This window comes from Lacerta agilis, chromosome Z (genome assembly GCF_009819535.1).
Source record: "Lacerta agilis isolate rLacAgi1 chromosome Z, rLacAgi1.pri, whole genome shotgun sequence".
Lineage (NCBI taxonomy): Eukaryota > Metazoa > Chordata > Lepidosauria > Squamata > Lacertidae > Lacerta > Lacerta agilis.
In genome coordinates this window covers 32,020,336-32,597,051 of record NC_046331.1, presented here as the reverse complement: position 1 = coordinate 32,597,051, position 576,716 = coordinate 32,020,336, and the positions used below count along the sequence as shown (strand labels likewise).

General features: G+C 40.7%; 1 protein-coding gene and 1 long non-coding RNA gene across 8 annotated transcripts; one reads left to right on the top strand and one right to left on the bottom strand.

Moving 5' to 3' along the window:
• Nucleotides 1–11,121: 11,121 nt before the first annotated feature.
• LOC117040363 lies at nt 11,122–13,738 on the bottom strand. The gene is made up of 3 exons (XR_004425838.1): nt 13,700–13,738; nt 12,689–12,800; nt 11,122–11,210 (listed from the first exon to the last, which is right to left on the bottom strand). It is a non-coding gene; the product is annotated as an uncharacterized LOC117040363 (long non-coding RNA).
• Nucleotides 13,739–157,403: 143,665 nt separating this feature from the next.
• On the top strand, nt 157,404–480,079 carry DIAPH2 (diaphanous related formin 2). Of its 7 annotated transcripts, none has more exons than XM_033137156.1 (28): nt 157,404–157,575; nt 174,627–174,659; nt 176,567–176,743; nt 177,926–178,030; nt 184,379–184,399; nt 200,449–200,588; nt 207,412–207,486; nt 207,581–207,650; nt 209,751–209,887; nt 211,339–211,447; nt 215,583–215,693; nt 223,939–224,057; nt 226,896–227,012; nt 227,577–227,695; nt 228,811–228,875; nt 234,252–234,356; nt 236,286–236,615; nt 239,368–239,482; nt 268,664–268,765; nt 271,025–271,119; nt 277,774–277,875; nt 286,607–286,846; nt 291,962–292,091; nt 323,407–323,531; nt 363,264–363,428; nt 384,288–384,423; nt 402,836–402,931; nt 403,365–404,495. In XM_033137156.1, the coding sequence occupies exons 1-28, from the start codon at nt 157,456–157,458 to the stop codon at nt 403,565–403,567; spliced, it is 3,462 nt and encodes a 1,153-aa protein (XP_032993047.1). In that variant the 5' UTR covers nt 157,404–157,455; the 3' UTR covers nt 403,568–404,495. The 7 variants fall into 7 exon arrangements, with proteins under 7 accessions (XP_032993047.1, XP_032993046.1, XP_032993051.1 ...); XM_033137155.1 differs by having other exon boundaries at nt 268,661–268,765; XM_033137161.1 differs by lacking the exon at nt 403,365–404,495 and adding an exon at nt 479,742–480,079 and having other exon boundaries at nt 157,405–157,575; nt 268,661–268,765.
• Nucleotides 480,080–576,716: the final 96,637 nt, after the last annotated feature.

The following is a 576,716-nucleotide window of genomic DNA, read 5'->3' as shown; positions in this document are numbered from 1 at the left end:
CTTCCCAGGCCAATGTCAGTTGCCTCCAGATGCTGGTACATTTCTGCTGTGTCCCACCATCTTCCTGGTAGTACCAACCCTGAATTAAACAAAACCTCGGAAGAAGAGAGGGACTATATAGGTAGCCTTGGTACATATGGGACGCAAGGAGCATAAGTGGACACACATTACCCTCTCAAGACCACCACTTCAGGAGTTTAGCTGCTCAAGGAAGCCACGAGTCCAAAAGAAAAAAATAGGACCCACCCAGTGCTGAAGCAGCACCTTATTTTACCGGGCTCCCTGCTATCTGAGTCTGCTCTGTAAACAGTGCTGTATTTACATGTAGGCTAAACAGGCTATAGCTTAGGGCCCCACACTTGGGGGCTCCCCCCCAAAAAATGGGGGGGGGACTGGATGTGCATTTCCAAAATATAAGATAAAAAACAAATAAAATAAAGCCTACATACAGCAAGAGTGTTTTGTGTTGTATAGGCTTCTATGATGTAAGTAATGGGCCCTGCCTGCTAGCCTGCTCCCTAAAATATCATATATTTCGTTATGTGCAAATGGCTTTAGATACCTATTAGGTCCATACATTACCATATAGCATATATTCAACACAAAAAACAGCAACAATTTGTTGTTGACAAAGGACAGCTGGACATATAAAGGGCCCCATTACCTTCAGTAGCTTAGGGCCTCATCAAACCTAAATCCGGCCCTGTCTGTAAACCCACAGAACAGTTCCATGGCCTCTCTAGAAAGGCATAATAATGAACCATGTGGCAGGAATGGGGCAGATTCAGTACTAATACAGAGAAATGTATATAGAAACAAAGTTTCTGGCTTAAGACTGTGTGAGGGGACCTGTATTAAGAGTAAAACCTAATAGGCAAGGAAGAATTGCAAAGGAGAAGAATTAACCCTCTATTTTCCTCCCTTTAGTTCTTTCAGCAGAGGGGGCAAATAGGTTCCGTGATTTTTGCCCCAAGAATAATCAAGTGAAAGACATTCTGACACGGAGATATGCTCTGCAATATTGATATTTTAGTGGCCTGCAAAAAAAATAAAATCCATGTCAATTTGCTTGCTGTAGAAATCACCTTTCCCTCCAGTATCTTGTAGCTGCCAAAAAATTTCAAGGTGAAACTAACAAAAAAACAAAAAAACCACCAGCCCACAACTCCCTAGATATCTTATGTGATGTGGCAACAGCAGATGATGTTATCAGATCCAGGAACAATTCAGTTTATCCCATTCTCAGCTGAAACCCCAACTTTATAGCATATAGTAATAAAATATGCTCCTGTTACCACTGAGAATATTTTTTTTTATTCTTTCAAGCATTTTGAGTAAAATATGTATAATTCTGCTATTTAGAAAGGAGATATATACAAGTAACCAATGAGGGAGAGCACAGTGTTCTCCTTGTGCTGCTCCTCCACAAATCACTTTCCTAACTTGATAACTCTCTTGCAATCAATATTAAAGCATGCTTCCTGATTGAAGATCAAGGTTACAATTCAATCTTACATTTCCATTACACAACCAAGTTCTCTATGATTTATGAGTGGAATGGATAAACCTGATTGGAGTATATATTATTATTTTATACACTGCTGACAACAAGATATTGAAGTTTATATGGCTAATGCTGAGGACTGAATTAAATCATAATATTGTGTGTAAGGCTATATTAATTCAGGTCACAGTCCTAAACATATCTACTAGGGAGTAAGACACCTCATGAGAAGGGAAGACTCCCTGGAAAAGACCCTGATGTTGGGAAAGATGGAGGGCACAAGGAGAAGGGGACGACAGAGGATGAGATGGTTGGACAGTGTTCTTGAAGCTACTAACATGAGTTTGGCCAAACTGCGAGAGGCAGTGAAGGATAGGCGTGCCTGGCGTGCTCTGGTCCATGGGGTCACGAAGAGTCGGACACGACTGAACGACTGAACAACAACAAGAAGAAGACCCGCAGTAAGATTTACTTCTGAGTAAACGTACACAGAATTGTACTCTTCATTCCCCCTTCCCCACAAAAGTTAAGTATTGTTCTCCACCACACAACTACTAGTTTTATGCAAGGTGATCTGCAAACAGATTGGCAAGATGCAGTCTGATTTCAGCACCACAGCATTCTGGATAGCTCCCTACACTCAAATCCTTAAGGGAAAACGTACTGTTATTCTTCTTGCATCTGTTTTCTTTATTTATGCTTTAAAACAAACAACTTGCTTTTATCCTGTCTACAAGCAGGCCACACATCCTTCCTGAGTTGAGAAGGGCATAACCTGCTTATCTTTTTTCAGTCCTAGTGCTGTCTTGTAGACTCTTACTGCATGTGATCTTTCTTTCTTTCTTTGTGAAGAATTTCATCCTCCTAACTACTTGAACCATTAAACCAAAATCTGACCCTAAGTTTATCTCTCATCTTAGTGCTGTGGTGCTTAGCACTAAGATCAAAGAGAACTGCCTCTTATTTTAGCACTGAGATTTGAGATAACAGATCTCTGCCTCCTGATGTCCTAGAATGTCGGGTGATTGACAGGTGGGCGTGGTTTGCCTAAAATGGCCCCACTGGGGCCAACGATATGGCAACACTGCTTTAGGGCAGCTATATGAAGATGCACAGCAGAGGAACCCCCATGAAAATGTACGAGCTGTGGAATAAGTCCAAGTATTAAGCAACCACACGATATCCCTTGCCATGTTGAGAGGGTTAACTGCTATGAATCTATTTCGGTCAAAAAAAAATCTGCATGTCAATCTGTCACTTTTCCAAATGGGGTGATCAAAGACTGGCATTTCCTTGTGAGCTTGTGATGAATCCCATTGCTAACCAAGACTATCATATGCATACCTAACAATTATCTTCAGGTGCCAACTGCCAAAAATAGTTGAAAGGAAATGGAGACAGAGAGTCAAAGTAAGTCAGCAAACAAGAAAATCTGCTACATTCAGATTCCTTCAAACAATACCAAGTCTGCTTTGTAGCCTGTGATTACAGGTAATGAGGCTGTATTAGGCAGCAGTGTATGAAATTCAGTATAGAAGTAGAAGGACAGGTAATGGAAGCAGAATCATAAGGCCAGGTAACATGACTTTCCCTTTGATACTCAGAATTTTACATTATCATTCTATGTACCACCACACCAGAGAGCATTTTAATAACTAGCATTTTCTCTGATGTGGTAACTTGCCATTCTCACATGTTGTTGGCATCCATCTGTCTCGAAAGAAAATGGGAGAGTGTGCCATTGGGGGTAAAGTCACACCATCGGAAAGTTACAGAGCATGCTGTGGCTATAGAGCCCAATATGGGAGAGATAGGCTTTGTTGCAGCAGAGGCAGTTTCACTGTTACAGATGCACCATGGCATTTTTTCTCTCTGCACTCCTCCCAGGAGGCATTCCTCCTCTGGTCACTGCTGTGGATACTGACTGTGTGTCCCCAGGCACTGCAGTCATCTGCAAGGGATTCCCACATGGCAGGAGTTAATGTTGCCAACCTTCACGTCACATTTGCGGAGATCTTTGTAGCGCAAACAGGCCTGGTGCCTCAAGCCAGCTCGTGGGGATCCTGCCATCTTCCATTCTGTGTACATGACCAAGCCAGCATAAACATTGCAGAAGCAGAAGTGCAAGCATGTTGAGAATGTGGGCTTAGAAGAGCACATCTTTGTTTGAAACTTTGTCCTGCCATGTGATGCCCAAAAGCTTCCTGACACAGAGCATATGGAAGGCATTGAGGCATCGTTCCTGGTGGGTGTAAGTTGTCCACAACTCACTTCCATAAAGCAGTGTGCTCAATTTTCACCACTTGAGGAATTTGGGAGGACATAACTATAAGCTGGGGGGGGAGGGTTGTAAACACTTTTGCCCTTGAATAAGCGCTGTGGGTTAAACCACAGAGCCTAGGGCTTGCTGATCAGAAGGTCAGTGGTTCGAATTCCCATGACGTGGTGAGCTCCCGTTGCTCGGTCCCTGCTCCTGCCAACCTAGCAGTTCGAAAGCACAAAGTGCAAGTAGACAAATAGGTACCGCTCCAGCGGGAAGGTAAACAGCGTTTCTGTGCACTGCTCTGGTTCGCCAGAAGTGGCTTAGTCATGCTGGCCACATGACCCGGCTGTCTGGGGATAAACGCCAGCTCCCTCGGCCAGTAAAGTGAGATGAGCGCCGCAACCCCAGAGTCATCCGCAACTGGACCCTAATGGTCAGGGGTCCCTTTACCTTTAAGTGCTACTAAATGCTAGATAAAATGCTCCAAGTCTAAATGTTTCTAGCTAGATGTGAACTCCCCAGGAAGAATAGTACTCAAGCCTTTAAAAGAAAAAGCAGCCATAGACAAGGGGAAAGAGATATAAATCAGGACCATGGAGATGGAGACAGCATTCCTCCACACTGTTTCTGCCCTAAACATACACAAAATGTCATTTGAACAAATAGCACTTTCAGGAGTGAAGGTAAATGGAAACTTCGGGGGGACTTTTAATTGGGAATAATTGCACAGAGGAAGGGTTTTAAAAAATGCGACTCATACACCATGGTTTCAATCTGGATCAGTCCTTCTCCCACCCCCACCCCCAAATGTAAAGTGCAAAAGAGACAATCGCATAATAGATGTCCTGCCTATTCATAACTATATTCTCAAGAAAGCATGCTTAGGAATGGGCTACAAGGCTCAAAGAGAAAACAGTTCTTTTAACTTCCTCATGATTTTTAATATCAAGATTATTATCAGGTCAAGCAGGATGGCATATTAGAATATCATTGTTTAACTTTTTAAAGCTACTCAAATCCTCATAATGAAGTATCTCAAACACTAAGAACCATGCAAATCTGTGTTCTGGTGTTGTTTTTGTGCTGCCCTTGGTCCACCAAGAATCTCCCTTGCTGTATTATGACACTGATGTTTTAAAATGGCCAAAATTGATTCTGCCAGACAGCAAAAGCTAAATAAAGCTCACAATGCTATCAAATGGCTTCATAAACTTTGAAATACAGCTATAATGTCACAAGTGACTAGTTTATACAAAGATAAAAAGAGATAAGACAAACATGTAAAGCTCTTAATCCAAGCAGGAATCAATGTATTGATTTGGGGAGGGGATAATTTAAATAATATTGAAATAGTAAACAGGGCAAGGTTCCAAAGCACCATTGAATGAAGCCCTATGGGACTTCCAGTTGCAATTCTATGCCCACTGGCCTAGGAGTAAGTTAATTGAAGTCAATAGAATTTATGTCTGAGTAGGCATGTATAGGATTGGGCTGTTACACTTTTTTTTTCATAGTTATGCTTTTTTTAAAAAAAAGGAAGGAAAGAAGGAAGGAAGGAAGTATTTAATATAACTTTCCAAATTTAGAATTCAATATGCCATAAGGTTCAGCTGTTCAAAGGAGAAGGGAGAATGTGGCTCCTTAAGTCAGCTAGACAGCTCTTCGGCTCTCAAAATGGTTTGCAACCTAATTTATAATGTTACGTGCAATAGAAATATTCATTGTTTTGCACCATCTGTATATTCCATAAAGACTTTAAAAAACAATAATAATTCAGGATTTAACCCTGCAGAGAGTTCCTGACCGTGTTGTGTTGAAATGAAGGGAAAGGAAGCTATCTTATTATTTTCCCTCATGGCTTTTAGGAGGATGTTGGTGCAATAGGAGGAATGCATTAAGAAAAAGGCCCAGTAATAGGTATCTCTCTCTCTCTCTCGCTCTCTCTCTCCTCTAAGCTTCCATAAGCTAGCAAATCAAGACAGGTACATTAAATCAATTGTTAGAAATATTTGTAGAGACATCTTTCCCATCATCCCTTTGACCGCCCAATGTTTGCTAATGTCCTCATTTAATACCACAGAAGCCCCTTTTGAGGATAGTTTTACATTTATCCAGAATACACATTACTTTTAACAACATGCATTTCCCCTGGGACCAATTCTTCCACTGCAGTTTTCACATAAGCAGTCTGGCACTGACATAGATATACACTTATTAACATATCATGCTCCATTTTGCCACAAATACTCTGTCACTCATGATAAAATGACACTACTACCAACCTACAGACACAGATGCGCGCGCGCACACACACACACACACACACACACACAAAGTTTCCTCCCAGAGCTTGTTTTGAAACCTAAACGCATTAAGCAGGCCTGGAAAGAGATGCTGTTTTGCAAGATGACCCATGAACTGGGATTCTAAGCATGATGTTTGTTACCACTAAATGGGCATTTATCAAATGTTTATTAAGATGACTGCAGAACAATGTGGGAAATGATAAATCCCTCATGAAGAAGGATTGCGTTTTGGCTTCCTCTAACGAAGCAGCATTCATCATTCCTCTCCACTCCTGCCACCCTCCCATTTCTTGTTGAAAAGATGCTTCTGAAAGTAGTTTTCTGCTTAGTCATACTATCTATCAGAGGAGATGTAAGAAATCAATACACCTGCAGGAGAAAATGAGCTCACCATTTACATTTGTTCCCTCTCTTGACTTTTCTCTCTGCTTCTATCCATACAGATAACTGAGTACGCCTCGCAGTAATGTATCTGAAAAATTGCTGGCCATTAACGTTCATTACCAGGTTGGGTGTTTAACCTGAACCTAAAGCTGGAAAGCAAGCAAAAGAAAAGAAGGTGAAGTTTGCTTTGATTAAGAAGATATTTGGAACATTGGCTTGCCATTTATATTCATTTTTATAGCAACAACTGGGGGGGCACATAATTGGCCATAGCACATGACTGTCAATATTATTTAGTACAGCAGTGGGCAACTGGAAACTCATGGGATGGATTGTGCCCTTCACTTCAAAGCAACTTTAGCCAGTAGGATAAACCTAGAGCAAAGGACAATATGGTGTCCCCCTTTCTTCCATACACACATTTATTTATTTATTTATTTATGTTTGTTTGTTTGGTTGGTTGGTTGGTTGGTTGGTTGGTTGATTTCCTTCCCTTCTACCCAAAGGCACCCAGGGCAGTGAACACACAAACAATAAAGTAATGAAAACATCTAAAAACAATTATAATACAGCTACAGACTGGGAAATATATATACTTAAAAGGTTTGTTGGAGGAGGAAGGCCTTCAGTAGAAGTCAAGGAGACAACAGATGTGACACCTGCCTAATATATAATGAGGGGGGGGGGGTTTCCAAAGGGTAGGTGTCACCATTCCTGTACCATGTGAAATGGGGTTCCTGATATGATGGGTGGAATCTACACACATATGAAAACGGTTCTGAAAATTCCTTTTTTAAAATCATTTTTTAAAATATATTGAATTTTCCATATAGGTTCACCATCTCCATCTAGTGCCACATTGTATATTGCACCTAAAACACACTGAAAATGTTTTATTTGCAGCTATGTCCATGGTTTCTGCAGGTCACCCTCACCTGCAGAACACAGGGATCAACTGGGTATATAAAGGGTGAAATGTCTAGACATGGCTGGCAGTTGAATTTTACTTCAGCCCAGTGGCAGAGCTTCATGCTCTGGCACCAGGGGTGGAGAGCAGGTTGGAAAGGCAGCTGTCACTGCCCCCTCCAATCCCCTGGCATCTGCTGCTTGAGGCTGCCGTCTCACTTGGCCTAATGATAGAGCCAGCCCTGTTAGTACAGATTGATAAGAGTTTAGTTCATTGTGGGCAGACTTTCACCATATATTCTCAGGATATCCAATCAAAGATATCGTCCCAAAGGTGCTCACAAATTAGCCATAAAGAAGTATACATTAGCTTTCTAGAATATTTTCAAAGGCTTTGTGATAGGGGTGTGTGTGTGTGTGTGTGTGTGTGAGAGAGAGAGAGAGAGAGAGAGAGAGAGAGAGAGAGAGAGAGAGAGGAGAGAGAGAGAGAGAGAGAAGAGAGGATAGATGATGATAGATAGAGATAGAAAGATGATAGATAGATAGATAGATAGATAGATGAGAGAGAGAGAGAGAGAGAGAGAGAGAGAGAGAGAGAGAGAGAGAGAGAGAGAGAGAGAGCACCTTCCAAGAAGACCCAAGACTTTCTGGAACTCCATTTCACCCAACTTTTTTATTTTTAATTAGCCATCACTTTTTAATATCTTTAACATTTTTATGATGTGGATTTTTATGGTACAATTACATTTATTTTTATATCTATAGTTGCAGATTAAAATGTTAAGACTTTTACAAAGCGCAAAACAATATCTCAGAACCAGCCTTGCTGGCAGAATACTTAGTGATTAATTTATTTGAGGGTTTTAGACAGATTAACATGATGAAGGCAAATAATTCCCCTCCTAATATTATCGTTTTATTATAGAAATAAAATCTGTGGTGCTTTAGGATTGCCTGAATCACCAACGCGATCCTGCAGACTTTAAAAATTGCACCACTTAGGTGGTGCCTTATTTAGAAAAATACAAGGACACAAATAATTTTAAAAAATCTACCCACTTCACTGTAGTGCAGCCTTCTAAATATGCATGCCTCTTCGAACAATATTTGCCTCTGTGAGAATGCCAATTGGACAAGCCAAGGTTGATCAGGCATCTTCTGGAGAGCAGGAAGGGGGAAAGACAAATAACATCTAGCTGAAAACAATTGAAGTTTCCAGGATGCTTTGGAAAGTAATACATAAATCTATGAATCTCAAAAGCATCAAGGATCTTGAACCAGGGCCTCTAGGTGCAGGACTAAGGCACCTTACATCTTTCACCACCAGACGTTTTCTGTCATCGTCGTCGTCCCTCCAAAGCCCAGGTAACAAGATGTATATTCAAATAGCATCAAACCCAAGTAGCAAATGTGTTGTACGCACCTCTGAGGGGAGGAAATTCCATAATCAAAGTGTTACTACAGAGGATGCCCTCTCTCACATCACCAATGAATGAGTTAAGAATCAGACCAGGGAAGGCCTCAAGAATCAGCCCTGAGCAGGCTGATATAGGGAGAGGCGCTCCTATAGGTATTTGGGTCACGTGTTATTTAGGGCTTTGTAAGCTAACATAGGCACACTGAATTAAGCCCAGTAGCATATAGGCAACCAATGCAATTCTCACACTATTATGGGTTATATCCCACATTAGTCCTATTGAAGTTGACGACTTGATTAATTTAGGTCCATTAATTTCAATGGGTCTATTTGGAGTAGAATATAGCTGGGTACAACCCTTTGTTTTCTGCTTCAACCTAAAGAATAAACACTTTCCTGGCTCTCAATGGTGCAGTGGTAATGTTGGAGAGCAGGTGCACATCTTGACAGCACCAGAGGAAAACCCATAACCATGCCCCACTTGACTAGGTTGAACATAGCTGCAAATCTCCAAATAGCTAAATAGTCATAAGCTCTATTAAACTTGTAAGCAACGGTGAGCTTTAGCACAATATCTTCATATAGAAAAATTGCAACCTTTCAGCTTTATTAGTGTGAAGTAGGAACCCAATCAAAGGAAAGAAGTATATGGCCTCTACTTGATTCCTCCCCCCCCCAATTCACTGGCTTCTTCTATGCTAATCTGTCATAAGCAAACGTAAAAGCTTCTGTGGCGTTTGCCCTTCCTAGAGAATATGTCTGAGCAGGAGTAAGTAAGGGGTTAAGTGGCTGACCCTAGGCAGACCAATAAACAGAGGGAGGAGGAGCTAGGGGCAGCTGAACAAAGGCAGTTGGAGTTAGTTAGAGTTGGACAGGGGGTTAAGAGCAGTTGGTTGGTGGGTGGTTGGTGATTGTGAGGGTTGGTGGTGAGGTAGAGTGGTGAGTGTAGGATTAGAACAGGGTTGTGATAAGAATAAATACATACCAATGTAACCAATATCTTAAGTTGTTGAAGTTTTAAATAAAGACTTATTATTTTGTTTAAAATCACACCCTGACTGTGACAGTGATTACCAGGGAGGGGATCCTGGTTGGTGGCAGCGAAGCGCCGTGGTGGCACAGGGATCAATAGTCCGTTAAACAACCTGGGACCCTGTGTGAGCGCCACAGCTTCATTATCACTTCATTCACTTGCCAAAGCAAGTAATATCCATAGATTGCCCTGGTGCTCCTTCAGATGACTGTTTTCACTCCTGCTCTGAAAAAAATTATGACCTGCACTCCTCCTATGTCCCCCCCACACACACACACACACTACACCCCTGCTGACTCAAATTGGTTGAATACTGGTGATTAAAAGCAGTCTACAGAAGGCAGACTAGAACCTATTGTGGTGGCGGCAGGGAGTTATTGGGCTTGGATTCCTAGTATGAGAACTGAAATGTTACAAGCATGTCCCTATTTTAGGCTGCAATCATAGCCCCACTTACCTGGGAGTAAGCCCTTTGAATTAGATGGAACTTACCTCTGAGTAGACATGGTTAGAACCATGTGCTTTGTCTCTCAAATGCCAGAGGAATATGTGGTGGATTCCCGAGTCCCTTCTACTTTTCATCTACTTTGCACAATGACAGCATTCCCTAAATCAGGGGTAGGCAACCTAAGGCCCTTGGGCCAAATGCGGCCCAATCGCCTTCTCAATCCAGCCCACGGGTGGTCTGGGAATCAGCGTGTTTTTACATGAGTAGAATGTGTCCTTTTATTTAAAATGCATCTCTAGGTTATTTATGGGGCATAGGAATTCGTTCATTTTTTTCTCCAAAATATAGTCCAGCCCCCCACATGGTCTGAGGGACGCTGGACTGGCCCACGGCTGAAAAAGGTTGCTGACCCCTGCCCTAAATAATGCATTCCACAACCTCTGCGTTTCTGAAAAGACCCACTCCCAACAGACAGAGTTTGTATTTATTTCAATAAAATCTTTACAATGCAGCTCATAGACAGCAAATGTAGTGCCCCCCCCCCCAGATGTTATTGGGCTCACACCAGTCCCAGCAGCCTGGCCAATGGTCAAGAGTGATGGGAAGGGGCACCATTTTGGCTGCCTCTTCTAGCTAATGCCTCTTCTAGCAAATGCAATGGACACCCAAGTTCAACATGGTGAAGCAATTATAATTGGTCTGTGAATACCCATCAGGTTCAAATGAAAACACTGAAACTTTTTAATCCCAATTTGGGAATCCCAAACAGAACTACTCTCTTCTACAAGTCTGCTGCACTCCCCTCTCCCCCAAAATACTCTACCTTGAGATTAATGAAATCAGGTTCACCTCTGAAATCATTATTGGATTATATCCCTTAAAGATATCTATGTATCCAGATGACATATTGCTTTTTTATATCAGCATCCTATATTTCTTTCCAGAACTCCTGTAAGGAAAGTAATTGATAGATTTTCATATCAGGATTCAAAGCTAATATGCATAAATCAACACAGCTACAGTCTTTAGGAGTAAAGACAGCACTGCAGAGGCTGTCTCAAACATATGTCCCTTTGAGTTATCTTTCTTTGGATTTTGATATTTGGATTGAATATTACCCCCCAAAGCCTGTGATCTGTACAAAGCTAATTATATGCAGCTATTAAAGCAGATTGCAGGAGACACTGACAGTTGGAAAGGCCTAATGACCAGCTGGGATGGAAAATTTCTCTGTTGTCAAAGGGTAATTCTGCCAAGATTTTTGTGCTATTTTATTTGCTACTAACATGAATACTTAAGCCCCAGTAGTTGGTTGGTTTGTCTGGGTTTATTTATTTATTTAAAGTATAATAAGCAATCATTTGAGATTGAGTGTTTGGCAGGGGGTGGGCAGGCAGAGCAATGCCATAATTCCTGCTTTAATTATGATATGTCTGTTTTAGAACTCTTGCAGAAGTTGTGAAATTTTATTTCTCGCACCCCTCCCCTTGGCAGCCCAGGAAGCCTACATCTTTCTGAGATGTGTTGTGCCCTGTGTAGCATAAAGTTCCATGAAATGAGAGCAGAGTGGGTATTTTTGACCATCAGTGGTACAGATGGAAAATGCTTCCCGTTCTTCTCCAAATGTTATCTTTCAATAAGATTCGCAATGTGTGAGACCAGTCTGACAGCCAGTCTTGAGAGTCTCCCCCCCCCGTGTGTTTGTGTGTAGCCAACCAGACTTGGAGTGGAGGGTTCAAATCAGCTACTCAGCCACAATACTCAACCGCATACCTACTCCGACATTTGATGTCACTGGACCTCTGCTGTGGAATGCACTTCCAGCAGAGATTCGGCAGGCTTTTGATTTTCAGGAGTGTCTTGAAGATCTTTTTATATAGACAGGCTATAGACAGGCTTATGCAACTGTTTAATTGTATAAACTCGGCCAATCATTTCAATGATTTAGTATTGTTTTTATTGTGTCTTATATTGCACATACCACTGCTGAGGGTCTTGGCAAACTACTTGATTTTTCTGCCTGTTGTAGCAATTGTAATGTGCTAGGTGCTATATGATTTTTAATTGTGTTCCTTTTGCTTCTTTTATCCTTACATAGCCTTTTATTCTATTCCAATTTGCATTCCATAGAATTTAAATTGCAATTCAATATAAGAAATAAAAGAAACAATAAAAATGCAATTATAATCAATATGAATATTTAACATAGACAAGCTACTGACCACCTGAACGAACCTCACAGACCACTGGTGGTCTACTCCATGCTTCTGTAAGTACAGTAGTAGAAGAATGTGCCAGTACTCCATACTGGTGAGTACGTGTGTGTGGGTGTGTGGGGTGTGGGTGTGGGTGTGTGTACTTAAAAACTGAAAGTTCATACAAAAAAGAATATCAAGAAATGGAATATAACAGCTTTTCAAGAAATACCTTGCTATTTTGGAAGCTGAAAACTTGGCTTTCTGCCGTTGTCCATCAAGGCATGAGTACCATCTGTCTACCTCTTCTTTTTTAAGACCTTGGCAAGTCTCATATCCAGACACTTGGTATGAGACACAAGAGAAAATATTTCAATTAAGTTTTGCCATCCAGACTGTTTAAGCCACTGATTGACAGCAGTTGAAATCCAGGCTGGCTAGCCAAAACATTTTTCTAAAAGTAACACCTATATTGTTATAACAGTTCCACCCTGGAGGGGGAAGTTATTTCCGATTGCAAACTATGCCAATACTGTTGATCATTTTACTGCAACTGTTGCCGCTAGTAGAACAAACTGGCTTATCCTGGATGTAAATATGGTGAGTGTGAATGTTCTCATAGTATTTGTTGTGTTGTTTAGTTGTTTAGTTGTGTCCGACTCTTCGTGACCCCATGGACCAGAGCATGCCAGGCACTCCTGTCTTCCACTGCCTCCCGTAGTTTGGTCAGACCCATGTTGGTAGCTTTGAGAACACTGTCCAACCATCTCGTCCTCTGTCATCCCCTTCTCCTTGTGCCCTCCATCTCACCCAACATCAGGGTCTTTTCCAGGGTCTTCTCTTCTCATGAGGTGGCCAAAGTATAGGGCTTACAAAAGAGCTCCTAGGATCTTATTCATTCACCTTCAGTGCATGAGTCCCTCAACACTGGTACTTGCTTAATTTACACTTTGTTTTTTGTTTTTCTGCCACATGCCATTGACACAATAATGGATTTATACTAGACCATCCAGATATCATTTCACTTTATTAACTGTTCTGTGATGCTTTCTCAGTATTATCTCGTTATTGTCAACTGAAGGGGCATTCTTGCGCTGTAGTACAACAAAAGCAGGTGGAAAGAACCTGGAACATTTGTGACACGACAAGTCACAGAACCTGGAACATTTGTGACACGACAAGTCACAGTATTTTAGCAGGAACCTATGGGGCATGCAGTGATTGGAAATAAACCATCGCATACTCTGCAGTGATTTTTTTGCAGCCACTTTCCCTTCGGGGCACCTTATGGATCAGCTTCTTTTCTTCAAACCTATGGATCAAATGAATATATTAGCTTCTTCTAAAACTGAAAGGTTGAGGGAGAAAGATGTTCTTTGGAGAGAGGAATCAAATGAGTAATGATCTGGGAATCTATGTTCAGGAGTGGTTGGTGGCCACTGAGACTAGTAGGACAGAAGGCTGATAGCCCAACAGGAGTTGATGCAGAGTCAACGACACGCAGCGCCAACTAGTTTTTGTGGGAGATTACAGTCAAACATAACTATGCATGACTGCTAGTTAGTGCATGAAGGGGTTAAAGACTACAGAGTTGTATTGCTAGATAGACTCAGGTCATGCTCCCTCTCAACTGGAGAAAAATTGAAACCTTTCCTCTTCTGTTCTTCCTCGGCATCATGTAACAAGAATGACATGTTTAAACTTGCTCCCAAGCTCACAGCATGTGTTTGGAACTATATTCTGTACTTTCTCCCCAAGAGTGTCCTGCCTGTATTTCTCCTTGCAGCTGCATGGAACAACACATGTATAAGACCTACATATCTGTAAGTAAAGCATTTTTAACTTACTTAGTAGTATGTGGTCTGTTCCTTGCAAAAGGGCTAATGCAGCTAAATGGGATAAAGAGGTCTAACAACCTATATTCCTAGTGCTATACTACTGCTCAATTTTTGTGATTGTAATACTTTGCTACTGGGCTTTCTGTCATAGCTGTCAACTTTTCCCCTTTTTAAGGGAAATTCCCTTATTCTGAATAGGATTCCTCACAAGAAAATGGAAAAGTTGACAGCTATGCTCTCTGTATGCAAGGCCCATGTTTTGAATCCAGGCACACAGCCAGTTCTCTTGTTGTTCACCCACACATGTGGGTCCACAGGGATTCAGATATTTAATTCCCCAAAGTTTTGACCACAGCCTACTTGCTGCTAAGTTCTATAATGGCAACATTGAGAGTAAGACAGAGAAAACTGACAGCTAGTGCCACCATTACCAGACTGGTAGTAAATAAGAAGACAGACAAATGATGGCTGGCTAAGGGCATACTGAGGTTGGTCGGTTACCACCCTGCTTGCCCTAATGGACCAGCATCCAAAGAAATATAATAGCAATTGATGTTGACATTTATTATAGACCTCAATATATCATTGCAGCATAAATGTATCTCTGCCATTATAAACAATAACCCATATATATTGGAAATATATATTGGAGATATACATATAGGATAGAGAGAGAGAGAGAGAGAGAGAGAGAGAGAGTTGTTGTTCAGTCATTCAGTCGTGTCCAACTCTTCGTGACCCCATGGACCAGAGCACGCCAGGCACACCTGTCTTTCACTGCCTCCCGTAGTTTGGTCAGATATATATATATATATATATATATAAACAATCTCACTTTCTTTTAAAGATGAGTAAGCACAAACCAAATCAAACCAAATCATGTCTACTCAGAAGCAGATTCTATTGAATTCAGTGGGGCTTACTCCCAAGTAAGCAGAGTTAGGACTACAGTCTTAATTAGGCTCTATTAGTAAAATGTTGTGTGTACAGTGGAACCTTGAGTTGTGGACATAATCCATCCTGGAGGCACATCTGCAACTCCTATGAGTTGCATAGAATCACAGAGTTGGAAGAGACCACAAGGGCCATCCAGTCCAACCCCCTGCCAAGCAGGAAACACCATCAAAGCATTCCTGACAGATGGCTGTCAAGCCTCTGCTTAAAGACCTCCAAAGAAGGCCATATTGTTACAAGAAACTTGAAGTGTTTGCATCCAGAAGGGCTGCATCTGCACATATGCGTGGCGCAATGTAGCACTTCTGCGCATGTGCAAGAGGCGAAACCCGGAAGTAACCTGTTCCAGTACTTCCAGGTTGCCGTGGGACGCAAGACGAAAACATGCAACCTGAAGCGGACACAACATGAGGTATGACTGTGTGTGTGTGTTTACACACATATAAAGGCTTGAATGAGGTAATAACACATCAAGACCCATCACACTGCTCAAATTATTTTCTAGTGAACTTAGGACATCCAGTGAAAATAGCCCATCATGCCTTATGTCCATACAACGTAAGAGAAGGAGACTAGTAAAGAAGTGCATTTAAAATATATGGTTACGATCCATTTAATGAAGTCATCCTGCAAAACCAAAAGCCCATCAAACTTTCAACATAAAATCCATGCCTGCTTAAATCAAATGAGTTTCAGCACTCATTGTTAAAGGCTGTCTTTGCAATCCCCAAGTAATGTAAATTCATTTAAGCGAGAGAGAGAACAAATGGTCATTTAATGAAACAGCTCCAATTTGAATGTATAAAAGGAAATAAGAATGGTTCTGCATTAGCCTTGCTGTGGTAAGATTTTTAGCAGTTGTCAAAGGTCAATGAGCACATAGGCTTTTCCAAAGAACCAAGGGAAGTGATACATTATTTGTCACTCTCAGACACCTGCTGTTTTACTCAAATGTAGGTGGATTCCATATTGTTACAAGAAATTAGTACTACCACCTCTACTTCTCTAAGTAGAAAGACACAAGGTTCAACTTTTTTCAGTCTTGCCATGTGATGAGAGAGTGAGAGTGTGTATTCACTGGAGACAGAAAAACATCTAGGCTGAAAATGCCATCTTGCAATGCAGTATCTGTTCCCTGAAGCAAACAGTCAGGGCTGGCCAATGCCCATTGCAACAGGTAGCACAGATGGCAAGAAGCCCAATAGTGGAGCACCATCTTGTGGGCAGAAGAGCAAGAAAAGTAACTCTAGTTAAGTCATTCCTGCTTAACTATGATTATATACAGCCAACTGCTCCCATTTTGGGTTGATCTCGATGCCACTGGAATTGCCATGGAGGGCTGACACTATGCAGTACCACTGCATCTTGCTCTTCTCATTCATTTCTTGGGTAAAGTAAAGGTAAAGGGACCCCTGACCGTTAGGTCCAGTCACAGACAACTCTGGGGTTGCGATGCTCATCTTGCTGTGCTGGCCGAGCTTCCGGGTCATGTGGCCAGCATGACAAAGCCGCTTCTGGCGAACCAGAGCAGCGCACGGAAATGCCATTTACCTTCCCGCCAGAGCAGTACCTATTTATCTACTTGCACTTTGACGTGCTTTCGAACTGCTAGGTTGGCAGTAGCAGGTACCGAACAACGGGAGCTCACCCTGTCGCGGGGATTCGAACCACTGACCTTCTGATCAGCAAGCCCTAGGCTCTGTGGTTTAGACCACAGCACCACCCACGTCCCCATTTCTTGGGTACTGGCACCCAAATCCCAAGTTTCCTTTGCTTTGGCATTGGAGTAAACCATCATCTTACAGCAAGCCAGCAAAAATTAGACAATGTCTCTGGCTCTGTGTTGTTGTTGTTGTTGTTCACTGAAGCTTGTAAGCTGCCTCACAGGCTGCTGTAGAGGGGTAAACAAGCTATAACTTTAAAACTAAGCCATGCCTTTGAGTGATGCTTTCAGCCAGACATCAGTGCTCTGAGTTCCAACTGACATCACCCCAGTTGTTATTTTTCATTTATAACAATTTTGTCACAACTGGGTTGCAGACAGCATTTACCTAGGCACTGTATTTACAGACAGGGTTAATGTTTACTTCCTTTGTATCTGCTTGTTGGCATCCGTCCAGCTTGAGAGACAATGCAAGACTGCCCCTTTGAAGTCAAGCCACTGGAGAGTTACGGCACCTGCTGTGGCTGTAGAGACCAATATGGAAGAGGCATGTTTTGTTGCAGCTGAGGCAGATGAAGCCATCCAGTTTGGTTGTTACAGATACACCATGGTGTTTCTTCTCTGTGTGCTCTTCCCAGAAGGCATACTAACAGATGTGCAACTAAATACCTTAGGGAGTTATTAATTATAAAGTGTCTGCATAAAGGTAAAGGTACCCCTGACCATTAGGTCCAGTCCCGGACGACTCCAGGGTTGCGGCGCTCATCTTGCTCTATAGGCCGAGGGAGCCAGCATTTGTCCGCAGACAGCTTCCGGGTCATGTGTCCTGCATGACTAAGCCGCTTCTGGCAAACCAGAGCAGCGCACGGAAACGCCGTTTATCTTCCCGCCAGAGCAGTACCTATTTACCTACTTGCACTTTGATGTGCTTTCGAACTGCTAGGTTAATAATAATAATAATAATAATAATTTATTATTTATACCCCGCCCATCTGGCCGGGTCTCCCCAGCCACTCTGGGCGGCCTCCAACAAATATCAAAATACAATACAGAGTCACAAATTAAAAACTTCCCTAAACAGGGCTGCCTTTAGGTGTTTTCTGAATGTCAGGTAGTTGTTTATTCCCTTGACTTCTGACGGGAGGGCGTTCCACAGGGCGGGCGCCACTACCGAGAAGGCCCTCTGCCTGGTTCCCTGTAGTTTTGCTTCTCGCAGTGAGGGAACCGCCAGAAGGCCCTCGGCGCTGGATCTCAGTGTCCGGGCTGATTGATGGGGGTGGAGACGCTCCTTCAGGTATACGGGACCGAGGCCGTTTAGGGCTTTAAAGGTCAACACCAACACTTTGAATTGTGCTCGGAAACGTACTGGGAGCCAATGCAGATCTCTCAGGACCGGTGTTATGTGGTCCCGGCGGCCACTCCCAGTCACCAGTCTAGCTGCCGCATTCTGGATTAATTGCAGTTTCCGGGTCACCTTCAAAGGTAGCCCCACGTAGAGCGCATTGCAGTAGTCCAAGCGGGAGATAACCAGAGCATGCACCACTCTGACAAGACAGTCTGCGGGCAGGTAGGGTCTCAGCCTGCGTACCAGATGGAGCTGGTAGACAGCCGCCCTGGACACAGAATTAACCTGCGCTTCCATGGACAGCTGTGAGTCCAAAATGACTCCCAGGCTGCGCACCTGGTCCTTCAGGGGCACAGTTACCCCATTCAGGACCAGGGAGTCCCCCACACCCGCCCGCCTCCTGTCCCCCAAAAACAGTACTTCTGTCTTGTCAGGATTCAACCTCAATCTGTTAGCCGCCATCCATCCTCCAACAGCCTCCAGGCACTCACACAGGACCTTCACCGCCTTCACTGGTTCTGATTTAAAAGAGAGGTAGAGCTGGGTGTCATCTGCATATTGATGAACACCCAACCCAAACCCCCTGATGATCTCTCCCAGCGGCTTCATATAGATATTAAAAAGCATGGGGGAGAGGACAGAACCCTGAGGCACCCCACAAGTGAGAGCCCAGGGGTCTGAACACTCATCCCCCACCACCACTTTCTGAACACGGCCCAGGAGGAAAGAGCGGAACCACTGTATAACAGTGCCCCCAGCTCCCAACCCCTCTAGCCGGTCCAGAAGGATGTTATGATCGATGGTGTCAAAGGCCGCTGAGAGATCCAGCAGAACCAGGAAACAGCTCTCACCTTTGTCCCTAGCCCGCCGGAGATCATCAACCAGCGCGACCAAGGCAGTTTCAGTCCCATGATGAGGCCTGAATCCTGATTGGAAGGGATCCAAATGGTCCGCATCTTCCAGGCGTGCTTGGAGTTGTTCAGCAACCACCCGCTCAATCACCTTGCCCAAGAATGGTAAATTTGAGACTGGGCGATAGTTGGCCATATTGGCCGGGTCTAGAGATGTTTTTTTAAGAAGCGGTTTAATGACCGCCTCTTTCAGCGGGTCTGGAAAGATTCCCTCGCAGAGGGAAGCATTCACCACCGCGCAGAGGCCATCGCCCAGCCCTTCCCGGCTAGCTTTTATAAGCCAGGATGGGCAAGGATCTAGGAGACAGGTGGTCGGTTTCACTCGTCCAAGCAGCCTGTCCACATCCTCGGAGGTAACAGATTGGAATTGATCCCATGAAACATGACTAGACAGGGCTCTAGCACTCTCCCGCCCCGGCCCTGCTCCCACGGTGGAGTCTACCTCCTTCTGAATCTGAGCGACTTTATCTGCAAAAAACTTTGCAAAAGCATTGCAGGAGATCTTGGGGTCCCTACCAGACCCCGGTGACAAAGGTGGTTCTGCTAGGTTGCGAACCACCTGGAAGAGTCTCCTGCTGCTGTTTTCTGCAGATGCAATAGAAACAGCGAAGGTTGGCAGGAGCCAGGACCGAAACAATGGGAGCTCACCTCATTGCTGGGATTTGATGTCTCCATAGATGATACCAAAAAGCATTTAGGGAAATCTGGATTCTCAGTCCCACTAACACACAATCTGCCCACCAGCTTACTTAACCTTTTGTACTTTCCCTAACATCTCTCCTTTCTGGGGATGCCCCTATGATGCTTGCTGCAGTTCATATCCTGTTTGCTGGTCAAGTACTTCCTCCATCACTCCCAAGACACACACAATTAATGTCCAACCTCCAGGATCCCTTGCTTTGGCATCTAATATCAGCAAACCAGGCAAAATTCCTGTCTACTAGTTGGATTAAAAAAAAAAGTGTAAGAGGCCTTCTGTGCTCTTATAGCAGAACAGCAGCATGTGCATTTAAAATAAATACTTGTGTTAACTGTGTACGGTCACAACAATGCTTGCAAAACAATGTTCTGAGCTGGAGCCGATTTCACCAAGCAGTTGTTGCTTGGATGTGTTTGCTAAGGAGATGGTTAATTTTGAAATAATTACCTGCTTCATTCATTTACTTTGGTTATATATTTTGAATTAGTTAAATTTATATGTAGCTCATTACTAATTGTGTTCACAGGTGGAGTTTAGCTTGATGTATATACTCAGAGCAAATATGGAAGAAACAATAGATATCACATAATCCTATTTCTAAATGAGCTAAAGGTACAGCTGGGGAGCAAACTGGGCTATGCCTGTTAGATATTTAAATCCATTAGCTAGTTAACTTCATTGTTGGTTTAGTTAAGTATTATATTTAGATTTTGGATTTATATTTTCTCTATATATATTCACAGCAATGCTTAGTGGTCCGGCATTTAAAACATTAGTACTTTATGTAAAGAGATTTGGTCAGCATGAAGGTTAAATTTGACTGTGTTTCTTCATGCAAGAAAAGCCACAATAGTCATACTTTTTATTGCAGGTTTTCTTCATAAAAAGTGAATAAATGCAGGAAGCAGTCTTTGGCAGGTTAACTTTTAGAGATGGAGTGCTGTGATAAGTTAGTATATTTTCCAGGCCTTCAAAAAAGGAAACTAGAATAAATTTGATCTTAATAGAGTTTTAAGGACCTTACTTTTAAAGGGTTGCCCTTCAGATTTCCATCTGTAAATCTTGTTAGCTGGTTTAGTAGGTAGGTTGACATGTTAGATTTGTCTACACTCTTTTGTTATACAGGCAAAAGCATTTATCATGTAAAATATTGAAACTTTTTTTTTGTAGGTTCTGGCATAAATGGTAAGTATATGCATTTGAGGAAACTTGGGATTCACATCCCAGCCCAGTTCATGCACACTCAAGCACACACCCATCCTTCCCCATGGTCAGGAAACCATAAGCCACCACCCCATCCATCTCATACATAGACACACACAACCCCCCATCTATATACATAAACACATATCCCCCATTTATGCACACACACACACACACACAGAAAACCACCCCTGTCCATATACACACACCAAGCCCTCACCACAACTCACACATTCCCCATTCATAGCACATAACATATGCATGCACACACATCACAAATGCACACCCAGAGACAACCCCCTAGTCCACACACACACCACTAATCCATGCACACAGACATGCCACCATCCCCTCATCCACAACACACCATGCCCTCATCCCAGTACACGCATCTCCCAAACCAACTACACATGCACACACATCCTCCAGTCCATACATATATACAGCCACATCCATCCATGCATCCATCCGTAGACACCATCCCCTCATCCCAACATTGACATCCACCCCATCTAACCACACAAATCCCTTTATCCATCCACAGACATCTCCCCCTTCTGTCCACACACTCCCATCTATTTACATACATATACACATTGACACACACTAATTATTGTTTACTCCAATGCCAAAATAAAAGGAAAGCTGCAGATGAAAGCAGATAGAGGTAGAAATGGGATTTTGCACTTCACAGTGTCAGCCTACATGGGGACTGTTGGTGCTTAATTATCAGTTTAAACCTTGAATGGTTTAACAGCAAGTGCCTTTTCCCAGGGAACTCTAGCCCTGTTAGGGCAACAGTGGTCTCCTAACAACTCTCAGCACCATTACTGAGGTGCTGGACACGGAGGTCCAGCACTGAGGGCCTTCTGGCTATTCCCTCACTGTGACAAGCTACAGGGAACCAGGCAGAGGGCCTTCTCGGTAGTGGCGCCTGCCCTGTGGAATGCCCTCCCATCAGATGTCAAAGAGATAAACAACTACCTGACATTTAGAAGACATCTGAAGGCAGCCCTGTTTAGGGAAGTTTTTATTGTGTGACATTTTAATGTATTTTTAATCTTTGTTGGAAGCCACCCAGAGTGGCTGGGGAAACCCAGCCAGATGGGCGGGGTACAAATAAATTATTATTATTATTATTATTATTATTATTATTATTATTATTATTATTATTATTATTAACAAGCTACAGTTTCCACGATTCTTTGGGAGAAGCCAAGACCATTTAAAGTGGTGTGATACTGCTTTAAGTGTGTAGTGCAGATAAGGCCTTGGTTACGTCAATAATCCAGAGCAACCAGCTGTGCGCAGACATGGTGACTTGAAATCCTTCTAATTACTGATGGAAAGATCTGTGGGCAAGGTTCCCTGGAAGACAGGTTTATTTTATATCCGAAAGAGATGGAAAGTGTGACAACAGAAAGGGCAAATAAAACAAAACATCAAGATGCTATAGACACATAAATATAAGGTATAGAATTGACGTTTTAGTGCTCTTCTACATATTTGAAAAACAATACACATTTTAAGTAATCAGTCCATATCAGATGATATTAATCTTTGTGGAGCTTTAACTCCAAAGCCTATCAAATGTGTTTTGCACCATTAACTTTTGCTCCCTCACATCTTTCATGAGATAGTGATGACCATCCTTTACAATGAAGTATTTCTTATCCTTATTGTTATACTTTGCAAATATTATGTAGATTACTATTATGTCCCCTGGAAAAGCATCTCTGCAATTTTACTGCAGCTCTGGCCCACTATCTATAATCTATATTGCTTTGCAGTAAACCCACAAGAAGCAAGTTTAGTGATTGATTAAATGCCTCGGCTTTGCAGTGATTGCTACTCAATCGCAGAAACTGTTTATTGTACACTACAAACAAATAGATAACATCTTTTAATTATTGATTACAGTCCTACCAACCAATGCTGCCCTTATTAAAGGATAGATAACATCAAATTCAGCAATTTTAATGTGTGCCCCTGCAAGATTAATTTAATGAATCCCTAAAGAGATTGATCAACTTTTCATGTCTATTGACCAAGGCTAGCTAGTTTCTTGGAATGTATGTTGTGATGAACTCATATGTTTAGCCAACATATTGGTGAATTATGCAATTCAGCCAGGCAATCAGCTAATCTACAGGAGCCTCACATGAGGCAGTTACTCTGACTTACAAAGGCATCAGGTAGTTAAGCTTTTAATGTGGTCTGGGGACAGAGTTGGATAAGCGATATTTAAACAAACAAAGAAAGAAAAACAGTGAAAGTCACATTTAGCCAAGAAGGACACCCAACTCTGATTTTATAGAATAAGAGTTTAGGCCAGGAAATATTTTTCCTTTTTCAAGGCAGCTTACACATAAAAACAAGAATTGCTAAAAACATAGAAAAAGCAATCATTAAAAATACAACTGAACATTAATAGAATCAAAACAATATACATATATAAACTCTTTTTAAAACATACAAATAATTACAATGAAATCATGTCACCACCCCTTTCATTTAAAGCAGTCAATTTCCAAAAACCTGTTAGAACAAGGCTTCTTCTCCTGTTGGCAGAGGGACAACAAGGAAGGAGCCAGTCTAGCTTCCCCAGGGAGGGGATTTCAGAGTCTAGGAGCAGCCACCAAGGAGAGCTTTTCCTTCGTCCCTTCCAAGCATGCCTGTGAGGGTAGCAGTACTGAGAGAAGGGTCTCCATTGAAGATCTCAAAACTGGAGCAGGTTCATATGAGGGAATATGGTCTTTCAGATAGTGTGGACATAAGCAATGTAGGGTTTCATAGGTCATAATCAGCACTTTGAATTGTGACCAGAAACACACCAGTGTCAGTGGAGCTCCCTGTAACCAGCCCCAGTTAACAATCTGGCTGCAGCTTTTTGAGGCAGCTGAATTTTCCAAGCACTTTTCAAAGGCAGCCCCACGTAGAGCACATTACAGTAATGCAGATGGGACTGTAACCAAGAAGCTTTCCAGGAAGGTAATCTCAACTTCAGACATATGTTCCAAATTCCATTTGGTATCTGGCACGGAATTTAGCTTCCTGGTGGTCTCACTGTAAAAGATGGTTTAAGTCGCTAGCCCTCAGAGTTGTTAAGAGATATAGAGTTTTGGGGGCACATATAATTTTTTTTACAAAAATGAACACCCTCTTTTGTCCTCTTTCTTTCAGCGATGCATTTCTGCTCTTCTTTAGGCTGTTTGTAAGTGGCCATTCTAGTCAAAACTACCATGTGGGCTCTTTGTGAACAATCTTACTTTGCGTGACCAGGCAGCGACCGCCCCAGTGCCCAGGGACCACCAGAAAGGAATAATGACTCATGACAACGTGTTATGGAATTAAAATTTGGCCACAACTTTATTAAACTTTCAAATGTAGGAAGACCTTGGCTTAGGCATTGGGCGTATATCCCTCCACGCCTCCCAGCTGGGGGAACTGGGGCTCCTCAGGGTAAATGGGATATGGGGGTGCTCTGTGAGATGCATGTGTACGCAGGCAGCCCATCCCATATCCCCACACGCAGTGTAGTTCACTGACAACCTTTCAGTGTTTGGCCAGTGACACCCATATTACAACCCCTGGAATCACCACTGCAGGGGGAGGGGGGGAGTCACCACTTCATGCCCCCCCCCATTTTAGGGAAGAAAAGACTAAAGGATTCCGCCCAAGGCCTTAAACCTCCAAAGTTGTGACAAATTGCTACGTGGAAGACAAAACCTGCCCATGCAGGAAAATTTCTTCCTGGTTCTTCAACAGCAACCAGTCAAAGACCGTAGCAGCACCCGCTAAACAGGAAGAAAAAGGTCAACCTGCAAACAAGAAACATTAAACTAAGGGAGGGTTGGGTTGTGAAGCTCCTGATCTGACTGCCTGGCTGCTACCGGCTCCACCCCCTATTTATGTGACTGGCTCCACCTCCCAGCAGTGTAATTTGACTTAAATGAGGCTGGGCGTGAACCTCCAAAGAATAACACTGAGAGGCAGGCCAGCCCACACAACCGGTAAGTTTTGTGGGGTTCAAAGCGCCGTGCACGATCCCGCAAAGGGCACCCATGGTGCAAAGTGTGAGTGCTCATTCCCCTGGAGATGCTGGAAAGAACAATCCTGCTGTAACTACCACACCATGTGTATTACATGGACCCCAGGCCTAAGTTCTTCCTCTGGGAGTTGAGCCTGGATGGAGGAATAGAGTTTGATGGGGAAACCCATCATAGCCAGCAAGAGCATAGGTGGTTAGGCAAAATCCCAACCCAAACAGGAAGCCCTTTATTGTCTTTCCTGCCTAGGGAGACCCAAAGGGGTGGTGGCGGCCACAAAATGCTCTAAGCTGCAATTCTGGATAGCTCACCCCATGGCGCTGCTGCCCACAGAAACAATGCCTCCTGCTTTTAGTGCTGGCACATCCTGCTACCTTCCAGCTCTATCATTTCTCTCCCCCCCCCCAGTTGCAGTTTTGAACCAGTTTCATAGGCAGAGCAGAGGGTCAAATTGGCGGCTGCTTTCCCCATCCCCACCTGATTCTCAAGCAAGGAGACACGGATGGCTGTCCAGCTTGCTTAGTTGACAGCCCTGACTGTGTTGAGCAACATTTCCAAGTTCTTGTTGGAAGATTAGTAGCTTCTAATGGCTCTCATTAGTTTATATGGCTACAGTCAGAGACCATTAAGCTTCTGTTTCAGAATATAAAAGGAGCTCATAAAATGTAGGGGAAGTATTATTTAACTTAGCTTTATTTTTCATTATGGAAACACTGCAAACAAATTAATGCATAAAACTTATAGAGGTCACCCAAAAGCTAAATTAAAGACAAAGAGGATGTGATGCTGTCAAAAGTTAGGCAATTCAAATTGCCTTTGATGTCAATGAAAGTGTTAAGCAGGTGCTTTGAACTTTTCCTGTTAAAACCAATGGGATTTTTGTTTTTGTTTTTTAAAAAAGACTTCACTTGGACTAGATCATGTCATCTGCCATTTGCAGTCTTTCCCCTTTTTCCCCTTTTCAAAAAAAGGAGAAGGACCACAGCTTAATTTGCAGAAGGTTCTAGATTCAATATCTAGCATCTTCAGGAAGGGAGGGCTAGGAGAGAATCCTGCCTGAAACCTAGAGAGCTGCTGTCAGTGTAAACAACATTGCAGTGATAACTGGTGCCCATTGCACCTGGCAGAGTGGAAGGCAAGGAGACCAGAACTACATGAAGCCATAGCCAATGACAGGCAAAGTCAACTAAAACAAGTTTTATTCCAATCCATCTCCCTGCTGAGTTCTACATGGGTAACACTGAGACTAAAGATGAGGCAGCTGACAGCTAGGGACACCCCCCTGGATGATGGGGAATAAATCAAGTACAGTCGTTGGATCCCGAACGCCTTGCAAGTCAAATGTTTTGGCTCCTGAAAGCCACAAACCTGGAAGTGAGTGTTCCGGTTTGCAAACATTCTTTGGAACCCAAACGTCCGATGATTCCTGCAGCCAATCAGAAGTCGTGCCTTGGTTTCCAAATGTTTTGGAAGTCGAACGGACTTCCGGAATGGATTCCGTTCGACATCCGAGGTACGACTGCAATATTTAATCCTAGATACCCACATTATATATGCAAATGTTTTAGCGGTTTTTATATATGCAGTTGTTCGGGGGGGGGCGTTTACAGTGCTATAGATTTCTTCAGGTTGCTTTATGGAAAGCAATTCATCCATGAAAAACAAATGCAAATAATAACAATCCCAGGTTCAATCCTGGCAACTCCAATTAAGAGGATCAGGTAACCGGTGCTGGCTGTGAATTTAATGATCTTATGGGAAGCTCTTTAGATGACCATTTGTCTTACTTCAAAATGTGTCATCCCAGTTTTGTGCAGCCCTTTAGCTATTGCTGGACTACCACTCTATTGACCCCTGACCAGTACCATGCTGGCTAGGGCTGTGGTGAGTTGGAATCCAACAGCACCTAGAGGGCCACAGGCAGCCCTACCATTAACCAGAATGAGGCAATCAGTTTAGGAAGTGAATGCTGGGGGGGGGGCAAGTATTTCCTTCTACTGGGGACTGAGCCATATGTTTAGCATGCCCAAAACTAGCCGGCTGCGCTGCATATTCACTAGATGGAAATGAAGCAGTGTGACTGCAGTGTGACTGTCCCAATACTTTTGCAGGCACAAACAATATTGAAAGCAGGAAACATATGTCTGCCCCAATAGCATCATGAGCATGAATAATCATGAATGCACAATAAAAAGGATGTCTTCAAGGGCTCAGGCCTACAATTCCCAGAATTAAATGTATGAAGTGGATGTGACCTTTAAAAAAACAAAACAAAACAAAACAAAACAAAACAAAAAACACTAGATCTGAAGGATTCAACCTTGTTTGTCATAAAGCAAAGTTGTGCCTTTAAAACATCATAGGTGTGCACTTAAAAATAAGGTGTGAACTTTGCCCCGGGGTGATATCCGTGCTGGAGGAAAAGGTTAAAGCAGGTTTGCAATGACCATGGTCTGCCAAGGGGTGGAGTGGGTGGGTTTAAAGGCAGCTGAAAGAGTTTCTTTTCAGATAAACAAACAAACAAAAAAAATCCCCCTTTTATTTTTAAACGTGCAGGCTTTCAGCGATGTAACCTCTGCTGCAAAAACTTCAAGGGGAGAAAAATGAAAGGTAACACATTCACCGATACGTTTGGTGCTGGAAAGATTAAAGTTCAACACTTCAGAGAAATCTCTTACACAGAGAAAGCGTAACCTTTAAGTTTAATGCATGCAGCTACCCTGGCAACTGACATCAACAGGGAAGGAAAACGTTACTTAACTCCACAATGTTACAGACTTGACAATGGAACTAAATTGTGGCAGAAAACCGATAAGAGTAATTGCAACCGGCTGTAGTAATGGAGGGCATCAATAGGATATTGCCATAATTAGACACCAAGTGAGAAAGGATTATGATTATGATTATTATCATTATCATTACTATGTTCCTTTTGTTCAGGGTTAGCCCCCTGGGCACAGGTGTCTCACCCCACCACTAACTCCACATTGGGTTTGCATTTTGCATTTCTTGGTAGCTGATGGATTCAGGAATGAGTCGTCAACCTGGCTCAACCTGTGCACACTATCACCCAGAGGAAGGATGGCATGGATATAAAGGTGACAAAAAAGAGTGGCTAAAATAGGTATCCATTAGTGAAATTCTGATGCCTGTTCTAGCAAAATTTTCGAGCATGGGAAACCTACAATTAGGTTTTCACCTGGCAATGAAGAGATAACAGTAGATGTTGAGTGAACATTCTCAAAGAGAGAATTCCGCAAATGGCACCAGAACTTTAAAATGTCCTCTTCCATAAAAAGGTAAAGGTAAAGGGACCCCGATCATTAAGTCCAGTCGCAGACGACTCTGGGGTTGCGGTGCTCATCTGACTTTACTGTTCAAGGGAGCTGGCGTTTGTCCGCAGACAGCTTCCGGCTCATGTGGCCAGCATGACTAAGCTGCTTCTGGTGAACCAGAGCAGCACATGGAAACATTGTTTACCTTCCCACTGGGGCGGTACCTATTTATCTACTTGCACTTGGACATGCTTTCGAACTGCTAGGTTGGCAGGAGCAGGGACTGAGCAACGGGAGCTCACCCCGTAGCAGGGATTTGAACCACTGACATTCTGATCTGCAAGCCCTAGGCTCTGTGGTTTAGACCACAGTGCCACCCGTATCCCATCCTCTTCCATAGGAACCTCCTATTTAAGTGAGGCCCATGTTCAGATTCCAGAAGCCAGATCACAATCTATTACAATGCCTTTCCATTGGATACTTATAGTGCCGGTGCCCAGTGGCAGAGCTTTATGCTCCGGCACCAAGGGGTGGAGAGCAGGCGGGGGCAAGGCTGGCACGCTTCCCGGGGGCATGGCACGCCACCCGCAGGGGTGTGGTGTGTGTCCTGGGGGTGTGGCACACCGCCTGTGGGGGCTTGGCGCCCAGAGCGAGCAGGGGGACAGCCGCAATGGCACCCCACCGTTATGACACTGTCGGGGGCAGTGCGCTCCCCCCCACACTCTTCTTCCTCTGCCAGTGCCAGTCTATTCTGCACCTTAGGTAAGGCGCGCCCGCACACACACACACACGCACACACACACAGTTAATTTCAATTTTCAAAAACAGATGTCTTGTAGAAAAAATGAAATGCACAAAACTTGAAACTGCTAAATTTATTTTAAATTGCAAGAATAAGTAATACAACCATCTTTGATTACCTTTCTCAAATACAAAAGAAAATGTTTTAGCATACAGATAATTTTGAATAATCTTGTGGATTTTGATGTTAACATTTAAGTCTCTTAAAAGTTTCAGTTTCAGACACATCAAAGTCTCACTTTGCATGCCTTTTCCTTTGCAAAATTTGTTACCAATTCTTTCGGCTCAAGTGCTGGTGCTTGGGCATGTTCAACTGATATAGCGGCCAAGGCAATTAGTCTCTTTTGCAACATTGTTCAGTGTATGTAAGTTTTTATAAGTTTGAGCTTTAAAAACCTGCATTCACTGCTTGCCGCAGACACTGGAAATGTGAGAAGGATCCTTAGAGCAACAGAAACATTAGGCACATTATCCAGGAGTTTTTGTTGTAGTATGAAGAGAAGTACTTCAGAATCAATATAGTTGTTTCCATTGTGCATCAATTGCTTTTTCCAAACTCATGCAGGCCTTAAGTACATCTTCAGTAGTTTGTTTGTTTTTGGTTTTTTCTTTGTAGCTGATGGAATCTCTCTTCAACAGAATGTATGGCTATGTCTAATATAGCGCAGTAGAAACCTACTTAGAATTTCTGCTTTGGTGCCTCTCTTTGGGCCTCATACTCAAACTACCACTTCTTTCACCTTTTTCTAACTTGTTCTGTCTCAAAGTTTGGTAGATTCCTTGCTCCTTTGCAATCTGACTAGCATCTATCAAAACTGAACAAAAAAAAACCCCAAACAATTCACATATTTTGAGGTTGAATATATCACACTTCGTGTGATACTATCTGCTGTGGTTCATGTTGTGTCATAAACTGTCGAAAATTATCACTGCAGTAGTTAGGCCAAGTTAGCAGGGTCCCTGTAATTCAAGTCAAGCACAGTACAATCTTCTTTTGCACACTTGGCAATATTTTCACTTTTCTTGACATCCTCCTTTTTCTCTGTGTGTTTTCCAGAAATATCTCCAGTTTGTGAAACTTCTGTCTTAGAGTTTACATCATTGGTAGTAGGAACACTACATTCAGCTCCCTCAATGTTAGTTTCAACAAAAGTATAGTCATGTTGTTCTTCAATGGCTTTCTGTGTTCAAAGGCATTGCAAGAAGAACCCCTCTTGCTTTGCTTGCTCTTTAGCTTTTTCTGCCTTTCGTTTGCGGTACCGAGCTCCAGATAGTCTTTTTTTAAAAAAAAATCAGCCATAGTTCATAGTAAAATGAGTGCATTTTCTAAATAAGATTAAGATTTGACTGTAAGATTTAAAAGTAAGTGCATTTTCACTATATTGCATTGACCTCCAATCACTACAATTTATCTATTTCATATATACATTTAAAAAACAACAACTCTAATGTATGATTTACTTCAAAAATGATAAAATCCTTCAAAATATAAAATAAAAGTAAAATATGATTGGAAATTTATAAGATATAACAAAAACAAATCTGAATAAAACTGTGCCCTCAAAGATCAGCATTGTGCTTCTCTGAAGTCTGCATCCTAGCTAGCCTGCTTACACCAAGGAAACAGCCATGCTGCCTGTGTGTTTCAGCACACACATACCACAAACTGCAACTTCTTCCTGCAAAAACCATGTGTTGTCTGCAGAAATGTTCTGAAATGTGACTACATGCAACTAGGTGCTGGAGCTCATGCACTGGGATTTCTCTGCAGATAACCATACACAGTGTGCGGTTGTTACAGGTTGTTGTTGTTCAGTCGTTCAGTCGTGTCCGACTCTTCGTGACCCCATGGACCAGAGCACGCCAGGCATGCCTATCCTTCACTGCCTCTCGCAGTTTGGCCAAACTCATGTTAGTAGCTTCGAGAACACTGTCCAACCATCTCATCCTCTGTCGTCCCCTTCTCCTTGTGCCCTCCATCTTTCCCAACATCAGGGTCTTTCTCAGGGAGTCTTCTCTTTTCATGAGGTGGCCAAAGTACTGGAGCCTCAACTTCAGGATCTGTCCTTCTAGTGAGCACTCAGGGCTGATTTCTTTAAGAATGGATAGGTTACAGGACATGGGGCTAAAAGTGCGTCCCCACTCTGCAGTCAGCATTGACCCTTTTGGTGGTGGCTCCAAGTCTGCGGAATGTGTATCTTACCCCAGCCTTAAATTCTGCAGAATGAGGTGTTTAGAGCCTTTCTTCCCATGCCATTTCCCTGGTCTCTTCACTTCCTATGAGCTTCATAATTGAATGGGGTTTCCAATTCAATCCTAGTCTACTACTCTAACCATTACCCCGTGCTGACTTTTTCCATAACAACAACCTTTCTTGCGTTAATAAGCTGTGTTATATTATGAGTTGCCTAGCAGGCTTTTGGAGCTAAGTGGGCATTAGGATGTAAACCTGAAAAGAAAAGAAAATATATATATAAACAGCAACAAGGATAGATTTAGTGCCTTCTAAATCTTTGCTTTGAATCACCTCTGGCTTTGTCAATGTCTTTCTTGAATTGATGCCCAGAAGTGAATACACCCAGCATCTTCACACATGGCTGTTTTGCACATTCATCCATTTAAACAAAGAAGCAATACTCAACCTAGGTAATCAAGGAAGACACTGTAATGAAAAAGCTGCTTCCAGTTGCGGAGGAGGAGGAGGCGTGTCATAACCACATCCAACCATTTCAGAAGAGGCTGGAGCCACTTTTGGCAAACACATCCCTTTCCAGAAATTCTTTTTGAGATGGTGCCAACACATGCATATCTAAGAACAAAGAGATGGAACGTAAGAATCCAAAACTGTTAACGTCCCTCAACATCATCTTAGAAGCATAGAACTGTTGAATTGGAAGGGGCAGAGGGGGTCCTCTAGTCCAGCTCCCTGCAATTGAGGAATATCTTGCCCAAATGTATTCAGATACATTCTTATGCCTTTTGACAGTAGCTCCTGGGCAGGCTATTATTTCAGCAGCCAAGAAAATCAGCTTGCTTTGTCACCATTTCAAAGAGCAATGTCACTCTGTAGGGTCCAAGAGGAAACACAACCTCTGGAGAAACTGTCAGGTGCAGTGGGGCAAACAGGGAAGAAGAAGGCAATAGCTGTAAATAACAAACTTTCATGCACCAAGAATAACTGGATCATCCTCACATCATGTGCAGCCATTCTCCGCTCCCCTTAGCCTATTTTTGGCATGTGAGAGACCAACAATTCGTATCACCAAGTGCCTTTGGAATCAAATTAACAGCTTCAAGTCATTTTGTCTGGATATGTGTGAGCCCGCTTGCCTGCGCATATGTGCACATTTATGTTTTTAATCCCCCCGCTCCCTAAAACACAAAACTAGAGAAAATTTATCATGCAGATTATATATTCATCATGGAGGTACTCTCTGCCGCCTCAGTTCCACAATGTCAATTGTCACTCTCAATGCAGGAGATGAAATGATGCCATCTGTGAGAGGAAACTAATGCAGGGAAATGAGTCATAGCCAGCTCTGGTGAAATAGCATATTCAGTCTGGGGCTGCAGAGAAAATTACTCAGGCAGGGCAATCAGAAAGGTGGCACGCTAGCAAATTGGTTCTTAATTTATACACAGCCAGTGTCTTTTTAACGTAGAGGAGCATGTCACCTGACAGGCATGCTATGCGCATCTGCACTTTTTATGATAGTTTTATGATACCTGCTAAGCACACCTGCACTTCAATGGGGGGGGTTGTTCTGCCTGAGGGTGAACAGAGCAGGAGGGCCAAAAATGCCTTGGCAAAAGCAAGAGAGGGAGAGGAGGAAGAGAGAGAGAGAGAGAGAGAGAGAGAGAATGCCACAAGTTGTTGGACAGGTTCAGACTGAATGTAAACAATTAACAGATCATTAAAAAAGACTTAGCAGTCTTTTGGATATCTTATCCTTTCAAAAAGATTTTGAGCCAGCCCGATCAAAGTGCAGCTTTAACAACTTAAAGGATCAAGGATGTCAGAGAGAGACAAGAGATTTCTCAAATGCCAATTCCCTTTATAAAATTTCCCCTTTTCCAAAATACAGCATTCAGTGATGCAGTTAGGTAAATTTAGACTGGAGGGGTAGATAGTAGATGAGGATCTACCACCAGTAGATATCTGTGTGATTTGCAGTAGGTCACCACAAAAAATGCCAACTCTCCGTTCTTTAACAGCACTTCCCCTCCCCCTCCCCCCCAAAAATAGTGTTTTCCCTTCTAAATTAGGCTATGGAGTCCAAGGACAGCCCAATACATTTTGCTTGCTTAGGTGAAGAACAACATACTGCAGGCCCCCCAGTTCACATACAGTCGTACCTTGGTTGTCGAACAGCTTAGTTCTCAAACGTTTTAGCTTCTGAACATCGCAAACCCAGAAGTGAATGTTCTTGTTTGCGAACTGTTTTTGGAAGCCTAACATCTGACAGGGCTTCCGTAGCTTCTGATTGAACGGACTTCCAGAACTGATTCCGTTCAACTTCCAAGGTATGACTGTATAGGATCTGTGGAGACAGGCAGTTTCCACTTGACCACTTTAGTCTGTGGAATTGGCACTTTCACAAGTGCCACATAATTTTTGTTCCATGCTTGCAAGGAATTGTTCCTTCAGTGTGGCACCACCTACCCTCTGGAACTTCCTGCTTATCAGTGTTAAGCAGGTGATTTCATTGTACTATTTCCAATGCCTGCTAAAACATTTGCTTGTTGTTATTAATAAAATGTGTATCCTACCATTCTTCCCAAATGTGCCTAGTGCAGCAAACACACAAGTGATACTGATATTAGGCAGGCAGCTTCACCGTACTGTCTCCAACACCTGCTAAAAACTTCTGTTTAGGCAAGGCTACCCAGCCATATAATTTTAGCATGTAATTCTTAATGTATATTTGTTTTAAAACAATTGATTTTACTTACAGTTAAATAAAATTCATGTCAACTTGTTTTTAACAAGATTTTTATGGGTACTTTAAATGAAAAATGTCACGCTCAAAAGCCTTGTTATCACCTCATGCACTTGTTAGAGTAAGCAAGGCTCCTGAAAGATGCATTCCCTTGCATTCAACTAGATCGCTGTTCCAAGTTACTCTTCTTTGTTTTAATTTAATTTGTTTTAATTCATTTCATTTCATTTAAAAATATATTATAAGCAGCCTCAAGAACTTTGATTAATAGGCAGGGTATAAATATTCCAAATAAATAAAGAAGAAAAATATTGGGCTGGGCTCAGACCCAAGTTAGTTGCAGTTTGGTCCCATTTAATCAACAGAAAGTATAACTGCTCATATATACCATACCCTCCAACATTTCTACAATGAAAATAGGGACATCCTAAGGAAAACCGGGACATTCTGGGATCAAACCAGAAACTGGAACGGCTTCTGTAAATGCAGGACAGTCCCTGGAAAATAGGGACATTTGGAGGGTCTGATATATTCATGTCAATAGTTCAGACAATAACCTCTCACAGCTGTTATAAGTAGCCAAGAAACTTTGTACCCTGTGGTTAGGGAAGGAACAAACTTTCTACACTTCTAAAGTGCTTTCAAGCTAGATCATAAAGCAGCTTGCCTCTACCGATTTTCAATCTCAGGTGCCTGCTAAATCCTTTCCTGTAACTTTCCAATTGATTGGCTTTTCTTCACAACAGAATTGCTGAGTGTTTGTTTCTTTTAAAGTACTTAAATTCTACTTAACAGCTCTTTCAAAAGCATCTCTTCTTAAGTAGGTTCTCTGTACTATTCCCCCAACCCCACCCCCCACCCCACCCCCCCCCCCCCGCAGCATGGGCATATGCAGACAAAAGAATTTCCTTATTGGGGGGGGAGGGTTGTAGACTTTCCAATTTTGTGGGGTGGGGATGGAATGGTCTATGTATGAGTGAAGAATCAGACACAATGTAAATATAGAGTCATCGGCTCAACTTCCTGGTCATCCAGTTACAGATCATAGAGTAATTAATCTCAAGAACCAAATAATTTAACAACAAAACAATCTCAGGTTGGGCACATGACAAAAGAATAATAACCCCACCACACACGGAGACAAAACTGTGGTTGTTTTCTTTGTTATAAGATCTGTTGCAATTATTTTAACCTCAATAAAATCATTCAGATATATAGATACAGATATAGATATAGATGATATAGATATAGATGTAGGTGGTATATGTTGTGTGTGTGTGTGTAGGATTGGACCTACAAAACCTTATACCCTAATAAAAGCGATTATTACAAGCCCAACAGACACTGTTGTTGTTTTTCATGGTGACTAACACACAAACATCTGTGACAAAATGGTTATTGTCCCTGTAAAATATGTTGGAGATATATATATCTTTGACTTTCCTGATTCAGTCTTCTTTGCAGTCTCTTGGGACCAGCTGGGGTCTTGCAAACTATGCTCCAAATAAAGTGGGTTAAGGACTAAGCCATCTCGGGTTTCTGGCTTCGTCACGAGTCAATAGTGGTCACTCCTCGCTGTCCTCCACAGGCAGCGAGGAGGTTAGGGAAAAGCCAGGATTCATGAGGCAAAAATCCTGGAAATGTTACCCAGTGGGGTCAGGGGAGCTCAATGCACCCCACTGTGCCTCTCAAACCTGTGTCTGCCAACTTGAAAGGCTGAGCTAGTGCAGCCTGGGAGTGTGTCCCTGCCATAGATAAGCCTCCATCTCCAGCATGATTTGTCGTTGATTCCTCTATAATTCAGACAATTGGCATTAATCAAGAGGCGCAACTGGACCAACATATGCTAATAGGCTGCAGTCAGTCAGCTGCCAAAAGGACTGGGCTTGGCTCTTTGAAACTGAAGTATAACACAACATAGGGCAACAAATCCTCCCCAACCCATCTTAAAGAGGCAAACCATGGTCCCACATTTCCCAAACGCGATTACAGCAAGGCCATAACTTATGCTCGTTTAACTTGTGAACATTCAGCTTTATGCACATGATAAAAATAAAAGGAGGAGATGTAAAGGGGGCCAAGTTCTGGGGGAAAATGACTTTAACAATCCCATCTGCCTTTGAACCAAATGCACAACTTCTGGGTAAGTTGTGGGTTTACTGCATTACAACTGGGAGCAGCTCTGCAAATTGTCAGAAATATCTTTTTCAGTCTTGCTACCCAAAATCCTACTAAATAAAGTTGCTAAAATAGAAGCTGGGAACTTCTCTGCAGAACAAGGTCATTACATACGTGTCAGCCTTCACCAACCTAGTGCCCTACAGATGTTGGAGTTGCATTGCAACAGCTTCTGGAGGGCACCTGGATGGCAAATGCTGGCAATGTAACCTGTGGCTCAAAATTCTTTATTCTGAAATATTCTGGGAAATTGTCTTCTTTTTTATGGGTTGGGTAGCGTTGAGGAAAAAAGAAAACCTGAAATTTTGTCAGTGAAATATCTTCTGAGAAATGTTGGCTCATCTTTAATTTGTATCTACTTGGTTAACATAGCATGCCTAAAAAGATGAAGAGCCCTGCTAAATCAGTTCAAAGATCTATCTGGCCTGCCATTCTGTTTTCCATAGTAAACAACCTGGTATCTCTGGGAAGCCAACAGACCTCCACAGCATCTTGTATTCAATGATATACTGCTGTGGAATCTAGAGGTTTCATATAGCAACTTATTGGAAAACCTATCTGAATTTTTCTAGTCCCTTTTAAAGCTTGAAAAGTGAAATGCATTTTATTATGTTTTTCGTTTTTTTATAAAATTTGTATAGCACCCTAATCCACAGATCCCAGGGAGGTTTGTTTATTTTCTCTGCCTTCAGAGTAGTTGTTTTACCCACCTTCATTGTTGAATCTGACATTTTAATCATGGACAGAATGCTTCAGTTCCCACTTGCAGGGCTGAATTTTGCAATTCCATATTGTGGTGCACTGAAGGGCACTAGCTTAATCTACTGATTGTCTGCCTGACAGGCAGACACAGAACCTCCGTTAAGGGGGGCAGGGAGTGGCAGCGCTTGTCCAGCATACAGCAGTGCATATTAAATTTTGGTTTAGTATAATGTGTCTTTTGAATGAAGTCTATTATGCAAGCTAAATGTCATGCCAAGTAGCTGTTGGATTGCACCCACAGGTCCCCAGCAGGTCTGTGGAGTCATAAATGACATCTATGGCACCATGCCGTGCTATGCCTTTATGATTGCCAAATGTTTTGCAAATTCTACACTGTGCACTTAACTCCAGACAAAAATAACTGTCCAACAGGGGAAGCCTACAGGAAGCCCAAGAGCAAAACCTGAGCATTACAGCACTCTCCCCACTTGTGATTTCCAGCAAATGTCATTCAGAGGCCTCCAGATATGTGTTGTCCTTCTACTTTCTTCCTTGGGTAGAGCCGCACCATACATTTAAAAGCACATCCAATGCACATTCGAAGCACATGACATCCACCAAAGAACCTTAGAAATGTACTCTGAGAACAGTATCTATGTGAGGGAGAAACAACAGCTCTTGATATTCTTGGGGGAACTGATGTGCTTTAAAGGCACATTGGGTGTGCTTTTAAACTTATGGTGTGGATCTGCTCCAGGTATTCCTGAGATGCTGGGTTTACCTATAACAGGGATAGGGATCCTTAATCCCCAAATGACACATTCCTTCATGAGCAAGATTCTGGAGGCTGAATTCTAGTGGTGGGCAGGGACAGTGGCCAAAAGGGTGGAGCAATGGATGCAACTCTGACCTTTGTACAGTAGGTTTCATTTCAACCACACAAAAGTCAGAAGGTTCTATAAGGTTCTATAAATGCACACAAGGCCTCTTCATCCAAAGAAGTAAGAGGCAGTATCACAATTCAGGGACACGTTCTTCTACCCAGGTAAACATGCTTAGCATTGGGAATAAAGCAACAGCCCTTGCAATAAGTTACCTGAACTGGGGAGTGGTGGGGAGATTCAGCCTATTCCTTTTTTGCTGATTCTTTATTAAATACCTGTTGGTAGATTGTTTTATCAGGCTTTACTTCCTTCTGGATTCTCCAAGTTCAGTTAACCTTTGTTTGTCTGTGCTCCATATTGACCACATGTAAATGGCTTTGTCTGTCATGAGCATTATGCCATCAGTGTTCTTTATTCTTTCAACCAGTAGTTTTATCACACTACTTATTTCTGCATGCCACTGCAATATATGTACCAAACTGGTACTGAGGTTCCTCACCCCTAACTTATAGCATTCATACTGAGCTTGTGAGTCTTCTCCCCAAAATAAAATCATTTGCTCTCAAACGGACCTTTGGTGCAATCTTCTGCTACCATCCTTTTTACAAATCCTGCTTTGCTGCTATACAGGTTTTGTTTTCTTTTTCTGTCCCTACCTAAGCTTTGGTTTCAGTCCTTTTTTTCTAACAGATGGTTGCTGCTGTTAAGCAGATAAATTATAGCCTTGAACAAAGAGCGAAGCGGTGGATTACTGTCAGGGGATGGAACTGAATCCTTTCAACAAAGAGTTATATCAAATTCACATTTGTACCTAAAAAATGAAAGATAGAATCCAAAGGCCAGAGAGCTCCACATCCAAAAGCCCCAATATTGTAGTCTCATCTCATGGCTGTACCTTTGCCATCCTCATATTTGCAGTGTATTTGCTAAGTAATGGATTATTTCCAAACGGAATATTGCTTGGCAGCAATGGAGGCTAAAAGCATTTATTGCCTTATTTCTGGGTACAGCAGCAGCCAGCTACACAAATAGAGGGACGCAAAGCAGAGGCTTTCCTTCTGAGCGAATCTGGAAATTATGGGCAACTGATAATTAGGCTTTGCATAGACCCAGCAGACACACAGAGAGAGAAACCGGGGGGAGGGGGACACAATCCTTTTATCTGGATCACAGTAGTCCATACGAGATTTTAATGAAAGCAAAATATAGGGGAAAGTAGATCAAGTTAAAAGACCAAACAAATTCCCACTGTTTCATGTGTCAGGTCAATGAGACCCAGCTTGCATTTCATAGAAATCTGCATCTAAAATATTTGTAATGGCAAGCCGTCCGTTAGGTTCATAAGGCAGCTCAGCAATCATAAAACAAAGCAACATGATAAACATGTTGAAACAGCAAGTTCATTTAAAAAAAAAAAGTGACAGCCAAGAAGCTGAACATCACCAGGTTGGGCATTAGGGTCACAAAATTATCTATTACCCCAAATCCCCCTTGAAACAGTTCCATTCTATGTTAAAAGGCCCTATCTACACAGCCAGCCAAGACACATCACATTATGACCAAGCAAGTTCATATATAACAAGGATGGGCTACTGGGTCTGACCAGTGAGCCATATTCTTATCTTTCCTACCTACTGTGGGCCAAGATAAGTAGGGCTACCAACCTGTCAGCCACCTGTTGACACAGCACTATGAAGTCTGAATGCACCTCTGATTGCCTGGGCTTCATCGTGCAATTCAGGGCTCTTTGAAAGGGGCTTTAAAGAACCCTGTGCTGTTCTTTGAAGTTTCTTTTGGTACAGCCCACATGTGATATCATATCAACAGGTGATTGACAGGTGGGCATGGCTTGGCCAAAATGGCCTGCCAGACTGAATGGGGAGGCCTGGCTCACCTAATTAGGCTCTGGGCCCAGAGGTTCCCTATCCCTGGTATATAGTTAGATAGTTACTGGTCCTTAAGGTGTCCTGGCCCCAGACAATTTGGAGTATTTAAAGTTCAAAACCAGCACTTGAAATTGGCCAAAGAAACAAACCACAGTAACATGCAAGAAAATGTTATTGCATTGCTTGGTCCTATGAATTTAAGGAAGGTGGAACACCTTAGTCAGCTTGGCCCTTGCAGAAGAGGATGGTCCATTGGGGCAAAGGGGGCCCTGACTCATCATTTTCAATCTGCCTCTGAGCATGGGGAGGGGGGGTTGTTTCTAGACTCATGCTAGTTATTCAGTTGTAACCTCAACATCTCATGCATATAATTCAGTTGGTAGAGCCTGAGACTCTTACCATATTTTTAGCTCCATAAGACGCACTTTTTTCCTCCTAAAAAGTAAGGGGAAATATCTGTGCGTCTTATGGAGCGAATGGTAGTCCCTGGAGCCAAATTGCCAAGGGGCCAAAAGAGGATCATGCTTTTTATTTTACAAAGAGAAAAGGGGTTGTTGAAAGGACCTCCTCAGCAGCTGATCAGCAAGAGATTGGGAGAGAGATAAGAGTCCCGGCTCCCTTTCAGCCCTGCCCACTTGCCCAGGCCTCCATTGTTGAATGTGCTGCAGACGGAGGTTGTTTGTTTCCCCAGCGACATGTGACTGGCTGATTAGATTATCTGTCTGGAAACTGTAGAAAAGGCTCCCTTTCCTTTAGAAGCTGCAGAAATGTGAGTTGAACCACATAAAAACGGGGCTTTTCCTATTTGCTTTTCCCCCTTTTAGCTGATCCTCAAAAAAACAGGGCTTTCCCCTTTGCAAAAAAGCTGCAAAACTTTTAGCTGATCCTCAAAAAAACAGGGCTTTTCCATTTGCAAAAAAGCTGCAAAACCTTTAGCTGATCCTCAAAAAAAAACCCAGGGCTTTTCCCTTTGCAAAAAGCTGCAAAACTTTTAGCTGATCCTAAAAAAAACCAGGGCTTTTCCCTTTGCAAAAAAGCTGCAAAACGTTTAGCTGATCCTCAAAAAAGGGCTTTTCCCTTTGCAAAAAAGCTGCAAAACTTTTAGCTAATCCTCAAAAAAGGGGGGGCTTTTAGAGGAGGAAAACCAGAAAACCAGGGTCCGGTGTGCCCTATGGAGCAAAAAATACGGTAATCTCAAGGCTGTGGGTTCAAGCCCCACATTGGACAAAAGCATACCCTCCAACATTTCTCTGATAAATATAGGGAAACGTGACATTCCGGAATCAATTCAGAAACTGGGATGGCTTCTGCAAATCCAGGACTGTCCCTGGAAAATGGGGACACTTGGAAGGTCTGCAAAATGTTCCTGCATTGCAGGGGGTTGGATTAGATGATATTCGTGGTTCCTTCCAACTCTATGATTCTGTGATGACCTTGCAGTATAGCACCTGATAGCTTCTGTTCCAAGGAGACAAAGCCAAACAAAACAGCAAGTACACATATCTTGAAACATCTAGTTTCAGCCACAGTCACTAGCACCTCCAGTTCCAATTTGGAATGCTACAGTATGTATGAATGTTGCTACCCACCCACAGACTTCCTCTTCAAGGATGAGTAAATGCATGAAAATAGGCTACTAACATGGAAAAATCACTTCCGTAAATTCAGCCTCTTAAGGATGCTCATGGCCAGCTTTAGTAGATGCAGCTCAACTCACCCATAAAAATCTCACTGTTCCATGTGAATAAATCATTCATTACAATTCTCAAATCGCCTGAAAAGCAGTGATGTGGGTTTCAGGGCAGGTGGGACTCCTGTGCAAATTAGGACAATTTGTATAGGGCAATTTGCAGCAGGGAAAAGAAAGAAATCAGTTTGCATCAGAAAATTTCCTGATACCCCAGAGAGTGATCAAACTCATCAAGCTTACTTTACTTGTGTTTATTAAGCACAGCTAAAAACTTTGAAACTGCCAAATTTGCCATGCATTCATTGTTACTAATGAATTTATGAAACATTTTTTTCCTGTGGAAAAATAAATCACTGGAAAATTTTCTGCACCACATAGCTTCTGAATAGGATAAAAAACACAGTGAATAAATAAATCACAGTCATAAACAGTTGTAGGGAGCTTAAAAGAAAATCAAGAGCACTTGTGTATCTCTCCAACTTCAACAATAAGTTATGGGTATCTTTCCATCACAGATACACGCACACACTTTAGTTCCAGAAAGGAAAGCTAACTCCCCCCCCCACCTTACCTGACTTTTTGATTGTCCTCAAAGTTGGAAAGCTACTAAACCAATATACATTTTCAATAAATCAATCCTCAACTGACACCAAGACATCTCAGGTTTTACGCTCCCAAGGCTGATGTCACAGCTGTTTCTTTCATTTTCACAGATCTGCAATAACTTTGGAAACATTTGCCTGTTTGCCATTTGGAATAAAAAATAAATAAAGCACCAGATATTGCTACATCCTTAATTCAAGGTTCACTTTGGGTGGGTGGGTGTGAATACAGCATACAACAATTCATCCACTCTCAAAATTATTAAAGCCTCTCATCGTTGTGACTAGGGATGGGCAAATCTATCAGCTATGATTTCTCTCCATTTTCTCATTTTTACAGACTTCAGTTCTGTTCTTCACATTTCCATATCAGTTTACTAATTTCTTTCTTTAAAATCCTTCTGGAAATTTAACAGCATTTTCTCCTCATATACCTATTTGCATACAATTCTTCCTAATATGCAAAATAAATAAAATAAAATAAAATCTGATGCACTTTACCCTCAACAAAATGCATTTTTATGTTATTGTCATTCATATATGCATTTTTATAGATGTTTTAGAAAGCATAAATTAGGTAGGTTTGCCTTGAAATGCAAAGTGGTGTGAGTTTCTCTACCGTCCCTGCTTCTGACTCCATTACATCTAAATAATCCTTTCCTGTTCCCACTCCATTTCACATACCTATCTATTAGAAATGATGCAGCTTGGGATATTATTGGAATGGGAGACAAAGGATGAGCAAGTAAAATCCTCAATGATACATTGGTCAATAGATATTGTTTAAAATATAGATATGGAAGCATGGGAATGATTGTAGAATACGGATATAAAATTCACAGCATGCTATGGTTTAAGAGAAAACTACTGTATATACTTGAGTATAAGCCTAGTTTTTCAGCACATTTTTTGTGCTGAAAAAGCTGCCCTCGGCTTATACTTGAGTGAGGCGGGCGGTGGGGGCAGCGAGAAAGAAGCCCTTTCGCTCCGCTCGTGCCGCCACCTGCTCTCCCCAGTTAACCATTCCTTAAGAAGCATACAAGAACGGTGGTTCTTTACTCTCCCCAGGCAGCTTGTTCCATTCCTGAACTGCTCGCATAAATGCAAACTTGGCAAAAGAGGAAGAGGAAGGAGCAGCCCAAAGGGCTGCTTTCGGGCTGCTCGTTCCTCCTCCTCCTCCACAGCGGCAAAGGTGAACCGGCTTATACTCGAGTCAATAAGCTTTCCCGGGTTTTTGTAGGAAAATTAGGTGCCTCGGTTTATATTCGGGTCGGCTTATACTCGGGTATATACGGTATATGAAAACTATATTGATACATATAAATCAATGGTACCTAACACAATGTAAATTGGCAAAAATGGCAAAAATCAAAATCAAACAAGTGTTGGAAGTGCAAAGAGAAAGAAGGTACTTTTAATCATATGTGGTGGTTTTGTAGCAAGGTTAAAGCTTCCTGGGAAATGATATATAATGAATTGAAAAAGATGTTTAAAATAATATTTGTACCAAAAAAAGAAGAAGAAAAACCCTAGAAGCTTTCCTTTTGGTAATTATTGGGGCAGAGAACTACCCAAACCGTATAGAAATTTATTCATGTATGCGACTGCAGTGGCAAGCATGTTATTTGCCCAAAAATGGAAAGAAGTCCCGACGAAAGAAGAATGGATACAAAAAATTATGGAGTATGCAGAAATGGCAAATCTTACTGGAAAAATAAGAAATCAAGATAATTTTTTTAATATAAAAGAATGGAAATGGTTTATTGAATATTTACAAACAAACTGTAAACAGATAAGAACATTGGCAGGATTATTGTCATAACCTGCGGTTTTATAAGAGTATATATTAAGAGAAGATGAATAAATGAATAAATTATGTTGGAATATGCAGGAAACATAAAAAATAAATTAGAGGAACCACAAGAAAGAGGGGGGAGGAAGTCAAGTTTTGAAATGTTAAAATGATTGTAAAACTATTGAAATGTATATAACTGAAAATCATAACAAAATTTAAAAAGAAAAGAAAAGAAATGATACAGCTTGTGAGCTTCCTGTAGGCGTCTGATTGGCCACTGAAAAAATTGGATGCTGGAGTAGTAAGGTCTTTGGCCTGATCCAGTAAAGCTCTTCTTACAATCTTATGCCTTTAGTGCAAATCCAGTCCACTGCACTTAAAAAATAATAATGTTCTGATTAAAACACACCGGTGTACAATAATATTATGACTGACAATCATAGTTTATGACAAGAGTGAACATAATTAAATGCAGCATTATCACCCCGCCTACAACCTTTAGAACTGTATTAAATAGCTATCACTTTCCTGCCCATTCATTTCCTGTTCCAGAGTTTTACTGCATCATTAAAACTAAGTTATATAATACAGCATCAGCAATGTGTGGCACAAAAATAAAACTGATGGAATCCTTATACGGCTGGGCCAGACAGCAACTCTCTTTCAAAGCCCACAGGGGCATTTTGCCCCAGAGGATTATAGAACTATGCACACGGCTGACCTCAATCGAAAAGCAAGGCACACTGTGCAACTCATTACAAAACGACAAACCTGGGCTTCTTTTTTTGCTTTCAGAACACTCTAGGATAGTTTCCTTCTATACAACTCCTAATAGCTCCTGCTTCATTCTATTGCTACTACTGTACAGTCAAAAGAGCACCTCTGTGTTAACCTTCTGTAGTGAAGGTGATCTGATCATCACAGCCAGGTCAATTCTATGGAAAGGTCTAACCAAATTTGAAATAGTCATAGCAACTGAAAACCATAACAGCAAATATTGCAAGCCAGCAAAAAACATGGACCCCTCCAGATTCGCCAACATGTCAATGATGGGATTTTTACCAGACCCTCAGTACATCATTTCACTTTAGTAGTTCTGCCATGCTTCCCCAGTGTTAGTGCATCATTGCCATCTGGAGGAATACTGTTGTTGTTGGAATCTGTCTGTGTCTGGAGACAATGGAGTGCACTTCTGGGGCTGAAGACAAACCGCTGCATTAGCAGCATCAAAATGACTTCCCTGGAGTGCAAGCCTGGGCAGTGTGTAGGGAGGTCCTGAGCTGCCCAGATGACAAACACCCCACTCTCATCCTTGCTGATGTGGTCCAAAGGAAAGCAGAGCAATCCATTTGGCTGCAGGAGTTGCCAGAAGGATGCATAGAAGGTGCCATCCAATCATCTTAGGGACTGTAATGTGCAGAGTTTACTCCTTAGCCTTTTCTTCTCCTGAAGATGTCACTCAAGGCAGAGGAGGTTTAGAACCTTCCTAGGTTGATGAGCCTCATCTGCCCCTCACTTGCTCCAAACTGCCTTCTGGATCACTGGACCCCCTATTGGTCTTGTCTGCTCACATGTAGGGGAAGTTCCTAACTCACCAAAGGTTTGAGACCCATTGGCTACCCTCACCTGGTTTAGCCAGCCATTCAAAACCCTTTCCTGTGGTGTTGCCAGTGTCGCATGGTGACAGCTTCAAGGAGCCTCAGCTGTGAGCTGAGTGCAGAGTGGGGACCAAAGGTAGGCAAACATGTCCCCCACCAGAGGTACTACCCCTTCCCTAACACCAAAGACAAAAACCAAACAAACCTGGAGCTTTTCATAGAATCATAGAATTGTAGAGTTGGAAGGGATGCCAAAAGTCATCTAGTTCAACCCTCTACAATGAATGAATCACAGCTAAATAATCCCTAACAGATGGCTATCCAACATATGTTTAACAACCTCCAATGAAGGAGAGTCCACCATCTTCCAAGGCAATCCATTCCAATGTCAAACAGGCCAACAGTAGGCCTACCTTCTGTTGCACCTGAGAAAGTACATAATAAATATCTCCGCAAAATGCACAATGTACAAGAGACTGTTTGTGCTTCCTGCTCAATTTCTGTTTGCTCTAGTTCGGCTGCCCCTACACTTAACATGCCCCTTAAATATGCCCACATTTCATTGTATTCAAGGATTAGACACCCATCCACCTTTCCATTTTGAGGTGCAAATAGCTTGTCTCTGTGCAGTAGTGGCTGATGTAGGCGTCTTTCTCTTTCCCCCAGGGGCATGCCTACACCATTTTGTTTCCCTGTCTCTTTTTCTGTTCTTTTCGATGTGGCAGCCATTTTGTGTTTTGCCACACACGCTCCACAGCAGACATTTTGTGGCAAGCACCCATGACACTCACAAAATTCCAGATGTGCCCCCAGCCTCTAAAAAAGATTAGCAATCTCTCACCTTCAGTGCAAATGAACTGCCAATAGTGGGTATTGACCACTCTTCTTCCATCGATTTCATGTTTCATTGACTGCATGGGAAGGTTTGGAATGCAAAATACTTTTGCTCTATTCAGTTCTACAATAGAAATCATTCTGAAAAGCAACAAACTTAACTGGAAAGCTCTAGGTGCCAGCCCTACCAGCCATTGTTGATCAGCAGTTAAACTTGGGAATGATCAACAGTTATTTTAACTTGCGTAGAATGACCATATTTTACATTGCACCACTCTTAAAATGAAAGTGTACAGTTTGCATATTATTTTCAGTTAATGCTGGAACAATCTATCGTTTCTGAAAGGCACAAAAGCAAAGGCTTCATAGTGAAAAATATGCAAAGAGATTGTGGTAGAAAGTCGAGAGATAAGCTAATATTTTTTCCTCCTCTCTCTTCAGAGCAGCAAATAATTTGCACCACACAGCAACTTAAGTAACAGACAGGAATGGTAAAAATAAATAAATATGAATGTTAAGTCAACAGATGCGTTATTATGCAGACATTTATGAACCATTAAGGGGCACCCACATGAAAAGAAATGCCTCTCTGTTCACTAGAGATAACTACTTCAGGCTCCATTGTCAATACTTTTAGTACAAGGGGGACGGCAAGAAATGCTTCAGATGCCAACAGAATGGCCTGTGCTTTTCTCTCCATACATCATGAAATGCCAAACAATTAGAACCATCAATTGCTGACAGATTCTGCCATTAAGAGTCAGTGTGGTGTAACTGAGTGTTGAGCAAACGCAGCTCATCCATTAGGCAAAGTGAAGCCCATTGCTTCAAGCGGCGGATCCCGCCCCTGCCATTGTGCTGCCAGCCACACTGGAGCATCACCCATGCCAACAACACAGACCCATTGCCCTTGCTGCTGCTAATGCGGCATGGTGGCAGCATGAGCTCAGTGGCAGAGGAAGAGGAGTGCGGGGGGAGCATACCACCCCTGGCAGCGCGATTCCGGCGGGGTGCCATCGCAGCTGACTTCCCTGCCTGCGCTGGGTCCCACACACCCAGAACATGTCACGCCCCTGTGGGCGGTGCGCTATGCCCCCAGGATGCGCGCCAGCCCCACCCCACCTGCTCTCTGTCCCCCAGTGCCGGAGCATGAAGCTCCGCCACTGCATGGGCACAGCTACAGGTGAGAGTACAATTGTGATGATGGGGCGTGATGTGTCACGCAGCGGTAAATTAATCAAGCAGAGTCTTCTTCATAAACAGAATGAAACTTTACTGAAGAAAATAAACTTGTTCATAAATAGCATAGTCAAAGAGCATACACAGAGTGCTCATAATAGCTAGCTGACTCTTCACAGAGGCACAGATCTGAGTTACTGATTAACTGGAGTCCTGGAGCCGCTCTGTCTGCAACAACACAACATACTGGCTGAGATACACACGTTCTACAGTGAGACTGAGGCCCAGAGAGATGGCTGGTTACATTTACAGTGGTGCCCCGCTAGACAAAAATAATTCGTTCTGCGAAAATTTTCGTCTAGCGGGTTTTTCGTCTAGCGAAGCGGCAATGACAGCCGCGCTTTCGCCAGATGAAAAATAAAAAAGACGAAAAATTTTCGTCTTGCGAGGCAGCCCCATAGACTTTTTCGTCTAGCGGGGCAGCCTCCCGCTAGACGAATGCCTTCGTCTAGCGAGTTTTTCGTCTAGCGAGGCATTCATCTAGTGGGGCACCACTGTATAGGGAACCCAAGATGAGTCACGAGTCACAGTGACACAGCATTTTACTGCTAACAGTTAGGCTTGAAAGATTTGTGTAGGCCTTGTAGGCCGCACTGCCTAGGCCTTGCCTGCTTTTGCTCTCAAGAACCTTTGTCATGACATGATGGTGGGGTCAGGAGGGGGGCAGAGGTACCCAGATTTCCGGGGGAGGGGCAAGGGTAGCACTGAGGGATTTTGCCTACTGTGGCAAAACATCTTGGACCAGCCCTAGTGTTGAGCTATGACCTAGGAGGTCAGGTTTGAATCTCAACTTATGCATGAAGCTCACTGGGTAACCTTGGGTCAATCACTGTCTTTTAGCTTAACCTACCTCACAGAGTTGTGGGGAGTAACTTCGAAGATGAGAGCCACGTATATGAGCTTGAGCTCACTGGAGGAAAAGGTGATATATAAATGCAATAAATACATTTCTTGTAAGTTCTCCCACCACCACCACCAACACAACACAGATGGACAGCACATTTTTTGCACTTCTGCAGTCCCTTGATATGCTCAAGCATTTTTTTTCCCTCACCCCAACCCCTATTAACACATATCACAAATCTATCAGGAGACTGACCTTTCCTGGGATTTGTAGTGCAAATTCCAATTTCCTGTTCAGGAATACTCTGCTGCTTTGCACACATCTGTCCAATTATTTAGAAACTTTTCACTTCTTTACAGGGTGCATGTTTTAAGTTCAGGAAAGAGGCAACTCAGGAAACAGCCGCTGCCTGACACTGGGAATAGATTCAAGAAACTTTACTGAATAATGAAAATGAAATACACCAAGGACATAATCCACTGGGAGGCTATCCAATACAAACCTATTTGAAACTAACGGAAGCTGTTCCCTGCTCTTGTACACAGTTCCCATTTACTTCAAAGGGCTTGCACATCAGAAAATCTCAGTGGACAGCTCCCTGACTCTACAATAGAGATGATAGTTCATTGGTGTAGTATTGCTGGCATGCTTATTGTAGAGATGAGCCCAAAATATAGTAGGGGTCACATTTCACAAAACAAAAACACTTCCTGCAAAATGCACTCCACATTCTGGCAATAATTGTGAGGACCTGGGAAATGCAGTGAAATGTTTCTCCCATTCAGAGTGCAAACAAGATGCTTGCCCTCTATTTAATCTGGCTTCATGCTGCTAGCACCAAGCCAAATATGACTGATTACATAATGCTGTGATCTCAACATGATAGCTACATGATCCTTCAATGGCTGGAACACACAGCTAGCAAGAAATCCCTTTTTTTTTTGCTTTGGAAATTATTTGAGATCCAGAGGGTGGCAACACAAGAATGGGCCTTTTCTGAGGTTGCTCCCCATTTGAGGAATGTTTTCTCCAGGGAGGCTCACCAGATGCCTTCGTTGAATATCTTTAGTTGCCAGGTGAAAATATTCATTTTTGGCTGCTATTCATTCTATAGCCTTTTAAAGTGTTTGGGGAGTATTTGTCTATTTTTTCCATGTACTATTATTATTTTATATATTTTGTGTTTTATGTTGTAAACTGCCCTGTGGTCTCTTGGTGAAGGGCAGTATAGAAAATTAATAAATTCTACCACTACTAATATTTAGAGTAGCTTTCCCCAACCTGGTGCCCTCTAGAAGTTTTGGGCTACAACTCCTATAACATATCTAGGCTACACCAGTAACAAGAGCAATAGCTGGTTTTGAATTCTGTTATGCAGCTTTTAGTCTGGCATCCATCTTGGAACCACTCCCAAGAACATAGGCCTCGAGCACGCTCAGTTCCAACTTTTTCTCAAGAAACAATTGTGCCTTTGGGCAATTCGTGGCAAACATATAAATATACAGTCGTGCCTTGGAAGTTGAACAGAATCCATTCTGGAAGTCTGTTTGACTTCCAAAATGTTCGGAAACCAAAGCAGAAGCCCCGCCAGATGTTCGGGTTCCAAAGAATGTTCGCAAACTGGAACACTCACTTCCGGGTTTGCAGCATTCAGGAGCCAAAACGTCCAGGTACCAAGGTGTTTGGGAACTGTATCTTTCCTCAGCCCTTGCCATCACAGGCTGGGGCTGATGGGAACTGTAGTCCAAGACATGTGGAGGGCTCCTGGTTGGAAAGCTACTCTAAATTAATACATAAGAAATGGAGCAGAGTCAGAAGTTTCAAAAGTTATGCAAACCATCAGATCCAATGGATATGGCAGGCATTAGAAGTAGCGAAGAGTGGCCAACTTCCATGCAAGTTGCCTTCATCCTGCGCCAAAATGGGGAAATTCATCAAGGGAAGCTTTTCCTGGCAAAAAGAAATGGAGAAAGAAGCGTAGCATCATGCGACTTTTAAAAGCATGGGAGCAGGGCCAGTAAAAGGGAGCTGGCAACTCTACACAGAACGCCCAACCTCCCTTCCCAAGGATTAAAATGAGAATCATACTCCCTTTGATTGTAAGAACAAGCAGGATATTAGTCAAACGATGGTTTGAACATACCAGTTGGTGAACTGCCTTTCTCCAGAGGCAGTAAACAGCTCACAACCTTTAAAAATGCAATAATCAAAAAAATGATTGCATACCAAAAGGGAAGAAAGGTGACTGGTTCTTAATATGGATTGCATGTGTGTGTGCCTCCACAGTTCTGAGTAATTGCTCAGTAGGCAACAATTAGAAAAACAGGGTGGAGTAAGAGGGCAAAGTTGGGGTCTTGTCCAGAAGCAAGAAATTAGAAGGGGGCCAAGACTGATGCTGCTCATGCCAATGTTGCCCTTTCTGAAGCACAGAGGAATAATTTCACCTGAAATGAGTTTTTACAGGAAGATGAAATTAGATGTGATAGCTTGATTAAGCTCAATAACAAATTAGTTAGGATTGCATTTGTGCCAGGAATGTTAATTAGGCTCACCTGGGACTTTGGAGAAAGATTCCAGGCATCCCTGGTGTCCTACCTGACATTTGAAAAATGAATAAAATATGAGGCGTAAATAACTACTGCAAAAGGCAATTAAATTTGAAATTTATAGCAAAAAAGGGCCATAGTTCTTCACAGGTATAAACCAGAGAGAGAGAGAGTTAGGAAAGACTTAAAATAGAATACCCCATTTGAACTTTACATCAAGAAAACCACGGGCTCCTTCACACATTTTTTGCTTGTTTTCTCACCTGGTGATTGTGCACACGGTGACCAGTGACTGGGTGTGGGAACATGACTCTTTTGAAAAGCATGACTTCTGAAATTATGTGACGCAACATGAAAATTCTCTCCATGGTGTTCTACCTGTGCTGTTGCATTCATACATGACAGCCATCCCTCGTCATCACATGGTGATCACTTGACATTGCTGTCTTTTAATGATGGGTGTGCACATGTTGATCTGATGAATGTGAAGGAGGATCATTTCCCTTCAGTTACTAGAGTATAGGAAAAGATCCAAGGGCGACTTTGGCTGGATCTAGACACATCAAAAAAGTCAGTTAAACACATTGTAAATTTCATAAAGGGAAATCCCGTTGGCGAAAGATGGGACTCCATAGCACCATCTGGTGTCACAGCATTATAACGCATATAAAGTGTTGGTGGTGGTTTTTTGTGGGTTTTTTTAACCAGTGTAGCTGAGTCTCTTTCTTTTATACATCTCCCAGCAGGAACCAGTTATAAAGTTGCTCTTGAGTAAACTGGGGAAGGAACATGAAAGTAACATGCTGCCATATGTGCCAAAATGACAGGACATAGAGACAGAATTTGGTGGCCCAGGAGAGGGCATTCTCTGTGGTACCTTGGTTTTAGAACATCTTCTTTGACAAACATTTCAGTTCAATAGCTGTCGGCTATTGAGTTTTCGGTTTTCGAACGTTTCAGAACTCAAACAGTCTTCTGGTACAGATTATGTTCAAAAAGTGAGGTGCCACTATAGGCAATTAGTACAAAGCAGCCTAGGAAACAGGCCCTCTTTGAGAGAATAACAAATAAAGTATGGTTGGCACATGGACAGATCAGGAAAGATGTCTTTACCCTGGTGTGGTTAATCTCATAATATTTGCTAGTATTCAAGAAAGTGAATAATCTCCTCCACCAGCATTAGGCTCAGTTTGGTTTATCTAAATTTAAACATACATTACAGTGGTACCTTAGTTTACAACCATAATCCGTTCCGGAGGTCCGGTGTAAACCAAAACAGATTGTAACCCAAGGCATGCTTTCACCAATGGGGCCTCCCCCCCCAAAATAATAATAATAATAATAATTGGTTGTAATCCAAAAAAGGGACACACACTTCTGGGTTTGACGTGGTTGTAATCCAAAACGGTCGTAATCTAAAGCGGCTGCAAATCAAGATACCACTGTATTATATTCACTTTGGAACACCCACCCCACCCTATGTTCATCAACAGAGCAACAATTTATATTATTTCACTGGGAACATAAGAGGAAAAATTACCATTATTCATACTTAATCTAAGCACAACAAGGGTTCCATTTTGGATATTTGGCTATGCAATGTCAGATGCTACCTGTTATTTCTGCTCTATTCTGTTTCTCTCCTCTGTGTATTTAATTGTATCATTCATTACCATTATGTTTCTTGTTTACAAAACCCAATAAAAATGGTTGATTTTAAGCAAAAACCTGGATATTGTTGGATGTGGTAGCAGAAATCAGTCAGTGTGTAACTTAAAAGTTACTTCTGTTCTCAGTAATAAGTAAAGGTAAAGGACCCCTGGACACATGGATGGAGCCAGGATTTTTGTTAGGGGGTTAGGATTTTGTTAGGGGTCAGGACTTTTGTGGGGGGGGGGGGTGGCAGACATGATTGGTCAGTTAGTTAAGTATGTCTATTGTTCTACTTGATCTGGGAGGATCAGTCCCCCCACCACCTGCCTTTGGCTACATGCATGCAGGCTGGACGGTTAAATCCAGTCAAAAGCGACTATGGGGTGTGGTGCTTATCTCGATTTTCAGGTTGAAGGAGCCAGTGTTTGTCCACAGAAAGCTTTCCAGATGATGTGGCCAGCATAACTAAACTGCTTCTGGCACAACGGGACACTGTGACAAGTGCCAGAGCACATGGAAACGCCATTTACTTTCCCGCCAGAGTGGTACCTATTTATCTATTTGCACTGGTGTGTTTTCGAACTGCTAAGTTGGCACAAGCTGGGACAGAGCAACGGGAGCTCACCACCGTCATGCTGAGTCGAACTGCTTACCTTCCGATTGGCAAGCCCAATCTTTCTGTTCTTAGTAACCAAGCAGGAGTGGGGGCACTGGCGGAGGAAGAGGAGTGTGAGGGGAGAGCACCGCCCCGGCAGCACTATCCCGGTGGGGTGCCATCGCGGCTGCACCCCACCCACACCCCCACAGGTGGCACCCCCCACATGCACCAGCCCCGCCTGCTCTCCGTTCCCTGGTGCCAGAGCATGAAGCTCCACCACTGGGTTGTGAGTAGATGTATTGCCTAGCAGTCAGGCTAGATGGCATGATATTTACTGAGGTAGCATGTGGTCTGATTGGCTTTGTAGTTCTGAGAAAGTTTTCCTCTGTATGTTTGACTGAATATCTCGCTTTTATGTACAAGGCCCAAAGTAAGAAAGACAAAATCTATGTTTATTGCTCCTCAAATGATACAGTGTTTTTGTTAAGTTTCCTCAGCCCAGGTTACCAGGATTTCTTTTCTAGCTGAACTCCATCTGTATTATTTAAGTGTCTTTGCTAGCAAACGTGACCTTCAAAATTCCTAACAACAACAGAAGTTTTGAAGTCACATGGACTTAGATTCATACATTTTCAGAGACTTCTCTTCAGGTCCGTCAGCATAGGTTTCATGAACCAATTAATTATTCCTTTTCTTTTGCTGCAAATTCAGGCATAGAAAGATTGTTCAAAGTGCCAACACAAAAAAAGGTTAAAACAAATTTGTCAGCAAGCCTCCTGCCTTTGTCTTTTACATAATTGCAACATAACTAAAAAGATCAAGTGGCACACATTGCAAAGGACTCAGAAATGCCACATGGCAAAAAATAATAATAATATCATTTTAAAATAGTTATTTTGAATCTATACCTTGCACAAGCAGCACATTATTAATACATATTGAGAAATTAAACCTGTGTTCCATTGCTTAGGAAGGTTAAATATATGGAATGTGCATTGAGTGAGTTGGATGTACCATGGAATATGTACCATTTTCTGGCTCTCGAATGTGCATCAAAAGATCTGCCCACAGAGCTTGGAAATGTGATTCAGATCTCTGCATGGATTCTGCTAAGCAAAGCCTCCAAAGCAGCCTTCCCAAAGCTGGTATCTTCCAGATGCTTTGGACTACAGCATCCACTGGCCCCCACCACCATGGTTGTGCTAGCTGGGGCTGATGGGAGTTGAAGTCCAAAACATCTCTTCATCCTCTGACTTTGTCCTGATTGCTGCTGGATACAGGGGGGAGGCCCACCACCTGTCATGATCCCTGTATCCAGCAGCAATCAGGACAAAGTCAGAGGATGAAGAGACACCAGCTAAGGAGCTGGATCAAATTCAAGGCTCTGAGAGACCTGCTGGATATCAAAAGACCACTGCACTCAAGGCTGTAAAACGGGACCTCCAGAAGAACATCTTGGACCACCACAGCCAGAGCCCATTCTGACATCGGCACATTCCCGAGGAACCAGATGCTTCCAAATACATTGGTCCAGTAGTAAAGGGAGGAAAGCTGTAGAACAGAGAGGAAGTGACCATCTTCAGATCCGAGGGTTGGCCCTTTAAAGCTCTGAAGTTCTCTGCAGTGGGTTAAAAACTAAAACAGGTAGCCTGGAGACAGAAGTTTAAAAGGCCCCCATCTGCTCTCAACGTTTGTCAGAGCAAGTTGCTCACATGGAGTTTTATGTGGTCCTGCAACTTCCGACCATTGGACCTGAACATGACATAAAACATGAGATACTACTATCCTACTTACAGGTAGGTAGCCGTGTTGGTCTGCCATAGTCGAAACTAAAAAAATTCCTTCCAGTAGCACCTTAGAGACCAACTAAGTTTGTCATTGGTATGAGTTTTCATACAATTCTATTATTCTGGAGCTAGGGCACATTCAAGCTTTCTATTCATAAATGGATTTTAATCATGTACAGGGGAATCCCAAGAAGTGCGCCCCCTGCACAACGCTCCTGGTGGGGTGCCATCGCAGCTGCCCCCCCCCCGCAGGCACTGGGCACCACACCCCTGCAGGTGGCACCCCACGCCCCCAAGATGCATACCATGCCCCCGTGGGTGGCGTGCAACACACCTGGGATGCGCGCCAGCCACGCCCCCGCCTGCTTTCCGTCCCTGGTGCTGGAGCATGAAGCTCCACCACTGACAGGACCTTCTGTCCATCAGACAGGAGATGACTGAAGCAGGGAGCCTACTCTGTACACAAATTCCCTATGTGCTATGTGGAACCCTGTGCAATCACAGGGACAGCCAACATGCATAGACAAATCTCCCTTCAATAATTATATTGTGTACTATCAGCATTCATCATTATTCTTGTGTCTACATGAAGGAGCTCTGACAAAATCAATACAGTAGTTAAAGGACTTTTAAAATGTATTTATGACCTCATGCTGCCTTTACAACTCAAGTGGTTTACCCTATGGCCCAACATTAAATACAGCTTGTACATTCAGCTGTTAACATTTTAATTTGCTCCTCGCTAGGTTAAAGGTCATTAAGGAGTTGTTTTTTAAAAGAAGAAGAAGAAGAAGAAGAAGAAGAAGAAGAAGAAGAAGAAGAAGAAGAAGAAGAAGAAGGAAGTTACAAACATCTCTAGCTCAGCCAAGCGGATTCAACAAAAGCCCATAAAACCCTCATATAAACAAAGTCATCCTAATGCCGTACTCAGATGCTCTGAACACAGTAGCCTATTACTTGTTTGCATTACACAGGCTGCTAAATCCTTCACAAAATATTGCCACACTTAAGGAAACAGTTCATTGTGTATTCTGCCCCAATTATGTGTATTAAAAGGAGCAGTTAGGCAGTTTAGTGAAAAGAATGAAATTAATGAGGTGTAATCATTGAGTTGCAAAATGAGTTTATTTTCCATTTATTTTAAGGTGGTTTTATCCCACTCATTAAGAGACAAATGTTTCAAGTGATTCCGGTGTTATTTAAGTGCCTAAAAGCTGTTGTCAGGTTGAAAGGAACATTTTAGAGAATGGAATCCTCTTGTCTGAACGCAGCAAGGGTTCCTGTTTTTTTTAATGGCAACTCTTCTGCTTGGGGGCATGGGAGGGGAGTGCAGATGTGGATCAGTTTGATCTGAATGGTGGGTTAACAGGATGATAAAGCAGGGGTTGTGTGGTTTCAGTGCACCACATGCTTAGAATGCCACAGGAAAGTTTGCAAAACACCAAGAGGTTCACACAATATTTATTTATCATTCAATATAAACATTTCCAAGGCAGATAGCAAACCAAAGAGTTAACTGTCCCTTCAAAGCTGCCATTGATCCCAGCAAGCGAAGCCAAAGTGGTGTGATACTGCTTTAAATGTATAGTGCAGAACTTGGAGAACTACTGACAACTCAGAGGACAATGGCTGATTATTGTAGGTGTGGGCCTGGCTGAGCCTCCAGGGCCCCTCCAGGACCACTCCAAGGCTGAGCCTCCAGGGCCTCCAGGGCTCAAAGCAGCACTGGCAGCTGTTGGAGTGGGGTTGCAGTTCTTCTGTCCTCCCCCAATGAACTATAACCCCCAGGTTCCTCACTTTCATGTTATATTTGTTGCTTGCCTGGTTACATTAACATTGTTCATCACACTCTTTTAAATGAATTCTTTACTTTTCCAACAATGTTCTCCTTTTTTTACCTGCCACCCTCCATTACAGCACCATTGCTGTTTGGGGCTGATGGGTGTTGGTCATGGCTGCCCTATGACACCCAGCATATGAGCCAATTCCTAGGGGCCAAGGACCCTTCAGCCCCCAATAAAATGTTTGGTGGGGTCACCTGCCTGCCAGCTGGTGGGCATCATGCCTTGTGACTAATTATGTGGCATGGGGAGTACCTAGGTCCAACCTAATATTTTTATCAAGTTGGCATCCCTAACACCCAGGAGGATCCAATGGGCAGCCTGGATAGGCAGGGTCAGTCCAGGGACTTCACTGAGAAGCTATCCTCTGCAGCTCAGTGAGTCACCGCAAGGGGCGGCTGTCCATCGATCCCAGCCAATAAGCCTCCCTTGCAGGTTCACCATACTGTACCAATTATGCCACATACTGACACGGGTGGCGCTGTGGTCTAAACCACAGAGCCTAGGGCAGGCATAGGCAACCTTCGGCTCTCCAGATGTTTTGGCCTACAACTCCCATGATCCCTAGCTAACAGGACCAGTGGTCAGGGATGATGGGAATTGTAGTCCGAAACATCTGGAGAGCCGAAGGTTGCTGACCCCTGGCCTAGGGCTTCCTGATCAGAAGGTTGGCAGTTTGAATCCCCACGACGGGGTGAGCTCCCATTGTTTGGTCCCAGCTCCTGCCAACCTAACAGTTCGAAAGCACATCAAAGTGCAAGTAGATAAACAGGTACCGCTCCGGCAGGAAGGTAAACGCTGTTTCCGTGTACTGCTCTGATTTGTCAGAAGCGGCTTTGTCATGCTTGCCACATGACCCGGAAGCTGTACGCTGGCTCCCTCGGCCAGTAAAGTGAGATGAGCACCGCAACCCCAGAGTCATTCACAACTGGACCTAACGGTCAGGAATCCCTTTACCTTTACCTTACTGTCATTGTGAGTATTTCTCCCCACCCCTCCACAGCCAGGATCTCTCTCCCCCCCCTTCCTTCCTATACTTTTCACACATATTCAAATTCCCAGCCTCTGATCTTTGCTAACAATCTCACAGACAACAAATGCAGATCACAGGATAGCTGACTTAGCCCTGCGCAATGATAGAGACACAGGAGGAGTAAAAGGCACCTGGCTCCCATTTCTGAGCTTAACTGCCCATCTTTTTCTTGATAAAATGACATCCAATGAGGTTGTTTGTCAGCATCCCACCAGCCTGAAGCACACCCACAGATACATGCTTTTGCAGCAGCTGCTACAGCAGGCAGTATATATCCAGCCTGCCCTGCCCGCTAAAAGCCACCATTATTTGGCTTTGAGCTATTCCACACTAAAGAATACAGTAAACAAGGAAAAGCAAACACACAATCAATAGATTTGACCTCTGATGGGCAGGGGCCACGAAGACTTTCCACATCCTTGTCAATAGGCAACCTGAGAGATTTCCTTAGAATTCGATTGCAGGGATAATAGTCTTTAAAATGATAGCTGCGAATGAATGAAAGAAAAACCCAAATGCTCATCTGGAGTGAGAGAGAGAGAATGGGGGGGGGGATATTTTCAATGCCTTTTGCTAGACCTGAATTCCAGGAACAATTTAAAAGTGTTTGAAGCTGAAATTACATGTAGCAGGGTGTACTTTGAACCCCGTCATGCTGAATCCAGAGCCGTATTTAAGGGTAGGTGGATCCAGGTGACTATCTTGGGTGTTGGTTTCAGGGAGCCTGTCACAGGCCACCTGCTTGACAGCTGAAATAAATATAGCACAAAACAGTTCACGTGGCTTGAATAAATGCAGGTTTACAGACCCAAGCAAAGCAAAGTTATCATCTTCTATGACAGGAATAAATCATGCATGCCAATTGTGCATCAAAGTCAAGAAATGCTCTTACTATACTTAGCCTTACTGTGGTATATGGAAGGGATAGTCATTATTCGCATTGGTGTCTGCATCGCCAACAGGTATTAAAGTAAATATGCAACTCATTGCATCCTCTTTCTAGCCCTTTACCATCAGTATAGAACTTCCCTAATAACAGGGCCAGTCACACTATTAGAGGGAGTGATGCAGCTGCCTGGATGTGGTGATAGGAGCTGATGGTGTTATAAAAATTAGGTTCAACCCCAGAAGGGAGTCCACGAACCCTGGGGAGAGCCTTAGTAGGGCTCCCCTCCTCTCAAGAGCACTTATGAATAAAATAGAGACAATACAGAATCTCCCAAGGCAAGGCGGTAGCCCTTTATTAGAACTGCTGCAGCAGGGTGTTTTGCAAGCAAAAGACCAGGAACAAAGGTGCACAAGCTCCTATATAGATTTTTGAAATTGCCCCCCCCTCCAGCTCAAGACCACCCCTCCATACATTAGAATTACATCACAAATTGGGAGGGTCTGGTAGGTAACAGTGATCCGAGCATCTTGGACCCTGCCCCCATGTCTCCTCCTCTCGCCCTCCACCAAAAACCCATCAGGTAAAACAAAAGATATTTACATTTCCCTATATCCCAGCCAAGTTAATCACACCTTTTTGTCTGACACTCAGATATCAGGATGCCAGAGATTATCACTCAGGCAGAGGGCTGCTGAGTAGTTGGGGGGGCAACCCCCCCCTTTGTTCCTGAGACAAAGAAATACTTGGTCAGTTGGGAGTCAAAATGGAGTGAGGCCTGTCTGTGCTGTTTTTTTCAGACATGTGGCCTTATTTGTTTTGGTACATTAATAACAATTATTATATATAAATAAAATACCTTAAAATTCTTACAACAATGGGACAATGTTGCCTGCCAAGATAGCATGCTATGTTCAGTCATGATGGAGGATGTCCCATTACCAGTGTTGGTGTAAGACTCCAGTGCCAGTCCTCCCATTTCAGTATGTGGAATAGCAGGGGTGCCACTTTTGTCCTTAACCTCAAGCAGCAAAATCTCTAGGGCTGGTGCAGTTCAAATGGACCAGGTCTGCTCCAATGGCAGGCTAGGAGTCAGTTTTCAAGGGTACCAGATGCAAACTTGGTGCCAGACCTTGCGAGACAGAGCAGCCTCAAGAGTATACTTAGCACAGCATCCTCATGGAATTGTTTATTCAGGCTTTACAGAAATAGTCATTAAACTCCATAGCAACATATCTAGAAAGAGCAGGGGAAATGCTCCCTTTCTTTATTTGTTAAGTATGTTTTTTGCAGGAGTACATTAGCTGCAGCATTTGCTTAATAATAATGAAAGAAGATTAACCAAAGGATAGAGTTTCTATAGGCCACTTAAGGGTCTTATTCATTCCCAGTATAATAAGCAGCAGTGAGGCAATGCAGATTTTCTGTGATGTCAGACCTAAATGCAGTGTATGCAAACACCTAGATGCATGAAAATAAGAGTAAGAAAGAATAACTAAATAATCTACAAGAACAAAGAAGTGGTGTCGTGCTGTTTAACATTCAGATATTATTAAGGACAATTCCTCACATTACTTTATGGTAAACCTGGATTTGCTACTACTTATCAAAATCTGTAGCTAATTCCAGCTACTGGGCGAGTGTAGCGAGATGATCCATTTCCTGAAGGGTCTGAAAGCGGGTGCAGGTAGTGGGGAGGGATGAGGAAGAAATTAAGCTGGAGTCAGATTTTAATATGAAACCCCTGAATTTGCACTTCCCGAAACAACACACAAAGTGAAACAGCTATCTTTCAAAATCTGCACTTCACTTCATATTTTGAGGTACAGTTCTCCAGACAAATAATGTGTATATTAAATGAGAGCATATATAAAAATGTATATATTCATTGAAATACCAAAAAATGTATTATATTAGGGGATGTTACATGCAAAAATGTATAAAATTAGGGGAAATTGCATGCAAAAAATGTGTATCTTAGGCAAAATGCACACTAAAACAGTGATGAATTTTCATGAGGATGAAACATTTTTTTAAAAAATGTAGCAAACTGATGTGGAAATATGAATGAAATGCAAGATTGGCAAAATGAAAAATTTGTAGAAACTAAAATTGACAGATTTGTCCATTCCTAGTGGAATGGACAGTCCCTGTCCCATAAAGTTTCCTGCTGCTAGTATGTACTTTTGCCATGGATGTAATTTTCTTCACAACTTTTACCAACAGATTTGCTACAGAGAGGCTAGTCACCAAGGCCAGATTTGCCCCATGAGACTCTGGTTGATGACCTCATATCTAAGCTTTTGAGTCACACAGCACTTCATATCCTTGTCTTCTGAGTACCGGTAACACAAAAGCCTACATCCTCAATTGTTATCAGGTTTGTTTGTTTGTTTGTTTGGTTTTAAAACCACCTAAGAGTTGTTATTATAGAATCATAGAACTGTAGAGTTGGAAGGGATCGCATGGGTCATCTAGACCAATGCAGGAAATTTTTGTCCAACATGGGGTTCCAACCCACAACCCTGAGATTAAGAGTTTCGTAGCGAATAAGCGATCCCATTATTACTTCCTTTAATAGCAAACTCAGATGATGAGTGCCCATGAGGAAATCCTTTCTACAGAGTCAAGCTTCCAAGAGCTTTGAGGGGCATTGTTGAAACTCTTTCACCAAGCAATACCCACAAACTAGAAGTGTGGGAATGGAGATGTCTCCATCCTAATGGATGTTAATCTGAGAAACCAACACAGCCTTGGCAATCCCTTATCCTAACCCTTATCTGAGCGTGTGGACCTCAACACTGTCTAAAATGCCAAACAACTGAATAACAAATAAAATGTTGTAAGAAAAAGGGGAACACACACTGAACAGGGGGGAATATGGGGACTGTGCTGTTTTATTGTAATAACATTTTATTGTAATAACACCTTTTTAGCGAAGTTTTAAATGTGTGATATTTTTGTATTTGATTTCTGTTGGAAGCCGCCCGGAGTGGCTGGGGAAATCCAGCCAGATGGGCGGGGTACAAATAATAAATATTATTATTATTATTATTATTATTATTATTATTATTATTATTACTACTACTACTACTACTACTACTACATGACAGCCAAAATAAAACTGTAGATAACAACAACCACAAAAGCACTCACACCTTTCACTTTCCTTCAAACAGGAGGTGGATTTGGCTGCTAGCAGCAGCCACAACTACTGAAGGAGGCAGATAGCCAGTGGGAAGGACCAGCCTCTGCAACACTCACAATGAGTGGTTATGGCTTAAAAGACCAGCATCTGTTTTCAGTTCAGTTGTTGCAGGCTCCCACTTATATGACCTGTTTTGTATTCTTGTAAACATACCAGGCCTTTTACATATTCAAATTATTAGCCTGAATCTCTTTGTTCCTGCCACCCACCCCTCAACCCTCTCTTGCCCCTGGTGGTGAGACAAACCTCTTTTTGCAGGTACTCTTCATACATATTAAACAGAGAAAACTCTCTGTTTCTGTGACATGAAGGACCCTTTGCTCATAATGCTTTTTTAGAATGCAAAGGCATTTCAAGCATGCTCGATTTTGGGTAAATGCAAATTCCAAACATTTATGCATACTATATTTCCATTTAGATAACATATCAACATAGCCGCAGAGCCCTCATACAGCACTACAAATGGTTAAAAAGAAAAGTGAGCCAAACGAACCACAAATCCTAAACTGAAATACCCAACTCCATTAAAACACAGATAAACAAAGGCCATAGTTCAGTGGCAGCAAACTGCATGCAGGTTCAATTCTAGACATCTCCAAGTAAAAGTGGGGGAAATGCCCTGCCTGAAATCATGCAGAGCCACTTCTAGTCATTGTATACAGTCCTGAAGTAGCTGTACCCATGAATCATCATGCCCGGTACAAGGCAGCTTCCTATGTTTCTAGACTGGAACTGCAAAGTGTGAAGCAAATCAGCTACTGGGGCCACATGGCAAATCAGGAGATGGGAGCACAGAGCAAGCCAGGAGTCAGAAATGATGATCAACTCAGAAACAGAGCACAAGCTAGGAGGTAGGTCCAAGGCAGAAGGGGCATAGCTCAGAGGTACAGCAACCACCTTGCATGCAGAATGGCCCAGGTTCAATCACCAGGTAGATTGAAGAGCTGCTACCTGACCATTATGTAGAACAGTAGTCTTCAACCTTCTCAGTCCCAAGACCTACTTTTTACCCAAACATGCATTTGTGGTCTCATTTCTTAATCTTTTACCATGTACAGTGGTACCTCGGGTTATGAACTTAATTCGTTCCAGAAGTCCGTTCTTAACCTGAAACCATTCTTAACCTGAGGTACCACTTTAGCTAATGGGGCGTCCCGCTGCCGCAGCACCGCCACCACACAATTTCTATTCTCATCTTGGGGCAAAGTTCTTAACCTGATGTACTACTTCCAGGTTAGTGGAGTTTGTAACCCGAAGTGTTTGTAACCCAAGGTACCACTGTATTTGCAAGGTTGAGATCTTCTAGAGGGTCACAGACTAATCTGAGGTGGGTTACCATCTTCCGTTGTGACCCGTCTCCGATCAGTCTGTAACCTGCTAGGGGATCTTGACCCACCAGCTGAGGACTAGTAGTGTAGACAATACTGAGCTAGATGAACCTATGGTCTGATTAGGTAATAAGGCAGCTTCGGTAAATCGGGTCCTCCCTTAAAGAGGGCACGTATTGCGGTGAGACCTGGAAACCGACACCCTGTGTTGTGAGTGGGTTCGATTGGTCAGCCACAACGCCCAAATGGAAGGTCCCTCGATGCTGGGTTCAATCTGGCCAGTGGGGTGCAGTCTAAATGGACTGAGGGACCTATTTCTACCCATGCACATGACCCAGAGCTTCCTTTTTCTGTGCGTGCATTCGGAACACCCGCCCACCTCTCCCTATTTTTAGGGCTTTTGCGCTTGACCTTGCTATGCCGTCGGGAGTTGTCTGTCATTGTGACGGTGCACAGCAGGAATTTTCCCCACTTGGCTGATTGGCTGTTGCCATTTGGGTTTCGCCTGCAACATAGCAAATCATCATAACTTGTAAGGTTGTGGATAGGCTCTGGTTCAGGTGACAAGGATGGGAGAACGCTCCCGCCATCCCTATGTGAAGGGTATTCCGTTAAAGGAATCCAGGCACTTGATGGTTTGGTCAAGCCCTGAGAGGGGGTTGTGCCTGTGCCTGAGTCCAGGGGGACATTTGGGTGGTGGATAGAGCATGTTCCCGACTTTCTGCTTATCCAGGTGTTCACCTGGGTCAGCGCTTGAGTCATGTGTGAATTCTTTAGGGGGAGGTCTCTGCGTCTGAACACGCAATCACATCTGGATCTCCCAGAAGTGAAGGAGAATGGTACAGAACCTTTGTGACTGTCGTTATGTGCTGAGCTTTCTAGGCAATGTAAAGTAGACTGAGGTATATTTTAAGTATAATGGGAGAGCATAAGGATGGGCAGTCTGGAGGGATGAAGAAAAGAGCACCAGTCATTTTTTAAAAAAATCAGGACTCTATTTGTTTGTGGTGTGGCAGGCATATTTCTTAATAACTGACTGTAGTATTTAAAATGTTGAGAGCATGCAAGAGCTGGGGGAAACCAGCATAATCTCAATCCACACCAGTACCAGACACAGAAAATAAGCAGCTTTTGCTTACCTTGACAGAGGTAGAAATGAGCCTACTGGACTAGTGATTCCACCCATTTATGCTTCTGGCCCCACCCATCACTGGTATGTGGCCCCCAGAAGGGAATGTGGCCCTTTGTCTGAAAAAGGGTTCCCCATGCTTGCCTTGGTACTTTTGTTTTGTGCAAGGCATGGCAGCCAGATTTCTATTCAGAGTTTCTAATCTTAAACTCACAATCTTCCTGCTGCTTGGTATAATGATGGAGGAAAACACATTGGAACACAAGGACCTACAAAACTTCTTTGGACAATTTTTTTTCCCCTGGGAGAAAGATACTGTTGGGCCTATCAGTGTTGAGGAGACCCTTATGCCAGCTAGCTCACTACAGGAGACAGCAAATACAAATTGAGAAGCTTTGTCCAAAGAAGTTCAAACACTTTCTAGGTTGGAAGAGACAAGATGTCATTCCTGTGGAAGGACAATTCACTGACCTATTTGAAACCCAGCCGAAGCTTGTCTGAGTCCCACTGTCACTTATGGCATTAATTGGCACTCTTCGTGGCATGTTCAAGTAGGTCAGTAATTTGAGGGGGGAGGGAGGTTAAAGCTCAAAAAGTGAATGCACTCCACACATTCACTAAGATAGAATTATAGTTTTGAGCACCATCAGTCTGAGAAATGGACAAGCCATAAGACTTGTTAAGGTACTCAAAAGCCACAAAGGGTTTTTTGGCACAGAGTGAGGCCATCTCTGTGTGAGAAACAGAAAGGGAGGGAGCTGCCACAAGTGAAAGATGGAAGTGGGAACTGTTGCTAAATTCTTGGTTTGTTTATTCTGTTTGGATATATTGTGCTTGCTATTACTTTGGTATTTGCTTAAACTGGAAAATACTGAATAAAAAAATAAAAAATTCCTTCCAGTAGCACCTTAGAGACCAACTAAGTTTGTTCTTGGTATGAGCTTTCGTGTGCATGCAGACTTCTTCAGATACACTGAAAATACTGGTTTTTGATATTGTGGCTTTGCTTATTTACCTTATGAGGCATCGTCAATTTATTGTCTAATTGGACCTGCTTATATGATTTTGTAAGTTTCGTATACTGTACTGTTGTTTTGTTTTGCTTATTTTTATTGCTTTGTTCCCCACTCTGGGGTTGAACATATTCAGTGAAGAGCAGACTATAAATGGTGCAGATAAATAAATAACACAAGCACTAATTTTATAAGACCTTGGCACAAGGATGGATTTTGCCCAGCCCAGCCCAACGGAGCTTTTCTCACATCAGACCACCTTTTAGAATAGAGTGACTACTTATGTCAGAATTGCACATGCATTGCTTTTTTAAATGCATAATTTCATGCAAAAATATGTGCAAAGTTCAAACCCCATGCAGTACTATATTTCTACAACATAATTTTATGAGTTATTAATACACAAGTATTTTTATGCTGTTACCAGTGCTTTTTTCCTGGGGAATGCACATACCCCTAAACATTTTGTGAATCTAAGTTTGGCCTCATTGAGAGGCAGTATTTAATTTAAGTAGGAAAATGAGAGGACCCCTAAAAAATTTTAAGGGAAAAAAAGCACTGGTTGTTACTGTATATGCATTGTTGTATGGAACAGTGTGTTGGTTACTTTAGGAAACCTAGGTATATAATATGCATACAATCCTGTTTGCAAATCTAACAATGCTTATAATAAGGTGTATAATAATGAAGGGGGGAATAAATTATAGCAGAACCAGGGTGGGGAAGAAACATACTTCTCATCACGATTGAGGAATGAGACAAGGAGTGGGGGGGGGGGACATGTGAATGACTTCAACATAAATATTTTCAAAAAAATCCATCCCTACATAGCTGTCACAGTTCTAATACCTCATACCAAATCCATGGGACAAGGCAGGTCGGAAGAACCAGACTCTAACCCTACAACCTGTGGTGGTCCAGGGGGTTCTTCTGGGGGTCCTGACTGACAGACTCTGTGTGGAGATTGCTGCGGGATTCAGGGGTCATGATGACACAGGAAGTGCTCCCCCAACCCGAAATGTCCAGCTGACATCTTCTCTGATGGCATATAAAATGTGTTTTATTTTTGACAAACTTATGGGCTTGTTTATCATCTGCTTCAAAGTCTCCTGAACTGGGGTTTTGTTGCAAATTTTCGACTGTGTTTTCTTGTAATCTGTTTTAAATTATGTTGATTGTGATCCCTCTTGGGCATTGCTACATGGCACCCAAAATAGCAAGCTGCAAATAATTTACATAAATTATTTTCTTACTGTATGTTCTATTTTCCTTTCTTTAAAGAAAATTGGGGGGGGGGAGCCAAAAGTAGTTTGCAAAATAATAAGGAAAATAACAAAGTCTCCAAAACTTTTTTAAAAAACAACAACACAGAAATTAAAAAGGCAGTCAGTACGATATATAAATAAAAGTTGGAAAGACCAAAGTAATGCAAAGCAGATAAAAGAGGCAGGGATAAAACACTTTCAGGGCAGAGAGTAGCTTTTATCCTTCTTGAAAAACAAATGCTAGAAGAAGAAAACAGTCCTTTCCCAGTCCTTTTTGGAGGTTTCTTGGAGGTAGCACCTACAATGCTTCCTGAAACATGATATTATACTTGGCCTGGGGGGCTAATTTCAAAAGCAGCACTCCTCTGTCAAGGTTTCACTCCTTTCCCTTTAATGTGTAAGGACACTTGCCTATGCCATAATAAGGTCATCGCAGTATGTGCAATGCCCACCAAGAGCTATAGCCAATGATGGGGATAAGAGGTAAGGATAAGATGACACAAGGAAATGTGCCTAACCACTAACAAACAAACAAACAAACAAACAAACAAACAGTGCCTTCTGGAATTAAAACAGCAACAGCTAGTAGGCACTGGAAGTTCAACAAGGAGAAGCATGCTGTCAGAAAGCTCCCCTCCAAGATTCAAAAATGAAAATTGTTCCCGTTGAAATTTCATTCAATTTTTATTTTATTTTATTATTTTTTTGTATCTTGCTTTCTGATTTGAGTTTCCAGAGTGGTTCTAGTATTCGGAAGGTGCAGACATTTAATTATAAACCTCAACATTAAGGGGGGAAAACTAATTTGTAAATGAAACCGAGGCAGAGGCAGCTTAATGCTTTTAAAAAAAAGTTTCTAAGCAGTTTACAAGTATAAAAACCAATTACACAAGCATTAAATAAATACCCATAATTAAAATGCACAATGAAACAATGCCACTAAAACAGCATGGTAATTAAAGCAGGAGACTAAAGTCAAGGGAGCATTACACTTGATAACAAGATGTGTTTGCTTCAACAACTGTGAGGGTCAAAATACTCCTTCCCCCTTATCCCTTTTGCAATTCTTGTGTTAGTTTGGAGGGAGAGGGAGAAGAGCAGAAGAAACCTCTTTTTGAGTAGAAATTCCCTTCTGACTGCCCTCTTTTTAGCAGCCACCAATGGTGCACTTACTCGCTGCTTGTAACCATTGCCCTTTGTGTGCTATACTTTGGGCTTTCTCTTCTCATCTCTTCTTTTGCACCCTCAAGGCTGGCAAAAGGTCCCCTCTAGTTCTTTTCTCCCCTTACGGGGGGGCGGGACCCCACACTTTAGCTTTGCGTGTCTTTCTTCTATATGCCCTTTTCTGTACCTTCACTATTTCTGTCACTGCTTTTTATAGAGTATGTTGACCTGAAATGAGGGCTCGTTACTGAACACGGCCTCAGTGTCTCTTTAGTCGAGGCCACAGAAGGGGGGTGGGAGCACATATTTTACCAGATATTCAATGCTTCTCTTCATACTTCTGAAGATGGCTGCCTTCTTCAAAACGCCGATTGTACTACCAAGACATGTTTCATAGTCAACTGCCAGGCTGTTTCTGAAGTTCTTTGCTCAGAAAGTATTGTTAACAGATAATTCATTTCTTAAATATTGTTATGGGTTTGCGGGGAGCAAGAATCCATTAAAATTCCTGGGTGCCATGTTCCTGCCATAATTTCTGAAATTAGTAAATGTGGGGGTTGATCAATGGATTTGGCAAGACCTAAGAAATGTCATGCCCAGCTTCCTCAGGAGATTGGCTGAGACAGGTGCCATCAAAGAACAAAGACAGGTGATGGCAGAGTCATTCAGTCCCATTCAAGGTGGGAAATTCATTCTCAGGTGTGATGGGGGTGGAGTCCCTCCTCCACCTGTATGCGAGGCAGAGGTTGCCAGTGTTACAGGGGGTGTGATTTCACCACAGGAAAAAGTGCCTTTTATAGAAGGTTTTTGAAACTGAGGTTGCCAGGTGAGAGGGGAGATTATTTAAATGGAAGCGGGAGTTGACAAGGGGTTCTGGGAAGGAGGAGCAGGAATGGAGCAAAACTTTGTGTGTGCTGGCTGGGAGAGGCTTCTCCAAGGGCCTGAGGAGCATGGCTGGCTTCTGCTCTGGACGCAAGCCTGCCGAAGTTATGGGAGAAGCAACAAGAGACACTCTTGAGACCCCTGTCCTTGGTATGATGCATTTCTATCCCATCCTTCTGTGAACAGCAAAAAATAGAAATGATTTGCTAGGTTAAAGTTACCAGATTTTTTTCAATGAATCCGGGGACACTTTTCAACTTCAATGGATTTTGTATGGGGACTGATTTGTAAATCCGGGGACTGTCTCCGCGAAACGGGGACGTCTGCTAACCTTACACTAGGTGACGAGAGACATATCATTACAAAGCTTTGAACACTGAAATAATTTTCAGGTCACATAAGACACTGCAAGAGTTATAAGCTAAATTACCTAGGGAAATAAAAAGGTATGAGCCTTCCTGGGTTTTTTTAGGTCACCATCGGAAGCCCTTCTCCAGGAGTGTTTTCCTTTGGAGGTAATGACCATTGCTACAGACTAAGAACAATGGCAACCCTATCAATTACTTGCTTTTATTTGTTTATAGAAACAAAGTCAAATCCATTTTATTTTCATGCTTTTGATAATAGCAACCTTGTTGCTTAAAAAAAAATCCTGCTTCTGCTACTGTTTAGCAGGGTTGCAAACATATATGCATACAGCAGCTTCCTTTTTTTACAATGCTTTCAGCAACATGATGGTGGTGAGGCATGTTATAATGGCAGGGCCCCTCTCTCCACTTCCACAGTCAAAACAGTGCAGAGAGTAACACCTAACTAGTAGGGCTGTGCAGCAACCCAAAAGGTTGCCTTCCGTCACGTATCTGTAGCATCTGAAAACAGCCGAGTTTGTTTCAGTTCCACTTTGTGTTGTTCCAATCCGATTAAGATCTGATCTGCTAAATAAGAATGTAAGAGGAGCCCTCCTGCACCAGGCCAATGGCTCATTTAATGCAACATCCTGTTCTCAAACTGGCCAACCATACTGCCTGTGGGAAGCCAGTAAACAGAAATGAATGCAACAGTATTTTCCACATTTGTGACCCAGCAACTGGCATTCAGTCGCATACAGAATCCATGCTTTGTTTTGCTCTCAGTGACTAAAAATGGGGCATCTAAAAATGGCAATAACTTTCTCCCCCTTTACATAACTGAGTGAAATTTGCAGGCAAACGAGCCCCTTGAGCATGGATCAACCCTGCCAAATTTCAGGATGATAGGTACTGCAAGTCTCCTGCCGTTACAAACTCTGAGAGAATATTGAAATCATGCTCTCTCCACTGTTCCCCCCCCTTCTTTTTAGGGGGGAAATCGGTTTGAAAACAGGGCGTGGGGGAGAAAACTGCAAAAGTTACCTCTGGGTAAGAAAACTGCAGAAGTTAAGATAAATAAGTTATGGGGCCTGTCATACTAGGTGATTATATTTCTTTAAAAAACCTGGAGAAGTTACCATTTCCCCTCATCTCTTTGCAGTTATAAAATCTATGAAGAAAGGAGAGAGAGGAAGAGCTGTGATTTTCAATTGTTTGTTACGAAAAAGAAAGACTGGGAAAGGAGCAGACTGCCTCTATTGTCTACCTGTGCTGCTTATGCCCTAGGCTCACAGTCAAAACCCGGATGAAACTCATGTGAAGCATGAATCTGTCAATCACCCTTTCCCAAATCACTGTGATTGGAGTGCACCAAGAAAATAATTCACTGTGATTAAAAGCTAGATCTGTCAAAATGGAAGTGGCCTTCCTTCCCCTCCCTCCCTGCTCTTCACACCTTCCTCTCGAGCACTGGGCATTTCAACAGTCAGCTTGGCTTGGTTTCTGAAAAAGGAAGAGGGTGGGGAACAACTTTGCATTTAACTTTATGGGTGGGGGAACAAGGCAATAAAGGAACTTGGACACACTTGGACCTGCCATGACATGCCTTTTTAATGGTGTCATCCATAACATGAAAGACTGTCTTGAACCAGCCCAGTCTGCCTCGTTATTTAGGGTATACACACAAAGCTGATGCAAATGCCTACCAAACTGGGCTACATGCAGAATAGAATGTCTTATCCAAAGCATAATGTATGACATCTACAGTCTAGTGTGCTATCCATCGTTTCTGAGGGCCAGGTAGAAATGGCTCGGCTGGAGCAATGTGTTTGGCCCCCAAACCTGAGGTTCACCACCCGATTCAGCATTTGGCTCTTCAGGCAAAAGGATTTTCAGAGAGGCTTACATACAATCAAGTAAAACAAGAATGTTATTGCCTTTAGGCTTGCAATCTAAAAAGTACAACACAAAAGGGGAGAGGAATAGGGAGGGAAAGGGGGAAAAGTAAACTCAGACTCCAGTCCTTAAAGTTGAGCAGAAAGTCTCAGAATGCAAATAGTTTCAGGGGCAGAAGCAGGTCTTTCAGTAAAGCTGATGGAATGAGCTCTGCTTCCCCTCTCTCCCACTGAAGTCGCCCAGTTTGACAGTTACTTTCTTGGGAAAGAGGAACAAATTGAAATGTATATTCATATTCTGCTTGGGATATGAAACTATATTTTCAGCAATCCTCCCATATGCACATATTCCTCATGTTTCTGTCGTCTTTCTCACCTTCTCTCTCTGGCCCTGATAATCTATCTGCTAATGCTTCTCATTTGTCCATCTGAAATGTATCCCCTTATTATCCCCCAACTTAATTCACAAGATGCAAGTTAACAATGCGGAGATTTGGATCTCATACCTTTTATTCCTTTCTCCTCCATGTGGGAGGGTGAATTATCCTAAGTGATTTCGGTTTAGTTTAATCAAATGCAAACACAGATTAATGAGGTTCTTCAAATCAAGATCTATGTAATATATTTTCTTTAATTTAAGCTTCTGTGGCCTTATAATATCAAGTGGCAGTGATTAAACGCAGTGTAGAAGCACTTCATCATAGCACAGTCCCTAAACCCCTAAACTACAAAAAAGTCAAGCCTAGTCTAAAGCTCACATGAGCTCCCTTCTTGCAAGCTCCTTTCTTAACTTGCAGGGAGACAAAAGGTTGACAGAGCTCTCAAAATCTAGCACAGCCAGCAGCAACAAGAAATTTGTTTTTATGCGCCATTCGACTTTCTGGATAAAATAGATTGTATGACCTGAGGGATGAAGCAGAAGGCATAGTAGCACACTATGCAAAATTCAAAATGGAGAACAACATTGCTATCCTGTATCCATCACATTCATAACTTTTGTTTTATGACTTTTGCTTTCCTGATTAGAGTAGCAAATGAAGCACTGGGCTGGCATGAAGAGCAGATTAGCTATAGGCTTCCTGTGTAACCACTGGTTACTGAGCCGCCCCATGTTCTTCCTATAACAGGGAATGGTAAAGCTGTGCTTCTCTAGATGTTATTGTACTCCAACTTCCATCTGCCCCAGCAAGCATGGTCAAGAATGAGTGGAGGCATAGATGGCCTTAGATCCAGCAGAGCTTTCCCCATGTACTGCTCCCCCTGTTTGGGCTTACTGGCATGATAATGTCTAATCAAGTTAAATGGTGGCAGCCCTAGTTGTATAGTATACCATGGCAGACACAGAAAGTGTTGAAGTAGATGTCAAAAGTAGGGTTGTCCTCTTTTTCCAGGTCACGTCCTCTTTTTCATGGGTAGAGTCGTCATAGCAATCCATAGTTAAAAGTCGGCAAATGTGTCCTCTTTTTCACTCTTCAAAATATGACAACCCCATCAATCATAGCTTCTAGGGTGGAAGACAGAAGGTGGAATCAGAGCCAATGGCTGACAGAGCCCAATAATTCTAGTTGTGTCCCCTATCCCCTCACAGAGTTACAGTTCCTAGAGTTTCCTGGTCATTGGCTCTAATTCTGCCCACTGTAGGTCTCCCTGCCTTCCACCCTACAAGCCACCGTAACATCTACTTCCGCTCTTCTAATCACCCCGCTTTTAATGTCATTTGTGCTGGTAGCTATTGCCATATCCTCTGACAGCAAAATCATACGTGGTGTGATATCACGTTTTTTAATGGTCTGCCTTGAATCGACTCCCAGTCAGTTTTATTTGGTGATCCTGTGTTATAAAGCAAGCATGGTGAGCCTCAGGCTTGAAGGCTAAATGTTGCACTTGAAGCTTCTCTTGGTACTCTTCCCTTGCCATGCACCTGCTCCCCAGGCTACACACAGCCCTCACCATCAGCTGGCTCCTGGGATACCCTGTACCCAAGCAGTTACAGAACCTTGAAGCAGGTCTAGTAGTGTATGGGCAGCCAGTACCAGCTTGTGAGCACCAGAGTTACAGGCTAGTGTCCATCTGTCCCCATCAGCAATCGAGTCTCAGACCAGGCCCAAGTCTAGTACCACATGGGGTGCATTGCAACCATTAAGCCTTGAGTCCGATGCATGAATCACTTTAATCAGACTATCCCTGTCCAATAATGGCTGCAGCTGGTGTACCACCTCTAGCTGCTAAAAGGCATTGCTAGCCGCTGAGGCTGAGCCTCCAGTGACAAAGATGGATCTAGGAGCACCCCCAAGCTTTGAACCTGTTCCTTGAGAGGGAATGCAACCCCCTTCAGAACACGCAAGTAACTGGCCAGTCTTCTGGACACAGGAATCACCAACCCATAGTGGAATAGGCTTTGGGGATTCAGGAAGAGAGCTCCAGACAGCCCCATTGTGTACGAGGGAGGGAGGTCTGGCGCAGGGAAAGGTGCCCCACATAAACTGCTGCCAATCCTGAGTCTAAGCAGCTCATCCACCAGCAAACCTGATAGGAAATCCTATTAGGTTTAGGTTCCCATGAGCAAACAGGGCAAAGCCCTCCCTTTTGAGAGAGGCTGTTCCTTGCTTTTAAGCTGTACAGCTAATGCCAGTCAGTGCAAACCAGGAGTGGGAAATGTGCGGCCCTCTGGGCAATTGCTCGACTACAACTCCCATCATTCCTGACCATTGGCCATGCTGGCTGAGACTGATCGGGGTTGAAGTCCAGCAGCACCTGAAGGGCCACAGGTTCCCCTTCCCTGACACAGACAGTGCTGAGCTAGAAAGACCAATGGTTTGATTCAGTATAAGGCTTCCTAAGTTCTGTATTCCACTTCCTTTGGGTTATTTCCATATGCCTGAAACCTAAAAGCTGGTACGTGCATCTAATGTTGGATTAAAGCACTCTGTTCACTATTCTACTCCACATTGGGTTATGGATCAGTGTGCTTCCAAGTCATTAGACACAAGCATTAAACTCTGCAACACGTTTCTGGGGAGGTGGGGGGGACTTCTCTCCTGAAGTGCTGAACCCAAATTGGATGATCTTTATTGAAGGAGATTAATGCATCGGAGGAAAGGAGATTAACTCATGCAAACAAAGAATTTCCTCTGCTCTGTCAATAAATCCCCACAGCTTATTCATAGCTGCATCTCTAAAGAGGCTCAAAGTAAGAGGAAGACATGGGCTGTCATGCTGCTTTGATGCTGCACAGATGACCAGCTCCAAGGCAGGTGGCAGAGGTGCTGAAAGGAAACTGCACTCTGGGATTTTTGTTTTTGTTTTTAATGAAGAGCAGTGCATAAATGAAATAACAAATAACTTTAAAATCCAGGTTAAAATTACCTACTAAATCTTACTAGAGAGGAGAGATTTTTGCATGCATCAGAGAAAAGGAAAAATTACATAGGAAAGAATAGCAGTATTCTGCTCAGGCTAGTAAAGCCAAGCTTGAAAGAGTGTATCCAGCTCTGATTGCCAAGGAACAAATGATGCTGTTTGCTGTCTAGGCTCAAGCCAAACTTTTAAGATTAGCCCCAGAACTAGAGGGGGCATTAATTGCATAAATGCAATTAACTTGCATGGTTCTTGTCATGCAAACAGCAGTTACAGGAACTATGAGGATTGAGAGAGTGGGTTTAACTCTTTCCCTGCTAAATGTAACCCCTGTTAAACTGATATTTGGATTTCAAGTGAAGCTTGCATTGTAACAATAGAATAGAAACTTCTCTTGAAATGGAAAAACAGGAGCTTCAGAGAGTCCCTTTGTTGGGACCGTGACAAGGCTGGGGTCCAGCAAATCTGGAGAGCTACAGTTTTCCAATCCCTGCATCTCGTTCTTAACACCAGCAAAATAAACCTTTTCTCATGTCCCAGGACTTCTGCTAATTATGGGCAGTTCTTTGGCTGTGAGCAGGCCTTTACACCTTGCGACAATCAACATGCTTCACAGGATGTGCTCTAAAATTAACTAGCTTACGTAAATTGCTCTGTGAAGATGGTGATGAGAATAATAGATTTGCCCTTTAGGAAGTTAATTGTTTGGTATTCACCATTAGGCTTGGAAGGTGTGCAGTAATAAGACATGGGACCACTCACGGAATCATGAGAATGAGAAAAAATTATTGAATAATTACCCCCTCAGTGAACACAGCCCAATCTCTGCTCTTAATGAGGCAGGCATCCTGAAGAATAAGAAAACTATTGCGCTTAATTATATGATCAAATGCTTTCACAATACTCATGCATTAGGGGGCCAATTAAGTTTATATGGGCAACTTTAGCTACAGTATTTTGTAACACTTGAGAGCTTGACTTTCCAACCTTAATAGCTTTCAGCATCTTATTAAGAAGATATAACTTTAAAAGATAGATGGCTGGTGCCCCATAGCCATCCATGGCATGGACTTGGTTAAAAACTTTAGCAAAATTCACCCTGGCATAACACCTGGCCATGTTACTGTAAGGAACAAGGAATGTATCATGCACTCCATTCACACTTTCTCCTCTTTATTTGGGAAGTGGTTCACAGCAGCTTTGGACAGTAATGATAGCAAGTGCAACTCTTTCTGCATTCATGCACATCTGAAGCCAAAACTCACACAGAGGCATTAGATTCAGGTAGGTAGCCGTGTTGGTCTAACACAGTTGAAATAAATTTAAAAATTGTCCAGTAGCACCTTAAGGACACAGGTGGTGCTGTGGTCTAAACCACAGAGCCTAGGGCTTGCCGATCAGAAGGTCGGCAGTTTGAATCCCTGCGACGGGGTGAGCTCCCGTTGCTCGGTCCCTGCTCCTGCCAACCTAGCAGTTCAAAAGCATGTCAAAGTGCAAGTAGATAAATAGGTACCGTTCTGGCAGGAAGGTAAATTGCGTTGCTGTGCGCTGCTCTGGTTCGCCAGAAGCGGCTTAGTCATGCTGCCCACATGACCTGGAAGCTGTCTACGGACACACGTCAGCTCCCTCGGCCTATAGAGCAAGATGAGCACCACAACCCCAGAGTCGTCCTAACAGTCAGGGGTACCTTTACCTTTTAGCACCTTAGAGACCAACTAAGTTTGTTCTGGGTATAAGCTTTCATGTGCATGCACACCTCTCCAGATACACTGAAACAGAAGTCACCAGAGCCTTATATACTGTATAGTGGGAGGGTGGGGTGTAGTTTTTCTCAGAAGGGTTGTAGGAGATGGGTGATTGACTCAATGGGTATGGTAAATCTGTTGACAACTTCTTAATGACTGCAATTAGTCCTACAGGAAAAAGCAAGGGATAGTATGCAGATGACCAAAAGTAGCTTTAGCATATGTAATGAGACAATAATCTAATACAGTATCTCTATTCAGACCAGGTCTCTCCATAGTTTTCAGTTTAGTAAAAGTAAGGGGACCCCTGACCATTAGGTCCAGTTGTGTCTGGCTCTGGGGTTGCGTCGCTCATCTCGCGTTACTGGCCGAGGGAGCCGGCGTACAGCTTCAGGGTCATGTGGCCAGCATTTCTAAGCCGCTTCTGGCGAACCAGAGCAGTGCACGGAAACACCGTTTACCTTCCCGCCGGAGCGGTACCTATTTATCTACTTGCACTTTGATGTGCTTTCGAACTGCTAGGTGGGCAGGAACAGGGACCAAACAACAGGAGCTCAGTTTAGTAATAAAATGTAATCCAGCAACTTCTCTTTCAAGTCTTTCAAGGGTCTGGTGACTTCTGTTTCAGTGTATCTGATTAAGTGTGCATGCACACGAAAGCTTATACCCAGAACAAACTTAGTTGGTCTCTAAAGTGCTACTGAACTTTTATTTATTTATTTATTTCGACAGAGGCATTACAGAGAGTAAAGTTCCATTTTGGCTATTATTAACCATATGCACAGATATAGTATTAAATAGTGGGTAGGACATAGCAGATGACACAGTGATTCTCCCAGCAGCTCTGATTATTCTCAGGCTGGAACAGAACTGAACTGAAGGGCTCAGCAGCCTGCTTATATAGAACTCAGCTACAAGCAACAGTAACAACTTTCTGTAGTTACCCAATCCCTGAACGTCACTTTCAATCCCTCATTTGCATGTGCGGACCTGAGTGAGAACTGCAGCATAATTAACTATATACACACACCCCTAGTGACCTAGGGTGAGAACTTCAATACATAACATATAGGAAGTGCAACTAACACTTCCTGTGGTTGCATAACCAAAAATACTATATGGTTTGCCTTGTTCTTAGTATATCAGGCCTACTTCAACTCCCTTCCAGTGCAATCCTTATTAAATGAATATTCAGAAGTAGGGATGCACAAATCCATCAATTCTGGTTTTTCTCTGTTTTGCATTTTTCCCAATCTTATTTCAGTTCTCAATATTTCCATTTGCAAAATAAATAAAATTAATTCCTCTGGAAAAATTATAAGCAGTTTAATGTGCATCTCTCCCAGTATACACATTTTGCAAAGCAGTTTCCCCTAATATAGTGCATCTTTGTATGTTATTTTCAATAATATGTGCATTGACCCTAGTATATACCGTATTACTAGAGGACTGCATTGGAAAAATAAGAGAAGTGTGAATTTCAAAGGAAGGCTGTGTTGTGGTTCACATATAGCTTCAGAAAGTGTATGTTATGTAAGTTTTCCTTTAAATGAAAACTGAATTGAATTTCTCCCCCATCCCTACACAGCAGTAAGCCCCAATGAGTACATTCAGACAGTTAATTGGTTCTAAGCTATCAGCTTAATTTACTTTTACTTGCAACCAGACATTGGGAACCAAATTATGGGCAGTTCTGAGCCTCTACTATTGCAGGAATCAGCTTGATTTCACCAGGGACTCTATGGGTAGATTCCCACTCTCCCGCTTTGCAGTTCGAAACTTGGAGACACTGGGGGGGGGGGATTACTGTGGAGATGAACCTTAATCCCTCCATTCTGGCTGGTGTGACACATTTTCCAGTTGTATGCCAGTGAAAATTGCACAAACCTCAAAACCAGTTGTGTGAATGAGTAAGCAGGGTGAGATTGACCAAGAAATGGGGGGGGGGGCCTGCCTGAAATATATAGATAGGATAAGCTTACACAGTTCAATGAGTCATACCTATAATGAAAAAAAGCATAAGAAGCTATTTTAGCTCATTTGGAAACACAAGTAATATGTTTATTAGGGCCAATAGAAACATCAGGGGGAAAAGAAGCAATCTTTGTGTTTTGTTAAGCAAAAAGAGGAAGGGAAGAAAGAAAGAAAAGGCTGGCTAGAGGACAAAGCCACAAAGCCTGAAATTAGACACAGAAGGCCAAAGGCACAAAGGTATTGCCCAACTGTGGGTTCACCAACCTGGTGCCCTCCAGATTCTTTGAACTACAACTCCCATCAGTCCCAACCAGCACACCTGGTGGCAGCTGTAGTCCAAAACAACTGGAGGGCAGCTGGTTGACAACAACATGATGTTGAGAAGCTGAAACAGTGGCTAAATTTGTGATTGTCCAGCTGCAATGTTGGTGATCGTACAGTCGTAATTCTTCTTAAGTCCAGCATTCTTTAGAAGCAAGCTCACATTGAAGACATCAGCCACTAGATGTCACCAGAACTAATAGAGTACAGTGCTGTGCATCCCTGCAAGGCACGCATTATTTCACTAAAATTTTTTTACTGGCTCTGCTGTATCTCTGCCGTATGCAAAGCTTCTTTGAGAAATATGACAACAAACTGCAAGCACTGTGGTTGGTGGTATCCCTGAAACGAGGAAGGCAAAGTTCACGTCAGGATCAGAGTGATGCCCTCTCAAAAACTTAAAACAATAATGAAAAACAATTTGCCATACTATCTAATATAGCTAAATGCATCTATAATTTTAGTAAATCAAAGGTGTAGGACAAAATCCATTTATCTGATCAATAGCTCATTTCACAACAACTAGGATACCAGAGATTGACAGCTGAATCGATGGCAATGTTGATGCGCAGATCAAAGTTTTAAAATGAAAACTATGGATAGTATAACTGATATTCAAGAATATTTTCATACAAAAGCAAAGACATGGGAGGGCAGCTGATTGCAGCAAAATCTAAAATTTAAAGGTAATAAAATCTTTAATGTTTATGTACATGCCACACATAGTTAAAGAGAAAACAAAGGGACCACTTTGATTGCTAATTTCCCTCCATGCTTAAATATACTAAAGCCATTATAGAAGTGACAGGTAGGTAGCCGTGTTGGTCTGCCATAGTCAAAACAAAATAAAACAATAAAAAAAATTCCTTCCAGTAGCACCTTAGAGACCAACTGAGTTTGTTCTTGGTATGAGCTTTCGTGTGCATGCACACTTCTTCAGATACACTGAAACAGAAGTCACCAGACCCTTATATATAGTGAGGGAGTGGGGAGGGGTATTACTCAGAAGGGTGGTGGGAATGGGTGATTGGCTGATAGGTGTGGAAAACCTGTTGACTGTTGACGACTGCAATTGGTCTTACAGGAAAAGGCATGGGGTGAGATGGCTAAAGATAGCTTTGTCATGTATAATGAGATAAGAATCCATTGTCTTTGTTCAGACCAGGTCTCTCCATGGTTTTACCAAACTTAAAACCATGGAGAGACCTCGTCTGAACAAAGACATTGGATTCTTATCTCACTATATATAAGGGCCTGGTGACTTCTGTTTCAGTGTATCTGAAGACGTGTGCATGCACACAAAAGCTCATACCAAGAACAAACTTAGTTGGTCTCTAAGGTGCTACTGGAAGGATTTTTTTTATTTTTTATTTTGTTTTGATTATAGAAGTGAGTTACATTGCATATTATTTTCTCTGCCAATGCATCCTATACAACTTCCACCATCTACTTTATATTTGGAAAAGTAGTTTGTCCATCTGTCCTTTATAAGCTTGGCCACCTCTCAAGATATCATCACCAAATTCAACACAATGGCCCCCAAGGTGCAGGTGGCATTTTCATTGATTTGGGGCCACTGGGTGCCCTTTTTAATCACAATGGTGGACAAAAAAGTCCATTTTTTGCCACCTTCACACAGTACCTTCACATAGAGCTACAATTCTCAGAGTGGTTTAAGAGTCATTCCCTCTTCCCGTGGAACTCTGGGAAATGCAACTCAATGAAAGAAATAGGGGTCCCTGCATCCTTATAAACTACAGTTCCCATAATACTTTGGGGGTGCAATAGCTGTTTAAAGTGGTATTATACAGATTTGAATGTACATTGCAGACAACAGAGCTGAGAGAAGGCAAACTTTCTGATTTCATTCCTGAAGTGCCTAGAGAGCCAGGTAGCTGGTTCATGTTTCTCTTATTTGTTCTAGCACTAGAGTTATTAATATTTGCTGTGCATCAGACAAAGCAGTCAAGAAATAAAGTTTGGGCCTGGGGAATCTAAATTACTTTTGTACACTGATGACATTTTGTTTGGTGAACAAATTTCTTCCCTCAATTTATCCACTCAGTCTTTTAACAGATCACTTTGGCAGCATTCTTGGATATGAAATTAATTGGCCCATGACAGTGTTCTTCCCCATTTCACAGGGTGACTGGCATTTCTATCTTGTTTTGTCTTAGAGATTGCCTCAGATAAGATTAAATATCCAGCAATACAGTTAACCCCCAGATTGAACTATTTAGTTCCAAAAAAACCACTTTGAACTCCTAATTATTCCCATAATATTGAACAGATGGAAGATTGCATTTACCATTTCTCAGGGAAGTTAAAACAGGGATGGATAACACAATTTGATTATCTTACACATATTACCATTCCCACTAGATTTGCCAAATATCTCCTGTGGGGGAAAAAGAGGAAGTTGCTCAATTAGCATAAATAACATTCGCTTTCCATGCAACCAACTGTAGATGATCACATGAAGAATGCTTGAGGATCACATGATGTCTACCATGGGCATCAGCTGCAGAACTCAACAACTATAGATCCCATGAAGATTACATTTCATGAAATCAGAGCTTGTGCACCCTCCCCCATATATCTTTAGATTTTACAGTATGGGCTTGTAATACCCCCTCCTACAGCAAAGCTGTGAGGAGTTCAGAAGTTTTGTGTCCAATAACAGTTAACCATAGTTTAGTGTTACACCAGAACACACTAAACTGTGTTTAATCAGTTTGCTTAAACAAATGAAGTTCATCATTCATGGCTTGAAATCCAGCTAAGCCACAGTGAAAACTTCCAAATTATTCCTTACAGTTGCAGTGGAGAAGAAGAGAAGAAGGTGAGGTTCATCCAGATTCATTCCTGTCTTCATAAATCATGGCTTAATTTCAGATATTATTTTTACACCATCACTTAAACTACTTAAAAGAGGTGTTTTGTTTATTTACTCTATTTTTAACAATTGATCTGATTATTTTGAATTATCGTTGAATTCATTAATCACTTTACACCGAAACCTCTATGGAACATACAGAAATCAGTGTAAAAGTTCCGATAGAATCAAGTCTTGCTATGAAATAAGTTCAACAGAAACAGCATAGCATAAAAGTAGAAAGTAAGAGATGTTGGCATTAGCTGAAGAGCACAAGAAAGGATATCCATATGCTACTCCAACCACAAACCTAAGGCCTCTCTGTACTATATATTTAAAGCACTACCAAACCACTTTAAAGAATCATGGCTTTCCGTAAAGAATCCTGGGAACTGTAGTTTCAGACCTTCCAAGTGTCCCTATTTTCCAGGGACGTTCCTGATTTAGAGAAGGCTTCCTGGTTTCTGATTTGATTCTGGAATGTCCCACTTTTCCTTAGGATGTCCCTATTTCTATTGGAGAAATGTTGGAGGGTATGGAGTTATCCAACCTCCGAGCCATCTGAAGGCAATCCTATATAGGGAAGTTTTTTTTAAAAAAAAGTTCAATGTTTTATTATATATTTATATAAGTTGGAAGCTGCCCAGAGTGGCTGGGGCAACCCAGTAAGATGTGTGGCGTATAAATAGTAAAATTATTGGGGCGTCCCTATTTTCATCAGAGAAATGTTGGGGGGTATTTAGTTTGTTAAAGCTGCTGAGAGTTGTTAGAAGACCCTTATTCCCTCTCACAGAGCTACAGTTCTCAGTGGCCATCCTTCTTTCCATAGGCTACTGCAAGCTATCTCTTTTCAGATATGCATATAGCTGGGCTATTAGACTGACAGAAGGCACTCCACAAAATGGAGGCTATTGTGCTTTCAATGGATGCAAGAAGATTCCCCAAGTTACAAACCTGATCATTTAGGGGGACTCCAGCCCCCTCCAGAACAAATTCAATTTCAGGCACAATGTGTACAGCATAGACTGCAGGTGATTCTACCAGTTTTTCCTACTTCGCAGGAAACCCTGGGAGCTGCAGCCCTACAAGGGAGGCAAAAGATCTCTAACAGAAAATCAGCACCTTTGCCAAACTATAATTCCTAGAATTCTTTGGGGAATGCCATTATAATTAAAGCTTGTAGTGTAGATACCATAAAATTCACATAGCATGCTAATGTTTGAGTTTAGATAAGTAAAAGTCGACACAATGGCAACAATAGATGTTTTATTTCTCTGAGGTTAAGACAAATACAATGTGCATGACATTGAAATTAATCTGGACATTTCATTCATTATTTGTGTTAGAAAAATCTACTCTGTGCCCCAGAAGAGCTTAAACTCCTATTTCTTGTTTCTTATCATGAACCAGCTAGTTCTTTGAGATTCAGAATGTGCTGGCAGAATTTCTTTTTTCTCTCCCTTTGCACATAGCACATGGTGGCAGCTTCATTTTCAATTATGCTTCTCATTTTTTTCATGCAAGAAGCCTGTTTGAGGCACCAGGAATTCAGCACTGTTTCCCAGAAATATAGATAAGGGTTCCTTGACATTCAGGACTTCCAGAGATGGACAACTTGAAGGCTGCAGCCTCATTTCATGGAGGGGGGGGGGGGGAGAAAAAACTCTCTCTTGAAATCCTTAAGAGAGAAGAAGAGAAACAGTGATGAATGCTGATCATCTTAAGAAAGAAACAATCTATTCCCAAGAAAGCAAAGTTTGTTAGCTTTTTGGCACCAGGGAAAGACATTAAAAAGTGCTGCTTAACACCTTTTAGTTGTGCTACTATCTTATACTGCTTTTAAAAGTTATATAGTGTAAATTTTCCCACCACAAAAATGTTCCCATACCTCCCCAATCTCCAAGCAGTTCCTCCCCAAGATTCCAAGGCACTTACCCAGGGCCCAGTTTCTTCAGAATGAGGGACAGTGGAGACTGTGGAGTCTTTATGATATACGGTTTATTTACATGTATATAGAACCTGAGGTCTTGCTTCTCCCATAGTCTCAATCTCAGTCTTGGAATCCAGCCAAAATCAAGAATGGCTCCTACTCCCAGCTTGTGCCTGCTTCTAACCCAGCACACACAACTCTACTCCTACTTTTTTTTTTTTACTACCAGCCAGGTGAGGGAGTGGGACAGGAGCCCAACCATTTGCCCTCTGACGAAGAGCAGCTTCCCTTGTCAGGCTAACAACCATAGGTTACTTGTGGCCCTTGCTGGGCTAATTCAACCATGGAATCCGCCATTAGATTCTAACCCTTGCTGGATTCAGGACCGCAGGAATTACATGGGACTCAGGCAGTGCTTTTCTTCTAGAAAAGAAAAGGTGTCACTACTGCGTACCCTTGAGTACCTCCAGGAAAAAAAGCACTGGACTCAGGTATCATGTAGACCAGGGGTCCCCAAACTAAGGCCCGGGGGCCAGATACGGCCCAATCGCCTTCTAAATCCGGCCTGTGGACGGTCTGGGAATCAGCATGTTTTTACATGAGTAGAATGCGTCCTTTTATTTAAAATGCATCTCTGGGTTATTTGTGGGGCCTGGTTGGTGTTTTTACATGAGTAGAATGTGTCCTTTTATTTAAAATGCATCTCTGGGTAATTTGTGGGGCATAGGAATTCGTTCATTATTATTATTTTTTCAAAATATAGTCCGGCCCCCCACAAGGTCTGAGGGACGGTGGACCGGCCCGTTGCTGAAAAAGTTTGCTGACCCCTGATGTAGACTAATACCACCACCAACACCTGCCACACAATATTTATATTTAATGGTAGAATGAAATGTTATAGTAAATAAATTCATAACACACATGTATGGCTTGGAGGTGACCAATACTGTATATGGTGATCTGAGTTCGGCTTGTCAACTGAACTACCAAAATTCAGTCTGGTCTCTTTTTGTGCTTTTAACACCAACTTGACATGTGGACATTAGTGAATGATAATAATGTCTTCTAAAGGTTGCACTGTTACTTATCTCCTTGGCTCAGGGGTTGCATAACTCCACACCCTCCAACATTTCTCTGATGAAACCTAAGGTAAAGTGGGACATTCCAGGATCAAATAAAAAGCTAGGCTGGCTTCTGTAAATCCAGGACTGTCCCTGTAAAATAGGGACACTTGGAGGGTCTGCAAGCATTCCATGATCAGGACTTCTGAAATCTTTTTACTTAACAAAAAAGAATAATGGGGTTGTGGGGCCTAACCCTTTACTCGTGATCCAAATCACTCCCAAAGCTGCTGTTAATCGCAGAGAACTGTATGAATGGTCTCAAGTGCTTTAAGTTTTCCCTTCTATATATTTTCTCTTCTGTGGCAATTAGCAGCTTCAGGAGACATGACTTTAATAAGCACAATGGGTCAAGGGAAAGAGAGTTGATTCTCCCTCTCCCCAGTCAGAATCAGGGGCCCAATTTGTTGAATTTTGTAATACCGGGACTTCTAGTCACAGAATCTGCACATTTGACCCAGATATTTTAACAAAGGTATGGAAATCTTCCTAATAATACACACACACACACACACACACACACACACACACACACACACACCATAACTGGAAAAAATAAAAATAAAGGGGGACACTCCAGAGAAGCCAAATCCCTACCCTAATTAATCTATAAACCTAAGGCTGATTAACCTGATGGCTTAATTAAACTCTACAATGAAAACACAAACAAACAATCTAGTTGAATTCTCATGAGTGATTTAGTTTAAAAAAAAAAAAACAGAAAATCTGCAAGTCTGCAGCTATTAATCCATCTTGAATTAACTGTTTCAGAACCCTAGGTTACTATTACAGAAGCAACATTCAAATGAATTTTTCACTGTTTCACTTGAACATAAGGTGATCAGATGTAGCAGGCACAAATGAATTCTCCTAGATTACTTTTAGACGTCTGTGATTATTCATTTGTGATCTGCAACTTGAATGTTTGAGGAAACCTGGATTCCTACCAACAGTTGTATTTTTTTATGTATTACATCTCTCTTCCTCTAGAGTTCAGAACAGCCAGTCATGCCATTAGGGGCAGAAGTGGGAGGTAGAAAGCCATGTGTATTATTTCTGTTATGAAGTATCCTCTTCTTTCCCTCTACCCCGTTCCATGCTTTACAACTGCTCCTACATTCCCTGCTACAGGAGGCAGTTTGCAAACTCTGAGTACATGCTGCTTCACATTTTAAAAGCTTGTTTAATTCTAGTGCCACCACAACTACAGAAATAAAGTAGTGTTTGCTTCTTCTGCCCAGAGATTAAACACCAGAGGGGTTTTTTTTGGGGGGGGGGGGGTTGTAGAAAGGAGAAGTGGATGTGGATGTGTATGAACTTGAAGGGGAAGGCTGCAGCCATTTTCAATGGCATGAGTCTGTGATTGTCGCACACCACTACATGTAGTTTGTATTATAGTTACTACTGCCTGTACAAAATTTGTCCTGCTAGAAGCAGTCTTGGATAAGTCACTTCGTTCTGTCTGTCCCATTATCTGTAAGATTGATATCACGCTATACCTCAAGAGTAGGGTAATTTCATGAGAGTGAGAGTTGTTGTGTTCAAGTTCTCTGTACATAGTATTGTATTAAAGACTGCTATATTAATGCAACTTTTTTGTACTATTCCCTCTTAAAATGTGGGTTTTTTTGTAGGAGGGGTTACTGGGTTGTTTCTGTTTTTATTTTGATTATGTATTTTGTGGTTTTATATTTTGATTTTATTCTGTAAACCGCCCTGAGACCTCCGGGTATAGAGCAGTATATAAATGAAAACATAAATAAACAAACATGTTTTAAAAGTAAAAATAATATACAGTAATGAACATCAGTTGCTGTGTGCATCAAGTGTGCGAGAATTGACAAGAACAAGGAGAAGGAACAGCAGGCTAGTTGCATCCATTTGCCTTGGTCTCCCCTTTTCTTTTTGTATAAAAACTAATATGAAAGAGGCCTCTCAGCATTCTCACAGGCCCATATAAGATCAGCGTAAACAGTTGGACCAATGAGCACTTACTGTTCCCAACCTTAACCCTGTGGAAAGCCATCTAATTAGACTTCAATTTGATTTTGACCTGTTCTTAGGAGGTAATTTAATTATTGTTTGCTTTTTATACTTATGTTATATATTTGATGTTAGCTGCCCTGAGCCCGACTTCGGCCGGGGAGGGCGGGATATAAAGTTTATTATTATATTATTTGTTGTGTATTGATTCAATGGTTTTTATATCTCTATTACTATTTTCCGTATTCGCATTAGGGTAAAGTAACTGCCTTTCTGTTCCAGAAGGAACAGCTACTATTGGGTCATTTAAGCTGCTGTATTTGGATCCTCAGTCTTATTGGTTTCCATCAAAAGGCAGCATTGCGATTGCTTGAAATTGTTCCCTCCAAAATGTATCCCTTTCGAGCAAGTTCCCTGTCTGTATAAATGTAGCTTCCTTCTCCTCAGTTAGTCAGTCTTGTCTTGTTGCCTGAATAAAGAATTGTTACATGAAGAAACTGTCTCCTGCTTACTATGTCAGAGAGCTGAAATCACTTACTGAAATCACTAACCCCACGCTACAACATTATTATTGCCCTCTCCCACTTGGGCACTGGTGCAGATTGGGTCCGGAGGGAGAGGATGAGCATATGGAGTAGGGCACACTGAGAGCATCTTGCCCAGGGACCTTCCATAATGTGGAACCAACTCTGCCTACATTGCGGTCATATGCTAAATTACAATCCATGCAATTAGCATTCCGAGAATAAAATGTTAGGGTAGAGAAAGAAAGTGTATACCAGTAAAACCAGGATAAGCCAGTTCTGAACCTAACAACATGGGTTGCGCTCAATCAATGGTGTTATGGAACAGGCTAGCAGAACTTCTGCTCCATTTTTGTCTCCTATCTTAAGAGCAGAGTTAAAGCTTTCAAACTGGCCAGAGTTAAGGTTGCTAGCTACTGACAGCAGAAGTTTCTAGTTTGTTTGTTGCACTACCTTGCATTTGGGAGTTCAAATTGCTGCAATCCTATAATGACTCTATAAACAATAGGCATCACATCACTAATCCTATCCTCCCCACCACAATCGTGTGTGTGTGTGTGTGTGTGTATTGCTTCAAATACTTTTGCTTCAATAAAAACTTCCTGTAAGTATTAAATGTGGATTTGGAAACTTGAAACAAATAGCTTTTATCTATACTGAAGACAGAATCTTGTCACAGGGACTCAAAGGACCATTTTATATAAGTTTGAAATGTGGCTTCAGATTCTTCCAGACAACGACTCATAAGAAGTGAACAATTTCAGCCTTGCTCAGAACTAATGAAAGTACACTGGTAACCCCCCTGGGAGGTTTAGAGCATTCTCAGTTCTCGAGCACGTTTGTGAGATGTGGCTGAAACGCTGTCAGATTTATGGAAATGTCAACTTCACATACCGGTACATATTGTCAAAATGTATATTAATATCAGGCAAGTGCAAGATACTTGGGCTTCTAATAGTATAATAATTGCATTTCACTACACACAACATCTACTATTGTTTCATTATATAGACATCTATTAAGTGAACTGCAGTCCAAATTGCTGGAAATTGGTGTGGTGAGGTAATCAGAGGGATAGATTTGACCAGAGAGGTGGGCATTAGAACCCTTGGCCAACCATGAAGCACACTGGGTCCTCTTGGATCAGTCACATACTCTTAACCTAACAAGGCTATGGTGAGAATAAAAAAGGATAAATTCAAAATATGAGTTTTGGGGGAAAGAGTGGGGTGCACCTGGAAACAACTCTGAAAATCCTAGTTGCGTGGAAGAGGTGGTTTATAAATGGTTATACAACTAAATAAAACCTAAGCATGTTTACTCAAAAGTAAGCTCTGTTGCACTCAATGGGTCTTACTCCTAGTTCATGCACTTTGTGTGAGCATTATTTATCATAGAAAAGGAATGCATTAAGAATGAATATTTAGGGACTTTCATGTCATGTTCCCACAACATGACATGAAACACAAAAACCCTCACATCTATGAAGCACTAAAATTATTGGTCAATGAAATTCTGGTAGGGGAAAATACTTCTATAATTATTAGCCAAGATCCAGCATGGTATGCAACTAAGTCCATATGCTTCAATAGTCTTTAATTTGACTTTGGACACCGTATTGCAAATCGTATTTGGAACTAAGTGAACTTTCAAAAGCATTTGGTGATGGAACATGGATGTGTCTGTTATTTTAAGATAAAAAGGGGTGTGGAGACCATCTCACTAGGCACATAGAGGTGCTGAAGGTCACATAAAGCAGCTCTCTGGATTCAATCTGTTGGTGTGGTGTGGTTGAGAAATGAACTTTGAATGGATATTGTTTTCATTCCCCCAAAGAACGGGGGTCTGACTTGGACCTCTGTACACCTTCAAAGAGCATGACTTCCCCCACAGAATCCTAGGGACTATAGCTTGTTATGGGTGCTGGAAACTATAGCTATGTGTAAGCTACAGTTCCCAGGAGTCTATGGGGAAAGCCATGTGCTTCAAATGTGCACTAAATATATGGTGTGTACACAACATGAGTCCCTGACACACCCACATTCTTGCCATCCATTTAGAACACACTCCAAAACTACCCCACCCACCTGAACATAGTGACTACTTTAATTATTGTTATATTATTATTATTACTACGTGTTATTATTACCTATTATATTATTATTATTACCTATTAGGCCCCTGGGCCAGGTTGTTAGTCATTATTACTGGTTTGGGGTCAGCCTAGTCTCTTCTGTCTGCCCTATAGATCAACATTGCCCTCTCCCACCTCACACAGGCATAAGTGTGGACAATTCATTTGTTCTGATGAGGTCGTGGAACTTGTCTTTCACCCTTTCAAACTCTGTTATAGCTTCCTGAATAATTAAAATGTTGCTAGTGTTGGCATTTTGGGGGCTCTAAATCATACAGATCTCTTCCTGGTTCCTTCTTCCAAATAATGTGCATTGCAATTCATATTTAATGTAAGACCATTTCAACAGCTTTGGTTTCTCTAGCGCCCGAGACCGCCATTCCAGCTTCTGAATTCCCTGCATTTTGCAGCTAGACAAAAAAGCAAATTGGAATTGCACTTGGTTTGCAGCTGCATGGCAAGCAGCCATTCAGATTTACAAGAAATAATAAGAGCAGTGTGATATTTTAATTAGCTGATGCAGTGTGCACTGGAAATTTCTGAAGATTCTTCAGTTTGGTGAGAGTGAGAAATTCCGAGAGAGAGAGAGAGAAAATTTTCAGGTCTTTCCCCTTCCCTTTTATATTTATTTTAAAAATGCTTTTAGTCTTCAATGCTTAACACACTTAACTGACAGCAAAACCCACTGGGCTAGATCCAGCAAGTTATACTCAGAGAAGATCCACTGAAATAAATGAACATGACTAATGTACATCTACATACCTTCCAACACTTTGAAGCCAAAATCTGGGATGCCATCTTTCCACACGGCTGTTCCACGCCCCCAAAAAAGTGCTTTCTTGGGCACAGCACCCAAAAACATATATTTTAGGGCAGCACACAAGATTGTTGCCCTAGGGAACAAGCTTTCTCAGGGAGAAATAATGCGAGATCATGGCAACCAAAATTGCCACCACACACACACAAACACAAACACAAACACAAACACAAACACAAACACAAACACACCAACAGCAACTCATCAGCACTGGTCTCTTTCCAAAAATGACCTGAAAACCAGCAAAACTCACTGAGAGCATTGTGGTCCTGCTGGGTGATGTCTGTTGATATGGCTCCTACATTGTGGGCTAAATGCAGCCTCCAGACACTCCTCAGTGCTCTTTTTGAAACAGTCTGATTCATTTACATTGCAAGGGCAAGTAGCAGAGGCCTGCTGCTGAACACAGAGAACAAATGGGAAGACAAACAGTGGCAAAAAGAAACACCAGCAGACAATAACAAGGACCAAAGAAAAGGGTGTTTTTTTTCAAGGATGTTCAAGGCTGTCATATGGAGGATGGAGCAAGCTTCTTTTCTCCTGCTCGGGGGGGGGGGGTAGGACTCAAACCAATGGATTCCCGTTACAAGGATGGAGATTTGGACTAAACTATTTGGATGCAGAGGGATGGTGGAAGGAACCTCCAAGGGAAGAAGGCTCAGAGCCCAGGGATTGGTGGTGGACATTGATGAGTGGGCAGAGGAAGAAGAGGGAAAAGAATGGGAAGACAAGGTGTTGAAAGCTGAAGAGGTAAAAGGGCTTAGTGAGCTGGGAGAGTCTGTGGGAGAGAAAAATCAAGAAACTGAAGCTAAAGCTGGCAGGTGGGATTGGGGAAGGTCAAGAGTCAGGCTGGTGAAGGTCTCCCTCTTCCTGCTGTGACAAGCTCCACCCCCTCTCCCATCTCCCAGAACCAGGAGAGGTATGATGCAGGAGAAGCAAAGGCAGGCACATGAGCACAGGCTTGGGAAAAGCCCTGGAGAGGAGGAGACAGCTGTGGGAACCTTTAGTCTTGGCAACAGATTTCATGGAGGAAGACCCACCAGGAATGAGTTGCTCTACTCATGAGGTCTGATACTCAGCAAAGTCTATGCAGATAATTATGCTAATAGTTAACTCCAACTTTCAACTATGTGGTTACTGACCAGAACTCTCTGTGACACCAGCAGAGCCTCCTTTCCTTCTGGGCAGCCTATGCTGACAGGCTGCAGCCTTCCTGGATGCCAGGCGAGAATTTTACCAGTTGCACCTGCTGTAGCCAGGGACCTTCTGCAGGTACACCCTCTGCCCCACACTTATGGGCTTCACAGTGACACACAGCCAAGGTACCAGGCTAAGAATACACTTGCCTCTGTCTGCCCTAGAAGCAGAGGGATCAGGCTGTCCTACCCAGCCAGATGCTAGCCCTGGAGGTGGGTCAAGGGCAGAAGGATGGCAGGAAGCCTGGCACAGGTTTTTAGGGAAGAGGCTATGAGAAGGCAGTGTTCACCTGGAAGGTGATCTCTGCATTGCCCATCTGCTTCTGCTGGCACTTGTCATGCTCTATGATCATCGTGCGATAAGCCTGCTGCAGCTGCCAAAGTAAATGAGCAGTCACGCCCTTGTTCACAGTGTAGATTTTTATTACCCTCTTGTTCCCAGTCTAGAGTTCACTCCTTCTTCCCTGACCGGAAGGGAAGGCACCACTTTGTGGTTTGCTTCAGGTTCCAAAATGTCTTGTGCCAGCCCTGAAGAATACCTTCTGGCATTAGGAAGCAGCTGACATGCACGTGACTCATCATTCTGAGCAACATATTGCCCATGCCAAGACTGAGCTGCCTCATAGATTGCCTCTCCCTGCTTGTTCACCTGCTAAACCATCGACTTGCCTGCAAACTGACAGCCCTGGTATCAGCTACGTAAAGCTCATGAGAGAAGACTCCGTAGTTACCTCTCCCCATAGACCTGCTTATATTTAAACAGTTGTGCTTATATAGTTTACCAGACAATTACAGGGAATACATGGCTTTAAGGTGCTCAGACTCGTTCCTCAGACGTGTACTTTAACTGATGACTACCCTGTTAACTATTTTTCAAAGCAGACTTCTAGCATTCCCATAATTACGTTCTTGGTGCTTAAGTGCATTCCATCAATATTTAATGACAATGCTGGATTTTTATCATATGCTACATCACACTTTTTTTCTGATTGAGTCAAACACTCCAAACAAACAAACATGTTCACATTTCTAGAAAACAAAGCGTCCCTGTTAATGACAAGCATTTTTCATCGTTAGCTGAAATTTGCCAAGTAAATGAAAATACTTCAAGTACCACTTTGTGCTCCAAACAGGTTTTTAATCAATAAATGTAAATCCTAGCAAACTACCCACTGGGGCCAAACCAGCTCTCAAAAATTCTCTGTGGTGGCCTGATCAACTGCTAGAGGCAGCGGCAGCAGCAAGGACCTTGAAACTGAAACCTTGGCAACTCAAAACAGGAATTACACACACAACACCTTTCTAATAGAAAGTCTGTTAACTATTGTCCCGAGCCTGGTGGAGATGTCATGGAGGGGATGGTCAGATCTTGAGCAGGAATGGGAAGAGATGAGAGCTGTAGCTGGATCACCCTGGGAAGGGTTCTAATGGGATGGAAGTAGTGCTTGAGGGATCCCAGGAGGTATCTGAGTCTGTAGAGGGGACCAGAATTTTGTGGAAGTTCGGGGAGTGGAGAGTTGGATCCAGGGAAAGAACCAAGTGGGTTGCCGGAGGAATGTTCCATCATGTGACATTGTACACACCTAGTCAGGTACCTTCTGCCGTGGAGCTGCCTTCAGTGCCTCACCACTATTCATATGGAATCTCCTTCTTTGTGGGAGGTGACTGATAGCAAGCTGGATGCTGATCTGGCATTGACACCACCTCCAACTTCATGGACAGAGAGATGTAACACTGGTGCAAACAGACCTTGCAGGTCCAACTCACTTGAAGGAGCTCCCTCTTGCTTTCCCAGTCTTGGAACTCCAGGTGCAAGTGTGTAACTTGTACATAACTTTTAGCAAGCTCCAAGGAAGATGAAGAAGGACCTTCAACTGTACAGGGGCAGGCAGTCTTTCAGGTAGCAATGGCTCTGCCCATCTCCTGCTATCAGAGACAGCATGGCTCTGGATGCAAGTTGCTGAGAATCACATATTTGGCTGTCTTTGGCAGCTGCCACATCAAATCTTGCAACAACTATAAAAGTTGCTCTGTTACAAATAAAAATAAATCAACAATTATTTGCAGTTGACTTTCCGCTCAAGAGGTGGGTCTAAACATTTATTTTGGATCACAAAGGAGTTTGGACAATAACATAAACAATGCAGCACATACAAATTATATGTGTAGGTGCAAATTTATGTTGGCATTCTGAGGGAAAGCCACCTGCAAGCAAAGAAGGGTGGGGAGGAGAAGGGGAAGAAGCCTCAAGCCCCAATGCAAGAGATCTGAGGCTCAAACCCCCAGGGCCATCTCCTAATAATACACATGTTCCATGGGAAAAAAACTTGAAAAGCCTGTTCTCTCAACTTTTCTGACACCTGGTATAGCTTGAAAGCATATGCTCCCCCCCCCAAAAAAAGTCTTTAAAAAATAAAAAAAAAATAAAAAAAAATGGAGTAATTGATGCTAACTCTCTGGAGACAATAGTTTCTTGCAGCTTTGGTTAGTGATTATTATTTCTGATGTAAAAGCAGACATTGTTAAAATATAATCCCAGCCATCTGTCTGCCAAAATTAGTTAAGCAATGTACAAGCCTCATTTTCAAGTGTGTGTGTGTTTGTTTGTTTGCTTGATTTGTTTTTCATTTTTTTATTTGAGTATGATGTAGTCCTTTGAGAATGAGAAACTAGAAGAGGTAGAGATGTAAGGTATGCCTGAAATGTAGCAAGTCTGCTCACCCTTTCAGTGCGGTGGCGTTGCCGGATGGCAGAGGCTCCACTTAGGCCCCGACAAAGGAATCGGTGCCCCATCTGGTTATCAAGAACCAGATCCTGGCCAGCATCCTGGTTCGGCAAATGGGAATACAGGCTTGGACACAGGATGGGCCAGGGGGCGGAGCTACCGGAACCGAAATATTTCCCTTAGGTCCACTCCCTGGCCTTTTAAATGGCCCTCACCTGGGGCTATCTGCTTTTCCTTCATTGGGTTCCCCAGCCACCCACCCTTGGTTCAAGCTGATAGTCAAGGATTTTTGCTGTGGCTATGGTGATTGTCGTTTTATGGGGCCAGGTAGGAATTTGTCCATTGGGCAAACTGGCTCCAACCCAGTGGTGTTGCCTACCTCATAGCGATCGTCACAACTGGGTTGGGCATTGGGGTAATCCTTTGTCTTGGATGGAGGGGAGGTTGTAGTCTTCGCCTGCCCCTCCAAACGCTGGGGTATCCCGTTAAAGGGATCCAGGGGGAGTGGCCATGTCTGTGTGCCCAGGGGAGCCAGGGCTGAAGACACTCCCCCAGACGGCAGTCCCTGCGGGTGTCACCCTATTTAATGTCTTAGGAACCCCCACCTGGATTGACCACGCGCCAGTTCCGACAGGTGGGCCGGAATTATTTCGATTGTGCCATGCCCGAGCCTAACCTCTTTCATCTGCATTCAATAAAGTTGTGTCTTGTTTCAATCCAAACCAGTCTTAGTGGTCTTTTATTTATCTGGGGTTGGGGACTGGGGAGCACAATGCCTGTACCTGCAGGTATCCTGACACTGAGTTTGTGTTTGTAGTTCAGGGAGTTTGCAGTTTGCGGACCAGGGAGGGGGAAGCTCTAAAATGGAGGTCACTAACATGGTGCCTGTGGGTGTAATTTTTAGGGGTAGCCTTGCGTGTTAAATGCGCTTTAAATGTATGGTGCGGATCCGCCCAGAGAAATCGAAATGGATGTGCCTTGTGTACAGCACAAGAGAGTCAGCAAAGAGTCCGAATTAAAATCCAGAAATAGAAAAGGGAAGGAGAAAGAAGCAGAGAAAGAGATCTGGTCATTGAGCCACAGTAGACAGGGTTTATGTACATTCTAAAGCTTTAGACCTATCTAGCCTTTTCTTGTGAATGGAATTGAAATTAGAGTCATACGCCCCAGCAGCATATGCAATACTCACTGCACATTGGCTTGCTAAGCTTTTCATTAAGTTTGAGATCTCTCTCACGTTGGAGGTCATCCCTTGCACCCTCCTGTGCGCGCCTTGTTTTGCTGGAAAATCCATTTATCACTTTCGCAAGGGAAGACTCTACAACATAGGATGCAGCAAAGCAGTAAGATCTTCTTAAACCGGTCATTCCCAAACTGTAATGCTGTGGCACAGCAGTTGAGTGCTGCTTATTTCATATACATATGCCTTTTCCATCTAAATTGCCTTGATTGTCTCAAACAGAAAAGCAGCATATAAATAATAAACTGAATAAAACAGCCATTATGAGAGTGCCACAAAAATCGAATGAATTGAATGTGCGAATCAGGGAAGTTTGGCCCTCCCTAACACCCATCAGCCTTAGCCTCCATTCATCAGCATGGCCAATGATCAGGAATGATGGAGTTGCAATCCAAAAATAAGTGGAGGCCTGCAGGTTCCCCAACCCTAATGTAAGGGCTCCAGAGCACACCTAGACAAAAATAGACTGCAATTGGTCCTCCCTTCCAAAGTTAAGGTGCGTAGTATCCAAGCATAGCAAAGCTATTTTGCTATCTGAAACAGAGTGCACCTTTGCAGGTGAAGTCAAGCTGTTGGAAGGTTGAAGTGCCTGCTGTGGCTGTGGGTACAGATTCAGGAGAGACATGTTTTGGGGCAGATGAGGGCATCTTGTTGTGCTGCTGCAGATGCACCATGGTGTTTCTTCTCATAAAGAACCTGTATTTGGAGGGTGGGTGTGGGAACACTGGCGGAGGAAGAGGAGTGCAGGGGAAGCACACCGCCCCGGCGTAATCCCAGCAGGGTGTCATCGCGGCTGCCCCCCCTGCTGGGCACCCCGCCCCCACAGGCAGTGCGCCCCACACCCAGGACACAGGCCAACCCCGTCTTTGTCTGCTCTCTGCCCCCCGATGCTGGAGCATGAAGCTCCGCCACTGTGTGGGAAGGGGGTAATGTTGGTTGGTGGGATTGTTATTTCATACCATTTTGAAAAATTATACATATATATATAGGAATGGTCACAGCTGGTGAACCAACCAAAGCTGGTAGAAGGCACTCTTGGCTGCAGAGCTCAAATATTCTTCAAAGACACCCCTATGAATCACATGTAGCAGTAGTCTAGTAGTTTTGTGTCCTTCTAATCAGCCTTCCCCTTAGAGTTCAACTCAGATCTACCCTTTTATCCAGCACCCTGGAACAGGAAACAACATGCTCTTTGAAGAATACTCTCATGAGCTATGAATACTCAACATTCTCTTCTCCTAGCTAAACATACTCAGTTCCTTTAAATTTTGCTCTCCACACCACACCACCAACTGTCTTCACTGCCCTCCTTTGAACCTGTTCCAATATATCTACATTTTTCTTAAAATGTGGTACCCAGACTTTGGAAACAGTGCCCCAAATGACAAGAAGAGAAGAGAAGAGAATAAAATTAAGTGGAACTTCCCGTAGGGAAGAGTCATAGCTCAGTGGTAGTGGTAGTGCTTTGTATGCAGAAGGTGATTAGTTCAAAGCCCTGGTATCTCCAGGTAGGGCTGTTGAGAATACCTGTCAACGTATACAATACTGAGATATAATACCTGGGTCTGAAATTCAGGAGAGCTGCTGCCAGTTTGTGTAGGCAATACTGAACTTGATGGACCAACGCTCTGACTCAGTAGATAGCAGCTTCCAGTGTACATGTGATTCGAAAACTATGAAGTCACTTCAGTGCTACTAACACAGCAAAAACAACGCAGGAGGCTGCAATTATGAGTTACCAGTCTCTGAAGCCACAGCAGGTGCTGTGATTCCCCAGCAGTTTGAGTTCACCCCTGGAGGCACACTCCATTGTCTCTCAAGGCAGATGGGTGCCAACAGGGTTCAACTGAGGTAACATTAAATCACATTGGCCTTTTTTTTTGCAAGCAGCAGCAGTGAAAACATATTATTGCACAGCTAAATTGAATTCAGCAGCTATCTGCTGTACAGAATCTGGCTGCTTAAGATTTGCAAGACACAAGCTGCCATCTATGTGCCAGTAATGAGTCCTTGAGAAGCTGCCATTTCTATCTCTCCATCATCACTCTAACATAGAGACTATATCACAACAGTCCTTCCTTTTAGAGCAGTTTGGTGCCTAAACACATTCCAAATTACTAGACTCATTGACAGTAGATAAGTGAAGAGAAAGAAAATGATCTCCCTGCAAAAAAGGGGGGGGATTTGTTACTCAAACACCAAAATCAAAGTGAAATTAATGGTTTATTGCAGGGGAAATGCTGCAATTTTCCTACTGCCTAGAGGGTAGCTTTTTTGTTCTCCAAACTGTTTGATTTTGTTCTCTAAATGGTACAAGTCAGCTGCAAACTAAATACTAAACTAAACTGGAAAGCAGCTGGGCCGGCAAATAAATAACAAGGAAGAGGTTTAATCCCTGAGCAAAAAAAAAAAAGTCTTATAGCTCCAATGAACAGCTGGCAGCTTGATTAGTAAAATGGGATGGCTGACAACTTGTTCTTGTGGTTTGCTGTGCAAAAGAAATTCAGAATAAAGTGAGTTCCAAAGGCTTTTTGCACCTATACACAAATCAGGCGGGCCAACTCTAGGAGGCGTAGGTATCGTCCTCCCCTTCAATATGTGTCTGAAGAGGGCCCAGCCCCTGCAATATTGGGGGGGGGGTGCTGGCACAATGTCACAGAAGGCTGAACCAGCCTGCATGGCGTTGAGAGACTGTGTGATGTCATGTGACATGCACCCCACCCCCCAAAAAAATCTTGGGGCCAACCCGGTGCCACTGACACAAATCAGCAGCCAGTCCAGATTTCTTGGCTACACTACTGGGGCTATATTGGGAAGGGCTGTATGTAGTTCAGTTGCAGGGAATCAGCTTTGCATGCTGAAGGTCGCAGGTTCAATCCCCAGCATTTCCAGGTAGGGCTGAAACCCTGGAGAGCTGCTGCCAGTGGATGTGCTGGACCCATTGCCTTGTCTCAGACTGGATGAGAGCCAACAGACTGAGTTCAGTCCAGATAAGATTGAGGCACTGTCAGTGGGCGGTTCCCCAGACTAGATGGACTCTTAGTACCCTCTGTAGGAATGTGTACTAAATTTGGATCCCTTGCTATCACTTGAAGCTCAGGTGACCTCAGTGGCTTTGAGTGCCTTCCATCAGCTTCAGCTGATGGCCCTGCTGCACCTTTACCTGGGATAGCCTAACTTCTGTTGTCTATGCTCTGGTTAGATTACTGTAATGTGTTGTATGTGTGACTGCCTCTGAAGATGGTCCAGGAGAATTCAGTAGCCAAGTGGCTCACTGGGGCAAAACAGTCTGAGCATAGAACACCAATCCTGGCCCATCTTTGCACTAGCTGCCAATTAGTTTCTGGGCCCAATTCAAAATACTGGTTTTGACTTATAAAGCCTTAAACAGCTCAGGACCATAATACACTAAGGACCACCTCTTCCCATATGAACTGTCCCGGACCCTGCGATCATCATCTGAGGCATTTCTTCATGTGCCTCCACCATGAGAGGTCCAGAGGGTGGCAACAAAAGAATGGGCTTTTTCTGCAGCGGCTCCCTGTTTGTGGAATGCTCTCCCCAAGGAGGCTTGCCTGGTGCCTTCATTACATATATTTAGGTTTCTCTTTAAACTGGCCTTTTAAATGTGCCTGTGGGAGGGGGTGCTATTGGTTTGTTTTTGTTTTATTGTGTCTTTTGTGTTCTCTTTCTGTGTTCTTACATTGTGAACCACCCTGTGATCTTCGGATTGGGGGCGGTATAGAAAATAAATAAATAAAAGGAGGGTCAACAGGGACTAGCCCACCTTCCAATTTGTACCCATGTAAAAGTAACTCAAAACATCAGTCCCAAGGGGATATTGACTAACAACAGAATAAAGGCTCATCAGGTCCAGCAACCTATTCTCGCAGTGCCCAGCCAGATGCCACAATAGGAAGTTTGCAAGCAGGACCTGACTGCAACAGCCTTCTCCCCACTTGTGATTCCCACCCAGTAACTGGATTTCCGAGGCACACTGCCTCCAACAGTGGAGGTAGCGCACAGCCATTATGACTAGTTGATAGCCAATAGCTGTTGATAGCCTCATCCTCCATGAAATTGTCTAAAATTCCTTTAAAGTCATCCCACTTGACGGCCATCACTATCTTTTGTGACAGCAAATTCCATTACACTCATACCCTGGATTACAGCCGCTTCAAGTTGTGCGTTTTCGGGTTGTGCACCGCGCTGAACCCGGCAGTACCGAAATGGGTTACTTCTGGGTTTCGGCACTAGCGCATGTGCAAAAGTGCTAAATCGCGCTTTGCACATGTGCAGAAACGCCGAATCGCTACCTGCGAATGCTGCAGGTTGCGAATGTGCCTCCCGCACGGATCAAGTTCGCAACCCAAGCATCCACTGTATTTATCTAGGAATGTCATCTAGATGTCAGCCAACAAACACCAGTGCATACCCTCCAACTTTTCACAAACAGATAAGGAGCATGGTTGTGTTATTTCATATGTTCCTCCTCCTCCTCCTCCTCCTCTTCCTCTTCCTACCGCTATCCATTGCAGTTGGGCCTGTTGCACTTTCTGTCTGCTATACTCCTTTACAATCAGCTTCTACCAATCTGAAAGTCAGAAAAGCATTTGTTCTTTCGGTTAAAGATATTATTAGGAAGTGGATTTGTCTTACAAAAGGTCCACGGTTTAAAATATACTCCAATAGCTGCAGCCTGTGAAATGGCAGTCTGTGCACGACCTGATTCCTTGGCTTCCAAGCACATGCTTCTATTGTTGAGGGTCGAACAATTGGCAAAAGTAAATTGCAGGCTTGGGGCCTTGATCTAGAGTGCAAAGGGCCTTTAATCCTTTGCACCCCACTGTATTCTCACCTACCTGAACTGCCTATTTTCATTGGGGAAAGCTGTCATTGGTATAATTTTCCCCCCCCATCCCTAAACCGATTAGCAGATGGGGGTGGGGGGTGGGCAGACAGTCCAGAATGGGATTGCAGCAAAGGTTAAAACCCTCTAGCACCACAACAGGGTCACATTCAAAACTGGGCTCCTATTCCAGCAATTTACTTGGTAAACTCCACTGACACATTTCATAATGATAGAAATGATGTGTCATCCATTTTGGCCCTGGGTAGGGAGCTGATCTCTGAAAAAATGATAAGTGCAAGCAATTCGCACAAAAAAAGCAAACTACCAAAGCATCTCCAAAGGCCCCAAAGGGACAAAATATAGACTATTAATTATATCCAACTTTGCATCTGATGAACAGGACTCTCGTCCACAAAAAAGCTTGTGCCACAGAAAATTTGTGAATTGAGGCTCCTTGCTCTTTTAACTGCCATTTGGTGCAATGTTGGGCTAGGGACTGAGAGACCAGGGTTCCTATCTCTAATCAGCCACAGAAGTACTAAACAAAATCAGGGGACGGGCTGCAGCTCAGTGGAAGAGCATATGCTTTGCATGTAGAAGGCCCAGATTCAATCCCTGGCATCTCTAGGTAGGTGAATACTCCCTGCCTGAATCCCCTGGACAGCTGCTGCCGGTATATATAGACACTAGCAAGCTAGATGGACCAATGGTCTGACTAGGTATGAGACAGCTTCCTATGTTCCTGCCTTCAGAGGCCCTGTAACAGGTGCTCTAGCAAGCGAAGCAGAACTTTCATAAAGATTCCTAACTATCTAGGCATAAATAAACAACCTCGGCTGAAGAGCGGGTCTAATTGCCTTTCAGAATTAATGAGTTATTATTTGGGGAAACTTGGAATCTCTGCAAATTAGCAGCATCAAGTAGTTCAGTTGTTCTAAAGTAATTATTGATGAAGTCCTAATGGAACAGATTGACTCCTGATGAAGCCATGAAAGGCAAGAGGCCTGTTAGGTGAGAGAAAAAGCCTGCATCCAAAGATGTAGTTGCACCACACCAAATGGCGATGGCTTCCAATTTAGGAGCAACTATCCAAAGAGCCACAGTTAAGACCAGGATGTAGCAGCTCGATGTAAGCCTCCACCGGCTTTTGTGAGTCTCCCCACCACCACCCACCCAGACTCAATTATCGCAATGCCTTTTAAACCCCATATGGGTAATTCCCACTGATTACAACATCACCTACCGCTGAGTGCAAAGCTGATCCACTGCAGGCACCGATGTTCTTAATCTTTGCCAGCACGCTAGCAGTGTCTCACAAGGTTTTTGCATTTTCAGGTGAAAGGGAAATGAGACTTTCAAGAAGGGCTTCGATGAGTAAGTACAGTCTGAAAATGAAGAGATTATTGCTCCTTGAAGATGGTGAACAAATGGTTCAGAAAGGAGGGGCATAGTTCCTTTCTGTTGCTTGTTTCTCTTGTGGTGCTGTTATTCTATGCCTCTAATTAGAATACCAAGGATTGGGCCTCCACAGAAATGGTATCCAATTAAAAAAAGACACACACAGGGGTATCACTCTTTTATAATGAGATGTAGAACAATAGATGAGAATAGTTACAGGAAAAGCCAACCTCCCCCCCCCCACCCATGTGAATGATTTCAAACATTCACGCCTTTTGGGAACAAGTTAGAAATGTAACTTTTACAGTATTTACTGAATATATAGGAGTGAGAGCCTCTACACCCTGAAAACAACTGCAGTCAATGAAAATAAAACCTTTTTCAATGCCCCATATTAAAAGGGTATATTTAGCACTTGTTTACAAATGAACAATATCCTCATATTTATACCATGCTGAATACACACTTAAAAAACAAACAAAAACCACATGGACAAAGACTAACAGTGATGTCACTCGCCACCAGTGATATCACAGGCATTAACCAATAGGTGCCTGTGACAGTTTCACAGCCATGTTAATACAGAGTAGCTGAATGGTAGTGCACATTAAAAAAAGGATTCAGATTAACTTACTCCAGGTATGGTTAGGAATCTTATGTTATCTGAAGCTCTGGGGAGCTACTGCAAGTCAGCGTATGATTGTGGACAATACGGAGCCAGGATTGATCACTTGTCTGACCAATGGTCTGACATGATATAAGGTGGCCTCATATGTTCCCAAGGCAATGTCAGTGCTAGTGTTGTGAAGATAAGTGCATCTCACCACCAACCTCTGGCTCTAAAGTGAATCTCTGTTTTTTGTTTCGTTAGCCCCTAAATGTTTTGTTAGTCCCAACTAAAGAAGAATGGCAATTTACTGTATATTCTGGCATATGACTACTTTTTAATCCAGGAAAATCTTCTCAAAAGTCGGGTGTCGTCTTATACACCGAGTGGAGAATCTGCAGTCGAGTATATCTCAAACTCTATATTTTAACTGGAAAAGTTGGGGATCGTCTTATACGTCCAGTCGTCTTATACGCCGGAAAATACGGTAAACTGATGGAATATGCGCAGATTGCGAACCTAACAGAATAAGAGAACAAGAACAACATACATTTAAAGAAGATTGGAAAATGTTCATTGAATATATGGAGGGAAATTGTGTATTTTTGAAAACATAGGCAGCATTAAGTTTTGATGGATGTAATAATGGAATACTGAATGGTTTAGTTTAGATAAAATATGCAGGGATTTATGTTATGCAAAATGAACCATGGAAAGAGAAGAAGGGAAGTCAATGATATTTTAAGGTTGTTTAAATGAATCTTCTAAAATGTAAAACAAAATTTAATTTTAAAATATAGAAAAATAAATAAAGTGAATCTCAGATTTCTATCAACTTGGAGGGAAGAAGGTCCCTTAGAAAATGAAATACTTCTAAAATGTCTTATAAGTACATAACATAAATTTATAAATTTATATTTAAAAAACCACATTGTTAATACTCAAGTGTTGATAACAGCAATCATTTAAGCAAAGCTTTTTTTAACTCAATACTCACCCAAATTGTGCACACACACACACACACACACACACACACACATACTCTTCTCCACCCACCTGATACACGTTTCTTAGTAGAGGCACAGGTGGCTCCCACAGTAAACAGATCACAAATCATCAGGGAATTCTTTAACCCATCCCTTGTCTGTTATTCTCCTCTCTTCTCATCTGAAAAACAGAAGAAGCACAAACCTTATTAAAAAGTGCTCCAGGCAGTTTTTAGAACTAATATTTGATGCTACAAAAAAACGTAGCTTCCATTAGGTTCAAGGAGTCTATTTCTTCTTAGCCTTATGTTACCTTACTTCTCTTTTAACAATCCGATTACTTAAAGGGATGCATTCATTCCCGTTCTGTACAGCAATGTTCCTGTCAGCGGTTGTCACTTTTTTTGCCATATAGTGCATGATGTGGCATTACAACAATCACCTGCTCTGTTTTTATTACAGTCCTTGCATTGAGCAATACTACTGTGGTCACTGGGTGTAAAAGGGCATTCTTCCTTTTTGCATAACTAGACTCACCCATATTTTAAAAAATGTTTGAATGTGGTTAAGTCCAGCTCCACCCTAAACCATGAATGTAGAAGGGTTTCCACTAATGTTTTTGGAAAGTGTGTAAAACCACTTGATCCAAAAGATCTTCAAACAAAATTGATATATTCCCCCCCCCCAGATAAAGTAATGGATGAAAATGCAGTGAGAGAATCTACATACCAATTAAAAACAAAGTTACATAAAATCATCACTATTAAAAACAAAGATGAAATCATTAACAGTTTAAACAAAAGTAGACATGCCAAAACAAAAAATATGTTCATCATAAAGTGAGGGTGTTTGCCTAATGAGAATGACCAGATGTCATCCTTACCTGATCAATGAGATGACAGGCACCTATGTGACTATCCTGGTGGGTCCTGGACTTGGTGAGGTGGTTTCATGGTCAAGGAGGTCACATGGGTGGAGCCAAGTTGTTACAGTTTTCTCCTCCTCTTCCTCCACTGCAAAGATTCTGGGTTGCATCCAACTTAGTCCCACCCAGAGTAGGCCCATTGAAATTAATGGACCTAAATCAGTCATGGCCTTTTCTACGGTGGCTCCCCACTTGTGGAATGCTCTTGCCTGGCATATATCTTTAGGAGCCAGTCAAAAATATTCCTCTTCTCCTACGCCTTTGGCTAATTAAATAATCTATATGGCCTTTTAAACCGGGGGGGGGGGGGGATACTGAGTTTTTTGTTACTACGGTATGCATTTTTAATATTGTAAAGCACTCTGTGGTCTCAGATGAAGGGCAGTTTAGAAATTCAATGAACGAATGAATGAATTGTGTCAATTGGGTCTAATATGAGTAGGACTGCTTTTGTATACAGCCCACTGTAATCCTTGAAAGCAAGCAGCTTCACCAGCTCCTTCATGCTGCCATCCTTTTGCCTAGAACAACCAGTATTGCCCCAAGAGGATAGAAGGAAGGAGCTTGCACCTTCAAAAAGCAATGCAGAGTTTAATTGTCCAGAAGAGGCAGTGTGGGGCAACCATTTCCCAGAACCAACCCTGGAAATTCCATCTCCCCGATCATACTTGACTCCCCTGCCAACAACCCCACATTGGAGAATGAAACATTCCTGTGCTCTTTCCTTCTATTACGTCACAACAGATATTCTTTGTCAGAATTTGGGGGTGTTCCCAAGCTACACAGCTTAGCAATTTTGACATTGCCCCTTAGGCTCAAAGAAGTTTAGTTTTCCTTCCTGTTGTTTGCAGTTGGTAGTTACCATATAGGCAGGCATCAGGAGGGGCCTAGGCTGCAATCCTAGGCCTACTTACCTGGAAGTAAGCCCCACTGAATTTAATTCTGAATAGGCATGGTTGAGTTCGCAGCTTCATCTTGACTTTAACAAAGGTCTTATTAACCTTGTTCAACTGCCTCATTGTTGAATTATTACACCTTCTGTTTGCATTCCTTTGCTTTGCTTCAGTCCTTCTTAAATATGGAAGCACCACATTGTGGCTGGCCTGGAAAAACCACCACTAACAGAACAGTGGGATCTTTGCTGAATTCTGCATCAGTTAGCTCTTGCAACACAATACAAGGGCTCCAGTTAAGACTTGTTACTGCCTCTGTGGACTGAGTCACAGCTGCCCTGAACACTGGTTTTCCGGAAACATATATTTGTTGATTCAAGCTCTTATTGTGCATGAACAAGGCCATTTATAGGCACATATATTCTTTGGGCAAAGTCAAAACACCTTGTCTGCAGGATATGCACTAACTGCCAACTTGCTACTGGGCCAACTTCAAGGCTTTGTTGGTACTGCTATATCAACTTGAGAGACTGCCTTAGCACATATTTACCCCCCAAAAAAACTTTCTCATGGAAGACCCTCAGATATCAGAAGTTCAATCCACAGTAACTGGAAGCAGGGATTCCAGTGTATGGACAGCATCTCTTGTTGAGATTTACAAGCACACACTATTTCTGTAAATAACAGACCCCGTTTTTATTTCAATGGGCTTTTCCAGCTGGGTGAAGAAGTCCCTGCCTAAGATGCTTGATCTTTTATAAAATCTTCATCATCATGTTGTGACATCCTGGGGACTTGAGCAAAAAGTGAGGAAACTCATGCCTGTCACTGGAAGCTAGGCTGGTGAGCTGAGTACACACAGTCATGCGTACTCAAGCCTCCAAGCTGTCTTCAGGTACAGAAGTGTGGGAATACACTTCGTGGGTTCCTTTGAACCCGCGGTTATTTGTTTAATTTAATGATTATTTGTGTACTACTTTATGTATTCTTCCTCACAAAAGTGAAAGCAAAAGCAGGGCTCAGTAGGCATTTTGCCACTGAGATCCCTCCGCCTAAAATTCTAGTTCCAGAGGTTTTCAAAGTTGTCAATGGTCGTTTATTCTGCTTCCCGCCTTTTTGGGGGGCAGCAACAGCGTTCCTATTGGTAAATATATCGATCATGACGTTGCACTTGGTTATCAATAAAAGGCTGAGGCTCCCCGCTTTAGGCAGATAGACAGGATTGAACAGCCGTTCAGTTAGTTGGGGTTTTTTGGGGCTGAGGGTTGGATGGGTTGGATGGGTTGGATGGGTTGGAAGCGCGTGCAGGTGGTAGTTAGGTTTTAGTTTGCGGAAGATTTGGCAGTAAAGGTTTAGTTAGGTTTTAGTTTAGCATAGGCTTAGATCGCGGAAGATTTGGCGGTACAGATTTAGTTAGCCTTAGCATTGCGGAAGATTTGGTGGTGTAGGGACTTTTAGTTTAGGGGACACTTAGAATAGTGATAGGTTCAAAGAAAGTCTAGAAGCCTATGCGGGTCAGCCAAAGCCATAAAGGAAATTATGGGTCTGTCTTTATTTGGGGAAGAATTTTGGTTTTAAAAAACGTTAGGGGTTTCACTTAGTGCTTTGCAACAGTGTAGGAGGTCACAAGTCATCCCAAGTTTAGTCACGAGGCAAGTATTTTATTCCTACTCACTCACGCACCTTCAGATTTCGGCCTGGCGGACAGCGGCGCGTCCCGTTCACAGGCTTGGCCGGCGCCCGTGCATTTACGCATGTGAGGTGCTGGCCGCAGATCCCCAGCAACTGGAATCCCATGCGTAGGTGGCCTAGGCTTATGCATGGGAAGCTCCAGCACCGAATCTCCGCACAGAAGTATTAGAAGCAGAGAGCCAGTGTAGGGCAATGGCTAGGGTGTTGGACTAGGACATGGGAGACCAGGGTTCTACTTTGCACTCGGCCATGAAGCCCACTGGGTGGCCTTGAATCAGACACTCTCTCAGCTTAACCTACCTCACAAAGCTGTTGCGAAGATAAAATGGGGAGTGCAAGACCCATGTATGCCACCTTCAGTTGCTTGGAGAAAAAGTGGGGTTTAAATGTAACAACAAACCGATTCTACGACTGGGGATCCTCAGCTCTGTGTGCAGCTGCCCTTTGTGATGAACCCCTATGACTGCAGATTAGATCATTTTCCTGGGCAGAGAAGTGTTCTCAGGCACAAAGCCAGCCAGCCAAGCTGGCATTGGGTTCTCCTAGACAGAAAAGACTGTAAAAAGGCTTCCTGCTTGAGCCCAGACAACAAACGCCTTCCTGGCTTTGGTGTGTTTAGTATGTCCCATGGTTCTGTCTCCCTGGTGCAGCTCCGGGCTCCCACTTGGCAGCTGCCTTGAGAAGCAGAAGAGTGTTACCATGTGAAACAGCAATTGGCAGGCAGGAAGAAAGAAAAGGAGGCATCAGCACTCACAATTGGCACCTGGATTGGTCATGTCTGGTATGCATGTTAGGAAACAGGCCTCCTGCTCCTGCATGCACCACAGAATAGTAGGCCTACCTTCGGCACTTCAGCCTCCAGCTTGAGTCCTCACATTGGCCCTAGCTTCATCAACGGACAATGTAAGAAGTCTAGGTCTGAGTATGGCCACTACCAGAGGTGGACAGGTTCCCCTGCACTGTTTGCCAAGCTCAGGGGCTGCAAAAATCACCCCAGAAATCTGTAAAGGACTGTGTCAGGAAGACGACATAAACTTGTCTACCACTAGACCCTGGGCAGGCTGCTGAGATTTCACTGGGGCTTGCCTAGTGCCTTCATTACATATGTTTAGGCGCCAGATAAAACAATTTCTTGATAATCAGGCTGATTCTATGGCCTTTTAAATTTATTGGGGGGTTGTTTGTTTGTTTGTTTGTTTGTATTACGTATTTTGTGTTCTCATTTTCTATTTTTATGTTCTGAACTGCCGTGTAATCTTTAGATGAAGGGCGGTATACAAATTTAATAAATAATACAGTCGTACCTTGGAAGTCGAACGGAATCTGTTCCAGAAGTCCATTCGACTTCCAAAATGTTTGAAAACCAAACTGTGGCTTCTGATTGGCTGCAGGAAGCTCCTGCAGCCAATCAGAAGCTGCGGAAGCCCTGTTGGACGTTCAGGTTCCAAAAGAACGTTTGCAAACCGGAACAATCGCTTCCAGGTTTGCGGCGTTCGGGAGCCAAAATGTCCAAGTTCCAGGGCTTTCGGGATTCAAGGTGCAACAAGCTCCTGGTTCCCAAAGCGTTAAATGCCTTTCCAGTCATGTTAGCTGATCAGGTATGAGAGGCAGAGCAAATTAGATAAGGAGGAGGCAAAACAAAAATACAAGTCCAAGTTTGCAACTTCCTGGGCAGGGAGTTTGAGTACACAATCTGCATGGCTGCCCTATTTTTATTTCTTTTGATTGCTTCAACCCTGCCTTTTTCATCCCATTGCTAGGTTATGCTCACCTACAAAATATGAATGGTTATAAAAGGAACACAACCAAAACTTACATAAAAGGAACGTTTGGCCCAGGAAGATTTTAGCTTTTCGGTGATGTGCTTGGAGCTATCTTGCTGCAGCTTTCTTTCCTGGCCTCCATAATTGCTCTCGGGAGACTATTGAAGCTAGCAGTATTGCAATTATTCTGCCATCGTGTTACACCCGCATCTTGTTATCCTATGTACTTTAACTGTGTTTCTCATTATTGGGGTGATCAACATGTCAGGTATCCAAGTCCTCATTTCCCCAGCAAAGAATTTGGAAGCAGGACCTCAAAGTAATGTTTAATGTTGTGTGTGTGTGTGTGTGTGTGTGTGTGTGTGTGTGTTCCCTAGAAGTGAAAGCACCATTCCAGAATATAGAGGAAAGGAGGTAAGTTTAGCTGTGCCAACCTGAGTTTAAAGTGCACATTAAAACAGAGATCTTCTTTGGATGGGGCCAAAGTTATCAGATTCTGGTTCTTTCAGGCTGCTTGATTTCTCCCATGTTCACTGGTGCTCACTTCAGTTTCACTTTTATTTAGTTAGCTGGGTTATTTATACCACAATTTTCACAGCAAAATGCAGTGAAATTTACAACTATATAAATACAGTTTAGGACAAATAATAATAATAATTCAGTAGCAGAACAATGCAACAATAGCAATTGCCGGAAACCAGAGTTCAGGAAAACATCCAACACAATAAGATCTTTGTGCACATCTAAAACCAGGAAAGCAGAGGGACTTGGTGAATTTCCCCGGATTATAGAAAGAGTTCTATAATCATGGGGATACCACTGAATCTTTCCGCCATCAATTCGATCTTAGTTAATGGTGAGCAAGAGCTGGGCTTCTAGTGCTGATCTGAAGGCTGAAATTCATGTGGGCATAGGCTAGCCCTTTCAGCTGTTTTGTACAACTCTAGACAGCACAGCTGTGCTGTCCATGGGTGAAGGGCATTGCAGTACAAAACAGCTGGAGGGCACTTGCTTGGCACATGCTGCTTGCTCTATTACCCCCAGGAGGATCGAATGGGGTCAGTCCAGGAACTTCACTGAGAAGCTGGCCTCTGACTTGCCACAAGGGGTCGCTGGCCATCATCCTAGCAGCTCTCCTGGCAGATGCAGCATATCACAACTTGGCCTGCCTTACCACCTCTGTAATGGGAATTGTTCTGCACAGCTGGGAGGCAATGAGCTTCCCTCGCAGGCTTAACTGATTGATGCAACATACTGCCCTTGTATTAGGGAGCATTGGGGGGTTGTAGTCCAAAATATCTGGAGGGCACTGTATTGGCAAAGGGTGATATAGGCAGTCCCCGAGAGAACCTGCTCCCAAACCATTTCTACTCACCACTAATGCAAACTCAGTCCTTGAAATGACTGGGACATGTAATCCCAGACCATACTTGTCAAATCCAGCAACTCAAGCTGCACACACACCTCTGAGAAACTGGCAAGGCACTCAACACAATGTATAAGCTTAAAAAAAGGAAAAGGAAAAGGAAAAGCAGGACACATTTTCCATACAAACAAAAACAATTTACAACCAGTCTGGAAGAAGGCAGTGCTGCATAGAAAGCAAGCTATCATTTTGTTACTGACATACTGCAACCCAGGTGGTTTGGAAGGACTCTGTTTGTGAACCCTTGAACAAAAAGGAAGGGGGGAAACGGGAAATGAAGTGCCATTGCATTCATCACTCATTAGGATAATCCATCACCAATACAGCAGCAAAAACAGACAACACTTGCTCTTCAGATTGCCCCGACAGTTGAACGTGATTGATATCCCATCAGTCTGGGACAGGCTGTTGTCTCCTTCATTGTTCTCGTGAATGATGAGGGAAGATGACAAAAAGTTACCAATGAGGATGCAGCAAGAAGACAGCCTGCATTATGGATTGAGGCACATGGTTATATAAAGTGATGGAAATCTAATATTCATGTATTCTTGGAAGTGCGTTGTCAGCAATGTAGCAATAAGCCAGTTTGCACCACATGAATCGGGAACTTCAGATATCTAAAACATTGACTGTGAGGATATTGTGGGCTTATTTATTTACTGAAACTGCCTGCAGAACTGGTACCCTGCTTTCTACAATGGAAACACTGTGCAGGATTGGACTGCAGAAGCACATAATAACATTACTACTACAACAACAACAAAACAACAACAACAACAGCTTATTATTTATACCTTGTCTATCTGGCCAAGGAATCTGGAGCTTAAGCATTGTATGCCAAGATATCAATGGAGATGGAAGAATATGTCAATTTCAGTTTCTCTCAGTTTTTTTTTTTAATTTTTACAATCATAAATTCAAATCTATACATTTCCACGTCAATTTGTGATTTTTTAATTTAAAAAAGTCCACGTGAAAATTCATTTGTGCATTTCTTATAATGTCCAGTGATATATTATTTTTATGCACTATACCCTAGTGAATGCATTTTAGTGCACATTAGTTGGCTGGAGAACTGCATTGCAAAATTCAGAGCAGTGCAAATTTCAAAGGATGACTGCGTTTCGGTTTGCGTATTGTTTTGGGGACTGCAAACTTGATAGATTTGTCTTTACATTGAAAGTGAACCAAATATCCCAACAATCTGTAATATCAAATATTTTTTTCAAGCACAAAAAACCCAATAGGGATGTTGGCATCATCATGCCCTTTGATTGATTCAGTATTAGTATGACGGCTCTGGACAACGCATAAATTTTGCTTGGTCAACAGTCTCTTCTGTCTGCTGTACTTCCAGATCAAGCTTCATATTTGAAAAATGAAAGAATCTATGACTTCACATGCATATGCTCCTGCTGGCATGCGAAGTGGCTCTTCAATTATGTTGCCCTAACTTGGCACTGCAAGAGAACGGCCCAAAGTACTTGCTTTGATTACTTTGGCTGTAATATTTCAGAGCAAATAAAGATTTAAGAAAGAAAGAAAGAAAGAAAGACAGAAAGAAAGAAAGAAAGAAAGAAAGAAAACTGCCCTAAGTGAACCTGGATACTTTAAAATGTTTTCCTCTTCCCTCCTTGTCCCTTTTCCCTTGTGTGTTGTGTTGTTGTTTTTAAGATTGTATGCCTATGGGTATGGACTTTCCCATTTTGATTGTATGTAAGTGGCTCTGGGAACCTTTTTGGCTGAAGAGCAGGGTACAAATAAAATAAAATGAATTAATAATAAATAAAATGCTATTGGGGGTCTTAAGCCAGTGCTCTTAGTGATCAGCAGGGGTGGGGTGGGGAAGCTTGACCACCTCTTCCATCAGTGATGTTTCCACTGCCCTGGTGGACCAAGTTCTTTCAGTTTGAGGGCACCATCATCGTCAGGGATAGGGAACTTATGGAACTCCAATCTGTTCCAGCCAGTCTGGTGAATGGCCAGGGAAGATGAGAACTGTAGTTCAGCTATATCTGGAGGGCCAGAGCTTCCCCTCTGTGATTCAGGTCATAGCCACTGCATTCGCGAGCAACTCAGTCAGCTGGCAGTCCCTGTCAACAGGGCCCCATAAAGCCATAGTATCTTGCATCTTGTGTGGTGATATTGCCTAAGCGTCTATGTCACCTTGATGGCATCCAGATGTTTTGGACTACAACTCCCATAATTTCCAGCCAGTTCAAACATGGAAGGCATTGAATTGGAGACCGATGACTTCTGCCTTATCTCTGATGGCTGCTTTAGAACTTGACCCCTGACTATTTGGGGTCAGTTAATTGGCCTGGCCAAATTGAGAGCTGTCTCTCCTTCTCCTGCCCACTCTCCACCACAGTCCCAGGTTCTGCCTTTGGGGCTGACCCTTACAGAGGCTTGACAGCATCGGATTTGTGAAGTGGAACTGAAAGCCTCTTGGAAACAAGTTGTGCAACCCCTTGCAATTGGTGGCGTCTAAGATTTGGAATTTTTGTACACTCACATATGCATAGGCAGGTCAGCATCAAAGCAGCCCATAAGGCTCTCTGCAGTTGGCACAAGACTCTTCTGCAGCTCTCCTGCTGTCAATGTCTCTGAGTAGCTGCATGAGATGCAATTGTGCGCTAAATATGGAACAATAATCTGTCTTCACCCATGGACTCCCCTCTCCCATTTTGAACCTGCCTGGTTCCAAGACCACAAGCTAATTAGTTCTAGGAGTAGAGCCCTATTGCTTCCTTCTTTTTTTGTCAGCAGCTGTGTGCTTTCCCCCTCTTCCTTTTTTCCTTTGTTGCAGCGCTAATAACTTCAATTAAAAAGTAAGACTAAAATCAAATTAAAATGGCTTTCCTCATTACTGAGTATCCTGCTATCCAGCTGTTCACAGTATTAGCATTAATCTGTTTCATATATGAAGCAAATTGCCATGTTCTTCGCAGGTTGTCTCTTTGCCCCATTGTTAATGACTTATGCAAGGCTTTGTGGCAGTTTCGCTTCCTGTTTCTGCTGCGCCTTCCGCTTTCTCTAAGCTCCGGGAACAGGCATCATAAGAAGAATTCACAAATCATTATTAGTTTTAATGCCTCCCTACCAACAACTACTTCTCTCCAAAAACATTGCTTGGCTCAGAGTTGTTGGAGGAGAAGCACAAAGAAAATAAAAAGAGGTAGAGCTGAGATTTTATTCCTTATAAATCACTTATCAGTGATCTAAAGCTTCTATTCTGCAGATTATAAAAAAAACACATTTAAATCAGGCTGGTGCTAAAGCCTGATGTCCTTAGGCCCATGAGTTCCTCTTGCAACAGATTTTCAGCACAGCCCTATGAACAGCAGGGGCAAAGGAAGGTGGGTGCAGTGGGGACGGGCTGCCCCAGTTGTCATCCCTGAGGGGGTGACAAAATGGCACACTGTGGGGGGTGGCACTTACTGCACTCCTGGGAGTGACGCAGTGGCTCAGGGACCCAAGCTGCCTGAAACGGCAGCGTGGGGCTTGTATCCGCCAGGTGGACACCGTGGGCAGCTCGCCGTGGCGCCCTCCTGGGCAGATCACCCCGCCCTGAGGGCAGATTTCCCTGCCCCCACCACTCCGGGTGCCAGAGCAGGTAGCTACGCCCCTGATGAACAGCACCAGGTGACTGGATAGCTCAATCAGTAGAGCATGGGGCCCTTAATCTCAGGGTTGAAATATTCCTGCATTTCAGGGGATTGGACTAGATGACCCTTGTGGACACTTCTATGAAAGGGACATAGTTTTGTGGTAAAGCAGCTGCTCTGCATGCAGAAGTTTCCAGGGTCAATTCCCAACTTCTCCAGGGAGGGCATCTTCTAAGGCTCTTGAGAGCTGCTACCATTCTGTGTAGACAATACTGAACCGAACATGCCACTAGAGTAACCTAGTATAAGGCAGTTTCCTATGTGCCTATGTTCGAGACATATAAATTTCCTCACATAGTTTAACTCCTGCTCACTGTGGGAGTTTGTTTGGATACAGAGTAATATCTGAATTAACTTGGGGATGCATATTTGTGCCTTTGTAGAGACATTGTTGGACTCTTATCAGCCCCAGCTAGCATCGCTGATAGTCGGGGGTAGTCCAGTAATTTCTGGAGGGCCCCAGGTTCCTCACCCCTGGAATTTGGGATGGGGAAAATAATTGATTCTGTTCACATTTAAACCCAAAGCTACCAAATTTGCACTTTCTGAAACAATATGAGAACTGAAACCAGGGGCGTAGCAACAGGGAGGCGGTGGGGGCAGTGCACTCCCAGTGCCACATCTCCGTGGGTGACAAGGCATGCGGTTTGCCGCCGGCGCTGCCACTCCAGCACCATATGGACAGTGCCGGGATCCTCTGCTCATGGCTGCAGCCGCGAGCAGAGGATCCCGGCACCGTCCGTATGGCGCTGGAGCAGCACCGCTGGCAACCCGCTATTTACAGCGCATGTGTGGCGTCGCTACATGTGCGCTACATAGCAACACCCTGCCCCTGGGCGCACGTCATGTTTGCTGCTCCGGGTGCCCAAGCGGCTTCCTACGCCTCTGGCTGAAACCAAGCTATCCCTTGGAATTTGCACTTCTACAAATTGTGTACAAACTTTCCACTAAAATGGCAGTGTTTTTTCATTCAGGGTGTTTTTTTTTAATGCAAATTGCTGTAGAAATGTGGAGAACTAAATTTAAGACTGGAAAAATTAATAAACTGAGGGAGCTGAAACTAAAGAGATTCTTCCGCCCCAAAAAAATCTTTGTGGGATATATTATCTATCAGAATGCAAACACATTCTGATATTGCTTCATTTAGAATAAGTCCATGCAAATGATATTGTTGCCAACAGAATGCATTAAAATTTCATAAGGCCGTCTACTCAACCCACACTGGTTTTCATTCTGGTTTTTAGGGTGCAGCTGGGGGGGGGGCAGGATTAAATACAGCAGAAATCAAGAATTTCTCAAAGATATGGAGACTTTCTTCAGCATTGCCCTAGAATAAATAGGCTATCAGGTAGGATTTACTACAACTTTGCTCTTTAGCCTGCTTCTGAAATCATGCTAGTGGCTGGCAATGAGAATGTGGCCAAAGAAGTAATGTAAACTCAGAGCTGTGAATGGAAGTTGACCATCTGCCAGGAAACAAGCACCGGATGGTCCAAAGGGCAAGTTGCCAGACCATCAGCTCAGCTGTGCCAGCAGAAGAATAAGAGGAAGAAGCTTTACGAGCCGGCTGTAGCTTGTTAAAAGTTCCAGGGGCTCAAGGAGAAGCAACTTTTAAGTAATCAAGGCAGTGTTGTGCAAGGCTGTTGGGCAGAGGCTAAACTCATGACAGCCATTTCAGTGTACTAGTTAGGGCAGGGTCAACCAAAGTTGTTGAGCTTTTTTGGGGGGAATTATATTGTTGAGCTTTTTTAAAAAAAACAATTTTACCCCAAAGTTGTTGAGCTTCTTTTAGGATTTTACCCCGGGACATATACTGCCACGGGGGCCAGACTTTGCACATACCTGAGTTAGAGTGTTGGACTAGAACCTGGGACACTGGGGTTTAAATCCCCACTTAGCCATGAAACTCGTTGGGTGTCTTCAGGACAGTCATTGTCTCCTAACCTAAGCTGTCTCACAGGGTTGATGTAGGGATAAAATGAAGAGAGGGAGGAACTACGTATGCTGGGGTGGGGCCACCATACTAGGTTCCTGGCAGGTGGGTTATTGTTGATTGTTGCGAAGGAGAGGGATGAAGCAACAGGCAGTGTTGAACCTACATTTTGGAGGCCCTGGAGCTTGAACTGTCATGGGAGCCCCTTTACAACCAGCAATGAGGTCTGGGTAACCACTCGTATCTTCTTCAATGGGGTTCACCACAATTAAAAAAAAAAATCTACACCTCAGATTTTGCTTAAAATTGTTTTACTGCAACACCCTACCTTTACAATATCTGTGCTACTGATTCTCACATTTGGGGATTGTTGGAATATATACTACTGGATCCATTTTTTAAAAAAGCAATGTATACTAATGCTGCTTCTGGGACCCCTCTGGGATTAGGGGCCCTGAAGCTTAAACTTCACTAGTTTCATAGTAGATCCACTCCTGAGGGTAGGCATGGTGCAAATGCATCACTGGAGCCAATCCAGCACTTCTGCTGATGTATTTTCACTTTCCTACTTTGACCCACCTTGCCAAGAAGCTAGCATAGGGGCTCTGTCCCACCCAGCAAGCTGCCTTTGCACTTTGGCTGGGCTAGTCCTGTTCACAGGCTACCTTAGAACCATAGAATCATCAAATTTTGGAGTTGGATGGTACCACAGGATCATCTAGTCCAACCCTCTGTGATGCAGGAATTTTTGCCCAGCATGGGACTCGAACCCACAACCCTGAGATTAAAAGTCTCCTGCTCTACCGACTAAGCTATCTTAAGAGAAGACAAAGGGATGCCAGTCTGGGTGCTTGCTCTGTTACTCATCGCCTACTTCTGAGAATAATATGAGAAGTTTAAAGAACTTTGTGCTTTTAAAGTACAGTGTTAAGCGTATGTGAAAATTAAAAGAATGTTGCTTGAAATGTCTAGCTATCTCCACTGCCGTATGTTTTACTGGCTTGTTATTTGCTTACAAAATACATCTTCCAAAGCCGTGGTTACTTCTCAAATTTTTATCCTCCTGCTCTCCCGCACCCCGACTATTTTAAAAAGTGTTACTTTATCACATTTAAGCCAGATGGAGGCCTGATACTTAACTTTATTTTGGTTCATCACATCCAGACGTTGGGCTGGAATTTAAAGGTCCTCCCATAACCTTGCAATTCCCCCATATGGGTTGATGTGGTGGAGGAAGCAAGCATCACAAGTTACATGCCTGGAAATGATTTAACAAACAGGAGAATTCTGGGGAAGAAGCTGATCTAGTGTGAAATGTTAATTTCTGCAAGAATATAAAACTTACATAAGAGAAAGCTTGAGATAACAGTTATGAGTTACTTAAAATGTAATTGGCTGCACTGTGTTCTGGGATTGCTTTTTCCATGCAGAGAGCTTGACATTTGCATATCCATATGGCAAAAAAAAATTATGTTTGGGGGAGAATAGCAACACCTGGGAAATGACTTAAGTGGTCGGAGTCATAAATTTACGGTACGTAAATACAGACCAAGTAGCACATAAATATAAGCTGTTGGTGGCTGATGAGATAAAATGGTATTATTTCTATGGTTTGAAAGTTCCCTATTCTTCTCCCTGCCTTGCTCCCACAAAGCTGCTGTTGTCAAGCTGGTGTTCTTACATACCTGAGCACCAAGGGCTATAAACAACAACTTTGATTTAAACACACCGAGCAAGGCAATGAGTGCCACCCATCACTTATGCGCCAACAACATGTTTTTATCAGCTTTCTGCCAACAATAATGGCTCATGCTTAGAATAGCCCACTGAAAACATATCCTCATCTCATGTCACCACCCTTTTTTTTTTTCTTCCTCCCCCCCCCCGCACCAAGCTTTCCAAAGCGACTTCCTACGAAATGATATTAATCACTCTCCGCTCCATTGCAAGACACCAGCGATAACTTGATTAGCTTGGCTATTTGATGTGCAGAACTGGAAAGGAGCAAATAAACGAAGCATCAGCTCTCAGCATCTGTGCTCCCAGATAGGCCCGTGATTGGATTAATTGTCAAGGTGTATACCATTTCTCAACAACATTATTTGTCAAGGCAGTGGAAATTGTCTAATAGAATAATCGCCTTTACAAATAAAGTGTGGCACACTCTATATCAATTGTCATTCCTCTGTCATTGTGTGGCAGGAGCACTGCAGTACAGTTCATACTGATAAGTGTTTCTTCTTACCTTTATTGTCTATCCCTTTCAGGGACCAACCCAACTGAATCTAGACATGGAAGATGCATGCCCTAGCCTAGAGGACCTGGGGTCAGCGTCTTGACCTAGGAGCTGAAGAAAGCAAAGAAACCAGTCTAGTGTAGAGGTTAGAGTGTCAGCCTGGGAAACCAGGGTTCAAATCTCCACTGAGCCATGGACCTCACCACATTATTTTGGGGCAGTCATAGCATATCAGGCTTATCTAACTCACAGGGCTATTGTGAGGATAAAATGGTGTGGGGGAGAGCCTTGTAAATTACCTTGAGCTCTTAGGAGGAAAGGTGGAATATACAAGCAATGCATTAAAAAATGCTGCTATATTTTCCAGGTAAAGTATGGCCCTGTCTGCACTATTCATTTAAAGCAGCATCATACCATGGCTCCCCCCAAGAATCCTGGGAAATGTAGTTTGTTAAGCCTTCTATGCCCACCACACGTCTTTTAATGTGGCTCCACAGAAAGTTAATCTAGGTGGAGAATTGGGACTAAGGGGGAACAAGAAAGGAAGGGAATATAGCTATCGATGGTGAGCCCTGTCAAACAAATGTAAAAAAGACACAAAGCTGCCTCAAAGCTCAAGAAGACAGGATAATAAATTTCAGTCTCCATGATTCTTTATTGGGAAGCCATTGCTGATTAAAGTGATACAACAGTGCTTTAAATGTACAGCACAGATGGAGTCAATCAACAACAGTGTCAAGTTTAGCAACCCACGGGTGGGTCACAATCCATCTTGTATGCCCCACTTAAAGGTAAAGGTACACCTGACTGTTAGGTCCAGTTGTGAATGACTCTGGGGTTGTGGCGCTCATCTCGCTTTATTGGCTGAGGGAGCCGGCATTTGTCCGCAGACAGCTTCTGGATCATGTGGCCAGCATGACTAAGCTGCTTCTGGCGAAACCAGAGCAGCGCAAGGAAACGCCGTTTACCTTCCCGCCAGAGCTGTACCTATTTATCTACGTGCACTTTGACGTGCTTTCGAACTGCTAGGTGGGCAGGAGCTGGGACTGAACTACGGGAGCTCACCCCGTTGCAGGGATTCGAACTGCCGACCTTCTGATCGGCAAGCCCCAGGCTCTGTGGTTTAGACCACAGCATCACCTGTGTCTATAAAATATTCCAGCTATTATTTATTTGTTTGTTTATGAAACAGTTGCAAGTTAATGATGTAGATCTTGCCCTGAGACTTGCAGTCTAAGATAAAGTAAGTTTGCAATTGTCCCAGTTCCTATCCAGTCCATGAAAACTGAGGCTTTTACCTGAGGGTAAAGAAGGAATCTGTAGTGAGCTGGAAAAGAGATACAGACTCCCTCAAAAGTAGCCAAACTCCACTAGCCAAACTGTTTCTCTCTATCCCTCTCCTAAGCAGATGTGTGATGTGTTCAGTAGCTAATAGCCACCAGTCATTAAAGGCCATTAAATAAGTATGTTTGGCTATAATTCAGAAACGTTAGGAGAAAGTAATTTTGTATATCCAAATAGCATACTTAAAAAAAAACTGATATAGTCTCAATATTCTATATGTTGTTCTACACTTCAGGATACAGTATGTTTTGTCTATTTCAGTGGTGAATTGGGTCAGCAAACTTTTTTAGCAGGGGGCCAGTCCACTGTCCCTCAGACCTTGTGGGGGGCCGGACTATATTTTGGGGGGAAATGAATGAATTCCTATGCCCCACAAATAACCCAGAGATACATTTTAAATAAAAGCACACATTCTACACATGTAAAAACACACTGATTCCCACATCATCTGCGGGCCAGATTTAGAAGGCGATTGGGCCGGATCCAGCCCCTGGGCCTTAGTTTGCCTACCCATGGGTTAGCAGGTTAGGAAGTATAAAGCACTGTGTGTGTGTGTGTGTGTGTGTGTGTGTGTGTGTGTACACACATATATACATTGAAATCGTGATTAGCATTTAGCGTCCACATCTTGCTCTTCTATAGCCATTAATAATTGAAGACTAATTCACTGAAAATGTAGAAATCTGATGAGGTATGAACTATACAACTATTTCAGGAGGTAAGAAATGTGGATGGATTTATCATTTATTTAGATGATCATAAAGGCCTTTCAAAACCCATCACGAGGAAAATATCAAAGGGCTTTAGATCTGCATTCCTTCTGCATCGAGCAAGCAGTAGAACTGACCGGTACATTGAATGATATTTCCATAAACTAAAAAAAGCCTCCATATAAGTGTTCTAAAAGTTGTTCTTGGTTCTTCTCTCCATCTGCAAATATTATCAGGAATTAACTAGTGTAGAAATAAAGAAGCTGCTACTAGTCTTATAAGGTGATTGAGGATATCGGCATGCTTTCCAAATAACAAAGAGAAATAATCTGTTGAAATCAATAGGATTCATTGGCTTTCACGTGGGTTATTTGCTTTTTAAAGTGTCCTTTTAAATAAACATTTCTTTTAAGTAGGTTATTGGTTGGTTAGCTTTGGCAGGAATATTTTGCTTATTTTTTTTAAAGCACACAGAAAGGGGGGGACAAACAGTTTGTTTTAAATGTTAGATCACTAAAGACACTCACACCATGAAGCCCTTGTTGTTTCATATGATTTCTACATGTGTGTAAAATAGCCATGTGCACGAGTAATGTATCATCACCTGTATATGTTGATCACTTATGCATCACCATAAAAGGAAGAGGAAAAAACAGCTATAATACATACATACATACATACATACAGTGGTGCCCCGCTAGATGAATGCCTCGCTAGACGAAAAACTCGCTAGACGAAACACATTCGCTAGCGAAAGGCTGTCTCGCAAGACGAATTTTCCTATGGGCTTGCCTCGCAAGACGGGAATTCCCCCCCCCCCCGTCAATCCGCTATTCTCCCGTTGGTGCTTCGCAAGACGAAAAATTCGCTATATGACAGCACTCGCAGAACGAATTATTTTTGTCTTGCGAGGCACCACTGTATATCATTTTACTTGTATGTCATCTTCCCAGAGTTCCAAACATGCTCAAGGCAGCTTAACAACATGGAAAAAAAATACATACCCTATATACTTGAGTATAAACCGACCCAAATATAAGCCGAGGCACCTAATTTTACCCCCCCAAAACTGGGAAAACTTATTGATTCGAGTATAAGCCGATTCACCACACCACAAACTGGCGGAGGAGAAAGGGCTCCTTTTGGGCTGCTCGTCCCTCCGCCTCCGCCACCGCTCGCAAGAGCAGGCATAGGAGCCATGATTGGGAGAGGCACCGCGCAGCCTGCCCTTGCAAGAGGCGGGCAGCGGCAGAGGGACGAGCAGTGAGAAAGGGCTCCTTTCGGGCTGCTCGTCCCTCTGCTGCCTCTGCTGCCTGCCTCACTCAAGTATAAACCATGGGGGGCTTTTTCAGCATTAAAAATGTGCTGAAAAAGTCAGCTTGTACTTGAGTATATACGGTAACTACAACATAACAAAAGTACTCATAAAGAATAAACAAAACATCAAAAAAGTACACAACCAAACTTAAACAATTTCCACATAATTCATGAGATACACACACACACACACACACACACTCCTTTAAACAAAACTCCCCAAAAACTCCCCAGCCCAAGATTCTGTTCAGCAGCCTCAGCTTCTATAGCTGGAGTCGGTCAGGGCCCCGTCCTCCCAGGACAGCTTGCTAGGCAGGGCTTTTCTTTTTCTAGAAAAAGGTGGTGGAACTTGCTGAGCACCCACCCAAAGTTTTTGAGCTTTTTTTAGGGGATGCAGCCAAAGTTGTTTTAGGGGAGCACCCACCTTCAGGGGCGTCGCAGGGGGGGTGGGGGCGGGTGGCCCCCGGGCAGCGCCCCTGCTGGGGGTGACCCATGGGGGGCTGCCCCGCCCACTGGGCTTTTTTTCTACATTTTTTTTTAAAATTCTTTTTAGGCTATTTTCGGCACTGCCGGGGTGGAGCCGCAGGGGCCGCCAGCGAGTCGGGGTGTCACCCCCCTCGCTGGCCGCTCCTGCGGCTCTGCCCCGGCAGCACCCAAAATAGCCCCCGCCCTCCAGCGGCTTATCGCGGGCTGCAGAGGCTCCAAAAGCCTGCGCCCGGCACCCCCCCGGGGGCGGGGCGTCGCCGTGTGTGCGTGCGTCATGACGCACACGCCGCGATGCCCCGCCCCCGGGGATGCCGGGCGGGAACTTGGGGAGCCTTTTTGGGCTGCAAAGAGTCCTGAATCCGCTGCTGTAGCACAAAGGGGGTGCTACAGCAGCGGCTTCAGGACTCTTTGCAGCCCAAAAACGCTCCAAAAGCCCCCGCCCGGCACCCCGTGGGGGCGGGGTGTCGCCGTGCGCGCGCCCCGCCCCCGCCCCATGCGCGCGTCATGACATCATGACGCCCCGCCCCCAGGGGTGCCTCTTGGCTTCCCGCCCCGGGCAGCCAAGGGGCTAGGAACGCCCCTGCCCACCTTCTCTTATTCACCCCCACTGCCACAATGTTAGGTCTAACTTGGCTCTTGTTTGAAAAAGTATGTTTAAGTGTTTCACCCAGCCAAACTACAGGATGGAATGCAAAACTTGTGAAGTGATCATACGAAGAATGCCATGCAGTTTCTACCACCTAAGTACCACTCCCCGCAAAAAAAACAACAACCAAGAATAAATTCTAAGCATTTTTAGGACAGAGTCTGTCCAAAGTAACTTGAACAAAAACAACTTATCCAGTGCTACATTTCTAGAAAAAGAGGCGCTGGAACTCACCATGAACACCTCCCCTTTTCCCTTCGAATGGCAATGGCACCCACCTGAGAGGTGCCAGGACTGGGTTCGTGCGAGTTCCAACTGAAAAAAAAACCCTGAACTTATCCCTCCCCTTTGATCTTCAAAAATATGTTTGGATGAGGTCTTAGCATTGTGGCATGCTAACAACAGCTTACACAATCAGCTTCAATGTGCCTGCTATTATTCAGCACCATCCATCCAGTGATCACACTTCTGATTTTTACTTTGTGCTTCAAAGCACACACAGATGTATTAATTTTAACGATTTACATACCACTTAATATCTCTGTTTGTAAGGGGAGTCCAACAGCAATGCAAATGTGATACAGTATTAAACCAGTTAGCCATAAAATTGAGGGGAGGGCCCTTATGAAATTAAAAAAACAAACAAAAACAATTCACCAAGTGCCAGAAATTGAACAGAGAAGGGAGCTGCCTGATCTCAGATGGGAGGAAATCCCACAGAATTGTGAAAGCAATACTTAACACATAACAAATGTTTGCAGTAATCTAACCTAGAGGTTACCAGAGCATAGATGACAAAGGTTAGGCTATCCTAACTTGAGGAGAAGCTGTTTGAATTTCTGGATCAAAGAATTATTCTAACGGGGACCTTAATGGTGTAGTCTCTCTGGATATGGACAGAACTCAAAGAAAAAAGATACATGTCAAGGGAAACATTTTTTTATGTTAGTGGAAAACAGTGATTTAATTGACATATAGAGATTAAAAACACCCACTAGAGAGACAATTTAGTTTCTTCTCAGAACCAAATCAAAGTGCAGGATGGTTTGATTATATCTGGATTTCCAGAGATTTAACGCCAAGGGTAATAAAATCAGAAATTCTTCCAAGAACTAGCAATGGAAACATCCAGGTTTGAAAAGGAATTAATACAGTATAAGGGGAAATATATCTCAAGAATCTATAACCTGCTCTTAGAATGGGAAGTAAAAGAAGAAACAGTGAAAGGAGCAATGGTAAAGTGGGCCCAAGACCTGGGGTACAACATCTATATGGACCAGTGGGAGAGGTTATGGAAAGAAGACATTAAATACACGGCATGCTATAGTTTGAGAGAGAATGTTATGAAGATGCAGTACAGGTGGCACCACACTCCGGCAAAATTAGCAGAAATGTATAAAAATAGATCACCAAACTGCTGGAGGTGCAAGGATGAGATAAGTTCCTACATGCGCATGTGGTGGAAATGCACAGCCATTAAAGAATTCTGGGAGTAAATCTATAATGAATTGAAAAAAATATTCAAATTTTCCTTTAAGAAAAAACCTGAAACATTCCTGTTAGGAATAATACCAACAGGAATCAAAAAAGAACTTTGACCTCTCTTTATGTACACAACTGTAGCTGCCAGGATTTTGATTGCAAGATATTGGAAGAATGATAAATTACCTAATATTAATGAATGGCAAGTCTTAATGATAGAATATTCAAAGATGGCTATAATGACAGGGAGAATTAGAGGTTATTCTAATCAAAAATTCAGAAAGAATGGAAAATATTTAAAGATTATTTGGAACAACATTACAATTCTAAACATCTGCTGGCAGAAATAGATAGATCCTTGTAAGATAAGAAATATAATGTTTCCTTTTATAATATGTGAAAAAAACGAAGAAGCAATTAACCAACTTGAATCTGTGTGTGGAGATAATGGAAAAAATGATATAATGAGTACAAGTGGAAGCCAGCATTATTTCCATTTTTATTTTTATTTTTTTGGTGTTTTTTTCATCTCCTTCCCTCCTTCCTTTCCCCCCTCCCCCTTTTTTTCCTTTATTCTTCTTTTTTTCCCCTTCCTTTTTTCTCTTTTTTATGTATTTTTTATACATAAAGAACCGGCTAAGAAGGAATTGAGGAGAAGAAATTATGATAAATTTTGAATATGAAGAAGAGGTAATGCATAATTGTATAAGCGATTAAGTACTGATAAAGCGAGATCTTTTCTATCCTTTTTTATTTTTCTATATATTTATGTATGTGTGTGAAGAGCATTGACAGTTTTGCTTTGTTACTGATGTTATTGTTATTAATAAATTCTAAATAAAGTTGTAAAAATAAATAAATAAACAAACAAACAAACAAACAAACAGATAATTGAAAATGAAAAGATATTGATAAAAAAAATCCAGGTAATAACCAAGTGAAACAAAATATAAAAAATCTACAGACTCAGTTTTCGATATTAATAAATAAAGAGATTGAGTGGAAAATCAAATTCCCCCGGGCCACGCCCATTATGCCCATGTACTGACCAATCAGCGTGGGGCAAGGGCAAGGGCCAGATCGGGCGAGGCAAGCGGCAAAAGAGGGGAGGGGGAGCTCCTGTGTCGCGAGAGTGGCAGGCTGCTTACGCCAATCCGGGCGAGCCATTGTGAAAGGAGGCGGGAAGAATGGAGCTGGGGAAGGCAATAGGTCGCGAAAGGCAGCGTTGGAAAACGGGGAGAGGGGGCGGGGTTTAGTGGTGAGTGGTCACGCCCACTGGGCGGGGCAAGGCAAAGCTGGGAGGAGCCTCTGGCTTGACTTATTTCATTATTATTACTAATATTAATGAGCAATGAAGTATTAATTTGGGGGGAGGGGAATACATTACATTTACATTAGAGTCCAATCACTACATTTCAATCAAACAAATCTTTATTACGGTAGTAGAGCAGAATCTGTAAAGGGGTACAGTTATTTACAATGTGTAAAACGTTTTGGAAAGCTAAAAAGTATTAAACACAAAGTATATATAAAACTTTAAAAGAAGCGAAAAGAATCTAAAAAAAGGTTTAGGAACATTAAACGGATGTGGAAGAGCATAAAAGGTTAGTATGTAAAGACTATGGCTATCAAATTACAGAGCACTCTGATATGAGTGTTCACTAAATCTAGTTTAATAATAATAATAATAATAATAATAATAATAATAATAATGAAAAAGTGTTAAAACAGATGAGTGCAGGGAAAAGAAAACTGCCTCTCATTCTTTCTTGCTACGGAATTAAAAGATTTCTCCGCTTTTCTTCTTTTTCTCTTGGGAGGTGTACTAAGCGGTCACCCTAAGGGGAAACGGGTCCCCCCCCTTTAGAGGAAATGGACTGATCGGAACCTGTCTGTGACATCGGCTCAGAATCCCCACCTCACTTTGCAGTTGAAGCCAACCCCAGCCTAGGCCCAACCGCCTTTGGGTGGCTTACCTGCAAAGAAATTAGACAGTGAGAAAGCCGGAGTGACAACCAGAAAAGTCTGGGGAAATGGTGAGAGGACCCACAGGAAATTGCTAAGGGAGTTTTGAGTCCTTTTATTCTGTTGCAGTTGAAGAGAAAGAAGGGTGGGGTGTTGTGGGGCCGCCCCAGGGGTCATCACTGAGGCTGGTGGCAAAATGACAAAAAGCCCAGCTTAAAAAATAAATAAATTGGGTTCACCAAACTTTTCAGTTGAGTCAAAAAACGTGGCTGGCACTGGGCGCCAAACCAGGGGGGTCGGTACTTTCCGGGGGGCCTGCAGCATCCCCGAGCCACGTGTCTCTGCTGGGAGTGACATGGTGGCTTGGGAGCCTGCAGGCTTGGCCCTGCCTGAAAGGGCAGTGTGGGGTTTGCGTCTGCCCACTGCCTCTCCCTCAGCCGCCCTACAGCTGAGGGGGCGGTGGCAGAGGGAGGCTCCAGGCAGCCTCCCCCGCCCGCAGGACCCCCGTGTTGAAGTGGGCACCCCTATGCCGCTGTTCTGCTGTTTCAATTATGGGTACCTTGAGAGTTAATGTGCTGGGCTTGCTGCCTCACTCGTCCTGATGGAACAGCCCCCCATGGTGCCAGGGCTTTAGGGCTTCCCTGGCTAGCGACTCAAGGCGGGCAGGAGAGTTTGGCTTCTGGGTTCCTCCCTGTCTCATTTTGGGCTGCTATCTTTCTCCTCTCTCCCCACCACCACTGCCACCACCTTTGGGGTCCTGTCACTGCCAGCAGTCAGCCTCTGAGGGTGACGAATTGTTGTGTCACACAATGGCTAGCAAGGAGGACGAACCAGGCATCCCCCCGCAAGAGGATGGTGATGGCAAGGAGGAGACCGTGAGACCACATATGGATCTGCTAAGTCATGATTGGGTAGGTGGCAGCGGCCTAAGTGGACAATTGGCATATCAACTGCCGAATGGGGGGCATATCAACTGCCGAATGGAAGGCAGCTGGAGGCCTTATGAGGGCGACCTCCTCCCCGGCTTTATATTAATTTATTAATTAGTACTACCACGATAATCACTTCTACCCCCCTCTTCAGTGAAAAGGCTCCCAGAGCAGCTTGCAGCTCAGTAAAATGCAAGGCATTTCCCCTGCCCTCAGCCATTCAAACTGAAAGATGCAACACAAAAGGAAAGAGGGATGAGGAGGGAAGAGGTTATATAATGTGATGCTGGTCTGTTGTCTCAGTTATGGGTGCCTTGAGTTTTAATGTTTGGTTGTGTTTTTTAATTGCTCGTCTTTTGCATCTTTTCCTCGCAGGTGCCCAAACTATCACCATGCAGCTCCCTGTCCTCCCTCAGCAGCCTATGTTCGTTGTCCTCACTGGACGAACCAGGCAGCCCCCCGCAAGAGGATGATGATGGCAAGGAGGAGACCGTGAGACCACATATGGATCTGCTAAGTCCAGATTGGGTAGGTGGCAGCGGCCTAAGTGGAAGATTGGCAGAAGGGGTGGGGGGCATATCAACCGCAGAATGGAAGGCAGCTGGAGGCCTTTCAAGGACGACCACCCCCCGCCCCGGGTTATATTAATGGGTGCCTTGAGTTTTAATTTAATTGCTCGTCTTTTACATTTTAATGTTCATGATATTGTTTATGCCACACAAATTACTTCTCCCTCTTCCTTGCAGGTGCCAACACTAACCCCAGAGAGCTCCCTCAGCTCCCTGGACAGTTTATGGGACTCCCTAAATGAGGTATGTAGCAGACAGAGCAGGAGGGAAGCCCTGCTGAGCTGCACAAGGGCAACCCTGAGGCTGGGAAGGAAGAGGAGGAGGAGGAGGAAGCTGGCCGGCCGACCAGTTGTGAGTTAGGGGGCAGACAGGCAGGGGGCTGCTGGGGGCATGCTGTGCTTGCTGCCCCACTCGTCCTGATGGACCAGCCCCCCATGGTGCCAGGGCTTTAGCTGTTAACTTCCCTGGCTAGTGACTCAGTGTGGGCAGGAGAGTTTCACTTCTCGGTTCCTCCAAGGGCAGCTCCCAGCAGAATATTAAAAACACAATAATAAATTTAAAAAAACCCTTCCCTAAACAGGGCTGCCTTCAGATGTCTTCTAAAAGTCAGATAGTTGTTTATTTCTTTGGTATCTGATGGGAGGGTGCCACCACTGACAAGGCCCTCTGCCTGGTTCCCTGTAACTAGCTGTGGAGCTGAAGTTGCAACTGCAGGACCAGCGCTCTCTGCCCCCCAGCCCAGAGGAGGAGGCGGGAGCCCTCAATGTGTGTAGATTGAGTGGTTTATCCAATCATTAAAAAATAAGAATATTTATCTTGGGTTGCTTTTGGTTCAGTAGTTGTTTTGTAAGTTATCTGTTTGCATGTGTTTGCAGGTGGAGGAACCCCATGACTGCTCTCCTGAAAGAAGCGAAGAAAAGACAAAACATGTAGGGCAATCAGAGGAGGACCACCAGCGCTCTCTGCCCCCCGGCCCAGAGGAGTAAGCGGGGGACCTCATTGTGGCCGCGGGAGAAGGAAAGCAGGTAGGGTGTGGTGTGAGTGCGGATTCTGGGAGGTGCCCTGGTAGTGGCCCTGAAAGGCAGGAGAATGCTCTCTCCAGGGAGGCTCATCTGGCACCTTCATTACTTATCTTTAGATGCCAAGCAAAGACGTTTCTCTAGAACAGAGCTTTCCAAACTCTGTTTTGCCACACCTTAGTGCTCCTCCCAGGGCTGGAAAAGGGTTCATTTAATTGAATCACTGTGTTGCCAAATGAGGACTGTCTCCATAGTGTGTCCCCAACATGAAAAGCTTGGAAAGTTCTGCTCTAGAACCAGGCCTTTGGCTCATTGAACAATGCATGGCCTTTTAAACATGCTTGTGGATTGGGAGGTTGGCTTATGAGTTCGTTGTTGTTTTTAATACATATGCTATTTTTTATTTTTTATTTTTATGCTGTAAGCCGCCCTGAGAGCTTCAGATGAAGGACAGCATACAGATTTAATTAATCTGATTGACTGATCAATGATAATGGCAGTTTCCCAGAATCTGGAGGTGAATTGTTTACTTTTCTCACAGGTCTGCGAAAAAGAGAGGCATCCGAAGACCCCCAGCTGCCTCCCCCTCCGGTCCCTCTTCTCATGGGTCCGGAGGGTGTTCAAAAGACCATCACCGCCAGAAACACCAGGGCAGGTGCAGAAGAGGAGGATTTGCACGCGGCTGAGACGCTGGATGCGCAAGCACCAAGGCAGCGTGCACCCTGGGGTGGGAGGGAATCTATAAAGGAGACCTTTTTTGTTTGAAATAAATAAGTTGACCATTTAATCTGCTTTGATCTTAAAATCATTTCGTGGAATATTAATGGGCTAAATTGTAAGACTAAAAGAAACCAAGTCGAAAACTAATTACTTAAAAACAAGGGGGACGTAATATGTCTTCAAGAGACACACATAATTAGGAAACATAAAAGGCTGCTAATTAACAAAAAGCTGAGAGATGAATTTATTTCCTCAGATGTGGTTAAAAAGAGAGGTGTAATCAGTATTTTAAGTGCTTTCCCGTCCACCACGGCTACTGTTGAACGATCTTTCAGTACCCTTCGAAGGGTAAAGACCTGGCTCAGAAGTACAATGGGAGAGGACAGACTGACTGGGTTGTGTTTGATGAGTGTCCATCGGAAATTCTTCAAGGAAAATCAGGACTGGATTGAAACGAAAGTTTTGAACAAGTTTTCTTCAAACCCAAGAAAAATGATATTAGTATGAGACATGTAAGCAGAATAAAAAAAAAAATCAAGCAAATAATTGTAATAACTACCGTAATAAAGCACTGCTATCTATATATATATAAATGTTCCCATTGCGTGCGTGTCCGGCCCCACCTTGCTCTGTAACCACTGGACCAAATCACATCAAATTTAGGACAAAGCGTAACATGACCATTGAGGAAGGATCTGGCATAATAAAAATTAAAAAAAACCACACCTGTCATGCCAAAAATATAGAATAAAGGCCAAAAAATTGGCGCGCCTATTATACCTCACCAGCAAAAAGAATGAAGACTCCAACAGCATCCAATAGAAAGGCAGATGGCCCGTCGACATTGTGAGGGATCCTATTCCCTCCCCTGTAGATACTTCCCCAACCGTGACTCTCCCTAAGTTTCACTGACCACTAGGATGAATCCTTCAGTGTTTATATGGGAGTTGTCTCTGGGGTACCTCAGTGCTTTACGTTTGAAAACCTCTTGCCACCTATGGGATCTCCCTCCCAGGGTTCCCCCAACTACTGCAGTTTGCCTTCCCTTTAGGCAAATAAGTGGCACACTTGGCTTCACTGTCCAGCCCTCTGTATGACAGGAGAATAAGCAAACAGTTTCCTCTTCCACAGGAAAGCTTTGTTCTCTCCTCTTAGTCAAACCTCTTAAGGTACTGATACACTGCCACAGTCAGTGAACGTTTAAGCACTTTTAACTTTATTAGGTAACTTGAAAACATGGATGTCTCGGGTTATTACTTATACAAATCTTCTTCTCATGTAATTCAGCTTAGTTATAATATTTCCTGCATCCCTTTAGCAATGGTAATGACCTTTCCTCCCATTCCCCAAAGCCTAACCTCGCAGTTTCTCTTTCTAATCCTCCACCCCCAACTGCCAAACCCCCAACTGCCTTTCAAGGTTGTTCCCCCTCCTTTTAGAATGCCAACTAGCTCCGCCTCCCAGGGAACACCTACCTAACATGGGAGTGATAGGTTAACCCATGATGAACCAGGCATTATTCCGCCACAGACATCATCAGACCTGGCCAGAGCAACAATGCCTGTGCCCTCACCTAAAATGGCCGCCGCTTCGCATGCTCCGAGGGAAAAAAAAACAACACGGAGCAGGAGGCATGCCTGAGAGGTCGCACTGAGTAAGCTCTGAGGGGATTCTTTCGCTGGGGTGTGTGATTTTGGGACTGGGTAAGTTTGGGACTGGGGTGGGGGAGGATGCTCTTCAAGGTCGCCATTGCTCTTTCCTAAAATGGCCGCCGCAGTTTCGCATGCCTGGTGTTTTTACAAGAGTAGAATGTGTTCTTTTATGTAATAGGAATCGGTGTATTTTTACATGAGTAGAATGTGTTCTTTTATGTAAAATGCATCTCTGGGTTATTGGTGGGGCATAGGAATTAGTTCACCCCCCCCCCCAAAAAAAATATAGTCCGGCCCACAACATGGTCTATCCTTGTCCAGATAGAGGCGCAGCTGGGCCACCAGACACTAACTGAGCCTTAAGCAACATCAAAGGATCCAGAAGTATCCACAAGCTATGTACCTTCAGAGGGAGTGTAAACCCATCAAGAGCAGGCAACCTCCCATTTATTAGGTCTAGGGAACCGCCTCAGTCCTATTTGGAATTTATCTTCAGTTTCTTGGCTCTCATCCAGTCCGTTGCCAAGGCAAGACACATCCAGTCCATCACATCAACTGCCACACCTGCAGATGCAAAGGAGAAGCGTAGTTGTGTGTTTTTTTCCTAAACTAAAAATCTTGCAACATTTTTTCATAGGGGAGTTGTTCCAGCCCTGTGATCATTTTTACTGCCCCCCTTTTTAAACCTTTTCCAGGTGCATTTTGAGGTGAAGCAATTGGCATTCTCCCTTTTCACAGCTGCGTAACCGTTTTCCTCCTTTGAAGTCAAATGTGACTGTGTTGGACTTCTCTTGGCAATTATCCACTTAACTAGACACTGAGCCTCATCGCAGTATGTCCACTGTTCCCTATCAGTTCAACATTTCTTTCATCTGGCACTAGTTCCTGGGCACCACTTAAGATTAAATTCAGGGTCACCTCCCTGCTCTGGCCAGTTTAATGACCATCTGTTCTAGGTCACAGTCATTTATGCTATCTAGAAATGTTGCATCTTTATTGAAATTGCCTCTTCCGATTTGATTTGATTTGATTTGATTTGACTGGGGAGAAAATCTGCCATTAAAACATAGTATGAAGATAAAAATACTGGTCTACAATGTGGAGCTAGAGGAGTTTGTTATCAGTCTTGAGACAGTTGGAACATATTATTACTCTCATACAAGACTGCTTAAATTCCTCTATCTGTGGGTATAGTCATGTTAGCGGCTTGAAATGCAGCAAAGTCATTTCCTCCCGCTGTGCTTCAAGCCACATTTGCATGGTGCTGTTCACATCAGAGGGTGCGTGGGGATGTCTTCACCTGATTTGCATGGCCTTTTCGGTTTCCCTGTCCCTGCAACCCCCTGGATCTCCGTGGAGCCGTTGTCTGTGCATGCATTGTTTATCTGGACATGCACAATGGCTGTTAAATGATCACACCATGAAGTGTGGCTTAGGTTTTCTAGTCGGACTGAGGCTGGTTTGAGAAGGGGAAAAAATTGCATCAAATAGCACTATTTGTCAAGAACCCACAGGGTCAATATGGATTGTGGCCACTGTTGTGTGAATGTGGCTTCAAAAACTAGTAGTTGGGGTGCACCGGGATGGGAAGTAAGCAGCAATGTAAGCATACCCGGTGTCTCCGCTATCCTCTCTTTCTCTGTTATGCTGTTATGCTGAGACACTTCCTGCTTGTTGTTCCCTCACTCTGAGCTGTCCCTTGGGTCGCTGATTTATTCCTTTTGCTGACATTCCTAACTATCTTGCTGATGGAGCAAACCTAAGTCCCAGCTGGGAGCTGCAGGGCTGAACGGAGCGGTGAAGCTGCCACTGGCCAGAACAGAAAGGAAGATGATATCTTCCTTGATTATTGCTGTACCAGCTCTAGGCTGGCACAGAATAGAGTCATTGCTTGGTGGCTGGGCTGTTTCCAGTTACTGGACCAGCTTAGGATTTTCCTCCATTTGAGGACCGTTACATCACTGGTGGAAACACTGCAAATGGTAGCCTGTAAATCCCTGCACAACTGGCCGATGCAATAGGACCCTCCATGGTGGAGGAACACTCCCAACCACAGTAGAGCTCGGTGGGGCTGAGTTGTGCCACCCCCACCCCAGACTATGTCATGAACCCCAAAGAAACGCCATGGAGGGGATGGGCAGAACCCAAATAGCTAGGTGAAGAGATAGGGAGTTGGAGCTACATGATCCAAGCAGGATTGAGGAGGCAGAATTGTGGCCTCAATAAATGCCTGAGCTGGAGGAGGGGGCAGTGATCAAGAGAGTCAGGAGCTGGATTCTGGTGAATGTTCAAGCAGGTTGTCAGATAAGTACCCCATCACTGTGATATTGGACACCTCCAGTCATGCACTTCCCAAAAAGCCACCTGGCTCCCCATGCCAGTATGGAGCTTCCTCTGGGGGAGGCAGCTGACAGTAAGTCAGATGGTGAGTCACCATCTCCATTGCTAAGGACACAGAGACACCGGTACCAACATGAACAAACCTCACAAGCCCAGCCCTCTCACAGAAGTGCCCATTTGGTTGCAGAGCAGAAGCTCCTCTCATTTTTCTTATGCCAGTCTTGCTCTTCAAAAGGGTATGCTAACTTGTTGCATCAACCTCTGGGCTCATGCTTAAGCCATGCAGTTTACCTGCTGTGCCTTTAACCCTTGCTTTGCTCATGTATCACAGAAGTATGCATTAAATAATATGGCAGAAACGGAAACCTGAGTTCAAGTTTTTCATCCAGCAGTGAGAACCAAGACAGGCTAAGCCACCCCCAACCCCCAGTGTTGTGGATCAGGAGTTAGGATGGCTCTGTGAGTTCCACCAACACATTTCAGGACTTATGCAAGCTCTAGTGGGGCAATCAATGTACGTGCTTTGAGGATATGTCCTCAATTTATTATTATCATCCCCCAAACGGTTTTCTAATTTATAGTGTCCTCTTCTTCCCTGAAGGTATTCCCCAGTGCTGCTTTTCTCAGCAATTATCTTAAGCTAGATGTCTCTTGGATGTTATAAAATGCTCAATGGCTAATAAAAAAATAAAAAGTTGCTTCCAGATTGTTGCTGCTCATAACACTTGCATTGAAATGTTTAGTCATCAACATTTTATTTTATTTTATTTCATTGCTGCTACATCAACAGATTTTTAAAAATAAAAAATAGCTTAATTCTGAAAGTGCTGTGACTGGGAAGCTGACAGTGTAGCTTGGTTCCCTTCCCGAAATGTCAATGAGAATCAGCTAGGCCTACTACAACTACTAATACTATTATTTTTTTAGATTCTTAATTTAATTATTGGAAACAGCTGTACGTACACAGTTTGCCTAATGTGTTTGCACAAATGGTAAAGCTGTTTGGACTCTAAAATTTAAACGAATCCACATGCAGCTGAATAAACAGGAATACCCCTCCCCTCCTACATACCACAAACAAGTTTAATTTCATTGGGAACAGGGATGCTTTGCCAGCTGTTTCAGAGCACTGATAAATTGTATATATAGCCCGACCTTTGTGTGGAGGGATGTTGTTAGAGTGTGATCTAAGGCCCAAGGGTGCCAACTTGAATAAAATATTGGGGGGACCCAGGTAACACCCTGCACCATATAATCAATTACAAGACACAGTGCACATACCCCATCTGAATGGCAAAGCCCATCAAGTTTAGGGGGAGGTCGGGCTGGTCCCTCAAATATTTTATTGGGGGGCTGCAGGGACCTTGGCCTCTAGGAGTTCGCTATGCTAAGTACCCTTCTGCAGCATAAATTTAAAGTAGTATCATGCCACTTTAATGCTATTTTGGAATAGGTTGTTGTCATTATAACAGGAAAACAGCATGGGGAAAAGAGTAAAAGATCCAGCACTATGACCCTGATCCAAATCTCCCCACATTCTAAATTTTTTAAAGTGGCAATCCTATTCACAGATTTCTGGTGTAACTTCTAGATTACCCCTTAGATCCTTTGGAATTAAGAATAGAAGTCAATCCATTTAAAAAGGAAAAAAAAAAACCCAACCCCACCCAGTCCCCCAAATCCCCCCTTTACCCTTGGAAAACTTGGTAAAATGTTAACAGAAGCAGTACCACTTTGCCATTGCCCTTCTAATTTATCACCCTATCTTTTTAGACTGCCAAAACAGCTGCAATGAGAAGGAACTTGAAATCTAAAGGGTTTTGAAATGCATCCATGAATTCCACAGAGTATTCCATATTACGTTGGGGAGCTTCAGAATAGAATTGTATTCTCTCAACTAAAAAGGCAACAAATGTATAGAAGAGATATTGCTCTAACCCTGCGTTTTCAAGCAAGTCCCAGTGATGGCTTTGTCTCTTTCAAACCTCCGCTGTCTGGCTTTCATTGCAGAACCTCTCCAGCACAGGCTGTTAACTTCAATTTGCGCCTTTTTATTATTTGGTTCTTTTTGTCAAGTTTCACCTGAAGTGGCTGCATTGTTGTTAATAGATACCCAGGTGAAAAACAGCTTTGCACCATCTCAGCGAAAGGTCTTTAAAAGGCAAGGTTAAGTAAGCCATCAACTATTTCCCCCCTCTCTAAATTTAATAGCCCAGTTACTATTAAGTACATCAATGGAGAATGCGAACTCTTCAGTACAAGAGGTGCAGTGTATCTTTGTCCCTGGAAAGCAGTTAGCCTTATAGAACAAATTATATTTTTATTTAAAAAAAATGAAAGAAAGAAAGAAAGAAATGCAGCTTATAAAAGAGAATGCTACATACAATTTTAATTAATCTGCTGGTGACTTTATAGACAGTAATTGCGGCTGTTAGTCTACAATTTGCATTAGTATTAAATTCTGCATGCAGTCAATTTTCCCCATGATTGAAGCTTTATTTAGGAAAATTGCAGCTCCAGCAACTGTTGGCTGAGGAGTAAGGAACATCTTTGGCAAAAACCTTCTAAGTTGCTTTTAATTATCAGCTAGTATGGATTTTTATGTTTCATATTCCAAGTTGTTTCATCCTGGAGGTCCTCACTAAGCTCACACTTAGTTGTAAAATACAACAACACTTTATTAGTCACAATTCACCTACATTTAAGGAATTGCAGAATTATATCCTCATGCACTCATGTTTTGAATGTACATAGGAAGCTGGCTTGTATCAGACTCTTTTGCCCACTTTCCAGCCTCGAGACTCTGGAGAACCACGTCCATACAGAGTGGATAATATTGGGTTAGAATACTGGGATGGGGAATTTCAGCTAATCATACTCTTAACCATAATCAGGGCCGGCCCACAAGTGAAGCGGGGTGCAGCAGCATCCATAGGAGGTACCTGGGAAGAGGCAGCACTGAGAAGGAAGAGGAATCCCCTGCCCTCTTCTGTCTTACACAGTAGGGTCACCATAGTGGCACCTCTATCTGGGTGGCTGCAGCAAATATTCATGCTGCTCTCATAGTTTATACATGACAGCAGCAAGCCTATTTGTTGAAGTCACCTAACCTGCTTTAAACCTAACCTGCTTGCTCTCTGTCTCTGGGTCAGGCAATGGTGAGAATGCAGATCACTGGTAAATAATTGGCATCACTGAACTGCTCAGTTGCCATAACAAGTCCAATAATATGGAAACTCCTTTAGTAACATCTGTGGAGAGGGGTAATTAATATTCATGGGCAGATAAGGATTTTATTTATAAATAATGATTTTACAATGCAGTTTATTTCTCAACTGGCTGCTATAAAACGGAAATTGCCTTCACAGCTGCTACAGAGTACAAACATTAATAACCACACATCTATCTAGTTCCAAACTCCCTGTTATTGGCTAAATTCACTTCGGTTATGCATGACCCACTGCTGCATATGGATATTAATTTCATGAGCAGTTTAAAAACTTCAGCACTAATCAAGCATCATAGTTTTGATTTTACTTTGCATCTTGTTACACTGTAAAGAGTTTATGCTCCTCCCCCCCAAAATATGCTAGTTTTGAAATAGATCTCAAAAGTGCATTCTAATCCACCCCTTAGAAAAGACTAAAATGTTTGCATTCAACTAAGTTCTACTTAGAGTAGACTCATTGAAATTGATGGATCTAAGTTAGTCATGTCTCTTAATTTCAGGGCTCTGGATAGAATTGACATCATATGAAACCCTGGATTTATTAGGGCATAAACACTGGTTTTGTTCCCAGAAATAATTCTGCACCAAGTCACCAAAGTTCCCATTGGTTAAACAAGCTGAGCCCCAGGCCAGCCAAGATGACTCATAAGCAGCTTGGTTAGCTCTATTTAGCAATGGAAAAGCCTGCTGTTGATTAGCTCAGCTTCAACAATAACCCATCTCTGTTGCTATGCAAAATAACATGGCAAGATTACTTACCTAGAAAGATCAGATTTGAGGGAGTAACTCTTGCTATTTAAGATTGCCAAATTATACTTAGTTTCTTGGTTAACTCTCCAATTCACCAGAAATAAGAGTGCTTACCACCTTTTTTAAAAAAGGCAGTATCTATAAACAAAACTTGATATTTGTTGGCTGGGTGACAACATCCACTTTATACAATCTAATCTCTCCGCTGCAAATAAAAATCTGCCACAAAGAGCAGAGATAGCTGCCTTTCTTAACCTTGGCCCCTCAGGTGTTGTTGGCCTACAATTTGCATCATTCCTGACCACTGTGGGCCTGTAGGGATGGAGTACAACACCATCTGGGGACCCAAGGTTGAGAAAGACGGCTTCAGAGAATTCCTTCTCAAACTGGGTCACTACATGGTGACTATGTTCCACCAGTGGTGGCTGGTGCTCCCTGGGACTGGTAGGGCAGAAGGCAGGAAGACCAGTAGTAGGTGAGAGCCAATGGCAGGCAGAGCAGGACCCAGAGTGGTTGGAAGGAAGAAGGTAGCCACCGGGGGCTGAGAGAGCAGAATGAGTTTGGTAGGGCAGTGCTTCATTATCCCTAATGGATCAGCCTCTGTCGTGTTCTACCTCCATTGTCAAAGGCAGCATACCTCTGAATACCAGTTGCTAGCAATCACAGGAGGAGAGAGTGCTGCTGCAGGTCCTAGTTGACCACAGTGGATTAGATGGGCCTTTAGCTTGACCAAGTAGGGCTCTTCTTGTGTTCTTATATGGCATTAATTTATCCCAAATCAGCTTCAATTATATTAAGAACAAAACATTCTAATGATGAGGCTATCAATAAACTCACATACCGGTAATTGGCTTTACTTGCCTTTCCCTTTTTCATTTCTGAATGGGGCTAGGGAGTTCTAACCACCCTGGGGGGAAACCTATGACCATACCTCCTTATCACAATGACTTTGCCTGGCTGATCCTCATAGCATGGTATGGAGGACCAGGAACAAGTCACAGATTATAGATCTCAGTGACAGACAGCCACCCCTCCCTCATGAATATTCATGCACTGATTCCCCCCTTTCATTTCTGGGCTGCTATAATTACAGTTTGTTGTGATCTCCATATTAGGCAAATAATGTTTAGAGCACAGTTTGTAATTATTGTGTAGAAATTAGGACTATGCACAGTTGTTTGATTTGGACATTATGGCAAAGTATAGTTAGAGCAACATGGAAATTGATGTTTTTGTTATATGGGGTGGCATACAAATGTCTAATAATATAAATTTTATTATTAATTTCACTTAATATTATACATTCCTTCGTGGATCACTGCCTTGTTGTGGCGAAGGGGCTTGAATAACTCAGGGAAGCTATGAGCTATGCCATGCAGGGCCACCCAAGATGGACAGGTCATAGTGGAGAGTTTAGACTAAATGTGATCCAGCTGGAGGAGGAACCAGCAAGCTACTCCAGTATCCCTGCCAAGAAAACTCCATGGACAAAGACAACAGGCATATGCATGAGTTTGGCCAAACTGCGGGAGGCTGTGAAAGATAGGTGTGCCTGGCGTGCTCTGGTCCATGGGGCCACGAAGAGTCGGACATGACTGAACGACTGAACAACAACAAATATTATACAATTTAGTGCCAAATTGGAATTCTAAGCTATTTACAAGTGCAAAAAAGCAATTCCACCACAAGCATTAAAATATCCATAATCAAAATACACAATAAAAGTGTCCCATCAAAACAACACAGCAAGGAGCCTCATGTTGAGAGGTCAAGGGGATGCCTGTGGAAACAGGTGCTTGTTCCAAAGTTAATGGAATACCAGTACAGATTAGGGGTTGTCTCATTTTTCAGCAGGAAGTACATTTCATAATACTGGTGTCCCTGTGTTATAAAAATCCCTGTGTTCCCACAGGTTATTAGGTCATTAGGCAGTAGAAAGGCTAACTGAATTTCATTTGTTGATCTTAAAACCATTATCAAGCAATGGAGAGGAAGGAAATTTTCCAGGTTGCCTGTTCCAAATAAATAATTATTAGTGCCTGAGAAGGAAGAAGGCAGAGTAGGAGTAAGCCTACAAGCCTACAACACATTCTCAGATCACCAAACCATGGTGGATCCTCTGCAGTTTGGAGGATCACTTAATCTGAGTCCATAGGGGTACAAGCATTATGGTTGTGCATAAATAAAGAAGCACTCAGTACATGCTTCTCTGTTATTACTACACATATTTTTCAGGATGGAGTCCTGAGATTTAAAGTTGATTCCACAGTAAGGTCTGGGGCGCAGGTGACTCTTCCTAGTTTATTTCATTTTTTTAAATTTAATTGACTTTTATGCTGCTTTTCAGGATAACTTATCATCCCAGTTAATAAATCATCAACAAGGGGTGGTAGCCAACTGAGGTTTGTTCAGAGTAAACCCATTGAAATTAATGCACCTAATGTAGCCGTGCTCATTGATTTCAATGGGTGTATTCTGAACAAAGCATTGTTGACTATCACACAAGGACAATAAAACAACATTATTTACTTCACACTTAAAATCAATGCAGCAGTTAAATATAAAAAGCAAACCACACAAAAACCCACCCCAAACAAAACTATTGCAATATTCAAGTTAACAGCTGGCCCATCTTGCTTTCGTGTATCTTCAGTAGCAGGCATCTATAGGTAGAAGCACTTGGTGATCCATATTAGATTTAGCCCCATGTCAGCTCCAGGGCAGAAGGTTTTCCACTGGAACCGGTTGTGCTGCTTTGAACAATAGAAAGAGACAAGACGGAATCGTCTGCCAAGTTCAGAGGCAAGGTGAGCCTTAAATACCTGCCCTGCTCTTACCCTCCTGAGCAGGCACTATGCCAACACTGCTGTTGCTGAACTGGCTTAACTCGCAGGCACAAAGTCACTTCATGGTCTTGACTTGCTTGTGGCAATGCTGTTTTTATTTCACGCTTCCATAGGATGAACAGGGCTGCTCATCCCTATTATGAGACCGGATTAATAAATTACATTTTAAGAATGAATGCAGTGAATCAAACCTGTGCATATATGCAATAATAATAGCAGAGAGCCTCTGAACAAATACTAAATGCTTTCCTCTCACCTATGTAAAGAGAATTGTTGTGGGTGGAGGGAGATTTTGAAGCCAAACAACAGGGTGGGGCTGAAAAACCTTTATTCATCAGGGGATACTATGAGAGTAAATAAGCGAGAAACAATTCAGGTTTAGCCAGAGGGAACAAGCTGGGCAGGTGTTCTGTAGAGTCGTGGACAGTCTAGAAAGCATCACTTTTAAGCTTGCTTCTGCACCTACGTAGGACCTAGAATAGAATAGAATTTTATTTACGGCCATAGGCCCATACAAGTAAAACACACAACTTGTGCAAGTGAGAACAACAGTCGCTAAAACACCACAGTAACAATAAAATACAATAAAATAGAATGGCATACTAAGCCTTAGCTAGCTTGTAGTGCTCCTTGGCGTCGCTTTTGGGTAAGGACAGCGACCAGGAACCTTGCCACTTTCAGGGTCGTATGAGCGTCCTTATCCTGCAAGATTTGGGCGAGGTGGAATTCTGGTGGGGTACCCTCTAGTTTCTGTATGATTGATCCCGGCAAATTTGCCCATGGCACATTGAACAAGGGGCAAGCGAGCATAATGTGCTGGAGAGACTCCAGTGTCTCCTTATCACATTCGCACATGGCGGAGGCTTGGCCCTTTGAGAATCTATGTCTCAGGACGTTGGAGGGAAAAACATTGAACCTCGCTTTGGTGAAGGCCAGTCTATGGACCACAGTCGAAAGGGAGGAGAGGTATGAGGAGAGGTACGTAGGACCTAAAAAAAACCTTCTGTGCATACAGATTATCCCAATTTGTTTCTGTCTTCAGTTTGAACTGATTTTGCATATGCGACATGGGTACAGCCAGGATTTATTGGGGAGCAGGCATTATGTTGGGAGGGGGGCAGAACTGAGTTATCCTTGACACAATTGGTCAGTTAATTAAGTATTTTTATTTGTTTACTTGGTTGGGGGCAGGTGCCCCCCGCCCCCCTGGCTACACCCATGGTATGTCCTGCTGTTGTTTAAACTATCTTCATATTTACAAATATACAGTGTTTATAAGCGCAATTGCTTTAACTATACACACACACACAGAGACATTGTTGTTGTTGTTCAGTCGTTCAGTGGTGCCCGACTCTTCGTGACCCCATGCAGCAGAGCACGCCAGGCACACCTATCTTTCACTGCCTCCCGCAGTTTGGCCAAACTCATGCTAGTTGCTTCAAGAACACTGTCCAACCATCTCATCCTCTGTCGTCTCCTTCTCCTTGTGCCCTCCATCTTTCCCAACATCAGGGTCTTTTCTAGGGTGTCTTCTCTTCTCATGAGGTGGCCAAAGTACTGGAGCCTCAATTTCAGGATCTGTCCTTCCAGTGAGCACTCAGGGCTTATTTCTTTAAGGATGGATAAGTTTGATCTTTTTGCAGTCCATGGGACTCTCAAGAGTCTCCTTCAGCACCATAATTCAAAAGCATCAATTCTTCGGCGATCAGTCTTCTTTATGGTCCAGCTCTCACTTCCATACATTACTACTGGAAAAAACATAGCTTTAACTATCCGGACCTTTGTTGGCAAGGTGATGTCTCTGCTTTTTAAGATGCTGTCTAGGTTCATCATTGCTTTCCTCCCAAGAAGAAGGCACTGCAAGCTCTCAAAGCAGTTATTACGTCCAGTAAAAGCAGGGCCTTTATTGTGGCACCGGTCATTTGGAATGCGCTTTCAATGAACAGCAGTAAATGCAAAGGTTGCGGATGTTACTCATCATCTAGATAGCCTGATGGGTAGTGCTGGAAAGGTATCAGTGGTTGTGGTGCATGTAAGCACCAATGAGAAGAAGATGTAGTCTCGAGGTCCTAGAAGCCAAATTTAGGATGCTAGGTAGGATGCTGAACTACCTAAAAATTTAAAAGATGATGCTGTTAAGGTGCTACACTCAATATGCTTGCAAGTTTGGAAAACTCAGCAGTGGCCAGAGGATTGGAGAAGATCAATGTACATCCCAATCCCAAAGAAGGGCAGTGCCGAAGAATGCTCCAACTACCGCACAATTGCGCTCATTTCACACGCTATCAAAGTTATGCTTCAAATTCTACAAGGCAGGCTTAAGCAGTATGTGGAACGAGAAGTGCAAGCTGGATTTCGAAGGGACAGAGGAACCAGAGACCAAATTGTGAACATGCACTGGATTATGGAGAAAGCTAGAGAGTTGCAGAAAAACATCTACTTCTGCTTCATTGACTACGCAAAAGCATTTCACTGTGTCGACCACTGCAAACTATGGCAAGTTCTTAAAGAAATGGGAGTGCCGGATCACCTTATTTGTCTCCTGAGAAATCTCTATGTGGGACAACAAGCTACAGTTAGAACTGGATATAGAACAACTGATTGCTTCAAAATTGGGAAAGGAGTACGACAAGGCTGTATATTGTCTCCCTGCTTATTTAACTTATATGCAGAATTCATCATGCAAAAGGCTGCACTGGATGAATCCCAAACTGGAATTAAGATTGCCAGAAGAATTATCAACAACCTCAATTATGCTGATGACACAACCTTGATGGCAGAAAGTGAGGAGGAATTAAAGAACCTTTTAATGAGGGTGAAAGAGGAGAGTGCAAAATATGGTCTGAAGCTCAACATCAAAAAAACTAAGATCATGGCCACTGGTCCCATCACCTCCTGGCAAATAGAAGGGGAAGAAATGGAGGCAGTGAGAGATTTTACTTTCTTGGGCTCTATGATCACTGCAGGTGGGATGCCTCATGAGAAGCAATTCATAAGGTAAACAAGAATTAATATATATATATAGTACGCTGCAATCTTGGGTATCTTCTCCACCAAGGAAGATGAATGGCTGTCCCAAACGTTTAATACGACTGGAGGAAAAATCCAGTTAATGCGATCAAACACTGGTGAGGGCTCATCATTGAGACAGTGAAGGCAGGAAGGAAGGCATGCTTTGCTACCTCCATTGTACCCTCATTGTGCCATCCAGCAGAGCATTTCCGGGTAGTGCATTACCTGTTACAGTCCAATCTGAAGGAAGTGGCAGAATCGATGGCAGTTTGCTGTGACATGTTTGCAAAGCATTTTGAGGATAAAATTGCTTGCTTCCATTGAGATCTTGACTTTGCTATTACATAGGGCTGCCATATTTCAAAAAGTAAAAACCAGGACACCCCAAAAGTTTTTTTGTTTGTTTGTTTACAACAATCCTCCCCAATGGTGTGATTTTTTGCTTGACTTACCTAAGTCCCAGGACATTTAAGAAATTCTCCTGGAAGTCAATTCTGCTGGACGTCTGGCAGCCCTGCTATTACAGCAGATGAATCACAAGGGCTGTCCAGAGTACAGGCTTGTCCTGTTGTGTGGGATAAGTTTCAGTTGGTAAGGCTCAGGGCAACCATTGCGCTCTGGACCCTTGCCCCTCATGACTGATAAAAGCTAGCAGGTAAGGGACATTTTATGCAAACTGATGTACTCATTTGTCCTTTTTTGATGCATTAAGTGGCTTCTTAGCAGAAGTGCAGACCCTCACTCAGAAGAGTAAATGAGCAACCTCCCCCCCAAAAAAAAAGGCCTTCCCCCAAAAAGAGGGGGGAGTTGTAATGTTGAAGGAGGCAACATTGTTCAAAGACTCATAAAAAAACTTTCACCCTCTAATGTGAGGGGGGGAGAGAGAGCAGGAATGAAATCTGAAAGAACCTAACTGCCCCACTGAAAGTGGGAGCATTTCTTGCTATTCATAGGACTGTCAATCTGCATAACAGATTTCTCCAAGCTTGGCTGTAAATCAGAGTGCAACACACACACACACACACACACAATTTGCCTGAAATAAATGCAAAATAAGAAGTTTGCTCAGGAGAGCTGACCTTCAGGTGAACTTTTCTTCTAGACCACTTTCTCTTTGAAAGACGGCTCTTCCCAGTCCTGTGGTGCCAATGCGCTAGTGTCCTTAGCATCACAGTGTGTGCTTTGTTGATGCAGATATACACCCCCATGTGCTTACACAGACCATATGCGATCTCTCCCCTTTTGTTTTTAAAAGGTGATTGAGAACAGGCAGCACAGAAGGCAGCGCCAAAAGTTCTCAAAACATTTTGGTTGCGCATATGTGTTCAGAAGTGGCAACTTTTAGGCTGTACTCCTGCTCCCATTATTGTGGCTTAGAAAATGTCATAGAAGAACAGCAAAATCCAAATCCACTGGGGAGATATCTAGCTTGATTTCTATTACAGAGTCTGTAGCATCGACAATTTAGAGCCACTACAATGTCAGAGCAGAGAAGAAGCAAGCAAATGTGGAAAATGAAGGTGTACAGGTACTGAGGTCAACAATCTCCTTTTTGTCTTAAACCCACATCCGGCAATCTCTCTGAAGTCAAAGAATGGGAAAATACTTCATGTTCATATAAATATTTCAAATTCCTAAGTGGAAACAGACCATTTTTAAACCCTGCAGAAAAGACCCAAAGAGTTGCTTACATGTCTACTCAGAAGTAAATCCGGAACAAACCAGATTAAAGATGGGGGACTCGGATCTAAATCAATGCATCCATATTTCCCAAGCTTGCGCAGATGGTGAGTGTTGAGCATAGATATGACCACCTTCAGAAACCTTGGTCTCCCACATTTATTATATCATTTACTTGCCAACTCTACCTGCTTAAAAAGGTACACAAGCACTTTTTTCTTTATAGTGGCACCTTGGGTTAAGAACTTAATTCGTTCTGGAGGTCTGTTCTTAACCTGAAACTGTTCTTAACCTGAGGTACCACTTTAGCTAATGGGGCCTCCTGCTGCCGCCGCCTCGCAACTTCCGTTCTCATCCTGAGGTAAAGTTCTTAACCTGAGGTACTACTTTTGGGTTAGCGGAGTCTGTAACCTGAAGCGTCTGTAACCTGAAGTGTCTGTAACCCGAGGTACCACTGTATTTGATTACTAGTATGCACTACCAGTTGTTCTTATTTTTGCTTGCTGCTACATTAGCACTGAGCCTAGGGCTTGCCAATCGGAAGGTCGGCAGTTCGAATCCCCGTGACAGGGTGAGCTCCCGTTGCTCGGTCCCAGCTTCTGCCAACCTAGCAGCTCAAAAGCACATCAAAGCACAAGTAGATAAATAGGTACCGCTCCAGTGGGAAGGTAAACGGCATTTCTGTGCGCTGCTCTGCTTTGTCAGAAGCAGTTTAGTCATGCTGGCCACATCACCCAGAAGCTGTACGCCGGCTCCCTCAACCTATAGAGTGAGATGAGCACCGCAACCCCAGAGTCATCTGCGACTGGACCTAATGGTCAGGGGTCCCTTTACCTTTACCCCACTCACACACAAAAACAGTTCTCACTACAGCCAACCAAAGACAACCAACCACACCCTAAGACACACCCAACCACTCTCAACACCAAGGAAATACAAGTGAATAGTAAGAGAACCCATATTTTTTACATTTATATCCTCCCATTTCACCAAGAATATCAGTGTATGTGGTTCTCCTTCTTTCTCCCTACCTCGCACTTCCTGGTTTTGTTTTCACAACAACCCTGTGCAATAGATTAGGCTGAGATAACCCAAGGTTACCAAGGTTCCATGTGCAAATAGGAATTTGAATCCACGGCTCCCTAGCTCTACTGACACTTGAATCACCACACCATGCTGGCTCTCCCCATGTGGTACATTCCTAAGCACACTTAGAAATTGATCTCAATGTGATTTACTTCTAAGAAACTGTGTTCAGGAGTACACTATTAGAAAGTCAGTTTGTTGCAGTATTTGGAAGGTTCCATAAACCAAATTTGGTGGAAAACCTGGTACCCAGCATTGGGCAGCTACAAAGGAACCAAAGTTTTACATCAGCTCTTCCTTCTGCCAGTGATAGAATCTAAGGCATTTGTCCCACTTTCTCTAGTGTCTTTACGGGCTCCCCCACATCCACCTGAGTGCATTCTAATTGCTAATGTCATATACTTGACTACCAGAAGTAAGACTCATTGAGTTCAATAGGACTTATTCTCAGGGAAGTAGGCATAGGATTGCAGCCTTGTTTACTGGTTAGCAAGCCCAATATAGCTTATGTACACCAGGGAACACCCAAAGTTCTATCCTCCAGAGACAACAATCGGAACAGCAATTATGCTTGCAAATTGTGGTTAAATCACTGGAAGCAATTAGCACTTAGTGATTTCCTCATTGTGTGCAATGAACACTGCTTGTAACCTTGGAGTTAGCCTTTTTGTTTCCATATCAACAGAAATTATACTGCCCTTGCATTGATGTTCTGCTTCATGAAACAGGAAATTAGCATCTTTAGAAATCTACATGCATTTACCCATAAGGCTTCTAAAAGGCTCTCCACAGAGAGCAATTTCTGCTGGTCCCTTGAAACTTTCTCTTAGGCATTCAGATGTGAACTAAGGATTGAAGCAACAATCATTTCAAGCTCGGTCTTATGACCAATCAGTCTTAGTATCCCTTGGAAAACTGGTAGGGTGACTATGTGTCGTGCTCTAGAGAGAATAGTCTGTTGGAGTAACTGAACATGAGAAGGGGTTAATTTCCTTCATGAGCATAAATCACCCCAAAGGTGAGCTTACTGCAGGTGCAAGGCTCAGTGCCCTGACTATATCTGTGATTAGTGAATGTCAGTGCAGTAATCTGTTAGTTTGTGAGTCGTCGTAAGTCTGTTGGTGTTACCTTGTCCAGCATTACACCTTGAATCACTGGACTTATTTAGAGCCATAGAAATACTTTGTACTTGTTTGTATCTGTATATATCTGTATCTGAAAAAGCCTACAAGCTGTATATATCTACACCCAGAACTGTTTTACTGAGCCTTATCTTCTGCAACAGTAAACTTGCTGAACTACTGAAGTTCTGCTTCTGTATGGTGACTGGTACTGGGAGCAATTTCCACTGCATGGGTATCTCACCTGAAATTCCCAACAAGTTCTATATTTGAAGGGCTGTTTGATCCTAGCTTGCTTTTAATATAAAAAAACCATAAGAAGGAGTCTTTAAGTTGCCCATCAGCAGCTACAACCTGGATAGCAGATAGAGCAGGCACACAGGTCAACTAGCCACAGTCTTCACCCACTAGGGTAATAATGTTGTATTTTTATTAAAATTATAGTAACTATTTCTAAATTATTTCTAAATACATACACATTAGAATATGAACCTATTTGTGCACACTTTTGTTCTCAGCTGCATTTGTTCTCTGCCTCACCCTGCCTTCGTGTGCAAATAGCCATCCCAAAAACTGTGAGTCCATGTAATTGGGGTCCAGTTCCATACTGTCCAGTATGAAGCTTCGAGTGAACATAAGAAGTGCCAGGCTGGATCAGAACAAAGGCCAATAATAATAATAATAAATAATAATAATAATAATAATTTATTATTTGTATCCCGCCCATCTGGCTAGGTCTCTCCAGCCACTCTGGGCAGCTTCCAACAAATATTAAAATACATTAAAAATATCACAGATTAAAAACTTCCCTAAACAGGGCTGCCTTCAGGTATTTTCAGAACGTCAGGTAGTTGTTTATCTCCTTGACCTCTGATGGGAGGGCGTTCTACAGGGCAGGTGCCACTACCGAGAAGACCCTCTACCTGGCTCCCTGTAGCTTTGCTTCTCGCAGCGAGGGAACTGCCAGAAGGCCCTCAGCGCTGGATCTCAGTGCCCGGGCTAAACAATGGGGGTGGAGACACTCCTTCAGGTATACAGGACTGAGGCTGTTTAGGGCTTTAAAGGTCAGCACCAACACTTTGAATTGCACTCAGAAACGTACTGGGAGCCAATGTAGATCTCTCAGGACTGGTGTTATGTGGTCCCGGCGGCCACTCCCAGTCACCAGTCTAGCTGTTGCATTCTGGATTAATTGCAGTTTCTGGGTCACCTTCAAAGGTAGCCCCACATAGAGCGTATTGCTGCAGTCCAAGCGGGAGATAACTAGAGCATGTACCACTCTGGAGAGACAGTCTGCAGGCAGGTAGGGTCTCAGCCTGCGTACCAGATGGAGCTGGTAGACAGCCCACCCTGAACACAGAATTAACCTACGCCTCTATGGACAGCTGTGAGTCCAAAATGACTCCCAGGCTGCGCACCTGGTCCTTCAGGGGCACAGTTACCCCATTCAGGACCAGGGAGTCCCCCACACCCGCCTGCCCCCTGTCCCCCCAAAACAGTACTTCTGTCTTGTCAGGATTCAACCTCAATCTGTTAGCTGCCATCCATCCTCCAACCGCCTCCAAGCACTCACACAGGACCTTCACCGCCTTCACTGGTTCTGATTTGAAAGAGAGGTAGAGCTGGGTATCATCCGCATCCCCCTGATGATCTCTCCCAGCAGCTTCATATAGATATTAAAAAGCATGGGGGAGAGGACGGAACCCTGAGGCACCCCACAAGTGAGAGCCCAGGGGTCTGAACACTCATCCCCCCCCACCACTTTCTGAACATGGCCCAGGAGGAAGAAGCGGAACCACTGTATAACAGTGCCCCCAGCTCCCAACTCCTCTAGACGGTCCAGAAGGATGTTATGGTCAATGGTGTCAAAGGCCGCTGAGAGATCCAGCAGAACTAGGAAACAGCTCTCACCTTTGTCCCTAGCCCGCCGGAGATCATCGACCAGCGTGACCAAGGCAGTTTCAGTCCCATGATGAGGTCTGAATCCCAACCAGAAGGGATCCAAATGGTCCACATCCTCCAGGCGAGCTTGGAGTTGTTCAGCAACCACCCGCTCAATCACATTGCCCAAGAATGGTAGATTTGAGACTTGGCGATAGCTGGCCATATTGGCTGGGTCTAAAGATGTTTTTTTAACAAGTGGTTTAATGACCGCCTCTTTCAGCAGGTCTGGGAAGACTCCCTCACAGAGGGAAGCATTCACCACCCTGCAGAGCCCATCGCCCAGCCCTTCCCGGCTTGCTTTTATTAGCCAGGATGGGCAAGGATCAAGGAGACAGGTGGTCGGTTTCACTCGTCCAAGCAGCCTGTCCACATCCTCAGAGGTAACAGATTGGAACTGATCCCATAAAACATGACTAGACAGAGGACAGAGCTCTAGCATTCTCCCGCCCCAGCCCTGCTCCCACAGTGGAGTCTATCTCCTTCCGAATCTGAGTGACTTTATCTGCAAAAAACTTTGCAAAAGCATTGCAGGAGATCTTGGGGTCGCTACCAGGCCCCAATGACAAAGGTGGTTCTGATAGATTGCGAACCACCTGGAAGAGTCTCCTGCTGCTGTTTTCTGCAGATGCAATAGAAATGGTGAAGAAGGTCCTCTTCACCATCGCCACTGCCACTTGGTAGGCTCAAAGTTGGGCTCTAGCCCGTGTCCGGTCTGATTCAGAATGAGTTTTCCGCCACCGGCGCTCTAGCCGTCTCAGCGACTGTTTCATTGCCCTCAGCTCTAGGGAAAACCACAGGGCTGTCCAGGCTCCATGCAATCAGAAAGGGCGCTTCAGAGCCAGACAGTCAATAGCCCTGGTTAACTCCACATTCCAGCGGGCCACCAGGGAATCAGCTGAAAGGCCATCAACATGGGATAAAACATCCCCTACCACTTTCTGGAAGCCAATTGGATCCATTAAGTAGCAGGGGCGGACCATCGGAATCAGTCCCATGACCTGGCAAAGGGGAAGGGTCATGGAGAAGTCTAGTTGAACCCGGAAGTGATCTGACCATGGCACTTCTTTTGTTTTGCTTTTACTTAGTGTCAGATCGCCAACATCCATAGAGGTAAACACCAGGTCTAAGGCATATCCGCGGCTATGAGTTGGGCCAAACTTATTCAGGGGCAGCCCCATGGAGGCCATGTTTACCACGAAGTCCTGAGCGGCCCCTTGTAAGGTTGTGTCGGCATGGATGTTTAAGTCCCCTAAGACAACCAAGCTAGGTGTCTCCAGGAACACATCTGCCACGACCTGAAGCAGCTCGGGCAGGGAATCCTAGGTCCAACATCCTGCTCTCGCAGTTACCAGTCAGGCTATAGATGACCTGGAAGTAGGACCAATGTGAAACAGTACTGTGTCTATTAAGTAGTGGGTGGACATAGCAGACGACACAGATATTTCTCCAAGAAGTTCTTTATAGCAAGCTGGAACTGAACTGAACACAAACAGCTTAGCCAGCCTACTTTTATAGGTAGCTGGCTGAAAACACTGTAACAACAACAGCCCAGGGTTTCCCGCCTAAATTAACTGATGTGGACCTGAGTGAAAACTGCATACACAACACTTCTGATGACCAGAGTGAGAACTTCAATACGTAAGTCTCCACTTGTTATTCCCAGCAACTAGCATACTTCCTCCAACCATGAATGCAGAACATAGTGATCATGAGGCTTAAGATGACTATTTGAAAGTTTATGTCAAGAACTCCCTGAGTCCTCTGAAATCCATGGAATGAGATGAAAGAGCATGTAGTAATTTTGAATTGCAAGAGCTATAGGGATGGAAAATCTAACACTATCAGCTTATTTTAGCCATTTCATCTGCTGGCAACTGAGCGCATTAAGCCACGATATCCGAAATGCACTAGAAACAGATCCGTGTCACACAGGATGAATTTCCTATATAAGTTGTCACATGAAGAAAAAATATGAGTGCTCTCACTCTGCGAGAGATGTCAGCCTAAAACCAACTGCCATTTGCTGCTGTCCTTCCCACAACTGTCTCCATCAGCCATCTTTTACACCTGAGTCAGGACCAGCCCAATACATTTTGGCACCTGAGGTCTAATTCCTGGATCCAGCACACATTCAATTGCTGGAATAGCCAGGCCAGGCTCATAATGGTCCCCTTCATAAGGGTTGTTAAGGGAAGGTCTGTAAGCTAGAAAGACAAAAAGCCAGAGTTGAGTGGGAGACTTCCGGCGGCGACGCCATTGCGGGTGGTCGTGGGCTGCTTCGGCTGCGAAGCGCCCAGTCCATCCCGGGGGTTTGGAGCCCCGCTACCGCAAAGCGGGGCTCCGGTGGGGTGCGGGAAGAGCGTCCCGCGCCCTGGGCTCCCCGGCTGTGCCCGTTGTGGCTCCGAATCCTTCCCTTGCTCCCCCTGTAAGTGGGGGTGAAGGGACATGGAATTAAGATATCTACGAGAAGAAGAAGTATGGTACAAAGAAACGGAGGAGCCTAGAAAAGATGTGATGTGTACCCTGAAACTCGATGCAAGGTCTGTTGTGAATACTGCCTGGATCTGTGGACACTTGGTAAAAGAAGACATCTCGAGGATTGGTTCCGGCGAAAGACAGAGAAAGACAATGGATAGAGGGGGGGTGGGATGAAGCACTAAATGTAAAACCCAAATGGTTTGCTACAGTGTCTGAAACCGGAGAGTGAAGCTTGTTAAGAATAAGTTTATTTTGAATAAGTAAGGGGATATTGGATTTTAAGTTAAAGCAGCATGATAATGGACAGAAGAAATAAGTTTAGTTTTTATAAGAATATTCTGTTAAGATTTATGATATAATAGGATGATGAAGATAATTGTGATATCTTTAATTTAAGTTAATTTTTTTTATAGAGAAAAGGTGTTAAGAAAGTAAAATATGGATTTAAAACCGAAGGTGAAAAGGCAGGGGGAGTCAAACGTCAAGATTCGGAAATAGAATTTTTTTTTTTGCTAGGTATATAAACAAGAAGAAGAATCCTGGCATTATGTGTACCTGTAATTGTTTTGTATTTGTAGGTGTGGGTCTGGGTTTGTGTTGTATTATGAAAATGCTAATAAATTCTTCTAAAAAAAAAAAAAAGCCAGAGTTGAGTGAACTAGAAGCTGGATGCAAAGGCAGCAGGCCGGAAAGGCAGAGACAGAGCCATGCCGGATTAACACCATGCCCTTGGGGTGTTAATGATGTGAACTCCTTCATCATAGGCTCAGGTTGTATATATTTGCAAATTAAACCATATATCATAAAGACACCAGAGTCTCCGCTGTGCCTCATTCCAAAAAGCAATGTGAACTCTAGGTAAGCACCTGGAGATTGAGGTGGTGTGCAACACTATTATAGGGCCAGGGCCATCTTTAGCATATGCAGCACTGGGGTGCAAAGATCCACCCAGCCCCCCCCCCCATTGTTCATCTTGCTGCTGCCACCTCCTCCTCCCGAGTAGTAATAAATGCTACTTTCACGGAGGGAAGACTGGGGTACGTGGCTGAGAGAGAGAGATGCTGCCTTCCCGTAGGGGAGCCTTGGGGTGTGGGGGGAGGGAGGGAGGTGCTGCCTTCCCGCAGGGGAGCCTTGGGGTGTGGGGTGAGGGAGGGAGATGCTGCCTTCCCGCAGGGGAGCCTTGGGGTGTGGGGTGAGGGAGGGAGATGCTGCCTTCACGGAGGGAAGACTGGGGGTGTGGGGTGAGGGAGGGAAGGAGGCTTGGGAAGGAAGCTGCACACCCGCTAGCCATATAGTTGGTAGGGCGCAGCTTCCACCCTAAGCCTCCGCAAGGACCACTCTCCTCCCACAGAGGTGTGGGAGGCAAGCTGCACACCTGCCAGCCATAGGGTTGGCAGGGCACAGCTGGCAGGCATGCATGGAAAGGGGAGGCCACCAGCAAAGCCACTGGGGTGCCCCTGAGAGGCTGGCGCCCTGATGCAACGAACCACTAAGCCCTATGGGAAAGACGGCTCTGCATAGGACAGTAACAAGAAAATTGGCATGTTCTACTGTTGTTCCTATACAGTGGTACCTCGGGTTTCAGACCCTTCAGGTTACAGACTCTGCTAACCCAGAAATAGTACCTCAAGTTAAGAACTTTACTTCAGGATGAGAACAGAAATCATGCAGCGGTGGGATGCCCCATTAGCTAAAGTGGTACCTCAGGCTAAGAACAGTTTCAGGTTAAGAACGGACCTCCAGAACGAATTAAGTTCTTAACCCGAGGTACCACTGTACTGTGAAATCCCCTTCCCTCTGCCATACGTGAAGCAGCAATTATTTGTTGCTTCAGATGTCTTGTGAAAACTTATCTTCCACACACACCCAGGTTTTTGCTGGCACCTTTTTCATGTTTTCCAGAGATTTCTGTTTTATTTGCTTTTACATGCTTTATTGGTTTTTTAGGTTGTGTTTAGCTTTAATGGCATGCTGTTTGTTTTTTAGACTGTACACTGCTTAGAGATTTTAGAAATAATAAATGGTTTACAAAAGCTTTTAAATAAAATAGTTTAAAACAGACAAAATGCTCCATACGAAAATTTGGTGATTATCCTGCTTTGTTAGGGTTTAAGAACTTACATGAGAAGCAGCAGGAATGGTCAGAACTTCTTCTGGCCTTGGACAACACACAGTAGTCCCTGCTGGCTGAGCTACAGAAAGTTGTTGCAGCCAGTATTAAAGTCATTGGAAGGCTTAAGAGGGCAGGCAAGAACTACCCTTTGGGTGGCTCCACTTCCTGGGAGAGCTGCCGGCAATCCTTAAAGGGCCCAAAGATGACTCCACAGTTGCATGATTGGGAAGCAAGAGAAGCTACATTCTAGAAGCCCAAGGTTGGTGACAGGAACAGTACAAAAGGGATTTTTGAGGACTTATTCCTTGCTGAATGGGGGAATCTGTGAGTTGTGTAAATGCAACTACTTCTCAAGGTGACACGGATCCAGATGCAAGGAACATGGTACACGAGAACCTGACTTCAACAAGCTACAGCTTTGAATTTTAAGTTCATATCTGAGACACTTAAGTCCAATTGTCAGTTGTGAAAAGCCATGGATGTGAAAAACTCATGCAGACTTGTTTGTTGCCCCTGGCAAAAGCTGAAAGGAACTCTGTTAATCAACAGAATTAGTTGCCATCTCTGCAATAGACTGCTCAACACTAAAAACTTCACTTTATGCAGTGCATAGTTAATAAAAATGAGCGTTAAGTACTACAGTTTTATGATTGTTGTAACAAGACTGGTATTCTGCCAGCGCTATTATCTACTGTCAAAGTTAGCAAATGGTGTTTACAGCTATCATACCCACGAACAGCAGTGGTAATAACTATTGTGAGGCATAGGAGAAATCTTTGTGTATCTGATAAATGACTGCACAAACTCTCTGATCAAAGTAGCTGAAGGTCAATCTGGACATAGCAATGACAACCACGTTTTTTCATTTGTGTTTGCCCCATAAGCATGCCCTCTCTGTAATTTCTTTCATTGAAAGGGGCATATGGGTGAGGGGAGTTGTGTCTTCTTTCTCACCACCACTTTCCATCTGGTTGCCTAAGCACCTCCCCTCCCTCTGACAAGCTTCAAAATAGAAAATGGCTGATGGAACACATCAGAGATGAGGGAAATAGGTTGTCCTCCAGCTGCTGTTGGTCTTCAGCTCCATTCAGTCCCAGCCAGCATCACCAATGGCTAGATATGATGGGAGTTGTAGTATACCATAACACGAGGGCCATAGTTTCCTCATCCTTAGATACAATACATGGGCAGAAGGCCCATGACAGAACATCTGCTTTGCATGCAGAAGGCCCCAGGTTCAAGCCCAGTATCTCCAGTTGGTGACCTCCAGTTGGTGACCCAAAGGAGGGATCATGGGAGTGGTTGGTCCAAGGATACCAAAGGAGGATGTCCAAAACACCAGATTGATGAGTTCCAGCGCTTTATTAAAGGAAAGGTGTAGACTTACAGCAAATCAGCCTGCCAGGTCTCCCACACTTTACAGACATGGGGATGGACACAACAGCAAGGAGATGGCTTGTCTGCACCCAAGCAAACATCCATACACTCTTTATACACAAAGCAGCATATGTCACTTTGGTCAGGATGTCTCATCACTTCACCTGACCAGATGAGGGCACAGGTGGAGTAGCTCCAAAACAGATCATGTGGCTTCCCAAAGCTACAGAAGTGATTTTTGCACATCAAGACTAGTTTATTTGAATCTTATCAGCTGGTACATACCTAACTGCAAACATCAGTTTGTCCTAGGCGGCTTATCTGGTGTGATAATAACAACAGTAACATGTAGGAAGATATGTCTAGCTTCCATTTTCATTTCCTGCTATGTAGTCAATGTGAAGTTCATCCAAAATGTTAGAGGACATTAAAATGGCAGCCAAATCCATTTGTCCATTGATGCTTGGAGTAGCGGGGGCGGGGGTGGATAAAGTGAAGCTAGGCTCAAGGCAGATGTCAAGGATGGGCCATGCCATGGTACTGCAGTTCTGACAGCTGCTTCAAGATGCTTGGTGCTGATTTTGATCAACAAAGTGGTTGAGTTATGTGCAGTTTATAGGGTTGTTTGTTTATTTTATTTATCATTATTTATTATTAAAATTGTATACTGCCCCATACCCGCAGGTCTCATAAAATCACAATATAAAAATGCTTAATGTTTAAATGAAGATTCATCCGTGCTTCCCTTCCATGCCAGACAGTCCTTTAGGAAGATCATACTTCCTGTGATCATACTAAAGTATTTCAGAATATAGAAGACATCACACTCTCCTTTCAAACTACCCACATAATTTCATCTTGTTATTCTAATAGTCAATACCAAACAAGCGTTGGTCATACACACGACTCATATTCCAGGCATATGCAGCTGTTGTTCTAGAAGCTAACCTCTGGTAATAGTTCAAATGTAGTCTAATAGCTATGAAGGACAGTAAAAAAAAGCATCTAGTTTAACTCTATTCTCTAAGCCAGGGTATAGAATAAAAGACTTATCTAGCACCAGCAGGGAAGTTGAAGACATCCAGATGTTGCATGAGACAATTTCAACACTCAGCTCTGTAAGATCTGCAATTAATTCTATGGCTTCCATAAGAAGTACAGATCTGCTGCATAAGAACTTTGGTCTAACATATGTGGTATACTAAATTTGTTATTTTTTATAGGGCCAAGAAACAAAATTGTGTATTGAAAAGATATTGTAAAAGTGAAGGATAACTTTTGTAGTGGGGTCACTAATATGGGATCATCATTAAAAGTTATAATCTGAAACTGTTTAGAACTTCTGTGGAAAATGTCTGTCTAGTATTTCCCTTCCCCCCTCTCCAATTGCAATCATATGCCATATTTTGCCACCCTTTTTGCTAGCAGGTACTGGAGGTTTGCCTGCTTATTATAATTAATTAATTAATCAATCAATATTAGTATCACACATCTCTCTTTTATCATAAGCTCCACAGCTTAATTGGAGACTGGCACAAAGCTCACCAAGGCATTGGTGTGGAATCTATTTTCAATTCCTAGCTAAGCTTGTAAGGTGTACAAAAACAATGCAGAAAAAATGCATTTTTTTCTCATGAGTCAGTAACCACTACCAAGCACCACTTATCTAGAATTAGGGGAAACGTTGAAAGCAGTGTGTGAAACTTCCAACAAGGATTACAGACAACTCCTTTGCTATTCTATTTTTAAAATTTCATTTATATCTCCCACCTTTCTTCCATCAACCCATGTGGTTCTCAAGGAGTCATCTATCTTGTCACTGACAAGATCTTAGCTTAATCAAGATAGTAGAATCTCACATGTGCGTTCATATCATACCGTTGGATATCAATATGGATGATTAGGAATGTTTGAAGATAATGTACATGACCAAGATGTCTTTACATTCTGATGGTTCAACACAGTGTAGGGAACAGAATGCTGTATTGGTACTGTACACGGGAGGCCCAGATTCAAATTCCAACACAATAATTTCATGTTACAGGTGGGTAGCCGTGTTGGTCTGCCATAGTCAAAACAAAATCGAAAATTCTTTCTAGTAGCACCTTAGAGACCAACTGATAATAATTTCATGTGTTATTCCTTAGCACCCCTTTCTCCCTTCCCTTTTTTAATGAAAGTAATATATGCAGTTCAGGTATTGTTTGTGTGTGTGTGTTGGGGGGGGGATACAGTAGGTTAGGCTGTGTTCCTGTTACAGTACAGTACAAGGAACAAAGATTGACCATATTTATATTTATGGTGCAAGTTTTCCATCACATCCATGAAGTTCTCTCTCTCTCTCTCTCACACACACACACATGTGGAGGGCTAACAGAAGTAAAGAAAATGTGGCAAATCAAAGTAAGTTTAAGCAAATGAACCACAGTGATAATTCATCACAGCAGTAACTGGTGATAAAGGCAATCATTCTAGGGCTACTAGGTTAATGAGCACCAGTAACATGGCAGGAAAGCATTGTCTCTATTCATGCATAAACAGATAGGCTCAAACACTTCGATAAGTACTTTCAACTTGTGAAATATCTTTTGTAGCTGGAATACTGCAATATCCAGGTCGGGAGTGGGATGTCCTGGCAGAGGGACCCTGTTGAATTCCCGCCTCTGTTGAGAGGCACCAGGATCCCTGTGCCAGGGAAGGTCTGCAGAGAGGTCTGAGCCTTGACAGACGCTGCCCCCTCCCCCTACCTCTTAATCCACTCCTTTCTTGTGACTCGCCTCCCTTTCACAAACCCTCCTCTCTCTCTCTCCCCCCCCCCCGCCTGCCTGCCTGCCTTCCATCCGGGCACTCACTTCCGCCAGGCTTTTCCTTTCGGTGCTCACCCAAGTCTTCTTCGAACCGCTTCCGGGCCCCATCCCTCGTTCACCCTCAGCCAGGAGTGAGGGCAGCGGCGCGCCTTAACGGCTTCAGCGTGCCAAGAGGCTTGCGCGTGCGCACACAGGAGAACCCCTGCGCGAGAGAAAGAGAGAAACGGGAGGGCGGAGGTGTTTAGTTTACGTCCCGCCGTCTCCTTCTTTCGCTTCCTCGGCCCGTCTGTCGTCAGGGCGCGCGCAAGGGAGGAGGAGGAGGAGGAGGAGGGGTGGGTGGGGAAACGAGCGCGTGCGCAGAAGGCCGCCAGTCGCGCGCCTAGTGCCCTGACAGGAGAGGAGCGAGCGTGAGGAGAGCAAGGCGGCGACCAAAAAAAAAAAGGGGGTGGGGGGTGGGAAAGAGACTTCGAGAGGCGGGGCGGGCGCCTCCCTTCATCCCGCCATGGGTGCCTGAGGGAGAGAGAGAGAGAGGCAGGGGAAGAGAGGCGGCATGGAGAACCAGGGAGCCGGCGGTGAGGAACCGCCGGGTAAGATGAACCCTAAGCGGGGCGGTGTCGGAGGCGGCGGCTGGCGCGCCCCGGAGGATGAGAGTAAGAACAAGCCCAAGCTGGTGAGTGAAGAGGGGGGGGGGGGGAGGCGCAGGGCTGACCTGGGCTTAAGGCGGCTGTCGTTGCGGGGGTTGGAGGATGTTATGCGGTAGATGGGGCAGCTCGCAGCACACCCGGCCTGGCCTGGCCCGGCCCTTTTAAAAACGGAGGGCGGGTGGGATGGGGGTTAGGGGTTAATGTGTGTGGAGGGGTGGGAGGGCGTTTCAGGCGAGAGTTTTTAGAAACCCTGGAAGCTCGCGGGGGGCATCGTTGCTTCTATTTCGTCAGCCGCCTCGCGCGAGGGCCTCTAGGCGACGTGCAGTAAAAACAAACAAACCCCAATTGATAATGATAAACGACCAAAGGGTTCCGACTAGGGGGAAAATCCTGCGAAGCTAGACTGAAAGACTCCGTGAAACAGCACAGAGCCCACACTCCTCTGGTTGCTTGTTGGTTGCTGCTGCTAAAGGGACACTTACTGGGTTGGGCTGGGAAGTTTGCAGTCTGCTGTGCATGTGTGTGAAAGTGGAGGGGAGAATATGTTGACTAGGTTTGCTTAGGGGTGGAGCATATTTCACAGGCCCTGCTCCTGTGACCTCCTGCACAGAGGCTTGGGTTGCCAGCTGTCTCTAGAGGCTCTGCTCCTGTGCCCTACAGGGGGTTTGAGGGGAGCCAGCAATGGGCTGGTTAAGGCTCTTGTGGCATGGAGGTGCACTGGGTTTTCCTCTTGGCTTTTGTGGATCAAGTGGCTGTTAAAGGCACAGCTGCTGGGGTTGTTTAAAAAGTTGGCAATCCTTGAGGTGGCCAGAAGAGTGCCTTTAATAGGCTTCCTTAACAGCCATGTGTGTGGGGGTGGGGTGGGAAATTAAGGGTCAGCTGCTTTACTTAGCTCATCTCTTGTGCTTTTCACTGAGGCTTGACTTTACTATTTTGTTTGTTTTTGTTCATTGTTACCTGGTTCTTCCTCCTACACATTTTCATAACAGGTATCTTATAGAATCATGGAATTGTTGAGTTGGAAGGTATCCTGAAGGTCATCTAGTCCAACACTCTGCAATGCAGGAATCCTGCCCACAGCTGTCTCTGGGTGGCCTCAAAGCACCAACCTTCTGGTTAACAACAGCCATATGCACTATGGTTGAAGGATAGTTGTGAGTGGCACGGCTTGGTAGGATTTGAACTTTGATCTCTCTGGTGCCAAAGCAACATGCTTAACTCCTATACCAGGCTTCCTCAAATTCGGCCCTCCCAGATGTTTTTGGCCTACAACTCCCATGATCCCTAGCTAGCAGGACCAGTGGTCAGGTATGATGGGAATTGTAGTCTCAAAACATCTGGAGGGTCAAGTTTGAGGAAGCCTGTCCTATACCTTCCTGAATTCTTCCAGCTGTGGCTTTTCACAGAAGATTGGTTATTAGCTGCAGTGACTGGCCATATTATTATGACTTTCCACAGAAGTTTGAGATGCAGAAAGCAGCAGTTTTGTGGCGATCACACAGGGTCCCCAGTCGTTTAACGGACTATTGATCCCTGTGCCACCACAACGCTTCGCTGCCACCAACCAGGATCCCCTCCCTGGTAATAACTGTCACAGTCAGGGTGCAATTGTAAACAAAATAACAAGTGTTTATTTGAAAACTTCAACAACTTAAGATATTGGTTACAACCCTGTCCTAATCCTACGCTCACCACTCTACCTCACCACCAACCCTCACAATCAACAACCACCACCCCCCAACCAACCTCCAGACTTGATTATTGTAACTCGCTCTACGCGGGGCTGCCCCTAAAACTGACCCAGAAACTCCAGCGGGTGCAGAATGCCGCGGCGAGGCTCCTTACCGGGTCTTTGCCGCGGGACCACATTCATCCAGTGCTTTACCAGCTGCACTGGCTCCCGGTGGAGTACAGGATCAGGTTTAAGGTGCTGGTTTTGACCTTTAAAGCCCTATGCGGTTTAGGACCCTCGTATTTAAGGGACCGCCTCTCCTGGTATGTCCCATGTAGGACCTTAAGGTCCTCAAATAATAACCTTTTGGAGGTCCCGAGCAACAAAGACGTTAGGTTGGCCTCAACTAGGGCCAGGGCCTTCTCAATATTGGCCCCGACTTGGTGGAACAGCCTATCACAAGAGACCAGGGCCCTGCGGGATTTGGCATCTTTCCGCAGGGCCTGCAAGACGGAGCTGTTCCACCTGGCCTTTGGGTTGGTTTCTGTTTAATATTTACGCTTCATCTTTTATTGGTGGGATATTTTGAGATTGAGACCTGCAGTTTTAATTGAATTTTTAAATTTGTATTTTAATCTGTTATTTTAAATTGATCGTTTTTATGTTTTCTTGCTGTGATTTTAATTGATGTTAGCCGCCCTGAGCCCGGTTATTATTATTATTATTATTATTATTATTATTTTCATGGTACAGAGATGGAAACTATCATTTGCTCCTTTTTGCAGGCCAGACTACTGTTAGGGGCAGCTATAAGTACTGTTTGAAAAGTTGGCAGGCCTTTGAAGGCAGAAAGAGGGAGAGTGCCTAAGCTTGCTCTTTTTTTTTTTTTTTTAAGAATCTGGGTAGGCTCTTAAATGTTGGCAACTTTTTACTGGCCTAGTTCCTGTGACTTACACAGCACCACAATAAAACACACACAAAGTGTTAGTGCTGTATAGTGGCTAGAGTGCTGCACTCAAATGCCCACTCAGCCATGAAGCTCACTGGGTGTAATTGGGCTAGTCACTAGCTCTAAGTCTAACCTACCTCACAGGGTTCTTGTGGGCATTAAATGTGGAGGGGTGGAACTATGCATACAACCTTGAGTTCCTTGGAGAAAAGGTGGAATATAAAGTCAGCAAATAAATGAAATAAATTAAACAGGCAGAAAAACAAACAAATAGTGGTGTGGCATTATTTGAAACGGACAAATGCTTTTGTAGCATGAAGTACAGGATTAAATTGCTCCATTACTCTTCATATCAAAACCCTCACTTGCTACATTTCTGCATTCTAGACTACTGTTAAAAACACATGAATAAAACCAGTAAAAAGTTGCTTCCCCTGGGCCTTCAGATAATCAAATAAATAAATGGAGGAGGAGGAGGAAGATAGGTGTAGGCCAGACAGCAAGATAGGGTTGGTAGTAGATACTCAACAGATAAACCTTTTACTGCCCCCAATATGCAGTGATTGGAAATCACTTCACTTCATATTGGAAATCTCTTGCTTCCCTGACTAGTATGTAGCTGTTGATGGCACTGGAGCCCTACTGTAAAAAAGAAGACAGCAACCATATCCAAAGAGCTGTCCATTTCTTTTGGTCTTAGTACTGTAATGTTCTAAATCTTGAAGTACCACCTGACAAGAGTTTAATACAGTAGTTGCATATTTCCCCCTATTTGCATCTCCAGATGTGATGTATGAAGCAACTCTTAGAAGAGATACTAATAAGTGTGGTAGGAACCCTTGACCATTTTCTCCTTCCAGCAGAAATGAATAGTAAATTAGCTTCTCTCAGCCTTGATTAAGACTCACAGCATAATCCAATGCTGAGATTCACATAATTTTGCATAGGATTGTGCTGACAAATGGAGCTGATTTAGAGATGGCAATTTTAAGTGTAGCAGGCCTGAAAAATATGCATGAGCAATACTGGACCTGGAATAGCTTCTTTGTTGACCCTTTAGCATTTAAGGACGGGGTGTGACAGAAAAATACAAAGCACTCTTACCTGGCTTTGACAATGGTATGCCATATTTAACTATTTTTGTGTGTGTTTGGGGCAGCGTTAGAAACTCAGATATATAAGCTAGGGGCCAAATGCCTCCTTAAGTCAAGGTTACAGAGGCCAAAACAGAATGTCTAGTTGCTATTTTTGGGCAAGACGGCTCTAAGGCCTTATTTTTCAAATGATCGACTGACTGTGATTGATTATCAGTTAAGCATCTGGCTAGTTCAGATGACAACCTCGAGCAAGGTTAAGAGCTTTGACAACTTTTAAGAAGAAAAGTCACTTGATCCAGTGACAGTCCACATATATATTGGCCTGTTTATACCACTTTTTCTTAATGGTGACATGCACCATTCATAACGTAAGAATATTCTTCACAACTGTGAGCAAAGCAGTAGGGTGGGTAAGTGAAGACAAGCAACAATTAACTATAACATTGTTCACTGCTCCTGCTCAGGCTGTACAAAAAATATTGGTTTCTGAAATTTAATCTGATTGTGCAGATAAAATATAAGTGAGTGAATTCTGCAAAATGTGGTATTAGTGTGTGAAAACAGGCAAGATCCAGTGATCCCCAGGCATGCACCTCTAGATTGTGGAGATGTCAGGCATCTTCACTTGGTCGCAAGTGGCAAATAGCCAGGTGCAAAAAGTGCCTGGTGCCTGGCTAATTTCAAACACTAGTTTGGGGGCACCATATTTTGACACTAAACTCAGAAAAGCTCAACAGTGTCTGTATGCTGGTGCTAAGGATGTGCAAAGCTTGGAATCTAAGGGACCCAATCTTGATTTTCACTTTGTGAGTAATGTTTTGGTTTTTTGGATGTGGTATATTACTCACATATACAGCTGCCTCTTCCTGCATTTGACTACAACTAACAGTAACCACCTGTGGGTCAACAATTGTAACAGGAAATCTTCTGTAGCTGTGTTTTTAACAATATGATTGAATTTTCAAATATGAGTGATGCTATTTGCATCAGAAAAATGTGATACAAAGCTTGTTTGCATCTAAGCCCGTTTTGGATATAATATTTTAGTTGGGTGGCAATCCATCTGCATAATTTTCCCTCCCCATATGCCACAGAACAGCACTGTCTTAGGAAAACAAATGGTTTTGGGTATCATTCTCATTTAATGTCCTGTTGAGGAAAATATGTCCTACTGTTATGGATGTGTGTTATATCCTTTGGACCTATACTGATCCTATAAGGGTAGAAGACAGAATTTTGATCAAAGTTACCAAAGTTATGCACTGTTCTTCTGTAACTGGTGGGGAGGCATGTGCAGCTTGGTACTCTGCTGGTCACATGTGGGAAATGGCCATGCTTCTAAGGTGCGTAAGCAAGTGGCAAATTGCATGGAAATGTGCCAGACTATTTTCATTAGTGACCTAAACATTCAGGCGCCTCTCACTTATTTCATACTCAAATTTGTAAGAAGATTCTGCACACCTAAGCTCAGTGAAACTGACTTAATCACACCTACAGTTGTGACTGTTCTGTATTGCTTATGTAGCTTTTCTTATAAAATCTACTTGGGAAGAATGATGGTAGCCTTGCATGCTGTGCTACCCTTCATATTTTAGTTGCTGTATGCTGCTTTTCTGTATGTTATGTAACAAAAAAAGTATAGATATAATAAACTACCTTTTGAGCTCCAAGTTAGCAACAAGGATGGTTTACAGTTATATTAATAATATGGTAACAGTTATTTGCTGGTAAAAGCTTATAGTGTTGAGGACTTACATAGTTGAACTGATAGAGCAGTTTCCCCAGGAACAGTTACTGGTATGTCATTCCACTTTAAGGATGATTTCTTTCCTTGATAAGAAGGGAGCCTAGCCCTAGCACATGCCATGTTGCACTGTTGTGGGGTAGTGGTAGCAACCACAATTTATCATTCAGGATGAAACTGACCAGACCATAAATGTCCTAGAGCAGTTCTGAAAGTATCAAGCATGTGGAGGGCATACAGAGCAGTCTCTGGGGCTGTCTTGTCTTGTCTTGATTTAAAGTATTTAGAATTAATATTTTGAGCAGGTACTAAACTTGTACAGCTTTTCAAATCTGAAATTTCATCTTATTTCCTTAAGATCCCAAAATAAAATTCAGTTTAGGTTCTATTTTATTGAGAACATAGTCCAAATGACTATATCTCTGAAGATAAAGTTTGTTATGTTTATTTTTGGCCTTGTAACTGAAGAAGTTGTCCTGGTAACTGCCTTGCACATAATTTACAGGGTTGAAAACCTGCCAAATTTAACTTTCTAAATTCTGGACCCACTTTGTTGTCTTCACTTTGACCTATCAGTCACTCTGCCCACAAATACAACTTATTGGTAGCCACCTGCAAATCACTGCTTTTGTCCCCACCCCCATATGCTCCAAAGCTCCACTTACAATAGTCAGTGTGGGGTGGATGGCAGCTCAGTCATAGAGTCCAAATTCTGTGACCCCTTCATTTCCTTGTGAGTGAAGAAAAGATCCAAAGCAGCCATTATTACTAAGGATTGTAGGAGGAATTGGTGGTGGTGGTGGGCTGGGCTAGGGGTAAGGATCCCTTACCTGCTCCACTGTGAATAATTGATCATCTACTGCTACTGTCTTCCATGCTACAGTTTATTTAGCCTGTTCAACTGCAGATTTAATGGGTACCTGTGCTCTATGTTTGAGTATAATTTAGTTGCTGAGTAACCTTACTACAAATGGATACTATTGCACTGGCAATACAGTGGTACCTCGTGTTATGTACTTAATCTGTTCTGGAGCTCCGTTCGTAACCGGAAATAGCTCGTAGCATGAGACGCGCTTTCACTAATGACGCCTCCCACTGCTGCTGCACCGCTGGAGTGCGACTTCCGCACGCATCCTGGGGCAAATTTTGCAACAAGGGGCATCTACTTCCGGGTTAGCCGAGCACGTAACCCGAAGCATTCATAAGGGGGATAGTACGTAACACGAGGTACCACTTGTGTTGTTTAGCAAGCCTATGCAAGTGCGTCTGCTGTGTTTTAAAAGGGAATGTAACTCTGCTAAGTTTGGAGCTTGTTAACTCAAGCTGGGATGAAATATATAAAATAATATATCATCATCCACACTCCTAAACATTCCCACACCACTGTAGTTAGCTTTCCTGAATGCTGAAAACCCAGAAGTAAATGCTCCAGTTTTCGAACGTTTTTCAGAAGCCGAATGTCTGACGTGGCTTCCGCTTGAGTGCAGGAACCTCTTGCAACCAATTGGAAGCCACGCCTTGGTTGTCGAACGTTTTGGAAGCTGAATGGGCTTCCGGAATGGATTACATTTGACAACCGAGGTTTGACAGTATTGCCTTTATTGGGATAGTTGTTTGTTTGTTACAGCACAGTACTATACAATATAACAATTTGTGTTAACCTAATGTGACTGTCATTTAACTACTGATAATTCCTGAAATTATACATTGCCTGTAGGATAAATTGGTTTAAAATGGAAAGCAAAGCAAAATACTTTTTTCTAAATCTGAGATTACAAATAATTCTGCTCCAGCACAGGAAATGCAGCACAGGAAATGCAGTAATGTGTTTAGTACTACATACCATGCATGCCAGTGAGTTGGATTATGCATAAAAAGTTTCCTAGAGAAAAAAGACTGAAGTTATCATGGCTTTATTGGTAGGAAGGTGTTTATATATTGTGACCTAAATATTCCAGGTACATTGTTTATGCTTTTTGCTTTAATTTTTGCTGTGAACTTCATGTGTGCAGGCAGAACTGTACGTTGTGCTGAAATGTAGATCTTCGTTGTTTCAGTTCTGTAAGTTGTGACATGTCAAGTCAAGTAACTATGTAAAATTGTATGTGAATATTATTCAGTGAAATACTGATTGCAGTCAGTTCACAAATGACAAAAAGTTGAGCTTATGGAGGCTGGCAGTATTTTTAGGTACCTGTACTTTTGACTCTCTCTTCTCAATATGTCTGGGGCTCCAAAACTACAGGTGGTGTTAATGTGTACAGTTAATGGGATATGACTGGCCGTGCTAGATTTGAAGTTGGACAGACATTTTCCTATTTTTCTCTAGTTGTGTGTGGCTTTGCTATCTTGTTTGAAACATCAGAACCTATTTGTCCTGCAGGGACCCTGAATTCTATCGCTAGTATCTTGTGGCCTGGTTTGTGTAGGTTAACTGTGTAAGAAGGACAGATGACACAGTGGATTGATTTAGATTATTTTTTATTTCTTCTCATTACAAACCATGTGACAAAGTCAGAGTCATTGGATGTTGTGCTACTGTAGTAATACATAATGTTAGAAACCTATGCTACAGTTGACATAACGGAATGTCTACACACCTTTTTTGCAATGAAATTTATTATTATTATGATTTATAGAATTTATAGAGCTGGAAAGGACCACTAGGATCATCTAGTCCAACCCCCTGCAGGGCTTGAATCCACAATCGTGAGATTAGGAATGTCAAGCTCTACCAACTGAGCTATCCCAGTATTCAATTGATTTCCATACTGCCTTTTATTTTAAAGGGGGGGGGAATCTCAAAGTGGTTTAAAACACATTAAAACATCAAATACAACAATCCCAAATACAACAAATTCAAGCTTCAAGGAAAATATTTCAGATATTTCTTGTAGTGACATGGCTTTCCCCATATTGATTTATTTACCTACCGTACTTAATTTATATAGCTGCCCCATAACAGAAGTACCGGTACTCTAGGAGGCCAGTACGGTGTTGTGGTTAGAGTATCAGACTAGGACCCGAGAGATCAGGAGTTGTCAGTTGCCAACCTGGCATCCAGACATCTCCATATGGTCGCAATTGGACCCATGACAGTCAAAAAACATGCCTGGCTCCTGGGGAATTTCTAACGCTGGTAATATGGGTTAATACTGTTTTCCATCTAGATCAGAGGGGGGGGGATACTCAGTGCCTCCCTGGAAATCTACCTTCTTTAAGCATACAAACAAAAGATGCAGTGACAAATTTGTGTTCTTTTATGTATCTATATTTCTACCTATATCCTACAACATAGTAAATAAATATGTTATAAGTAAGACACATTGGTAAGTGTCATTACACAACTGTTGAAACATGTACAAACGATTTTTCAAAAGTAGCCAAGTAGGTAGACTAGGCTCCCAGATTAAAAACCCATGGGGTGGACTAGAGTGAAGCTTGCTGGCTCAGTCCGATCTGCCCAGTGGCAGGGCTTGTGCCACTGCTGCCTGTATTGGCCCAAATGGCAGGCAAGCTGTGATCCGTTTCCTGGGCCTGGGTGAAGCTGAAAAGGGTTTACCGAAGCCCAGGTATACCCCTTGCATCCAGCATGACCACTGGATCAAGGAGGAGACCTGGCAGTAAGCGTCACTTCACAACAGATGAAACATGTACAAATGGTTTTTCAAAATTTTCTTCTTTATGCTTCCACTGCTGCCTTACTCAGCCCCCCCCCCACCTGTTACACTCCCTGGATCACTCCAGCACCCCCAGGGGGCAGTATCACCCACTTTGGAAAACACATCTGGATGTAAATGGTAGAAGTCTAATGTGCGGAGCCTTCCTGCACTGCAAATGTTAATGAAGAAGAATAATTAATGATGGTAGTGAATTACTTTCTTTTCTCTGGCCTGAATCTTCCATCATTCAGTTTTGATGGATGTGGTCAGACTCTTTTCCTGGTTAGCTATCGCATGTTCTGACCCTGTATATGTGAAATTATATATATATATATATATATATATATATATATATATATATATATCCCTAATGCACATTAGTTTACATTTATATTGAACTTCATTTTACATTTTAAACAGTTTGGTGATATTACTTCAACATTGTGGGTAAGCATGTGTAGGAATGGGCTGTATTTAGCCCATTAGTTTCTCTTGGAATTGCTTAAAAATTACTGTTACAGATAGGTAGCTGTATTGGTCTGCCATAGTCAAAACAAAATTAGAAATAAAAAAAATTCCTTCCAGTAGCACCTTAGAGACCAACTAAGTTTGTTCTTGGTATGAGCTTTCGTGTGCATGCACACTTCTTCAGATACACTGAAACAGAAGTCACCAGACCCTTATATATAGTGAGAGAGTGGGGAGGGGTATTACTCAGAAGGGTGGTGGGAATGGGTGATTGGCTGATAGATGTGGAAAACCTGTTGACGACTGTTAATGACTGCAAGGGGTGAGATGGCTAAAGATAGCTTTGTCATGTATAATGAGATAAGAATCCAGTGTCTTTGTTCAGACCAGGTCTCTCCATGGTTTTAAGTTTGGTAATTAGTTGTAATTCAGCAACTTCTCTTTCCAGTCTATTTCTGAAATTCCTTTGTAGTAAGACAGCTACTACACCAAAGGATAAATGGACATAATCTGATATCAGGAATCACAAAACAGAGAAACCAGTAGGAGAACACTTCATTCTCCCAGGACATTCTATACAAGATCTCAAAGTAGCTGTCTTACTACAGAGGAGTTTCAGAAATAGACTGAACAAAATAAAAAATAAAAATATTCCTTCCAGTAGCACCTTAGAGACCAACTAAGTTTGTTCTTGGTATGAGCTTTCGTGTGCGTGCACACTTCTAAGAACAAACTTAGTTGGTCTCTAAGGTGCTACTGGAAGGATTTTTATTTTTATTTCTAATTTTGTTTTGACTATGGCAGACCAACACGGCTACCTACCTGTAACTAGATATAGACACACTTCTTCAGATACACTGAAACAGAAGTTACCATACCCTTATATATAGTGAGAGAGTGGGGAGGGGTATTACTCAGCACATGAAAACTCGTACCAAGAACAAACTTAGTTGGTCTCTAAGGTGCTACTGGAAGGATTTTTTTTATTTTTTATTTTGTTTTGACTATGGCAGACCAACACGGCTACCTACCTGTAACTGGAACTTCAAGGTAAGTGTAGGATTATAGTCTTAAATGATCATGTAAGAGTCATAAATGGGAACAGCAAGGAATCTTGGGGCTGCATTCTGTTATATTCTTGTATTCCTGAAATAGGGTTTTTCTTTAGTTGGGGTTTTGAACCACATCAATGAGCATAAAAGTGATCAGGAGTTTGTTGCATGCCATGAAAACGAACCTCAAAATCACAGAATTAGTGAAGGAATTAGGCTGCCTTTTAAACAAGGCAGGACTGGATCAGGCCTGCCAGCCAGATCTTAATTTTTCCTTACTCTCAAGGGCTTGGTTTGACAAGTGGGCAGGGCCAGCTACCTGTCTGGCACCTCATGTCACAGTAATGTCAGGCGATCCATTTTTTATCACATGGTTTGAAATCACACCTTGCAGGTAAAGGGACATCCTTTAAAGGTTGCCAACTTTGCTTAACATTGTTTTTGTTCAGTCGTTTAGTTGTGTCCAACTCTTCGTGACCCCATGGACCAGAGCACGCCAGGCACTCCTGTCTTCCACTGCCTCCCGCAGTTTGGTAAGACTCATGTTGGTAGCTTCGAGAACACTGTCCAACCATCTCATCCTCTGTCGTTTCCTTCTCCTTGTGCCCTCCGTCTTTCCCAACATCAGGGTCTTTTCTAGAGTGTCTTCTCTTCTCATGAGGTGGCCAAAGTACTGGAGCCTCAATTTCAGGATCTGTCCTTCCAGTGAGCACTCAGGGCTTATTTCTTTAAGGATGGATAAGTTTGATCTTTTTGCAGTCCATGGGACTCTCAAGAGTCTTCTTCAGCACCATAATTCAGAAGCATCAATTCTTCGGCGATCAGCCTTCTTTATGGTCCAGCTCTCACTTCCATACATCACTACTGGGAAAACCATAGCTTTAACTATACGGACCTTTGTTGGCAAGGTGATGTCTCTGCTTTTTAAGATGCTGTCTAGGTTTGTCATTGCTTTTCTTCCAATAACAGGCGTCTTTTAATTTCGTGACTGCTGTCACCATCTGCAGTGATCATGGAATGCAAGAAAGTAAAATCTCTCACTGCCTCCATTTCTTCCCTTTCTATTTGCCAGGAGGTGATGGGACCATTGGCCATGATCATAGTTTTTTTATGTTGAGCTTCAGACCATATTTTGCACTCTCCTCTTTCACCCTCATTAAATGGTTCTTTAATTCCTCCTCACTTTCTGCCATCAAGGTTGTGTCATCAGTATATCTGAGGTTGTTGATATTTCTTCTAGCGATCTTAATTCCGGCTTGGGATTCATCCAGTCCAGCCTTTCACATGATGAATTCTTCATATAAGTTAAATAAGCAGGGAGACAATATACAGCCTTGTCGTACTTCTTTCCCATAGTTTAAACATAGTTTGCCTTTAAAAAAATAATTGGTTTTTAAACAAATACAAATACAGTGACCATTAAACACTTATCCAGCAGTAAGTGGACGCTCGGGTTGCGAACGCGATCCATGCAGGAGGTGTGTTCGCAACCCGTGCCACTGCGCCTGCAAGTGACACAATACGGCGCTTCTGCGCATGCGCAAAGTACGATTTAGTGCTTCTGTGCATGCGTGAGTGCCGAAACCCAGAAGTAACCCGTTCTGGTACTTTTGGGTTCGGCGCGTTCGTATCCTGCAGCGAGCGCAACCTGAGGTATGACTATTTCTAATGGTGTTTGTTTTACTCATTGTCTCTAGAAATACACTTACATATTCAACATTCAAACATATTACTTAACGTATCCTCTCCACTGAGAATATTGAGTGATTGATATAACAAGGTTTTGATTTGGGTCATTAACATCATTTGCCTTTTTCACAGCTGCTGTGTATTGGGTCAGCATTTTTACTGACATCCACCACAAGTCTAGGGTATCTTTCCTGGTTAGTTACTACAAGTTCAGATCTCATAAACATATATATGCATTAGTTTATATATGCTAAGACTGAATTGTATTTGCCTCTTCCTTCCTTTTTTGATTTCCTTGTTGTTCAAAGGTCCAGTGACTTCCATTGGCAGTTTCCTGCTTCTAATGCATGTAAATACTTTGTTATTATTGGCCTTTTTGTTTTTAGTGATGTGCTCCTTATTTCCTGCTTTTGTTTCTTTTGCTAGAGTTTGTGTTCCTTTTCTCCTTATTTGAACAAGACTTCTGTTTTCTGATGGAAACCTTCTTGTTTCTATTAGCTTTATTTATAATAATAATAATAATAATAATAATAATAATAATAATTTATTTATACCCCGCCCACCTGGCTGTTTATTGACCATGTTAGCATTCTCTTGACTTTGGTGGTGCCTTTCCTGATCTACATTTTAACTGAATTTCTGCTGTTGTGGTTTTGAATAACCCCCATGGATTCTGAAAAAAGCTGTTACGTTGTGGAGAATGACTGAAGCCAGTGGGCTGGTTTTGTGTGTGAAAGTATTCTTACATGGGACTGTATTTTAGCATGTGATCTCCTGTCTGCATTCTGAAGTGATACTGTCCAAGGAAGAGGTCATATGCTTTTTGTGAAGCTTTGGGTTGGCCTTAGAAGCTTAGGAAATGCTATGCTTGGATCAAATGGACGAATCCTTTCTTTTGGGACCCTGTGAGTTCTAGCATATCTGCTAGCAAGGGACAGATTTTCATCCTCTACATTAGATGGACACTGGGCATACTTTTTAGACAACTGATCACTACAAGTACTTTAATTGCCCAGGAGTTGGGTCTACAGTCACATCTGGCATATGGATATTTTAGAATTTGCTGATGGTGAATGGTAACAAAACTTTAACTTAGTGTATATTCGGACAACTTTCATATTGTTTTGTGTTCTCCAGTTCTTTGAGTAGTGAGAAGTTGCATGGGCAGCACTACTTGGATTATTTATACACAAGTAGAACATAGGGTTAGTCAAGTAGCATATCTGCTTCTGTATACTACATTTTTGGAGAGGTTTGCATTCCACTCCCCAGGGCATTCTGACTCTGCCTCTCAAATGGTTTTGTGAAACACACACACCTTACACTCACCCCCTTTCTTTAGCTTCCAAATTATCTTGGCCTCTTCCATTCAAAATGCTCAAATATCTCTAGCTATGTTCTGATCATTAGCTTTCATTTAGAACATCTACTAGTCATTCTAGTCACCTGACAAGCAACTTGCCTCACAAGTATGGCCAGAGCATGAGAGCATGCATTATTTATTTATTTATTTGAATTTATATTGCACCCTTCCTCCTGGAAAAGTCCAGAGCAGCATCCACTTAAGTAATAGAAATATACCCAAATTATGTGTCTGAATAGGCCCATCCAACCAGTTAAAGGAGAACAGTCTTATCTGTCTTATTTGATGTTCTCATCACCAAAATGATAATTTGGGTGCTTCTTTCAATTGTAGCATCTGCATGTGGTGAGCTTATCCTCATGTGAATAGACTTGTTGGTGATTGGTAGTAGTACAAAATAGTGTACTGTTACACATATGCAAAATAAGTTTAAAATAACACAACAATTCTTAATTGTCTTTCTGTGACATTAAGCCCCTCAAAATATACAAATCTATTAAGTAACATCACTTAATTAATTTATATGCTAAGATCATTTCCGAGTGTAAATTCTACTACTTTTAAATTAGGACTTTGAAACATGCATGGAACTGTCTTTGCTATAAGAACATTAGTGTTAGATGCAACTAAATGCATAGCATTGTGTGCTGCTCTGTAGGTGGTTTAACATTTGACTGATCAGAATTGGGATGATTGCTGTCTCAGGTGGAAGATGTCAGGGGACAGCAACAATTTATCTATCATTTCTCCTGAGTCTTGAGTTTGGTGCTTTTGAAATTAGCCTCTTTATATGTTCTTGCCTTCTGTGTGAGATACATCTAACATGGGGCCAGTAATTTGTTTATTAGAGTGAACATGCCTTGCTGTATACCTAGGAGAACCACAAGCATCACTTCAAACTAGTTACAAACCTATACTTCAGCTAGAAGGTTTAATTAGACCATTTGCTGTCCTGCCAGTTACATGCTTAGTGGTTAAGCAAAGTATACTCTCTTGGTGCTTTGTATACCAATGCATGCTCCCATGTCCTTGTGGTTTTCCTCCTCTTTAGAAGCTGTGGGTGTGGTTGCTCAGAAATTCTGCCCTAATCTGCTCTTGTACTTCCGTCATCAAATGTTTCACTGTTGTTAGTTCTGTGGAGACTCCTAGTGGTCAGTTGGAGTTAATTCCATGTGATAGAACTGCTTGTCACTGAATTTAATACGTTAAACTAAGCTTTTTTTAAAAAAACAAACAAACATGAAGCTGTTGTATACATGGATGGGTTTACTGGTGCTGTAGCTTTAATATTATTTTTAGTAGATTCATTTGTATAATAGTTGCAAGCTATGTACTTCATGCATGCTACAGAATTTGAAATTTAGCAAAGCATTTTCTATAAATAATAATGGAGAGCCAGAAGGACAATGTAAACTTGAACATACTCTTTCTTTTCTCCTCTGCCTCCACCAGAGAGTTCAAAATTGGGGTGTGGGTATGAAGGGGATGGCTGGCTTGTGAAAAACTCTGTGTGAGAGGCAGAGAAGGGAAGATCTCCCAGGATGAGAGACTGGGAGAAGAAACGGAAGCTCCCAGGTGAGAGCTGGGACAGTCCACCACCTTCTGTATGAGACAAGGGTTAAGATCTACTTTTGAGAGAGGGCTTTGTATTTTTCTTTCTCTTTTCCTTTCCTTTTTTCTTTTTATTTATAGTAGTTTATTTTTTATTGTACAGTGGTACCTTTACTTAGGGACGCGGGTGGCACAGTGGTTTAAACCACAGAGCCTAGGGCTTGCTGATCAGAAGGTTGGTGGTTCGAATCCCCACGACAGGGTGAGCTCCCATTGCTTGGTCCCAGCTCCTGCCAACCTAGCAGTTCGAAAGCACGTCAAAGTGCAAGTAGATAAATAGGTACCGCTCCAGCGGGAAGGTAAACGGCGTTTCTGTGTGTTGCTCTGGTTTTGACAGAAGCGGCTTAGTCATGCTGGCCACATGAGCCAGAAGCTGTACGCCGGCTCCCTTGGCCAATAAAGCGAGATGAATGCTGCAACCCCAGAGTCGTTCACAACTGGACTTAACGATCAGGGGTCCCTTTACCTTTACCTTTCCTCTACTTATGTTCACCTTCAGTTACGTATCCTTCGGGATATGTGCGCAGCAAACCCGAAAGTATTTTTCTGGGTTTCGCCATGCGCAGAAGCGCGCTGCACGCATGCGCAGAAGTGGCACCTCAGGATACGCACACCTCGGGATCCGACCGGAGCTCTGGAATGGATCTCGTGCGCAACTGGATGTACCATTGTATTGTATGATGAAAAGTTTCAATAAAAATATGCAAAAACGGGTGCAGGTGATTTTTGTGTGGTTGTTTTTAGAGTTTTTTTTCAAACTGAACAGTGCTGAAATAATGCAGCTGATTTTTGGTTATTAAGGATGTACTCTTTATAGCAGTCTTTCTCAACATTGTATTCCCAGGTGTTGTTGGACTACAACTCCCATCATCCCTAGGTAGTAGGGCCAGTGGTCAGGAATGATGTGAATTGTAGTCCAACAACATCTGGGGATCCAAGGTTGGGACTGGCTGCTTTAGAGAAATGAATGTTAGATTACAATAGGCAACCTATTCCTGCCCATATAAATATTCAATTTTCTGAATACCGGTAGTTTGGGATCATATGTTTTTCAAAAACTTTGTATTCCTGTCAGTAAGTTGAATTTTGGTCCCAAGTTCCTCATATCAATTCTGCCATTACAAGAAGATTAGAGTTCAGACTGTTAATGGAGCTAAACATCAGCAAAAGATATACTTCAGGGACACTAACTGCAATAATTGACTGGTAACAGCTTGACATGTATACTTTCACATGGTATCATTGATTGAACACTAAAGACTTGTTTTGTCACTGGAGAAGTTAATTGGTCATTGTTAAAAATAAGGAAACACAAGTTGTAATAGCTTTGACCCTTGTTTGCAATAGACTTAAAAGTGAAGTACTGTATCAATATTTTTACACTTTAAATTAGTGTATAAAGCACATTAAAGCACATTATTGTGTATAAATATTTTGCTGTGTGTTCAGTCCAATGTAATGTTGTATTAGATGCTATTTGCTTTTCTCTGCTAACACCCAACACCCAATTTCTCTTTTTTTGACAATGGTACAGTAATGTCAAAATGAGGTTGAAGTGATATGGTATACTAGTAACATACAGTCAAAATAAAATTTGGTAGTGCTGGCTTTAAATGAGTTATACCTGGTATGGCAGCATTTTGTGAGAAAATAATTTTAAAAAGCTTTAGAAACATGTAAAAATAAGCTTTGGGAACTTCATGTTAATTTCAAAAAGTGTGTTGGGTAATATACTGTTTTCTTTTCTTCTTTTTCTAAAAAATTAACTAGAATCTTCAGATAAAAACTTTGGCAGATGATATGGTAAGAGTCTTATGTGCTGGGTTTGTGTTTCTTTCTAATGCATGCTGCTTTTGCTGCATAAGAGTAATTATGACCAGTAGGACATGAACATTGTGAAGTGTTTCACCATGTAAGGAAAGAATGAGAAAGCTGTTTTCATTTACATGTTGGACTCCTGACTCCCATCAGCTCCAGTCAGCATTACCAGCGTTTAGGGATTATGGGGGTTGTACTCCAGCAACATCTGAAGGGCCATAGGTACACTGTTCTTGCTATAAGGGAACAAACTTTAGAAAAACTATCTTTTGCCTATATGGTTTTAAATAACTATTTCCCCTGATACTTCCCTGATTTTAATTCTTTCAACCCTGATGCTGTCAAAGACTTTCAGATGTAGATGTGAATATTGTACGCGTGCTTGTCTCTTTTATTAGTAATATGACATGTGGCACCCTGTAACACTTCAGAGCAGTGGTGGCCAATCATTTTAGCAAGTGCATTACAAGTCAAGTCCAGAGTTTGAGGTAGCATTTACCTCTCTATCTCTTAATGCTGTATTTGCATCTAACTTACAGCCTGCTAAGGTGCTTGTAGTCTTGCCTGACTTTAGTCTTGCTGTTGGTATAAGAGCTCTATACTGTAGCTCCTATCAAAATGTGCCACAGACCCCTGTTGTCTATATCACTCATGGTATATTTGCCACAGGTAATGTCCATTATAATGAATACTTAATAAGTGTTATTAAAGTATGCTAAAGAACACATCCATTATAATGGATATTCCAAATTATTGTATTCTTTGAAGAAATAGACTATCACTGTAATTTTGCATTTTATGTGCATGGAGAACAAGGGTGGAAAGCATTTCCTGTAGAGCTCCAATATTACCCATCTCTCACATAACTGGGTTGTATCCAGTTAATTCATTTTAAGCAAAACTTTGTCCCATGCTTCCTGTAAGACCATTCCAGTGGGAAAAGTAGTGGCTGTTGAATATGCAAGCTTGCATGCAGTACTTGAACAGAAAAGAAATCTACTAAACCATTTTACTGACAATTCTGTGCTGCTTAACGTTTCCTTCAGCTAATGCTTGTAAAAGATCTTGAAGCAATATAACAGCTAACTTGTTTGTCTGATGAATCTTAAAAAAAGAGACTGTACTTAAACCTAGAGTGACTTTTAAGATGTTTTGATCCAAGCCTCTCATGAACATAATTAAGTAATCCATGGCTCTGCCATTTTGGATATATCCAGTTCGGCCGTCCTCTGGTTTGCAGTTGAGAATTGGATATTACCTGAAGACTTTGAATGATTACCTATATAGATAGAGCTGTAAACATTACAAATCTGTGAACAAAAGCATAAAGTTTAGTTTTGGAAACTCATCCTTAAATGGTGATTTCTAGCATTAAAGGCTGAGGGGGAAATGCGGTTCAAAAAGGATGGGTAATATCTTCTGAAATCCTAGTCAGATCCAGATTTTCCTGACTAGTAGCAAAATACTTTTAAACAAAATGAGCATAATTTCCCCACTTGTATGACTTATACAGATTTAGAATTAACTTTTTCTTAAACCAAATTCTGAGCTATTCTGAGCTATCTTGGTTCAGAATTTGGAGACTCAGAATTTAAGACTACACATGGCCCTGATTCTAGGCAAGTTACACCATGCACCACATTATTTGGACTAAAATTGCATCTGATTTAAATAGACAAATTGTACATTATATTCTGTGCAGAAATATTGCATTTTTAAGGGGAGTACACCCCAGGATTAGGCAAAACAAAGCTCAAAGTACAGTCTCAGAATTGTAGCTGTATGGATTAATTATCTTCAGCATGATTATTAATTTTAGCATGCAAAGTGGAAGTAAATGATTTTCTCTTATATGCTACCCCTAATACAAAGTATTTGTGTTCTTTCTGCAGCGTGACAGAATAACCAGTTTTAGGAAATCGGGCGTCAAAAAGGAGAAACTTCTCATTCAGCACCCCATTGACTCCCAGGCTTCTATAAATGAATTGCCAGTGGCTCAACCACTATTTGATGAACGTTCAATGAATTTATCAGAAAAAGAAGTTATGGATTTGTTTGAAAAAATGATGGTAAGCTTTTTGCTTGACAAGCATGTGTTTGTATTGTGAACAATACATAAAGTTAGACTTCTGTGTTATCAGTTGTCGTAACTCTGTTATTGAGCTTCTGAGCAAAACGGTTAATCCTTGCTCCAAGACCAATGCAGACCACTAATTAAATAGTGAAGGAGATAGATTAGTGTGTGAATATTCCAACATACATATTAATTTGATTGTCTTGGATAGAGGACTGGAAGGCACATTTCAGTTGCTATGGGGATGTTACCCCAAAATTGTTTCTTTGAGATAAATCAGTGGCCAGGAGTTGTAGTGTGGTGGAGATGCCTAATGAATGAACAGTATATGCAGATTATGGTTTGGAAAGCTATTGTCATCATAGAGAGACAATTCTCAGTGTCTTTCTCAAGGTCACTGCTTGCTTCCTTATCTGGAATGTTATCGTGGAAGGATGTTTGTATCTAGCCTGGTTTACACGAAACATTTAAAAATAGTTAAAATAAGCTGTGTTTTAATGTGAATGTGCTGATGCACACTGATGAAACCATGGGAGCTTCTCTGCTCCTGATATTTTGTTGCCAGGGAGGAAACAGACCAGAATTAAGGTTGTTACTGCATTTGAACCTGGCCTTGTGGTTTATTTTTTCTCCACACAAGTGGTAAGTCAATTTTTTAAAAAAAATGCTTACTACTTGTTGGCTTTTTGAGAAACTAAATATAAGTTTGGGTTTCCACATAACAAACCAGACTCTAACCTGTTTCCTCATAGGTGCACCAAGAGAGGAGTGAAATGGCCAAAATTCCAGCTGTGTGCACCAGGGCACTGCATGCTCATATTAAAACATAGTTTGTTTTGTTTTACTGAGATGTGTGTACTCGGGCAATAGCTCTTGAGTGAAGAGTTATACCCCAAATTATTACTTGGGCAGTTAACTGTATTACAGGACTTGTTGCATTCTGTTGCTTAGCATTGAGCATGTGTGTATATGAGCATGCTGGAAATTGTACATTAATGTTGCTCATATAAACTGATAGCTTAGGATGATGATGTGAAATAGCCTGTCTAGAGTAAACCAGCCATCCCTTCTTTCTCTTTAAACATAGAGCAATTCTTAGCATCTGTACTCATGAAGATTAACTGAAACTATGAAATATTAATCCAATCCTGGCAATGTTATGATTATTTACTTACAGGAAGACATGAACCTGAATGAAGAACGAAAAGCTCCTTTACGGAATAAGGACTTGACCACAAAACGTGAGATGGTTGTCCAGTACATTTCTGCAACTGCCAAATCTGTAAGTAGGAAGTCTCCCACCCTCAAAGATAGGTCAGACTAATACTCTTAACATCATCTGCAGTTTCAACTCAAATCTTCAGATTTCTGCTTCAGTTTATCCTTCCTAGAGTGCTTACAAAGCTTTCTTCATAAAATCCTTTAAAATGCCTTCAACGATGGATAAAAGCCTTAATTAGAATGTATTACATATTTCACAACTGCTTGGTAATCTAAAACATGATGCTGTCTTTACTGTAAACCATTAAGTATTCTAAATCCACTGCTCTAGAATAATCATTAGGGCTTTTCTCAGTATCTCTTACATAGTAAATGCCACAAATGTGGGAGATGCTGATAGTAATTTTAAAACAAGGTGTAAAAGTATCTTAGTCTCAAACCATGTTCTTTGCTACTGGCTGACTGTCCTAGTTTCTGAAGTTTCTGGCTTTCAAATCAATTCATTCAAAGGGCAGTCCCATATACGGCCTATTAGGACAGCTTCACTAAATTATTGGATGTAGCAAGGAACTTCTGTAAAAAATGACTTTTGCATTATTATTGTTGCTGTTACTATTTATTAATTAAATTTATAAACCACCCTTTATCCAAGGATCACAGAGCAGTTTACAGTGTAAAAACACAAACATAATAACACAACAAACAACACATTAACTGCCTCCCTGCGCTCATATACATACATAAAGGGTTATTTGAAACCAACCAGTGATCCTTAATGCAGAAGTAGTGGGAAATAATAAACACCTGCTTCTGCTGCTGCTGCTACTGATAACAACAACAACAACAACAACAACAACAACAACAACAACACTTTTGTGACCTAGATTGAGGTTGAATTCTAGTTTGAAGCTTTCCTTCCTGTGAAATAACCCGTTGCTTTTCATGGGACAATATATATATATAGTTTGTCAGGTAATCTGCTCTTCTAGGCTTTGAAATGGGTACATTCCAAGTCTGAAAGTGGTACTTCTTCATAAGAACATCTTATTTGTATGTTCAATGAATGTTGACATTCAATGAGCATACAAAGAGCTATTAATTTTTTTTAAGGTAAAGTCTTATGATGCTGAAGTTCTTCATTAATGGACAAGTGAGGAAGCATTTCCCCCTACTAGGTATATTTCTCCGCTGATCATTGTCTACCTCAGAGCTGGGGAGCTAGATCCGCCCAGTGGGCCAGATTGTTTTCACACACCCACACACCCACACCCACACCCACACCCACACACCCGTGGATCAAATATGACAGGCAGTTGGCGTCACACACTTGTCAATCACAATGACATTACCTAACCTTTTTTGCCTACACATTTTGTTGAGAAATCATGCAAAGCACCAAACAGCTCTGCAACAATCATCTGAATGCTGTGCAAGACTCCACTGTAGAATGTTTTGCAAGGGAATTTTCAAGACCCAACAAGCAGGAGATTGTTGGGTCATGTGAAGTCCTTTGTGCAGATATTTGCAGGTGCCCTGAACAGCTTGTTGATTGGGCCTGCAAACCACTTTGGCTGATTTTTACCTACTGAACACCTGATGTTGTATCTCATGTTGGCCAGGTGCATAGCTGAAATTTTGTGCCCAAATGAGGAGGTCTGAGGGTCTGAAGATTTCCATCTGTGGTTTACCAGTTTGTTCTTTTAATAGGAAAATAAAAGGATGCCTAAATTTATCATTTTCACAGTGTCCGTTTAAAACATTTTTGAACATATATGTGACAGACACCTTTATCCTTAAATGTTACTTAGAAGTGAGTGAACAGAGATGGCTTCTGAGTAAAACTATTTAGGATTGTAGGTTTAATCCAATGTTAAAGGGATTTTATACATGTCTTCATGCATGTCTCTTGATCACTTCCTCGCTTTCTGTTAATGAAAACATTCACAATACATAGCAGTTGCCGAGAACCACCTGAAGTTAACGTCTAATCCATTTGTTCCTCCAGCTCTTGTGGCATTCCTTTACAAGCAGCTGAATGTCAACTTAAGTCACACATTGTAGCACTATCCAAACATACTAGCTGCATGCTTTCTAATTTGCCTGGGTATCCAAGGGCAGAAATATGTTTCCAAGTGATAAGTGAAATTTGCCACTAGCCTTATTTCAGTAGAATTACATGATGTGCACGGTTTTACTTTGAAATTCCAATGAATATTTTCCCAGTTTTGTATTCAAGTTATTGTTTATAGTAAAGTGCTTTGGGAAACCCAAGCTTGCATATTCAGTACTATTTTTCAAATACCTAAAGGGAGAAATATAATCATTCTACATAACTAAATCAGAGTGCAAAATGCAGATAACAGTGCATGAATAATCATGTATTAAAATGAAGTAGTAAATGAGATTATATTTGTGTTTGCCCAATCTGAGTATAAATGTGGAGCAGAATGGAGAGAATTCCAAAGTTGAGGCAGTGTAACAACACACACAATCAAACTTAAACTACACATGACTAAATTTATTTGAAATAACTTGTTTTATTTGTTGATCTCAGCTGTTATGTGTGAAAATACACATCACAGCCACTTTGTTAATTGGACACACAGGTCTCATACACATGTCTTTAAAAATCAGAGTTGAAGGCATTACATCTTGCTCAATGTAATTCAATCATGCAATTCACAGCTTCATTAAAACAAAAATTTAAGATGATAGACTGAAAATATTTTGCTTGAACTTTATCATGCTTTAAAAGTATTATTGGTAAGAATAATATGAAGGGTTTAAAGCTATTTTTAGGATGTATTTCTATGGGGAAAGATCATCTTTAAATAATGATCAGAACTGTGTTCCTAACCTTGTATTAATATACTACTTTGTTGTAATAATTCACATAACCATTCAAGTTTATTTTTACATAGCTGTAAAATCCTAATTTGGGCATTATTTGCTCTGTGTTGACCAACATGAGAGTAAGGACTGGGACTATGGGAATGGGGCTTCACTGGGATCTAGAACTCTGAAAGGTTGGGGTTCCTGATCCAGAATAAACTTTTACATGTACAACTAGATAAGGCCCAACTGGTAAACATTGGAACTAATGATGTTCAGCAAGCTTAAGTGTGTATAAGCCAGTGTGGTATAATGTGTACACCAGAACTAGAGAGGCTTGATGAAAATCCTTATTTGTTCACTTAAGTGGCCTTTAATAAGTTGGTTTAACCTTTTTATGGTAAATCAATCATATTGTTTTTTCAGGATAAATTTAGTGAATCCAATTTATTTTACTTGTACCTGCCCTTTACCCTAAGGTCCCAGAGTAGGTCACAACAATTTAAGATACATCATTAAAATATTCTAAAACAAATTACAAGAATAGGGTGGGTCCTAAAAATATACATCTCAGATGTCAAAGGCCAGATTAGGATAAACATGTGGTAATTACATATGGTTATGTATCTCAGGATTGTAAAGTTAATGTTGACCACTGAATAATAAAGGCATACTTTTTCCAGAGGTTGTAGTATGGCTTTTTGTTCTGTATTAGTAAAGCAGATTGGTGTGCCAACTTTAAGATCTATATTTTTTAAATGTCCTGCCAGTTATGTCAAAACTTAGCATATGGTTCATGTGGTTGAAACGTAAGTCTAATAATTAACATTCTCATCTGCAGCAGCTCTTCAGATGAGAGAAAGGAAAGCTGGAAGAAATCGGCACATTATCTGACCAATGTCAGCTTTGCTTTAGAAGGGAGAAAGCGCACTACATTTTTTAGCAGTACACAAGAATAGTTAGTATACCAAACACATTTTTCAGAACTTGGTGTTAAACCAAACTATTCTAGCCAACTCTAGGCCAAGAAAAGTGTAGCTAGAGTGGGTAATGTTTATAGCAAAATCTCAGCTGTAATGTTGTCCACAAACTGCATCTTACTGAGCAGAGTACTGTTTGAAAAACAAAAGAATATGTGTCAGTGAGGTGCAGTAACTTGCCATTATTTTCCACTGTGAGCTTGATCTTAAGGCACTCAAAAATATTTATTTGTTAGCCAGGACTGGTGTTAGTACCAGGGGTCCTTGGGCAGCTGTTGACATCCCATTTCTTACATTTTCTGATGGCAGCCTTGCTCCCTCTGCATCCATGCTGGGTGACTGGATCTTTGAACCACTCACCATTTTAATTATTTACAATTCTGTTTACATACTTGGTGTTGTGGAAATTAAAATAGCCACCCCACCCCCACCCCATGTTGCTACATACTTAAAAAACTTGGGGTGGAGGCATATTGTGCAATTTGCATATACTAATTTATATGCCTTTGGGAAACAAATGTGGCTAGCAGAGGGTCTCACCAGAACTTAGCTTTGCATTGTACCCAAACGACATATATGCAGAGTTGAAACAAAACATCTCAAAACATGAGGGAAAGATGCAAGAGATACATAGCCTACTCTCAAAGACTTGTTATCCCACTGCCCATCAACCCCTTATACCACCCCTACAATCCCAATTGGGTAACCCAGCTGTCTGGCATGATTTACTGTTAATTGTGACCTTTAAACTTGGAGCCAGCCTTATATGAAGCATGTTGTCATTCTTCTCTGACTGATAACACTTATCTGACTTTGACAGTTTGCATGATTTTATTTTAAAAAGTATGCTGACTAATCTGTTATCTCCCTTACCTGTCTCTGTTACGTGCCAATTCAGTACAAGTACTCCAATTCATACATTTCAAAATACCCAAATAGAGAAGTCCTATTGCTGCAATTACATGCAGAAAATATTGTTTGAATTGTGGGTGTGTGGGTGAGTGTCCATGCTGGTATCTGATTCCCAAAGTTACTGGCCTGCTAACACAATTTGGGATAGAGAAAGTGGAGAAATTATAATTTATTTTTCAGATAAATTTTACCCACTTTGCACCATAAGGTCTCTGGGTGGGTTTTCAGAATATAACTCAATATTTAAATCAGTTAAAATATTAGAGTGGGTGCTTGAGAACTGGGCATTGGTTTAGACATGCTGATTTTGACACTGCTTCTATTACCTGGCTATGGCTCATTCTTAGGAAATGAAAAGCATTAAAACATAGGGTGGGGTGGGAATCTGGTTTATATCAAGGGTTCAAGATATAAGTGGTGCCAACTGCAAATCAAAAGTATTACTTTACCCAGAAATGCTCTCTACGTACTAATGTGACTTGGTGCTTTACTGCTGAGGCAGCAGGCAGGTCTGCCACGAAGTTCTCAGTGTTAGTGCAATAGCAGTTGTCTGCATTGACTGTTGGAATGCCTAAGTACATAGCAAAATACTGTTCTATTATTATCCAGCAGTTATGGCCAGCTGTGTTGCACTTTTATTTAATTTATTTACGGTATTTATACATAGCTTTTCAGGTGGTCTTCACAAAACAGTTTACATAAGATTACAACAGTTAGCACCACTTCCTAAAAAACAAATTGCAGTGAGACAACTTATTTGTTTAGAAAAGCTGTTACTGATTCCCCCCCCCCAAAAAAAAACTTATGGCAAGGTCATCCTGCAGACACACTTGTGGTGGCAATTGGGGGTGGGAGGGGCCACTTACGAGAGCCACTATGTTTCTATAATTGTTGTAGAACATACATCTGCATGAGCCATAAGAGCTGTATATAACTGCCTGCTAGATAAATATTAATTGACTGTCTAGTGCTAGTTTGTCCCAATTCAGGGTTGCATATTTTTCTTCAATCCCATGTCCTTGGACATCAGTGCAAAAGAGAGATTTAGGGCAATAACTTCTCCCCCTGTCACGAACCTTGATAGTTCTAAAAACAAATTCCCAGTTTGAGATGAGAAATACATAAGATTTCATATCGGAAGAAGCGTTACTCCAATGCGTTACATTTAAGCACTTAAACATTCAGATGGGTTTCTTTAATTCAAGTGAAGTACCATCCAAATTAAAATGCTGGTAGTACAGGCATCTTCTCAGTACAGTATTTTTTGTGGAAAATAATGAAAGTACTGCTGGAAATTAAGTTATTTGCTGCAGTATGCCACTTTATAAAAATATACTCAAAACAGTGTGCTTAATTTTGATGGCAGGTATTAAATGTCTGCCTAATAAATAAACATTTTCAGTTCTTGTGTATGCATGAACTAATAAATAACATATCCCTAGCCAAATAAGCCCATTTCTTCATATTAAAACGTTCTGGAAGTATACAATTATAATTCCGATGGAATTTTGTTTTTCAGCTTGTTGAAATGACTCTGTGAATATATTCTATGTTTTAACATTTAAATATCATTAACAGTTACTAACTACTAAGCTCTTGGCTACTTGTGTGAAATGCTTCAGCTTACTAATTCTGCTTTTTTTATTTATCTCTTATTACTGCTCTCCGTTGATCACTGCATGCAGATTATCGGAAATAAAGTTCCGGTGAGTACCACTGTAGTCTGTCACCACTTGCAGATCCACAATATAACACTAGGAAAAATGTGCATATTGTTTGCAATTATTTTAGTTTATTTTGGCCTCTTGAATGTCTCTTTGGTATGTATAATGCAATTCTGGCATACAAATTTAGAACAATAAACTTACATTAAAATGCAACTTTTTATTCCAGATTTCCTAAAACGAATCTGCTTTTTAAAAGTTCAGATGCAGCCTTAAGTAGCAAAATTAAAAGTTCAGATGCAGCCTTAAGTAGCAAAATTAAAACTTCATTATGGCAAGTGCAATAATTACTTCTCATTGTGATATTTGGGTTGGGGGGTGATGTGGGCCTCAATATAGTATTCAGTATTTGCTGGGCTTGGTTACCTATCCATCCCCTAGTATCCAGTGAAAATGGCTTTCTTGTTTCTTACTGCAGAGGGTGGGGGGAAGTGCACACCTTTTGCATTTTTCTTACATATATATCCTAACTATCTTACATCATGAAAGCCAAGAACCGTGTGTTTCCAGATCAGAAGCCCTGGAGTGCAGCCGCTTCCTGCTGAAAGCAGAGATTGCCATCCATGCTGATCCGATCTGTACTGATTGCAAACCCTGCTGGTATTGGCTACAGGGATCTTCCTTTGCAGCCTGATTTGAGTTCAATCCAAGTTGCAAAGGAACATTTTTCTTTGCATCAACAGTCTGAACTCAAGCTGAGTGGCAAAGAAAGGAAGGAAAAGAATTGAAAGCACACTTAAGAGTTTTTGTTTCTGAAGTTGGCTCACCTATTAAAGTGTCCTGCAGGGGGTTGGGTAGCTCAGAATCTGGCCTGCTGTCCGGATCCTGTTCTCCCCCCCCCCCAATCAGGATACTATATCTCACATTGCTGTTTAACAGGTTTTTAAGGCAATTATTCCATGACATTGTCACAGCTGCCTTGGAGAAAGGAAAAAGAGAGCAAAGGAGGTAGCTAGTCAACATTAGTGCCTGCTTCATCTGGACTGTTCCTTCCACCACCAAACCCCTGACCAACTGTTAATATTATAACATGAACTTGTTTTAGTGTTAAAAATAGTAATCTACCTTCCATGTCTTGGCAGAAAGGTGGTATATATACTTAAGAAATAAATAAACATTAGGACTTAAATGTAACAACACTTATTGTTTAAATCTTAATAGTACAGTAATGTCTGTTAGAGCTAGTTGTCTATAGAGCTTGCTGCTTATTGCCATTTCTTTCCATGATTTACTTCCTGGTCTAGGGTGGATTTTGGTGAAAAGTGAACACAAACAGCCCAATGCAGAAGACAATAGATCTACTGGTAGTGGAGGTAGCCATTTGAAACTAGAGCCCCATACCAGCAGAACTGCTGTAATCCTTCACTGGGAGCAGATTTGACAGTTTCTTATATATTCAGACATAGTGCAAAATTGAGTTATAATTTCAGTGAGAGATTTAACACAATAAAACATGAAAGTAGAACAATGAATTTCCTCAGAATGTGTTTCCAGAACACACTTCAGAAATGAAGCTGGTTTAAATGCAAACCAGGCACAAAGTGCTGCAGTTGAAACATTTTTCTTTGCTTTTGTGCAATTTGTTGCCTCTCAAAGTAAACGAAGCCTGCATTTTTTTTTTTAAGAGAGCAGGAAATAAAGGTTTGAAGCAGTGTTCAGTTCCTGTGTGCTGAAAACAGGCTGAGATTTTTCTTTAGCTTCATATAGAATTGAATTGTTTTGGTTCTTAGCAACTTAAAGTAACTAGTCAAAAATGTTAGTGTTTCAGCTATTGCAATGTTAACGCATATGCTCCTGTAGGTAGTAAAGTGACATACCACAGATGAAGATTGAAGTATGTTTTAATAATTTGTATTGCAGGTTATACATTTTCATTGTAACAAAGATACATCAGTGGAACTGTCTTCCAAAATTTCAAAGCAGTTGCTTTGTTCCTCTGTTTATATTATACTAGTTTTCTAAAATGAATAACTTAAATACTGGGCCATAATATACTCAAAAGGTAAATTATTTCACATTAATATAAATATTCTCCTTGCTCTATAAAATGAGTTTCTGTCCATTTTATAGTTCATTACAGATAAGCAACTAAAATAATTGGCTGTTGAATCACCTTTCATATTCTCCATCACAGAATATTGTATTAAAAGAAACAGGACCAAGCTTTTAGCACTTTAAATTAGTATGTCCATAGCAAAAGAAGATGAACAGAGTAATGCTGATAGTTTGCTGCAAGCAAAAAGAAATTGAGAGACAAAAATCCTGATAAGAATTAACCACTACGAGCTGTGGCTAGGAATATTCAGGTGAAAGGCTTTGAAAATGGAGTTTGAAAGCCATCTCTCAAAAACAGCAGTTTTAAAAGAATTCAGATAGAAGAGACCGTAGAACAGAGCTTTCCAAACTGTGTGCAGGACATGTTAGTGTGTTGGCTGCAGTGTGTAGGTGTGTGGCGTGAACACTTCCCACATTCCTCCCAGGGCTGGAAAGGGGTTAGTCTAGCCTCTGGTTGGCTAGTAAAACTGAATTACCGTGTCATGAAATGATGCATGTCTAAAAAGTGTATCACCAACATGAAATGTTTGGAAAGCTCTGCCATAGAATTATCACTGCATACTTTAACTACCCGGTAGTGCCGTAGCTATAATTATTGGGAGGGTGGTATTTGCTTATGGAGCATCCTTTCCTGATGCCCTGTTTCATAGAAACATGCATGCATGACTTCGGGTACTGGGTTTTCAGAAACTGCCATGTTACATCATCTTAGTTAATTTACATATTTCAAAAAGATTCACTAAATTTAATCTGAGAGTAGGTGGAAGAGTGGAATTCTAGTTCTGAAATGAAATCCTCTTCCAGTTTTTGATTTTGCCAAAAGGTTTAGATTTGAAATACTTAAGAGTACTTAAATCCCAAACAAATTCAAGAAATCACCAGATACATAAAATAATTCATGGAAGTATAGATTCAATGTTTTAGGACTGTTTCCAGAGTTTATTTAATCCTTTTAAAGGGCACATTTCATTAAACTGTAGCATAGATTTTTCTGGTACTAAAAGTTTTATATAAAAATTGTCATGGTTGCGACTGTTGGGTAGTATCTGGCATTACTCCCTAAATACATGTTTGAAATGGTGACAGAATAATGTGAACGGACAGGTGGCATGGTTACTTGTAACATCCGTACCTCTTGTCATACATAGTCTATGTGGATATGCTGCCAGACCTACAAGATGTGATGATGCCAATTCTCATAAGGAAGTTTTCATATTATTGTGTATTTGAATTATGGATTGATTTTATAGTTGTAAATTGCTCAGAAGCCATTTTGTTATATATGTGATATGTAAATTAATAAATAATAATAAGGTACACATTCAGTGTTAGGCTCAAAATGGACCTATTTCAGACTCACAGTGGTTTGAATTGGGCTTCAGCCATTTCTTAATTAGCTAAATCTGGCTATTTTGTAAGTTTGACAATCTTGATGGCATTGCTGGGAGCTGTATAAATGAAAAATACCTTGATCAAGCATTTCTAACTGCTTAAAGAGACAGAAGAAGGATTAGTGTGCTTGGCGTGGTCCCTGATATAATTAACTACCAAATACATAGAAATCCTGTTAGAGATGCTGTGGGTGAAAAGAAGTGTGAAAAATATCTGACCTGTCTTCATTAAATTCAGGCAGAGACCATATAGAGCTAAGGAGCTTTAGGAACTGCCTATTAATAATAACCAGTCTTCTGAGATAAGCCAAGTTCCTGTGACTTACCAAAACCACAGCGATAATTCATTCTCTTTTGATAAAGAGATGTTTGCTCATTCTTCAAGATTTTGAGCATCATAGCCTTAAAGACTGATTAGCTGATACTTCGATGCCAGAATACTGCTTGAATTACATAGTTTAGCTGATATTTTTCAGCAGTGGTACCACCTAAATAGATAGATGGAATCTGTCAAGAGCTCTATATTATAGTTTTATTGTACAGCGAACAAGGCATGTACTCTAGCTGTATTTGAAATCAAATAAAAGAACTTTGAATCAGAGGGCAATAATTAAATTGTGCAGAAACATTTTTTCTTACACTAATTTTTCCATCAAAAATCAGAGTCCCTCCCATTTGTTCATCTTTCATTGTCCTTTATTTGGGAAGAATAATAAAGAGGAAAATTAAGTCCCAAATGAGTCCATCATATTGATGCATTGCACAATTAACACAGATGAGATAAGAGAATCATAGCTACAAAAAGGGAGTAAAGAAATGGTGACTTCCTAACAGTGATTCCTGATTTGCACCAGGATTGCTGCTGTATCTTGAAAAAATATGCTGCCACGTTGGATTCTTTCACTACATGATGCCAGTATGCCTTTGGTCTGCCACCACAAATTCTAGGTCAGGAGAATTGCCTCAGCAGAGTAAGGACAAATAGGAATTCCTTGATGTAGCCCACACTGTTTGGGGAATCTTAAATCTTCTCCATTATCCAGGAAGAATGGTCCATCCCTAAAATCTTGTTGATTGATGAAAAGAAAAGGTGGTGGTGGTGGTGGAGGAGGAGGAACCATACTATTTTGACCATCCTGGAATTATAGGGTAAACTGCGAGAAAAATGCAGTTGAATGCTAGACTTAACAAATTTTATAGAGATTTAATGTTTGTGGGCTAGAACCCATTGCACACACGTGTGTGTGTAAATTTGGAGTTTAATGGTAATGGACTGTAAAAGTACAGTCTGTGACAAATGAATTAGAATTTAAAAGTAAACAAAGTTACCCTGCAGAACAGCATTGATTGGTGAGTCATCTTCTCATAAGAATAAACTTAGCATTGCTGAATAATTTAATACATTTAGGTGGAATAGGAAGGCTCTGAAGGCAGGAAATGAGAACCTGTGGTCATTCTAGATGTTCCAGTTATTGGTAGGTGGCCATGTTGGTCTGCCATAGTCAAAACAAAATAAAAAAATACAAAAATTCCTTCCAGTAGCACCTTAGAGTCCAACTAAGTTTGTTCTTGGTATGGGCTTTCGTGTGCATGCACACTTCTTCAGATACACTGAAACAGAAGTCACCAGACCCTTATATATAGTGAGAGAGTGGGGAGGGGTATTACTCAGAAGGGTGGTGGGAATGGGTGATTGGCTGATAGGTGTGGAAAACCTGTTGACGACTGCAGTTGTTCTATTTCAAAAATAGACTGGAAAGAGAAGTTGCTGAATTGCAACTAATTGCCAAACTTAAAACCATGGAGAACAAAGACATTGGATTCTTATCTCATTATACATGACAAAGCTATCTTTAGCCAGCTCACCCCTTGCCTTTTCCTGTAAGACCAATTGCAGTCGTCAACTGTAAGACCAAGTGCAGTCGTTGGTTTATTATTTTGGTACAAATTAGCAGCCCCATATGCTTGCTTTGGTTTGAGATGTGGTGCTGGAGAAAGGGGTTTTCTTGATCTTATTTGCTTTTCTCTAGCTATAATTTTCCTCAAAAGGAAGCATACTTGTGTGCTTTTCTTCTTGTAGGGAAGAAAGTAGCTGGGGGAGGGGGATTTGGAATGAACAAGGGGTTAAATACTCATTCCCACCCCCAGCACCATTTTGCCAGGACTGGTCCATGACATTTTGTTTACAGAGGCAAAGATGAACATGAAATACAGGTGAAACTCGAAAAATGAGAATATCGTGGAAAGGTCCATTTCTTTCAGTAATTCAACTTAAAAGGTGAAACATATGAGATAGACTCATGACATGCAAAGCGAGATATGTCAAGCCTTTATTTGTTATAATTGTGATGATTATGGTGTACAGCTGATGAGAACCCCAAATTAACAATTTCAACTTTGGGGTTTTCATCAGCTGCACGCCATAATCATCACAATTATAACAAGCAAAGGCTTGACATATCTCGCTTTGCATCTCATGAGTCTATCTCATATACAGTGGTGCCCCGCTAGACGAAAATAATTCGTTCTGCGAAAATTTTCGTCTAGCGGGTTTTTTGTCTAGCGAAGCGGCAATGTAACCGCGGTTTTCGCTAGATGAAAAAAAAAGACGAACAATTTTCGTCTTGCGAGGCAGCCCCATAGACTTTTTCGTCTTGTGGAGCAGCCTCCCGCTAGACAAATGCCTTCGTCTAGCGAGTTTTTCGTCTAGCAAGGCATTCGTCTAGCGGGGCACCACTGTATTGAATTCCAGTAGCTAATGAAGACAGTTGCTTACATAAATGGACTTTTCCACGATATTCTAATTTTTTGAGTTTCACCTGTATAGGGAGCTAGTTTATACCAACATGATTGATTAACCTAGCTAAGTATTATCTACACCAACTGGCAGCTGCTCTCCAGAGTTTTGAGGTAGGGGTGCTTCTCAGCCTTACCTGAAGATGCTGCGGATTGAACTTGAGACCTTTTGCAAGCAAAGCAGGTTTCCCAACACTGAACATCACCCCCAATACACCACACCATGTTCCAAATACAAAAGCCATCTGGACTGGCAACTGAAACTTCTGTATTAATCACACAGCTGGAGACAGCATACAAACCTGGCAGGCATTTGGTGTGGTCATAGCTTCCTCATACCTCTTCTACAGAAATCTTACTCTAATCGCTTTCTCTAGAGTGGAGAATATGTGTAAGTGAGAATATTTGCTCCCCTCTGTGGAGTGGGCATCTATAAAGCAATGCAAAAAGCAAAATGCTTTATAAAGCACTTACAGTGCCCTCAGACAGGATCACTGCCTTTATTTGTAACAGGCAAAAAGTAGATCAAGAGAATAAGGAACACAGAGTGCTTATTATTCTTCGCTTAGCAGAAATTAGAACATCTAAATTTGTATAGTATTTCTTTCTAAATCCCCAATAGGGGTGGAGCCAGCCCTACTGAGGCACCATGGAATCTGCATAGACCTGAAAGAGCTGCTTCTCCCACCTTTTTGGTGGGTTCTTTCCCTCTGACTGCTTCTCATTTGTTGTGGCTCCTTACTGCCTTCTGCCCAGTGTCAGCCCAAAATGAAAACTTCATCTGAACTTGATACCCTTTTTTGTTTACTAATGTAATTGTGCATATGCAATGCATGACAAACACATGGGCATTAAAAGCCCATTACCATAAATAGCTGCTGTATAGAAAACCACTATTTAGAGGAAGCTGGTGATCCATAATGAACTGAAAAGTTAAAAGCCTCACGGGTTTAAGTGACCGATGTAGTACCTAAACAAAACAAGGTAAATTATAGAGCTATGTCCTGTTTTTCCAGAGGAGAAAGCAATTAACAGTAATCCAAACAGAGTAGAGAAGCCAATTTTCATTGCAGCATGCTTGAGGTTGTAATGAAGCTTTATTGATTACATAATGGGTATGGGTCATGAAAATGAAATTGTGGCAGAACAATTTTAGTTGATATCTGTCATACGGTAGAAGTTATGGGAAGCTACAAGTTATGGGAAGCATGTAAGGCGTATCTATATTTTATAACATCAGTAGAGAAACTCATTTGCTGTCAAATTCCCAACATAGCTGGGAACTGTAGTTCTGTGTAAAATATGTCTAATGGTATTTGCTGCTCCTGAAAAACTATAATTCCTAGTGTTCTTTAGGGAAGCCATGGTAGTTAAAATAGTTTTGGACCATTGTGTAGAGGCACTGTTAATCATGAATATGACAGTTTAAGAAATCACATGTGGATTGAATATTTTTCCTGTTAAAATAATAATATTACAAGAACTGAAGTCTACGGTATGAAATAGCTTATTCAGACTGTATAGGGTACCAAGAAGGCATACATTTGTTTTGATGAACTTGTTCTATTTTGTTTACCTGTATGTTAGTTGCCTTTTCCATTTTGTGCTGTACCTGATGTACACATCCTGGTGCCTGTGCTCATGTACTTATCAAACCTTTATTAGGCATTTTACGAGTAAAACCGCGAAAGAAAGAGGCACGTACAAGAACCTTAAAAAGGGGGGGAGTATATATACAAAGAGACAACAATTAAACTCGTAGCTGATTGTATGTAAAATCTAGGATTTCCTCCTGTTAAAGTACTCCTTGAAGCACTGCTGCCAAAAACTCGGCTAACCCCTCAGTCACCCCTTGGTCAATGTCAGAGAGACAGAATCCAGCACTTCCTCCATGCTGCGGTTTCAAACCACCCAAAAGGGGGGAACAACACACGTTCACGCAGCGTACTGTGAAGTGGACAGTAAAAGAGAATATGCTCTACAGTGTCCGGGATATTCAGGGAACATCTGCAGTATCTCTTGTTTCTGGGAATATTCTGATATCTATCCCTGACAAATGCCGAGGGGAAGATATTCAGTCGGGCCAGCATAAATGCCCTATGTTGGGCTGGTATTATTAGTTTAGTAACATAGTTGACCCTGCTATCTAAGACATTTAAATCATAGAATATGGGAGAGCAAATTTTATTTACAGCTGCTGCAATATTTTGCCTCTCAACATCCTTTAGTCTAATTAGGATATTGTGAAAGATATGTTGCTCACTTGAATTGTACAAGGGCTCCAGCTCCATGCCTATCAATCTGATTTTATTTTCTAGGAGTTGGTACCATCTAGATTTATAGGAGTCCTTGAGCTGGTCAGAGAGCAGGCTTGATGGTGGACAGCGGAAATGGCAGCGCAACCAGTATTTTATAGCAGTAGTCCAGGCCCAGTATTCCATTGTGTGTATGCCTAATTCTGCACACATTGTTTCATATTTAATAACATTTGGGAGTCCAAGGATACGTCTCAAGAAACTAGAGTGAATCTTTTCTAAGTCGCTGTTATATGCTTGTACCCATAGTGGGATCCCATAGAATATCTGGGATAGCACTTTTGCTTGGAATATCTGGTTGGCCGCAGGGATAAATTGATTTCCTTTCTGATAATAAAAACGAGTAACTGCTGATGAAGTACACTTTGCCTGTTTTATAGCATTTGTGTGATGGGTAGACCACCTTAAATTGCTCTGGAATAGAATTCCCAGATATCTATACATCTTCACTTGTTGGATTTCTTGCTCTCTTATTTTCCATTTCTCTAATTTCCAGCCATTAGAGAAGACCAAAATTGTTGTCTTCGCGTAATTTATAGAAAGTTTGTTAATTTCACAGTAGAGGATCAGGGAAAGTATAAGACGTTTCAAACCCAAGCTCGTTAAAGATAGCAAGACAGTGTCATCAGCGTATAATAAAAGAGGAACAGGCTTCTGATTAAGTTTGGGGGCGTGTGATTCTATTTTTTGAAGGTGATCTGGCAGATCTGATAAAAATAAATTAAATAGAAAGGGGGCAAGAATACACCTTTGTTTTACCCCTTTCGTATTTGGGATATCTGACCTGTGCTCATGTAGGAAGGGCAGGTTGAATTTTTTTAATTTTTTTAAAGTAAGTATATTTTAAATTTGTGAAACAAGAGAAATTGTTGTTATTTATTAGTTGCTTTACTCATAAAGTTCAAAACCACTTACAAACAGAAGTAACTCTGTAAATATTAAAACCAATCACAGTAAACACAAATATGTCTAAACAAAAGAGGTCAAGTTTAGCAACTCCTGCTCCAGCAAAAGAGGTCATGCATACATTAAAAACCCTCCACGTTAAAAGCCAAAACTCCAGGCAGAAAAGAAAGTTTGCCTGAAATACAATAGATAAATTAATTAAAACCAAGTTTGTATTCTGTATATGAAGATTAAAAGAAACTGTTATTTGAAGGGGAAAAATTGTTCTTTTATCTCCTTTCCATGTGGATAAAGCTTACCTGCAAAATGTTTCCCCAGAATTTTATGAATTCTATTACTCCGTTTTATAATGCTTTGTAGAGTAAGGTTTGTGGGGGGCAACTCTTACCAATGATGCAGGTTAGGTGGAGAGAGTGACTTTTTAATTATCTAGTAACATTTTAACTATGTTAATTAAAAAAAAATCAGGAGAAAGTCTCCAGCAGATATGCAATCTATAAATATGGGAGAAATGCAATAATGTTTACTGTATGACTTATGCAGTGTAAGTTATATATATATATAGAGAGAGAGAGAGAGAGTGCAAAGTGGTTCAAAGTGTGAGATCTGAGGCAGATAAGATCCTCTGTGCAAATTTTCCCTTTGCCATAGTTTTCACTTAACTCCCTTAGAGATTCTACTTAGCCATCCCATGTATAATATGAGAATAAGAATGCTGACCTACCTTACAAGGCTGTTGAAAATGCTAATTTCTGTGAAGTGCTTGAAATGCTTGACATTCTCTATATAAATGCTAAGTGCAACATTCACTAATACACGCATTAACTCTCACTAATTTGTCAATGGTTATGGCTGTTTAAAATAGAAGAGTACATTCTTGCTTCTGAAAACAAATTGAAAAATAATTTTCTTATAGCATAGTTCTGTGAATGTTTTCAGAGTGGCTTTTCTTTAATGAGAAGAAATGAAGCAGTCCAACACTTGAAATGAAATGGAAAGTAATTAGGATGATGTTGACTCATTAGAAAGCACTAAACACTTCTTACCTGCTCATCCCTGGAAAGACATAGAGGCTGTATTTTGGGAGGAAACACAATTTTTGCCTAAATAAGCATAGATACACTCTTCTACTGCCTGAATATGTGCCAAACTACTGAGAATTAGAATATGAATAATTAGCCACAGTGGCTGTTCAGACATAACCCTAAAATGATTTAGCGAATGTTTATGTGAATGAGCCTGTATGAGCATTGGGTTTGTTTGCTTCCTTCTTCTCTTCCTTGCATGGCTTCTGCTTTTAAACTAATCTTTGTTCTCTGTTATGTTGGTCCTCTGAACTGTTGTTGCTTCAAATAAGCAAGGATTAAATATAGATTTTATCTGTGTTTGCATATGAAAGGTATTATATTCTGCACAAATGCTCCAGGCCTACAGATCAGTTGTGCTTGGTGATATAAGATTAAACGTTGTTGTTTAGTTGTTTAGTCGTGTCCGACTCTTCGTGACCCCATGGACCACAGCATGCCAGGCACTCTTGTCTTCCACTGCCTCCCACAGTTTGGTCAAACTCAGGTTGGTAGCTTCGAGAACACTGTCCATCCATCTCGTCCTCTGTCGTCCCCTTCTCCTTGTGCCCTCCCCCTTTCCCAACACCAGGGTCTTTTCCAGGGAGTCTTCTTTTCTCATGAGGTGGCCAAAGTATTGGAGCCTCAGCTTCAGGATCTGTTCTTCCAGTGAGCACTCAGGGCTGATTTCCTTCAGAATGGATAGGTTTGATCTTCTTGCAGTCTATGGGACTCTCAATAGTCTTCTCCAGCACCATAATTCAAAAGCATCAATTCTTCGGTGATCAGCCTTCTTGATGGTCCAGCTCTCACTTCCATACATTTCTACTGGGGAAAAACATAGCTTTAACTATACGGACCTTTGTCGGCAAGGTTGGCAAGGTTTTTCATCGCTTTTCTCCGAAGAAGCAGGCGTCTTTTAATTTTGTGACTGCTGTCACCATCTGCAGTGATCATGGAGCCCAAGAAAGTAAAATCTCTCACTGCCTCCATTTCTTCCCCTTCTATTTGCCAGGAGGTGATGGGACCAGTGGCCATGATCTTAGTTTTTTTATGTTGAGTTTCAAACCATATTTTGCACTCTCCTCTTTCACTGTCAATAAAGGTTCTTTAATTCCTCCTCACTTTCTGCCATCGAAGTTGTGTCTTCTGGGTTTTTTTGTAATCTATAAGTATGGAAAATTACCTTATCTTTTGACTAGCTTTGACAAGCTTTGACTAGCTTGCTCTTATATTTCTATGCTAACTCTAGGAGTGCCTCTTTATTAGTTTAAAAACTTGTTCAGCAATGCTTGCAGCAGCATTTTTACTACCTTGTCTGCTGCTTTCCATTTCTGGGAAACCTTTCTTGATTCCCCCCTTTATACATTTTTAGCCTGGAAGCTCTGGATGTCTCCTGTAGTGTGCTTCAAATCTTTCTTTTTATAAACCATCTTTGTGCTGCTTTCATATTGACCTTCACTCTTAAACTGCCTTCCAAGATGATGCTAGAATTATTACTTCAGTAATGCAAAGTGGCAGTGAAGAGAAACAGGAATTTTGTTATACAGACATATAATGGGGATAAAAAAGACAGTTATAGAGAAGTATGAAACGACTCACAGTACCTGTACTTAGACACCACAAGCTACATTTCAGAATAAGCCTGTTACTGCTATTCAGATGTTTGCATTGAAAATGTAGTTTGAATTTACTGTTCTGGAAGGTGGTAGAATGGGAAATATTTAGGGGAGAGGCGCTTGGAATCTCTAAATATAATCATTATGTAAATGTATTCACCTTTCAGATCTTCCACTTCAAGAGGAAAGCATTTGTTATGTTTGGGATGTTCACCCTTCGATACAGCTTTCAGTGTCAGGAACAGAAGTGGAAAGAGTTGATGTATGCATATGAGAGTGGGCCATAATAATTTAGTAGTCAGCAGTCTTTTGATTGCTGCATTGATATACCCTACTTTCTCTCACACATCTGCTCTTTCACCCTCTGTCCTTTACCTTATGAACTGCATCAAGAGATAGTACATTCTGATGTTGAGATCCATTTCTGTTATTCATGAATTAAAAACAAAACAAAACCATACTTGCAGCTAAAGTCTTAAAAAAGAAGTAAATGAAGAGACACTAAATTCACAAACAGTGCTTGAACAGATTCTAGCTTTGTACTGTTTGATACTTTATGGCAGGATTAAAAAGAAAGCAAATATTCAAAGCTTCATTAGAATATTATTCACAGTATAAATATTTCTATTTAAAATTAAAGCAAAATTGATGTGTGTTACTGATCAAGCTGATATTAATTTCAGTGACTGTGCCATCTTGATTAACTTAAGATGGGTTTATTAAGTTCTGAATTCTCGACATTCATTTTTAGTGAATATTCAGCCAGGCTATAGTTGCCATAAAATAGAAAGGGGAGGGGGGTAAGATGTGTAAAAAAACCAAAAACACCCTTAAGCAAAAAACTATCACATGTAAATTTGACAGATTTTTGTATGAATTGAGGTAGGAATTATTTAAAGGTATACGCTATTCAAGAACTGAGACCACTTCCAGGTTGCATTGTGATTGTAACACAAAGTAGAATGCTGATTTCATTAACAGATGTGATAACCAGCTATAGTTGTTGATACCTATGACTTCTATGGACTTGCATTTAAGCATACTCTTCCTTGTTTCTGTGGCCTGTGCTTCCTCCCAAAACCCATGTCCCATAGCAGGTATACTACAAAAAAGGCACTAAAGATTAGCCTGAAAATGGAAACCTTGCCATTTTGATATTTGATATTTGATTACTAACATGTGTTTTGGGCATATGTAGGAGTTCAGATTGCAAAAGCTCTCAGAAAAATTGGCCTTGAGAACACAAAGCTCTTTCTGGAATTGTGGCCATTGTTTTTCCTAACGATTTCCCATGATTCAAGCCCTTTTATGTATGTGTGATTGTGATAGGTTCTTACTACAAGTCTGTTTTACTTTTCATGATCCTTTTATTTAATAACTGTTTAAATAGGAATATAAAAATAGATATAAGATCAATATATTTTATTGCATTTGCTTTAACAGGAATATTTTAGTTTAAACCCATAATGATTACAATAGATGCACATATTTGCCGCTTAATTTTAAAATTTGTTTAATTTGTTTTTGTTGAGTACAAGGGAATTTGAAGAAATGTGTAAGCTGTTATTTGTTTTGACCGCTAAAGAATTACAAATTACACTTTATTTTGTTTTACAGGTTAGCATGAATTACATTGCGCAACAAAATTTGACAAAAGTCATGCCTCTGAGATAAAAAAACAGCCATTTCCTATAGATTTTGAGGTGCTGAGCATGAATATGACAATGAAAATACAAAATTGGCTACTTTTTCTTAGAGAGCTGCAATAGTTTATTATATAACCAGAAATACGTATATATGACATGTATTGGAAAAAGCCCGCTTCTACATCTCATGCCGCTTTGCTTGTCACTTGCATAGCTGCTGAGGATTGTCTCTGGCAAGTGTCCAGCAGTAGTCAGCCAACATAGAAGTGACTACTTTCACTGGTATCATTTCTCCATTGTTACAATTTCCAGGTGGAAACAGTTCACCGTGCTTATCACTAACCATATTGCAGTTGATGGGGAAGAAATCCAAGTGGGATTGAAGAAAGTGTATCTTTAAGGACATTTTGCAGCCAGATTTGTGATACGGAGACAATGTGTCCTCAACCAGTTCTTTGTAGTTTTCTGTCCTGACATTCCCAAGGAAGTTAGTTGACACAAGACAAAATGCACCCCAAACTTTTTTCTTGTCACCCTGAAGCAGGTTGTCAAACATCTGGTCTTTAAAGAGCTAGTGGATCTGAGGATCCACAAAAATTCTGTCTTTAATTTTTTCTTCACTGAGTTGATAGAATTTGTTAGATTGAAAGCTGATCCATTCTAAGTCCATGGCTTTTATGAAGTTTTTCATAAGACCAAGTTTGATGTGTAGCAGTGGATTTTTTGTGTTTCTGCCAGTGCTGTGTGTTCCACATTGTTCTCTCTAACCTTCAGAGATTTCGGCTGAGACTATTCTCTCTTCACATAGTACAACGTCTTTGCTCGGCAGTCCTAGTCATACACAAAAATCCCAGTGTGTATATCTTAGCTGCAAACCCATCAACACAGACATTGCTTTCAAGTCACCACAGAGATGTCATCCATACTTGCTGTATTGAAAGCAGTCTAACAGCTATTTTAGGTTGTCATAGCTTTCTTTCATGTAGACAGCCTGTTCTGACTGGAATGGCTGGGAATTAGATGGCGTTTTCGGGCACACTACTGTCCACTTCTTTTTCCTTGTGATGCCCCCTAGTACCATGCAGAAGGAGCTTGGCTCCTTTCAAAGCATAGGGAACAGAAAATGACATTACTCCTCTTTTATGCCTTTCAGCCATTTTGGAAGATTTCTTGCACACATACTGCAGCATATGTGTGGGGTCCAGTCCTTGTCCTGTTCCCTGATATTGCATCCAAAATAAAGCTGATAACACCTTTTTCCACTATTGGAGTTAGGGCCTTTTCTGGCTTGCAAACATCATTTCCTACTAATGTAACAATTGTTAACACATTTATGAGGCACTACTACTGCTGGATTTACACTGCAGGGATTATTTGTGTAGTACTTAAGACACAGGAGTAAATGGGAGATTAACCCATGAAGTCACACAAATGACTTGCTCACCTTGTGAGACTTCACTTCTTATCAGCGAGTGCAACATCTTATTTCAGCGATATTAAAGTTGCGATGTCATGACTCAACTGCATTACTCAGCTGTATGCCCTTGGTCCTGGGAGTGGTGTGTATAACGGACTGATGCATTATGATACCATATTTCACAATTGGGAATTAGAAATATAACATTGCTAAATGAAATTATGTATTCAATGCGGACAGGGTCCTTTTTATATGACAGTCTTTCTATCTCCTAAACAGGAGCCAATCAACAAATGTTATTGTCATTTTTGTGATCAGCACCTCAAAATTAGTAAGGATTGGGTGTTTACATTTCAGAGGCACTTTGTGTGTTGTGCAGTGTTATGGTTAACTGGGTTTCACAGTAACTTCTAACCCTGGTATAAAGTTTATTGAGAAGGCATGAGAAGAGAAGTGATTGTGGGAATGAACAGTACATTCCAACACCTCATTCCTTCACTATGGTTAAAGAATCATTTCTGCATAGCACCACCATAGATCACTTGACATGCAAGAACTATGATAATCATCATCATTATTTATTAATTAAATTTGTACACCGCCCATCATCTGTACATCTCAGGGCGGATCACACAATAAAATTACAATATAAAAAACCACAACATGCATAATAAAAATAGGAACAAAAACAACTTTCTGATAAGAGTGAAACTTGGAGATATGATGAAACACCAGTCTTGCTTAAGTTGACATACGTGCTTGTAAAATAACTCTTTGTATTCTGATACATTTATAACACACTCTTTTTCCCCCCCTAAAAAGGGAGGCCTGAAAAATAGTAAACACGAATGCACTCTGTCATCTCAAGAATATGTCCATGAACTACGATCGGGTATCGCAGAGGAAAAACTTCTGAACTGCTTAGAGTCCCTGAGAGTCTCTCTAACAAGTAATCCGGTCAGGTAGGTAATGAAAATTGTTATCCAAGGAAATTGCATTTGTAAAGTGATGTATGTTAAAAAAGTACAAAATTTGCCAGTTCCAAATAAAAATGTCTTCTGCTGCAGGGATTATGATTTGTTTTTCACTATGAGGCGTTTCCACCAGAAGCGGCTTAGTCATGCTGGCCACATGACCTGGAAGCTGTCTGCGGACAAACACCGGCTCCCTCGGCCAGTAAAGTGAGATGAGCACCACAACCCCAGAGTCGTTCGCGACTGGACTTAGCAGTCAGGGGTCCCTTTACCTTTACCTATGAGCATTATTTACTTAGGCCTTAAAACATAATTGGGACTTCATGTAGAAGAAACCCAAATTTAGATTCTTGTGTCGAAAGGATGAAGTCCCTATTTTGTATGTGTGTGTGTGTGTGTGTGCAGCTTCTATTTTGATCCCCCAAACTTAAAAAAAACCCAACATACTGTGTAGGAGATACCGTTGTGACTACAGCATTTATTTAAAGATCTGCTTTCTTTGAAAAATCTATTTGAAGGATTCAACACTTTGATGGCTGATAATTAATTAGGTTATTTATCCTTGGTAAATGAAACAAAAGACTGAAAAATGACACCTGTTGCTGGGTAAGCTGTGAAAAGCTCTATGTATGGTATTTTTGTTAATATGCCTTGTTGAATTCAAAATGTCTCCTCACCTTGTTTAATACATCATAGTGGGCTGATAGGCAAGAAATTTTGACAGATGCTTCATTTAATTATGTTCAGTCTTAATAGAGGTTTTAACGGGAGGTAGGAGAGTGGTAGATAAGAAAAGGGCATAGAGTATGAACCTGCAAGGCCATTTCCCCCAAACCATGCCCACCTGTCTTATCTGCTGCTGCCTTCCACAAGGTGATATCAGTTGTTGAACGGAGTTCAATCCTGTTTGGGGTTGATTTGCTAGGGTGTTCCCCATAGGGAATATGGTGGTGAATCAGACCTCTCCCCCTTCACTGGGGGTAAACTTCAACAGGTGGCTGGGAACACTTACCATTCACTTGACATCATCATGACAGTGGTTGAACAATGCAGTTGTACCTCGTGTTGCGTTCGCTGCGGGTTGCGAACGGCACCAGTTACGAACACACCAAACCTGAAAGTAACGAAACTGATTACTTCTGGGTTTGGCGGGTCGCGCATGCGCAGATGCGCCGAATCACAACCCGTGTGTGCGCAGAAGCGGGGTTGCGGACTTATCAGAATGCAAGTGGGGCTCCGGAATGGATCCTGTTCGTATCTAGAGGTACACTGTAGCTGAGCTACCCCACCAATCTGTCAAAGTTGGTCCATGGAACAGAGTGCAATAAATATAGAGCCTGATTTACTTGATCTTGAAAGTTTTATATAACACATCCTTGTTGAAGAGTTGCTTGCCCTTCCTTCCTAGTTCCTCAATATCTGTCTTGTTAAATGTGTTCAATAACAGCATTAGGACCTTTTGTGTGCTGGCTACCAGAACCAGCACAAACTATTACCTTTGATAGATCCGATGACAGCAGTCACCTCTTAAATTTAATGGGATGGTAGAAACAGCATTAAGCATGAAACACTTTGTTATATATCTGATTGGTGTGGATTGCTGTGTCTGAGTGTTAGCATTTACTATTCATGCAGAAAAAATGATTTGAAAACAACATATTTAAGCACAAAGATGTAAATAATGTGGTGAGAAATCACATATAATTGACTTCTTAATCTATCAAAGGTATCTGAAGAAGTGTGCATGCACACGAAAGCTCATACCAAGAACAAACTCAGTTGGTCTCTAAGGTGCTACTGGAAAGAATTTCCTATTTTGTTTCCTATTTTGTTTTGACTTCTTAATTGACTGTGTGATTCTTACACTCTGTTATATTTATTATTATAGTCGTTCACCACTATAGTAATAAACACTACTGGTACATTTGTTTTCACATGACTTATTAGTAATAATCAGTTATCCTTTGCTACTAGGTTGCACAGGAACAACTTTGTCAAAGTAACAAAGTAAGAATACGAATATAGATAGGATTGCTGTGAAAATGCAGATATGCATTGTCATTCCGAAAACTATTCCCCTTACTTAGAACAGAAAATGTGTTCTAATACGTTTAGCAATGGACGTAAGCTTCAAATATGTGGGAAATAGCTTGTGAGGTATATGGCATAGGATAACAAACAAGGGCTTGTATCTAAACAACACTGGAGTTCTCCTGCCTAATTCCTGCTGCAGTCCCTTGCACCCCCCTAAGAAAAGGTGATTGATTGGGAAGGTGTGGGTAATGGAAAAGGGTGATCATGTGAACCTGTAATGCAAGTGCTTCTGTTTTGTGTCTGGGGCATTATGGGATCAAAGTCACTTTTATGGTGGCTCATGGCGGCGATTTTTTATACATATACATATATTAGTTGTTACCCAATAGTTGTTGCGTAGTTCTTCTAGATCCATATACTCTGGCTTATTTCTTCCAAAACACAAAGATTTTGTGAAGACAGTATATTGGTTTCTGTGAGACTGAAATTAGTGGCGGTGAACAAGCAGTCTTTTAAAAGAGCAGAACTCTTTAATATTGGGAACAGCAAGGAAGCCTTTGCATGAGTTTTGGAGTATTAGCTGACCTTGTCTGTTTTATGAGGAATGAGAATTCCTTTGCAGATGTTGTTAGTTTCCCCCAACTCTCCTGCATCCAAATTTTGGCCAGATCTGGACAGTGGCACACAGTGAATCCTGCTCTCCCAGCTGTCCAGTTTGAGAACCATTGTGAGGGATTCCTGACATCTGAATCATATCCACACCATAAATTTGAAACATTCTTATACTATTTTAGCAGTCATGGTTTCCCCCAGAGAGTCCTGGGGACTGTAGTTTGTTAAGCATGCTGAGAGCTGTTAGGAGGCCTTTGTAGAGCTACAGTTCCTAGGATTCTTTAGGGCAAGCTTTAACTGTTAACATGACGTAAGAGTGCTTTAAAAGTGGTTGTTGGCATCTGTCTCAAGAGACAATGGAGTGTACCTTCAGGAGTGAAGCCAAACTGCTGGAGAATCACAGCACTTGCTATGGCTATCAGAATATCTCTATCAGGACAGGTGACGTTGACATCAGCTCTTTTCCTTTTTTGACAGCATTGTTCAACTTCTGTGGACAAGAACCAGCAGTTTGTTTTTCACATTTTACACCACTGCATTTTCATCCAATTAAGGCATTCTGGTCTGGCTCTTTATTCCTGGATCATACTTGTATGAAAATGTACTTCTTGTTTATGCTGGTCCTAACACTGTAAAACACATAGCATACTTAGACAAAGTGTTTCAAACCCAGCACATTTCTGAGGACCCTTCCCTTTGGCTGCTCAAGGCAAAGTGAGAAAGGAAACTTAACATGTAAACATGACCTTGATGTGTCTGTCCCAGTGTAAAGACAAGAAAGCAAATTCAGTCCTTTGAGACCTGCTTTGAAAGATTCAGGCTGTCTGAGTCCTTGAGACTAAGACTGCAACCCCATCACTGTTTTATTGTTACCTCTGCCTTCTCTGTTAATTGTGCTTGCATTCATCTCACGAATAAGTGTTATCTATTCTTTCGCCACAGTTTCTCCTTTTATTGTCACCTTTTGAATCTTGTCTAAATTGTGATTCTTGGGCTTATCTATTTCTTGGTGCTCTCAGTTGCTACTATAGTTTCTACTGCTGTCTTTATTCAGATGACTTTCAAGCCTCCTTTTAACATCCAGTTGAATTTTGTATTGTTGGGTTCTATCAGAGAAGTATCACTGCTAATACATTCAGATTCTCAATAACTTTGTGTCTAAGCCTGAAACTAGATTGTGCTGTGGTTGAGGCTATAGTTCTCTCTTTTAATACATCTGAAGGTAGAGTCCTAGGAGGAATGTGGTAGTTCCTTATCCTTTTTTTAATGCTCACAGTCTCTGGCTTGTGTCTTTTTTATGACATATGAGCAGAACAGTGGTACAAATATTAAATTATAACTATTTGCTTGATCAGCTTTACTTCTTGTTTGCTTTGGGCCTTATATATAACTTGCTTTAACCTTTCAACAACAAGATGTTTTCAATATGAACATGCACAGTAAAAACTTAAGTATGCCTTCCCTCGTCTCTTACTCCGCCCATTCATTCAACCCTAAAAAGAAAAATTATCAATCAAGTCACATAATGGGGAAAATAAAGAAAATGGAAGGAGAGGCTAGGCAGTTAATAGGCATGAATTTTGTTAAATCTACAACTAGCATGCTGTTAGTTAAATGCTACAGCCTCCTTGACTACTATGTGTGTGACAGGCTCACTCTTTTCAAGTAGTGTGAGTTAATTAATTTGGCTATTGCAGTGCAAACATTAAAATGTGATTCTGTTTATCCTTCCTCCAAAATGGAATAGTAATAGAACCAGAAGTGAAATGAAGTTCCACTTTGTTCTGTGTACTTCTGGTAGTAATTGTAGTTAGTAACTCAAGGTAACAAAATATGTCCAAAATTCAGTGAATTCATATCTCATTGATCTGCTGAATTAATTGTAATCTTAAATCTAAATAAGACATGTTAATACTTTACTGTTTCATGTAAGCGTGGGAGAATGAGATGGGGTATGGGTGACATAACTTTCATCGGAATTAGGTTCTCAGAAGTCTGTGGTTTTGAACTGTGGAATTGGGTTTAGTACTTTAAAAGTTATGCCTATTTGTTTAATTTTTCTACCCTGCTTTTTGAAGCTAAAAGTCACCCAGTGCAGGTTACAGAATAATAAAAGTAGCATGCAAACAGCACCATTGTGTCAGTTTCCAAGATGTATACATAGATAGATGCAAAAAGAATCTAAAGTGGGGTGACCCAACTTTTCATACCAGGGAGGCCGCAAGAGTACTTTGACATGGAACCCACAGACAGCATGCTGCCTTGTCGTGTGGCAGGGGGGGAAGCAAAGCCAAAGTTTGATTCCCCTTAGCTTTCACATTGCCTTCCCAGAGCTGGCAAAGCGAGGAACTGGGCTTTGGGAAGGAGGCACATGGCTTCCCCCAAAGCAGAGAAAGTACTAACTAGGCTTTGTGAAGGAGATGGGAGGACTCTAGGACCCCGACAGAGCCCTCATGCCTCCTTCTCAGAGCCCAGTGCATTGCTTACCTGGCTTTAGGAAGGCAGCATGAGGGTTGGGGGAGCCATCAAATGTTAAAGGCTTTCTAAAGAGAAAATGTCACCACTACCAGCACCACCCAAAGATAGCCAACAGCTTTAATATTTAATGCTAGTGAGACACCAATGCCTTCCACTTGGTGATAACCTTCTTGAGGAAGTGATGCACAGTTTTAGCACCACTACAAAGAAGGCCATGCCCTTTGCATAGTTGCATGTTTGATTTCTCTACAAACATAAAAGGCAATGCTCTTTAGAAGATACTAAAACAAAGGGATGTTTGTAAAAGTTTTATAGCCAGTACTTTTAATTTCCTCTATGTTCACTCACAGACACATTGTCATTTATTAGTCCATAGTCTTTTTCACTATAATGAGCTATTGTGTCTCTTCATGATGTTTATTATGCATTGCTTCAAGTAGCAATCTTGAACCTAGATGGCTCTAGAGAGCCATCTAGTGACTGAGGGTTGTATAAACACCACCCAAAATAAAATACCGGTACATTAAATAATATAAATAGTTAGCACACACTCTTGACAGACTGCTGAAATATGTTGGTAATTGTGGATATGATAGTAGCTGCTCCTTTATGCTTTCCATGTGGCTATTCAAAGTATTTTGCTTTTTATCAACGGAGCTTGGGAATTGCTGCAATAAAAAAAAAAGCTTGCTATAGTTTTTGTTTGATAAATGGGATTGTTGCATGCTCAAAGCATTAATGGAATATTATTGAATGCTTGGTGTCCAATACATTTCAGTTTCAGCTGAAATACAATACTTAGTTTAGTAAAAGTGACATACAGTGGTACCTCGGATTACAAACACTTCGGGTTACAGACTCAGCTAACCCGAATGTAGTACCCTGGGTTAAGAACTTTACCTCAGGATGAGAACAGAAATACCGCACCAGTGGCACGGCGGCAGCAGGACGCCCCATTAGCTAAAGTGGTACCTCAGGCTAAGAACGCTTTCAGGTTAAGAGCGGACCTCCAGAATGAATTAAGTTCGTAACCAGAGGTACCACTGTACATGCAAAGTTCATTTGCTTCCTGCTTTCTCAATCTTAAGAATTTCATGATTATGATCTAGACTAGAGGATATGTAGTTCAAGGCCAGAGATAGATGAATGGAACTAGGGGTTTTGTGCTCCCTTTAACTCCTTTGAATTAACACTGCCTTCTTAAGCTTAATTGATTATTATGAACATGACTGCCTTTCGTGTGTGCGCTTGTGTGCGTTTCTGTTGTGTGAATGTGTATGACCCATTGGGAGGGGAAAATGCTTGGAAGATTAAAGATTCCAGATAAACAAACTATTAATCCATGTGGTGCATGTGTTGCTGCTGTTGCTGTTGAGGCAGTTATAATAGTTTTATTACTTAATAATATTATGTCACATAATACTGTAATACTTATAACACAGGGATTTTCTGTTTCATAAGATCTTACTAGTTTTGGATTCTTTTCAGCAGACTTCCCTTAATATCACAAACTAGACTGGTGGGACAGATGTTGGAGGTTAATCTCTTGTTTATATAGACATTCAGCATTATCATCAAACTCATGTATGTGCCTGTAACAGGCACTTGGTTAGTATGACTAACTTTTGCCTATTGTGATTCTGTAAAAAAGGAAATGTAAACTATTTTGCATTTTATTTTTATACAGTTGGGTTAACAATTTTGGACATGAAGGGCTTGGGCTTCTGTTGGATGTTCTTGAGAAGCTTCTGGACAAGAGACAGTAAGTACTGACATGATCAGGGAAAGGGATAGTTTAAAAAAGGGAGCAGTTAATACAGTTTCTTACTGTTGGTATTTCTGCCCCCCCTTTAAAGGCAAGAAAGTATTGACAAGAAGAATCAGCATAAGCTTATACAGTGCCTCAAAGCATTTATGAATAATAAGGTAAGAATTTCAGTTTCTTCTGGTTTTTCCTTCAAGTGAGTGCAGTTTATGTGGTCATGAGTGACTCTCTCTCTCTCTCTCTCTCTCTCTCTCTCTCTCTCTCTCTCTCTCCCCTATGGGTGACAATGCTTTGCCTGTTTTTCTGTAATTACTTTTAACAGATTAAAGTATTGTGTCGTTGAGTTGAGATTGGAGGCTATGCACCACATGGATGGGCATCATTAAAGGCTCATACCTTTGCCCCTCTTTCCCTTCAGCCTCTCAGATCAAGCTGAGTGTGAACATGCATCTGCATGGTGTTCTTCATTGCTAATCTTAACTGGTAGCATGTGGAATAACTTAAACTCAGAACCCTTGGATACTGTAGAGTTATGTGGAATGAGAGGGAGCAGTGGCAAGAAAAAAGTGCCCCCGCATAGGTTTATTATTATTATTATTATTAAGGAAACACTGAAACACACACAAACACTTGAGGTTTGCATCTTGGTATGTCCACATGGTGGACAAGCTGAAAAAATACTTAGCAATCTTATAAAGATGTTATACTAACAGCACGATCCTAACCATGTGTACGCAATTGTAAGTCCTTTTGAAGTCAGTGGAGCTTACTGACTGGTAACTTAAGAAAGGGTAAAGAACCAAAAACTTTGACTTGCTATTACATTATAGACTACTTTTCTGGAATATTCTTACAATTTTGTTTTTAATTTTATGATAATAAAATAAGACAATGCAAGGTATATAACACTCGTTTCTAATATAGGTCCACTGCATCCCCCCCCATCCCATCCTAGTAAATTGAAGGTGGAATTACCAGTTTCCCCCCAGATTGAGTCCTGTGGCCTTAAAGCAGGGGTCGGCAACCTAAGGCGGCCCATGGGGGTTGTTTAACTGGCCCCTGAGCTGCCCCTGAGCTGCCTGCTTGGCGAGTACCCACGTGCTGTGCTTAACCGGTGCAGTGTGGCGTTGGGACTCGCTTCCGCGGCGCTGGAAATTGCGTCTGCACAGATGCAGATGCCGGAAATCACACGTGCACGTTCTCACACATGTGCGCAGTGTGGCCCACAGAGGGATCTCCAATGGAGTGAACTGGCCCAGGCAAGGTAAACCTTGCCGACCCCTGCCTTAAAGACTAAATATTTTTGTAGCATGATTGCAAACCTATGCAAACATATCTGGGAATAAGCTCCATTGAACTCAGAATAGCTTGCATTCTCATACACCAGATCAACCAGTCAAACACATTGAGCTTTAACAAAGGATATTTAGTCAGCTGAGATTCAACCTTTAGCTTTTTAATTAGAAATGCAAGCAATTTAGCAAGGAAGTGTTAACATTTAAACTGGTAGCCTCAAGTAGCAATCCCATCAAGGTAGCTGTTTTTAAACTGGATTCTCTCATTGCTTCCGTTGATTAGCATAGATAAAGTTAGACCCAGCAGAGATCAGATAGGATTCTTCCAAATCCTCACCTCTTGAATTGAAGCTAACCTGTCACAAACAGTAATAAAGCTTGAAAACCTCATTGACACATCATTTGAATGAATGAATGAATGAATTTATTTTACGGTCACAGACCAACTCACTAAATCAACAATACAAAAGTGATACATTAAAATTTGCACAGCAAATACCATACACGTATATACACGTATACAGCAGCATCTAAAATATATAGATTAGAATCGGGGCATTTAAAATATTGCCTAGAAATTGCCATTTAGGGTTCTGTTCATAGCGATAACACCGCTTGTTCTCTGAGCCTCATGGCTGCTACACAGTATTTCGCTACTTTCAGGGTAATCTCAGGGTCCCTGTCCTCCACAAGGCATTTAAGGCATAGGAATTCATTTAAAGGATTTTGCATGACTGGGGAAATAAAAACACGGCGTATGTCATTGTAAAAGACACATCATTTACTGGCCAGAGGAGAGAGGGTCTGTCCCCAAAGTGGGTTTAGAAGGCTATCATACCCTGTTGTTGTTGTTGTTTTTTGTTATAATAATTTATTTCAAGTTGTGGAAACTGTAATTTGATTAGGATGTGTGTATAGAGGGGAATTATTTTGGATATAACTATTCCAATTTTTATTTTTTCATAGTATGGATTGCAAAGAATCCTAGGAGATGAAAGAAGCCTTCTTTTACTTGCCAGAGCAATTGATCCAAAGCAACCAAATATGATGACTGAAACAGTAAAAATACTTTCTGCCATTTGTATTGTTGGAGAAGAAAATGTGTAAGTAACATCAGACACTTAGATATTGGTCAATTTAAATTCAGTGTTTTATATCCAAGATCTTCCGTATGTCCACCCAACCTATTTTCCCTTTCTATTTTACGGCCCAAGAGACTTGACGATCCCTACTTTGACAGCAGCAGCATCCCACTTTGACTAGAGAATAAGGTTATTAATGCGCAATAGTATTGATAGCTATTTGTGCCTTCATGAACAGAAACAGCATGCTGGGGAATAATTGCTGGAGAGGACTGTTATTCTCATGACTTGCTTCTGGGCTTTCTGGAGGCACCTGGTTGGCACTGTGGGAAACAGGATACTTCATTTGATAAGCCTTTGGTTTGATCTAGCAGGGCTCTTCTCATGTTTTGTTTTCACACTTTCCTGTGAATTTTGGCTTGAGGCGCAACCTGTATTGCTGAGAGTCTCATAATACATGCTTTTTTTAGTGCAAAGAAGGAAAGACTGGGTGGAACTGAGTAGAATTGTCACAGGAGAAGTAGAGGGGTGGTGACTTTCTTGCACCATGGGCCAGTGGGGTGTAGTGTTTAGTGTGTTGGACATGGATCTTGGAAGCCAGGGTTCAAATCCCCACTTAGCCAAGAAGCTCACTGGGTGAACTTGGGACAATCAATGCCTCTCAGCCTAAACTACCACACTGGGTAATTGCTGGATTAAATAATACAGAGAAGAATCATGGATGCCATCTTGAACTCATTGCAGAAAAAAGGTTGGATAGGAATACAATGAATAAAAATAAAGAATTAAGAATTAAGATCAGCATCCCATAATAGAAGTATGTTGCAAGAAGTGTGTGTGTTTCTGTGTGTTTTCAGACATAAAAAACCAACCATCAATCCTTATGCTGGAGAGATTTCTAAAACTGACCTGCCTGCCTCTAAACACATAATACTGTATATCAATATTGAGAAGGGTAATATTATAGCCTTCAATCCTAAAATACTGGTAGTTTCCTTCTGTGAACTTCCTTAACTTATCTATCCCTTTCTTCCACCTGAGCCCCCTGAGAAGCCTTTCTGGAGAACCTCCACCTGAGTTTGAGCAACTGTCCCTTTCCCCAGCACCCACCCTGCACATTGTTCAGCAAGGCACTACAGCCCTCCAGAGAGACTTTTAATGGGATGCATTTGACTGCTGTGGGAGAAAGGAATGTGAAACTTTCCTGTCTGTGATCTTACTTCACTTACCTCCAGATTCAAACCATAATGTCTTAATGTTATTTGGAAATGGGAAGAAAGACCCAGGATTTCTTTCCTGTCCTTCTAAACCCTTTATTGGTTTAAGTTTTGTGTTTGTATACACATACTTTGAAAAAATACAAAATCCTTTTCAGAAAAAGAAGTATATTTATGAGTAGCCTATTAGATTCTAAGAATTAAAGTACATGAATACCTTATATTTATTCTTAAAATAACAAATTTCTGTTTCAGTCTGGACAAAATTTTGGGAGCCATAACAATTGCTGCTGAGAGAAATAATGGAGAGCGGTTCTCAAACATTGTGGAGGGGCTTGAGAATCATGAAGCTTTGCAGTTACAGGTGGGATTCCTTGGTTTACAACCATAACTATTGCCTTAGCTTAGACTATTTTGTATAATACTAAATGATTTATATTTAAAAAATTGTGTAACAAGTGGCTGCTGAAGATTATAGTTATGACATAGCTTTTTTTGGGGGGAGGGCCAAAGGCTTGGAGCCCAAATATTTGCTTCAAGATTCTTTAATTCACAGTTTTATATATTTTTTAGACATTTGAAATTAGACAACTCCTTTCCTTTAATGCAGTGTTAATAAATTTTTTTTAGAAAGTGTTTGAAATTAAGTGCCAAATAGTTTTAACATCTCTGTTTATGAAAAACATGGCCCTTTATTCTACATTAAAATAGTCTCATTGGCTGTAGCATGGTAAAATAAATACTTGCATGGTCTCCACACACAACAATATTCCTTCCTTTTCCCTGACTCTTGTTTAGTTCTGCCCTAGTTCAAGTGTCTTCTGCTTCTGGGCAGGTTATCTCCCATTCACAAAAGTGTGCAATTGTTGCTTGGGGAAAGAGCTGTAGTTGAGCAGTAAAGCATCTGTTCTGCATGCAGAAAGTTCCTAGTTCAGTCCTTGGCTTTTCCGGGTAGGACTGAACATGTTCCCTGTCTGAAACTCTGGAGAGCTGTTGCCAGTCAGTGTAGACAGTATTGAGCTAGATGGTCTGACTCAGGGTAAGGCGGCTTCCTATGTACTTGCTGCCTTTGAGCCATACACATGGGGCTACATGTTTCTGTTACATGGACAGTGTTTCCATGTTGTGAATTGTCAGTGAATCCTTCTGCATTCGGGAGATGAATTGTGTGCACAAATGTGTGTGTGGAGGCCACACATTCACAAAGTCCCTTAAGTTGTGGTCTACATACCAGTAACTGATCTACATAACAGAAAGGTTTTTCTATTTGTATGTCAGTGGTGTAGGTTATTGTATTTTTAGGTGTGTGTGTGTGTGTGTGTGTGTGTGTGTTGTGAATGGCACGGGTTACGAACGCGCCAAACCTGGAAGTAACGGAACAGATTACTTCCAGGTTTGGCGGGTCTTGCATGCGCAGACGCATCAAATGACGTAATGCGCATGCGCAGATGCGCCAAATCACAACCTGCACGTGTGCAGAAGCGGCGCTGCGGGTTGCGGACTGCTCTGGATGTGAACGGGGCTCCGGAACGGATCCCGTTTGCATCTAGAGGTACCACTGTATATTAGCTCTGCATCACAAGAAAGGTAAAATCAAGTCCTGGAATACCAACAATGTGAATGAGATAACAATTGAGTTCATGACTTCTGCCCTGTAAGGTTAAGGCCATAAGACAATAATTATTTTTGTAATCTTGACATGACAATATGAAAACTTTGAGTGGTTGAAAGAACCAAAAGGAAAGATTATGTCCCATAAAAGATCAAGGTTATGCTGCAATAGCATCCCCTTTTCTTTGATGAATGCAAGCTATGTTATGAAGAGTGCAATTGCCAAGTTTCTTTTCTGTAACAATGAGCAATGTAAAGCAAAGTTCTTTTTATTACTTGGTGCTAGGTGATATAAAATGCCCAGACAAATAAAAGTGATGTATAAAAATGTCATGATTCCAGTGCCAGCCTAGATGTCTGCTTAGTCTGATGTTTGTTAAAACGGACTAAAATAAGTATGTCCTTATCTGTATTCCCCTGCCCTAAAAAATCTTTAATTTAGTATTTTTGGACATGTCTAGATTTGCATTACATCAATTTTTACTCCTACCAAAGAGTAGTTGAGAATGTTTCCTGCACTTTTATTTAAAACTTTAGGTTGCTTGCAGACAAGAGTATCACAATTAGATCACTGTAACTCCTTGCAAGGGCAGAATGCTTATTCAAACTGCTGCTAACTATCCTTATTGGTGGAACAGCAAAATTTCCTTGGAAAGTTTCTGTACCTTATAGTCTAACAACAACAACAACAACAACAACAACAACACTATTTATACCCTGCCCATCTGGCTGGGTTTCCCCAGCCGCTCTGGGTGGCTTACAGCATATATAAAACATAGTAAAATATCAAACATTCAAAACTTACCAATACAAGGCTGCCTTCAGGTGTATTCTAAAAGTTATGTAGTTTTTTATTAGCTTGACATCTGAAGGGAGGGTGTTCCACAGAGCGGGCGCCACTGCCGAGAAGGCCCTCTGCCTGGTTCCCTGTAACTTTGCTTCTCTCAGTGAGAGAACCACCAGAAGACCCTTGGAGGGAGTACCTCAGTGTCTGGACTGAACGATGGGGGTGGAAACACTCCTTCAGGTATACTGGGCTGAGGTCATGTAGGACTTTTGTAAAGGTCAGCACCAACACTTGGAATTGTGCTTGGAGCCAGTGAAGATCCTTTAGGACCGGTGTTACATGGTCCCGCTACTCCCAGTCACCAGCCTTGCTGCCACATTCTGGATTAGTTGTAGTTTCCAAGTCACTTTCAAAGGTAGCCCCATGTAGAACGCATTGCAGTAGTCCAAGTAGTCTAGATTCTCTTTTCCTTTTTGAAGGGGAACACTTAAAAGTTATTGTCATTTTGCCCTTTAGACCTTCTCTTATGGTGCCCAGTGCCCTGCTTCTAAGGCAAGGGGTAAGAGCTAGATAAAAGAAAAGGGGAAACTCCCTGTGATCAAGAATATATAACTTTATATCACATATTAAGATCAACCAATATATTGATAGCATTACATGTACTGCCATTCTGATACATTCAGTTATACTGGTGTCACAGTGAATCCTCTTTAAAGGCTTTTGCAAGTTTTATGATCTCCCTCATCCAAACTCCTTGACTGAAGGTACAACTGCAGGACTCATTAACTCGTTTCTGACTGAAATGTTCACTTTACCAGTATTAATACAAGCAATTAAGCCAGAATTTCTTCTGGCAAAAACAATCACAGCAGATGGCACCTTTTCTCTCTATTAATTTTCGATTGGACATGTACTTTGGCTTGTTCAGTCATGTCATAGTCGTAACATAACAAGGATCATTCAGGCAAGTACAATGACAGCATTGTATGCATGTATGGTATTGGAAGATTTCCCCAGCTTGCAGCAGTCTGTATAGAAAAGTTACACTCTTCCGGAATGTCTGGGCACAGATTTCATGTATAACTTGCAGTGCTGCTAAAAACTAAATGGTGAAAAATGAGGCTCAGTCTTCGCTCCCTCTTAGAAAATACTGGCCAGTAGATTTCCCCAAATAATAATTGCTTTTAATTTTTTAGCTAAACTTGGTACCATATTTTCCGATGTATAAGACGACTGGGTGTATAAGACGACCCCCAACTTTTCCAGTTAAAATATAGAGTTTGAGATATACTCAACCACAGATTCTCCACCTGGCGTATAAGACGACCCCCGACTTTTGAGAAGATTTTCCTGGATTAAAAAGTAGTTTTATATACAGTACCCTCTAATACATGGTTGTCCCAAACGTGGTCTGAGATTGCCTGTGGCCCTTGAGGACTTTTTGGGCAGCCCTTGGCAACATTTGACAACCATTTGCCCTGCAGCCCTCACACTGCCATCCTGAAGCAAGTGCTGGGTTTTGGGAAAGAAGTGTGAGGCTCTGACAGGGTCCTCTAGTCCTCCTGCCTCCTCAAAATCTAGTTTGCACTAACTGGGAGGACTCTATGACCCTGCCAGAGCCTCACACTCCTTCCCAAAGCCTAGCACCTCACTTAGTTGGTAAGGCAGTGTGAGGGCTGCAAGGGTATGTGTGTGTTAAATTTTGGCCTTGCTCTGCCTTCCCCTGTGCATGACAAGGCAGTGTTCTGTGTCAAAGTACTCTTGTGGCCCACTTGGTATGAAAAGGGCCGCACTGTCCTAATAATATCTCTTAATAATTAGTTACACCATCTACAATGTGATATCTAACTCAAACACCAGCATTTAATTATAATGCACAGCTTTTGACACATACTTCATGGAGGTCAGTCTAAGTGGGATGTATTATTGGCAATATAGTTTTATTGTAAAGTATATTACTGTGTTGCTCCATAAAATAAGTTTTTAGTTAGAATGTACATTTCCTTATTTAAGAAAGGTTCCCCCCCTACTATGTTTATTGCTTGTGTGCATTGAGAAAGCGAATCTAATAAGCTGCTTTTACCATAATTTTTAATTACAGACAGCCTGCATGCAGTTCATAAATGCCCTTGTCACTTCCCCTGAAGATCTTGATTTTAGGATACACTTGAGAAATGAATTCCTGCGCTGTGGACTAAAGAAAATATTGCCAGTAAGTTATTTGCAGAGGTACTACTAATGCACTGAATACCATGACTGCTTGCCTTATGATGATAAATTTTGCACAAGTTTTTCATGCTGCAACCAAGTATGACTTTAATGGTTATTTATAATTTGTAATCATAGTGAAATGGGAGCAAAATGCGACAGCATGGTTATCCTGTTCATCTAGGAATTTAGCTGTTTTTAGTATATACTGTATATTGGATAAATAAAACAGACATGGGGATTTAGGTTTTAAATCCACCTTTGCATGATAGACTTTGCTATCTGGAACTGCAGTATTTAAGGATCAACTCCCCTTCTTCAAATGACTTACAAGAGGAGCATGATAATGATAACAAAGCATTTTGCAATTATTAACTTATTATTTATCATAATTTTGCAATTATGATAGATAACAATAAACTTCCATCTTGTGTTTGCTGTTAATTGCAAGAAAAAGGTGCCGTCTGTAACTAAACAATATAAGTATATTGAGTATATCATTAGAATAATAGAACAATAGAATTGAAGAGTTGGATGGGACCCAAGGTAATCTAGCCCAACCCCCTGCAACCCCTGACAATGCTGGAATTTCAACTAAAACATACGTGACAGATAGTCATCCAACCTCTGCTAAAAACCTCCAAGGAAGGAGAGTCCTCCCCCCGCCAAGGGATACTGTTCCACTCTCAAACAGCACTAACTGTCAGAAAGTTCCTCATCTTGCCCAGTAACTCGAAGTGTGGATAGGTGGACCCAGGGCTTTATTCCAGTGGGAACTCATAGGAACTCAGTTCCGGCACCTCTCAGGTGGGCTCCAGCCCCTCTCAAGTGGGCTCCATTGCCATTCTAAGAGAACAAGGGAGGTGTTCATGGTGAGTTCCAGAACCTCTTTTTCTAGAAAAAAAGCACTGGGTGGACCTCAAGTTGCTGTACCTTCTCTTCCAGCAAGGCAATCACCTTGCACTTGCTGCAGGTGTAGTTTTCCCTGTTCTCAGGCTGAAGACAATCATGGCACAGGTTACTGCAGCAGTCCCCTCAATGCCCATGTCTCTTGGTTCTACACACAGCATGAGACAGCATTGTGGGCTTCTCCCCCTCTAAACACTCTCACAAATGTCCCTGTTTATAACACCTGCTCATGAAAGTTTCACCTGTTGGATTTCTTTCTGCAGTGCTCACATTAAAAGTGCAGCAGCCCTGCCTTCCTGCAGATGGGGCTATTGCCACCGTTTCTATAGTCTATGTTTGAACCTGCTGCTGTGCTAAGATGGTGGCATCCATAAAGTCCAATGCTTGAAGAGAGGGTGTGTAGGGAAATCACAGAGATGAGTTTTGCCAAATGCTGAGAGGCACAACCAGCTGGGGAGTTCTGGGCAATTTTTGTACCCTACCTCTCCACTTTTTCTTGTTTGCTTTCTTACTTGACTTAGTACTGCCTGGACACTGGGAGACAGCCGAGTGGGAAACCGGGAAGAGGAAGCTTCCTCCTCCTCATATTTTTTCCTGCCAGCTCATCTTTGGTCCCTTGTTTCATCCTTCATGGATTAAGCACAGATTAAAAACTCAACTCTGGAGACCCAGGGATTGCATGGGAAGACAACCTGAGGATCCAGACTGGGGTGGGTTGGTGTTGTTGAAGACAGGGCTTTGCTTGCCATGGCTGGCTTCTCTTCCTTCTGTTTGGCTTCCACTGGGAAAGGTCACCACAGCATAAGGAGATGGGAAGAGGCTGGCAAGTCTCTCTCCTGAGCCTTGAGGCCACCCTCCTACCAGTTAGCATTTTAAAATTTTTACAGTATATTTAAAATACATACTATTTTTCTAAAAAATACTCTTAGAAATTTTTAAGAGGAAGAAGGAAAGACAGACATCATAAATGACAGCTACTAGGTCCCCTAAAAGAATCTCGTAAATAAAGAATGAATTGTTTGCACACTGATTTACTAATGCAAAGGCACTACTGCCAGTAAGTTAAAGATATATGGTGGCTGGTGGTGACCCAACTCTCTATTTTGATTTTGATGCTTCACAGAGGGCTGCATGGACAAAGTGATGAAGGTGAAATCTCATTGCATGAGCACTGAATATAACCCAGAATTAAGTTGGTAGAATGCCATCATAGTTGCCAAGAACAATATTTGATTGTGATTCTGAATTCTAAACAAGCTGTGAAGGAGAAAAGTTTCTTGAAGCCCATATAGAAGGGAAATCACAAAATGATAGAAGAAGGCATGGTTTGTTGTGGTAATGCAAGTCTAAAGCTAATCTGGGTATAGTTTGTTAGTGGCAGAGCTTATGTTCCCCAAATCATATCCTATACTTGATAGCCATGTTGGATCTATTTGTGTGAACTGAAGTTATAAGTATACTTTGAATCCTGTGCAAGCTCTGAAAATCTCCTAGAAGTTTGTAATAAATATTCCATTCTCCAATATCCATTTCATCTTCCTGATGCCATGATAGTAGAAGAACTTCTTTTCTCGTTAGTCAATTTAAGTGTATATAGAATAGAAAACTATGCTTTTGTAATTTTCTATTATAAACAGCTCCTATAAATAAGTAATAAGAGTTATGACTCTTAGACCAGGACTTAAAAGATCTCAAACAGTAGCCCTCTGCACCTATGGCACACAGAAAACAGCTTTTGGAATCCTGGGTAGCTTCCAATGCAGTTTGTGATATGTTAGTCTAGGGAAATGGGAGCAAAAATTGGACTGGCTGAACACAAGTGTTTGGTTCTACTAAAGTAACTGTGAATATCAACCTCAGTTGAAAAAACACGTAACATATTCTCTGTTTAGCTTGCTGTTGTGCTAAATTTATTCCATTAGTATAAAATCAAGATATACTTTCAGTTATGTTCTTTTTTTCTAAAAGCCCAGTATACAGCTGAACAACACTTATATCTAATTATTGGTTCTACATTTTCCAAGGAAAGCTGAATTTATTTAGCTACAAAAACAAATGGGTTGCTGAAAGTGCACTTCCATAATAGTATTAGATGGGTTGTTCAGGGACACCCCTATACTGTATAAATAGCAGAAGTGACAATAACTTTCTTGGGTAAGTGCTCCTTGCAGCATCAGCCTTTTGCATTTTAACACGTGGCTATAATTTTTCCCAACACTCTCTTACAACATCGAACACTTGGTATTTCATCAAGCAAATGCTACAACTATAATATGGATCAGTGGGGAGATCTGAAACTTTATCACCTATTTTCTTAAAAAACCTTAGCATTTTAAAATATTATGACCTCAATCCTCTGTTGAATTATTTCACTGCCAAAGAAGAATTAGATTAATTCTATTTAATGAGTTTGACTTTCCCTAAGGATTGTTTATATAGACCATAGGTTTAACTCAAGAGAAACAAAATAGTTTTGTGAGGTGATCACACCTTATTTTCTATAAATTGTGCTTGCTTAGAGAATTTTTGAAAGAAGACTGTTATGTAAGCCGTTACAAAAATTATGTTTACTATATTCTTTCAAAATGTGTGGGTTCTAAACTGCAAGTGTTACCTCTGGGTGTGACATTACTCTATATTTTCCCCAATTCCATGTTTTAATATAAAAGGACTCTAAACAAAATATGCAGAGTGTTCCTGTCCAGGGTTCTAGCCAATCAGCCACGCCTTCTTCCTGGATACTCCATTCTATCTTTCTTTCTACCAACCCTGGCTTTCCGTTTCCCTCACCCTGAACAATTAGCATTCTGTGTTCTATAAGCATGCTTAGTTCTCACTAGGCTGTTTGGGTCTCTCTCCCCCAATCACCCCCCCCCCCAAGATGTCACCACCACCACCACCACTATCATTAATTCATTTTATATACTGCCCTTTAACAAAAGATCCCAGGGTGATGTGCAACATTAACACATTTTACAGAACACAACAATAAAACATAATAAGAAGCAAAATAATAGATAGCATAATAATTAAATAAGCGTAGTAACACCCACCCACCCTCACATCAATTAATGTCCAAAAGCTTGGACTGTTTTTGCCTGGTGCCTAAAGACATGTAATGATGGTGCTAGATTAGGCACCCCCAACCTTCGGCCCTCCAGATGTTTTGGACTACAATTCACATCATCCCTGACCACTGTTCCTGTTAGCTAGGGATCATGGGAGTTGTAGGCCAAAACGTCTGGAGGGCCGCAGGTTGGGGATGCCTGTGCTAGATGAGTCCCTTTGGGGAGAGCATTCCACAAACACGGAGCCACCACAGAAAAGGTCCATTCATGTGTTGCCATTCTCCTACCTCTCAGGGAAGGGGTTGCATAAAGAATGGCCTGGAGTTCTTTATGTACTTCTACAAGCATTATGGTTCTCCCAAGCGATTTTGGCTACATAATCGTGAGACATTCCCCCAGAAGTTTGGAATCAGAATATAAGATGTGACTGAGCTAGCACGTTTTCCTTTAGTCTTTACATTCTTCTCTACTTTTGCTTATTGTTTATATAAATTATGTTGATGGGCTGTGCACTTAACTGTAATCATATCATACTGTTGTGTGACATGCATATGCTCCATTGAAATGCTCTATAAAATCTGTCTTTTCCTTTGCTTGTCTGGTTGTAGTCTCAATTTACAATGCTACTTGTCCCATTCAAAAGAGGGAGTCAGTGTAGGTGGTGTTCAACTAAGTCCTACTCAGAGTAGATCCACTAAAATTAATGAACCTAATTTAGTCATGCCCATTAAGTTCAGTGGGTCTACTCTGAGTAGGCCTAGCATTAAATACCACTTCATGCTTGCTCATATATTGTTTTAAAATTAAAATAAAAGGTAAAGGTAAAGGACCCCTGACAGTTAAGTCCAGTCGCGAACGACTCTAGGGTTGCGGCGCTCATCTCACTTTACTGGCCTAGGGAGCCGATGTCCGCAGACAGTTTTTCCAGGTCATGTGGCCAGCATGACTAAGCTGCTTCTGGTGAAACCAGAGCAGCACACGGAAACACTGTTTACCTTCCCGCTGGAGCGGTACCTATTTATCTACTTGCACTTTGATGTGCTTTCCAACTGCTAGGTTGGCAGGAGCAGGCACTGAACAACGGGAGCTCACCCCGTCGCGGGGATTCGGACCGCTGGCTTTCTGATTGGCAATCCCTAGGCTCAGTGGTTTAGACCACAGCGCCACCTGTGTCCCCCCTTTTTTTACCACACCTGCATCCCTTTAAAAAAATTAGTAAAGGTATAACAAATTGGAACTGGGAACAAAATGGTGTGTTTCAATTGAAGTTATTATTTTTCCTGACTAATACATAAATGTAAGAGAGGTAGTTAGGAAAATAACCATATTTTATTATTGAAAATTTAAAATAGTTGTTTACTCTGGTGGAAAAAACGTTTATTAAAATACATCAAACTATAGGCTTGCTTTTGTTTCGTATTTGCCAACAAAACTTGAAAAGTTAATAGCACAAAAAACGTTACAGCCAGGTTCCGAAGGATCTTATAAGGCATATAAAGCAAAATTATTTTCTGTTGGTGTCTAGATTCATATTTTTATTAGGTTATTTGAAATTCAATCTGCAGTCATAATTATGTCCTAACCTGTGGCATAATTTGGACTTTAATTTGAATGTGCAGTTAAGGATCCACATTTTAATGAGGGGATATAGATGTGCAAAGTGAAGGTGATAGATTAGTGCAGATAATCAGTTGCTTACTCATTTAATAAAGCAGGGTGTTGGTAGGTCTGATCAATTAAGGAATGGTTCTTAGGAACAACTTTTGCACAGACAGGTTTATAGTAGAACATCCTGACTGGCAGATGTTCACCCTTAATTAATCCTTTTATTCTACAAATTCAAGTCCTCTTATTTGTATGTAGCCTTCATGTTAGTATAATTGGGTTTTTAGTGAAAATAACATTTGGGGCAAATTAAAAGAAGTTTATTAGTATTTTAAGTGTGTTTCCAAACTTAAGGCCTCTTAAGATTGAACTAAGTTTCTCTGCTTCATTGAAATAGTGGCCTGGGTCAAATATTAGCTGATATGGAGGGATAATTCTTCTAAGCGTTGGATAATGATTGTGACCTTTTCGTTGAGCTTAAATTCAGGATAACTCTCAACAAAGCTTTATTTGTCAGCAGGACTATTTCAAAGTTAAGTAGATTATGGATAGTTAGAAGTCTAGAAAGAAAAAGTTAGTATTTCTGATAATGTTTCTCAGCCCCTTCATAATACATTGCAGACCAAGATCCAGCAGGCTTTCTTGTGAGTAAAAGCGCCATACTGATTTCTTAAATAACATGATTATTATATACTTCTTTCTTTTTGTTTGCTATTGTTTGCATCAAAGTAATGCTTTCATTTTGCCTGCAAGAGGTTTTATTATTTATGCATAATGCATGGGAAAAGTTTGCCTTTCTTTGCATCTTCTTTGCATTTACACATCTCCATATTATTACTTAAAAACAAGATAAGTTTTTAGTTGCATGGTTCAATGACTTACAGGTCTCTGCCTACTTGATACTTCTGGTATGAACATGGGATAGTCATCATTCCTCAATACAGTGAGTTCTGTTCTATGTGGCTAACTGTGGGCTCCACATTGCTGACATTTTTGTTGTAGGCGCCACACCTGGTCATCTTACTTCTCCTATTATCGTCTTTGAATGTCCTCACTTGTGATTATCGAATGTCTTTTGAAATCTACGAGATAAAAGGGATCATAGTAAAAGAACTTCAAGGTGATATATTAATCCCAACAATCTCTAGTGTGGCATGCTGTAAAAGTTTGGATTTTTCTTTTTTTCTTTTAAAACAACAACTTTGATGCATGCTGTTTTTACTGTGTTACAAATTAATAATTACTCTAGTATTTAAACACAAGTGGCACCTAGGCAAAAAATGGTTTTATATAAATACAGGAGTACTATGCAGGATGCAGAAAGCAAAATAGTCATACTGTGAGGTTTAAAGTTCCTCAGATTTATGTTGTAATGATACATACATTGCAGTTTGCTAGAAGTATTTTAAATCAAACAAAAACTGGTAGAAATCACCTACCGGTACTAAACCAGATTCATATTATTAACAGCCAATAATTGTTCATAGTTAGCATTTAAAGGAAGGGTGGAATACAGCTCCACTGCATAGTCAAAGCTGCTTAGAACATAGTACTCTTCAGCCATTATGCTTTATACTCAGTATGATAGATATAATGTCTGTCCTTTCATATGTCTTCATAGTCTATGAAGGCAGAGTGATTGTTCTGATGTAAGGTAATGGGATATGATCATATACATACACTCCTTAGGTGGAAGAGTTTCACCTTGTAGGACCTACAACTGGGAATGAAATACATTTCCAACAGTGAGTGCCACCCAAGGACTGATACTCAGCATGGGTAGTCTTGAGAAATGAATTTGTCACAGCCAGACCATTCTCAAAATTCAGAAATTTAAATACCATCAACACCTTTTTACATAAGGTCTGACAGTCCATAATAATAAAAAGCTCATTGACAGAGCTCTGTATTCTGGACAGATATGCCCCATTGTAACCTCATTTGAATTAGAATTGTTCAAATTGAGACTTTGAGGTTAATGTGGACAAGCATTAATAGTGCAACATGACTACAAAATAAAGATGCCAGTCTACTGTGATTATGCAACTGAAGGTAACACTTTCACATAGTATTTTAGTTTATGACTGTTCATGGAGAATGCATGAGCAAAACCAGCTCCTTAATGAGCACACTACGTGGAGTAGGCATTCACGGTTGTAGTGGCAGAGTAGGAGCAGCAATTTAAGCAGAATTCTCAATAAGCCATACTTGGGACTGTTGTGCTTGAATATATCCATGTGCTTCATTCAAATGCAGTTCAGTGTTGCAAGCAATTTGTGTCATAGGTGCATGATTCCTTCAAGGTATTTTTCAGCTGCTGTACTGGATCAAGTTTTTATTTGATCTAGAAAGTTTTTGATGTTTGTATGCCTATAAAGTAATTAATAAGGTGAAAATTTCTGTTACACTGTTGCTTTGTCTATGGTGTATCATGTACATGTATCAGCAACCAATAGTCCTAAGTCTGTATGTATCCTACTGTGGCGAAACATATTTCTTTCTTAAACATATAGAGGATGAGAAGAACATATGGTGGTTGTAAACTCAACATATGACCTTCAACTGCGTGGTTATGCTTGGTTGTACTGTAGGTATAGAAGAGATGAAAAGTATGCCATTAAGATAAGTTTTATGATAAACTATTCAATTTATTTCATGGAATAATAGGATCTAAAAGAGAAGGAGAATGAAGAACTGGATATTCAGTTGAAAGTGTTTGATGAAAACAAAGAAGAAGACTTAATTGAGTTGGCCCACCGCCTCAGTGACATCAAAGTGGAAATGGAATATCCTTTTAAAGGACTGTACAATCTTTCTTAGAAATGGATGTTTGCAGAAAGTAGCTTTCTGCAGTAGTGCTAGGTATTATAATCTAATTACTTGGAGCATGCATGAGGAAGTGGAAAGTATGTGCTGGCATGTTATTTCAAACTGGGCATAGACCAGTTGGCATAAATAATAAGTCAATAAGACACACATACAACTTTTGGAATTTCCCCCTTGATTCACAGAAAGTGCACCTTATTTTAACAGATAGCTATTTTTCATTGAGTAGCTATAGACTAGGAGTAACTATTGAAGAGTATATGTTGAATGTCTGGAAATTAAGTATAAGGTGAATTAGATGCAAGAGAATTGGCCAACTAGTGGAAAACAATATGTGAAATTCAGTATCCCCAGTTTTTCTTCTTGACCCCATTGTCTCCTTAGGGTTCTCAGGTCACAATGCTGCAGTAACAGTTGTAGTCACAGCTAGTGGAATTACCTTGGATGATTAGGATAGCATTCCCCAACTGGGTGCCCACCAGATGTTTGGACTACAACTCCAGTCAGCTCTAGCCAGTATAGTTGTGTTAAGTGGAATTGATTGGAGTTGTAGTAAAATAATAATAATCTGAAGGGCATCCATTTGGGAAAGGCTGGATAATATTTATTTATTTATTTCCCACCTTTTTCCCTGACAGCAGCTTGCAACTAAAATAGAAACAGCTAAAACATATTTTAAAATAATTAAAAACAATTAAACATGCACATGATTGTATTGTAAGACATAATTTTAGACATCGGAGAGAAAGTAAGTTTAAAAGAAGCACATATATTCCCTTCTCTGATAACAACCAGCTTCTTTAGTTAACCACAAGTAGAAGAGGAGCTCAAAAAGCAAAGGTCACACTTAAGTTGGCTTTTGTTTGTTTGTTCTTGTGACCACTTTACCAAGGATTACACCTAATGCTTTTGTTATCTTTTTTCTCACAGATTTTATCCCCTTCAGCCTCTTCCTTCTTAGCTTCCTAATTTATGGTTCCCAGTCCTCCAACCCCTTCCTACTTGCCTGCCCATTTCCTTTCCAGTTTTGGAAGTTTGGCAGCTTGACATGTTAAATGTAGTCAAAATATATTGACTAGTGGTAGCAAGTAAACTTCATAAACTTTGGTTGGAAGTTGGCTTGTTTCACAAACTATAGTTAAGATTAATCAGAGTTTCTCTAGATTTGGATGATACAGCAAAGCTTCTAAAGTCATTGTAACTGCACCAGATAGGAGTAGCGGGAGTGCATGGGCAGGGGAGGCTAAGTTTATTTTTATGTTTATAGCAGACCAGTAGCTTCATGCTGGTAAGTGCTAAGTGTAATAATATGTATCTGATTTCCTAACAGTGTAACTTGTCTAAAACTTTAGTTCAAAACTCAGAAAACAATTCTTACTTCCTTGGTAATAAAAGTGCTTAATTTCTCTTTAAGGTCAGGTTTGTCAGTCTGTGCTAATCATATAATGAAAAAGTGGGAATTTTCTTACCAGGTTTATATATTATTTATAAATTTTTGGATAATTATCAATAATTACTCCTTTTTATCTTTTTGTTGTTGTTTTGATGACACATTTTATTATATGTTATATGTTTTGGTTGGTTGTTTTAAGACTCCACCCTGATGCCTGCATAGATAAATAATAGAAATAAATAATTTATATTCTTTATTTATAATTTGAAAAAAATAAAACTCTGTAATATATTGTATTTGCATTCATTCTATGTTTCTAAGCACTGAAGATATTAGTGGCATAAAAATCATTACACAAAGATACTGGCTTCTCAAGGAACCCAGTAACTTATCAGAAAAGCAGCATCTCAACTAGATAGGACAGAGGGGAATCAAATAAACATCAATCAAATCTTGATTTCAAAGAAGGCTGAAGTTTTGGAACAGTACATAGTGTTAGTTTGAATACATCTGTACCTTGGTTTACGAATAGAATGCATTCCAGAAGTCTGTTTGACTTCCAGAATGTTCAGAAACAAAGGTGCAGCTTCCAATTGACTGCAGGAGCATCCTGCAGCCAATCGGAATCCTCAGAAGCCATGCCGGATATTCAGCTTCCGAGGCAAAGTTCGCAAACCAGAACACCTACTTCCGGGTTTGCGGTGTTTGAGTTCCAAGTTGGTTCATGAACTAAGCTGTTCGAAAACCAAGGTACGGCTGTACTTCTATATTTAATAGTGAATTATACGCTTTCTGTTTGTGAGTAGCAGAAAATCAAAATTCCACAAAGTGGAATATTAAGAATTGTAATTCATTACATGAATAGTTATTTTGGGATCTAAATAGATACTTTAGGTGTGCAGAAAGGCTTGTGTGCTGCCTTGTACACAGAACAGATTTTAAGGGCTCTTTAGGCCTAATCTTAAGGGACACGGGTGGCGTTGTGGGTTAAACCACAGAGCCTAGGGCTTGCTGATCAGAAGGTCGGCGGTTCAAATCCTTGTGATGGGGTGAGCTCCCATTGCTTGGTCCCAGCTTCTGCCCACCTAGCAGTTCGAAAGCATGTCAAAGTGCAAGTAGATAAATAGGTACCGCTCTGGCGGGAAGGTAAACAGTGTTTCCGTGCGCTGCTCTGGTTCGCCAGAGGCGGCTTAGTCATGTTGGCCACACGACCTGGAAGCTGTACGCCGGCTCCCTCGGCCAGTAATGCGAGATGAGCGCCGCAACCCCAGAGTCGTCCGCGACTGGACTTAATGGTCAGGGGTCCCTTTACCTTTTTAGGCCTAATCTTCAAGAATGCAGTGTTAATTCTATGGGTGCGTTTTTCTGTAGAACTATTTTGGTATTTCCTTAACAATCCTTGTACTGATGTGAATGAGGTCTATCACCTGTTGTATAACATGCTGAGAGAAACAGCATCTGAAAACTACTTCCTATCTATTTTACAACATTTTCTACTAATCAGGAATGATTATTATGTTCGGTAAGTCAGTAGTGATTTTTATGTCAAGTAAGTCAGCAATTTTTGAACTTGTATGTACAAGTGCATACAATGTACTAGACAAAAGTGAGGCTCTTTTGGAAGGGGATGAGGTATGGAAAAGCTTTATTTATGTATAGTTTACAGACCTAGAAAAATGATGTAGTTCCACAGCTCCCATACATGGAGGATTTGTTAAGGAGTTAGGACATCTGATTATTCCTTCTATATTGCTATCCAGTCTTCCTTCTTGGGATGAGGAACAGTCAGGAAGGTTTGATTGGGGTCTCTCATCTCCAGTAATAGCTTCGTGTATACTTTGTGGAATTGTGCCAAGGGGAGAAGTGGTAAATAGCATATTGAACCTAGATAAATCCTCTGCACACAATTATTTTGCACATTTGCAGGATTATACCACCATAAACAGAACAGCAACCCTTCAGTTGTTATGTATGAAAATGGACTACCTCCCATCAGTTATTAAGTAGACTAAAATGTTTCTTCTTTATTTTAAAAAGTGCCTTGGTTATTAAAATCAATACATTTTTGTGTTTTTTTGGTGACCAGACCTCAATATTACAGGATAATAGAAGAATGCATTTCACAGATAGTATTGCACTGTAGTGGTATGGATCCTGACTTCAAGTGTAGAGGAAGGTTGGATGTAGATTTCACTCACCTTGTAGGTATGTGAGCATCATAATGTTACACTATTTTAGTAATTATTGTTTAATGATTCTCTCCCCCTACCCCAAGATCACCATTTATGTAGTACAGGTGTATTTCAACCAAAGTTAAGCCATTTTAAGTTCTGTTCTTCCTCTGGTAGAGAGTTGAATGCATAAGTCTTCTATTGAAAACACTATGTATAAAAGGGGGTTAATTTTTACGTGGATTATGCTTTAGATATTTCATTAATGGAATCTATGCCACACACAGTACAGTACTTCTATATGGAGGCCTCCTGTTCATTCTATTACAAATGTTCCATGTGCATATCAAAATTCACTTGATTCAGTGTTATTGGTTAGGTGAAACCAGAAATAGATGCACATGCATCGGAGCAGCTAGCAGTGACTACAGTGGGTTCTAGATAGATAGATAGATTTATTTATTGTCATTGTCCGTATATACACAGTATACACAACAACGAAAATCAGACACCCAAAGACCGGATTTACCATATACATTTGCACATATCTCCAACACTCTCATCCTTATTAAAACATAATCTATTAAAACATAACATAATCCAGAGTATAACATAACCTATTTAAAAGCATAGCATAACCTAAAAGCCTGTGGCCTTCTATGGTACCATTCAGTCTTCTTCCAAAATGTGTGAGTTTTTCCCCCCATTTTTCCATTCATGTTTGACTAGTTAGCAAACTGAATAGAAAATATTCAAATATCAGTAATGATAGGCACATGCAAATTGTTAAAAGTGCTGCTAGACAAAAATGTGTGTCTTTCATAGAGAACAGGAATACTTCAGTGGCTGTTATGTTTTTGTTAAATGTCAGAACTTTGGATCATAAACTTTTTAGGTAGAAAAATCTCTTATAAAGCAATTTTCTGCTCAGCCAGTGCGGAACTAGTGTTGTCCTGATAGCATCACATTGCTACAAAGTTGAATTTGTAATTAAAAATATGATTTTTTTAAACTTTATTGAATCAAGAATTGTTGAATTCTTGAAAATGTTTGTTGTGCTCAAAATCAGTGTTCATTCAGTATACCTCATCTGCACATTTGCCTTTTAAAGTGGATTTTGCATTGGTCTTTATGGTTTAATTTTCTCAGATTGCTGCGTGGACAAAGCAAAAGTGGAAGAAAGTGAGCAAAAAGCTTCAGAATTTTCCAAAAAGGTAGGTACTTACAACCTGTTTCTTTTTAATTTTAAATTGTTTTAATAATTTTTCATATTGTATTTCTGTGTCCTGGGATCTTAAGTGGGAGGATAGACATAATTGAAGTTTAGCAAATTAACCGTGCCTGAAACAGGGCAAACTTGAACTATTTATCTGAACTTCATTTATGTATTATTTATTTATTAAATTTCTATACCGCTCTTCACCCAAAGATCACAGGCCACTTCACAACATAAAAATAAAAATAAAATTAGAACACAAAATGCATAGTACGAACAAAAATAAAACAAAGCTAATAACCCCCTTCCACAAACACATTTTAAAGGCCATAGAATGTTTAATCAGCCAAAGGCCTAGTTTTAGAGAAATGTTTTTGCCTGGAGCCTAATGAAATGTAATGAAGGCGCCAGGCAAGCCTCCCTAGGAAATACATTCCACAAACAGGGAGCCGTCACAGAAAAGGCTCATTCTTGTGTTGCTATTCTGTGGACCTCTTGTGGAAGGGCCTTAGATGATGATCACTGCGGGGATTCTTTGCTGGAGCTTCCCACGTGTAAGTCTAGGCCACCTACACGTGGGATTCCAGTTGCCGGGGATAAGCGGCCAGCACCTCACATGCGTATAAAGCACGGACGCCGGCCGAGCCTGCGAACGAAGCGGCCGATAATTCTGGAGCGTAAACTTGCACCGTTCCGCTGTCCGCCAGGCTAAGTCTGAAGGTGTGTGAGTTGGTTCGGATGAAAATGCCTCGTGAAATTAGTTACAAACACTTGCGACCTCCTGAGTTACTCTAAAGTTACATACCCAAGCATTAAGGCTAAATGGACCCCGAAAATTTTCTAAATCAACCCTAAATAAAGACAGACACAGATGTTTCTTTGAATGGCTTTGGCTGACCCGCATAGGCTTTTACACTTCACTGTTCCTAGCCCTATACTAAGCTTTCCCTAAACTAACAGTCCCTGCACCGCCAAATCTTCCGCAATGCTAAGGCTAAATAAAACTATACCGAGAAATCTTCCGCGATCTAAGCCTATGCTAAACTAAAACCTAACTAAACCTTTACCGAAGGATCTTCCGCAAACTAAATCCTAACTAAGTCCTACACGCGCTTCCAACCCGTCCAGCCCGTCCAACCCGCTCCCCGAAAACCCCTTAAACTAAACTGACTGTAAGAAACTAAAAGGTGAAAGACCCTAAAAGAACTGCAATGAACTGAACTGCCTAATGCGGGGAGCCTCAGCCTTTTATTGATAACCAAGTGTGACATCACGATCGATATATTAACCAATAGAAACGCTGTTGCTGCCCCCGAAAAAGGCGGGAAGCAGAATAAACGTTCATTGACAACTTCAAAAACCTCTGGAACTAAACTTTCAGGCGGAGTAATCTCAGTGGCAAAATGCCCACTGAGCCTTACTTTTACTTTCACTTTTAAACGGAAGGATACGAAAAGTAGTGCATAATAAACAAATAACCATGGATTCAAAAGAATCCACGAAGTGTATTCCCACAGATCACAGAGTCTGAGTCAGTTCATATGAGGAGAAGTGGTCCTTGAGGTATTGAGGTCCTGAGCTGAATAACACCACCACCACCAGCAACAACAACAACACCCTGCCCATCTGACTGGGTTTCCCCAGCCACTCTGTGCAGCTTACAGCACATAAAAAATGGTAAAACATTAGACATTTAAAATTTCCTGATACAGGGTTTCCTTCAGATGTCTTCTAATAGTCAGATAGTTGTTTATTTCCTTGACATCTGATGGGAGGGCATTTCACAGGGCAGGCACCACTACTGAGAAGGCCCTCTGCCTGGCTCCCTGCAACCTCACTTCTCACAGTGAGGGAAACGCCAGAAGGCCCTCGGAGCTGAATGATGGGGGTGGAAATGCTTCTTCAGGTACACTGGGCCGAGGCCGTTTAGGGCTTTAAAGGTCAACAACACCCACACTTTGCATTGTGCTTGGAAATGTACTGGGAGCCAATGTAGGTCTTTAGGGACTGGTGTTATATGGTCCCGGTGGCCACTCCCAGTCACTAAGTCTAGCTGCCACATTCTGGATTAGTTGTAGTTTCCAAATAACCTTCAAAGATAGCCCCACATAGAGCACATTGCAGTGGTCCAAGTAGGAGATAACCAGAGCATGCACCACTCTGGTAGGGTCTCAGAATTGACCTGCGCCTCCATGGAAAGCTGTGAGTCCAAAATGACTCCAAGACTGCGCACCTGGTCCTTCACGAGCACAGCTACCCCATTCAGGACCAGGGAGTCCTGCACACCAGCCCACCCCATCCCCCCAAAACAGCACCTCTGTTTTGTCAGGATTCAACCGTTACCCACCATCCATCCTCTAACCACCTCCAGACACTCACACAGGACATTCACTGCCCTCACTGGTTCTGATTTAAAAGAGAGGTAGAGCTGGGTATCATCCGCATACCGATGAGCACCCAGCTCAACCCCCCTGGTTTCTGCCTGCATGAAGTAGCCTATTTCTCTTAGCTAGCACTGACATTGTTGACTGTGATCAAAATGTAATGTACCTGGCAACAGACCCACATCACAGTTTGAATTTGTCTAATAAGCAAGTGGAAAAACTCTGGTTCTCTTGGTCAGTTTTGATCAAATGGAGGAATTCCTACTCAGATTCGAGCTATTCCTATGTTGAAGGGCCAGGGAGGATACATGAGTTTTGCATTTTGAACAAAGCAGTGTTAACTTGTCTTCTATTGGCTGCCTTCCTGTGCCAACCACTTGTGTACCGTGTTAGCTATATGGAATCATTCCTCATACACCCATAGGGAGGTTGAAAGGGCAGGTTCAACAGTAGTTGATTGATTGATTGATTGTTACGTTTCTCAACCAGCACACACACATATATACATAAAAACAATCCAAAATACATACTAAAATATAGACTATAAATATAAACTTTAAGCTTTAAAATTTTTAGATAAAAAAAATATCACTACTTTAAAGGGTGGGCTACAGCCGATTTTAGCACTGGTTCATCTTTAGCTCTGTCCTGAAGTTATATAGGTACTGCTAACTAGATCGGACCGAATTTTTATGGCTCTAGCACAGAACTTTGCTGTCACATTAGCGTTAGCATCCGAAAAAAGCCACTCTATATAGTAATTGTCCGAGCGTCCAGGTTGCTCAGCCAGCATTGTGTGGCTAAGCTTGCCTCGCACCTCCTCGTAGAAGCAACATTGCAAGAGTATGTGGCCAATAGTTTCCACCACTCCAGATCTGCACAGGCAGTATCTCTCGCACAATGGGGTCTGTTTGTACTTCCCTTAGAGAACTGCTGAAGGCATTGTACGATTACGGGCTAGAGTAAATGCTCTTCTGTGAGAGGGTATTTCTAGTTGGAATAGATATCTAGCTGGGTGGGACAGGTATCTCCGTTCCTCCTGTATTAGAAAATGGGGTACTTTACTCAAGTCCTTCTGTCTTTCTATGTCTGTTAGCCTCTGTTTAACAATGTCAATAGTAATTTATTTAGGGGACTTCTTGAAAAAAGAGCAGTGTAAAACCATCCCTCTTCTGCATTCTGATTTCACTAGGTTAATATTCTATGTTGGGGGTATGTGTTTGTGGGTGTTTCCCCCCCCCCCCCCCCCGGGGAGGGGAGTGGTTAAAGTCTGCTAAGTCAATCAGTTTAACTCTCTTCTGTAGAAGTTCTACCTACAAATCTTTCAGATATACTGCTTTTTTGGGATCAGTGGATTTGACTGCTAGAATGTTACACATAATCTGAAAAAGGTTCATGTACTATGGCAAATTTTGTAGAGGTAATTTATCATGCCATAGGATATTTTGCCACAAACTCAGTCTTTTTATTTCTCTCTATATTTCTGGCAGCAGAGTTCTCTATTAATTCATCTTTATCTTGAATAAAGCATTTTAAAAATCTGCTGTACTAGAGAAATGAGCATATTGAAAAGGGATTAACACTTTTAAAGATACTGTGCATGTATTAGCTACCATCCATTTCAACATGTTTACTAAAATAAATTGATCAAATTTGATTATTATGAGTTATTGGAAACATATGCTTCAGTAATCCTTTCAAAGTTTGTTGAGTTTTAAAGTCCTCACTTATTCATGCTGGGAATGCTTCTTCCATTGAAACCATTATTATATGCTGGTGGCTTTTACAATTGAGCAGATTTGGTAAATTTGAATGATGGTACATCACCCTTGAAAGCTGCAGAACTTGAAGAAACACCAACACACCATTTTTTTTTGTATTTAGACTTCCACTTTTCAAATGAAAATCTATGAAAATCAAACTTAACTAGTTTTATAGATAGCCTATAAGAAAATTTACTTCTTTTAATTGCAAAGCATATTTGCATCAAATAAAAGTTTTGGATTTTCATACTAGCAGAACAACCTACCTTATGATGGAAACAAAATAACATTAACTAAACAAGTATAACAACATTCTATTTGTTTTGTTAGTGTACATGACAAACACATGTGTTCATACGCTCACTCAGTTCTGCTTAGCAGATTATGCAGAAGATTGTCTACTGTTCAAATATAGATGCAAGCAAAAGGCTGTGAAAGGTTGTATATGTATTGTTTATTTAACTGCACACAGTTGAAGTGACACCCCCACCCCCACACCATTACAGTACCAGGTTGGGAGGAATTAAATTAAATCTTATAGAGCGAACCAGAAGGAATAAGTTCTTACTCAGGTCTGCTCCCCACCCACAGCCCAAAGCTCGCCTACTGGTGAGCCTTGCAAGTGAGTTCCTGTCTGTTGGTGTGCCAAGAGGAACCAGAAGTGCCCCCTCCCATAACACCAGAGCCTGAGAAGGGAAACAAGCTCTGCCATTCTGTGCCAGGGCCTCAACTGCCACTCCCAGCAAGTTCTGTGGGAATGGACATTCTATAGCAAGTGATAAGATTCCTCTGCACTTTTAGTCTTATTGATTATTACCAAAATGTTTCAGGGAGAGGAGGACTGAGGTAAATCTGTCAAATGTTTTTGGAGGAAGTGGACTGAAGTAAATCTGCCCTTTTAGTATTTTAAATATTATGGCATTTATATGCATAATATTAAGTTTTAAAAGCAGGTCCTTAGGATAATGCAGATTCTAATGAAAATTCCTAAGATGTTGAGTCTTGTGTACCTGCAAGTTGACCGGAATGTGTGAGAAGCTGACTCTAGATATTCATTGGTGCGAATGCTTTAAGCCCAGGAAAATTGGAGAAAAAAATATTTGGCTAGTCTAGGAAGCCTATCAGGCTTCTATTATTTTACTCAATCTATATAACACCCTTGTGAAAGTTAAAGCATTGTGTTTGGACAAAGATGGATGACTGCTTCTATGTTGGTGATCATTGTAGTTTGATGAAGAATTCACAGCTCGACAGGAAGCACAAGCTGAGCTTCAAAAACGAGAAGAGAAAATCAAAGAACTTGAAACTCAGATCCAGCAGTTACAAACCCAGGTAATATAACAAGATGGATTTTACATGTTTTCAAAAAGTGTTCTACTTTGGGGAAGTATGGAATTAGCTTTTTAAAAATTAAGGGGAAATTACTAGCAGTGGGCTAAAGATAGGTGGCAGGAGAAATCACTGTTTCAAATCAGATAGTGTGACTGGATCCTTCTATTGGTCTATGTGTGAGCAGGAGCATCACTGATTGGTCATCTTACAAAATTTACCTAATGATCTCAAGGCAGCATACATGCTACGTCCCCCACCCTTCTATTCTTACAGCAACACTGTGAGATAGGTTAGGCTGAAAGAATGAGTAACTACCCAAAGTCACCCACTAAGTAAGCTTCATGGGTGAGTGTGGATGTGAATCTATGTTAGTCCAACACCTTCTCCATTTAAATAAATTGGGGAGGAGGATGCACTTTAAGTTCTGATAGGACCCTGAAGAAATAATGTACAAATATGCTTCTTTATTGAATTTTATTGCCCTTTCTTATTGCTCTGTAAGCAATAGTCACATCTGTGGCACTAAAACATGAACACTGGATCTTCTTGGAAACACAAGACTCTTCCATATTTGAAGATATTCTGTAAGCAACTGCCAACATGTTATGTGCATTTTGATTTTGTGATGATGTTTGTTTTATTCTTTTAATGTGCTTGTTGGTAAGAAAGCTTAGTGTAACTTCTCTGGAAATGAGTGTTGCTTAAGGCATATAATGCAAACTGTAAATGAAAATTTATGTTTGATTCACTTGCACTGAGATGATATTACAGAAGGTAACTTCTTTTGGGCACTTTAAACACAGTTGGTGGTATGGAGAAATTTTGTTGGTCATATTAATGAGCTCAAATGCTTACTAAATCCCTAAGAAGCAGAATTGTCTCTGTGCCACTGTTGGTTAACATTTTGTGTCGGTCGGGTACTATGTGTTGTAAAGGACACATAAGGTATACTGTAGTAGTTATAGAAATCATATTTCTATTTAGAGATAAGAGGGGAGAATCATAGGACAGTCTTTTCTTTTAAAGGAACAGTTGGAAAATAAAAGTTTGAAAGTTCAGCTATTTGGAGTCTGCTGGTAGAAAATTACTTGCTCTAGTGAAGTTTATTCTAGACAGAAGCCTGGAGAATAGATTTCTAATTTATGACTTTTTATCCTAGTGGTACCATATTATGTGGTATTTTGACCAATGCCTCACTCAAATGGTATTGCTGAAAGCTTATATTAGAACAGATAATAAACTTCCCTGGTGTTATCTTGTCAGTAGAAGTGAACATTTTTAAGCATCACAGCCAAGAGCCAGATCTTCTTCCTAATTTCTCAGCCTGCACAGTTAACATCATTTTGAAGATGGATTTTCTGAGGTAGTGAATATTTAAATATGGGAACCTTAAGATGATAATTCGGTTTCAGCCATTTGGCTTCCTTTTTAACAGTTCTATGAATACCACACAGATAAAAATATCTTAAGCCCTTGGAAAGTATTTTGTTAATGGACCTTTTTTCTTGTTTTCAAATGTCACTTCATTAATTCTCTTGATCTATTTTAATATGAAGAAACTCTTTAAAAAGTTGCATATGGCACTTACTGCTTCTCAATCTAATGTAGTGCCAAAAATATAACCCATTTCTGTTAAATGACTCATACTGATTTGAAAATGATTCCATCCCCCCTTGGTAAAGACCACATTCTTTTTCATTATGGGTTTCATCTCTGTGAAATCCTTCAACAATGTAGAATAGAATTTAGTTGAACACCCTTGCTTACATGAGTGACCTGGGAAAACATGCAAAATGTTCTGGTTCTCGTAATATACAGGTTGTCATTTACACGAGAATTTACTAGATGCCTCTGGTGTCTCTTGTATGGCCAGCATTTTCTCTGTTCCCTTTTTTCAACCCTCAGATCTAAAACATGCTTATTTTGCAGGCTCCTGTGTCTTCAAGTGGCTCATCTCCTGCAGGAGTACCACCTCCGCCGCCACCGCCACCTCCTCTTCCAGGTGGTTTAGTCTCTGCAGCACCTCCTCCTCCTCCACCACCACCACTTCCTGGTGGTATTCCACCTCCACCACCTCCTTTGCCTGGAGGGTCTATACCACCTCCACCTCCACCTATGTTTGGTGGACCACCACCACCTCCTCCTCCTCCTTTTGGAGGGATTCCACCTCTAGCAGCTGCACCAGCACTGCCTTTTGGAATGAAACAGAAGAAAAAGTACAACCCTGAAGTGTCTATGAAGAGAATCAACTGGGCAAAGGTATATAAATTTAACCTCACCAATATTTTCACCATTTATGATCTTTAAAGGGAAGAATGGCAGGAATTCTGTTTTGAACATAAGAATTCTAGAATTTAAACTCTTGCTAATTTTAGGGCTAATAAATTTTCAATAGTTGCAAATTGTTAACCCTTAAAACTCATTTGTAGTATGGAGTAATCTGAAGGGATTTGGGACACTTTTTCTTAAGAGCAGTGATAGCTGTAGGAAGTGCTGTGCACACCTGTGGAAACATAACTTAATTAAAAATATTATTGAACAACAATATCGCAATGCACTTGAAGATAAAAACAAGAATTAACAACAAAATAATATAAGCTCATCACAATGAGCTTTCGATAGTAAAGTCAAAACAAAAATGAATACAATTATAGAATTATAAATGGGGTATAAAAACACAATTTATGGTCCTATCAAACCCCCAATAGCACTATTATCTTATTTTCCTTTAGAAGGCCAAGGAATCCCTAATAAACATCTCATTACCTGTTTGTGAACTGCTGCCAGATTAATAATTGTCAGGTATTGGAGGACTTTTAATGCAAATCTCTTTGAAGCCTGGCTATCACAGACAGGGGACTGTACTTATGGACAAGCTTTACAATGAGAGCACCATACTGGAAAGAAAACACAAACTTTTATGCAACATGGTATCCTTTTATTTAATATACACAAACTATTCAGCATGACTTTCATCCACCAGCATCACTCAGAACATTGCAGATGGAATGACACTTTAATCTGACACCTACATCCAATGAAACACAACTGGGATTGCTTCTGTTCTATTTCCCCCTTTTTTGATGACTCTGTACTCTGACTTCCTGTTATTGTTGCTATTATTCTCTTCTCTTCTTTTATTTATCCAATTAATTTGTAACTGAAGATCAATAAGATACCTTTGAAAAAACCATACAACTTACATTGTATAATGAAGGAATGGGGGAAAAGAAAACGATCTTGCCTGTTTATAGACATCAACAAATAACATTGTATTTCAAGGGGATTTGCTACTTGTGTGACTGCGATGTCATATACTTAATAACCCCCCAAATAAATGTGAAATTAGAAGGATTATAATCATCCTTACTGCTTGAATATATCTAACTATCATCTATCTATCCGCGATAGCAATGGACATAACTTTATTGAACCATTGAACCAGTGTGATGTAGTGGTTAAGAGCGGTAGACTCGTAATCTGGTGAACCGGGCTCGCGTCTCCGCTCCTCCACATGCAGCTGCTGGGTGACCTTGGGCTAGTCACACGTCTTTGAAGTCTCTCAGCCTCACTCACCTCACAGAGTGTTTGTTGTGGGGGAGGAAGGGAAAGGAGAATGTTAGCCGCTTTGAGACTCCTTCGGGTAGTGAGAAAGCGGGTTATCAAATCCAAACTCTTCTAATGTATATCATGAAGCATCTTTTCAGCTCTCAGCAATTTCCAAATAAGTAGATATATGTACAATTAACTGATTACATATCTGCATTACCTTTATACAAAATAAGCAAAATCCGTAGTTTAGGGGTCAGGATCACATTTTTACGTACAAGTGCACTGATTTCTGTAATCATTTGTTTCCAAAATTTATGAACTTTGGTATGACTTAGACATTTTCAATCAGAATATAATTAAAGAGTGAAAATTACAGGAGCAATAGCTTTTTTACAAAGCCATCATAAACAATTTTCATTATATCTGCACTAAAGGAAGGTACCGGTAGTTAACTTTTCAGCCTGACATAGGCTGTCTGTGCTTGTCTATTTGAGGAGGGCAGCTGCATTTTTATTTTTATTTTTAGAACCACATCCACATACTTTGTCCCTTTTAAAATAAAATGTTTTTGCTTTGATTATTGCAAAACACAATTATGTACTTTGTTTACCATTGTGAGGTTCACTTCACTGATATAGGTTGTATTTATAAATAGGTTTATTGCTTTTCGTTCTAGTCTAGTAGCTGAGGCGGAGGATGTTGATATTTATGTGCATGATTTTATATTACTTCAGGACAGAAATTTAATCTAATGAAACTTTTGAAGGTAATCCTTTCTGAAGTTTATATACATTAGGAATGCATGGCATAACACATTACTCTTAACATTCTGTCAGGCTTAGAGTTCTGATGTATAAACACCATGTATTGTATCTTATTCAATATGTTCAGAGAAATGCATTTGAATAGATCTTCATTTTATCTGCACATAAAATTATTGTACAATATAGGAACACCATGAGCTCTTTCGGACGGGACTGTTCCGTGTGCCCTTCATATGTTGTTGGAGTACATTTACTATCGGCCTTAGCCACCAGTACCAGTGATCAGTGATTGAAGTTGTAGCCCAAAAACACCTAGTGGGGCACAGGTTAACCTCTTCCTACTCAGGAAAAGTTCAGTCTCCATTCTGAGAACTTGTGAAAGGAAAGGGCTCAGATCAATTTTTTTTACCTTCATTAAAAGCACCAGAAGGTTCAGTACTCTTTCCAAGCCTGTTGCACTATTTTTGTGAAAACTTATTTCTTTTTCCTTACACTCCCACTTTTGTTTTGTTTGATGAAGAAGTTCGAAGTTGAAATAATTGATTTCTAAAAAAAATCCTGTTTGATTTTGTGGCTTACAGCTTTAAGAACTTGACATTGTCATACATTGTACTTAATTGATTATTGCACAGTCACAGTCACTAAGAACTAAGCTCAAAGCGCAGTCACTAAGCACCTAACAAATTTTATTTCAGGTTGAACCACAGGAAATAACAGAGAATTGTTTTTGGATAAAAGCAAAAGAAGAAAAATTTGAAAACCCAGATCTGTTTGCAAAGCTGGCTCTCACTTTTGCTACACACATGAAAGGTAGGTACTTTGTTCTTTCCCCCTAAATAGTCTGTGAATAATAGATATGTAATTTTTTGCTTTTCATATTGTTATTGCACCAGTGTGTATGGTGTTTTAAAAAGTATCAAAACAAACAAACAAACTTTGGCAATAATTCCAAGATTCATATAGTCTACATTTGAAAGGGGAAGATAACAGGGAAGAATGAAGGAGATGCAGGTAGGGTAACAGGTACAGAATATGTGTAAGTTCAGAATAATGTAGTCAGGCTTAGTTGATCTAGGTTAAATTGACTGAGTGGTTAAGGAAGAGGTCAAACAGAGTTTTGAGGAAGCATTCTGAATCACACGCGTTATGGAAGGGAGTCGTAGCATAAAGGACAAAGAGAAAGAAAAGGCAGTTTATTCCTAGGGTGTGGCTGCTGTTGCATGCTGACGGTTTCTGGGAGCCACAGTTGAGAGCTGAGTGTAGGGTGGGGCCCAAAGGGATATAAACTACCCCAGAAGACCACAACATGTTGCCCCACCAGAGGTACTACCACTCCTCTAAAACCTTAAATAACCTGCTAAACCAGGTGAGAGTAGCTGATGTGTCTCAAACCCTCAGTGAGTTAGGAACTTCCCTTGCATGCAAAGACAGGTTCCAGCAGTTGAGTGCATGAGACCAATAGTGGGTCAAATGTTCAAGAAAGTAGTTGCCTGTGCTTTAAGCAGTGTTTCCCGAACTTTTTCTGACAGTGGCTCCCTTCTGACCTTGTTTCCTTCCTTTGCCCCCCATGGGCATAGCCAAAGGTGGGTGGGTGAGTGAAGCTGCCCCCAATAAGTAAAAATCAATACAAATCAACTCACACCTGAGGTTCTGCCCCCCCCAACAAAAGTCTGCCCCACTAACAAAAATCCTGGCTATGCCCTTGCCCCACACCCGGTAGAAAGGTACCTATTTAAATGTTTTGTTTGTAAACAGAACATGTTTTATTTATAATTTTAATAATTTATACAAAATACAGTTACATAAAATGATAATGAATGAAAATGATAATGAAATATTGTTGAAGGAGATAAACATGGAATCATAGATTTGGAAGGGACCCCAAGGGTCATCTTTCTAGTGCAACCCACTGCAACATAGGAAACTCAGGTTAAGCATCCATGACAGGTGGCCATCCCACCTCTACTTAGAAACCTCCAAGGAAGGAGACTCCAGAAACCTCAAAGGAAGGGGAGTTCAGTCCAAAAGGCACACAGGAAGTTCTGATATATGGAATAATTTTAAAAAGCAAGTGGTCTTCACTGACCTGACGCAAAACAATCTTGTAATCTGGAGTAGCCCTGGCTGCCTATAGCCCCTGGTAGTAAGGCCCACTGAACTCAGTGTGGCTTTCTTCTGAGTAGACACTTAGTTATTTACTAGATGCAAGTCAGCAGCACCAAATGACCCTGCTCGAGTGGCACTGAGGTGGATTTCAACCCATGCCTTGTAGAGCTGGGCGGTTGCTCTGCAAGGTTGGGAAGGTTCCTAAAAGGTTGGGAAACATCTGAAGGCCCTGATCCGCTAGGCGCTGGGGTGGATTGTATCCTGTACCTTGAGGAGTCAGGCCTAGGCTGCCACGCAGCCCAGCACTGGTGGCAGCAACAAACAGCATTGGCTCACCCAGCCCTACCCATTGCCACCTCACTACTGCACTTACCTGACGTGGGGGTTCTGAATCATGGGCTCCGCTGGTCAAAATGGGAGCCTCAGAAATTACCCTCTCCTGCTGGAAACAAACCAGGACTGCTCTATGAAAATACATGTGGCAGAAAGGAGCGCTAGGCCCTGGTGGGCTACCACTTTACCTGCTTGTGATTGGCTAAGTGGATAGCCTGCCAATCAGATTTTTTTTAAAATTTTAAAAAGTGTTTTTTCCCTTCACTTCTCACTTCCCCCTGTGGCCCCCTAGCCTCATGGTGTGGCCCCCCATTTTTGCGATTTTTTATCTGTGCCCTCCTTGGAATATCCTGGGGGCCCCCAGGGGGCCATATGACTCCTGTTTGGGAAACACTGCTTTAGAGGGAAGTGAGGGGCAGATGGGGCTTGTGAACCTGAGAAGGCAGCCCACCTGGGAGAAGGAGAACTGATCTTAAATCTCCACTTCCTTATGGGTCATCTCCAGGAAAAAAGGCTAAGGAGTAAATCCTAAAGAATTCCAAACTGGAGTCCCTAAGATGGCTGGATGGTGCTTTGTATTGTTCTGCTTTCCTTTGGACCATATCAGCGAGGCTGAGAGGGGGATATAGTCATCTGGGCAGCCCAGGACCTTCACACACACACACTTCCCAGGCTTGCGCCCTGGAGAGGTCACTTTGATGCAGTGTTTTTTCCTAGAAAAATACATGCTGGTACTTACCATGAAGTTGTTACAGTAAGTGCCTCACTTTTGAACAACAAAAAAGAGGTGCCGGTACCCTTTAGTACCCCCAGAGAAAACCCTGCTTTGGTGCTGCTAACTCTGTAGTTTGACCTAACTCCCGGAGGCGCACTTGGTTGTCTCTTGAGACAGACAGATTCCAACTAGATCTTCATAATAATAATAATAATAATAATAATAATAATAATAATAATTTATTTGTACCCCGCCCATCTGTCTGGGCTTCCCCAGGCACCCTGAGCGGCTTCCAACAAATGTTAAAATACATTAAAATGTCACAGATTAAAAACTTCCCTAAACAGGGCTGCCTTCAGGTATTTTCTAAATATCAGGTAGTTGCTTATCTCTTTGACCTCTGATGGGAGGGAGTTCCACAGGGCGTGCGCCCTCTGCCTGGTTCCCTGTAGCTTTGCTTCTCTCAGTGAGGGAACCACCAGAAGGCCCTCGGCGCTAGATCTAAGCTGAACAATGGGGGTGGGGACGCTCCTTCAGGTATACAGGACTGAGGCCATTTAGGGCTTTAAACGTCAGCACCAACACTTTGAATTGTGCTCAGAAACGTACTGGGAGCTAATGTAGATCTCTCAGGACCAGTGTTATGTGGTCCCGGCGGCCACTCCCAGTCACCAGTCTAGCTGTTGCATTCTGGATTAATTGCAGTTTCCGGGTCACCTTCAAAGGTAGCCCCACATAGAGCGCATTGCAGTAGTCCAAGCGGGAGATAACTAGAGCATGCACCACTCTGGCAAGACAGTCTGCAGGCAGGTAGGGTCTCAGCCTGCGTACCAGATGGAGCTGGTTGACAGCCGCCCTGGACACAGAATTAACCTGCTCCTCCACGGACAGCTGTGAGTCCAAAATGACTCCCAGGCTGTGCACCTGGTCCTTCAGGGGCACAGTTATCCCATTCAGGACCAGGGAGTCCTCCACACCCACCCGCCCCCTGTCCCCCAAAACAGTACTTCTGTCTTGTCAGGATTCAACCTCAACCTGTTAACCGCCATCCATCTTCCAACCGCCTCCAGGCACTGACACAGGTCATTCACCACCTTCACTGGTTCTGATTGAAAAGAGAGGTAGAGCTGGGTGTCATCCGCATACTGTTGAACACCCAGCCCAAACCCCCTGATGATCTCTCCCAGCGGTTTCATATAGGTATTAAGGGTTGTAGAGCTTGAAGAGCCAAGGTTATGGGGCAGGAATGTTTTATAGAATGTGGTGGAGGAGAAAGGGCTATGTTGGGGTTTGAGTGAATGTAAAGGTGAGGATTACTTTATGTGTATCATTCTCAAATAGAGTATTATAGAATTCTGCAGTTGCAATAGAGTTAAAATACTTGGAGTGAAGCCTTTATTTTCACATTTCCTGATAGAGGCCTTTCAGTCTCTTCTCATGTAGATCCAAATTGGGTTTCCTGGGTGATAAACAGACACCAGAAATAAGTTTTAATAAGCTTTTAGTGAGTATCATAAGATATGAAGTACAATGATTTCAAATTTGCTTATTCTAGCCTTTGGACACAAGGCATATTTTTGTGTAAATTGCATAACAGCATAGTAATTGTGCTCCTGGGGTATGCTAGACATGAATTTCCTCTACATGGCTAAGGCAAATAACTGTCAAGTGTTGTCAGGTTTGTTGCAGCATTTGCTTCTCCAGTCAAATTCAGTTAAGAGATCTCTACTGAATGCAATAGTAATATATCAAACTCTAATTTAGGCTTAGTTTTTTTTCTTCCTGTCTAGTTCTCTTCTCTCCCTCTTTTCCTACGTTATATCCAAATCGTCTTATACTTATCCCTGTTGAAAATGTAAATGGAGACATCATCAAATCCTTGAGGTCTGATTTGTTGGCTATATTATGAAGGATTAAATGATAACCATAAATTAAAGTTAACCCAGAAGAAATATTTCAGCTGGGTGAGATTTATGGTTGGCAATAGTTAAGGAAGTGACAAGAAGTTGAGCACTAACAGGTCTAATAAACTGATGGCCACAATGAAAGTGTTTAAGCAGTGGAATTGCATTGAAATATTAAAAACAACAACCTGCAAAAGTAAAAATGCTGCTAAAATTATTATGCTGCTAAAATTATTATTACCACAGTGTTGATTGCAGCAGATGTTGTCTGTCAGATTTCAAGCTGTGATATGGTATTGCTGGAAAACCAGGAAGGATTACCCTGAATGTTCACATCTGCCTTTACTACATCTATAACCTTTTTATTAGCCACTTTTAATTTGGCTATGTTACTAATTTACCATTACTCACTGACTTTCAAATGTTTGTTCACAAAACAAGAATTGTTAAATAGTTATTATAAACAAAATGTTGCTTACCTACAGGCTGAATAATTTTGTTATACTGTATATTCTGGCGTATAAGACTACTTTTTAATACAGGAAAATCTTCTCAAAAGTCGGGGGTCGTCTTATACGCCAGGTGGAGAATCTGTGGTCGAGTATATCTCAAACTCTATATTTGAACTGGAAAAGTTGGGGGTTGTCTTATACGCCCAGTCGTCTTATACGCCGGAAAATGTGGTAATATACCATGTTGGCAGTGGTAACCTGAGTATTAAATTTCATTATCATTCCTAAACCTGTGTGTTCACGTGACTATGTCTACAAGAACTATGTGCCTCTTAAATAAATTCAGCAGGCACAATTTTATATTGCCTATGTGAAATTTATTTTTAATTGTGTATCACCTTTCAGCTGAATGATGGGGGGAATTAGAATCATAGCATTTGAATCCTCATCATAATTTTTTTAATGACTTGGACTTAAAAAAACCCAAGATTAATAACAAAATAATGTGAGGGGGAGGGGAGAACAGCTCACTAGTTTGTGAGAGCATATGTTTGTCTATACAGTTCATGTAATTTGAGGTGTAGAGTTAAGCACTCTTAATTCTTTATTGATTTTATTTAATCTTTGCTTGCTGAACTGTCAGCTAGGGGTGTGTGTGTGTGTGTGTGTGTGTTTGTTTCTGTGTCTGTGTGTGAAACAAACTGAATTTCAGCTTCCTGTTCAGGCTTCCCACTCAGTGAAAAGTGGAAAATCCTTGCACCATTTTAATACAGTTACAAGTGTGGGAACACAGTGTAGACTTTTTAGTTCATTTGCAAATTTTCATTTTATACTTATAAACTCATTACAAATGTGATTGCAATTTAAAGTAATATGCAGGGGTTACCTTCATCTCATCAATGCACTCTTATCCCAACCAGATTGAACTACTGCAGATATCTAATGTTCACTTTTTCTTTTTGCCAGAAAAGCCTTTTCCAGTATGCATGCACAGAGGTTGTTTACTTTGATGTGGAACTCATGGTAAAATATTATGATTGGCAAATTATAGAAACAATTAAGTTAGATACATACAGAACACTTTTAGAAAAAATAGCAGAAACTATTGACATGAACAATGGTAGAAGCAGGAGGGACCTACCTCATTTGATAAACATTGTTTCAAGTATGAAATCATAAGGGGAATTACTCCGGAAATAAGTAAAATAAAAAGGGGGAGTTCTGAAGAATTGCGTTAGACACACTGAAGGTCTTTTTTTGAACAGCAGACTCCATGCCATATCATAGCATTGCTTCTGTAAGACCTTCTAGTTTCAGCACTGGCAGCGACCATTTTGCGTGGGAGTTCTGTTTCTGGACCTGCGTGCATCAGCAGAGTGTGTATAAACACACCCCATCTTGCTCTGTTTTGCCGTCTTCTTGGTCCAAAGGTACCCACACGTCAGTGATTGGACGTGCCTAAAATTATCACCGCCTGTAATAGGTTGCTGTTTATTTTGGTGGTGAGGATAGTAGTAGTTGGTGATTAAGACCCCTCCTCCAAATAAAACACTCTTTGAATGTGTGAACAAACTTCCCTTGATTCTGCCAAACTATTTAAAGAACTTGGTGAGTGGCATGACAGGAGGAAATGGCTGGAGAAGAGTCAGGTAGCAGTAGCATGGCCATTGCTGATTGTCAGATGGAGACCAGACTTCGTTTCCTCAGCCTTTCTGATGCACCTAGTGAACAGCAACCTGTTGGAGGAACCAGAGGGTTTGGGTATGACAAGATTTATGGCACTTCCCCTGTACAACTGGTTGTAGATGGGCTTGCTTCTGGATAAGAAACTGGAACAACTGGGATGGTGCCACATGAGTAAACCTTGCTTCCCAATGTCAAGGTGTAATACTGGAAAGCGATGGCTTCAGTGACAGGGTGGACATATATCCAGTGTGACTGGTGGTTGATATTTTAGGGCTTTTTAAACAAATCTTTTTTTATACACTATGGTCATTTTATTATAAGTTGGGTAAGAACCTATTTAGTATGTTTATAATTTATTTATTTTTAATAAAAAATCTTTCATTTTCTGGTATATACTTATTTTTTTCTGGTAAGAAGGCAATTACATCATACATGCAATCACCTATCACTGTGGGAGTGACTCGGAAAGGAGAAAAGATCCGCTTTGTCTAAGCAGATAACTGAACAGCTTACCTTTCTGGAAGAATGCAAATGACCAAGGGTGTGTGTGCTTCTGGAGCTATTCTATTTGGATTTAGAATATGATATAATTGAATGAAATCAACCTTATAATAACAGGAATGGATTTAAATGTGCAAAATGTGTTGGTGACAATAGGGCAAGCAAAATTGACTGTTAAGTGGTTTCTGTTTAACTTATCAATCTTTCAATAATTGCTATCTGATGCATAGTTCTTATTAATTGAGACTGGATAATTCACAAGACTATGGAATAAGCTTGATGCATTTTCACAAAGCAAGTTTACATTCTTAGACATAGTTCTTCCACTAACTATTGTATTTTTTGGTTTCTGAAAAAGAGTAGAGACTTAAAAGTTGTAATTATCTGGGTCTGTCAAGGCTGGTCGATTCCTCTTCACATTACCACACAAACGTATAATTTTTATTAAGAATTCACAAACAGTATTAATAAATAGTTCTTAACTTCAACTATCACTCCACAGAGCCATTCAGTTCAGATACCTTCTGAGCTCTGCTTCTCCCCTGACCAGCAACTCTCAAAAGGCTTTTCCCGCTCTTTTTCTAACCTCCTCCTAGTGAGGACAGGCTTGTACCTCCCCTCCCCCGAGTTGGAGCCATAACTTAACCCTTGCCTCTGCGAACATTCTAACTCTCTTTCTAACTCTACTCTGACATACACTAAGATATAGCTGCATTGTGCCTGCTGTTCAATGCTGCTTCACATGTTAGCTCCTGTTATCTCACTACCAGCCATGCTGCCTAGGCTGATGAGACTTGATTCCAGTAGCTACTGGAGGTCCATAGCAGTGAGCCTTCAGCTGCCTGAAACTGATCAGTAAGCCAATTTCATATTTCTCTTCAGAATACTGTCTAGTTGTGATTCCTGTATTGCAGGAGGTTGGTCTACATGGCCCTTGGTAGTTTCCATGATTACATGATACTGTGTGTAGGATTGCATTGCGAATCCAGCAACAGCTTGTGTCAAGGAGTTGATCAAGCTCTTATTTTTATTGAAAACTTTAAAATTGATTGTTTTATTGGGGAAGTATCATATTTTAATACAGTTTAAATAATTCTAGTGGGGGAGGTGATGAGGACCTGAATTATGTTTGACCTTATTAATTTTAATTATGCATGATTTAAAAAAGGCAACATTATGACTTTACAGGCTACAATATTCTTTATCCTTTTAACTAATGACCTTGTGAAATGTCACACCTTGTGAAATGTTGTGTCAGAAGAGTTCTTGATGTATTTAAACTCATCTTTGAAGGTCAATAATTCTATTAGGCCATTTTCAGGAATATGTTGACAGAAATTAGTGATGCAGCCAAATGCTAGCTGAGAGTGTCGCTTAAAAATAATGTCTAGCATTTTGGTTCACTTGAAAGAGACCTTTTATGTTGGAAATTTAACATATAGACTAACTAATATTGGTTTAAGTCTATACTGTACTTAAACCAGTTGAACAATTGAACTTTTGGCTAATGCTATTAGTGGTATGATGTCATTAGTTTGGTTAAGTACACACCCATGTCTTAATTTGTACTATGTTTCTCAGCTGCCTGATATTGTATGGTTATAGTTCATGTATTATTTCTTGATATTTGGGTGTCAATAGGCATACTAGTCTTATTTTCTTTTAGCAGCAAATTTGACTTTTTATGGTTATACTTAAAATCCAATGATCAAGCCCTATTAAAACCTTCTTCCTAAAGGATCGTGTTAATTTTTGGCTCTTGTAATTTTGGTTGTGTATTCTGCTAGTGAAGAAGAAATTAATTGTGTGTACTGTAGATCAGGAAAGGTAGTAATTGATATATAATAGCCTTTAATAGCTGTGGCAGTCTGCATAAAGACAAAGTTCCATTGGCAGTTTCTAAAGGATGAGTGAAACTACTACTTCTTTTCTTCTTCTTTTTCTTCTTGCATTTTGGTCATTTCACATAATTTGTGTTTTTATTTGTTTGAAAAATGGAATGCATTATAAAATTATCCCTTCACCCATTTCTGTAAAAGCAACCCTGAATTTTTGTGGGTTTGTGCCCAACTTGTTATTGCTTTCCTTAAAATTGAGGACAGTTAAAGCATTGAATATATTGCAGCAAAGCTGTCAGATACTTAGCAACAAGCAGATGCTTCCAGATGAGATAAACTTTCATGATTCTTTTTACTTATATTCAGGAATCTCCGTATGAAAACATTTCATTTAAAATTAGTAATATAAAATTGCATAGTTTTGGGTTGCATGCATAAACAGATAAAACTTCCACAGTGTTTTGGGAGATAACAGTATCTTGGGCCTTACTTACGGTACTTACTTACCGGTACTTAAAATCAAACATTGGGTTCCTTCCCTTCCTTTCTGCACACTAGGCTTCCTCTGATTTCAGAACCAGCCACAAGAGGGCACATTTATGAACAAGGCTGGTTCTGAAGTTGCAAATGGTTGTTAGTCACAAGGGTGATGTGCTTGCTGTGATGCAGGCATAGGCTTGGGAATCAGAAATCTCTGAAGGTGATTAATGAGAATAAAGGAATAAATAACCCTATGTTAGAGTCTTCTTGGCTTCAAACTGCAGGTGGCTCTCTTGATCTTCTGGATAGCTCATGCTGAATAACTTCAGCCCAGCCTTTTTTTAATCACTCCTCACACCCCATTATGTATGTGAGTGCCACACAGTGGATAACGGATAACTAACTGTTCAAAGATTAGAAGGCTAATTTTCAACTGGGGAATAGGGAACTGAAGCAAAACAGTTAGGTATCCCAGTTTATGATTTATATGAATGTCAATATTGCCAGTATTAGTGGAGAAGCTGCAGGATAGTCATATTACCTATGTGTGTGATTTTAGGACAGTGTTATTGTTTCATCATTAAGAATTCATTCATACAGTTAGTTGTGGCCTGCCTTGCTCAGGGTTTTATATATCTATAATTCTGGATATTTGATTTTTTTTTAAAAAAATTGGTGAATGGTTCCTTGACAAAGTGGCTTAGAATACAAATAGGATAACTTTCACAAATAGGAAATAATTTAATAAACACTTTATCTACAGCAAAATTCAACCCAGACATTGAATCTTCATTCTCATTAAACTTTCATAGCTAAAATTGCTGCAGAAGAACATGGATTGCAAATTGACCTTAAGGATGATAGACGCAGCTTTGCTGCAGCTGGGCCATTGTTTAAAAGCTTCGCTGTGTGGGCCTCCCAGGAATTGCTTGTATGTTCTCTCTTTTGTGTAAACTTTTTTGTTTGAGAAGCCACTCTGCAAACACTAGCCATTCGATAGCACCTGCTTCTGTTGTAGGGTGTGTGAGTCTTTTTTTGTTGTTGAGAGAGCATCAGTCGCCACTTCATTCATCCCTATACAAAAGGCCTCAATAAGAAGCTGCATTCCAGTGACGCCAGCCCAAACCAATGCTTCTAGTAACATTGAGCTTGTAAACATTGAGCTTTCTCTGGTTTATCTTTTGTTCAACAGACAGTTATACAGGAACCTATTTTTCAAAGTAAAATAGCCACCGTGGGAGTGTAGATTTATTCTCTTTCATAAGGAAATGCAGATAGAGATAGAGATGGATATAAATATAGGCAAAATGAAGTTAGTTTTCCAAGGCTAGTTTTTGCATTGAGTGTATTAAAGCAGTGGTTGAAGATGACACGCAGATTTGTGGAGTCTCATCTGAGAGTGTTTAGTGAAATGTTTTGTAAGCATTTGTTTGGAAGTCTTCAGAACCTACTTTAGGTTGTAGAATATTGACATCATGACTTACTGTAGCATTTAATGCCTTTGCTGAATTCTGTGAGAGGTTAGCTTGTTAAAGAGAGAAGCCTGAAAAAAAAATACACTACGTTTTTAGTTAAACATAGAAAAGTGTGTGAGCCTGAATTTGGATTCCAGAATTAAGAGGTACCGTAGATTTTTTTGGCTCAGGTTCAATGTAATACTGAGCTGCAGCTTACTGCTGCAATCCGTGAGTGTGTTTGAACTTCAGACTTACATGTTCTTCCACTCTCTCTTCTTCCTGGTGCATCCCAGAGAAGGAAATCTGAAGCAACAGTTTAGACTAGGGGTCCCCAGACTAAGGCCCGTGGGCCGGATGCGGCCTGAGGGGCTCATTTATCTGGCCCCCGGTGACCCCCGCCGCCTGCTCCCACCGCCCGCTCTTACCAGCATGGCACGGCTGCCCACTTTCAGGTCAGCGGAGTGACGGAAATAGCTTGTGCGCATGCGCAAGCGTGATTTCCGGTGCACTTCTGGGTCTGTGGAGGCCCATGCGCACAAGCTATTTCCGGCGCTCCGTTGACCCAAAAGTGCACCGGAAATGGCACGTGCTCCCCTGCCCTCTGGCCCGCCGTGTGATCAGCGCTGGAGGAAGTGGCCCAAGTTCTGGTAAGTCTGGGGACACCTGGTTTAGACTAACTGTGGTTCGCTGCTACGTTTGTTGTTTAAATATGGGTTGCTGTGACAAGTCAATTGCACTGTGATGTCTGATCTTGAATTGTTCCAAGAATAATCTAATTCATAGAATTATAAAATTGAATTCGGTATAAGTGAACTGCATTTACCTCTTCACATATAATGGCAAATTGTGGTTAATGAAACTTTAGAAGCATGTGATGTCCTCTTCCTAGTGTTTGTTGATGAGAGGAGGAGGGAACATTCAGCAGGCTCTTACACAAAATGCTAAACTCTGGCTTTGTGTTATTTCAGCACAACCATTGGCTACACAGTTTAAATCATGACACTCATTCCGTGGTTGCTTCTAACAGCACAGTTACAGAACATATAACTGTAAGTCACTTGCATGTTTTGTTAATATGCAGCTGGAAGAAACCACATGACTGAAAGTCTGTACAAATATAGGTAGGTAGCCGTGTTGGTCTGCCATAGTCAAAACAAAATTAAAAATTAAAAAAAAAACCCTTCCAGTAGCACTGCTGGAAGGATTTTATTTTTTATTTTTTATTTTGTTCTGTACAAATAGTCTGATCAGTACAGTTATACCTTGGAAGTCGAACAGAATCCGTTCTGGAAGCCCATTTGACTTCCAAAACGTTCTGAAACCAAGTCACGGCTTCCGATTGGCTGCAGGAAACTCCTGCAGCCAATTGGAAGCCACGAAAGCCGTGTTGGACATTAGGGTTCCAAAGAACGTTTGCAAACCAGAACTCTCACTTCCGGGTTTAGGGTGTTCGGGAGCCAAAATGTTCGACTCGCAAGGCATTCGGGATCCAAGGTACGACTGTATATGCAACTGCAGAGGAAGTGGTAGTCATGCCATTAAGAGAACATGTAAATGACGACTTTCTCTTTGATGTATGATGTGGGAGGAGCATTTTGCTGAGCCAAAAAATAGAGGAACAAGGGCTTGTTCATTTGTAGTCACTTATATACTGTAAATTGCATGTATAGATCATGGCGACCATTAGAATTGATGAATTAGGAATATCATGCCTTGTGAATACCATCACCTGCATTTGAAGGAAAAGCTGGCTATCTAGGACCGGTCTTGTCTAACACATGAGAGAAGGCATAAGGGAGTTGAACAAAAATATGGATATTTAATGAATTCAGTTAATACACTTGAGATTTCTCTGCTTCAGTGTTAGTTCTTCCTAACCACCTTCTGATATTCGTGAATAATTAATTTTCAAGTGATCCAGGCCAGGTGGGAATGTTATCTTAGCTACTTAGGAACACTCTGTTTAATATTCTCCATGCTAAAATTAAGTAATGGCAGAGGTGAGGAGGAATGAATGAGTTTGGGATTTACAATCACTGAAGAGGTGCCTCAGTATAACATTGAGCATTATATTTTTCTCAACGTGGTTGGTCTCCAAGGTCCCCATTAAACAGGATAAGGATTGCTACTTCTCAGAACTTGTCAGATCCATGGCATACAACTTGCATGCACAATTGAGGCACTAAGGACACTGGTCTACCTTTGTGATAACCTTGTTTATACATTTAGAGAACATATTGACTACTGTATGCATTATTTCTACAGCAGAACTAGAGCTGTTCTTGTAAAGGTTTTGTAAGAAATACACAGGAGGAAGGAAGCAAGAAGCTTTGGATTCTAAAATGTCTAATTCAGTCACAGTGATACAGTGCTCAAATGAACTGTGGCAAATTTAATGAGCAATCGAGGACAGAGACACATGTACTGGACACACTAGGGAAAGAGATTATGTGTACAGGGACTAATTAGCATGAAATATGAATACATTCGTATAAGTAGTCTTGATCTATGGGCCTCCTATATTATAGGAAATGATTTTTGCATGAGTTTAATGAAGAGAAATTCAGAACTTGGTCTATGGTAGAGAATTTTAAAATAGTACTTCAGCTTTTAGATTTCAGGAAACTTAAATGTTGTGCTAGTGATGGCCTAAATCAAAGCAAAAACACATATCTTTCATACTGCAACGTCAAAGCAAGACAATATATTTGTATAGACTTCAATAATTTTATCTAATGAACATTAAAACCAGATATGTGAGGTGGGATACATTTGATTATAATTATACAAGTAGAGCAAACTGTACTATTGGACTTTGTGACTATTTAAGTCAGTTCCATTCCTCTTCAATTTCCTCAGCCTTCACCTCTAACAAACCACTCTGATTATTATAGCTACAATACTTTGAAAAAAAAGCCCTAAAGGGTAATTTTGATTCACACCAACTATAACATTGTACATAATACTTTAATGGCTGCTCTGGCCCACTACATTTCTCTCCACATGGCTACTCCATTGTTTGTGCCTCACTTCTCCTCATGGCTTCTCTCTATTCCCTCCACATCTCCTCTCTCATCTCTCACCTCACTGGTGTTCCCCTCCCCTTCTCATTGCTCCTTACCTCCCTTCCCTTCTCAGGATTGGGGAAGGTCATGTTTCTCTTTGTCTTTTCTTTTTCTCTCACCTCCTCAATGTCCAGGACATACAATGAAAACACTGCTAGTGTCTTTGTTCAGGTATTGTAGAATCTCAGAAGGTAACATGGACAGCTTGTAAGAAACTGGGGCTGCTTCCTCAAATTTTATTTCTGTCACAGAGGGGAATAGAGAATGTGACAGTTTTTTTGGTACAAATTAAGTTTGTAACCCGAGGTACCATTGCACAATAAATTTACTGTGGGATATCAATGAATATTGAATGTTAGCATTCAGCGCTAAAGCACAGTTGGGCATAATGCAGCCATTTTTGCCTAGGAATGATTTTGATTTCTTCAAGTGTACAGTATAGCTAATAATTAATTTACTATATAATAGCATGCCCAAAAATAATCAAAAATCACAAAGATTCTAAATGCACTGAAGAAATAAATATTATTGAAAGCTGATAATCAGAATGAAATAGATGGGTTTAGACATATTTTTCTTAATAATGTCCATATATATTTCATATGTTTGTGATGTTTTCTGCCAAATTCATGGGCAATACTAGAAATTTCTGGGAAAATCATATCATCAGCCTAATTTTATGTCCCTGTTCTACACACATATTAGATTTTTCTTTTAGAATACAATGTTTTGAATTATGGGTGAAAATTGACAGCAAAGCTGAATAAGGCTGTTGGCAGACAGCTTCCAGTATCTAAAAGTGTGTTGATTAGACATTCTGAGATAATATGGCATTTGTGTCTTACTAGGATACTTCAGTCTATGCAACAAATGATTAAACACACAAGAAAACCATTCATAAGTTGCACATCATAAAAATACTAATCTTTTGTGTGTAATTGTCAGATCTTTTTTAGTCATTAAACTAAAACTAGTTTTGATCATCATTAGTGAGGAACAGTATGCTGGATGAATAATTTAGTGATTGATTTTTTTGTATTGCCTGATGTATGTGTAGCCATAGCACTTGAGTATTGTATGTCACCATTGCATCTATTTTAAATAAAGTGTCTCTTGGCTGATGAGTACCACAGCCATCATATTTATTCTCTGTATTTTTGGAATTGGTCTAAATTTCTCATATTAATTTCTCTATGAAGTTATTACATTGAATTTAGTGAGGTTTAGTTTTACCTGCAAAATATAAGAGAAGCAGCATAAAAACTTCCTTTCATTCCTTTTTGTGACAGAGTAGTGAGAACAGGAGCGCCTGGTAGAGACTTGACCTCTTTGGTTTTATGTAATGTTCTCTTTATTAGCTGAACCACTGTAAAAGTAGACATATATGTGAAGCAGGACACACACACACACACACACACACACACTGTTTTGCACATCAGTTTATGAAGCTTACTTACCAGGACAGAATATTCCTATATAATATAGCAATAGCAATATTTATTGCTATTTGTCAACTTGGAGTCAACTTGGAGTTCCAGTTTCCTAGCTTAGAAATGACAGGATCCTTAAAAAAAACACATACATTTTCCTCCAGATTTTTCACAAGTTTGTAGATATTCACAGTAGTTATCTCTGCAATGTGTGGAAAAAAGACATTTTGAATTCTAGGGTATGTATTACACCCCTATCTATGTTGGTGACAAAGGACATTGAACTCATCTAAGCTTTTAAAATCAATACTAAGTTGCTACCCAAGCAAGAGTAGCTATTATGCTTGACCACAATTATACTCCTAATGACACAGCCTGGGAAATGCTAGCCATTTTAATATAACTTCTGTCTAGCTATCACCAATGGGAATGGGTGACTTCTAAAAGATGAACAACGCTTCAAGTATGACCATTAGAAAGTAAATGATCAATAGCAAAGAAAATGAGACATTTAACTGGAATTTATTAAGGTGTATTTTTAGACTGGAATTGAGTCTGTGTGGGAGAAAAATGGAAGTGCCACAGTAGGAATTTGATCTATTTCTGTTTTCACCTATCTTATAGTTGCAGTGCAGACACCATTTCCTGTCATAGTTTGGAGATTGGGACATGCTGTGACCTTGCATGCACCTTGTTCTGCTCTCTCAAACTCTTCCCTCTTCATTTTGCTTTGACATTTATTTATTTATTTATTTATTTATTTATTTATTTATTTATTTATTTATTTATTTGACTTATTAGCCGCTTACTACAAAAAATCTAAAGTGTCTTGCAAAAATGTTAGGAGCCAAAAAGGCATTGTTTAAAAGCAAAAGGATACATTTCAATAACTAGTAAACAAACCCCACAGCAAATAGCAGAAAAATTCAACAGCAATAACATTTCAACAAATAGGTCACTATACAACTAGAGGCGGTCCACTGCCTGGGAGAAGAGATGTTTTAACATGGTACCAGAAATATGTTAGTGATGGCAGCAGATGGACCTCACAGGAAAGAGCAATCCACAACATGGAGTGTCACAGCTGGAAAGGCCATCCTGCGGAAGGTTTTAGAATGATGGAGACTGAATGGTTCAGGCAGGTTCATAACAGGAGAGGTGCTCTGAAAGAAAGTTGTTGTGATCCTGTCTGTACACTGTGCCAAGATCAGTGTTATGCAATTGTCTCTCCTCAAGCCTATCAGCAGTCTGGCAGCCAGATTCTGCTCTGACTGCAATTTCTGGATCATCTTAAAAGGCAGTTGGTATAAAATACATTTCATTAATTTAATCTTGAGGTTACCAGAGCACAAAGTACTGCAGCCAGGTTATCCCTGTCCATATAGGGTCACAGCTGGGCAACTCACTAAAGCTGGTGTCCCTGCATGCCACCAAGGTTGCCTGTACCTCAGGTGACTCCCAAACGATAGATCTGCTCTTTCAGAGGGAGTGTGACCTCTGTCAAAAGCAGGCTAAACACCACATATATGGTCAGAGAACCATCTAACCGCCATGTCTCAGTCTTGGCTGGATGAACCTGCAGATTACTGGGCCTCACCCAGCTCATTATTGCAACTAGGCAACAGACCGACACATTCACCACCTAACCTACAGGAGATGAAGAGGAGAAATAGAGGGAAGACAAAACTTTTCTTTGGTTGCAATGCATTATTTAAGTGGGCAGAATACTTTTCAGAGCAAGCCATCTTGAATACACCTCCTTAAGGGAAAGAGTTACTTCTTTTTCTTGTATGTCATATGCTTCCTTCCAGAAATAAAAGAAGGCAGTGGCTTTTAGCACTCAAAGTGTATTTTATTTTAAAATTGTTATGTTTTAATCCTCTCTCAAGTTTTTCCTCACTCTTTAATTTTAAAATGATTTGTACAGTAAGGATAGTGTGATTTGTGAGTCAGTTGCACAGCTTTCTGCAGTAATATATAGCAGTATACCTTTGAATGGTATGTAGACAATGATATTTAGAACTTTTTATGGGCATTTTGTGTTTCTACTTTCAAGGCAGTAAATAAGCCCACTGCCAGAAAAGACACAGGAAAGAAAGAGAAAGGAGGGGACAGTCAATGTTGAAACAGTAATTTATAATCAGGTTTTCCATGTTGTAATCCATTCATTCCTTAAACAAGAGTACTTGCTAACTGGTTGCCATAAAAAACTCAATTTGCAACTAAAGACCTAGATAGCACTTCTAATTCTTCTTAATTTAGTTTATATAATTCCACCCATCACTAAAAGGCTCCAGAGTGGGATGCATATAATACAAAAATGGAAGAAGAAGAAAATTTAGCAAATAAACAGCCAAACATTTCTAAACACAAATAAGCATGTAATAAAAATAAATAAATAACTGGCATAGTTCCTTGAACCTCCCACAGCTCTGTGCAAAGAGGTGCACAGCTCTGTGCAAAGAGGTGTCTTCAACTGCTGTTGAAAGCTAAACAATGTCAATGCCAGACACAAGTCAGAGGAAGGTCATTCCAAAGATGGGGCACAACTGCTAAGGCTCTATCCTGTATCTAGTGTGCCCTGTGCTTTTCACCTGGTAAGGGAAAAGGTGGGCAGTCAGTTGTAGTGAGGTGTTTCTTCAGGTATTTGGGTCCCATGTTATTTAGAGCTTTCAACACCTTGAATTGAGTTAAGAAATAAATAGGCAACCAGTGCAGATCATTATACTGGTGTTAAATGTACCAGTTAACCACCATGACAGCTTCATTCTGCACCAGATACAGATTCTGAGCTACCTTCAAAGCAGCCACAAGTTTGACACTGTTTAGCACACTGACTAAACCTTATAATAGGTACTTCTTGCCACTGATACCACTTGGGCTTCTAGTGACAAAAGCTAGTTTTAGTATACCCAAGCTATGCATCTTCATTGAAGGGAAGTGCAGACCAGGCTATCTATGCAATATTCAGATGCAATAATCTCCAATCCATAGCTCCTTCATCTTGTCAGGATTCAGTTTCAGCTTGATGGCTAATGTCTAGTCTGATACTAATATTTAAATATATTCATATGTTTAAGGCCCATATTTATCCATGCTCAACCATGACACCTACTAGATGATTGGTAAAACTTTTCCTACTTGAATTTGTCAAATTTTGTTTCTAGAGCCATCTTTCCTAGTGGCAATCACTCATAAATTAAATGTTAATTATGCATTTGTAAAAAATTGGTATCTCGGTCTACAATTTCACTGTGAATTCAAATGAGACTTCAGTGCTCTCTGGATCTTTGAAATGTGGTTGACTATTAACCATTCCATTATACAGTGGCTTGAATACTGATATAAATATGTGAAAGAGAAGTTTTATTTGGGTGAGAAATATTTTCAGTCAGTTTTTGAACATATTGGTAGAGGAATATTGATGGCACCAGAAGCATCATATGCAATTAATGTTTGCCTGAAACTGTAGCTGTTCTTCTGTTATCACTTTTGCATGTGGGGACTGATTACAAACAAAAAATACTAATAATAATTTTATTGCTTATACCCCACCCAACTGGCTGGGTTTCCCCAATCACTCTGGGCGGCTTCTGGCAAAATATAAAAAAATAATAAAATGTCAGACATTAAGATCTTCCCTGAACAGGGCTGCCTTCAGATATTTTCTAAAAGTTGTGTAATTCTTTATCTCCCTAACAGCAAACCTGAATAAGTGATACAATTTTTTAAAATGGTGATAACCACAGTAATACATGTAATTCATAAACTTAAAGAGGATATATTGTTTGCAGCTGCCACATTATACAAGGTTTTTTAAAGGCTGAAATTGGAATACATCAAAGACTTTACCAAGTATTTTGTAATGAATGCAATTCTATTAGAAATTGGAAGCTTGTATGCAAGCAATATAGATTGTCTGATTTGTATAGGCAGAAACAGGTTTAACATCAAGTGAATATGCTATGCCTATTCCCTTATCTGGATAAATGGCTGATGAATATGTATTTTTTTTTTTTTTGCATGGGCAAATAAATTCTGTTTAAAAAAAATAAATAAATTCTGTTTTTTGCATGGGCACATATGGCAAAAGAGAGAAATGTACAAAATAAGATGAAGGATCTGAAATATTTGTGGCAAAAGTAGCGGTAGGTACTTTGAAGTTTTGGATAAATAGCTGAACTATGTGGAATACTTATCTCTTTCCCTGTTTTTTCATGTTTATCCCAGGTGGAGTTTGTGTATTTAATTAAAATGAAGAAGAATATTTACAGGTGTTCTTCTACTATGTTAATTTAAATTCAAGGATAAAGTAGAATTATTCATACAAACTCTCAGTAGAATGCTTCTGGCGGAAGACTTTATATCTATGTAATAAGTAACTCTTTGGACTAAGAATTGTGTTGGCTATGTTCACAGCTGTCTTTCGACAACCAGTGTCTGAAAACCAGTTAAAAGAAACTGGCCTTTTGGTTATGAGGTTTGTTAATGGATCACTTGCAGAGGGCTGTGTGCTGAAAGGCCTTAATATTTGTTAAAAAGCCAGGGATCTCTTCTATGTGTATAAACAAAAACACAGAGATGCTTAATAGTATTCCTAGTCTGTAAATCGTGCTAATTGTCACAAGTTGATAATGGAGAAGGGAAACTCCAGAGGTTTGATTTCTATAACTCACAACTGGATTTTAATAACAATAAAATGATTATTAAAATAGAGGAATATGTCTCCTCATCTTCTGTTACTCAAAGAGAGTCATATTTTAAAATATTAATATTCATAATATATCACATTAAGTCAAATAGGTGTTATTTTGGCAGGTTAAGATTTAATTGGTGAATCATAAACAGCACTGAATAACTGCTATTTTTTGCCCTGGATTTGTTTTGTTTTTTACTCACTTTAAAAAAGGGTTCTGGAAAGAGTTGGTTGTAATAATATATGTTGCACTTTGTTTAGGTATGCATGAATAATCTGAAGCTGACTCCATCAGGCTGGCTGATGAAGCAGCATTATCTCACATGCTTTTGGTTTTGTTCTTATGCTAGTACTGACAAACAGATGCAACTTTACATCAATTATTCTTCTCATTTTTAATGTAGTTTTCGTATGTGGCAGGCTTTGATACAGTAACTTTTGATTTAACTTGATATCACAGTCTTAAAATGAATCCTCCTTGTCCTTAAAAAACAAAACAAAAAACCACCTTGTCAGGATTGTTGGCTTTTATGATTACAGGGAGGATTGGAATGCAGCAGAGACACTTTATTTTCACTGCAGGAGTTGATAAATGTGCAATTTGCATCTCTTCCAGGTGGCATCATATGTATGCAGTTAGATCAAACAGCTGTTGACTTAATTGGAAAATGGGTGTGGCTAGCAGGTGCTTTGGAAATCTGGGATGAAAAGCTATTCTCAATTCATCTTGTATTGTATTGTATTGTCTTCAGCAGGTTGGGGAATATGGATAATTTCATCAACGGTGTCTGATTCTGTATCAGTCTGTCTTCTCCCTCCACCGCTGACCCGATATTGAGTATTGTCATATGGAAGATAATAGTGAATATCTGTTTCCATAAAGCCCAAGTGATCACAGTTCTAATATAATTTTCTCTGAGAACACCCTGGATGTAACATTAGAAAATTTCTGTGAAGCTGCTAGAATTTTCTTATTTTTTGTTTCTTCTACTTAGGAATTTTACAAATTTATAACCATTTGGTAGACTAGTTGTTTATCTTTTTTCTATTTCTCTATAGAGTCTAAGTCCTTATAACAGGTTATATGGAATAACTTTGCGATATTCTTTTGCAACACCCAGAAGAGCCTGCCTTTTGAGTAAATGTCAAAATGGTAATAGCCTTTCATCTTGTATGCTCAGTGACATGAATGGGGAGTTTTTAGGAGGCTAAATAATTTTAACTGGCTCTGAAAGCCTTTATTACCTCTTGTTATGTAGGAAGGGATGTTGTTGAAGTCTTCCCCACAGGAAAGGATACATGCTGACTGTGACTGGGGTGAACAGGGTCCTTTGCTTGTGAAAGTAGAATTGTGTATTGAATAATTTTGTAAAAAGGGAAATCCTTATTTAAATAGTGTCCAGCTCCACTTGTGAATCGTTAAGAAGAAGTCATTGTAAATTGTTGTCTTTATAATAATTTATTCATAACAAATGGACACCTGGTTGCAGAAAATAAAAATTGCTTAGAAACAGGTCAAGCAGCAGTAAAGATATCACTACTTCTACTATCTTACATTATGTTCCCTAAGTTAATCAAGCCCTACCTATTTAGAGGTTTCAGGTGCATTAATTCTATGAGAGAAGGGGTGTGTGTTTTTGTAGAAGTTAAGAAGGAGAAAAAAGAAAAGAGAAAATCTGTATTTATATTCAATTTTGATGTAGTCTCTGACTGCTGTTGAAATTTAACTGCCTTTTACAAATATTATGAGCTGATTGGCTAAACCAAGCCTTGGTTTAGTGAGACAACATGAACATGTAGCCTGTGGAGGGGAGCTCACAACTGCTAGTCTTTTTAATGGGAGCAGGTGACGCTGTGGTCTAAACCAGTGTTCCTCAACCTTGGGTCCCCAGATGTTTTTGGCCTACAACTCCCATCACCCATGACCACTGGTCCTGCTAGCTGTGGATGATGGGAGTTGTAGGCCAAAAACATCTGGGGACCCAAGGTTGAGGAACACTGGTCTAAACCACTGAACCTCTTGGACTTGCTAATCGGAAGGTCAGCAGCTCAAATTCACATGATGGGGTGAGCTCCTGTTGCTCTGTCCCAGCTTCTGCCAACCTAGCACACCAGTGCAAGTAGATAAATAGGTACTGATGTGGCGGGAAGGTAAACGCCGTTTCCGTGCCCTCTGGCTTCGCCACAGTGTTCCGTTGCAGCAGAAGCGGTTTAGTCATGCTGGCCACATGACCCAGAAAGCTGTCTGTGGACAAACATTGGCTCCCTTGGCCTGAAGTGAGATGAGTCACGCACCCCATAATCACCTTTGGCTGGACTTAACCATCCAGGGGTCCTTTACCTTTTTTACCTTTAGTCTTTTTTAAAGCAACATTGTGCTAAGCTAAGCTAAACCAAGTTTTGACTTAGAATACCAACTAAACCGAGACTCATGGTTAAACTCTTTATTCACTAACTATTAGTTATAGCCAATGCTTTTTTTCTTTTTTTTAAAAAAAAGTTTAGGGGTACTCTCATTTTGACTGAAGCAAACCAGCATTTTATAGTTCAAATCGGGAAAAATAAATACAGTAAATGGACAAAAGTACAAAGATTCACAAAATGTTTAGGGGTATGCATCACCTTGCGTCCCCCCAGAAAAAAGCACTGGTTATCCTGGGTAGACCAGGATTGGATAGCAATGTTTTTGAGTCATAGCTACCGTCAGTTGTTTGGGTCAGGTTAATTGCCTTGCTTCAGTGGGCATATCCTGCATTCTTCTTTCTGTTTAGTCTTTATTCCTTGTCAGATCTCACCCACCTTCCCTTTCAAGATCAGTACTTGCCACTTCATCATTTTTCGAGTGAATAATTGCATTTAAACCATCTCTCCATAGCTGCCTTTAAGTATCATGTAGGTTAAGAAAATAAACTTCATCAAAATATTCTCAAAGTTACTAGATTTCAGAGGAATCCTGTTAGCATTGAATTCTAGGGAGTTTTTGTTTTTTTTAAGTAGGTGAAACAAAACACCTGGAGGAAAGTTGCTTGGAATGATGAACAGGGATATTATTTATATATTTCCTTCTTTAAAAAAATCATTAAAAGGCTTAGAAAGATTGCTATTGTATTACAAAGTGATGCATTTGGCCTCTCTTCCATTGTATTGCTTCACAGAGGGCACCTCTTAGGAACAAAATCTTTATTCTGTTTCCCATGAGTTACCTGAAAGAGTCAGAACTGCGCTCTAAGCAAAAGCAGACAGAGTTCCATTCTGATATGACCCAGGAGCAGTTCTGACTGCCACGAACAATTCCTTCCTTGGGGATTTGGTTGCAGTGCATCCCTTCAGAATGCATCATTGCCCTTATTGTGTCCCAAACTAAATAGACACTTGTACTAAACGGGGAGGGGGGGAGGCTAGGGGTCACATTGATTTTGTGAAACTTTTCCCATCTATAAAATAAAACTTTAGATATTGACTTCACATACTACTCCCCCCTATATTTCAGACACAATTTTTATACAGTTGGAGGAAGCAGGCAATGCCATCATAACTTAGGTATTTAATGGTTCATAAGAATAATACTGTTAAACATCATTGTAAATCACCTTGAATAAGAATTCTTGTTGAAGAGAATTAATGATGTTGTATCCTGGCAACCTGACCGGGGTGGGGGTAGGGAGGGAGAGAAACCACTTAACCACAGCTTGAATAATGTTTAAAGGCTAATAATTTTAACAAAGACTCTTCTACTCTCTTATTTTTGAAAGCTGACCATGAAACTGACTAGAAAAAATGAAAGTAGAAAGCTATCCATTTTCTATTAATTTCTCTGTATACTACAAATGCTTCAGAATACTTCAACATTTTCAACATTTTAATTAAGTGTGGGTAAAATGTTATGACTGAAAGAGAAGGTAATAAGCCCACTTGTTAAATCCTCTGCTTCATAAGAACAAGTTTCACGTATTATAAACATGAAGAAATTTAAGTGGTGCTGTACTGACCTCTTGTTCTATATTCCGGCTGCTTTTCTTCAGTTGCAATGTGATTTCATCATTCAGTGTTGAGTGCTGTGTGCCACGTACACTACATGCTGACTTTTAATATCTCTTGAACTTTCCACAACAGAGGGTTCATAAGCACTAAAGTGTTAGTCTATTTTCCAGGATACTCACTCCCTTTAACATCATTCTTTCCACATGGAGTCATAAACATAAAGGGAAATGGCTTTCTGATACTCAAATATGCATTCGAATCTGGGGGTTCGAACCAGACAACAATTAACAACATGTAGTAAAGTCTCTTAAAACTGAAACCACCTATTTAAGAATGCTACCTTATCTGCCATGAATGCTTATGCTTCCCCCATCCCTTTCAGGAGGAATTTCAAAATACTAGGAAGCAAGCATGACAGTGCTGCATAATTTTATGAGGGGTGATGATCAGAGGTTTAGTGATCAATAAGAATGCCCCCTTTTATTATTTTATTATATTTATTTTTTAAATTCATATATCACCCTTGGGTATGTGGGATGTTAGGGAGGAGTAGCACCTCTGGTGGGGGACATGTTGTACCCGCTCTGGGGTAGTTTATCCACCTTTGGTCCCCACCCTGCACTCAGCTCTCACCCCTCGCCCCTAGAAGCAGTCAGCATGCAACACTGCAACAGTGGCCACATCCCAGGAAATGGCGTTGAATGGCTGGCTAAACCAGGTGTCTCAAACCTTGGGTGAGTTAAGGACTTCCCCATCTTGCAAAGAAAGCCTCTGGCGGATTGAGTGGACAAGGCCAATAGTTGGTCCAGCAGTCAAGAAGGCGAAGTGAGGGGCAGATGGGACTTGCCAACCTGGGAAGATAGCCCATCTCAAAGAAGGAAAGATCTAATCCAAAACCTCTGCTGCCTTATGGCTGTACTCATTCATTAGAAAGGCTTCGGGAATAAGTCCGGAGGAAAAATCTTCTACCAGTCTTTGCAGCCACAGCAGGTGCACTCCATTGTCTTTTGAGATAGGCAGATGCCAGTAAAAACAAATACCAGGAATCTCATGGGCAGTACACAGCATAAACATACAAAATAATTATTTTTTAAAATAATAAAAACATGAACAAAACCAAAGCAATCCAATACCCCTCCCTCCAACAAACAAATTTTAAAGGACATAGAATGTTAATCAGCCAAAAGATTAGTTGAAGAGGAATATTTTTGCCTTGCACCTAAAGATTTATAATGAAGGTGCCAGGTGAGCATCCCTGGAGAGAGCATTCCACAAATGGGGAGCCACTGCAGAAAAGGCCTGTTCTTACGTTGCGACATTCCGGATGTCTCATTCATTAGCTCTTGTTATGCCCCTCATAGTAAACTCTACTGCTCTAGGGTAGGATTAGCAGCATTTTCTAGTGTGCCTTCCCAAAATAAGTTGTCATATCTTCCAAATGTAAAAGTTCATGATCCTACCCAATTAAAAATTAACAACACATTCAACTTTTGGGCTTTTGGAGGCAAGAATGAATAGTTCATTGAGGTCAGTGTGGTACCTGTTGTGGTCTTATGTTATCCTCTACTTATATTGAGTGTATTTTATATGAATTTTAATTGGTTTTAGAAATATGCATTGGTGTGTTTTAAAATGTAGTATACCAACCTATGGCCATATAGTGAAGGCCTCTATAGTTGTACCTTGGTTTTTGAACAGCTTAGTACTCAAAACGTTTTGGCTCCTGAGCACAGCAAACCCAGAAGTGACTTTTCTGGTTTGCGAACTATTTTTGGAAGCCAAATGTCCAATGGGGCTTCCACGGCTTTCGATTGTGTGCAGCCAATCAGAAGCAGTGCTTTGGTTTCCAAATGTTTGGAAGTTGAACGGACGTCTGGAACGGATTCCATTCGACTTCCAAGGTATGACTGTATAGAAATGTCTAAATAATGACAATAAAAAATTCATTCATGGCATCAGTGTTGTTAGGAGGAAATTGAAAATGCATTTTGTTGCATGCTGGAGCCACAAGGAGACTCACTATTCAGTGGGTTTCCTGAAAATGGAGAGAGGTGAATTGGTGAGGTATTGGGTTCATCTCACAAGGGAAAAAATTGTTTACCATCTTGGTTCTGCCCTATATGAAACATGCATAGTAAGATGCCCTAAAATGTTCACAGTGCAGATGTTATCTTGATTCCTAAAAGCATATGCTATTAAAAAGGTAATGCAAGCTTTCCAGCCAATTAGATTTGAAAACTTTCTTTTGACTGGAATAGTGACTTGAGACTTTTGTTTACGGGAACAGATAGGCCCTGTTTGTTTGCAGCTGTTTTGTAACCCTGCAAAAGACGCGATTAGTGGCAGTGTTAGATCAATAAGCATTTAACGGTTCACAGTGTGACAAACTTACCTCTTGATAACCTGAACTGTCATCCAGAGAACATCAAACTGTTATCATCTTCTTCTGAATGAGAACTAATTTTGGGTGTGTGGGGGTGGGGTGTGTGTGTGTCATTTCTCTCTTTCTAACCGTACTTGATTATAGAGGTATTCTTCCGTGTTGGCAAAGCAGTTGCTAAAAGTACTTCATATCAGTTTGCTGAATGCATCTCACTATTGCTACTTATGTTTTCATCTATCACAGCTAAATCTTTAGTTTCATAAATGTATCCTGTAAAACAGTGGTGGGAAAACTCAAATTCATGTGGCTAATTAGGCTCACCAGGTATCCCCATTTGACTCTCAAGGCTGTTTAAGCCAAGGCCACCCAGCTGTCTTATCAACTGACATCATATGACATCAGCTAAGCCATGTCCACTTGTTTATCAGCTGTCATCAAACAGTGGTGAATTCAAGCCATTGCTGTAAAGATAAGTTCATTTGCATGAACTGAGAGCCAGTGTGGTGTAGTGATTACGAGTGGTAGACTCGTAATCTGGGGAACCGGGTTCGTGTCTCCACTCCTCCACATGCAGCGGCTGGGTGACCTTGGGCTAGTCACACTTCTTTGAAGTCTCTCAGCCCCACTCACCTCACAGAGTGTTTGTTGTGGGGGAGGAAGGGAAAGGAGAATGTTAGCTGCTTTGAGACTCCTTCGGGTAGTGAAAAGCAGGATATCAAATCCAAACTCCTCCTCTTCTTTTTCATCTGCAGCTTAACATTATTATTTGAATTTTGTACCTTATCTCATTATGCTGCTGAGTATAAAGTGCCCAATTCAAAAATTCAAACATCACCTAAGCTGAAGTTGTAGCCACAACTTTACATTGCCTTGACTTTATTTTTTTCTTAAATTTATACACCACAGTTCCTCCCAAATTTGTTAGGGGATTGACAGTCGATGTGATTTGAGGAGGGTTGGCTGTATCTGGCTGTAGTCTTCCAGCCAAAGTTGTTCTCTGTCTCTGCTGGAAAATAATACCACTGTATAATTTCTGTACTGTACTTTCCTTTGAGAAAGTAGAGTAGTCAAACTGGGAGATAAAAAATGTTGGCTTGTTCAGTTGTCCCACTGGGAAGGGAAATTGTTAATGGCCACAGGCAGACTCTGCCATGAGAGAAATGCTCCCTACTTCATAACATTTTTTTTTTAAAAAAAACTAATCCATCCTTCATCAGAACATATGGGGGGCACAACAACATAAATAGAAATTTAAAATACAGAATCAAATAAAACATAACAGATAAGTAATACAATAGTAAAGACCAACACAGTGAGACCCAGGCCACTGGATGCCTCTTTGATGCGGGGGGGCGGGGGGCGGGGCGGGGCGGTTTGTTGTCTGGAGTTGATGGCATAGTTCTAGACTAGTATTAACTAGCTTGAATGATCAAACTAGTATTTTTATAGTACTGTTATATTTGTAGATGAAGATTCAGTAAAGTTGTGTTAGTCAGGGCAGACAATACTTCTTCCAAAACACTTGCCAATACATAGGTTAGGAGTACATCACAGAGTCTGTATCTGGAGGTGACTGCATGTGTGGAAGGAAATTGCTCTGCACTCATTTATGATATCCTGGATGATGTGTCTTTTATACCTATTCATCATAAAATTTTGGTCAATTCAGTTTCCTTGTTCCTGTAACTAAATTTGTTTGGAAGCTGTTATTGGCAAGGGATATTATAAATCTGGGTTTTGATTCTGAGATCTTAGTAATTATAAATGTAAGCTACTATTCTACAAATATCTGACAACTGAATATACAATTTGAACGTTTTTGGTTAACAGTTCAGTAACCCCTGCCCTTTGCTGTATCTGGTCACTGTTGGTGACAATGTTTTGCTTTGTCTTAACGTTAGAAGAATTAAATCATGCAAAGGTAATGTTTAATGGTGTTCTGTAATTGAGTTAATGATCAGGTGTGAGACACATTAGGTATTGTGCAGCTGTTAATTTTCAAAACCCATGTGTTTCCAGATTTTGGGATGAGCTAATAGTGAAGTTTTGCTTAATTAAGTCTCTGAACCATTACATTCTTGTGGGTTTTCCTTATCACGAGAACAATTGGATGCATTTAATTTCCTTCAGTTTTTTGGCTTACCTTGGTTAATGTCATTGTTTCTTGTGCGGGCACCAAGCAGGTGTCATAATAAAATTATCATTTCAGGGGAATACATTAGTTTACAGGTGTAGGCAATGCAACAATAGATCCATCTCTCAGCTGCGCATGCAGTACATAGCATTAAGAGTACAATGGAAAACAAACTCTTACAGCATGTTGCATCAGCTTTTCTTCTCCTGCTTTGATAAACAAATACGTTATTGCTCACAAAATAGATCACGGTATTAAATGAAAACAAAATACTGGTTGCTTACCAACAGGTTTAATTTAGATCCTCTATTTGATTTGTTTTGTTAAGCATTTAACTCTGACTTTACCGACACCTGAACCGTTTTTCATTTTTCTTGACCATGTTGCAATTAATGTGTGGACTCATTGAAAAAATAACATAGGGATCAGTATTGTGTGCTTGCAACCAGTAGGAGGCTCTGATGTGCTGAATAAATTGTGATAACACTTTTGCTCTCTCAAATCGCTGATGTAGATGGGCAAGGGCAATAGAGCTACACATCCGCTTTAGACAGTGCCTGTTGGATTTGCTCTGAAGCAGTTCATTAATCAATTTTAGCAATGACATATTTTATTCCACAACAAAGTTGAAATGTCACTGTGCATGCTTCATGCAGGTTTTCACCATGCACATGATGGGTTGATCTCTGTTTATTTATCAGTGGAAATTCTTAAGTTCAACATAAAACGCACAGCCATGGAAATATTGTGAAACTTTCAACAGTTTGGGTGTAGAAACTTTGCTTCTGTTAAGTCTGCACATATTGATAAATGTCCCCTTTGTTTAGCAGTTAAAAAGGCAGTCGAGAATACAGAAGAAAAGAAGGTGTCTCTCCCTAAGAAAAGAGTTAAAGAGCTACGGATATTGGATGGGAAGACTGCACAGAATTTGTGTATGTAATAGGTTTTTCATCTTGCACAGTCCTTGTCTGAGCCCAAACCTTAAGGGTTTTAAAAAAACTTTGTTATACTTTTCTGTTGTCATTCGTTTGATAGTTAGAAAGAAATATCTCAATGTACAAACTGTTGCCTGACAAGCATTGTTGTCTTCATTAGCTGTGGCACCTTGGATTGCATGAAATTTGAGGTATTAGCTAATGTTATCTGGGAGACTGTGACTCTGGACATCAGCAGTAGATGAAATAATGTTCAAGAGTACTCTGATTCAATAAGGTAATGATGGAGTGACCTGTTTCATAGTTAGGTCAAACTTGAATGCCTAGGAGAGAGAAGACTCCTGTATGCCTCTCAACACTTACCAGAGCCAAGAATGTTCCTGTGCTGTTGACCATAAAAAGTGTCTGAGAACACTGATGAAACAACAAAGGTATTATTTAAGAGGCCTGGAAGTCATTTGCAATCCTAGAGTTGTCATAGAGCTGGTTCCTATTTCATCAGGACCTGTATTTAGTTTATTTAATCAGAGTGATGCATCTTTGTACTATAACGCAGGTAGCTCTGTGGTCTAAACCACCGAGCTCCTTGGGCTTGCTGATTGGAAGGACAGCAGTTTAAATCAATGCAACAGGCTGAGCCCCCGTTGCTTCACTGCCAGCTTCTGCCAACCTAGCAGTTCGAATGCATACCAATGCAAGTACCGTATTTTTCGCTCCATAAGACACACTTTTTTCCTCCTAAAAAGTAAGGGGAAATACCTGTGCGTCTTATGGAGCGAATGGTGGTCCCTGGAGCTGAATTGCCCAGGGGCCAAAAGCAGATTGTGCTTTTTATTTTACAAAGAGAAAAGGGAGTGTTGAAAGGACCCCGCTCAGCAGCTGATCAGCAAGAGATCGGGAGAGAGATAAGAGTCCCGGCTCCCTTTCAGCCCCGCCCTCCTTTGTTGAATGTGCTGCAGAGGGAGGTTGTTTGTTTCCCCAGGACATGTGACTGGCTGATTAGATTATCTGTCTACAAACAGTAGAAATGGCTCCCTTTCCTTAAGATTTTTTCAGAAATGTGAGTTAAACCCCATAAAAATGGGGCTTTTCCTCTTTGCTTTTCCCCCTTTGCAAAAGGAGCTTTGCTTTCCCCCCTTTGCAAAAAAGCTGCAAAACCTTTAGCTGATCCTAAAAAAACCCCCAAAACAAAACAAAACAGGGCTTTTCCCTTTGCAAAAAAGCTGCAAAACCTTTAGCTGATCCTAAAAAAAACCCCAAAACAAAACAAAACAGGGCTTTTCCCTTTGCAAAAAAAGCTGCAAAACCTTTAGCTGATCCTTAAAAAAAGGCCTTTTGCCTTTGCAAAAACAGCTGCAAAACCTTTAGCTGATCCTAAAAAAAAAACCCCAGGGCTTTCCCCTTGGCAAAAAAGCTGCAAAACCTTTAGCTGATCCTTTAAAAAAAGGCCTTTTGCCTTTGCAAAAACAGCTGCAAAACTTTTAGCTGATCCTCAAAAAAACAACAACAAAACCAGGGCTTTTAGAGGAAGAAAACCAGAAAAAAATTTTTTTCTTGTTTCCTCCTCTTAAAATGAGGTGCGCCCTATGGTCCGGTGCGTCCTATGGAGCGAAAAATACGGTAGATAAATAGGTACCGCCATGACAGGAAGGTAAACGGCATTTCCGTGTGCTCTGGCACTCATCACAGTTCCCTGTGTACCAGTATCAGTTTATTCATGCTGGTCACATGACCCGGAAAGCTGCTTGTGGACAAACGCTGGCTCCCTCTACCTGAAAAGTGAGATGAGCGCTGCACCCCATAGTAATCTTTGACTGGACTTAACCGTCCAGGGATCCTTTACCTTTTATCTTTTACTATAAGGTCATGTTTTTCTCTACCAGGCCTCACCCCCCCCCCACTCCAATACTTAATCTGGCCTGACATGAGCATTTAGTGTTTACTCATATGCAGAAGTCTCACTTGTGTGTACATGGGTTTACTCCCAGGTTGGTGTGCACAGTGGATTAATACTTAGTCTCTCACCATAAACCCTACTGCCCCTTCCTCAAACAAAAGCCTATGCTGTAATCCTATGCTCACTTTACATGGGAGACATGCCTAAATACCAATCATTCTTAAGGTAATTTTTTTATTGAAATTATTTTTGTTGTTGTTTAATTGATGCTTTTCCAATGACAATTTTAATGTAACAATAGAAAGTAAAAGTCATTTCCATTTGACAATAGATTCTGAAATAGTGGTGTTTCATTTCAGCAATTTTCCTGGGATCTTTCCGCATGCCTTATGAAGAAATAAAATATATTATTCTAGAAGTGGATGAATTAAAACTGAGTGAAGCACTGATTCAGGTAAGTTAACATAGCAACTCTTAGAATCAAAATTTAAATCATCAGAATGATAACCTATTCAATTATCCATATCTTGGTAACATGTTTTGTTCTTATTTTTGTTACCGGTATGAACTTTGTGTTATTATTATGTATTTTTATGCTGTGAACCACTCTGAGATCTTTGGATAAAGGGTGGCATACAAATCTAATAAATAAAATAATAATAAATAATAAATATTCACCATAGTGTGGTATGGGGTTAATGGCATCACATACCCCAGGGGTTGCCAATGTAGTGCCTTTCAGAAGCTGTAGAACTACTATTGCCTTCATTCCTGGCCACTTGTGATGTTGGCTTAGACTAGTGAGAGTTAGAATCCAGTTAGTATCTCTGCCATGGTATCTATATAAATAATAAATATCTGGGGGACACCACATTGGTGACTCCTGACATACCTACTATAGGGGAAATTATTCAGAATGGAGCTGCTTGTAAACTTTAAATGTCTTAAATTAACACAATGATTGACCCAGATGTGTGCCCCACTTGAACCACTGTGTTGTCATTTGTAAATTTTGAAATATTAATTCACATTGTTCATTTGATCTACATCAGAGGTGGGTAATCTATAGCCCTCCAGATGTTGTTGGATTCCAGTTCCCATTAGGCCCAGCCAGCATGAGCAATAATTTGGCATGGTGGGAGTTGGAGTCCTGTAGTATCTGAAGGCACCCAGGTTCTCCACTCCAAATGCTTTCTTTACTCTTTCTGGAAAGCCTAGTACTGTTTTAAATGGGTTGTGCTCAAGTTCTGCTCAAGTTCTATTCAAATTGCCCAATAATTCTTTTAGGAACAAATTTACAGATTAGATTGCTAATTTTATTTCATTGGCACACATGTTTCAAGATAAAAAATATCTCCTCTTAGTTTGATACCTCATCATATGGGGCAATTGGGGCAGTTAATTACCCTTTTAAAATGTGTAAACCTTCAGTTAATCTTACAATTCGTTCTATACCTGCTCCCAGTTTCTGATGCTTATGATGAGAGTAAAATACAGAAGCCTCCCCTTGCATGCAGCCGGTAGATGTGCCTGCTCATTTAAAGATAATTTCAGGATGATTATGCAAGCACAAGCCTGAAAATGATTGGCTCCTGTGGCTTGCAAATGTCACTTTTTCCCAAGGCAAAGGATAGAAGCATGAACCCCCCCCCCCACAGCAATTTGATGGAGAAAGTAGAGGGGTTAGAAAACATGATGGGGGCTCTCCCCCTCTTCCCCTTGATGCTTTTTTTCAGAGGAGAGTGCAGGAAAGAGAATCTTTCATATTTAAATACTGGACTGCCAGACAACTTTCCTTGTGTTTTAGAAATAAATTTATGGAGGTTCAGAAATCTTAGTGGGGGACAACATGCTGTACAATAAGAACTATTTCCAAATTGTCACCATGTTGGAATTCCTAGTCTCCTTAAAATAAATGAATGAACGGTCCACAGGCCTTCACATATAAAGCTCCAGACAATAAAGTGAAAGGCTGACTGCAAAACCCACTAACAATACATTGTTGTTGCTAAAAATTAGAACAAAAAATAACCAATTTGGCTTAACTATTCAGCAGAAGTTGCTTATTTTTTTGAGGAAGCTTGAAATACAAGTTTTGTAACTAAATCAGTTATATAACTTTAACTCTGTTTTCATTTAACACAAATCCAGAGTTATTGGCTTATCATTTATTTATTTATTTATTTATTTTTGCAAAACGGTAGCATGTGCTCTTATAGCTTTCATTTTACTCCTTTCCTGGCATGAGCAGGATAAAGAATGAAGCCTTGGTTTCATATTATATCTGAACCAGGGATGAATAAGTGAGCATTAAACCATTATTTAAGGTTGGTTAGCGATTGCATGCTAGACATGTCAAATAGGGCAGGGCCAAAACCACCCTAACACATCCATCTACCCATTCATATAAACATACAACCCAACATGAAATACATTACATAGAAAGAGAGTGCAGGTCACGCACACACAAAATATGATTTGGCATAAGGCAGCCTCCTAAGCTGCCTGCACCGGTAGATTTAACTAAGAGTCATAGGTATAATAATTGGGAGTATATTGATAATAACTTGTGTATGTCATATATCCCTAAATTTGTTAAGTATCCAATCTGAGTACATTATGATGGGTTTTATAATGAAAAATCCATGTGTGTGACCAAGGCTTGAGTGACTTAATGAGATGTTTTGAGACAAGAAAGAAAGGTTATATTTTTGTATGCAAGAAAAGGCACCATGGTTCAATATCTTCACTTAACTAACCTTTAAGTGTGCAATTAACATTTAAAGAAAATAAAAGTTTGTGGAATACTGTTGAATAATTGCAGAAATGTGAAAAGCAGTTAAATGTCTCAGTTCTGTTTAACAGACAGTTTTTTAACATCACAGTGCTGACATGCCATAAAATTAGAGCTATGAGGCATGAACGATTGAATACAAAGTGTGTTTTAATGCTGTCACAAACACTTTCTTTTGACTATCCTGTCTAAAACTGGATCAGTAAGGTGCCTCTTGAAATGTGATTCTATGCAAAATATTGTACTGTAGTGTTATGCTGTGAATGTGTTAACGGGTGCATGTATGGAATGTATTAAAATTAGAACTGGGGACAACTGTCATACCTTCATCGTAATGAAGGTTGCTTGTTAATCCAAGGTTGGTATTTTTTGTTTGCCTTCTGCATAGTTTTATAAACTAGCCAGCAGTCTAATGACATTTCCATCTAGCGTTTACATATGGAAACAGGGAAACGAAATATTTGCAACGTAAGGTGTAAACAAAACTCACTCAATTCTGATCAATGTCAGAAACAGATGTTCTTAACTATCTAACTTTATACATACAGATCCAACAACTGTTCACAGTGGAATGGAAATAAAAAAAAATGAACCTGGGTAGCATTTGGTGAAATGTTAGGTTGTGATGGTTGACTCTGATAAAGTGATTTTGCTACCTCTTGCAACTTTGTGGTGAAGGAGTCCCTTCTTCCAATAAATGGTAGTAAGAAAACTCACCATGCTTTAGCAGGTGATGGCGAACTACATTTTCACCATTATTTAGAAGAATGCTTTGCCACAACAGGATTGCAGTGGAAAGAAAATTCAGTGAATGTCACATTAAAATGATTGAGTTTCTCCACAAACTTTGATAGCCTCTACAAACAGCACATGTATATTTGAACATGTCTATGTGGCAAATCCATGTGTGACCAAGGACAGAGAAACAACAAATGTTTGTAAATATAGTGTGGGCACAGAGCCAGACATGCTCTTTAGGGCATGTTCATTGTTCATGTGCAGTTGGAAAGTTATAATTAACACACTGAAAAATGAATATTAGTAAATGCCTACCTCCCCTACCATATTCCACCAGTCTTTGTCAAGCAAAGAGTAAAAGTGTTCCTGTGGTTTTTGCTTTTAGTTTATAGTCCTGAGAGAAAGGCCTGTGATTCATTTGCATTTATTAGGAATGTGCCTTGGCTCTGTGTGTACCCCAATAACAAGACAAAATAGAATGATTTATGGCAGACTCTTATATTCTTGAGTTGAATTGTACTACTAACAAGGCATGTTGAGAAGGATCAGGGAATTCCTCTACATCTTTTCTTTTCTGAGAAATGAAACCGACTGATTTGGGAAACACACAGAGCTCCAAAGAGAAACCAGTAGGAGGACACTTCAGTCCCCCAGGACATTCTATACAAGATCTCAAAGTAGCTGTCTTATTACAAAAGAATTTCAGAAATAGACTGGAAAGAGAAGTTGCTGAATTGCAACTTATTACTAAACGTAAAACCATGGAGAGACCTGGTCTGAATACATGATATACCATATATACTCGTATAAGCCGACTTTTTCAGCACATTTTTTGTGCTGAAAAAGCCGCCCTCGGCTTATACTCAAATGAGACAGGCAGCGGCTGCGGGACGAGCGGCGAGAAAGGAGCCCTTTCTTGCCATTTGTCCCGCTGCCACTGCTGCCCACCTCTTGCAAGGGCAGGCACAGGAGCTGCATTGGGGAAGGCGCTGCACTGTACCTCTCCCAACCGCGGCTCCTATGCCTGCTCTTGCGAGAGGCAGCGGAGGAACGATCAGCCCGAAAGGAGCCTTTTTGGGGCTGCTTGTTCCTCCGTCGCCGACAGCACTTTCAGGCTACTCGTTCCTCCTCCTCCACAGCAGCAAAGGTGGCAGAGGAGGAAGGAACAGCCCGAAAGGGCTCCTTTCGGGCTGCTCGCTCCTCCGCCACCGACACATGCTCATGCACTCTGGCCCACCAGGAGGTTTGTGGTATGGTGAACTGGCTTATATTCAAGTCAATAAGCTTTTCCTTTTTTGTAGTAAAATTAGGTGCCTTGGCTTATATTCGGGTCGGCTTATACTCGAGTATATAAGTAGCTATTTTAGCAATCTTACCCCTTGCTTTTTCCTGTAAGACCAATTGCAGTTGTTAACAGTCATCAGCAGGTTTACCACACCTATCAGCCAGTCACCCATTCCCACCACCCTTCTGAGTAATTCCCCTCCCCACCCTCTCACTATATATAAGGGTCTGGTGACTTCTGTTTCAGTGTATCTGAAGAAGTGTGCATGCACACGAAAGCTCATGCCAATAACAAACTTAGTTGGTCTCCAAGGTGCTACTGGAAGGATTTTTTTTATTTTGTTTCAACTATGGCAGACCAACATGGCTACCTACCCATAGCTCCAAAGGGGAGAGGTGCAGAGAAAAAGGCAGAGAGAGGGTGGAGATATGTGGGGATGTTTCCTTTTGGTGGATAGATCACAATATTCCCCAGTGTGCTCTACTCAGTGATTTTTTTTTGGGGGGGGGGTATTTTTCAAGTCAGTTCTTGTTAGTTTTTGCTTTGAGAATGGGGTGTGAACAGTGCAGTCACACCATTGGGGTTGCCTGTTACTTTCCCAATCATTCTTTCTTCTGAAAAACAATTTTAAGATTTTCTTCATTGATAGTGCTTCCAGGAACATGGAAGGTTCCTTAATTATACAGTTTTCACACATGCTGAAGGCCTACCTCTTTACTCTGGCTTTTCACACTTAAAGTCTATGTTTTTAGGACCCACCTTATTTTTATTTTTTGATTATAGATTTTTAAATTTGTTTTTAATGCTGTAATCTTACAGTGAAGGTTAGGTGATAACATAATTATCAGCAGTAACAACAATTACGTGGGGCAATCCCTGTATGGGACAGCTGAATATTCCTGCATTGCAGGGGGTGGACTAGATGATCCTCAGGGCGCCTTCCAATTCTACAATTCTGTGATTCTATGATTGTTATATAAAGTAAAATTGCCTAAAACAATAGTCCCTGGACCTAGATTAAGATTTTATATAGAATCATAGAAATGTAGAGTGTGAAGTGACCCTGAGGATCATCTGTGTATCTTTATTACAGAACTTTCCAAACTGTGTGTCGGCTGCAGTGTGCAGGTGTGTCACACATACGCTTCCCACACTCCTCCCAGGGCTGGAAAGGGGTTAGTTTAACCTCTGGTTTGCTAGTAAAACTGAATTACTATGTTGCGAAATGATGCATGTTTAAAAAGTATGTCACCAACATGAAAAGTTTGGAAAGCTCTGCTTTATTAAGTTGAAGCTAGTGATGTTGAATTCTCGAGAATAATCTTTTGGAGAATATTCTTGATTAATGAGAATATTAGAGAATTTTCATTGAAAATAGGAGAATATTCATTTTAATGCATTGAAAATGATATAATTAGTTAATATACATATTTATTCATGGGTAAATTTGTTCAGATGGCAACCAAAAACTGTACAGATACTTTTATTCAATGGGGCAATGCAGTGAATTCACATTCTTTGATTTTTTGCACCAAACTTGAAATTGAAAATTCAACGTGAATGACTCACGTTAATCACTAAGCCTGCCATTAACCGTATATTTACCATCAACATTGAATTCTAATTATGTTGTACATGTATGAAATGTAGCTTTTAAAGTAAAAGGAATAAAAAAACCAACTGATTGACAGTGTGGATGGGATCGTCAAAGCTACTTTCTGCAAAATAAATAAATAAATCACACTGCATTGCCAAGGGTATAGAATTGCAAAGAATAAGGTCACACCAAAATAGAAAAAATGCTATTACATATAGTTGAAATACATACAAATTCAAATGTTCAACAAATTAAATGAATAGCATTTTTTTTAAATAAAAAAAATAAAATTCTGCAGCTCACATTTCAGAACTGCCAATAGTGAATGACACAATGGTGAATGCCCCGTAATGTAACTGGATAAAAACTGGATGCTCAGTAATGTAACTGGATAAAAACTGGATTAAAAAAATCATTATTCATTACTTACACTAGCAATATCACAGCGTGACTTATTGTTTACTAGATTTTTTAAATGTGGGTTGTAAAACTGGTTCTTACATTAGAATTTACAGTTTGTGGAGAATATTTTCTAGCAAATTTTCTAGCAGAGAATATGCCCAAGAATATTCACATTCTCAAGAATATTCTCATCTCACATCGCTAGTTGAAGCATAATAAATCTGTATCTATACCATTTATACCTATGATTAATAAATATAAAAATAATTCTTATTTCTGCTTGTGTCACTAGAATTTGGTAAAGAACCTCCCTGAACCAAAAGAGCTCAGTGCCTTAGCCGAGTTAAAGAATGAGTATGATGATCTCTGTGAGCCAGAACAATTTGGAGTTGTGGTAAGTTCTGTTTCATAAATTCAACCTGTAATTGCTGTCCGCTGTGCATTTGGGCAAGTTTGCCAAAGATTTCTGAGAACATCTCTTTAAAAATAACAGCTGCTTTTTTATTAGTGGATAGCTATATGCTGTCTTAATAATACAGCAGTACCGTAAAATGATCATTAGGCTGATTGCCACCCTTCTAGCTACTGATGATGAGAGCATGCAAAAAAGATTTTCTGCCAATCATCTTACCACATGGACAGGTACATGACAGAGTAAACTTATACTCTACCCAAAATGGCTCAAAATAATAAAATCACCCCCAAAATCATCCCCTTTAAAAACATTTGTTAAAGTCTATCTAAATAACATACATATATGTGCAATAATATGTGCAAAGCATCAGCTTTCAAAATTGTTTTCTGAAGCAGTATCGTGCTCACAAATAACTAAAACAATAGAATATCTTATTGCTATCTAGTTCATTTGAAAGGTGTCTTGCAGTGGCAAATGGCCTACGCCTTTTTACCTACTGGCCACAACGTAGATCTAAAATAATGTTACATTTTGGCTAAGTGGCTTCTTTGCAAGTCATGCATTGATAAACATAGATATTTTGCTCCTTGTGTAATCACTTCTGAAGTTCTACATTCAAGGTCTTGTAGCACATGTAGTATGCCCACATGGCATTTGTTTATGAGATTTATAAACCATCGCTTAAAGACCCCAAGACAGTGTGCATTCATAATTAAAGCAAAATTAATTGTGACATAGCATAATACCACATATCAGACACAAAAAATAATCATTAAAGCTATCAACACCTAATACCTATGGTCACAGAAGCAGGCAATAAAGACTCAGAAACTGACTAGCATAATGTTATGCTAGTCCAAAGACCTGACCAAAGAAATGCGTCTTCCTCTGCTAATGAAATGTGGTGCTAGACTCAGCTTGGAAGACAGTTTATTCCAGAGATAAAGCACTGCCTCAGAGAAAGTACTCTCACATTTTGCATCCTCATAACTTTCATCAGGTGAAGGAATCTCAAGTACAACTTCCCTTTGTCTATCTTAGTACAAAGGATTTTGTGTCTAGTCATTGAAAAGAACTAATGTAGTAGAGTGGTTAAAATGCTGAGAAGGCCAAATTTAATTCCAGCTCATCCCTGATGATCAGAGGGTGGCATTGGGCTGTCTCTTTCTGTGAGTTCTGCTCTAGGTGCCTTGGAGAAAGGGCAATAGCGACACATGTGAGAAATTCTCAAAAAACAACATTTGACTGTCTTTATATACCACGTTTCTTTAAACATTGAGGATAACTGGATTCATTATGATTAAAATACTGTGCATTTAAAGCGGAGATTAACAGCCAAGAACTGACAAGGTAACAACAACAACATCCTTCAACTTTGGCCACTTCTTTGTATTAACAATTTTTTATAGTATACAGTCCCCTCCCACATACATGTGATTGACTCATGTGTGACTGTGTATATGTGCAGTGCTGGTAAGTAAGTAAGTAAGTGAGTAGTGCAGCAGCAGTCACTTTTTCTGCGCAGCTTCCAGCCAGCCCTGCTTCAACTCTAGTTGAAGAGGGAGTTGTGTGGAGAGAGCGTGGGAGGGAGAGCCAGAGTGCAGGAAAAAGTGGGTGCTTAGAGGCATTTTAGGGGGTCTTTCCCACAGTCACGTGAATATTTTTTCCTAAAAAACATTGGGTCAGGTTTTTTTTTGTTTTTTTTGTTTTAGCGTAGATGTCATTTAAGCTTCAATTACGTCTTCTAGGACTCCTGAGGCGTCCACTACTGCTGCTGTTATTTTGGTGCAAAGTAGATTTCACAGACACTTTTGTTCTTTATGACCTATAGTACAAGCAAAAGCATTGGATAAAATTCCTGGTTGTCTAAAACTATATGTTAGGTTGATGACTATAGTTGACCAAGTAATAATCCATTTACGTAGCATGTGAACATTAGTTACTTCTGGGTGAAGCCACCTTCAGTTCCTAAACATGTGAATTAAGTTTTAAGACTAGGTTGAGGTGGTGTTCCTAGGAGAAGGGGGAATTGTTATTGTGTATATTTGAAAATCCATACTTGAAACAACCCGTAAACACCCAAATCCATTATCCTTGCACATATCAGAAGTAATTCTGCTGGATTGAATAAAGATTTACCTGGCTGTAGATCACTGAACATAGACTTCATAAAGTGATTTTGAACTAAATGTTTTGCCTAAGGCTGTGCTTTTTATTTTCAGCATACAGTCTGACTGCTTCTTTGCCTTTATATTATAATATAATCTGTTTGCTTTGTGTAAAATTTCATTCAAATGCTCATTTTCAGGAAACTGTGAAGCTTCAATCAAAAGCTATTTCCACCCTTTTCTACCTACTATTGATAGATGCTCACTTGTTTATATCTTTATTTTTGAAATGTATTCATGGTAGCTAAGCCTTCCACAGCTCTTCCCTATTTTAAACAATAAATTAATCTTAGAATAATATTATCTCATTGTCCTTCTTAAGGCTTATCCCAATTTTGTATAGCTACTTCGAGACTCCTTCGGGTAGTGATAAAGCGGTGTATCAAATCCAAACTCTTCTTCTTTTCTCCTATATTTGTTTTGGGAAGAGAGTGTTACTATCAAACTACATGTTATATACATATGTGGGAATTTAACCTCCAATGCCTTCTTTAAAAGGAGAATTACTTCAAAGGGGGAATCAAGAAAGAAGTATGGTGAGAAGGCCATACTATTCACACACCCTTCTGGTTGGCTGTACGCTAATTAATTTCAATAGAGCTCAATGTCAAGGCTTTTCCATCTGTAGGATTTACAATGTATGTTTTAAATGCCACATCACCTATAACATTGCATTATCATTGAGTATTCACAGTTTTTTATTGTATTGAGTGTGTTTTAGGAACTCTTTGCCAAGCTGTATCGAAATAGGTGTATATACGCCTAATATACATGGATGTTCTCTTCTCCTCTCTGTAAGAGGGAGAAATCAATTCTGTGCACATACATCTGACATTGAAGCATTAGGTTCTAATAAAAAATCGGGTTAACTTGACAGTGTATGGAGATTTCTCCTGTTCAGGTGGCAATTATAGATCATAGCTTGGCTAAAAGGCCTCTTGCTATAATAATCTGGATACTGCTATTAAGAACAGGTTAAGTAAGAAGAGGATGATTGAAAGGCTGCCTTCTATTTGAAGTTTTTCTTTTCAGAATGTGTATACCTATTTGCATATACAAATTAGGTAAGTTAATTATTAATATAAGGTTTTAATTGGATAATCAATATACCCATCAAACCTAATAAAGGTCAAAATTAGATGTTTAAAATTCATTTAGAAAAGTCACACTTTGTAATTAGGTTACTTATTATAACAGACTAATTAGCTTAATATTCTTATTTGTGCATGAAAATTGGAGCATCACATTTTCATTTAGATGAAGCATTAAGATGAATTATATATTCTAATGAACTACAGTTTTTTGGAGTTATATCTTAGAATCAAATGAAGTTTCACATCTCATATGAGTGAGATGAAATTTAATGACAGATAGCAAAGAGGAGTTTCCAGCCTTTGCTGCCACAGTGTGCTATTGTAAGCCTCTGAGAGTAAAAACTCACCTGTTAATCTTGAAGCAGTATTGTTGCTAATGATTCACTGTGAGTTGTATAGGTTAGTGACATACAGGTAACTCGCATCTTAAGCAGAACTAACATTCCAGGGATGGGGCTCATATGCAAAAAGCATATAGTCAAAACCAATGCATGACCAATCTTCTCTTCCAGAAGTGGCACGTCAGATGGGTCTTGAGCCCCTCCCTCTAAGCAAGGCAGATAGTTTGTAAGCTCTCCATCTTGCTTACTATGCTCTGGGAGGCTCATACGAGATCTACAAGGCCGACTAAGTGCCTGCACGGTCTTGTGAGAGCATCCCAGAGCACAGTAAGCAAGTGTGAAAGTTTCAAAGCTGTGCCAAGTAAAGCTTGTACAAAATGAGCTTTTTAGCTCTTTGCCTTCCATGCATTTAATTTATGTGATTTCAACCAACCACGTAAAGTTGAAATGCGGGTAAATGCGTGTAAGTTGTGAGTTACCGGTACTTTAATCATTTTGTAAAACCTCTTTGATTTATTTTTTAAAAAATTCAAGTGATGTATAAAATTTATGAAATAAAAATAATAAAAAGATGATAATAATACTTCATTTGATTATATTGCTTTCCTGTCAGCTCCTATAATCAAATTTCCAAACACCTTCTTGTATGATTAGTTACCATTATTATTACCATTATTATTTAGCACTTTATATAGCCTGGTTAATATGCCAGCACTTGTAATAAATGCATCCTACTGGTGCCTGCATTTTAATATTAAAGTAGAAACTTAACTTGCTTAAATGGGCTCTTCAAAACCAAATATTCTTTTCCACAAAGCAGTGAATAAAACAAAAAAAAATGCTAACACTACGCCTATCCATACTAAGAAAAGGAAGCAAAATTTGAGAAACACTTCTAATAAGTGCTAGGCCACAGTATTGGAAATCTCTTCAAATGAAATCCTAAGATTTCTGTTTTGTTTCTTACTGGTGCAAAAAAGGAAAAGAATAGTGAATCTAATAATGAAGTGTAGTAGTTAAGTAGTCAAGACCCAGATTTATTAATTATTTAGTAGACAATTTGCTGCTCTTCATCAGGGAAGCCTACAAAAAAACCAGTGTCCAATTTAACTATCACATACATATAACCTATTTCAAACCATAACTATCAATGTAACTATGCCTCCTAGTTCTTAATGCAGCCTCTTTTTCTGTTTTCTTATTGGTACTGTAGAAAAAGAGCAAGTGAGGGTGAATTGAGTGGAACTGTGCTTGTTTCTAAAATGCTGGAAGTGAGTTTTTGAAATATACAGAATCCCTGTTAGACCAGGACAAGTCTTAGACAAGTTAGACAAGTTAGATTTTCTCAGCCTGGCTCTATTATACATATATCTTGAATCCCTTTATACAGCATGAGGACATACCACGCTTCCAGGACCTGCTTACCCCCCACCACTCTACCTCCTTGGCCAAATTGGAAAATCGTGGTTTAGAAAGGGGTGGCCACATACTGGTAGTTAGAATTACTGTCCTGCTTTTGGGCTTCTCATAGGCATCTGGTTGATCCAGCCCGATCCAACAGGCTCTTCTTCTGTTACTAAGGAACAGGACACTTCTGAGATCAGAAACTTGCTTTTAGTGATTGAATTCCCATTCCACACCAAGGCAAGCCACTGCTTAGCGTAGACGTGCTAGCTGCTGAAGAGATTGTTACAGCTTTGCACCCTCCCTAGGTCTTTTAGGTCAGCAAGGTAGCTAAATCAATATTTGGCTCAGATTTTCAACCAAACCAGGGATCGGGGTTTAAGGTTTCTCCTCCTTAACCACAACATATAGCCAAGTTTTGTCCTGTGGTTACAAGTCATGGCTAAGGGAGAAAGACCTTAACTATGACCTTGAGTTTTGCTAAGCCAAAGATTGACTGTCTTTAGAAGCCTGAAGGGGAATCAGTACATATGTGCAGCTATGGTGAGTAGTACTCTGGCTTATGTTGATGAGGAAACAAGGCCACCATCATGACCTCACAGTCCATTCAAAGGGGTGGGGATTGCTGGTTCCACCGTTACCCCTCTGCTTTCTTCATTTTAGCACCCTATTTCTTAGGGGGAAATGGTTGCTATCATTAAACAATTAGATGTCAAACATCTTTTTTTATCTTTTGAAAAGGACCCAGAAACCCAGTAGCAAATCTTAGTCTGCTTTCTACCTGCCCCTGCTCTAGACCATCAAATCCCACTTGATTCTCACTTTGTGTTGGCTCAGAAACTAAACCTGTTGGGAGAGGGGGATATGGTTGACTGAATCCCCCATCTGTTCAAAGGGAGGTCTGATTATTTTCAGTGACAGGACTAGAACACTGTTTAGAAATCTTGTAAGTAGCAAAAGCATAAATCAGATGCTCCATAGGGAAATAACGCACTTGTAACAGTTATAAAAATCTGTCAATGCCTCTTCCTCCCCCTTTTAATAAAGTGTAGGATCAACTCAAAATAATGAAATTCCCTTGGTAGCATTTTGATGGACAATGACCTCATAATACAAATAAACCCTTGCATAATGCACATTTGTGGCCAGTGACCTAGAGCACTTATGCAATGAATCATTAAAAAAAGAGTAAGGCATCTGAAATGCAGTAAAAGATCACATCTGACAACTGTCACTGGTTTCAATCAAATACTTTTAGGTGCTTATATGGCTTAGTCTGGCTGAATGCTGTTGTGAGACTAGAAGCTTTTAATGATTTTATCTGCCTGTGGCATTATTTTTGTACACCCAATAACTATTATGTTCCTACAGATTCATGACTGGCTTTGAACATGGCTTAAACATACAATGGAGTTTCAAATCATTTCCCCTCCTATTGTCAAAGGGGGAAAAAACCAGTTTTGATTAAGTTAGTATTAATTAAATATTTTTCCTTCCATAAACCTGATCATAGGAGGGTTTTTGTTCATTTGTTTTGGTTCTGTGTTAAATAACTAACAATAATTCCAAATGGCATATATTTGGAAAACATCTCAAATTATGAATAAATGTGCAGTAATTAGTATATGGCCCTCATAAATTACAAAGTGGTATACACATTTATATTACATTTATTACCCTATTCTTGCTAATTTTTGTTACTATTTCATTAAACACTAAATGCCCCAGTTTGCACACATTGTTAAGCCAAATGATGCTCTTAGATCATGGGTAGGCAAACTAAGGCCCAGGGGCCGGATCCGGTCCATCGCCTTCTATCCAGCCCGCAGACATTCCGGGAATCAGCTTGATTTTACATGAGTAGAATGTGTCCTTTTATTTAAAACACATCTCTGGGTTATTTGTGGGGCATAGGAATTTGCCCCCCCCCCAAAAAAAAATAGTCTGGCCCCCCACAAGGTCTGAGGGACAGTGGACCTGCCTCCTGCTGAAAAGGTTTGCTGACCCCTGCAAACTCTTCCAGTCTTCCTGCTGCTGTGCTGTTGTGAGCTGAGCCCTGGTTATTGTGAAACCCTGGCTTGTGGCTTGTTCTGCTCCAATTGAGCTATAACCAAGGTTTTGTTTCTTAAAATTGGGTTTACATCTTGCAGCTATCTGGATAAGATAAGCCATGAGTCTAGATTCTGACAACTTGCTAAGCCAAGCCATGCCAGCGGGACTGGAGGAGGAACAAAGTGGCTAGGATTTCTCCAGGTGCCTGCACAATTGTGCTAAGCTATGGTTCGGTTTAGCATCCTGTGCAAAGTGAGACTGTGTCTTCTGCTCCCAGTGTTTCTAACTGGGGCATCTATGCTGGGAAACAAAATAATTGTTGAAGTAGGATTTGGAAATGTGTGTGTCACCCTTTGTCTCATTCAGCCCTCTGAAGGTTGAATTTTCTCCCTTTTCCCTATCAATAGCTTCTTTTGAATAGCAGGAACGGGAAGAAGAGAGCAAGAATCATGAAGTGTGTGAATAGGAAAAAGGAAATAGAGCTATATGGGAATGTTCCCTTTTATCTCCTTGCAAGAACAAAAGAAAGGGGTTGATGAGAGTGGGTGGGAAGAATCAACAGGTTATTACATTGTGAATATCAGTGACAAGGATACTAAAACATGTCAACAACTAGGCATTGTACTGATATTATATTAAAAGAGATCCAGTCCCTGGGCGTTCAGTCTAAAAGACAACAACATGAGAAAAGGACACAAATAAAGGGGAAATGGTGAAGGATAGGCAGAGATTAATGGAATAATACTGTTTAAAAGCCCACTGCTGCATACTGTAGAGATGAATGAAGATGGTAAAATGGTATCTGAAGAAGTGTGCATGCACACAAAAGCTCACACCATGAACAAACTTAGCTGGTCTCTAAGGTGCTACTGGATGGAATTTATTTTTTTATTTTGTTTTGACTATGGAAGACCAACACGGCTACCTACCTGTAGATGGTAAAATAAGATGGCATGAGGAGAAAAGAGAGATGTTTTCTGAAGGGAGGAAAAAGGGTCTTCAGAATCAGTAATGTTTTGTTTATGCATGGTAAAATCCTTGAGTCATACTACTTACAGGGACGCGGGTGGCACTGTGGTCTAAACCACTGAGCCTCTTGGGCTTGCCATTCGGAAGGTCAGTGGTTCGAATCCCCACAACAGGGTGAGCTCCCATTGCTCTTTCCCAGCTTCTGCCAACCTAGCAGTTTGAAAGCATGCCAGTGCAAGTAGATAAATAGGTACTGCTGCGGTGGGAAGGTAAACGGTGTTTCCGTGTGCTCTGGTTTCGGTCACAGTGTTCCATTGTGCCAGAAGTGGTTTAGTCAAGCTGACCACATGACCTGAAAAGCTGTCTGTGGACAAACGCCGGCTCCCTTGGCCTGAAAGCAAGATGGGTGCCACAACCCCATAGTTGCCTTTAGGTGTAACCATCCAGGGGTCCTTTACCATTTTTCTTTTTTACCTAAATGGTAAAAATGTTCAGTAATTGTGTCTCAGGAATAAAGAAACATGGGCTTCTGCTACTACTATGGGAAGTAGAGCAAATATGTCTCTGCAGGTGGCATATGTACATTATGGAAAATAATATTTTAAAAGTGATCATATTGTTCTGATGTATTGCATGAAGAGTGTTTTTGCACATACTCCACAAGCTCTTTCTTATCTTTCAGATGAGCTCAGTGAAAATGTTACGGCCTCGCCTCAATGGCATCCTTTTCAAACTTACATTTGAAGAGCACATAAACAATATCAAGCCTGGGATCATGGCAGTAACAATCGCCTGTGAGGAACTGAAGAAGAGTGAAAATTTTAGCAGACTGTTGGAACTTGTGCTACTGATAGGAAACTACATGAATTCAGGCTCAAGAAATGCTCAGTCACTTGGCTTTAATATTAGCTTTCTTTGCAAGGTAAGCCTAAGCTACACAAAAATACATAACTGTTGCTGGTAGTGTCGAATTACTTTAAATGTTGCTATAATGTTGCCTCTGGTTCCTGAATATTTACCTATACAGTCTTATTTCTTGGCAGATGTTAGCTTGGAAATAATACTTTAAGAGCAATTAACAAGTTGTTACCTGGCACTTGCCCCTCTTGCGCAGGTGACCTTCTTATGCAAGTAGTGAGATGGAAGATCTGTTTGTTAACATTGCTTACTCTTATAGATCAATAAATGTTCCTGCTAGGCTGATATGTGAACGTTCAACCCAAGGAAAGAATCCTGAATTTCATTGAAAAGTTTCTGGTAGAATTGGGACGGAAACACCATATTCCTATTTGGCATCAATGAAGTTAATAATAAAATAGCGTATTTTTCTGTGTATAAGACTATATTTTCCCCTTAAAGTTTAAAATAGGAGGTTGTCTTATACACGGATTGTGCATAGTGCATTTTCTTAATTTTGAGTCCCCAAAAATAGGGGGCGTTTTATACACAGGGCGTGTTATACACAGAAAAATACGGTAAAATATCTAATACTGATTGGAAATTTCTAGAAGTTTTTCTTAAATCTGATTAAAATATGTTTTGAAATATCCAGTTGAAATATATTTTATAAAGAAGTCTGCTCAACTGTGGATTCAAGTGGGGTGTTTGGGTACAATATTTCTTAGAAGCCCCACACAAAGTTTTGTTATTTACGTTGTGAAATAGATGGAAAACACTATGTAATCACTTCACATATTTTGGATTTTTTTTTTTTCTTTTAAATTATTATTTTAAACCACAGTGAAAAATTATTTGGGTGAATGTAAAAGATTACAACATCATTTGGAAATGCATGTTATGAAAATGGTTACTGCTTAAATCTGTTTGTATACCGAGACATGTAGATGAATCAAGCATGGATTAACCTGGTTTTAAGGTCTCCCTCCCCCATCCCCATGTGTACTGCTAAATTTGAAGCATGGGGAATTAGTTGCAACTATCTTGGTCCCAAATTTTACATACAGTGTGTGTGTGTGTTAAAAATTATGTATGTAAAAATTGATATTGTCAACAAGATTGTATATATCTGTTACAGGGCTATAAAGCTACCCAATAGTTAATAAGCTTGTATACTTTGACCAGCTATTTAATTTTGAAATCATACGACTGACCTACAAAATTGTGAAGTAAATAGAGGAATCTATCCTAGTTCAGTTTTATTGTCCTGTAGGATACAGGCTCAGGGTGTTCGATCTGGCCTGCTCTATATGCGCTAAAATGGACATTTGTTGGCCTGTTTAAAAATTTCCCATTCTGATATTCTGTTGGCACAATTTAAAATATAAGCTGAGTAAACATATCTAATGGGAAAAAGTTAATTCCCACAGATAAATAACCCTTTTATGATCGGATTTAATTTTTAATATACCAAACTGAAAACTTACATAATTCTTCGTATATTCAAAGTCCACTTTGGCTGCTTCAGCAAAAATTGCTTCGCAGATCTTGTAGTCAAAAATAACATTACAGGGGAAATTGAATAACTTAAAATCAAACAGTTACAACTGGCCTCAGTTCTGTAGGTCTAAAAAATAGTTTTGCAAAATGCTAGTCTGACATAAGCAGTAACACACACACACACACACACACACACATTTCAGTATAGGATCATGGATTTATGAATGCGTTATTTCCGAGATGGTGGACCAACAATTCTAAGTAGTACATTAGAAGTGCTGGTTGGGAATCCAAGTAATGAACAATTACGTCTCTACAGTAGCTGTCTCAAATTGCTGCCCCATATAGCAAGATACAGTTTTAGCAATAAAAGGTTAGACATCGGTTCTAACAAACCCTTAGTATGATAGCTTAGTATGAATAAGTAAATGAAACGTTAAGTGTCTCAAAATGGGTGTGCCATAGAGTATTTTCATTAAAACAAAGTGTTAAGTACATAAGTGAAAGAACATGGCTATATGATATGACAATCTAGGACCCTACCTTTCGGAGAACTCCACTGGGATAATATCCTGCTTGGGACACTTATATAAGAGTCATGCTGTCTATATAAAATAGCACTGGGATTTTTTGATTGCCAAGCAGGGTTGGAGAGAGAATGAGAACAAAGCAAAATTTCATATGCTAATTTATATGTTTATATGCAAATCTAGAAATAATTACCGTAATTTTAAAAGTAATACAAAACATCTTACCATAATGGGGAAGACCGACCAAGTAACCTGTGCATCTCTTAGTCTCATGCCCTTGTTTCCTCCTTAGCATTCATTCTTTTTAAACTGGATTTGCACTGGAGGGCCTTTCAGATACAGTGGAGCCTCAGGTTACGTCACCCTCGACTTGCAACCGGCGCAAACCCGGAAGTACCACAATGGGTTACCTCTGGGTTCGTGCACGCGCAGAAGCGCTAAATCACTCCATGCGTGTGCGCAGGTGCAACGCTTTGGGTTGCGGTGTTTTCAGGTTGCGGCAGGGCCTCCGGAATGCATCCCCACCATAACCCTAGGTTCCACTGTAGTGGAGTGTCGTCTGTAAAGAAGGACATCTGGCCATCCTAATTTAAAGATGAGAAAAGTTTGTTCAGATGCAAGGAGTCCTTTAAATAATTGGTTGCAAACTATTTAGCATTAAATGTCACCAGTAGCACTTTTAGATTGGACATGGAAATGTACAGGTAGCTATTGCAGCTGATAGAGTATATATGATGGAACCACTTTGTTCTGAAAGTTTCTGGGCAGTTACATTCTGAATCAGCTGGAGCTTTCAAACCTTTTTGTAAAGCAGTTTCATGTAGAGCACATAGCAATATAGTCATTGTCTGGAAATAAGCAGGGCATTTGCAGCTATGGCAAGGTCTTCAGCAAGCCTTTTGAAGTGTGTAGGTTAAGATGTTAAGATGAATGTCTATGGTAAGGATTACAGTGTTGAAATAACTAATTGTTAATGAAGCCCCAAACATTTTATAATTGAACATTTGCAAAATCTGCCCTGCCTTCTTTTAATGGTTTACTCTTCAGCCTGTTCCCATGCTTCACCCTAGCCATAAAATGATGTCCACAGATTTTGCTTATGTTGGGACCAGTGAGCTTTAGTAGCCATCTAGAAAACTGAGATGAGAATCTGTCATTTTGTTTTTTTGAAAGAAACCTAAGTTATTTTCATTGTAGTCTGCCATTATGTTGTGTACTTACAGTTATATTCATCAAATGCATTTTGCAATGAGGCTAATTAAAAAGTAACAGTTCATAATCATTAAGATTTTATTTTTTTAAGCAACTGAGTCAAAATGTCAAATGAAACTATAATTGTGCCGCTAATATACGGTTGTAAGAATCCTCTGTAGGGTATAAATCAACTATAGGTTGCTGGTGTGCCTATGAATACTTAACAGAAAAGGCAAATAACTGGAATGAAGATGTTGTTCCAGACACAGTATGCTTGATGGTAGGCAGTGACTTGCTGTTTATTATTGCTTGCTAGTTCATTACGGTGGTGATCTGCAGCAGTGCTTAAGTGAAAGTCTATTTGCCATTGTTAAGACTCAAATTATTCTAATTACGATCCAAGCTCAGGCTGATGTTTTTAAAACAGCCTTCAATGCCGTTTGTTTAAAAATAAATCATATATTACTGTTTAATTCATTGAGTAAAAGTTCTCTCTCAACATTTTTATTCTCTCCTTGCTCCCATGCCCCACTTGTTTTCCGTGTATTCCATGTTACAGAACCAACAGATGGCACTTTAGGAAGAGGTTTGCAGTGAAAACCCCAAGTTTCAGATTAATGGATGCTATACATGAACACCTTGCAAAATACATTGCTTTGAAATCAGCCACCACAATGCTGGTTGTTTCTGCAAATCTGTCCTTAGACTGTTCTAGTTATGGAGCAGTGGGGAAGGGCATTGTTTAGTGGCAGATGTAGAAATACATCCAGGAAAGCATGTATTAAACCTGCCTAGTGCTAGCTACAAAACTAATGTCTTTATGTTGATTGCAAATCCTTAAAAATGCATTATCTTTCCGGATGTTATATTGCAGCATGTGGTGTTATTGAAGAAAGCGGTGATTTGTAAACAACCCTTGGCAGCGAGCACAGAACTTAATTTTGCTTAAATAAAGGAGACTGCCATTAGAATTCATGTACTGTATCGAGGCTGGCAAGCAGGAGCAGTAGTTTTGATATATGCACTGAAGCGTTCATGATTGTTGATTCACTGAACAGTTAATATTTATACAAATATGATACAGAAAGAAGCAATATTTGAGTGAAAGCAAACTGCATTAGCAGTCAGGAGCTTACTACATCTTGTTGGTAGTTTTGAAGTGACTAGGTGCTATTTTTCACTTTGAGACATGTAATAGTGTATGCACTCACACCGCTGTGGGACAGACCATCAAGTTTACATGTGGTTGCAAAACATCTAAATATCTGTCTAATAATCGAACCTATAGTTTAGTACAGTAACCACCTTCATTTGGTTAGGAGAATCAGAAGTGTGCCATGAGCTCATATGGTCTATTCTTTCATTTTGTGTGCAAAATCCTGTCTTTTGCTACTAAGATCTAACCATAGTGCACCATTACATCTGACTGATGCTAATGGTAATCATGGTTCTCTATCTAGAGCATTAAAAAAATATAAATATTTGTTGAACATTGTAGTTCGAAGCTAACTGCAGTTAGTGTTAAGATCAGTGCAGACTGTGATTAGGAGGTCAGGAATGTTATTTTTTCCCCTTCAGGACCTAAATTATGTTCATTGCAAATATCAGTGAAATTCAAACATTCCAGTGTGTAAACTAATTCTCTCTCTCTCTCTCTCTCTCTCTCTCTCTCTCTCTCTCTCTCTCTCTCTCTCTCTCTTTGTTACTATGTTTGCTTGCTCTTTTTCCAGTCTGTGGATAAAAATCTTGTAAGACCACATTATGTGTCTAGTGTTACCTTGAAAATGGTGTGATTTAGAGCTGGAAGCAGATGCAGGACTGTGGGTAAAATGATGAAAATGTATCTTTAAAAAGAACAGGAAAATGTATTACTAAGAAATAATGCATTTCCCTCATTTTTTTTTTTCTTTTTACAGATTAGAGATACTAAATCCTCTGATCAAAAAACAACACTGTTACATTTTCTGTCTGAAATTTGTGAAGAGAATTATCGGGACATCTTAAAATTCCCAGATGAACTTGAACATGTGGAGAGCGCAAGCAAAGGTATATGGCGAGATAAGGCACTAAGAGTAATTTCTATGTACTTAGGTGTGGAAAGTGCTTGGAACATTTCATTTTAGATTGTAGGATTATGTAACCTGTAAACATTAATAATCCTCGTAGATAAATTTCCCCCCTTCTAGATGTTTATTGACCTAAGGAAAAGAGGGAAAATGTTTTTCTATGAAGCACTAACAGTAATAACACACCATAGCACCTTGTAACATTGGTATCATTATAATGTTTAGCTTGCTAACTACCTTGTTTTATTATCCATATGTGCAATTATAATGCTCACAATGATGCTTTTCCTTATCTGTTGCAAAACTACTTAAATCAGTATTAATTGCAGCAACATAATTTTGTAAAACATCTTTTCCACAACACACACTGTTTATTGTTTTAATTAAATAAATAAATAAATAAATAAATAACACTGATACAATATTGAAGAACAGTGTTGTTAAATAGATATATATTTACATTAAAATATACCAAAATACTAGCAATATACTATATAGTAAAGTTTAAAAAGTATTAAACTCTCTCTCTCTCTCTCTCTCTCTCTCTCTCTTACACACACACACACACACACACACAAATGCACTGAATATGCAAATACATTTAAAAGCATTGAGATAAATGTTTAAATTAAAAAAATTCAATTAAATCATTGCAATTTACCATTTTAGCCTCAATAAAATTTATCCACAGCTTTTGGACTGCTGCAGCAAAACTTGTAACTCTTTCTGTCATGAATTTGTCAGAATCAGACAACAAATATGTAGTTTTTGTTTGATCGGCACCATCAAGTACAATACTTAAAAAATCAGAATATACTGTATATTCTGGCGTATAAGACTACTTTTTAATCCAGGAAAATATTCTCAAAAGTTGGGGGTTGTCTTATACGCCAGGTGGAGAATCTGGGGTCGAGTATATCTCAAACTCTATATTTTAACTGGAAAAGTTGGGGGTTGTCTCATACGCCCAGTCATCTTATACTCCGGAAAATACAGTACTCTGCCTTTGGTTCAGAATACAAGGAGCAGTATAGTAAATAATGATAAAGATCTTCTACTGCTTGGGCATATTTATTTATTTATTTATGGAAGTTTTCAAATATCTATACATATACACTTTTTGAAAATAGCTCTGCAAATATTTAGATAAAAAAGCAGAGTAAAGGTGTTGATACCCACTTGCTATTTCCATAAGTATTTGGACGGTATGTATTAATGGATAGTTGTTGGTATATGTCTGTCTTGGGAGACATTGCAGTGTGCCTCCGGGGGCGAAATCAAACTGCTGGAGAATCACAGCACCTGCTGTGGCTGCAGAGATTGGTAACTCGTAACTGCTGCCTCCCATGTCCAAAGGATAGCAGAGCAATATGTTTGGCACCAGCTTGGCTGAAGGAGTTGCTGGAAGGAGACGTAGAAGGTGCCATCCAACCATATTTGGGACTCTACTCTGGATTTCTGTAGGGTTTACTCCTTGGCTTTTTCTTATCCTGCAAGGCTGCAGAGGTTTAGGAAATGACCAGTCCATAATTTTAATGGTAGGTTTATTGTAGCTGTGAGAAACGGAATAACAATAGGAAAAACCCCAGAAACCCAGAAGTCAAAAGTAAGAGATTGATGTGCATTATAATGAGTGAAATTAGTATTTGATCCCTTTGCAAAAGATAACTTAGTACTTCATGGCAAAAGACTTGTTGGCAGTTACAGAGGTCAGACGTTTCTTGTTGGTGGCCACCAGGTTTGCACACATCTCAGGAGGTATTTTGTCCCACTCCTCTTTGCAGATCCTCTGCAAGTCAGTAAGATTTCGAGGCTGATGTGTAGCTACTCAAACCTTCAGCTCCCTCCACAGATTTTTGATGGGATTAAGGTCTGGAGACTGGCTAGGCCACTCTAGGACCTTAATGTGCTTCTTCTTGAGCCACTCCTTTGTTGCCCTGGCCGTGTGTTTTGGGTCATTGTCATGCTGGAATACCCATCCTCAACCCATTTTCAATGCCCTGGCTGAGGGAAGGAGGTGCTCACCCAAGATTTGATGATACATGGTCCCATCCATCGTCCCTTCAATGCAGTGAAGGTGTCCTGTCCCCTTAGCAGAAAAACACCCCCAAAGTATAATATGTCCCCCTCTATGTTTGATGGTGGGGGTGGTGTTCTTGGGGTCGTATGCAACATTCCTTCTCCTCCAAACACAGCGAGTTGAGTTGATGCCAATTGCTCGATTTTGGTCTCATCTGACCACAACACTTTCACCAGTTCTCCTCTGGGTCATTCAGATGTGCACTGGCAAACTGCAGATGGGCCTGTACATGTGCTGTCTTGAGCAAGGGGACCTTGCAGGCTCTGCAAGATCTCTGTGCTTCACGGCAAAGTGTGTTACCAACTGTTTTCATGGTGACTATAGTCCCAGCTGCCCTGAGATCATTGACAAGTTCCCCCCGTGTAGTTCTAGGCTGCTTCATCTCTGTTCTCCTGATCATTGCAACTCCGCGAGATGAGATCTTGTATGGATACCCAGACTGAGGGAGGTTGACAGTTATTTTGTGTTTCTTCCACTTGCGAAATATTGCAACAACTTGTCACCTTCTCACCAAGCTGCTTGGGAATAGTCTTGTAGCCCAGTCCAGACTTGTGGAGGTCTACAATCTTGTCCCTGACATCCTTGGACAGCTCTTTGGTCATGGTCATGGTGGCTACTTTGGAATCTGCTGGATTGATTGCTTCTGTCCACAGGTGCCTTTTGTACAGGTACTGTAACAAGATGGGATTACAGGTAAGACCTCTCCCTTACAGCAGGTGCTTCTAATCTCAGCTCGTTACATACAGTGAAGATACCAGGTAGCCTGACATCTGGCTGGTTGATAGGGGATCAAACACTTATTTCACTCATTATAATGCACATCAATCTCTTACTTTTGTCTTCTGGGTTTCTGGGGGTTTTCCTGTTGTTATTCCGTTTCTCACAGCTACAATAAACCTACCATTAAAATTATGGACTGGTCATTTCTTTGTCAGAGGGCAAATGGGCAAATTTAGCAGGGGATCAAATACTTCCCCCCCTCACTGTATTTATCTACTTGCACTTTGATGTGCTTTTGAACTGCTAGGTTGGCAGGAGCAGGGACAGAGCAACGGGAGCTCACCCCGTCGCGGAAGAAATAGCACATAATGTTGGAGAAGCAGGGTCGTGCCACTTTACCTGCCACATAGTGTTGCATGCCTAGGCCCCCATCACCTTTGATATCTGAAGAAGAGACCCTAAACACGAGCTGCTGCTTGTGTCTATGAGCTCCGTTGTGATCAGGAGAAGTGCATGATTGAGTGCTTAGCAAGGAGAGAGCACAACAACAGGCCCAGGTCTGAAGAACATTCTAAGCCAAATCTTGGTTTGTTCAGAATGATGGGGGTGGGGGAGACCAAGTAGCTGTGAGCTCCTCTCAGAGGCAAAGCAGGCTCCCAGTATGCAGATCAGTGCTCTTGGTTAATTTCCCTTCACTAACAGTTCTTTAGTTCCAGATCATAGTGATTTGTATCAGAGCAAATTCACTCCTGACTGCATATCCCAGAATCAAGAATGTTACATTTTCCAAGTTTCAGACAAAAATGATGTCACAAAGTATGTGTGTGTGTGTGTGTGTGAGAGAGAGAGAGAGAGAGAGAGAGAGAGAGAATTCAAAAGCAAGTAAAGAGCTAGGTGCTTAAATAAATACTAAATATGCTTTTGATAGATCCCCATTAGTCTACATAGTAGTCGTAGAGTTTCTTTTTATTTTTTAACTAAACTTATAAAAAAAAATCTCTTTCACAAAGCCTTACTGGTTACTAGACATGTTTGATAAATCCTTTATTGGTTTTCTCCTGTGGCTAACAGTTTAAGTTGCAGCTTTGAGGATTTGATTTTTTTTTTTTTTGCAGTTTGATTTAAAACCTCTAGTGTGTGAGAGGTCAGCTCAAGGGATTGAACTAAAAGGGTTGGTGAAGTTTAATTAAAACTATCGCATCAGTAGGAGGGGAAAAGATTTATTAATGGATCTGAAGTTCCTATTAATCCTATTTTTTTTGTATAAATCTGAAGTCGGCTTTGCTTCAGTTAAATTTGTTCCTTTCTATAAGATAAAAGCTAGTTAAGTTTTCTGTAAATAGTGTTAACTGATAAGCAGCATAAATTATCCCATACTTTAACAACTAAACTCAGGGCTTTACAGTCCTCTATGCACTAATAGGTAAGAGGCATTCATACAATTCTTTCCACAGCCATCACTGTGCTGCACATGAACACCTGGAGGAGAGCCTCTGAATGTGATCTCGTGCCTTTTATGAAAATTTAATTATGTATAGGGGGGAAATACTTTTTTAACTTCATAGAATCATAGAATTCTAGAAGGGACCCTGAGGATAATCTAGTCCAACCCCCTCCAATGAATGAATATGCAGTTGTCCCATACAGGGACTGAACCTGCAACCTTGATATTATCTGCACTGGACTCTAACCAACTGATTTATTATTGATTTAAAATATTTTTTTAGAAGGGTATAAAAATTGTATGGGAAATTGAAAGAAAAGGACAACAAAGTTTCAGATAGCACTTAAGATAACTCATCCTGTATGAGCAGCATGGAAATCATACTCTAATATGAAAATGTCAGGAGGTTGAGAGAATAGATAATAAGCATACCAGAAACATCATTAATCTGTTCTTAAGTCATAGCAAAATATTTCATCTTGTTAAAGGAAGGTGTTAGTGGTATGCCTATAAGCTTATTCAAATGAAAAATAGACACATAATTATTTCAGCTCCAAATAACTGGAGTATCACAAGTTGTGGATACCTCAGTAGTGAATTTGACTGACAGAAATTAGTCCAAATGGGGCTTCTGACAAACAAGACTGAGCTATCAGTGTTTGCAAAGGAACTCAGATTTGCAGAAGTATGAATGAAAACAGCCGACCGAGAAACAAGCATTCTCAGTGGTCACCAGGAGCAATGAAATGTTGAGTGTCATTTGGAAAAGATAAATTTGGAAACTGAAAGAAGTTGGGAGATAGAATTGACTTCTTTGCATTGCTAGCAGCCATAATATTCTAGAGCAAGGCGTAGATAGCTGGAACCTTGAATGGGAGCAATTCTGTTAGAGAATGAGAATGTACCACGAAATTTTTGTTTTACTGCTTGTGGTAGCATTATTTACAGTTAAGATGTCATCTCCCAGTAATTAGTTTTATTCTGCTTGTGTTGTTAATCCTTGTTTTAGTTTGTTACTGCCCTTTTGTTTGTAATTTTTTGGGAGCTGGTGGTGGCTTTGAGTTACTATCCCTTCAGAGTTTATCCCTCCTCAAACACGGGAATGAAGGATAGTCTGGCTATCCAATATTTTAAGTAAAACACTTTTCTCCTTACTCCATAGTGGGGTATATTTGATGTGACTTAACTGGATATCCATAACCCATGAAAATACTAACTGTTCCTATGGGAGAGGACAATGAATTTATAGTTGACATCCACATATATTTCTTTCTTAGAATGGCTTTTGGGACAGCACATTTTAACTAACAGTTGTTTCTTAGAACTTTGTAAATTGATAACAATGCATTTATGTGCATACATCCTGATGCATGCTCTCATTATTCATAAGGTTTTCACCAGTTAAGGTTTAATGCATAGATATTATTTTTTGTTTGGTGAGAATATCTATCTAATTGGTTTTAAGTGCTTTTAAGTTCTTTTTATTTCTCTGTGTGTAATTTTATTTCTTACAAACCTTTATTGTAGAGCACCCTGAAGCAGTGTGCAAATGCTGTAAAATAAATTAATAATTTGTTGTGCAAGTACAGTTGTACTCACCTGAAATGTAGTTTTCTATTCCTAGTTCCATGCCAGCAGGTTGGGTTGATGGCTCCACCCCCGTTGAGCAAAGTCAGAGAGCAAAGTTTTGGGAGGTACAGCTCCCATCATGCAGTTCTGCTGCAGCCTTTGTCACGTGCAGACAATCGCTATTAGCTCCTGTTGATTTCCTCAGGTTCCTCCCTTCTTTTGCACTTAGACCTTTAATAGCATGAATAGCTTAGTCATTGTCTTTTTTCACTTTATTTTTTTCCACTTCACTTTGCCTTTATTCTTTTTTTTTCTGGAGCACCCTCTGCATCTACTTCTCCTGCTCTCAACTTTTTAAAAGGCTTTATCACTGCCCTCCAACTCAGCAAAGATACAGGGTAAAGTTAAAGTTAGTTTTAGTTTCTTGGGAGGTAGGTTGTTTCCTTTTTCTACGATTCTTGGTTTTCTTGAGCTTGGCAAGTCTCAGAACTGCATGATGGGAGCCTTACCTCCTGAAAGTTTGCAGCTTGCCTTTGACCAAGGAGGTAGAGCCATCAACCTATCCTGCTGACCTTTATCTGGGAGTGGAAAAGTACATTTCAGGTGAGTACAACTGTACTTTCACAACCCCTTTCCCCGGTTGTGGCTATCCAACCAGGAATAACCTTTTGTGCATCTGATGAAGTGGACTCTCTTCACTGCAAACTGATACAATAATAAATATATTTGTCTTTTAGATGCAGCAAGAGCTTGCTTTTCTTGCAACAGAATAACATGCCCTACCCCCTCTGGAAGGGAATAATAATAATAATATGCTTTTTGTATTGTAAATAAAAGTGAATAGTAGTCCAGCATACTGTGTTGTGGAGCTAAGTGGTGGTGATGGCCATTGCTGCAGGTTTTTTTTTTTTTAAGCGTTATATTTTATTTTATAATTGGGCAAAAAGAATGGTGATGAGGTTTGGCTTTTTATAATTTGATTATACATCAGGGTGGGAAATATTTGATAATTGTATGCCCCCTTATCTTTTCCAACACTGAGCCAGAGGTTTGAATTATAAAACACTTAGGATGGTTTCTTTTCAAAGGCTTAAACTGTTGCGAACCAATTAACTGTCACAGTTGTTGAGTCATTGTGTATTGAAATGCAGTGGAGAGAAAAGGTGGGAAGAGGTAATTAATTTCTTTCAATGAGAAATATACAGTAAAGGAACAGTAATCAATGGTGCATTGTCATGTAAATGACACTTAATGACATTGATAGAGGAAACATGAGTGGACATTTCAGAGTTCCTTAGTATAGAAATGTCAGCAAGGAACTTCAAGGACCGCTTATTTGTTCAGTTTAAACTTTTAATATATTTGTGTATTCGAAGTCTTCAAAGGATGCTCTGTTCAGGATAATTTAATGTAATGTAATTTAATTTAATTTTGTTGCTATGAATCTGAAGACAGTGCATATAAAGAAACCATAAGAACAAGTGAATATTTTGGATTTCATAATTGGAATTTTATTTCTCAATTTTTGGTGATATTGCTTTGAAAATGCTTAATACAGTAAAAATGATAGGTGAGGTGGGAAGAAAAAATTATTAACAGTACTTTTACGTTATTGGAAAAGCACGTATTCTTCACTTAAAAAAACAACATCATTTCAGGTATTTTCAAAATAATGATGCAGTAAAGATTAGCTGAACTGAAGGTTCTCTACTTGAAGAAGGGTGTTTGCTGTGTCACTGATTGTACCTGATTAGACTAGTAACTGGTTCTTGATAGTGAAAGACTGGACATGGGTTATGGGGATGAAATACAACTCTCATTGCTGTGCAAACTCTGCCGCCTCCCCTGCAAGGAAATATCAATCTCGATGTCAGAGTAGAGTTAGAAAGAGAGTTAGAATGTTCGCAGAGGCAAGGGTTAAGTTATGGCTCCAACTCGGGGGAGGGGAGGTACAAGCCTGTCCTCACTAGGAGGAGGTTAGAAAAAGAGCGGGAAAAGCCTTTTGAGAGTTGCTGGTCAGGGGAGAAGCAGAGCTCAGAAGGTATCTGAACTGAATGGCTCTGTGGAGTGATAGTTGAAGTTAATAACTATTTATTAATACTGTTTGTGAATTCTTAATAAAAATTATACGTTTGTGTGGTAATGTGAAGAGGAATCGACCAGCCCTGACACTCCTGCACAGCAATAATAACTTCGGTTTTTGTGATGGCTCTTGAACAATGAGTAGTGCTGAGAGATAAGGTAACTTAAAAATAAGAAGAGTGGAATTGGGATGACCACAACATCTTGGCCATCTTGTGAATACAAATATAATAATTTAAACTGAGTTTGGAAAGAAGTTTCTCTCCCCTTTTTTCTAATGTGTCGCTATCTGAATATCGTGGCAGCAGAGTTTGATTTCTTCACCCACTTCTACTGCAGTATTTAATTACAGTGGGTAGTGCATCTCTTAGTATTTCCTCTTTTCTACAGCTTTAGAAGGCTCTTGGGGAGGCTGACTCAACCCCCCCCCCCCCATGTTAGATTTCTCCACTCTACCTCTTAGTGGCCATGTGGTTGGCTGGTCTCCAGTTCAGCTTTGTTTTGTTTTCTGAGGCTATCTATTCAGTTCTGCCTATTAGCTTTAGCTACCTTCCCACCTCAACCAACATTTGGTTTAATCCTCTTAAAACATCCAGTGGTTCCAGCTGTCTTAAGAATCTCTTTGCATGTGCTTAGGGAATTTTCTAGTCAGATGGAACTAATTTACTGTTTAATTTACACCTGGGTCATAGCCGGGATTTCTGTCGGGGGAAGGGCAGCCAAAATTGTTGAGCTTTTCTGGGAAATCATGGGTAGATATATCTCCAAAAAGAAAACTTTTTTTTTTGTGGATCTACGGAAGGCATCACTCCCACCCTTAGCTACATGCATGAGACAATGACAGCATCCAAAAGAAACTTGACTTCTAAGGTTAGCATACCCTTTAGCTACAGCAAAGGAATGAGGGTGAGGCCATCAGGAACACACAGAGGAGGGCTGGCTGTATTATATATTTTTAGACTTAAAAATCTGCAGGGGTGGGAAACTTACGTGGAAAAGAAAAATTCTTAGGCGGTCCAGAATCAAAACATGAAAGCAATGAACAAATTTCTGAAAAATCCCTTGTAGAATAAAGTAGGTGGCTGAAGGATAGGTTCTAGACCATAACAAGATGAATGGGAAAAGTTATTTTGTGAAACTCTGTAGCTGGACTACAGCAGATATTTCATTGGTCAAGGAGGGTTTGATTAGTGAAAGGAATAAAGTATCATCAGTTGCCTGGAAGGTTCTCTCCCCCCCCCCCATGAACCCAGTTCTGAGTGATGTTTCCCTTTCTGAATCTCTCCTCTCTGAAATATAGCAAGAAGAAAAGGATGTTGCTGAAGGTGTTTGGCTGTTTTGTTTTGAAAAGGGCAGCAGAAATACAACTCCACAGAACACGGACTTTTGTTTTCTCATTTAAAATAGTTAAGCAGGACAAGTGGGTGTGGTTTATGATGAAGTTGGGTCTTGTATATTTAATTAAGGGTCCTCATAACTTGATTCATGCTGTACCATGTAGTTTTATACACTTCTAGATGCTATTCAGAAAATGGCTACAATTGATTATTGTTCAGATTGTTGTAGTAGTTTAACCTTGTCACCTGAACTGACTGGAATCAGGTCAGTAGCAGTAATCCTTTAATTTATTGGTTTTGCCTTTTTATTGCAGTGCTTATTGTAGGTCTTCTAAATAGTGTGTGCCTTGCTTTGAATGGCTGGATGTTGTAATGCCTTAATTAAAAAGCATAGCTGTGTTGTCACTATTAAACTAGGGCTTTTTGAACTCAAGTGCTCCCTTTCCCCACTGTCTTTTTTATTTTCATTGGGAGGAAGAAATAGTCATTTGATATTTGAAGGGTGGGAACCAGACAAAACCTGAAGTGCTAATTAAACTGTTGTGTAACAATATTAGCCTCTTTAGTTGTACACTGACAATTTTAAAGCAAATTCATTTAAACAGGCTTTCTAATCAGAATGCAGTGGACCTCTTTATTATTATTTTTCTAATTCAGTGAACAAATTCATTCCTACACTTCTTAAAAATGCAAAACAAGCCAATACATACATAAAAAAGCAAAACTAGGCAATATAAAACCAACCCCCACAACACACAATCCAACATGTGTATACACACACAGAAAGCATTTATATCATGAAAGTTTCATTAATACCTTTATGAGGCTACAGATACAAGACCTTTCTCAAGGAGCTATGTGTGAGGTTAATTCATATAGAAGGTTGTATATCAGGTAACTTTTTTTTTTACCTTTAAAAATCATATGTCTGTAGTAAGGCATTTTTAAAAAATGGAATATTTTTAGAAATGGAATATTGTCCTATGCTGTGTTCACACATGGAAGCTTCTTGGCAGCTAGGCTGTAAAAAGATTTTTTTCTGTATAATTCTCTAGAGTTGTAGAACACACAGTAGTTGTGTGCTACACTGAGTTGGTTTGCATATTATAGTAATCCATGAGTAGCTAAAGCACACTGCTTGATCACTCCACCCCATCTCATGGCTTATTGTGACATGCTAACCAGCTCAGTATAAACAACTGTGTGTTCTACAAGCTTAGAGAATTCTACAGGAAGAAAACAGTTGTAGATACTTGCCAACAAGTGTTAAATGTGTGAAAGCATGCCTAGTTAGCAAATTACTACATTTAAAAAAGGGGGGCAGGCTTCTTTCTCCTGGCTGAAGTGGGAGCAATTGAGCAGCATGTTTTATAGTAAGATTATTGTGATGTATAAATCAGTTTGTTGGCAGACTAACACAATGTATTAGTCTATCAAGAGTCCTTTCGTCTTCTGATTCCACTTGCAGATTACAAGGACAGTGCTTTATTATTTGGGATGGATTTCCATATTTTCAAATAAATGATCAGTAAATTCACTAGTGGAGTTCAGTTACTCCTGCCATGGCCTGATGATTATCAGCTTGTTAGGATGCAGAGGTGGGTTTTTCGCTGTTGATAACAGTGTTATGTAATGCACTTTATATACAAGGCCACACCTGTATTGGTATTGTGCTGGTATTTTAAGATGGTCCTGCATAGAGACACTTCCTTGATATCTGAACCTGAGTCCTCCGGCAGGAAGGTAAACGGCGTTTCCGTGCGCTGCTCTGGTTCACCAGGAGTGGCTTAGTCATGCTGGCCACATGACCCGGAAGCTGTACGCCGGCTCCCTTGGCCAGTAACGCGAGATGAGCACCGCAACCCAGAGTCGGACACTACTGTACCTAATGGTCAGGGGTCCCTTTACCTTTACCTTACTTAAATTTGACTAAATAGTGATTACACATAAACATACAAACTCTGTATGATAGAAATGAATTTTAGAAGATACCAAAGCCTATGGGACTTTTTCGGTTAATCAGAAGTTGCCTTGAGCAAGGCTAATTCATAACATTTGATGCAACTACATTGATTAAACTGTTCAGATTCAGATAACATTTGCCATTTTGCCAGTTTCTTCTTTTAAAAAATAGACAAATTTTCTTCATGTCCCCCTAAAATGAATTTGTAAGTAATCCTGGCCTTGTTTCGTTTCTCAGTTTTGTGTTGCAAAATTGATTACAGAGCTTGCTGTTAGAATGGGATTCCATTTAACTTATGCTCATTTTTTCTAGTTCACTGCATGATTTGGCTTGCTGTACAAACAGAAGACCACAGAGCAATATAGATTTCACATAAATGCTTGCTGTGTTTCATTTTAATTTCCTGGCAACATGGCAGCTCCAATATAAATCATATCATAAGAGCAGAAAACATTTCTCACTAAATTATAGCAACTATGCCTTTTAACTTCAAATTTAACACAACTGAAATTTGAGTGGTGCAGATGTGATACTGCAGATTTGGCATAGTAAGGGTGCACATGTGGCCTTGCCAGTTGCTGAGCCACAGAGCCATGTACTCTCCCTCCCCCGGTCTTTCTCTTCTAAAGTACAAATCCTACTCACCTTGCCTTGCTTGCTTTGCTTGTTTCTGTATTTTTGTTTCCAAAGACCAACGGGAAAAGGGAAACAGACAAGCAGTTTTTCAAATCAGCATTTGGAAACTCAAACTATGGTTTGGGTTATAAACTATGGTTAAAGCAGATCATGACTTGATACAGTGCCCAAATTTAGCCAAAGAGGTCTCTAAAGAAGAACCAGTGTGGAACTTTGCTCTCTCAGTGAGAGGGAGAGAGCATGATTCATACTGGAAGCAAAATCTGAGGGAAATAAAAATTGTCCAAGGCTTGAAAAGTGGTATTTCTGGTGGCAGGCATTGTGTAGTACCTAGAGATTTTTTTTTGGCGGGGACAGCAGGGGAGTGAGAAGGAATCATGGATGACAAGATGTGCTAGAGTGGGAGTGGGATAGGAAGTAATAAGGGATACTATATTTTGAATTGGGTAAAAAAGGATCGAAACTGGATTGTTTTATGGAACTTGCTGAACCATCTGGGGGACCCCGAGTCCAGGGGAGGGGGGGTAGAATTAGAAGTAAGTGTGAGATAGAAAGTGTAATGTTTGAATTTATGGATATTTTTGGGAATTAAATTTAGGCTAAGGGGTGAATTAGAAGATAGATGGTTGTGAAATTAATTTTAGGATTAGAAATATGTGATGAAATATTGAAGGTAATGAAGAATAAAATGTTAATGAAATCGAAGAAGATGAAATTGTATAAATTTTGGAAAATGATTTAAGATAAAATAAGAAAATTGCTAAAGATGGATTAAAAATGGACCCAATGAGGGGGGAACTGAGGAAGTCTTTATAACAATGGTAATTATGTTAGATAAATGTTAATTTCCTTCCCCCCCTGTTTTGTATTTGTATTTGTGCTTTTTGGTTTTTTATTTTTGTGTTTGTTTTTTGTATTTTGTATTATGACATTTTTATACAAAAGGAATAAATGTTATTGTCAAATTTAGCCAAAGAATCCAAGGTATTGTTGTGACTTAAGGGGGGAGAATGTTCCATAGTTTAAGTAGATTCTCACAGTATTTTTATTGTGCATGCTAAATGAATTAAATGTTTGAGCCTTTTTATGTTGGAAGACCACTTAAATGCTAAAAAGAAATTGTAAAAATTAAGTCTTGTGACAGCTTGACTTAACAGTAACAATTAAGTCATTTTGCAACAACAGATTAGCATATTTTCCCCTGGTTGAATATTTATTTGCTTATTTAAATTCAAACATGGGTATTTGGACCAGCTTATTTTATTTGTTTGTTTGTGTGTGTGTGTGTGTGTGTGTTTGCTTTTTGTTTTTCAGAGTAATAGCGTAATTGCTTTGACTTTTATGATTACATTGGCTTAGTGTTTTACATTTCATGTCTTATGACCTTACTGTTCACAAGTCTCTCACCACAGTTATATGAAATTTTCATTACTGCACAATCTATTAAATGTAGCATTTGAAAAGTCATTTGGTAGTTTGGGAGCTGAGAGTGCTTCTCAAAATCTGGCTACTACCTTATTTGCATTTAATTAGCTTAATCTTGCTTTGATCTGGATAGCACTTCTCAGGACTACAGGTCCATTTGTATATTACTGTGTTGTCTGAACTCCATGAACATACCTGGCTTCTCTCCTTAATTTTTCTGTAAGCCTTTTACATGCTAAAACAAGCTTTCACAATTCATTTTGTGTTCTTGTTGCTTGACACTATTTGCTAATACTAAGACTTCAAGTCAACTTGAGAGCCATTTTAGAGCAAGTAAAAAGAGGGTAATTCATGGATACCTTACTCCTTGTAAGAATAGTGGGATACAAATTACATCCAATTCTCACATTGTACACATACATATAAACTTCAGTCAGAGTGTAATTGGTGCAGAATGTAACAGCTGAATTGCTTACTCAAACTGGGTGTTAAGATCATAATTAAGACAATTGTGTTGGCACCTAGTCTGTTTCTAGGCCCTAGTTTCAACTTTTAAAGCCCTTTATACCGGTAATTTAGGTTTGGAGTAACTGACCATCTCACTTGACACAAGTGGCTACCAGAGGGAGGACTTGATGGTGTTAGAAATTTCTCCCCAGGTAAATTTGTCTGCCACCTATCTTACTGTCTTTTCGGCTCTGGGCACAAGCCTCATTTTCTTAAGTTTTTTAGATGTATTCCTGCTTATGCTGCATTGATTTTGGTTTTTAATTTACATTTTAACTATTTATTCTTTCTTTAGAGTTAACTGAAATTATAACTGAAGTAGCAATAAAAGTATAATAAATAAATGTATACCCATTGTGACTTTAAGTTTTATAATTTTTCAGGGCTATGTGAATATAAAGCTTTCAGGGTACAATCTACAATCATGAAATCCAACATGTGTGCTTTTACTGGAATGCAAAGTAGATTGCACTCATCACATCAGTGATGAATTAATGTACTCATTGAATTTAAATTATAAAATAGAGATTCATACTTTAGAAACAGGAAAAGTTCATAAATAAGAAATGATAGATGGCTACAACAAAAAAGAGTCATTTTTATATAGGAAATCCTTTCCCTGTGCATTTACAACACATTTTCTTTCTAACAAAAATGAGATTTCTGAAAGTAGCCCAAGGTAAATCTACAACTGTCCATTCCACTCCACAGGATTGCACTGCATTATTTGATAAGTGTGAATCCCAGTTTGTTTGAAGATTTTACAAGAAGTCACTTTATTTGTCAGATAATCTGCTTGCTACTTACTATCTCAAACCTTACTATCTGCAAAGATACACCCCATCCCAATTCTTTCATCATCATTGTATGGTTGTTTGTTTGTTTGTTTGTTTAGTGTTCAGAATTCTGTTCTCTGTGTTGTTTAGGTGGGCTTTTGGGGGGTGAATAAAAACCAAAACATTCTGAACCTGCTTATTTGTTATTAAGAGATGTCCCTTGTGCTTATTGGGCAACATGGCCACGGAATAGTGGCAAAGTTGATCCCTGTCATCATGTTATTCTGGGCAGAGATCTTTCAACATCTCCACCTACCCAGAATGGTGATGATGCCATCTCTCCCCCGCCCCGCCAACACCCCTGCCCTGCAAACATAGGAGCAGTAGAACAGGGTGACCTCCATTGTCTTTGACAGTTGGACTTACTAGTTGGGGCTTATGGAAGCCCACAGCATCTGGAGGACACCACACTGGCTATACCTGCAATAGAAGCTCCATTAATTTAAATATAGTCATATTTAATTTAAAAATGTTCAGATCAAACAAATTTGGATTTTTTTAAAGGCATTCCCGTGTTTCGTTTCATGTGAGAGCTACCAACTGAAACCCTAGGACTGCATTGATATTTATCAAAAATACTTAAATTATCCTGATGTATGGTTTTGAATGACTGTAACTCTCTCCTCACAAACACAAAAATGTTTCAGTTTTCATACGCAATGAAACTAGACTGTTAATTTGATGGGGGGCTGACAATTAGGTGACATTGTTTGCAGCATTGTCCAAAGTAGTTGCTAATTAACATCTGGGGATTAAAGTGCTACAGCTTTTGAATTTAGTGGTGTGTATTTTACTTTCAACCAATGTAAATGAATTGGATGCAACAGCCTGTGATAACCATTAGGGCATCCAGTAGCTTGAGGCATGTTCTGGAAAGTTCATTTTAAGTGTTTGACAGGAATGAGAAGATTAGTTCCAGCTGAACTGAAAATAATATTTGACTGGAAGTCAGGTACTCTTAAAGATAGGTAATTTGAGGTAGGGTGTGCGACATTAATGCAATGTAAATTATGTGGCACAGTTCTTGTTGTTTGTACATCATTCTGCACTGTATGGAACACTCAATGCTGTCATTCAAACGATACCCAGGAAAAGTTACACCAGTGAGGTTCTAGTAGGAATCCTACATGTAGTTTGGATCTGATTAGTAGAAAACCTTTTTTTCACTTTAGAACTGGGTGGGAGAAAACCTCAACTTTGTTCTATTTTTATATTTTCTTAGCAATGCATTGCCAATTTACCGGATCAGTTCAAATGGATAGAGCTTTATCAGATAAAAACTTGCCATGAAAAGAAAGCAGCTAATCATTGATAACAGTTTCACATGATCAGCCAGCCAGTGGTTGTTTTTACCAAATGAAAACTACACCATGAATTTATCAATAACAGTTGAATATTTTAGGTCGAATCAAAGAGATGAAGAAGATGCGAAATGCAGGAATTTGCAGATGTAGCTGTTTATGTCTAGTGTGGTAACTAATAACAATTACAATGTAGATGTTTCAGCAGCTAACACAGATAATTTTGATAATCCTTGTAATAACCTGGAAGGTTGGTCAGTATTATTGTCTCCAGGTTGCAGATAATTAGGTATGGCACAGAGAAAAAGAATGTGAGTGCAGAGGCGGACTTTGGTAATATGGTGTCCTGAGTGAGGACAGAATTTGGTGCCTCCCTAATATTTCTTATTTTCACAATAATTCCTTTTTTATTTATAATTATTTTGCACCCCCATGGCTCAGCGCCCTGTACAGGGGAATTGCCTTCAGTGCCTTAAAGTAGGTGCTGGTGAGTGCAAAGTGGAGGTGATATTTCAACTGCAAACTTCCAGCAGTTGTTCAGCTTACAGCACACGCTCCTAAGAAGGGGTTATTCTTTGTTTTATTAGTTATTATATATTATTGGGGAAGGGCCATAGCTCAGTGGAGGATCCTAGATTCAGGTAGGTTTGGGAAGGACCCCTGCCTGAAACCACAGAAACTCGGCTCTCAGGGAATCTTTTAAGACACCATTTAACTTCAAATAACAAACATTTACATAATCTAAATAGAAGGCAAATCTGTCCTATACTGTTTTAACATCCTGTTGAGAAGGGCCAAACATGTGCAGTCTGATGTTTGACCTAGACAGATTATTCATTTCATAGCCTCTACTACCATTAAGACTCTGACCAAACTTGGTGTACTCTAGCCTCAGGATGGCTGATATATAGGCGGATGTGAATTTTAAGAGCAATTACTTTCCTCTGCCACAACATGCAGCACAGTTTCTATTAAATATATATCCCACCCCTCCACACAACAGAGATATCAGTTGCCCCATAGTCCAAGTGGTGGTATGGTAGGAAGAGCCACAATCTGCTCAGTGCTTCTTGACTTGCCTGCTCCACTCCTATGTTTTGGGTTGGACCAGTGCCAGCACTAGAAACTCCTTACATGCTGAGAAAAAGTAACTTGGGAGAAAAAGAAATTCAGATTGGGAGTGGGGGGGAAAGGAAGATCTTCCTCTTTTGAGAGGAAAGGGCCAGATTATGTGTTGAAAAAACATTAGAAATTCAGAGAGAAGGTTAATATTTATTACTATTTATTAATAACAGTAAATCAGACTGTGAAAAAAGGAAAGCTCTGAGAAGCACAAGAGGAAGTAAAAGGACTAGGGAGAAGGGATGAAAGAAATGTGGATTTTGGGTGGTGACAAATGGTACAAGCTGAGCATTTAATGATATAATGAGACAAGAAATTACAGGATCCAGTTCAAATAGCTGGAAGAGGAAAATATAAAATAAGAAGCTCTGGATCACCAAATTCTGCCTAAAATAGGCTGCATCATAATGCCTCCTCCAAATAATGTAACAATTTAACTTGGCCTCCATCTGCCACCATTTTATGCATGGCTCTGCCTCTGTACCACCATTTTCCAACTGGTGGGCCTCAGTAATTTTCAGCTATCTCAAGTGGGCTCAGGCGGTAGAAAGATTGAGAACCCCTGCCTTAGAGTACAGTATATGTGCTAAAGTCAATATTCTAAGATGGCAGGTGCTTTCAGTATTCATGCCTGTTAGGTAAGTACCATTAAGCCCCATAGAAACAGAGAATGGTAACTCTGAATTCTGATTTTCCCTAGGGATTCATGCTGATACTTAACTGAAAATATTAAACTACTATAATTCAATTATATTTTAAAACCTCTTCAGATTAGGTGTATTTGAGGGGAAAATACATTTGGTACTTGCTGTGTTTTGAGGCTTCCTTGGAAGAAAACCACATTCACTCTGAATTTTGTCACAGAATGTAAACCTCTAGAGAGGGTCAACATTTAGCTTGCTTCTCTCTCTCTCTCTCTCTCTCTCTCTCTCTCTCTCTCTCTCTCAGCTGAAAAGAGCATGAAAGCCACTAATGATGTAGAAGCCTAATATTTTCCTTTTGCTCATGTGGGTGAATGCAAAAGCCTAGCCCATGAAAAGAAAGCTAGCAAATGTAAATGATTACACTTAGATTTGGGGAATGGATAGACAAAAACCTTTGCATGTAATTTTTTGTTATTACAGTGTTTGCAGTGGTACGACCAGGTAGTATAAATTTTATAGGTGCTTTGGTTTAGTTACATCTATTCTTCCAGTTGCTTTTCATCAGGGTTGGGGATGAGCTGAGTATTAGGCATTAACCAAGCAGTCCAATAAAATTAGGAGTCTGTCTGAAAAACAAGTTTAGATTAAGCAGCCAGGACAGTCTGCAGCTTTATTAGCCCAGATGGGCCTCTCTTGCCTTCTTGTCATATAACCTCTATTGAACTGGTCATTGCAACTCCACTCTTAGGCTGTTGTGAAGCTGAAATGTAAGGAAGGCAAGCCAGCATCTGTTTCTGTAACAAGTTGTCACAATGGCATAGCTGAAACCAGTGCTTTTTTCTGGGGGGACACAGGGGTACGCATACCCCTAAACAGTTTGTGAATCTTTGTACTTTTGTCCATTTAGTGTATTTATTTTCCCCGATTTGAACTATAAAATGGTGATTTTCTTGAGTCAAAATAAGAGTACCCCTAAACTTTTTTTTTTTTGAGAAAAAAAACCACTGGCTGAAACTGAGTGAGTGAGTGAGTGAGTCCTAGTGTCTCTAGTTTGAAACGCCTGGCATTGTACAGTCTTTGTTCTAGAGTTCTCATGATTATCCTTCAATGACAAAATAACAATATTTTTAGTACAAGTTATTCACTTCTCATTTAATGAACAATATGCTATTTTTAAACACACATTAACACTGTCAATTTTAATTTTTTTCTCCCCTGCTAGTGCATGTGTTCAACATGGTGCAGTGCCTTTGCAGCACCCTGTTGCCTTCAGTATGCAGTTAAATTATGTTGTCAACCTGTTTTTAATTATTAGTCTGTCTCTCACTTTATTAAGCTAAATTAGAAGTGCATTTGTCTTGTCGGAGTGGGAAGGCCTTGTGTTTTCAGTAGGTTTAACTTGCAAACACTGTTGCTTTAATAAAGTCATTTATTATCCCACCCCTATACTTTTCCCTGTATTGTCAGCCTGGTCACTCTTTGCTTCCCCCCTGCCCCGCTATTATAGTCTCACTACATATACCCTGACTGAAAAATACCCACACCAGGACGTTTCATTCTGTCTTAAAGTGGTCCTAGGAATTTTCTAGGAATGCAATTCAGAATTTTCTTCCAATTAATTAGAAATATCATGCTGGGGTGAGCTCTTAAATCTGAAATTGTCAGATTTGATGCCTTTGTTCTTCAACTTGGTGGAGTCATTATAGGGAGTTTCACCTTTTAACAGCAAATTTCTGGACAGCTTAGTTACCCAGAAGTTTGGGAAGGTGCTTACAGTGTCTGCTGCAAGTTCAGAGGTAAAATAAGGAATTAATGTCAGAATTAATGTCAGAAGAAGGAATTAACATAGGAAGAGCTGGAGGTATCATTCTTTGATCAGTTTCCACTATCCCTTTTGGTGCCTGATTGAGGTTCCATTGTTTTGCAGTTGCCAAAGTGTGCCAACTGAATGGACTTTCACAGTTGTTGTTTTTTTGTGATGCTGATGTTCTGTTTTGTGGTTGTTTTTGCTTTTGTTTCAAAGCAGCAAAGACCTGTTGAGAAATTACTCAGTGGGTGGAGGGGGGGGGGAGAGGCTCACTTGTAAATGAAATCATTAAAATGTGCTGTTTAAAAGTTGGTATGCAATATTTTTTCCAAATTGGTATGTGATGTACTGTTACACTGTGGTTGCTAATGAAAATTCATAATATTTTCTAAATAACTGGAATAGATCGTCACCAAAATGGCATAAGTGATTATGCATTCTGGTATGTTAAATTTTATTCCTGCATCTGTGACCGTTCTGTCAAATATAGCACCTGAAAACTCATGTTCTGTCTTAAATTCAAGATCTACCTTCATGCTTCAAAGCAGATCCCATTATTCTACCATGTCAGTCAATCACTAGTATGCTGTGTCCAAAATATTTTGTGTGAGCACATTAATACAAGGAAATTAGGTACATCATACACAATAAAGTGTGCCTTATGTGACATAGCTTCATTGGCAGAGGTCTTAGTACTGAATAATGAATTGATTCTTCAAACAAGAAAAAAACTACTTTTGATTTCTAAACTAGAGGACAATAAAAATGAATGTGGATTGAATTTTGTAACCTGGGGGGATATACCTGTATTTGGCTGTTTTACAAATCTTTCTGCCTTCTCCTTATGCACATCTTTAATGATGTACTCAACACATTTTATATAAAATGTTCACCCTTTGTTATTCATTTCAGGTCTTCCTTAGTTGATTATTAATCTTTGAACCTAGACTGGCATAATCAGTAACATATAGTAAGCAATGGCTAAGTTTTCTTTTGTTCCTTTTAATAATTTAAAAAACACAAGTATTGCTTGAATTCCCCTTTTGATCTTGCTAGGAAATGATTGAGCTAATACTATTTTCTTTTAAGGAGTTGCATAGTTTGCATAGTTCGTTGCTGAATTTCTACAAGATCTCATTTTATAATTTACAGTTATAAATTATTTCCCCTTTCCTCTTCCCCACCTTCCTCTTGCCTCTCATCCAAGCTGTCTGGCATTTTGAATTATTAAAATAATTTTGCATGTTAAGATATTAGTGTAAGTATTAATATTATAAGGTAAATTCCAATTATACCTAAGTCATTTTTAATCCTTGTTTTAACTTCAACAGTACACACACACACACACACACACACACACACACATATCTGTGATTATTTTTAAGAGAATGCAGAAGCAGCATTTGACTTTGTGGCTTTGCATACTGTAACTTAGACAAAAGAAGCACCGTGAATAGGTAAACTTGTGATTGTACTTTGCTGCTTTGTTAGGCTTGGAGTAATAAAAAACCTATTCAGCTGTCACATTAATAAATACAGCTTGATGATTAGATGTAAGAAGTATATACAAGAAGTAGGCTTTCTCAGACTGCTTCTATTGAGATGCTTCATTGAGGCTTGGCTTTCTAATCTGATGCCTGGTTTGGGAATGTATTGTTGAAGTCTTTATTTCTGTCCGTTACTTCACCAGACGTACAACTTGTTGAACTGCTGTAGAGTGTCCAGGGCCAGCAAAAGAATAAGATTCACCCTCTGAAAGGTTGCGGGCAAGGACTTTACCTTCTTTTGTTTCTCTTAGTTTTCAGATCTTTCCTTATTTTATTTTATTTTATTATTTTATTTTATATGCTACCCTTTATCTGAGGATCACAGGGCAGTTAACAATACAAAAATAAATAACATAGGAACAAACAGGAACAATAATTCCCACATACAGTTAAAAAAAACACAGAAAAAAACACATAGATTGTTTAATTAGAGGCCTGGGAGAAGAGGAATGTTTTCGCTTGGTGCCTCAAGATATGTAATGAAGGCACTAGGTGAGGCTTCCTGAGGAGAACATTCCACTAAAGGGAGGCATCACATAAAGCCTCTCCTCTTTCCAGAGGGGAGGGGTTGCGAGCAGGAGCCATTTCCCGCCTGTGCAGGGGGGGGGTGTTCAACCCCCTGCCTTAGCCCCTCCTTCCTGCCGCATCATGCCCCATAGCTAGCCAATAGGGCTGGCTGGGGGGGGCAGTGTCTGGCTGCATTTAAGCAGCCCGGCAAACACCATCTTACTCATTCTGCACCCTGCTTGCATCCGGTATTGCCACTCTCTGGACCTCTCATTGAGGGGGCATACAAAGAAGGGCCTGAGATGATGAACACTGGGTTTGTGTAAGTATGGTCTTGACTCATTTAAGGCTTTACAGGTCAAAACTAGCACTTTGAATGGTGCCTGGGAACTTTGGCAGTCTGTGCAGTTGGGAAAAGATTGGTGTTACCTACTCAAGCTGTCTTGTCTCGGTGATCAACCCACTGCTGAACAATCTTCAGAGGCAGCCCCATGTATTACATATCACAAAAATCTAACTAAGAGGTTACCAGAGCATAGATATTATACATTCCATATTATGTACTTTTTATGATTGTCTTTTGAGCTGCAATTCTTGCTTCTGTTGTATGTTCTGTCTGATGCCTTTCAACATTTCAAACAAAAATATACCAAAATAATTGCAATTCTAATGGAGTGCTGGTCAAATTCCAGCTCAATCATGTTGCTCACTTGATGATCTTGGGCTAGTCACACTCTTTCACCTAACTTACCCTTCAGCAGTTGTAGTGAAGAGTGAAATAAATATATTTAAACAAACAAACAAACAAATAATCCTGGAGTTGATTGGCAGTTTCTGAAAAAATAATTCTGTTACCACTAGTATTCTTCCTTGGCTTCTTTGGCATGCTTCCATGGTCACTAGATTATCATATTTCCAGTTATCAGCTGCTGCCTCTTTGTTACTGCTTGCCTTCTAAATAGTATCTATCTACACATTACTCTTTGTCTGTCATGATCTGGAAAGCTCACAGGAATGAAGCATCGAAATATATCTTCGCAATGGCAAGTTTCAGAAAGGAAAAGACTTGCAGTTACTACCAACATTTGTAAACCATTTTGCTGCATCTAGAAAAATGAAGGAAGCTCTGCTGTCTCATGGCCCTCAGTCATGAACTTCTAAGGTTCACCAATCTTTGTTCCACAGAGAGTCATTATATCCCAAACAATTGACAAGTCTTCTGCTTTATTCTCCATACATTATACTGCTATTGCAGCATAGACCTTTTGCACGTCCCCGCTTCACTAAACATGATCCCCACAATGTCAGTTACGTAATTTATTTCTTAGATTGAATGTTTCATTAAATTCTGATAAGTCCAGAAGCCTTCCTGGGCTAGAATGATTATGAAAGACTCTTACTCTATACACACACACACACACACACATATATATATATAAATAATCTGCCCCCCCCCCCCCCCGTGGAAAAGTAAGTGTAAAGAGCAGTGTAAAACTGGGTGCAAAGTTCTCTCTAGCTTTGACAAAATAAAACAAATATAAACCTGTAGAAGGGAAACACTTAACAATATAAAAGGCAAGATCAGCTTTTTTGTGGTGTTTGTTTGTTTTTCTTATACCTTTTTGTTCTTTGATTTTTTTGTTTTAAGAAAATCTTTGTGCTTAATTAAATTATACTGTAACTAGTGCTAACTTATTTGGCAGCATATTTCTTTGTAGTGATTGAGCTAGATAAGGAACCATGTGACAAAAAAATTGTTGTATTTCAGCAGTTAACCTAGACTTTTAGGGATAGTATTTCTGATGCATTAGAGAGTGAAAATCCGAAATAATGCAAAGACAAAAATACTGTAAGGCAAAGCAGAACACTCCATATGTGTTATTAGTTCCTCCCAGGTTGTATAACTGGAACAAAAATGAAAGCTCAAAAGATACTGTGTTTAATGCAGTACCAGCACAGTAGGAAATCTGATCATACTTTGGGGATCAAATCAGTACTGGCTTTGACAATGGTGCCGCCTTTATTGATTCTGCACAATACCTAAACTTGAAACCTTCTTTATGTAGGCATATCCATTGGGACTTGGAGAGAACTCCTGATGTGCATACAGACTACCTAGAAACAGGAGTATGTTCCAGTTTTTCAGTTGCCAGGCATACTCTGTTTTGCCTTGCTTCCCCTTCTCAACTAATCTATATATACTGAAGTGGACCTGGTCTTTCTCCACCCCCAAATGCTTCAGACAGGCAGTGTAGGGTTGTGTTTCTTTTGGTGTATGAGAAGGAGGAATTTTCCCATATTCCTTACATATTTATCTGCTCATGTATTTGGTCCTTTATATCAATAATACCACTTATTTATTTAGTAAAACAAATCTTAAAAATATGCCCAGACAAGGGGTGGTAGTAGAAGTGTTTTCCTGATTGACAGTGTGGCAGATGTAACTGTGCTATGCACAGCAAATTTTCTACTGGGCCAGGGTAACAGAACTTGTTCTTAAATAGCATGTGACAACCACATGTCCATGTGTTTGTGTAAATATGAATGATCCTTGCATTTCACCTCTTTATTGTTCAAATTATTTCCCCATGCCTCACTAAAGAGCTACCGTTACAATGTTGGCACGTTTTAGGTGTGTAAGGAAATATTTATTCAAAATTCAATGATAATAAAGTTACAGTAACACAATATCTGATTACAGGTAGGTAGCCATGTTGGTCTGCCATAGTAAATAATAGTAATAATTTAAAAAATCCTTCCAGTAGCACCTTAGAGACCAACTAAGTTTGTTCTTGGTATGAGCTTTCGTCTGAAGAAGTGTGCATGCACACGAAAGCTCATACCAAGAACAAACTTAGTTGGTCTCTAAGGTGCTACTGGAAGGATTTTTTTTTTTTTACTATATCTGATATTAGGAGTTTAGTTTTGTCATCTGATATAGTTTCAAGCTTGGTGTAATTAGCATGGTTATGAAAAATTGGCACCCTTATGATTGTTCCTCTATGGTGAAAAGCAAAATAAAATTTTAGTTGGCAAAAATGTGTGAAATACATGCAACTGACAGTCCTGAAATGTTAGGGTTGGAAGTTACGTCCTGGACTTAAACCCCCTTCCGGGATAAAAAACACTAATTAGATCCAGTGGTGTGTTCTGCTAGCCAGTTCCCTAGAGTCTACCCTTCAGGGTGCTGTCCTGTACATTTTCAGCTGTTTGAACAATGGCGTTTCTTCCATGTCTCTTGGAAATCAGTTTCATGTATGCATTTCCTCAGAAAAAAAGTGCATCCATAATTTGTAAAGTTCATAATTAGTTCAAATATTTGCTAGTTTGTTGCTGGAAGCTTGTAAAAATGCAAATAGATACAGTATGGTGATTATGTTTTAAAGCATTTATTTTTGAAATGCGTTAAATAAGTTGAAAAATAATTATTGTTGTAGTTAGACTGCTTGATTTGAGATGCAGGGGTCCACAAATCAGCCAACACAAAAATGTGTGCATCAGCAAATCCATTTATATTTTTTCCTATTTTCATTCTTTTCCTGTTGGTGAAAGTCCCTTCCACCCCACGCTTTTGACAGTACTGGTGTAATTTAGACATAACCCCAAACCATGAAAAGAACTTATATGCCCCCCCCTTTCCCATCCTGTATACCAATTAATTACTAATGCTAGAGATGTAGGGGGAATTTGAAGCAGTTCACATTTAAAGACAAATCTATAAAATTTGCACTTTCCAAAACAACATGAAAACTGAAACACAGTCATCCTTCAGACTTAGCAAATCAGGTATACAACCCCCCCCCCAAAAAAAAACCCACACACATAGAGAACAGTGTGTATAAAAATGAATACATTAGTTCATACAGAAATACATTATATTAGGGGAAATTGATTTCAAAGATGTGTCCATTAGTCCAAACTGCATGGAAAATGTGTTTATTAGGAGAAATTTCAGAAAAACTAAAATACTGAAGAATTTTCTTGAGGATAAAAATAATCACAAATTGCTTATGAAATTTAGTGAACTGAATGAATGAACAAGAATTGGCAGATCCTTTAATCCCTACTAACTGCTTTCATGAAATAATTTTTTGCATTTCATCTGAACTGTCAAAACATGGGTTTGTAGTTGCCTTCTAAACAGGAATGCAAATCAGGGAGAAAAGGGATGGGCAGGAGTACATGAATATGAGACTTATTTCCATGCTGTGAAACTGTGGCCTGATGATTAGTTTAAAACAGTGTTTTTCAACCTTTTTTGGGCAAAGGCACACTTGTTTCATGAAAAAAATCACGAGGCACACCACCATTAGAAAATGTTAAAAAATTTAACTCTGTGCCTATATTGACTATATATAAAGTAATTATCTTGAATTTTTCTATTTTTCCCACGGCACACCAGGCAACATCTCGCGGCACACTAGTGTGCTACGGAACAGTGGTTGAAAAACACTGGTTTAAAATGACATATGCTGTGTTCTGGACTGTTTGTATGTCAATAACTATAGCCATTGCAGCTGTATTTATACATTCTCACGGGATTCCCAGTTCAGACACAGAAAAACATTTTATTACTTAGTATTGACCCTAGCAACCTTTCAGGAAGTACCCAGGACTAGAGTGCTCATGTACTGGCAGCACAGATAATCTGAGGGAGGATGATGTTTTCCACCCTGCCTCCTCGTTCTCTCTGTAGGCTTTTTGTGCAGCCAGAATGCATAAGAGTCTAGTAAATTACTTGTCTAGGCAAATAAATTAGGCTTATGACCTTTCCTGGATTCCAAACACTTGCAAGGTTGTGTTTAAAAGCTAGTTATGAATTATTTGTGCTTCTATGACTTGATAAAGAGAAAATTATGGTATGATAGGAATTCTTAACCTGTCTTTCATCATCACCAGGGGTATGTCTTGCCATTCATGGTCATTGAAGCATTTCCCCCCTCTTTCTGTTTGTGCATATATATGCACACTTGGAAACATACTTCTAATTCCAACTTGTAGTCAACAAACATAGATATGTTCCTGGATGATATTACAAATCTCTTCTCTGTAGTCATCAAAGCGCCAATACTCATGCTTCAGACTTTGCAATCTGATGATGTGGGCAACAGATTTGGAGCTGTGAGACCATATTGATTCTTGGCTTCCTAACTACACAGAGCAAGCCACATGTGACTGACTGTATGGCTTAAATGTGTGTTTGACTCATCACTGTAGGAAGAGGGGCAGGTGCCATAAAGAAACAGTGATGTGTCTGCTCACAAAGAAGCCCACATTTGACTCAGAGGACTACAATAGCTACTGCCTGGTCACTAATATTTCATTCTTAGGGTGATTGAGAAGGTGGTAATTAGTTTATCAACTCCAGTTACTCTTGGATGAAATGGATTATTTAGTTCCCTTTCAGTCAGCTATGAGGACATTGGGAGTAGGCAGAATAATATTCTGACATGGAGCTATTAAAACATAGAGTTATAATTACAGTAAAAACAGCACAGCGCCAGCCATTTCATTAAAAGCAGCCAGTTCCCCAAAACCCGTTGAAATAAGAAGCTCTTCAACTGCTGGTGGAAGAACAACACAGAGGGAGCTAATCTTGAAGGGAGTTCCAAAGTCTGGGAGTAGCCACCAAGAAAGGCCTTCTCCTAAGGCCCTACCAAGTGTGCCTGTGAGTGTTGTGGGACCAAGAAAAGGGTCTCCCCTGAACTCAGGCAAGTTTGTATGAGAGAATAGGGTATTTCAGATAGCTTGGACCTATGCCATATAGGGCTTTATAGCTCATAACCAGCTGTTGTAACAATGGAGTCAAATGCTCCCTATAACCAGCCCCGCTCCAAAATCCAGCTGCAGCTCTTTGAAACAGTTGAAGTTTCTGAGCACTTTTTAAAGGAAGCCCCATGAAGAGCATTAAGTATAAATGAAACAAATAATGCCTTTCTTCATCTTACTTGTTTTGTCTGGAACTACACAAAATATTGCATACTAAGACATGTATAGTTACTATTGATAAAACCATGGATATTTTCAACACATTTTCTAAATAATTTATGGTACTGAAGTTGGCTTTCTCACTGCAGTAGAACTATTAACTTACATTTTTAGGAAGCTTCTGCTGTGACCCCCAAATCTCTTTCCTATGGCTTTTATATGCTCTTTTTGATATTTGAAGTCAGGCTTGATTTATTTTTGATCTATATGTGTTTCACTCAGATGACACAGAAGTATTCCTCAGTCCTACTCTAGTGCACTTGACAACATGATTAATCAAGACTTGCATAAAATTGACAAGTGGACTCTTTTTGGACACTGCTGATTATATAATTTTTGTGGGGTCACTTTGTGTGGTAGATGAAATTTTTGGATGCTTTTTACTTGCTTTTGAAATAAATAACAGATGCTCCTTGAACATTTTTCAGCCATATTGGTCATGCAAAATGGGCAATTTAATAACAGAAGCTCTTACTGATTACAATTGTGATTGTGGAAAGCTTTGTCAATAGCACTGTTCCTTCTTCGCCAGAATACAATTATTCAGTCTTTGTCCTTTTGCCTTTGTTAATACACAACATGCAAGATTCTGTCCTCTAAGATATGAAAATTGTTCATTTTGACAATAATCTGTCAAATTTGAGATAAGTCATTATTGGGGTGAAAGTGGGGAGGAGGGAAACAGCATTCAGTTTCCCTAAATGCAGCAGAGGTTTTTAAGGTTACTAACAAGACAGCAATTCAGAGAACACATTTGTTTACAAGCACATGTGTTCTTGTCTGCTCTAGTAGTCCGCTTAATTCCTGCCGGTATGCTAGAATTCTACCCATGAAGTGGTTATTTGTTGTTGTTTCATTTGTACACAAGCATGAGTTTGTGAGCACATATAGACACACACTCTTAGAAGATGTAATAAAAAAAAAAATATTGTATGACTGAAACAATCTTAAATTGCTTCCCAGTTCAGCCCACTTCCACTACCCTTTCCTTACTCTGCCCCTTCCCACCCTGTGCTGAATTTTCAGTCATAAGCTTCCTGGATCAGAGAATTGTACACTTATACTCCCTGAAGCTCCACTGATAATACAATATACTGTATATTCTGGCGTATAAGACTACTTTTTAATCCAGGAAAATCTTCTCAAAAGTCGGGGGTCATCTTATACGCTGGGTGGAGAATCTGCGGTCGAGTATATCTCAAACTCTATATTTTCACTGGAAAAATTGGGGGTCGTCTTATACGCCCAGTTGTCTTATACGCCGGAAAATACGGTAATTTAGTAATGGTGGTGTGATGGTGATGATGATGATAACAGTACCAAATACTTTTGTAAATGAATTTCAGAATCACTAATCACCTACCCTTCTACTAGCTTAGGCACTACTGGAACAGAAACTTTTAAAGTCCTTTAGTCTTTCATCATAACTTTTGTGTTCTTAGATTCTATTTGTCCCTTGTTCTTTCTTTCTTTTGTAATTCAAGCCCCTTTCATATTCATATTGACAGTTTGAGTAGCATAAGTGTATCACACATGTAATATTTACATTCTGGTACAGTCATTGTGTTTTGAGAAATACTGTGTAGGTTACATGGCACAATAACATTTTAAATATTTTCTGTGAAACTGTAAGGGCTAGAGTTATACTTCTGTTATGAAATGAAAGCTGAGAGGCCTTGTGTGTTTGTCTATGCCTCCTCAGCACTTTAAGAAATTTAGGAAATAGGTTTTGCTTCACTGATGATACCTCCATTCGCCTCCTTGTGTGTTAACTTTGTCAAGGTGTTCTACCAGTGAAGTGAAGTATCAATGACATTAGCAAGCACTTTCTGCATTGCTCTCTCTGTATGTCCAGAATAGATCATAGAATCTATTCCAGATTCTAGAGTTTATTCATTCATGACTGTAGACCAGCCTCGTTGCTAACCTACCTCACTCCCAGTTTCTTAAAAAAAAAAAATCCTCTCTTATGAGTAAAAATAGGTTAGGAAACCAGGCTGGAAATGGAGAAGAAGCATGCTCAGTTTTCCATCACTAGTCAGCCGTATTTCCATACTAGTTATGGTGGCAGTTATTTCCCCTCCACTGTAGCCAGAACAGAAACACAAAGCTCTGTCCCTCTTTACCACCCCATTTACCTGCCTGTAGGAATTTCATGCATTTGCTTATATGAAACTCCTAGTTTCCAACGGTGATTCAGGTGAGTGGTTAAATATAAAACTGATTCAGAATATTTCAGATTATAACCACATTGTTATTTATTCTCAGTTTAAGAGACTTATCTCTCTGTCACTGCCTTTTCCTTCCATGACTCAGAGTTGGAATAAGTATCAAAACAGGGTTGCTAGCGTGTGGCTAATTTAAGCAGTAATTTTATTGTTGCCATGGAAGAATTTCCAAAGTACTGGAAGTACTTGTAGCAAGATAAAACCATGTTACCCAAATTTGCCACATGTTTCAAAATGCTGAAAAAACATAGTGAGTGGCAGGGGGAACCAGTGTATTGAAGTGAATGAACAGCCCCTAGACAATGAGGAAATTTAGACTGTGGTGAAAAATTTGAACAAGACGTTTTTCAGCCCTCAAATCATGAAGTATCTCAAGGCTTATGAGGCCATGGCCTTATAGAAGCTGAACATGTCTATGTCTCATAATTGCCAGGATGCGAGACTTCCTTTTTCCACATCTATGACACTTTGAGTTCCATGATGGAAAGGGGGTAGGGTATAAATGTAAATAAAAAATGGGGCCGGAAACAATATAACATCCTTAATAGTAAGTGAGAAGGTCATAGTATAGGAATAATGATATCAAGCAGGTTATTAGTCATTTATGGAAATACATTGGAATCTGATAGTTAAAGAACAGTGGTTTCTGTGGTGTAGAGTGTCTTTCATCAACAGAATTTTATGTAAGAGTTGTTGCCTCTTCCAGGAACAGTCCATGATCTACTAGTGTTATACATGTGACTGAATTTGAAGATTTCTTGGTTCTTTGTTTAGAATATGGCCTCTGTACCACTAACTGAAACCAATTATGGTGAACAAAGCTTACCTGCACTTAAAGCCAATTCCAGTTAGTAGCCAAGAGGCCATTTCTCTAACCTAACCCCCAGCATATAAGGAACTAAATATAACTAACTAACCTATAATCATTTAAATATAAAGGGGAGAGGGAAAGATACTCAAATATGATTTAATAAAACTTTGAGTTGTACTAAAAAGTGGTCCCTGTGGATTGCATGTCCTTTTTTGCTTACCTGCAATTTAAGCATCAGTAGTTTGTATTATCCCAATGTTTTAAAAAAATATGTGCAGGAAAGAAGCTCAAATAGGTACAGGCCTATACAGAATATTACAGAGCCTGAAGAAAAATATTTGAGCTCTTCTGCAGTTCTCCCTAAATCATTTATATAACCAACTATATGCATTACTAAGATAGAATCTCTTTTGAACCTTAGTTGCTGTTTAATCTACAAATTAGATTTAAAGGAATGAAATATTAGCATTTCTATCAATAAATTTGAATAGAAATGGATTAATTTGAACTAATGGCAGAATAAAATGGTGACATTCTCACATTAAACATGATGATTTGGTATATTATATTATATATTCTCACTTATTTCATGAAGAGTAGAACTTTTATGAGCAGTAATTCAGAAAAATGGAAGCACGTTTTAATGGAATTATCCTTACAGCTTTCAAGGATTTTATTTCTGAAACTGCTTTTCTTTCCTACTCCTTGAATTGGTTTCTCAGTTATCATATTTTCCCTCAGTTTCAGCTCAGAGTCTTAAAAGCAACCTCGATTCCATGGAACATCAGATACAGCGTTTGGAAAATGATATTAAGAAGTTCCCTAAAACAGAAGATCCGCATGATAAATTTGTTGAGAAGATGATAATATCCTTTCCGTATTAATAACAGTATTTGTTTGCTAGTGAAATATGCAAATTACATTATATTCTTAATTTTGATGAATCTTTTGTGCACAGGCTTTGCATGAAAAAACTACACAAAATGCATTTCCTCTCATTTTGTGTCATTGGGGGATGACTAGTAGTAAGTTAAGACATCCCACCAAACTATTGTGCATTAGGTAGTGTGCAAATACGAGGCTTATTCATGTAGGTGTGAGCAGAGCCTATATCAACCTTCCTCCTTCTCTGATAAGGGAAGATTCTGGGTGTGCTCGAATTGCATGTGTTGTAGGTTTCTCATAATAATGTTCTGTGGATTGGTATTGTAGAAAGCAGGTTTTTAATGTGGTTCATTTGACACAGATGGAATCTACACACATTTAAAAAAACACTGAAATGCTTTTTAAAAAAGTTTTGAAAAATATATTGAATTCACCATAGCTCACCATCGCCATCTAGTGACACATTTGTATATTGCACTTTACAACAACACACTTAGAATGTTTTATGTGCAGCTGTATAGCTGAGTCCACAGTCATCGATCTGATTTGCTTTTGGTTTATTTTATGTTCCTCTTACTGATCAAATATGCAATATTTCAATAATGCACTTGGGAAGAAGTACAGCTATGTAGCAGCAGAATGTGGCTGACAGCACTGAAAGTGACAACTTTCTTTGATTACTTTGTTCCGGTCCAAGGTAGAGTCACCTGATTGGGACTTCTGCTCCACCTTCCTAGTTTTGAAACGAAAGAAGTGAGGTAAGAAATTCTTACTATTTATGTGTTGGTACTTTTATACTATCATGATTTGACCTATGTCCAATGGCAATTGAAAACTTGGAAACACAGCTAATAAAATAGTTTTACTTTATTGCACTTCTCCATACCTCTAGCCTGAAAGGTAGATGCCAAGTATAGGTCATTGCATTTTTTAAAAAAAGTTGTCTTAGTTTTATTGTTGCCTGTAAGCATTAATTATGCCATAACACTGACAAAAAATGACAAGATAGAAACAATATTTGTGTGATGTCACATTTTAATGCATAGTTTAGTTTGCTGCTTACTACCATTAATAAAAGGCTCTTTTGTTGCATTATGGATTCCTCATATACTGAAGAAATACTTGGGAAAGATTTTTAATGCAAACAACTTTATATATCTGTATGTGCTGCATTTATTATTGTTGAATTTTTGGTAGTCTAGGCCAGACGTGGTGTTACCCCTAGGGTGTATCTTTAAAACAAAAAGGAGGCAAAATACACTGAAATATTCATCATTTTTGACTGAAATTTCTCTGGGATGCACTGTCTACATATAGTTGTTGGAGGTTTCTACATCTCCCTGCCAAAAAAGGAAAAGGACAAAAAGAGGCCTGCTTTTTAGCTAGTGCCTTTTTTTTTTTTTACAAAGGATACTGCGGAAATATTCCAAGGAAAAGAACAAAGGTTTCAGCACCACCACCTTCTAGCCTGTACATAGTCTTCCACAAATCAGTTCACCAAATAGTTAGGAGCAAATAGCACTTAGTCGTGGAGGACACCTGGCAATACAGTTTTGTACCTTGACATCACGCTTACACAGAGATTTAGAAAAACAGGGCGTGTGATTTTTCTCACAGACAAAAACCCTAGTGCAAATTAGAGAAATACCTGCTGTTCTCACCAGCCTTCTGTACATTCCACAGGAGTTAGGGGAGGGAGTTGGTGGCATCATCATCACCATCATTATTATCTATCTATCTATCTATCTATCTATCTATCTATCTATCTATCTTATATATTTTTCCCTGACAGGGACTGAAGGTTGCTTACCGATAAAGAATGGCCAATAACACAGAAAAAATAATAATTAAAAAACAAACATTAATATAATTAAAAACATACAATCACAACATAAACAGCACACCGGCCTTCTGGACAAACTGTTCCACCAAGTTTATGTAAATGTTAAAATAATATGGGGAAAATAACAGAACCCCAAGGGACCCAGCTGGCCAATGACCAAGTTATTGAAGAGGACTCCCCCAGCACCACCTTCTGGATTCACCCCTCCACGAAGGAATAGAGCCACTGTAAAACAGTGCCTCCAAGTCCCGTCCCACCAAGGCAGCACAGAAAGATACCATGATAGTTGGTATTAAAAGCCTCCGAGAAGTGCAACAGAACCAACAGGGACACACTCCTGCTGTCCACTTCCTGGTGCAAACCAGCCACCAAGGCAACCAAAGCTGTCTCTGTCTCCAGTCCTGAAACCAGATTGAAATGGATATAGATAATCTGCTTCCTCCAAAAACTCCTGGAGCTGGGATGCTACCAAACACTCCAGTACCTGGCCCGAAAATGGGATATTGGAAGCTGGCTGATAATTGCCCAGTAAGGTGGGATTCAGGGAGGGCTTTTTCAATAGAGGTCTTATAACTGCCTCCTTCAGGCATGCTGGAACCCTGCCTTGTTTTTAAGGAGACATTGACTCCACCCTTCATCTGCTGACAGCAACTTGCAGAGGTCTGACAAGTGTCTGAAGGGGGCAGGGGATTAACCCAGGAGAGGGGACCAACGATTTATGGAGTTTGTGCTGCTCATGAGACAGGTTGGGGAGTCTGAGGTGGAGGGAGGCATATAGAATGTGTTGGAGCCAGAGGAAGAGACTGTTACATTTAGAGTTTTTTGTGGGATATGCCTGGGAAGAGGGGAGTGGGGGAGAGCAGGGGGACAGGCCAGGTGAGGGACACACAGCACAGGTGATTGGTGAGTGTGCCATGTGCCAGCCCCTCCTCCAAACTGGGGAAATGCTGTTGTTATATCAGTCGGCCCTCTGGTCTATGGCTGCCGTCGTTGAATACCAGGTCAGCTCCTCATTCATGATCTGATTGTGGATGAGGGAGCCAATCTGGTCTGTATCACTAAGACCTGGATGGCTGAGCAAGGTGGAGTTGGTCTTGCTCAACTGTACCCACCTGGGTACTCAGTGAAGCATCAGGGCTGACCTGAGAGTCGGAGAGGGGGTAGTGTATAGACATTCTGTCTCTCAAGGCTCTCTGTCCAGTTCATGGGGTATCTAGAGTGTGTGTTCCTAGTGTTCGGTGATTGGGACAGATTAGAGATTCTGCTGGTTTACTGCCCGCCTCACTGTCCAGCAGACTCCCTACTTAAGCTGACAGAGCTGGTCTGAGAGGCAGTGTTGGGGACTCCCATACTACTACTTCTGAGGGATTTCAACATCCATGGTGAGGTGACTGGCTCTGGGGTGGCTCAAGACTTCATGGATGCCATGATAATCATGGGGCTTCCCCAACATGTCACAGGCCACATGCAGGTGGTAGTTTACACACTATACCTTGCTTTCTCAACTGGGCAGGAAGAGGGTGATCTGAAGGTGCGGGATATTGTTGACATCAATCCCGAAAATGTTTTTGTTTGTTTTTGTTTTATTGAACACATTTTTGCCCTGCTCTTCAGCCACAATGACTCCCAGATTGGCTTGCATCAGATCAACAGCAAATGAGACAGTCCCTGCTCTCAAACTTATAATCTAAAGGGCACACATGGGGAAGAAAGGACGAGGACAGAAGAGTAAACAGAGGCCTTTGATCTTAAAGATTGCTGTAATGACCAACTTGAATGGAAACAGTTTTAGAAAATGGATCTGCCCCACTTCTCATTTGCTGTTGCTTGATGGAATGGAATGAATAGTCATCCTTACTGATTTTTGTGATTCACATATCTTTTGAAACCAGGGAGCTGTCTTGTGGCAATGTATGATCCAGAAACAGTAACATCTGAGGTGCTGTATAACACGGGTGGCGCTGTGGGTTAAACCACAGAGCCTAGGGCTTGCTGATCAGAAGGTCGGCGGTTCGAATTGCCACGATGGGGTGATCTCTCGTTGGTCAGTCCCAGCTCCTGCCCACCTAGCAGTTCTAAAGCATGTCAAAGTGTATGTAGATAAATAGGTACTGCTCCAGCGGAAAGGTAAACGGCATTTCCGTGCGCTACTCTGGTTCACCAGAAGCGGCTTAGTCATGCTGGCTACATGACCCGGGAGCTGTGCACCGGCTCCCTCAGCGAGTAACATGAGATGAGCGCCGCAGCCCCAGAGTCGGACACGACTGGACCTAATGGTCAGGGGTCCCTTTACCTTTACTTACTATATTCTTATACAGGATTTGTTGAAATGCAGTGATACTGGGATTCATTTCAGGAAGTTATCAATGTGAAGCCTGCATGGGCACCTTGGAGGTATTGGGAAAAGAAGTGTTCTTAAGTTTAATTCTCACTGAGGAATTATACCTTTGTCTGGATGACACCACCACTTCGTGCTGCCGATAGGGGTTCTCCTGATAAAATAAAATATCCACACACATAGAAAATGAGCTTTCTTAACATTTTTTTTGTTTTTTTGTTTTGTTTATGTAGGAGCATTTAATCATATGTATGAGCCCTCACCTGCAAAATGCAATAGGACAGCCCAAACCAGGGACAACCTGTATCGTATTACTGCCTGAGGTGAAAGTGTTAGGTGCGCCCCTAACTCCCAACAAAGCTTTGCTTACTGGTGTTGTACAGTGGCAGCAGCTTCTGGCAAGATCTCATGAGAGTTTCATAAGATCTTGCTTGAAGTCGCCTTAATTGTGTGACCCTGGCAGCAGCGCTTCCCTGCGGGGTTCCGTCACCCAAGGTGGATGCTGCAGTCCGCCTCATAGGTGGTCCAACCCCGGTTCTGACCTCTGTGACAGTTTGGCCTCAGGCATCTCTGTGAAACTGTTTTATTAGAATCTTTTAGAATCTGTTGTTAGCAGGGGTTATGCAGAAACGTAGCCAGTAGCTACCGCTGTGTTACTTGATTTTTGTTTTAGATTAGGGATCGGAAGGCAAAAGAAAATGGTTACTAGGATGTCATGTTTCACATCAGTGATTCTTTGTTGACATGTGGACCACCTCACAATTTTCCTCTTTAACTCCATAAAACTGTTATTGGGATGGACTGTGCAGGTATGCTTCTGTTCTGTGAATGGAAGCTCAATTAGGTTTGCCACCAGGATTTTGGCAATTTCTTCCTGCTTTTCTGCTTGAGCAAACTCTTCCTTTAATAAGGCTTCTGCTAAAATCATCCTGGAAACATTCAACACTGAGAAGACTAGCTTTGATAATTTAGAAAAAGAAAAGCAATTTCAGAGCCTTGTGAACTTGGCTTTGACTTCTTATATTGTTTCTCTCTTTCTGCAGGTAATTAAGGCATTTTAAAATGAAAGTCCTCTGCATTCTATATCAGTAAGTTACAGATGGCTGGTTATTCTTCATTATTGTCACCAAAGTGTAACTGTTTGTCCACATGGGATAGGAATTACATTAAATTGTGAGGGCTTTTTTATTCTGTGCTTCTCTTAAAGAAAAAAGCAAAATATTTTAAAAGAACTTAATATTAGGATTTCACAGAGCCTAATAACTGATCTTTAAATACATAAATAATATAATTATTAAATTAATTCACTAGTTGGAACCATGTGTTGCTTTTATATTTCTGTACAAACTGTGATCCACCAGTAAAGTAATTATATATGACTTGTAGCTCATTTCTCTGCATTATTCTATTACTTAAAGAGAGGCTGCATTGTAACTTACCAGTTGCATTATGAGAGTCAGAGATCTTTTTGTGATAATTGCATAATTTTGTAATTACCAATAATAAAACTTGAGACATGAATGCTACACATTTCAACAGGAAGCGAGCACTGTTAAATAAAACTGTACCATTTAGTTTGCACTAAATTAACTGTCCCCTCAGTCCTTTAGTTTGTGAGATATTATACTTTTGGATAAGAACATTAATATCTGATGGGGAAACAAAAACAATTGAAATGCAACATAGATTTGGAACTACCACTATATTTCTAAGGATATTTCAGATAATTGAAAAGGGCAACAGATATCTGGCTTTGTGCTATACTCTTATCTCCACAGTGGGAAAGCAAGTAGAAAAGCTGCACTTCTCCCATTTGTTGGCATAGTACTCAGACTCTCAGTACGATTATTTCCAAAAGTATTATTCCAGAATACCCAAACATATATCAAGTTACAAAGTGTGTAGATTAGCTGTAGAGTTCATGGCTAGGTGTAAGCAGGGCCGGTGCATCCATTTAGGCAAACTAGGCAACTGCCTAGAGTGCCAAAATGGAGGGGGGCGCTGCTGACCTGCCTGCGCCCGCTGCCCGGCAGCCCGCAAGCTGCCGCCTGGCCGCCTGCCGGAGGATGCTGCGTCGCCCTGGCCTCCGGCTCCCGCTAAAGCAGGCTTTGGCGGGGGGTGGGGCGGGCAAGCAGCGGCTTCTCCACTAAAGCGGAGAAACCGTTTCTTGCCTCTCCACCAGCCCCCGACCTCCCGCTAAAGCGGGCTTTGGCAGGGGGGGCGGGGGTGGGACGGGCAAGCAGCAGCTTCTCTGCTAAAGCAGAGAAACTGCTGCTTGCCTCTCCTCCACCCCCGACCTCCCGCTAAAGCAGGCTTTGGCAGGGGGGTGGGGGGTGGGGCGCCAGAAGATTGGTCTTGCCTAGGGCGCCAGAAACCCTAGCACCGGTCCTGGGTGTAAGCTAAGTGTTTCCCAAACACTTGACATGCCCCTTGAGATCTCCTTTTGAAGAGCTGGGTGGGCACATTCATTTCAGTGGGTTTGAGCAAACAAGTGAGTAGACTGGGTCTGTTAACACCAGAACAACTGATGTCACATCCTTGGAGATAGAGGCGGGGTTGACACTGTCTGTTCACTATTGAATGTACTCTGTGGTATGTCTGTGGGGTTGAGGAATGCTTCACTGGTAGGAGGTGAAACTGGGGCCAATTTGAGCAGCTCTTCCTTGATGCTTGAGATGCCCAGTGAGGCAAGGCTTTCCCCCCAACAAGGTACTCAGACCCTCCCCAGAGTTCAGATCAACGCCTACAAGATTGGTGGGCCCCTCCCCATGATCAAGTTCCATACTGTCATCATATTCCTCCTCTGACCAGTCCCACCAAGACATCTCAGTGGGGCTTATGACACCAAACATAATTAGATAAACCCAGACATAGGCAAACTTGGCCCTCCAGATGTTTTGGGACTACAACTCTCATCATCCCTGACCACTGGTCCTGTTAGCTAGGGATGATGGGAGTTGCAGTCCCAAAACATCTGGAGGACCGAGTTTGCCTATTCCTGGATAAACCTGATTGGATAAATCTATTTCAAATTGGCTCCAGGACCAATTCTGACACAAATGTGGTTGTGGTGTTGGTCACTCAGGTCAATGACAGCTATTGAGAGAGAGATGGAGGAAGGAGGGAGTGCAACCCTCTTGATTTTTCTTGATCTGTTGGCATCCAGTGTTGTCAAACATCTGAAATAAGGTTTTGGGTGCAGTCATTGGGGAATCTGGGGCTTACTGTTGTATACTGATGACACCCAGCTCTACCTCTCTGTGTAGCTGTGATGGTGCTGAACCAGTGCCCAGAGATGGTAATGTGTTTGCTGAGAGCAAACAAACTAAAACTGAATCAGATGGAATAACTCTTGGTGGGTGCTTCTCTTTTCCAGGAATTGTACTCCCCCTGAAGCAAAAGGCATGTAGTGAGTGAAGTTGGGAAATATAACTGAAATGATGTCATCTTCAGGCCCCAAAAAACACTGCAAGGCTCCTGTTCCAAGAAGCCTGTAGCCCTGAACAGGATATAGAGGGTGATATTTAGGTGCCCAAAGATCAGGGTGCTAGAGCATTATAATGTGAAGTAGTGTTAATAAGCCCTTCTATTGTCAATTAATCAAAAATCTTAAAAGTGGTGGTCATATTTACAATAACTGGGACCCAGCATCAAATTTCAAACAAATTGCAAAAAAACTCCTAATCTAATGATCATGAAACTGTTAGCAGAAAAGTAAAATAGCAATAAGAATTCCACTAGATATGCTGAGGTATTTGAGGGTGTCTAAAATAGTTGTCTGGATCCAAGTACAAGAACTTGAGTAATCAGATACATTCTTAAATAATTCTCTGAGGTAGACTTTATTGATTGATATACTTTAAAGTGAAGATTCGTTTCCTCCACTTGAAGGAATCTTCCTCCAGTGAAATGGGGGCAGGAATATTTGGGTCCAACTCATTATAAATCATATACGATTGATGTATTTCCTTGTAGCAGACACTGAAGTATTCATCCCAAACCCTTTTAAGTGTTAAGAAATACATCTACAGAAAAACCATCAAGCCCTCTCCTTATTTACTAGCAGAGAAGACTATCTTGGCTTTTTTATCCCTTTCACTCACTTCTGGGAAGGCTGTAGTGTATATGTTCAGATTTTAATGTTGGTTATAAGGCAGCAGTGTAATCCTCATCTCGTTTAGACTTGACTGCAAAGGGAAATGTGCTGTGCAGGAATGGCATCTTAACATACTTTAAGTGAATTATTTCTCCATAATGAGCTTTGAGGAAATCCCAGGTGTTGATAGCTGATGGGGTGTTAATGTCATTAACATTCTGTCAGTATTCCTTGTCAGTGTGTTAATGATGCCCTGCTGATCTGATACACTGAGTCCTCTTCCTGGGAGTAAAACTTTCTCTACCAGTCAGTCAGGATTAGGAAACTCTCCAGCATGCCCCTTGGTAGGTAGATTTGTGTTTTCCTCTCCACTATAGCTGATGAATAATAAAAAAAAGAAGTAGTAGAATCATTCAGGAAGAAAAATACCACAGGTCCATTGCATAATTCTCTAGAAACATTTGTTATAGCTATTCTTGCTTGTTGAAATGTGTTGCTCAATCTTTTGTTGCCCCCTTTGAACACATGCAGCACCCTGATTCAAAGGAGTACATGTAACCCTTGAAATATAGCATGGAATCTTGCCATTCTGTTTTTTTATAGGGATGAGTGGATTCCTTCTTATTTCTGTTCTTGGACTGGGGTGGAGAGGGGAGGGGGCTGTATTATATATTTATTACCTGCCAGCATATTCTTCCTTTCATCAAATAGTCCCAGGGCAGCTTACAAAAATAACACACTTAAAATAAGTACAGTGTACATTAAAATTATATATATATATATATATTAAGTGTTTTGGCTCCTAAACAACCTAGTTGGATATTTGCCTCTATATAAAAACAAAGCAAAAAACAATATCCTGTTTAGGACATGCTGCTGTGCACAAGGAGAATTATGCCATTCTCATTTCACCGAGAATGTAGAAGTATGCTTTATTTAATTAGGGTGTGGTAGGCTATTTATTCCCAGTGGGAGATTACTGACTGATTTGAGAGTGTTTGACTTGATTTGAGTGTTGTTTGAGTTAGATGTGCTACTAGATTCTGGAATTAACTGAGGCCAGATGCAACCACCTGATTATGGCAGGCATTTACTGGGATTCTCACAGACTTACACAATAATGGCTTTCCTTGTCCTTCACAATTATATTCTCTTTGCTCAGAGCAAAGCCAAATTATATATTTAGCCTTAGGGCATGTGCAGAATTCCATCTGAACCAAGCTTATTTCTTTTCTTTTTTTCACATAATGATGATGAGAATAAGACCAGCAAAATACCTTTTCTCCTTGTAGTGTAAATCGTTAGCACATTTACTTATGACTGGAAATATATAAAAATGTGATATGACAAATACTAATATGGCAGCATTTGGCTCAGTGTATTATACGGCTGTATAATTTTATGTATTTTTTCCTGGTATAATTATGAAGCTGAGAAGGGAGACACTGTAAACAAAAAGTTACATTTTACTCTCCTATGGTTATTTTAATGTGGTTTCTTAGTGGGGGAAACTTAGTGGGGGAAACAAGGCTAAGGGAAAGACAGCAACATGGGAAGCTTTTAAAGCAGTGCTATGTTTAGCTAAGCTTGAGGAATTTTGTATTTAATTCCTGTGTGAAGAGAAGGCAGCTTTTGCAGTAATCTCTATTTCCCCTTTCCCCTGAAATTCCCTGTACTCTTCTGCCACCCAAAAAGTATTTCCAGAAGGTGAGGGACCAACAGAATCCTATGGGTTGTATCATACAGTGGTATAAGGATATTTTCCCCATAGGAACACAGCCCACAATGTTAAGTAAGTCTGTTGACCCCTGCAAAGGATTTGGATTTCTTGGGGTGGGGGGACTTGCAGAGGGAGATAGAGAATGTTGTTGATGTACAAAATATTGTGACTGCGATGCAGATAATTGTCTGAATGGGAGTGTTGTTGCATTTCTTGCTTAGGAATCTTGTGTGATGTGTAGCAAACTGGCTTTAAGAGCAATATGACTTTCCAAAGTAATTTATGATTATAGCAGTATGAGGGGTCCCACATTTGATTGGAAGCAAGCAGAGAAAAATCACTGTGCATGCTCAGTGTACCATAGGCACAATTAAAATAGCTCTTCCTTCATAGCATCCTGCTGTGAATATTTGCATGTGAGCAAACAGTTGCTGAGATAAGTAAGGTGGTCAATGGAAATTATGGTAATATTTTATTTTATTTTTTACGGTTAATAGCCAATACATGTATGAGGAAGTAGGAGCAAGAGGAGGGGCACTACTTTTAACAAAAATATTACTGATTACCATTTTTGGAACTGAGTGTAATTAATAGAGAAAAAAACAGGTTTCTGATAAAATCTGAGTAGAAGTCTAATAGCAAAACTCAGTGTAGTTGCATTCTTCACAGTTCCTAGACAGTGAAATTAAACATACATTTAGGTAGGATTTAACAACATTGTGTAGAGATCTTAGCTGACATTAGATTCTTCCAGAGCTTATTGCCCCTTGTTTATTTGCCTTCGTCCCCTGGTGAAACTGGAAACAGTATAATTGTGTAGTTAAATTAAGAGACACAAGATTTGCCAGCTATGATTAAGTATATCATGCAGGAGGGAATATCATATCCTCCCACATCTGAGCTGTGCCTTTTTATCAAGTACATTTTCAGTGAGTCATAGGAATTCTCTACTTACTTGTCCTACATTTTATTAAATGACTAGAAAGTCTTTAGTTTTATAAAACTATTTCTAGTTGCATTGTAATTGTGGGTACATTTTTTCTGATAATTTCTGAATGAATAAAGTCCTCAATGCCTTGCATGTCAAACGTTTTGGCTCCCGAATGCCGCAAATTCGGGAGTGTTCCAGTTTGCAAACGTTCTTTGGAATCCGAACATCTGATGGGGCTTCAGTGGCTTCTGAACATTTTAGAAGTCAACCAGATTTCAGAACAAATTCCGTTCGACTTCCAAGGTACCACTGTATTTGTGTACACATAGTATGTGCACATACCACATAAAAATACTCTGCAGTAATGTATAGTTGATTACATTTCTTGAAACTGTTTTGATCAACTGAAAGATGGGCAGCAACTTCTTTTATATTCTAACACAAATGAATCTATAAACTGGAGAAAAGGCTAAGGAGTAAACCCTACAAAAATATGGAGTGGAGTCCCTAGGACAGTTGGATGGTGCCTTGTATGCCTCTTTCTGGCAACTCCTAGTGCCAAGCAAATCACTCTACCTTCCTTTGGACCACATCAGTGAGATCAAGGAGGGGACATGTTGTCTGAGCAGCGTAGGACTTCCATACACACTGACCAGGTTGTGCCCCAGAGAAATCACTTAGGTGCTGCTAACACAGCAAAAACCACACAGGAGACAGCTTTGATTCTCCAGTGGTTTAACCCCCAGAGGTGCACTCCATTATCTCTTGAGACAGATGGATGCCAACTGGGTTTTAGTTGGATTGTGACCACCATAGTGTGTGGTCCAGTGAGCTGCTTTGTGCTGTATTTTTCACTCCATAAGACGCACCTTGTTTTCAGAGCAGGAAAACAAGGAAAAAAATATTCTGAATCACAGCCTCGGGAGGAGAGCAATCACCGCAGAGGCTTGGGAGGGAAGCTGCGCACCCGCCAGCCATATGGTTAGCGGGGCGCAGCTTCCATCCTAAGCCTCTGCAGGGATCACTCTCCTCCTGCGGAGGCTTTGGATGCTTTCCTTCTCCCCACTTTTTTCTCCCCCTCCCGAAGCAGCACATGCTCCTTTTCCAGCCTCCTCCTCTCCATCCCTTTCGCCCAAACTCCTCAGGCAACGTCTGCAATTTCTCCTCTTCGCTGCTGCCTTTCCTTTTCCCTCTACCTCCTCTCCCTTTGCCCCACTTCTCGGTCCCCCTCCTCTCCGTCCTTTTCCTCCCCTATCTCGGCAGCTGCCTCTTCTTGCCATCCTCCAGCCAACATTCCCAGAGCCATCAGGGGAAAAGGGAACCTGTTGGCAAAGCCTCTCTCAAAGAGAGCAGCCCAAGAGCGCGAGGCAAATTCGCACAGCCTGCTTACCGCTCCCAAACCTTCCCATGGCTTCAGGGGAAAGGGGAGGCTGCTGGCAGAGCGGCGTGGCTCCCCTCACCCACCAAGAGCAGCCCAGGAGCATGGGGCAACGGCGCACAGCCTGCCTGCCTCTCCTAAACCTTCCCGGGGCTTCAGGGGAAAGGGGAGGCTACCGGCAACGCGGAAGGGCTGGGCAATGGCTTGCGCCACACTCAGGTGATTCGGCTCCAGGGACCACACATTTGCTGCATAAGACGCACAGACATTTCCCCTTACTTTTTAGGAGGAAAAAAGTGTGTCTTATGGAGCGATACTTGCCTGTAGTAGAAGTTCTAATAAATATCAACTTCTATTGGTACCCCTATGCTGTACCACAGACTGCTTTGAAGAAAGCCCCACTAGATTGTAGGATATCGTGTTTCTGCCTAAATTGTCATTTGTCTCATCTCAGCTAAACTTGTGCTTTACTTGATCCAGCCTATCCTTGTTCCACATCTCATAGAATAGAATAGAATTTTATTTACGGCCATAGGCCCATACAAGTAAAAAACACATAGATAACAACTTGTGCAAGTGGGAACAACAGCCGCTAAAACACCACAGTAACAATAAAATAAAATACAATAAAATAGAATGGCATACTAAGCCTTAGCTAGCTTGTAGTGCTCCTTGGCGTCGCTTTTGGGTAAGGACAGTGACCAGGAACCTTGCCACTTTCAGGGTCGTATGAGTATCCTTATCCTGCAAGATTTGGGCGAGGTGGAATTCTGGTGAGGTGCCCTCTAGTTTCTGTATGATTGATCCCAGCAAATTTGCCCGTGGCACGTTGAACAAGGGGCAGGCGAACATAATGTGCTGGAGAGACTCCAGTGTCTCCTTATCACATTCGCACATGGTGGAGGCTTGGCCCTTTGAGAATCTATGTCTCAGGACGTTGGAGGGAAAAACATTGAACCTTGCTTTGGTGAAGGCCAGTCTATGGACAACAGTCGAAAGGGGGGAGAGGTATGATGGAACGCAGTAAGTTAAGGTGATACCGATGTTCTGGGGCGAACAAACACCTCCCCCCAGCATATAATTTCGCTGTAGATCGATGTCATCCAGTCTTTGGCGGATCAGACTTTGAGCAATAATTTGATCTAATTTTAGACATCTCATTCCTCAGGTGTTGTCTTCCCACATAAACTTAATCTATTTGGCATAAATTACCTCAAAGCACTTCGAATATAGTAGCAGCTATTGCACTCTCTTCTGTAAAAGCTCACACATAGTCTCCATAACATGAATGAATTTCTTATTTGAGCTTCCTTTCACGCATCTTAGTTTGGAAGATATCACGGAGAAGAGAGTAGATATAGTTGCATTATTTGCAAAGATTACAAACAGATATGCAGCTTTGAAATTATGAGATGTGCATGACTGTTAATTACATATGTAGTTTTATCAATTAGTTTATAATCTGTTCCTTATACTGATTCTGTTGGTCTAGCTAAGCTGAGTATTGTCCACACTGATTGGTAGCAGCTTTCCAGGGTTTCATATAGACACTCTTCTCCTGTATTACCTGAAGATGTAGGGGTTGAACCTGAGACTTGATTCATGCAAAGCAGATGCTTTACCACTGAGTTATGGCTCTTCTTAAAATTTCTAGTTTGGAATATAATACAGGAAACAGGGTTAAGAGAGCAAAACACACATACTCTACTTTATTATTTGATTTTTACATCTATTGTTAATCTTGTTTTCCTTGAACCCAGGCATCCTCTTTGTAACAAAGTGAGTGATAGAAACATAAGAACAACAGGAGAGAGAGATTGAATGTTGGGGAGAGTCAGAATGAGTAAGACTGCTAGAAGAGAATACCTGATGTATTTTGGTCTGAGTGGATTCTAATATAACATATATCATTGCACATTTTTGCCATGTCCTGCAGCAGCAATTCCTCAGCCATAGACTAAACCTATTTTAACTGCAAATAGAGGTACATTGTCAGTCAAATGGATGGTGGGTTGCATTTGGATTTGTGGTCTCAATCTATAGCCACTATGACTTCCTAGCTAACTATGAATAAAAGCAGTAATATTATCATGTAGCACTTGTTAATGTAGATGGTCAAAATAAGTGGTGTCTTTAATTTGTTTTTATTACAGAGTGAAATTGGGGGAACTTAAAAGAAAGGTAATGAATAGCAATATATTATTACCCTGACATGTTTAGTGGGGGTACTTCTGGGATCTATGTTGGAACCAACTTTATTTAAGTCCTTTATATGAGATCTGCAGGAAAAGCTAGAGAGAACTTTAATTAAATTTGCAGATAATGCAAACAGTAGGGTGGATAGAGCAATAATAGGAAACCTAGGGAGAGCTGAAAAATGGACAGGGAATAATAAAATATCTAAATATCTAAAATTTGCCCTTGCAATCCCCAGAGCAAATATGCTGTTCACATAAATGTAATGAAGGAATACTTAAATGTGAGATGATGACAAATACCATACAAAATTACACGTGTGAAGTGGCAGCTGAAACATCTTTGAAAGTCATTCAGGATGTGGATTTCTAAAATAACCAGGGATGATTGTATTCTTACTCTATATTTTATCCTTTGTTCTTCTAGAAAGTATTGGTAACTTCAACTAATAGCATAATGTGTAAACTAAGTTGGATTTCTAACATGTAAAAGGTTGCATGGAAATCTTACATTCATCAGACTAAATTAGGTATTTGCTGTCCTAAGAGACATATCTTTTAAAAAAATTAAAATGTTGTGCTAATATACATACTTTTAATAAGTACATATATTAATTATTGTTATTTAAAAAAAATCTGTACTCAGTTAATCAGGGCAGATTTTTCATTACTTAAAAATGGTTGTTAATTGATTCATCTAGCCCTGTGATACTCCCAGCATGGTTACTCCATAATTATCTGAGTCTCTGTCCTTTATAACTATTCAAATAGGACACAAATACCAGGGTTGGTTGGTTTGATCCAGGAAGCTAAGAAGGTAGTTGTGCTGATGTTTTTCTACAAGTATCTTGTATGAGGAAAAGGACATTCTCTGAAGAAGGTTGTTTGATAGATCTTTGTCAGGTTGTTTTGGGGCTTAGCAACGGGTAATATCTATGAACTTGATACTTCTCTCCTTGGCTGTTACCGTATATACGCGAGTATAAGCCGACGCAAATATAAGCCGAGGCACCTAATTTGACCACAAAAAACTGGGAAAACTTATTGACTTGAGCATAAGCCGAGGGTGGGAAATGCAGCAACTACTGGTAAATTTCAAAAATAAAAATAAATAAAATTACATTAATTGAGACATCAGTAGATTAAATGTTTTTGAATATTTATTTCAAAGAAAAACAGGGGCGAGGAGTTCCATAGGCTTGACTCTGCACCACAGGAATAAGCGCTTTCTTTTATTTGCCCCCTCCCCTCTTCCAACAGTTAGGCTTTCCTTTTTATTTCTTTGGTGTATTTTATGTCCAATATTTCCATCCCCCTACAACCTCTATCAATAAATGGGACTGATTCCTGATTGTGAGGGGGTTTATTTTCAGACCCTTTTCTTCCCTCCCCAAAGAACCCTCCCTTCCCAAACAGCCAAGCTGTGAATGGATCCAAAGAAAGATAAGAGTTGCAGAGCTCCTGTGACCTTGCCTCCTCCTGGGCTTTGCAGAGAGGAGGGGGGCAAGAGGCTCTGTTCCTTGACTTGGGGGTCCTCCCTGCACCCTCCCCTTCATCCCAGGGACCCCCCTCTTCTCCCCAATGGACCCTTTGCAAGATGAGCAGAGACTCACTGGATTCAGGAGGCGCCAGGGATGCAGCACATGCAGAAGTGAGAGACAAAGGCCCCCTCCTCCTTTTGTAGGTGGGCTTGGTATTTCCTGACCTCTCTAGGAATCCCACTCAATCCTTTTTAACCCTTGGCAAGCCAGTGCCCCCAGCTTCTCTGATCCTGTCCTGTGCCTTTTGCAGGAAAGAGCTTCTCTCCACTTCTCCCCCCCCCCCCAACTGACAGAGGGGGAAGCATTGTGCAGTGCTTCTCCGATCCTCCATTCTGTGCCTTTCTGCTGGTGAGTGGAGGCAGAGGCGTCTTTACCCTTCCAGCTTGTGTCTGGAGGCGCTAGGACCTCGCAGACAGCTGCAAACGCACGGGATGGGATCGTGCGGGATCAGAGTAGACGCTGCGTCTCAGATCTCCATCCTGCGCATTTCCTGGTGGGGTGGGGGGGAGGGAAGCGGAGAGAAACTCTTTCTCTCCGCTTTTCCTTCCCAACCACCTCGCAGACAGCTGCAAACACACAGGACGGATCGGAGAAGATGCCCCCGTCCTGCACATTTCCCGGTGGGGTGGGGGGAGGGAGAGGTAAGCGGAGAGAAGCTCTTTCTCTCTGCTTTTCCTTCCCCACCGCCCGCCTCACTTGCGCATAAGCCGAGGGCGACTTTTTCAGCCCAAAATATGGGCTGAAAAAGTCGGCTTATGCGCAAGTATATACGGTAAGTCTTGAAACCAGCATACAATGTTGTTTAATCAACAACATTTACATGTACAATGAAAGGTAGGTTATAGGTTTTTTTCTCTTTAAAATAAGCTGTCAAGCATGTTACAACAAATAAGGCAACAAAGAGCCTTTTGGACTTTGTGAAGTCTCATAAATTTCCAGATGATTGCTCTTTCATTACCTAAGAAACTGAGATGATGAGTAGAATTAAGGCCTTTTGCCAATTAAAATACAGCTATGACCACTTTGCAGATATACTTGTAATATTTTTGTAAGTTAAAATGTATAAAATTAATTAATGATTAAGTGTTTTCATTTTATTATCCCTGTTCTAAGTGGGATAATGTTTAACATTTTTATATAGTGCACGTTTAAATAAAAAAACTCTAAAAGTAAGACTAGCTTCTTTCTAAGATTTTTCTAGTTTTCGTAATTAATTACTTTATTGCATTTTACATTCTGTCCTAAAGTGCAGATAAAGCATTTTCTGCAATTAAATTAAAACAAAGCTATTCTCATTAAAATTAATGGCTACTTTTAGATACTATTTACCTCTAATGAAAGTTTTGAAAAATTAAGTTTGTATTTTCAACTCATAGTAAACAGTCTTTAGAGGTAGGAGGAGACAGTTGATTGAGACACTGAAAGTGTGTTTTTTCTATGCATTTTTGACACTAATTTTGTTCTTCTGATTTCTAATAAGCAACTGAGACAGCTATAGTAGAAGCAGACAACTTTTTAAAAAAACTCCAGATCAAGCCACCTTCATAGTAAATTGGGTCATTTGAACCTTTACCTATGTAAACTGAATGCCACTCTGACCACTTTCTAGGATGAGTTAAGTCGCTGCATTCAAATTACAATTAATAGTCCAAATTATTTGCATGCCCTTTTAATTTATTGAAGGTATTGTAATATGAGTAGAGAGGTGAGAAAAACAACAGCTTCCTTCACTTAAGAGTGTCTTAATCTAACACAAAATAGTTTAGTCTGATTGTGTCTTAGTAAAGGTAAAGGGACCCCTGACCATTAGGTCCAGTTGTGGACAACTCTGGGGTTGCGGAGCTCATCTCACTTTATTGGCCGAGGTAGCCGACGTACAGCTTCTGAGTCATTTGGCCAGCATGACTAAGCCGCTTCTGGCAAACCAGAGCAGTGCATGGAAACGCTGTTTACCTTCCTGCCAGAGCGGTACCTATTTATCTACTTGCATTTTGACGTGCTTTCAAACTGCTAGGTTTGCAGGAGCTGGGACCGAGCAACGAGAGCTCACCCCATTGTGGGGATTCGAACCGCTGACCTCCTGATCGGCAAGCCCTAGGTTATTTCTGACATTGCTTCACATCATATTATTAAAACTATATCTTGCTCATTTGTTTGAGTTTATGGTTACGTGAATACACAAGGGTTTCCATGGAAATCTGACCATATGAAGCACTTGTGTGCTGCAAAATGGAATTACTCTGCTAGAGTCTTGATGGTAAACATTTGTCCAATATGGTGCTCAGGGCAAATATGCTGCAGTGCATCTGCTGTAGAGCTGGTGGTGCTGAGTAAGGTGAAAAGGGCACCTAGTTCACAGGATGTTGGGCATGGCTTAATTCAAAAGGAATCATTGAGATTTAGGCTTTGTTATTAGTATTCACGAAGAGTCGGACACGACTGAACGACTGAACAACAAGTTTGTATTAAGTTTAAAAATTTAAAACTTTAAAAGTTCTAATTTATCACCTTTGTTTAGGCAGAGTGAGGACAACTCTGCTTGTGTGCCATGAACCTGTATCTTACATGTATATTCACTAGAACATAATGTAGGAAAGTTGCTGTGCATTTATTTATTTATACATACATACATACATACATACATACATACATACATACTGGAGATGATTGCATGCTACAGACCTTATTGTAATAGGCTAAAAAAAATTATGGGAAAAATATATAAATATTCCCTTGCTTAAAGTTAAGAAGTTTAGCCATAACCACACCACTGTTATAATTAAAGGTCACTCGGCTGATGGTACAGCTTCTGGTAGTGGAACAGGGAGGGAAGTAATTTCCAGTCATTTCCCCCCTCCCTTTTCAGTTTAAGTGCCCTTTTTCACAAGAAAGTGCCCAGGAGGGTCCACCAGTCCTCTGAAGAAAGTTTAGTTACAAGCCAAAGGCCTGGTTATAGAGGAATTATTTTTTGCCTGACTTCTAAAGATATATAATGATGGAACTAGGTGAGCCTCCCTGTGGAGAGCATTCCACAAATGGAGAACCACCACCAAAAAGTCCTGTTCTCATGTTGCCACCCCTCTGGATCCCTTGTGAAGGAGGTACTTGAATAAGGTCCTCCGATTATGATTGCAGGATTCAGGGTGGTTCATATGGGAAGAAACAGTCCTTGAGGTACAGTCGTACCTTGGATCCCGAACGCCTAGGAACTCGGATGTTTTGGCTCCCAAACGCCGCAAACCCGGAAATGATTGTTCCGGTTTGTGAACGTTCTTTTGGAACCCAAACATCCGACGGTGCTTCCGCAGCTTCTGATTGGCTGCAGGAGCTTCCTACAGCCAATCAGAAGCCACAATTTGGTTTTCGAACATTTTGGAAGTCGAATGGACTACCGGAACGGATTCCGTTCGACTTCCAAGGTATGACTGTATTGTGGTCCTGAGCTGTTTAAGGCTTCTTAGGTCAAAACCAGCACTTTGAATTAGGCCTGGAAGCTAATTGGCAGCCAGTGCAGTGAAGTGAGGATTGGTGTTATATGCTCAACTGTTTTGCCTGAGTGAGCAACCTGGCTGTTGAATTCTGCACCAGCTGAAGTTTCCATATCATCTTCGGAAGCAACTCAAAATATAATCTGTTGCTGTAATCTAACGTAGAGGTTATCAGAGCATAGACCTGAGCATAGGATGAGTAGAGAAATGTTAAAATTAAGAGTTTGGCCGTAACCTATTGGCATTCAGTCACTGATAGGATAGAGGGCTGATAGGGATTTGATGTTTCAGATAATTTTTCCACTTGTCAAATCTTGGGCCCAAAGTGGTAGCAGTCCAAACTATTGACTGAGAACCTATTTCTTTTAAAGCAGGGTTGCATTTTTTCTTGATTTTATTGTTTTATCTTTATGTAAACCACATTGAGGCTTTTTACAATCAAGCAATATATAAATTTTGTGAAGTATATATAATAAATAATATTTTTTAAAAAATAATAATTAAAAAAATTGAAAAAGAGAGAGACCCAAGTCTATCAGGATGAGAAAATTGCCCTCAGGTTTAGAGTTTGATTGACAAGGGCACTGGTTGAAAAAAACCATTGGGTCCTGTTCCCAGATTGCTTGGCATTTGTGCCAGATTATCATCATTTTTACTAAGCAATTTGTGACATGTTTTTAGTGTTATCCAAATAGTCATGTTTAATTAATGTGAAAGCAGAACACAATATTAAGTTGCATGCTGTATCAAAAATAAGCATTTTATTTATATTTTCTACCCATATTCTACAGATGAAGTTTTCTCTATTTATTGTGGCAGATTCTTTTTACTAATCTACTGTCCAGGTAAAGTACACCAGAGTTTCATTATTCTTACCATATTTTGTGTTTGATAAATTCTTTGCTGTCATATATTTGCAGGTTGTCTTCTAATTTGTTCATAATCAGAAATTACAGTTATTTGTGGCCACCACGAAAACTAACTGAAATTTAAATTTTATGGGCTGCCTGGACACTTTAATGAATCTAAATCTTTGTATTTTAACCGGTAATTCATTTGAATTATATGCACAATTATATTTTTTCCTTAATAAATAAAATAAATAGTATTAGAATTCAAAGTCCACCATTGCAAGGGATCAGACTAGGGTCACTTCCAACTCTACTATTCTATGAGTCTCCTAAATATTACAAAATATAGAATCAGCATTTTAGGATGCCAGCAGGACTGGTCCTTTTATAAGGGGCACCACATATATTTGCTTCTCGTTTGTGAACGAAAAATGTTGGTACCGTATTTTCGGGCGTATAAGACGACCCCCGACTTTTGAGAAGATTTTCCTGGATTAAAAAGTAGTCTTATATGCCAGAATATACAGTAGTATGATGCTTTCAGTATCAGAGATAATATGCGTACGAATACTAGTTGCTAGAAATCATACAAGTGATCATACAAGGGCTGTTGCCCTTGGGTCCAGTGTGCAGGATTCCCATAGGTATATTGTACGCCACTATGAAAACATGGTGCTGAACTGGATGGGCCTCTGACCTGATCCAGAAAGGTTTTTCTTAACTTGTTTAATTTTGGTTTGTATAAATGCAAACCTTGATCTATCTGTCTCTTATTTTAAACTCATATGAATGCTCATAGGAAGTAGAGTCATAGGAAACTTACTTATAAAAAGACAGACCAGTAGTCATCGTTTTCTTATTTGAAATGTTTCTGTCTCACCCAAATTTTGTCAATGACTCAATGCAGCCATCTTGGCAATATTAATAGAGAAGAGCTTTTCATTAAATAGAAATTGTGTGGTTTCATAAATGCAAATCATGAGCACTGCCTGTTAGTTATAGCCTTTACTTGAGTATTGTAGAGGATAAAGAATGCAAAGATGTATATATTCAGAAGAAAAAATAATAGAATATTTCCCACAAAGGCTTTATTATCTGCAGTATTGCAGTATTGGAAATATGTATATTTTCCAGTGTAGATATATTTTATACAAGGTTATTCTGAAAATCCTTGAAGGAAGAATCAAACAAAATGTTTCTTTGCCAGGATAGGGCCAAAGCATTTATAGCATGAACTCTGCAAATCACAAGTACTTAAATTGTAGTGTATTTTTTATTTCTTTGAATGATGGTGAATTACCATATTATACTTTCCAGAGATAAAAAATTATTTCTAAAAGAAACAAAACCCATGCTTTCATATCCAATCTTTATTCTTTCATATCTTGGTATCAAAAGGTCACCAGGCTCTTAAATTAGAGTCTTTCATACAGTTCTTACTTTTTAACTTCAAATATTGGAGATGTAATTCATTGTTTAACTGTACGTGTTTAAACTCTTCTGACTTCTTTTTCAATCTTGCTCCCTGTTATAGGTGGGTGGCATTAAATATGCATAATTTGTCCATCTTGTAATATTCAAAATCTTGTTCAACCTTATATGAAGAAAGGGAAAGAGAACATGGATAATAGACAGATTGCACAGATTTCCTCCAGACACCATGGTATCTTTTATTACCCCTTTTTCTGCCTTACACATTGCTCTAAGATAAAAATGTTTATCCAAATAGGACAAATCTTTTTTACATTGCAGAAATAATGGGCTGAATACAAAAATGCTAGGCCGATTATTATGAAGTTGCAAGGACACTGAAAGTAAGAGTGTGTTTGGATAATTTCTGAGAGGGAGCACTGTTCTCTATAATATAAATTATAAAATTATATAATATACCATATTTTTCGTCTATAAGACGCCCCCATGTATAAGACCCCCCCCCCCAATTTTTGCGGCAACAACCAATCACCAGTCCACCCTCAGCACTATCCTTGTATAAGACACCGCCTAATTTTTAACATTATTTTTTAGGAAAAAACCTAGTCTTATACATGGAAAAATACGGTATATAGTAAAATAACTTTAGTCCCAAAGGAAAAGAATCCCACTGGGAAGTGATAGTGTGAGCATTCTGTGGCGTACCATTTTTGCTAGAGTATGTCAGCAGATATCATGGAGTTTTTATGCTGTCAGAATTTGCTTTCAATCCACCACTTATCTGGCAATCTATTACATGCAGTCTACATTATGTGCCAAATGTCTGTACCACTGCACTTCAGCCATTACATTAACCCTTCTTAGCTTGTGATTCTTCTTTAGAGGATTAAGCTGCAAAAAGAATCCCAACCATGATTGGGATGACAGCTGAAAGTAGATCCCATCATCAAATTCCCCTGGGGTTCAACCAAGCTCTTTGAAATATTTAAAGGAACTATCTGAATTGTGGATGGAGTACATCTTTGTACTCTAACTAAATTATACATTTTGATGAGGCAGCGGACATTAACTGTTTTAAATATTTTCTTTTACATTTTCAGTAATTATTTAGATGTATATAAGGAACAAGGGACCTGTGATGTTTCAGATGTTGTTGGACTTCAATTTCCAGCATTCCTGAAGTCCTGGCTATTGGTCATACTGGCTAGTGCTGCTGGCTGTTGACTGTTAAAGTCTAACAACATGTAGAGGCTCCCCATTTCAGATGTACAGTCTGATTTGTGTTAAGCTGTCATACTTAACAAGGAGAGAGTCTAGACCCCTTTCTCAAATGTAGAAGGTACGGCACAGAAGCCTTAACTATTTCTATGCTTTTGTAAACATGAATAAAATTGTAAACACCTTCAGCCCTTTATATTTGAAGAAGCATCTCCATCCCAGTCATTTAACCCGGACACTGAGGTCCAGCTCTGAGGGCCTTCTGGTGGTTCCCTCATTGTGAGGTGTGAAGTTACAGGGAACCAGGCAGAGAACCTTCTTGGTAGTGGCGCCCGCCCTGTGGAACGTCCTCCCATCAGATGTCAAAGGAATAAATACAGTCGTACCTTGTGTTACGAACGCTGCCCCCGACTGAAAACAGTCAAAACCTGCGCCAATTACTTGGCGAACATCACCGATCCCACCCTTCGGAGAGCTTTCACCATGGCCCGTTTTCAAACTACCCCTACGGCCTGTCTGTCAGGCAGATTTGCAAAAATCCCGGTAGAGCATCGTATATGTCCTTGTCACATGAGAACCAAAGAGGATCTCACACATTACTTGTTGTACTGTCCCATCTACTCGACCTTCAGGGAGGTGATCTTACAAACTATTCCCAAATCAATAGTCAACTCTGAGGACCAAGTAAAGTTTCTGCTGGTGGACGCTGACCCACGGATTTACAACGTGGTAGCGGTCTTTGTGGCGAGGGCTACGAATACCAGGGTAGGGTTCCTGGAGGATGTAGCGAGGGCCCTCCCATCGCTCTCCTAATCTGTTGTTGTATCCTCTTTCCTGTATGGTGGGGTTTTTTGGGTTTTGTCTCCTTTGCTGGGACAGCGCGGCATGAATTTTAACTTATTTTAATAATTTTATTGTTATCTTTTTAATAATGTTATATGGTATTTTGTGTAAAGGCATGGACCTCACAAATTTAATAAACTTACAAGTTACTGCGTATGAACGCTGCATGTTGCGTTTGTCACAGATTATGAACCCACCGAACCTGAAAGTACCGGAACGGGTTACTTCCGGGTTCGGCAGTTCGCGCATGTGCAGACGCATCAAATGATGTCATGCGCAGAAGCGCCAAATCACACGGCGAGCATGTGCAGATGCGGCGCTTGGGATGCAGACTGCTCATGATGGAAACGGGGCTCTGGAACGGAGCCCATTCGCATCCAGAGGTACCACTGTAATTATACAACCTTCCATAGGCATCTGAAGGCAGCCCTGTATCGAGAAACGTAGTGTGTGATGTTCTGTTCTGCTTTTGTATATTGGAAGCCACCCAGAGTGGCTTGGGTAACCTAGTCAGATGGGTGGGGTATTATTATTATTATTATTATTATTATTATTATTATTATTATTAGAGATTTTTGGATTTGACAATAATTGATCAGAAGAGTCTTGCAATAAAGATGGTGGTGCACATTGTTGGCAGAAATAAAAGAGGGCCTGTTGTCATGATTCAACTGGCATGATGCCTTCTCCTCACCTGTGAATAATCTGACATCCTGCCTGCTTTTAGATCAGCTCATATCTTCTCTTTCTGTTGTTTTCCTCCTCCCTTTTCCTTCAACGGAAAAAAGTGATATATATATATATATATATATATATATATATATATATATATATATATATTGTATGGGAGGACTTCCTCTTTTCTTTTCTTTTTGAAAGGGCTGTCTCCCTTTTTGTGTTCAATATTTTAAAATTGTGTGCATGTGTTTCAGCATGTTCATTCATCTCTCCCCCTCCTTCTCCCCATTTCTCTATGCTGGCAGTTTTTTGTGTGGTTTCATCTCCCAAATTGTTGCAGTTTTTCAATCTTTTGAGCTGCTTTGGATCTCTAGGAGTAATAGCAGTGGCAATCCAGACTGCCATACTACACAAGTAGAGCTAAACAGAACCTATTTTTGAGAATGGTAACTAAATGGGTGCTTAGCATAAGCAAAGAAGTGCCAGAATACATGCTACTTAACATACCACCCTGTTACTCTCTATGTTCATCTTCCCATGGAGTGGAGAGAGGGGCAGGAGGAAAGAGGAAACTGGGGTCTGATTATATTGGTGTGATGTTACTGAACTCATTCCAAACAAACTTCATGTTTATTGTAAGATGAATAAACTCTTGATTATGCCCTCTTAGAGAAAAATTGAAACACGTTCTGCCTTCATGACTGATTTACACCAATGCAATGTGATCACAAAATTAAAAGACGCCTGCTTCTTGGGAGAAAAGCAATGACAAACCTAGACAGCATCTTAAAAAGCAGAGACATCAGCTTGCTAATAAAGGTCCGTATAGTTAAAGCTATGGTTTTCCCAGTAGTGATGTATGGAAGTGAGAGCTGGACCATAAAGAAGACTGATCACCAAAGAATTGATGCTTTTGAATTATGGTGCTGGAGGAGACTCTTGAGAGTCCCATGGACTGCAAGAAGATCAAACCTATCAATTCTAAAGGTAATCAGCCCTGAGTGCTCACTGGAAGGACAGATCCTGAAGCTGAGGCTCCAATATTTTGGCCACCTCATGAGAAGAAAAGACTCCCTGGAAAAGACCCTGATGTTGGGAAAGATTGAGAGCACAAGTAGAAGGGGACAACAGAGGATGAGATGGTTCGACCATGTTCTCGAAGCTACCAACATGAGTCTGACCAAACTGCGGGAGGCAGTGGAAGACAAGAGTGCCTGGCGTGCTCTGGTCCATGGGGTCACGTAGAGTCGAACATGACTAAACGACTAAACAACAACAACAATGTGATCATTAAATGAATGCCAATTTCTCTATCACCAAGCTTAGTTTACTGCTCTTGTAGAATCTTCATGATAATGTGTAAAGAATTATTTTATTTCAGAAAAACATCTGACAGAAAAAGTCGTATAATTGGTGCCTTCCACTGCAGTCTGTTTTTTAATTATTTGCGAGAGCCAATTTCAACATGCAAAACAATATTGTAACAAATCATGTGAAGTGTACACTCATAGATCTCATCCACAGTGAAATCAGGAACCAATGGATATTGTTGCAGGTGATGTTTTGTGAATCACTTTTTAGATGCTACATTAGGAATAACCCAGATGTCCAAGTTGCTTTGTTCCTTAGTTGAAATCCATTGATCTTTGCACAAACCAGGGTTCACAAATATATTTTACCTTTGCACATTAAGATTTAAAATGGGTAAACAAAGTAAATGTATTTGTGTTATTTACTAATTGTGTAAACCAGGCTTTACAGCAAGGCCAGAAAAGGTCAGATATTTACGAAGTGAGAGATGCACAAACTTTCAGTGTGCCTTCATTAAAAACACTGTGTTAACCTTTTTTGGGTGTCAAACACTGAATTATTATTTCTCAGCCTTTTGGCTAAGACCAAATGCAGTTCCAATATCAGAGTGTTTCCCATGAGCTTACTGGTTAATTTATCTGTTATTTCCTTTTTTGGCATGGAGTCTTATGTGCCCCAGCTTAGTGAGCCATATGTGAGGAAAGTTGCTTCCAAAGTTAGTGTCAGTTGCTTTGAAAGTAATTTCTAATTAAATCTGCTTAGGTTCAAAGTCTAACTTTAGGTAAAGAAATTATGCTTGCTTTATTAGCACTGGGGCAAAGTCAGTCCTGCCAGCCAAATTCTGGGCGTATAAGACGACCCCCAACTTCTCCAGTTAAAATATAGAGTTTGAGATATACTTGACCGCAGATTCTCCGCCCGGCGTATAAGACGACCCCGAACTTTTGAGAAGATTTTCCTGGATTAAAAAGTAGTCTTATACACCAGAATATATGGTATGAGGTAGCTTTCTCAAATGGATATTTGTACATTTTTGCTTATTTGTGCATGACTGGTAGAAAATTTGAGATGAGCATATAGAAATATCTCTGTTCTTGTATGGTTTCATATATTCCGTTGAATGGTGTATATAATGGTATAAAGAAGTAGTCGATTTTAAGTCAAAAGAAGGGAAACTTGCCAGATGAGAAAGAAATTATTTAATTTAAAAAAAGATATATTCCATTCTTCCTCAGAAAAACGAAAAGTGACTAATAATCAAGATACGCCATGCAGATACAGCTCAGTGTCTGTCAGATTTACAGTTTACAGAAATTAAGACTTTAAAATGCCTCGTACAATCCAATACTAAATTAGTAGCAGGAAATAATAGAATGCAGCAGCAATTAAAAACACTCAGAATATGGAGATGGTTAAAATCCATACCATAAAACAGCACTCTACCACCTAAATGCTCTAGGCTTTACCAACATACAAGAGTCTGTTGGAGGCAATTTGCATTTCCCTTCAAAGATTGCTACAAAGTCTAGTCATCGTGACCAAAAAGGTGCTTTCCCTGGTCCAACCAAGTGTATTTCCAGGATTTGGGGGCACACAAGAGAGCCCCTGAAGATGATCTCAGTGGGCAGGTATACTTGCATGGTTGAAGGTTGTCTTTCTGATATTGCTGTCAACCATATATAATTTCTATCTGGATCTTTAGGCTGTATGCTGCTTTGGTCATAAATTCAGGCATTTAGATGCAGTTTTCTGTGTATCAGTGGGACTTATAAGTAACTGAACAGAATCTAGGTGTAAGAAATATAACATTTGTAATGCGTTTGGTTTTGTTCTGCTCTCTTGAATTGCTTCCTTTGTGCAAACCCGGGTCTCTGTTTTAGCAACATTTCATTCCTTATACTGCTGTAGAAGAGTGAACGAAGAAACAAATAGTATGAACATGAAGCAATTTGTCACACTGTACAAATGACCTTTCCTTTGGGAGGCTCGAAAAAACATGAATATGGGCCCCGTTCAACTGCTGTCAGATCTTGCAAGACAGTTGGGGAGAATGTTATCTGGAGGTGGTCCCTTATGGCCTTTCTCTTTGTCCAGAAATCTTCACGCAATTGAGGATGTTGATGACACACACATATTTAACCCCTGTGAGGGGTACATGTGCCACACACAGTAGGAAATAAAGTATGGTGTTGACCTGTTGATTCCCCATTGTGTCTTGCAACATGTTTTGAAAGTGTACTTTGGGGTTTTTTTTCAGAATCTTTGTTTTTGTCTATCACAGCCACACTTTTTTAAAAAAAGGTGTTGCAGTTGCCAAGAAAGCTATAGCATCATCTTGGAATGGAGGAAACTGCTTCAACTAGCTGATTGTTGTGATCAGTAACTAGTTTTAGGGTCTCAGGATTTCCTAGCCCTACCTTAGAAATTCTAGGGATTGAATCTGGAACCTTCTGTGTTCAAAACATCTGCTTTTTCAGTAAGCCTTGATATGGTAAATCTGGTGGAGGTCTTGTGAGGACTAAGGTGCTGGTGCTGGGAAGCTAGAAATGCAAGGCTCTGGGAGTAAAGGCAGAGCACAATGGAACAAGAGCCTAAAAGAAAATATTGACCCTCTTCCTAGTGATGCAGCAGTAAAACTACTAGCACATTCAAAAAGCTTAGCAGGGTCTGGCACGGTATCAGTGTTGATGGGGTCCATGTGTTGAGATTCCTGCATTGCAGAGGGTTGGACTGTATAACTCTCAGTCCCTTCCAACTCTGCAGTTCTATATTTCTATAATGCTACAAGATCTAGAAAGAGCTTTAGGCAGCTTTGGGGAAGCAGGCAAATTGAGGGAATAGGGAGGGAAAGTAAAGAACTAGGGAATTTCTTGGAGAATCTGGCACTTGCTCAAGGAAATTTAACTGGAAAACCATTTTGGCTAGGGCAGGGGAGACCTATGGGATGGCTGGAAACTACAGTAGAACCTCTACTTGTGACCGCCTCTACTTGGGCCCGATCCAAGTTGCAACCGTGGCAAACCCAGAAGTAAATACCAGGTTTGCTGCGATTTGTGAAGACACAGAAGCAGCTTCTGCCATTTGCGCATGCGCAGAAGCGGCCTCCGCCTGCACATGTGCAGAAGCGGCTGCCGCTGCTTGCACATGGGCACAATGGCACCCAGCAACCCGTTTCACCTAAAGGACGGGCCGCTGGAACGGATTATGGTGGTAAGTAGAGGTTCCACTGTATATTTGAGCTTTGAGGCAATACCGTAGTATATAGTTGTACCTTGGATCCCGAAGGCCCTGCAAGTCAAACGTTTTGGCTCCCGAACGGCGCAAACCTGGAAGTGAGTGTTCCGGTTTGTGAACATTCTTTGGAACCCGAACATCCACTGCGGCTTCCGGTTGGCTGCAGGAGCTTCCTGTAGCCAATCGGCAGCCACACCTTGGTTTCCAAACATTTTGTTAGTCGAACGGACTTCCAGAACGGATTCCATTTGACTTCCAAGGTACCACTGTAATTGTTTCAGACATCTTTTCAAAGCCTTCAGTAGCTTGCCCAGTTGCCCTGGCTCTGCCTATGACACAAGATTTTGTGGTCCTGAACTCTTAAACATCTTCTAATTTCTCTTTGTGGTCCTGGTCCATATTTTTATCCATGTGTGCCAGACTTTTTCATTTGGAAATCATATTACAACTCAGTAAGAATATATTGCTAAACTTGAGCAAATTGCAGTTTTGACATAATTATTTCTTACATAGTTTGGGCTGATTTTCCATTTATTTGGGAAGGTTCTATATAATAAACTTGTCAAAAGTCAACGATAATGCTATTCCCCCCACCCCCATTGCAGCCACTCCTAAACTTCTCAATAGTAGTGTTTTTCTTCAGTCACTTTCATTTGGATGAATTAGCAGGGAGGAATCTGTATATAGTTGTCTGGTCATTAGTATACTTCCTTCACTATTAATCTGAATCCATTTTGTGGAGTTTCCTGTGTATTAATTCAGGAGCTATCAGATGCTCTTTGAGTAGACATACATCTCAGGTGCTGGATGTATATTTTGGATTAATGCCAAATGTTAGTTTCAGTATGGATGGTCTCACAGTAAATTTGGGGCATAAGCAGAAGCTGAAAATAAAAGGTTTCTGTGATGAATATTAAAGTTTTGTTTACTTTAGCTCAAAGCAGTTGAGGAAGATTATATTATGAAATAATGCCCCTCCCTTTTTTCTTCTTTTAGTGTTTCAACAGTTAATTGGGGGCAGATTTCTAATTGGAGGTTTTAGCATACAATCAGCAGATAATTCATTTCATCCTCACCTGGAGCACCAAAGACTCAACTATATGTTACAATGGAGATGCGTGAATGCATCTCCATGCATTTATTTTACCATTAGCAGAGAGGCACAAACTTGATCAGCACCATAGGGGAGGTGAAGAGATTTAATGCCCCCTCCCACATTTTCCCAATGAAAATCCTCTCTAAGCAGCTATTTGTCCCAGTAGCAAAAGTTTGTGTGTTTAGAGGAGGGGCTTTTCACTAGGAAAGCAATGCAAAGTAAGTTGCAGTGTTCTGGGAAAGGGATGACAAAAGTGGAGATAGATTCATGAATAGTATTTTTAATGTAGTGCTAGGTCCTGATAAGTAGAGAATAAAAATGGCTTAAATATAAATTGAAATGAAACAAATTGCCTTAAAATTTCTGATTCAAATTTGTTCATTTGTACGTAGGCATAGGAAAATCCCAAAGCAAGTAATGGGCAATCAAATGGGCTATACATTCATATAAGGATATCATAAGTTAACCTAAATAAAATGTACACAAATCCAAACAAAATTGTATACTTTCTCTCATATATATATATATATATATGTTGTTGTTGTTGTTGTTCAGTCGTTCAGTCGTGTCCGACTCTTTGTGACCCCATGGACCTGAGCACGCCAGGCACGCCTATCCTTCACTGCCTCTCGCAGTTTGGCCAAACTCATGTTAGTAGCTCCGAGAACACTGTCCAACCATCTCATCCTCTGTCGTCCCCTTCTCCTTGTGCCCTCCATCTTTCCCAACATCAGGGTCTTTTCTAGGGAGTCTTCTCTTCTCATGAGGTGGCCAAAGTACTGGAGCCTCAACTTCAGGATCTGTCCTTCTAGTGAGTACTCAGGGCTGATTTCTTTGAGAATGGATAGGTTTGATCTTCTTGCAGTCCATGGGACTCTCAAGAGTCTCCTCCAGCACCATATATATATATATATATATATATATATATATATATATATATATATATATATATAATCTGCTTGATTGTAAAAATAAAAAACCCCTCAAAGTGTAAAAATTAGAACCCTATTTTAAAACATAAAAAGTTAAAATACTAAAACAGATTAAAATTACCTATACTTTCTCAGCATCTGGGTAGGCTCGTCTAAACAGGAATGTTTTTAGCAGGCGCTGAAAAAAGGACATTGAAGGCACTTGATTTCATTAGTCAAGGAGTTCCAAAGTGTATGTGCTGCCACACTAAATGATTATGTTCTTACAAATGCGGAGCAGGTATTATGTGACATTAGTAATGCCAATTCCACCGATTGAAGTGGTCAAGAGGACATGTGTAGGGTAAGGTGATTTTGAAGGTAAACTGGTCCCAGGTTGTTGAGGGCTTTATATGCTAATAATAACACCTTGAACTTAGACGATAGCAAATCTGCAACCACAGCAGATCTCTGAGAAAAGGTGTTATATGCTGACAAGTTGTGCTGCAGCTTTATGCACTTGCTGCAGCTTCTGGATCAAGCGTGAGGGAAGCCTCACATAGTGCTCATTGCAGTAATCCAGTCTTAAAGTAACCAACGCATGAGCTACTGTGGCAAGGCTTTCCCAACCTAGAAATGGCTGTAGCTGTCAAACCAGTTGCTCTTGGCTAGAGGCACTTCTATTCATAAAGGCTACCTGAGCCTCCAGTGACAGAGCTGGATCCAGAAGCACCCCCAAACTGTGAGCTTGCTCCTTCAGGAGGAGTTGCCCAGGGCAGGCAAAAAGAACAAACTGATATAAAATTCTGACTCTATGATGATGGAGTATAGCATTCTCCTTTTAAAACAAACAAACAAACCTTGACATCAGTTGTTGCAGCTAGAAAAGTGTAGTTTTTGCATATCTATCATAGGCATGTCATATTGATTAGTCTCTTGGATATACTTCTTCAGATATCTCCTTAAGAACTGACCAGAAAATTGTCCCTTCAGTATATTATTGAAAGAAGAATATGTAATAATATGTGCAAAATCTTCAATATTAATTAAACCATAAGGACACGGGCTATAGTCTATTCATGTGTCTTCATTATAAAATGGTAATAGGCATCAGGTTTAAGTAAGCTTCAATAAATGTCATGCTGAGTTTCTGCAGTAGTTATGAAAAGAGGAGTGTAAAGGAAACTCTTAATAGAGCCATTTTTTTAAAATAGAACAACAGTGTTAAGTTTTTTTTTTTTTTATCTATCTGAAGGTATTCCTGCCCCCAAAGCCTTTTAGGAAGCTCTGTCCCAAAGTTCAACAGCAAGTCATGACTAATGGATGTGGCTAGAACTCTTGGAAAGGGCCTTCTCAATGGTAGCCCCCATGTTTGTGAAATTTCCTATGGCACAACAAAAACCCCTTTAGCATAGACCTTCAAACATATGCATTGAAGACTCCTTTGTTTCAGTATGCCTTTCCTTTACAATTTTTTTGTACCACTGATACCTGAAAACTTGGTGCTTCAGTTTGATTCAGTACTCTGAAGTTCTTTATTGTGCAACTTTGTTTCTGTTGGATTTCCTTTAGTTATATGCTGCATTTAGACAGCTATATCTTCACATAGTTCAATAATGGAACTTGCTCCCACAGGAGGCAATGATGGTCATAAAGTTAGAATGCTTCTGAAAACAAGTTGCTAGAAATCAAAGGAGAGACACTGCTTTTATGCTCAAGTCCTGCTTGCTGGTTTCCCACAGGCTGGTTTCTCGATGGCCACTGTGAGAACAGAACACTGGGCTAGATGGACCTGATCCAGCAGACTCTTCTTGTCATAGCTGTCAAATTTTCCCCCTTTTTAAGGGAAATTCCCTTATTCCGAGTAGGATTCCTCACAAGAAAAGGGAAAAATTGACAGCTTTGCTTCTTATGTTGTTACATATTTACACTAATTTTGTCACTAAAGATGAGGAAAAAAATCCCTTCCAGGGTGATAGTTAATTTCTTCAAAAACTTTATAAAAAGGGCATCAAAGCTCACCAATGATAATTTCTGTCCAATGTTTATTATATTTGCCTCTGTTTGTATTACTGTTGTGGCCAGTTCAGTTCTATATACGTATCAGTGTAGCAACATGTCCTGTTTTACATGGTTTAGACTAGGCTCCTGTCCATACTTAATTTGGAGAAATTCACTTCAAATTCAGGGGTGCTTTCTTCCAAGTCATCATTCACAAATGATTCGACTGTTAGGGTCAAAGTTTGACAAGGCTTGCCAATTTTTTAAAAAATGGTATCCTGGCATTCATAATTTGTGCTTGCCGCAAACACCTCAAATGACAACTGCATCAAGCTAGGGGCCAATTAGATTGCACAGTTGTATGAATTAACAATTTGTTGAGAGGAATTATTGGTAAGAATTGCTAGTGATTACTAAGCTTCACAATCTGGAATTAATGGATGAAAGGGTTGAGGTAAACTGTGTGAAGCACATAAAACATTTATACATGTCATATATGTGCTACATCTGCCTTGTGATTTCTGCATGGAACAGGACATACAAAAACTGAATTGTTTTGTTCCCACCCTTCCTACTGAATATTCATGTATTTTTGTTAATGAAAGAGCTAGATAGCCGAGGTCACTTCATTTCATCATAATGCTATGTATGTCAATGGTCAATCTTTTGTTTGTGTTGCTTTTGTTGTTGTTACTATAGCAAACCTTGGTTTTTAAAGAGAAACATTTACTTGTGCTGTTATTTTGCTCAGCTACTGCAGTGTATTTTATATTTATAAATAGCAAGTTGTTCTTTGTTCCGTATGATTGCTTTGGGTTCTTTCATTGGGAAGTGGCTCTGCACGAGTTGCAAACCTCTTCCAACCCCTTCCTTTCTTTTCCCACCACTGGCAGCACACAGTGATTAATAAACATCCAGTTGTATAGTGGTGTTTACTGTCAAATATGCAGCGAAAATGAAGGAAATTAACAAAGCACAGGTGTTAGTTTGAAACATAAAATGTTTCAAATTACAGCTCTAGCAGAATTATTGTTCAGAAGCATGTCCTTATTTGTTGCCTTCTCCCAGCAAAAGAAAGGTTGTTGTCCAACTGCCCTTTTCATTGAGTTTTCTCTTTCCCTTTCTGTTACACCCAGCTACAAAAACGAACTGGTAGAAGTCTGCAGAGCTTTCATGGATTTATAAGTGGTGGTTTATCCAGAGTCAATAACAATATTTGGATATGCATATTGGAAAGTGACACGTCCCTGCTTTAATAATAGTACCATGTAGTCTTATTGCTGTTCTGTAAGTCTGTTTAATTCATAGTGGGATCAGTGTGCACTATAAAAAAAATCTTCAGAAAACAGCAGCTTCCATATCATATTATGAAGTATGTGGTATGAAGGAGAAAACTTCAAAGTTCTTTCACATGTTCCCTTTAAATTAGTTATGTCAGCTGTTCTCTGGAAGCTGTTCGTTTGTCACTTCCCTCTTCAGTGTCAGTGTCAATTTATTCCATCGGGTTAGTCCCTAGTCCTTTATACTCTATGCTGACAATGGTATGCTGCCTGCTGTGAAAGATATCCCTCCCCCGCCACGTCATTCCATTCATATCTTCATTGTTTGCAGGCTTTGTAAAACATTTCTTTCTTTTCTACACATACTTAATTTAGTAACTGGAATAACTTCCACCAGCTTGCTAACTTTTAAAATATTTATTAAAAGTCTCCAAAAGTATGAATTCGGGTAAACTAGCTCAATGTTGTGACAATAGGAAACAAAGAGAACACAATCACATTTTTGTTTTTAATAGGTACACATATATAATGTAAAAACCCATGCTCTGCAAGATTTTGCAGCCCAAAAGCTTTCTAAAAAGAGAAGTATTTACTTTCTTGGGTTCCATTATCACTGCAGATGGTGACAACAGTCACGAGATTAGAAGATGCCTGCTTCTTGGGAGAAAAGCAATGGCAAACCTAGACAGCATCTTAAAAAGCAAAGACATCACCTTGCCGACAAAGGTCCGTATAGTTAAAGCTATGGTTTTCCCAGTAGTAATGTACGGAAGTGAGAGCTGGACCATAAAGAAGGCTGATCGCTGTAGAATTGATGCTTTTGAATTATGGTGCTGGAGGAGACTCTTGAGAATCCCATGGACTGCAAGAAGATCAAACCTATCCATTCTCAAAGAAATCAGCCCTGAGTACTCACTAGAAGGACAGATTTTGAAGTTGAGGCTCCAGTACTTTGGCCACCTCATGAGAAGAGAAGACTCCCTAGAAAAGACCCTGATGTTGGGAAAGATGGCGGGCACAAAGAGAAGGGGACGACAGAGGATGAGATGGTTGGACAGTGTTCTCGAAGCTACTAACATGAGTTTGGCCAAACTGCGAGAGGCAGTGAAGGATAGGCGTGCCTGGCGTGCTCTGGTCCATGGGGTCACAAAGAGTCGGACACGACTGAACGACTGAACAACAACAATTTACTTCTTAGCAGAGGTCTGTTGAGGTAGGGAGCAAAACCTCACCACCCAGGTACAGTCACAGATCAGACACGCTTTTGTCAAACAAAATTGGTTGGCAACAAATTATCTTCATATTGTAATATGACTGGCTGATATTTAGCACAAATCCATATGCAACAGCCAACTTGTATAATAATAATAATAATAATAATAATAATAATAATAATAATAATAATAATAATAATTTAATTTCCTCCTCTCAGTTCCTTTACACAGCTTCCTCTTGACTCACATTTTGCTTGCTTCCCTGCCTGTTGGCTTTTAGTTTCTGCTAATAAGAGAAGACAGCTACTTTAAGATGGAAGCAGGTCTGATAAAAGTGAGCAAGTGAAATCCCCTCATACAGTTCCTCCACAGGGAAAAGACAAATGCAGTAGCCACTCAACATTTCCAAATGGGAGTTGCTTGACAGCTGAATAATGGAAACCTCACTTGCCTGCATCTTAGCAGTCAAGAGAGACAACATTATTATATAGTTTAGATGCATTTCTGTATCATGCATTAAAGGTTGTTTGTTTTCTAAATCTTGTGTTGTGTTATAGGTTTTATGGATTTTTTGACACTTTTAGCCACTGAGAAAATTGTGTTTATTATTTTTCCTACCCAGTGCAAAGCAGTGTGCATGGTTTCCTCCATCATTCCCAAACTTCTTCAACATATCAAGGCAAAAAGCACTGCACCAAGGTAGCTTAGTAAGTTTTGTGGCTGAGCAGATTTTTGAATCAAGATCTCTCTAATCTACGTCCATCAACCTTACATGACTGATTTTGAAGCTCTCCTGGGTTTCAAAATAAGTTAACCTGTGGTATGATGGGGGTGTGGTGCAGAACTGCTCTTGGAAGGAAATAGAAGTCCATAGCCCACTTAGACCCTTGAAGCTGTGAGCTGTGTTCATAATTCTTTGGATTATATATATATATATATATATATATATATATATATATATATATATATATATATATACAGTGGTGCCCCGCTAGACGAAAATAATTCGTCCCGCGAAAATTTTCGTCTAGCGGGGTTTTCGTCTTGCGGAGCGGCAATGGGAGCCGCGCTCCGCAAAACGAAAAAAAAAAAAGACGAATTTTTTTCGTCTTGCGAGGCAGCCCCATAGACTTTTTCGTCTAGCGGGGCAGCCTCCCGCTAGACGAATGCTTTCGTCTAGCGAGTTTTTCGTCTAGCGAAGCATTCGTCTAGCGGGGTACCACTGTATATAATTTGCTCTTCATTTTGTCCCAACCTCCTTTTATGTAGTAACCTTATTGTAGTTTCAACTTTAAAAAATGTTTTTTACCATTTCTCTCTGCAATGGTTTGTCTATAATGCTTTACATTAAAGGAACTATGAATGTTTGATCCATTGCCCCACCATCCCAAACACAATTTTAAGAGCTGCTTCATTTTTTATTAGAAATCAGTTACCAGAAACAGTAAGTAGAATATATCACTGGAAGACTCTATAGTTTATCACTCTATTCACAGCACATCAAGATTACATTCTTAAAAAGGTTTAAAACAGAAGCCAAAGCTTTGACAGGTCGAGTCTAAAATATGAGATAGCAAAACTCCAGTGCATACCTTTGTGTAAGTACATGCATCCCCTTTCTGTGTGCTTTGTATTTGGGTGTCTTTATGTTGGGTAGATCTAAACAGCAGTTTTATAGACAGAAAGATATATAAATTGGCCTGACTTTAAAAGATTTGTCATGCTCTCTAGAAGAACATTTGCAGAAATACGGAAAATGTGGTACTGGTGTGCAGTGAACTCTTAATTTATTTAAATTATCCATTGGTCACGCAATCCCAGAGTAAGATACAGCATTAAATTACAATAAAGGAACATTTCATTTAAATACAGCTTAAGTAAAAACAACGATATACTTAGACACAACTTTGTTAACCAGGTGAGAAACACCCTTTAGTCAAATGCTTGCGTGAGTAGCTCCGTTGTTTCCTGCTGCAACTCACACTTGATATGGAAAAGCTTTCCAAAGTCAGTGTGCCACTTGCAAATAGCAGCTTGTTCAAGGCTAAAGCCACCACTGTAACACAACCTTTCATCTTGCTGTTGGTTAAAATGAAAAGCTACATTTTCAACAACTTTTTAAAACAATAATAAATGAAACATTTATTTAATTTGAAACAGAAGAATGGGAGCAATATGCCTTAATTATTCTCTTAATAAAATGTTAACCTTTATTTGCCTTCATGTTGTTCTAAAAGTCTAACTTCTGTGTGAGATTGCTTCCTTCCGCTTTAGGTAACAATTATGCAATTTGTAACTGCAATTGTTGTGAAGGTTAAGTAGATCTCAGGTTGATTTCCAGTCCTCTTCAGTTGCTAATAAAAAGCTGCAGTGTGCTTACTATAACAGAATAATGGCACTTGGAACAATGCAAACCATTCCTTGTTTAATTTTACTTCACTGCATGGGAAGGCACAGTAATATTCAGCCAATAGCACTGGGGGGGGGGGAAATCCTTTGAACAAATATTTGTATTGCTAACACCCCCACTTCTAAAATATTGTAAGCTACTTAATCTGCTGGGAGGATTAAGTATACATTTAATTGCTCTACCTCAAATTTTAGGGTTCTTTACTTGTGTTTGAAATAGCCCCCAAATAGTCAGAGCTACAGTGTTGTAGGATGAGAGGCAAGTAAGTCCATATTTCTTATTTATGTATGTGCTATTTGTATCTGACCATTCTGATGGTTTAAAAAATGCTTTCCTGAAACCATATTCTGATGGTGTCCCTGCGCCTGACTTCAAAGTGTGAATAAATAAATGTAATATAAAGGTGAAGGGACCCCTGACCATTAGGTCCAGTCACGGACGACTCTGGAGTTGTGGTGCTCATCTCGCTTTACTGGCCGAGGGAGCTGATGTACAACTTCCGGGTCATGTGGCCAGCATGACTAAGATGCTTCTGGCAAACCAGAGCAGCGCACGAAAATGCTGTTTACCTTCCCGCCGGAGCGGTACCTATTTATCTACTTGCATTTTGACGTGCTTTTGAACTGCTAGGTTGGCAGGAGCTGGGACCGAGCAATGGGAGCTCACCCCGTTGCAGGGATTCGAACCGCCAACCTTCTGATTGGCAAGCCCTAGGCTCTGTGGTTTAACCCACAGTGACACATGCATCCCGTTGTAATATAGGAACCATCTAAACCATGGGTAGGCAAACTAAGGCCCGGGGGCCGGATGTGGCCCAATTGCCTTCTAAATCTGGCCGCTTATGGTCCGGGAATCAGCATGTTTTTACATGAGTAGAATGTGTGCTTTTATTAAAAATGCATCTCTGGGTTATTTGTGGGGCATAGGAATTTGTTCATCCACCCCCCCCCAAAAAAAAATAGTCCGGCCCCCCACAAGGTCTAAGGGACAGTGGACCAGCCCCCTGCTGAAAAAGTTTGCTGACCCCTGATCTAAACCAGTGATGGTCATCTGCCTTTTTGTTCCAGATGTATTGACGTTTAATGTCTTGTGATTGCTAAGAAAATTGACAAAAAGAAGACAGTAGATAGCTTTTATTTTCTGTACATTACTATGTGGAATCTCTCTCTCTCTCTCTCTCTCTCTCTCTCTCTCTCTCTCTCTCTCTCTCTCTCTTTGCATAGTAATCAGGTCATCTTTTACATTGTTTTTTGACCATGGCTTATGTGTTGTTTTCTTGTGTTATAAGTAAAACCACTTTAAAATAAATAAATCATAATAAACTGGTAAGACTTGCTGCTGATCCCATGAGGAAAATGTGTTTCTTTAAATGTGTTTCCTTTAAATGTGTTTCCTTATTCTTTGCAGGTTCAGTGTTCACACTTTGGTCAAGACCAGACTCAAGGAGCACAGCCTATATACCATGCCATGCAATCAGCAGTTCTATAGAAAGTAAAGTTTTGTTGGGCACATGTGAAACACAATAGCCTGGTGGATTTTATTATTGTACTTAAAGCATATTAGAATGTGTGAAACATGGTTTCTATATAAAGCCATCAATTAACAAATTCAATAATTAGGAGGAATGCATTTAAGTGATAAAGCAATCTTATTTTAAACTGTTTTGCTACTGATTTTATTTGAACTTCCTTAACTTTAAGTGTACAGCTTTGCAAAGAGTGCTAGAGAGCAGTACGAAAAGTTATCTAACATGCACAACAATATGACCAAGTTATACGACAATTTGGGGGACTACTTCTGTTTCGATCCCAAAACTGTTAGCGTTGAGGAATTCTTTGGAGATATAAGTGCATTCCGGACACTGTTCTTGGTGAGTATCCCTCTCTCCCTTATGTTTTTAAATAAATTTCTTTATTTCTACACTTACTGCATTTCTTTCTTAGTATGTTCTTTGATATATAGTTTCTAGCACATGCTGTTAAGGGAGACATAACTATTTCAGATTATTAACCAATATTCTAATTTACAGCTGGAATTTTTGTTAATTTTTTCCCATGTATAGTGATTTGTTTTCATAAAGTTTATAAGGCGCCATATCTCCTATCTAGGGGATATTCTTTAATTGTTTAAAAAAACTATTTAAAATTTTAGATGCCTCTGATAGGATGACAGTAATAAACAACTAGCTTCTTCTTAGCACAGCCTGATAATGTTCTGTATACTTAATATTCACTTAAGCCCCATTGATTTAAGTAGAGCTTAAGGAAAGCATGGAACACTCTGACCTAACAGGAACTGTGTGTAAGCCTCACATCACACACTAGTCTATTTGTGATGCAAGAACTGCTGAATTGGATTCGAATAGCTGCTTGCAGAAATGAAAACTTTTCCACTTCTCTGGTTGGGATCAATTGATTTCTATTCATTTGTTCATCCAGCTGCAGTTCTTGATTCAGAGGAAAAGTATAAAAATGCATTTAGAGATCCATAATTTGAAAAATATATATATATAAAAACAATTTTGCAAATAAATGCTAAAATGTTATGGAATAGATTTAGGAACAAAAATATGTAAAAGCAACAGGCTGGAAATAGTCTGATCCCCAACTTCAGGAGTATTAATTTGAGGAGGGGTGTTGCCAAGTATTGTGATGGAAAGGAAGAGGCACTAATGCACTTTCCATAAGTTTAAATCTGCATGTAGGTCTTAAAATGCAATCTGTTGTTTGGACTCCCCCCCCCCCCACCCAAAAAATTTTTTTTTGAATACCAATACATTTTTCACGTGGATCATGGTTTGTTTGTTTTTCATAGCTGTCTCATACATGTGTATAGAATTATCTGTGAGACAGAAATTTCCTACCAACCATTTCTCACTTTCACTCATCTTAGATTGGGCTCTTGCTTATGTCTTGCCCAGTGGCTGCCTGTGGGTTGTTGTAATTAAGTGCATCATGAGGGGGGGATGAAAAAAACATGGCCCAGAATATGATGCTTGCCTTCAGGGAGTATTCAAATCGCCCAGAATTATCAATACTGCTCAGCCATTTGCTGAGTATGTTGATCCATATTGCCAGCAGCAAGCCTTAATCTGTTGCGTAACTATCTGCAATTTGCATACGCCAAGTCTGCTAACAGTTCTTGGAGTATAATTTCACTACATGCAATTTTATATTACTGTAAATTCTTAACCATAGGATTTTAAGAAAATGGAACATATTTTTATTGTATTTTTACAATAAATGTTGTAACTGGAAATCACCATCAACACATTCATGACAAAGAGGTATCATCCAGAAAGTGTTTGTTTTCTGTGCTTTAATTTTGATAGATGAACATAAAAATAATCCAACTATATGCTGTTTAGTGTCAAAACTGGCTACAGTGATGTCTTTAGTCCTAATGATGAACTGTTGAGTGATCAATATCAAGAACCAGAGCAGGTTTGAAAAGTTTGTGCAACTTCATAGAGCAGCCGCTTTCATGCAAGATGTAACCCTGGATGACACACACTTTACTGCCCACTCAATGGCTGATGATGTTGTCACATGTCAAATCCTCTGGCTTTGCCATTGGGGTGCAGATAATACACCCAGAATAAACTTATTTATAGCTTTGTATTTGGGAACTAACCTGTTTGGAGAAAGACCTTTAAGGTCTTGGTAGACCCCGAGAGAAGCACAAGCCTATTCTAACAACTGTCACTCAGATCAGAAGCCCTATCTTCTCTACTTGATATCACACATATCACAACCTTTTACATGGAGACACCCCTTTGGTAGGGCCCATGATGCTTGCCCATTCCACCCATCCTTGAACAGACAGCCATTCCAATGACATCTGCAGTCAGCTTCTGGGGGGAAACCTGGCCAGTCTTCCTCAGCTGCAAAGGGTGCAGGTGAGCACTTTTCATCATGCTTCGAATCACACTTTCAGTTCTGAGGGACTACAGATTTCTAAAATACATTGAAAAGAGCCATCTGGCTGTGAGTCTGTATCTACACCTAAGGGACATTTTCGACACTTTGGCAACACTGAAATGTTTGACTATTTCTTTGTCCTTGACTCTCTCCACCATACTTAACCATCCTCTCCTGCCACATCCTTTGAAAACCACTGGTCTATTGGTACAAGTGGACACTTTTCATCATGCTTCAAACTATATTTGGATCTCTTTCAGCCCTGAGAGACCACAGGTTTCTTTAAAAAAAAAAAAAAAACAGGGAAAAGAACCACCTGACTATGAGGCAGCATATATACCTGAGTGCCATTCTGGACATATTGGTATCATTTTTCTTTGTCTCCAGAACAGATTGTGGGCATTTGATAAATGTCTCGTTCACTGTTGCAAAAGCCTTTTGCAGATGTCACACTTCTGGTGAGAGCCCAGAGTCTCTTTGTATTAACCACCCAGATTGTACCTTGGGTTTACCACTGTACTTTTAAGCTTCAGTAGTTCCTATTGCTGTTCCAGTCACACATTTCCAATACCTGGTAGAAGCTCCTTTGACTGCCTCCATCATTCCACATATATTTTTGTTGATTGACTCCTCTCCAGAATCTCCACAAGGGTGTGTCTGTGCCAAGATCCAGGAACAATCCTGCTGGAGAGTTCCCCTGCTAGGGGAAGTTTACCCAGTGCCTTGCCCTTCTCTACTTCCATCGGTGCTCATTCACACTGACAGCTCTACAGTGAAATCCCCCTTCTTTAGGCAGAATCCTACCTTTTCCCAGCTGGGTCAAGCATAATCTGTTACCAATCCAAGTGGAACATTGAGCAGATATATGAATGTCCTAAAGTGGTTGCTACTATTATAACGTCACACTGGCCATCTTCAAACAGAATTTATGAAAGCTTGCGATCCATTTTTCCCCACTGTGTCGTTCTCAAAGGTTTTCTACATATAACATGATTGTGCAACAGCTGCTATCTTTTCTGCATAGAGGCTTCAAGTTGAGCCTAAAGTCTAATATTCTTCACCATAACATCTCAGCCAGTGAGGATAGGAAGTAGCTGCATCGACTCTGAACATCCCTTGCCTTTGATGCCAGGTGGCAGTACTGACCCATGTGATTGTCTGACATCCATCAAAACCACCTTACAGATGATATCAATGGTCTGAGTTCTGTAAGTGACACACACCATGCACCAAATAGAAAACAAGATTGCAATGTTACAAAGATGACTGATGTTGATATTTGCAAGATTCTTCTACTACAGTACTAGGATTAACATTGTGCTGGCTGGTTTTAGGAAGCAGCTTCAATGCTCGGCCTTGGCAGTTAATGTATGCTCTACATCAGCTCAGGATACGTTTGCAATCTCTTGCCCCAACTAGAAACCCAAAATTCCTTTACCCTAAGTCTGGTGTATTGCCTGGTCTCTGCATTTTTCACACAAACACAGTCTACTTAAAATAGACGGTTTTCATTATATAAGAATGAAATCAATATGTTCAGTGTTGGCATCAAAACAGATCTAATAGTATATATAATTGTCCTGTAATCGTTTCTTGGTTTAAATATTACATTTAATGAAATAAACTTCCAAGGCTGGTGAAAAGTTGCCTAAATAGATTGAATAATCTTCAAAGGAAATTTCAAGGAAACTTACCATCCCTACCCCAATAGACAAATAATAAAATGTAACCAAATACAGTGGCGCCTCAGTTTACGAACTTAATCCATTCCGGAAGCCCGTTCTTAAACTGAGGCATGCTTTCCCTAATGAGCTCTCCCTCTGCTGGTGCCCTTCCACCATTTGGATTCCGTTCTTAGACCGAGGTAAAGTTTGCAAACCAGGACACTACTTCCGGTTTTGCAGAGTTCGTAAACTGAATCGTTCGTAAACAGGACAACCGAGGTACCACTGTACTTGTTTCACATGTTCTGGGTTTTTAAAAGTCATTGTGATGTATGAAATATTTTATAAGGGTGGGGGCAGACAATCAATGTTAGAAGAAGAAACTGACTTCTTTTATTCTGATCAAAGCATTATCAGTGACTTGAAAACAAGAAAAATCCCTTTGGGTCTTGCAGTTCCTCTTCACATATGTTTTTCCAACAAAATGTTCCCTATAAATAAGTTATTATTGCATTATCAGTAAGCATCAAGAAGAAAGCAAGTTATAAAGAAGGCTGTGTGGATAGTATAGGCTCTGACCTTTCTCAGTTGCTTTGTGAGCTTCTGCAGGTATTGATTATCATCAAAATTGTTTCCTTCCTTCAGGACAGAGAGACTTGGTATTCTGAAAAAGAGCATTACTTCTGTGAACCATGTTTGTTTTCTTGTGTTTCTTCTTACTGCTTTGAATTACTTTCTTATATCCCATATCTCAAATTGGCATTGAAGGGATAAAATATGCATCCTGCATAGATTTCATCACCACAGGCTGTTCTCATGTTTTAGAAACCGTGTGGTGTTTGTCTTATGAAGTGACATCATTTTACAGAGAATGATGAAATAAGTATTTTATGGTCAAGTACACCTCAGGCCCTCTTGACCAACATTGTGTATTTGTTCTTTTGATGCCTTGAATTCTTACGTTGTGTGACAGTTTCTTTGTTTTAAAGACAAATAAATACTGGGGGCATAATCATGCCCTAACCTTTTCTTTCTTAGGAAATAATGGAACATGATATTACTGCTTTTCTCCCTAAATATATTTTTACATGATTGCTGTCTTCAGGCTTTTCCCATGTTAGCTAGTTTGTACACACTGAATGCAGTTGAGTCCTATAGAATGGTAGGTATAACTGCATCTGTGCCATGGAGACTAAATGAAGGATATACCGCTGCAATTATACAAGCAATTCCATTGTTTTACATAATCATATTCACATTATACCTTAGCACATTTTTAAAAAGCAGCCAAAAGTGTGGTAGGTGGGGGGTATTCAAGAAATATGCTTAAACATAAATCTGCAACATGGTTACAACCCAGCACTGGTACAGTGGTGGAGCTTCATGCTCTGGCACCGGGGTGGGAAGCAGGCGAGGCAGGGCTGGCATGTGTTCTGGGGGTGGGGGGCGCCGCCTGCAGGGGTGTGGCGTGTGCTCTGGGGGCGGGGTGCGCTGCCTGCAGGGGCGGGGCGTGCGTTCTGGGGGTGTGGCATGCTGCCCGCAGGGGGAGGGCGTGCGTTCTGGGGGCGTGGCGCAGCGAGATGGAACCCTATCAGGATCCCGCTGCCCCCGCCCTTCCTACACCAGTGCACTGGTAACAACTCATAGAAAGCCAACTTTAAGTATAGATTCCACAGAGTTATCACTTGGTCATACTTAAACAATTTTTGGAGTGGAGAGAATGTATATTTATTAAGCGAAATAAAAGCCTTAGGACAGTTAGTCTTAAGGATTACTGAAATACCGAATAAGCTATATACAGAAAGGGAGGTGGAGTACAGTGTTAAGCACAAGTTGTGAATGGCATTTCTCTGCGGAATGTGGTTTTTATCTTGGGAAATAATTATTTGGGAGAAGGATAATAGTGGTGGGTTATCCCTGCCTTGTAATATGGCAGGCCTACAAACAATGACTGAGGCAGGGACTGAAGACAATATTAATTTCTGTCTTCAAACCTGCAGCTATGGTCAAGCCAAGTCTTACTCCAGATGTCCCTTCTGTTTATACTTTTGGGTCCTTTGCACCTGTCTCAACTCATTCTGAATGCCCTTCCCATCCACCTCTCTCTCTCTCTCAAATGCTTATTAGGATAATTGTCCATTGTACCACTGATTTCTTTCTGTCTTTCATTAAAATATTTTCAGTAAGTTAATAAAGACACATTGCACCATAGAATTAAATGCACAACAAACATTTGAGCAGAAATTGATAGTTTTATCAATTGGCAATTGAGGCAGATGAGCTTTTGTGAAAGATGTTCAAAAGCTAAGCTGCTGTTTTATGTCAACAACAGACATTGTGAGTCAGTCAACATACAGAAGATTTGCTTTAGGGTTATGTCGTGGGATGAAGTTTGGCTGCTTGTACTACAGGAGAATATAATGGTAAACTGTTAATGCATTTTTAACTCAATTATGATTCTCAGCATTGTAATGCAGGGTCTCATATTATAACTTCATGGCCTGTCCACATCCAAATATAAATCTAGCTACAACAGGGTTGCAAACCTTCTTTAGTTACTGAAGAAGCATGGATTTGTTTATGGTAACTTTCTGCATTCTTTGTTGGTGTTTCCTGCAGGCTCTCTTTCTAATTCCTAAAATCTCCTATAGGGAACCACTTTTGACACACACACACCCACACCCCGTAGTTGTCATGTCATTGTTCTTTGTATAGTCTTCTCCGCTGCATTTGTCTTGAATGAGAATGAGCTCATATTGTCCCTTCCTTATCATAGGATCTATCTATCTGAAGAGCAAAACCACATGCCCTATATAAATTATATGAATGTAATGCTTACTCTGAGCACCTATGTCTGACAGAGAAGGTCCAGAATATTTATAAACCTAAGACTGTCCCAACAAAGGAATACAGGTTTCACAATTCATTCTAACAGCAACATGTGAAGTTGCTTTATACCAGGTCAGCCTATCTGTGTATCTTGTCCAGTATTATTTATTGTGACCAGTAGTGGTCCCTCTCCCAGCCCTGCTGCCTGATCCTTTTAACTGGAGATGCCAGGGATTGAACATAGGACTTTCTGTATGCAAAGCATGCTTTCAACTTTTGAGTTATTGTCCCTCCCTAATAAAAGGTGTTAAGGGCAATTAATGAGGTATTGCAGTTGTGTACCCTTCTGTTTCATTTCAGCAGGAAATTCTGTGCATGTCCTGATAAAACGGATGGGAGTCAGGAAACAGCAATGGTCTAGTATTGGCATAAGGAAGCCTGAATTTTAGTCTTCATCTTTAACTATTCAGTATCTGAAGGTGACTCTATTTTGAAGAAAATACCAAGAAGAGATTGCTATCAGACAGCTCAAAGAAACTCCTATGTTATAACTGATCTTAATCTATGATAGAAGTTGTACAATACAGTAGTACCTCGGGTTACAAACGCTTTGGGTTACAAACACTTTGTTGTTGTTTTTTTAAACAGAATTTATTAACATTTTCATAATATAACACAAACCCAACCCCACACCTACAAATACAAAAACAACTACAAATACACATAAAGTCAGGATTCTTCTTCTTAATTGTAACCTTACAAAAAAAAAAATTCTAGTTCTGAATCTTGACACTTGACTTCCCCCGCCTTTTCACCTTCGGTTTTAATTCAATATACTATTTCCTTAACAACTTTTCTCTGTAAAAAATTTAACTTTACTTAAAAAAAAAGATAACATACTTATCTCAATCTTTGCATTATACCTTAAATCGTAACCAAATATTCTTATAACTAACCTTATTTCTTCTGTCCTATATCATGCTGCTTTTAACTTAAAATTCAATATCTCCTTACTTATTTAAAATAAACTTATCATTAACAGACTTCACACTCCGACTTCGGATACCATGGCAGACCATTTAGATTGTACATTTAATTCTTCAACCCACTCCTCCTCTGTCCATTGTCTTTTCCTGTCTTTCTCCAGCGCCAAATCTCCCATTGTCTTCCTCCAAGTGTCCACAGATCCAGGCTGCATCCACGACAAACCCCGCATCGAGCCTCAAGGCGTTTCTCATCTGCATTCTGGGCTCCTCCGTTTCTTTTGCTTCTTCTTCTTGTAAAAATTCTAATTCCATGTCCCTTTCCCCCGAGCTGCCACCTCGGGGTCTGGATATTGTAAGTTTTCCCATTTCCAGTTGTTCTTCCCGGATTTGCCCAGCCATCTCAGACCATCTTTCAAACGCCCCTCCCAGCTCTTTGCCAAGGCATGATTCCATTGTGTAGAACTTTTGAAAAGCCTCCTCTGTGGAAAGTAGATCTTTTTTGTGAATAATTCCACTCAAGACTTGTAGTTTCCGATCAAGCAGTTCCATCTGCAAAATAATGAGCTTTTCCTCATCCTTTAAATATGAGTTCGATGCCAATGTGAGCGCGAAGTCCAGCATTTTAAGAGAGAGGGTGAGTGTCAGATTTCAGTTCCTGTCTCTTCCTTCCTTTGTTTCAAATTTTTCCTGCGACACACCAAGTCGCCGCCATTTCTCCGAAGCAGGAGTATAAAGACCAGAACTTCAAACGGAGATATTTTTCCCCCAGTTAACCCCCAAAGGGAGATCTCAACAGACTCAGTTTTCAAATTCCAAATACTTTCTATTGATTGTTGTGGCAGCAGTCACTTAAAGAGTTAATTTCTTTCACCAGCCGAAGGGAGGGAGGCGGGCTGCCTTTCTTCTTTCCCCCAGAGCATTCCAGGAAAACAAAGAGTCAATCAATTACTCACAGCTTCTGGGTCTTTATCAGCTCCTTAATGACAGGTAGAACTTAGACGCTCATCACAGGCTTAGCCGCCGCAATTTCATCCCGGTTGGGGCATGTCCCCTGTAGCCCGGCTCCGTCGTCCCTTCACCCCCACTCCCCCTTTACAGGGGGTGCGGGGGAAGGGTTCGGAGCCACAACGGGCACAGCCGGGGAGCCCAGGGAGCGGGACGCTCTTCCCGCTCCCCAACCGGAGCCCCGCTATGCGGCTGCAGGGCTCCTAACCCCCGGAATGAACTGGGCGCTTCGCAGCCGAAGCATCCCACGACCACCCGTAATGGCGTCCGCAGCCGGAGGGTTACAAACACTTTGGGTTACAAACTCCGCTAACCCGGAAGTAGTACCTTGGGTTGAGAACTTTGCCTCAGGATGAGAATGGAAATCGCGTGCTGGCAGCACAGCGGCAGCAGGAGGCCCCATTAGCGAAAGCGCGCCTCAGGTTAAGAATGGTTTCGGGTTAAGAATGGACCTCCAGAATGAATTAAGTTCGTAACCTGAGGTACCACTGTATAATCATAAATATCCCAAACAGTAAAGTTAAAGAAATATGGTGTTGTGAGTCAATCTTGGTGGTTGCTTGTTTCCTATAGTGCTACAGTCCTTTCTTTTGCAATTTAACATGTATTTAGCAAAAATAGGGAGAATAGTATATTGCTTTAGATGGAAAGGGTAATGTCTGTGTTAAGTGGTCTTCAAATTGTGATCTTGGAAGTCCTAGAGTTGCATAGAATTTTATCAGGGATTCAGTAAAGCAATTAATAATTGCATATAAGTTTTTTTTTTAAAGACAGCTTAATCATCCTCTGCAGTGACCTGCCACAGGGCAGTACTGGGACTTCTAGGGTGCACTCTTAGTAAATCCAACTTGTCTAAGTTGCCTGCTCATATAAGGTTTTGTGCCTTACAGCCAACCAGCTATGGGCTGCCAGCTCATATGAAAATGTCAGTATACCCTAAAGTGATATTTCTCAAACTTGGGTCCCCAGCTGTTGTTGGACTACAATTCTCACCATCCTTGACCACTGGTCCTGCTAGTCAGGGATGATGGAAGTTTTAGCCCAACAGCAGCTGGGGACCCAAGTTTGAGAAACACTGTCCTACAGCAAGCTCTAAAGTTCTGTAGAATGCAGTTATGTGACAAGACACAGATGTGCTCCTTGAATGGTAAGTGAATGTTGAGTGCTTTCTTTGCTTGGGAAGGGCCATAATGCAGAAGGTCCCAGATTAAATCTCCAGGAACCTTAAGAAACAGCCTTCCTAGACAGTCTTTGCCTGTTAGCGTAGACAATACTGAGTTAGTTGGGTCAAATGTATCCTATTATGTTCACTGTAGGCCAAGAGTGGGAAGTGTCAGGCACGGGCGGAAGGGTGGCAACTGTGCTTCCTGGGGCTCTTTGTCTGACCCTTGCAACTATTCTCAGGCCACATTCCTTCTCCCCAAGTCACATCCATTCCAAGCTCTGCTGTACACCCAAATGCTTTTGTGTAACTCAAATGTGACCTTGAACTATGACAATTCATCTTGCTTGCCTGAATAGAAAGGGGGCGGGGTTTATGTGTGACTGTAGAAACCTCTGATTTTTGCATGGCTGAAATGTAGACAGTCCGAAAACCACAAGCCAGCATTATGGAATCAATGTGGTAAATACAAATCAGGTGCCAGTAGAAAATTAGACAAAGTGAGATTAGGGAGCTTTAGACATATGCAGTATTTTAAGGAGCGGCCAGAAGTACAAGGTTATAGCTTGAGGAATAGTGAAAGATGCACAGAAATTGAGATGCCTTTTAAAAATAAACAGTTTTTAAAACAATTATCCTGTATATTTATGGGGTGCGTATGTTTACCATCATCACAGGCATCTGTGCATGGTTACCAATTTTGGAAAACCAAGAATGGGAATTTATTGAACAAACATTGAAGGAGACATTTAAGGCAAAGCAATATAGCACAGATGTTCCCCCATTAACCTCTGCATCTGTATTTATGCCTACACTATGCTCCACTGTGATTCCACTCAGCTTCCTCCAAATCTTTTGTGCTTGTGACATTTGCATGTTGGCATTTGTTTCAGGTGGGACTACTAATTCGTTAGGAGGGTTACAGTTGAACAGTCTTTTTTTTATTTAATAAATGCAGTTATTTTTCAGGAGGCACTCAAGGGTTTGCAGTACTGGCACCTCTTTTTCTTTTTGTTAAAAAGTGTGGCACTTACTGTAACAACTTCATGGTGAGTACCGACACCTATTTTTCTAGGGGGTGGGAGCCCTGAATAAATGAGTAAATTTATTAGAATGGTCCAACTCATTTGATATTAAAGTGCTTCTGATTAGCAAAAAAGTTTAGGATATATTAAAAAAAAATCCTAATCACAAATTGAGATTCTCCCCCCCCCTTTAGGTCTTGCTAGGCTTTTTGACCTTGCTATGGACTTTGGTTGGTCACCTTGGTTGCCCAGGGGGCCTGGTAGGAGTTTTTTATCCATTTGGCAAATTGGCACTGGCCTCTTGGTTTTTTCACCTACCTCGTAGCAACTCGTCACAACTTTATGGTATTGGCAGTTAGGCATTGGAATATTCAATAGGTGATGCAATATGTGTGGTGTGTTGGAGGTCAGGTTGCGGCCATCACCTACCTCCTAGGTGTATCACTTTAAAGGGATCCGGCGGTTGTGCTTCCTGTCTGATACCCTGCTAGTGGCTAGGGCCATGGCACGATCCCCGGTGACGTCAGGGGAAGCTTCCAGTTGAATTTGCATCAACCCACTGGTTGTTAACCCTAAAGTGACTCCCCCGCCCCGCGGGGTGGAGTCTAGTGTTGCGCTCTTGTCCAATGCCTAAGCCAATACCACTCACACGCCGTAACCAATAAAGTTGTGGCCTTATTTTACCCAGTAACCTAAAATCATGTGTCCGTGTGTTTTATTTACTCCACGCGGGTGATGGGTCATTGACTCGCAAATTACATGCTCTGAAGTTTATAATCCAAGGGTAAGTAGGTGACTATGTTAAAAATAGAATGATTAAGAATGTGAGGCACATTTCATTGAAATTCCCCACTGGAAGATATCAAGTTGGAAACATTAGCTTTGTGATTGGAAAACACTACAGAGCACACAATCCAATGTATTTTTAAATTCTCCAAATCCCTAGTTAGTGACACTTGTCTAAGTTGTCAAAGTTAATGTTACAAATCCTCCAATGGCAATTCTCAAGAAGATTCAGGAAGAAGGCAGGAACCAACTCTTCAAATAAATGTAGATAAAATCTGATAGTTGGGTGGAACTCAGGCACAGCTTGAGCTCTATTTGCATAACAATGAAAGTGGCACTTGCATACCATACCTAATCTCAAAGAAAAGCAGTGACATTTTGTGGGGAGCAGGAGAGATGGTGTTTGGGTGATTTACAGATGACTGCTTGTAAGTCAAGAGTACAGTGGGCTGCAATAGTACCTTTGCATCAAATGACTTAATTAAAGCACACCTTAATGTGCTAGGAATTCCTACCATCAGCCAAAGGAAAGGTTGGGTTATGGTAAACATGCAGAGCGGGTTAGTTGGTTTGAGAGGTCTACAAAACTAAGTGGAGCATATTTGAAGGAGGCTAAACTGGGATGCACTTTTCTCATCATCTTCTATTTGTGAAATGCCACAACTGTCAGTGTTTTTTATGTATTCACTTTTTTAAAAAGACTTGTAAGCAAGCTTGCATTAGTAAATATATGCAGAATGACTGGAAGTAGCATAATGTCAAGGCAATACAGATACATGGATGTTTCCATTGAAATAAATAACAACTTGATAAGAATGCAGTTTGCACAATACTCCTTGCTTGAAAGAGAAGATTTAATTTTAGATCGGTTTTCTCCAAAGTAGACCTACAATGTGCTGTTCATAGGGCTGCATTTAAATACAGTTTTAAAGCTTCAACTGGTGCAGAATGCAGGGACCTGGCAAGTTCTTGGTGCTAAGCAATTAGAGCATGTAGCACCTTCCCTGTTTGCTAGTGTTTTTCTGAGTCCAATTAAAGTGTCGGTGATAGCCTGATCCCAAGCAACTTAGGGTTTTAAAGGTTATTTGAAGACCTATCTGCAGCTATATGAAGCTGCCACAAGGATCCATCAGGTTGGTCAGCACAATAGACAGAAGGATGTTTTATGCTCATTGCCCCATCCTTAGGAAATGCCATTTCGTTGGAGAAACACCCAACCCTTTCCTCAGCTATGTTTAAATGGGCTTTAAAATCCTGTGTGTTTCAGTTCACTTTTAATTTAATTCGTAATATTCTACATTTTATAAACAGTAGTTTTTGCTGGTTTTATGTTTGGTTTATATTGAAATGGAATATTTACACTGCTGCTTTCATTAATTGTATGTTAAGCATCTGAAAGCAGCCCTGCTTAGGGAATTTTTAAATGTTTGATGCTTTATTGTGTTTTTACTATTCTGCTGGGAGCCGCCCAGAGTGGCTGGGGAAACCCTACCAGATGGTGGGGTATTATTATTATTATTATTATTATTATTATTATTATTAGGCATGTGTAAAATGTATTGGGAATACTTTATCCTTTAAAGACAGTATAGAAAAAGAAATTGGCAGTAAATAAATAAATACATAAATAACAATAAGCATAGCACAGGCCACACACATTTCTTATCAATAGAGTTGGTATCCTGCTTACTCAACTTAATGTTACATCATCCAGTAATAAACTTGCAGCAATGATGCTCTTTCTCTTCTGTTTTCTCTCAGGTCTCTTTAGCTTTCACTACCAAGAAACTAATAATAATAATTCATCATCATCATCTTGGTTGGGGTGGTGTTGATGATGCTTTCTATCCTCAATATGAAAAATATGATTTTAGAAATAATTCTAGCAATTGCTAGCAAGTTGTTTAGGTAACAGTACACAGCACTAGAGAAAATCCATCATGTGCCTTGCAAAATATTTGAAACTTGCTGGTCTTTCTATATAATTCAAAAGCATAGTTACAACTATTTCTGAAGAATCTGCAATGAAGTTACCAGAAAGAATGAAAACCTTTAGTTTTGATCATTACTTTTCTCTAGGCTAGGTTTTAAAAAGATAACTAAAAAAAAAAAAATGAATGCTAATCCTTTCATCTTCCAACCTGTTGATCTGGCATGATTCCTGTGTGTGAGCCGTCTTGCAAAGAAAGTTTTTTTTTTTTCCTTTTAAATAAATAATACAAAGTAACTGCAAACTAAACCATCTGAAAGTTTTCATTTCTTTAAAATCTTCAAATAATTTAAATCTTCTAAAAGCTGTTTGTGTGCCTTTCAGTTACTCATCTGGGCTATCATTCTGCTGTATAAGTTGTAAAAGCACTATGAAAGTCAGAAATTTAAGTATATTAAATTTGTACACCGCTTCTCACTAATAAAATTCAGAAGTGGTTTACAATTAAACTAAAAATGCAACAATAAACATTTTAAATCTAATCTAACTATACAGTCATATCATTGGTGCTGCCCACATGCCCAGGAAAACAAAAGTGCATTTGCCTTCCACCTTAATGGAGACAAAGTTGGTGCCAGAGTGGGATCTGTATGCATAGAGAATTCAGTAAAGAGGGGGCTGTTCCACAGAATGCCTGTACTGTTATCTCCACTCTCTAGACCTCACTTGAAGGTGGCATGCAGAGAAAGGGTATCAGATGATTATCTCAGGATGTGGACAGGTTCATATAAGGAAAGATAGTCATTTATGTTTACTGGCGCCAAGCTGTCTAAGGCTGTTGAAACAAAATAGAAAATTCTTTTCAGTAGCACCTTAGAGACCAACTGTGTTTGTTCTTGGTATGAGCTTTCGTGTGCATGCACACTTCTTCAGAAGGCTGTTGAATTAGACATAGAAACTAATTGACAGCCAGTACAGTTGGGCCAGGGCTATTATATGTCCATTCCTTCTAGTTCCAGTTAAAGATCTAGCTGATGCATTCTGCACTAGCTGCAGTCTGCATACTGTTTTCAAAGACAGTCCCATGTGCAACCAGTTGCATAAGTTTATGAAAGCATAGACAACCAAAGCCTGGTTATTTCCATCCAAGCTAGTTTGCAAGGCTACCAGCTGAAGTTTCTAGCAGGTGTTCTTTGTCACTTGTTACTCAAATGGATCTAACAATACCCCTGAGCTGAGGACACGGCATTTTACTTAAAGCCCATATTTAGATCATTACAGATTGAATACTTTTGCTGAGTTGCTGTCCCATATTGCTGCTTCTAAATCAGCAACCTGCCAGTTAGTGAAGTTCATTTCCCAGCTGAATTTACCACAATAGCTTGGTGTGCCAGGAATCATAATCCTTTTTGACATTTCTCTGAAGTTTCATGTCAGATGTGATGTTTCCACACAAGCCAAAAGGTTCAGTGCAAGCAGAGTCTGTCGGCCTCTCTTTTTTCCATAGCCACTGACTAGGAAGCACACAGTTTATCTGCCGCTTTGGACACCACTTGCTTGAGGTATTTTTGTTGTTAGTTTGTCTTGTTTCTCAACAAACTAAGTTATCTGAATTTGTAATTAACTCCAAGGAGATTACTAGGATATTCAGGTGCAAAAGGAGTGAAATACTGTAAAACTAAAACTATCCAGAACTGGATGAATAACAGGTTAGAAATTTTCACCCTGGGCCCTCATATGTTACACATTAACTTCCTATTAGCCATTGTACATTGTACTAATGAGCAGTGACAGGAAATGCATTTTTCCTCTTACATATTCTGAGCTTTTTGAGGAGGGTGTGGGGACAGGGTGAGTTGTTGGGCAAACTTGAAGAAAAGGCCTTTTGGACAAGATCTTTAATATAAGTGCATAATGCATAGTACCTGACTGTATATTTAATATCCAAGGAGCTTTGTACAGTCAGTTCCTTTCTGCTTATTTTTAATATTTTACTTCAGAGATTCCCCCCCCCCCATAACTGTCTTGGTCTGCAAAGCTTTGCTCATCAGACCTCAGGACATACCGTATATGATAAACCCATTAATTTTTCTTCTTAGGAAAGCAACAAGGCCAACTTTGTTAAATATTAGAGGTATCTTTATGTGAATACTAACAGAAAAGGAGGGATGTGGACCTTTGCTGCTTACTTCAATAGGTTGCAGCTGCAGCAAATACCACAATGAACCAATTCCCCCCCCCAAAAGAAATACTTCTCTTTTCAGCTAAACTCACATGAGATCTCAGATAGTTTTAACACAAAAAACTAAAGCTTGTTTTTGTTGTAACTTCTGCCTTTGTTACTATCATCTTTTTTCTGTTATGTTTTTAATCATTAAGAGTTTTAGCAAGTTGATAAAATTATAACAACACATAACGTTGTTCCCTCTTTTGGACATCAAATGCTTTTCCCAACTAATTTTTGGTGCACTTAATCCTTTCTCATTTCTACCCAATTATATGTAATTGTTTTCTAAATGACTCAGTGATGTAGCCTCACCAACCTTGTCTACTTAGCTGTTCATTCATTATTATTTTTTCTTGCATGAAAAAAGGGTTCCTAACAGCTGCTCTAAAGTTATTGTTTTCCTTGGTTCTTATCTCCCCCAACCTAGCATCCTGGATAGAAAGTAGAATTTTTAGCAGGAGACTATGAAAGCAAAAAGCAATAAACAGTAATTTGGGACAGATAAAGTAAGTTTAGTTGCTGGGCTATGTCAATTCAAACTGCAATGTGGGTGTTTTCAGTTTGCTCATTTATATCAAAGAAGCCTATGCCCATTCAAAACTAGCATCTCAGAACAGCACCTGTGTTAAACACTTCATCCTGAGGGACTTCCTCTGGTTTTGAAGCTTTCATGTTAGCAGTATTTCCCAAATATAATAAAATACTATCTTATTTGTGAGGTCTGGATTTTCTCTTTACCCTGGAAAAAGATTCTGAGATAAATGCATTTACTATACATTTAATTTCAGTTGCTTCAAACTGTAACTCTGCTTTGGAGAAAGCACTTGGGTCTCAGTAGCACCCGACTTTGTTAAAGGATAAACATCCATGCTAATAAAAGCATTCATTTTCATTGCCTTCTACCCTTAGAGAGAGAAGATAATTTGAATGAAATAGGCAGATAAAGAGGTAATCTGGATTTTATTTTATTTTTGTAAGGAAAAGCTTAGCATTTTTATTGGTCTTACATGCACATTCTGAATCCTAATATTAGACTTCACCTCCTGTAAGTTTGTCCTCAAAGCTCATCAAGGGAGATTCAAATGGCTTAATTCATATGCCATTAAATTTAATGGTTGAGGAAAAGAGAAATTACTAACTTTTCTTAACAGATTTGACCCCAAGGCATTTTAACATTTATATTTACTGTTGTCCACCTTTAGATAGACAAGTATAGAGGCCATAGCTGTCAACCTTTCCCTTTTTTGCGGGAAATTCCCTTATTATAGCATTGGGAAGCAGCAGGGAGGGTTGACAGCTATGTATATAGCAGTGAGGAACAGCAGGGAGGGTTGACAGCTATGATAGAGGCAGGTGACACAATTTGGCATGTGTTTGCAAGTGTGTCCCCCCCCCCCGCATGAACTGTTAAATTGCTTACATTACTTCATTTAATTGGCTTCCTTATTAATTTATATACTACACTACATTGTGGTCTGTTTTTCTAGCAGACTTTTCTGTTCCTGTAGTATGTCAGATTCACTATAGACAAATCAGTCACTACAGCAGCAAAGACACTAAATATTTCTGAGTTGTCCTAGATGAGACAACCAAAAACCTCTTTGACAAAAGAGCAGACACAGCATTGGCTAACTTCTCTTAATGACATTCTAATTCAGGGTGAGTTTTCCTGTACAAGGGTAGCTTATAGCAGTTTAGGGAGATTTTCAAAGACACAAAGCATTCGCGAAAGTTTTTTTTTTAAACCCCTAAAAAGGCACAGTTGTTATTACTAGGTGCAAAAAAAAAAGTTTCCTACCAATGAGTTTTGATATCCACCCAACGGGCACAACATAAGGGCAAATTTAATTGTTAAAGTGGTGACAAACTGCTGGTGTTTGAAAGGACTCAGAACCTTCATACTCACCAAGGTCCCCATGTGCTTCACTGCACAGATAGAACTCCTGTAGGAAGTAGAGTTTTCACTTGACTGAAGTTGAGAAGGCATATCTGTGAGTGCATTCCTTGGCGTATTACAAGTTACCCTTTAAGGTGTGTTTTTATGACACCTATATAGAACACAAACAGAAGGTTCTAGGTTCCTTTCCTGGTATCTCAAGATTTGTTTTTGTTTTTAAGGATTGGGTAAAAGATCTACCTATGACGTGTAGAGCCTCTGCCAGCCATATTCTGCTAGATGGACAAACAGTCAGTCTTAATGCAAGGATGCTTCTTACGCTATCTATACTTGTACTGATATTTTACCTATGTGTTTGCTCCTATTTTTTGCACCAGCCACTTTACAAAACCCCCCCCCCATGTTTTTCCCCCCAAATTTTTGTTAGGAGTAATATTAGTGTCTTCTCATCTACTTTGATGCAATAGCTTATATCTTGGCATTGGAATTATTACGCACCTGTATTTTCTCTTGTAAGTGTACATTATATTAATTACTTTCCCCCACTTGATTACTACTTTTTGCTAAATTGATTTTTTGCTTCCTTTGCAGAAATGGTAATGTAGCATTTACAGATAAAATTCTGTTTTAATTCTCTGTTAAATGTATTGAAGCACTGGAGTAATCTGATGACCATGTTTACAAGCCAATGTATACTTCTCTTTGCTCCATAGAATACTGTGTATGTGGCTATAGCAATCACTGTTTCCTGATAACTAGGTTTGTGTTGGCTGCAGAATGAATTGTTGCTTATAGCCAGTTTACTTGTTCAGTTTTCAGTAATGTTGAAAGATATGGTTGGAAGAAATCATTATGTGTAATGTTTTGTGGGGATAGGGGGCAGTAAGTGGTTTGGTAGTAAGGAACTAAAACTAGTAGACAACTTGGCAAGTTGTTTGTTTTTGGAGGGTTGTGTGTGTTTTTAAGATGAATAATTACTACGGTAGTTAGCAAGGACAGTAGATTGAGAACATTTGAAAAGCATTAAAATAACAATAAAATTGAAGACGGCAAGCATGTTATAGTTTAGCTGATGAAATAGGCACTGGTCCTGTTTAAACTTGACAGGATTGTTCTTTACAATGCATATGATCAAACTTCATATCATTAGTGCAAATAAATTTGTTTTGTCAAGAACTGCAACATTTAAAACACTGACATATTTAAAATAGAATGACTATCTTGTATGCTTTGCATAATGCCACATTCAATTTCTGATGACAATGGTAAAAATAATAGTCCTGTGTGAAATGTTTATTGTTAGATCCTAAAAGAGCCTGCTGGTTCAGGCCCTTGGTCATTCTAGTGCAGCATTCTCTTCTCATACTGGCCAGCTAGATGCCTAATTGTACCACATTAAAGGATACCAGCTTTAATGCAAGGCCGTTAAACTATTCTCTGTATCCTCTTTTAACTTTCCTCCTTTAAAAGGAATGGTCTCTTGGAGTAAATTATCCTACTATAGAATAAAGAGTTAACTGCACCTTCACATAAATTTGTTTTTGCATAAAGTATATAACAGTGTCAGCAAGATAACTGTTCCCTTATTTACCAAGGAAAGGAAAATTAGATAATTTTCAATTTTCCTGTTGTTATTTTAGGGTCATGGTGATTCAAAACTGGATGCAGGATTGCACATTTTAAATTACATTATAAAAATGATCTCTGAAAGTACCAACTGGATGCAGGATTACACATTTTAAATTACATTATAAAAATGATCTCTGAAAGTACCATTAAACTTCATGACATTTCTATTGTATTAAATAGTTATGTTTCTTCATTAAATACTATCTAGTGTTCTCAGCCATTACCATTTTTGGAGGAGAATCTTCTGTGGGTATATCAGTGTTCAGAAGTAAAGCAGATGGAAATGAAATGAAAAAGTCAGACTTTGCATTAAAGTATCTTTACATTGATATATAATTTTATGGTAGTACTCCAAAGAAAAGTGATGTTATTATCCATCATTGCCAAAACAAGATGACACCTTATTTTTCTGGTTATTTGGCTATAAATTTTGATAGAATACAGATAATTGAACCAACTTTGTTGCATTACATTCTTCATTAGATTATCTTTCCATTGATATATAATTTTATGGTATTACTACAAAACAAAGTAGTGTTTTGAGCCATCAGACCTCAGAAATACACTTTCTCCAAAAGGTTTCCACAATTTTGGCCACTAGTGTAACATATAATGTGCATGAGTAGGCTTAAACCTCAGCTTCATATGTTCACTCTTCCTCTTCCCTTCTTCCCTGTTGTGCTACAATTTCTTATTTGGCAAATCAAACAAGGCACACTATGGTTTGAACATTGTTGTACCCCTGTGGATGAAACAGAAAACTGTGGTTTGTTAAGATTCCATAAGTAAGTCAAGAAATAGCAGTGCAAGAGCGGAAACCGGCCATTTGGCTTGATCCAGACTATAAGAACTTTTATGTGTGTTTGAAAAAGTTTAATTCCAGGACCTAAGAGCAAAAAACAAACAAACAAACACATGAGTCTGGTCAGAATCGCCTGCTAGATCCCCAAAGATATGGTTTTGTATATATTAAACTTATTAGTTGTCTTTGTCATTTCAAATTATTGTTTGTGATGTGCACTAGTTAGACACATTCCGGAAGAAAACTGGTTGGTGGTGGTAACAACTCATTTGAAAAGACAAGCAATGTTTTTGTTGCTTTAAAACTTCATCAAATGTAAGTTTCCAAAGAAAGAAATTTGCATTAGGAAGATCTTTCCATGTTTCTGCTATATTGAAACCACAGTCAGGATACAGAAGTTGTACGTATTCTTAGGCATGTATGGACTGCTACATGTTCTTTTGTTTCCTTTGGAGGTGTGCCATAGTAAATTAATACCAAGTGTCTGTTGGTTGAGTGGGCACAATGTATTTCTGAACTTCACTTTGAAGTTTATCTGTACTTGATGGGGGACTTGTTCACTTGCTCAAGGTGTCATCCATTAATAATTTTGTAACATAGGCATTTATTTTCCATTACTTTGAATTTCTGTTCTGGATAGGCTTGTATGTCAAAAATGTTTCAGACTGAAAGGCACAAAAGACTTGAAGACTTGAAGGGTTTCTTTATTGTTTGTTAGAAAACTGCTATTCACCTGGCACCTTCAAAGGCGACATGATCTTTCTCCAGGCAACTAAAATACAACTCAGGTCTATACACAAACAAGTTTTTCTCAATTTTCTGTGCATAAGTAATGGAAAAACACTGTGTTTCACATTCCTAATGCAGGAGGCACTGAAGGAAAATAACAAGAGAAGAGAGATGGAGGAGAAAATTAAGAGAGCCAAGCTAGCAAAAGAGAAAGCAGAACGTGAGAAACTGGAGCGGCAACAGAAGAAGAAGCAACTGATTGACATGAATAAAGGTAAGTAAGCATTTGTAATAGATCTGATCTGGTTAAGACCACTTTCAGTTGTAAAAAATACTTAATTGCTGCATTAAAGGTGGAGAAAGAGAGATAGCATGTTCAGGCATCTTCACCATGTCTAGTTTTTTTTTGTTCCTTCTTCCACTGCCATTTCGTACAGTCTTTTCCAAGGCATTTTGTATTGAGTTATTGACTTGTTTTCATTTGGTACAGTTAAATGTGTGTGTTTTTAAATGGATTTACTTGTTCTAAAAATCTCTGCAGTGTTTTAATTTTTTATTCTACAAACATCTTTATAATAGAGGGCGTGCAGTAGTTAACATCTCTCTTCTGTGGTTTGAAGGCTTCCCATTATAAATGGATGCGCTCTCAGCAGTGCTTTTTCAAGAGCTGGTTCAGCTGCAAGCCTCACTACAGATTGACAATTGGATATGATAAAGAAAACCTTACGTTAAGCTTTCTGGTTAGCTGAAATGACACTATAATGTGTACATCAGCATTCTGTGAGAATGGGCGCAGGAAGGAAAGGAGAGGAAGAATCAATAGGCCCCTAATATCTGTGCTTTGCTGAGTTCCAAAAGACAGTTGAAATGCATGCTTTATTTTCCATCCCTTTGGGTTCCTGAAACGGAGAAGAGATATGACACAAATATGAATTAGATTGAACGAGAGATTACTTCACCCTGCAGTTTGCTGTTCTCCCTTCTGTGATCATTTCAGTTCTGTTGTGCGGCAGAGCTTAATCCATCCCAATCATAAAACACATAAAAATGCTCAGTGTGTGACTGTGACTTGTCTTTTCTACCCAGTGAGCAAATCTGACAGGATTCAGTTCTAGCAAAAATAACAACATTACTCTCTTGACAAATCTTATGTAAGATGCCAAGGTGTATTAGTTGAATGGTAGAACAAGCCTTATAATTAGGGTGAATTGAGGCAACAGGACTTCTCAGAATTTGAACCAATTAGATGAGCTTTGGAACAAAAACATTGCACATCAAAGTATCTTTTTTCTATTTTAGAGAAAGGCAGCACAGCACCTTAGATTCATAGTCTAATATTGCACAAATGAGCTAGTGGTTTGCTGTTTGACTCAAGGCTCCACAAAAGAGAAAAGAACACATGCTGCTGCATCCAAGCCTTTCTCTAATGCTGTAGCTATTGTTTGTATGATACCTATCACAAAGCATAGCCCCTTGTTTGTTTTTTACCCTTCCCAATCCTGAAGGCATTTTGACACATCAACTTATTTTATATTACCTGTTGAGGAGGAAGAGATAGGTTGGGCCATGGGCTTCCACACCTCCTCCTCTTGCCCCCACCTTTCCTGCTCCACTGTCTCCCAGAACCAGAAGAGATTGAAGCGGGAGGAGCAAAAAGTTACACCCAGGCGTAGCTCAGACAGGGGAGATACATAAGTAGAGGTTGAGTGTGGGGCCTCTTTGTTGCAGCAACTGCCTCATTCGGTGCACACCTAGGAGTACCTGAGAGATGTAGGACTGATTGACATAACTTTCCCTAACTTTTCAGTGTCACTCTGGACATTCCATGCCTGACAGCGCCATGACACTATATTCGGACCATTTCCAAGTTGTAAATTTTGCTATTTATTTTACTTCCACTTTGAATTTCCCCCCACTTTTAATATTTTGTTGATTTTGTTAAAAAGTACAAACATAACAGAAGTAAAGAAAACAAATACTGTAATCAAAAAAAATTAACCTTAAAGCATTACTGGCTGGAGGAAAAAATGAATAATGAAGTATTGATTCATACAAAAATTCCCTTTTACAAATGAGATATGTAAAAATAAAAGTATTCTTCACCTGTGAGTTACATCTTTATTGAGGGCAATGTTTATATAAAGTCTTAGATGACATTGAGTGGCTATATTCATATAAGAAATAAATCATGTCATATAGCAAAAACAATTTAAAAAACCCAGTATTCCGATATCCACCCTTTAGAAACCTTTAGTTCATGAGATATATTTTCAAGGCGGGCAAGTTGCCAGACTAGATTATCACCAATCCAAATTATTAAGATTGAAGATCTTCCAGGATTTGGCAATGGATCTCTGGGCTGCTGTTGTTATTTACATTCCAAGTCCCGTTCTATTTCCATATACAGGTTCAAAAGCACAAGTGGAAAGATAGATCAAAAGTTTATTTAGTTATTAAAGATATTTCAGAAAACACCTTATTCCAAAATTCAACCTTAGGACATCCCACCACATGTGCTTATATGTGCCAACTGTGTGACAGCCCCTCTGATGATATACCTAGGTGCACAAACAGCAGCTGTTGCAGAGAAAGGTGCCAGCCATGTACTAACATTAAGAAAAGCTCTCTAGTTTGAGCTGACAAAGACTTGTATGGAGGCTTTTTCCATAGAGTATTCCCCTGCTTATCATCTATCTGTATGTCCCAATTATATTTCCACCATGACTTTTTGACACAGGACCCTAAAGGAGGCATTAATAAAAAATTTGCATAATGTAAAGCTGAGTCGCTTTACATAATGTGCTATGTTCAAAAGGGGTTAATTGCCTGTTAGCATCTTTTTGTCAAAGGACATAAAAGAAGAGATCTCATTTGGCAGTCCAGTGGCCAGGGAATGGATTGAAAGATGGCAAGAATTTGAAACATTTTAAATAGCCTTCCTGTTAAGAAGTGCACATTTGATCTGAGTATCTGCTATAGTGAACTATGTGTGTAACTCAGCATACATAACAATCTAGTATGTGTGTGTGCATGCAAACCCACACACGCGTGTGTGTGTGTGTGTGTGTGTAGTGGGGGAACAGTAAACACACAGCCTTTTAAGAAGAGCAAATTTGATGGTAGTAATTTTGATGCAAATGTTATTTAATGTCTCCATTATATCTGATTACCATGACAATTAAAATTACTTTTTAACTAGCAGTGCAAGGATAAATGGAAGAATGAGCTGCTTCAGTCACAATTAGTATTGATTTAATTGTTTTGAAAGGTATATTAACATTCCCTTAGCACAGATGAAGACAGTGGAATGGAGTTCATTACAGGGGGCTGACAACTATCTGGGATGTCAAGGTACTTTACTGTTGAAAATACATTTGAATCCAAAAAGCTGAATCACAAGTCACATAATAAGCTCGTATATATTAATATTAACAATGACATTATTGTTAATAGCTTCCCTGTACTGAAGGTTGGCCCACCCATGAAGCAACAGAATTCACAGGGACAGCAGATCCAGCCTCCCAGGAATGAATTGCCTGCTGCCACCGCCACAGTGGCATCAACAGCATTCCTTGGAGGCTAAATCCATGGCTCCTTGGCAAACCCCCTCTCATGTCATCTTTACAGTGACTTCTTGGTGAATAGGAGGTGCTGGTGCTCTTTTCCCACCCTTGTTCCCAATGTAGGTTTTACCCAACACCCCCCCCCCCCAATGATCACAATCTTCACTCACCCCTTGTTCTCTTGCGGGGAGTGGGGTGTGTGTGTGATTTTTGTGGTTTGCCTTGGGTGCCAAAATGTACTGGGCTGGCCCTGAAAGCCCTTTACACAATGAATGCAACATGTTCATGCCTTTTTAACAGCTCAGTGCAAAGAAACCCTAGTTATTGCTAAATTTGTCAGTATCGCTTTCAGCTTACAGATACATACAACAGATACACCCCATTACCACAGCATTGGAAGATAGAAGAGACAATGTTCACAGCATGAACTTTAGTTTCACCATGCACCTAAGCCATTTTGTAAATAATTATCTGATCCTAAGATGCCTAGACATCACTTGTTTTCTCTATACTTCTCTACTTTACACCTGATTATTAGTGGCAGAATGCACAAATGGACTCCATAGGAGGGGTGTTGTGTTGGCTGTCACAGAAACACAATTTGGTATTATTATTATCATTATTAATAAAATTTGTATACTATCCTTTATCTGAAGATCACATCCAAACATAAAAATACAAAATGAAAATACAAACTACACAATAAAACAAAAGCAAAACAAATGAATAACACCCCCCCACACACACACATTTAAAAGGTCATGAAATGTTCAGTCAGCCAAAGGCTTGGTTAAAGAGAAATGTTTTCTCCTGGCGCCTAAATATATGTAATGAAGGCGCCAGGGGAGCCACCATGGGGAGAGCATTCCACAAATGTGTTCTGCACCTGATAATCGGCTCGTTGGACTGTGTCTTTCAATAAGAACAACTGAGAGAGAACAGTATAGCAGACACAGAAACATTATGGAGCCAACATTGCTTTGTGCCTCCTAACTTTGCCTTCACTTGAGCAATTGCTCTGTAGGCACTCCTTGCAGTAGTTTCTCTCTTCTTGTGACACATGTTAGTCTGGGTTGCACAGGTTGGTGTGTGTGTATCTGGTGGTTCCATTTATGTGTATGGAATTAGCCTTATTTTTATTTAGGTTTTGTGCAATTTTGTGATCCTACACAGGATCATGTACATCTTGTAAAATGTCATTTGCCATACCAGTAGTTAAACACCTGCTTGCGCTCTCTCTCTCTCTCTCTCTCTCTCTCTCTCTCTCTCTCTCTCTCTCTCTTGTATAAAGTGAATATTTGTACACATGAAAATAGTCTGGGAAATAATCTAGGTTAGGAGTAGGGAAATGCATTGTAGCAAGTACCTTTGAAGGAAGGTAAGGAAGCAGTAGATTGCATCTTTATTGAACTATAGGTGTTACTTCCACACGCTTTATAGTACAGATGCTCCACTGCAAGTTAAGTCCCTTTGCTTATTTCTGTCTGCTTAGCTTTCATTCAGAGTGCTCCTGAGAGAGCTTCTCATCAGCTCCTGAAGGCATCCTGGGACACCTGTTTCATGTTCACCTCCCTTTCTTCCCATGCAACTTGACAGTAAAGTGCTAGGTACTCTCTCTGCACAGAAATACTTTCATAAGTCCACAAGATGCCACAAAGAGCTTTCACTAAATGGGGGAAACGTATCTATTGGCTTATCTTTCTTCACTTTTTGAAACTTCTTTGTTAAATGAGTTGAGCTATACTTGCATACATTTCAACACAGGAACTTGCATCAGGAACTCAGGAAGCTTCCTGTTTTTGCTCCCTGTCTGGGACTGCAAAAAAATTGAGTTTGCATGATATATTTGGTTTAGCGGGACACAAGTTTTTCAAGCTTACATTAAAGTGGCATTGTAAACTAAACAGTAATAGACAGAAAGTTGCAATGTCACTTATGGCACACAAGCCAGAGTTGTGCTTAATTAAAAAAAAAAATGTTACAGAATGCATCAAACTCAAAGAAAGGTAATAATTCCTACTGTTGGCTTACATGACCACTTTTTTATAAAGGGGGGGGGGGCGTGAGAACTTTGAGCAGTATCAGAGAAAAAGCCACAAGTGACAATCCCAATTTGCTACTACACAGATTTATTCTCTTTAAGAAATAGACTCTACAGCTTTTGACAATGATTTCAGTAGATTTCAACTTGATAGTATCAATTTGATATTTTTAATAGAATATCTGCAGCTTTCTCTTCATCAGTCTAGAAATTCCTTATATTACTTAAGCAGAGATTCCTTAATTACTGAATTACATGCTGTAAGAATGTGATCAGTTTTATTTATGCGAAGAGAAGAAAAACATTGGGAAGTCTTTATCCATGGATTTAAAAATCCTGTATTCTAACTTATCCACATTGGAATTTGCTTGTTATAATATAAAAGTAGAGTGGTGAACTCTACCAATGTATAGCAGTAGACAGATATTTTTCTCAACTTACTTTAAAAGATGTGTTCATTATGAAAATCTGCACCTGAAATGTTATTATCTATTCTTATTTTTACTTCTGCTAAATTAATATGGTTGATTCCGCAAGTGTTTTTGGATGTTGCACATCTTGTGAAAACAGTCCAGTGTACGAATATGGTATTTTCACCTGCTTCTTTTATATTGCAAAATGTAACCCTGAAGTCCTAGAAAATATTTAAATCTAGATATAAGAACAATTCAAAGTGGTATAAACGAACAAACAAACAAACAACAACAATGCTTTAGGAATGCAAGCCTGCATCTTATTTTCAATCTCCAGGGAAACTAGACAAATAAACTTGGCTACTTTATATGCTAAATGCTAGTTAACTGTTTTTCAAAGAAACAAATGAATTATTCCTTCGTTATTGTAATGCTATCCAAAGTTCAAAGAATGATTTTCAATGTGTTTTTGAAGGGTAAACACAGTCCAAAGGTTATATAGCATGTTGTTGTTGTTTTTGCTTTGTTTTGCTTTGTTTTTCGTCATGAGGGCTACATTTAACCTTGGCCAATTCTCCATGCCTGCATACCAGTGGCAACTGTGGCAGAATATAGGGGTGTGTCCAGTAAACACTCTTGCATACCCCGCCCTCACAAAAAAGACATATAGAGCCTTCGGCATACACACAGGCATGCATCCCTCCTCGGCTAATTCATGCAGATCAGCTGGGGGGGGGGGCTGTAAATTTCTCTCTGCTCATCTCATCAAATGAGCAATCTGCTGGCTGGAGAGAGGGGACAGCTTGCGTCTCCAATAGGGGACTGGGCTTTGCCCATCCTAGCAAGGTGCCTTTGCAGCTAACATCAGAGGGATCTAGAAAAAAAAATGTTTGGGGACCAGATCAGATTCCTGAACTGGGAGTTAGACACCCCTGTTATATACCATGCGAAATGAGTTTTGGTTAGCTTTTTTGTGGCTTCCATTCCTGTGCATTAAGATGGTTTAACTAACGAGACAGGAATATTGTGTGCCACTGAAAATCCAGTTTAGCCCTGTGACGCTGCAGGGTTCAAGCTGCCCATTTCCCAGACATGGTCATAAATATGAATATCCTGCTATTACAAGAATCACAATGGACCCATGTAAAGTGGTCCTTAAGGGCTTTTCACATATGGTGTAAAAACATTGCTAGGAGAAACACTAAGTTTAGGGTTGCATGAAAATAATCTAATCTCTTTTAGAGGGTGTGCATGCAGCAGTTTTGTTCTTATTGCTGCCAATAGTGCTTTAAAGCGGCTGTTTTCTCAGTGTGCTTCTGCAGGGTTAAGAGAGGATAAGCCACAGAGCTCTAGGAATCAGAAGAAATCAAGATCATACAAAGGATATTGGTCCTGAAGCCCCAAAAACAAAATAATTGGCAAAGATGACTGAACACATATTCTCTATGGTGCCCTAGTCTCAATGGAGGCTGTTGTTCTAAAAGGCACAGATATAAAAGGGAAGTCTGTTCTTAGACAGTAACCCCAAAGTTGTAAAGGGGTCCATGATGAAACTAGTCTTTCTTATGTCATTGTAAGTATGGTAATGAAATTATGCACAGAAAAGCAAGCATGGTGACCCAGTGTGAGTTCCAGTATCCAGTCTGTTCCTCAAGTTATTTAATGGGGGCATAGTAGTCTTTGAAGGAAGATCAGGCAAGTAACACTAAGAGGATGCAAGCACTGTGATGATTAGCTTGTTTTTCTTAAGTTTGTTGGACTATAACATAGATATAATACAAACATATTTCTGAAAACAAATTGACTGTCTCTCAGAATTTGTATTAGATTATGAAACTAGATGAGACAAGCTCCAACAGCTGTTGAAAATAAAGTGTTTAGAATTGGACAACAGGGTTTGCCCTTCACTCCTCAGTCATTTGGCAGGGAAATTGCAGGGAGAAATAACATCCCCCCCCCCACAATTTCCTGCATAAAAATAGGAAACCAATTAGACTCTTTTGTTGAATTAGACACATAAAGGCTTACAGTAAAGGTACAGTACACCCTTTCAATCACAAGCTCTCAGGTGATTGAAGAAAAATGACCACCAACAGAAAAGCATAACGGTTTTGTTGTAATCAAATGCAGTCTAGTAATGGTGGAGTTGGAATAAAATAAACAAAAACCAGAACTCTCTATTGCATGGGTAGGCAAACTAAGGCCCGGGGACCGGATCCGGCCCAATTGTCTTCTAAATCCTGCCCACAGACGGTCCGGGAATCATTGTGGTTTAACATGACTAGAATGTGTCCTTTTATTTAAAATACATCTCTGGGTTATTTGTAGGGCATAGGATTTCGTTATTTTTTCTCCAAAAAATATAGTCCAGCCCCCCACAAGGTCTGAGGGACGGTGGACTGGCCCCCTGCTGAAAAAGTTCGCTGACCCCCTGAGTTATGTATTATCAGCATGGCAAGAGATAAAGAGCAATGCTGAGAAGCAAAATAAATTTCTCATTAAGGCAGGATTTTGGGTATAGCATGTCTCTGAATGTCTTGATGAATCCTGATGTCTATTTTCTTACTTTTAAAGTTTTATTTTTTTATATAAAACATGCTGCCTTTCAGCATTAGTTTTTATGATAGTTTTCTATCATTCCTGGACTTTGCATCTGACCTTTGTATAATTTCCATACTATTCTTTAAATTATTAGCTGTTTAATATATTTGCTTTTATGTTGTTTTAATTATATTACAGTTTAATTACTTTCCATTGATCATTTTTGCATACAGTACTCCTCATACATCTTCACCTTCAATTGTTCTCCACATTCATATATCCCAACTTCTATTTCTGTTTTACACCAATGTATTTGTTCTGGATGGTTGAAAAGAAGAAGAAACTAGGTCTGTTCTGAAGCATCCACTTGACTTAATGCTGAACATTTAAATTAAGCATTTTTTTAATAAGGAAAACTTTGACAAACATATTTTAATTCTGAAAAAGTGTTCTTTTTTAATGAACCATATCTGTATCTTGCCAACTCTTTCTCAATATGTTAACCTGATCCTAGACATATCATAAGGAATCTGCTAATTATTGTGTAAACAAGCCTTCACCTTATTTTACAAACTAATGTGAGGTATAGCTTAACTTATTTGCACTGGCACGACTTGCTGTGTTTAAATTAAAAAGTGAATATTATTCACTGTTTTTGGAGAAAAATGCTCACTAGAAAACCTGGTTCTTAAGGTTATTTATTTAGCATGCAGGATACATTTAGTTAGCAATGAAATTGTGGTGCGTGGTGGTTTTACATGACTGTAATCTATGTACTAGCCACTTAAAAGTTTACTTGTAGTAGTTATGAATGTTATAGGCAAGTAGTAGCGTCTTCCCTGTAAGTGCACCCAATTTGTTACCATCTTTGTACTGTACTAGGTTTATAAGCAGTGCCTTCCCCCCCTAAAAAAACATGTTTAGGGGTACTCTCATTTTCCTACTCATATGCCCCTTAATGAGGCCAAACTTAGATTCACAAAATGTTTAGGGGTATGCATACCCCTGCATCCCCCCAGAAAAAAACCACTGTTTACAAGTAGCTAACTTGGTACAGTAGTGCTGAACAGCTTTGCTGTAAGCTGCAGATGACTTCCTTCCCATGTGGTTGCTGGTGTCCTGTAGTACATAATTAAGATGCTACTGCATGACTATCCATTGCTTCCATCTATGTGGACAATTATGTCAAGACCCTAATCAAGAAATGGTACAAGAACACGATGGAAGCATGTAGAAAAGAGTACAAAGAAAGAGTGCAACCAAATGATTTCATAAGGCCCTAAAGATGATCACTTGTAGATGAAGCATTTTCTCTGTGGGTATGGAGTAGAGGAGTACTTGACCATGAAATGGCTTCCTGAAAGGAGATGGCAAATCCCAAAAGTTACAAATCACTTTTAACCTTTCTGCCATTTAAATGTCCACACACAAAAAATGTGGGGAAAGTAATGCTCCAGTACTAGCTCAGTCTTGTTCATACCAAACTTTGTAAAGTTGTTAAGATAAGTGTATGAACAAAATTAGGACAGATTGCCATTTTCTAAAAATAGCAATGCTTTCCCAGTGTATTTAAAGTCATTTGGGGGATTTTTCAGAAGTACTTACCAGGTGTCAAATTAAATGTAGCCCAAGGCTAGCAGCTGTTGGGTGGTGATGTCATTTTTTTCAGTGCCAATGCATGCTGTTGTCATTATCATCTTTAAAAAGAGAAGCAGATAAGGTACAGTAAAAGAAGTATAATGGACAGCTTACAATTTGGGATGCAAGCATAAAAAGTGTTTATACGTGAGTTAAAAATTACAGTTTCTGCAATATTTTGGTTAATTGTATATTCTGTCTAAAAAATTCACACCATTTTACTGGCCTACCTTTGCACACAAAATCAAAATGAATGGCTAAGGATATATATTTTAAAAGCTCGAAGAGATTATGAGTACAGTTTCATGCCCAGTAGTGGTTAGCAGTGATTATAAGGGAGGCTGGCTTCAAATCCCTGTTCAGCCATGAAAGTCACTGGGTGACCTTGCACCAGTCACACTCTCTCAGCCTAACGTACCTCACATAGTTGATTAAAGGGGGAGGAAGAGAACCATATATGCCACCAAAGATCCTTGGGTAAAAGGTGGGATATGAATTTATTTATTATGTCACACCTTTGCACACAAGAGTAACTGATCTACTCAGCCAGTGAAGGTGCTTCCCTCTCCCTGCCAGTGTGTGTACACACACATACCATTTCTTATTGGACCACAGCATTGTCTTTCAGCTGGTAAATCTGGATCCATTATCTAAGAATCACCAGGTGAAACCTGTTAGCTTTTCTTTTTTTTAAGGGATGGAGGGATGAAAGGACAGTAGTAGTAAAACAAAAAGACAAATATTTTAAGGTTATTTGAAGTCTCTGTTGCAGATTGGAATTAAAGGTGAGTTCTGGTCTGAATACATTTTAGGACTTCAAGAATATAGTAGTTGCTGGTGTGTGAATGCACTATGTTAATGTTGACTGTGCAGTGTGTTCCTCTCTTTGTTATGAAAAAATATAATTAGTATACCTTAGATATACCAAGCCTAGGGACACAGGTGGCGCTGTGGTCTAAACCACTGAGCCTAGGGCTTACTGATTGGAAGGTCGGCGGTTTGAATCCCTGAGACGGGATGAGCTCCCATTGCTCGGTCCCAGCTCCTGCCAACCTAGCAGTTCGAAAGCACGTCAAAGTGCAAGTAGATAAATAGGTACCACTCTGGCGGGAAGGTAAATGGTGTTTCCATGCGCTGCTCTGGTTTCACCAGAAGCGGCTTAATCATGCTGGCCACATGACCCGGAAAAACTGTGCGGACAAACGTTGGCTCCCTTGGCCTGTAAATCGAGATGAGCACTGCAACCCCAGAGTCGTTTGTGACTGGACTTAACTGTCAGGGGTCCTTTACCTTTACCTTTTTAGATATACCAAAAGTATAACGGCACATTTTCTCTCAAGTATTGTTCTTCAAGATGGCCCATTAAAGGTTTCTTGCAGAGACCCTAAGTGTCCCCTGTGTTGAAGAACAGTAAAATTTTGGTTACAGGTAGGTAGCCATGTTGGTCTGCCATAGTCAAAACAAATTTTTTTAAAAAAAAATCCTTCCAGTAGCACCTTAGAGACCAACTAAGTTTGTTCTTGGTATGAGCTTTCGTGTGCAGAAGTGTGCATGCACATGAAAGCTCATACCAAGAACAACCTTAGTTGGTCTCTAAGGTGCTACTGGAAGGAATTTTTTTTAATTTTTATTTTGTTTTCAGTAAAATTTTGGCAAGAGGTTATTTAAGTCAATGAGCCTTGGAATATGCCTTAGCCAGCTTTCTTTTCCTCATTCCTACTGCTTGAATTAAAAGACTTAGTATTCCAGGAAGAAAGAGCTAACACTTTTGGATTCTACTGAAAGACTGGGAACTACATAAAAATAAGAACTTGTAAAATAATATATTTATATAGTTTGACTGTAATACTTACTGCTGATTTTGACTGAGTTACTGAATTAAGAGGCCTTTTCAGTTATCACTGTGTCAAATAGCAATCATAATGCTTCCAGGCTTAACTGCAAAGCAGATCATAATACCTTTGCATTGAACACAGATGCTTATCTGAGGTTTTGCTGATGACATTTATCAAGGAAGCAGTAATAAATGTGCCTTGAGAACTGAATTACTGTATAAGGGTTACCTCAGCAGCTAGATTTGTTGAGGATTAATTTCAACAACTTATTATTCATATGCCACCCATCTGACGTGGTTGCCCCAGCCACTCTGGATGGCTTCCAACAAATTAAAACATAAAACATAGTAAAACACCAAACATTAGAAACTTCCCTAAACAGGACTGCCTTTAGATGTCCTCTAAAAGTCAGATAGTTGTTTATTTTATTAACATCTGATGGGAAGGTGTTCCAGAGGGCAGGCGAGACTACCAAAAAGGCCTCCTCCCAGGACTTCCGGCTGGTAATGGCGCAGCAAAGATTGATTGCTGAGGAGAGCCCGTGAAGCTGAACACCACTTCAAAGGGAGAAGCCAGCCTTGGTGGACGATTGCTAGTGGAATTTATGGAGGTGTCTGGCTCTCCTTGAAAGGGGTGGATAGAATGCGCGCGGGGGAGAGAGCTGTGCGAAGAAGTTCGGCATGTAATAGAAGGAGAAGATGGTGCTGACCGGAATGTGGCATTTGGAATGAGAGTGACTTTATCCATACAGAGACATTATTTATTATAATTGCGTCTGCTTGCTGGCATATATCAGAGGCTGTGAAAGTATTGGACTGTGAATGCAACTGAAAGAGATGTGAAGATCGCTCCGGAGTCCGAGACATGGGAAGTCCAAAAATTATAAAAAATTGGCATAATTGGAATTGTTTTAATTGGGAATTGTTTAATTAATTTGGATTTTAATTTGATTGGTAATTGGAGATATATATTGGAAAATCAATAAACATGATTCAAAAAGGCCTCCTCCCTGGTTCCATGTAGCTTCACTTCTCATAGTGAAGGAACCTCCAGTTGGCCCTCGGAGCTGGAACTGTCTCCTCCTGGAATCGCAGAAAGCAGTGGTTCCAGCTCAGCACAGCTATGACAGGGTGGGGTGCTCCCTCTTCCTGGCTTTGGCATGGTGGGAGGGGTTACTTCCTGTTGCATTAGTATAGGTGGTGCAGGCATTAGCACTTGCATAATGGAAGCCGATCACCATAATATTTGTATATTTCTGTAGTTAAAACTATGCTGAAGGTGGCTTACAACATGAAGATATTTACATAAAAGAAATAGTCAAAAAGTACACATATGTCACAGGAGTGTTCCGGTCATTGATCACACAGTTCAAAGGTGAAGTTCATTAGCAAAAACAACATCCCCACAAACTTTATAGAATGCCATTGCTAATGAAGAGAGCAGCTTATTCCTGGTTGTCTTCTTCCATTAAAATCAATTGTCAAGACTGAAAGTCCCCGCTTCCTCAGGGCTTTTCCCAAACAATTGGAAACTCTGCTTATGTGCAGCCAAACCCCCCTTTTATGCATCTTCTCATTCTGGGAGACAAAGGGGGAGGGGAGCTTATTGCAGCAGGAAGGGGAGACACCCGTGCCTCTTCACCAGCCTAATTCATCTTGGCCTCCCTCATCCCACTGCTCTCTGCCACAGACTCCCAACTCACTAAGCCCTGTTACGTCTTCTAAACTAGGTTTGGAAGCCTAGTATGCTTGATGAGCACTATCCTGGGTCTCCACCTTCAACAGCTTGTTCTGTTCATGCACAAATTGCTAAAAAAAAACTATCACTGGGTGCAGAGTCTTTTACATCTCTAAATTGGCTGAGTTGCATAGCTGTGAACTAGGAAATGCCACTTTAAGAGAACAACATTTAGCAGCAAGGTTTAGTGGTGACGCAACCAGCTTATAAAAGTGCTTCTAGCATTTAGCCCTCAGTCCATTTTTCCCCTTTGCTTCTAAATTATACCAAAAGACATTTGAGGCATTAAATAGAAAATCACTTTGCAGAGGACTGGTTGTTAGTAAGAAAAGTACACTTAAATGAATATTACATTTTCATGTATTTTTTAAAAAAGATGGAATGGAGTAATTCAACATTATTTCATTCCCAGCTACCATTTGTGAGGAAAGAAATATAAATTGCAGCAACAGATTCTGAGCACAGATTATCAGTCTTTTAAGACTGTCATGTCTTTCTCTTGTGAATTTATTCTGCTGAAGCAGCAGCTCATAGCATTAGGAAAAGAGTGATCTTCTACCTCCAGGAGTGTTTTTGCGTGGGGCAAATACCGGCAGCCATTTACCAAACTGTACATAGCATAATTCACCATTTCCCTACTTCTGCAGTTTTCTAGAGTGGCGAGGAACTATTCTAAAATTATCCTCACAAATTGGGATGATGCAAAAGTCAGCTTTCAGTTTGTAAGGATTTTATTAAAGTTCTTCATTATACAATAAGATATAGAAAATTAATGTAAAAGTCACAGCATCTCAAAATAATTCATTTCTTTTCCCCACAAAAAATCCAAGAGGCAATCCTGAATTGTTTTTATTATTGGTAAATATCAACCATGTTTTTTTTCTTTAATACCAATATTCCACAATTATTTTATTGTTACATATCCTTTAATTCTCACCCAGTTCCATATGTTCAAATTCCATTTCCTTTCATGTTTCCATTTCCTGTTGTGTTCACCCTAGTATTCTAATCTCCTCCTCCAGGACTTTCCGTTTACATTTCTTCCACTCTTTTTCCACAGAGAATACCATAAATTTTGTAGCATCATTCTCTGAATTCACTCCAATTTGTATACCGATGCTTTCTGTTAGAACTGAACAAAGGGAGGACTGAAGTTTTCCCAAAGCTTCCCCCTATCAATTACATCAATGCCAGATCCAGATGACCAGTTATGGTTTAATCTTCCCCTTCCCCTCCAAGCCCTTGTATGAAAGGCATTTTCATTTCACCATGTGCTTTTTCCAATTTTGTCGTTTCATCGTCCAGCTTTGCATCAATTTTGTCTCTAAGTAGTCTCCAGTTCCCTTTTTCAGAGGTTCAGTGGCCATCCTTCATGTATGATTTAGCTGAATTTCCTGCATTATAGGGGTCTGGACTCTTGCAGTCCCTTCCAACTCTACAATTCTATGATTGTGTGATAAATTAATGCAGTACAAAAGCTACACTTAAGCAGCTTTCAGATGGAAACTTCAACAACCCACATCCAAATGGTTGATGATATTAAGCTTATAGGAATTGTGCTTAAATTCCTCCCATCACCTTCAGTTTTGAATCATATACCTCTTCAGATTTCATGGATCAGAACAATGTACAAAACAGCAGAAATACTTGAAGTTAACTAGGCTGGATTGTTAAGCAAGCATACTGAAGCAACTGAAGCTAATCTGAAAACTTGTCAAAGCAATGGGAGTTATTGCATTGGGATCAGGCGATGGGTGTACCTTTCTGTTATGTCTTCAGGCAGCCTCACAGTAGGAGGGCTATTGGTTATGCACTAAAAGCAACTATAACAAAGTTCTTTGTGACACTTCCCACTAGTGATGGCTTGTAGGGTCCTGTCTTCTACCTCCTGTCCAGGGGGAGGGGCTAACTGTTTGCAGGTTTGTTCTGAGCAGTGCTCAGTATAGGCTTGTTTTCTTGATTGTATGCTTGAGCAAAAAAGTTTTCTTTTTACTGACAGTGAAAACAGACCAACACGGCTACCCACCTGTAAGTGAAAACTCTGTTCATCCTTTCAGTTTAGATTCTTTTGTTTGGGTTGTAGGTGATTTGGTATGATCGAATGTTTCCCTCAGGTTGTCCTTCTCTTTTTTCTTTTTCTCCTCTTCCCTCACGGGGAAGGGGCGCTTTACACCCAGGGCATTCTTTCTAGCTGCTTAGTTTAGTTGATAGAGGTTTTTCTGTGTGGTTCATGGCTGCGGCAGGGCTGGACAGCGTTTCCCTCAATAAACTATGGGCAGGACTGCCATTTTGAAGTGGTCATTGACGGCACATTCAACACAAGCGCTTGAGGCTTGTTTTTTTTACTGCTGTGCTCCATGTTCTCAGGGGTTCTGTCTTTCTCTGCTCTGGCCAGATCACCCACATCCAACCCAAACTTTTATCAGTAGGGCATTTGAACTATTCCCATTGGTGAGATCACATACTCCCTGCTTTTTTTTATAGCTTCAGCTGCATGTATGCTGGAAAGTTGGAGCAGCTTCAGGAGGGTGCTGTCAATATGCCATTTAGACAAGAGTGCCATTCTGTGCTGGGGTTGTGTGTGCACCTGAAGGGTGTCAGCTGGGTTTTCGTTTTTGCTTCTCAGTCCATTTTTTCTGCCCAGTTTTGTTCCTTATCTGCTGGTTCCCCCTGTGTCTTAATATTGGGTCTTCCTTATTCACCTGATCAGCAAAAGTATTGCTGTCCACTCCCTTGCTCTCAGGTAGGTTGGGTTGGGGGTGTTAGGGCTTGGAACTTTAATTGGGTTTTCCAGTTTGGGGAGGGGGTTCCTCTCATTTTCTGCCTTGGGTATGGCTTCTCCCCCTGTTTCTGTGGCCTTTCAACAGGAGGTGGTGAGGGCGCTTTCTGATTCCAGGTTATTAGTTTCTGGGGTTCACCTTTTATTAGTTTTTACAAGCATTCAAACTGAATCATGCTCTAGCTGAAAATATGCATGCACCCTCTAAGGCTTTTTTATTACTATTTTGCATGCAATGGCTCTTAGATTGCTGACTTCCAACCCCCAACCCCCACTGATTTTCAACCTCAATAAAGACTGGTGTTTGCTAAGAGTAAGTAATGATTTCTAAACCTTCCAGAAATCAGGTGGTACAGCCTTCATAGAACTATAATTTCTAAAGGCAAGTGTGAGATCACCTGCTTGGTGCCATTGCCATTATAAGAGAACAAGGGAGGCATTCATAGTTAGTTCCCGCATCTCTTTTTCTAGAAAAACAGCACTGACACTAGTCATCTTGTTGATATCCTTGTTTTCTGTGTATTGGGAGGATTTGTGTTTGTGTTTGGGGATGAATGTTCAGATATACAATCTCACCAGCTTTCTGAAATGGTTCACTTTTCCCCATGGAAGTGATATCTAGTGATTTTCTAAAGATGAAGATCATGTCTCCATTTTAAGATACTACTTTCTGACATGGAGAACATTACATCATTTTGGCTCAAACAGATTACCATTGTAGCACATCATAATGAACAAGGAAATACAATTGTAATGGAGGTGTGTACGGATTATGTATATGTCTGTAAACATTTATATCATTTGTATTTGAAATATTCATATGTGTATAGGCTGCAATTTGGCAGGTAGGCAGGCAGGTTTAATGCCCATTAAAATAAATGTGTCTATAATGTGTGTGTATGACTGAAAGCCTGTTTGGAAACTTTATGTATAATGTTACTTTTATTCATCTCACTAAATGGTGTTCAGGGTGCTGAATATAATCAAAGTGATGTAAAGTTACATTGTATTTGATTACAGACAAGCCATAGGTATGGGCAGAATAAAAATAGCAATAATAATATCAAACTCTTGTTATTTGCTTCCAGAGTATATAGTTAGCTTTTGCAGATAAGCCTATAATGTGGGTAGAAACAAAATAAGCATCATGGTTCATTGGTCTTCTACTTCTCATAGCTGTTTCTGCCCTGTATGTCTTGCATTATTACATACCTCTCCAAGACCTTATTAACAAAACAAATTGAAACATGAAGTGTTAACCATGCAAGTGAGGATTGGACAAATAATTAAATAATTAATTTTAACCAGCTTCCCTTAGTATACCAGGGATAAAAGAGATTTTAAAACCTTCCAGCCCTCACTGCTTAAAGTGGTGGATTATTTTCTGCCTATAGATTTGGAGAACATTATGTATCATTTCATCGGTCTTCACTTGCAGGTTCTTTATTTGAATAAGTAAGTTTTAGTATAATTGTGTCTGCCTAAAGTATTAGCATGGGTGTGGGGGAGAGAGAACAGTTGTATAAAGTATGACCTTGGTACCTGAGAGGACTAAAAATGAATTCCCTGCTTTCCCATTCACTTCAACATATATGGCAGATTAATAATTTGTTTTGCTTGTTCCAGTGTATTTACCCCTGCTTTTAAAGTGAATGAAGATTATGTATGGAAGAGCTCCTTGTCTATACTGAATGGAATGGTAGTGATGTCTTTGTTCCTTATTAAAACTTATGGGAAGTTCACCTGATGTTGATGAGTGTATCAAATTGCTTCATGTGCATCAATTCTGCTAAGCAGGCTTGCATAGGGATCTTTCAAAAGGAACTTAGGACTGCAAAAGATGTTCCTGATCAGCACCTGTTCATTTGCATATGGAGCATGTCATCAATAATACAGGAGACAAGGTCTTAAAGTCAGAATAACAGCGAGTGAGGTTGGCATCAATTTTGTTTAATAGAACTTCATAAACAAACTAGTCAGTGGTGTAACATGAAACTGACAGCTTTCATTACAGTAAAATATATGTCTTTAATTTAGTGGTTTTATGTAAATGTGACCCTATTTTTTCTTTTCATATTTTTCCCTGTGTTATAGCCTTAATTGCAAAGAGATTAATTTTACTTCCTCTGCTATTCACAGAGGGCGACGAGACAGGAGTGATGGATAATCTACTTGAGGCACTGCAATCTGGGGCAGCATTCAGGGATCGCAGGAAACGAACGCCAAGAACTCAGGGTAGGACATTTGCTGAACTTTTTTTGGGGCGAGGAAATGTATCTAATGTTCAAAGTCAGGGAGGAAGGGAGTCTGTTTGGGGAAAGCTTGTATTACTGTTTTTGACTCATATGAAAACTCAGCAGGACATGTGTATGCAGTCACAAGTTTTAAAATTCTAACTGTATCTACAGATAATTGTAGAGGGCAAAAAAGAAAGGAACAGAGGGTTCCCTGTGTGCTTGATACAGCATTAAATATAAATAAATAAACACTCCACAGTTTGTGGAACATCACTGAAAATCATCATCATAATTAAATTTACTTAGCCGAAATCTTTAGACTCTGGGAATTGTGAATTTTTATTATAGTTAGATTTTGTTTATTTGCTTGCTGCACTTTGGCATCAGTCAATCTATTTTTGAAGAGGTATATCCTGCTTTGTATATTTAAGTTGAGCAGTTACTGAACCAAGATTGGTCCTGCCAAGAAGCACCCTGTGCCTGCTCAGCCAACTCTTACAGCGGGGAGGGAGAACACACTCTGCGCAGACTTCTTGGAAAAGAGGAGAAAGCATTTGAAGTTGAAGCAGGAATTGGCTTGAGAGACTGTGGTATGACTGAAGGCATAGATATAGGAGTTGGAAGAGGAAATTGACCTTTTGATTTCCACACACTAGGATCAGAAGTTTCTAGTTGTGGTACATGAGGATGGGGAAGAAGGGAATGGGTAAACCCAAGGCTTATGATTGTCTGTGCACATAAGACTATAACTACTTTAGTGTTACTTAAAAGTGATCTGTGAATATAAAAATGCATACAAATTTGCTAACCATTTCTTAATATTTACTATAATTATACTCAGTTTCTATTGTGTATATATTTACTTTGCAAAGAAAAAGAGATGGTTTAGTGCTGGGTCTCAGTATAGGCACAGGGAGAGGGGGGTATAATTTACCAACTGAAGAAAGCAATAGATTGTATTGTAATTCTACAGAATTCTAGGACAGAGATGCAATGTAATGCTTCCTTGTCCCTTTGTTAGATCCTGCAATATTAGCCTTTGTTGGTTGTAGTTGGGGGTGAGGAAGATATTTACATCTCCTTCCTTCCTTGTTCAACTCCTGTTCATATGAATTTGCTAGGAATTTTAAATATAATGAAAGGGAACCAGTGGACAGGCTCCTTATGCAGTCTTACAAAATTGTAAGCTGTCAGCAAATTTGATTATTGTAGAAGATTATTATGAGTAATCTTTGGCTGGGAGGTGGAATTGTATCCAGTGTACCTATGTTTATAGAAATAGTATTAGCTAAAATGTTTTCTGATAGATACATAGATAAGACAGAATGCTCCCAGGTATAAAGGAGGATTCTCTTTGTTGAGAAAAGTAATATGTTTTCCTTAGCTTCTTTACTGTCTAATCAGTTTACACCGTCTAATATTTTCACAAATAGCCTCCACAAATCCTACTGATTGCCCTGTAGAGTAAATTCAAATAGGAGGTTGTAGTATTGATCCTACCATAATGTGTTGTAAATATGACATATTAGTCTGTGCATATTAAAGGCTTATTGTCATCTGAAGTGCAGGTGTCTGAGGTACAAGTCCACAAAACGAAGTTTATATGTCATGTTTCTTTTTATGTACTTTTGACACTGCGTGGCCTACCTTTCCCAAGGACTTAATTGTATCCTAATACAGGTTTAGACATATAGATTTAATAGTAAAAACTGTATTTCAGGTGTTCATTCATATGTCACAAAACATGGTATAGCAAACGTATGGTTTATTTATTTGATTTTGACTGAATGAAATATAATTAAATATTGTTGCACAAACTTTCTGCCTGTTTATGCTGTAAAAAGGAAAAGTGCACCCTACGTATTCACTAAGATTTTGATTGTTGTAATACAGTCAACTGCATGTGAGCAAAATGTTTGCTTTTCTATCTACTGCACATCTACATGAAATATGATTAAATCACATTGGCAGTGAAATACTTTAAGTGGTCACAATTTCTCTCTCTCCTACTTATGTAAATATTGTAAAGGGGATGAGTATTTTAAATGTGGAATTTGAATCTTACCTGGCTTTCCTGTTTAATGACTCAATGATAGTGAAATCCCTTCTCCTTTAAACAATTCTGCCAGCATTCTGTCATACCAGAAACTTCTTAAAAGGACATATGTTGAACCGTATCCATCACTCTTTCACCAATTATCCATGACCTTTTATCCTAGCCTCAGGCTATGAGATTATAAAACAAGACCAATTCTGAAATATATTCCTTCTAATATTAGTTTAAGCACACACCCTCCACATTTCTAACAATTTTTCTTTTTTTAAAAAATCCACTAAGCTTCTAAACCTTTTACCATCGAATTACATTTCTGGAAACCTTAATAGCTGCTGCTCTTTTAGGAGTGTCCTAGTTCAGAAACACTGCAGCTGCAGTGTTACTGTGTGCCATCATTTCCCCCTCTTTCTAATTACAGCAAAGTTATAGCTTTGAGGTACATACTATGGCTGTTTAACCGTTACCTGTGGTCTAAACAACTGAGCTTCTTAGGCTTGCCGATTGGAAGGTTGGCACTTTGAATCTGCGCAATGGGATGAGCTCCCGTTGCTCTGTCCCAGCTCCTGCCAACCTAGCAGTTCGAAAGCACACCAGTGCAAGTAAATAAATAGGTACCACTGTGGTAGGAAGGTAAACAGCATATATGCAGCATTGCACCCAGCAGGACTTACTTCAAAATAAGCAATCATAGAATTGGGTTGTTAGCCCATTTTTAGATTAGCAGTTAATTTCAGAAATATGCAAGCGTTCCAGTTCTTATGCCATGGACCTTTATTATTTATACCCCGCCCATCTGGCTGGGTTTCCCCAGCCACTCTGGAAGGCTTACAGCATACAGCGTTGCAGTTCTTATGAAAATCTTCCAGCTAGTGTGGGCTTTCCAGTTTGTTATAATTCTAGAATTTTGCCTTGGCAATTATCATCACGTAGTATAAAGGTCCTTTTCACGCTGTATGCAGATCTAGTTTTTGAGCTGGGGTCTATGTAGGGATGCTTTTATAGCTGTAACATATACCTTCCGCATTATGTGGCTGAAGATAACGAAGTTCTTGCCCTGTGTTCATGTTTCTCATAAGTGTGTTGCACTTCAGAATTACTAAACATCTCTTGTTTCCATGGTTTTATTTGGTTCCTTAAGTCTTGCTTGCTTTAAAAAATATTAATTCTTCATATCTATTACTATTTATTAAATTTATATATTGCTCTTCATTCAAAGATCACAGGGTGATTTACAACATAAAAACACAAAATACATAACATAATAGCAACAAACAATAATCCACACTACACATTTAAAAGGCCATAGATTGTTAAATTAGCCAAAGGCCTGGTTGAAGAGGAATGTTTCCTCCCAGTGCCTAAATATATGTACCAGTAATGAACGCACCAGGTGAGCCTCCCTGGAGAGAGCACTCCACAGACATGGAGCCACCACACAAAAGGCCTGTTCTCATGTTGCCACCCCCCCCCCCTGGACTTCTCATGGAGGGGTCACACAACAAAAAGCCTCATGATGATCACAGAGCTTTGGTTTGCTCATCTGAGGAGAGGTGATCCTTAAGATATTGTGGTCTTGAGCCATTTTAGGATTTAAGTAGAGCCATTTAAGTGGTGCCCTCCTTGTGGAATGCCCTCCCATCAGGTGTCAGGGAGATTAAAAAAATACACAACTTTTAGGCAACATATGAAAGCAGCCCTGTTCAGGGAAGTTTTTAATGTCTGGCATTTTATTATTATGTTTATATTTTGCTAGAAGCCTCCCAGAGTGGCTGGGGAAACCCAGGTAGATGGGTGGGGTATAAACAATAACAAATATTTTTATTATAGCTCAAAACTAGCACTTAGAATTGGACACAGAAACTGGCAGCCAATGCAGTCATGCCAGGATTGGTGTTATATGCACAAATGATTTTGCCTCAATGAGCAACCTGGCTGCTGAATTCTGCACCAGACCATCTTCAGAGGCAGCCCTACATATAATGCATTGCAGTAATTTAGGGTTAGGATATTCTTATCCAGATAGTGATGCAGCTGATCCACCAACTAAAGCTGATGGAAGGCACTCTGTGCCACTGAGGCCCAGTTGACAGCAATGGATTCAGAAGTACCCCCAACCTGCTCCTTCAGAGGGAGCATAGCTCCATCAAGAACAGTCAACCCCTCATCCATCTGGTCTAACAGTGCCTCAGTCCTGTCTGGATTCTGCTTTAGTTCATTGTCTCTCATCTAGTCCATTACTGAAATGTAAGCCTATGGTCTTTTGAAACCAAAGCTTTATTTATTTTTTAGAGAGAGATTATTATGTTGTTTTGGATTAACAATGCTTTATGCTCAATTAACAGAAAATAGTTCTTTATCGCTAACAGGTCTATTATATGTTTTATATGTTTGAGCCCATTTCAATGCATGTAATTTATAATCATATCCCCCCAAAAATGTTATTTAGTAATTGCTTTAGTCACAGACGTCCATGAACTGTCCTAAGGCAATATAAAAACCTATATTCAGTAAATTACTTCAATTTCTCATGCTGCTTATTTTGTAATAGTTCTGAAATAAGTAAGAACTAAATTATATATCTTAGAAGAGTTGGTTGTAAGCAACAGTCTTGGGAAGATGTATTTACTTAGCATATGATATAATCATCGTCCTGATGGAGAAAAACATAAAGATATATTTGTTTTAAATAATAATCACCAGTAATTCGTTTCTAATTATTTGACTTGATTTTAATCATTTGGCTTGATAAATACTTTATAGGAGGTTCTAAGAAATAGCCATTTGGGAACATTTTAGTTCATTTTTTCTTTCTTTCTCTGAAATAAAGATTCAGGCAGTCCTTGTCCCTATCAGTCCTATCAATCTGTGACACATCATACTTTTTGTCAATTCCTTGGCATAATAATGCACTGGATGAGCAGCAGTACATTGAGACTTAAAGCATACTAGTCTGAGGCACTGTTAGTATGTGACTGAACTGCCCAGGTAAGTGGCATTCAACCTGAACTGAAAGGGGGTTCTATTTTCCCTAAAATTTCAATTATGCCATGCTCTAGCAGGTAGATAGCTTGGGGGTGTTCCTTGATTGTCACTGAAAGTATGTCATGTGACATGAAGCCATTTATCAGTGTTGGTTATAACTATGCCTGGATAACAGTGGTCTGACTTCATTTATTCATACTATCAGGGGCTGGCTGGACACCGAAGAGTGGAGGCTGGATACTGATTAGTGGACACTGGGAGAGAGGGGTTGAAGGCTGACTTGGAAGAAGGGAAGCATGAACTGAGGGAACATGTAACAGCCAGAAGACGAGAGTCAGAGGCAGGAGAAGCTGCAGGATTGGAGAGTGAAGAACAGTTGCAGGAGGAGGGAGAGATAAGTCAGGCTGGTATAGACTGGAGGGCTTTCACACTTCCTCATCCTGCCCCCACCCCTCCTGCTTCACAGTCTCCCAAGACCAGAAGAGGATTGAAGCGAGAGGAGTAGAAGCATGCATAGTCTGGGCCTGCTTGCACAAAGCTTGGGTGGGGAAGATATGTAAGCTGAGGTCAGGGCAGGGCCTCTCTGTTATAGCAAATGTCTCATTGGGTGAACACCAAGAGTAGCTGAGAGATGGAGGGCTGATAGACATGCCTTTCCCTAACCTGTAGGTGTACTTTTGACAATACAAAGTTAATTCCTCACTCTGGATATTCCATGCCTGACAGCGCCATGGCACATACCTTGTTTTTTAATGTATTTTTTTGTATTATTCTGTATTTTTATGATGTGAACTGCCCTAAGATCTTCAGATGAAGGGCAGTATACAATTTAACAGTTAAAATATTAAAAAAATGTCAGTTGTCAGAAATCATCATCAGATATTTCACTTTCATTTAGTTAGCTCATGTCTCAATTAGACAGAAATAATACAGTGTGTTGTATGTACTCATCATACTTACAGTATTCAAGTCCTAAATTTCCTAATGATTATTCCATAGCTTCATGCAAAAGAGAAACGAGTGAACATTGTGGGAGCCTACCTCCCCAAAAAAGCTTTATGATGATGAAAATCAGTTTCAAGTAGATTCACAATTTAGTGGAGAGCTTTGTGCACGAGTTGGATGGTTACCATTGTTTATTTGTTAACAACCAGAAGACAGTTCTTGCTAAGCTTGAAAGTAAGAAAATAACTGTGTTTCAGTTATAAACAGTGATGGAAAGAAGAGATAATTTTCCCTAGGGATCCTGGATGGCAGTTTCAAGTCTGTTATGACTCTTTCCACCAACCAGTCAGGCAGGGTTTCCGTCAGAGAACCTTTCTAAGGGAGGAGCCATCCCATTCTCCCCATTCCAGCTGGCAGATCAAGGATGATCCATCCACACACTGTCCTCTACCAACACTAGCATAGCCTTGGTATAACTACAAATATGGAGGAAAAGCTGCACAAGGGGCAACAAAACATAATAATATTAATAACAAGGACAGGAAAGAGGTAGAAAGACCACCCAGACTTTTAATAAAAAGGTAAAGGACCCCTGACAGTTAAGTCCAGTCGCACATGACTCTAGGTTTGCGGCGCTCATCTCGCTCTATAAGCCAAGGGAGCCGGCATTTGTCCGCAGAAATTTTTCCAGGTCATGTGGCCAGCATGACTAAGCCGCTTCAGGCAAAACCAGAGAGCGCACGGAAACGCTGTTTACCTTCGCACCAGAGCGCTACCTATTTATCTACTTGCACTTTGACGTGCTTTCGAACTGCTAGGTTGGCAGGAACTGGGACCGAGCAACGGGAGCTCACCCCGTCGTGGGGATTCGAACAACCGACCTTCTGATCGGCAAGCCCAAGAGGCTCAGTGGTTTAGACCACAGCGCCACCCTAGGCAGCCCTAATTCTAATTTCCAACGGTGGCCACCCCAACATCTCAGAACGATAAGCAACTTCCAGAAGAAGATGTGGGCACTACCCTCCAGGAACCCCGTGGGGGGGGGGGGGAATAAATTTAAGAATATCCATTCCCACCACCGCCCAGGGATCCTGGAGGGCAGTTCTAAGTCTGGGACGTATAAGAGCGATAACATTCAAGGTGTGTTACCTGAAGGCAGGTCATGGATGAAATACCCTCTGGAGCACCATCTGCCTCAATTCTGCATCTGCAGACACTCAGGAATCAACCTTGTATTGCTTTGGAAAGGTATGCATGGAGGCCGAAGTAGCCACCTTACAAATCTCCAGAATAAGGAGATTGAATGCAGCTGAATTAGCAGTCCTCCTCAGAGAATGAGCTGTGAGATCACCCAGAGGCACTTGTCCAAGTGCGTGGAATGCTTGTATAATGGCCTCCTTGTCACCCTGAAATAGTGGGTGAGGAAACCCCAAAAGAAATGAATAGTGCTTCTGGTTTCCAGAAAAAAAGGCTTGTTCAGGTAGAAACTCAGAGCTCTCCTCACATCCGGGGTGTGCCATAAGCATTCCCAATCAGACTGTACATTAGGGCAAAAGGATGGCAAAACCGCTTCTGTGCCCTATGAAATAAAAGATTTATTTTTGTCGCAAGAAACCCTCAAGAAACCCTGGGAATAGTAAGAATTTCCATTTTTCTTTTAAATGCATATTATGGTACATATGCTAATTATTATGTAAGCTGCTTTTGGCTATATTGTCAGTATTGAGTACCCTGAAGCACAATGCACATTAATTAGAAAGAAGGCAGCTTTTTTGACAAATTCTCTTCAGTGAAAGTCATGTTAGGAAAGGATTATATGAACTTATTTTCCTTCCAATGTACTTCTTTTATTAATAATTTTAGTTCTCTTGCTCTCCATTTTTACTGTCGATTATCAGTTCCCAAAAATGTTTTTTTAGTGGGACTGATATACATATTGCTAGCAACGTTTTATCCAAAATATTTTAAACTGAAAAAATTATTCCCAGCCTCAGACTTTGAATGTACAGTTGACTTACAACGTATGTGCATTTAACTTGAGTGAATTCAGCTTTTTTGCTCAAGTCTTCCAAGCAGTAAGACACATAGATGATTTGATTGTTCAGTTTCATCTGTCAATGAAACAAAGCCTCAATCTCACATGGAATTACAGACATTTTGAGATCTTATCAATAAATGTTTGATCTGCTCAATAAATGTTTGATCCGCTCAAGAGACAGCAGTGGAAGTTCCCAATTGCCACATTTGTCACCAAAAAAATCACCAGCAGCAAATGAGCCCATTCAATCAACCTCTGAAGCTAAACCACAGACAACCACTTTGACTTTAACTGGCTATTGGTGACCCTAAATTGTCCTCCTCTCCTCTCCTGTCCTCCTCTCCTCTCCTGAAACAACATCAAAATCAAAAGAGCAAAACAGTTGTCATGCACCTATAAGTGCTGTGCTGTATGGGCCATTTCCTGGTTTTAAAGGATTGTGTTGACCATATACTATTTTTGCTTTACACACTATCCTTGGAACATAACCCCCACATAAGTTGTAAGTTGGCTGTAGTTAATTTGTGCTTGACAAAGAGAACTGTGTGACTAGGGGCAGAATTCTACAGGATTCCTAAGTTACTCCGAGCATCATTTACAAAATGACTGTCTGGAAGTGGGGAATGCTGCAGCCTTACATTGCAGTAAGTTATTATGATCATTATTATTAAGTCCTAGTTAATATTAATATAGCTAGCTAACTGATTGCTTCTATAGTACGTTTTCAGTCTTCATCATTGCTACACCACACACTTAGAAGCAGGCATCACAGAATATAGTGAGATTGACATCTAAGTTCACATACCGTATTTTCCGGTCCATAAGGCGCTCCGTACCACAAGACGCACCTGGCTTTTAAAGGGAAAAAACCAGAAAAAATATTTTCCTGGTTTTCCTCCTCTAAAAGGCAGGGAGGGGAGCGCTGGAGGGGGAGCCCCTTCTCCTCCCCGCTTGCTTTAAAGGGACATGGGGATGAGGGGAGAATGCTCCACCAACCTCCCTGCCGCCCACCGATCCCAAAAGCAGGCATCGCAGCTGACTCCCCCCACCTCCTGCCAAATGCGGCGGGAGATGGGGGGAGGCAGCGGGAAGCGCAGAGGATGTTGCTGAATCATGCCAGCACCTACATTCCCCGAAAGAAGCTTCTTTCGGGGAACGGAGGTGCTGGCATGATACTGCAACATCGCCACTGCCTCCCCCCACCTCCCGCCAAATGCAGCGGGGGATGGGAGGAGGCAGCGGGAGCGAAGCCTTCACTCCATAAGGCGCACAGGGATTTTCCCTTCCTTTTTAGGAGGGAAAAAGTGTGTCTTACGGAGCGTAAAATATGGTATATACGATTCTGTGTTGCATGCTGTGTTTGGTTCCTGTGGGTAAGAGAATATAAGGCTAGCTCTGTTCACTAGATGGCTTATTTGCTTCTTGATCTATGTAGTTGTCTGTCTGTTGTTGGGAGACAATGAATCTCAAATGTCCAGTTTTCAAAATTTTAATATTTCTATCTTTGTGAAGCAACATATGATGAAAATGTAATGTTCACATTGAAAAACACTGTAATAGCACACTAGCATATTAAAATTATGGAGATGTGAATGTTCAGCAGACCTCTTGCTCTTGAGAGATGGTTCCCTGCTTAGCTCAGTTGTACATTCTCTCTCTCTCTCTCTCTCTCTCTCTCTCTCTCTCTCTCTTTATCACACACAACAACACAACACACACACTTAACATTGTTGAATTCAGGAAAAAAACAACTAGTAAAGAGAAGGAAATTGGTTAAAGAACTGCATGAATGTCAGAAGTGCATTATAAATACACAGCAGGAGGCTTGAGAGCATTTTCCAAATTATAAGGAGGATTGATAACATGAAGATGGTTACTCTCTTCTTCACAGTTGAGATTTTTTAAAAAGTGAAATGCTACAATTTGCAACAATAGTAGGTAAGTAATCAGGCAAAGTGCATTATAGAGAGAAGAATAAAACCAAACAACTCTATAACAGTTGCAAGCAAGTGTAAAATTTTAAATGGGCTTAGCTGTTAGTTGCCATCAACTTCTTCAGCAAGATTTATCACCCAGTCCTCTGCCAGTCCGGGCATACAGTACTAAACTAGATGAAGCAATGGTCTGATTCCATATAAGACAGCTACATTTGTTCAAGTGATGAGAGCCTTAGGCTTCCAATTTGAGATTACGCTACCTGATTCACATATATAATTTTACATGAAATCAGCTGATAGAACTTGTTTTTATGTTATGTAACAGAGATTTACCAAAGTCTTCTTTGGTGGGTTTTTATTTATTTATTCACACATTCAAGATCCTCTCCCCCCCATTTGAAGCAGAAGTTTTGAAGACATTTCACCTAATTGTTATTTCAATGCTTTTGGTGTGGTCATAGGCATTGGATCTTTAGTATCATATTTATTGACATAATAGTGTGCTGGTCACTCACCCATCATTGTCCTATAGTCCCCATTTTGCATGACAGTGTGGACTGTTTTATAGATAGATGTTTATCATATGGGAAGCTACTTGTGCTGCTCCATATCTATTATTGTGTGTTTGAACTCCTGTGTGTGTGAGACCTTGTAAGGATCTCAAGCCTTAAGTCAGCTCAACAGGAAATAATCTAACCATGATAAGGGACTGATGTCAATATCCCCCACTTTCAGATCACCCTCCTCCTGCCCAGATGAGAAACCAAGGTCCCAAGTGTGGCCTGCCACATGTGTTGGGCTGGTGACATGTTGGGACAGCCCCATGGTTGTCATAGCAGCCATGAAATCCTGGGCCATCGCAGAGCCTTGGCTTGTATGTTAAAGTCCCCTTTAGGAGTCAGCACCAATACTTTGAATTGTGCTTGGGAATGTACTGGGAGCTAACACAGGTCTTTTAGGAGTAGTGTTATATGGCTCTGGCAGCTGCTCCCAGTCATCAGTCTGGCAGCTGTGTTTTGGATTAATTGTAGTTTCAGAGTTACCTTCAAAGGTAGCCCCACGTAGAGCACATTGCAGTAGTCCAAGTGGGAGATAACCAGAGCATGTACCACTCTGGTGAGAAAGTATGCAGGCAGGTAGAGTCTCAGCTGATGCACTAGATGGAGCTGGTAGACAGCCGTCCTGGACACAGAATTAACCTGTGCCTCCATGGACAGCCGTGAGTTCAAGATGACCCCAAGGCTACGCACCCAAGGCACAGTTGCCCCATTCAGTACCAGTGAGTGCACCACAGCTGCCCACCCCCTGTCCTCCAGAAACAGTACTTCTGTCTTGTTGGGACCAGCTGCACCCTGCTCACCCACTCAAGTCTCAGTGATACAGACCAGATATAGACCAGTGATACAGACTATGAGAATAGGATTCTAGACTGGTTATGTTTTGTCCTGATCCATCAGGGCTCTTAATAACTTATGTTCATCTTCAAAATGCACATAATTTCCTCTTAAGTCTTCCAGACTTACCTTAAGTGGGCTACAGATGTGAACTAGATGAACCAAAAAGTCATACTAGCAGTTTTCCTCCATGTGTTATTTGAAAAATATACTTACGAATAACACAAAAAAACACATTACAAAAATGTTGCTTCAACCTCCTGGTTTGTAAAACTTTCAGCAATTCCTGTGTCTGGAATGACTCTTCCCTGAGCCAAACTGAGAGATCTGGGGTGTTATTTTCACAGCAACTATACTTGCTTTGTTTCACTGCAGCATTTGGTATCTGTCTTAGTTCTCATTTTTATTGATTTCATTCAACCTTTCCCTTCCTTGATGGTTATTATGCTGCTGATCATCAGTGTCCAGCACCTAATACTTAAAAGTTTTTAGGTCTGTTTCCCTCTCCTGAAATGCTGTGTTTTATAGGCTTGCCATATGGAGAGTTCTATATAAAATAAAATGTGATACAATACTTCTCATTCATTAAATAGCTTTCAAATAATTTATCATTCATGGAGAACATGAAACTATCACTTAGCTAGATACATAAAAGATACATAAAAGCAATAATAGTGAAGATTTCTTAAATTTAACAATATTGAGTTTTATTAGTCTAATCAAACTTGATATACATGTGTGCATTTGGTACACTAGATTGCTGGCATGGCATTTATTGGCTGGAAGCAATTCATTTTTAATTCATGAGAGGCTATTTGAACATTGTGAAGTGTGCTTTTGTGTTACACATTTTTTACACAATTAAGAGATACCCCTTAACCTACGTATTCTTTGTCAAAGAAAAAGCAGAAGGGAAAACATAGTTTGTTGCATTATTATGCTTACAAGGCAATGGAACTGCGCATAGCTGGAATTCCAGCAAAAGGCCGAAGGCCAACCATCTTTTATTAGAAGCATGAATACTAATGTTAACATGATGATTTTGTTATACCAGAGGAACATTTATATTATGCCATATATATTGTTCAATGATGAAGGACAACAGAAGTGAGAAACAGTGTATCCTGCAGAGTACTCAACATTCCTATGCCTTCAGTCATTCTCATTATGTACTGGAAGTTCAAGGTTAGATCTTTCTTACAGTTAGCATGCATTGTACTATTCAATACCAAATGTGTTATATTATAGAAATCAAAACAGTTTGTGTCCTTCTGCATCTTATGCTTTCAAACAAAATGCAGCTGTGTTTGAATAAGAGGCCTGGAATGTATCATAACCAAGCAGGGTTAGTGTTAAGAGTCAGTACAACCAACTATTTGCTGAGGACCATGCTTCAAGAAGGGGCTCCCTTCTGGGCCTCCTTGTGTTGGCGCTTGATGCAAAACTGCAGATATTGTCAGTAGAAAGGGACAAATATAATAATAAATCCTAACCTCATATATATACATTGATGGAATCTGGAACTGGTGGTTACCGGCCAGAAAATATATTTTGTGATCACAGTAGCAAACTAACTGTATGAAAAAGGCAAAGTCAATGTTTGAGATCACTAGGAAAAGGATTGAAAAGTCTAAAATTATGCATGTTGTGTACAAAGTGGATAGAGAAAAGTAACTCTGCTCTCATTTATTTATTTATTTATTTATTTATTTATAAGGGTGTATATGAACTGCCAGCTCATAAAAAGAATATGTGGGCAGTGTAGAATAAAATAATTAAAATTATAAAAGGATAAAACACAGAAAAATATTAATAATATTAGAACTAGGATCATCCAATGAAGCTGAAGGTCCAGGGCAAACCAAATGAAGCACTTCTTCCTATAGCACATAGTTACTGCTACCACAATGTGGCAGGTAAATTTGTTGCCGCAAGAGCTAGCAGTGCCCAGCAACTTGAATGACTTTAGAAGGGAATTAGACAAATTCAGGAAGAGTTAGGTAGGCTGTTAATGACTAATAGTCATGATGACTAGTACTTACTACCTTCAGTAACAGAGTCAATATGCTCTGAGCATCAGCTGCTGTTGATGATGAATAGGAGGGAGATATTGCACTCATGTTCTACTTATGGACTTAGCCACTATAAACACAGAATGTCTAGGTGGACCTTTGGTCTGATCTAGCAGGGCTTTTCTTATATTAAGGTAGGTGAATGGGCAGCAGTGAAGAAACGGACTGGTTCAGGAAGAGCATCTTGCCCAAGTGTTCCTTTAAAATCTTGAGTTGTCACAAAAATGAAGCTGTCAAAGCTGCATTTAGATCATACTGCTTCAGAAATCATTAGATGAACATAAGACTCCACAGACACATAACTAAAAATCCACTATTTTCATCTGCTCACCTCATCAGCTTGTGGCTAATTCATCTGAATGAAGTCTTCCAACCCACTGGAGGCTTTATAAACCTATTTATAGTTTCTATCCCTCCTTGGACCTACATAAACACAGAAATTGCCACGCACATAGTAGTCCAAAATGAATCACAAGATGTGAAGACCAGGGTGAAATTCAAATGGCTATTTGTAAAAGATGTATGTGCTGTAGAACAGATAGAAGAGGGTTTAACTATTATCATCTTTGGATATGTGATCTTCTGTTTTTGATATGCTCTGATATGCTCTAAAGAAATTAGGAGATGGCCCTTCTCCAATTCCTGTCTCACCTCATTTTTCAAAAGTCTCTCTGGTGATGGTTTGTTGCAGTCTTGACAGTTTTGTGCAGTAAGTGTCAGAGCATGCAGAACTGCGCCAAGCCAGTAAAAAACCCTGCACTTGCTTTGTCATATTTTCCATTTATCATAATCCATCCAATATTTCCAGGGACAACATTCTGGGAACCTTTCTTTTTTTTCAGAAAGAGCACTGGATACTCTTTTCTCTTTAAAACTATGTGTGTGTAAATGTAGCACTTCTTTTCATTAGAAGGTTGGAACTTAAATTTAGATTCTGCTAAATTCTGCTATACTTTTCACATTTTTCAGCAATAAACATTAAACTTTACAGGTCCAGTATCACTTCAGCATGATGTGGTATATGACTTCACTGAATGAGATTTCACTACAAATTTACTATATATTTCTTTTCCTGGAATTTTAAGTGTGACCCTCAAATTGCCAAAGCAGTTGTTGTTAGGGTCATTATTTGAATGTATAATTAGATAAGTCTGTCATAGCTCCAGGAGTTTTAAGCAACCATTGTTTAATTAATAACCTGACTTCCCCCTTCCCCCTCCTCCCACCACACACATACACACCTCCTGCAAAGTCTCATCTAAGATTTTTCTGTTATAACCGAGGTTCTGAATAACTAAACCAAAAATAGTATTTTAAGAAGCATTAGCTCTTCCTTTAAGTTATAAACCAATCCAGAAGTGATTTTCTAGTAAATGAAGCTTGATTGCAGTGCTAATGTTATTTCCGTGCCGATTTTCATATTGTTCAGATGCAAGCATCCATTACTGATAACAAATGGTGTTCAGAAGTCAAAAGATTGCTGTATCTGCATCCATCTCAGCTCTGTGAGGAGCACCAATGTGAAATTAATATTTTAGGCTTACATTTGCTTTCATACAACATGTATTTACAAGCTAATACTGTATTGTTGCCATCCTGAAATGATACATAAGAGTTTCTTTAAAGACAGACTCAAGGCTTTCACCTTGAAATTTTATGAAGCTGTTTGGTCATCATCACAATTAAGCCTTCTAACTTCCTTTCTTTGGTTATATAGCAATGCAGATATTAATGCTTTAAAACAACTGAATTTATATACAGATAGAGTTAGGTATAAAGACAAGACAGATTATACAGTATGCTTATTTCCGTATACCTCCTTCCCATTTTGGGTGGCAGTAATGCTGCAGAAAATTACAAATAGCGCTCTCGCTCTCTTTATATATATTGCTTGCAGTGCTTATGATTTTCTTAATATGTTTATAGTTGAATTTACTAACAAAGTAGCACCTGCATAAATGTGGGGATCCCTTAAGGGCCAGGGATTTATCAGGGAGTTCATTCATAATGATTAAGAAAATTAGACAAATTCATAGAGGAAAAGGCAATCAAAAACTACTAGCCATGATGGATATGTTCTACTTTTACCATCAGAGGCAATATTCCTCTGAATACCATTGCTGGAAATTACAGCTGGAGAGAATGCTGTTGCACTTTTGCCCTTCTCATAGGTTTCTGGTTGGTCACTGTAAGAACAGGATGATAGGCTAGATTTGCAATTGATCCTGAAGGTGGTTCTTATCTTTATGACTGCTTTGAAAAATTAACAATTTATTCTCACATTAACTCCATCATAAATTACCTCCATTTGTACAATCTCCTCTTTAGAAAGAAACCACTTGTATTCTTCTTCTTTTTGGGGGGGGGTGGGGGTGGAATAAGTCTTATTCCTTTCCAATAATGTTATATGAAGCATTCTGTCTTTAGGAATACTGCTCAGGGCTTCATTGGATTAAAGCCAATGGGCAGTATTTATATCCCCCCCCCCCAAAAAAAAGAATTTTATTGATTTTTCCATTAAATACAAAGATGACAAAACAACAGCAATAGGTTATCAAGTGCTACATTATTATGAGTATATGCCATTCATAATACATATTCAATAAACTTACCTTTATGCCGTGTTAATTTATGTATCCTCTCGATAAGTTTTCCTGTGAGGAATGTGGAGTAAAATGATTTTGTGTCTCATTCATAACAGAAAATAAAAGAAGCCATGTCTCACCAATAGTGCCTTCTGTTACCCTTCAGTGGTAGGTAAGAGCTTCACCCCAGACTTTATTTAGCTAGACTTCTTTGGGATTTTAATATATTGCTTCCAATACTGAGCTATGGATAATCTGGCTGCTGATGAAAGACAGAACACTAAATCTTTGCATTTGAGGCTATTGCCTAGGTTCAAATCCAGTGGTAACAGAGTAAGAGCTTGGTTGGGTGAAAGCGACTATCTTGTGATGAAAGGGACTATAGTCTTGTGAAAGAGACTATGTCTTGTAATGTATAATACTTTTTCCAAAAAGGAATATGCCAGTGTGCATCCCTACCAGGTGTGGAAATGTGTACCAATCTCTCCACGGCGTTTCTAGCATAGAGGGGAGAAACTGGTGCTTATTTTAGTGAAACATAATGGGGTCCAGTGCCAACCAAAAAGAATTCTGAGAGAAGCCTCCTGTGGGTGGACTGAGATTGTTCGTAAGGATGTGTTGTGCCGAATTGATTCCCATTTATTATCTCAAAATTCTAATACGGTGGGTGCTCGGGTTGCGAATGTGATCCATGCGGGAGGCGCGTTCGCAACCCGCAGCATCCGTAACGCACAGCGCCGCGTCTGTGCAAGCATTTGACGCAATTTGGCGCTTATGCGCAAAGCGTGATTTAGCACTTCTGCACATGCACAAGCTCCGAAATCTGGAAGTAACCTGTTCCAGTACTTCCGGGTTTGGCGCGTCTGTAACCCGAAAACGCACAACCCGAGGTATGACTGTACCTATATTTATTCCCCAAACTGTCCGAAGGCCTAAACTAAAATACGACTGGAAAGATCAGAAGACTGGTGGGAGTACCGAAGGACAGAAAGCCATGGGAAGTTTTTGAAACTTTGTTCTAGAAGCTATTCTTCCAAACAAAAACATGGGAAGCAGATGCATTTAGGAAGTGCATCTGTGTCCACCAAAGACACATATACTGGTGACACTTCTTCTCTAAATGCAGGTGTGCTGTTAAAGAAATAAGGAGCCAGTCTTGACTTTTAGTTTTTTACCATTAATATTATTAAAGTTCATATAACCCTAGAAGTTCTGCTTTTCAACTTTTGTGAATGGGCTTAGCTTCAAGCACTCTAATTTCTGGAATAAGCTGTGTTGTGCCATGCTTGAAGAAAGAGGTTGAAACTAATTAGTGCTTAGCATTATAGAACAAGAAAAAATTAAATCAGACACTGTCAATATTAAACACAGACTGCTGCGAAGATACTTTCTTTAGTTATGGAGATTTCTGAATGATGGACAAGCTGAACCAAAATTCATAATCTTATTAGTATTCTCCTATACCCATCTAATAAGCTTATCAGGTTGCTTCTTCACATCTTGTGATATTACCTTCTTCCTATAGCTAATGTACTCTAATTTCTATAATGTACTTTAACTTCCCATTGAGTGTCTTGTTTGCCAAATTTGTGTACATGCTCCTATACTTTAACCTTAATTATTTCGTTACCCTCTAGAAAACTTCAAATTGCAACTTTGTCCTACAAAATGTTAATCCACAGATATCAACATACTTTACAGTCTTTGGAGAATGGTGTTGAAGTTCAGGACTACAAGAATATGATACACTTTTAGTTTCTGTTATTAATCATTTTATAGCATTTTTCAGCGTGCAAATTTCTTTATAATCTCATATATTCACAAACCATCCTGCAAAGTAAGTTAGAATGAGAGACTGTGACTTGACAAAGGAAATTCGGAATGAGGAGACATTTGAATATAGGTCAGCTCTATTGTAAATGAACTGTACCTATGTGTTTGCTGATCCTCATTGCCCCATTCTGCTTCATAGTTCTTCCTAAAATTTTACGTGGCCCCATCTCTAATGCTTCAAACAGGTAACAAAGCTAATATTATCCTCCACTGCAATCAACATATACAGTTGGATTTGACTTTTCTCCTTTAAATATAACTAAAATTGGTGACCATCACCACATCTTGTGGTAGCCACTTAAATTATAATTTCTATTTCATTCTTCTTTCATTTACAACATACATGCATACATTTCAAATTTAAACTCTTTTTTGGGAGCACAAATTAATGGTAAGAATACATGTTATATATATATATCAGGTTCCAGGTTAAATCTGTGGCATCTTCAGTTAAACCAAGATGCCCCCTTTTCGGGAGGAACCTTGGCGCCCCCCGAGTAGCATACTCAGTGCACTTATTCCTGCTGATGCATTCTGGACTTTCCAACAATGCATGACATGCTTGCTTGTTAAGACCTGTTGGTAGATTTGACCACTTTGTTATATTGCATTTTGTGTGTGTTTATTTGGAAAATAAAGCAATCACTACAACTTTAAAGCTATGTTACATCTGTAAGCATCATTATACAACAGATGAAATATGTACAAACGATTTTCAAAACTGGATGAGGAGGTGGACTAGACCCCAGTATTAAAAACCCATTGGGTGGACCTGAGTGAAACAAATGAAGATGTATAAGGCATCTTCATTAGTTCATAAAGATGATGTGTTATACTATATGTTCTGTTTTGCAAAATGTTCCGAAACCATTAGAAACTGGTAATTAAAATCTTGCACTGTAAAAGGACATATAGCAACATTATCTATTTCTTTAATTCATAAAATTTATACACAGCTTGATTGTTAAAAACTTCAAAGCGGTTTACAAACGATAAAACAGTAAAATCAATAAAAATTCACAGGCATACTTTAAAACATAAAAAGTTAAAATACTAAAACAGATTAATATTACCTCAATTTTCTAAGCATTTGGGTAGGCTTGTCTAAACAAGAATGTTTTTAACAGGCACTGAAAAGAGTGCAGTGAAAGCACCTGCTTGATCTCAGTAGGCAATACTGCATATTAGATATATAAAACTGCGCATTTGCCCTTGTCTACTTGTAATAAGATTCAGTCAATAATAAACCAAGTTTTTCAGCTGTCATCTTAACAGATTTTTTAGAATTATGTACAAACTGAGAAAACTAATGCCAAGATATGCAAAACTTGTTGCATATTTAACTAAATTGTGTTATTTGAAATGCTTCCAAAGGAATGCAGTGGCAGAAAAAATCAATTCGACAGCATCCCTGGAGGGGATTGGCCTTCATCAAATGTTTACAGTCGATTTTGGAGCCCTTGACATCGCAGTCATATTACTGGGGGCTTGCAAGACAATGCCCAGAGTGGAACTTGCATTCATCACTTATTGGGGGGATGTGTGAAGACTTGGGGGGTTGAAAGGTTCATTAGGTCAGCCTTTAAGCACCGTCAGTCAACTCAAGCAAACAGATGAGTAGAAGAGAAATGGACCAAAATTGAGATGGAGCATTAATCCTTTACCATCAGTTGTTTGATTTTTCAAGAACTGTGGATAATCTGTAAATTGGAATTGCATGGCTGGTAATTTAAGCATAAATCAACATTTATTAGTATGGAATTTTGATTGCAAAGCTTATATTTAATAGGCTTTTAGTATAAACTGTAAAGTCATTTTCCTATGTTATACTACTGTAAGTGATATAACTATGACTTCTGAGGACGCCTGTGAAATCAGCCAAGTTGTTTTGGTCTCTTAGGAAATCAGGTTATCAAATAAGAAATATAAACCATAGTGAAATTTATTTCTTTTAATTTTGTCAAATATCCTGGAAATACTTCATTATCTCCTTGGTTGGCTTGAAAATACAATTATTTAAATCTGCCTCTTTCGTTCAGCATAAGACTGCTTTATTTTCAAGGGTCATTCATTACATCCAATTTCTTGAAAAAGACACTGACCGAAATGTTCATATCCTGCCCTGGAAGTACAATAAACTGAGGCCTAATGGAATATGTGATCTAAGCCTTCTGATTGAGCAGAGTGCAGTTATGTGAATATTTATTGACGGTTGAATGAGAATGCTTCCTAATACTAAGGGACATCTATATTATAGGAAATCAAGATGTACACACTTGGGGTAGCCTTATTTTGCCTGACTAGCTTGAAACATACAATGTCTGGCAAGTAGAGTGAGATTAATTAAAGAACTCTTGTGTGCTGGATTTTGTGGACTATGCAAGTCTCACACTCCAGGAGGCTGTGAAGAAAAAAATAATGCTATTTTTATCTGTGTTATGTATACTAGGAAGAGACTAAAATATTTGCCCACCTTGTTCAAAAACCATGTAGCTGTCAATACATAAAAAAATCACATTATTATTGTGCTAGTTAGATCCATCCATCCTAACATTAGGCAGTACCAGTCTAAGAGGGTGGGGTAGCCCCTCCCCTTGGAAATAATTTTTGGACCATGACTATCCTTCTCAAAGTGAAGGAATGCCTCCTGGGTGCCTCTGGGGAAGAATAGTTTGACGCAATGTGAACAAGCTGGAATTGGGTGAAACAAGCCTTGCATATAGCTGGGAGGAACAGTTTGGAAGCTTTCTCTTCTGTTAAACCATGATTTATTGTTTCACCAGAACCAAAAAATTGTGGTTTAAAAGAAGTCAACTTGAAGCACATTCAAAACAGTGGCAAACTGCTTGAACAAACAATTACTGCAGTGATATGATACCACATGATTAATGTCACTCGCAGGCGGGGGGAGAGCGGTTTCAATAAAATTGAGGAGGAGGGCTTCAGACAGCCAAGACAAACAAAACCCTAGGGTGCCCTGAATCAGGAATTGCCAGTTTTCACAAGACTAGCCACCGTTCAAAAAATTCCCGTAAGTCAGCTTGTGGCCGTGTGCATCAATGTCAGACACAGACACAGAAATACAAGGCTAGTGCTCATGAGGCACTGTCAATTGATCACCCATGTTCAAGCATGCTGCACTCCATCTTCCCTCCTCCATATTTTGGGTGGAAATTCCTTCCACCCTTGCCCCTAGCAACCTTAATAGGTAATGCATCAGTACCAAAATTAACAAAGCTTTATGGCACTTCAGAGACTAGCCTATTTATCATGTCATAAGCTTTCATGGATTGGAGTCCCATTTCATCTAGCCCACAAAGCTTGTATTGTAGTAAGTGTTCTAGTCTTTAAAATGCCACAAGACTTTTGTTTTTTGCTGCAGCCAGCTAACACAGATGATGCAGGGTTCCACTTTAAACAGCTTAGGGTCTTCCTTTTGCCACTATTATGTTAATTTTCCAAATTACAAGAGGAGTGGCCAAGGGGAATCTCTATGAATGGGAAGATAGATGGGGAAAAATCACACTCATTAGCCTGTAAAAGCAAGAAATATGCTGGGGGGGGGGAACTAACACTGAACAGAGTAGGTCAACCCCACTAGCAAAAAATCTGCACAAACACATCATTTTCTGCCCATATGTCAAAAGATAAATGTTTTAGTGGCTGCTTAAGCATACAGGTGCAATTTGCAAATGTTTGGCCTTAATCTTAGTTGACAAGGTCTTCTGGATGTCCCCCTAGGCCCATTGCTACAGTTGCTTCCAACATGGAATAAAACACTGCCCATACCTTCGCCAGCACATGGTTATTAGCTTTTAGTTTACTCGCTAGTCATTCTCAATGCCCTATTCATTGCTATTGTCTTTTATGTTGATACGTATGTTACCAGGAAGCTCTGACCACAGTAGCCTATTCAGTCTCACATTAGCACATCCCCATGACTCAGTGTAGGGACGCGGGTGGCGCTGTGGGTTAAACCACAGAGCCTAGGGCTTCCCAATCATAAGGTTGGCGGTTTGAATCCCCGCGGGGTGAGCTCCCGTTGCTTGGTCCCAGCTCCTGCCAATCTAGCAGTTCGAAAGCACGCCAGTGCAAGTAGATAGATAGGTACTACTCCAGCTGGAAGGTAAATGGCGTTTCCGTGCACTGCTCTGGTTCGCCAGAAGCGGCTTAGTCATGCTGGCCACATGACCCGGAAGCTGTACGCCATCTCCCTCAGCTAGTAAAGCGAGATGAGCACCACAACCCCAGAGTCGTCCACGACCAGACCTAATGGTCAGGGGTCCCTTTACCTTTACCTTTATGACTCAGTGTATTCATAGGAATGAACATACCCAGGAGCCATCACTCTACCTTCTTACTGCAAAGAGTGAGATGATGCTTACTAGTGGTGTTGAGGACCAAGGGACGTCACTGGAGGGAGCTTGGAAGTGTTTTCCACGCATGCCAATATGAAGAAGTGCAGGCACCTTTCCTCCTCCCCTCTCCTTGATTTTTTTCCAGCTTGATTTTCACATGTTTCTGTCAAAGCCTACAATATAATTATGGTGCAATTATTTTAGAAACAAATACAATACCAATATTATGGGAATGGCTGGAGAGCGGCTGGCACAAAGAGCAGCTGGAGCATGGGAACAGAGATTGTCTTGAAAATAGAAGCTGCTGTCATACTAGAGATTTGAAGAAACCACTTCCTGTAACAATAGAAGTTGCCATTCACAAATGTTTTGAAGCACAAATGGTGGCTTCTAAGGCATCCACCATCAATTCAGTCTTTTAGTGATACAAAACTATGGGTTACGTAAACCAGGACTATTGTCATGACAGTTAGCCCATGAGTGTTTCAGAAAAATATCACAGCAGTTTGGTCAACCAGATCAGGACCTGTTTGCTTTATAGTCAACATTCAAGTCCCAAGGTTCATATCAAGGTTTTTTGACAGGGTGGAAGTGTGCAAGTGGAAGCATGGCCAAGGTCCTTTCTTTATATCCCCCAACCCCACTACTGCCTCAAATAGTTAAAAACTTAAAAAGATTGGAAGTGATTTTTATAGCCAAGACAATTGGCCAAGACAGTTATGATTTCCAAAAATGATAAATATGTTGACCTATGTCCACAGGAGACTCCTGAATACAAAGTACCTACTTCACTAGGGACCAGTCCTTCATCCAAGAACTGAGTTGTTCCATTTGATAACCTAGTAGCTGAAAGGATCTGGCTGAGCTGCATCGGCTCCAGGTTAATGTCGTCTCATAAAGTTTTGATCAACAGATTGTACGGCACCTTAGGGAAGGCCCCACTTTCATATTATTCAATAAAGGTGAGAAAGCCAGAAGGAAAAGTCATATAAAATGCCCTGTGATTCTTCCAAGCAGGGCTGAACAAAGTTGCAGCCGTCAGCAGCAGTTGCAGTTGCAAATTTAAAGGTCTTTTAAATATTTTCCTGCTCCCATTCCAAGTGTGGCCTTCTGAACCCTTAGAACAGTGGTTTGAGAAGCTATTATATCATCTAGAAGGATTTTGGAGCTGGGACCTCTCTTCTTCAGACCTCAGTTGTGTGTTTTCCATTCTGACAAAATGTTTCTTCAGCCAGATCCATCTTTCATACCACAAGTAAACTTTGTTTTCCATAGGCTTCATGAGATAGCATTGCCTCCTGCCCAAATCTAGCTCATTCTCAGGAATAGAATTGGCACGAATTAGAGCATTCAGTTTTTTTTTAGAACAGCTACATACAGAAAGTCTGATTCCCTATTTGTGACTTTTAGTGGCCTATTAGCAGGCAAGGAGTTCACAAAAAACACCATATCCAGATGGTTTCAGCAAGCCATAGCAGAGGCACAATTGGCATTGATGAGCATCTGTTGAGGTGATGGTGGGAATTATCACCCATTCTGTTTAGGGGGCAGTGACCTCAGGCAGTGTTCAGGAGAAATTACCACATTGCAGATAATATGCAGTGCTATCACGCAGGCACCCCTCACATTATTGTTGTTGTTGTTGTTGTTGTTGTTGTTGTTGTTGTTATTGTTATAAAATTTCTATACCACCCTTCATCCAAGGATCACGGCAGTTTACAATATAAAAAACAAAAATGCATAACATAGCAACAAGTAAAGCAATAACTTTCCCACAGTTTAAAAGGTCATAGACTGTTTAATAATTCCACACATCTTTGCTTAACACTACAAAATAGATGTGTTGTCCTCTGCAGGCAGAACTTTGGGAAGGAACATTTTTCAGAGGCGCTGGTTTTGTGAAGTGCTGATCACCCAGGGTTAATACTGCTCTGACATATCCTGAAGTGAAGGAATGATATGGAAAAACCATTCTATGGTTTTCTGTTCTCAGAGGCTCCCAGGGTTCATGCTGCCTACCTCTACTTCTGGGATCAGAATAATTGCTGTATTTGTGAAAAAAGACCCCAAAAAATCTGCATGTGCCACACATGTGGATAATAGACAAATCATTTCAAGGAGATATTGCTATTATTTATTAAATTTGTATACCAACTTTCATCGGAAGATCCCAGGGAAGTTTACAACAGAAAAATAAAAAGTGAGAATACTGAATACATAAGAAAACAAACAAACACAAATAACCTCAATCCCCAAAACACATTTAAAAAGCCATAGAATATTCACCTTTTCCTTCCTGTTTAGAAAAAACAATTTTTTTCTTCGTTTGGTTCACACGTTTTTCTTCTCATACATTTATTGTTAACAGAATAATAAGTTGATATACACTGATTTTGTTGGCATCAGGGCATCATTGCTCTTCTACTTTGGTCTGGGAGTGCATGGTGGGCCCTCCCCCTAGACAGGCATCTGAATATTTTTTGCACCTTGCTTATCAGAACCATCCCCAAATGGAAGAATGGTCTCTGGAAGATTCTGAGAGCAGAAGTATGTGAAAGTGGACTAGAGAAGATTTTGTTGACAGGATGACTCTTCTCTGGATCTGATGCCTTCTCTTCTAAGACGAGGAACATGGAGGTGGTTTTTAGGGCACCCCCTGTGCCTTACATAGAGCACATGATATTTTAGTTCCCCTGTATGTCTGTATTTTCACATTATGATATTTTTTCCCCTCACTTTGTTTATTGCATAGGTGTTTTTTTTTTGGAAAGTGGTTATAGGGTTGTTCCCTTCTCCATCAGCTAGATCTGGAGGGTGGGACAACTCCTCCTTTTGGGAGGTTTTTCATGAGATCCAGTTGACTATGGGGCAGCTGTGACACCAGAGTCACTATGGTGCTGCTGCCCATTTTTGATGATGGCAACAAGAAGATACTTTGTAAGAGTTTATTAGTTTCCTTTTTAATTGTAGCCCTTAAGCTGGTAACCCAGTACTGTATTGGAAATTACCGGGTAGTAACAGGTAATTTGATGGAAGAGTGATATTTTCAAATTTGGTTAGTGGCTTTTATGGGAAAACTTACTTGTCAATGGAAGGGAAGGAATTCTTGTGTGAAATAGTTTTATCTTATTAAATACTGTATACAGTATGTTTCAGTCAAAGAGCATGTTTGACTTCATCCACGAGGCTTTATAGAATGAGATTAGAGGCTGAGTTAATTTTTCTTCTGTTTATACTTGGTTAGTTCAATCAATCAATTTATTTATTGCATTAGCCATATGGCCATAGCACATAGTAAAAGACCAGGCAGTGGCCTGGCACGTTTATACAAAGAATACTACAGATACAGTTAAAACATTAGATGTAAAATTGTGCTGGATAAAATAGAGAACAATAGCAGGGCGTGTCGACAGTGTCCATGTCAGGAAGATACATAGTACTAAGGCTAAGGCAAGTTAGGCGAAAAGGTGGTCCTGAGTTTCAAGGCCTGTAATGTATAGATGGCCACTCCACGTGAAATCAAGGGGTTGGCATCCGCCAGTAAGTATATCATGTGGTCATCGTCCCTGGTGATAGTTGGCGGGATTAGAGGGAAAAGCCTGGGTCTTATTGAGACATATAGTGAGCAGTAGAGGAAAAAATAAATAAAGTCCTCTATCTTTCCTTTGTTGCATGGGCAGAGTCGAAGATCCAGAGGAGTATTGGAAAATACACCCTGTAAGAATGCTGTGGGGATGGCATGAAATCAAGCTAATGTAAAGGCCCTTCATAGCATAGGATTTATCAGATCACTCAAATAGTGGGCCAGAGATGTAACTACCTTCACGCGGGGGAACCACGTGGAGAGTCTGACTGCATTAGACAGTTCTTTATCAAGGGCAGCGTCCCTAGCAAGAATCCATTTGCGAATTTTGTCTTTGTCCCATGAGGATAGGGCGGCGAAATCTGGAAGGGAGTAGCGATCGCAGATGATCTCCATGCCCCTTGACCAGGTGCTGCTGCCGGTAAAGGCTAAGAAGGCTTGTTTAGCTAATTGAAAATTTGGAGTTTCAGCAAGCGATTTGTAGAAGGTAATTATCCTGATATGGGCTCTTGCTACAATGGATGGTGGACCCAGTTCCATTCTCAGTTGGGACGCCTTTGTCCCATTAGGGAGGCCCAAGATCTTTCTTGCCAAAAGGTTTTGCAGGGACTCCAGTCATTGGAGGATATTCAGGTTCCATCCCCATATTTCCACCCCATTGGGGGTATTTTACTAAGGTAGATCTTTCTGATTGGCACCACCAGCTGCCCACCTTTTGCGAAGAAGAATTTCACCAAGGCACCCACTACTTGGTTAGTTGATTACTTCTATTATGGTTCCCTGATTGCTTCACTTAGCATTTATTTGTTCTTCTGTTATGGATTATATACTTGTGGAAGATTTTCTGTTGCCTGCTTGTTTTGCTCTTAAGTTTGCTGTAACCAAATGTGGAGGTATATATGCTCTGGATTTTTACTGTTTCTTTGATTTCCCCCCCCCTTTTATTTCTTATATGGGTAGACTTAATAAACTATTCTTAACATAAAATTATGTATAGTGGTGTATTGGCATGTGTTTTCACAGTGCTTGCCAATAATGCAGCAGCTTCTACTTTAAATCCCATAACGTTACAAGTCACATGCAATGGAAGACCATAAAAAGATCCTTAAAGATAATTTGTATTCTGAACCTTAGTTATAGAAAGAAATTATTAGTTGTAGAACTAGAATTATTTCAGAAGAACAGGCAGCATGGTCACTGGAATCAACATTTCAGTGCTGATCATGAAACAGAATTTGATGAAGTGAATTAACACCAGAGCATTCTGATATGCTGAATTGGAAGCCTTTTCCACTTATGTTGCTGGATTGTCTAATTTATTCTCTTCATTGTAGTTTTGTAAATAATCCAGACTCTACCCATGCAACAGGATTCCTTGCATATCCTTGAAGTGTTTGTGTCACCTAAGGAGAAATGTGGGGTCAGTAGGACTTTTCTCTTCATATAGTTATCATATAAATATTACTAAAGTGCCCACTCACATAAAATTAAAAATATATTCTGTTTTCAATCAAAAGCCTAGGTCAAATAGAAAAGAGGCAACAGATCACATTCATTAATTTTTTCTGTTATAGAATTGGCCTGAGGTGATTCATATCCAAACTCATTTAAAAGAGTTTTCTTTTTCATGTAAATTTCTATCTCTTAACATTTGTGCATTGTAGCAAATTTCTGCACTGTACCTAATATAACCTAAAATTGGAAATTACCAGCAGGAGCAGTCCATTAAGCAGTTTGTTTATTTTCAGTACATCAGTCCCAAGGACTCTCAGAGCAGTTTACAATATAATCAGAATTCTAATGATAAAATAAGTAAATAGCAGAAGAAAATAAAATACCCCAACAACCAACATAGCCAGTTAAAAAAAAGAATTAAAATATATAATCTAAAAGGTGTAGAACATGTTTACTTGATTGCATTTGAGAACATCTTTTCCACAGGATGATGTCCTCCCTCTGGATGTGACAGGAAGGGTCTTGGAAGTTTTGCCTCCATCTCCAGGGGAAGAAGTCTTCCAACCCTACAGATCTCCCATGCCTCAAGCAGGTTACATTGGGTCTTATAGATGCCTCCCACTTTTCTTTCTTGTTGGAATTGTTTGCCTTACTTCCAAAGTTCCCAGTACTTCCACCTTGCCTATCAATTCCTCTCTGTTGGTGAAGACCAAGACCTTCTGAGTAATGAAATTGTCAGCGAGGCAATGGAGGAATTCGTTGGACCTAATATTCTTGGAAGAGTTTGAGTTCTAACACATATTGGGATAGTTGAAGTCCAGTATGACTACTATATCCTTTTTTAAATGTTTGGTAATTTGCCATAGGAAGGCATCATCTGAGTTTTCACCCTGGCTTGGTGGTTGCTCTCCCTTGTTTCCACCTCCAACAATTTTTACCCCTCAGTTTCTACATTCCAGTCATGAGTCTTATCCCACCATTTCAGTAAAGCCTGTTAAGTCATATTCACCTGTATTATTCTTTATTTAGAGCTCACATTTGTCTTGCTTGTTTTCCATACTTTGTGCATTGGGGTAGAGACAACTGAAACCATGATTCATTCCCTCAGCTGCTTCCTTCTTGTAGTTTCCTGCCCTTTAGCAAGTTTCTGTGCACCGCCTCAATTTTCTGTGCATCAATGAAGCTATTATCCTCAGAACCAGGTATTTCCTACTCAGGATTTAGTTTAAAGCTCTGTGAACTAGCTGAATCATTTAATGTAGTTTTCCAAATAACCAGGACTTTTTGTGTCCTTGGTGGCAAAGAAGGGGGGGGTGAGGTCCAAAAGTTTCTTGTAGGTGAATTAAGGTTTTAATTGACTATTTTCATTGCAACTGATTAACCACTTCAATTAAAATAAATATTACAATATCTGACACATGTAATTTGTGAAACCTATTTAATGAAGTCCTTTCTGTTTTGAAAATGTGAAACTCATTTCTCATCAGAATATGGAATAAAGATTTCTCACACAATTGGCACCAGCATTTAAACCATTTCTAAAGATGAAATCTGCATTTAAATCTGCTTTCATAAGTATGTGGCCATAACAACTCATGTTTTATGCATAAGAGGTAAAATTATTATAAGAATTGCAAGGAAAGTGTAGAACGGGGGTCCCCAAACTAAGGCCCGGGGGCTGGATGGGCCCAATCACCTTCTAAATCCAGCCTGTGGACGGTCTGGGAATCGGCATGTTTCACATAATTAGAATGTGTCCTTTTATTTAAAATGCATCTCTGGGTTATTTGTGGGGCATAGGAATTTGTTTCCAAAATATAGTCCGGCCCCCCACAAGGTCTGAGGGAGAGTGGACCAGCCCCGTGCTGAAAAAGTTTGCTGACCCCTGGTGTAGAACTTGGCCATTAATGTTTGTGGTTTATTAATGAAAAAAAACTTCATTTAACTGGTATCTTGTTTTGTAATACAACCAGCGGAAAGCAATTGATTTCTCAAATACTGTAGGAGTAAAGAATACCTAAATAGATCCAATGAGTGGTAGTGTTGTACTGCAATGTTTCCTCTGAGGCCAAAGCAATCCAGAGAGGGGGTCAGCAGGACGTGCCCACATAGCTATAATGGCTCTCCATACCATTTTTCTGTTGTGACTTTGGCTCTGGAAAGGTGAAACTTTTCTATTCTTTTTGAAATCTCAGCATCTAACAGTGCAGCTGCAGACAGCAGGGGGAAGAGTTCGGCCAAATTACGAGCCTCTGAGAAACATCTATAAAACAAGAACAAGAACAAAAAAAAAAAAAAATTACATTACCAATGACAAATCAAAGCTGAAAGTTTGCTTTGCCTGTTGTCATTCATTGCCATTCATATTTAGAAAGCAGACTGCTGTGATAATTGATTTGATGGTCCAGCTTGAGTGGAAGCACTTCTGGGCATAGCAGGCCTCAAAGATGCCAAAAAAGAAGAAAAGGTGGGAATGAAATAATGCACTACTTTCTCCTTAGAGGCATGTGGCCCAGTTTTGAGAGTAGAAAAACATGCCTTAGAAAGGGGGGGAGGGTGAGAGAGAGAGAGAAAGAGAAAGAGAGAGAGAGAAACCCTTAAGAAGTCAGTAATAAAATACAAAAATGACCATATACCCTCAGCTGGATAAAAATAGGCATTCAAACAGAGACAATGAGAGTACATATTTTACTGGCAGGTGAACAATGGAAGAATGCTGTGGAAATAATCTGATTTTTAACGGACCCAGTCCACAGGAGTACCTTTTTTCTCTTTTTTCTTTTGCTATTCTTTGTGTAAGGACAAAAGTGCTTCCCCCTTTATAAAAGGCTTTAAACTTTTTTTAAAGCTGTTCAAAATGGAATTAATGGCTGAGAAGGCAGGACAGAGAAAAAATAAAAATAAAACAATAATTGAGTTTGAAAGGCAGTATATATGCCCAGGATTATATGAGCACCTATTGAGTTTATTTACTTGGAGCAATATTTGATAATGAAGCTTGTCTCTGTTTGTGACCAGAGGGCGGTATTCATCCATAACCCCCCCCCACCCCACCCCGGCTGATATGAATAACTTAGAAAGCTTAAGTGCCAGATGAGGAGAAAATAGATAAAATAGGTACTGAATTCAGTCTCTGACCTCTTAATCACAATGATTAGCTCCACTGTTTGCTCTGTCATCAATTCAGAGAATGAAACAAAACCAGATCAAAGATGTGAGTTGTCACAACACAAATTTTATTCAGAACATGTTTGTCTTCAGAAACGAAAGGTTCTTCTTTTCTGGCTGCAGTAATGTGGTCTTTTAACTCTGTTGCACTTCTTTTGTCTTTCTCCTTAATCCAAAGTGTTGCTGGAGTTATGCTGAAAAGATTGAGGTGGGGTGTGTGGGAGGCCTTACAGTTTATGCAAGTCTATGAATATGCTGGACTAGTTCAAATAGAAATACTGGTACTTTTAAGCCTGCCCTTTTTATTTTTTTGTTAAAGTGTCTCAATAAAACATGTGTTTTTTATTTTTTTATTTTATTTTATTTTATTTTATTTTATTTTATTTTATTTTATTTTATTTTATTTTATTTTATTTATTTTTAAGGAACATAACACTGATAATTTGCAAGAAGGAAAGAATGATGTTACTTTGTATTGTCTATGGTTGTCAGATTACCCTTATTTTGAAAAGGCATCTATGACCACACCATTCTGGGACAGTTGACGAAACAGGACTCTGGACAAGTCACTAACTTGAAATCTAACCTATCTCAGAATGTTTTAGTGAGGATAAGTGTGAATGGTAAAGAACTTAGTATAGGGCAGATAAATCCCATAGCAAATTTCAGAACTGTGCACAACACTTCATAGCATAGACATCACAATCCAAAGCAGTATATTTGTTGTGATGTGCAGACTTACACCTAGCGGTATGTGGAGTCCAAAATGTATGTGACTGTATAGCTAGACTTTACTCTTGAGACATCCATTAGTTTGAACATAAATCTCCAGAGATGGAAAGCTAATCATGTTTGCTCCATCAAGATCCCCAATATTATCTAAATGATACCAACTCAAAGTCCCCTGCTGCAATATCTATAGCCTGAGCTTTTCTCTCACTTTGCTGCAAGTCACCAGTGTGTGAAAGCCTCTACAAAAATACATTTTGTGTAATAAGCTGTGTTTGCCAAGTGAGCAAGCCATCTAATATTGGTAAGATAGAAACCTTTAAAACTTTATGAGCTTGACTGCTTGTATCACAGTATGTTAAATCTATAGCAGTTGAAAATAGAAAATGAATAGCAGTTTAAAATAAATTTGGTACTTTTACTCCAGCGTAAATAAATTTCTATACAGAGAGAGAGGAGAGGGAGAAAGGAACACCCAATTTTTTCACTGTATCCCTTTCAGAATGATCCAGGCTGAAAGGCTTGAGTGATCCTAGTAATTTCACCCCAGAGTGCTCGCAGTGCTAACTTTATACAAGGAGCTTCAAAAAGTACATACTAGGGAATATGAGAGTTATAGTGTACACATTTAAACATAAATAGCCTAGAAAAGTGGCCAGAAGCTGTTCAGTTCAGATATATAGGAACACCCCTTTTTTAAAAAAAAGTAGTAGTCTGATCTCTCACCCTATGTATTGAGTTGGTAGTAAAGCTGGTATGGCATAGTGGTTGGAGCAAGGGCTGGGAAAACCAGAATTCAAATCTGCACTTGATGAAGGTTAAGCTCCTTCACAGGGTTGTTGTGAGGGCAAAACAAAATTCATGTTGACTCCAGCTCCTTAGAGACAATTTATGATATAAATTTAGAAAATAAAATCATAGTTTGTTCAGTGAAGTTTAGAATGCATGGTTTACTCCCCCCCCCCAAGCATCCTGCCCCCTCACCTTAAAAAGGGACAGGTCATGGTTTCCATAAGGTTTATTGGAACATTATGATTGATAGCATATTGCATATTCTTTTAACTTATCTTTCCTCAAGTACTCAAATCAAGGGTCTGAAAAATCCCTTTATCTTTGCTCAAGGGATTCCCCCCCCACACACACTTTTACAACAACAACAACAACAACAACAACAACAACAACAACAGTCTTTATTACATTCCATAGACCCATCAATTCATTACAAAGCAATACCCAATTTGAACAACCAGCCTTCAGGTTACACAAGCACTCTGTTCAGACTTAAGATAGGGATCATTGGTTCTTGCAACCACCGATAGAAACTTCACCACTGCTAGTGGTGGCATTTGTCCGGTCTTCCAGTAGCGGGGGTCAGCAACCTGCGGCTCTGGAGCCGCATGCGGCTCTCTGACAGGTTTCCCGCGGCTCCGGCATGCCCCCTTTCAATGCCCTTTCAATAATAATTAAATGGTTATCAGCAGGGGGCAAGAACCGGCCCGCGCGCCAGGCGCTGCCAGCAACCCTACGGGAAGCTTTCTGGGCAGCTTTCCTGCACTCAAGGCGAGCCGCGCTGACGGGAGAAAGGCGTCGCCGACCTTTTCATCTCTCTTCTCCCACCTCCGGCGTGGCGGCGAAGTTTGTTTTGGCCCGGCGGGATGAGCCTTCCTCCTTCGCGCCCTGAGGGTGGGGGCTCCCTTCGCCGGCTTCCCCGGGCGCAGTCGCCTGCTTTCGCCCCATGGAGAACCTGGCGGGCGGCAGCACCGTCCCAGCTGTAGCGCCCGCGGAGCAACAGCCGCGGAGTGAACGGCGGGGATTCGTTGGAGCAGCCCGGCGGCGGCGCCGAGGCGCTTTCTGCGCCGCCGCCGGGCTCCGAGGTGTTGCCAGAGAGCAACGGGCCGGTGCTTCGCCAGCGCTCGCTGCGGGCGGTGTACGTGCTCAACGACGGCCCCAAGGGCAGCTCGGGGGCCCGGAGCCCCGAGGCCGGTGCGTTGCAGTGCCTGGCGCAGTTTCCCCCCCCCCCTCAAACCTGTTTTTTGCTTTTTGGCTTTTTGCCTTGCTCTCCCATCCCCCCTCTCTTTTTCTTCCTCCCCTCCTTTTTTAATCCAAGGGGGGAAATCCCATTTTTAAAACAAACAAACGAAAAACAAACAAACACCCCCCACAGCTGCTGCAGCCACTCTATTTGAATTTTTATTATTACCCTTTTCTCCCTCTATCCCCCCTTTTTCTTTTCTCTTCCCCTTTTGTTTTTGTTTTCAAAAAAAGGAAAAAGAAGAAAAAGATTTCCCCCCTTTATTTTTATTTTTTAAACTACTACATATTTTAATAGATATTCTCCCCACCCCACCCCCAATTTATATTTTTCCACCCCACTTTTCCATTCCCACCCCCATCTGTTTTCTACCCCGTCTCTTCCTTTCTCTCTTTCCCTTTGTGTCCCTCCCTCTCCCTTTCTAAACCAAATCCCCCCCCCCCTTTTTCTTTCTTTCTTAGTTCGCTTGCCAACCTATCTTAGAGGGGGAAGCCCTCTCTCCCACCCACCCCAAAACAACTTTGAGCTGAACCCCAAAAAACGGGGGTAGATCACTGCTGAAAGTAGATCACAGTTTCTTGGGAGTTGGCCACCCCTGGTATAAGACATGTAACTAGAAATTTTTTTTAAAAAAAAACAAGCAAATAATTGTAATAAGTACTGTAATAAAGCACTGCTATAATTATATATAATTTCCCTAAAATTTTGGTTTCATTCGCCTTTCTGTGCTGAAATGTCACAACCTGAACGACCATGGCTTGCCCCCCCCCCCAGTTTTGATCCTGGGTATGCCCCTGAGTCAATGCAAAAAAGTAAGAACTTATTCTTGTTGTTTTTACTAATTATACTTTGCATTGGCTCCTATACGTTATTTATTATTATTGCATTAAGGTAAGAAACAATATATGCAGCGTTATATTTGTTTTAAATGTCGCAATGGTTTTGCGGCTCCCAGTTTTTTTTTCCCTTTGGAAACGGGTCCAAGTGGCTCTTTTTGTCTTAAAGGTTGCAGACCCCTGTCCAGTAGGAACCTGACATTGTAATCCTCTGATTTTCCTGGGATCGGAACTAGCAAGGGTGAAATCAGTTCAGCCCTGGCTTGCTCAAATTTCACACAGTGCAGCAAAATATGTTTTATAGAGTCTGTTTCTTGGGCACACAAGCACAGTCTTTCCTGGTAGGGAACTCCTCTCATCCTGCCCTCCAGCACTGCAAAGGGAAAACCGTATAATCTGGCTTTTGTAAATAACCTTCGGTAATTTGGTACAGTCAGGTTTTTAATGTAAGATGATAACTTAAAAATATGTCCATATTGTACTCCTACTGCCAACAGACTGCAGACTGCGTGTGATTGATGTCGCAAGTCGCTGTGTGTGTTATCCCAAAGTCTTTGCCTTAAAGTCTTTAGGGCACCTTCGTAGCCCAGGCAATAGAGTGGGGGGGGGGGTGACAGGCCAATAGCGGTGGCTTTTCTAGCCATGGATTTATGCCAATTGCTGATATATTCCTCATTGGTCAGATATTGATATAGACCCCCCCCCCCGATCAAATACTGCAATCTTGAGCCAATGCTTTAATGCAGCCCACCGTGCCTTTGTTGAAATTGGGCATTCACCCATTTCTAACTGGAGTATGGAATTGTGGACACAATTGGGCACCTGAAGCAGAGATCGTAAAAATTTTGCTTGAAAGCCGCCTAGCTTAGGCAGGTCCCCATTATGCCAGACATTTGCAGCGTACAGGAGTTGGGGAGCGGATTTTGTGTTGAATACCCTTAAGGCTGCTGGTACATACTTGCCACCCTTTGTGAAGAAGAATCTAAGTATGGCTAGCTTTGTGATCTCCGCCTTTTGAAGGGAAGATTGCCAGTGGTACTTCCAAGACCTAGTATGATCTTTAAATAACATGTGACATGATATCTGCATATAATTTGTAGGGCTCTGAACACATGGAACAGTCTGTCGTAGACTTCTCAACATTCATTTTATCCGATGTTTCATTAGCATTTCTACCTAAATGCCAGCATTTGACATTTTATTGTTTTTAGTCCAAAGTTTGACTTTTATATAACAATAATTAAAAAAAAATGTGCAGAGTAAAGCTGGAAATATAAACTATTGATCTTCATGGTAACTGTTTAGTTTGTAAATTATTGCAGCTTTTCTCTAAGTCTACTGCTTTCTCTTCATAACTTCACATTAAAAATGAGTGCTTTCCATAACTACTTCAGAACTGTTAACTTTTTATTTATTTTTTATTTTTCAAAAAATAATTTCCTAAAGATTAGGTCTGAAATTTACAGATCCCTTTATTTTAAAGGGTGTGTGAATCATTCTGTAGAAGTGAGTAATTGTACACGATTAAGCAAGCAGAGGTGCCAAATGGGTGCCAAAATGCTGTTAAAATATTACTTGAAAGTGATGTTCTCTGAACATTAAATCAGCATTGTTTTCCCCCTCTGACTTCTAAATTGTTTCCCTAGTGAAACTGTTTTTTTTAAGCCTTAGGATATGTATTTCACATCCTGTTTGTTCTGCTTTTTCAAAAGTGAATGGAAAAAGTCCTTCCCGGTTCCGGTGACTTTCTACTAAAGTCATACACCTCTAAGATCTGTTTTTCACCTGTAATTGGATGTCTGTAACACAAGCAGCACCTCTTTTGCTTATGTAGCATGAAGTGGTTGAAACACATGATTGTATTCATTTGTGAGTTGGTAAATTACATGCCCATTAGCAATTTAAGTTGGTGAAGCAGTATTGTACATTGTCTACATACCGGTATGTCTTTTAACGTGGCAAGCCTCCCTAGACAAAACACTTGGATGATTGCTTAATGGTAACTAGGAAAAACAAAGTACAGTGGTACATCAATTTTCGAACGTCTCAGAAGTCAAACATTTTGGTTTTCAAACGCCATAAACCCAGAAGTAAATGCTTCGGTTTTCGAACACGCCTCGGAAGTCAAACACACCACACAGCTTCCGCTGAGTGCAAAATCCTGGGGCCTAGCTGTCGGCAATTGAGTTTTTGGTTTTCAAACATTTCAGAACTTGAACAGTCTTCCGGAACAGATTACATTTGAAAATCAAGGTACCACTGTGCAAGTCTTCAAGGGTCCGTAATTATATGAAAACCAAGCAGACGTTCATGCTTCATTGAAGCCCCTGCTATTGACTCTTATTGAAACAATGCATAGCCACACTCCCTTTCTAAGTAAGATCCCCTATGGAAATGTTTACAAAGGGATGAGGCTAGATTGCAACAGAGGAGCAGCAGTGACCAGACTTGTGCGATTCTTTCCCTAGGTTTTTCATGAGATGGTTTCAGGAAAGAAAAGTCATCTGCCTGAAAAGGGGCCTAGAGGTCAGGCCAGCCTCTTGCACTGTTTACTCATTAAATAGTTCACTCATTAAATCACCTGATACCATTAAGGTGGCAATTTCACAAAACCTTGCTAACTACTAGCAAAACCTTTGTTAATCCAAGGGCAGGGTAAGGTGGAAGGAGAAAAGCTGTGTTGAATAGCAAAAGTTGCTCTTTTTTCTCTTCCTCAGTAGTGACTTGGTCCCAAAAGGGCCCACAGCCCCCATCCTTGGTCCTGGAGAAATTTACATGAACATAATTTAGAAAATGGGTGTAAAGCTGAAGAAACCTTTCCAGTGATCTTGGGATGTGAACTTGTTTTATGAATGTTTTTATGTGTCCAGATAGTGACTTTACAGGTCTTGAAAAATAGTAGGAAAATTGGTTACGCAAGCACAGGAATTCTCAATATTTGTTTCTGCATGCCAAAAGCAACAGAAGAAATCAAATTTCATACTAATTTTGGCTTGTAAAATGAGATCATATCAATTGGCTGCTAAGTGCAGATTTGACCATTATCAGTTCACTTTTGCAGTAAAAGAGCTTTGGAAGCTTGGAAGATTTTCTGCTCTTGTTCTAATCACCATCTAATCAGAGTTATCATCTTCCTCTCCTACATTTCTCCGAAGTGGCAGGTGAGGCAAGAAAATCAGAGCAGAACTAAATGCCTGTTGATAGTGATTTGGAACTTTCTCTTCACTTGTGTATAATGGAAAGGGAAGCCTATGGAAAAATTGCAGAAATACTGTAAAGAAACCAGTGCACTGCTTAAAGCAATGTAAAAGTACGAATGTGTTTGTTGCCCATGAAGTAACCTGCTAGAATTTGCATGTATAAAATATTTGATTTGTGGAGAACATAGACTACGTAGACAGGCATAAAGCCTAAAATGCAAAGTGAGTACATGTATTATTATTATTTGCCAAATGCATACCAGAATTTGTATTGTTTCTTGGCTGTTATATATCTAATACATTTTTAGAGGGAAAATTATTATACTTTATTTCTTCATCATCACTCAGAACAGTAGCTCTTCTGGTGTAATTAACCATCCAAAGTAATGAATTCTAAATTGCATTTTCAATTACTTATAACTAAAATGATCTTGAACTGAAAAAACACATTTTGCTCCCATAGACAGCTTCGCTGCTTTATCACTGTTGTTGTACTAGAGCTTTAGATTAGGGTAACTTAGTTTTTAAATTAAATGTCAAATATAATTTGCCAGTGGAAACATGAAGTGTAGCTGGCTATATTCTGAGGCGGGAAAAGCCAGCTCAGCATCTCTGACTATTGATATATACATAAAATCAGCTTTCCACCCTATTAGATCATATTTGGCAGAATATGAAATGTGGTTTTACATATACATGCATGCATACTCTGCTTATAAATGTAGAAAATAAACTGTACCTAAGGCTAAGACTCTGTCACAGCTGTCAGAGAAGTAATGGATTCTATAATTTTTATTTTTATTAAATATGAATGAGTTTTGACATTTTTGTGATTTTTGCTATGATATTTGACACTGGAAAATCTGTATGCAGGGATATGTATCTTACTGGACTATAGCCCAATAAGTTTCTTTACAGTCTTGGCAAGGACTACAATTAATATAGAAAGGTCATAGAAGGTTAGGTAATTTGGTTGCTGGAGATACTGCATTAGACTCCAAGTTTCATTCAACTGTGAATGAGCTTTAATTCAAATAATAGTAATATGAGCCCACCTACGTTGCTTTCCCCTTGCAATACCTGAGTTTGCATACACTTGAAAAAAGAATAATTGATGTTCCCAGCAACCAATAATCCTGATTGCTCAATTCCCATGACTAGGAATTTGTGGAGAGTAAGGAATACGGAAAAACCTAAGCTCATGGCCACTGGTCCCATCACCTCCTGGCAAATAGAAGGGGAAGAAATGGAGACAGTGAGAGATTTTACTTTCTTGGGCTCCATGATCACTGCAGATGGTGACAGCAGTCACGAAATTAAAAGATGCCTGCTTCTTGGGAGGAAAGCAATGACAAACCTAGACAGCATCTTAAAAAGCAGAGACATCACCTTGCCGACAAAGGTCCGTATAGTTAAAGCTATGGTTTTCCCAGTAGTAATGTATGGAAGTGAGAGCTGGACCATATAGAAGACTGATTGCCGAAGAATTGATGCTTTTGAATGATGGTGCTGGAGGAGACTCTTGAGAGTCCCATGGACTGTAAAAAGATCAAACTTATCCATCCTTAAAGAAATGAGCCCTGAGTGCTCACTGGAAGGACAGATCCTGAAGTTGAGGCTCCAGTACTTTGGCCACCTCATGAGAAGAGAAGACTCCCTAGAAAAGACCCTGATGTTGGGAAAGATGGAGGACACAAGGAGAAGGGGACGACAGAGGATGAGATGGTTGGACAGTGTTCTCGAAGCGACTAGCATGAGTTTGGCCAAACTGCGGGAGGCAGTGGAGGATAGGTGTGCCTGGCGTGCTCTGGTCCATGGGGTCACGAAGAGTTGGACACGACTGAACGACTGAACAACAACAAAGGAATACATGACTGGGTCACATGACCCAGAAGCTGTACACCAGCTCCCTTGGCCTATAGAGCAAGTTGAGCGCTGCAACCCCAGAGTCGTCTGCGACTGGACCTAATGGTCAGGGGTCCCTTTACCTTTACCTTTACCTTTAAGGAATGCAATGTGGGGCTGCCCTTGAAGACGACTCAGAAACTTGAGTTACTCCAGATTTCTGGCTGGGGTTCCATTTAGATCTCTCATAACCCTTGTTTTAAGACAGTTGCACTGCTGCTGTTTCATTTTCAGGCCCAATTCAAGTGTTCGCATTAGTGTTTAAAGTCCTAAATGACATAGTCCCTGAGTACATGAAAGAATGCTTCCTTCCCTACAGACCCTTTCAGGTGCTAAAATTGGCAGTTCCTTCATCCTCAGAGACTCGAAGAGAGGATGACCCAAGAAAGGACTGTGGCAGCACCTAAGCTGTGGAATCCTTCCTACAGATATGCACGTTCGTTATACAGCTTCTGAAGAAACACTTATTTGCCCTGGCTTTTGAAACTTGAGGTGCATGTTTTTTAGGATCCATCTTATTTTTGTGATTGTAAATGGTTATGAACTGTGTTTAATCTATTGTGTGTAATATTGTGTTTTAATGTTGTAACCCACCCTGGGATCTTAGGTTCAAGGATAACTAAAAATCATAATGATAATAATAAATTTATTTTTGGATTTGTGATTTGTTCCTTCTGGACAAATGAGTATAGGATAGCAGATTAGTTTAGAAATGGAAGAATATAAATTTATATTGATTTCACATTCCTGAAATGAAATCCTATGTTGTTATTGACCTCAATGAGGTATACAGTTTTAGGATTAAAAGATTTATTAGTGGGAAAGTATTAGTGGGAAAGCAAAAATAGCAGTAAAAAAGGGAATGTAATGCCTACAGGATTTTAAATCTTGTCAGTTCCAAGTACTAACACATGTTTAACCTTGTGTAAATTAACATGTGCTCTAGCACAAATTTATTCGTCCAGGTAGCAAAGCAATAAGGAATTTCTTTTTCTCATCTACTGAGATTGTTCATCCATTGAAATGAAATTTCCATTTACAGATCCCCAGAATGAGGTTTAAATGGAGTGGCTAGCATTTCCAAACTGCAGTTTTCTCCTGTTACATCAACTACAGAAAACATTAACAGTTGTAGCTATTAAATAAGAGCTAGTAACACTCTACTTCTGTTTCTTAATGCAGAGCTGTTCCCTAGTACACAATTTACGTTTCATTTGGGCACATGTCAGGCTACTTGTTTAAAGATTTGCCATATTATTAGATATTTAAAAATAAATAAATAAGCAACCTATACATTTTGTTCAATAAATAAAATGAATGTGCTCACCATACCTACCCTATATAAGTATAAGCCGACCCGAATATAAGCCGAGGCACCTAATTTAACCACAAAAAACTGGGAAAACTTATTGACTCGAGTATAAGCCGAGAGTGGGAAATGCCGACAGTGGCAAAGGCGGCAGAGGAGGAAGGAGCTGTTTATAACCCTTCCCTTTCGAGAGGAGCGCAGCGGTTGGAGGAGCCCCTTTGGGCTGCTGCTGCCGCCGTGCTCCTCTCAAAAGGGCAGCAGGGATCGGTGCCGCATTTGGGAGAGCGCTGTGCCTCTCCCAAACGCGGCACCGATCCCTGCCCTTTCAAGAGGTGGGCGGCTGTGGCTGAAAAATGGGCTGAAAAAGTCAGCTTATACTCAAGTATATACAGTACTTGGGTTATCAACAGACTCTTCACTTCCTCATGAATTCTGCTGTGCTCTATCACTCCCATCCATGTCTTGTCAGGTTAATGTGGAATGTCACCCCTTCTAGGAATGATCTTGTTATTTTGCTCATCTAGATCTTCTTTTCAGACATGGGAGCCACATTTAACCCAAACATGCATTTGTGAACCAATTCTTTATTTCTTTTACCTTTTTTATATATACCACCAGTGCTGCTGTTTCAACCCACCTTGAATTATGTCCTTACCCAGGAGTGAATCCCAAACCACCAGTTGAAGACCATTGGTGTGATACCTAAATTATTATTAGCAGCTGTTGGTTGTTCAGCAGGACCAACCTGATGGACCATACCTAAAGTGCCTTTCATATTTTTAATGAAAGAGTTTAACATTGTTCCTACATTGTGAAGAAAATGTGTTTATGTATCATTTTCTACCGCTTTTTTGTCATTTTTTAAAAATGCTGTACTCTCTATTTTACTTTTTCTCATGAGCACACAGAATTTATTTATGCGATTTGCCTGAATTCTTTTGCGACTGGTCACTTACTTTCATCCGTTAGTGTCCACAACAGAGAAATATAACACTGAAATATAGGAAACAAAATATTCTTAAGGATAAAATATTCCAGGAGCTGAGTCAATCTACCAATTTGATTTGAACAATATACCACAAGTAGAAATTCCATTTGGCTATATATTGTTCATAAATAATGAAAATCCACTTTTTTAAGGAAAAACAGGCTCAAAATTGATTATCTTCCCAACCGTTAATGTAGAGTGTATATGACAGGAGATTTCTAGCAGAATCTAGAGCTGCATGACTTCTTCTTTTTTACCCAGCCCAGGATTGGGATAAGTGGTTGGTATTTTAGAGGTAAAGCAAGTATTCAGGAAAAGCAAGTCAAACCAAACTCCCATCTATATGTAGCCTAACTTTCCGATAACACTCTGTTCCATAGGTTGATACTACTGTCTTTGTCAGGGTGAATTTAAACTTCCCTATAACTCAGAAATCGCTATCTGATTTTTTTCTTTGGAAAGAGAAGTGGTTTTCTGAAGCCTTATAATGTTGGAAACTATTGGCTAGGCTTGTAGTGCAAAGATGAACATGCAAAGTTGATGGGATTGTGCCATGCTCTGAACATGCATGCATACACATGCATACTCTTGTCTGCCTTAGTAAATTCCAGCAGATGACATGGTGTCATTGATATGAAATTGCATAGATTCACATGTCTTTTAATATATAATCACAGAATTGTGGAGTTGGAAGGGATCCATGGATTTATCTAGTCCAACCCCCTGCAGTGCAGGAATTGCAGCTAAAGAATGAAGAGATCGCAGTGAACCAGTCAATGCTTGGTGAATTCTGCTTGACAATGATAAGACGGGCCAACATCGAAGGATCAGAAAGTGAGAACGCTATGAATGCTTGGCCACCATAAGCCAGTTATCCCTGTGGTAACTTTTGTGACACCTCTTGCTTAAAACCCAGAAAGTCAGAAGGACTGTGAGGCCCCACTTTCATGGTCTGTATTCATACTGAAAATCAATATCAAGTGAGCTTTTGCCCTTCTGCTCCACGGGAGATTTCTGTCCTCCCTGAGCTTGCTTTAGGACACCTGCAATACGGTTTGACACACTCCCCACCTGATGCTGTCCCCAGAGTGGGTCGCACCTGGGAAACACTGGTCGCTTGCAGCCCAAAGTGAGACCTGTTAGAGATCCCCCTTCACTGGGTAAGTGAAAAAAAAAACTGTTCTAGATAACTCATCAGAAATGTTAGATAGATACGATAGTGTCAGTAGTTAGCTAATGGATAGCTACTTGAGTTTTGAAGTATAAGAGTCCTCTGCAAAACAACTTGAAGTTGTAAAGTGTATGATGGATTGTATTTCTAGTGACCCTGGCCATTATTGGAAAGCAATATTTCTAGATTTCTCCCATGCTAAACAAAAAAGCAACAATAACCAATGAAGAACTTTTTAAAATAAGCATCTGAATACAGAATTAAAACTTGTCTGAACTAGCTCAAAACACAATGTGGGTTGTTTCCCCCCCCCCCCCCAGACATAAACTGGTAAGAGAATTATTTTACTGTATGTATATCATGAACCATAATAATAACATCTTTATTACAGTCCAGAGACCCAACAATTCATTATAAAACGGTACACAGTTTTGACAGCCCGCCTTCAGGTTATATAACCATTATGTACAGACTTAGGAAGAGAATATCATGAACCATATCGATGCAGCAACACAATTGCTAGCACATTTGCAAAGCTAAGCAGGGTCCAGTATGGTATCAAATTGGATGGGAGACAATGTGTTGAGATTCCTGCATTATAGGGGGTTGGTCTGGATGACCTTCAGGGTTTTTTCAAACTCTACAATTCTATGTTTCTATGTAAAAGAGATTGGCAGTTGACAGCTGCTAACAGAATGTGAATTCCAATATCTCAGGCATCCTTAGGGAGAGGTCTCCAGATAAAATAATTGCCTTATGCTGCATGGAGCACACGTTCAAGCAAAACATTATTGCAGAAGGTATAAATATTGTAGGGCTTGCACACTTCAGAAAAAAATGGAAGTAACATATGAACAGTTTAAATGCCTGAATGTTGGTGACCCTTCATTAGTAATATGTATAATATCAACTTGTTTATCTCTAACATGGTATGATTATGGGAAACAATCAAATATCATTCATCTGGAGATACCTGCTTTGAAGAACCTTACTGTGATTCTGTTTGTTAATTCTGATCATTGGTTGTGGCAAACTATAGCCTAAACTATTTGAGATCATCAACAGAAATTGGTGGAAGGATAGATTCTTCATCTGAATGTGGTTGAGGGCATGGATCTACTTCATGGCCGGGTGCTTATTTTTTAAAAAAATGGTTTCAGCCATTTTTAAAATGAATGCTCAGCATAGTTATTTTATATATTTTAGAAAAATTATATGCCTATCATTGGGAATTCTCAGCAACAGTGAGCTATTCTACCTGTAACTCTTGAATTCACTGAGCTAAAACACTAAAAACCAAGCCTTGTATCTTAGCCAAGACCAAAATCAGATATGCTGAATGTGAAAAATATGTGTATACAAAATCTATGAAAACACATTTAATTGTTGTTTTGGTGATTTGAAACATTTTAAAGAGTTAATTTTTTCAAGTTTGGCTGCTTCATAAATTCACCTGCATCAGTTTGTTTAACTCTGTTCCTTGTATGTAACTTTCTTCATATTTCTTGGATTGAGATTTATTTCATTATTAAAGCAGGTAAAATACTGACAGAAAGAAGAGTCCTACATCCATAAGCCATTATCCATCAGTAGAACTGCAGCCAAAAACAATATATACTAAATATTAGAGAATTTTAAGAGCAAACTTCTAGAAAATGAAAAAGGCAGTTGTGTTCTATATAAATGAAATACTTTTCATGATTTTCTATCCTAATGACAGTATCATATTTGAGGATAAAACCTACAGCAATCATTCTAGTAGGCTTCAAAACACCTAGGATATTTCACTTTTGCATTCTCTGTGCTTGATTAATACTTATGAAGAAGTAATTTGCCTACGTTTTGTAATTTACAAAGAATAAAGATTCTTCACTGCTGTTCTATATTCTAGTCAGTTTCTCAGGAAGTACGTTGTCTGGTAAAAGCATAAATACTTAGTTGCATTGTTTGATTAAGTAAAATTGGTACAAGGATTCCAATGCAAAAACCACAGAAATGGTGGGGGATAAAAATATTTGAAATAATAAAATAATTTATCTACATTCAGTAGGAGGATCAGTCTGCAGTAAATAAATCCTGAGGCACACCTCCTGCATTAGGCCTTGGATGTATGTGGTCTATCAAAGATCCGCATATCCTGAACTGAATTCACAATGGTAAAAAGGAGACAGAGAGGAGATATGATGGCCATCTTCAAATATCCAAAGGGCTGTCACATGGAGGATGGAGCAAGCTTATTTTCTTCTGCTCCAGAGGCTAGGGCCCAAACCAGTAGCTTCAAGTTACAAGAAAGGAGATTCCAACTAAGCATCAGGAAGAACTTTCTGACAGTAAGATCTGTTCAGCTGTGGAACAGACTCCCAATAGAGGTGGTGTGGTGGACTCTCCTTCTTTGGAAGTTTTAAGCAGAGGTTGGATGGTCATCATGAATAATCTAGTTGAGATTCCTGCACTGTAGGGGGTTGGACCATCAGGACCCCTTCCAACTCTAGAATTCTATGATTCTATGGTCTTCGTGACAAAAGTGGGTCTAGCAAGATCCTGTGCACAGTGTAATCAAGAGGGTTTTTTCCAACACCACATCATCCTTCTTCTTGTATTTCAGTTACAGACAATTAGAATACCCACCCCAAAGCTAATCTTTTGAATTAGACATCTCCCTGTTGAGACATATTTCTGGTTAACGGAACTAGACTGTCAACTGAACTAAAGTATGTAATGGCTCAAGTGGCTAAGATAGGAGCAAGTTGCCCTCAGATTGTTGTATAATATTTCTGCTAGCAAAAATGAGACTAAAGGAAAATAATTACAGTTCTTAGTATTTATAATTCTGTACCAGCTTTAGTTTTTGGATGTGACTGATGTGCAGGGGAGAAGAGGAATAATAGGAGCCACTTCTCCATCTTATAACCATTTCATTTCCAACCCACGTGATGTTGGTCAAATGATCAACATGAACACCCAAACTTGAATGGGCTCTCATATAAGTGCTTAGAATACCAGCAGAACATATACCTATAATGATATCTTGCAGTGTGCTACAAATCATGTAGCTGATATGCTATGTTTGAAGATCTTTACTAGTACATATCTGGGCATAAACCCACAAATTAAAAAGCTAGTTCAACAAATAGCATAAAATCTTCTTTATATAAAAACATTCTTAAACTTTGCATTTTAAAACATGCAATTTTTGTACTGCATTTAATCAACATTTTCAGACTTCATAAAAATTAGTCACTTCTCCCAAAGGAGAATGTCTAAACTAACATTCACTACTCATTCATTATTCTGTATAATGTTAATTCTTAACTATATGTGTTAAGACCACTCTATTTTGTCTGAGCTATCATTTACACTTACTTTGTTATTCCTAAGGGCTATCAACTGTTCATTAAATCTTGATTTTCTGTCATGAGGAATTAATAATCTGGCCTTCCAAGTGAATTTAAAAGCATGGAGGGACTGAGCTCAAATATTTGAATAGCATCTCAGAGTTAAACAGCACATGGGATTTTCAGTTAAATTATAACCAAGACTGAAAAACACATTCAGTGCATACATTTCTGTTCTTTTAAACGTTTCGTTCTCTTCTCCCTTGAAGTTGAACACGTTTCTACCTCATTCACAATATTTAAATGCAGATATCTGTTTTTCACCTAGTTTATTTATATCTACCATATATTTTGGAAAGTTCTTTGTCTATTTGCTGTGCATTTGGACACATCTTAACATAAAATATGTTTAGATACAGTTGAACACTATTTTGAATCAAAATGTTGGACTGAGGCTATCAAAACTGCACTGATTTTTTTTGTTGTTGTTGTTTTTAATAATTCCCAAGCAACTCTGGGTATAAGGCAGACAATTCTTCTCATGCCATTGGTTTGCTAGAGACTGCCACTGACTTACCTAACAATCGAAGCACTAAAAACATTGCATGTAATCGTACATTGCATGTAATCGTACAGCTTTAATGACTACTTTTTATTCATGTTATGCATTTTTTTGTGTTGCATTTCAATTATTCTACTGTTATGTAAAAAATCAATTAAAACAGCAAAGGACCAGGATTTATTTGCAGTGTTTTACTCTTTTCCATATTTTTTTTTAATATAGGTGTGATCCACGTCCTATGTTTGCTGTCATAGAATACAACACCAGTACTAAGTTGCAAGTGTCACTTTCAGAATTTTGCAGCCGCACCTATGTACAAATGCAAAATTAAGTGGAAGCCATAGTCGAAGACACGCAGCACAAAGCATAAATGATAGTAGAGGTCACTTACATATTACATTTTACTTAAGGGTTTTTTTGTATATAATTTTTTAAAATAATAAATAAAATGAAGATTAATATCCCACATTTCTTGACCTCACTGCAATGCAGTATGCTGAGCTGAACTGCACCAGTCACAATTGTAGCTAAGTCCAAGTGAAACTACAGTGTACGGAACTTAATTACAACAAATACTATTAATGATTATCTTATCAGGAGGCTGACAGGGGTCACCTTTTAGTTATTCAATAGCATCAAGTAAAAAGCTGAAAGTTAATTGCTTTGTGTATTTGATTTCTTGGCCTACATGGACTTTTAGAAAGTTTCATAATTTAATCAGAGTTATAGAATTGTAGAGTTTGAAGGGACTGTGAGGGTCATCTAGTGCAATCCCTTTCAATGCATAAATATTTTGCCCAATGTGGGGCTCGAACCCACAACCCTGAGTCCAAACCCTCCAACGTTTATCCAATGAAAACAGGGACGTCCTATTTAATCATCATCATCATCATCATCTGACAGGGTTGCCCTGGTCACACTAGGCGGCTTCCAACATATATAAAAACATCATAAAAAGTTAAACATTAAAAAACTTCCCTATACAGGGCTGTCTTCAGATGTCTTCTAAAGGTTGTATAGTTACTTATCTCCTTGGCTTGGGGCTTGCATAACTCCATACCCTCCAAAGAAAATAGGGGCGCTCTACCATATCCTCCAACATTTCTCCGATGAAAATAGGTATGTCCAAAGGAAAAGTGGGACATTCTGGGAACAAATTAGAAACTCATATGGCTTCAGTAAACCCTGGATGGTCTGAGAGTCTCATGGTCTGCTTACTGAGCTAATATTCCTCCATACATGTAACCTTGATACTTCTCCCTTCTGTGAATATCCCCCCACACACACACACACAAGATTTTTTCCTTTGAACTATAGGCTGATTAGTCTGGGATGATTTATGCATGAATAAAACCCTGTAAAGTTTTGACTTGAATTATTCTGACTGAGAAGAAAAGCCTTCTCAGTAAAATGCGGTTATGCCTTTAATTCCCTGGCAGAGAGTGGAAGCTATTCTGTTTATGGAATCCTTATCTCTACCCCCACAAGTACTCTTTTGAGGCCCTTCCTGCTGCCCATCTGTCCCACCCTGTCCCATCCAACTTCAAGAAACTAAAAAAACCCACCATGTTAATACAGAAAATCAAAGAACTCTCATACGCGCACACATTAAAAAACATTACGCAGGGGTATAGTTACCAGAAACGGGCTCTTGCTGCATTATTAGTCTTGTTCAGAGTCTAGTTCAGCACTAGTTCAGGAGATGAAGTAATGGGACTATATAGTGCTGCTCCTGGTCTCCAGGTAGCTGCAGAATTCTTGCCCCCCAATCTTATCCAAATACTAGTACATAGGAGGCATTAAAGACTAAAGGTACAATACTGTAGAAATGTTAAAGCAAGTTCTAAAGGGGGGGGGGATAGAGTTTGTGCCCAGAAGTTTAACTAGAGTCATTAAAGACCACTTATAGAGAAAGGACATGCATGAGTCTTTCATACAGAAAGAGCAAGCTTTTCAAACTGCAATTGAACTCCTAACACCAAACATGAATATTTACATTTTAACACTGCCTCTAAACTTATAATGCATTTAAGGTTTTCATTTGCTTCACGTGACATTTACTTCATCTTCTAGGACAGAAAAGATTCGCCTTTCTAGTCCACAGGATGCTAGGCGACTAATGTACAAGGTCTAGTCAGCTCCATTTATCAGTGGATCTTCCAGTAGAAATGCTGAGGGAGTCAGTAAAATGCAAAGTTTCCCACATTCAGCAGACTTTTTTGACCAGTTGCACTTCCTCACACTTTTCTGTATTTCTAATAGTTATGTCATTTCTCCCCATAATACAACTTGCTTTTTGTCCTGCCATTTGCCCTCTTGAGCTCTGAATTAACTTAACTCATCACAAAGCAAAGCTGGATTTTGAGGGAAACAGATTTGAAGAGTTCAGAATTAATATTTTCCTCAAGTCAATTGATGGAATTGATAAATGAGGGTGCTACTCATGTGGCCATGTTTTAAGATCATTTCTATTTGATGTCTAAGCACACACCTTTAAACTTCATTAATAATTATGAATGATGGTGCTGCTTAATTTAGAGGGTTTGAAGCTCTTGGCAGAAAATAGTTTTGTGCGCTCCCATAATTTATTTTTCTTCCATTTCCAACAATGTGCCATGGCTTGCTTCCAATTGATTATTAATATTCTAAAGGTGTTAAATTTACCTAAAACCACAGGATTTCGTGTCCATGGCTACTTAAGTATGAACTGTGCCATCACAGAAGGAAAGCCACAGAAGCTTTCTGATATTGGCAGTTACAATGGCAGCACTGAAAATAACATTTTCTCCCCTTTTGAGCCAATTTCCATAAAGCATGCTTGAGAGAAATAATGCCAGCTGAGAACAAATGCTGTGTTTCTAGATTACTTACCATTTTTGCAAGGTACATGTCTCCCAAGAGCAGTAAACTTCCATGATATGTGAATAGCTAGCAAAGCTCTGAAGGCAGTGGGTTGTTTTTAGGCATTTACAAGTGTGCTAAAGCTTTAGCAACTGCGTTCTGTTAAAAAGAAGTGATTGACACAAGCAAAGACAAATTATGCTATGGAAAGATCAGTTTAAATCTGACATAGGCTGATACTTTTCTGGCTAAATGTTCCTATCTGATATCCATATACTTAAGGCAGTATGAGCAGCAGTAGCAGCCTGAACATCTGAGAGGCTGGGGAAAGGTTTTACAATCATTACCTTATCCAGCAATTCACATTTGCTGCTCTCAGCATCCTCTGGAGGAAAGATGAGTGAGCCAGCGGTGAGCCATCTAGCCTGGTGAATAGAACCCACTGCCCATTAACTGAATATAAGCTAGACTGCTGTGTCTCCTTGCAGTGCAGCAAGACTAGCACTCGCTAGCTTTTTGTTGGTCTATTCTAATTATTTTTATTTTGGCTGTGTACTTCAGTATTACATCCAGAGTATCTATTTGTAATACTGAACTTATTATATGTTTGTTGAATTGTTTTTGTCTTATTTAAATTTATTGCTACCTTTCCTAAAATTTCCCCCTCGTATGTTATGTATTTATGAAAAGTTTATTTTATTTTTTTCAGCTTGTTTTGGGGACAATTCACTGTGGAAAAGTGACATATAAATAAATAAAGCCACAGCTGGTGGTTATTTTAATTTGGGTATAAATGTAAACTGGTTATTGATTGCTATTGTTATTGGTTTCTATTAATTTATTGGTTTGTTTGTTGCTCGTACTGGATTTTTTAAAAAAGATGTTTGATGCTTTGTTGTGTTTTTATATATGTTGTAAGCTGCCCAGAGTGGCTGGGAAAACCCAGTAAGATGGGTGGGATATAAATTATTATTATTATTATTATTATTATTATTATTATTATTATTATTATTATTCCAAGGTTGTGTTCAGCAATATCCAGTTTGCTTCCCTCCCACCCCAATTTCATAACATAGCAACATTAAAATCTGTGTTTTATTACACTGGTCCAGTCAAGGTGCCAATCTCATCATACAAGTTTTTTCATCTTAATTTCCAATACCCATATTTGTTATCAACACAACTTATATTCCTATAGGTGCCCTGGTTGTCTTAAAAAAATGTCAATCCCATGTGTGGTTTTGCTCATGTATGTGTTATAAAACAACTAATATATACTGTTGTTATTGCTGTATCCATCCCCCCTCCCAAGATGCTCAGGGCATAACCAATCATATACAGAACAGATATAATTGTAGCATGCAGTTCTAATATACATTATTTAGAAGTTTTAATATATTGGTCTCTGAAATAATTTGCGTATATCATAGCTGACCCAACCATTAGTCACACTGAAAACTTTGTGTCACGCAGCACAACAGATCTGCACTCTTCCTTGTGGCCTGGCCTCACACCTGTGAATATTTAGTATCGGGGCACTGCTTTTCTCTGCCAAGGTAGCAAAGTGGTCAAGAAAGTTCCTACAGGACTCTCCAGTAACATCTGGTGTAGAATGAGTTTTAATGTGCAGAAGACGATATATTAATTTCAATTTATCACTCACATCCTTGGCAGAAAAGTTAAAAGCATAGGAATTAGGTTGCAAAACATTGTTTTGAGCAAGTCCAGCTATGAAGCTATGAGATAAGCGAGCTTCTGGCTTCTTACCCTGCTGCATCATCATCATCATCATCATCATCATTTTATTATTTATACCCTGCCCATCTGATGACTGGGTTTCCTCAGCCACTCTGGGCAGCTTACAGCATATATAAAACATAGTAAAATATCAAATATTAAAAACTTCCCAATACAAGGCTGCCTTCAGGTGTCTTCTAAATGTTATGTAGTTCTTTATCTCCTTGACATCTGAAGGGAGGAAAAATCAGACAACCTGGGAAGTCAGTTAAAAAATAATCTTAATTGCTATAAACATGCATTGGTCACAGCAAAGACAGCAGCAATTGTATTTCTATGGTTTTAGTATCTGCATATCAGCAGTATAGCGACATGATACCTGACTGCATTTGGTGAATGAAAATATTTATGACCCCCTCCCAACTTTCTTAATGCATTCTTTGGTATTTCAATATAAAATGTTACAGTATCAATTATTATTTTTACTTCTAACATTGCTAACATTCAGTAGGTCTACATGGTCCGCTGCAAAGCTGTATGTTCAAATGCATGGCAATGTATTCACCTATTCTCTGTATTTTTTCATAATGACAAATCAGCCTGATACATACCATTTCAGTTATTCTGATGAATTCCAGAATTCATTGACTGCTTTAAGTGCAGTCGATCTCAAGCCATGAAGAGTACTACTGAGAGCTCTTTTTACTCTGGGTTTACATCATTATACTGGTATAAAGTTCATCTTAATTGCCTTGTTTAGAAAAGAACTAGAGAAAATTGTGCTCAATCTCCCATCCTGGAGTAAGCGTTTATCAGTCCAAAAACAGACAAGGCATTGAAAGCTCATCTGTTGTATAAGCTTTGTGTTAAATAAGATGTTATCACTTCCAAAGAACCACTCCTCCCCAGCTGATATTTGCCATTACTTTGTGACTAATAATAATGTTGAGTTTACAGGGGCTCAAAGCGTTACAGAGCAGAGAGAGCTATTTTTGTCATGGAACTTATGCCTACACGTTGTATTTCTCAAACAGGCAACTTCCATTTGTGCTAGAAATTCCAAGAATTCCTTCTAGTACAGCTTATCTCTTGAAGTACAAAAGGTTAATTGGGTACAAACCAGCCTTTATACCAATTAACGCTTTCATCAGCATGGTTGATCCACTAAATATAGAGTATTCTCCCAATGGTTTCTGAGGGCAATTTTCTCAGTCAAGTTGCACTTCTTTTGGTTCATCCTATATTTGCTTTTTGTTGCCACCAAAATTTCAAAGTTAATTCACAACACTGTACACGTGATGAAATGCAAAGGCCCTGCAATTATTCCTCTGTCACTTCTGGTTGCTTAATGAGGGTCTGGATAGAGTTGAACAACAGTTAATTAATTCTAACAAATTGTAAGTGAGGTGTTTTTATTTCCACACCAAGGCAATCACAACTTTCTTTTGGCAACGTTTGTTACTGCATTTCCCTGGTCTGAAGTTTAATGTTACTGCATTCTGCCCCAGAATTAGCATTGCAAATATTGTGGACAAATCATTGCCTGATTACGTTATTTTGCCTTACTTAAAGGGATTCCTTATGGCTAGGATTCCTTGAATAGTAGATTGAAATTAGTGCTAAGAGATGCGCTACAATTCTGAGTGGCAACTAACCAATCAAGCACAATTCTTGCCTGATTAAGAATATATTTGCATTAACATCTTCCTGTAAGATTGTTAAAATCACTCATAACAGCCACTGTTGGAATCACTCTTATGTAAAGCTTATATATTTATCTAAAATGTATGTATTTCATATGCAAGCATAATTCTGCAAACCAAACTTGCATGTGTTAGCTGTCTTTAGGAGTAAATTTCTTGCAATGAATGTGTCTCCTATCATTTTTGCAATTAATGTTTTTAGAATACAACATGTTAACAACAGTCATTTCCAATCTTTTGTGGGGATTGTTGATTTTATTATTAATGTTTTTATTTTAAACCTGATGTCATATAGCTGCCCTGGACTCCTTTTGGAGGAGAAGTAGCATTAAAATCAAATAAATTTATTTACTTTATTAATTTAACTGAATTTATATACTGCTTAATCTCCAAAATCCAAGCAGTTTACATAAAACAAACATTCAAAATACCAATATAATAATTAGGTCACCCCCTCAAGTATGAATAGTTTTCAATAGCATAGCAAACATCTAATGTTTGTTTATTTTCTTAAAGAACTATCCTGCTTTCCCTTTGTTCCTTGGATCTTACACTTCATTTTAATTTAATTAATTAAAAAACATTTGTTTTAATAATAGGCTTGGAGTGTGGATGATTTCTTTATTTTTTTTTACAAATCCTTATGCCTCAGTGGAAGTACTACCTGGTCCCTCTGTTGCCCAAGAAATATCTGTCTCATAGCAGTGGTCTCACTGATGAAGTGTTAGAGAAAAAAGGAAAGAATGGGTGTGTCGTCATCGTCGTCCCCCCACATACTTTACACAGGGGCTACTTTCCAGGCTCAGAGTTGAAGCTCTGAGGTCAGCTGGAGGCTGAAGAACATGCCGAAAAGTGTGAGATGCTGCTATGTCAGCTGCTAGGTGGGGAGGTTGAGCAGCCTAAACAAACTCCACAAGACAGTTGTATGCATGAAGATGGTTGCCACACGTGCAAGCCACTTTGTAAAATTTGAACTGGATGTTAGAGGCAAGGAAGACAACATTGCACAGCTCTGTAATATAATATATCTTTACATTTCCAAAAAAGCAGCTATTGGATCAGGACAGTGTTGCTGAAAGAAAAAGGACTAATTATCTACTCGCCGATCTGTTTTCCTATTCTATTTTTGTTTTGTTTTAGTTAGCTTCTTTGTTGCTATAGTTGTGTTTGATTCATAGAAACAAAACTCAATATTATTTTCAAATAGTGACTTAGTTTCAAAACTTTTCTCAGTGACACGTATTTCAGAAAATACCTGAGGTTTAGTTCATGGCTTTTACATAATTTATGAGCAAACTTGTATAGCAGATTGCAAATTGCAGTGTTTTTCAGATACTATTTTTTTCTCATTGATGAATTTTGGTAAAACGTTTTGCTGTATTTTGATAAATACTTTCACTAAGTGAAAAGGAGCTAGTATTAAACTTGGTAGATGCAACCAAACTCTATTTAAGATAATTTAAAATTGCTACTCAAGTCTTATTTTCCTAAAATGTATACTATTAACATAATATACAATTAACTATCTCTTGTATTTTTTTCCTTTTTGTTATGCCAAGGAGAAAATAAGAATGGTGCTAATTGGTTTTGGGGTGGCGGCTTATTATTATTATTCATTATAAATAGCTGCCAAAATATTGAAATATGCCAAAGTAGGAAAAGGAAGCTACTTTATCTTAAGGGAAGCAAGCATTAAAGCAAGAAGTAGCAAAATATATCAGTGTTTCCAATGAAGAGAATTGAGAAAGAAAGAATTGTTAACCCAAACTTTGTTCATAGGAGTACAGCCCATACCTCTGGGTTGCCCAAAGCAAATTCCAAGCAAATGCTTAATTGTGGCTGCGCTGCCAATTGAGGGTATGCTAGCTCCTCACGCCATTCCTCAAAATACCATTTTCTTGCTCTCCAGAACATGTCCAGCCACCTATTCTTAACTTTCTACCATACCTTTAAATCACATAGAAAATGCATTCTTTCCCACAAAGAAACATCAGAATTATAGCTTATTGGTCTGAGGATTTTACCTAGAATGTTCCCAGAACCATGGGGAAAATAATATTCTTTGAATATTATGCATTGTGCATGCAGCCTTTCCTGCTTCACACAACATCACGGGTCATCACCAAACTCTCATGTGTCTTTTCACAAAACAGTTATGCATCTCTTGGCTCCCACTCTTATAGTTCTTTCAGGTTTATTTCCTTCATTATTATCTTCTCCCGCACTTGAAGCCTTCTCCTTGAAGCTACAGCCTTCTTCTTGCTTCCTTAATTCCTTTTACCTTACTCTCCTTGGATCCTAACGTCCCTCCCCTACACATGTGACAGGGTGTTTTAGTTTTGTCTCCAGAGTAGAGGCTTCCTTTGAGTAGAGGCCTCACCAAGCAACAGTGCACCCAGTCCTCCAATGGCCAGCAAGTCTCAGAAGAGGGGGAAAGCCACAGTACATTTCCCACCAATCAGAACTTGTGGTTACCACCCATGGCTGTAGTGGACCATAACAAGAAGGCCCACAAGACCCACAGATGGGGTTTTGCCACTCTGCTCCTCTGCAGCCCCCTCAGATGTGCAGAGCAGTACCAAGAACTTGGGCAGTGGCGGTCAGCCAGCAGCCTCCAGTGGCATAGGCCTTCTGGTAGCCTGCAAGGTCAAGAAGATGAACCACTTGGATGGTCTCCCATGACATTTCCAGCTTTGTGCCATCCAGATCACAAGGAAATAGAAGTGAGCCCCATCGTTCCTTAAGCCAGCAGTCTTCTCTCTTTGCCTAAGACTCCTTCCCTCGTGGTTTCCTTCTTGGGTTTAATCAAGTCTTCACCATCCAGATCTCATCCAGGCCTTCCACTCTCTGTCATCCTTGGAGGATGAGAGTGTGGGCTTTGAAGAGGCAGCCTCTCACCACACCCGCCTTCTCCCCTTCCCAGGGAACAGTCTTCCCTTCCTACCCCCTTCCTACAGGGGCTTTCGGCTTACTCCAGAGATCAATCAGCAGGTTTCTGATTCTGTTAAATTCTTAATATATGAAAAAGTGACTGAAATATCTCTAGATACATACAGAAAATCAAAAAATGATGGCAGACTATTTGGGGAGTAAGTAATTTAGCAGCAAAGGGGTCAGTCGTGTTCTGACATTCAGTGAAAAGACAAACATTATGAACATACTTAGAGAGTATTTAATATTAAGCTCTATTAGTGCACTTTATGGCTGAATGCATGCTCTCCTTGCCTCTGTTGACATTAATAGTTCATTCAGAGTCAAAAGAAGAAGTAATATCTTGTGAGTTTATAAAAGAGAGCTCTCATTTAACACACTCATTTCCCATTCGGCTAAAATTATATCAGAAATGAACTGAAACTGAAATTTAGAATTGTGTAGGTAGAAAAGGGAATGTTGATTCAATGGAATGTCAAAATGCAACATTTGCTTGCATGTAACCAAAAGAATCTGACACTAACTGAGACAGGCAGCAGAAAAGTTAACCTTGGCACTGACTGCTCCAGAGCTCCTTCCATTAGTGGGAATACATTTTGTAAGAGTTTTTGGTGTCAGGAAGCTAGAAGTTCTGGCATCAAGGGATTTGAAACTGCCACTCAATTTTCTACATGTCTCTTGCCTAGGCACTTGGAGGTGCACTTAACAGCTTTTTGATGTTTTAATATGGAAAGCCCCAGGATACAGTAGTGCTGGTGGAGGGCATGCTGTCCTAGTGGCAATCATCCCCATATTCTAATGCAAAAGTTGACATTTGCTTGCTTTCATTTAGCCATCATTTGAATTGTGGTTGTGTTAATGAACAACACCTTCATGGGAGCTTACTTGAAATAACGAGCACTACTTGTAGAGTGAAGACCTCCTCCAAATAGTATTGCTTTATAATTTCCTCATTAGTTTCTTTTAGGAACTTGTTTATAGGATCCAGAAATTCATCACATACCTCTTGCACAAGATGTGTGTGTGTTTTCTTCGGTATAAATATACTGAAAGTTTTGAGAACATATGCTGCTGACCCCACAGAAAACCCATTACAGAGTATAATGGAAACAGGATGCATTCAAGTGTTACTTATCAGAAGCTGTGGCACTTCTGTGGAAATAGGTGTAGAGAAAATTACTGAAATGCATATAATTCATCCAGAAGCTTACAATGAGTCATTTGGAACTAATCTGTTTTTGTATGCATTGGCAAAAAAATAATAAGACTGGTAATCACCGATCTGTTTGTGTGTAATCTTACAATTCTTTCCATGTTGCTATTATCTTTCTCAGATCTGATGATATAAAGAGGTAACAACAATATTAAAACAACAATAAGATATAGTAAAAGAAATAGACACTTCTATTTTCTTCCAAAGAAAATTCACTTAAAGCTAAAACGGAACCTACTAGGTTTATTTGTTGTATCTATATCCTGCTGTTCATCTCAGGACTCCTGAGTGCCCGAAAATCCTATGTATGCCCATCTTACAAGCCTAGTTATCCTTAACGTCTTAGGAAAACCTGCCACATGTTTTTATATACTTTTCTAGATCAGAGTGATGAAGCATGAGACCCTGGAGGTTTTGTTCAACCTTTGGAAGCCCAATTCCCACAGAACCCCTGCAATATTCCACACAAATGACTAGATGATTACTAGGTGATTTTTAGAGCTAGGAAAAGGTGCCCTGCCAGTGTCTGCTACTGTACATCTCAACATTGTCTTCTCCCTCATTTCGGGGTAGAAGCAGATATGTGCAGAAATGTGGAATTTACCATTTTGCATGTGAAATTGGTGGTTGTGACCTTTTTCAATATGCAGAATGACTACCCTGAATCATGGTGAACTGGTAAAAGTAGTTCCTGTTCCACCAAAAGAACATGCATTGGCTGTGTTCATTCATATCATGACTTCAAACGTTTGTTTTGTCTTCCAAATGACTCTTTGTCCAGTCCTTTAAAACAAGAAACAGCTTCTCATTTTGTAACATCCACAGGCTTTTGTCACAAATAATTTATAGCTGTAGAAGCATGCAATATTTATCCTTTCCCAGTAGGTAGGCATTGGGGGAAGCCACAGGTAAGTGACAAGACTATCTAGCCTGCCTTAGACAGGCTCTCCTCTTTAATGTTAGATGATGAAGGCAACGGGCAGGCACTAATGATTGTTCCTTGCAGCAGTCACTCACACAAGAAAGATGCAGTCTTCAGTTTTCTCATAGCATATTCAATTCCATTTAAATATTGCAAACTGCTGAATTGCAAATGTTAGCCTAGGCATGAATAAAAAATGTTGATATTTTATTCTAAAAATAATAATTGTGGATAGGCTGCCTTTATTGTATTATTTAAAAATATTTCATTTTACATGTAGACTACAGGCTATTGCAGGGTTGCCATTATCTCTCCCCTACCCCACCCTGACGAAAATGGTTCCTAGAACATTAAAAATACAAAAGGGAGGCTATTGCAGGGTTATGGGGGAAGTTATTTGCTTTTGACAAGGAGTGTCAGTAATTGTCAGCTAGAAAGAAAAGCGCTGTAGTCAGTTTCTGTAAAATTTGTGGAAGGAAAGCTGAGAAGACTGCAATCCATCCCCTTTGTAGAAAAGAGGTATCCTCTTACCAGCACCAGCACCTTGAACTTTGAATTCATTGCTTTCATATTATACACTATATGTAAAGAATACAACATTTGTGCACGGATGACTAACTTCTGGTATTTAAACTACCAGCTGCTGAAAGTGATTGAGTTTGAACCAAAGGGGGAGGGGGGCATATTGCTGAAGCAACCACATTTCTACACCCGCCTTTAATAAATTATTGTAAGGAATAGCTAGAAAGCTTTCCCTGGGACTTTCATCTAGCAGCTTTTTATTATTATTGCAGCCTTGTGAAGGAATCACTATTGACTCCTGTCAGGCACTTTTGGATATAAGGTGAAGAGCCTTCTCTCATGGCTTTCTGTGTGTTTTGTCAAATCTGGTACTTTCAGCTGAAGTGTGAAGTGAAAGCTGATGTCAGGAAATGCCTTCAAGCAGGAGCTGGTGCTGGTCTCTTGCGACTAACTTTTTTTTTAAGAGAGAGGGAGGGAAAAAATCAGATTGGGTTGTAAAATGATGGCAATCTAACTGGACATAAACACATTTATTGCAGGCTCAGCAGCTGTTACATATCATTAGAGAAAGGAGGGAAAGGGGCCACTCTGATGTCAGACTTCTTCTTTTAGGGACAAATGTGTCCAGATGAGATGATGCTAATGTGATGGCAGCTTGTTTACTTAAAATTCAAAACCCATTACTGTCTGTCTTCGCACTCTTGTTGCCTTGAAGTAAAGCTCTTTCTTAAGGCTAATGCAAACAGGAGCTGCAAATGCTTGAGGAATGGTCAAATCTGGATTTTGCTTTACCTTGTGTTGTGGCCAAAATGTGGCTTGTTAGGGCGATACAAGTTTTTACATTTTCTTATATAATATTGTATTACAGTGGTACCTCGACTTACGAGTGACTCGACTTCCGCATTTTTCGACTTCCAAATGACCTCCGGAAGCGAAAAAATGGCCGCCGCTTCCGAAATTTTCGACTTCCGAATTGAAAGCGGCGGCACGATACCTTGACTTATGAGGTTTTCAATGCGGTTTTTTCGACTTGCAAAGTTTTTTCCGTTCCAAGATGGCGGCTTCGACTTGCGAAGATTTCGACTTACGAGCGCGCCTTCGGAACGGATTAACTTTGTAAGTCGAGGTACCACTGTACTGCTTTTTATGTTGTCTCTTGGTTTTTATGTTTGTTGTTTCTATGTTGTATTTTTGAATTATTATTTTTGTGTGTGTGATGTATATTTATTGTATCCAACTAAACTTTACCTAAATTAGTTATGGCCATTAATTTCAATCCATCTACTCTGAGCAGCACTGCTATTAGATACAATCTTAAGTGATTTAAAAATGCTTTTAAACAAATAAAATTAAACAAAATTCTTAACAAAAATGCACAAATCATTTGTGCATATCAGCAGGTTTTTCTTGAAAAAATTGTTTGCTTACATAAATTTATTTGCATTGATAAATAATAAGAGTTATCTTATTATATAATAAGAGTTATACAGGGAGATTGAACTGCACTACTTTAGACTAAATACAAGTCTTACCATTTTTAAAAGCTGTCCTGCAAACAGAAAATCATTACATCAGGCACATATCTGGGAAAGACCTTTTGCTGTGAGGTTTTATTTACAATGAGTTTATTATATGAGGAGAATGCAATAGTGGTATCCCCACCTGTGTCTGCATTATTATTATTATTATTATTATTATTATTATTATTATTATTATTTGCTCCATTCCACCATCTTAAGCATTTTTTATTGATAAAATGTGAGATTTGTTTGCTCTGTGAGTGCTTTTTGCACTTTTCTAAATATTTGACATGTTAGGAAGCGGGAATTTTTTTTTGAAATAATTGCCAAGGGAAATTCATCAGCTGCATTTCATCCAGGCTGCCTTCCAGTAAGGGTGTGTGTGTGGTGACTGAAAAACTGGTAAGGAGGTTCAAAAACGAATTTCCCCCTTAGATCATCAGGTGGCTATTTGCAATAGCAAAAAATAAAAATGGAGGACAGCACACACAAATGGAAAAGGAAAGAGATTAACCTCAAAATGATGTTATAGGAGGGAATTATTGGGGGGGGGGGAATACACTGCCCAATGAGTTTCAGCAAGATGTATTCCTCAATGACGTTATATGTTATTCAGATGTATATTGTTATTCAAAATGTATGTTGGTTCATGCATAATGTTTCTCTCTCTTTCAAAAGCGAGAATTCATCCTGCCCTCGAGTAGGATGTTTTGTCAGCATGTATCAAGCAGTGAATGAATTCTACATCCAGCTTTAGTTGATGTTTGCTTCTCTTATTCCACTTTCCAGAACTATTTGTACTAGTGATGACTTACCTGAATTCCTGCATTTCACATTGTGTTAAAGATTGCATTTATTTATATGCATTTATTTACCATATATACTTGAGTATAAGCCTAGTTTTTCAGCACATTTTTTGTGCTGAAAAAGCTGCCCTCGGCTTATACTTGAGTGAGGCGGGTGGTGGGGCAGCGAGAAAGAAGCCCTTTCTCTCCACTCATGCCACCACTGCCCGCTCACCCCAGTCAACCATTTCTTAAGAAGCGTACAAGAACGGCGGTTCTTTACTCTCCCCAGGCAGCTTGTTCCATTCCTGAACTGCTCACGTAAATGCAAACTTGGCAAAGGAGGAAGAGGAAGGAGCAGCCCAAAGGGCTGCTTTCAGGCTGCTCGTTCCTCCTCCTCCTCCACAGCGGCAAAGGTGAACCGGCTTATACTCGAGTCAATAAGCTTTCCTAGGTTTTTGTAGGAAAATTAGGTGCCTCGGTTTATATTCGGGTCGGCTTATACTTATATCACAGATTCAGAATGAACTATAACATTACTGCTCATATTTGTATTTCTTTCACGCTGACACATCTTTATTTATTTATTTATTTAAGAGGTTTTTGCCCTGCTGTTTAGCCAAAAATCCTCCTAAAGCAGCCTATATTAAGATCTATAACAATAAACACAGACTACAAAGCACAGAAGGAAAAGAGGGGAGTTACAAAGTTCTTATAATGACTAGTTGCAGGAAAGTAGGGTTTCTTGTGTAATAATGAATGGAAACAGTTTCAAGAAAGGAGAAACTTAGTTGACCTGGGGACTTAGCAAAGCCAATAGAGTGAGCATTCCTGTTCCCATATCTCCTTCAATGAAATATTTGCTAAAAAATATTCTCACATGTTCTGTTCATTCTACCCTCACCCTTCCTAAAGTCCAACCTTTATAAACTTATTCTTTAATGTTCCCAACAAAAATGCATCCCCATTCAATACTGCTTCCTGCTCTCCTACCATACATCCCGTTCTCATCTCATCGACCTCTCTCCCTATTCTCAACCCTATTTGCATATTTTATTTTATTTTTGCACATTTAGTATTAGATCAAAATCAGTGCTACCATAGATATTAACACCACTTTTGACTGTCTGCAGAAGCCACCAGAAGAGTGAGTATAAAGACATTGGTCTAGCATAGGCACCTTCAGAAACTTTTCAGTGTAATGTTTTCTAGCTATTCCACAGCTTTGAATGACAGTCATGGAGGGGATGTCTGCTTTGAACATCTTTCTCGCCAGTGCTATTTTTCTAGAAAAAGAAGTGCTGGAACTCACCATGAACACTTCCCTTGTTTTCTTAGAATAGCAATGGTGCCCACCTGAGGCGTGCCGGAACTGAGTTTCGCCGAGTTCTGGCTAGAAAAAAAAAAATCCTGCTTCTCAGTCACTTGGAATCATACTGGTCGAACAGTGTTACTGAGGCATAATAGGGAACATATTCCAGTCTAAACAGATGTAGAATTTCAATGCAGTATAATATAAGAACAATAATAATGTTATCCTAGGCCTGATCTGTCTCTCAGATACATAATAGAAGCATTTTTTTTTCTTTTGTGTTGGTTTCCCCCATCCCAAGTACTTTCAGTTGTCCCATTTGGTTTTAAACAAATCATAAATTCATGTCCTAAATGTTTCACTAGTCAGAATAATTAAGTTGATCAGGGCTGGGAGTACTGAAAGGAAATAATGGGGTCATTGAAGCATTGAAGCTCTAATGGGAACCTGAATTCATTCAGATATCAAATCTAATAATTGCTCTACACCTGTATACACAGTCCCAAAGAGAAAATTCACATTAAATGTTTAGTGGAAGTTTCAGTACTGTGCTTCGAAAGGATTTGATCCTCCCCCCCACCCCTGGGGGGGAAAACAGCTTTGTATCTTTTTCTGCAACTTTTACTTGTGGTGGCTCATTGTATTTTAATAGAATATTCAGTCTTCAAAAAGAAGAACTGAAATGTGTGTGTGTGTGAGAGAGAGAGAGAGAGAGAGAGAGAGAGAGAGACTGTTTTGTATAAGTTTTCGTACATTATGTTTTATTTGTACTTTTTTATTTATTTTTATTTCTTGTTTGTTTCTCTTTTGACTGTATTATTATTTTCATGTTCAGTTTGACAAGTGTGTGTGTATGTGTTGTAAATAGACTCAATAAAAATTAAAAAAAGAATATTCAATCTTCATTCATAAATATGCAAACATTAGGAAACTATTTTCATGGATTAAATTAGTAATATTGATTGTATTCATCATATTGTTTAGAATAGAAATCAGGAAGTAATACACAACTGTAGTTTATTCAAATAGTCAGCTACAAGGAGCTCTCCCTCAAAGAAAACTAATTTAAAAAACCAAATATTTAACATATTAAAAATTATATGAAAACATTTACAACATCAGTCTTTCCTAACTTGGTCCCTCTAGCTCTTTTGAACCCAAAGTTCCATCAGCCCAAGTGGTTAGACATATTGGGAGTTGGGAGTCTAACAACATCTGGAAGTCAAGCAAGTAGGTGTGAATGACCATAAACTGCCTTGTATTTTCTTTTCTTTTTTAAAAATAATATTTATTAAGATTTTCCAATTAAAACCAAATTACAATACATGATTAAATTTTCCATACTCCCCTTTCTCTCACCAAGGGGAGCCAAGCAAAACAAACCCCCCTCCCACTGGGGCAGCCAACAATTCTTTCCCAATTTAACCACTTACTTTGCACATAACATCTTTACAGACTTCCCCGATTCCCCCCCCCCATTGATTTCCAGGTTAACCCTAATTCACAGTTATTGCAAATTAATCCCCATATTATTTTTATCTTCTGACATTTTCCTTTTTAAGCTCTTTTGCCAAATAATTATTCTTCTTACATATCTTGTTTATGAATTTAACATATCCTCTGCATTCACAATATTTCTGAACCTCCATTGCCTAAATTCAAAATTTTAATAAAACAACCTAATTTTATTAATTTTATTTTAACTCTTTCCCCCCCTCCTTCCTACACTCCCCTAAATTAAATTCTATTCATTCACCGTTATCCATTACCAGACTATATGTCTACAACATAACAGAAAGAGAATATCCATAGAAACATTCATTTTTCAACCCACCCTGACCCTCTCAAATTTCAAAACCCCACAGTCCTGGGAAACTGGCTTCTGCTCCTTTCTTATCTCCTTGATCTTTCTTATGTCCTTGAAACTTTTTCAACATTGTCCAAGCTCTGTACAGCTTTCCATTGCACTCTCTTCTTTACTGCAGCTTTCCCATTTTTGCTTCTTTTTGTTTTGTCCCTTCTCACATTTCTCTTTTCTTTTCATGAGTTGAGTCCATGAATTTTATCCTGGATTTTCTCCTCTTCTGTAGTTATATCCTCATTACTTTCACAAAAAGTCATTGATCCATTTTCCTGCAAAGCCAAGTCCAGAGGTACCACCGTCCCAGTTAGCTGATTTAACTGATTAACTTTCACTGTTAAATTGTGCAAGAGTTCCAGAACCTTTATTTTAAATTCCTGCGACCATTTCCTTTTAGGCATACTTAAAGTCTAAAAAGCTTATGCAGTCCAGATGTATTTCTTCGCTGCAAAGCAGCCACCCAAAATTTCCTCAAAGAGAGCGTAATAGTATCTCCAAGAATCACAGTTCCAATTGAAATAAAAACCTAATTCAACCCCCCAACCTGGGGGGGGGGAAGGTTTCAGAAATTTCCTTGTCACAAAGTTGGTCAGTAGCTTCGGAATTGAAAATTGCACTGTTTCCTTTTGTTTCAACGCTCAGGGAACCGACTTCCGTTTTTGAAGTTCCCAGGACAGCCAAATTTTAAAGTCACTTTTTTTTTGAAAAATCAGTACTTACAAGTCCAAATTAGCCGAAACTTGGAAGAATTGGACGCTCTGTCAGCAGCCGCTACTTCTCGCTGCGAGGACAGCAAACGATCAACAGCCCCCGCGCCTCTGAAACCTCGCCCGTCACGGCAGCCCTTACTAGGGCTTACCAGAGAGCAAGGGAGGCGCCCCGGGGGACCACCTGGATCCCATGTCTCCAGGACGCTCTACCTGGAGTTTCTTGGGGGGTCGAAGCGCAGTTTCGACTCCCCCTCCCCCGCAGTGACTGAGAAACCTCGGAGTCGAGGTTTCTCCCGACCGAGCAGAATGGTGTCCAACCGGAAGTCAACTGCCTTGTATTTTCTGGTCCGGATAATTAGGTGTCAATCAAAATCTGCAGCTCTCTTATTACTACATGGGGTGGAAAGGAACACATTTCCTGATCATAACCGGTTGCTTTTAAATTCAGAAACAATACACTTAGCTGAATCATTACTCTATTACATTCAGTGAAATTCTTTTGTAATAACCAGAATATAAAATGAAACATGCTTGTACTGTTGAAATGAAATGTAATAAATATGACGTGATTGAATTCTAACTTCAAGTTATTCTCACTACAGTCTTTATTCTGTAATGTGTGTCTTGCTTGATACAGCAGTTTTTTCTGTCCCGTCCCTTTTGCTACATTCCCACCTGGGAGCTGAAAATCAAAATGAGGCAGAAAATGGCTGCACGCGGCTATGTTTGTGTTAGCAAAGAGACCTATTTTCCTGTGTGGTTTTAAAGGCCAATTACCCTTGGAAGAAGGAGATTGATTTGTCTTGTAACCCTTGAGGCAGGCATGTGGTAGTGTTTCAAAATAAGGCTTATCATAGGCTACGGACATGGAGATGGAAAAGATTTCAGTCATTTCAAAAGCATTTCTCCCAAGTGGTGATGTTTCTGAGGGAAGCAAAGTTAAATTTGGAGTATAAAATAGACAACAACAAAAATCTTAAAGTTTAATCTGGATAGGTTCATGACTTTTAAAGGGCAAATCGTGCAAATAAAATTGATTGTGATATAAAGCTACTTTAAAGTACAGAATACTGTACTTTACCGTGTATTAGACGAGGGTTTTTTACTCCAAAATAAAGTAAAAAATGGGGGGGGGGGTCTTATACAAGGGTAGTGCAGAGGGGGGACAGGTAATTGGTTGCATCTGCAAGCAGGATCTAGTGAGTGGGTGGGTGAATGGTGTCGGCTGCAAGGGCTGCATTGTATTGGCTGCTGCTTTGTCAATTGGGCAGGTTATTTGTGGATGCTGCAAGGGCTGCTTTGGCTTGGCTGCCACTTCGCCAATTAGGCTTTTGTTGCTTGCAATTGTTAGCGTTTGCCAGTTGGGTGAGTTATATTCGGTTCAGCATCCCCCCCCAAAAAAAAAATTATCCCCCTAAAATAAGCTCAACAACTCTGGGTAATCCTCCACCAAAAAAGCTCAACAACTCTGTGCCATCTCACCCCATTTTCTTAAATTTGAGGGGGGGCCCAAACAGGGGGGGTCTTATACATGGGGGCATCTTATAGACGGAAAAGTACGGTATTTTAAAAGTATGCCTACAGCCCCATGCTCACTTTCAAATGACTTACTTCAGAGTAAGTATGCATAGGATCACTCTTCTGGATTTAGCACTTGGGGTTTTTTCTTTGGGAGCTGAAAGGACAATGGAAAGATGCTGAATCACAATGATTAGAGATAGCCTATTTGGGGAAATGTGTACAGTGATAACAATCCCATTGTCCTCCCTACTTTTTATTTCAATTGCAGAAGAGTATTTATTTTTATATATTTTGATGTTGCTTGCTGCTGCTGCTGCTACAGTGGTGCCTCGCAAGATGAAATTAATTCATTCCGCGAGTCGCTTCATCTTGCGAGAATGTCGTCTTGTGAAGCGCGGCTTGCATTGAAACGGCTGTGTGAAAAAAATCGCAAAACGTTTTCGTCTTGCGAAAAATGGCCATAGAAAAAGTCGTCTTGCAAGTCACCACTGCGATCACGAAACCCTTTCGTTTAGCAGGTTTTTGTTTCACGAGGCATTCGTCTTGCGAGGTACCACTATTTAGATTTGCAGCCCACTTATTTCCAAATATGTGAAGAAGGTTACAAAAGCAAAAAAGCACTAGTGTAACAGAGTAACACCTTTCCCACACCATATTTTAAACACTTGTATGTAACATTTGAGCCTTCTCCAACAAACCACATCTTCCCTTAGTTTGACCCTATAGATTATCACCCAAACTGAATGCCGGGAGATTGTCACTTGATCTTTTTCTGAGTTCTAGTTACAAAGGAAACTAATTCCAATAAATGTCACCTTAAGTCAGTTCTAAAAGGTCACATTCAGATTTATTTTGCTGCGCATTTTTAGGAGGCCTTATTCAAACTGTTGTACTTTTAAAAAATAGTTGGAGTTTAAAAGTCTAATTAGCCAAAAGAAAGAATGACTGTGCTTGATACTACAAGGTGAATGTATTCAAAATCTCTTTTTAGTCTCACAGTCTGTTAGAAATTTAATAAATCAGCAAGATACAATTCTGGGGTCTGTTGTATTGATCTGCAAGTTCAGAGGAGATAATGAGAAAAGTGGTTGCTAGACCTAAGGAATGGAGTATGGATTACTTGTCTTGAAATACTTTCTGATCTCGATTTACCCATAGATGGTCTTAAGACTCACCCAAGAACTCAAAGCCAGCTGCCCCCTTTTTCATCGGTCTGTCACACATACACCCCATGCTTTTAAACCTAAAATGAAAGGAGGGCTTTTGAAAAAAGGAAAGGAAACTTGATGATACAATAGATGTAGCAAATATTTTCTTTTCAAACTTCCTCCTTTGCAATGTTGAATTCTAAAAAAGAAAAGGGAAAACAGTGATGAAATACTGACTTTAATGTAATGAATCATTTAATTGTCTTGGATCCATAGAAATTTCAGCAGGTTTCAGAAAACAGGAGCACCTTTAGCAGCCTGCTACATAGCTATGGAGCCTGTCTCTGGAGTTGCCAAAATGTGTATTTGCTACATGGGACAAACAAACCAAAAAACCTGGTACTCTTGGAATGCATATCACCCATAATTCTAGACAGCAACATGACCTCATCTCTAACTAAACTGAGCATAGTTAGTAAATACAGTAGTTTCTCCCACACTTCACCAACTTAGACAGATTTGTCTTGGAATATAGTACTTGTGTACACACAAAATCACGATCTCATCAAATTGGTAACCTAATCAGTCAATCTTTTACTTTAAGCAGGAGCTCTCTATAAAGCATTTGTGTCCGAAAAATAACTTCTAGTAGCACCTTAGAGACCAACCAAGTTTGTTCTTGGTATGAGCTTTCGCGTGTCAGAAAAATAACTTCTAGTAGCACCTTAGAGACCAACCAAGTTTGTTCTTGGTATGAGCTTTCACGTGCATGTGTGCACTTCTTCAGATAGCTCATACCAAGAACAAATTTGGTTGGTCTCTAAGGTGCTACTGGAAGGATTTTTTATTATTTTTTATTTTGTTTTGACTGTGGCAGACCAACACGGCTACCTACCTGTAACTAGAAAAATAACTATTCATTCTTATGTCTAATAATAGATTCCTTGCTAGAACTAACTCCAGACAAACAAGTCACTTTAAGAAGTGAGGATCTCTTAATCAAGAAAGAGGATTAAGGCAGAGTGAGAGAAAGCAAGGCACAAGGTGGCAGGATGCATGAGTGAGCTCTTATCACTTTGTTGAGACCAGGGTTGGTGAAACAGTGGCTCTCCAGATATTGCTGGGCTCCAGCTCCTATCTCACCTGACACCAAGCTGAATGCGGCTAGTTAGTTCTGTTCAAGCCAAGTCTTCCTTCTTGTATCTGCAGTTGAAAAGGAGAACCTATCACTAGCCTCACTAAGGCCAACCCTTTATGTATCTCAGTACTACTCTCAAGTCCCTGCTTTCCATCTTTTCTTGTTCTAAACTTTTACTAGGCTTACTCAGTCTATTTTCGCTATTTAACACTGCTTTCAGGACAAATAGTAGGCAGTCTTACAGTGCACTCATGCCTGTCTGCACCATTTGTGGGTGTATCCCAGGCAAAGGAAATTTAGAGCTACATGATCTCCTTACTGCTAAATTTTCCACAACAACTGAACAATTTCCCATGGATCAAACTGGATGCTTTCCACTAATATGTGCTCTTATACTATGCTTCCTTAATATTACTGCTATTTCAAGATGGATTCTTCTTTCCTGAGCCAAGTCTGATGCAAACCACATTACCTATCAAGCAGTAGCTTACAATTTACAGAAGAAATCCCAAGTTATTGCAAAAAGAGTAGTGTTTGAGTGTGGGGAAAGCAATCTCTTCTCTACACAGTAGCTTTTTAATCTTTCTAATGCATTGTTTTATCACAGATGACACAGAGTATTACATTTACTTGCCAATGACTGTCTAAGAGAAGACTTTGGAATTAATAGTTAATAGGCATCTGTGAGCCGATATCACAATATTGTACAAGGTGGTGAATAAAAGAAACTGGCATTCAAATTCTTGCATAGCCAGATGATCAGTCCCCCATCCAGCCTGAAAAGGAGTCCAGGTGAGGAGCACCTTTTCTGTGGAACTAGAAGACTGGCATAAAGTTACTTCTGGCTCTGGAAGCTTGCATTTCCACCAATGGGGGAGGGGCAGGCAGAGGTATTTAAAGCTGGGCCACCCACCCTTTCTTCTCCTTTTTCTCCAAGCATATTACCCAGCCCACCCTCTCAATATTCAGCATGAGTCTAACTGGTCATCTGTGATTAGCCGCAGATGAGATTTTTCCACCTACTCTACACTATTCCAGTTAGCAGTAGGTATAATTAGGTGGGTTGACTGGCAGGTGTGTACGGGAAATGGAAGAGGTGGAAGTGTTTGGGATGAATAGTGATGCCCGAAACTTGTGCATTGGGCTTTGCAACCTTTGCAGGGTATGGTCACTTTTAAGCTTAACCTGTGTCACTCACTTGGGGTTTTGAAAGCCATAAGGGAACATGAATTAGGAAGACCTCTCTCCTCACCTTAAGGGTGTGGCAGTGGGAAAGAGTTGGAATTTAAGGCCAACTTGACACCCTGCCAGGTAAGCTCATCCAGTTAACAGGCTTAGGAGTCAGATAGAGTTTGGGGATATTTCCTGCACATGGTTTCTTGTTAGTCCCAATGCAGTTGCATAACTTCAATATGTTCTTATGTTTTTATTTAATAAAGTGGGGGGAAGCAAACCATAGAAACACAAATATGGGGGAACATTCTGTGTGTCTGAAGTGAATCTAATGGAGCATGAAGAAAATAATAATTTCAATCCTCATTTATTAAGATCTACCAAATGCTTGGCTTGTGCAAATTAATTCAGCAAGTCTTCCCAACAGGCACTTTACTCTTCTCAAGGTTCATAACATCCTACTTGAGGGGAGAGCTTTTGTAGAGATAGGAACCTCTATGGCACTCACTAATCTTACTGTAGACTCCACCAGGTAAGTGGTTCTTGAAGGAAGAGGAACCAAATGTAGAAGCCAGTCAGGCCTGGCATTGCTTCTGTTTTAATGTTTTTCACTTCTATTTAGAAATCAGGAGGTGCTACTATACAAATGCCTTGTGCTGTTGGATTTTTGCTTTTTCTTCTTTGGGTTCTAAGCTCTTTTAATCCCTTAATAAAGCCTTTAAGCAGAAAATGTAATGCACTTGCCTCTATTCACTCTTGTCTGTCGTGTTTAGGTTTTGTGTTGCTTATATTGTACTAAACTTCCCTAGAATTGTATGAATATTGTCCCCCGGGTCTTTCATAAGAACTAGATGTGTATCTCATTAGGCTTTTTTCCAGTGAGCAAAGTTTTAAATGAAGGAACAAATAAATATTTGATGCAAATGCTTTCATTGCCTCCCAAAGGTACAGGCCATATGAATGCCTTTACAAGGGTGTTTTCTCCCCTATCTTTGCTATTTCAACCAAAATTAGTCTAATAAGGTGGAGTTTTAGCAACAGCCCTTTTTATTACTAAATAGGCATCAAGTTTTTTTGTGTGTTCATTCATATTCACTTAACTTTAAGTTTATATATTGTTATGTCATAGCACCATTTGAAATGATTCCTTCTGGGTTCCAGAGAAAAATAAATTAAAGCAATGCTCCCTGGACATTTAATTGCTTTTATAGAATATGAGACCAAAAGCCACTTCTGCTATTAGAGTCAGCTCACATAGGTAAAGGTAAAGTACCCTGGACAGTTAAGTCCAGTCAAAGGTGACAATGGGGTGCGGCACTCATCTCACTTTCAGGCTGAGGGAGCCAGCGTTTGTCCGCAGACAGCTTTCCAGGTCATGTGGCCAGCATGACTAAACTGCTTCTGGTGCAGTGGGACACTGACAGAAACCAGAGTGCATGGAAATGCCGTTTACCTTCCCGCCACAGTGGTACCTATTTATCTACTCACACTAGTATGCTTTCAAACTACTAGGTTGGCAGGAGTTGAGACAGAGCACCAGGAGCTTACCCCATTGTGCAGATTTGAACCTCCAACCTTCTGATTAGTATGCCCAAGAGGCTCAGTGGTTTAGACCACAGCGCCTCCCACATCCCTACAGCTCACATAGTAATACATATTTGAATATAAACGTAATATATCTATAGAATCGTCTATTCTCCCTTCCAGATCAGAGGTAAGCAAAATAGGCCCCCAAAGCCACATTCTGAGGGGCAAGTTTTTTTCCTTTTTTCACTTGTTACTCCCTTGCTTCCTGAGAAAGGTCCTGGGCTTTTAATTCTGGAGAATGATACAGGCAGCTTTCCTAGAAACTCTGGTTTTGTAGACTGTACCTGGGAAGAGAATCTGTGGCCTTCCAAATGTTGTTGGACTTCAGCTTTCTTCAGCTCCAGGCAGCATGGTCACGATGCTTGATGGGAGTTGGAGACCAGCAAGATCTACAGGCAACATCTAGAGGCCACAGGTTCCCATTCTGTTCTTTAGGAGGTTGGAGGAGACAGTGGGAGGGAAGTGACCATACTTGCATCATTGATGGATATATTCTCATTTTGTAAATGCTTATTGTTCCCAATAACAAAGTTTGGTTCATAGTCCTGTTCAGTGCATTAGTAAGTAAAATCTTTATTACGGTCAAGGACCAGAAAGCAATTTATAAAACCACATATTGGTGTAAGTTGTGTTATGCCACAAACAAAAACAGTGCATTTTTTCTAGAAAGATCGGTGCCAGAACTGTGTCTGAATTTCCTGTGTCTGAAGTTATAGCCCATTTCCTGTTAAAGCCCTCACAAATAGTGTTTGCTAGGGAAAGACAACTGCTTCTTTTCCTTGTCTGGTTTATAAAAATAATGGCCTAGGTAACTAGATATTAAGGGCATTGCTTCAAACTTTATCCTTCTTTCACTGGAGAGAGTAGCAGAGCTGTGTAAATTGTCATGGTCCTTCCCTCTTCTCCTGGATGCTTTTATGCCTCCCAAGCTACCTAAAATAGCTCTTAAGGGTATTTTCACAAGCTTATGCCTAGTACACCTTTTTGTCTCCAGTGCACCACTTCCAAATGTTGCTAATGCAATATAGAAAGTTTGTGTGTGTGTGTGTGTGTGTGTGTGCGCGCCATTTTAAAATCAGATGGCAAGTTTTGGCCAGTGCAACTTTTCATTTGATTTGCAAACATGAGAACTAAAATGTGATTAGGACTTCTTGAGACATCCACCTAAACTTTTGAGGCTCGACAGTGATGGAAAGCTGACTGTTTAGATACACAGAGAGAGGATTGTTACGAAATTACTGCTGTGTGGGAGTTTCAAGTCATCCTGACTCTGCAGATTGAAAAGTTCCAGCCACATAATTGACCTAAGAAAAAGAATGCTGGGTGGTATATTTCATAGAGAAGCAGTTACAAGCTAAGTGAATCTTCCCTCACGTGCATCAGATGAGATAGGGGGAGAAAAACATGGGGTATTTATGTTTTTAGCTGTTACAAGAACAATAGATATCCCTGACAAAGCTCAAAAAGGCATGGCATTGTAGTTGCATAGCCGATGTATTATATTCATTGCATTTGTGTCCTGGCACACTTTATTACAATTTCAAAATCAGCTCTAAGTGGGTTTTGCAATTAAAATGAGTGACTGCATTTCATTTCAGAGGCAGGGAGAATGGTTTTCAAATTCATGCAGAATTACAGAAATGGCAGACACAGTAACTACATCTGTCTGTCTTTTCGGGAGACACCCAAGCAGCCCCATAGAGCTGGGCCGGGCCATGTATAGCCGAGGTATGTGCCCTGCTGGAGAGATGAGGGCAGAAAGGGGAGCACTTTTCATCTGGAGCATACCACATTCTTCGAAGTAACCCTGTGCTAAATCAATTGAAAACAAACTGATTCTCAGCTAGGGTTTTGTACATACTTAAACAGAAGAGAATTAATTCAGCAGCTTACCAGTCAAAGTACAGAAGACATTTAATTTGTCTGATTACAACATGAATATTTAAATACTGCTGTTTGTGCACAGATTGGAAAGTTCTTTTTATACTATGAATTTTCATTGGAAGCAGTATTAGGGGAACGTTCATAGTATGAGCATGTTCTTTTCTCTGAGAACAAATGGTTGAATCAGTACTGTCTTATCTCTCTGAGGTTTCAAGCAGGAATCCTTCTCAACCCTACCAAGGTTGAACCTGGAGACTTTTGCACACAATGCATATGCTCCAGGGTGGCCACTGCGCCTCTTCTCATACTGTTTCTTCCTCAGTTTATGCTGCTTTGGATAGAAAGGTTCTACAGAGGGTTGTTTGCTTTTGATGCAGAGGTATCCCACCCTGTCCTTAGAGAAAACTGCTCTGTTCCTATTCACTGAATGTCATCCAGGCCACTCAAACAAAAACAGAAATTGGTCTTTGCTATGAATTTCTGTTTGAAGAGTGTGCTGGGAAGACATTCACTCACCTCTGTTTTTCCCTCTGCCTTATCTTAGTCTTACAGGGTGTAGATTCATATGTTTTTGTTGTCCTAGTTTGAAAATGTGGTGTTATGTAATTTCCAAATTGTGGCATTTTTTATTTTTATTTTGTACTGGGCACAGTCATCCTGGCTATGGTTATATTTTGGGGTAGAGGGTTCATTCTTTGCTCTGCCACTTAGAACTGGAGGGTGGGATGGCTGGAAGAGGAGGCAAAATACTTTAAAAGGCCTCCCTATCCAATCCAGTGGGTCATCCTATTCACTGGTTGTTCTCCAGTCCACTCTTCAAATAGAAATTCATGTTAATGACAAATTTCCGTCCTTTCTTCCTAAGGTTTCTGGATAGAGATAGCCTAGCCACTGTGTGCATTTCAATTATTGTAATGCAATTGGTGAAAAATGCAGCTTTCAATATATTGGCAGGACAGCTATCAGGAACCACATAATACTGATCCTGAAAGAACTACATTGGTGACTGAAATTAAAGGTGCTAGGGGAATTGCACCAGATGGCGATATGAAAAACATTACTCAACTTAGAAATACCTTCCCTGAAATATGTGGCATGAACTTTATTGACATTCTAAAGGTAAAGGGACCCCTGACCATTAGGTCCAGTCGTGTCCGACTCTGGGGTTGTGGCGCTCATCTCGCTTTATTGGCCAAGGGAGCCAGCGTACAGCTTCTGGGTAATGTGGCCAGCATGACTAAGCCGCTTCTAGCAAACCAGAGCAGCACATGGAAGCGCCGTTTACCTTCCTGCTGGAGCGGTACCTATTTATCTACTTGCACTTTGATGTGCTTTCGAACTGCTAGGTTGGCAGGAGCTGGGACCAAGCAACGGGAGCTCACCCCATCGCGGGGGTTCTATTTATTTTGGGGTGTATTAGAGCACACAAAGTGCTTCTTTTATTTAAGCAGATTTAACAGCGGAACGGTGAGGTGGAGGGGAAGTTAAAGGATGCTCAGGTCCGTTCGATTCCTGTGTGCACAGGAGTTGTCAAATGGACCATCATTCTCCTCCTGCCATCCCTCATTTTATTCCATCAAGAATGGGGCTTCTGGATCACAACTTCTGACGTGGCAGCGGTGGGGGGGGGTGCCCCTTGGCTGACAGGGGAACTAGTAGATGGCGGCATTGTGCTTTTTTGCTTGCCCAGCGGGCACACCCCATTCTTGCATGCCAACACAGGCTCCCCCAGATCCTCGTTCCGCAGAGATGCTGCTATTCTCCTAGCCACATAGCGGCAAGCACCAATTATAAGTCACACCATGCTTTGGGAAGGAGAGTGCCGGTGCTACTTAGGCATTTATTAATAGTCACTGGTATAATGAGTTTGTGGTAATGCGTTTGTGAGCAGGTTACTGCTGAATATATTTTTTCACATTTGGTGGTTTTAATATGTTTATTTAATATTAATATTATCTGCCCTGAGATTTATACAGAAGGCAATAAGGAAAGCCAGTGTTTTTCTTTTCTATAATGTAAGATGCATGTATGGTACAAGGATAAGAAATACAAGCAACAGACACTCCGTGCCTTCTCAACCTGTCATTCTTTCCTGTTGTGAAGCTGAATGCTTTGTCTAATGTTGGTGTACATATTTCACTTCCAAAAACAAAGCTTAAACTCTAAATCTTGCAAAAGTTTTTTTTCCAGCCCTTTAAAGTGGAAATAGATTTTCTGAGCAGAAATATTGGGTCATAGCTAAGAATCTCTCCCTGGTCCTCCTCCCATTTCTTCAGCAACTTAAACATTCTAAATGCAACAGCAAATAATCATTTTAACAGCACCACAGGATTGTAGGTGTTAATTAAAAATTCAGTAGTTTGGTTTAGCATTCTGTCAACAACATAATCCCAAAGAGAGTATCTTCTAGCTATTTTTACTAGACATTATCCAAATTCGTCAAGTTATCACTCTTTTAACTGAGGTTTTTTAGTCCAGGGATACACCCTCCTTTTCTAGAACTTTTTCAAACAACAATCAGTTCAACTCTTTTAGGGCTTGTTTATTTGTATGTGATGATTTCATCCTTGCATGGCAGAGATGTATATTTGTAGGAAGTCTCACCAACTGGTTCCAGAGTTTTCATCTCCATGATTAATGCAAAGAGCTTGCTGTATTTGCATGATGCCCTCTACCTCCCATAGTCTTTTATAAGAGATTAATAAAAACATATTGTACATTTTATGCAAATTGGACTTTAGTTCAGCAGGATTTGCTGAATTAATGTCATAGTTTGTGGGTTTCACAAAAGAGGTTCGGCCTATCATGAGGTGCAGTAGGGTGGGACACATGTGTCTTTCATTGTGTGGTTGGCTGCATAACTTCAAATTTCTTAATACAGGGATTTCAGGAGGAGGAAAAGGGAAGAGAGACATTGCCCAAAAGGAAAGTGGCTGGGAGGCACTTATCCATGAATTCTAAAATCCATTTTTCTAGCTACTGATACGGAAGTAAATGGAAGTTTATTAGTTCTTCTTGAACCCTTCCCAGAACTATTTAACTCTTCTCTCAATGTGTCACATTTATTTATCTCCAGAGAGCTAACATATGTCATGCGATTTAAGCTAATCAGTTGCATGTCTCTATCATGCAGGAATTTCAGTCATGTCACTTGCATTTTACTGGTCAGGAGATGCTAAACACATTTGAGGAAATACCATGTTTGTTAATATATTTTCAACTATAGCATGCCTGACTTAAAATTGTGCTTTCAGGATATTGGACTTGTAGCCAATGAAATAATCTTCCTATGCTATGATTTTCCATTGCAATAATTGCTGTGCAGGAATAGTTTATATTGAAGTTGCTCATCCAGGTAATTTGTAGAAAGTGGGGTGTTAGTGTGGGTGTGGGTGTATGTAAAGGGAATAGTCAGTTGTCTCATCTGTTCCTACTTTATGAATGATGCTAGTGAATTTGCCTCTCAAGGAAAGGATAACATTACTTTCTCTTTCCCTAAGCAACTGGGCACAGAGACATCTTTACTTAGTCACACTTTCCCCTGCATTTTTGGTTGTCACCTGCTATTTCCAAGGGAGAGTGCCACAGAATTCTTCCAATGCCTTTATCACCCAAGAGTTTCAGATCAGGAGATTAATTTATTGTTGATTGCAGAACTTTTGAACTCCTGGCACCTATACTCTGAAATTTCTCTCATCCATCCACCTAGTAATTTATTTATCTACTGCTTTGAAATTATTTTCAGGACTGCTTTAAAACCTCTTGACATTGCAGTATCCATGTTTAAAAATCTTATAATGTTGTTTCCTTCTCCCTTTATATTCCAGATAACAGACGAGTAAATTTGGAAAGGTCACGTTCTCGTCACAATGGAAGTATCACAGCGGTATGAACCCCTCCCAATGCCAAAGAACTGGGAAGTGTTTTAATTACTTTAAATGGAGACATGGTGAAAAGAGCTAAATGTGGGAAGAGCAACAATGAAGATAAATGAAATTCAAATGAATTGCAGAAAATAACAACCAGAAAAGAATATATGTATTTTTACAAAAGTTATTGTGCAAAAAAAAACTACACAACTTACTGTATATTAAAAATGCAATCCTCAATAGATATAAGCAGTGTTAAAATATAATGTTCCTATCTCTTCTTCTTTAGTATTACTCACACATGTCAATCTACTATGTTTTTATGCAGCTCCCATGAATTTCAGGGAGGGTGTGCAGTAGATTGTTCCTAAAAGTGTGGGGAATGGTTTATATGAATGGAGATGAATAACATACAAAATTGCTTTTAAAACAAGCAGCATCGAAAGATCTGGTCAACGAAAGAGGACAGGAGGCCATCGGCAGTTCTTACTTTGACATGAAAGGAAAAAAAGTAAAATTTGCATATTAATTAATTCAGATTGGAGCTGATACAGCACACATCATAACAGACCTTTTTTGTAAGCCTGAGAAAGCACTGTACAGCCCCCATCAATTTCTTTAGAATCTTATCTCTCAAGTTTTAAGCATGATGGATTCAGCTATTTTGGTTTCAGTTAAACTTTATCACAAATCTACAGCATCAGTCGTAGAAAGATATATGGCTTATCACTGCTAAAAAAAATTCTTAAGAATGAGAACATAGGATTGTACCAAAGTTAAACCATATCATTTGCAGAATATGTTTTTGACTCTATTTAAAGATGTATTTTCTAATTATGCACTTATATGAACTTTATAGGGATATTTGGAGAAAAAATTCTTACCTATTTTGATGGTTCTAAAACTCATTTGCCTTTGTTAAAGCTTTCAGAAACATAATCTATTAATATGAAGGTAATCAGAATTAGATTCTCTAGATACAGTCAAACATGCTATATAAAAGCTATGTTGAGATGAGATGACCCAGGCAATGAGCTAAAATAGTTGTAGCAGGGTGGAGAAAAGAGATACTCTATATTGTTCTCCCAGCACATCACACAAACACACACATGTGTATTTGAAGAATTTTGACCATACTACATTTTGATCAGCCCAAAAGCTGTCCTTTGAGTATGCCACATGTGTAGTGACGCACTGTAAAAATTGCTCCTAACACATTTTCTGTTTGATTCTGTGCACACACACACACCCTGCCACACACACACACACATGTACACACACTTCAGGAGGATACGGTGTATTTTATATGATGGAATATTTTTTTCTTTACTGCAGATGATTAAAGAGACACACTCAGATGTGCAAAATACCTTACAACAGTGAGTTTATAGGAGCCATGTTGGTGGGGCACTAAGCAACTGATGTGCATTTCTGTATGATGGAGGGGAGGTCAGCTGGTGCTCAAAACTGTCAGGAACAAAATCAGCCTAAACTGTGAGCTTCAGCAAGAGCCATAATACTCACAGCAGCCTGATTTTGTAGTGAAAGCTGCTTTCACTGTCATTTTCCACTAAATGCACCCTCTCAATTAAATATCACAAAAAGCATACATTGTTTTACTAGCCGGGGAAAGGGGGTATGATTAACAGCACTATTAATCCCATTTTTACTCCAAAAGGTGAAGGGTTTTTATCCTCAAAACATCCACATATTGTGGGTTTGACAGAGAGAACAACTGGCTCAGGGTCACCCAGTGAACTTTGAAGCTAAACAAGGAGCTCAGACTATGTCTTCCTCATCTGACATTCTAGCAACTATACATTCTTTTCTTTGGTTGGGACAGGGTGGCTAGATTCAGCATTATATATACAAGGAGTATAATTCTATTTAAACTTTCCCACCTGCTGTACACCTGCTACATTTTAAATACGTGGTGTATGCTGGTTTGTTTGGTTTTTTAAAGAAAAATCAGTTACCCACAAATTTTTGTACTTAACCACTAATAGCTTTTATCAGCTAAGTGGAATTATCAGCCGCTTTTTGCCCATGCAGTATTTGATTTTCTTTGCAGTAGCTGTCCCAAAAGAGAATGGAACCACCCTGTTTAGATAGGTAGCAGCATATGAGTTCAGGTTCTACATCCTGCAGCTATTTAAGACCCACATGCCTGAGTCAAGGCCACGCACAAGTTTGAATTCAAGGAAAGAAAAAACCATGTAGGCTTTGCTGGCTAGGGCTTGTGGGAGTACCAACAACATATGGGAGCCACGGGTTCCCCAACCCCTGCTAGACATCTTTCTAAGAAACACAAATGTTTCTAGTTAAAGAACAGGCATTCTGCTGTTACCTCCCACTCTATTGAGAATTAACTAGTAGGCATAAGGTAAAAAATTGCTTTTGTCTGATCTACATTTTCAAACTCATGTCAAAATGTGTTTAATACATAAAGCCAAATTGGTAAGCCACTTGGATGGGCAAAGTGTATATTTTCTAATGCACAGTATTTTGAAACAATGTACTGAATTTCACAAAAGAAAGAAGCAATTTGCTAAAATTTAAAAGCCAAAATGTTAAAGTAATTATTAGAGCATCTGTGAACATACTACTTTTTTTTATTACGCTAACGTTAATTATTATGGCAGTTTGCATTGTTGTTGTTTTCTGTTTCCTGACATGCTTCTGTGCAGCCTAGCAGCTGGCAACCAGAGATTTTACAGAACCAAATTCTGACAGAGAGCAAGTCCAAAAAGATGCAAGATGGCCTGATGCTTCAGTTTTACCAGCCCAGTCATGTTATTCCACATTTGGAACATGTTATGTAATTTAATGGGCATGTCTCTTAAAGGGGAAAACGGGTGGTGTTAGAAGAAGATATATTGTAAATACAGGAAGCTTGTATCTATAAAGTCTAAAAAGTATTTTCTGAATATTATGTTCAGTAACAGAGTCCTTTTGATAGCTTTTTATTCTATTTGAAAATGCAGATTTAAAAACAAAAAGCCTTGCTTTTGTTATTGATATGATTCCCACTCTTGTCATATGTTTACCTGGTGACCTAGTAAAAGTGTAGTCTGGAGGTCATAGCACCTTTTTCTGAACAGTATTTGCCTTATTTTCTAATATTAAGAGGGGGGGAATTACTGAAGATATATTTCCAAATAGATATTCCTAGGAAACCTTCTACCAAACTCCCTTGTAAGCACAGGGAGTGGATGGGGTGACTAGGCCTCAAATTATTTGTGGAAAGTTAATCACTGGAGCTTTATGCAACCATTGAAATACCACTTAGGAATCTAGCACTCACATACTTTTAGCATGAAATGTATTTAGAATATTAGCATGCATTCATATTTTAAATTTAATAACTAAAAACATTGAGTTGGTTCCCAACTTGTCCTTCCATGAATGGAAAGGATTCTTCCATTTGCAGCGGGAACCGGGATCGAGCAGCAGCTTCTCACTGAATGAAGGGAGGGGGCAATCAGTTTCACCACTTTCACCTACAGCCTCACACAAAATTTCCCTTGCTATTCCAGCAGGTCCTTCAAACCCCAGTCGCAGTTTTAGAGGGGGTGGGGGTAGAGGATTCGCTTAAATGGTTTTCTACTGTTTTGCCCCAGTGCGAGTGGAACTCTGCTGAGCACAACACTTAAATCTTTTAAGTGCTTTGCATCTTACATTTCTCAAAAGGCAGAAGGATGTACAATTCATATAAGCATAACGTATAATAGGTTACGCTCTCATACAACTGCCCTTCTCTTGTTGAGGAGTGACATCTTAAATATTGACATCCTTTCATCATTGTACCAGTTTGAAACAAGACCTAAAAAGCCCTTTTAGGCAAAGTTCCTTATTTGAAAATTAAACCACTATGAATTTCTAAACAAGCCACTTTAAACGGTACATTCTGAGCTGTATATGTAGACCATGGTGAATAAAGCTTCCTTGTTTCAACTGACCCCTATTTACAGAGCTTATCTCAACTATACATAAATGTTACATAATTAAATGTTTTGCCTTTACATCTACATATATAACTTTATGTACTACCTCAGAATGCAGTATAGCTACACACATTCCTTCCTCCCACCACAAAATTAAGTTGTCTAAAAACATAGGACCATGCTAGACTAGATATTGTTGTTCTGTGTTCAGATATCCAGGGCCCCTGAATAGGACTGGGATCGTAACACCAGGGAAAGGTGGTTAAACCCTTTCCCCCATGGTGTGTGTTCCCAATCTAAGTGTTTTTTCAATGCATGTTCGCAGAAGGAACAGAAATACAGAAAATGAAATAAATCACATATACTGCTGCTATTTCTCCTATTAGGGAAAACATATGGGTACACACACGTTTTCCCTAATAGGGCAAAGAGCAGCCCAGGTACTATAGTCCTGATCCAATTCACCCCCACCCCACCCCGCAACTGCTTTTAAGGTAAATTAAGGGATGGGAGGTCTAATCATAGATCTCTAATGTGTCAGATGTCTAGGATTACAACTTTCCTTAAATTTTATTTGAGCTTGCTTGATCATTGCTTCTTGAGACCTTCATGTAACAAGAGATCAGTTCAGATGGCATTTTTGCTCTCTTAAGTGTCACCCAGTGTGTTTTATCTGGAACATGCATAATACCTGAGCCAGGAGCTCATGGGCTTTGCGGTCTAGAACCTTTGTGGCACATTTTCTAGCAGCCACAGCCCACCTTCTGGTTCACTGGTTGTTCATGAACAAGCAACTTTTACCTGGGGATAGATTGCCATAAGGAACTTAAAAATTTTTTTTATCAAAATAAGTTCTTATGGATTAAATTGTGAAGAAAATCCATCCACTTTTGTTAAACATTTTTGTACAGCTCTAATTACACATTTAATCTGAGTTTTAGTGGAAATGTGTAGGCACCCTTTTGAAGAAGAAAAAATATGGTAATTGCAGGTAATTTCAATAACACTATTAAACAGTGGTGACTGGCCCTCATTGGGATGGGCAGGGTAGAAGGCAAGGAGAACATCAGTAACTGGAGTTGGTGCCAATAGTAGGCAGAGTCAGCTAATTCTAGTTTTGTCCCCATTGTCCTCCCTGCTGAATTATACCAGGCCAACTACTCCTAGACATGCTGCAAGTAGGAAGGCTGACAGCAGAATGAGGTTGGTGGGTAATGCCCCATTTGCCCTAATGTACCAGCTGCCAGTGCTTTTAGGGTAGAACTCATCCTCAGCTCAGATGCCCAACCATTCTGTAGTGCAACTCTTGCCTTGCTTCCATTCATTCCATTCCTGATATTATGAGTAGGCACAGAGAGAGCAAAAGTGTCAGACAATAAGCCACTTTAGGGTGAGACATGCAGGAAGGCCCATAGTATAGGTTCATATGAGCATATTCAAAATAAGCCTGTGACAGGTCATGTTAAGGCCTTTGCCCTACAAAGTGCTGTTAAATGTTTTTATACAGTCCAGCAGAGGAAGGAAGCCTAAACTTCCTACACTCATCCTACATGAATTTTGGCAACCTGGCTGTTAGAACTCAAAAGCTACTTAGCTGTTTTGCCTAACTACAGAGGGCAGTTTGGTAAATGTAGTAACCTTATAACAGTATGCATGTAAGAGTTTCAGTAATTAACGTGAGGATATTTTATTAACTTCTGCTTTAAAAAATGCTATATTAATATCTACTTGATTATGGCAGAGTGAAATCAATCCATAATAGCATGAAAGTTGTCCCTTTGTGGCATTCCTTCACCATGTCTGAACAAGGCTGGAGAACAACAACAAAGTACCCACAGCCGTGATTCCAATACCTTAAATAATGAAATGTCTAGTGTATTGACACTTCTGTTTAACAAAAGAAACTGTCCTTGCTTCCCATGTGCCATAGTGTATTCAAAAAAGAGAAAGGATAAAAAGGTTTTATAGAGTCAAATAAATACATAGCATGAAATAGCCCCTTTTATAACATACTGCAGGCGCTTGTAAAAGTAAAAACAAAACTTTACAACTCTATCTCCACTGTTATCCTCCTTCCCCTTGCAGCTCTGAAAGTGAGACACTTAGCAGCATATAGAGGAAATCACTCCACATTGCCCAGTACACGAATCACCAATACCATTTATAATAGCGGTCCACCCATGAATACCTCACTTGATTGTAAAGTGTGCTGAGATATGTAGTTCTTCATTCAAAATATATGCATCAGTTGTGCATATGTATAGGCAGATGTATTAATTACACTACTACTGTGCCCATAAAGGCAGCAAATTACACGGTGTTCCCCAGGTATGTGGATGGCCAGTAATTTCTGGAATTAACCTCACTTTCAGGCAAAAATAATAAAAAAGCAACATGCTGGGCCATCCACCACTGTAGAAAACAAAGAAAGATTGTATTTGGGAGCTTCATGTAACTGCACCTGCCACTTCCATGTCTTATTTAAAGAGGGCTGCCTAAACATTGCATGGATGTCTGAAAGCACATTTAGTCTTCTGAGATAGTTGGTGTTCCCCAGATCTAAGTAAATACTCTTTGTAAGCAAAAACTATTTCCACTAAAACTTCTTCAGAGATACCATAAAACACAACAATTCTCTCTAACCTAGTTATCTAAATTCCAGCTTCCCGTCAAGATGTTGTAAGTTGCCATCTAGTACCGTACAAATTACCATCATTTATTTGAGTGCAGGTTAGCACATAATTCTGAGTTGGATGATAGCATTTAATATGATAGATATCAAAAGTACATTGCAAATGTCATGCACTAAAATGTTGAAAACCTTTGTGTATAATACCAGTGTTTCCCTATTTGCAAATTAAAATTTAGTTTTGGTGATTTCAGATTTGGTCATCAACAGATCCTAACTTTGTTGTTGTTGTTGGTTTTTTTTTTAAAAAAAAAACACAAACCTTGGTTTTGCTTTGCAATACTTTGTGCAGTTGCTTATGTTTATTTAATACCACTTAAACATCATCACTTTGAAGTACCTCTGTGCTATGAAGTTTTGGTTTGGGGAGTGGGTGGGGTAGGGTGGGTTAATCCTTTTTACTCTGAAGTGTCAAATATATTTGTTTGAAATGGGCAGGGCAAATGTCTTCTGTAACAGCTAATTTTGAGGGAAAATACTCAGAGATTATATTCTTTTTAAACGGTCGATACCTTGTGATACAAGTTTGAAATGTAACAATATAATGCAGTCATTGAGCACATTAAAACATGTCTGTGTTTTATTTCAAAGACAGTAAATTGCATTAAAGAATTTGTGATAAGCATAAGACCTTAGAGAGTCACTTTTTCCTAGTATCAAATAATTTACAGCACCTAAATGAATGAATGAAACTAGTCTAATAACTCAATGGGAACCATTTTTGTCAGTACCTGCACAAGTATTGAGCCCAGTTTGAGGGGAAAGGGACCGAGAGATAAAAGCTTTTAACTCTGAAGAGTGGGAAACATGTCCCAGTTGTGCAGCAGACAAGTTGTTACTGCAAACTCTGTTACATACCAGCCGCTGCCTAGAGTCACCCATTTATTCCCCTAAACATTTCTTTTTACAAGCCCAATCAGAGATAAAGAAGCCGCTTGAGGTTCACCACATTGAAAACTCCAACATTCCCTGCATTCCGCCCCCCCCCAATTGAGACTTTTTTAAAAAAACAAACAAAAAGGACCATAAGACCTGTTTGGGGAAAGTGTGCAATTTGTTAAAGCCTTCAGCTGGTACTAGATTGTCAATTCAAGCCCCCTCTGTTACAATTCCTGCAATGTTCTAGGACTCTAGTTGCTTACCAGACTTTCTTGGCCCAGAACAAATTGTTGGTCTCCTCTGGATCTCAGCCTTGTGCGGGGGTCAGCAGACTAAGGCCCGCAGTGGACCAGCCCCCTCCTGAAAAAGTTTGCTGACCCCTGTCCTTGTACTTCTTTGCTTGCTTTGTCCAGTGTTGAGACCATGATAGGTTTCTTCTTCCAAAGGTAGAGAAATGTCTTTATGCAATCACTCATTTGCAAAGACAAGGGCAATGTCAAGGGAAGCTCTAAGTCTTCTACAGAGGGATAATATTAGAGTTTGGTACAAGCATGCTTCTGGTGCTATGATGCATATATCCATGGTAATAGTGACCAAGTTGGTTTGACAACACCAAGCTTGCTGGGTGACCAAACAAGTGACAAATGGAGACAGCCAACCAGAAGAGTAGCCTGAAAGTATTGCATTGGACAGGTCAGTTTTAAACACAAACACATGCCTTGCTGGTCTTTTTTATTATTATTTTCAACAAGTGCAAAATCTGACACTACCTTGCCAGAAGACCTACTAGATAGCACATGTGAAATCTTTCAAGTTGCTTGATGTGCCTGCAGTCATCTGTCCATATTTCACACCCATGTAAAAGTGATGATCAGTTCTGTTGACAGTTGGATAGTATGCTGGTGGAGTACCCTTGTGGCAAAGCATTTCAAAAGCCTGGCTTTCCTTTTGTATTCTTTTGATGTCTCTTGATCCAAAGAGCTGTCATTAGAGATGGTGCTGCCAAGGTTGATAAAGTCCCAAATAATGTTCTTCAGCATTGAGCTGCTCCATGATGATAATCAACTTAGCATTCGTAGTTGATAAAACCCAAGCGGAGGATAGCATCATAAGTCGCTCAGATTGTTTGTGTTTCTGAACACAAGTGATGGATCCAGTGCACGGCACCATATTAGGGCTAAGTTGACAGCCTGCTGATGAAGCTTCACACATGTTCTTGAAGGAATTAAGAACTACCTGACTAGGTTAGAGAAGAAGCCCTATGAAGAACGGGATATTGCTGAGCAAGGAGAGAAACATAATCATGGGTTGCAAAGGTTAACAAGTCACCTGACCCTGTTGCATCACAAAGATAAACTCAGTCTATTTATTGCCCATCAGAATACCCCCCCCAAAAAATAAACTGTTAACAATGCATTAAAAATATCCAAAGGACATTTCTGATAGTAGAATGGTTTCCCTTATTGATATTCTCTAATGATAGCAGCAGAGATCAAAAAGATAATATTTCAAATGGGAACATTTGAATCTCAAATGAATATTTAATGGCTGGAGTCAGGGCCGGTGCATGCATGAGGTAAGGTAAGGTGACTACCTCGGGCAGCAGAATCCACAAGGGCAGCAAGTCTGGCCTCCAAGGAACAATGGTTGCAGAACACACCTGGAGACTCCAGAGGGCAGCCTCCACCATTTCCTCCCCAAGGGTGTAGGAGACCATAATCAGTGCCTCCTTTTTACCAAGAGGCCGCTTTGCAGTGCTGCCTCCACAGTGGCTTCTCGGCAAATAGGAGGCACTGCTGGTATCCTCCCACCCCAAAGGAGGAAATGGTGGGAGCTGCTCACTGGAGCACAGCTCTCAACTTTCCCTTTTTTGCAGGAAATTCCCTTATTCCAGCACCGTTTCCCATTGCAAAAAAAAGGAAGGTTGACAGCTCTGTACTGGGGTCTCCTGAGTTCTGCAAGCACACAGCATGATTCAGAGTAGGCTACTTTCTCCGCAACAATGGACTTCAATTCCCCACTTCAGCCATCAGGGAAGGATGATTTCATTCCCCTGACCCTTGTTCCCAATGCAGATCTCCACTCACCCTTTCTTCCCTGGTAGGGGCCGGGCATTTTGTGGTTTACCCCAGGTGGCAAAGTATCTTGGGCCGACACTGGCTGGAGTTACCATTTCTGCAGAAATGATTTTCCTCCCAGCAGGGAGCCCCTTTGCTGGACTTTCTACCATATTGCTGAACTAATATGGTTAGGGTGATAACAAGTTTAATTGCTGACAGATATATCCTACAGATGAGATGGTTGGACAGTGTTCTCGAAGCAACTAGCATGAGTTTGGCCAAACTGCGGAAGGCAGTGAAAGATAGGCCTGCCTGGAGTGCTCTGGTCCATGGGGTCACAAAGAGTCGGACACAACTGAACAACAACAATATCCTACAGTGAGCACAATTCACCAAAATGAATTATTAAGATATGCCGGTCAGGTTGAAAATTGCAGCCCCTGAAATTGCCAGTTTGTTTCCATATTTTGAAGAGGCTGGCCAAGATGATGATTCTCCAGATGAGCTGCCTTTACTAGTAGATGTTCCTATTGTATTTGATCCCTTGGGCAACAGATTGGCCATTTCCCCTTGTTAGGCACTTAGCATAACTGTTTTCATCTCCACAATGCTATTCATTTGAGCACAATTCCAAGTCCTGTTACAAAATTGAGAGTGAGCCACTGGTACGAGAAATGCATTTCAAGAGGAAGTATAAGAAAAATCTGGCCTATCACACTGATTTGCATTTGCAATTTGCAATGAAAATGCCTCCAAGGATCCTATTACTGTATTAATTCACATCAGATGTGTAAACTCTCTAGAGATACAATCAGAGCCTGAACTATATGCAAGAGTCTGTTGCATGTGGTACTCTGTGCAATCGTAATGCTTTTTATATTGATTGACTCATATCCTTGCTGCTTGGAAACAGAAGCTAATCTTAAAGAGCTGTAGCAGCTGCTGGGATGTGATTTCTGTATGATGGAGTGAAGCTTATTCAGCAATCTTGTGATGATTAAGGTAATAAGGGTAATTTATTGCCTCTTCCATCTTAGCAATACCACAAGCCAAAACACAAAACCACTGCTAGGGGAGGCAAGAGCCCGCGGAAATGCTGGTGGATACTGGAGGGCACCAGGTCTCTTGCTAATGACATGCAAATCACGCCAGTCAAATCAGCAGCCTTTTAGCTCTGCAGAAAAGCTTTAATAGGAGCTGGATATGACTATATAATTAAGATTTCAAGTCAAACACATTCAGAACCAAAGATTATGTAATATTGGGACAAACTATAAGACAGCAATGATGGAGTGGCAAAGCAATGTTTCAGAAATCATATATTGTTTCTCTCTGTGCCCCAAAATAAGTGAGGAAAACAAAACAATGACAGAATCATTGTCTTTGGCTCTTCCTACATAGATGGTTCCTCTGAGCTCACAGACCAGGCAGAGGGAAGAAAGGGTAGGGATGAGTGGAAGCAGAAGGTTATTAGCAGGATACTTTGCATTAAATTAGACCCACATCTGTAGTGCAACATCACCCAACCATGTATTATGTAACACATCTTCCGAAATCCCATACCTAACATCACAACATAAAATGTGCAGGTTTACATCCCTACTAACTGGTACATGAAATTGCCTTTTATTGTCAGAGCAGGCAGACATTATCCCAAAATATTTCAGCTGAAAACTGAAATTGAACAGAAATCCAAATTGGTACAGATCCATGAGCTCTGGTAATATTATGCTTAGCATCTACTTGCCCCCACACTCAGAATAAAGATACAGGACAAGTTTATGGTTAAATGATCACAACATATAGGAGGTCTGCTGCAAATAAACTCTACTTCAGACTTGCCAATTTCAGATCTCTCAGTTTTGGAATTTTCCCATTTCAAAATTCAGTTTTCTACATTTTGAAGCAATTAGCAAAATTCATCATTTAGTGCGATTTTTTCCTGTGATTAACACATTTTTATATGCGGTTTCGACTGATGTACACATTTCTGCAAGCAATTTCCTCTAATACGATGTGTTCTTGTATATTGCTTTCACTTCATTTTTTCTTCATTTTTATGTACAATTAATATATACATAAGGGACGCGGGTGGCGCTGTGGTCTAAACTACTGAGCCTCTTGGGCTTGCTGATCAGAAGGTCAGCGGTTCGAATCCCCACGACGGGGTGAGCTCCCGTTGCTCGGTCCCAGCTCCTGCTAATCTAGCAGTTTGAAAGCACATCAAAGTGCAAGTAGAGAAATAGGTACCACTCCAGTGGGAATGTAAATGGTGTTTCTGTGCACTGCTCTGGTTTGCCAGAAGCAGCTTAGTCATGCTGGCCACATGACCCGGAGTACTCCGGCTCCCTTGGCCAATAAAGCAAGATGAGCACTGCAACCCCCCAGAGTCATCCATGACTGGTCAGGGGTCCCTTTCCCTTTCCCTAATATATACACCTTTATAAACACTGGTTGGAGGGCTACATTGAAAAATTCAGATAAGTGCAGATTTCAAAGGATAACTGTGTTTCGGCCTGCATATTGTTACAGACCGTGCAAATCAGATATATTCAGCCTTAAATGCATACTGAATTGAATTGCTCTTCCATCCCTGCTTGCAGGTAACTCAGATCTGTGAACATAGAAGAGAAAATCTCCAAAACCTATCACTTAAGCAATGCTACCCATGTTCAAGCCCCTTCAACAGTATTGTGCTTCTTAGTGCCATATCAAAGGGCATTCTGCTTGTCCACCCTGCCCCTGCTGATCAGTGTTCAGCAGAACGAAGGTTCCAGAGCAAAAAACACACACCTGTAAACATACAATATACCCCCCCTACCCCAAGCCAGGTAGCAATGTGAGGATCATTGCTCAAGTGTTACTCATCTGAATAGTGCTTCTGAATCCCTATGATAAAAATCTATTATAAATCCCTATGATAAAAATCTATGATAAAATTTACCTCCCTGCCCATGCTACCTACCACTACATCAAATGAAATCCATCCAGGCCAAATCAATAGCAATATGGAGTAGCTTTTGCAGCAGTAGGTTGGGGCATTTTTGCCCAAATTCAAGAAAAGAAAAGAGGGGGCAGATAATGAAATGTTATGCAGCTTGGATTTTAATGTAAGTACATTAAAATAGTCAAATGTTGACTGCTCTTCATTAGGCCCAGTTTATGGCAACTTGAACCAGCAAACTACCCACTACATCTCAAATGTGCCCTCTCATTTTGATACCCAAAATGAACGTAGCAATGAACATATGGGATGTGGAAGTTTAATCAAATGCAATGTCTGTTCTCAGAGCCGCTTCATAAATATTTATTCTTAGAACATATTGCCTCATTACGTAATACCAATTTCATAATTACTTCATTAAAGAGTACTTGTGCTCTGGGATGCTTTAACCTTTATTTGGTGGGAAAGTAATGAGAGACTTGGAATTTTGAATTGGCAGAGATCAGAGCTTCTAAAACTTTACAGCAGTGACCACATGCCTAACATGTGTCCTCTTCTAAAGACCTCCAAATATCATGGGAACCTGTCAGCTGGATCTGCCAACCCTTATCACATCAAACAGCAGAATGGCGACTCAAAGATGAACTATGTAGGGCACTCAACTTCTATTGTAAAGACAAATTTTTCTACCAAGTCAGTGTGTTCTACTGTTGGAAATGAAATATTATAGCCTTGGGTAGCTGATGCCTTCACACTTAGCATGTAATAATAATTTTAAAAAACCATAATTTCTTTCATTTTATTTGATGAATTGTATATTATTTACTTGACTGAGTGGTACAAATTATTGAATTGTTAGATCTATATTCAAAAATGAGTTCTTAAATAAAAGAACATTGATTGTTTCTAGATGATGCTTGCTTACCTCTCAGCTGGCACCATCATGGAAGACATATTTCCTATTCTTTCACACACAGGAGTACATCATCATCATCATCATCATCATCATTATATCATCATCATCATCTTATCTACTACAGTCATACCTCGGGTTATGGCCACTTCATGTTGTGTGTTTTTGGGTTGCGCACCACGCCAAACCCAGAAGTACCGGAATGGGTTACTTCCAGGTTTCTGTGCTTGCACATGCACAGAAGCACTAAATCTCGCTTTGAGCATGCTCAGAAACGCCGAATCACAACCCGTGTGTCCCACACGGATCGTGTTCGCAACCCGAGCGTCCACTGTACTACTACTAATTATAATAATGATGATAATGATAATGATAATGATAATAATGTATTATGTTTCCATCATCACTATTATTTCAGCTCCAGGCAAAAATATTTCTGCTCCCCTGGACCTTTAAGAATAGCTAATATTACGATTTTTAACTTAGTAAAATCAAAAGTGCTCTATCTGTTTGAATTGATTGGTGATGTTTCCGTTTGTTAATTTGTATATATTATTTTACTTCTAAAAATACTTTTATAGTTTCGTACTACAGTGTAAGTCACACCGGTAACATACATTTATGTTGAAGATATGAAGTGCAATGTATGCAAGGTATGTAATTAGTTATTGGATCAAATTCTTTTTAACCAATGAATCTTAGCTGTATAGCTTACGGAACAATGTGGCATTGATAAAATGGGATCTAGTATGAAATGCAGTTCCTCCATGTGTTAACGTGTCTGTTAAAGAGGGGAGGGGAGTTTCAGGTGCGCTTGGTATATTCCATAACAATTTAACAGACCCTACTCAATAGACATTCTGGAACACAAAAGTACATTGGATTCACTTTTCAAGGTTAGAAAAATAGTACAATGTATGCGAAGAATGTTGTAAGAAGCACTTGAATTGGGGGCAGGGTGTTGTTTTTGTTTCTTAACTATGTTACGTATTTTAGTGTTTTTATCTTGTAAACTGCCTTGGGGTCCTCAGAGAAGGGTGGTATAGAAATTTAATAAATGAATATATATCTATGGGACCAGCTTCTCTTCCTAACATAGCACTTTGTAGCTGAAGACCAACTTTGAATCACAGTAGATAAGGCCATGTTCCTAAAGTGGCAGTAGGAGCAAAAATCTGAAGTGCCATATCCAATGTCTTCCCATTCTTGAGTCAGCAGAATGCGAGTGGAGGTGGAGGAACAATCTTACACCCCTCTATTTGTTAATGTGTCTTGATTTATGCATGAACACGCACGCACAAACACACTAGTATAGGAAATACTAGGAGGGTAAGAGGAGGGAGAAATTTAGACATTTCCCTAGTTTGGAGGCATTTCCCTAGTTTGGAGGCATTTCCCTGGGAAATGTGGCAGCGGCAGCCTCAGCAGCCCGGAGCCAGCCCGGTAGCGCAGTTGGCTCTGGTTAGCTTCAGGAGCTGCTTGCTGCCTGCTGCCATGGCGCACCACCCATTTTTTCTCTATGGAAGTCCCCATATGATGTGTTTTGTGCGCAACACATCATATGGGGACTTCCGGAGAGGGAAAATGGCGTGTGCCACGGCAGCGGGCAGCTCCTGAAGCCAGCCAGAGCCAACTGCACTACCAGGTTGGCTCCGGGCTGCTGAGACTGCCACTGGCACAGCCACTGCCGAGGGGGAACTGGGGACGTCCAGCAGTACAGATCTCCTGCCACCTGCCACCTTTGTTTTGACTGATCGGGGGAGGCTCAGGAGTCCGGCCAGCCGGCCGTTGCCCAGTTGTTGTTGTTTTTTAAAAAATAACTCTGCACATTTATGTTTCACAGGGTACGAAAGAAGGGCTTTGCACCTTGCTTGGCAGAGAAACTGCATGCCTTGTGCCCCTCCTGGGCAATGGCCACCTGCCCGTGACTCCCAAGCCCCCACCCCAATCTGTCAAAGCAAAGGGAGAAGGGGGCAGGAGATTGGGGAAGGCTCGGGAGTCACGGGTGTGCGGTGCGCCGTTGCCCAGTTTTTTAAAAACTCTGCACATTTATGTTTCACAGGGATTTGCACCTTTATACAACATGCACGTGTGCTTGGGCCCAGGGTCTCTTGCCTCGCCATCCCCACTATTGACTCACTGTTGCTACTCAGTTAAAAAAAAAAATGTGTCCCCAGATTCATTGAAAAAAATCTGGTAACCATACCTTACGCCACTTGGTCATTTGTCCCAGTGACTGATTTTCTGTTGATCAGCTTCTCGGCAGAATGATATTACTTCCCTTCTGTCCTCTCGCAAGCCTGAATATAGTTGGTCTATTATATCAGCGTGTTTCCAGCAGTTTGCTTTACTAGACAGATCCTATCACTGCAAGAAAATGAAACACCACCACATCACGTTCATGGATATCCTTCATGAGATAAGCAGCCCATTGTAAATGTACTGTTGACATGCCATTTTCTCATGCATTAGTGATCTCTTTTCATATTCATAGTTTTATCACTGAAACAAACAAACAAAACCATTGTGTTGAGAAAGTCGCCAGGGAGAAGTTATTCTGTCCTCATAATACCAGTATGATGGGATCACACAGTGAAACTGACTGGCAATAGACTTGGGTCAAATGCAATAGAATTTCACACAACACCTAATTAATTCACTGCACAAGATGCATTGATGGTCATCTTTGATGGCTTTAAAAGTGGGGATTAAAATAATCCACAGAGGATAAATCCCTTAATGGGCATTAGTAATGATGAGGAAGTGAAATAGCATGCTGCTGAATGCCTTCAGGCCCAGCATGCTGGTTTCTTGGAGGCACCTGAGTGGCCACTGTGGGATGCAGGATGCTAGACTAGTCAGATGTTGGTCTGATCTAGCAGGGCTGTGTTAAATTTTTAGGTACTGATGCCCGAGATTGTAAGAACAGGCAGATTGTGGTCAGGCAGATGTCAATAGGAAGTCTGCCAGCAGAACCTGAGTGCAATAGCAGTTCATTCACTAGTTATTCCTAATAGCTGATATCCAGAGCATGTCTTTTACAGTGGAGGTAGGACAGAGCCATCATGAATAGCAGTTGTTGGTAGCCTTTCTCCTCCACGATATTTAACAGGAAATGCCAGGGATCTTACTTGGGACCTCAGGAACATGCTCTTCATCACATATGGCTCTTCATAGTCACAGACCAGTCTGATCCCAGCCATGTTTACTCAGAGGTCCCATGGAGTTAAATTAAATTTGCTACCAGGTAGTAAGTGTGCATAGAAATGCAGCTGTAGTATTCATTTTTATGTACAGAAAATTATGTCAAGGCGGAGGTTACACCAGCAGTATTAAAACCACTTACAAATTACATTTAGGTTCAGTAAATGCCATATTTTTCCAAACTACATCATTTCTAAATGGGGTGTAATGTTATTATTCAAGCAAAGCCCCTTTCTTGCCCAATAATAGACATATCTATCTTTTTAATATGCAGTCAAATTAAATTCGTACCAAAGTGAGATGGCTGGTACAATTAATTCAAATACTTAGTCCTTTCCTTCAACTGGCATTCTTCCAAGATATCATATTCCTAATATTAATCATCTACTTTAGTAGCTGTGACACACGAAAAAGGGTCAGGGTTAAGTGATTCTGTGAAAATTCAGGTGCTTTCCAGGCTCTCTGAAATTGCCCTTCTGCTCAGCCCCTAAATCGTTCCTCTCTCTTAAAGCATTATTTATGGTGCCATGGCTACTTTAAAAGTGCACCAAATCACAAGAGGAATAATCCCTTTCACATAAAGAAAAAGGACCGCTCTGAAGGATAAACTCCCCTGTTTCAGTGGCTTTCAGCCAACTACATGATGAAAACCTCTTCAGTCTCTGCTTTTGTGTTTGGGAGCGAAGCTTGCTAAGGTGGCAGCCACGTAAAATACGCAGCACTCTAAGCAAATCAATGCCTCTGCAGAAGGCAGCATTTGCCAACCTGATATGCTCCAGAACTGCAACAAGAATGGTTGCGCTGGCTGGGGCTGATGGAAGCTGTAGTCTAAAATGTCGGGAGTGCAACAGGTTGCTGCTGCTGCTGCTGCTGCTGCTGCTGCTGCTGCTGCTTCTGTAATAGGAACATAGGAAACTTCCTATGACTATTAGACAGACCATTAGTCCAGGTTATTCAGCTGGCTGCCAGCGGCTCCTCGGGGTTTTTGCTCTGGGCATCAGATATTCTGTAGGCTATGCAAGGCAGATGCTCTACTCCTGAGTTTATGGCTCTTCCCCAATAATTGTTGTGGTTGCTTTAATCAAGCAATTACTATATTTTGTAATTTGTTTCCTAAGATTTATACACTGTTTGATTAAAAGAAAAAGAAAGCCATTAAAGGGGTTTTACAAAAAGAATAGAACAATGGAATTATTGATTTTAAAAAACCCAGGAAAAAGCCCTTACCTGTTTGGCAACATACCCTGTCTCTGAAGTTCTCCACAGTAGGAAGCAAATCTCATTTCCAATGTGTGATCTGTGCACAGTATTTGAAAGTGGTGTTTTTGTTTAAAAACACTGGTATTTTTAAAGCCTAATATAGGTGCTAGGCGTTTTGCTGAAGAGTGACAGTATTTGTAATGCATGAGATCATAGGCGAGGAGCCACTGAAACTCTTATTAATACTGTTTTGTCGCAGCTAGTAACAGTTTTGTGTAAAGCCTGCTACTGCTAACAGAGATATATGAAAATATTAGTGAGAGCAGCAAAAAAGAAAAAAGAAAGGTTCTTCTACCTTTTCTTTTTTTAAGTCTGCAAAATCCAACTGTATGTTGAATGGAGAACACTCTGGGATAATCTCAGATTAAAGAGGTCAGTGGGTAAGCATATCTCTTGAATAACGTGAATATCTCTTGAATAACTAGATGGCTCCCTCTCCCTCCCTATTCAACATACAGAAGATGTCTGAATTGGCAGCAGTATCTTCCTTCAGAACTAGGGACGTAAGGACATCCTCCACTGCACCTGAGGCAGCAGGCTAGCTTAATTAAGGGAGCCAGCAGGGCTGTGCACCAAACCCAGCTGGGTTCCAGATCCCAAACTGATTTCGACCAATTTGGGTCAACCTGGGATTCAAGTAGATCAGGTTGGAGAAGCCCTGTACCACTCAGGATCAGATCAGGTTCATCCAGAGTGATGCAGGACTGTCAAAAGGGAAGGCAGTTTGGTTGTGAGGAGAAGTGGGGAGAATTCAGGGCTTGGGTCAGCTGAGATCATCCCAGGGCAGATCAGAACTGCTTTGAACTGCTATAATATTTTGGGGGTGGGGTGGGAGCTGTGCACTTTGCTAAAAGCTAATACAGGTCATGTATAATACACAGCTCTGACTTGCAACAGGTGGGAACAGCCAGGGAACTATCTCCTAGAAGTTGACTGAGGCAGTTGGCTCACTTTGCCTAATGGTAGGACCATTAGTATCAAATGGAATGAGATCCTATAAGACCCTGTTTTTTCTTACTACCTTATACAAATAGCTTGGTGAAAGCAGAGTGTAAAGAACTAACCTCTCATAAGGTCACTGCTGTAAGGGTTATGTAGGCATCTAAATGGAGAGTGCACAGAACCCCATCCATAAAGGAGCAGTCAGAAACAATGTTGGAGTTTGGCTCAGTGGCTAAACTCACGTTTTTCATTAAGAATAAGAGAAAAGAGGCAATGGCAAGATGAGTTTATTACAACTTGGTCTATTTTTATTCATGGTCTATTTTTTATTCATTACTGTTAAATGAACTCAATGGGTTCAAAAAATACAAGGTTTTCCAACAACTGATTGAAGTAGGTATAATTTGAGCTCTGTTATTTATAATTCAAAGACCCAGAATGTCTGAAGCAGGAAGCCTGCTCTGTCTACCACATTGCATCCCAGCATTGTATTTGTATTTTTATCATCTCCATTAGCAATGAGAACAGCCTCCGCACTTCAGACTTTTTCAGACTTTGTGGAAATGGTAGGTCCAGGTGTAAAGACACACACACACACACACACACACACACACACACACACACACACACACACAAAGATGTGACTTGCTATTCCCCTTGTTCCCATCCTACCACCCTGCAGCAAACACAATCGAGCAAATCCTGACTCAGTAAGAATTTAGCAGTATGGGGTATTACTTCAGCATGTTGTTGAGCTTCAAAAGAGGCTCAAAAGAGGATGATAATTCTATGTAGCACACAGATGCAGGTGACCATTCTTAAACTGATTTTTTAAAAGGCATTTAGCTTTTTGGAGGCAGGTATAAGATGATGGTGGCCAAGATGCCAAGGGATTGTAGGATTTACTCTTCAGTGACAGCATCTCAGTCATCTGAGGAAATGTAGGTACACTTCTCATACACTGGTGATGTTTGAAATTGGTGCATGGGCCAGTGGTGAAGCCACACAGAAAACTGCATACTGTACAGCTAAGTCGTGCACTAAAAACATGCATTTTGTCCAAAAGTTGCATGGAAAAGTTGAATGCACTCACAGGAAAGCAGGAGTAAAATGCATAGAGCAGGGTGGAATGGCATGGTATAGACCTATAATTCAGCACCATTGAGACCAAAATAGCATGGAATTAACTGCTCAACCCCCATCTACATAGTCTCACTGTACAACCACCTCTTCTATGTGCATCCTCTGCACCATGTATAGAATTCCATGACCCAGGTTCTTCCATTCTCCAGCAGAAATTCTATTGTCTACCCCGCGCTGTGCCTTCAGTCTGTATTTCTTCTACCACTGCAGCAAAGCATGAGAGTAGCTGCTTCCTACTGTCACAGCACATCATCCTCCCAGGTTAATTCAGAACTTTCCCTCTTCCTCCCAACTCTACCCTTTCCCCATCCATTGCAACCTTTGTTCTGGGCCACTGAGCCAGGAAAGGGCTCTTGTTATTGAAGCATCACAGTTCATAGTCTTAAAAAGACCCTCCAGTTCTTAGCACAGATGTTGCAGACCAGAAATATTTCTGCATGTAAACGGAGCTAGCCTGGCAGAAGGTGAACAAAAGGACATTCTTGGGACGAGACCAGTGATGTGCTGCAATGCTCCAGAGAGATTTATCCTTTTTTATGCCTTTTGGGTCTTACATAAAAATCACTGTTCTTTTCGGTTGTAGTGACCATTTGCATCAAAAGCTCATTGTAGCTTTAAATGTCCTAAACTGCTTCATTCTTAGGCACCAGAGCATCCTTCCTCAACAGATAACAGATTATTTAGCTCATTGCTTGCTTACTTCTTTGTTTATATGGTGTCATCCATATACATGACATCATTCATGTACATTTAAAAAGAATGGGTGAACAAGTCCTTTTTTCAAGGGGGGGGTTCTGTGCTCAAAAACAGCATGAGAAAGGTATTAGATGACTGGGAGTGAAACAGAGACGGCGATAAATAATATTATTACTGCTAAATGCTGCAATGGACAGGGATGCAAAGAAGGACTATAACTCTCATAGGGTTGCCACCCATCCCTTAAAAAAACAGGATTGTCCCATTTTTGAACAGCAGCATCCCCTGTCCTGTTTGAACTTCAAATGGGATGCATTTTGTCCTGTTTTCAAAGTCATTAAAAATCAATTTTAAAAGTTTGTGTGCTCCCCCTAATTTTCTTGCCTTGTTCAGCCTAGCTAAGCATCTTGGAAGCAGGGCCGTCTTAAGAATATCTGGCGCCGTGGTTCAAAGATCCCTCCGCCCCCCCGCCCCCCGTTCAAAGATCCCTCCGGTGCTCCGCCTCCCCAGTTTCACCTTTTTACAGCGCTGTCGGCAGCTTTGCAGGACTGGAGGGGCCCCAAAATTTAAAAAGTTTTTAAAATAAATAAATAAATGTTAATTTTTTTAAAAAACCCCAAACCCAGACACTTCATGTAAAATGCAAAAATCTGCCTGGATGGGCATGCTGGCCCCCAAAATAGGACATGTCTGGGAAATCCTGGACATATGGCAACCCTACTTTTTGTGTGTGTAATGTAAAGTTCGTCAGATTTGTTCTTCCTTAGTGCAGCCACTCAGAGTCACTAGGAGTTGCAGTCACATTGGGGGGAAAGGGTGACCATGAAAGGGCGACCAAGCAGAATGGTTCCCTCTCCTTGAGGGTTTTATATTCCCCACCCCTACCCAGGTTAATAGCATGAATCTGGCTCCCATTGCTGCAACTGTGCAGTCAGAACAAGTTTACTCAGTCAGTGAAGCTTCTTCAGTTCTGTAATGGTGGTGCTTACACCCAAGTAAATGTTCCCTAGATCCTTCCAATATATGTTGGGAGCAAGTCTTCTTGGGGTCAATCATGAGGCTTTGCTTGTAAGTATATGTGCGCTTAATAGGATTGTTTGGGTTTACTCAAGAGTAAGTCTCGTTGAGTGTATAGGCCTATTGCAGCATTTCAAACAGTTCTTTTGTTCATTCAGGACCAAGAGTGCAAACCTAATCCCATTTATCTGAGAGTAAACCCACTTGAATTCAGTAGGATTTTCTTCTGTGTAAATAACACTTGCTTTACACATGGACATATCTACTTGCCTACCCTCTCACTTAGTAGGTCACTTGCCTGGCTACCATTTGCCCATGGGACTTACTTCAAATTAAGTGGGTTTATGACAGCAGCAAACTGCTGCGGCCTCTGTTAAGTTCTGAGAATGCTGAAACATTTTCAGATTTATTTTCTGTACAGTACATTATACAGAAGGCAAATTGACATAAAGAGAGGACAGATAGAGATAGGTGATTGTGAAAGAGGGAAAGAGAGGCATCCACAGAAGGTGACAAAAAACGGAGGGGAGGCAGGAAAGGGAGAGGAAACTCGGTTCCTCGGGTAAGGAGAACATGAGTAAACCCTAATTAAATGGGCAAATCCTAGACATGTCTACTCAGAGGTAAGGTCTATTTGTTTGAGTAAAACCTATTCTCATGCAAATGTGCAAACTTTGATATTTCAGTGCTGTGAGTGAAAATGGCTTTGTGGGGTTTTTTTTAAATAGCAAGTTGATGTTGCCATTTTTTGTTCGTTTTGATTCTGTGCAAATTGATGTCATGAGGGGGCAGGAGTCACAAAGAGGCAAATTAAAGAGGTAGAGAAGGTGGCACAAGGCGGAAGAAAAGGAGCAAAATGAAAAGGAAAAAGGAAAGGCCAACCAGTGAAAGAAGGAGAAGAAGCAGGAGGGGGGCACGGAGAAGGAGGGGGCTACTGTTGTGCTGAGGCTTCCGGTGAGGAAAGCGCTTTCCCCTCTGCCTCGCCTTTGCTCCCGCCTCGGGGGTCCCCAGCACCCCTCCCTGCCTTCAATGCGGCTTTGTCGGAGGCACAGCGACCTGGGCTTAGCGGGGGGGGGCCGAGGGAGGCAGCTGCAGCTCCTCCTCCTCCGCCACCACCATCGCAGCCTTACTTCAGGCACTGCTGCCGGGAAAGGAGCGAAGCAGGCAAGGCGGGTGCGCAGGCGATCTGCGCCCCGAGGAGCAGGCAGCGTTGGGCAGCTGGGCTAGGTTGAGCAGAGCAGGTGGGGACGCCCCTCCTCCTCTGCCACGACCTCGCTTCAGGCACTGCTGCCGGGAAAGGAGAGAAGCAGGCAAGGCGGGCGCACGGGTGGCTCCGTGTACCTCCTCAATGCACCCCTGCTGGGCGGGCGCCGTGGCACAGGGCGCCTCTCAGCCCAACGGGAAAGGCGCCCCTGCTTGAATGTTGAGCCCACCCTCCAAAGCTTGCTGATTGATGGTCCAAGCTAGCCAACAGAGCTCGCCAGCTTTTGCAGGCTTTTCTGGGTTGGGTGGAGCTCTTGCTAATGGCTCAAAGAAAATAAAGAAGCAGCCCCAGGAAGCTCATTTGAAGCTAAGTCTCACTGTGCCTCTCACTGTGTGTTAAAGGGTTCTGTTGATTTATTGCCACCTCTAGAATGGATCGTATGGAGGCTGCAAAGCAGGCCTTTTCGCATTTTGGTTTCCCCTGCTGAAATTGACTTTGTGCTGGAAATGCAATAATAATAATAATAATAATAATAATAATAATAATAATAATAATAATACCCTTCCTGATCCAAGTCACTTTGATGTGCATTTCCCAATAAGTTTGTTCCATTCCCCCGCCAATTAATTTACAAAAAACAAAAATCACAAAAAACAAAAATCACATTTATCATAAATTTCAAAATTTGAAATGTAGCTTCCCTCAAAATATGTGTTTTTTAAAATACACATTTTAAATTCCTTTCTGATGCTGAGAATTGCATCAGAACATTTGGAAAGTGTGAGAACCGGTGAATAACTAAGTTTCATACTAGCCCCCGAGCATATTAACCCCCGAGGTGTAGATCAGGTCTCTTCATATCTGAATACTCAGATCACTTCCTTTAGTCATGCTTATCTGAGCCAGTCATAAGGTTTGTTCCCATGTTATACTGAACACAAGTACTATCTATAGCTACATGTGTGCAAGTATTTGTGTGGAAGAGTGTGCAGTTGTTGATTCAGGTGTCTCAACTACACAGACACTACATGCACTGAGCATTACATGTGAATAATGTACGAGTGTACAGTCAAGTGCTTGTATACACAGGTCCACAGCTTGTACACTTGCTGAATGCAATGTGAGTACACCTCCATATTCTCAAACTAATCTATCCTTATATGTTTGTAGTAATGATAAAATGGGACAACCCTAGGTATAGTGCTGGGCTAATAATAATAATAATAATAGTTGTTGTTTTTTTAAGGGGGGGGGTTTGTATTTTTATTCATGGACACTGGTAAAAGAGAAATTGAAGGGAGGTCCTAGCTTAGTCACATCCAAAATAAAGAACTCTGTGTAACATTGATGTCTTCCTCCCCCCCCCCGCCCCCAAGAGTTGCCCTAGGTGGTTTTGTGGACTGTTCTAAAAACAATAATATCAAATCTTCCTTGAATTAACTCCAGTGTCAAAATGGCAACTGCTTTCTGTAGCCAGATATGACTAAGAGGGAATTCATGCTTGGGATAGTTTTTGATGGAGGAGTTGGCAATAAGCAAGCAAACGTCCCCCACTCTAGAGTAGAGTAAATTGGGAAGATGCAATTAGGCAGTTGGAACAAGAACAGTGAAGAGAGATCAAGGGCCTGCCTCCAGCCCACAAGGTTAAACCAAGGTCTCATGCCCCCAGACTCTAAGGTCTTCTTTCTCTGTATTGGAAACAAGAATGCCCGGGAGAAATCTCCACGAACTCTTGGCAGCCTTTTTTGCTTGGCTGTGAAACAAACAGGGATTTACAAGGAGACGTGTGAATAAAATAGAATGTGCCGCCATCAATCATTCTAATCAGCTTGCATATATTCTATTTGCCTAAATTTTCCTGCAGCTGTTTATCATGCTGCTCTTCTATGCTATAGTAAATCTGGGGGTGAGCACTGCTCACCAGCACCACTGCAGAACTCAACAAAGGGGCCTAGGAAGCAGCAATATGTGGAATGAAACCATTGGCCCATCCAGCTCAGCACTGTCTGCATTCTAACTCTGTACGTATTGCTTTGAGGGCCTTATTTATTTATTTATTTCATTAAAGGTTTTATTTATTTATTTATTTATTTACAAAAAGAAAAAGAACATTGAATTAAAAAAAACGATAACCAAAGAATAGCAATTTATACACTGCTTGATTGCAAAAAAAGAAAAGAAAATGAAATCATCAAAGCTGTTTACAAGAAGACAAAACAATAAAATCAAGAGGAATTTACACCAGTACTTTAAAATACACAAGCGTTAAAATACTAAAACAGATTTAATAATACTTCAACTTTCTAAGCACCTGGGTAGGTTTGTAAAAACTAGAATTTTTTTAGCAGGCGCCAAAAAGAATACCGGGAAGGTGCCTGCTTGATACAACAGACAGGGAGTTCCAAAGTAGGTGTTGTCACACTAAATGATTGAATTTTTGCAATTGCGGAATGGGTATTGTATGGCACCAGTAGTTGTGCCAATTCTACTGACTGAAGGGGTTAAGTAGGGTAAGCCAATGTCATAGGTAATCTGGTTCCAACATGTTATGGGCTTTATATACACATATAACTTTTGGACTAATTAGGTTAGTTTGCTTTAAAATGCAACCTGAACAAAGGCCTCCATTCGTAGTAGGAGGGTAGACTTATTTACCATACTTTCCCATCACAATAGTTGTAATAAGGCAAGTGTTTGCTCCGTGCATTTGCAGGGAAATAAGATTATGAGTGCAGACCTTTTTCCTTTGCCTCTGGAACAAGTGAGAATTAATGAACTCCAAATGACGAATTGAGCCTCCTTGCCAGTCTCAGGTCCTCAAATCATAGTTCCATTAAATCTTACTAAATCGTCACTTGCCTATGTGCTTGATTATTTTACGCTAGCTTCCTTCACTGTCAGTGTCCAAGTGATGGTAATTCTGCAAAATTAAATTCATGATCTCCGACTTTGTCCCGTTGAGTGCACCAACGATGTGCTCTCTGATCAGTCACTGAAATGCCCAGCAGTTTTGCTTTCCTGATCCAATGCAATGCTTCACAATTCATGATGAAGAGGAGCTGATGCCGACTGAAGTACAAACCGGTTCTTGGTGTGAGTTATCTGATGTACAGCTGTGAAAATTGTAATGATATTGCCCTGCACCAGTGAGGTGTGCACAGGCGAGCATTCTTAAGCCAGCACTAGTTGCGCAAGGGGCTGGTGCCAATGAGCTGTTCTCCTTTTAACAGAAGTGCTTATACAGCAATTGGGAAGAAATGAGCTCCAATGTAAGGGGTTTCAGTAGAAGTGTGTGCCTGAAACACATCATGCTGTTTGAAGATGGTCCGAAAGCTATATAGAAAGATCAGTGAAAAAGATACTCAGCACCAGCTTGCTCATACTTACCACGCCATCTGACATTATTTAGGTGCTCTTTAGGTGATATGGCTCAGTGGTGGAGCATCTGGTTTGCATGCAAAACATCCCAGGTTTGATCCTCAACCCCTCAAGATACAGCTGGGAAGTTTTCTCTGCATGAAACCCTGGAGTGTTGCTACCAGTTTTTGTTTGTAAGACTAAGTTAAATGGACCAATTCTATCAGGCAGCTTCCTATGTTCCTAAAAGAAGAGGCATTGAATAACAGGCCAGCATGAAAATATGCATCAACCATTAAATACCATATTGGAAGCGATGGAAAAGTCTCTTTCTCTTTCCTCTTTCTCTTTTCTCTTTTCTCTTTCTCTCTCTCTCTCTCACACCCACCCACCCACCTGTGGTCACCTGCTTTCAAAAACTATCAACATACCCAAGTTGAACACTGACATGATTTCAGGGTTAGCATTTTGACTCAGAAAATGGAAGGGTTCTTAGTTTTTCCACACTTTGGAATATCAGCCAAGCTGCCACTGCTTCCGCCACCTCCTCCTCTCTAGAGATGGAAGTCAAATGCAGTTTCTGAAACGTTCTCAAGAATTTCATCATAAGTTCAGATTCTTCAGACACTAAGCTTTCATTTTAAAGAGCCACTAGTGGGCCACAGGAACCACTTTAGAGTGCTCCAGAGAGAGTGTTTTTCATTTCCTGCTCTAAACTGCAGTGTAGTGTAATAGGAAACAGCTGCTGTGTTCCTTCCCACAGGTAGCTGGATTTCGGAAATGAGCAAAATAAGTCCTGGAGAGATAGTGGCCCATATGCTCATTTTCTTGGGAAGGAATCATGAAGGAGAGGCAGGTGCCGGGAACTATACTTCATTCTGCCCCAGACATTTATTTGTGTGGTGTTACCTTCATGGTGCTGCCTAGCACGCCTTTGTTCACAGTAGGTTTAAGCTACAAGTTTTGGAAGAAGACTGGCCAGGAGAGAAAAGATTCACATTTGGCTAAAAAGACTATGCCACTGACAGCAAGCTGCACCAATTCAGATTGAGGGCAAGATCATGCAGGAAGACTATCCTTCACTCTGAATTTACTTTACATGGCCTTACTGACACCATCACATAGCAAAATTTGTTTGATTTACATTATGCAAACGTCATCCAGTCTCCTGGAAAGTGGCTGAGGTGGGATTCCTTTCCCCAAGGCTGGGAGTGTTAATGAAAAGTGACCATCCTTCCTATTTTTACCTCAGGGCATAATCAAAATTCTTATCATGTGACGGGTAGTTGTTGCCATGTTGTGAGGTGGGAAAGCAGTTTCAAAACCCACGTTTGGGACAGTGTGCATATCCTGAAAGCAGAACATTGTTATTCTGTTTATATTTATTATATTAAATTATGTATAACCTGCTCTTAATTTCTCAAACAATTTCAGAGTAAGACACAATATTAAAAAGCAATAAAACAATATTTCAATTAAAAGCAACTTACCTAGAAACAACAATGTACTCTGACACACTAACAATGTAAAAAACAAAAACAAAACTGAGGAACACCACTTAGCCAAATGCTTGGATAAATAGCCACTTTCCTATCTGGCAAAGAAACACCATCAGTGTTGGTGCTGTTTGTACATGAGAAGGGAGAAGATTCCAAATTTGGGGTGCCCCCATTTAATCAATATTCTCTTTCACCAGTCCCTGAATACAATATCTCAGAAAACTGGCTCTGTGAGGAAGGACATTCCCCACAAAGAAACTCATTGTTACTCCATTCAATGACTCCTCTCCATAGCACCCCTACTCCCAAGCCCTACCCACCTCCCTCCCTCCCTCCCTCCCCAGCTCGCCGTAAGTGGTTCCTGCTTTGCTGCTTTACAGTGAGCTGGGGAGAGACGGAGGGGGAGCCATGACTCCTGTCCGCCCCTCCCTGGTTCGCTGTAAAGCGGCAAAGCAGGAGCCGCTTACGGCAAGCCAGGGAGGGAGGGAGGTGGGGAGGCATCCTCCACTTGCGGCTATAGTGGTGACAGAGGCATCCCGCCGCCGTTCGTACGGCACTTCGGCAGTGCTGGTGGCAAACCACTATGTACAGCACATGTGCGGCGTCTCTATGTACAGTGCATGCGTGCAGTGGTTTGCTGCCGGCATCGCTTGAACGCCAAACAGACGGTGGCAGGATCCTTTGCTTGGGGCTGCAGCCGTAAATGGAGGGTCCTCCACATGCAGCTGCGGTGGCGCAATGGCAGCTCGTGCCGCCACGCCCGGGGCGGGGCGGCAGGGCAAGCACCCCCCAGGGTGCCTTCTTGTCACCCCCCAGACATGGAACCCGGGGCGAACCACCACCACCTGCCTTGCGATGCCACTGGCTCCTTTGACTCCTGCTGAGCCCATGTTTCTTCCCCAAATCAGTAACTGTTCTCCATTGTATTAGTGGAATTGCTTGCCTGAATGAAGATATATAAGTGTAGAAACCTCTAGCTACTGTTTGGCTGGACTGCAGTCTTACATTGATAATTCCACTATCCATTGGCATGCAGCTCCTAGAAGGCTGTCCACTAGGGAATGTGGCCCTTGGGCTGAGAAAGGCTCTCCAAACCTACTGTAGGGTAATGTGCCGGAAGAGTCAAGCAGGTTGCCTCTGCCTGATTTGGGGTAACTCGCTTTTCCCACTGCTCCTCATCCCTGTGCCATTCAAGAGGGTCCCTTGAATCACCAAAAACCCTCCTTGGTGGTTCAGAGGAATTGCAAGACAGAAAAGAGGGTGGCTTCCATCAGCCCTATGTCAATCTCGGTTCTCGGGATCCAACCCTTGCTCTGTATCCAAGTTGAACCATCGTCAAAAATGTCATCCTTCCTTCCAAATACGGTTTGGCACATAGCACTACATTGAAAACTGACTAAACAAGTAGTAGTGATGAGAAATGTAAACAAATAAGATGGTTTTGTTATCCAGTGGTATGGATTTATAAGATAGAAATGAGACCCAGCGACAACAGCAAGGAAACCACAGACACATGCTGAATTCTGAAAGGCTTGGCCAGAGGAAAAGACAACTGGTAGGAAACATGTTATACACAATAGCTACCTATAACACAACAGAAAGTGTATGGAGTCGATAGTGCTATTTCTTGATTATTATCCCCAGAGTGGTTGGGGAGACCCAGCTAGATGGGTGGGGTAATAATAATAATAACAACAACAACAACAACAACAACTTTAAAAATTGTTAATGCTTGACTTGTTTGTGTAAAAAGCCACACACACACACACACACACACACACACACACACAAAGATGCACTCCTTATGAAACTTCCCCTCTCAGCTTCCACCCCGTCAAACTGGCTGAATTCAGGGACTGCTTGTTTTCATCAAAAGTTAGGCCTCAGGAATGAACAAAGGAAGTTGGGCTTTTCTCTCCCCACCTTTTAAAGTAGTTGCATGACTGGAAAGAGCAAGCACTCGCTAGAGGTGGTTGAGTCAGAATCTCATCCCTCTAAATTAAGCTCCACTTGTCAATACACATTTCACCTGTATGCTGCCAAAGCAAACACAATTCCATATTTATTTTGTTTGCGGACGAGCTAAGTCAATGAGAAGTGAGAGCAACTCTCAGGCAATCCTCCTGGGTCTTACCTCCTGCAATGATTTGATTGGGTTTCATGTATTACTCTCTTAAATCTCTGCCTGATTTGATTTCTGTTTGGGCTGTGTGTCTGGATCTGAGAAGACGGACTAGAAAACAGACATAGGAATCTGCTGTGTTTTACAATAGTGGAGGAAAAGTTTAGGTGCCCCCACATTCATCACAACTCAGTTCCTGCCTCTTGTCCTAAAGGGTGGAAAGTATAAGAAGGCACCTTATACAGGACTATTTGTCCAGCATAAATTACTCTGACTGGCACATGCTCATCAAGGTTACTAGAAGAGAAAGGCGTTCCTATCACCTGATAGCTGATCCAGGGGGGGCAGGAACTGAACCTGTGTAGAAAGCAGGTGTCCTCTCACTGAGTGTTATCCCTCCCTTAAGGAAGTCTTGAGCCAGGGTTAAAGCACTGAAGTTGGAGGGGAGAGGTCAATTATACCCCATTTGAAATTCATGGCAAGACCACACAAATACATCACCCTTCTTTTTCAAATATCTTTTTATTTAGTTTTCAACAACAACCACAAACACCGATGTACATCCTTACATACAAAAAGACAAACAAAAGTATACTTACACAAATACACCACCCTTCTTTGCAACGTCCATTTCCATTATATTTAGGCACAACCTGGCATTCCCCAAGGATTGTTCTGTGTTTGGACGGGGGTGATCAGTTTGCATGATGCCTGTGGCCCTTGTAGTTTCTGGGTTCCTGAACCCAGCAATGGGGTGTATGGGGAATTAGGGCAAAGGGTAGTACTACTGGTGGGGGACGTACTGTTCTCCTTCTGGAGTAGTTTGTACACCTTTGGTCCCCAACCAGCACTCAACTCTCACCTGTGCCTTCTACAAGCTGTCAATGACAGCAGCCACCCCCTGGGAAAGGCTTCGAGTGGCCAGCTAAACTAGGTGAGGGTAGCCGTCCCAATGAGTCTCAAACCCTTGGTGAGCTGGGGACTTCCTCTGCATGGGAAGACAGGCTCTGGTGGATTGAACAGATGAGACCAATAGTGGGTCCAATGGTCAAGAAGGGTCTCATCAACCTGGGGAGCCCAAGAAGATCTGGGTGACCCTCAGTGGTGGACCTACATGTTTGGGGCCCTAAAATTTAAACTATTATGGGAGCCCCTTCACAACCAGCAACCAGGTCCAGGTAACCACTGTTATCTTTTTCAGTTGGGTTATTCCACAACAGATCACCACAATTCTTTAAAGAAAATAATGACTACATCTCAGATTTTGATTAAAATTGTTGTACTGGATTATCTCACATGTCAAAGTCACTGATGTAAATAAAAATGTCCTATGCCTTATAGTTTCCGAGTTGCGTGGTTTAAATTGGGTCTACTGGACCCCCCCCCAAAAAAATAAAGGAATGTGGACTAAGGTCACTCCTGGTGCCCCTCTGGAATTAGGAGCCCTGAAGCTTAGGCTTCCTTGGTTTCATAGTACACCCGCCTCTGGTGACTCTAAACTATGAAAGGGGGGAAGTGTATTTTTTGATAAGCTGGCACAGGAACCCATCTCCAAACATTCTCAGGAGCTTCGTTTTCCAAAGTAACCCTCCTCCCTTTCTTTTTTCTGTGAGGAGATAAAACCTACCTCAGAACCCAAAGGCAGAACATCCTCAACCACTAGGCCACTTGAGGTGACTGCAACGCAGCTGGATCTAACCCCCATAGGTGCCACTTCCCTTTAACACTTCCTCCAGCTGCTGCCTGTTGTCGCCCTTCTCCCTCTTTGGCCTCTGGTTCTGGTTTGGCTTTGGCCTCCTTTTCTGCCTGAGGCCTCTGTGAAGGAACAACTCTGCCTTCTTTTCAGTGAGGCTGGAGAGGGATGGCCAGTAGAGAAGGTGGAGAAGGAGAAGCTGCCACTTTACCAGTGTTGATCTTCATACCCACTTCTTCCCCATGTTGATCTCCGCTCCTCCTTTCCCAAATGCTGACCTTTAACCCCGCTCCCCATGTATGTGCTTCCCTCACCATTTACATGGAAGGAAAATATTTATTGTGGCTTTCCTCAAATTTAACTAGTGCAGATTCTAATCCCCCAACCCATATTACCATTGCTCTCCCTTCCCTAATTGTCATCATCATCATTCTTTATTCGACCAGCAGTCAGAAAAAATACATTTATCCATACAAAATTAAAACATCTAAAACATCTAGAGGAACTTCCCTAATTGTAAGACATCTCTCTCCCATTTTATTGTTACAAAAGTGTTATCTTTCCACTGAGCCCTCCCCATCCAGCAATTGTTTACAATGTTGTTCTGAGGCCCCAGTGAACAAACATCTGTACATCTTTGGCATGCAGATGTTTGGGCTGTTGCATTGCCAGCAGACACCAGATTTGGGAAGACCCCAGCCTTGATGCTTCACATGGACTATTAACTACAATCCTTTTCTGGTGTTTGAGCAGTTGAAACCTGCTCATTCTGGGATCTGGGTGAAAAAAATGCTTTTGGATTTCCCCCGTGATCTCTGTAATTAGCCAGGTGCAGATGGCCTACTAGCACTTAGTTTTTCCATGCACCTGCAAGAGGCTCTCCATTTCTTTCCCTAAAATCTGTGCCTGGCTTGCTGTATTGCTTAGATAAGGAGGAAATTAAGCTCTTGGCTTCATTGTGTTATGGCTCGTCCCAGATTACCAGCATTCACTAATGCCAGGCTGAACGCTGCATATTAGTTTAAGGTTGCCATCAAAATATCAGCTAAAGTAAACTTTCAAGTGGAGATCGTTGTTGAAGAAGGAGGAGGAGGAGGAGGATTCTGGAGAATTTCAAGGGTAAACCTAAAGAGTTTCAATTTAGCATGAGGGAGAAATTTGTAATGCAAACCTACCTGAACCAATATATGAAATGAAATGTAACTTTGAAATTCACACTTCTCCAAACCAATATGAAGCAATTCAACAATAACAAAAATGCATACAAAACCATAGGTATATTGGGGGGGGAGAATTTTGAACAAGAATGTGTCTGTTAGTGAAAATAACATGCAAACTTGTAATATACCAGTGGAAACTGCTCACAAAAAGACATACGTTAGGCAAAATTGCACATAATAATGTGCACACCAGCAGGGAACGCACAGGGATTTTAGTACTGCTTATTTATTTTTTTAAAAAGCAAGCTGATGAAGAAACTGAATTTAAGAGTTAAGAATATGTGATTAGAAAAATTAGAACCTGAGAAAAGTCACAATTAACAGATTCACCCATCCATCGCTTTACAGTGAAACTTGTCAAAGGGGTTCACACATCCTGAAATTGTCACTCAGTCTATCTGCAGTGAAATCTAAAAATGAACTTGAGGGCTTCTTTTCAGGCAAAACACCTTGATATACCTGTGCATGAAGCTAAAAGAGTTTTGAGTTGGCTAATAAAGATTCAGTAGAGGAATGTGGTATATACTTCATTTATTTGTTTTAAAGTCCTACCCCTAGAGATCCATTACCAGCAAGCAATCTCTGGTGCGAATAAGGACCATGTGAGCTGCTTTCCACTGAATCAGATCATTGGCTTATGTCTTGGTATTGTGTCTGAAGACCAAGATCTCAGGCAGAAGTCACCATGTTCCTAGCCATTTAGCTTCCCCTCAAGAGGCCTGGGAACCATAGAAGAAGAAGAAGAAGAAGAAGAAGAAGAAGAAGAAGAAGAAGAAGAAGAAGAAGAAGAAGAAGTTAATATACCACCTATACCTGGAGGTCTCAGGGCAGTTCACAAGACAATTTCTGCTCTCCCTTCCCCAGGTGGGCGGGTTTTGCAGCACTGGGCACGGACGCCTGGCTGGGGTCACTCCCCCAACTCAGGTGGGGCCCTTGGGCCCGCCCCTGGCCAAGGAGGACAATGGCCGGTGGCCGGGGTGGGTCAAGGGCCAGGTAAAAGCGGCAGAGCCGCCCTGCCACCCCCCCTTTTGGTTTTCTCCTTAGCAGGTTACAATATAAGAAGACAGAATGCATAATCAAAATAAAAACAGAAACAACCAAATACCCCCCAACCCCAACTTCCCCCCCTTTTAAATACAATTGAATGACAATCAACCTAAGGCCCGGCTAGTTTTTGTCTGGCGCCTAAAGGTGTATAATGAAAGTGCCAGTCAAACCTCCCTTGGGAGAGCATTCTGCAAGGGGGGAGGGCACTGCAAATCTTCAGCATCTTTAGCAAGCTACATTTTCCAGGATTCTGTGGGGGGAAGCCATGCACTTTAAATGCATGGTGCGGATGTAGTCAGAGATGCTGCATTGCTCCATTCTTCAATATGCTTGGTTTAAATAAGGAAATAATTGTATTCAGCCAGAAGAGGAATTGTGAGAGGTGTGTGAACTCTATTCCATAACATATTGGTTTCTGCAGAGGTGCCAAAAACTTACTTGCGACCACTTAAGAAGCTCTTCTACAAACAGCTACTTTGTGAGAAATAAACAAGGAGGGGGTGAAGTCTTCCTCCACTGTGCTGGGAAAGTTGAATTAACACTTTTATATTCAGCTTGTCAGCAGGATGCTTAACACCCTTTCCATGTTTGATGGCCTTGTTGTACATACTCTCATTCCCTGTTTGTAGCACTTCCTGGGTCTTCTTCAGCCTACATCATCTGTGGTCCTTCGCTCTGAGAATGTTTCCTCTCTACTTTCATATCCTTCTCTCTGTAACAAGTGTCTTTAGGAATGAGACTGTGAATCCTGTGATTCTGTAGCCAGGCAATAATCTGCAAAAATGAGACTTCTTTGGGTATTCAGATATGTAACACGCACATACGATGCTGCCTTTTACTGAGCCATACCACTGGTCAACCTAGACCGGTATTTTTACGTTGACTGGCAGAAGCACTCAAGAGTTTCGGGCAGAATTCTCTCTCAGTGATGCCTGGAGATGCCAGGGATTGAACCTGGGACCTTATGCATGCAAAACAGATACTCTACAACTGAGCTATGGCATTGCCTCAAGTCAGCCCATGATACAGACATTATTATTATTATGATCAGTTATTATCTCTTCCCCTCCTGCCAACCTAGCAGTTCAAAAGCATGCCTTTTTACTTTTATCTCTTCCCAGGGCACCATGGAAATAATTGGATAAAACAGGCATAGGCAAACTCGGTCCTCCAGATGTTTTGGGACTACAACTCCCATCATCCCTAGCTAACAGGACCAGTGGTCAGGGATGATGGGAATTGTAGTCCCAAAACATCTGGAGGGCTGAGTTTGCCTATGCCTGACTTAGCTCATTAACTATTCCCTTCCAAACAGAATTAGGTCCTACTCAGACCCATTGGAATTAATGGACCTAAGTTAGAAATGTGTAGTAACATCAATGGTTCTACTCCAATTAGGGGAAACATTAGAAACAATTGTAATAAACCCAGAAATCCATTCTACATTCCTGCTGAGGCTATGGAAAACCATTAGTTCTCAGCAACAGGGGCAGGAGGTGGGCTTAGAAAGCCACCCATTCATTCTTCATCACTGTTTTAGCTTATTTATAAGATTTTACCTTCTCCCCTGATGTGGTAGAAGCTGGAATTAATCCTTCCCTTTGCACGTACAGAACTTCCTCTTCTGCAGTCAACACAAAAGTCCTTGGCATTAGAAAGGGGTACTCTCTGCTGTTTTGTTCACATATAAATACAATGCACCACTGGAAGAGTGCAATTGTTACCCAAAGAGCATATGACCAGCAAGATGGCCCTGAAATTACATTTTCAAGGTGAATTAGTCACTTAATGTAAATTCTCCTTCTGTTGTTTCTTAAGGGGAATTTTCCTTTAGAAGCAATAATAATTCAGGGTACAGGAATTTGAAGCATTCTTCTTACTGCACACATACACACATTTATTTATCTATAAAGGTAACATTAAAAATACATGCAGACTAAATGCACAGCTGTATTTTGCCAAGGGTAGTTTCCATTGTAATGTCGCTGACTGACAGAGGACAAACGTTGAAGAAAGGCAAGAAGTAAACACGGCAATAAAAAACCCCTATTTATGGACAAATATCCTCCAACAACCACGAATATGAATTTGAATAGCATCTGCAAGGGGTTCCAGGGAAAGACTGAAGAGCAAGGGAGCGTGTGTCAATGGACACCACTGCTTCTCTCTCTTTTTTAACTGTTCCTTTTTTATAAGTTTCCCTTCCCTTCCACCTCCCCTGATGAAAGAGACTGATATACAGAGCATGTGTGGATAGCAGGAACTAGTCCACTCTGAAGAGAGATTAAACAAAGGTGTCTGTCCACAGTCTGCTATGGGTTGCTGGTGAACAACCATGTTTTTTTGTGTCCACATATGAAAACAAGTCAAAGCATTTATCTTTTTGTTTGGCTATTGTCCATTCTTATAATTTTCCAGTCAAATTGTCCATTAATGTTAAATCCCTGGGATAGCCACATTTTGTATACGTCTGCGTTTAGAGATCTACAATTTCTGGTGATGGTCAAATGAGCCACTGTTATTAATTGCAATATGAGGATAAGCCGTCATTATTCTTCAGTTTTTATTTATCACTATTGCATCCCTCTATGGAGTTCAGAGTAATATACATGGCGTCATCCTATTTTATCCTCAAAAGGACACTGTCAAGGAGTTTTAACACAGAGAGTACCCATGGCTGAAATGGGGATTTCATATCTGGACTTCCTGTTGTCTGTTGATTTATTGGCATTCTGGCTTCCAGTGTTTCGAAAAATATAGGTCCCTACTTCCTGGTGGTCCAAGACATAGGGGGGGGGAGTGCAGAACTGGAACACAGGACTCCATTGTAGGATGGGGAATGTTTCCCTTCCCTTTCACTTTACTGGAAATCTGGGCCACCCAATGAAAGGTGTTTGTCATGAATCCTCTGATGACCAAAAAATTCATAGAAGTTGTGATGGCCATTCACTTTAGATAGATTTAAATGGAAATTAAATTCATGGAGGGTGTCTAACAACAGCTACTAGTCATGGTGGTTCTAATGCTGGGTGACTGCTTGGACCAGTCACTGCCTCTCAAGCTAACCAACATTCATATGAAGTATATTAGGGATGCTTTCTAAATGCCAGAATGTTCTTACATGAGGACACTTTCAAAGAAATAGCAACCCACTGGCATTACGAGATCATAATCCATTTGAATTGGTTGAAAGGTCATTTGTAATTGACTCAAAGGTCATTTGAATTGACTGAAAGGTCTGATTCCCATATTGGGGGTTTTGGAGAAATGTGTTTACTGAGGTAGAGTTTGTTTTATATACAATGTATTATAGTTTACTGTGGATGTGAAAGGCTAAGTTTGAAATGCTAAGTATTTGTTGCTGGATGGCAGTTGCACAAAACAAAGTTGCATAAAACTGGCCCAAGAAGCTAGTCCCACCCCCACCCCCCACCCCCCAGTATAGTGTTATACAGAAGAAGTGGCTTGGTGAAGGGGTAGAATTCTATGACATTAAAATCTGATTGGTTGAAGGGTATGCTCAATGGAACATATATAGATAGGCCTGTTCTGCCACAATTAACAGTGGAGACTGCTAACTACAACATGATAAGGAAGCTGGGAGAGAAGGCTGGAGCAGAGGGAGGTGGAAGCAGTGGGGAATTTGGGGCTCTCAAATTTCAGCAGCACCCTGTGCAATGCTAAAATTCAGTGTCCCCTGCCTCTCGCTCCATTCTACAGTATTGTGTTGGTGCCCCCCGCAGTGTGGCACCTGGTGCAGCTTCACCAGTCACCCTACCCTTCCGATGGAAGGCAGACAAGACAAGACCCTTCAAGGGTCCCTTGTTTTCCAGGGACATCCCTGATTTAGAAAAGCTATCCCAGTTTCTGATTTGATCCCAGAATGTTCCCCTTTTCCTTATGATGTTCCTATTTTCATTGGAGATGATGCTGGAGGGTATGGAATTATCTGACCCCTGAGCTATCTGAAGGCAATTCTGTATACAGGGAAGTTTTTTTTTTAAAAAAAATGTTTAATGTTTTATTACATTTTTATATAAGTTGGAAGCTGCCCAGAGTGGCTGGGGCAACCCAGTAAGGTGTGTGGGGTATAAATAGTAAAAATATCATTTTGGAATGGGAAATCCCTATTTTCATCGGAGAAATGTCGGAGGGTATGCTAGAGGTTATTGAACACTCTAGGAAAAGCCTGGTAGTATACAGTCATACCTTGGCAGCCAATCAGAAGCCACGGAAGCCCCGTTGGACATTCAGGTTCCCAAAGACTGTTCACAAGCTGGAACAATCACTTCTGGGTTTGCGGCGTTCAGGAGCCAAAATGTCCAAGTTCTAGGATGTTCAGGGTGTTTATGTAAATCTTGTCATGTTGTAAGCCACCTTGAGCATTGTTCTAACCATGGAAAGGCAGCATACAAATAAAATGATGGTGATGATGATCCAGGAGAACTGCTTGAAAGTCCAGCTCCTAGAAAACCAGCAGAAGTCCTTTGTACCAGGTGGTGGTAAAATTAAATGACTGAGGAAGAGGCACTAAGGATAATTGGCATACATATTTGATAGAGGGAGGAAGTAAGCTTTACAAGCCAGTCCTGTGTATGCTTTTGTATTTACAAGCAACTGCTGTTTAAGGTAATAATAACCTTATTAGAGTACACATTAGTCTTAAAGAAATAGTAACCAATTTAAGTACAGTATTTATCTTATTTCCCCCTTTTAACTATAAAGTTAATTTACGAAACCCTAAATAACACTTGTAACTTTTTTTTACTTATAATTTGAGTCTGGCTTGTTTTGTGCTACATCTAAACTACCACAACTACTGGGTTATAGATTAAAGTTTTAGTAAGCTGCAGCAGATAGAAGAATTTGGAACAAAAGTACAAGGGTGGGAGTAAAATAGGAAGCCCTCCACACACTTGTTGAATCAAAATGCCTTGTTGAATCAAAATAGAAACCAGTTCTCTGCTGTGGAGGCATAAGGAGGAGAATTCCTGGTAGGACTGCTCTCCCGCCTAGACACACCAGGTTAAAATTGCGTACCTGAGTTTGCAGAGACTAAAACCTCCTGCCACAGATGACTTTAGCAGGTATCCAAATCATGACTCAACTCCATTATAGGCCCACCTAAACCAATACTCGGCGTGTTTAATTTGCAAGCTGACACATCTCATATAAGTTTGGCAGCAATCTTTTTAGAAAATTTCACACATAGAATCATAGACCTGTAAAGCTGGAAGGGACCCCGAGTGTCAAATCTAGTCTAAATTTGCATGTGTTAATCTTTAGGTCAGATATACATAGGTCAGGATATGTCTGAATGCCTTTGTACCAGGGTCACCACAGTTCATCCTGGAGGGTATCCTGTGTTATTAGAGTTATGACAAAAAGGTAAAAGACCCCTGACAGTTCATTCCAGTCGCAGACGACTCTGGGGTTGCGGCACTCATCTCACTTTACAGGCTGAGGGAGCCAGCGTTTGTCTGCAGACAGTTTTTCCGGGTCATATGGCCAGCATGACTAAGCCATTTCTGATGAAACCAGAGCAGCGCACGGAAACGCCGTTTACCTTCCCGCTGGAGCGGTACCTATTTATCTATTTGCACTTTTTGGCGTGCTTTCGAACTGCTAGGTTGACAGGAGCTGGGACTGAGCAACGGAAGCTTACCTCGTCGCAGGGATTCGAACCGCTGACCTTCTGATCAGCAAGCCCAAGAGGCTCAGTGGATGTCAACCTTATTATTAATGCCATGGTCTACAGCGATAAACCATGGAAATAAATTCAGACTGACACACATCCATGTGCAACTATTCTCTTTCTACGTGCCTATTTTATACTCCTCCATCTTACAATTTTTGTCTGTTATTATAATTTTTCTCTCTGTTTTATATACATTATAAAATGAAATAAATAAAACCCCAGCTTCCCACACTGAAAGTTAGTCCCCCCTCCTACTGCGAGTCAAATTTCTAACCATTAAATTGTCAACAAATTGCAAACCAAGATGGAAATGTGGAGACCGGAACTTAAGATTGGAAAAAAGTAGAACAATTGACAGATTTGTCCCTCCCTCCCTGGGAGAAAGTCCCATTGAACCCAATAGGACTTGATTTCTGAATAGGGTTGTGCTGTAAATCTCCTGCCCGATCTGTCATTGATGCCTGTCTGCTGGTGGTTTCTCCCAGCCTCCATACTTTGCCGAGTGATACTGCAAATCCAGCAGGTCCGCTTGTCCTTGATGGATAACTTTTACTAGTACATGGTGTTTGATCAAGAGGAATGGCAGCCGAGTGAGATGGCAATAAAGTGGGGAAATTTATGTCCAAATTTTAGTCTCCATTAAACCGGTGTGAAGCTAGGTGGAAATCTACAGGGGTAAGAAATTTGATGGCTTCTTTCCATGATAACCACTGTAGATTTTCAGCCTCTTGGAATAAAGGGTATACATTGTACGGAAAAATACTTCATGTTACATGTGCAATAGGATACAACAACAGAGCACAAATTCTGGTGCATAAGCTACCCAGGCCTGTTCTTCCACTAAAGGGTTAAAACATTGGCCTTTCTTGGCAAAGCACTGTAGTTCACTGACAGAGCATCTGATTTGCAAGCAGAAGATCGTCAATTAAGTCCCTGGCATCTCCAGGTAGGGTTAAGATAGACAGACCAGAGGCATAAGAGTGAGTTCTAGGCATGTATAAGTTCTGGAGCCTTGCTTTGGAACAGGCTGCATCTGCGGACAGGAAGATGCTTTCTACTGTGTCAGACCATTGGTCAATCCAACTCAGTGTCACTGAGACTGACATCAGCTCTCCATTGAAATTCCCAGTCTTACTCAAGGACTGAATGGGTGACCTTCTGCCTGCAAAGCTTATTCTCTGCCACTGAGCTATGGTTCTCCAAGTGCTATTCTTCCGAGTCTTGTGTTCTCTTTCCCCTTTTAGCAGCACTGGGAGTGGCAGAGGTGGTTAAAAAAGTTAAAATGCCAGATTATACATTAGTTAGGAAGAGCCAAATTAGTTGGAAGCACAGACAAGGGGTGGGGGTGGGGATTAAAGACTATGTTGTGACCAAGATTATGATCACTTTGGTGGTCTGCACATAAGCAGCAGCAATAATAATAATAATAATTTTATTTTTACCCCGACCACTGGACTGAGTTGCCCCAGCAGCTTCCAACAAATAGAAAGGCATAATAAAACATCAAACATTAAAACTTCCCTATACAGTGCTGCGTTCAGATGTCTTCCAAAAGTCAAATAATGCTTTATCTGTTTGACATCTGATGGAAAGGCATTCCACAGGATAGGGGCCACTACAGAGAAGGCCCTCTGCCTGGTTCCTGTAGCCTCACTCCACGCAATGAGGGAACCACCAGAAAGGCCTCAGAGCTAGACCTCAGTGTCTGGGCTGAATGATGAGGGTGAAGATGCTCCTTCATATATACTGGGCTGAGTCCATTTAGGGCTTTAAAGGTCAGCACCAACACTTTGAATTGTGTTTGGAAACATGCTGGAAGCCACTGTAGATCCTTTAGGACCAGTGCTGTATGGTCCCGTCAGCTGCTTCCAGACACCAGTCTAGCTCCTGCACTCTGGAGCTCCTCTCTTCATCTCAGAAGTGATGGAAGGAAGGGAGTGATTTGTCATCTCCATTGCATCCGTTGCTCTTCCTTAAGCTAGCTTTCTCTTCAGTCAAGTTAAGGGAAGTAGCAGAGCAATTGCAGGCACTGCTGTCATGCCTCTGAACTTTATCACTTTCTCCTGCCAGATGGCACATTCCAGTGTTTCAAACTGGGGGCTTTTTCACAGGCATGCCTGCAGCCATGCTTGCCTGAAAACGACTGGAGGTCTTGATAGGAGCTTTGCCTTGTTCCTATGCCAACATCCTCTGCATTGATGGAGGCAGCTGCTTGCTGTGCTGAGATGGAAAGCTCTGGAAGCCCCTGGTGGGGCCAATTTTCACAAGCTGCGGAAGCTTGTCATTGTCAAACCCCGGTTGTGAGATTAAAAAATATAAGAAGCTGGAGGCCAGCATTATTAGGAACAGGCTTCCTCAGTATCATTTTTGTACATCCAAGAATGGGGAAGTCAAGTCATGCTACAGCCCAAAGCTTGTACATGCATGAAAATAAATTTTCTCCTGTTCTGTTCAACTGCATCAGGTCAGTGCCTCATCTAGTCTAGCATCCTGTTCTCACAGTGACCATCCACTGGAAAGCCTACAAGTGCAGCAGCTCTCTCTCCCCTCCTGCTGCTTCTAGAAACTGGTATTCAGAATTACACCACCTCCAGTGGTAGAGGTAGATCATATCCATCAGCGTTAGGGATGCAGTGGTTATATCCATTTTTTAACAAGGTTAAAAATGAAACAAAAATGCAGCACCAATTTGAAACTACATACATGCCCCAAACAGGTTTCTGAATAATTATTATACATAGTATACATACATACATACATACATACATACATACATACATACATACATATGAAAATTTGCTGTACAAGAAAGCTAATTGTGGAAGGGCCATAGCTCAGTGGTACGGCATCTGTTTTGTGTATAGAGCTCCTAGGTTCAGTCCCTGATATTTCCAGGTAATATTAAGAGTGTCTCATCTGAAACCTCAGGAAGTTGCTGCCTGTCCATGTAGACAGTGCTAAACTGGATCAGACCTAAAATGAGGTAATTCACTATGTTCCTAAATGATACAGTTTGTGCCCAGCAAGATGGGCAGCACTTTAAAAGGGGCCTGATGTTCACGCATACCTAGTTATGAACTACTAATGTGAAATATTTGGAAATTCGTAATCCCACCCTCCACGACCTGTTCTTGCATAATCCCATACTTATCTGTTTGCTCCACTGAGCAAGCTGGCCACTGAATTCTGCAGCAGCTGAAGCTTCTGAACCATCTTCAGAGGCAGCCACACATGTGACACATTGCAGTAATCTAACCTACTGGTTACCAGCACATAGACAACTGAAGTTAGGCTATCCCTGTCCAGATAGAGGCACAGCTGGCCCAATGTCTGAAGCCGATAGAAGACACTCCGCATGGACCCTCAAGCAACAGCACTGGATCCAGAAGAACCCCCTTGCTGCATACCCACTCCTTCAGAGTGAATGTAACCCCATTAAGAGCAGGCAACCTTCCATCCGTCCAGTTTAGGGAACCACCCACTAGCAGTGCCCTAGTCTTATTTGGATTGAGCTTCAGTTTATTATTATTATTCAGTCCATTACTGAGGCAAGACAACAAATGGTCCAGCACATCCGGTGCCTCACCCACAGATATACAGAATAAGTAGAGCTGTATCTCATTAGCATATACTCCAGATGATTCCTCTCAGTGGCTTCATGTAAATGTTAAACAGCATGGGAGATAAAATCAAACCCTACATGGGACTGAAGAGCACCCCCCCCCAAGCATCACCCTCTGGAAATGACAATGTAAGTAGGACCAGAACCACAGCAAAGTAGTGCCACCCACCCCCAGTTCCTGAAGGTTACTTTGATCAATGGTATTGAAAGTTGCTGAAACACCAAGGAGAATTAACAGGTACACATTTCCCCCGTCTCTCTCCTAAAAGAAGTCATGTAGGGTGACCAAAGCAGTTTCTGTGCCAAAACCCTGATGGTTTGCTGGTTTTCATTTTGGTTGAAGATTTTTTTCCTCTGTCTCTCTAGATACATACTCAGCCTAATTTGTCTCCCTACCATTCCCATTAGTAAGATATAAAATTATCCATTGGTTCTCTGTGTTAAATTGCCTTACATGTTCACCCCCTCTCTTCCTGTCCCCAGTTTTGGCTGTTTCTTAATTAGATTCTAAGCTGCCTCCTGCCTGCCCAACACTTTATAATTCTACTATACCTTTCTAACATCCTGCTTTGTACAATCTTCTCTTTTCCTCCCCACTGTCATATCCTACTAGGCACCATCTTGATGAATAAATTATCAGGATTGTTCTACAAGAAATCTGTCGTGTGTTATGTGACCTCTTTGAAGTCTGAGATTTAGTCATGAATCCCATATTAGTGCTAAATGAGCTGTTCTGGTGCCAAGACATTGTGCCAGAAGCTCCTTCTGATAACGCGGCATCCCCCTCCCCAACTTGTCTTTCAGTTCATCATTTTTAGGACATCATGAGCAAAACTGCAAAATAAAGAGAAAGAGACCCAAGATTCGAATCACCCTAGCTTTGCAACAACTCCACATCCAACCTGCTATTCTTCATTATTTGTACAGTAGCATCAATCTGGAGCTGGTTCCCAGTTCCCAGGAGCTTATAATTAAAAATTTGACACAAGAGAGGAAGATGTGGGTGAGAGGAAGGGGGGAGGGCTATAGCTCATTGGTAGAGCATCTGCTTTGTGGGCAGAAGGTGCCAGGTTCAATCCTTGGCATCTCCAAGCAGGGCTTGAAAATACTCCTACCTGAAACCTTGGAGAGCCACTGCCAATCATTGTGGACAATACTCAGTTGGATAGACCAGTATACTTAGCCTGAAAGAAGAAGAAGAAGAAGAAGAGTTTGGATTTGATATCCCGCTTTTCACTACCCGAAGGAGTCTCAAAGCGGCTAACATTCTCCTTTCCCTTCCTCCCCCACAACAAACACTCTGTGGGGTGAGTGGGGCTGAGAGACTTCAGAGAAGTGTGACTAGCCCAAGGTCACCCAGCAGCTGCATGTGGAGGAGTGGAGACACGAACCCGGTTCCCCAGATAACGAGTCTACCGCTCTTAACCACTACACCACACTGGCTCTCTGATAATAGCTCTGTGGCAGGGCTGTCTTTAGCTGGGGGTGCAAGGGGTGTGGGGCACCCAAGTGCCAAATTCTGGGGGGCATCAGGGGCCCGCCGCTGAAGCCGCCTAAGCTCTTAACTATCTACCTGTTAGGAAATAATAAATAATTTTGTTCAAGCTAGAAAAACAAAATACATATATACCTAAGCATTACTGAAATGTATACCTACTGTTTCACTAAAGGACTTTCGACTAATTTACCAAAGAGGAGCCGCGCTAGTGGCAGTGCTTGTCATTCACGATGGTGGTGCTTGTCAGACTCAACAACAGCACTTGTGCACATGAAATTAACACTTACATCAAAATATTATGTTACGTATTGTATTGAGTTGCTATGCGGCAGCGGGGTCAATGGCACCTTTGACACAACTGATGTTTCTCCTAAGTAGGTGCCTAAACAATACTTATAAGTTTAAGTGTGGTGGTGTTGTATACTTAAGTATAAGTGTATTGTAAATAAATGAGCAAATAAAAAAGTTTGTTTCGTAAACAAGAGATAAGGCGTAAAAATGATGTCTGACATAAGCATAATAAAAGTTAATTTGGGGACTAAATTAAATTTGGGGGTGCTGGGCGGATCTTTGCACCCCAGTGGCGCATATGCTAAAGACAGTGCTGTTCTGCGGTTCAGCAACTGCTCTGCATGTAGAAGGCATCTTCAGGTAGGGCTTGAAAGGACCCCTGCTGGAACCCTGAAGAGTCACCCTCAATCTCTGGCATTTACAGGCAGAGCTGGGAGAAAATCCTATTTGAAACACTGGGGCATATAAAGCAGTCCCTTATTTTTGTTGCTAGAGTGAATAGATGGATCATGTGTGTACATTTGACATTCATTTATTTAAGGGCAAGCTTTAACGCTTCCCTCCCCACTAATATATGGATGTTTATGCATTGTTTACCACAGTATATGCATTTGTTTTGCACACATTACTTGGCTGCAGAACTGCATTGTAAAATTTAGAGAAGTGCAATGCACATTTTGAAGGATGGCTGTCTTTCAATACGTGTATTGTTTCTAAAAATGTGTATTAGGTAACTTCACCTTGAAATGCAAGCTGAATTTCTTCCCCAGCCCTAATCCCACTGCATATCTGCAGCCATGCTATACCTTCTGAGTATGTCTGTGTGTTTGTTAAAACAGTGGCATCACAGACACAACCGCTACCCCAGGAGTCCAAATCATTCCAGAATGTTATTTACTTCTTTCGCCTTCAAGTATTTGAAAAGAAATCTGCTCACCACTTTGAAGAAGCTCGTTATCATTTTATATAATAATAATAATAATAATAATAATAATAATAATAATAATAATCACCATCATCATCATCATCTTACATGGAATCACAGAATTGTAGAGTTGGAAGGTATCCCAAGGGCCATCTAGTCCAACCCCTTGTAATGCAGGAATCCCTCACCTAACTTGGGGCTCAAACCTACAACCCTGATATTAAGAGTCTCCTGCTCTACTGACTGAACTAAAGAATATAGTTTTGCTTGTTTGAATTGTTTTTTAATGATTTCTCTCCCTGTGTTTAGTGGTTCTCTTTTTTTTAAATGAAAGCCACTTTGAGTCCTGTTATGGGAAAGGGTGGGGCAATAATACTAATAATACTAACAACAACAACAACAACAACAACAACAACAACAACAACAACAACACTTATTATTCTATGAAAACTTAGGGGAATGCTTGACAAATACTCATGAGATACTGGCCCAATTCAAAGAGAGAACTCGCTCACAATTTTACATCAGTTACAATGTTAGGTTGATGGTGCTTAGGGATGGCAACAAACTCAGAGCCATAGCTCAGTGGCAAAGCATCCGCTTTACATGCAGAAGGTCTAAGGTTCAATCCTTGGCATCTCTAGGTCGGGCTGCGGAAGATTCCTTGCTTGAAACCCTGGAGAGCCACTGCCAGTCAATGTGGAAAACATTAAGCTAGATTGATCAGTATTCTTAGTATAAAAGGCAGCTTCCTATATTCCCATTTCTGTACACTGTTCTGCTATTTTCTGAAAGTAGAGTGGTTTATAAATCCTGAAACAAACAAATAATCTAAAATAATGAAAGAGCTGGGGGGGAAATGAATCACTTGTGTGCATGTGCACAGAACTGTTCTTAAAGAAAGAGGGCAGAGACAAAAGACAAGTCATGTCCCTAGACTGCATCCACACGACAGTTTATTCCCTTTTTCTGTTTTTCATTTATTCCACTGTTTCCTGCTTCCTGTTTTCACCATTTTCCATTTTCACATGGCAGTTTATTCTGTTTCCCCAGCATTCCCCTAACTTAGACTAAAACAGTTGGTTTCCACATTATATTCGAGCGTTCGCCTGGTGTAAAAGCCACTTTCAGAAATATAGCGGAATACAGCTGTAGCTTAGGCTTCATTTCCATGTTATTATTCCATGGAAATTGTTTCTTTTCCTGGAAGCAAATAACATGGAAATGAGCATTAAACTTGTGCTACATAACACAACATTTCTGGAAGTGGCTTTTACATCAGGTTAAAGCTCAAATGTAATGTGGGAATTAATAGTTAGGAATATAGAAGACACTGTCATGTGAATGCAGCTCCAGCTGTCTTGAGATGTAACTTTCTGCCATGCATCTTCGTTGATATGTTGGGCAGGCTGCAAAATTAGCTGTGTGTCAATGGAATTTTATCTGTGGTGCTGAATAGAAAAGAAGAAGAAGAAAGAAACCAATTCTGCCTTCACCTCAGCGGGAGCCTGACACCCTGCTCCAGACTATTTGGCTGAATACAAGGATTTCTTTTCATTTCTCTTTCCTCTATTAGCTACAGCTTTCCAATAGATTGGTGCCTGGTGAGTACCCCACCAAGCTCTGCTGCAAAATAGGGCAAGATCTAATCAAGGGAGAGACACTTAAGGGATGTGGGGAACCAAGTCTGGAATTATATGGGCTAAGGTAAAAATATTTTCCCCTCACAGTGGACTCAAGCTTGAGTTAAATCTCTTGCTTTGTACATGGGGCAAAAAATTCTGATGCATCTCCCTTCTCCCAAATGGAACAGCAAGAATGTTATGGATGAAAATACCTGTCTAGCTATCACCTTCAGGAAGTGCCTTTCTGATTGCTTAGGATAAATCCCCACTGAACTGTATTTTGTGCTTCTACCTTTTGCTTGTATGCTTGTTCCATATTATCAACATCACCACCCCCCACCCATCCATTCGATATACAGGTGAAACTCGAAAAATTAGAATTTCGTGGAAAAGTCCATTTATGTAAGCAATTGTTTCCATCAGCTACTGGAGTTTAATATATGAGATAGACTCATGACATGCAAAGCGAGATACGTCAAGCCTTTGCTTGTTATAATTGTGATTATTATGGCGTGCAGCTGATAAAACCCCCAAAGTTGAAATTGTTAATTTGGGGTTCTCATCAGCTGTACGCCATAATCATCACAATTATAACAAATAAAGGCTTGACATATCCCGCTTTGCAGGTCATGAGTCTATCTCATATATTAGTTTCACCTTTAAGTTGAATTACTGAAAGAAATGAACCTTTCCACGATATTCTAATTTTTCGAGTTTCACCTGTATTTGTCGCTTGATGCATAAGGAGTCTTCAAGTGCCTTACCAAGTTTTAAGAGCATAAAGCAGAGGTGAAGGAGCCTTTTCGGCTCTGTGGCTCAGAATCTTAGTCAGGGTTAAGTTACATTGTTGTTCGTAGCCAGTAGTCATTACAGTACAATATATACATAAAACACATATCTGTAAAATACAGAAGGGAAGAATTATCAATCCAGTAAGACAGGGGTCAACCCTAAGAATATAGATAGACAAATAGGCTTCAAAGTACAATGCACAGTTGATCCACCAGGTTCTGGCTCTATCAGCTGATAAGAGACAGAGGCAAAGCCTGCTTTCTGCAGGCACCAGGTGTGCAAGGGAGTTCCCCACCCCATAATTCAGACTTGCAAGCCCAACTTGAACCCCTGGTGATTTTCGTTTGGTTCATGTACTAGAAGATTTTACAGATTTTCCCTGCCAATCCTCAACCAGGAGCGCACTTTAAGGCTAGTTGTGCACTGAGAGCTGCATCTCTACCTGTACCATATAAAAAGGTAAAGGTACCCCTGACCATCAGGTCCAGTCGTGTCCGACTCTGGGGTTGCGGCACTCATCTTGCTCTATAGGCCAAGGGAGCCGGCGTTTGTCCGCAGACAGCTTCCGGGTCATGTGGCCAGCATGACAAAGCTGCTTCTGGCAAACCAGAGCAGTGCACGGAAACACCATTTACCTTCCTGCTGGAGTGGTCCCTATTTATCTACTTTGACGTGCTTTCGAACTGCTAGGTGGGCAGGAGCTGGGACCGAGCAACGGGAGCTCACCCCGTGGCAGGGATTCGAACCGCTGACCTTCTGATCAGCAAGCCCTAGACTCTGTGGTTTAACCCACAGCACCACCTGGGTCCTATACCTGTACCATATGGATGATGTCAAATATTAGGTGTGAGGCAGGTGGGTGTGTATTGGGGAAAACAGCCAAGTTTGGCCTACAGGCCTTTGATTCCTTACAGTGGCCATAAAGTCAGAAAATCAGAAAAAAGAACACAGCATTGTTTATAATCATCACCTGTTTTTTTTTTAAAAAACCCAATAAAACAACAGCAAAATCTTCAGCAGCAAAAACATACCCTCAGTAGAAAACAGGATTATCACAATCTATCAAATGCTTGGGAGAAGAGATACATTTTCCCTTGGTACAGAGAGAATGTTAATAATGGTGTCAGGAAGACCCCACTGGGGAAAGTATTCTATAAGTAAGGAATCACAACTTTAGACTTCTCTCCCATCCTTATTTCAGAAGCCCAGGCCTAATGGCAACATCAGGTGGAGCACCCAAAGGGCACGGGGGAAGGTAGAATTCCAGATGAAGGAACTGCTAAATCCAAAGCCTGCTTGGGCAGAAGCTGGCGATTGGGCATTACTAATTTTGGGGGTCTAGTCTTTCTTCCCCTCCACGTTTTCCTAATGGGAGGGGAAATCAGCATGCCAGGTACAAGTCTGGGGAATTCTCCCATCCTAAAGGAGGCTGCCTTATACCATGTTAAACTACTGGTTTATCTAGCTCAGTATTATGTACACTGACTGAGAATGGCTCTCTAGAGTTTCAGATAGGGGACAAATCCCAGCCATACCTGATTATGCTGCGGATTGAACCTGTGACTTTCTACATGCAAAGCAGATTGTCTACTACTGAGCCAAGGATGCTCCCCATTTTGGGAAAATGGGTGGGTTTTGGACTCAGCAGAACCAACACTTCCCCCAATCCACTCAAGCATGCCTGTCTCCCATCCTACTACTGTCAGTTCACCAATAAGTAAGAACAACTGCAGAGGTTTCTGCAGGTGCGATCTATGAGCAATGATGGCTTTCAGTGGTTCTACCACTGATTCTGGGTTAGTTTCCTTTGAGTGACATCACTGGAGACTGCTTATGCTTTTTGCATTTAGGTAGGTAAGAGGACATGTGACAGAAATTTTTTAAAGCATGGGTAGCATGGAGAAATGGATAAAAAGAGTCTCTCTCTCTCTCTCTCTCTCTCTCTCTCTCTCATAACACTAGGACAGACAAAAGAAAGTGCTTTTTCATAGTTGAACTCTGGAAATCCATCCCACAGAAGGCAGTGGTGCCCATCAACTTCGATGGCTTTGAAAGAGGACTGAACAAATTCTTTTTGCATTTAAAGTTTTATCATGTTCACTCTTTAGAGCGCCATGTCTGAGCATTCCCCCCCTCCACAAGTGCTTTCCACATACATGAAAGCTGTCTATTTTGTTGTTTCTTCAGCTTGTAAATAGTAATATCATGTATAGTAATATAGAAATGTGGTATACAAATTAAAAGTGAAATGAAATGAAAACCCACTCTTTAGTGCTAAATAGGAGCAAACAGCAATCCATGAAAAACCTGAATTGCCATTTGTTCCAATTCAGAGTTAAAGAGCATGTTTTCACGGGGAAAGTGGCAAGGCAAAAGAGAGAGAAAATGCTCAGGCATGGGGCTTTAGAACATGGACCTGTTCTCTTTCATACAGAGTGAATATTTGATGACATCATATCCTGCCAAGGGAAGGGAGGGAGGAAGACACATTATTTTCCAGAAGAATCTTCAACCAGAAATCACTTACACTTGGCCATGTCTTTATTATGTAAAGGTCCATCTGCCCAGCAAAAGGGAATTTGCTTGCTATCTCCATTTGTTGCATTTTTTTACCATCAGAGTCACTGAATTGGACAGGGGATAATTGATAGATCATTCTAACCCCACCCCACCATCTCATTACAAGGCCCAATGGTCCCAAGTCTGTCACAGGAAGGAATCCAGTACCCAAAAGTAAATAAATCCATACCAATATAGTTATGACTCTTGGAGGGATGGGCACATCTGATCCATTTTTCACACTTCCTCGTCCACTTTTCTTTTTTCTCCCTAAAACAGGTTCTTCCCCTTCCACACTACTCACTAAAATAATTTGAATCAGTAATATCAGTAAAAGATATGTAAACAAACTTGTTGCAAGCAAACTTGTTTACCTTACCCAAAAATACATTTCATTTTGGTGGGTTAGAGAACTAACACAACCAGTTTAACAGAAAACCTTGCAGCAATTAAACTTTAGAGCACAGTGTTGGCCAAAGTGAACCCACACTTTACTCTCCTAGGATTCTTGCCTTTTCATTTAGTGCGTGAAAGCAAACCTCAAAATGATGTACTTTGCCTCTCTCCCTGAATGAAACCATCATAGTAAGGGAAAAACCATTTCCCACTCTTCCCAGAAGGGTACAGTGTGTGTCACCAATTATACATGTGTCATTAATCACAGAACAAGCACTTCTAAAGTTAAAAACCTCCAAGCCACAAAACACTGGGAGAGGACTTGCAGGGAGAAACCAGAAGTTAGTGGGGGCGACTGAGGATCAAATTCAGTACCAGAAATGTTTTCATGTGCAAAGCCTAGGCTCAGACTTACTGAACCACCTATACCAGCACATGATTCTTTTTCTTATACGGATACAGGCTGCAGCAGAACATTTATGCTTTATTTAATTTACTGAAACATTTTTATGCTGCCTTCCCATCAGACCATCCTCTGGGAAGACTATGGCATCTGTAGCCAGGTTCTCCAGCCTTCCACATGTGCCCACCTTGAGGATGCCCATTCTGGATGTCTGCTGAACTGTGCTATAGCTATACCTTTGTCCCTGGCTCTCTGCCTAGGTTGAAATTGGCTGCAATGCAACCAGGGCACAAACCAGCAAGTAGCTGCTAGAAAAAAAGGACAGCAGGTGTGAGAGTTGGGTGAGATGATGACACTTCCAGATTGCTGCCCAGAAAATTGCAGCCACAGAAAGCCAGAAAACTGGAAGAGGCTTCAGCTATAGGATAGGAAGATTGCACAAGCCTAGAGGCTCTGTGCTGGAGGACCACATTGAGACTGGTGACATAGCTAGGAACATAGGGGCTGTCTTATATTGAATCAATTGGTCCATTTGGCTCAGCATTCTCTGCACTGACTTTAGCGGGTCTCAGATAGAGTTTCAGATAGAGGTCTCTTCCAACCATTGCTGGAGATGATGGGAATTGAATCTGGGATCTTCTGCATACAAAGCAGATGCTCCACTATTGAACCACAGCCCATCCCCAGATTGACAGAAAGATGGGAGCATACTAGCAGTCAAGGTAGCTCCAAGATCTGCAGCATAAAGTCTGTTGGACCCAGGAAAGGCAAGGACTGAATAAATCTCACTATGGATGATTACTTTGGAGGAGTCATTTCCTTTGGAGGACTACTGTGACTTCAATCAAGAAGAGCTTGGTTTTGTTGTCACCTACCGTACTTTGGTCTGTCATTGTAACAAGGAGGACTGGTCTGTTGGAACTCACCATGGTTGGCTGGGATTTTGCATGCTTTCTTCAACTCCAGGAAACCTCAGCAGGAGGTTCTATTTGTGGGGCATGTTTTGGGACTGTGGAGATGCCCATTAATAAAACAATTTTAACAGCAATGAAAAAATAGCCCCCCTGCTCTGACTCTCTGACACACCTACCAGCCAAACAGATCAGTAAAACCAGCACTGAGTTAGCTCACTGGTTACCACACTTATTTGAAAACTGCATGTGTGACCTGCAACAAAATCTTGCAGTCTGGAGTGTTTGTCTTCAGGACACTCCCTTTTCATCTTCCCAATTTTCTTTCCCCACTGCCATCAACAGCCAGCATTCGGTGGCCCTCCACATGTTCTAGTCTTCATTAAGCAGTTTTTGTAGTCACCCCATAACATTATTTTCTTTCTTTCTTTAGTACTTCTGAAAATAATTATTATTTATAGCCTATATAGACCATACATATTTCTATATATTTAGTTCAAAATTAAATATTAGTTTCAATCAGGCAATGGAAGTTTCTAAAAATATAAGGTGGGGCTGAAAATCTGGAGTGAAAATTACATTTCTGAAAATCTCTAATCTTCTGAGTCCTATTTTGCACTGTCACCAAAAAAGTTATCCTTAAAATGCAAATTCTGCTGGGATGCTGCTTATGTCATAAGGTTGGGTCAAGAAACAAAATCAATGAATCTGAGAGAATGAGAGATAATGTATGGGATTGCCTTGCAGGAGAGGTTAAGCACAAAAGGGGAATTTTGATTTGACAAACATTCTTATATAATACCAATCAATGCTTTGTTTGTAAGAAATGACTTCATTCTGCGGGTTAATGAGATTGACAATTGGCCATGCTTAAAGAGTATTAAGGTAATGCATTGAAATATCTCAGGTTTACAACCCAAAATTGATCATTTCAGCTATTTTAAGTACAAAGGATCAATACCATCAGCTCCCCCATCCTTAAGTGCTAATAAATGCTTTAAACCACAACAACCATGGATTCCATTTGACAATTAAATTAAACACAGAATTAAATTCCTTACATACACTGCAGAAGGCTACTTGGGATAAACTCAATAACTACCCTCAATTATCAAAGTCATTGGATTCCTAACAATCAAAATATTGGCATAGACATCTCTGCATGGGCTCACTCTGGTTCCAAGATAGAAATGCTAATAAGATGAAGAATGAGTCAGGTTTTTTGAAATGGGGCTGCAAATTTTGATGACCTAGAGCCGGGATGTCCAACAGGTCGATCGCAATCTACTGGTCAAACCCCCGGGAGGTTTTGGTACATTGCGGTCGATCGCTGAGTCCCTTTACTTAGCGTTGGTAAAACAGAATCTGGTCCTGCCCCCTCACCCCGCCCTCCATTGTTGCACTATCTGCAGAATGGAAAGTGGAGTTTACTCAGTGAGGCTGTTGGTGAGTTGCTGTTCCTTTTCCCTTGAGCTTAGGCTTCAATTCTCAAAAATCCTCCTTCCTCAAAAAAGCTCAACAACGTTGACCTGAGCACCCAAAAGGGGTGGGGTAGATCACTGTCAGTTTCTAATTCTGTGAGTAGATCGTGGTCTCCTGGGAGTTGGCAACTCCTGGCCTAGAGGATGGACCAGGTCAACAGGATGAAGGCATAATGCTCTTGGGTTATAAGAAGAGCTCTGCTGGATCCATGCAAAGGCCCCATCCAGTCCAGTATTCTGTCCCACAATGGCCAACCATTGTACTTCTGAAACATGTGCATAGCATATAGACATCATGATTAGAAGCTATCAGTGGAAATTGTTTCATTCTCTTTTCAAGCAATCTTAACAGTGCAATCCAAACTCAAAATATGTTGGGATGAGAAAGTTTAGATTCAATGGATCCTGGGCTTACTTGGCTGAGCCAGGGTTCCATACTGTCCAACTTTTTCCAATGCAAACAGTTGTTGGGGGCCATGTGTTTTTGTGCACCACGAGAGATCACAACCCCTCAAAAAAGAACTTTTGTCGGGTTGAGTGCAAGTGCGAGCGTGCAAGGTTGTGGCTCCAAAAACCTCGCATGAAAAATTGGGGTGTCCCTTTTTCCCCTGGCCACTTGGAAGGTACAGGGTTCAGCTGGTCTAAATCCCTCACTCCAGCTCAATTGGGGCTCATGCAAAACGTACATCAGCATAAGCCCCCCCCTGGGTGTTTTGGGTGGTGTGGTGAGGGTGAGATGGGGCAAGGAGGTACTTACACCTATTCCAAACCCAATTCAGCTCAAGTCATATGACCCAATCCTGAAAACAATCACCTGGTGGCTCATTTGGAATGGGGCAACTTACTCCAGCTTTCTTTAGTTAGGATTGCTATGTTAGTTGGTGGTCGTAGCTTTTGGGACCAGGTGGTAACTTTCCTGATCTGTGGTACATATTCTAGCCAAGTTTCTATTACTTTGGTTTTTCAGGAGTTCCCTAAGCTTTGCCTTTTAACTTCCATTTTACTAAGCTTCTCATTTCTGAGAAATTTCATTTTACATTTGATAGCACTGTGACCACTGATCCAACAACATGTCTCACACCAGGTCTTGGGCAACACTTCAGGCCGAGTCCATCCCTATGGCTGGTTCCTTGGTCAACTGGCCTCAGGCAGAGCACTCTATACATTTGTTGAAACTGGAGCATGCATTTATTGAACATATTTGAAGGTAACTAACACTAGCCATTACAACAAATGGCTATAAAGGTATACTTCGTCCTTGAATACCTTCCTGATTTTATTTTCGGCTACAAGGTCACTCTCCTACACATGAATGCTCATTTTGATTAGGTGGGGAGTGGCATTACTATGTTCCCAGCATTAAGTCACCAGTCTGGCATTGCCAGAGTTAGCAGATCAGATTCAAATAACAAATTGAATTGGAATGTCACAGAGCAAATCCAAAACAGCTCGGGCTACTTCCAAATGCTACAGATACAATATGAATCTTCTGGCTGCTGCACACCCCTGATATTTATCTTATTTAAGCCCAAGCATTCCAACACCCACATTTTGGCTTGTAGGCTTCTAGCTTTAGCATGTAAACACCTATATTTGTCAACCCACTCCAAATGTCAGTCCATCAGATCTTTATTGTTTATAGCCAATGGCCGTTACAATATAAATCACAAATAAATACCAATTAAGACAACTCAAAACCCAGTGTGTGGCAGCTGTGAAAAAGGCAAATTCCACGCGAGTGATCGTTAGCAAAGGAACTGAAAATAAATCTGCCAATATCATAATGCTGTTAAACAGATCTCTGGTGCAATTGCATTTGGAATACTGTGTACAGTTCTGGTCACCTCACCTCAAAAAGGATATTGCAGAGCTGGAAAAGGTTTGGTAAATGGTCAAGAGGATGGAGTGACTCCCCAATGAGGAAAGGTTGCCACATCTGGGACTTTTTAGTTAAGGGAAAAGGTAGGTAAGAGGACACGTGACAGGAATTTTTAAAAGCATGGGTAGCATGGAGAAATGGATAAAAAGAGTCTCTCTCTCTCTCTCTCTCTCTCTCTCTCTCTCTCTCTCATAACACTAGGACAGGCAAAAGAAAGTACTTCTTCATAGTTGAATTCTGGAACTCCTCCCACAGAAGGCAGTGGTGCCCATCAACTTCGATGGCTTTGAAAGAGGACTGAACAAATTCATGGAGAACAATCAACAGCTACTAGTCATGGTGGCTATGTTCCAACTCCACTGCCAGAAACCGTATGCCTCTGAATCCCAGTTGCTGGGACTCACAGATGGGCAGAGTGCTGCTGTGCACATGCCCTGCTTGCAGGCTTCCTAAAGGGATCTGGTTGCCACTGTGAGAACAGGATTCTGGACTACATGGACCATTGGCTTGATCTAGCAGCCTTTTCTTATGTTCTTAAGGGTTAGTCAAAGCAAGCCAGTTTTCAGAACTGCAAATTATAAATATTTAAAATTATTAAGTTTTTCCGAAAACAGATGGCATTGGAGTTGTTGTTGTTTTAAACAAACAAACAGGTTTTATTAGTTGAGAAAAGAAGGGGATTCCAAGATTTGAAGAAGTAATACAGAAGGGAAGGCAAGACATTAATAGTAGAATTAAAATATATACATATATAGATACAATACGTACATATAAAATACCACATACAGGTTATTGCAATCACAGCACCAGCCCTTTCCTTAAAAGTAAGTGGCCTTAATTTGGGGGGGGGGGTGGAATTCCAAAGGGCTCATTGTAGTTAGCTGCTAATGCTCTAGATTCACCCTGTCTGTACTTAACAGCAGGGAGAATAAAACTGCGAGAAAATAAGATAATAATCAAAGTATTTGTAAAAAGCTTAAAAAGAATGAATGCCTTAAAATATATTCCTTAGTGCAATACAAGATTCTTCCTTCTACCAGACATACCAAATATTCATGAATGTTGCCAAATAAACTCTCATTTAGTAGGAATGTGCCGACCCTGATATAGTTTGGTCATATAAATCACAAACAGCCCCCAAGCAGAAGCGAAGACGGAAGGGTCCACATCACCCCTGGTGGCATGATTTTATGAGTCAGTGTTGTCCCCGTCACCCCAAATGGCAATAAACATAATTTTTAAAAACTATAGATCCAAGGAATAACAAGACACATCCTTCCACCCTTGAAGGATCACTAGACAAGTGGCAATGAACAGATACATAATTAATTGTTGAGAAGCACATCCCCGCCACATCCATCTCCATTTGTATGATCAGAAACATTTTCAGCCCCAGTCCAAACTGAATCACATCCCCAGCACATATCTAAAGGCAAACTTACTTAATTACATTACCTAATTTGCACTTTCCATAATGATGCAAAAAAACTGATGAAGCCATCATTCAAAATTCTCAGTTTCCAGACAGGTAATGTATACACACAAAAAATGCATATACTTGAGTAAAATGTACATAACAATTCATATAGTAGAGAAAATTGCAAAAATGTGTATATTAAACAAAATTGCATGTAGAAATGTGAATATTGGGTGAAATTTGCACTAAAATGCTGAAGAATTTCCACGAGGAATTAAAAATGACAACTGCAAACTGATGTGAAAATGTGGAGAACTGAACTCAAGACTGGAAAAACGAAAAGCTAAAAGAAACTAAAATTGGCATACCTGCCCATCCTTATCCCTAGCTCCTGTTGCTTTTTCCTTAGCAGTGAGTTTAAAAGTCTCATTGAAACCTCTTTTCTATTAAGCTGAAGCAGGCAGGTCATGTTTTGCACAGGCCTGACTTCTTCCAGAACATCCAAACCTGTCCTCCTATCTTATCTATGCATTAGACCCCCAGTTCTACCTGTCTACCTGGGCTTGTGCAGGGGAGAAACGATGTAAGTTTAAGAAAGTTAACAAGCTGCTATTTGTCTAATTAGCCCAGTTTATAGGGCTTTCAACTCATCTATTATTTGATCCTTCTAGCCAGGGATTGAAACTGGGCCCTTTTTGCATGTAAGACTTGTCCTCTATCACTCATCTACAGCCTCTCTCCAGGAACCATATGACATTTACAGTCATACCTCGGGTTACAGCCGCTTCAGGTTGCGCATTTTCGGGTTGTGCACTGCGCTGAACCCAGAAGTACTGGAACGGGTTACTTCCAGGTTTCGGTGCTCACACATGTGCAGAAGCGCCAAATCACAACCTGCGTGTATGCAGACGTGGCGCTGCAGGTTGCAGGCGCTGCAGGTTGCGAACGCACCTCCTGCACCGATCGCGTTCGCGACCCGAGCACCCACTGTATATGAAATACAGAAACTCACTTCATCTGCTGCAAGAGAAACTGTGAGCAAACTTATTTTTAAACCATATCCCCATTAAAATTTGATAGGCTCAATAGGGTCTGGGCAGGTAAACTTCCTTTGGGGGTTGGAGACAGCCCACCCCCCCTCCAATTCCCACATGAAGAATGCCATTTTCCTTTTGCCTTAATGATTATGCTACCCATCTATTGCAAGGTTGAAAGGCCTCTCTTCCTCATCTTATGATTCCTCCCATATAATTCTCCAGGCCAGACTCATATAACTTATCTATATAAGAAATCTCACAATCTGACAGGTTGCTAAGCTCACCTGGAAACGACTTTCTTTCTGCACAATCTCTTATGAATATCTTCCATTTCATTGTCTTTAGAAGAAGCCACAGCCAAGTTAAGCATAGCAATTGTTAACAGATTCTGTTGAGAGAGAGAAAAAACACCGCTTGGATCTCTTAGTTGCACCAATGTATTTGTCATTTTAATTTGCAGTGCCTAAAATGGTGAGATGTATCTGTTTTTTCTTTTGGGTGGAACCAATACCAATCTGCTGGAAGGAATAAATTTTAACTAGAACCAATGCATTTCAAATTCCCACACAATTTGGGACCACCTTGGTTGGTATTCATTAAGTTAATATATATATATATATATTATACTGGTTCTCTACAAGTTTCCCTTATTTGGAAAGTGACATAGAGAAAAATAAGGGCCCAGTAGGTTATGAACCAGTTGCCAGCTTTCACAAAAATAATGAGTTTTCTTCCCATTTTAGTTGTTCCACGGAGCCTGGAATGCCTTTGGCTTGTCAAAACTTTTCTTTCTCTGGACCGATCCTATGTATGATTTAAATGGCAGCAGAAGGTGTGATGGTAATTGACCATCCTAGGGTGGCAGGTAGTGAAAGAACATAGTGGACATCTTAAAGACAATGGATGTGTTGACACCATAGCTGACAACTTTTCCCTTTTCTTGCAAGGGATCCTATTCGGAATAAGGGAATTTCCCTTAAAAAGGGGGAAAAGTTGACAGCTAGGTTGACACACATCTAACTCAGCCAAACATTGATTAAAACTTTGTTGAGGGATCTCAACGTTCTTCAGCTTTTTAAAAATACCCTTTTCAGAAAACCTAGCTATATTGTGCAGTTTTCTCAATAATAATTAGAGACGTGTATAACAGGAAAACCCCTTCATGGATCACTGCCTTGTCGTGGCGAAGGGGCTTGAATTACTCAGGAAAGCTATGGACAGGTCAAGATGGACAGGTCATAGCAGAGAGTTTGGACCAAACGTGATCCACCTGGAGAAGGAACTGGCAAGCCGCTCCAGTATCCCTGCCAAGAAAACTCCATGGACAAAGACAACAGGCATATAAAAGATATGACGCTGGAAGATGAGCCCCTCAGGTCGGAAGGCGTCCAACTTGCTACTGGGGAAGAGCGGAGGACAAGTACAAGTAGATCCAGAGCTGATGAAGCGGCTGGGCCAAAGCCGAAAGGACGCTCAGTTGCGGATATGCCTGGAAGCGAAAGGAAAGTCCAATGCTGTAAAGAAAAGTATTGCATAGGAACCTGGAATGTAAGAACCATGAACCTTGGTAAGCTGGATGTGGTAAAAAATGAGATGGCAAGAATAAACATTGACATCCTAGGCATCAGTGAACTAAAATGGACAGGAATGGGCGAATTCAGTTCGGATGACTATCATATCTACTACTGTGGGCAGGAATCCCGTAAAAGAAATGGAGTGGCCCTCATAGTCAACAAAAGAGTGGCGAAAGCTGTACTGGGATGCAATTTCAAAAATGATAGAATGATCTCGATACAAATCCAAGGCAGTCCTTTTAACATCACAGTAATCCAAGTTTATGCACCAACTACCAGTGCTGAAGAAACCGAAATTGACCAATTCTATGAAGACTTACAACACCTTATAGAAATGACACCAAAGAAGGATGTTCTTCTCATTATAGGGGATTGGAATGCTAAAGTAGGGAGTCAAGAGATAAAAGGAACAACTGGCAAGTTTGGCCTTGGAGATCAAAATGAAGCAGGGCAAAGGCTAATAGAGTTCTGTCAAGAGAACAAGCTGGTCATCACAAACACTCTTTTCCAACAACACAAGAGACGACTCTACACATGGACATCACCAGATGGGCAACATCGAAATCAGATTGATTATATTCTCTGCAGCCAAAGATGGAGAAGCTCTATACACTCAGCAAAAACAAGACCTGGAGCTGACTGTGGCTCAGATCACCAGCTTCTTATAGCAAAATTCCAGCTTAAACTGAAGAAAGTAGGAAAAACCACTGGGCCAGTAAGATTCAATCTAAATCAAATTCCTTATGAATATACAGTTGAAGTGAAGAACAGGTTCAAGGATTTAGATTTGGTGGATAGAGTACCTGAAGAACTGTGGATGGAGGCTCGTAACATTATACAGGAGACAGCAACGAAAACCATCCCAATGAAAAAGAAATGCAAGAAAGCAAAGTGGCTGTCCAATGAGGCCTTACAAATAGTGGGGGAGAGAAGACAAGCAAAATGCGAAGGAGATCGTGAAAGATACAGGAAATTGAATGCAGATTTCCAAAGAATAGCAAGGAGAGACAAGAGGGCCTTTCTAAACGAGCAATGCAAAGAAATAGAGGAAAATAACAGAATGGGAAAAACCAGAGATTTATTCAAGAAAATTGGAGATATGAAAGGAACATTTCGTACAAAGATTACCACAATTAAGGACAAAAGTGGAAAGGACCTAACAGAAGCAGAAGACATCAAGAAGAGGTGGCAAGAATACACAGAGGAATTATACGAGAAAGATATGGAGGTCTCATACACCCCAGGTAATGTGGTTGCTGACCTTGAGCCAGACATCCTGGAGAGTGAAGTCAAATGGGCCTTAGAAAGCCTTGCTAACAACAAGGCCAGTGGAAGTGATGATATTCCAGCTGAACTATTTAAAATTTTAAAAGAGGATGCTGTTAAGGTGCTGCACTCAATATGCCAGCAAGTTTGGAAAACTCAGCAGTGGCCAGAGGATTGGAGAAGATCAGTCTACATCCCAATCCCAAAGAAGGGCAGTGCCAAAGAATGTTCCAACTACTGCACAATTGCACTCATTTCACACGCTAGCAAGGTTATGCTTAAAATTCTACAAGGCAGGCTTAAGCAGTATGTGGACCGAGAACTCCCAGAAGTGCAAGCTGGATTTCAAAGGGGCAGAGGAACCAGAGACCAAATTGCAAACATGCGCTGGATTATGGAGAAAGCCAGAGAGTTCCAGAAAAACATCTACTTCTGCTTCATTGATTATGCAAAAGCATTTGACTGTGTCGACCACAGCAAACTATGGCAAGTTCTTAAAGAAATGGGAGTGCCGGATCACCTCATTTGCCTCCTGAGAAATCTCTATGTGGGACAAGAAGCTACAGTTAGAACTGGATATGGAACAACTGATTGGTTCAAAATTGGGAAAGGAGTACGACAAGGCTGTATATTGTCTCCCTGCTTATTTAACTTATATGCAGAGTTCATCATGCGAAAGGCTGGACTGGATGAATCTCCAACCGGAATTAAGATTGCCGGAAAAAATATCAACAACCTCAGATATGCTGATGATACTACCTTGATGGCAGAAAGTGAGGAAGAATTAAAGAACCTTTTAATGAGGGTGAAAGAAGAGAGCGCAAAATATGGTCTGAAGCTCAACATCAAGAAAACTAAGATCATGGCCACTGGTCCCATCACCTCCTGGCAAATAGAAGGGGAAGAAATGGAGGCAGTGAGAGATTTTACTTTCTTGGGTTCCATGATCACTGCAGATGGTGACAGCAGTCACGAAATTAGAAGACGCCTGCTTCTTGGGAGAAAAGCAATGACAAACCTAGACAGCATCTTAAAAAGCAAAGACATCACCTTGCCGACAAAGGTCCGTATAGTTAAAGCTATGGTTTTCCCAGTAGTAATGTACGGAAGTGAGAGCTGGACCATCAAGAAGGCTGATCGCCGTAGAATTGATGCTTTTGAATTATGGTGCTGGAGGAGACTCTTGAGAGTCCCATGGACTGCAAGAAGATCAAACCTATCCATTCTCAAAGAAATCAGCCCTGAGTACTCACTAGAAGGACAGATCCTGAAGTTGAGGCTCCAGTACTTTGGCCACCTCATGAGAAGAGAAGAATCCCTAGAAAAGACCCTGATGTTGGGAAAGATGGAGGGCACAAGGAGAAGGGGACGACAGAGGATGAGATGGTTGGACAGTGTTCTTGAAGCTACTAGCATGAGTTTGGCCAAACTGCGAGAGGCAGTGAAGGATAGGCGTGCCTGGCGTGCTCTGGTCCATGGGGTCACGAAGAGTCGGACACGACTGAACGACTGAACAACAACAACATAACAGGAAAAAGAAAAACAGCTGACAACTGTTGATAACACAGATACACACAATCACCTTCTATTTCTTCTCTCTCAGACCCACTTCATACCTGAAAATTTAGGAATATAACAAAATGCAAAAGAACCCAGAAATCCTGTCACTGGTCCATTTGTCCTAGGCTGGAAACACGAGAGAGCAAATGCCCTGCAGTTGAATAATTTGAACTCACGACTCCAGTTCTGGCAAAGGCTTTAATCCTTAGGTCAGATTGGTACAAGAGGTACGCCTGTTACAGATTACAGGAATCATCAGGTGCATGAGAGGTTAAAGGCATGAGCTAAGTATGAGTTAAGACATGGATCCATCAAGCAACACATTCCCTTCACCTGGCTTTTGAAGAGCAAGGCAGGCACAGCTATTGGCATGGCAAGTGACTGGAGTCCCTGGACTCGGCAAGGAAACAGACACTCCTTCTTGTGGGCTGGATGTTTGTGCCAGTGCTGTGTGGTGACAAAGGCAGCGTTGAGGCTGGTTCTATATCAGATTTGCCCTCAGCCATCTCTCCTGAAGGAGCCAAAACCAGCCCCTTGCTGGAAGGCAGTAGTCTGATAGGAGAATGGGGGGACCGACCACTACCAGTCTTCTGGGTCCCTTCCCTGGGTTCAAATCTATGCCTCCCAGGTGCTTGGTTCCTCCCTGGGATCAGAGATCTCTTGTGACCCAGAGTCATCTTCACCCTGTTGCAAACCCTCCCTAGGGTTCCCTAATTCCAACTTGGCAAGTTCTTCACATTGCTCCTCATCCAAACACCCCCTCCAGGACATCTCCATAGGATTCATGATATTGAAACTGGTAGATTTGCCCATCCCTAATTCAGTGTAATGTATAGTTTGACCCCATGCGGGTTTGAAGAGGCTGAGTGACAAGGACCAGAGCCTGTCAAAGGACAAGTGAGTCATATGCAAAGTAATGGGATCCGTCCCACCTCCTACACAGTAGCCTGTAGGTTTGGCACACTTAGCACAGTTTGTTCAACTTCTTTCATGGTCTCGCTTCTAGCAGGAGGGGGGAATGGTGCTGCTTGGTTCCATGGTGTGTTCTGCCATCAATTTAATCCAGCAGCTTTTGAAGGAGGCAAAATGGGTGTCAGGAAGAATTTACAGGAACTATTAAGTTCACTTAGTAAAATTAGCAGTCTTATGCCATCACATATAAATTGATTTCTTTCCTTTTATCCTCTCCTCCCCCACTGTAGGCAAACAAACATGTTCCCTGTAAATATACATCACAACAGAGTGACAGTCACTCAGCAAGCAAAACAATTTACCCACAAAATCCATCATTCAGTTCATTACAGGGTGTCCAACAACTGCAGGCTTGGCATGTAGGGGATACAAGAGGCAGGGAGCTCTGAGTACAGAGTGCAATTCCTTAAAGGAAGCCAGAAGAAGAGGTTGCCTGAAAGCACTCTCTCTCACTGGTTCTCCCCACCACCCTAGTTACTGCAGGGATAGCCAATGCCTATCCTTCTGTATCCTTATCACCGACACCCATAACTCATCTCACCTTGGATGGTCAAGATATGCAGCAGGCACTCCTGTAGAACCCAGGCTGCTTTGGGTTTTACATCACATGGGAAGTCTACATAAGTCAAGGAGGCTCTCTACTGCAGACCTTCACCCTCCAACCCTTGAAGGACAGTTGGGCCAGGCAGCAGGGAGATAATGCAAAGGGCAAGCGCATCCCAGTTTACCACTCGCACAAATCTTACCATGTGAGGCTTTGAATGCCTGGACAGGGCCATAGTGAATAATGAAACTCTGCAAGCATAAAAATGTAGGGTGAATGAGGAGAGCTTGGGATAACTGTGGTGATATATACGTACTTAGAGAGGTGAGAATGAGCAAAGGGTAAAGCATATTACCTTAGAACTGGAGGGCGATAAGCTTCAAAACAAAATTCTTTTAATGCTACTTAGTGACCCATTTCCACCCCTATTTCCATCATTTCCTGCTAAAGGTCAATGTGTATCCAGATGGACTGCTAAATGCCCATATCTCTGTGTGGGGCGGTGGTGATGGTATGAATTGCTTTCCAGACTTTTTCCTGCACACATCACATCTTCTCTAAAGCTTTTCTAAAGTAACTGCAAATATTACAAACTATTCGCTGATAATAGAAACAATAACAAACATGGTTATATAAGGGCAACAGAACAAAAGACAAATGCCATGCAGCAGGGGCATTTACTATTGAGTAGTAGCACAAGCCTCTACCTTGGAATGCCACAATGAGTGTTCATTCGTATGCGGATATAATTATGGATTGGTTATACTAGCGTACCATTTTAAATGGCAGGTTGGGGATATTTACTCATAAAAAGCAATTGATGAATTTGTAAGTTTTGATTTCTCTCTGTTTCTCTCCCCCCCCCATCTTAAATTTTGTTCTCCACATTTCTGCAGCAGTTTGCATTTTTAAAATGTCCTTATTAACATTCATTTCTCCTCATATACCTAAAGGAGCACAATATCAACCTTCTCAGGCCTTTTTGTGAGGCCTTGTCTGTGGTGCGTACACTGGCTGAAGGCTGGCTGGCACTGAGCCATAGTAGGGCCTTCTTAGTGGCAGCTCCCTATGAGGATATGTGATTGTTTTCAAATATTTTGAGTAAGTTCATTTTATTTTACTTTTATTGTTTTAATATTTTCGCATTTGCCACCCGGGGGCTCCTTTGGGAGGAATGGGGGGAATACATTAATTAATTAATTAATTAGACCAATATTCCTAATATGCTCATTTATACAAGCAATCCCCCCCCAACACACTGCATTTTTGCAAGTTGTTTTCATTAATATATGCACTTGTATGCCTACTTCCCTCTAAAATGTGCATGTTTTGTACCTTTTACTTAGATAAATGCAAATTTCTGAGAAGTGTGAATTGAAAGATAGGTTTCAAAGCCACCAAAAAAGGAAAGGAAGAGAAGAAATGGGAGGAGCAGAAAGGAGGGTAGAAGTACTAAGGGTTCAAGGTGCCAGGGGAAGGAAGAGAGGAGTGATCAGGAACGGGAGCCAGAGGGAAGAAAGCTTTGGCAAAAGCTTTGTCTTCTTCCCTTTGTTTTCTCTTGCCTCTTCATCTTCTGCAATTTTCAGCAGGTGTGTATGTATGTACGTATGTATGTATGTATCCACACACACGCATCCATGTGCAAACATGCATGTGTTATATGCAATATTGATACGCACTGTCTATCTCCCTTAGACAGCAAGCACTACTAGGTTGATAGTGTGATTCCAGACACTTCCTCTCAGAAATTCCATGGGACTTACTTCAGCCCCAATCTTTTTTGTGATGTTTTTATGGTTCAGTTGCTTCAGGGTGTTCCATGTTTTATAAATGAAATGATTTTTTTTAAAAAAAATATATATATATAATTTTAATGTATAGGTAATTTTCTATGTAAACTGCTTAGAGGTTTTGACAATGAAATAGTGTACAGATTTCAAATAAATATTATTATATTATATTATATTATATTATATTATATTATATTATAATATTTTCAATCTCCTAATCATGATCAAACACCAAGTGACCACCCTGGATTTTTAACCAACAACCCATTCTTCTTTTTTTCTTTTTTTAAAGATGGGTTGGCCAGCAGCTGTAGGAAAAGTAACTATGAGTTTTCTACACTACATGGAATAGAGGTTGGAAAAAGCTTTAAAGCAACCCTAAAATAAAGGAGGGGAACAAAAACTCAAGATGTAAAAGGCACACCAAAGGTGACTTAAACTTAATTAAGCTTTCCATAAGTTGAAAAGAATAGGAAGGAGGGTGTTGAAAGAAGTGACAATTTTTTTTAGAGATAAGCAAACCTTGGTGGGGGGGGCGGTTAAACCTAGGGTCAGAGGGGGGAGGGGGTGGAAAGTTATGCTGCTAAACCTTTTAATTATTACTGCTGCGACACAGACTTGATTTTTTCCTTGTCTCGGTCTGCTGGTAGGTGGCCGGTACGAACACCATGCCTAATGTTCACAGAAACCAATAAAACATCTTGAAGTGCACAGACTGTCTTCCTTCCGGCTGTGCAGCAGCTTTTAAACCAGTGTTTTATGTAATAATCCTTTGTAGGAATGTGGGGAGAGGAAATTAAGGTGCAAAAACTTAATAAAAATCCAATTTTCTGAAGCATTTGAGACGAATAAAATGGAGCCCTGCGACTGGTTCTCATTATGGCATGAGAAGTCCTTTATCACTGCTTCCTCCCTCATATGCAATCTCAAATCGTGTTTAGCACAACTGTGGCATTTTCAAGAATCAGGCCACCCTGCGGATATAAAAGAGGCAAGTTCCTTTGAGGATCCACTTCCCTCGCAGGAAATATGGTTAGATTTTCTGTGCTTCTGGTCAGCTAGGAAAGCTGAATATCCGTAATTATAAATATTTTCAGTTCCTCCCCTGCCTCCACCCATTTCCCACTGTTGCTTTTATCAAGGCTAGGATTCATCAAAACTACACTGGTGCCATGCTGCAGTTCAGCTAAGTAACAGGGTATTGCTTATTACACTCTTTGTATCCTGTCTCTTCTCTCCTGACGACGAGATGCACAAGGCAGCCAACAGCAAAATTCAACAAGAGCTATGTTACAGAATATCCATATCTACCTAGAAACCAGGGGTGGAGAGCAGGTGTGGTGTGGCTGGTGCGCGTCCCAGGGGCGTGGCACACGTCCTGGGGGTGTGGCACGCCGCTCACAGGGGCCTGGCATGTGTCCTGGGGGCATGGCACACCGCCTGTGGGGGCATGGCACCCAGCATGTGGGGGCCCAGTTGTGATGGCACCCCACCGGGATCATGCCACAGGGGGCGGTGCGCTCCCCCTGCACCCCTGTTCCTCCGCCAGTGCTCTGGGTATGTTGTCCTGTGGCCCTCTGAAATCTGGAACTGCAGCTGACCCCAAGGTCAGCTAACTCTTTATCTCTCTATTAAGCAAAGACCACAAAACAGCCTGATGACGACTGAGCACAGATAGTTGTTATGAGTTGCTAACTCACTGTTAAGCAGAGGTATAAATAGAAAGGTGGGGAGGAGGGATAGAATGGAGTATCTTGGGAAAGTGCAATACCTTGCTGGAATCCTGAACAGGATCCTGCCACTCAGCAACATTGTGTTGCAGGTTTCACTTGTAGTAACTATTGTCGGGGGAATGATTGCGTAGGGTGAGCTGGCACCCAGCATTCTGTGGCTCCTGGATGTTCCTTTCTCATTGAGTGGTTGTGTTTTCCCACCGGATGAGGATCCTCTTGTGGATTTTATTTTATTTTAATGGATTTCTGCATGCCTGGGGATGCTGCCGGTGCGGCAAGATGGCGAACGGCACCTAGTCAGCGTGAGCTCTCTGATTTTATCTTTTAAAGATTGTTTTAATGAGTACAGAAGTTTGATAAAATTTAGGCAATCCATAGCACTTTTTAGCCTTTTTAATTTTATTAATTAGGGGGATTCCTTTCGTTATTTTGGGAGATATCTACTGACCTTGAAGCTTTGAGGCGATTGTGTGAAGAGAGAGATGACTCAGCAACCGCGCAGCCCTGCTGATAAGAGGAGAGGAACTGGGAAACGTACCAGAGAATCAGAGGATATAGAGGATATAGAGGAATCGGTGTGCCTGCCTCTTGCCAAGCAAACGAAAATTAGTGAAATTTTCCCTGAAAAAACAAAGGATATTTTTAATATCCCTGTCTCAAACACCTTCTCCCCGTTAGCAGAGATGACTGACGAGGAAGCCATGCTGAAAGAATCCCCTGCTAAATTGCTCACTAACCCCTCAAGCAACAACACCACTAAATCAAAAAGGTCTAAAAAGGATACAATCACTGGTATCCAACTGAAAGACTGCATTAGAGAATGAGAAAGCTGCCTCTCTGATATATTATTTGAACATTCGACCACTTTAGACCTAGTTGCCAAAACAGTGCACTATATCTTTAAATACATAAGAGACATCCGAAGATCCCTAGAGAAGATTATTTCACTTGTATCCTAAAAAGGTAAAGACAGTCCTCCAGATGCCTTACCTGAGGATAGGACTATACAAATGCCCAGAGCACCTGATTTACCTCACATAATCTCTCAGGTCGCCTGCAAACATGAAAATGAACAAATCAAGGAAGAACAACTCTCTATATCTTCTCATAACCTTTTTTCTGCAAGCTACTAAAGTCTGCCTAACTGTTTGCCCCTTCAGAGGCCAGGTGATTAACTGGTACTCCAAGAACGATGCAAGGAGGCATCTAGCCGGACTTTTGTGGGTAAATCCTCGCTCCATTGATCTGAACTATATTGATCACATAAGCAGCAGGCCTCATAAGCAGGCCTCATATGCCCTCCTTTGAATCCAAAAAGTTCCCTGCTTTTATTATGTCTTTAAGAAGCACCTTAATTAACTTCGGAATCTTTGCTACAAGAGTTTTTACCAATACTAAGATTTGCCCTCTTTTACCTAATTGCTTGCTCAAAAAGAAAGTAGTCAAGCCTGAGGGTCCTCCAACTACCACAATTTCAACTTCTTTGGCCACAGATCTAATCAGCTGGACTGATGCCCCCCTTCCCCCTCTGACGAAGGCCACCCATCTGGAGAACTCCATAGAGCATGAACTACTTTTGTCTTTCTCCCACCTGCCCAAACCTGAACGAACAGAGATAACGGACAGACTGGATGAGTTACTACTCTGTCTCCGTAACTCAGAGGATCATGTAATGATCTCCAATCCTCAAAATGGCTGCACACTTCGTATGGATGCCAGGTCAGCGCAGGATACAGTGGGAGATTCGACAGCCCTTTGGTCAAACTCTGAGGCAGTGGCAAGGTTGAACACCCTGTTGGAGGCAAACCGAAAAGGATGCCCCCTACCTGCTTTGCATTGTATGTTCCCCTCAACAACTGTAGACCCAAAAGGTCCATCTTCCTTAATTATAGAGCATACTCTAAATGCAGAGTCTATGGACCTGTCATTAAGTGATACCCCTGTGCACCAAGACCTATCCCCACAGTTACGAACAAATAAGCCCCAGTCATCGATTGTTGCTGCGGCAAGTGGCGCTCGGAAACTGATTGGCAAGCAATCTACAATTACTTCTTTCTTTCACCCTATTGCTCCTCCTCGTAGCATGCATCCCCAGGTGGATTCCTCTGCGCTGATTCCGCAAGGGTCAGCATGACCCGAAGGGGAGACCATGAGGTCACTTACATTTTTACCCTGGAATGTAGCTGGTATTAAATCTAAGTGGATGGACCCATCCTTTGTCACTTATATAAAAGGCAGCTGCATCCTTTTACTGCAGGAGACATGGGCTTGTGAAGATTTCTTCTTATCAGGGTACAAGGGCTTCTACCTGAGTGCGAAGCAGAATCCTCTATCACCTGGTAGACCGCAGGGTGGGTTGGCTATTTTTGTCTCCTTGGCCATAAATCTCCAGGCGGAACAAATCGATATTCAGTCGTCACTCATGCTAGGAGTAAAGCTACAAATAGCAGAGGAAGTGTTCGTGGTGATCAACATTTATCTGTACCCAGTTTACAAGAAAAACCTGGTCGACCAGAGATGGAAGGAAATTCAACTGACACTCGAAACTCTCCTTGAGAAATACCCTGAAGCCACCTTCCTGGTCGCGGGAGATTTTAATGGCCGATTGTCCTATACTGATAAATCCTTATTTACTAAATATGAGAAGTACCCCTCATTACCCATTATAAATACAGATCTTTTACCCAGGAATTTTAAAGACAGTGTTGTCACATACGCAGGCTTTAAATGCAGGCAAACTTTGTCGGCTCTTAATTTTTACTTGTTAAATGGAGCTCTCAGCTCTGATTACCCAGCTGAATTTACTTTCTGGTCAGGTTCCCGTGCCTCTACCATCGATTTTATTTGGACATCAGTAGATTTGATCCCCAAAATTTCCAACTTTAGGGTGGTAACGAGACTGGAAAGTGATCATTTCCCCTTAGAACTCTCCCTGAACCTGGCTGGAGAACTGGTCACGTATTCCTGTGTGCACTTAACAAACGATCAGTTGCAGATGAGGCCTACTGCCTTAAAATGGTCCGAAAAAATGGCTCGATGGATAAATGAACTCCTTTGGTCTGACCAACTTCAAGTGACAAGGGACTCCCTCATCCAGGCAGAAGAGCCACTGCCAATATATGAGAATTTAGTAGAACTGCTAAAACCAACCATGGTACGGGCCCCGGTAATGAATAGTAACCATTTTTCTCATAAAAAATGGTTTGATGAGGAATGCAGGTACTTCAAGAACTGTCTATATAATGAATTTTTGGCATATAGGGCATCAAATGATCCCTTGCCCAGTAGTCATCTTATGAACCTCAAGAGAAGATATAAAGCATTATTAAAGGAAAAGAAGCTTGCAGCAGAAAGAAACAATTGGAACAACCTTTTAAAAGCTGCGGAGAATAGAAATCCCTCCTCCTTTTGGCACCTAATTTCCCAATATTTGGACAGACCGTTGACAAGGATAGAACCCCAAATTTCAGCCGACACTGGGAAAGTTTCTTTTCCGACCTATATGCAGCCCACGCTGCTGGCGGAAGAAGGATAGAATTGGCCCCCTTGCCTGAGTGGGACCCAGTTACCTGCTCTGAAGTGGAAACACTTATAGACCAATTTAAGGTGGGCAAGGCACCTGGAGATGACCTTATATCCACTGATGCCATCAAAGCCAACAAGGATTGGTGGTGCCCACTCTTAGCAGTACTCTATACTTATATAAACAAAACAGCAAAATTTCCCCCAAGTTGGAATTCCGCGCTGATTGTATTAATACACAATAAAGGGCCGCGCACTGACCCGGCCAATTTTAGGCCAATCAGCCTGCTGAACGTTATTGGGAAGATTTACTCAAGATATTTGCTCAACAAACTAACAATCTGGATGGAGAGCAACAATATCACGGCAGAGGAACAGGCGGGTTTTCGCCCTGGAAGATCAACAACAGACCAAATTCTAATCCTGAACCATTTGGCTGACAGGTATGCTGGCAAAGGCCCCAAAACCCCCCATGTCGCCTTTATCGACTTTAAGCAAGCCTTTGACCAAATTCCCAGGAACCAGCTATGGACAAAACTGGCAGCGACATCTATCGACCGCCGTCTTCTTCTCCTGATTATCAACCTGCATACAAATACCTTCTTGAGAATTAGGTTAGATAATAAGGGGTTAGTTTCCAATCTGGTTGCCACCACTAGGGGGGTAAGACAGGGCTGTTTGCTTGCCCCTGCCCTGTTCAATTTTTATATTAACTCACTAGTGGCTCATATGGCCAATGCTGCTTTCCATCCCCCAAAACTAGCAGGTCGAGCTTTGAATGTCCTCCTGTATGCAGGCGATGCCACCCTTTTAGCTATCTCCCCCATTGGGCTGAGGAGGATGCTTCGAGCACTTCATGAATACGAGATCCAACATGAGCTTAATTATGCCAAGACCAAAATAATGGTCTTTGCTGCTCGACTGAAACTCCATTCGTGGTCGATTAATGGTATTCCTCTAGAACAGGTTAGCTGCTTCAAATACCTGGGCCAGGTAGTACGATCAAACAGGTCTTTCCTGGCACACAGAGAATACATAGCCACAAATGCATCTAAAGCAGCCTTGTATGCCAAGAAACAAGCACAAACAGTGGAAGTTGCCCTGAGACTCTTCCAAATGAAAGTCCTTCCACTACTACTGGTGGGCATTGCTTTGGGTTCACGTAGAGACTTTGTAAGATTGGAATCTATCCAATTGCAATTCCTCAGGGCCATTCTCAGGATCCCCCCTTCCATTGCAGGTGCGGTCATGAGACTAGAGACCGGCTGCCAAGCCTTTAGGTATGTGGCCCTGAAAGCGAAATTATGGTTATGGCTCAAGTTATGCTTTAGACCGGTGGGTTTGGCCCCACTGATACTGAGGGATAATTTTAAATCACCATGGGAAGGGGAGGTGGTGGAGGAAGTGCAGAAGTGCGGACTGTCCTCCCTTTATATAGAGTCCATGACATATAGACATGCTAAAGCGATGATCGGTCAGAGGTTGGGGGATATCGCCAGACACGAGGACATAGCCCGCGTGAAACCTCTGATGTTTCTGGGGGAGCAGGTGTATCAGGCTGCACCAGCCCGTTACCTGGCGGATATCCACTATGTGGAATACCGCAGACTGAATGTTCTTGACTCAGCGGTTTTGAGGGGAAGATTTAGAGGAGTTCCATATGATCAGAGAACGTGCCATTGTGCTTTAGGAGAGGTAGAATCCACAGAACACGTTCTACTGAGTTGTCCCTTTTATAACGATTTAAGGCAATATCTCATAGCCCCATATTTATCTCAGTTCAGCTCTCAATTAAGAGAAAGGCAGGTAGCATATCTGCTGAATAAGCCCACTGGGAAAATAGCCTTATCTGTGGCTAAATTCCTCTTCCTGGCGCTCAAGTGTCGGAAGCGCAAAATCGAATGTCTCGATGTGGGTTATCTGTATGAGGTTTACTAGTGCTGTCCTATTTTAATTGTGTATCCCTCTGTTTTTTTGGTTTTTTTAGTTCTATAATTTTGTATTGAGAAATGTTTTTTTCTTTCTTTCTGACTATCGGTCGAATAAAGGATATGTATGTATGTATGTATGATTGCGTAGGGCGCCACCATAGAGTGGTGGTTGAATTTGCTAATTGGGAGAATGGCTTTAATAATCCTATTCCAAAGTTTCAAACAATAATAGGGTTGTTGCTGTTTTCGAAATCATCAGTCCCAAGAGAAAGCAACAGCATTTTCATGGCTCTTACTATTACACAGCATCAACCTTCTTCAATCTTCAGCAGAAGATTCCCCCCCCTTACATCTTCACTGAATTCAGGATCCCTATATTATTTAGCAAGATGTCATTTTGTCTGTCCTTTGCACACTCGTGTAGCCTTGTACTTTCTTTTCTTTTTTCCCCCCTGAGGTGAAAGTTTCTGTGCCTGACAACTATTGCCACACAACATTTGTGTCAAATGTTTGCAACACCATAATTTTCGACAGTGCATCTCGAAGTCTAACAAATGCCCAGAGCTACCCAGTTTGCAACTATGGTGGCAAAGAAATGAGTTCTTTAAAGGTGCAAACGTATTCTGGAGGTGGTGATTGAAAGCATTTTTGCATCTCGACAAAGATACAAGTTAGCATTACTTGTCCCCGACATCCTGTCAGGCCCTCGAGTGATCAAGATAACAACTCTGGGAAGGAGAAAGAGGAAAAGCATCTCTAACCATCAGGGTGCCGTTTTGCTCACAGTTCAGCTATAAAAATTTGATTAATATGTTGTGCTTGCAGGTTACTGTGTTCAAGTGATGATTTCATTTTATTTTTGCTTGCTTCTCTGCTCACAAAACTCTCAGTTCTCTGTGACTCATCTGCTTTACAAAGTTGAACCCAGAGTGCTGGCACACAAAAGGAAACTACATAATTGAACTAAATTCTGCAAATCTGGGGGGGGGGGATCTAGTTTTTAAAAAGGTGTTTTTGGCTCTATATTCCATTTGCAGAGAATGCAGTCACTTAGCAGGAACATTTATTAGCACTGTTAATTTCTATTCCTGGTAGAATCAAAACTCAAACAGCTTGTTACCCAATAAAATCTCAACGGGTTTCTCCCCCTCTTACTTGTAATCTGATTAGAGGAGCTGTCATTTACTTAGAGCGTAAGCAGCCGATCTGAGTTGCATCTTTTATACAAAAGCCCCATTAACAGCCAAAAAGAAATGTGATCAGTGACTTATATACTTAACTGTCAAAGAACAACATTCAAGTCAAAGGAAAATTTTAAAACGAATGAGTAATGAGGACTCAGGGAGCAGGGAGGGCAGCTACTGCAACAAAATTTTAATAGCATGTTATTCCAGCACACTAATTGGAATAGATGGAATGGATGTGCCAGCAGTCAGCCAAGCTGAGCACTAGAGAAGGGTCCCAGGGACTCAGGGGGTTCCATAGCAACCCAGGGGTGTGTGTGCTGAAATTCACCACCCTCTCCACTGGCCCCCACGTGGGCAAGTGGCGGGGATAGATCTATAAACTGAGGCTTTGCATTTTAGGTAAATTAAGATGACAAGCGACCATCATAGATGGGAAATGAGCTTGGTGGTGGCAGCAGCTGAAGAGAGAGAGAAAAATACTGCATAGTTACATTGGGGTGGGGGGATATTGCATCTGTGTTGAGGGTGAGTATGGGGTCCATTGGCAGCAGTGTGCCAGGAGTTCCCAGGAACCTGGAACCAATTCTGCCCCTGCTTAGTTTTATCTGGATCTGCTGGTATCTCCCTCTTGTGCACGGATGATGCTATTTTGGCTATATAAAGACTGACAGCCCTTGAGACCGCTATTAGTGTATATAATGAATGTTTTACAGCAGAATTCAAGTTTTGCGGGTGGGTTCTCAATCTGGTGAGAAGTACAACCACCATCTCTCATCATTAGCTTGTACATGACATGTTCAAAGGTCCATACCAAGAGCCTATTTATAGGATATATGTTAAGTGACTCACGTTGCATGTAAGGGTAATTTAATATAATTTGATTTACTTCTTTCTCTCCCTGGTTTAAAATATGGGCCAATGAAATGATTCACCCCTGCCTATTTTTCTTCTTCTTATCCTGGCCAATATCTTTTCATTGCACAGATGTATGACAAGAACAAGTAGTGTGCTCTCCGCAATGCGAGAGGGAGGCTTAGCCTGGCAGTTTTAAAGCAGGGAGCTTACAGTGCAAAAATAGGATGCAGAAACTACACAGGTGTTGAAGAGAGAGCAAATATGAACAGATCCAAGCCTATAATAACCAGCTGGTACACATATATATATACACACACACACACACACTGGAAAGGAGAGAGGAGCAGATAATTCTCAGCAAGAACAGAAATAAACACTCTTTTATTATGCCAGGAGTGGTTGCATGTCCAATTTATGCAGAAGTGTTGTCTGTTCACATGTGCAAAATAGGTGCATAGAAAATGTCATTATCTCAGCTATGACATACAATTGGTGGAGGAACCTGTCCCATCTAGTGCAGAAAAACTCTCTGGCAATGGTTAGATGATATTCCACTGAGGTCCCAATACAAGCTGTTTCACATTTATATGTTAGTACAGTGTGGTGGTTAGAGTCTTGGGCTGGGACCTGGGAGACCAGAGTTCCATTTCCCACTCACCCACAAAGTTCACTGGATGACCAAAGCTACTTTACAAGGTTGTTGGGAGGATAAAATGGAGGGTGGGGGAAGAGAACCATGTACACCACTTTCAGCTCCATGGAGAAAAGGTGGGCTATGAATGTAATGAATAGATGCTAGATAGATAGATAGATAGATAGATAGATAGATAGATAGATAGATAGATGTGTTGTTTTGGGGGGACAGGGGGCAGGTAGGTTGGGGGACTCCCAGGTCCTGAATGGGGTAACTGCCACTAAATGACCAGCTGCACAGCCTTGGGATTATTTTGGACTCACAGCTGTATATGGAAGCACAGGTTAATTCTGTGTCCAGGGAAGCTGTCTACCAGCTCCATCTGGTTTGCAGGCTGAGACCCTACTTGCCCACGGACTGTCTTGCCAGAGTGGAGCATGCTCTGCTTAACTCCCACTTGGACTACTGCAATGCATTCTAATGCATTCTACCTGGGGATACCTTTGAAGGTGATACAGAAGCAACAACTAATTCAGAATGTGCCAGCTGGATTGGTGACTGGGAGTGGCCAGTGGGGACCATATGACATCTGTCCTAAAGGATCTACACTGGCTCCCTGTATGTTTCCAAGCACAATTCAAAGTGTTGATGCTGACCTTTAAAGCCCTAAACAGACTCAGTCCTGTATACCTGAAGGAGTGTCTCCACCCCCATCAGTCTACCCGGACACTGAGGTCCAGCTCTGAGGGCCTTCTGGCAGTTCCCTCACTGTGAGAAGTGAGGTTACAGGGAACCAGGCGGAAGGCCTTCTCAGTAGTGGCGCCCTCCCTGTGGAACAACCTCCCATCAGATGTCAAGGAGATAAAAAAACTACACAACTTTTAGAAGACATCTGAAGGAAGCCCTGTTCAGGGAAGTTTTAATGTTTGTGGTTTTATTGTGGTTTTAGTGTTGTTGTTGTTGTTGTTGTTGCTGCTGCTGCTATTTAATGCTAAAATACTGAAAATTTTTAGGAGGATTTTTCTTTGAAACAATTGCAAACTAATGGGGAAATGTGGATAACTGAGTTTAGGACTGGAAAACTGGAAAACTGAACAGATTCACCCCTACCAGATCTAGCCATCCCAATCCAAAACAGCACCTTAAATCAAAGCTTTCCATTTCCCCCCTACTTTCAATAATTTAAAAATTTAACATCCAAATTACTTACTTATTCATCCCTTCTAGACTCCCCCCCCCCCGGTATCCAATTTCTCTCCTTTATTACCTTGCACATCTTTAGTTTTCCATTCAGTTACAAGTCCATTGATAACCCTAATTAACATTACTTCATAGATGCTATGTCAATCCTGCTAATGTTTTTAAGTCTTTACAGTGGACCTTAAGATATTCTATAAATTTAGTCCAGCCTTGTATAAACTTTTTTTCATCTTGGTCCTTGATTTTCACGGTCATCTTTGCCATTTCGGCATAGTTTATCATCTTAGTTATCCATTCCTCCTTCGTTCGTACTTCCTCTTCTTTCTATTTCTGAGCAAGTAGCAGCCTTGCGGCTGTAGTTGCATACATAAATCAGAGCTTTCCAAACTGTGTGTTGTGACACAGTGTGTCGGCTGCAGTGTGCAGGTGTGTCACGCATATGCTTCCCACACTCCTCCCAGGGCTGGAAAGGGGTTAGTTTAACCTCTGGTTTGCTAGTAAAACTTGAATGACTGTGTCACGAAATGATGCATGTCTAAAAAGTGTGTCACCAACATGAAACGTTTGGGAAGCTCTGCCTTAAATATATCTTGTTTGGGTTGCAAATGCTTACTCAGGAGTCCATCTTATTCAGATCATTGAGGATAGACTTTAGGAATGATACCGTTATGTGGCTAGGCAGTGACTCATGGGGTGTGTCCGCGCATCCCTGGATCTTTCCATTTGCCACCGATAGGGCTGGGCACCTTCCATGACTTACTGGCTAGCTGACTGGCTAGCCAACACTGCCTGTGCTACTCCCCCCCCAACTGCTTCTGCCCTCCCATTCATCCATTCCCTCTTGCCTACCTGGTGGTGGTACAGGTGCTCCATTCTTTTCTCTGAGAATGGGATCCTTCCTTAGAGTGAGACATTGTGGGCAGGGTCATCAAGAGTGCCTGCACTTCTGCAATGATGGAAGAAAATTACTTTTGCAAATTCCTTCTAACTTTAAAGGGAGTTTAAAAGGATGAATGGGGTTTGTATACTGCAGACCACTAGTGGGTTGGTGAACGAGCAGCAAAGCATGAGATAGGAGGATGCCAGCGAGAGGGAAGGGTCAGTAGGAAAAGGCATGATCTGTGCACTTTGGCTAGTGCAGTGTTTTACACTGGCACTGGAAAGATAAAAATCTAAGAAGAGGAGGGCTTCAGGTTGCAAAACTGCAATTTTTAAGACATGATGTGAATGTTGTTCCTCTTTTTTGAAAGTTCCCCACATCTCCATGAGATTAATTTTCCCCCCTGTGCATCTGTTTTTAAGGAAAAGTCGTGCAAATTGGCCCCAACATCCTTCATTCTGCAAGATTCCCTTAACAAATCATCTCGTTGTTCATAGCTTATGGATCGAATTTCATCTGCAGTGTCTGTGTCAGGAAGTCAGGCCATCAGAAATGCTTCTGCATGCTAATGCAGGGGAAGGGAATCAGAGCACAGGCAATAGCAATAAATGGGCAATAATAATGAGTGATTAAATTTTTAGACCATCTATAGTTTCTTCCACCCAAAGATCCGGAAGCACTTTGCAGATGGTAATGGGTTATGACTCAAATGATTTCAAGTAGAAGAGGCATCCATCCCCATTTTACATGTCAGACCAAGCTTACCTTCTCTTCCCCTGTCCTCTTTAGCTGTACCTAACCATGTTTCCTTCTGCAGAAAATATATTCATTTCCACTTTTATACAAACTGTTTTGACCTAATTACTGTCTCCTGGCAGAAACAGCAGAAGTGGGGCTTTCCAAATTGTTTTGTAGATATAAGAACTAGTTTTCCCAAACCACTTCTTTTGCTGCTTTGTCTGTGCAGTTCCTGACCTATGATACACTACTTCCCTAAGCTTCTTTGCCTAGGCACTTCCACAAACAACAAACATATCATTCTTCTCTTTACAGGTTTTATCCTTAAGGTCAAGATGAATTTCCATTTTCCTCACAGAAGTGGCATTGTTTGGCAGAAGCCTATCACCCCCTCAGAAGTTAGAATGTTTGTGAGCATTCCATGGAATCACAACAAACTAACCAACAGATAAGATTGGAGGGTGCATAGAAAGGGGGACCACAAGCAGAAACCAGACACTGATTTCTTTTAAATCTGTGTCTGTATGCCTGTGCTGTGGAAGGAATGAACTCTGATAATGGTTCAGGCCCCATCTGTACCATGCACCTAAAGCAGTATTATACCTCTTTAAACAGACTCATGGGAAATGCACTTTCAATAAGGGTGCTCAGAATTGTTACGAGAACTAGTGGTGGACACTGGGGTCTCAAATTTCTGAAGTGCCCTGTGCGACATCAAAATTTGGTGCCTCCTGCCTCTATTCACCTTCTATTCTACATCATAGTTGTGGCACCCCCTGTGTTGCCCCCAAGACTCCACACCCAATGTGACCAAACCGCTTGTGCTCCTCTAAATCCACCCTATTTCACCCAGAGAGCTCCAGGACAGATGTTAAACTAACTGACCTGTAATTTCCAAGCTCTCCCCTTGACTCCTTTATCAAGATTGTTGTTACATTGGCTACTTTCCAGTCCCCTGGTATGGGGGCTGATCTGAAGGAGAAGTTACATATTTTTGTTAATAGCTCAGCAGTTTCATAGCTGAATTCTCTGAGAACTCTCAGGTGTATTCGATCAGGATCAGGCAATTTCTTGGGTTTTGTTTTGTCTGACAGGCCTAGAACTTCATCTCTAGTTGCTTAGACTTGCTTCTTGCAAAGGATAATTAAGGCACTGAGATCTGTCGTATATCTTCCAATGTGAAGGCAGATGCAAAGAATTCATTCAGCTTCTCTGTAATCTCCTTACCATCCTTTAGCATAACTTTGCCTCCCTTGTCATCTAAGGGGCCAACCACCTCCCTAGACAACCTCTTGCTGCTAATATATTTAAGGAATGTTCTTATTGTACTAATGTTTTTGGTAATATGCTTCTCGAATTCTTATTTGCTATGAGTTTCTATGGCTTTTCTTGACACAGGATTTTTTATTAAAAAAAAGAAGAAGAAACAGCTGCTAATATAATGACATTAGTCTCGATACATGGTCAAAGTTAATGATGATTGTTCAACTATTGTTAACATCTTCATTGTTATTTTAATTACTTTGCCTCACTGTCCAACCTGAACTACTGAGATGTGTGTTTCTTTTAACTTTTCTGATGTTGAGGTGATGATGGTAGCCATTAACATTCATTGTTTGATACTTAACCTGTCTACCCCTTATTATCTTATTTGTTAAAAAAATATCCAGCAGTCCTTCATACGGCATTCATACAGCATGTCTGCCAGTGTGACACAGATATATGGCTCACTCATTTGCTTCACTATAAATGTTGTTCTTTACTAGTCTGTTGCCTCAGGCAAAAAAAGATCTCACCAGGACACTGAAAAACTGGCTGAGATGTGGGGTAGGGGGAAGGAAGCAAAATAATCAATAAAAAGTTCATTGCTGTGGTGGTGGATCCAACATTATCAAGTTTTGGTTGGTCTACTTCAAGCAGTTTACCTGTTCGGTCAAGTACACAGAACTGAAGACCTGAAGTTAAATTGTGCTCAGTTTCCAATTTCAACACAACATAGTAGAGAGAGAGAAAAATCAACTTCCAAAGCCTCATTTAATTGTGGAGTAGAGTAGGGAAACAATCTCCTTGGACAGACAGTAACCCTGAGGCACGATGCCCGCTTAATAGGCAACTGAGATAGAATCAGACAATAGTTAGAAAAAAATGAAAACAATAATGTAATTTTCAACAACGGACAAGTCCGAAATGGCAGTAGCATAAGATAATTATATTCGAACTGCAAGGCAAGGGGCCTTATTTAGCTGCCTCTTCAGCAAACTGGACAACTGAACTGATACCCAACTGCAAACTATACCCCCAGCCCTAGCTGGCATGACTATGTTGCCTAGGGCTGATAGGAATTGTGCAGGCGCACACACACACACCCACACCCACACACACACACCATTTACGCGGGGCTTACATTCTGAGGCACCCTGTGCATCAATGAAATCACATGCATTTGAAATACCATTGAAAAAGCCTGCAAACACACCATCCCTTTCTGCTCTTTTTTTGTGACATTCTGGGGTCACTTCTGGGTTCAGCACTGTCATACACATATTTAATGCACGTGTGTGTGTGTGCGCGCACGCGCGCGCGCACACACACACACACACACGCCTGTAATCCAAAACATTTGGAAGGCACCAGGTTGGGCAAGGCTGCAATAACACAGGAAACTACCTTATATGAAGTCAGACCATTGATCCATCAGGCTCGATATTGTAATTATAGTGGTGATCCTCCAGTGTTTCAGACAGGGTACTCAGTCAGCCCTAACTGGAGATGCTGGGGATTGAACCTGGGGTGCTCTACTTCCCAGCAATGGCCCTTCCCCAAAACTGGATTTATATTTCCATCTTGCAAGGCAAAGCGATGGTGGGTCAGAATCTTGGGGGAGAGAAACAAGAGGTAGATATAAGTCAATGAATTTCCACACACAGCTCTATTACACAGAATTTTACAATCCCTGTTACTTCGAAGTCCGCCAAGTTCCCCAAAGCACCTGTGTTAAGGGCACATTTCTTTGCTGATGAATGACCCACATTTCACATAGTGATTTGCCATTAATCATGATAAGGAATAACCCTAACGAGTCATACATTCAACGTACAACTGTTTTACCAGCTTAAGCCTGAAAGAGTCTATTAATTTCACTATATTTCAGGCAAAGGAAGGTTGGAGAAAAGTTGCTCTTCTGATGGGCACTTTTATTGAGGGCTCTTCTGAAAATTAAGTCAGCTAAGAACACTAAAGGGGGAGGGATGCCCAAAGCAGTCTAATGCAGACTGAGCATGCTCAGTAGCTACAGAATGCTGGGAAATAGGGAAAATGGAAAACAAGAAGTGAGTAGGGTGGTGGAGGAGGGTGAATATAGTGGAGCAACGTTACCTTGAGCAGTAACATTCCACTATTTTGTTGCAGGCCCCACTTGTTTATTAAACATGCCCTGCTTTTTTACTTTGCCCTTTTGATTTCATGAAGATTTGGAGTTAATCCTTTCTTTCTTTTTTAATCCTGGTCCTTTACTTTGAGCCCATCTTTCTCAGTCATATGAAACGCTACCTGTCAAGATAGCACTTAATAGTCACTGTATTAAGGATGTTCCTGTTCCATGAATAGCTGAAAAACTGAAACCAGAGGTTAGTTGGCACTTTGAGCTAAGAATCCCTGAGAATGGGAACCAGGATTCTCTCCACAATGTAACCCTTCAATCGGAGCAAGAAACCTGGCCATGGTGCACATCAGTTGTTGGATCCGTTCACAGAAGTACCTGCAAACAAGCTCCCAATAGTCAGAAGCCGCAGGGTGATTGTAGCAGCTATTGGTTATGAACAAAATTGGTTCTCAAATCCATCATTTGAGACGGCATTTCAGCCGACTGTCCATTACAACCAGGCTTCTTACCAAATGCTGAACTACAGAAGATGCTAAACACTACCAGAGTATGAGGAAGTGATTGGGCAGCTGTGCTGATGCTACTGTGAGGGCTGGAAAGAGGATCTCAGTGCCTGTAGCAGATTAGAAGATTCTGACAATGTGTAGCCTAGTTCACAGGCTTCAGTGTGATGCAACCCTCACTTTATCTTTCGTCTAGGCAAGCAAGAAGTATTATCAAAGTTCCAAGACATATCCCAGCTAGGCAAGAACACCTGAGGAAGGTGCGAAGCAGGGTTGGTGAGGGGTATGGCTTGGGGGCTGTGTGGCCCGTGGAGACTCCTGAGCACTAAATAGAGCAGCATGGTGCACCTTATGTGCCCCCACCCCTGCATTTTTGCAACAGATTAGCATACCAGACCAAAATTTGTCAGGGGGTGCTTTTCCTGACATGTTGATGCAATGATGGCAAAAGCTCAACTTTTTTTGGGGGGGGGGTTGTAATGCAGATTTTTAAAAGCATAGGAGCCCTTGTCAGAAAAAAAGTTGGCAAGTCGTCACTTGGCAATGTTCTGCAGTTTCAGAAGATGGGATGATGCCCTCCAAGCCTCCATTCCGTGTACCCTTCCACAGGAACAGGACATGAAATGCCCTTGGCAGGAATTGTTCTCCCTCCCTCTCCCTCCCTTTAAAATGTCTGTTTTACAGCCTGAAGTGCTGGGGGAACCAAATCACTTTCAAGAGTTATTTTCCAAAGTGCCAACCAAGATGAAATTCACAGCGATTGAGAAGAAATACTTTTGGAGTTGAGTTATAGCAAACAAGAAAATAATTGCAGTGGCCATTTCTCTAAATATTCTGATCTGGGAGAAGTGTGTCATCATGGATTTTTTTTTAAAGGGAGAGGCCTACAGGCTGCATTTCCTGTGCTTGTAACTAAAATTCATTTCCTTTCTAAAACCACTTTGTCAGGAGAGCATGTAATAGCTTTATAAGTAGTGCCTGTCCTCGACTGTTGTATTACATTTCTGTCCTTTGTAGGTTTGGGAAAGCGATCACGGCTTTATCAAAATCTTATGGCAGTTTTATGTACAAATTTAAAGTTCCAGCATTGGGTCCAGTGAAGCCTGGTGCCCATTGGCACCAGGGAAGCCAGAAGCCAGGGAGCCCAGGAGTATTTGGAGTTAGCGCCAATGAGAGGCAGGGTCATAGAAAGAATCACAGAACAGTAGATTTGGAAGAGACCATGAGGGACATCTAGTCCAACCCCCTGTAATGCAAGAATCTTGCCCAATGTGGGGCTTGAACCAACGACCCTGAGATTAAAGGTCTCTTGCTCTACAGACTGAGCTCTCCCGCTCTCCAGTCAATCAGTTTTAGTTACCGGTATGTCCCATCCTCTCTCCTGCTGAGTTCTAGAAGGTAACATCAGTATAAAGGAGGAGGAAGCTCACAGGCAGTGTTTATCCATTTCTCATTTGACCAAACTTACATCCATCCCGTTTTCATGCCTGTTTGCCTTTTTTTAACACTTGCATGAAAATTTTGTGTTTCAGTGTATGGAATTTTGCCAAATATAATATATGCATTTTGTCGGCAATTCTCCCCAGTGCAATGCATTTTGTATGTTATTTTCCACAAACATCCTTGGTTCTGCACACTTCCCCTAATATAGGAGTTAGCACCTTTTTCATCTGTGGGCCGGTCCACCGTCCCTCAGACCATGTGGTGGGCCGGACTATATTTTTTTTTGGGGGGGGGGGGTAATGAACAAATTCCTATGCCCCACAAATAACCCAGAGATGCATTTTAAATAAAAGCACACATTCTACTCATGTAAAAACACGCTGATTCCCAGACCATCCATGGGCCGGATTGAGAAGGCAATTGGGCCACATGCGGCCCACGGGCCTTAGGTTGCCTATCCCTGCCCGAATATATATATATATATATATTGGGGGGTGTATTATAGAACTGCATTGCGAAACCCAGAGAACTGCAAATTTTGAAGGACAGCTATCTTTTGTTTTGTGTATTGCTGACTGGGGGTGATGGGGGTTGTGGCCCAAAACCTATCTGGAGGGCATCAGATTGGTAAGAAGTGATGTAAACTTACCCATCAAAACCAGATGGGACACATCAATCAGTGCTTTTCAGTTTTGTGCTGTTGGTGTTTTTTTATTTAGAATTTCTAGTGTACTCTTTTCTTTAAAAAATAGTTTTGTATTATGAGATTTGAGTACAAGTCACCTTGAACACATCTGTTTCACAGGTTTTATATACTGCTTAATCATAAAAGCTTATAAGTAGTTTATTTATTTATTTATTTTATTAAAAACAAACAAGCCAAGATTAAAATTATCACCCAAATTGGTTGCTAAACAAGGTTATATGTTTTTCTCAACTGATACATAAAATCAGCAGTAAAAAAAAAGTTAAATTACAATTGCATATTAAACTTCATGCTAAATTTACATGTCTTGGTAGCACTCCTTAAACAGAAATAAATTTAGCAGGCCCCCAAATCTGTATTGCGAAGGCACCTGCTTAGTATCAGTGGGTGGTCCTGCCACCCTAAAGGTCTGATTTATTCCAAGTGTGGAATGAAACACATGTGAAAAATGAAGCAAAATAAACACTTATATAGAATGATCTTTTAAAAAATCAAGTTAACGTGCCACCCTTCCAACAAAGTGTGAAAGCTGGGATATGAACTAAAGTTTACAACCAACTGGTTTAGCAAACAGTTACATACCCACTTTGGGAGGTTACACCTTGGTGGATAGCCTTCTTTATTCACTGTTAGTTTTGTGGACAGCCCACTTGTACAACAGTGGTGAGCACTGTCGTGTTCAGGTTGTGCTTGCAGGCTTCCTATAGGCATCAAGTTGGCTTCTGAGGGAAGAGAGTGCTAGACTAGATGTTCTTAAGGCATCAAATGTTTTCCAAATCTTGCCCTGATCCAAAGGTGGTACAATTCATTCTACTTTCAGGATATGTATGCGTGGGTTCAATGCACACCCAAGGAGCTCTCTGATGCACATGGGCCAGGACAGGCTACAATTTGCCATGCAACTGCCCAAAAGCCGATTGAACTGCTATTTAGTGTATGCGTTATATGGCTGTATTTTGTTCAGACTTCTTTTTTAAGGTAAGCTTTCTTTTATAAAATAATATTTGGTGCAATGATAGCTTGAATTCAAAAGGGTATTGTGGAGTAAAACTGGAGCTCAATCCAGATAAGATTGAGGCATTGTTAGTGGGTGGTTCTCTAGACCAGATGGGTGGGAAGTCGCCTGCTCTTGATAGAGTTACACTTCCTCTGAAGGAGCAAGTTCGTAGCTTGGGGATACTCCTGGATCCTTTGCTGTTGCGCGAGACTCAGGTGGCCTCAATGGCCCAGAGTGCCTTCCATCAGCTTTGGCTGGTGGCCCAGCTACATCCCTATCTGGACAGGGATAGCCTAACTATTGTTGTCTATGCTCTGGTAACCTCAAGGTTACATTACTGCAATGCATTATTCATAGGGCTGACTCTGAAGACGGTTCGGAAACTTCAGCCAGTGCTGAATTAAGCGGCCAGGCTGCTCACTTGTGCAAGACGGTTTGAACATATTACGCTGATCCTGGTCCGACTCCACTGGCTACCAATTAGTTTCCGGGCCCAATTCAAAGTGCTGGCTTTGACCTACAAATCCTTAAATGGCTCAGGACTGCAATACCTCAAGGACTGCCTCTTTCCATATGAACCTACCTGGACCCTGAGATCATCTTCTGAGGTCCTACTTCATATGCCTCCTCCTCGAGAGGTCAGGAGGGTGGCAACACTGTGGAAAACTCTCCCCAGGCACCTTCTCCTGTTCTCCTGGCACCTTCATTGTGCATCTTTAGACACCAGGCAAAAATGTTCCCTTTAAACCAGGCCTTTGGTTGATTAGATTGACATCCTATGCCCTTTTAAAATGTGGGTTTTTTTTGGGGGGGGGGGGTGTTATTGGGTTGTTGTTTTTATTTTGATTATATATTTTGTGGTTTTATATTTTGATTTTGTTCTGTGAGCTGCCCTGAGACCTCAGGGTATAGGGCAGTATAATAATAATAATAATAATAATAATAATAATAATAATAATAATAATAATAATAAATGTTTGATGTTTTATTATTATGCCCCAGAGTGGTTGGGGCAACTCAGCCAGATATGCAGGGTATAACTTCAATATATGCAACATAGGAAGCTGCCTTATACTCGTACAATCATAGAATTGTAGAGTTGGAAGGGACACTGAGGGTCATCTAGTCCAACCTCCTGCAATGCAATCTCAACTAAAGCATCCATGACAGATGGCTATTCCACCTCTGCTTAAAAACCTTCAAGGAAGGAGTCTGCCACTTCTTGTGGGAGCCTGTTCCACTGTCAAACAGTTCTTACTGCCATAAAGTTCCTCCTGATGTGTAATTGGAACCTCCTTTTTTCCTGTTTATTCCGAATCTGCTTTCTTATAACTTGAATCCAAGAAAGGAGACTCCGACTGAATCTGAGTCAGACCATCTAGCTCAGCATGTTCTACACACTGGCTGGGGTTTGGATCATGGCCCTTTCCTAAGTCTTTGGGGAAACTTGGGTGCTTTTAAAGTTTAGAAAATAAATTGACTAAGGAGGGAATTGGTGAGGGTTTACAAGAAATTATCTGTGGTAGAACATTTTTTGGGGGTTCCTCTCTCATAATAATTGCAGTTGGGGTCAGCCAGTGAAACTGATTAGTAGGACACTTAACAGACAGAACGAGTAGCCCCATTGGATCACAGGTGCAGCTCCTGGTAGTTGGTCTTGGCATCGCCTTCCCCAGGTTGGGATAACTGTGGACTCCACCTACTCTAGCAGCCGCCCAATCCCGGCTGGGGAGGTGTTGCCAGGGGGATTGACCAGGTAGAAGGAGGGATTATACAGTACACACAATAGAACTTGAGTCATACCTAGGAAGCGGCTGTTGGATTCAGAGCTTCCCCACCCTCCACTCCCTCAATTGACGCTTACTTTGCAGGTTTAACCACCTTTTTCCACAGCCACATAGGCATGCAGGTGCTGCTATGACAAGGTCACTGTTAAAGGGCCGGAAAGGACTTTCCCTGCATTGGCAGGTTTTGCCTTTCCCGTAGCAATTCGTCACAACTTTGGCAGTTGCAGGCCTTGGGCAGAATCCTTTAGTCATCTGCAAGATTGGGGGGCGTGGGGTGGTGACCCCCGCTCCCATTGTGGTGGCGATAACAGGGTTCCCATTAAAGGGGTCTCAGGGGGAGGCATTGACCATACGCCCAGGGTCGTCACTGCCCTCCCCTTCCAGTGACAGCGAACATAGGGGGGTGGGCTATCTGCTTGAACATATGTTCTCCAGACTAGCCCACTCCCCACTCGTGCTGGATAACCCTGAAGTTATCCGGCTGGGGGGCTGGGAAGGATAAACGCCCAATGCCTGAGCCAAGGTCTTCCTACATCTGAATATTAATAAAGTTGTGGCCAATTTAATCCCATAGAACGTTGTCATACGTCGTTATTTCCCCTCAGGGGCTGCCCCGGGGTCTGGGGGACTCCGCCTGGCCGCGCAATGCAATACTATTCCACACAAAATAATACTTAATTATTTATTTAATTAATTATTGTGATTTGTTTCAAGAAAATGTGACAGTGGCCATTAGCTTCAAAGACTTTAACAGAGGAAGAGACATAGCTATCAAAGGCTATCAGCCATGATGATGCCCAGGTTCAGAAGCAGCATTTTGCTAAATACCAGCTTCCAGGATTTCGTGTGAGAGGGCTAGTGCCTCCATGGACTGCTGTGGGCTTCCCAGAGGTTGGCCACTGCAGAAAAGACAATGCCGGACTAGATTAAACTTTGTTCTGACCCAACAAAGCTCTTCCTATATTCCTAAGGACCACTGGCAGCCTTCCTCATATGCACCAAAGCTTGCTATGCCCCTTCTTATGACAACCCCTTGTAGTCCCCCTCGTGCTCCTGAGGATTGGGGAACTTTCTGGAGGTGCAGCTGATCTAGACCAAGAGGCTGCAGAGGGAAGAGAAAATAAACAGGTTCCCTTTAGCATTCTAAGTGCCTCAGGCATGCACCTGGCGCTCTTTAGTTCCCCGCCTGGGTTTTAAATTCCTTGCAAATTTCAGTACTGCTCTTTGAAATGGAGAGCCGCGAAATATATCCCATGGTTCCAACTTTCAACACTTGTTTCAGAAATGGCTGTCCTCCCTCCCTATCTATTTGTTAGGTGCTCTATAAAAAGCAATCACCATGGCACCTAAGCCTTTTCTCATTAGAGAAACACTGTTTTCACTGCTTACTTAGCAACACTGACAATAGCCTCCAGCAGCGGTGAAGCAAGCTGACTTCATGGCATTTTGCAAGATGAATTCTTCACCAACACAGTCTGTTTGCTCCTTGCGCTCTTCCTTTTGCAAAAGATGCAGCTTTCCCTTCCCTTTTTTTGGGGGGGGGGGAGAGGAGGGGAGTAAGATGTTCCCTCATCAGCAACTGCTGATTGTGTCGTTGTGCACATGCCACCGCTGTGGATCAGTGGCTGCACTATGCACCTTTGCATGCCAAGAAGAGGGAAATCAATTTCCCACCTTGAAAAGGTGAAACTTGTGTTGCAGAAGATCTGCACACGGTTCCCAGGTGCTCAAGGGTAATGGCAACTTGATGAGAGGGTTGAGCAAAACTTGACATAGGAATGAGACTCTGCTTGAGTGGTAAGTGATGCAGTGCAAAGGAGGCACTCCTATGGGGATGAAAGAAAGGCAGGAACCACATTCATTTGTTGATTCCATTAATCTAGATTTGTATCATGATCATAACACACACACACCCCAGAGAAACCTGAACCGGGACTCACACACACCTCTTGTATAAATTGACTTAGTTATATGGTACACACATATAGTTTTAACTGTCATATTTTAACTGTATTTTTATTATTACTCCTGTAGGCTGACATGGTGGTGGTGGTGCCAGTTGTGACTGAAATGGGCAGAAGAAGTACAGTGAATGAATGCATGAATATTATACCCTGTTCTAACTCATAGGCTTATCTCATCAATACCTATATTGTACTGAGTCCCTAAAGATTCAGACCCTAAGACAAGGAATGTACGGCATCAGCTTAAGGGATACATTCATTCCTTCATGGACAACCCTACAGGGCTGCATACCAGGGGTAGGAGTGTCCAAGGCAAAAGTGGGCATGGCCACCACCACACAATAGAAAACTGATTCCAAGCCTCATGGTGGCATGGGGTGGTGGTGTTGATGGTGGAGGGAGGGGAGAGCTAACACTTCTTTCCAAAGCTGTGTCCCTTCCCTTAACATTAGCAGCCCAGTTATGAATGGAAGACGTCATCTACTGACTACAATAGAAGACTCCTTTCTGCCCCCAGCCCTATTTGCAGGAGGGGGGAGAAGGAGAAAGGGGTGCATGATGAAACAAAGGAGGACAAACTCAACACACTACAGAAAAAAATATTTTTGAATCACCTGTGTATTTTGATGCCTATGGAACAAAGGCCCATACTGTCCTATAGTCCTGCATTCAAAAGCTAGCATCTCCAATTATTTATTTTGCTTTTAAAAAAAACCAAATACATATACTCCACTTTTTAATACTGACTATATGCTACTGAATGGATCTCAGGGAGCAGGTGATAGGAAAGAACTTCATCTGGGCTTTTCCATAGCCACTGCCAGTCATAGAAGACAATACTGGTCTTTCTTGTCATATGTTGCCATATGTGTGTCCTACGTTTGGAGGAAAACCTTAAACATGTTGCAGAGTTCAGCAGAGTTCACAAAAATAGACCAGAGGCAATAATTCATCCAGCTTTACTGTTGCTGAAGGCAAATGTAGCTTAATGGTAACAAATCCAAATACAACCAGGACTGGCTTAGTTCATACAAAAATCCAGTTATCCTTCTACAAGACTATTAGGAACTTTTGAAGGGCACAGTTTATATATATATATATATATATATATATATATATATATATATATATACATATACATATACATATACATATATACATACACACACACACACACACACACACACACACACTGCTGTAAAACCTTAAGGCTAAACCTCTCCACCCCTCAAGTCCAAGATGAGATCAAAATCACAATCACCATTTGACATTTGTAAAATTGCTAAAAATGTACTAGGCGTGGTACTTTAATACTAGCACTTAAAGGTTTACAGTCAACATTAGACTTCTACAACCTGTTGCCCTTCCAGTGTTTTGGACCACAGGTCTTAACATGCCTAGTCAGCATGGCTAAAGCTCAGGGATGATGGGAGTTGTAGTTTATAAAATTTGAACTTGTTTGGGGAAGGCTAGCATGAAGGGGGAGCCTTGGAGGAAGGTTGCTGTGACTAGCTGCTGAAGGCCAAGAAGAAGAAACTATAGGCTAGAGATAGGAGTAGCCATCTTTCACTAGCTCCTTCTTGCAGAAAACTCACATGTAAAGATGTGTTTGTCTGACAGGATGCTGAGAAACTCAAGAAACCAGATAATAATAATAATTTATTACTTATAACCCGCCCATCTGGCTGGGTTTCCCCAGCCACACTGGGCGGCTTCCAACAGGGGGATTAAAAATACATTAAAAACCTAATCTGGGAGGATTGTCTGTGATAGAATCATAGAATCATAGAGTTGGAAGAGACCACAGGGGCCATCCAGTTCAACCCCCTGCCAAGCAGGAAACACCATCAAAGCATTCCTGACAGATGGCTGTCAAGCCTCTGCTTAAAGACCTCCAAAGAAGGAGACTCCACCACACTCCTTGGTAGCAAGTTTGAGAGTCTGAAGAATGAGGGATGGGTGTTAAGTTGTTGGCTATTGAGTTGTAAATTAATTATGTGCAAGAAGCCAAGTGAAGTTAGGTAACTGTTTAAACTTTGTTTTGGGAAGCCAACCTAAGGCGTTCTATTACAGCATCTTACCAGGTAAACTCTGAGTGAAACAGCCACCTGACCCTGATATTCTGGAACCCTCCTTGTGTAAACACTAACAGCTGATACGCAAACAGCAGAAAATAGTTTCACACATAAAATACAGTGTGTTCCCTGCAATGCCCATGGATGTTGGGAAATAAGTTGGGATGCTGAAAATAGCTATGATGTCCTGCTTAAAATGTGAAATCTGCATATTTGCTGATGTGGATAAGTGTCTCAAACTGGCAGAGGGTGACAGGAATGGTGCCACACTCTCCATTTGTGTGTTGATTTAACATAGAATATGAATGCCTGAATAGGGCTTTACGGGTCTGGAAAAACCTCTTTGGATATACAGTGCATTGCAATTGATTTAGATGCTGTAGATTTCCTCCCTTGCAATTTCCAAAAGACAGCTGCCCATGGTGCTTACTTTATAGGAATATAAAATCCTTCTTTGCTTTCCTTCTTCAGTATGTACATTAGAATGGAAATAATTTTTTCAAGTGTTAATGTTACCAGGCCCTATCTTCCCAATTTTAGCTGGAGGAATTTTTGGGTGAGTCAGATATTAATATTTCAGGCTTTTACTGAAAAAGGTTCTGGTAGTGGGAAAAATATGATATAGGCTTTTCTCCTAAGTGTTTGAATTAAAAATACATTTTTTAAAAGTTCATGGCAAGTAAAGTTTTCAAGAGAATTTTCAGGACTTCGGGGCCTAATTCCTCATCTCTAGGATAAGTCCCCCCTTTTTTCTTTCTTTCCTGAAAATCAAAGTATCACACTCCAAGCCCAGCCTTTCATGCCACTTGAACTGAACAACCTAAAATTCAAAAGACTAACACCCTAATGTTATAGATGTGCAAGGTCAGGGTCCAAAAAGGTTTATAGGCTGCGGGCTCATGGTTCCTTCTCTCCCAAAGCAATCATGTGGGAGGGAGGAGGTGGATTAGTAGGGCACCTACAGCCCAAGTGATAGAACACGGGTGGGGAATCTCTGACCCATGGACCAAGCTGGATCCAGCAGGCTTCCCCATTTGGCTTGCCAGGATATCTCCAATGAAAATAGGGGTGTCTTCTTCTTCTTCTTCTTCTTCTTCTTCTTCTTCTTCTTCTTCTTCTTCTTCTCATCATCATCATCACTTTGAGTGGCTTCCAACATATATAAAAAACATAATGAAACATTAAACATTAAAAGCTTCCCTATACAGGGCTGCCTTCAGATGTCTCTAAAGTTTATATAGTTACCTATCTTCTTGGCTTGGAGTCAGATAATGCCACACCTCCAACATTTATCTGATATAAATAGGGACGACTTAAGGAAAAGCAGGACATTCTGGGATCAATTCAGAAACTGGGATAGCTTCTGTAAATCCTGGACTGTCCCTGGAAAATAAGGACACTTGGAGAGTCAGTTTTAGTCAAGCCACACCCACCTGCTCTAGGTTATGTTTCAGCTGGGACAAAAAGGGGGTTATGGGCACCAATGCTCAGCTGCTCAGTGGCTCCCGCAAAGCACTCTGCAAGGTGCTTCAAAGCCCTGACTACCAGCTGATTCCTGGAGCTTCAAAACGAAGTGTACAGTAGAAGCCCTGACAGATGGGACCAGCTGCTCTAGGGAGTCCCAGGTATACAGTGGTACCTCTAGTTGTGGACATGATCCGTTCCTGGGTGCTGTTCGCACCCCGAAATGTCCGCAACTAGAGCGGCGCTTCCGCATAAGCACAGAGTGTGATAGAGCGCTTCTGTGCATGTGTGAAGCATGCAGAACGCTTCTGCGCATGCGTGTGCCGAAACTCAGAAGTATACACTTCCGGGTTTGCCGCATTCGCAAGCCGAAAAGACACAACATGAACCTAACGCAACATGAGGTATGACTGTAGTTGTAAGGAAGGAGGAACGTGGAGAAAGCTCTGCCCCCATGCTGCGAAGCTAGTCCTCTAGATGGAAAAGTTTCAAGGCTGGCTGTTCTGTAAGCTGTTCAGATAACTCCCATACAGAGCAAGGGTCCAATTCCCTGCTTCCCTTGCTTTCATCGCAATCAGGGTTTAAATTGTTCTGTTGGCACATTTGGAGCACTTGCCAGGAGACTTTGAGGTCCCTCTCTCTGTGTGCCTTCTCTCCTTTTCTTTTTAAGCAAATGCTTTCCTGCAAAGCCGTGAAGCTCACCAAGTACCAGTATATGAAACCTCTTATATTTCGCTGTTCTGCTACGTTTGTTATGAGAAGATAGAACTGGGAGATTTGACAAAATGTTGCAGGGAAGTTCCTGTCCAGGGATCTTGGCAGCCCTGTCAGTTTTCGCATAGCTGCTTCTACATTCTGTTGTTGTTGTTGATTATGATTTAGTTGCTCTTTTCCAAAAAAAGGTGAACTCAAAGCAATTACAAAAAACCATTAAAAACAAGTGTAAAAAATAGAGTAAAAGCAACCTAAAATGCTTGTCTGTAACATGCATAAAAGAGCAGATCCATCTCAACCCCATTCCACCAGAAGATAAATAGAAAATTAAGGCACAAAGGTGATCTTATTAGGCATGCTTCCATGAATTCCTATCCATATATTCTAGTCTGTAATTTTCTCTTATTATGTCTATTTTAGACTGTTCAATTTTTAAAAAAACAAACAAACCAATTTTAATGCATTTTTATATTCTTTGTAAAATACTTTCAGGATTTATTTCCAGTTTTTACCTGTAGATACATTTTATTAACAAACAAATAAATGAAGAGTTTAAGAGCAGGAAATTATAATCCTTTCCTCTTGATTCATTTTGTCTTTTTTTTGTGGATAGCCAGCATTCCTTTACTGCTAAATCATGTTCTACTCAGTAAGAGCATGGGTTGCGGTGGGGGCTGGCAAGCCACCTCCCTTGCCGCTGGGCGGGTCATTTGGCTGGCCACAGCTTCAATAGGCCTTAGCTATGTTGCTGGGGAGAATTAAATGTTGCCATTCTTGATGGACAGCCCAGCGTCCCTTATATTCTCTAGCACGCAGGGTGATCCTCCTCTTGGCCGCGTGTTTCGGATCACCCGCCCTTCCCTCCCTTGGTTTTCTTAGGATGCTACTTGACCTTGCAACTGCCTGTCATGGGGTCGTCTGCTTTGGGGCAGGGGCCCAGTAGGAATTTTACAGTTGGCTGATTGGCTGTGGCCATCTGGTTTTGCCTACTGCAGTAGCAACTAGTCACAACTTGTAAGGTTGGCGGTTAGGCATTGGTTCATTGTGATGGTGATTGGAGGGGCAGTCACCCCTCCAAATGATGATGGTGTAGGGAATTCCGTTAAAGGAAGCCAGGGGCTCGACATTGCTTTTGTCCGAACCCCGGTCAGGGGGCAGGGCCATGCAGGAGCCCCTGGGAACCTCCGGGGAGAGGGAGGGCTCTGCCCCCAGCTTCCATATCTCTCCCCAGATGGGATCTCCCGTTGCTGACTGGTGGTCAGCTCTATCCCGTTGGACAGCTAGTCAGAACCAATGCCTAAGCAACCACTCACATAATTTGTATTTTAATAAAATTGTGGCCTCAATTATTGCCAAAAACCCAAACAAAGATTATGTCTGAAATGTGAATTTATTGGGGGGTGGCTTGGGGACCTCGACATGCAAACATTCACAATCTTCATTAGCTATATTTCCATTCGCACCACTGAGAGTTTTTTTTTTTTTTAAAAAAAACATACTGTAATTTTCCGTGTATAACGCGCCCCCGTGTATAACGTGCCACCCTATTTTGGGGGGAAATTTAAGAAAATGGGGGGAGGTTGCCCAGAGTTGTTGAGCTTTTTTTAAAGGGGAGATTGCCAAAATTTGCTCACCCGCCCGCGTCACAAATGCAACCTGTCATTTGTCCCCGCGCCAGCCAATCACACACCAAATTGCTGCAGTTACAGCCAATCAACACCTGCCCTTGCCAAAGCCACCAATAACACGTACAATCACTGCTGAAAATCTCCAGCTCGCGGCAGCAACCATTCCCATGTCCCCCCTATGCACTATCCATGTATACACGAGCCGTTCTTTTTTAACATACTTCTTTAATTAAAAAAAACCCAACCCTCGTTTTATACACGGAAATTTACGGTACTTTTATTGTATTTCTGCAAACCTTGTTCCTTCTACCATACTGATAACACCCCTCTTCTTTTGATTCCATTTCTATCAGCACCTACCAATTATGTTTGCTATTAGAAGGAATGATAAATTCCTCTCACCTTGAGCCTGGGCAGCAGTTGTTGTGCAGTGCGGCTTGCTGCAATTGCTGGGCTCCTTCAGTGGCTTCCTAACAGCTGGCAGGAGAGGACACTAGCACAACTGTTGAAGTGGATTCCTCTGCTGCACAACATCAAAACTGACCATCCTCCCCAGGGATGTCCAACTCCCAATAGACTGTGATCTACTCACAGTGTAAAAAACTGGCAGTGATCTACCCATTGTTGTTGGATGGATCAAAGTTGTGAGCTTTTTGGGGGAAGCCAAGGTGGTTGAGCTTTTTTTAAGGGAACAAATGAATGAATGGAACTGAATGAGCATTGTGATATACACAGAACATAATCAAAAGTTGATTATATAAAACACAGTTGAGGGTCCTGAATCCCCAATACGATAGTGGAACTTAATCTGATTGCCCACTTTTTTGCATGGAAGCAAAAGTTGCTGAGCTTTTTTGGGGGAAGCCAAAGTTATTGAACCTTTTTTTTGGGGGGGTGGAGAACTAGCCCAAAGCCAGGACTAAGCAAGGTAGGGGTTAAATTTTGTGTCAGTTAGAACCGAAAGGGGCGGGCTCAGCCTGGGTATAAAAGCCCCCTCCCTGTGGTCAGTGGGAGAGAGTTGGTGGGAGAAGTAAGTTGAGCAGGGAGTGAGTCAGGAGTGAGAGCTGGGTCAAGAGTCTGAGGTGTAGCATTGGTGGAAGTTAGCAGCGAGGATAAACAGTTATTGGGAAACGTGTTGTTATTGTTAATTAGTTGACTGTTAGTGTTAATAGGCCGGTATAGGACCATCTTTATAAGCTTATTGAACACCATTTATTTATCAGAAACTACAAGCTTTTGTACACAATAAACAACTTCTTTATTCACACAATCCTCATCTGTGGTAAATAAAGCAAGCAGGTTCTGGTTAGCAGTCTGGTGGGTTGCAGCTGGGGACCGTTTGTCGTTGGTGCAGCACTCATAGACCATGAAACGTCCGGGGGTGCTGTACAGGGTTGAAGTGCCCGCGACAGGAGTAGATCACTGAGGGCCAGAGATCTACCAGGAACACCCCAGGATCTAACAGTAGATCGTGATCTACTTGTTGGACGTGCTTGCATACAAGAGCCCTTGTGCTG

Coding starts and splice junctions, on each gene's coding strand:
- DIAPH2 (XM_033137155.1), top strand. CDS start 157,456: ATGGAGAACCAGGGAGCCGGCGGTGAGGAACCGCCGGGTAAGATGAAC. Junction 176,744..177,925: donor ATTTGTTTGAAAAAATGATG/GTAAGCTTTTTG, acceptor ATTTACTTACAG/GAAGACATGAACCTGAATGA. Junction 224,058..226,895: donor GACATCAAAGTGGAAATGGA/ATATCCTTTTAA, acceptor CAATCCTTGTAC/TGATGTGAATGAGGTCTATC.